The 522849-nt window shown below is 29.4% G+C and overlaps 65 protein-coding genes and 1 pseudogene across 86 annotated transcripts; 38 read left to right on the forward strand and 28 right to left on the reverse strand.

The window, feature by feature from the left end:
* Positions 1-1568: 1568 nt before the first annotated feature.
* Positions 1569-6739, forward strand: LOC145742746 (homeobox protein OTX2-B-like). Its single transcript, XM_082560535.1, has 6 exons — positions 1569-1687; positions 2909-3037; positions 3570-3596; positions 3924-3983; positions 4164-4315; positions 5047-6739. The coding sequence occupies exons 2-6, from the start codon at positions 2947-2949 to the stop codon at positions 5938-5940; spliced, it is 1224 nt and encodes a 407-aa protein (XP_082416661.1). The 5' UTR covers positions 1569-1687; positions 2909-2946; the 3' UTR covers positions 5941-6739.
* Positions 6740-12563: 5824 nt separating this feature from the next.
* On the forward strand, positions 12564-15327 carry LOC145742747 (V-type proton ATPase 116 kDa subunit a 4-like). Its single transcript, XM_082560536.1, has 8 exons — positions 12564-12622; positions 13156-13274; positions 13423-13552; positions 13684-13866; positions 14025-14153; positions 14279-14396; positions 14589-14679; positions 14857-15327. Exons 2-8 carry the CDS (start codon positions 13204-13206, stop codon positions 15029-15031), a joined length of 897 nt encoding a protein of 298 aa, XP_082416662.1. The 5' UTR covers positions 12564-12622; positions 13156-13203; the 3' UTR covers positions 15032-15327.
* An 844-nt stretch (positions 15328-16171) lies between these two features.
* Positions 16172-25930, forward strand: LOC145742744 (V-type proton ATPase 116 kDa subunit a 1-like). Its single transcript, XM_082560534.1, has 22 exons — positions 16172-16348; positions 16479-16557; positions 16626-16723; positions 16882-17010; positions 17818-17912; positions 19108-19234; positions 19405-19487; positions 20257-20350; positions 20637-20714; positions 21054-21188; positions 21272-21422; positions 21822-21961; positions 22086-22231; positions 22386-22509; positions 22723-22841; positions 22953-23082; positions 23298-23480; positions 24110-24163; positions 24643-24777; positions 24915-25032; positions 25107-25197; positions 25316-25930. The coding sequence occupies exons 1-22, from the start codon at positions 16232-16234 to the stop codon at positions 25488-25490; spliced, it is 2601 nt and encodes an 866-aa protein (XP_082416660.1). The 5' UTR covers positions 16172-16231; the 3' UTR covers positions 25491-25930.
* Positions 25931-27112: 1182 nt separating this feature from the next.
* LOC145742748 (ras-related protein ORAB-1) lies at positions 27113-30950 on the forward strand. The gene is made up of 7 exons (XM_082560537.1): positions 27113-27255; positions 27354-27426; positions 27624-27719; positions 28128-28223; positions 28568-28699; positions 28870-29002; positions 29332-30950. The coding sequence occupies exons 1-7, from the start codon at positions 27242-27244 to the stop codon at positions 29394-29396; spliced, it is 609 nt and encodes a 202-aa protein (XP_082416663.1). The 5' UTR covers positions 27113-27241; the 3' UTR covers positions 29397-30950.
* Positions 30951-31613: 663 nt separating this feature from the next.
* Positions 31614-35348, forward strand: LOC145741721 (ubiquinone biosynthesis monooxygenase COQ6, mitochondrial-like). Of its 2 annotated transcripts, none has more exons than XM_082559360.1 (10): positions 31614-31871; positions 32217-32413; positions 32671-32940; positions 33107-33257; positions 33547-33674; positions 33895-33973; positions 34110-34248; positions 34507-34607; positions 34720-34886; positions 35114-35348. In XM_082559360.1, exons 1-10 carry the CDS (start codon positions 31712-31714, stop codon positions 35141-35143), a joined length of 1422 nt encoding a protein of 473 aa, XP_082415486.1. In that variant the 5' UTR covers positions 31614-31711; the 3' UTR covers positions 35144-35348. The 2 variants fall into 2 exon arrangements, with proteins under 2 accessions (XP_082415486.1, XP_082415487.1); XM_082559361.1 differs by having other exon boundaries at positions 34792-34886.
* Positions 35349-43766: 8418 nt separating this feature from the next.
* LOC145742025 (FAD-dependent oxidoreductase domain-containing protein 2-like) lies at positions 43767-48772 on the reverse strand. Its single transcript, XM_082559760.1, has 11 exons — positions 48585-48772; positions 48224-48387; positions 47717-47936; positions 47298-47448; positions 46783-46892; positions 46542-46649; positions 46093-46272; positions 45651-45832; positions 45078-45249; positions 44609-44891; positions 43767-44321 (listed from the first exon to the last, which is right to left on the reverse strand). Exons 1-11 carry the CDS (start codon positions 48769-48771, stop codon positions 44150-44152), a joined length of 1929 nt encoding a protein of 642 aa, XP_082415886.1. The 5' UTR covers position 48772; the 3' UTR covers positions 43767-44149.
* Positions 48773-51429: 2657 nt separating this feature from the next.
* Positions 51430-55436, forward strand: LOC145741669 (melatonin receptor type 1B-B-like). Of its 2 annotated transcripts, none has more exons than XM_082559294.1 (7): positions 51430-51768; positions 52186-52334; positions 52672-52806; positions 53326-53454; positions 54244-54460; positions 54683-54819; positions 54896-55436. In XM_082559294.1, the coding sequence occupies exons 1-7, from the start codon at positions 51505-51507 to the stop codon at positions 54978-54980; spliced, it is 1116 nt and encodes a 371-aa protein (XP_082415420.1). In that variant the 5' UTR covers positions 51430-51504; the 3' UTR covers positions 54981-55436. The 2 variants fall into 2 exon arrangements, with proteins under 2 accessions (XP_082415420.1, XP_082415421.1); XM_082559295.1 differs by having other exon boundaries at positions 54908-55436.
* On the reverse strand, positions 55325-57600 carry LOC145741670 (beta-1,4-galactosyltransferase 7-like). Its single transcript, XM_082559296.1, has 6 exons — positions 57309-57600; positions 56773-56899; positions 56592-56690; positions 56245-56328; positions 56017-56130; positions 55325-55909 (listed from the first exon to the last, which is right to left on the reverse strand). Exons 1-6 carry the CDS (start codon positions 57569-57571, stop codon positions 55742-55744), a joined length of 855 nt encoding a protein of 284 aa, XP_082415422.1. The 5' UTR covers positions 57572-57600; the 3' UTR covers positions 55325-55741.
* Positions 57601-59403: 1803 nt separating this feature from the next.
* LOC145742400 (solute carrier family 35 member G2-like) lies at positions 59404-61790 on the forward strand. Its single transcript, XM_082560179.1, has 8 exons — positions 59404-59411; positions 59512-59603; positions 59791-60086; positions 60454-60584; positions 60716-60867; positions 60961-61110; positions 61275-61443; positions 61595-61790. The coding sequence occupies exons 1-8, from the start codon at positions 59404-59406 to the stop codon at positions 61788-61790; spliced, it is 1194 nt and encodes a 397-aa protein (XP_082416305.1).
* A 691-nt stretch (positions 61791-62481) lies between these two features.
* LOC145742401 (soluble guanylate cyclase 88E-like) lies at positions 62482-66713 on the forward strand. The gene is made up of 15 exons (XM_082560180.1): positions 62482-62611; positions 62747-62830; positions 62909-63057; positions 63251-63442; positions 63679-63817; positions 63950-64072; positions 64176-64263; positions 64388-64514; positions 64706-64835; positions 64973-65119; positions 65370-65500; positions 65653-65825; positions 65960-66233; positions 66366-66456; positions 66582-66713. Exons 1-15 carry the CDS (start codon positions 62492-62494, stop codon positions 66711-66713), a joined length of 2100 nt encoding a protein of 699 aa, XP_082416306.1. The 5' UTR covers positions 62482-62491.
* A 918-nt stretch (positions 66714-67631) lies between these two features.
* Positions 67632-83115, reverse strand: LOC145741159 (phosphatidylinositol 4-phosphate 3-kinase C2 domain-containing subunit beta-like). Its single transcript, XM_082558689.1, has 35 exons — positions 82978-83115; positions 81765-82490; positions 81282-81497; positions 81071-81105; positions 80764-80803; positions 80601-80659; positions 80341-80473; positions 80076-80162; positions 79656-79776; positions 79363-79474; positions 79045-79121; positions 78735-78804; positions 78255-78423; positions 77491-77600; positions 76792-76937; positions 76342-76467; positions 76016-76159; positions 75525-75704; positions 74913-75091; positions 74452-74590; positions 73924-74112; positions 73574-73711; positions 73261-73408; positions 72937-73029; positions 72464-72593; positions 72104-72240; positions 71754-71923; positions 71280-71436; positions 70966-71075; positions 70493-70706; positions 69859-69986; positions 69673-69790; positions 69159-69323; positions 68703-68828; positions 67632-68424 (listed from the first exon to the last, which is right to left on the reverse strand). Exons 1-35 carry the CDS (start codon positions 83051-83053, stop codon positions 68242-68244), a joined length of 5151 nt encoding a protein of 1716 aa, XP_082414815.1. The 5' UTR covers positions 83054-83115; the 3' UTR covers positions 67632-68241.
* Positions 83116-85807: 2692 nt separating this feature from the next.
* LOC145742049 (E3 ubiquitin-protein ligase UHRF1-like) lies at positions 85808-88086 on the reverse strand. Its single transcript, XM_082559791.1, has one exon. The coding sequence runs from the start codon at positions 88084-88086 to the stop codon at positions 85822-85824; it is 2265 nt and encodes a 754-aa protein (XP_082415917.1). The 3' UTR covers positions 85808-85821.
* A 1386-nt stretch (positions 88087-89472) lies between these two features.
* LOC145743369 (uncharacterized) lies at positions 89473-91871 on the forward strand. Its single transcript, XM_082561313.1, has 6 exons — positions 89473-89629; positions 89946-90354; positions 90541-90609; positions 90721-90870; positions 91074-91199; positions 91372-91871. The coding sequence occupies exons 1-6, from the start codon at positions 89565-89567 to the stop codon at positions 91438-91440; spliced, it is 888 nt and encodes a 295-aa protein (XP_082417439.1). The 5' UTR covers positions 89473-89564; the 3' UTR covers positions 91441-91871.
* Positions 91872-94904: 3033 nt separating this feature from the next.
* Positions 94905-100423, forward strand: LOC145742023 (uncharacterized). The gene is made up of 18 exons (XM_082559757.1): positions 94905-94938; positions 95479-95539; positions 95748-95771; positions 95901-95957; positions 96069-96179; positions 96326-96463; positions 96550-96732; positions 96857-96926; positions 97046-97161; positions 97481-97705; positions 97824-98090; positions 98186-98339; positions 98571-98637; positions 98739-98850; positions 98970-99118; positions 99228-99393; positions 99522-99665; positions 99770-100423. Exons 2-18 carry the CDS (start codon positions 95491-95493, stop codon positions 99931-99933), a joined length of 2196 nt encoding a protein of 731 aa, XP_082415883.1. The 5' UTR covers positions 94905-94938; positions 95479-95490; the 3' UTR covers positions 99934-100423.
* Positions 100424-101332: 909 nt separating this feature from the next.
* On the reverse strand, positions 101333-106472 carry LOC145743543 (potassium voltage-gated channel subfamily A member 1-like). Of its 2 annotated transcripts, XM_082561532.1 has the most exons (11): positions 106370-106472; positions 105576-105738; positions 105158-105340; positions 104828-105063; positions 103563-103689; positions 103138-103426; positions 102876-102975; positions 102627-102759; positions 102291-102500; positions 101539-101786; positions 101333-101365 (listed from the first exon to the last, which is right to left on the reverse strand). In XM_082561532.1, the coding sequence occupies exons 1-11, from the start codon at positions 106391-106393 to the stop codon at positions 101342-101344; spliced, it is 1737 nt and encodes a 578-aa protein (XP_082417658.1). In that variant the 5' UTR covers positions 106394-106472; the 3' UTR covers positions 101333-101341. The 2 variants fall into 2 exon arrangements, with proteins under 2 accessions (XP_082417658.1, XP_082417659.1); XM_082561533.1 differs by lacking the exon at positions 106370-106472 and having other exon boundaries at positions 105158-105337; positions 105576-105672.
* A 4183-nt stretch (positions 106473-110655) lies between these two features.
* Positions 110656-117198, reverse strand: LOC145741990 (uncharacterized). The gene is made up of 15 exons (XM_082559707.1): positions 116867-117198; positions 116336-116549; positions 116070-116264; positions 115671-115901; positions 115388-115514; positions 114940-115183; positions 114578-114765; positions 114340-114404; positions 114153-114243; positions 113570-113992; positions 112241-113390; positions 111732-112008; positions 111533-111586; positions 111325-111390; positions 110656-111183 (listed from the first exon to the last, which is right to left on the reverse strand). The coding sequence occupies exons 1-15, from the start codon at positions 117133-117135 to the stop codon at positions 111142-111144; spliced, it is 3636 nt and encodes a 1211-aa protein (XP_082415833.1). The 5' UTR covers positions 117136-117198; the 3' UTR covers positions 110656-111141.
* A 2410-nt stretch (positions 117199-119608) lies between these two features.
* Positions 119609-122985, forward strand: LOC145742833 (CDC42 small effector protein 2-B-like). 3 transcript variants are annotated; one of them, XR_014280961.1, is made up of 5 exons: positions 119609-119793; positions 120032-120083; positions 120232-120336; positions 121196-121324; positions 121694-122985. XR_014280961.1 is itself a non-coding variant. In XM_082560656.1 (5 exons), exons 2-4 carry the CDS (start codon positions 120033-120035, stop codon positions 121306-121308), a joined length of 249 nt encoding a protein of 82 aa, XP_082416782.1. In that variant the 5' UTR covers positions 119609-119793; position 120032; the 3' UTR covers positions 121309-121324; positions 121694-122985. The 3 variants fall into 3 exon arrangements, 2 of the variants coding, with proteins under 2 accessions (XP_082416782.1, XP_082416780.1); XM_082560656.1 differs by having other exon boundaries at positions 120235-120336; positions 121213-121324; XM_082560654.1 differs by having other exon boundaries at positions 121213-121324; positions 121694-122982.
* A 692-nt stretch (positions 122986-123677) lies between these two features.
* On the forward strand, positions 123678-126508 carry LOC145742007 (intraflagellar transport protein 27 homolog). Its single transcript, XM_082559735.1, has 6 exons — positions 123678-123764; positions 124374-124453; positions 124771-124833; positions 125101-125281; positions 125452-125561; positions 125770-126508. Exons 1-6 carry the CDS (start codon positions 123731-123733, stop codon positions 125866-125868), a joined length of 567 nt encoding a protein of 188 aa, XP_082415861.1. The 5' UTR covers positions 123678-123730; the 3' UTR covers positions 125869-126508.
* LOC145742402 (ciliary microtubule inner protein 2B-like) lies at positions 125940-127161 on the reverse strand. Its single transcript, XM_082560181.1, has 2 exons — positions 126596-127161; positions 125940-126219 (listed from the first exon to the last, which is right to left on the reverse strand). Exons 1-2 carry the CDS (start codon positions 127159-127161, stop codon positions 125940-125942), a joined length of 846 nt encoding a protein of 281 aa, XP_082416307.1.
* Positions 127162-127276: 115 nt separating this feature from the next.
* Positions 127277-128310, reverse strand: LOC145742403 (selenoprotein P-like). Its single transcript, XM_082560183.1, has 5 exons — positions 128288-128310; positions 127940-128161; positions 127743-127878; positions 127524-127600; positions 127277-127403 (listed from the first exon to the last, which is right to left on the reverse strand). Exons 1-5 carry the CDS (start codon positions 128308-128310, stop codon positions 127277-127279), a joined length of 585 nt encoding a protein of 194 aa, XP_082416309.1.
* Positions 128311-129367: 1057 nt separating this feature from the next.
* Positions 129368-132462, forward strand: LOC145743478 (neuronal calcium sensor 1-like). The gene is made up of 6 exons (XM_082561444.1): positions 129368-129532; positions 129619-129728; positions 130238-130370; positions 130575-130663; positions 131008-131085; positions 131426-132462. Exons 1-6 carry the CDS (start codon positions 129469-129471, stop codon positions 131522-131524), a joined length of 573 nt encoding a protein of 190 aa, XP_082417570.1. The 5' UTR covers positions 129368-129468; the 3' UTR covers positions 131525-132462.
* Positions 132463-134775: 2313 nt separating this feature from the next.
* LOC145742404 (sodium- and chloride-dependent creatine transporter 1-like) lies at positions 134776-149877 on the reverse strand. Its single transcript, XM_082560184.1, has 14 exons — positions 149813-149877; positions 149540-149646; positions 149315-149445; positions 137390-137516; positions 137200-137329; positions 136997-137132; positions 136798-136932; positions 136557-136660; positions 136354-136478; positions 136057-136169; positions 135694-135831; positions 135388-135591; positions 135088-135255; positions 134776-134880 (listed from the first exon to the last, which is right to left on the reverse strand). The coding sequence occupies exons 1-14, from the start codon at positions 149875-149877 to the stop codon at positions 134776-134778; spliced, it is 1788 nt and encodes a 595-aa protein (XP_082416310.1).
* Positions 149878-151362: 1485 nt separating this feature from the next.
* On the reverse strand, positions 151363-152954 carry LOC145743319 (protein LSM12-like). Its single transcript, XM_082561255.1, has 5 exons — positions 152782-152954; positions 152380-152516; positions 152113-152222; positions 151766-151910; positions 151363-151649 (listed from the first exon to the last, which is right to left on the reverse strand). Exons 1-5 carry the CDS (start codon positions 152918-152920, stop codon positions 151599-151601), a joined length of 582 nt encoding a protein of 193 aa, XP_082417381.1. The 5' UTR covers positions 152921-152954; the 3' UTR covers positions 151363-151598.
* Positions 152955-154905: 1951 nt separating this feature from the next.
* LOC145742405 (4-galactosyl-N-acetylglucosaminide 3-alpha-L-fucosyltransferase FUT6-like) lies at positions 154906-156078 on the reverse strand. The gene is made up of 2 exons (XM_082560185.1): positions 155965-156078; positions 154906-155508 (listed from the first exon to the last, which is right to left on the reverse strand). The coding sequence occupies exons 1-2, from the start codon at positions 156076-156078 to the stop codon at positions 154906-154908; spliced, it is 717 nt and encodes a 238-aa protein (XP_082416311.1).
* A 1202-nt stretch (positions 156079-157280) lies between these two features.
* Positions 157281-159578, reverse strand: LOC145743212 (4-galactosyl-N-acetylglucosaminide 3-alpha-L-fucosyltransferase FUT6-like). Of its 5 annotated transcripts, none has more exons than XR_014280994.1 (4): positions 159069-159578; positions 158757-158927; positions 158119-158218; positions 157687-157802 (listed from the first exon to the last, which is right to left on the reverse strand). XR_014280994.1 is itself a non-coding variant. In XM_082561127.1 (3 exons), the coding sequence occupies exon 3, from the start codon at positions 158033-158035 to the stop codon at positions 157616-157618; it is 420 nt and encodes a 139-aa protein (XP_082417253.1). In that variant the 5' UTR covers positions 158036-158218; positions 158710-158927; positions 159069-159578; the 3' UTR covers positions 157281-157615. The 5 variants fall into 5 exon arrangements, 3 of the variants coding, with proteins under 3 accessions (XP_082417253.1, XP_082417252.1, XP_082417254.1); XR_014280993.1 differs by having other exon boundaries at positions 158710-158927; XM_082561127.1 differs by having other exon boundaries at positions 157281-158218; positions 158710-158927.
* A 3262-nt stretch (positions 159579-162840) lies between these two features.
* On the reverse strand, positions 162841-164957 carry LOC145742406 (4-galactosyl-N-acetylglucosaminide 3-alpha-L-fucosyltransferase FUT6-like). The gene is made up of 3 exons (XM_082560186.1): positions 164500-164957; positions 164127-164352; positions 162841-163715 (listed from the first exon to the last, which is right to left on the reverse strand). The coding sequence occupies exons 1-3, from the start codon at positions 164955-164957 to the stop codon at positions 163113-163115; spliced, it is 1287 nt and encodes a 428-aa protein (XP_082416312.1). The 3' UTR covers positions 162841-163112.
* Positions 164958-174983: 10026 nt separating this feature from the next.
* LOC145742407 (3-galactosyl-N-acetylglucosaminide 4-alpha-L-fucosyltransferase FUT3-like) lies at positions 174984-177938 on the reverse strand (annotated as a pseudogene).
* Positions 177939-178676: 738 nt separating this feature from the next.
* LOC145742837 (4-galactosyl-N-acetylglucosaminide 3-alpha-L-fucosyltransferase FUT6-like) lies at positions 178677-180942 on the reverse strand. Its single transcript, XM_082560660.1, has 3 exons — positions 180478-180942; positions 180112-180337; positions 178677-179591 (listed from the first exon to the last, which is right to left on the reverse strand). The coding sequence occupies exons 1-3, from the start codon at positions 180933-180935 to the stop codon at positions 178989-178991; spliced, it is 1287 nt and encodes a 428-aa protein (XP_082416786.1). The 5' UTR covers positions 180936-180942; the 3' UTR covers positions 178677-178988.
* Positions 180943-181787: 845 nt separating this feature from the next.
* On the forward strand, positions 181788-187658 carry LOC145742408 (uncharacterized). Its single transcript, XM_082560187.1, has one exon. It carries the CDS (start codon positions 181788-181790, stop codon positions 187656-187658), a length of 5871 nt encoding a protein of 1956 aa, XP_082416313.1.
* Positions 187659-191611: 3953 nt separating this feature from the next.
* Positions 191612-204062, forward strand: LOC145742032 (lipoma-preferred partner homolog). Of its 2 annotated transcripts, XM_082559767.1 has the most exons (11): positions 191612-191758; positions 197900-197952; positions 200128-200283; positions 200510-200599; positions 200690-200800; positions 201041-201304; positions 201535-201652; positions 201999-202114; positions 202443-202573; positions 202742-202862; positions 203335-204062. In XM_082559767.1, exons 1-11 carry the CDS (start codon positions 191653-191655, stop codon positions 203446-203448), a joined length of 1380 nt encoding a protein of 459 aa, XP_082415893.1. In that variant the 5' UTR covers positions 191612-191652; the 3' UTR covers positions 203449-204062. The 2 variants fall into 2 exon arrangements, with proteins under 2 accessions (XP_082415893.1, XP_082415894.1); XM_082559768.1 differs by lacking the exons at positions 191612-191758; positions 197900-197952 and adding an exon at positions 197721-197856.
* Positions 204063-205230: 1168 nt separating this feature from the next.
* LOC145742029 (solute carrier family 2, facilitated glucose transporter member 5-like) lies at positions 205231-214867 on the forward strand. The gene is made up of 14 exons (XM_082559765.1): positions 205231-205331; positions 205627-205731; positions 205905-206024; positions 206197-206315; positions 206535-206659; positions 208518-208633; positions 209091-209253; positions 209485-209672; positions 211386-211499; positions 211892-212002; positions 212685-212757; positions 213199-213326; positions 213561-213691; positions 213906-214867. The coding sequence occupies exons 1-14, from the start codon at positions 205299-205301 to the stop codon at positions 213997-213999; spliced, it is 1620 nt and encodes a 539-aa protein (XP_082415891.1). The 5' UTR covers positions 205231-205298; the 3' UTR covers positions 214000-214867.
* A 7-nt stretch (positions 214868-214874) lies between these two features.
* Positions 214875-216801, reverse strand: LOC145742030 (dynactin subunit 4-like). The gene has a single exon (XM_082559766.1). The coding sequence runs from the start codon at positions 216582-216584 to the stop codon at positions 215196-215198; it is 1389 nt and encodes a 462-aa protein (XP_082415892.1). The 5' UTR covers positions 216585-216801; the 3' UTR covers positions 214875-215195.
* A 297-nt stretch (positions 216802-217098) lies between these two features.
* Positions 217099-228749, forward strand: LOC145742028 (protein kinase C-like 1B). The gene is made up of 16 exons (XM_082559764.1): positions 217099-217383; positions 217843-217980; positions 218302-218353; positions 218738-218900; positions 219111-219145; positions 219238-219314; positions 220062-220197; positions 221825-221952; positions 222359-222404; positions 223145-223275; positions 224077-224244; positions 224560-224714; positions 225261-225399; positions 225656-225844; positions 226656-226796; positions 227122-228749. The coding sequence occupies exons 1-16, from the start codon at positions 217177-217179 to the stop codon at positions 227368-227370; spliced, it is 2154 nt and encodes a 717-aa protein (XP_082415890.1). The 5' UTR covers positions 217099-217176; the 3' UTR covers positions 227371-228749.
* Positions 228750-229490: 741 nt separating this feature from the next.
* On the forward strand, positions 229491-231722 carry LOC145742110 (vesicle transport protein SEC20-like). The gene is made up of 5 exons (XM_082559870.1): positions 229491-229712; positions 229914-230098; positions 230478-230563; positions 230638-230781; positions 231183-231722. The coding sequence occupies exons 1-5, from the start codon at positions 229593-229595 to the stop codon at positions 231368-231370; spliced, it is 723 nt and encodes a 240-aa protein (XP_082415996.1). The 5' UTR covers positions 229491-229592; the 3' UTR covers positions 231371-231722.
* Positions 231348-232829, reverse strand: LOC145742109 (cytochrome c oxidase assembly factor SCO1-like). Its single transcript, XM_082559869.1, has 2 exons — positions 232133-232829; positions 231348-231922 (listed from the first exon to the last, which is right to left on the reverse strand). The coding sequence occupies exons 1-2, from the start codon at positions 232766-232768 to the stop codon at positions 231656-231658; spliced, it is 903 nt and encodes a 300-aa protein (XP_082415995.1). The 5' UTR covers positions 232769-232829; the 3' UTR covers positions 231348-231655.
* Positions 232830-238508: 5679 nt separating this feature from the next.
* On the forward strand, positions 238509-241276 carry LOC145742150 (inhibitor of growth protein 1-like). 2 transcript variants are annotated; one of them, XM_082559918.1, is made up of 7 exons: positions 238509-238789; positions 238973-239121; positions 239236-239343; positions 239577-239651; positions 239853-240099; positions 240261-240406; positions 240512-241276. In XM_082559918.1, exons 1-7 carry the CDS (start codon positions 238615-238617, stop codon positions 240770-240772), a joined length of 1161 nt encoding a protein of 386 aa, XP_082416044.1. In that variant the 5' UTR covers positions 238509-238614; the 3' UTR covers positions 240773-241276. The 2 variants fall into 2 exon arrangements, with proteins under 2 accessions (XP_082416044.1, XP_082416043.1); XM_082559917.1 differs by having other exon boundaries at positions 238973-239343.
* Positions 241277-241284: 8 nt separating this feature from the next.
* LOC145742409 (plasminogen-like) lies at positions 241285-246414 on the reverse strand. Its single transcript, XM_082560188.1, is given in 19 exon segments — positions 241285-241332; positions 241472-241579; positions 241739-241887; positions 242144-242270; positions 242372-242514; positions 242640-242777; positions 242926-243021; positions 243196-243332; positions 243528-243666; positions 243859-243986; positions 244128-244299; positions 244461-244625; positions 244746-244885; positions 244966-245083; positions 245236-245418; positions 245636-245727; positions 245804-245891; positions 246139-246261; positions 246354-246414. Coding segments are annotated over 19 exon segments (2355 nt in total).
* A 2390-nt stretch (positions 246415-248804) lies between these two features.
* On the reverse strand, positions 248805-260397 carry LOC145743188 (matrix metalloproteinase-14-like). Its single transcript, XM_082561099.1, has 11 exons — positions 260134-260397; positions 253973-254164; positions 253805-253884; positions 252656-252942; positions 251746-251907; positions 251260-251359; positions 250979-251113; positions 250643-250785; positions 250392-250532; positions 250116-250235; positions 248805-249906 (listed from the first exon to the last, which is right to left on the reverse strand). Exons 1-11 carry the CDS (start codon positions 260326-260328, stop codon positions 249491-249493), a joined length of 1971 nt encoding a protein of 656 aa, XP_082417225.1. The 5' UTR covers positions 260329-260397; the 3' UTR covers positions 248805-249490.
* A 3783-nt stretch (positions 260398-264180) lies between these two features.
* On the reverse strand, positions 264181-265867 carry LOC145743192 (uncharacterized). The gene is made up of 5 exons (XM_082561105.1): positions 265778-265867; positions 265461-265579; positions 265237-265395; positions 265029-265127; positions 264181-264679 (listed from the first exon to the last, which is right to left on the reverse strand). Exons 1-5 carry the CDS (start codon positions 265809-265811, stop codon positions 264482-264484), a joined length of 609 nt encoding a protein of 202 aa, XP_082417231.1. The 5' UTR covers positions 265812-265867; the 3' UTR covers positions 264181-264481.
* A 440-nt stretch (positions 265868-266307) lies between these two features.
* LOC145743193 (thyroxine 5'-deiodinase-like) lies at positions 266308-268660 on the reverse strand. Of its 2 annotated transcripts, none has more exons than XM_082561107.1 (5): positions 268308-268660; positions 268154-268232; positions 267901-268026; positions 267247-267435; positions 266308-266988 (listed from the first exon to the last, which is right to left on the reverse strand). In XM_082561107.1, the coding sequence occupies exons 4-5, from the start codon at positions 267363-267365 to the stop codon at positions 266733-266735; spliced, it is 375 nt and encodes a 124-aa protein (XP_082417233.1). In that variant the 5' UTR covers positions 267366-267435; positions 267901-268026; positions 268154-268232; positions 268308-268660; the 3' UTR covers positions 266308-266732. The 2 variants fall into 2 exon arrangements, with proteins under 2 accessions (XP_082417233.1, XP_082417234.1); XM_082561108.1 differs by having other exon boundaries at positions 268524-268646.
* Positions 268661-271012: 2352 nt separating this feature from the next.
* On the forward strand, positions 271013-282769 carry LOC145742411 (uncharacterized). Its single transcript, XM_082560189.1, has 24 exons — positions 271013-271155; positions 271252-271347; positions 271425-271510; positions 271617-272714; positions 272922-273043; positions 273107-273184; positions 273425-274272; positions 274526-274654; positions 274876-276209; positions 276396-276520; positions 276585-276747; positions 276919-277176; positions 277578-277718; positions 277983-278137; positions 278644-278820; positions 278911-278990; positions 279135-279354; positions 279715-279880; positions 280249-280342; positions 280676-280840; positions 281051-281143; positions 281404-281537; positions 281784-281921; positions 282438-282769. The coding sequence occupies exons 1-24, from the start codon at positions 271052-271054 to the stop codon at positions 282563-282565; spliced, it is 6132 nt and encodes a 2043-aa protein (XP_082416315.1). The 5' UTR covers positions 271013-271051; the 3' UTR covers positions 282566-282769.
* Positions 282770-285635: 2866 nt separating this feature from the next.
* On the reverse strand, positions 285636-288304 carry LOC145742412 (galactosylceramide sulfotransferase-like). The gene is made up of 6 exons (XM_082560190.1): positions 288017-288304; positions 287668-287849; positions 286780-286983; positions 286569-286716; positions 286376-286501; positions 285636-286261 (listed from the first exon to the last, which is right to left on the reverse strand). Exons 1-6 carry the CDS (start codon positions 288302-288304, stop codon positions 285920-285922), a joined length of 1290 nt encoding a protein of 429 aa, XP_082416316.1. The 3' UTR covers positions 285636-285919.
* An 813-nt stretch (positions 288305-289117) lies between these two features.
* On the reverse strand, positions 289118-297604 carry LOC145743189 (melatonin receptor type 1A-A-like). Of its 4 annotated transcripts, none has more exons than XM_082561103.1 (12): positions 297361-297604; positions 295971-296167; positions 295257-295405; positions 294209-294343; positions 293670-293798; positions 291941-292148; positions 291606-291781; positions 291054-291177; positions 290775-290840; positions 290390-290509; positions 290089-290202; positions 289118-289953 (listed from the first exon to the last, which is right to left on the reverse strand). In XM_082561103.1, the coding sequence occupies exons 2-12, from the start codon at positions 296037-296039 to the stop codon at positions 289759-289761; spliced, it is 1485 nt and encodes a 494-aa protein (XP_082417229.1). In that variant the 5' UTR covers positions 296040-296167; positions 297361-297604; the 3' UTR covers positions 289118-289758. The 4 variants fall into 4 exon arrangements, with proteins under 4 accessions (XP_082417229.1, XP_082417228.1, XP_082417226.1 ...); XM_082561102.1 differs by lacking the exon at positions 297361-297604 and adding an exon at positions 296374-297352; XM_082561100.1 differs by lacking the exon at positions 297361-297604 and having other exon boundaries at positions 295971-296339.
* A 4297-nt stretch (positions 297605-301901) lies between these two features.
* LOC145743191 (melatonin receptor type 1B-like) lies at positions 301902-305042 on the forward strand. The gene is made up of 7 exons (XM_082561104.1): positions 301902-302163; positions 302326-302474; positions 303496-303624; positions 304013-304141; positions 304265-304472; positions 304556-304674; positions 304767-305042. The coding sequence occupies exons 1-7, from the start codon at positions 301906-301908 to the stop codon at positions 304888-304890; spliced, it is 1116 nt and encodes a 371-aa protein (XP_082417230.1). The 5' UTR covers positions 301902-301905; the 3' UTR covers positions 304891-305042.
* A 53-nt stretch (positions 305043-305095) lies between these two features.
* Positions 305096-308934, reverse strand: LOC145742413 (uncharacterized). Its single transcript, XM_082560191.1, has 13 exons — positions 308807-308934; positions 308434-308649; positions 308045-308365; positions 307652-307975; positions 307424-307540; positions 307171-307349; positions 306736-306891; positions 306418-306670; positions 306177-306351; positions 306001-306110; positions 305770-305929; positions 305350-305593; positions 305096-305235 (listed from the first exon to the last, which is right to left on the reverse strand). Exons 1-13 carry the CDS (start codon positions 308932-308934, stop codon positions 305096-305098), a joined length of 2523 nt encoding a protein of 840 aa, XP_082416317.1.
* Positions 308935-318807: 9873 nt separating this feature from the next.
* On the reverse strand, positions 318808-320925 carry LOC145741273 (diphosphomevalonate decarboxylase-like). Its single transcript, XM_082558834.1, has 3 exons — positions 320749-320925; positions 320359-320481; positions 318808-319857 (listed from the first exon to the last, which is right to left on the reverse strand). Exons 1-3 carry the CDS (start codon positions 320902-320904, stop codon positions 318961-318963), a joined length of 1176 nt encoding a protein of 391 aa, XP_082414960.1. The 5' UTR covers positions 320905-320925; the 3' UTR covers positions 318808-318960.
* Positions 320925-321993, reverse strand: LOC145741275 (uncharacterized). Its single transcript, XM_082558835.1, has one exon. The coding sequence runs from the start codon at positions 321785-321787 to the stop codon at positions 321359-321361; it is 429 nt and encodes a 142-aa protein (XP_082414961.1). The 5' UTR covers positions 321788-321993; the 3' UTR covers positions 320925-321358.
* A 10223-nt stretch (positions 321994-332216) lies between these two features.
* On the forward strand, positions 332217-335383 carry LOC145743177 (solute carrier family 67 member A2-like). Its single transcript, XM_082561087.1, has 7 exons — positions 332217-332424; positions 332568-332699; positions 332833-332996; positions 333106-333409; positions 334023-334241; positions 334384-334542; positions 334732-335383. Exons 1-7 carry the CDS (start codon positions 332362-332364, stop codon positions 334921-334923), a joined length of 1233 nt encoding a protein of 410 aa, XP_082417213.1. The 5' UTR covers positions 332217-332361; the 3' UTR covers positions 334924-335383.
* Positions 335384-335884: 501 nt separating this feature from the next.
* Positions 335885-348768, forward strand: LOC145743179 (villin-1-like). Its single transcript, XM_082561089.1, has 20 exons — positions 335885-336036; positions 336723-336797; positions 336955-337030; positions 337325-337445; positions 337651-337870; positions 338068-338172; positions 338355-338455; positions 341876-341954; positions 342387-342485; positions 343345-343498; positions 344023-344123; positions 344343-344480; positions 345012-345170; positions 345667-345776; positions 345997-346128; positions 346262-346355; positions 346501-346638; positions 346821-347012; positions 347263-347481; positions 347751-348768. Exons 1-20 carry the CDS (start codon positions 335962-335964, stop codon positions 347862-347864), a joined length of 2502 nt encoding a protein of 833 aa, XP_082417215.1. The 5' UTR covers positions 335885-335961; the 3' UTR covers positions 347865-348768.
* Positions 348769-349169: 401 nt separating this feature from the next.
* LOC145742414 (advillin-like) lies at positions 349170-354609 on the forward strand. Its single transcript, XM_082560193.1, has 20 exons — positions 349170-349259; positions 349369-349443; positions 349780-349855; positions 349917-350037; positions 350182-350404; positions 350555-350659; positions 350739-350821; positions 350915-350996; positions 351215-351316; positions 351437-351576; positions 351728-351797; positions 352044-352181; positions 352426-352584; positions 352780-352910; positions 353005-353139; positions 353272-353365; positions 353459-353599; positions 353756-353941; positions 354133-354267; positions 354496-354609. The coding sequence occupies exons 1-20, from the start codon at positions 349170-349172 to the stop codon at positions 354607-354609; spliced, it is 2400 nt and encodes a 799-aa protein (XP_082416319.1).
* A 227-nt stretch (positions 354610-354836) lies between these two features.
* On the reverse strand, positions 354837-357641 carry LOC145742415 (uncharacterized). The gene is given in 10 exon segments (XM_082560194.1): positions 354837-354928; positions 355090-355220; positions 355278-355384; positions 355563-355714; positions 355833-356025; positions 356277-356418; positions 356659-356892; positions 357099-357245; positions 357307-357392; positions 357549-357641. Coding segments are annotated over 10 exon segments (1377 nt in total).
* Positions 357642-358769: 1128 nt separating this feature from the next.
* On the forward strand, positions 358770-385153 carry LOC145741195 (ral GTPase-activating protein subunit alpha-1-like). Of its 3 annotated transcripts, XM_082558736.1 has the most exons (52): positions 358770-358946; positions 359416-359529; positions 359942-359991; positions 360118-360175; positions 360425-360468; positions 360768-360945; positions 361298-361413; positions 361600-361738; positions 362001-362175; positions 362541-362606; positions 363620-363773; positions 364344-364478; positions 364785-364856; positions 364982-365047; positions 365315-365434; positions 365632-365736; positions 366025-366222; positions 366447-366569; positions 366907-367028; positions 367344-367549; positions 367974-368108; positions 368474-368575; positions 369043-369182; positions 369849-369936; positions 370155-370220; positions 370510-371025; positions 372082-372166; positions 372324-372462; positions 372623-372761; positions 372871-372936; positions 373043-373254; positions 375730-375834; positions 377457-377618; positions 377784-377909; positions 378217-378342; positions 378521-378691; positions 378868-378978; positions 379135-379203; positions 379324-379440; positions 379626-379809; positions 380148-380329; positions 380698-380751; positions 380916-381063; positions 381267-381451; positions 381643-381824; positions 382042-382221; positions 382391-382514; positions 382655-382810; positions 382974-383132; positions 383412-383539; positions 383705-383985; positions 384084-385153. In XM_082558736.1, the coding sequence occupies exons 1-52, from the start codon at positions 358829-358831 to the stop codon at positions 384230-384232; spliced, it is 7146 nt and encodes a 2381-aa protein (XP_082414862.1). In that variant the 5' UTR covers positions 358770-358828; the 3' UTR covers positions 384233-385153. The 3 variants fall into 3 exon arrangements, with proteins under 3 accessions (XP_082414862.1, XP_082414864.1, XP_082414863.1); XM_082558738.1 differs by lacking the exon at positions 370510-371025; XM_082558737.1 differs by lacking the exon at positions 362541-362606.
* Positions 385154-387578: 2425 nt separating this feature from the next.
* Positions 387579-396521, reverse strand: LOC145742004 (PAX-interacting protein 1-like). 3 transcript variants are annotated; one of them, XM_082559732.1, is made up of 26 exons: positions 396392-396521; positions 396035-396172; positions 395589-395632; positions 395090-395267; positions 394852-394981; positions 394547-394626; positions 394338-394387; positions 394198-394255; positions 393894-393977; positions 393737-393804; positions 393416-393587; positions 392771-393283; positions 392450-392621; positions 392177-392298; positions 391842-391938; positions 391337-391681; positions 391136-391230; positions 390931-391022; positions 390619-390760; positions 390373-390494; positions 389913-390103; positions 389495-389676; positions 388747-388915; positions 388401-388501; positions 388042-388176; positions 387579-387742 (listed from the first exon to the last, which is right to left on the reverse strand). In XM_082559732.1, exons 1-26 carry the CDS (start codon positions 396464-396466, stop codon positions 387596-387598), a joined length of 3702 nt encoding a protein of 1233 aa, XP_082415858.1. In that variant the 5' UTR covers positions 396467-396521; the 3' UTR covers positions 387579-387595. The 3 variants fall into 3 exon arrangements, with proteins under 3 accessions (XP_082415858.1, XP_082415859.1, XP_082415857.1); XM_082559733.1 differs by having other exon boundaries at positions 393737-393777; positions 394544-394626; XM_082559731.1 differs by having other exon boundaries at positions 394544-394626.
* A 1184-nt stretch (positions 396522-397705) lies between these two features.
* LOC145743401 (insulinoma-associated protein 1a-like) lies at positions 397706-399649 on the forward strand. Its single transcript, XM_082561350.1, has 4 exons — positions 397706-398185; positions 398383-398457; positions 398554-398730; positions 398889-399649. The coding sequence occupies exons 1-4, from the start codon at positions 398068-398070 to the stop codon at positions 399521-399523; spliced, it is 1005 nt and encodes a 334-aa protein (XP_082417476.1). The 5' UTR covers positions 397706-398067; the 3' UTR covers positions 399524-399649.
* Positions 399650-400565: 916 nt separating this feature from the next.
* Positions 400566-408270, forward strand: LOC145741222 (integrin beta-2-like). 2 transcript variants are annotated; one of them, XM_082558771.1, is made up of 20 exons: positions 400566-400688; positions 400848-400977; positions 401572-401735; positions 401897-402066; positions 402381-402442; positions 403133-403322; positions 403560-403691; positions 403792-403941; positions 404120-404209; positions 404405-404545; positions 404636-404744; positions 404897-405092; positions 405304-405449; positions 405871-406058; positions 406413-406538; positions 406754-406875; positions 407063-407193; positions 407289-407455; positions 407672-407750; positions 407861-407932. In XM_082558771.1, the coding sequence occupies exons 1-19, from the start codon at positions 400616-400618 to the stop codon at positions 407735-407737; spliced, it is 2553 nt and encodes an 850-aa protein (XP_082414897.1). In that variant the 5' UTR covers positions 400566-400615; the 3' UTR covers positions 407738-407750; positions 407861-407932. The 2 variants fall into 2 exon arrangements, with proteins under 2 accessions (XP_082414897.1, XP_082414896.1); XM_082558770.1 differs by lacking the exon at positions 407672-407750 and having other exon boundaries at positions 407861-408270.
* Positions 408271-411544: 3274 nt separating this feature from the next.
* LOC145743374 (carbohydrate sulfotransferase 11-like) lies at positions 411545-413913 on the forward strand. Its single transcript, XM_082561319.1, has 6 exons — positions 411545-411751; positions 411950-412152; positions 412438-412547; positions 412654-412854; positions 412998-413135; positions 413217-413913. The coding sequence occupies exons 1-6, from the start codon at positions 411595-411597 to the stop codon at positions 413563-413565; spliced, it is 1158 nt and encodes a 385-aa protein (XP_082417445.1). The 5' UTR covers positions 411545-411594; the 3' UTR covers positions 413566-413913.
* Positions 413914-420606: 6693 nt separating this feature from the next.
* Positions 420607-423769, forward strand: LOC145743293 (carbohydrate sulfotransferase 11-like). The gene is made up of 6 exons (XM_082561220.1): positions 420607-420908; positions 421257-421393; positions 421662-421771; positions 421917-422114; positions 422271-422408; positions 422512-423769. Exons 1-6 carry the CDS (start codon positions 420773-420775, stop codon positions 422846-422848), a joined length of 1056 nt encoding a protein of 351 aa, XP_082417346.1. The 5' UTR covers positions 420607-420772; the 3' UTR covers positions 422849-423769.
* Positions 423770-427745: 3976 nt separating this feature from the next.
* LOC145744008 (integrin beta-1-like) lies at positions 427746-442538 on the forward strand. Its single transcript, XM_082562097.1, has 12 exons — positions 427746-427771; positions 429372-429561; positions 429799-429930; positions 430031-430180; positions 430360-430449; positions 430650-430790; positions 440941-441049; positions 441203-441398; positions 441611-441724; positions 441803-441986; positions 442342-442464; positions 442512-442538. The coding sequence occupies exons 1-12, from the start codon at positions 427746-427748 to the stop codon at positions 442536-442538; spliced, it is 1482 nt and encodes a 493-aa protein (XP_082418223.1).
* An 11346-nt stretch (positions 442539-453884) lies between these two features.
* Positions 453885-455829, forward strand: LOC145743309 (carbohydrate sulfotransferase 9-like). Of its 2 annotated transcripts, none has more exons than XM_082561245.1 (6): positions 453885-454148; positions 454412-454638; positions 454906-455015; positions 455128-455328; positions 455473-455610; positions 455698-455829. In XM_082561245.1, the coding sequence occupies exons 1-6, from the start codon at positions 454013-454015 to the stop codon at positions 455699-455701; spliced, it is 816 nt and encodes a 271-aa protein (XP_082417371.1). In that variant the 5' UTR covers positions 453885-454012; the 3' UTR covers positions 455702-455829. The 2 variants fall into 2 exon arrangements, with proteins under 2 accessions (XP_082417371.1, XP_082417372.1); XM_082561246.1 differs by having other exon boundaries at positions 454502-454638.
* Positions 455830-470383: 14554 nt separating this feature from the next.
* Positions 470384-476801, forward strand: LOC145742417 (integrin beta-2-like). The gene is made up of 15 exons (XM_082560196.1): positions 470384-470409; positions 472010-472199; positions 472437-472568; positions 472669-472818; positions 472995-473084; positions 473281-473421; positions 473512-473620; positions 473773-473968; positions 474174-474319; positions 474741-474928; positions 475283-475408; positions 475624-475745; positions 475932-476062; positions 476158-476324; positions 476730-476801. Exons 1-15 carry the CDS (start codon positions 470384-470386, stop codon positions 476799-476801), a joined length of 1986 nt encoding a protein of 661 aa, XP_082416322.1.
* Positions 476802-479646: 2845 nt separating this feature from the next.
* Positions 479647-481961, forward strand: LOC145743349 (carbohydrate sulfotransferase 11-like). The gene is made up of 6 exons (XM_082561290.1): positions 479647-479856; positions 480055-480257; positions 480543-480652; positions 480759-480959; positions 481103-481240; positions 481322-481961. Exons 1-6 carry the CDS (start codon positions 479700-479702, stop codon positions 481668-481670), a joined length of 1158 nt encoding a protein of 385 aa, XP_082417416.1. The 5' UTR covers positions 479647-479699; the 3' UTR covers positions 481671-481961.
* A 7925-nt stretch (positions 481962-489886) lies between these two features.
* LOC145743292 (carbohydrate sulfotransferase 11-like) lies at positions 489887-492666 on the forward strand. Its single transcript, XM_082561219.1, has 6 exons — positions 489887-490150; positions 490499-490635; positions 490903-491013; positions 491159-491356; positions 491512-491649; positions 491751-492666. The coding sequence occupies exons 3-6, from the start codon at positions 490931-490933 to the stop codon at positions 492085-492087; spliced, it is 756 nt and encodes a 251-aa protein (XP_082417345.1). The 5' UTR covers positions 489887-490150; positions 490499-490635; positions 490903-490930; the 3' UTR covers positions 492088-492666.
* A 3027-nt stretch (positions 492667-495693) lies between these two features.
* On the forward strand, positions 495694-501284 carry LOC145742419 (integrin beta-2-like). Its single transcript, XM_082560197.1, has 15 exons — positions 495694-495731; positions 496134-496323; positions 496561-496692; positions 496793-496942; positions 497121-497210; positions 497410-497550; positions 497641-497749; positions 497904-498099; positions 498310-498455; positions 498877-499064; positions 499420-499545; positions 499761-499882; positions 500069-500199; positions 500295-500461; positions 501079-501284. The coding sequence occupies exons 1-15, from the start codon at positions 495694-495696 to the stop codon at positions 501148-501150; spliced, it is 1998 nt and encodes a 665-aa protein (XP_082416323.1). The 3' UTR covers positions 501151-501284.
* A 2616-nt stretch (positions 501285-503900) lies between these two features.
* Positions 503901-506480, forward strand: LOC145743222 (carbohydrate sulfotransferase 11-like). Its single transcript, XM_082561137.1, has 6 exons — positions 503901-504117; positions 504317-504519; positions 504805-504914; positions 505019-505219; positions 505363-505500; positions 505582-506480. The coding sequence occupies exons 1-6, from the start codon at positions 503961-503963 to the stop codon at positions 505928-505930; spliced, it is 1158 nt and encodes a 385-aa protein (XP_082417263.1). The 5' UTR covers positions 503901-503960; the 3' UTR covers positions 505931-506480.
* Positions 506481-510357: 3877 nt separating this feature from the next.
* On the forward strand, positions 510358-510765 carry LOC145742420 (uncharacterized). Its single transcript, XM_082560198.1, has one exon. It carries the CDS (start codon positions 510358-510360, stop codon positions 510763-510765), a length of 408 nt encoding a protein of 135 aa, XP_082416324.1.
* Positions 510766-511134: 369 nt separating this feature from the next.
* LOC145742421 (uncharacterized) lies at positions 511135-513921 on the forward strand. The gene is made up of 3 exons (XM_082560199.1): positions 511135-511666; positions 512540-512979; positions 513142-513921. Exons 1-3 carry the CDS (start codon positions 511135-511137, stop codon positions 513919-513921), a joined length of 1752 nt encoding a protein of 583 aa, XP_082416325.1.
* The last annotated feature ends 8928 nt before the right edge of the window (positions 513922-522849 follow it).

Genomic DNA, 522849 nt, shown 5'->3' on the forward strand with positions numbered 1-522849 from the left:
AATATAACTTCCCATTTTGAGATAGGCTTATCGCGTTTTGAGGCCCCTCGACGGTTAATTCCATTAGGAAATACAACGTTGGATAACTGGCGTGTTTTGATAACAAATTTGAAGTCCAAATAAAGTATTTGTTTTCTATTGAGATAAGTTCATTGTCATACCATAAACTTTCGATTTCGCATAATAGGAATTGGAAATGTTATCTTATCTAGGGTTTCTTTTTAATTTAGCAAAATAAATTGTAGTTTTTCCAAATGAAAAATATCACGTTGTCCTTGGCAATAACTTTTTTTTAACCCTTACCTTATTTTTTTTTTAATAACTTCATTTGTTTTCTCTTTCTTTAAAATTTTAAATAACATAATTTAAATAAAATTTTAATTAAGATATTTTTAAAATGTCAATTAAAATTACCGGCCGTTTCTTTAATATTTGAGTCTGTGTTTACTGACTTTAAAGACGAAAGAAATTTGGTTTAAAGCAGGACCATATGCCATCTGTACTTCAAAGCCCGACACCTCTTAGGCTCAAATTTGTCGGAACCTTGATATTTAATTTTAACTCTGGCGCTTCCGACTAGACAATTAATTCGAATAGTTTATTTCTTGAACAATTTTGTATTGGGTATTAACAATATTTATCTCATATTATTCAAGTTAAATTATTCAATTAAAAATTTAAAAAATGTCATTATAATTAAAAGCACTATGGTTTACCTTTGTTTACAAAACAATTGAAATGCTAACAACTTTATTTGGATAATTTTTTTTGACATTTTTTCGGAGCAAATTTAAATTCTGCAAATCATTAAGTTCTTATAGGTCGGGTTACACAGTTAATGAAATTACCCGAATGTTTTAGCACCGGTAGACTGACCACTAAAGTGGTCATTTTGTTGGACAATATTTACGAATGGGTTTAACCAGTCGTTCAAGTGGAAATGACAACTACAAATGGCACGATTTTTCGAGTGTTAATTGCTCGGGCATTTCCTATATTTTCAGCACCTTATGAGATCCGATAGCAAGGCTCATTTTAAGGAGTTTTAAAGTAAGATAGGCCAAGTGAGAAGTAAATGGCGCAGCGGGATTATGCACCTGCAATAGGCTATAGAATTGTCCGAGAGCGAATCGCCGTTGCCCGTTGAATTTCCCACAAAATTAATTCTCACTTCTACGAACGCGCCTTTTTTGTTTCTTTCCTTCTCTCGTTTGCACCCGCACTCTCGTTTTCCGTTTCTTATTGGTTCTCGGATGCGCTCGCGCCCCGGCTCCCTTTTTTCCTTTTTTCCAACCGAATCTAATTAATCGGGGGGCATTTAAATTGGATGCAATCACTCTAGTTTCATTACATTCGAAATTCAATCCGCTGTGACCACAGATCATCCTTAACTGATTATTACGTCAGAGATTATGACGTACATAGGAAATATATAAAGTAGAATTAGAAGAGAAAATATAGATTAGAAATCAAAGACAGCATAGTCTGATAGTTACAGTCAATTTAATTTTAAATTTACAAATATAAATTAATTTAAACAGCAAAACTAAATTTTATATTTTTTGTTTAGATTTATAAATTTTCTATAGTGTTCAAATTGTAATTAAAAATCAAATTAAGCAAATCAATTAATTGGAAATTACATCAACCATCAGAAGTCTATTTTTTCTTTGGATAAAATCTTGAGGTAACTATTAAAAATTTTTTAACCAAATCATTTTTGATTGAACAAAATTAAATGATAGAAAAAAATTAAATTGTATACGTTATCTGAATAGTATTTATATTATCGGTACACATTTTTATTGTAAACAATTCCCCTGCATGTTATGGGAACCAAAATTTTAAGGCGTCTGCCTCTTTAGTAACGGAAAATTCGAAAAGAAAATTGCGTAAATAAACAAATAGAAAAGCAGTAGAATGAATAATGTGCACTAAATACTTTGTATATATTTTTTCTGCTTTTGTTTTACGTGAGTCGCGGGGGACGAAATTCTTATATCAATAAATATTCGACGAAAAAATTAATACAAGGTTTCAGAAAGCCTGGGAAAATGACGTCACGTTACGAAAATATTACGCAATATATATATTTTTAGTTTATTTTACAAAGCGCATATTAATTTGAATATTGTGATTATTTAATTTGATAATTTTTGTATTTAAAAATATTTAAAAATTTTATTTATTTTTTTACAAGAAAATTTTCGAAAGCTTGCTAAAAATTATTTCGCAGAGCGGTGTTTTTTAAATAGATATTAAGTCGAGGATGTTTGGTCACGTGATTCGCGCTTACGCATTCTTCCTGCTTCCAAACTTTCGCGAATGTTTTAAAACTAAAAGTTTGCATAAGGAATCCTGACATGGGATTAAGTTTATTAATCCTTATAATTAGCTTTGATTTCATTTAAATCATTCCATTGTTCGGATACCGGCCAGAATGTACGCTACCGGCATCCAAATCACAACTCGTTATGACGCGTGCGTTACGTCATAATTTGCCCATTGTCACCGTTTATTTACTTTTGAGCCCCGCCAACCTGCACCGGTTTTTCCCAAATTTCCAAGCCGTAATTAGTCTCTAAAACAATGAAGTTAAGAAAATAGTGAATTTCGTTTTCCGCACTTTTCCAAAATCGGTCGCAGCGCGCACATGTAGTTAATGAGGGCAACTCTTTTAGAACAATACTTATTCGCAAGGTGCAGAAACTTAAACTGGGTTTCTTTAGTAGTTAGATCATGACGCTAGTTTTAGTGCAAAGTCATAATAGTTTTGTTAAATAAGTCTGAGTATATATGAATTATTGATATGTGGAATGGCTAAATGATTAACATTCTATTGAAAATACAACATTAAAAATTATTTAAAACAAAACCTCATTTTACTATTTTTTTTATTATTTTTTAGGTTTTAAGTTGAGTTTTTGCTGAGTCAAGAAAGAAATTATGTCTTACTTAAAGCCACCCCATTATGCTATGAACGGTCTTGGATTAGGTCATGATATGAATTTGTTACACCCATCTGTTACCTATCCCGGTATGTATTCTTTTATAACCTTATAATTACATTTAACATAGCCATTTTGTAATGTGTTCAATGGTAAGCGTTTTTTTTATTCGCTTGGTGATTTTCTCACATTAAACCTTACCTAAATACCTTCTAAGAAATGTGCTAAATAGCAATGGAGAAATACTTGTAGATTAAGGGACCGGTCTAAGATTATATTAATCTTTATGTAGTTGTTTTCTGCTGATGGTAAATTTATATAAATATGATTGAAATAATAACAACACGAAGTTGTTTTTGCCACAATTCTAGAAATTGTTGTTGTTATATAAATGTATTAGTCATTTAAATTCTTGCAGCATGATGGAAATTACCCAACTACTGGAATTTTTTTATTTCTTTTTATTTTAAAGTGACTTTTCGGCACAAACAAAAAAAATTAGTTAAAATTTATTTTATTTTATTAGTTTCTATTTTTAAATTAGTTTTTTTATTTCATGTTCTCCTCTTTGCCTTTGACAAATTCTGCGGATGAATACAAAATTGAATTAAACAAATCCAGGCGACTCCGCTGCTTGCTATTTTCAACGTAAGTGCAGCATTTTAATATATTATACAATATGCCTAACACTGTAAATATTTTAATTAAATAACAAGCTCCGAAAACGTATGTAGTTAATAAAGGCGCTGATCCCTCGGATTATACAAACATTCAGTAATTGCATAATCGGTGCAATGTTAGCGATTTAATTAAGCGTGAAGCTTGTACTTTAAGGCGCGTGCTGCTACTCCATGTAATTGCACGCCTCTTTATGAAATTATTAGCTTTTATTTCACTTAATAGCCGCACTGGGCCTCCTAATTATAGTAAACAGCAAGTTTCGTCTGATCTAACCTCATGTTTTCTTGTGTTTAGGTATCCAAGGTATGCACCAGGGCGCGAAAAATATGCAGTTCGGAGCTCCACCAGTTTACAGTAAGCAATTTAGTAAATAAAAAAACAAAAAATGAATTTATTTGACCTTGTTTCGAAAATGTTAAAAAAAAAATTTTTAATTTGTGAAAATAATTTACCTATTGTATAATTCATGTATTTATCAATTAAACTATTTTAAACTTGTTTTATCAAAGCTTTAAACAATTTATTGTTGTTCAGGTACTTCCAGGAAACAACGCAGAGAACGAACAACCTTCACAAGAGCCCAGCTTGATATACTCGAGGCCTTGTTCGGGAAAACAAGATATCCAGATATTTTTATGCGAGAGGAAGTTGCATTGAAAATTAACTTGCCCGAATCTCGAGTTCAGGTTAGTAAAATTAAAATTTTTTACAACATTTTAAATTTTTAAATATTTATAGTAAAATTCAAATATTTAAATTCTTACAAATGTTTTTTTGTGCGCATGTATTGTTTATAACAGAAAGGTATTGTCGACATATAAGTAAGTCACTTTACTGTATTATTGTTTGAATATATAAACTGCTGTCAATCACATGGTTACTCTAGTATAACAGATTAACAAAAGCTGAACGTTTAAAAATAGGACGATATTTCTCTTTCGAATTTCGGGATTAAATCCACAAGACAATATGTTTATATTTTTATGTGCGCGTCCATGCACGTAATCGCATTTTCATAGCCCCTTACTGTTTCACTTTGACGCCGATTGTTTTGTGCTTTGCCGTAAAGGTTTTATCGCGTCAGCTTGTACGTAATGCGACGTTTTGGCCCCGAAAAATAAACTAAGGGCGTTTGGAGGGGATTAATTCTTTCGTTGTAGTGTGGGAAAGATGCAGTGTAGAAAGAAAGCGTACCAGCTCGCAGCACGACCCCGGCGCAACGTTAGTTTTAAGCACGTTCTTTAACACCATGACATTTATTGAAATTTTTGGGGATTAAAAATTGTAGTGTGTGAGGATATGCGAGTACGGGCACTGCGTTGAGAACATCTTAAAAATTAAATTAATTTAATCAATTTCGGATTTAGGAAATAATATTTTTTTTATTTTTTATTAATATAATCTTTTTGTTCTCTAGGTTTGGTTTAAGAACAGGCGTGCTAAATGTCGACAACAAGTTCAACAACAACAACAAAAACAAAAGACAACTCCAAACAACTCAACCAGTGGAGCAAACAGCAACAACAATAGTTCGTCCTCTGCCAATAAGAAGAAAAGTCCGCCAACAACTCCAACATCCCCGCCTGTTGCTAATTCCGACAGTACATCTCCCTTTCAACAAACTCAACAACTTTCAAGTCAGAACAGCATCCAGTCACTCAACCAAGCTTCCAGTACTTCGCCTGTACCTGGCTCACCAGTGTCATCTAACGGACACGTAGCGCCGTCTGTCACGCCCTCTGCGCTTTTAGGAGGAAACGACATTAACGGACAACCTGCTTCAGCAGGCCATGCACATTCAAACAGCATTGGTCCAATGGGTAATTCAAACAACATTTGGAGCCCAGCGTCTGTTTCACCCGGAGCCAGCAGTGACGGCAACTCGCATGTTGCTGGAATGACAGGTTATCCTGGTACATCGATCAACAACAACACGTCTTATGCAGCAGCTGCTGTGGCAAATGCAGCACACTCACCATACGGACTTTCAAGCAACAGCCATTTATCTGGTGGAGGATATGGTCAAGGCTACCCCTCATCCCACTCTTATTTTGGTACTATGGAGACTTCGTATTTGCCATCAATGCCATTTTCGTCTGCCACTGGCCATGGTGCCAACGATATGTCAATGGTTGGTCATAACAGCCACGCCCATATCGGTCACCACGCTTCCGCACAAGCCCACGGAGCCAACCAATTTATGTCACAATCTTACCCTTACCACCACGGTGCCGCGGGATCTTACCCAACCGTATCTGAATGCGTTGACTACAAAGACCAAGCACAAGGCTGGAAATTTCAAGTTTTGTAAAATCTGATCTGTTCTTAAGAATAGATTCATGAAGACGACATCGACCGGGCAAGAATATCGTTGTTGTCATGAGGCGAGCCGCGGTTCGCTACAGGAGCTAGAGAGCTGGTTGCTCTCCAAGCGGTTATAGACTCAATTTTAAGTCAGCGACGATTTGGTCTGATTTAGGCAACTTCCGGTTTTGTTGTTGTGCTTTGTTATTTGCGCTATGTGTTATGAATATTTAATTTTTGCTTTTTTTTCTTTTTTCTCGTATATTCTGTTCTAACATTTCTATCGTATTTACGCGTTGCAAATTTAAGACCAAATTTGCTGTGCACCACTAACGTACTACAACGGCATTAAAAATCATTTGGTCAGCATTCCATGACTTTACAGGTTTCTTTAATATTTATCTGCCAATTTAAAAAAAACATAAAAAATAAATTTGTGCTAATTCGTATTATATTAAAAATCTTTTTTATAAAATGGTACTGATTGATATTGTATAGTATGCCACATGGCCTATTAACTAAAACCACATTTTTAGAAAATGAAATTATCTTAAAAATCAAAAATAATAAAATTTATAAATTTTTACGCCAGGAAGCAAACTATGAGCTGTATCTTGCTAAACACATTAAACTTTACTAATACACAATGCACAAAATGTTCTTGCGGATTGCATAAATAGTATATTTATTGTTACACATTTTTATTTGCATTGTATTTACCCATATGTCAATTTCACATTTTGTTATTAAATTTGATGATTTTTTGCTACGAGATTTTTGTGAAGTTTTAGGGCAAAACTTTCTGTAATTTGTCGTTCTTTTGTTTTGTTTGATAAATTAAAATGGGAGGAAATTATGATTTAGTATCTTGTTTTGTTTTCGCCCTGGATTAAGCTGATCAATAACTCGCAATGACTTAAAATTAAAAAAAAAATATTCAGTTTAATACAAAATAAACTTTTTTAGGCATTTCTCACTTTCAATAATGCCATAATTACAAGAAATAAACACCAGATGCTAAAAAGTATGCAAATTTAGTTTAGTAATAAATTGAGGATAGCTTAAACAGATAATAAACAGATTATCGATCATATGATTAAAGCCTGATTAGAGACTAAAGGTATTCTCATCACATGCATTTTTATTTCGTTTCGGTCTGACATTTTGTAGTGGAGTTTTGGAAAGTACCGAAGTAAACACGTTTAAATTTAGCGCCCAATATAATTGTAAATTAATGTATATTTAAAATTTTACTTGACAGTTTTAAATATTAAATGTTATTAAAAATTAAAAGATAATCGTATAACTTTTTTTTAAATAAAAAATGTTTTCTATAAATCAGGTTAATAAACTGTTTTTAAACGTGTTTTACTTATTTCTTGTAGACTGCAATTAAATAGGCATTAATTTATAGTAAAAGTGTCCTGAAGTAGCTCTTAAAAATGGGGCACTTGTTTCGAAGTGAGGAAATGTGCCTGGCACAACTTTACTTGCAAAGTGAAGCTGCTTTTTTATGTGTTAGTGAACTTGGAGAGCTGGGATTGGTTCAATTTCGAGACGTAAATATATCTCTCATTGCATAACACATAACATTTTTATTTATTATTATAACTTTTTTTTGTATATATCTTTATCCTCAATATGGGAAGGTCGAATGCGCGACCTAAACATAAAGTAACACCAGTTACTCCACCCATTCTTTTTAAATAGTTGTTGTTAAAAATTTTTAATTTGAATGTGCATTGTATCGAGGTTAAAAAATATTTATTTTTTTTATTAACCGTTACTATGATATTGATAACATATATTTATAAACTGAAATAATAATATATATGTTTATTTCAAATTAACCTTTTTTGCACAGCTTAATCCAGGTGTAAATGCTTTTCAAAGAAAGTATGTGAATGAAGTTAGAAGATGTGATGAGATGGAAAGAAAACTACGTAATTATAAAAAATTATTTTAATTAAATTTATTATAACCAAATAAAAAAAAATAAAAAATCTTAATTTGTATGTGAATAGTTTTTTTTTATGTTATGATTATTTTAAACATGAAAAAAATATTTTTTAAAAATTTAAATGTTAATTCTTTAAAACCCAAGAATAAATTTTATTTTTAGGGTTTTTGGAGCGTGAGTTGCACAAGGATAAAATTCCAATTGATGATAATGGTGAAAATCCTTTAGCTCCCCAACCTCGAGAAATGATTGAATTAGAGGTTTTTGCAATAAAAAAATAGCTAATATTCACAGTGTTATTTATAGATTTTTGTTACATGGCAAAAAAGTGTTTATAACCATTGTTTAAGAGACTTACTAGGCATGTGGTATAGCTAAAAGTTTATAAAAATTGTAAATTCTGCCTTAGTTTTATGTTTAATTATTATCTTACAGTCTGTGCCATTGTTAATATGATTATTAAAAAATTTAGGCCAGGTTTGAAAAACTTGAGCAAGATATGAAGGAGGTTAACGCTAATCAAGAAGCACTCAAGCGTAACTTCCTTGAACTTACCGAGCTTAAACATATTTTACGAAAAACTCAAAACTTTTTTGATGAGGTAAGCTTTTTTTTAACAAAGCAAACTCAAATAGTGGCAAAAATTTAAGTTTTTTTAAAATTATCTATTAATAATATAAACCATTGCTTGTAAATTGATACAAGTCTTTGAAGCAAGTTTGTCAGCCATATTTCATTACTTTATTGCACTTTGTTATCTGTTTGTAAGTTTTGTTGTTGTTTTCTGTCAAATAGTTTTAATGTATGCATTATAACTTTAATTGTTTTTTTTACTTGCTTGTTTATGTTTTGTTGCTGTAGGGGGAATTTCGTTGTTCATATTACGTTGTTTATTTTAAAAAAAACTAACTTTTGGTGACTTTTCTAAATTCGCAATCTTGAATTATTAGAATTTAAAATCAAATACATGGATTTTTTAAGTTTGTTTTCAATTTCCCAATGATTTCAGTCATATTGGTGGTAGCATAGCTTTACTTTAGGTTATATAGAGTTAAATAAGTATAATGTTCAATTTTCTACTTATTTATTATAATTTGTATAAAGTTCTGACATAACACTTACATTATATTTTATAACACTTAAATTTTGCAAATCCTTGGATAATTAAGAATTATAAATGTTTTTAATGTTACTGGATTATTACCAGTTTCTTACCAAAGGGAATTAAAACATTTTTTTTCCAATTTGCTTATTATTTACAACAGTAATAAGAAATAATATTTATTTTTCAATATTTTTTGTTTTTTTTGTTAAATTTTTTTGTTGTTGGATAAGCCAAATCGGCTATTGTTTTGTCAGACATTTTAAAATTAGCCACATGCACTTGAATACAAGTTTTATTGATTGTTTTGTTCTCTAAAATCAAAAGAGGAATTTTTTGTAATGGTTCTAACGTGTCTTATTTATGTAATTATATTTGTGACTGGATGTAGGCAATCATGTTTGAGAATGAAGATTCATTTATGGGTGATGACGAACAAGCTCTTATGCTCGGTGAAACAACCAAAGGACCACATACAAAGCTAGGGTGAGTTTATTAAAATTTTACGCCCCAAAATCAAATCAATTTAGATAATCTTTTAGTTAACAGGACCAGGCATTTGTTAAAGTTCTTAAAAATACTTTTTTTAAATTTAACAAAAGTTAACTAACTTACCGAACAGCGTTGTTTTCACATAAATCTAATTAGATGTATTCACTTAAAAAAATTAAAAAAAGCTTGACAAATATCATATAACATTTCTTATATTTTAATTTGGAGCAATAAAAGGTTGGATGTTGATTGTCATGTTAAAGGGTTTAATTAATCTTTGTGCTGCGTAATTTCATGATTTGCATGTTATTTGGTTGTTTGCAATTCACATTTTAAATTTTTGCTACTAATTGAGCACTCACTATGCTGCTGCTTTCTTGCATTTGGTTTGCTGATTATTTACTAATATTGATGGAAATAATTTTGACCTAAGCTTTTTGTGATTCTCCAAAATTTTTTTTTTACTTAGCGAACAGCAGAGCACTTTTTACCGCATGATATTAACCCTTGTAGTAGAGCGTTTAAAATAATACTAATATAACAAAATAAAGGTGCATTGCATGTTTGCCATTAGATAATCTTTAAATTAGAACGGTTTGCAAAACTAATGAGGTGTGGTTGTCTGGGCAATAAAATAAATATGTAAATAATTATAATAATGCCAACCACAGATGGATAATAATGATGCGTCTAAAGTCGAAACTTTCCTTGATTCTCGTCCCCAATCTCTTAAACTTGGGTAAGCATTCCTTGCACAAAAATATTTTTCTGAAATATTAAAGTTGATTTACATGTTTAATGTTTGCACATATTTGCTAAGTTAAAACAATTAATAAAATTATTAGGTTGATATATTGGTCTGAGTAAGTAAATCTAATTATCATACTTGTTATTTTAAATCTTAACTTTTGGTATGACTGTTATTTATTTGTTTTTATTGGACCGTGTTTCTGCCTCCTTTTTTTCTTTTCTGTGTGATTAGATTTGTTTATATAAATTTTAAGGTATAAAGGTAAAAAGAGTGTGTGTTAATTCTTATGTTCTATGATCTTATAAAATAAAACCCTAATTAAAAGTATATAAATATTTAAATTGTTTAATTTAAAACTAATACACTTTCAAAATAATTAGGTTTGTAGCTGGTGTGGTAGCAAGAGAAAAGATTCCAGGATTTGAAAGAGTTTTATGGAGAGCTTGTCGCGGAAATGTTTTTCTTCGTTACGCTGAAATTGAAACACCCTTTGAAGATCCACAAACTGTAAATTAAATTATTTTTCCAAGTTTTGTTTCAATTCATAGAAACTTATTTTTCTTAAACATGACTCTTTTTTATTTTTTTATAGGGTGACATGATTCAGAAAAATGTCTTCATCATTTTCTTTCAAGGAGACCAACTTAAAAACAGGGTCAAGAAAATTTGTGAAGCGTAAGAATTATTTTTTAAAATACTTAGTCGTGATTAGACAACTTATTTTAATCTAATTAACATAAAGAATATGACATTTTATTCTTAAAATTAAGAGAATATATCTGGGTTGGTTGTTGTTGTATTACTAACCAATAAGTTTCGTTGAGCAAATTTACTCTGAAACTGACATATTTAAGTAAACTTTTAGCACATTTTATTTAAAAAAAATTATAAATTTGTTATTTAAAAAAAAGTGATAAAATAACTTTAACAGATTTCGTGCATCTTTGTATCCCTGCCCTGATACACCTCAGGAAAGACGGGAAGTTGCAATCGGAGTTATGACTCGAATTGAGGATTTGCAAACTGTAATTACTTTCATATTAATTTAATTCCAGTATTTGTTTAAATCTGTGCAATAAATTTAAAGTTTTAATAAATTTTTGTCAGTTTTAATAGCATTTTGGAGTTTTTAATTCCGATTTTATTTATTAAATTAATTTTTGCCAAATTTAGGTTTTAAATCAAACAGAGGATCACAGAAGATTGGTTTTGTCACAAGTCGCATTAAACATTAGGGTTTGGCTTATTAAGGTTAGTTATCTTTTTCTAATTTTAATTTTATGTTAAAGTTTTATATTGTGTAAATTCAGAAAAGTTGCAAATTTTATACCTAGATGTTTAAATTTCTTATGGATTACAAGTAAAATCAAATTTCTTTAATCATTTTATTAAATTTTTAGGTTAGAAAAATCAAGGCTATCTATCACACCCTGAACATGTTTAATGTTAACATGGCTGAAAAGTGTTTGATTGGTGAATGTTGGTGCCCAGTGATCGACATTGATAGAATTCAACTTGCTCTTAGAAGAGGAACTGTAAGTAAAAGACTGTTAAAATATATACAAAAAAATTTGCAGTTCAAGTTTTAAATTTATTTTAAGTCTGCTTTTTTAAGATTACCTATTATCTAGGGCTTTATAGTTTTTACAAGTTAGTTTTTTTAATAACAAGTTATTTTTTTACTTAACTTGTAGGAAATGAGTGGATCTTCAGTTCCATCCATCATGCAGAGAATGAAAACAGATCGAGATCCACCAACTTACAATCGAACTGACAAATTTACCTCAGCTTTCCAGGGAATTGTCGATGCTTTTGGTGTGGCTGATTATAGAGAAGTTAATCCAGGTAATACACATTATTTCTTAAAATTGTAAATAGAATACATAATGTAGGGTTCTAGTCTTTTGTACACACTCAGTAACTTGTGTTTAAATATTCTAAGTACTTAAGTACTATGTTAAAAGTCTAACATTTTTTTTATTTGTTTTTTAGCCCCATTTACAATTATTACATTTCCCTTCTTGTTTGGTGTAATGTTTGGTGATTTGGGACACGGTTTTCTCATGTTCTTATCTGCATTGTACATGGTAATTAATGAAAAACGATTTCTGGCTAAGAAATCAGACAATGAGGTAAATCCAAATTAAAATATTAGTAAGTTAACCAAACGTTACTGAAATTATGTTTAACTACCTACATATATGCAATATTTAAGTAATTAAATTACTTTTGTCATAGATCTGGGAAATTATGTTTGGTGGACGTTACATCATTCTTCTTATGGGGTTGTTCTCTATGTACAGTGGTTACCTATACAATGAAGTTTTCTCAAGATCTTTGAATGTTTTTGGATCAGCTTGGAATGTTTCCGCTATGGAGTATTCGTAAGTAAATGTTTCAAGTAAATTTATTGATAATCACCATTTTTTAAAAAAAATTGTATGTATTATATGTTAAACGGTTACATCTAAAGCTGCTTAGGTTACCTTAGCCAGGTCTTCTTATAGCTCAGAAGCATCAAAAATAATTATATAAACCAAATTAGCAATCAAGTAACAATTTGATTAGCATGTATAAAAAGAATTTTTTATATTTTTTAGTGACGAGGTTTTGTTTACCACACCATTGCTTACACTAAACCCAGCAAAACCAGGTGTCTTTGCTGGTACACCAATGGCATATCCTAATGGAACAGGAGCGCCTTATCCTTATGGAATGGATCCAGTAAGTAATTACATTATCATTATCTAATTTTAGAGGATTTAATATTTGTTTTATATTTTTTGTCTACTTAATCCTATTTTAATTTTAGTTAATTTTGGTCATTTACTTTTAATTTTTGTTAAAGCGTATTTTTTAAAAGTTAAGTTAAGCCTTTTATACATATTAAATACTAACCTGGAATATATTATAATAGATTTGGCAATCTGCATTAAACAAGATTACATTTGAGAATAGCTACAAAATGAAAACTGCTGTCATTCTTGGATGTACACAGATGGTGTTTGGTCTTATGCTAGCTCTTTGTAATCATTTGTAAGTTCTTAGTTTTTTTAATTTTTTTTTTACTCAAATACTCCTAACAACCTAAAGATCTTGTACATGTTTTAAATAAGGAGCTATAATATACATTACTGTTTTTAATTAACTGTTATTAATTTTAGAAATTTAAAACTTTTTTTAGGTACTTCAAGCATTACTTAAAAATCTTTACTGAATGGATCCCACGAATGTTGTTTATTTGGTGTGTGATCGGTTATTTGTGCATCATTATTGTGTACAAGTGGGCTGTTTGGAAGGCTAGCGAATCTCATGTAAGTAACCTCAAAATAAAAATTGTATACTTTAAATGAAAATTATTATTACTTTAACATAAATTAGGGGTTATTGCTATTTAAAGAATACCTCAATAATTAATACTAAAACAGTTAAATTTTTTTTTCAGAGTGCACCTAGTTTACTGATTGGATTGATTGACATGTTTATGTTTACTGGAACACCAACTCTATATGCCTATCAGGGTCCAATTCAAACCGTGATTGTTCTTCTTGCTGTTCTTTGTGTACCGTGGATGTTGTTGGTTCGACCTGCTATTCTTTACCGACGAAACAAGAAGAAAATGAGAGAAGTAAGTTGTGTTTTCTTTCCTTTGTCAACTATTTTTCCAAACTTAAGTTGAGTAATGTTTATGTTTTTCTATTTTGGTAAGCACTTGTGCTTTTTTGTTAGTAAAATATGTTGTAGCGTGAGTTGTTAAAACTTTTATTATTTTTAATATGTCTATAGGGAAAGGGAAAAATTATAATAAAGGATCGGGACGATGAGGATCTTTTGGCTCCAGATCATGATGAAGCAACTGAGCTCTATGACCCAGAGACTGGAAGTCTTCCAGATTTGCCTGAGCATGAGGAGGAGGTAAAAATAAAAAAAGATATCATTATTCTAAACAAAGTAGTAGTTTTAAAAACTTCCACCTATGGCCTATAACTTTGTTAAAACAAAACATATATAAAAAAAATGTATATATTTGAAATTTTAAGTTTGTTCTTGGTGAAGTGATGATTTATCAAATTATTCACACCATTGAATATTGTCTCAGTTGTATTTCCCACACTGCATCATATCTACGACTGTGGGCTCTTAGTCTTGCCCATTCTGGTGAGTTTCATGTTTTTATTTCGAAAAAGTTATAAACTTATGTTTTTTAAACTATTTGAGTTTCTAGTGACTGTTATTTTGATTAATTGCGTTTTTAATTGCACCTACTATACATAATTGTACCTTAACTTCTTAGTTTGGTTATGGTTCTTTAATGAAGGTTTTGCTAAATGACCCTTTTTTTCTGTTAAGAATTGTCAGAGGTGTTGTGGACAATGGTAATGCACAGTGGTCTAGCTGTTAAGGGATATTTTGGGTCAGTCATGTTGTGGGCTATTTTCTGGTAAGTTTTTTTACTTATATTTTATATAAACCTTAAATCAGTTAGGTGAATGTTGTCTATTTATTTTATGTCTAACCATATTGTAAATACATACTATGATTTTGTTATTGTATTGTCAAGGTAAGAAGTTAGGACCAAAGTATAGTTTGCATTATATAAGTTTTGTTTATTTTTTAGGGGATTTGCTGCATTAACAATCAGTATTCTGCTAATTATGGAGGGTTTGTCGGCTTTCTTGCATGCTTTACGTTTGCACTGGGTTGAATTTCAATCCAAGTTTTATGGAGGCGAGGGCTATATGTTTATCCCATTTTCGTTTAAAGCTATTGTACAGGGCCATGCAGATGACTGAAACTAAAAGCATCCTTTTTGGTTTTAGGTAATGTGAATGTAAATATTATATAATAAAACAAAAGTTTTGAATTAATAAATATTTGGGTTTTATAAGTTTAAATAAATTGTGCTTTATTTTTGATTTTTTTTACAAATCGGTACATTTTTAATATAATTATGGTTGCATTTTTTATATAATTCTGGTAGGTTTTGTTTATTTTGTGTTGTTTGTATAATGTATTGTGCAATATTATCCCAGTTCTTCATCTACCAATTTGATAAAACTTTAAAATAAGAATTTTGCCACACAACAATGAATAACTTTTTTGTGTTGTTTAACCATTCACTTTAACAATAGTTGTGTTTAATATAGTACTAAATAATAAAACGTTTATTTTGGAATTTTTGCTTGTTTTAAAATAAATAGAATAAGGTAGACAGAAATGATTTTCATTTTAAAAAGAAAATACATTTGTTAATTAATCGTGGTTTATAATATAGCGTTAGAGTTAAATAATTTGTTATTAATAAAAAATGATTAATTAATAACAATTTTATTAAACCTAAACCATCTGAAACTAAAATGTTTTTTATCATAAGATCAACGGCTGTTTTGAGACTAAATTGAAACGTCACAATCACATGATTCCTGTTTCGTTTAAGATGACGTCTTAGCAATTTTCCGTTGTGTTTTGTATAAACTAGCGTTTTGCAAGTAAGCCTTAAAAGAACATTGAACTTGAGTATGTAGTTAAAATAAATTAATATGCAATTTTTTTTGAAGGTTTTAAAATTAGCAATCGGTATGTTATGTATGTTATCTAGTTAGTCTTCAGGGCATGTAGTTCGTCAGATCCTGACGTATATTTTTCCGGCTGTGCTGTTCTTTGTTATTTTTCGTAAACTTTTGGCTGTGGCAATAACCAATCAGCGTCGTAAAAGCGGAACCCATAATTGTACTTACAAAATTGTAGTTATTAAACATCACGCAGAGTCTACTTTTAAGCCCCTAACCTAACTGTTTAACCCTTTAACTGTTTAAACTGTTAAATACACTGTTATAACCGTCTGATTTTACTGTTTTACTTGTAATTCTAAAGCAGATGAATGCAACTTCAATTGCCAAAAATAATCTAATTATTTTTGTTTTTTAGTTCTATAGATAAAATAAAAAAACAAATTAATTAAACAAGTTAGTTGTTTAAATAGAGTTTTAAAAATGGGGCACTTGTTTCGAAGTGAGGAAATGTGCCTGGCACAACTTTACTTGCAAAGTGAAGCTGCTTTTTTATGTGTTAGTGAACTTGGAGAGCTGGGATTGGTCCAATTTCGTGATGTACGTTAAAATTTTATAATTTATATTTTAAATTTTAAGATATAATAAATATTGCTGTTTTGATTGGAGATTATGTTATTTATTAAAAAAGGTAAAGTTGTATGTTTAATAATACTTTATTTATGTTTAGCTTAATCCAGATGTCAATGCCTTTCAAAGAAAGTTTGTAAATGAAGTTCGAAGATGTGATGAAATGGAAAGAAAACTACGTAAGACCCTTTAAGTTTTTTTTTTTAATTAAAATTAGGAAAAATGTTCTAATTTTTTTTGGTTATAGGGTTTTTGGAGCGTGAGTTGCATAAAGATAACATTCCAATTGATGATAATGGTGAAAATCCTTTAGCTCCTCAACCTCGAGAAATGATCGATTTAGAGGTAAAAAAAGGATTCTACTTTAAACATTTTAAATTTTAATCTATTTTTTTATGCCTGATGTTTATATTTAGATTATAATTTAAACTGTTGAAGTAAAATTGGCATATTATACTTAGTTTACATTTTGTGCAAATATATATATATAAAATATTTTTTAGGCTAAATTTGAGAAACTTGAGCAAGATATGAAGGAGGTGAACACCAACCAAGAAGCACTTAAGCGTAACTTTCTTGAGCTTAATGAGCTCAAACATATTTTACGGAAAACACAAAACTTTTTTGAAGAGGTAAGTTTGTTTTTACAATGCTTATTGTGTTTGCCAAGCAGCTGCCCAAACATATTTATATTTATTTTATGGTATTTTAAAATGAGTTGTGCCTATCTAAATAATTTCTTGCAAAAGCAATCACTGCAAAAAAGTGTGTAGTTATTCACTTAGTTTAAAATTCTCTAATTATTTCTTTATTTTAATAATAGTTGGCACGATTTTGTATACTCACTTGGTGCTGTTCTCTGTTTTTATTCATTTAAAGAACTAAACTAAATAAAGTCAAGGTGGTTAAATGTTTTTTGTTTGGTGTTGCTTGTATTTCTCTGTTTTCTGTCCATATCACATAAAAAATGAGAGTGTTATTTAGAAAGCAGGCTATAAATTGAGTAGTTATTAGTCAAGTTAAAAATTGATTCAAAGTTTGTTTTCCGTTTTTATTTTAAAACTAACAGTTTTTACTCTTTTGTTGAATGTAATTAAATATATTTTTAATTACTAAAATTTTTTTCTCTTTGCTTTTTAGTAGATTTTAATTTGTATTTACATTCTTTTTATTTTAGGTTGCGCTTTCTGTTCTTTTTAAGCTTAAATGATTGGCAAACTATTTTTGATAAATTTATCTTAAAAAATTGTTTTAGTCATCTTTTAAATTAAAAAAATTTAATTTTTTTGTTATGTTTTATTAATTTAATAAATTGCTACTAAACATTTAAATCACTAACCCAACAGAAAAAGATTGTAGAGGCACTGTAGTTTTTTCTATTCTTTATATATATATATTTTTATAAATGTTAACATATTTGTGACTGGGTTGGTGTGTAGGCAATCATGTTTGAGCAAGAGGAAACACTTTTGGGTGATGACGAGCAACCTCTTATTATCAATGAAGCACCCAGGGGTCCACATACTAAACTAGGGTGAGTTAATTGGGGTATAAACACCCCCACCTTAATTATGAGTTATGTTAATGGAACAGGCAAACAATTAAAATAACTTACATTGCAAGGGTTTCAGTATTGCCTAAGGTAAGTATAGGACACTTTTTCCTAATACTATATATTTAGTACCCTTAGTACTTAGCTTGTGTCTTTTTAAAAAATTTAAGGGTATACCTTAAATTGCAGTCTTTTGCAAGGTTTAATATTAGAAGTAAAAAGATGAGTAAGTTTTTTTTAGCATAGGTTGGTTTATTTCAAAGATTAGACATTATTGGAATTCGAAAATTAGCTTGTTATGTTTGTTTGTGTATATGTGCATTGTGAACATATGATTTTTCTTGTGTGTCTTTTCTGAATTGCATGTAAAGTCGATGTTGTATGCTCTTATTAGTGGCATTTTAGAGTATCTAGTATCTATAAAATCAATATCAATCAATAACTACTACAGACTTCAAAACACAATTTGCACTTTGAGATTTTTTTTTATTAAAGTGCACCTAATCAATATAATCACTAACGATTTTGATTTGCATAATACTTTCGCAATTAATATTTGATTTAGCAAACTAATATAAAAAGCGATTTACCGGTGATTAATTTATTTGTGTTTTAATTTTTCTCTTTTTGATGCCATCATTTTTAAATTTAAAAACATTTGATACATGATTAAATTCTTATCGACAACCACAGATGGATAATTACGATGCGTACGAAGCCGAAACTACCCAAGATCTTCAGCCCCAGTCGCTTAAACTTGGGTAAGCGCACTTTAGATTATAAATTAATCCTGTACTTGTGTGACTGTCTTTATAATGTAACTCTGGCAGTAAACTGATAAAAATTTGTATGCAGGAATGAATTACAATCACTAATTTTTTTCTAAATTGAATTACCCTTAAAGCTGTTGTATGAATGATTAAATGTGAGATTTGTAAATAAATGAGTTAGTTTTTGCATATAAAAAAGTTAGATGCAGTAAAGCTTATTGAAATGCGTAAGGTATTTTAAGGTAAGTAGTTAATGATATTTTAAATATTTTTATTTTGGTAAATTCAACATTTAAATTTAGTGTATAAATTTAAGCAGCGTAAGTATTTTTAATTTTTTTATCCTGTTTTTTGTAAATCATAATTTTTTAAAACATATTTTAAACTGAAAATATGTAAACTTGCAGATTTGTTGCTGGTGTGATTGTCAGAGAAAAAGTTCCAGCATTCGAAAGAGTTTTGTGGCGAGCTTGCCGCGGAAACGTTTTTCTTCGTTATGTTGAGATTGAAACACCCTTCGAAGATCCCCACACTGTAAATATTAACACCTATCATAAAGTTGTAAAAATTAAACTTTACCAATTTTCAAGGGTTTTGTTATTTAGCTTCAATACAAAAATAAAGGATTAGGCATTAGGTTAATAAAAAGAGTGATGTTTTAGTCTTCACACGTCCAAAAAATTAACAAAATTTCATTTGATTAGGGAGACCTGGTAAACAAGTGTGTCTTTATCATTTTTTTCCAAGGAGAACAGCTTAAAAACAGAGTCAAGAAAATATGCGAAGGGTAATTAATTATTTTAGTTCATTTCTAAACAAATAATTAAACCTTTTCAAATTAAAAAAAAAATTGTTTCGAAATTTTAATAAAAAAATTTTTGTATGTAACTAATGTGTGTTGTAAAAATGTTACAATGGTGATATTAGATTCCAGGCTACACTGTATAGTTGCCCTGAAACTAGCCAGGCTCGTATCTCGCATTCAGAAATGGTCAATTTGCGCTTGGAAGATCTGCAAGCGGTAATTTTTACTGCTTGATCTAAAGTCTTATTTTAATTTGTGTTGAAATGCACATTCTGCTTCGAGCTTGTCATTTTGATAGAAATATTCAAAGTGTTTTAGTTTTTTTTTTACATTTTGGAAAATGGTGACTAAAAAATTTAATTAAATTTAATCTTGATCAAATTTTTTAAAAATTGGATAATTAATTTTGATTTTTTAATAAACATCTAAGGCTTTTAAATTGCACTTTTTTGAATTGAATTGAGTTTTATCATTAACCCTATGTTAAACTGTGTCAGTGGATTTCTAAAGTTTTTTGTGTATAGTAGTTCAGTTCCTAAATATTAATTCGTGGTTTGTTTTATTTAAATTTTAAAATTTAAAATTTTAAGGTGATCTTTTTTAATTATTGTTTGTTAATTGGTCATTTGGTTGAAAAACACTAAATTTACTTTCATTTTACAGGCGCAAATTGACCCTTACCGAATAAATAATTTTTGTTTCATTTTTTTAATGTCCTGATATTTTGATTCTGGTATATTGTTGTTGTTAGGTTTCATGCCACGTTGTACCCTTGCCCCGAAACACCCCAAGAACGCCGTGAGATCGCAATCGGAGTAATGACCCGAATCGAAGATCTCCAAACTGTAATTTATCATTTTTTATGGTGTCGCTAAAATTAAATGCCATTTTGTTTTGTAAGGGTAGTTTGTTATTGATCAATTTTTATAAATTGATTTTTGACGTTAATCATGAAATCCACTGACATTTTGTACTAATTTGCATGAACAATACACAATATTTTGTTATATATTACATCATTTTGTCTTATGAAATTAAAAAAAAATGATTTTATTGCTTTTTATTTTTGCATGCTCCTTTTTAAAAGACAAAAAGCATGATTATATGTTTTAAAATAATTATTTTTTTTAGGTTTTAAATCAAACAGATGATCACAGAAGATTGGTTTTGTCCCAAGTTGCATTAAACATTAGGGTTTGGCTTATAAAGGTATATAAAAGTTTAATATCAATAAAAAGCCTTATGTTCTTATATTATATTATTTATTGTATTATATCAGCATATTAACTTTAGGAAGCGAATATTTTGTGACACATTTTTAGCATATGGCTGTTTCCTGTGATATAATCACTTTACGTTGAATATAATATATAACTTTAAAAATATTTTGGAATCAATAAAAAAAAAATCAATAAAAAAAAATATTAGAATCAATAAAAAAAAATATTAACATTGTTTTGACTTATAATAATTTTAAAATACAATTTAAGTTTATTTTTATTAAATCCTAATAATTTTTTTAATAACATACTGCCTTACATATTATAGGTCAGAAAAATTAAATCAATCTATCACACCCTGAACATGTTTAATGTTAATATGGCAGAGAAGTGCTTAATAGCAGAATGTTGGTGCCCAGTTATGGACATTGACAAAATTCAACTTGCTCTAAGAAGAGGAACTGTAAGTCATATTTAAAGTTCTTGGTAATATGACTTTAAAACAAAAAAATTAAATTTGATTATTAATTACAATAAATTTTCCAGGAAATGAGTGGATCTTCAGTTCCATCCATCATGCAGAGAATGAGAACAGATCGAGATCCACCAACTTACAATCGAACCGACATGTTTACTTCAGCTTTCCAGGGAATTGTTGATGCTTTTGGTGTGGCTGATTATAGAGAGGTTAACCCAGGTATGAAGCAAATTGACATATATGTATAAACATGGGCGTCGATCCAAAAATTTTTTTTACTAATGTTAGGGGTGCCAAAAAAAGTAACGTATTTTCTAAAAAAAAAACGTTTTAAAGTGCTCTTAATTGGTTTAGCTTTTCTAAAATAGACTCTAAATAGTCTTAATCTTAATGTTCGCAACGATAGCAGACCACGTTGGTTTTTAACCAACGGAAGTACAATTATTACGTAAGATAAGGCACCAGACAATCGTTATTTGTTTTGCAATAATTCCAGTTTTTGATAAAATTAAAAGTGGGGGTGCATGCACCCCCAGGATCGACGCCAGTGTGTATAAACTAGGCAACCAATTTTGGTAGGATTATGGAATTTAAATAAATTGTGTAATTAATTTTTAGCTCCCTTTACCATTATCACATTTCCCTTCTTGTTTGGAGTAATGTTTGGTGATTTGGGACATGGTTTTCTTATGTTTCTTGCTGCATTGTACATGGTTGTTAAACAAAAACAATTTATCACCCAAAAATCTGAAAACGAGGTAAGATTTACCAAGTCTATTTAAATTTTTTTTTGTTTTTTTGTGCATTGATACGATTGACTTGCAACCAAAAACCACATAAAATTTGTTTAAAATTAATACTAAAACATTCTGTTTTTTGTAGATCTGGGAAATTATGTTTGGTGGGCGTTACATCATTCTTTTAATGGGGTTGTTCTCTATGTACAGTGGTTTTCTATACAATGAATGTTTTTCAAGGTCTCTGAATGTTTTCGGATCGGCATGGAATGTATCAGCTATGAATTATTCGTAAGTTTTTTAATTTGTTAAATATTTCTTATTAATTAGTGTTTCTTAATGTAAAATTAAAATATTTAAATTTAAGGTATCATGTTTGTTGTAGTGCATTACGTTTTTTTAAAGTAAGAGTTTTATTATCTAAATAAATGTTTCTGTATATCAGGGATGAAGTGTTAAAAACCACACCAGTACTTCAGTTGGATCCTGCACAACCAGGTGTTTTTGCTGGCACACCAGAACTCTATCCTGAGGGCACTGGAGCACCTTATGCATATGGATTCGATCCAGTAATAAATTTAAATTATTTTTTTTAAAGTTAAATTTATTTTAAAAGCGACCTGTAGATGTAAGCTAAATGTTCATTTTTACTTTTGTTAGATAGCTTTTATTATTATATTGTTCCTTAATGTAGGTTTATTGTAAACCAATAAGTTAAATAACCTGATCGTTAACTATTTTATTTTTTTTAATCATAAGTAAAACTTTCTTTTTTTAAACAGATTTGGCAGTCAGCTTTGAATAAAATCACATTTGGAAACAGTTATAAAATGAAAACCGCTGTCATTCTTGGTTTTTCTCAGATGATTTTCGGTCTATCTCTTGCTCTATGCAACTTATTGTAAGTCTTATTATAAAACAACAACACAATTTTTGGGCAGAAAAAGTTTATTTTATTACATTTGTTTATATTATGCTTCATGAATTAAAAATGTTTTTTTTTTGTTTTTAGGTATTTTAAGAACTACTTGTCCCTGTTTACTGAATGGCTCCCCCGTATGCTGTTCATCTGGTGTATTATTGGATATTTATGCATTATTATTTTGTATAAATGGGCTGTTTGGAAAGCCAGTGAATCTCATGTAAGTATCGCAAATAAAATATGTTACCTATTTTGTGTAAAAAAATAAGATAGAAACTAATTTGAAATTATCTATTTTTGGTTATAATTGTTTAAAGATATTTTGCAATATTAAGAATTATTTTATTTTGCAATATTAAGAATTATAATTTTCAACATGGTACGCAACTTAAGGCTTACAAATATTAAGTTTAAATTTAAATTTTGTAACTTCAGAGTGCACCAAGTTTGCTGATTGGTCTGATTGACATGTTTATGTTTTCTGGTACACCAACTCTATATTCTGGACAAGGGGCGGTTCAAAAAGTTGTTGTCATTCTTGCTGTTATTTGTGTACCATGGATGTTGCTAGCTAAACCATATATTCTTTACCGAAGAAACAAAATGAAAACGCAATCGGTAAGTTGCATTTTTTGTGTTGTTTGCTAACCTAAATTACTATAAATCTACTAATCTTAATTTTATTGTGAATATTAAACCGGTGTTTTTTCATTGCTTATCAAGCATTTTTAAAACATTTTAAAACAAGATTTTTCAAACATGCTTTCACCTAATGCTTAAACCATATGTGTTTGCACCCAGCTAAATCATTTTTTTCACTGTAAACATGTTAAAATAATCAGAATAATAAAAGAATTCCTTAAATTGCGGGGTGAACTTAAGTGTAATAACCTTATTACATAGGTATGGGTTTAAAGGTAAAAATGTCGTACAGTCTCAAGTTCACTTTAATTATTTAAAAAAGGCAAAAAACGTAATTCACATTTTATGCCTTATTTTTTTTATTTGTATATAAATTGTTTGTTGAAAGGTAATTTTATTTTTATTAAAATGTGTTGAATGTTAAAGCTAACACTTTAGTTGTTATGCATTGTTGTGTTTTGTGACTTGCCGATTTTTTTATGGTTAGCAAATCAAGTTTACCTCTTTATTTCTATAATTTGCTCTGAAATTTCAATATTTTTAAGTACTGGCTATCTCAGTTTAGTGTTAAAATGTAATCATAAAAATTGTGTAATGTTGTCCAGAGTTATGTGGTTCATGTAGACCCCGTGATCAACCCCGGTGGCTCATTACACGCGGTATGTTTTTTCAGGATTGCATGTTTTAGTGGTGTCGGGTCATTATTGGTTCACTTATTTTTTTAAAACTTTATTTAGTTTTATCATTTATCTGTTCCCAGCAGTGTTTATCACGTTTTTTTTAAACTAAAAGATTAATTTTTAGTTTTCAAACACAACACTAAAAATTTATTTTCATTATTTTTTACAAAATTGGTTCTTTTTGGTTGGTGGGTTTTAATGTTTTACACAAAACTATTTGAGTTTAACCAATAAATACATAGCATCATAAGGTTATGATGTTGCAAATATTAGTTGTTATAAATAAATGCTTTTTAATTTTGGTATCCCTAATTATGCTTTTTTGCATGTTTTTTTTTATTTATGCTGCTTTACTAACATAACAATCTCAAAATTAAAATAATAATTTATTAAGTAGGCTACATATAATTTTTCGTTTAGTGTTTTTTAAAAAAAATACTATTTATATTAATTTTCAGGGAAGATCATCTTATGGAGGAGCTTTGGTTCCAACTGAGGACTCGGATGATGTCTCGATCCTTCATCATGACCAACTAGCTTCCACTTATGGAGATACTGAAATGGGCCAAGTTAAACCTGAAAAAGAAGAAGAGGTAAACATTATATTGACATTTGCTAAATACCTAATTTAAATCAGTTAATTTTTTTTTTTAGATTTGATAACTAGTATACACTTTTCTTACATTGAGTCATTGCTTAATACCTTTTTTTTATTTTAACATTTTTTTAGTTTATCCTCAGTGAAGTAATGATCAACCAGGTTATCCACACCATTGAGTTTTGTCTTAACTGTATATCCCACACTGCATCCTACCTTCGACTATGGGCTCTCAGTCTTGCCCATTCTGGTAAGTCTTGTTTTAAAAGATTAGGTTTTATTTATACTCAGCTGTATATGTAATGCTTGACTTTTGCTTTACAGAATTGTCTGAAGTGTTATGGACGATGGTAATGCACATTGGTCTTGCTCAGAAAGGAATTGTTGGTGCCATTATGACATTTGTTATTTTCTGGTAAGTTTATTTTCAATAATCATAGTAAAAGAGATGCTTTTATACTTTCATGTTCTAGTTGTAGATTTAGGTATGTAAAAAGAACAAACTTTATTGTAAATCATGTTAATTTTTTTAGGGCATTTGCTACTTTGACCATTGGTATATTGTTGGTTATGGAAGGTTTGTCAGCATTTTTGCATGCTCTTCGTTTGCACTGGGTTGAGTTCCAATCCAAATTTTATGGAGGCCAAGGCTACATGTTTCTTCCTTTTTCATTCAGTTCCATAATCGAGGGAAAAGTTGAAGAGTAAAAAGTTTAAATTGTAAACAGAACCACTGTTCAATATTGTAATTGCATGTGATGTTTGTAAATATATTAAAATAAAAAAATCTATAAATACATTTGTAATTGATTTTTTAAGTTATTAATTGCAAATCCAAAAAAAAACAAAAGTTTAAATTGTAAGCAGGATCACTGTTCAATATTGTAATTGTGTGTGATGTTTGTATACATATTAAAATGAAAAAAATCTATAAAAACCTTTGTAATTGATTTTTTAAGTTATTAATCGCAAATAAAAAAAAAACAAAAACATAAGTTTATGCTGTTTGTGAATGTTTGTGCAATAAATTACTTAAATTAAATAGTAAAACTGTATAAAAACCTTATATATTACTATAATGTGTTTATGTTCCTTCTATGGTGCTAATTAAACAAGATTTAACTTATCTAGTGAAATTATGTGTATACTTATTATTATCAACATATCAATAAATATATAATTGTACATACAAAGTCGTATTTGTTTACTTCAGTATTTAATTTAGATACATGTGTGATTTCGTAATACTACTATTTAGTTTTAAAGTGCAAAGAGCTTAGCCATCGCTTTTTTTTTATTTTACATACAAAAAAGACAATATAATTAATTAACAAAATAAGTACAATATATTACAAACTTTAGTGGCCCACATTTTAAGTAAAAAAACTATTCGATTTATTATTCGGTATTTAAATGAAACAAGTTCTTATCTATTGTTGTTTATAATCTAAACTATGTAAATTTTTTTACACTACGAAAATTTATTACACAATTAAAAAAAAGAAATGGTAAAACGAAATTTAAGTGCCTTTTTTAAAAAAGTTGTTAAACAATGCCTTTTTTCTACAGTTTTTCATAGATTACATTTTTATTGTTGGGACGAGATGTATTTAAAATATGTTTTAATTTTCTGCTTGTTTATATTTTCCTAAAATGTTTTTTATTTACAAAAGTTGTGCAATTCAACTGCAAAATAGAAAGATCGATACGACTGCTACGAGGCTTTTTTAAGCTGTCACATGACCAGTCTACAAGCAAATCATGCCACGTCTTTTCAGTGACGTCAGAAAGTAAACTGCTGATAATGATGATATCATCCTTTGTGACAGCCTAACCCAGTTTGTTTTAAATAATTTTTTTTGAATTTTAGTTTTGTCGCAACTTTAAGTAAATATTGTTTTGAAGAATCTTGCTACTTAAAAAGCCAGATGTTGAAAAATGATACAACATAGTGTTTGACGCGAGCAGTGTTCGTTGTTTAGGCTAGTCAATTTAGAAGTTTTTCCCGTTTCGTTGAGTTACTCATACTTTCAGTTTTCCATCGATTTACTGCTATCTTTTTGGGATAGTCACGCGAAAAACAACTTTATTTAAAAGGCAGGCATTTTATCTTAGTTCTAATTTGATTTTACTTTGATTTGAAAGTTACTTGGCATAGGTAAATAGAACTAAACCCTGCCTGTACAAAGACGAGAACGATTGTGTGTAAAATAATGACTGACGGTTTGAAAAGTCAAAATAAGATAATATTAAATGTGTCTTGAAAGAAATGATTTAACTGTAAACTTGTAATATTTTATAATATATATTAAACTTAAAAAGTTATTTTGTTTTTAGCATCGCAATAAACACGAACTTTAATTTTGCTTAAATTTTAAATTAGATATAATTGTACTTAAAAAACAAGCTTCTCATTCGGGATATAAGTTTTACACAAAAAAGATAAGTGTGATACGACAATGAATCCTGAATAGTAAGTTATATTATTTTTAATTTGTACACTGCAGTATAACTTCTTTACAAAAACTTAAACATTTTTATTCAAATTTAACCAATCCTTATTATTTTTAGTGATTACCTCTTTAAATTGTTGTTAATCGGAGATTCTGGTGTTGGAAAATCTTGTTTATTATTGCGATTTGCTGTAAGTACTCCTCATAAATGTTTTTGTTAGTGTTTTTTAATTTATTAAAACAATTTTAATATAAATATATATATCTTATAAATTAAAGAGATTTGGCTTTTTTTATAAAACATTGTGATACTTACTGTTAACAGTGTGTAAAAAGTTAAATGATAATGAAAAATCCCAAATTACACTTTGTAAAACTTAACTTTTAGGACGATACATACACCGAAAGTTACATTAGTACAATTGGAGTAGATTTTAAAATAAGAACAATTGAATTAGAGGGAAAAACAATTAAACTTCAAATTGTAAGTATTTCACATCACAAAATTATCATGTAATCTTATGTATAATTGTAACAAACGGTTATTTTGTATAATATAAGTGAAAAAGTAGTTCAGATTTAGGAGATAAGTTATCCCATAAATAAAATATGGTTCGAAATCGTTTGATCATTTTAAAAACATGAATCCGAATTAATAAATGTTATATTAGTGTTATTTCACAACATATATTATTATGTGGTATTTGGAAAGTATTATCGCCTTTTTATCGAAGCACATTATCCAATGTAATATGGCATATTCCTTCAAACTAATGCCAAAAGACATACGTTAAATATATATACAATCTTTCTTATGTTATAAGACGATCAATATATATTTTTTCATGTTAAAATATAAATTAACAATTTGTATATTTATACTTATCTGTAGTGGGACACAGCAGGACAAGAGCGCTTTAGAACAATAACTTCAAGTTATTATCGTGGTGCACATGGAATAATTGTTGTTTATGATGTTACTGATCAAGTAAGACAATTTTTTGCTGTGTTTTTTTTTCCAAATTTAAATGTTGACATTGAAAGGCGAGACAAATGAAAATAGATTGGTTCTAGTTCTAGTTTTACTCTGTTTTTAATCCTTGGACTTTGATCCAATAGTATGTATGGTTAAAGTGTCAACACATTTTACTTGATAATTAACTGCATAACCATAGGTTTTTTAACCATTTATGTTCTATATAACATTTAAGGAAATTGCAAGTATTGGGTATTGATAAAAATGGTAAATTTAACAAACAAGTAGACCAAGCATACTCAATGGAAATTTATTAAAGCTCTTCTAATAACAAACTATTTAACTTAATTGTATAGGAATCCTTTAATAACGTTAAACAATGGCTTCAAGAAATCGATAGATATGCAAGTGAAAATGTGAATAAACTATTAGTTGGTAATAAATGTGATCTTACCACCAAAAAAGTTGTAGATTACACAACTGCTAAGGTAAGTTTAGTTTTAAGTTTTTTTAAGTAATAGGAAAGAGATTGTAAATTTTTACAAATTTATGGTGAAACTATATTTTAGCTTATATAAATGTTTTGAATTTTGCAAAAAAAATAAAACCAGTTATTTTTTTACTTAGTGTCATAAGTAGCAAAATCTTTTTTTAACAGGAATATGCTGACACATTAAAAATTCCCTTTCTTGAAACGAGTGCCAAGACTTCAAACAATGTCGAGCAGGCCTTTATGACCATGGCCGCGGAAATTAAAAACCGAATGGGACCTGGTACAGCTGCTACTCCAGGTAAAAAAAAAATTATATATATATACTTTAATATTTGTCTAGATTTAAATAAAATTTAAAAGGAAATTTTAAAATGAATTAAAATTGTTGTGTATAATAAAGAGGTTGACAGCTTGATTTTTTAATGGACACCATGAGAGTAATTATGACCTAAATCATTGTCTTTCATTTATTTTATTGTCTTTTCTTGGAGTATATTAGACATATCCTGTGTATCATCCTTTTTGTTACAAACATATGTTTTTTAGTCCTACTCTACTATATTTTTAAGGATAACATTGTACAAAAATAGCTTGAAAGCATTGTATTAATTTGTTTGTATATTTTAGGCCAACGACCCAATGTGGATATAACCAGTAAACCAGTTGAAGGAAATAAAGGTGGTTGTTGCTAGAAACTTAGTAAATTTGTTGACGGTAATTCTAAATAACTGTCGAAATATGTCACAACAACATGTTACAGTTACCTGGCTTATGATGCAACTAATTTTTAAATGGTCCAAATCTCTAACGCAACAAACTTAAGTAGATTTTATTATGTATTATTCTAATAGGCGATTAAATTTTTAAACAGTCTAATTTCCACTGAGGTTTTGTTCATATTTATTTAATTTTTGTTGCATTTCATTCCTTAAAGTTGTATTTTACATGAATAATATTTATATATTTTCCTTTATAAATTAAGGCCATAATTAAATAAATACGAGGTAATAACCAAGATTTTTTTATGTTTAAATTACTGGTATTACTTTAAAAAGAAATGTAAAATGTTTGCTGCCGTACTTAACTTTATAAATAAGGCAAACCATGATTATGTTAAATATAATATAATAAAAGAACTACTTTCTACTAAATTGCAAATTCCTGTTCTTTTACTAACTAAATTGTACCGGAATCATTAAATTAAAGTTTATTATTTTACGAACCATTATTACTTGTCATTTGTGTACTTTTATCTTAACAATTATTTATAGTTGTAATGCGTAAATTATTTTGCATTTGTTAAAAAATAGTGGTTATACTATTTTGATTTATCACTTTAAAAGAGACATGACGCGCTTAGTCGTAATAGGGGTGTCTCATAACTTATTCGCTTTAGTGTTCATTTTCTTGTAAATATTACAGACAGTTTACTTGTTCAAATTTCTTAAATTGTTGTAATTTACTCGGCCATTATAATTTGTTATTTGGCCAAAGTGAAAGTAATTGTCAGATGTGCTTTTTAACTTTTTTTTTGAGGAAATATATTATTCGTGTGTACTTTTATCTGGAATGTAATGAAAGTTTAACTAAAAGATTGCATTCGAAGTACTTTGAATTAAAATTATCTTAAATTTAGTGTAATATTTGTGTTTTGCTAAAATTATTACAATGTAGGCTATTTTGTTTATTTAAAATAATAAATTAATATAATTTCGACAACCGTAAAAAAAAAATTAGTATCATTTTTTGTTTATTACGATGAATAAAGATTTTAAATGTTTAACTGTTATAGCCACTCTGTTAGAATATATATGTGGTGCTTCGTTTAACTGAAACCTTCATATTATAACTGGCGTTGCAATATACTTTTCGCTTAAAAACTTTTGTTGTATCAAACTTCGTAAAATTTCTTTCAAAATTAAACAATAATTAAGCAGTTCTTCTATTAGCCATTAAGTTTTCATTAAACATTAACAAAAACATTTTATTTATATAGGTTTTTACTATTTTGATTAACTAAATTGACTACTTACGTTTTATTGATTGTATTTAATTTTATTGATTTTTATCACATTTAATATATTTTAGGCAATAACCCAAATCTTTTTCAATGTAAATTGCATTAATGTTTGTATCAACGATGATAATTGACTTATAAACCAATATGAAACAAATGTGAACGCCATTCACCTAAATTGGTGAAAGTTGCGTAATACTGTGCGTAAAATATAAATGTATTATACAAACACATAGAATAATTTTTTATCTATAACTTGACTTGAAGTCGAGTAAATAAAGTTAGTGGAAGTATTTTTTCCAGAAAAATAAAGCAATAATATTGTCTACATTTCTTTAAAATGTATGGTATTTTAAAAATTTACTAGAAGTTTTTCGTAAAAATGTTGTTCTTGGACCAAGGTCTGCAATTGTGGGGTGTTCGGGATCTGTAACGATTGGCCCCCCAAAAAAATAGGGTGGTTGCGGCTCGAGCTAGTAACCTTTTGGTTTGTAGTACAGTACCATAACCGGAATACATACAAACTTGTTTTATAAATTTTAACACCTTAATTAAATGGGCGGTAATAAACCTCTGGACAATATTAATCCCCAGCAAACTAAACTTTCTCAAAAAAACACGTTGTTATCAATGCACGTATTTTTAGGTTTTTAGAAGAACTGTCTTTACTTGTGAATAAATTTTAAAATATATGTTTTTTATTTATAAATTTTTAATTTGTTTATAATTTACACTATTTTAATATAAATTTACATTGTGTAATGTAAAATCTATAATTTAAAAAAGAGGAATTACTATATAATATATATTTTATTTCTATAATGGTTGTTTATTTAGGGACTTTCCCGTACATTTGGTGTTGCACGAAAACAAACAAAAGTTAATCAGCAAATGTAACTTTCGTGTATTTATTTATTCTAAACTGTACAACTAATAACAAACTGCTTTAACGAGCTTATTTAAAGTTGTAACAACTAATTATAAAAAAAAATGATTTTCGCAAAAGGAATTTCCATGAAGTGTTTTTCCTTTCCAAGTTATTTCGTCCTACAACAAAGATTTTTAAGTTCGACAACGAAGAACGATAATGTTTATGATGTTGTTGTGGCCGGGGGAGGAATGGTTGGAGCAGCAATGGCGTGTGCTCTAGGTATGTTGCATTTTATTTAAACAGTTTTAACAATTAAAAATAAGTGTAGTCTCGTAGTTAGCAGGCACTAGGCAGTAGAGGTGTACTTATCATTATCATTTATCAATATATTAAAAATTTGGGTGTGTGTGCAAAAGTATCTTTTTTTTAGTTATTTTTTGTATTAATAAATATTAAACCTGGTTTCTTTATATGCTGCACAATTTTTATTTGCTTATTGGTTATAAAAAAAGTTGCATGTTGAGGGTTTAATGTTGGTCCCTGAAGTTGTTAAATTTTGAGTTTTCTGTTTATGTGCAATCCTGGATTTATTTATCAAAACTTAGTTTTATTTGAATTTTTAAGGCAACAGCTCTTATATGGAAGGAAAGAAATTGCTACTTTTAGATGCCGGGCCTCAAAAGTCCACATCCATACTTGATAAACCACCTGAAATTTACAGTAACAGAGTCTGTGCTATTTCACCTGGAAATGTCGAGTTTTTGAAAAGGTTAAAAATTTGGGACAGGATTCCAAGGCATGCACCGGTAAAAAAAATGCAGGTCAGTTTTAATTATTTTATAAATTTAAAATTATACATTTATTGACTTATTTAAATTTAAAATTATTAATTTATTGAAATATGATTTGTTCAAGGACTTTTTTTTATTAATTCTGTTTTATTTGTTTAATATAAAATTGTATGTATATAATATATATATATATATATATATATATATATATTTTTTTTTTAAAAACATAACCCAAAATTTGATTTAACTGTTAATCTTGTTGTTAAAATGTTTTTTATTCAATTTAGATATGGGATGCATGCTCAGATGCACTACTTGCGTTTACTGACAACGATATGAGCGAAGATCTCTGTTACATTACTGAGAATGAAATGATTGTCAGTAGCCTTATGGAACAGTTGACAACAAAACTTAGCGACAAAGTTGAAGTTTTGTTTAACAAAAAAATAACTGATTGTGTTTTGCCAAGAAATTATGGGCTGGAAGATGCACGCTCTTCAATAATTTTGTCTTCTCTGGTGTTGGAAGATAAATCTGTTATTAAAACAAAGTTATTGGTAATTTAATATGTTTTATTGAACAATTTAATTATGGCTATTGCTTAAAACATGTTTTTTTTTTTTAATGTTGACGTATTTTCACATTGTAAAGTTAGTCAAAATTTTTGGAACTTAACTTAAAAAATTAAATAAAATAATAAAATTAATTTTTTCTAATTTAAAGATTGGAGCTGATGGATTTAATTCAATGATTGCAAAAAATGCAAATATTAAAAAAATATCCTGGAACTATAATCAAAGTGCAGTAGTTGCAACTTTAAAATTACAAGAAGATACTGAAAATGTGGTAGCTTGGCAAAGATTTCTTCCTACAGGTTTATTACTATTCTATTAAAAAAAATTATTAAAAGGCTGGCCTAGGGCCTTGGTTTTCAACACTTTTACACGGACTCACTCAATCCCTTATAATGTTGTTTTAATAAATCTTATATAACTACTCTTATATAACTAAAATATAACTACTTTTTTATATAAGGGCTTGTGTTTTGTATTTTTTTACACAAAAAAAGATGTTTTGTATGGTAGGCCTCCTTTCTACTTATTACACAAATTCACAAAGTTATTGACCGATTGTTTTTAATTTTTTTTCTTTTTTCATTTCAGGCCCGATTGCGATTCTTCCTTTAGATAAATCAACAAGTTCTTTGGTGTGGAGCACAAGTCATGACCATGCCTTAACCGTAACACAAATGAATCCAGATCAGTTTGTAAATGAAATCAACAATGCTATGGTAAAAATATTGTGCATTGCTCCTGACAAAAAAATACATATGATATTTACTAAATTTAAAAATCAACGTAAAAATAGCTTTATACTTTTTGTAGTTTGGATTTCATAAAGATAGGATTTTTTTCTTGCCAATAGCATTTTTATTGCTTTATTGCTTTTATTAATTTTGCTAGAATTTTTTTTTGTGATTACAAATAATATTATTTAAATATTTATATTAGTGGGAAGAACATGAAAAATCTGAACTTGTTCAAACTTCTCAAGCTTTTTTTGAAAAAGCCTTCAATATCTTTTCACCTTGTAAGTTTAACATTTATCAGATTAGGTTTGCAAAAAATATGTTAATTTTTAAAAGTAATTAAAATTTAAAATGCATATTTTCATTTGTTTTTACCTAATACTAGTTTTATGCTATAACGACTAATTTTAAATTAAGATCCTATTGAAAATGTAATGCAGTTCCCTCCAAGTATAACATCAATAGAGGGACCCATACAAAAATTTCCACTTGGCTTTGCACATGTAACTGAATACGTTAAACCTAGAATGGCTTTAATTGGAGATGCAATACACAGGTTTATGTTTATTTGGTAAAACAAATTTTTTTATAAATTGTGCTATATTAATGTGTTGTATTGCCAAATAAAGATGATAGTTAGTCATGTTTAATGCTATTTACTTTTAAAAAAATTTATTAACAGCTAAAATAAATTATGATTTTTTGATTTTTGTAACCCTAAATTAAATACAAGTAGATAATATTACCCTTTAATTAATTTATTTTATTTAATAAATTTTATAATTTAGTATCTTGAATAAAACATTATTTTTAGAGTTCATCCATTAGCTGGCCAAGGTGTAAATTTGGGATTTCGAGATGTTGATTGTTTAGCAGCAATTTTAGATCAGACGGTTTATAAAGGAAAAGATATTGGTAATTTAAATTTGTAACATATACTTTTTAAATTACAAAGCAAAATTTACTTTTAAGTTTGATATATGGTCATGTTTTTGTGATAAAATTAAAGTTTTAGTTTTGTTTTAAGGTTCGCTTTCGTCTTTGCTTAAATACGAAAAACAAAGAAAATTTACAAACGCTGACTTTCTTGCAATAACAGATTTTTTAAAACGAATTTATTCCACTGACTCTACGCCGTTGGTTAGCTTAAGAGCACTCGGAATGATGGCATTCAATAATATACCCCCAATTAAGGTAAGTAGGTGATAGAATATAAAAAAAGTAGTGATATTATTAAACTATTGGACTTTTGTTAATATGTTATTTTTAAGTATTTTACTAATATTGTGTTCAATATTATAAATTTTTTTTAGTACTTTAGCAAACCAATATAGTAAATGCTAACAGTATTTATCAAAAATTTTTGTCGTTTCTAAAGTTTGAAAAACATAAATTCTAGTTATTTAAATTATTTTTTTCAGGATTTGTTTATGAAAGAAGCGATTCGATAATCTCTTTATTACAACGTAAGGTAGTGTGTTTGTATATAATGTATATGTAACCAAACTTTAAATAAAATATTAAAGCTTAATAATTAATAAATCACCAAACTTTGCGAAAATATTTAAATTACAAATTAAAGCGTTTAAAAAAATCAAGTTAAAAAAATATTGCTTTTTATGTTAATTATCTCACCAAAAAATCTTTAAATTTAAAAATGTTGGATATATTAGTATTTAATAAACTTATGACAAGTTCACTAAACTTGTATAAAATTTCAAAACCGAAAGTAGTTATTAGATCAAAAGTCAGAAATATATTCCATATCATATTGTAAGGTTATCTGTAATTTTTGGATAATAAGTCGTACTAATATTTTATATTTTATTATTGCGAAAGAGCTTTATTTAACTGTCCACAAACTTGCATCACGAATATTAACATACAGTGCATTTCAAACACATTAAACCGGCAGAACATGTGATAGAGATAAGGGCTACAAAATCTTTCATAAAGTAGCACATCTCGGCAATAGGTGTAAACACGTGACTAAAGTGTAAACACGTGACTAGATATAGATAACAATTTGAACGTGAACAACAAAATGTCGGATTTTATCGACCCTATATCGTTCCCATATAATATCAGACAGAAAATCTTCAAAAAAGAAAATTAAAAAAAATTTGGTAGCACCATTAAAATAACATTTGTCAATTAAACGTATTTCTAAAAGAATTATGAAAAAAATAAATATTTTATTAAATTACGAAAAAAAACTAAACTTTTGATAAATCTTAAAAATTTAAATTAGTGTTTTACTTTGTGTCCGTACTAACATACTCGATAAGAAAAAAATTGGAGAAATCAAGAGTAAAACAAAAAGAGTAGCTTGACTTTGTATAAGTGATTTGCAACTCATTTTACCCCATAAACGTTTAATATTATAAATAATCTAATAAATTTTGATTATTGGTTTACTATTATTAAAAAAAACGTGGTTAAAATTATTTTTTGTTATTATTTTACTTAAGTTCTAATTAGTTTACTAAAAATTAAAGATTACTATTTTGCTTTAAAATTTTAGTTTATGATTTTTAATAATGTTAAAACTGAAAACTAAGTTTAACAATTAATTTTGGTTTAAATATCTTTTCCTACTGAGCAATGCAGTAAGTTTTGCTATTTGTGTTAAGTTTAAATATAATTAAATTATATTGCTTGTTAATTACACCAATTTTAAGTTATTTTCTATGTTTTTGGGCAAATTAAAAATTATTTTTCATGTTATTGTACAATTTTAAGTTATTTTCCATTTAACTGGACAGATTTTAAATTATATTTCATGTTAATTAGACCAATTTTAAGTTTTTTTCCAGGTTTTTAGATTAGTTTTAAATTATATTCCATGTAATTAAACAAATTTTAGGGTATTTTTCAGGTTGTTTGGACAAATTTTAAGTTATTTTTCGGGTTATTGGACAAATTTTAAGTCATTTTTCGGGTTATTGGACAAATTTTAAGTCATTTTTCGGGTTATTGGACAAATTTTATGTTATTTTTCGGGTTATTGGACAAATTTTAAGTTATTTTTCGGGTTATTGGACAAATTTTAAGTTATTTTTCGGGTTATTGGACAAATTTTAAGTCATTTTTCGGGTTATTGGACAAATTTTAAGTTATTTTTCGGGTTATTGGACAAATTTTAAGTCATTTTTCGGGTTATTGGACAAATTTTAAGTTATTTTTCGGGTTATTGGACAAATTTTAAGTTATTTTTCGGGTTATTGGACAAATTTCAAGTCATTTTTCGGGTTATTGGAGAAATTTTAAGTTATTTTTCGGGTTATTGGACAAATTTTAAGTTATTTTTCGGGTTATTGGACAAATTTTAAGTTATTTTTCGGGTTATTGGACAAATTTTAAGTTATTTTTCGGTTTTTTGCAATACACAGAAAACAAAGAGTAAAAGCATTTATAATTTACATTTATAGGTTAATAAAATAAATTCAATAACTTAAAGAATAAAAGTGACAATATATTGAACAGATAAGGATACCAAATAAAAACGAAATTTGAGAATAATTAAAGATGTAATATAGTATTACGATCAAAATAACAAAATACATTACATAAAAAGTATATACAAAAATATTGCAATAAAATTCACATGGTCAGAGGTATAATAATTTAGCGATGAAAACAGTTTTATGTATAAAAATTTGTAAAATCGAAAGACAAAATTGTAGAAAAATTAATAACACAAAGTACACAAAAAGTTAGTTTTTTTTTAAATTTTTGTCCAGTTAAATTGATACAGTAGTTTTGTTTATAAAGTTTAAACTTTTACAGTTAATGTAAGTTTGTACAGTTTACTTTTGATCTGTACATTAAGACATAAAACCCTTTGCTAAAAGGGCTGGCCAACTTCTTAGGAAAAACAGTTGACTGGCCCCTTGAGAAAAACGACTGACTGGCCCTTAGGAAAAATGGCTGGATAACTCCTTTAGAGAAGTACAATGGCTAACCCCTTGGCAAGGGTGGTATGCAAGTTTTGATCTTTTTATATAAAATAATAAAGATTAGAATATTGCTTACAAATATTAAAAGTGTGGTTGTAACTATTTGATCGTGTTATGTTAGTTGTTTTATTTTAATTAGGTAAAGTTATAATTTATTTTGTTTGTGACATTTTACGATAAAGGTTTTATACAAACTCAATAGTTTTGCACGACAACCAGAATCTAAAAATAAAGAACAGAGTTAGTATTTGTTTGTGGTAATCTACCCTGCAGAAAAAAATATAAATAAATTAAAGTTCTCTTGTAACAGGAACTCTAAAAATAAAGAACAAATTCAAATTGGCCAAAAACAATGTGATGAGGTCTCCGAAATGTTCAACCAGCATCTAAAAATAAAAAACAGATTGTTGAAATTTGTTTTTAGTAATCTAATCTGAAAAAAAGCATAAATAAGGGTTAGTTTGGTTTTAGTTTTTTAAAGGCCCCTGAAAAAAATTATAATTTGGTTAGTAATGCCCCTGTAGAAAAATAAAACGAACTGATTAAGAGGCCTCTGTGGAGGTTAGTAATATGTTTAAAGGTAAAAGGAAATAAGAATAGCCTGCAAAAAATAAAAGAGAAATTGAAAATTTGTGTGTTTTTCTGCATGTTTTATTTAGTGTTTACTGTGTATGCTATTTTGGACTCCATCCGCAAAATTTATAATTTTTTAGTTTGGATTTCCATCCACAAAGTTAAATATTGTTTTAGATTGGGTTCCGCCCACAAAATTTATGTTGGGTTCCAACCCACTCATACACTTAAGTTTAGTATATAAATATAACATGGGGCAAATAAAATACAGCAAATTGCATAAAATACACACAAAAATAATATAAACCACACATTGGCCAGTAGTTTTATAAAATCTAATCTTCTATATATATATATACTTTGCGCAAAACTTTTAAAGGCCACACTTTTTAAAAAACCATTAAACAGTCCCGTTTAATCTAATTAAAAACACACATAAACCTAAACACACTTGGGACTGCGTCAACTATATTACTTTTAATGCGCAAAATTATGAGTTGTTCACCAGTCACAAAAATAAAAAAAAATAAAATTTTAACCCGTTAAAACTTTTAAAGCGCTTGATTATGCAGTACATATGAAAATAGGCACGTTAAAACCTACAGACCTGAAGCCCTACAGCCCACCTTTTGTTGAGTGAGGTCCTGAGATTTTTTTATTAAAGTGAGGTCCTGAGACTATTTTTGAGTTTCTTCTTTTGCATAAATACACATAACACACATAAGCCTAGTTTTATTAAAACCTATTCTATTTTCTTTATATATTACATGCGCCAAAACATCTAAAAACCCATTAAACAGTCCCGTTTAATATAATTATGATCACACAGAAACCCAAACACACTTGGGACTGTGTCAACTATACAACATTTAATGCGCAAAATTATAAGGTTTTAACCAGTCACGAAATAAAAAGAAATGCAGACACGTGATACTACAAACTTTTAACCCGTGAAAATTTTAAAGCGCATGATTATGCAGTACATATAAAAAAATAGGCACGTGAAAACCTACAGCCCTACAGACCTCATCTTAAGGTCCTGAGTTATTCGAGTTTGTAAAATGATCCAATCCGTTTCAAAATTGTCTTCGGGTCCTGAGTTTTTTAAAACTTAACATTCCCTTTGCTAGTTGCAAAGAAGACTTATAATGATTCCATCCATTTTCCATTCCTCCAATTCCTGCCATTATCTTTTTCCTCCAATTACATAATCCAAATATAATCCATTTTTTTTCTACATAAAAATTATTGTTTAGAAAAGGGTAAGAGACACTAAACCCTACTCAATGGTAATTTTTTTATACCAATGTGAATTTTATGATATATCGATTGGTGCCAAAATTTTAAGTTATGTCATTTTTTACTTGTTTGTGCCAATATTATTAAATTATGTCAATTTTTGTGCCAAATATTGGGATTATGTGTAAATATTTTATTGTTTTTGCCAACAATGTTAAGTTATGTCAATTTTTTAAACTTTGTTGCCAGATCTTTTAAGTTAAATACCTCGTTTAACTACTTTGTGGGAGTACCTGCGCATCAACACAGGTTTAATAATGTTCATAATGTATAAGAACAATTATTTCATTGTTACGTTTATTAACTTTAAACTAATATTTACTTTTAATTATGATTTTTTATAATCATTTTAAAATATATTTCAAATTTAAAATATATTTCGTATCAATTAAAAGTTAACAAACCTGGAACAGTATTCCGAACTTTGCCGCGCAAGATGTTCTTCAAGATCAAGTTCTTCTGCACTAACTTTTCTAAAAAAAATAAAATCTTGTAAAATTTATATATATATTTGTTTAATAAAGTTCCAAAAATTATTTTTATTCAATTAATAACTGTTTATAATATTCCACACTTAATACTGTTATTGATAAACTTCAAAAAAACAAACTACAAAGCACAAAAAAACACGTCTACTCACCTCCAAAGTCCATCTAGAAGAACTAGAATTCCGATTTTAATTCAAATTTGCCACGAAACTCTAAGTCACGTGGCTCTACACGTGTGTGTACGTGCACGACGCCCCTTACAGTGCAAAGCGCTTTCCAAACTGTCACTCAAAATATACTGTCAAAATAATCGTCTAAACAATTTAATCAATTGTTAATATAACAACACAAACTAAAAACTAATTATAATATTTTAATCTTTATTAATTTTTTAATTAATATTTGTAACAATAGCGCCTCATTATGATAAAACAACTAAGACGTGCGTAAACAATGCACTCTGTGTCGCGACACTAAGAATTTCTGATTATGATGCAACAACCCGGGACTTTGTGCTAAAGGAATTTCTCGGGGAGGCGCACTAATTATGACGTAACATTCTTCGCGTCTCGCTTAATGGAAAATTCTAAGTTTCCTATGCTTTATACCAAACCTAGTTCAGCCATAGCAAATTATATTATTCCCCTTTTCTTAATTATAAAAATCAAAATCTATCGTTCGTTAGTGTAAACACATATATGTATAATTATTTTACAAATATATAACTCAAAATGAATTTTTTTATGCATTCATATTTAATTTTTCCTTTTTTCCGTACAATTTTGTTTTGTTATTTCGTCACTCCTCTGTTATATTTTTATTTATTTTTTTGGTGTATATTCTGTAAAATATATTTTATTTTATTGTAATTATTATTTATTTAATCTATACTGGGTTTGGTAACCATGGCATAATATATTATAAAATATTTTCTTTTGGAACGATTTGGATTATTCCGTTTTGCCAGCCTAGTGGTAAAGCATTTGTTAATAAACTTAAAACCTAAAAATATTTATTCGGTATTAGCCGACGTTGATCCGCGGATTAAACGGAGCCTGGTAACGATCCGGAAGCGGGTTCCACTTTAGGGATTCTTGAACGACATCCAGAGCTTTTCCGCTCGATTTACCAAACCTCATCGCGATCTGTATGTGACGTCATAATTTAAAATCATTAGTTACATATTTCTTAAACTTAAAATTATGATTTTATTAAAAAGGAAATAAATATTAATATAATGACGTAACATTTATATTACAACTCACGTGAGAAGAGAGGTTTTTTAGATTGTTTATAGATGAAGTTTGTCGAGTTTATTCCTCTAGCATATTACTTTCACAACCTCTTAAATGGGCTTTCAATAACACAGAGTATCTTTGACTAACCTACACAAACGAATGAAATAAATTGGGTTAACGTACAAATAAGTACAAAGTATGTAAAATGATGTTTATTACACAAATAAAAAAAATTAATAATAAACTTTTTTTTAATTTTTTTTTTCAAATTAGTTATGACATTATAATCTTACCTGTGGATTCTCGATTTTACATCTCAAAACTAGAAGAAAAAATGACCGACATTTTTATTTTGGAGAGCTTTGGTTAAAAGAAACCGGGCTAAGGCGCTGTCGTGGTAAGGTTCGAACTAAAGAGCCTAGAAAAATAATTTTAGAATTGCTTATTAATTAACCTGGGTAAGTTGTAGCAGGTAACAAAGTAGTTTGTTGTTACTTAAAAACTTAAGAGTACGAACAGCAAGATTTCTAACTCATTTAAAATTAACTTTTTGTATATACTATATTTAATTAAGTTCTTGTTAGTTTATTACGAATTGAAGAGTAATGTTTTTGTTATGTCCATTATCGATCTTATTAAAAATTTGAAATGATTTATTAGCGGGAGGTCACTTTTAGTGAGCTTCGGCGTTTCATGCTGAATCATTCGGCTTGATCCCAGCTGCGGGAGATTTTTCACTCCCCATCGTCATTTATGACGCACTTGTTGTTCTGTTTATCGATAATGCTTTGTATTTTCTTTATTGTTTGTAAGCGCTTTCTCCTATTTTATTTCGCTTTAAATAACTGACAATATAGCTTTTTGGTCAGTTCGCTGGACGTAAAAACTCATAAATAAGTAAGGCCAAAGTAAGGTTTAACACACAATTAGACTTTCGCTTTTATACTTAATTTGTTGATTATATACTTTATAGTTTGTGTTTCATGTCATATTTTTGTGTCGCATTTATTTCGCATTTCCTGTAGTTTCAATTCTGATTAAAAACCGCTTGTACAGATTACATTTGGTAGATTGAATCCTTGGGCAGGTTTTGGTAATAAGTTAGCGAGTTTGATTTAACACGACTATTTTGTGTATTTTAATTAAGTGTGGCTTTCTTATCGATGCTTATCTTTACAGCGTACTCTATTGGGGTTTAATAATTGTTTAAGCCGTAGTAGGAGTGTATTAGATCCTACAGTTTTGCTTTTAAAGTTCAGTTATAGTTTTTTTATAATGTCAATACTAAAAATTCATTTTAAAAATAAATTTTGGTTTGAATATTATAACTAAAATTAGTTTTTGTGATTATATTGTACAATAAACAAAAAGCCAAGTATGTTATTGTGTTATTATTATTTAATTAAAATAATGAGAATTTGAAATGGGACGAATTAATTCCTCCTTTCTTTGTTTAGTCAAATTATTTAATACTTAATATTTTATTTATTAAATCATTTAATATTTATTTTTAAATTTTGTTTATTTATATTTACTTAACTTGATGTTAATTTAAAATGATCAAACGATATCAAACCATATTTTATTTATCAAATAAATTTAGTTATTTTTTTTCTTACTAGTCCCAATTTTAAAAGAAAATATTTTTTGTTTCTTGAAGGTTAAAAGTCTAAAATGTTATTATAATACTTATAACTCGAAAATGATTTAAATATTAATTCTTGTTTGTTTATTATATTTAAATTCATGTTTGTTCATTAAAAATTCATTAAAAATTTAGTATAATGTATTTTATAATATAAGTAGTTAAAATCATCTTTAAAAAATAATTTTCATTTATTTATCATAATTAAATGCTTTTTGATAAAAATCAATTTTAGGAATTTAAAATTTAGTCTAATGTATATCCGAATATTAACAACTTAAAACTGGGTTAAAATTTAAATTTTTGTTTGTATAGTATATATAAATGCTTGTTTGTTTATTAAAAATCAAAGATATGTAATATTTTTAGTTAATGGTTATGCATATCTTTTTTATTTATAAAAATGTATGTTAAAAATAATCAAATAATTTCGAACTATATTTTATTTATCAGATAAATCTAGTTTAATATTTGTTGTTCGTTTTACTATATGCCTTAACATAACTAAAATATTATTAGTAACCTAAAATTTCTAAACTAATCTATTTTTGATTTTTTTAAAACATTTTTTGGTACTTTTTTTTATAAATCTATTAAATTTTTAACATTTTAAAAATTTATAAAAATATTTAATACTTTTTGAGTACAACATTTTATAATACGTAGTTACTGCAAAATAAACTTTGTTCTTTATTGCTTCGTTCTTTAAACCAAAAATAAAAATTCTACGAACATCATAAATACAGTAATTATAACACAAACTTTGTGACGACTTTGTCAACATCACACTAAAAAATTCAATTGTAAAATTTAAATCAATTGTAAAATTACACTGACTACCCATAATTTTACTTAAGTAAACATGTAAAACTTTGGCCTAAAAACAGCTACCAAGAAAAAATTTGCAAAGAAAAATACAGTTTAGTAAATTTTAAAAACTAAAAACCAATGACTGCAATACAAAAAATAGAAAACGTAATTTCAATCTGGCAAAATAAAACAAAAACTTTTTCTAAAACAACAAAAAAATATAAAAAATGTTTTAATGGTACGATAACATCACTTTACCCTATGTTTAAACGATATTGTAGTATCTTCACCAACTACTATAATAATCAAATTAAAAATAATCCTATCAGAAATTTAAAATTAATTAAGCTGCACAAAAGCATAGTTACAATACATATTAAAGTTAGGCCGTAACGTAATCTACATTAAAGTAATAATTGAATTTTTCTAATAAATATACCTGTATTTAAAAAGTACGCAATGGCATTAGAAGCGGGTCCATATTAACAAGTTGATTTTTAAGCTCAATGTTTGGAACAATTAGGTTGGAGGGTGCGTCGTTTTGATTGGTTTTACAACCAAGTGGTAAAGTGGACATCGTCAATGCCATTTTCATGCAATCTTCAGCAAAGAAATACCTGAATGTTTTAGGCAAATGTTAATGAAATTTTGCCAGCAAAAGTAACTCATTTTTGCCTAAGGTTTAGGTTTTTATAAATTTATTTTTCATATATGTCCAAAAACGATGTAAAAAAACATGTTTTAACAAATTGAACATATCATAATTTAATTAGGTTACCTTTAAACTTACTTTAATATTACTTGTATTTTAAACATTCATTAATTCTTAGAAAACATTTTGACTATGACATTCGTAATTTTTTTAATTTCTATTTTTTTTTAAAAGCATAATTTAAAATATTACCTTAAATCCTTTCCCGTTGTCATTTCCAGAAATCTCCTCAAAGTTACAATATGGGTCGAGTAACCATTAAATTTAGTCGTGAAATCTTCTACAATGTGATGTAGTCGGTCGGGTAATGGTACAATCCAAGTTTTCGGTTTATTTATGTAATCTAAATCGTCGAACGGTCGTTTGTAGTAATATAGAACGGGGTGGAGAAAATTTGAATTGTGAGCATCGTAGGCTTCTCCTGTTGCCCTTTCTCCACTAAACACGTTTTTACCGACACCCGAGAAGTTTTTACCTAAAAAAATATTTATACATAACAGCGAAAAAAAAATTAGAATTATCATTAAATATACATAGATAACATTTACTGATGGTTTAAACACACTAATGTTTTTACTAAAATGTTACCCATTTTTATGTTAAAAAATTAAAGAGTTTTACATAAACCGTCTTAAAATATGTTAGAAAATAAACAATTTACCATATTCTAATGCTATGACCATGATACCTCCTGGAGTGGGATGACCTGTCAACTTATCAGTTTTACAAGTAAGAGCACAGGGTACTGCATTTAAATATGTTGCTGAAGTGTGATCCTCATTGTATATCACTACATCACATAAGACACCAAACATTTGGTAGATATCAGAAGCCTAACATAATAAAAGTTAAAAATAAAATATAGGCTAGTTTGTAAATTATTCAAAACCACAAGTATAGTGTACAATTTTTAAGGAAATTTAAAAAATACATAAAATGAATTTGATTTTTTTACAATTTTTTTTAACATTGTAAATACAAAGAACCGAAGGCGAATTGACCGAAAAAATTTCGAAAATGACACTACGAAAATTTTGGTTCCCATTTTTATAGTAAATAAAGGTTTTTCGCGGACAAGGTGTTGGGACAAGCTTGCGTAAATAGAATATGTCTTATTGTCAGTTAAAAGTTGTTTTAGGCATATGGCTTTCAAGCCAAATGCATATTCCGTTAAATATTTTTTTTTATTAAAAACTTTCTGCTGATAAAACATAAATAGTGCAAAATAACATACCTCGTTAACCCGTTTAAGAATATGAGGCATAATATCAAGAATGTTGTCAAAGCGAACAGATGGCCACTGTACTTTATGATTTTTCCACTCTAATATGTTATGTAAAGCTCGACCTGAGTATCTATATCCATGAATAAAACCACCAGCCGATTTGCGAAAATCCAAAGAGTGAGTGTTGGTGCCTAAAGGTATTAACAAATAACTGAAATAAATTTATAGGGTTTAAAATTAAAAAATGAGTACAAAACGACATAAATATAATCTACAATATCCCAAACTGCAAAAGGCAACTTAAGACTGGGTCGGGGTAATTGATGTTATTCTATGTTAAGGTCGTAAAGTCAAATTTCCCACATCAAGAATAAATGTTAAAAAAATAAAGTAATACAATCTGTTTATTCAAACAAATATTTAAAAATTAACAAAAAGGAAATTTCCTTACCGGCAAAATACATTCCTCGATTACCTAAAGCCTCGTAAGCAAAAGTAATTGCCGGATATTTTTTCGTGAGGGAACTACGAGGTCTCCGAAATGTCAAGTTTTTGTGAAATATTAAATCATCAAAACCGAAACCCAAACAGCTGATTACCATATCGTAACCATCTCTAGTTGCGGAGTTATCTAAACACAAAAAATAAATTGTTAATTAAAAAAAAAATTTGTTATAAACAAAATCAAAAAGTGCAAACACTTAGTAAAAAGTAGAGCCACGTTAAAACATTATATTAGTTAACAAACTTAATAATATCTTAAACTAGCAGCGGTAATTTGAGATAAATAAAAAACTTAAAATTTTATATGTAAAACAAGTGATTCTGGGCATTTAAATTAAAAAGTTAAAATAATTTTTTATTTTATACTAAATTAAATCTTAAATAAAATGTTTTTACCCGCCACATCTAGAAATAACCCGGGAACTATTCCATCTTCATTCTCAGTAGTTATATAAATTTTTCCATTCAATGGACTACGCATAAAAATATATTCACGGACATCAGCTGAAAGTATAAACATTCAATTAAAACTCGCAGTAAATTTAAAAATTTAAAAAATAAATTAAAGGTAAAAAATTTTTGAGTAAAAAAATTCCATGTGATTTTAGGGTTAAAAAAAAATGTCGTTTTAATTTACATTCCAAAATTCCATCAAGTGATTTAAGTTGGTATGTGTCGAGTATTCCATTATTTATTGCACGTAAATCTCCAACATAATGTGTAGACCAAGCCAGTCTCATTGGTGTTCTAACAAATCATATTACAAAGTTTGTAAGATTGTTGTAAAAATATACAGTTTATATTAAGCGTGATATGCGTGACTTTTTAGATCATTATTAAACGGCTAGTTAGCGAAGAATGACGCAATTTACTTGCCTTGTCAGCTTTTAATTAAAATGGGTATAATGCAGTGGCATGCCTAATAATTCCAAGATAAACCTTTTTTTTTTGAATTTAATTAATAGTCGCAGTCAGGACCAATAAATTGCCAAATTATATTTTTTCAAACTCTATACGCAATATTACTAGTTTCTAATTTTTTAAATTTTAAAACCTTATATAAAAGAATAAACTACAACTTTAAAAAAATCTGTGAAATTACACGCAAAAAAAGCGATTTATTAAGCCTTTTAAACCATTTACTAAACAAACCTTGCTATTAAGTGAACAACGTTGGTTGCTGACATTATATGTTGAGCTGTTTCAAATGCAGAATTACCATGTCCCAATATCAGAACAGTTTTGCCTTCATAATCATTTAAATCCAATGAAATATCATCATACTTCGTAACAATACCTGGTTCTAAAAATCAAATACTTTTAGAATTAGCTTTGTATTTATATAAATTTTGTACATTTCATGTACCTTACATAATATATAATAAATCAGTAAACAGTCTTTGCTTTTTTTAGAAGTTAATTATCTATACCAAATGCTTGCAAGTTAAAAAGAGACAAAATGCATGCCATATAGAACTGTTTATTATATTTTTAAACTTCAGAAAAAAATTATTAAAAGTTTAAAAAAATCTTTAATTCTATAAGACACTAAAATGATTTAAACAATGTACCAGCTTCTTTATACACCATATTTGGTTTTGCAATTCCAGTTGCTACGATCAGGTACTGACAAGAATATTCATTATCAAACTGATCATTCATGTAATAAAGTAAATCTTCTTCACGTCTATGTATGTTACTTATTGTTGTGTTATATTGAACATTAATATTAAGTTTTTGTTGGTAGTCTTTAAGATATTGGACAAGGGTATCAGCAGGGGGAAATAAATCCTAAAAAGCAAAAAAAATATTGTTTATTATTTTAAAATTTTATTAAATATTCAAAAAGTTTTAAGAATTAACTTGAAAGTTGTAAATTAATAATTAACAATGCATATATAACAATAGTCTCTAACACACAATAGTTTGCTTATTTTTTTTTGAAATTTATATACACATTAACTATTTTCTTTAAACCAGATTTTATAAAAGGGTAAAAATGTCTTATTTCTAAACAAAAAGCAATACCATAAGTTTTTAAAAAGGAAATTTACAAATTTTAGGATTTTTTTACAAACCTTGGAATACTTGGTCATTTGTAAACTTTCATCATCACTGATCAAAGAGTTCCAATCATGACGAAAGTTAAATTCTTTGTTAGTTTGGCCAGTGTTTCTTTTATTAATACTGATCAGAAGTCTATGAATGGGATATTTGGTGTAAAATGTACCCGCACCAGGCCCTGAAAAATATTTATTTTAGTTAATTTTTACTATTAATAATTAAATTAGTACCATTTATAAAAAAGGCTATAATATTTTAAATATTGATTTTTATAATTAAACTAAAACATGTTCTAATTCTAAAAAAAATAATATAATAAAATAAAAAAAAATTTTTACTAGATATAATTTAATTTACAAACATGAAAAGTTCTACCTTTTTCAAAAACAATATAATCTCGCTGACTCTTTTGCAAAAAGTAAGCACTTTGTAAACCTCCTGGTCCTGCACCAATCACACAATATTGTTTATGACTAGAAGTGCTTTCAACTATTGTACCAACAGCTATTACCATAAAAAGCACAAAGCTTAACTTGCAAATACTAAAACTCATTTTTGACATATTTCCGTTTGTTCTAAAAAGTAAACAATGTCTAAATAGGCTTTTTTAATTTAAAAATTAACTTGCACTTGCAAATGAAATTTTTAAATTTTTTTTTCTAGAAAAAGTACCCAATTTTTTAAAAGGTAATACACAATTATTAACATTGATGCGATTCGAAAAAATTACAAAATCAAAATTATAATTTTACAACATGCCATAATTCTTAAATATTTATGCACGATTTTACAATATAGTTTAGCATGGTCACCAAACCAAAAACACTATAACAATGCCTGACTAAAACGACCATATGCTTAATGTTAAAACACGTTGTTATGCGCTCTATCACGCTTTAAGATAAATAAGGGTAATACCCTGTTTTAACAATTTCTCAATAAATTTTATAATTTATCCTCATCTAGAACACGGACTTATCTGTAATTATGCTATTTTTATCCTAATAGATATAAGGTTACTATTTTTTTTTTTAAAGTACGTATTTTTATTAAAATATTGTTTATTTTTAAAAATTAATTTGAACTCTTACAACTTTTACGATCACAAACAACAAACACAGTTCTCGACTAAAATTTTAAGGTAGCTAAACCTATTTTCTCACGTAACGATTTTGGTCTTAGTACTTGAAATCAAAAATATTTAAGTCCAATTAAAATCTTAATATTTTAATTTGCAGACATGCACAACTTGTAAGTGCTTTCTGTTAAAGTTTTACGCCTGGTAAACGACTTACTGGTAAAGCCTAAGGCATATGAAACTATAGCAGGATGCACGGCTATAATAGACGACCGGGGGCCATATACCAGGAAGTATTATATTTAGGCTTACGGGAAACTATTAGACTAATACACTTTTTCTACTTAACACATTTTATAGTAAAACCCCAATAACGAAAAGCATATTATAAGAAAAGTTTTTTTTATTGTTTGTTTAAATTTTTATATATATTTAAAATATAAAATTTTTATATATATTAAAATATTGTATACAATAAATTGTATGTTAAACAGGTAAAATTTTTATTCTTTAGTTTTCGTTTTGAAAGAAAAATTTATCTCAATCAATACAAATTTGTTTTGCCTACAACAAATTTTTCCCAAAAAAAAAACTTTAAAATTCTAAAAGCACTGAAAATTATGTATAATCAATATTTAAAAGACATGTTTTTAAAATTAAAAAGTTACCTGAAGTTAAATATATTTACCATTTGTTAATACAGAAACGATAAACAATTTAAAAAAATACCATAAATGAATAAATAAATATTTAAAACTAAAACATCACGCAGTAAGGGAATTGGACGCTTTACTAACCCATTCAAGTGGAAATCGTAAAGATTTATAAAAATCCTACTCCTATTTGTTTTGTCCTTAAAATGCCCTACAAAAAGTTAAAGAAAGAAATGGTCAAAAAGTAAAATTTTTCGGGTAAACAATTGACATATGAAGTCAGCCGTTCAGATAGTTCAGTTGACCTGCGATTAGACCCGGACACTGTAGAGCAAATTTAAGTGTTTACGAAGTTAGAGTACCGGTTTGTTATGAAAGGGTTTTCTAGTGTCATTTGTACAAAATATTATTATATTTTGACGTCACATCAACTGAAAACAACAAAAACAGTTCTGCGCATATCCATATGTGTGAATAAATAAATGCCCAAGGTTATATTAGAACAAATAATTTGTTTTAATAAACAATTAATATACAGGTTAAGTTTATATTTAAAAAAAATTACTTGATCCATTTAAATAATTACATAATATTATAATTTCTGTTGTTTGCAAAATATTTATAGAACTATTTAAAAAAAGGAAGTTACAAAAATTGGATAAATAAAAAAATGATAAAAATAATTTTAATTAGTCGATTAGAAGTTATATTTAAGAAAAAAATTGTTGTTTTGTTTTAAATATAAACCACTTGATATATCAGGTTAAAAATAATTGTGTGACTTCTTTTACGCGGACGAGAAAAAATGCCTGGCCAAATGACGTCATCAAAAATATATTAATAACAACGGTAAATCATCAATAAAATTAACAGGAAAACGCCGTCAGGTACAAAACAGGGCCGTCAATTTGAAATACGAAAGCCACGACTTTCAACTAATTTAGTAAGTAAGCCAAACCCTATTGCACTATATCACTTCAAAGCCAAAAGCGTTAAGGAAACGGGATAGCGTCGTAATATTTTAAATCAGAAAAAAATTTACGCAAAAACAACGTAAGAAAAAAAAGCAGGAGAAACGAACTAAATGCGAAATTGCACATAGCGAAATTGCGATATAGTTAACGAACCTGCGCAAATTTAAGGCAGACCGATCACCGCGTCGGTGAAATTATTGTATTACTCATTCGCTAGGTTATATATGACGTAGGTAAATATGTGGTTTTGACATAAAAATAACTGGCCGTGAAGCTCAAAATCGACTTTGGACATTAGTAGAAAAATAGATTTACGGAAAAGGCAGCCCTCAAATATAAGAAAATTTAAGTGGTAGATTTGGGTTTCTGAAATTGTGGTAAATTGAATAGAGATCCTAAGATAGGAAAATAAGCGGAATATAATAAGATTAAAGATAAAAGAAAATATGCATTTGATTTATTTACAATTTTCCTGAATCTTTAGTTGAATTTTATTTAACTTGATTTTTAGGAACTATTTTAGTTTAACTACAAAAAATTTAATAAAATTTAAAAGTGAACAATTATCGACAAGAAGCTAATCTACTATAATGGGCTTCAACAATTTAACGAACACCACAAATATAACCATTGAAAATGTAACATATCACCCAAGATGTCTTTTCAACCCAAATGACCCACTCTGTGAAGATTTTAGTGGAATGGAAATTTTCGAGTTAACGTATTTACTTTTTTTGGTCTTTTCTGGAATGTTCGGAAACTTGTTAGTCATAACTTCTATTTTGCTCGAAAAAAAGAGAATCCACAAAAACGGGAATATATTTATTATCAACCTTGCCTTCGCTGACCTAATAGTAAGTGAATTTGATCTTATTATGACGTCACAAACGTCAGTCAAAATGTAGTAAACAGCATGCTCTATTACGTTAGCTTAAAATTTTTGCCTGTCAAAAAACATGAAAATATTATGCCATCGTGAACAATAACTTAAAAAAATAAAACGGTATTCAATTGTTTTGTAAAAGTACAATAACATGTCGGAACAATATGTTAAATCAAAATTCTTTGACGTCATTGTCCTAAAATTTGCAACATTGTATAATTCACATGTTTTTTATTAGGCATAACGTACAAAACAAAATTATTTTTAAACTTGGAAAATCTAAATTTTCAGTAATATAAATTATATAATTCGACTTAACAACATAACCCGTCCAAAATTTTTTTCCGAAGACAATTTAAATCTAATTATAACAATTTGAAATTGACAGGTTACTACTTTGTACTTACCGACTGTAATTGCCAATGTATTTCATGGCACCAATGCCTTGCCACCTCTACTTTGCCATGCTGCTGGCTATGTGGTGACAGTTACCTGCGCTTGTTCAGTCAGTAATCTTACTTTTATAGCTCTTAATAGGTATGTATTTTTTTTTGTTCTAATAAGAAATTAAATAATATTTCTTTTGGTTAAATGAAAAGTTTGTCATTAAGTAAAAAAGGTGCATCGTTTTAAATTAATTGTTATTTTCTAAATTTATTTTTGGTTTTAAATATGTTTTTTTTAAACTAATATTATTTTATTTTTTTACAACATTTTTGTTGATAATCATAATATTTTGAACATAAAATAGCTTTTAGAATTTTTTTTTTTGGGGGGGGTCATATTTACTGTATAAAAACAGGTACTATGACATGCATTTATGAAGTACAACTTAAAAACAAAAAAACCTAAAGTTTATTTACTTGATTTTAAGATATTGGTCGGTTGTTCGTCCACACTCATACCCGAAAGTATTCGCAGAAAAGTGGACTTACGTCATGGTCGCTGTCACGTGGTTGTGGCCAAATTTAATTGCGTCACCAACGTTGTTTGGTTGGAGTGGATTAAGGTAAGTTATAATTAGATTAAAAAAAATTTTTTACAAAGTATGTAATAGCGTAATCGAAATAAACAAAAATTTTAAGTTTATAAATATCATATTTTAAATGATAAGATATTTGAAAAAAGGGACTTTTAACACTAAGAAGCTTTTAAAAGAAATAAAACGCACGATTCTTCTAACACCAACCACCGGTTAAATGATAAGCTAACCACGCATGTATTATTCAAATACTAACCCGGCTCTGTTTTATTTTGAGGCAATTACATGCCCGAGCTTAACATCTGCACAAACAAATTAATTTAAAAACAACACATTTCAAATTAAGTCACGTGAACAAATTTATTTAGATTTCTATGCTATAGACAAATTGCTGTCGATTCCCTAAATAATATAAGTATTTATAAATCAATTTGCGCTTTTATATACGGTTATTTTATAAAGTTAACAAAGCTAATTTTAAAGCAATAGTAATGGTTATAAATCATTAAACATGTCAAAAATGATCTATGTTGTCATTTATTACAGGTACGACCCTAAAATAATGATCTGTACTTTCGATGATATGGCATCGGTTAGTTTTAATTGGTTTTTGATGATTGCTGCAATATTTCTACCGGTCACTGTGATTGTGTATTGTTATATACAGTTATACAAGTAAGTTGTTTTTGCGTTTATTTACTTTCGTTATAGTATAATGTACGTGAAGTTTTCTATTCCATTTTTATATAATGCTGTAGTGTCTTAACTGCTGCCGAGTCAAAAACTAATCAGGTTAATTATCAAGCAATTAATAGAAAATATTTACAAATGATATAAACAAGTCGGGATTGGGTCAGGGTAACAATTAAAATGGGTAACTTTTGTTTGGCTGTGAAATCGTTCTTCCAAAACCGAAAAAAAGTAAATATAAAAAGAGATTACATTCCTTTTTAATTCTGTAGTGTACTCGCTAATCATATTACAAAATTTAAATTTTTTTTTTGTATATATCTTTATCCTCGATGTGGGAAAGTCGAATGCGCGACTTAAACATAGAGTAACATTAGTTACTCCGACCCAGTCTCGAGTTGCCTGTGGCAGTTTGGGATATTATAGATTATAATTGCCCGATAATTATGCTGCTGAATAAGTGCTGGCTCAGCAAGAGCTCATACCGTTTATAGCGCATTACTCAAGGGCGCTACAGCATGAGATCAGTAGGGATTAAACCCACGACCTCATGTGTGGTGTAGCAAGTGTTCTTACCACTACACCACGCTGCCGGTTAATTTGAAACCAAAAGCGAAATTAAAAATATTTAAATTCACACATTTTTTGAAACATGACATTTACAATTCAAATGCCTCTTTAAAAACCACGCGATCAAAAATTAAAAACCTAAGCATGATATAACAAAAAAATTAGAATTTTCCAGCAAAATCTAATCAAAAAAATTGTGTGTAGATCTGTCAAAAATAGAGGAAAATGGCTGAGATCATTACAAAATAATGTCGCAACTGTCAATCAGCAGCAGACGGCGCAGCAAAAATTTACCTTAAAGCGAGAAGTTGATTTATTAAAGACGGTAGCTGTCACTATCATGGTGTTTGTTATTAGTTGGACGCCTTACGGTTTGGTTATTTTGTTTTTTCCAGGCACGGTCCCATCTTTAGTGAAGAAGGTAATTATTATATTACTGGAGTAAAACAAAATGCTTTTAAACACAACATTTAAATTAAGTTTATCAAATATTATTTTATATTTTTTGAGTAGAATTGTTTAACTTAAGTTTAAAACGAGTTTATTTTTAGATTATTGTACAAAATTTGACATAAAAAATGTCCATTAAAGATTAAAGCGTATGCAATAGATTTTTTTATAAATTTGTTATTTTTTTTCCAAGGTTGTAGGCTGGATTGCACTTAGTAATTCTGTAATGAATTTTGTCATCTACGGAGCTATGAACCCGATCTACCGAAAAGGGTATAAAAAAGTGTTTACTAAAATTTGGGTGTTCAACAAATTAAGAATTAAAAACAGGTAAGTTCACCTTTTTATACAAATAACCTGCAAATATTATCTATTTATAGTAAAATAATTTTGTAAAGTACAATAGTTATTTTTGTAGACGTGCATCAAAAGTTGTTGTCAAAAAATTTGCAAATATTGGGAGACACACCGATCACGTGGTTAATAAATGAAGCAAGTGTAATAAGTGAAAAAGTCGACAAATTTTCTGATAAACCAAGTTTTTTAAACCGAGGCAAAGGAAGCATATAAGGCAAAATACTTTTTAGAGCTGTGTTTGGGAAAAACATTATTTATTTTCCAAAATATTTTTTGTGATACATTTTGTATAACTTTTGCCTCATTAGAAACTGTTCTACACTGTATTTATATTTTGTTATTTTCTTAACAAAATATAGTATATTTGCATAAAGTTTTATTAGGCAATTACTTTAATGAATTTTAAAAATTATTTTAATTCTTCAAACATTTAATAAAATGTTTAAAAATTTGCACCATTATTCTTTGTCATTTTATCTTTATTTGTTATAATTGATAAGGTTGTACATAAGTTTTTGTGCGTTTTAAGTTAAAATTATTTTAGTACTTTTAAAAATTAAAATAAAACAACCTTAAAAAAACTAGCAACTTGCTACCGCCACCCCACGACAGGCTACAATCACATTTTTGTTTAAACGTAAACAAAAGTTTTAAATATTTCAAAAAAAAAACTTAAGCGTGGTATAATGTTTATTAAAGATGCTGATTTAAACAGTTGAAATATGGCTAAAAATTCGCAAAAACATAGGAGCAAGCATACTTAGTTACGGTTCTAAGCTACAAGTACCTGTATCCAAATAGCATCAAAAAATTTGGCAATCTCCTAAAGGCCCCAACCAAAAAAATAAATAAGTTTTAATTGAGATAAATAAAATAAATAATATAAACAAAATAACTATTCGGAGTGGTAATCTGCATTACACCACGGTGATATTTTCTCATCGCAAATTAAATGAACGTTGTATATAGTAACAGGGGCACCAGAAATAGTCATTTCAACAGTACTTTGTAATTTATATTTCGTGTTTCCGTACCCAGATGTTTTGTCGGTTTCAAACACTTTCTACAAAAAACAAATATAATACTTACATTTTCAAAAGACTAAAATTATATTTTTGTTAAATTATTGCTAAAGGGAATTGTTTTAATGGATACAGTTTTTTGTCATACCATTCCTAAATTTTCTTTTTCAAATCTTTCCTTGTCTCGAGGTCTTTTCTTAATATCGTGAAGATTTAGAAAAGTATTAGTTGAGTTTGTAGATAAGCCTTCACTTCTATACAGCTAAAAAACATTAAATAAAATTAATGTTAAGCAAAAACAAAAATTCAACCTTAAAAAAGGATTTCGTTATTCCAAGCAAAATATAAGAAAAGGTTTTATTTTATGATATGTCACCTTATAATTATTTTGAATAATTCTGGTGTATAATTCATTATCTTCTCCACCCCAACCCCAATCATTATTCGTCATTCCATTAATCTAAAAACCATTAAAAGGCGATTTGGTTTGACAATTTGTAAAAAATGCATAGTTTTTTGTATATTTTACTTTATAGTATTAAGTAAGTTCGTACATAGCTTTAGTAATATAGTAGGTTTTCTACTTTACACGTGTTTCAAAACTAGTTAAACAGCTTTAGGCGTAATTTTTTTATTAAAATCACAGAATAAATTTGTTTGAACATTTAAAGAGTAAATAAATACTAAATTCCATACTAAGTTATTCAACAAATAACCTCTTACCTTGACGAATTGATCGTTAGTTAATAATATAACCCCGCCAACAAACCATGTCCCATGATACATTGGGTGATATTCGGGTGAAGATACGTGAAAAGGACCCTAAAATTACATTACAATTACTACTTCTGAACTAAACAAAATGCATAATTAAAAATACAAAAAAAGGTCTACTAATCATTACCTTTTCTGGATATCCATAATTAAGTTCTGGGTTGATAGGTACTGTGTCAATATCTTGTATTGCCAAATAATCGCACTCATCTTTCGATAAAAGATATCCGATGTTAATTAAGGAACCTTTATTGAACCTACGAAAAAAAATACATCTTAAAATTTTATTCTAAGAAACTAGTATTCCACAAACAATTATTTTTTAACCATACTAAGTATGCACCCTTGTATTAGCAACTGGCACTTGTTGCAAAACTACAACAAGACTAATAAAATGAACAAAAAGCTCAAGTAATCAAGGCAAAGCTAATGGGCGTTCATCCGCCCAAAAGCGTTGTACATACTTCGATTGTATGCCCTAAACATAATTGTATAATAGCACTATTGTTCTTCTATGCCTTTATTATTAACTAAACTTAGGGTGTGATGGAACTACAGGGCGCATATTTGTTTACATCTAAGTTAAACTAGTGTATAAAATAAAGTATGCAAAAAATAAAATCTTTAAATAGTAAGTGTCACTTATTGGGTACCTTTTAATCATACCTGTAATCGTCGGCTTGATTTATAACAATAATCTTATGATCGATAGAGTTAGCTGTTAAAAAATTGTACATATGTGGCGCTATAACCATTAACTCATTAAATACCCCTCGAAATGGAATCAAAACAGCTAACTTGTGGCCTTGAGAATATTTACTACTCAATAAACGGCTAACATAACTATCTTCTTTACTTGTTAGTCTGCTGTGCTGGTTAAGTTTAACATTAAAAAACGTGTATAAAAACAAAACAAATACTAACGACATAAACGAAATGGCATATTTATTTAAATTTCCCATTTTGCTTAAAAGTATTTTAATTTACATTTATTTAATCATCGTGATTTTTTTCTAAACGCTTTCAGCGTTTTTTGGTTTATAAACCGTTATTGCCTGAGGTGTTTGTTAATCAAAACCTGTAATTATTTCACTTAGAATCACTATGTCACGTTTTTCATATTGTTATATTATCTTGGCCTAGCTTGATTATGATAAAAATCATGTGTTTAAATAAAGAAAAGTTAATAAATTATGTTTCTACTACTGAATTACCCTTCCTATGTTTTATTTCAACATCTCTTTAAACAAAAAAAAAAATTTTTTATGTTTTGTGAGCTTTATATTTTGATGGTATTTAATTTATATTTGGTTCTCTTTTATATTCAGTTCTTGACGTCACTTTTATATTAAAATACACGAAAATAGTGTAAACTTTCTGAAACTTAACGCAATAATTACGGGTAACATTTTATGTTTATTTGAAAATTGGCCATTTTGTAGGAGAATTGTTAATAAAACTAAATTTCTTATTTATTTTTGTTTGTAAATATCTTGACTAAAACAAGGCAACGTTTTGTCATGTGTTTATGAAATAATACAAAACCCCAAAAATAATTTAAAATTTGGTTTAAATTAAAAAAATTTTAGAATAAAAAAAATTAATCGATTTTTTTTCGTTGCAAAAAAATTGTTAATCCATAAATAATAGCCCAACGGAACCAAAGGTAAATTGGCGTGTCTTACTTATTGAATAATTAAGTAGGAGAATGTCAATACATTTTAAAAGATATTTTTTATGTTTGTATACATTTAGTTTTATCCGTATAACAGTCATACTTACAAGTATATTTTAAGGTTTTTTAAAAAGTTTTTATTTTTTGCGGTTAAACAACTGGTTATTTGTAATAACTTGTTCTAAAGATCGTAGCCTTTATGTATTTAAATTTAATGCTAAAATCTTTGATCTAATTACGCTTGTTTTCACAAAATCTTGGTCATTAGAGGGACCTAATTAAAGTTAAAATTCAAGTAATTAAGACACTGCCCTGTCAACATGTAATGGACTTAAACCCCTAGAATATATAATTATATTATTAAAGACCAATACCCACGAGCTTATAAAAGTCACAAATAATATGTGCATGTACTTGTAGATTTGTAACGCATATGTAGTACATTATAAATGACTAATCAAGGAAAAATCCGTCAATCAAGAAATTGTAAAATCGATCGAAAATCATAAATAATGCATAAAGATTACAAGTCTTAGTATTCCTGAAAAAAATTCAGTTGCCGTTACAAGAATGTCAGAGCAACGTTATTATGTGGAAGTTTATTTTTTCTAACTTGAGTCTAGTAAAAAAAAAATGTTTTTTAGCTAGAAATAAACAAGTACAGACTAAATAAAAAATAAAGTAATATAATAATAACAGCAGGTCAACCTTTTTTAAAAAATAAATAAATGTTTTTATATATTTTTATCCTTAAAAAGAGTTTAAAAAAATAATGATAATAATAGTTTCTAATTTTTTATTTTATGAATAACAATTTTTATATTTTTACAACACTGTATTTTGCTTTTAAAAATTACTTTAAGTGGATAAGACTTATCAATAATTAAAGGTCATCAATTTTAAGATGTGAATCACCATTGCATTAAGCCGATGTGATGTTATAATATTGATTATCAATGAAATATAATTAAATTGCTTTAAATTTTTTTTCGATTAGAAATTTGACCTGTAGAATTATTTTACTGCCTCTACGTTAAACAAAAAAATAAATAAATGGATGCTGATACAAAAAACAACAAAGCGAAAATGATCAGGTAAAATTAAAGTTAAAAAGAATAAAATTAATTTACAAAAGAAAAAGCAAAGTGGAGTATAAAATCAAACTAAGAAACAAATTTCTGTAAAATTTTTTAGGCAAAATCAGATTAAAAATTCAAGTGAAAAATCGACGTTGATTGATAATGAAGTAACTCAGTGGGATAATGATTACGTTCCAATGAAAGAAAGTAAGCTAGAAACGATACAGACGGCTTTTAAAAATGATTACTTCTTAATTTGTGACTATAAAAACGGTTTAAAAGATGACTTTTAAACCTAATAATATTAACTGGCAAAGTCTGTTTATTAAATTTTAGCTACGAATCTCCGTACTTAAAATATCTTTAAACATTTCACGTTCTTTTAATGGTGTAGAAAAGGATAGTAACAACAGCCACCCTCAAAACCAAGAACATTCACATGCCATACAAGCTACATCATTTATTCATTCTGATTTATGCGCGGCAGAAGGAAATGGCGGATCAATTTCAATCCAGCATTTCGAAGATGAAAAACAAATAGAATCAGACAGAAAAGAACTTACTAAGGGCCTACTTTTAGCTCTATTTGGGGCGGGAGTTATGTACGGTTTAACCGGGGTTTTTGTGAGACTGGCTGCAGAGAACGGGGTCGGTTCGGCTGAAACTCTTTTTGTTAGAAGTGTTGTGCAGGTAATACAATACAAAAAAACAAAACAATATTAGGTATTTATCCTACGGTATGAATATTGCATAAACGAAGTATCTGTCATATATATAAACATTTGTCTATTTATGTTAAATATTAAAACAAAACTGCATATTTATTGCTGTTTGTAAATACGACTTAAAGCGTCATAACACAAAACACAAAAAATAATGTAGTTTTTTATTTAAACAAAAAAGTTTAAACCTTATAAAAGCCCTTAGAATTGATCATTAAACTAATAGCATTCTTTGGTATGAATATTGCATGACCGATGTGTTATATATACAAACATTTGTCCATTTGTATTTAAATTTTATTAAAAAAACGTTAATAATTTATTTTCAATTATAGAGTATTGTATTTGGCGGAATTATGGTTTTTAAAAAAATTTCTATACGGCCACCTAGCGGACGTGCTCTTGGTTGTTTACTTGTCACAGTGATGTACAGTTTAGCAACTATATCATCATTTGAAGCATTCAAGTAATTTATTCAGTTTACCATTTTACTTAAACCTCAACTTAATATTAAAAATAGTTAAGTAATAAAAAGTATCAACCATAAAAAAACGATTGTAATTCTAACAGAAGGCTAATTTTATATTTTTTTCTTAGTGTTATTCCGCCCGGTAATGCAATAGCCACTCGAGGTGCATCAAGGACAGTTTTCGCAATTTTATTTTCATTTCTCATCATTCACGAACGAGTGTTTATAAAAGATTTTGTAGCAATACTAACTTGCCTAGCTGGAATCGTTTTAATAATAGGTAAGCAAAAAAATGCACATTTACATTGTGTTCTGTACTAAGCTCACATCTATAATAATTTGACATCTACTAAATTTTCTATTTATTTTTTAGTGTCCAGTTTAACATCTAGTCACAAAGATTATTTAATCCCAAACGGTATGACTGACAACGTTGCACTTATTAACACATATGGTTATTCGCTTATTGTATTTGCTGGTATCACTAGAGCAGTGGGAATGGTTAACGTACGAAAAATGAAAGGTATTGAATAATACAATCTGGTAGCACTTGTTAAGTATATCGCCTCTGTTTTCATAAAAGAATTTATGCCTAATTGTTTTAATAAGGCGACTTAGTTTTGTGTTTGCTAATGACTTTGAACTACCAAATACGCATTTACGAAATCGATTTTTAATTTGATTTAGGTGAAATTCCGTCGTTCACGATTGTTCTATACCACTCTGGCTTAACTATATTAGTTTCCTCAATTTTGTTAATTGTCCGACCTCTTCAATGGCCGCCCGCTGCAGCAGGAATTGGTTATACACTTGCAGTTTGTTTTACCTCATCACTCGCAACGTGGTCGTCGAATCGGTAATATTTTATATTATTTCTATGCCAAAATCCAACTTATGTAATGTTTTTTTTTTCAGTGTGAAATTGTGCTAAAAATTAATAAAATATTCCTGATTTCACAAAGTTGGCTTAGTGTGCAAAATAAATTCTGACTTATTTTTTTATATAGTGCTTTGCAGTGGATACATCCTGGATTAGTAGCATTTGCGCAAAATGCCGACTTAGTTGTAAGTATTGTATTAGAACATACAATACTCGGTGTAGTTCCAAGCGTGTACGAAATACTAGGAGCTATATTGATCTTTGGTGCAGTCAGTGTATTGGCTTACATGAAATGGAAAGACTCAAAAATACAACTGGAGTAAAAATAAATTTTAACAATCTATCACTGTGAAAAATTTAAATTTTTTTTAATGTTTTGCGTACTGTATTAACTGTAGTTAAACATGGCAATTATGAAATGCTACTGTCTGTCTATTATTACATCAAAATGATTTAAGAAGTATGTCTATTTTTAAAAATAGTGCATTTGATTTTTAATCAATAGGAAACAGAAAACTACGATTAAACATATGTCATTGACAAAAGCAAAATATGCATTACCCCAACGCCAATTATTTTTTTATATTGGTATAATATTTTTTTGTGCTTTAATTGTTTATTAAGGCTAGCTGATACAAAATAAAGTATAGGCCTTTTGCATTTACATATAAAAATAAGTTAACTATATTTTAGCCATGATATATTTTAACCAAACATTTTTGACTTGGAATTAATGTTTAATTATGCGTCGTTTTTTTATTTACATATTTTATTGACAACTATTCAATGCAAAACATGTGCAACTGAATGTGATTTTCTGTCGAAATGCATTTGACAGGTACAGCAAGAAGCACTTTAATCCAGTTTGTCTACATTACATAAAGTCAGTTCAATTTAGAGTGTGTTTAAAACAGAAAGACTTATAAAATCTTACAAGACCGATATTTAAATGGTCATTTTCTGCCCAAAACTTAAATATAAAACTATAGTTTAGATTTTTAACTAGTGAACCTTATTCGATAAAATGTATGGTCTATTACTTGAAAGTATAATTGATTGTATTCACGAAGAATGGGGAGAAGGAACTTGGATGGAATTATCAGATGCTGTTGGAATTGACAGCGTTGGATTTTCTATTCACAAGGTTAAGTATAAACGTTTAGAGAATAATTTATTTAATTATACATAATTATAAATGTTGATGACCTTTTTTTACTTTACATAACATAAAACATGTGAGAATTACTAATTTTAAAAGTAAACTAAACATTAATTTTAGGTCTACGATGAGGATGTAGTCCCAAAAATTGTCCAAACTCTTTCAAAAATTATTCAACTTAGTGAAGGAGATATCATGGCCAAGGTACTAATTTTTTATACACAGACATATAATATAATTCGGGTAATATTACTGTAACTAATATTTTATTTTATTTTTAAGTTTGGAGGTCATTTTATGACGTTTGTAGCTGGTTATGGTTACGATCAAATTACAAAGGTTTTGGGACGAAGTATTTGTGATTTCGTCAACGCACTTGACAATCTCCACGACTATATCAGTAACTTGTACAAAGATATAAAACCACCAAGGTACTTATAATACTAAAACTGCTAAGTAGGAATAGCTAGCTTTTTCCGCAGCAAAATACTTTACTATTAAATAATTGAGCATTGTAAAAGTTCCTTTAAAAATTGTAGATTGTCAAATTTACCAATGCTTGATAAACAGCATGATCGAACCATATTACAAACCTTTGAATTCTGTTCAACCTTTTATTTTTAGTTTCTATGTTGAAGAGGAAGACCCAAATGGATTAACATTTCACTACAACACTTCCCGAAAGTATTTTGGTTATATTCACTACGTCAAGGGTTTGATGGAGTCGGCTGCTGCCATATATTACAACCTTCCTGACGCTGTTGTAGAAGTTATCAAGCAGGAAATGCTGGATGAAGTTATGCATGGTGTAATCAGGTATTAAAGTTACCGAATATAATTTGTGGTCTGTTTTTGATATAATTTTATAGAGTTCAGAGTCTACTTTTATATTTTTTTTAAACTATGTAACACGGTATTAAGAATTTAATTTGATGAAGCTCCTGCCTATTTTTAATCGAATTGATAGTTAAACATGATTTTTATAATTTAATACAATAAAATATAAAGGCACCTCGACAAAGAAACTTTTAAATTTAAAAACCTGTGTTTAGGATCAATTTTCAGAACTGTAGCGTAGGCGGGCAAGGTCCCTGGATGCCAGCTTTGTCTGAGCTACGATCAACCACTCCAGTCAGTGTGAACAGCAACGTGGTGTTTAACTCGTTCCCGTTTGCCATTATTTTTAGCGAGGTAAAAATCAACAAGATATGACTTAAACAAGACATAAAATAATATTTAATAAAACAGAAATTTTTTTAAATAATATACACGATAATTTTTACATGTATAAAGTTTTAAATTTTTTATATTATGTTGTTTTAGAACATGCAAGTATTGACTTGTGGTGCTGGTGTAGTAAAAACTTTTCCAACATTGGTAGGAAAAAAGATAACCGATTTTTTTATTTTGACTAAACCGATTGGAATGACTCTTTCCTGGTCTTTTGTAAGTAAAAAAATAAGCCTATTTTGTAGAGTAGATACTAAACAATATAAATTAATAATGTAATTGCCACTAGCAAAATCAACTATTTTGTTAATTGATTTAGATGAAAAATCGACCAGTTAATGTTTTGGTGGAACTAACGTCAACTGTTGCATTATGGGCAGAATACGAAGAATATCTAAGGTCCCAAGGTAAAGAAAGCCAAGTTTTTATTTTTCGATGCATATATATATAAAAGTACTTTGCACAGAAATCTGTATAAAATAGCTATCGTTTTAATGGCAAATCACAACAATACAGTTAATTTTTTTTTAGAAATCTTGGATTCTGAGCAGCCACCGCCGCCGCCAATCCAACGAGATGATTCAGTTCGATTAAAGCTTAGAGGCACAACAGCTTTCTTAGAAAGTTGGAATGCAGTTGTGTTTATGTGTACTCCTGTGTAAGTAGCAAACTGTAATGTATGTGTTAATCTTACGTCAAACTGTATAAGTAAAAATAAATAAAAAGCTACCACATTCAGATAAATTGTCTAAAATATAATTAATTTTATCACGTTTTCTTCGTTAAATTAAAATGCTTTATTTTTGCCAAGCACGTTCTTTTTAAATATAAATAATTTAATGTTTATAGATTTGACAACATGGATATTATGAAAGATGTTGGTTTGTACATTAGTGATTTAAGTTTTCAAGATTCGCTTCAGATGTTGTTGATGGCAGGTCCGCAACATTCAGCAGAACTTAAAATTGCATTGGACATGGTAATCATCAGTTAAACATTGATTTTATTTACTATAACGTACTCCATATTTAAATTTTTATTTCAGAAATTTTGCACTTAAACTAACAATAACGATCTAACCTATAACTTATTGCAACTTACGTGTCAATTTACTAGGAGCAAGCGAAAACGGCAAAAATGGAGAAGACGTTGGACGATCTCGAAAAGGAAAGCAAGAAAACTGATGCTCTTCTTTTTTCGATGATTCCCAAAGAAATAGCAGAGCGGTTGAAAAAGGGTGGAAACGTATCAAGTATAGCAGAGGTAAATTCAACTTTTATATAAAGTTTAAATATGGTTGCCCAAATCGTACACCATAGAAAATAACAAACCGAATGTTCATGGATATAACTTTCTCTAAAGCTTATAGTTATTGTTAATGAAACAGCCCGCACAAAATTACAGAAAAGTGACGGGAATAATATAACATTGATTTTAATACATTATGTAACACTGGGCTTATGTATAAGAGCTGTCAAAATCAGATTCTTAAATCAATAAATTAACTTTGCAGATGTTTCCTGACGTAACAGTGTTGTTTAGTGACATCATTGGCTTCACAAACATCTGTACTAGGATTACACCAATGGAAGTCGTTGCTGTTTTAAACACCATTTATACAGTTTTTGATACGTTAAGTGAAAGGTAAAATAATTATGTTGTCTAAAAATAGTTCAACTTTATGCAAAACTTGATTACTATCACCAACATTAAACAATGTTTATGTATTTCTTTGTACCTAATAAATATAAAAACTAGTTTACAATGTATAAGATTTGAAATTCATTTTTTTGCAGATATGGCGTATTTAAAGTGGAGACCATTGGCGACGGATACGTCGCGGTCTCGGGAGCCCCGGTCCCAACAAAAGTTCACGCGCAACGTATTTGCGACATGGCTCTTGAAATGCAAGGAGGAATAAGACATGTAAAAAATCCGGCTGATGGAAACAACATAAGAATTCGAATTGGTAAATAATGTCACATAAAAATTCGTAACTGAATTAAATTAAAAGAATGTGCTAAATAAAGAATAACCAATTACTCATTGGCTTACCACCTACTTCACAAACTGCTGTTAATTATCCCCTTTTTTAATTTCAAGGTATTCATTCGGGTGGTGTCGTGGCCGGTGTTGTCGGGCATAAAAAGATAAGATATTGCTTGTTCGGCGATACTGTGAACACAGCGTCGAGAATGGAAAGCACCGGCAAGGGAGGTGAGATTCACATCAGCAAAACTGTTCGCGATCAGCTGATCAACACGGGTGATTACGTCATAAAAGATCGAGGTATCATATATGTGAAGGGTAAAGGTCAAATGCGAACGTATTGGCTTAACGGAAAGAAAGGGAAATTCATTTCTATTCCAGGATCCAGGTATAAAAGTTAACATTTTGTTAGGTTAACAATTTGATCTAAATTTTTTCTTGCAACATTACCTTTGTTAGGCAATTATAATGGCTATGTATACATGGATGAATATTTTAAGTTGTTATTTCAAATATTTAGCTTTGTGGACGCTACTTCATTGGTTCCCGCAAATAATCAGAAAAATACAGACGATGACGACGAACTCTCACAAACACAGGGCGACCAACCGGTAAGCTTACTTTTTATACCATTATAACAATAATTTATTGTGTTTTAACCATATCAAACTCTTTGTTCTGTCCTGTGGTGTATTTAAAAAAATAAAACCCCAATTTTGAATACTTAATAACCAAGAACACACATGGTCTGCCACAGAACTTTCGAAAAACATTTCAGAAGATAGCAAACGTGCGAAATATGACGATTCGAGATTACCAGGAAAAGAATTATCCCGAAGATACCGCCGGTTTGGAATACCAACGTTAGTTTATAATATTAGCTAATGGGAATATTTTGATCTTAAGCTGTAATACAATAAATAACCTATAAAATGTAAATAAGTAGCCTATAGAATACAATCGGTCAGATGATATTTTGTATAAGGCTTTCAATTTAACGACAATTAAAACAAGTTACTACAGAAAAATGTGTTTTTTTTTAATCATTTTTTTTCTTTTTTTGTTATTCAGGTGGTTTTGAATCGTCAGTCAACCCGGCGTCGAAAACAAATCACGTTGATGATAACGCGGAATATGATCATGATGCAGAAGTGGGAGCAACGCCCACGGTTTCTAATGACACTCAGGAAGACGAGGACGACTCGAGAATGGAATCCCATCTTGGGTTCGTGACCAAGGTGCAATCTATGGGATTGCGTTTAAAGAAGATAAAACATTCTGGAAATTCTTCTGTTTGCAATTTGCTTTAAAATTTGTTGTTTTAATGAAATGAGGGTAAATGGATCAAAACCTGGGTGAAAAATATGCCGAAGTTTAAACGTTTTGTAAATTGTTTTTATTGTAGATTGTACTTACCTAATGTGTGATGCATTATTCTTTATTTATTTCATATCGCAACATTTTAGAAATTCTTTAAAATCCTGTTTAAAATTAAAAAATCAATCTTTGTTTATCAACGATTTAGTTTAAAAAACATAGCATGGCGATTTTGCTTTCCAGTATTTACTGTTTTGTGTGTGCAGTGCTGTAAATAAAACAATTTTAAAAATTTGGTATTTTTTGCTAGTAAGAACAAAAATAAAATTGAATTTTTCGTTTTTGGCCTGGTGGAACCAAAAACAAGTTTATCAAAAAATAATCCGATAACATTACGATAAATCAGTGCATAATTGTATTTTAAACTTAAAAAAATCAAGAAAAAGTATTTTAAGTACAATAGAGTATTTATAAAAATATAATAGATTGCCTTAATAAGCTGAAAAAGAACCAAATTTAAAGGTTAATTTTTCTTTTACATCAAAAAATATTAAACATAAAGTAAATCTCAAATATAATTAGGTAAAGCAATATAATTTTAAACAAACTACAATTTATTAAAATAATCAAAAAAATAAGAATCTCTTGCAATTTTGATAGCTTTTATCTTGGTAGGATTGTCATAAAATATAATACAGAAAACTTGCAGTGCAATTTTAACAAAAAAGATAGAAAAGGGGAATGTAGTAAAATAACCTTAAACAGATGAATTCAGCTCACTATATAGAAATGATTATAAATATAAAAGACTAATTATGAACCAGTGAATATTAGTTTGGGGGAATACAAGTTAAATTTTTTTTTAGAAAATTCTTTTTTAAAAAGAGAAAAAATTGTGATGAAGTGTCTTTTTCAGTGGTTTGTATTTAATTGGCAATTTTAAGGTTTAAATAAATCAAAAATGCAGTTTTACGTATTTACAGCTTTAAAGATTAGTTTTATACGCGATTATTGCGGTTATTTAAGCGCAGTTTTGCAATTTTTTAAATTTCATAATTTTTAAAACACCAAAAATTTCTTTATTTTGTGAACGAATTTGATTTTAACTTAAACCATTTTGTTGTCTCAGTAGTCAGATCATAATCAGACATTGTTATAACTGCTTTGCCCATAAAATCGTTTTCCTGCAATTGTTCGTAATTCCAAACGCTTAAGAGCAGTTCGCTGGACTTTATCTCTTTTAGGGGAAGCTTGTAAACAAGCTAAAAGATGAATGTAAAGGTAAACTCAAAATGTAAAATAATTAAGCACCGAGCCAACACTTAATCAGCAGCATTATTATCGGGCAATTACAATCTTTAATATTCCAAACTATTAAAATATGTTTAGGTCGTGAAGTCGACTCTATGTTTAGGTAGTGAAGTCGACCTTTCCACAACGAGAAAATTTAAATATAAATTAAATGAAAATAAAAAAACGGGTTATAAAGTCAAGTAATTAAGATTTTATTACAGAACATTTGTTCCGTTATAAAACTTACCATTTCGTTATAAGTCGGGTGTAATGTTTTTCGTGCCACTTTAGTTTTACGTTTAGTTGAGTGAGTGGGATCAGGTTTGAGGTAAGTTTTAACATAAGGGTCAGGATCATGTCCATTAACTGGTGACTAATTAAAAATAAAAAATAATTCAAGTTGCATTATATATTTTGAGCAAGATCTTTTATATTACTAAAGTTGATAAAAAACTTGAAAATATTTATTTATGAAGATCTAAATTGAAGTATAACCTAACTAAGAATCTAAAAAAGTAGGCATAATAGTTAATAAACATAAAATAAAACAAAAATTAAGTATTATTACTCATATTTTTAAACTTAAGGTAAACAAAAAACTATACTTTAAAATAAGGCCCTCTAAAAACTAAGCAAGGGCTATTTTAGCTGTAATGCTATAGTATTTAAGTTAATAATAAACTAATTCAAATGTTGTAGTTACCAGATTTTTGCAATGTTGAATCATAATATAAAAAGCTCCGTGCTTGTAATGAAAAGAGATTTTTGCTTCACCTTTCACTGTTAAATCAGGTGATTTTAAAGCTGGTTTAATTTGCTTTTCCTCATCACGTAATATAGCATAGAAGAAAGTGTAAACAAGGTCATGCTGTAACCAAAATAAAATTCAATAATAAAAAATGACTGGCCTGCTAAAAATATGCTCAAATTTAAAAGTTAAATGTAAAAATATTAACTTAAATTTATAGTAATTAGTTGTTTTAATATCACTAACAAGTGTTAATTAGTTGTTTTATTATTACTAATAGTATAGAGTAAGGACTAAAAATAAACTCAACAAGCAGTAAGTAATATCAAATGAACAATAGTGCTTTATAAACTATACAGTCATAGTTATGTATGTGCTTTTGGAAAACATATAAATTTTATTTAAATGGCAATAATATAATCCAACTGTGATGTAACCTGTGGTTTTGTATTGTAGTGCATAAACTTACCATAGCAATAGGTCTAGCTGAACGAAATAAGGCAACAAGATAGGAATTTAATTTTAATTTTCTTCTTTCAGCTACTTGTTTAACTTGTGATCTACCAACCACTACACTGTTCGAAAAACTTAAAACACATTTAAATTAGTGATACCATTTTGTTTAACAAAATTAATTTTTTTTAAGGAAAAATACCTAGGTAATTTTGCTGGAAACACATAAGATAGTTTGCGATGCAGTTCCTCAAATTCATCAAATGTACGAAACACGTAAGTTTCGTTGGAGGATGACATTTTTTCTTTGGTTACTTTCACACAATACATCTACAATAAAATTTAATGTTTTTAGATTTAAAAAAATTATAATATTCTTTTTTTTAAAAAAATACAAAATAAAAAATAAATGGTCTAACAAAAAAACAGTATTTTAAACATAACACAAAATTCTATGTTAAAAAAACAACATTAACATGGGAGTATATACAAACCAACAACAAGAAATTATTCTAAGCATAAACAAGATACAATGCTTGAATTCATACAAAAACAACTATAAAATTTACACAGTAAAAAAACAACTTAAAAAAATCATACAAAAACAGCAATAATAGCTAGTCAGTAAAAATTAACTTATCAATACACACAAAAAAAACTATTAAACCTAGACACTAAAAAAAACTAAAATTCATATAAAAAAACATAAAAAGAGACGATAATAAAAAACCTTAACATAAATACACAATAAAAATACAACCCCAAAACCACACCAAAAAAATTAAATTTATTTTCAAAATACCAAATACTTGTATATTATTACTCTATTAACTCACATAATATTTCTCAGGACTGTATCGCTTTTGATATCCGACAACAGAGGCAGATGTAATCACACCTTCTTCTTCCTTGTAAGGTCTTAACTGTGGTGCAAATGAGAGAGTCGATTTTTCTTCTTCTGAATTATTGTTACTAAATCTCATCTGAGCAAGATTGTGGATGAAAAAGTTGAGGCGAGTGAAAGACGAGGATAAACTTGATTCGATCAACCTTGAAATTTAAAACATAAAAAAATAAAAACTTAAAATTATGCATTTCAATAGTGCTTATTAAATATACTAAAAAGTCTTAATTGTCAATATTGTATGCTTTTTCTGATCAATTGTACTTTACGACTCTAAGGAAAACTTGGGGTTGCAGCAAACCAGAAAGAATAAGCCAGAATGAGCCCAAGGTTATACTTAAACCGTACTTTTTACTGTATTAACAACATAGCTTTAGCTGTAAGTGTAATACAAGCCGAACTTACCTAGTAAACATGGTAGTTGCTTCTGTATCACTTGCATTTGGTTTAAGAGCATCATAAACATATTTCAAATCTGATTTATCACTTAACTCAGGTATACCACACTGCATCATCTGTAACATAAAAAAAGATAGTAAAATATTATAAACTTATCTATTTTAATATTTATGCATTACATGCAGTTAGGCAATATTATCCATAAAATATAAATCGTAAATAAAAAAAATTCTTTGACATTCTAAAAAAGTTACTTAAAACTTTTTGCATCAAAATGTGAACACCAAACTTTTGCAATAAAACATGTAAAAAATACTAACCAAAGATAGTAAATCAATTATGACATTTGACTGCTTGCGAACTATGTTAAAAGCCTTGCAGCAAATATCAACGAAGTCTTGAAACTGAGAGCTTGGTTTGTCACCCCCATTTATCACATAAGCCATATCTGATGTTAACACAAAAGGTGCTCGATCTCTGGAGAAAACAAATAAAAAGTATTGCAAAAAATTTAGCACAAAAAACAAAAAACAAACAAATTGTCAAGATATTTTCAGTTTTCAAAGATTTTTTTAAATATTTAATTATCTCTAATTTGAGAAGGCCAACTTTACACTCTTTTTTGTGGTACACAAGATTTATCTCAAATTGTATTTGCCCCATATTTGCTTAACGATTAAACTGTTAAAAGATGTTAAGCTTAGCAGAAGTGTAAAACTTACAGCATTTTTAAAAAGGATTACTTTTAAACCAAAAACTAAGACTTTATTTTATATATTAGTTAAACCCAATACCTTTTTATGTTGCCAAACATTTGAGCGTGGCCTAGAAATCTGGCAAAGTCAATATGAAACAAATGTCCAGTCCTCTTTAACATGATGTTATCATTATGGCGATCACATATACCAAGTACATAAGTTGCAACACAATATCCAGCACATGATAAAGTAAAATTCTCAACAGCCTAAAAAAATAAATAACAAAAAAATAAAATAAAAAAAATGTAAAATTATTTTTATGTGACAAAATTTTTTATAAATTTAAATTAGGCTGATTTAAAAACAAATTTAAATTAAAAAAAAATTTTATGACAACAACTCAATTAGAAATTACTTTTAAAATGCAAATAATAATAATAGTCAACCTTTTCATAGGATAAACCAGTAGGATTATGTTTTTGTAACCACTCAGCAATTGGTCGATCTTTAAAAGCGCCAGTGAGACCATAACTTGATTGTATTTCACGAAAAGTCTTTGAGTCAGAAATAATTTCAACAAATCCTAAAAGAAAAAAATATTACAAAAACCATTTTATGTTGCATTTTTTTAATTTTATTCAGTGTTTTTATTTCAATTAGACAAACACACTGAGTCTAATACAATAGAAAATGTTATATTTTATTTAAATTATTTTAAAAATAAATCTAACACATTGTATATTAAATAAAATTCAATCTGACAATTCAGCAAATTTAAACTAGGCAAAATAAAATAATAAATTTACCTTGCTGATTTCCAGTAGGTAAGCAGTCAAAAGTGACCATCTTAAGATCAAGTCCTTCGTTAATCCACATTTGTTCCATAACTCGTATTAGTTGCATGGTTAAGGCATCTTGCCTTAAATCATCCCCAACCTTTAAAAATAAATTTAATTTATAGTTTAACTTGTGTGTACAATTGAATTTTTTTTAAAAGTATCTATAGCTAGTGATTTCAATTTTTTTAACAAATAAAAGAATTAAACTATTAATGATGAAGCGTAGTGGGCGATATATATATAAGTCTAGTTTATAGGCCTACAAAATAAATAAAATTGGTATTCGAGTAAACTATCCTAGCAATTGTTAGTTGGACCATAATCTGGGGAAAAAAATGCTGACCATATGGCGGCCCATCAGTAAGTTTTTATAAATGCTAGAACTTAATAAAATGTTAATGAGTTTAGTATAATTAAATACAAACTAACAAAAAGGTTACCTTGTACATTATTAAAACATCTTCAAAACCAGGCTCAACATTTTTAAGTGAGATTTTTATTGGAACAGCATTTGATGAGAAAAACGAACAGTTCTGCAAATAAAAGTTCAAAAATAAATCCCAATTCAGCTTTTAAAATTAAATAAAAAACAATAAAAGCTATTTATAGAAATTTTGGACGAAAAATTTCTCATAATATGCTAAAATTAACAAAATAGCTAAATATTAAAAAAATGCAGTAAAATTAAGGTAAAAAAACTTAAATAAAATAACTTAATTAAAAATAATCAAAAACATAATTTTACAAATTAAAAATATTCCCACCTTGACATTAATATCTTGCACCACAACAGCAGCATTAGTTGGAACCCTAAACACACTTCCTCTTATCTTTGCTGAAACTTTGTTGATGTGTTCGTTTAAAACTTGAGATTTCATTGAGTCTTTGGCTCCCTTAACAGACTCAGCAGCCCTAACATTAAAGAAAAAATAAAAAGACCTCTTTTTACAACCCAAAAATTTTCATTATTTTTACATTTAAGATTTAGTTTATATTACATTATATTAATCTAACTAATCTATAAAATTTTTTTCTTATAAAATAAGTTAAAGTTTTAAAAATTTATAAAAAAACAACCTGTGAATTAATTTAAGAAAATAACTTTCTTTTAGAAATTCCTTTTTCATTGCAGCACCACATGATGTCAGTATTGCTGCATGCATTAAAGCATAACGTCGTCCAAATAACATGTCATCTACATTTTCCAGCAATAACCTGAAAAAATAACAAAAACAAATCTCTTTTACTCTACGTTTCTCCGAAAACTTAGAACTGTAAAGTACAAGAGAGAATTAGTGAGAAGTGCAAAAGTATGAGAAAAAATTAGCAAGGACTGTAAAGTATAAAAGAGAATTCGTTGGGACCGTAAAGTACAGAGTAATCCCAAAAAACTTTAATCAATATGCAAAAGTAACAAAAAATCTTGCCAATATAATTTATGTAATATCATGATATTTCCTAACGCCCTTCTTAACACTAATCTGGCCAAGGGTGAATCATGGCGTTGTTCCGACCGCAATGCTTGAACGATTTGTGGCAACCATGACAGTATGTCTACATCACTACCAGCTTCAAGCCATTGTGTTGCAGTAGAGCGCAATACAGAATCAGGATACCTGTTGTTTTTTTGGTAAACAAACTTTTTATTTTTTTGCTGAATAATGTATCTAAGTTGCAAGTTGTACTTTAATTTAGACCAATAAATGTTTTTTATTGTTTTTATAGACTAATTTTTAAGGTAAACATAACTACAAATTTATTAGCACTTAGAAAATAAATATACAAAATCAAATGATCCAAATAGGTTAGTTTTTAATTTATCTAATTCATATTGAATATTATATTAAGTACCCCAATTTTTACTATACAACAAGCATCGATAAATTATTCTGTAATCATTAAAACACTAAAAAATATTTTTAAGCTATAAAACTTTATGCTGTATTACAACTTACTGTGAAGTCAGTAGAGCAAGGGATTCTTCAGGCCTGGGTCTAACAGGCCAGCATCTAAGTAATTGATAGGCTGAGGTTGGATGACTAGTACATGGTGACCAAGTAGGTACACATTCAAGTAAGGTAGGTAGATTAATTCCTGTGAAATTTAAAAACATAACCAAAATTTCAAAACAAAAATAAAAAGGGCATTTCACATATAAGGGTTATGGGAAAGTACGATAAATAAAAAAACGTCTCGTTGTCAGCAAAATAATGTTAAAGCACACAGTTTTCATTGAAAAATCTATTCGGTAAAATGGTTTTCAGCCAATTAACAGTTATTTAACAAAATTGAACGTATTTATGCAAAACCTAAAGCATGTTTTAAACCATAAAATTGATTTTGCAATTTTTCTTAATACAAAATTTTGTTTTTGATAAAATTAAAAATGCATGAAAAACTTTGAATAAAATATCACCTGGTCTTCCATTTCTTGTAGGAGCTGCCACAATGTCTCTATATCTCCACAAAATATTTTTATCTTTCTCTGTTAGTTCTGTTAGAGGACAAGCTGACAATGTTGCTCTTTTTAAGGCTTGTTTTAACTCAGTTTGTGTTTGTACGTCAAGTGTTGTGATTTCTTGCCAGCCAAAACAACTAAAAATAGAAAGTAGATAGTTTTTAATAAAGACGGACTTTAAAAGTTTTATGTTAGTTTGAATTACTTTTATTTTTAGGTTTACAACATACATCAACAAAAATGTTTTTAAAACAGTTCTTACAGATAAATAATCAGTTCTTGCTGATATAAAAAACTGATAAATAATAAACAGCCTACTCCATATTTTGATAACAGTTACCCAAATACTAAAAATTACCTGATTTTACAATAATTACTAGTTACATGGTGTAGTGGCACTTAGATATACTAAACAAGGTCTTATATTTAATCTCTATCGCATTTACACACAGCACCCATAATGACAGTGTAGTGCTAAAGGCACTTCTTTTTGCAGAATCCAAATATAATTTAACAATAAACTATCTAATACATATGCAATGTATTTATTTAACTATAAAATAATCTTACCTTTTCTCATTAAGCTTCGAGTTATCAGAAAACTTGATCAGTTTTTCTCGTTCGAATGAAACATGTAACACAATACTTTCTGGGTTTGTGATGTCACAATCACAGTTAAGGGGGCCTTTGAACGTAGTTTTTTCTTTGAAAGCCCACATTCCAAATATTTCTTCCTCATGTCTCATTACTCTAAAAAATAATAATTAAATTAGTTATTAAATACTGAAAAAGGAGGTTTTAAGTGGTACCTACATGACTAAATGCACATTTATCAAAAAATAAAAATTTTTAAAACATAAATAGAAGTCAACCTAACTAAGAAAAGCAAACGAAATTCTGCTGAGATAGATTTAAATAAGCTTGGTGCAATAAAAAACAGTTTATTTTGGGCTTTTTTTGAATATGGTTTTTCAGTGAAATAATTTTAGTCCAATGGTAGTAATCCTACAATAAGATAGCTTTTAACCATTCTATACGAAATCCCCAATTTTTCCTTTTACCTATTATGATGAAATAAAGGAATATTAAGCCACCCTAAACGCTTTGATGTAACTTTATCTTCACCAGAAACAACTGTTCCAAATAACACGAGTCTCAAAGCAGCCTCTAAGGGTAAATCTTGAATTTTAACATCCAGAGTTACCCTAAAATAAAAATTTATAAAAAATTCAGATAAAAAATAAAAACTTTAAATTTATAAATAAAAATTATACATAAAAATAATTGTAAAAACATAAATGTTTGAAACATCACAAAAAATATGCCAATTTAGTTAAATTTTAAATTAAAAACATTTTTAGAAGTAATCAATATAATTTTGAATTACCTAGCTTTCCACACCAGTCTTGGAAAAAAACTTTTTAAAATTTTTACAGCTTTTGTTGCAATTCTTTTTTGACCAAGTTGTGATTCGCCAAACCACAGCGATGCAGCAACATAGTATTCCCCATACCTTTAACAAGTCACCATTATTTTTATAAATTATAGTACATAATAATTAATTGATATTAAAAACAAGTCATTGTCAATATACAAATGTACATAGCTGATGTGTATTTTTTTTCCACACAATAATTATATTTTAAAGGTGGCTTACTATTTTTTTAAAGTTATATCAATATTTTTAGTACTAACATAGCAATCATATGTAATACACGAAAACTATATTAAAAAAATATTATTTATTTGATAAAAAAATTAAAATTATACAATAGGCCTCCATCAAGCTTATTTGTTGTGGTCTATTATAAATTTGCTTTAATTAATAATTGCTTACATATTCTCCCATGCTTTTGGTATGCGATGAGCTGATAAAACATTAACACTAAAACTACCAGGTATGTCTGTGGATGACACAAAATTTTCTTTAGTAGAAGAACTTCTTGAATTTGAAGCAGAAGAATAAGCATCAACTTGATATGCCTATAACACAAAACATTTTTCAAGTTTTTTGTAAATATTAAAAAATTACAAAACTATGTTTAATATATGAATAAGCTTTAAGCATCGTTTAATTTTCAAACATTCAAAGCAGATTTAAAAAAAAAACAAGTTAAATTTATAGACCTTACAATAACAATTTAGATTTTTACATAAAGTATTATCACAGATTATATTACAGCACAGTGTTATGAACTTTATTGTCTTTATCACAAATCAATTTAAAGTTATAAAAATATGAGATTGTTACAGAAATGCATCATAGTTGTATACCCTATACGTAATTGCATAAAATTTAAACTTTATTTAAAAATATAAATGTTATACAAAAAGGATTTATTTGGCAGTATAATACATATATCAATACAAGTTTTTATTATCCATGCTATAAAATTAAGCATTGAACAAATTGTAAAAGTTATTTTAATATAGAATTTAAAATCCTACACAATGTAATGTAAACTTATTACATTTCCTCTTAATCACAATCTGATGACAAGTAATACTTGTATTGACATAGGAAAAGTAAAATCACCTTGCAATATAATTCTGTCATGTCGAGAAGCGATGATGTCACTTCCTCCAGAGCACTTCTGACATCATCTAATTTTACTGTGATGTCATTGGTTGCTAATGGCACATCGACTACAAAACATATTAGGCAAAAATAAAAAGTTTAGCTAAACAGTTGTGATACAAATAATATAAACTTTGTTTATGTATATAATAATAAATAAAAATGCAGCTATTTAATATATGGGCATTATAGCGTATGTTTTAATTTACAGGTTTATATTAAATGCCTTTTTTATTACCTGCATAGATCAGAAGTTAAAAATAGTAAACTGTATTTGCTTTAAACAAATTTAAGCTGTACAAACACAAACAATAATTCTTTTATATATGGCCCAACTTAAATTAGAATGCTTTAAATGTCAATTTAATGCCCTTGTGTATAGGACAAAATATATCGGCGCCCTTTACGAATTTATAATTAAATAAAAAAGACAAAGCTATGTGATTTAACTGATAAATTAAATGTATATAAAATAGTTTAAATTAAATACCTTTGATTTAGGTTTTATTTAAATACTATTTAAATAAAAAACTGCTGTTTGTAATGTGCGGGTAAATTATCATAGTTATATATTAGATATGAGTTGTAACCATATAAAAATAATCAAAATGCAGTTTGTAGGGCTGAAAATTAACTAGTTTCAATTTAACAAGCAATTGATAATAATTGTAACAAATTTTTAAATAAAAAATATAATACATTTATAGATTAAAAAAGCTTACGCAAAGTATCGGGTTGAGTTTGAACATTAGGTTTGGTAACTGCCAATTTCAATTTATCCAGTTTGTCAGTCAGGTCACATAACTCCAAGTTGTTCAAAGCAAAACAAGCTGCCTTAATAGATTGAATTACTCTTTCGAGATTTTGTTGCAAGACTTGTGTTCGCTCATTCTATATTAAAAAAGCTTTTTTAGTTCACTATCACATTTAACTTTGTCATAAATACACACAAACACTTTGTAAGTTATACTTAGAAAGTACTTGGTAACAGTTATTACTTGGTAACAAGTAGACCAGTTCTGTAGACATAACTTTTGTCATGTTTGTACATTTAAAATTTATTGCTTTAATTTTAATAAAAAACCTAAATTAAAATAAAGGAAAAAAACTTATGATATCATTACAAAAAAATGTGCATTTATATTGTTAGTATATTTAACTTTAGGACAATGACAAAACCAAAATAGAAACTTTTTTTTTACTTTTTTAATTTCATTTAGTAAATTTTCGGCTTCCTTGTAAAAAGCTTCAACCAAAACTTGAACATCTTTTCTAAAAAAAGTAAAAAACTCTTTAAAAAATGATTCAAACCTTACAATACATACATTTAAAAACAAAATAATTAACGATCCATTATAAATTAATTGTCTGCCTCACTCTGCCTATATATATGTTATATTGATTATATATAAATATAACAATCCATTTAATTGAACTTTCATATTTTCGCACAAAGGTGGTAAAATTATTTAAAAGATTGTTAATTATGAAGAACTATAACAAAAAGAATACCTGCTTATTATAGAAATTGGTTTCTTTATTAATTCGAAGAAATCTTTAGAAAATGTAGTTTTGCTATCATCTTCTGCCTAAATATATTTTATAAGTTTTAATTGATGCAGTCAATTCACAAACTACTCTATATTTATTTTCATATTTATTTACAATAATATTAGGCAAGCAACTTATTTTGTTGAAAATTTTGTTTAAAATTTTCTGCAGCAAGGAATCATGATTAGGTAAATTAAATTATATATATCTATATATATAGTATAAAAAATTATAGCTATGTATTTTTTTTATGCCACAATTTTAAACAGAAATACTTACTGTGCGCCTTAGGGAGCGATTAACTTTGCTTTTATGAACTAATTCCAACTGAAGTTCTTGATCGTATTTGCAACATTCTTGAACATATTGGTACAAGCCCAAACGTGTTTTACTAAAAATAGAATAAAAACATGGTCGCAGATAAAGGTTCAAGTATTTCTAAAGCAATATTTATAACCAGACAGAATAAAACGAAGTTTAACTAAATTCAAAATAGGAGATACATTATTTCAAAATTATTTTAGCAAAATTTTCATAATTATTATTTAATTTTAATTTTTTTAAATGCAAACCTTATTAAGTATTCTTGTTCACCGACAATCTTAAAAAAGTAATCCTCCAAATTAATAATGGAGATGTCTTCATAAGCAATACACAGAGCTTGGCTTACTATGTGTTCTACTGATGCATTAACTGCAATAAAATAACTAATTACAAAATAAATATTTACAGATAAACAATTATATCGCATGTGTTACAGTAATGGAATGGTGTAGTAAAATCTCACACATTAAATAAAAAAGAATGTTAAAGTCTAGCTTTTAAAGCAAAAAGCAATCTGTTAATAGGAATTTAAGTTTATTTAAATATACAATAAAACTATATGTATTAGATATTGCAAACTATTTTAAGTATAATAAAGATATTTTTTATTAGACACACTTAATTATAACAAGTTTTGTGCCAGCAGTTTTACAAAGAAATATATTTACCATCACATTCAAATGTAACAGCTTGTTCAATCCCATCAGCAAGAACAGATATTCGAACACTCATGTCTTCTTCATTATTTTGATGATCTAAACATCAAGTAAAAAATTAAGAGAAGCAACTAAAAAAGGTATGAATATGTGAAAATTAAAAAAATCAACAAAAAAAAGAACTTAAATCCTAAAAGAATTTTTAGCAAACTAAGCAAATTTTTTTGTGGTTATATATATAAATATTTTAAATTTACAACCTCAAATGTAATGATACCTTCAGTGTTGTTCATTAAACTAACAACGTGACCGGGATTACAGAGTGCATCTTTTTCATCAAACCCACGACGTAACAATGAAACCATGTTGACAAATCGTTCCAACTCAGACAGGTTGTCTTCAACAGATGACTACAATGAATGAAAACTTGTTAAATTAAAATTTTTATTTAATCTACCTTCGAAGTGTTGAAACATTCTTTTCGGAAGTACAAATATTTTTTTTTTTAACTTTTTTTGCAAAATATATTTGAGTTACCTGTTCTTTTGAAACTTCATTACCAACAAGTAAACTTAAGTGATTGCTTTGTTCAGAAACTGTTTAAAATAAAATAAATAATTAATATTAAGCAACTTTCATTTTTACCCAAACGTAATTTATACACAATTACCTTAATTTAATACTTAAAATTTATTTCTACCTTGGCTTGTGCTAGGTTCAACAAACTTTAAAGTCTTTTTCTGAAAAGAAAACATCACCTTAGATTTAATCAAACCACTGTTATTGTAACAAAAGTTCCAAATACATTTGAAGGTTTCAAATCACAATTTAAAAAATAAAGAAGTTTAAATAACTTCCTGAATTGATTGTTATTAGTTAAGGATTGGTGAAATCATAATAATAGTGCATCAAGCAAGGTCAATTTTTGATTACATCATCACATTCACAAAAACAATATAGCACAAAAATAAATAAAACTTTCAAATTTGTTTTTTTGGTATAAGTACCTTAGGTAAAGTTGGTGCTACAATATTGGATGAACCTGGAAAATAAAAAAAAGGGTTAAATATCGTTTTAATTTTAAAGTACATTTCTAACTAAACAAAAATTATAGTATAAACATAAGACATTGTTAAAAAAGTTAGAGTTAAAATTTACTCTATAAAGTGAATAAATAAGCTATAGAAAGATAAAATAAAACAAAGGCCAATAGGTTACTTGTGCTTAATGGATCCAATTCTAGCCAATTTGGTTTAGATTGTGTCGAGTTTTGATCATCAGAGAAAAGATTGTTTGCGTGAGATTTGGTGATCGGTTTTACTACCTCTGTTGTATTGTCTTCATTTAACCAACTATCAAAAATATTGTTGAATGCTTCTACGTCAACTCTTCGTTCCGGAGATGATTGATTTGAATTTGATTTATTTTTTAAACCTAGATTAATTTTAATGGTAATGACATAATAAAACCATTATTGTAAACGATTATTAAAAATTTAAAAAAATGTCATTTGTGATTTACAAATTGACGCGAGCAAATATTAGTTAAAACTATACTATGACAATAAAAATCAACTTGTAACAACTAACATTCAAGATAAGTTTACAAACAAAACTTATATTATATATACAAAAAAATATTTTTATTTTGTTTTAAAAATTAATAGTGTTGTAGTTTTTATACAAAAAAAGAACAAATTACCATCTGGTGTAGAAAAGCCAGGTTGCAGTGTTCCAATGCTTGCATTTCTATGTAAAGAAGGTTTAGAAACAAAATCAGTTTCAAAGTTATTCTCATTCAAATTTCCCCAGGAGGATGGACGGGGCATTGTCGAGTTAAAAGCATTAAGATTGGGTTGTGATTTGTAAGAAGTGTTTATAGCTGGTTTGTTTAGTTGTGGTACTGGATAATACATTGAATTTGTAGGTACATTCTTTCTGGGTTGAACACCGTGTTTAGGTTGATTGGTAAACATATTTGACAGATGTTTATATTGTGGCATAGTTTGAGATTGTTGATGAAAAAACGAATTGGTTTGAAGATTTTGCCATGTATGGGATTGTTGACCAGGAACACTTGGTTGAAAATTTGAAGCAAATTGATTGTTAAAATATGAAGAATGAGCACTTTGTGATTGCAATGTAAAGGAAGTTTCTGAACTTAAAGAGTTTGGTTTGGAATTAAACAATGATAATACACTGTCTTTCGTTTTATCATATTCATCAGTGATGTTATTGTTTACAGATAAAGTTGGTTCAGAAGTTTCAAATAACGTCCAGTTCAATTTTGTTTCTTTATTGTGTTCGTTGTTAAAAGACATTAAATCTGCATTATCAGTGTTAATAGTTTTTGACACATTTTGATTTGTTTTTTTGTTGGTACCAATGTTGCAATTGGGATTACTTATTCCAGACAATAATAATGATTCTAAAATAAAGTTTTGTTTTTTTTGTATATATCTTTATCCTCGATGTGGGAAAGTCGAATGCGCGACTTAAACATAGAGTAACATCAGTTACTCCGACCCAGTCTCGAGTTGCCTGTGGCAATTTGGAATATTATAAAGATTATAATTGCCCGATAATTACGTTGCTGATTAAGTGCTGACTCAGCAGGAGTTCAAACCGTTTATAGCGCCTTACTCAAGGGCGCTACAGCATGAGAGCAGTGGGGATTGAACCCACGACCTCATTAGTGGTGTAGCAAGTGTTCTTACCACTACACCATGCTGCCGGTCAAGTTGTATATGCATAGTGTTAATTTATGTTTCGTAATGTATAATTCCATTTAGTTAAAAAATACTTCTGCCTTTAAATACCAAATATTACTTGTACGCCATTAAATAGTTGAGTACTTTTAAGTTTTGGTTAAATTTAAAACTTTAGTTACATATAGAGCTCTCAAAATAGATTACCTTGCATGTTTTTGTTTCTTTTCATTTTCTGCATGGCCTCTGCCTCCATTTTTAATGCTGTTTTGATATCAGACATTTTTTAATTCTTATGGCTAGCTAAAACAATTTAAAAAAAGAAAGATTTAAAACTGTCAAAACAATTTTGGGGATTTACGTTGAAAGAAAGTTTTGGTAAACAAATCGGTAGAAATTATAACATCACTCTGAAATGTCGAACAATAGTAACTGTTGCGTCACAATGGTAACTGTTTTGTGATAATGTCGATTATTTCGTTACAAATTTTTTTAGGCGCCAAACTGTTATAAAAAAAAACCGCCAAGCTTTTCAGCGCGAAAACCGGCATCTATTTTACCTAGTCTAAAAAGTCAGACATTAGTCGCAGAAATATTGTTAGCGTTTTAAACTATAGCATAAGTCAGCATGAGATGTATAACAAAATGTGATTTTTTTAGGTTTAAGCTATTTTAAACCCCAAATATCTAAAATTAAGACTTTATCTTAATTAGTTTGTATTTAGCAAATCAAAAAGTCCTTTTCAGGGCTACTTAGACTTTGTCTTGATTGTTTGTATCCAGCAAATCAAAAAGTCCTTTTCAGGGCTACTTTATTTTCAGGGCTATCTTGAGTTATTTTTGGTATATATATTTTAATTTCTTTTTAAAGGCAGGTAATTTGTTAAAAACATTTTGTCTTGCTTTTTTATATTGTAGTTAATTAATAAGTCCTATACAAGGCTACTTTTTTCGTATATACCTTAAGTCATTCATTTCTAAATTTATTTAGAAATATAACAATTTTTCAAGAATATTTTTCAGAACGTACAATCATAGTGATCAACATTTACCAGTTTATACTGTTAGAAAAAGAGCAAAATGTACACCAATGATGCCAACCAGAATTCTAGGCCAAGGAGCATGGTACGCTGTTATAAATTTTGTTAATTTTATAAAGACCCTCAATGCAATAATATATATTGTTTCAAGTTTGTTTCAACGCTTGCTGCAGCTGCTGAAGAAGTTATTCGCTTTGAAACTTTTACGATGACAAAGTTTATAGAACGAAAAAAGGATGATCATAGATGTGTGGCTTGTTAAATATTATTTTACCTCAACTAGTAGTTATATATTGAAATATTTAACCACACTTATTAAAGTTTAAACCACTTAAATTGTGTTTTAGCGAGTGATATGGTTTATTGGGATGAAGAAAATATTCCTTTTAAGCGAATAGAAACTATTCGGAGGGAGTGTCAACATTCGAAAGATCGAAATAAAGCGAGAAACCTTCGTGCCCAACATGGTGTCCGAAAGGGAAATGGGGCGAAACGGGGAAGGCGCGCCAAAAAAGTGGATGCCCGCAGTATTATCTCTGCCGCAAAGTATAATTTAGTCAATATTATATAATTAACTATGACTAAAGATAATCACGATCATTTTTTTGCTTAACTGTTAAAATCTTATGCAAGTAATTTAAACTTCTAATGTAGATATTTTACAGAGAACAAAAAAGTGCTAGCCTGGAGCCAAACAGCTCCATCCTCTCCATTAGATCAGAGAGGTTCCAGGCTAGCCAACCTCTTCGGTCGGTATCAAGGGTCTCCCTTCGTCGCGGCGGAACAATAACATCTTCCCGCGACGGAGAGAAGTCCCTGGCCGGAGAGGCAGCGGCAGAGGCGGGCATCCACCAGGAAGGCGTGCCTTCTTTTTCGACCCCAAAGCCCATTCGGACACCACCTAAAAATAACTATAAAATTATTTCGGCCCCAAATACCCCCAACCCCCCCCCACCTCCTTCCCCATTACCAACAAAACAATCCTTATATCCCCCTATCCCCCTTCCACCCCCTTAAATTTACCCCATTTCTTATACTCTTGTTGTTGTTGTTGTTGTTAAAAATTAAAAATTCTACCAAAAACATTTTTTGTGGTTAATGACAAAATACCAACTAATGGAGCTCAGTATTAAACTAAAGTTATACCGATACTTACGAATAAAAACGACTTTTTAACTTGTTCAACAGTTAAATCTAGCTATTAAGGGTCTTAAAGCTTTCAGTTTTGCTTATACATCTTTTATCCATCAAAACACGCTATTTTTTTTTACGCAAATTCCATAGTAAAATTTCATCGATTTTTATTGTTACGTGACATTTTCTTTGTTACAAAACAGTTACCATTGTGACGCAACAGTTACTATTGTTCGACATTTCAGAGTGATGTTATAATTTCTACCAAACAAATCGTTAATAGCGGCAAACGGCATAGCGGAAAGTTTTGTTACAGCGAGAAGGATACTGTTGCCAAAATTTTTAAAAACAATTTTTATATTTTGTGTATTTCCATCAAATAAATTCTTAAAAAATGTTTTGTCAAAGCTAATATAAGTGTATTATTAGTGCAACTAACTCTTTATGAATATCATTTAATTCGTACAACTTCACATTTGTAAGTTAAACTTAGCGGCTTAGAATAAACGTATATAAAATTAAAGCATAATATTATTTACCTGTTTAAATTATACTCCTGCATTTAGTTACTTTGTTTAAACTGTTTGGAACTTTTTCGTTACAACCGCCTTACCTAATATTCCTTAAACTGCCACAGCTGTCTAGTCCATGTTTAAAAATAACTGGATTGGTTTGCTGCAAGTGTTAGTTTTAAACTAAAACAACTTGATTTTATTAAAATGTAAGCATTGTACTATTTTATTGTATGTACATTGTTTTTTAGTAATTCAACATTATAACATAAAAAATTAGTAATTGAGGTTGGTTAGCAAAAAAAATAATAACTTGTAACCAAAACATATAATACAATAACAATGTAACAGTTTAATTAACATATTTAACGTCCTTGATCATATCCAGGGAATGTACTAAGGAGAAAACTTTGCAGATTTTTATTAATATCCAAGCTATAATTTTTTCCCAGTTCTGTGCGACACATTGGACATGAATATATTTCTGCTTTAAATGACCGAGAAAGACAGCCCTTGCAAAGGTTATGGTTGCAAGTAGTTGTGATTGGTCTATGGACAAGATCCTGGCAGCAAACACAGGCAAAAATATCTTGCAGTTTTTTCTCAAATTTTTGTTGTCCTTGCTTGGCAACCTCAATTGCTTCATCCCATAATTTTTTGTTGTTCTTGTCCTGATCTATTAGTTTCTGCATTTCTTTTGGAATCTTATATTTAACAACTTTTTGTTTTTTCTTGTTGATTTCCTCACCTTCCACAGTTGAGGATCGCTTTCTTTTTTTTGCAGGAGTTCCCTCTGCATTTTCTTTTTGTGCCTGTGCCTCTAAATAACCATCTGGATAAAGCATTGTTATTCCAAGTTCTTTTGTTCGTTTTTTTCCCGGTTTTGTCCATGGAGCTGGCTCAGGATCATCCCGACGAAACAAATATCTCCAAACTACAAATCCTGATTTTCCTTTTTCTGGCCAATATTTCACAACCTTATAAATTCCATCATATCTATTTCCTTCTTCTGGAGCATAATTACTATGCTTAGCTCCTTTATAGTTTCTAACAACTCTTATTCCTCTTGATTTCTTCCAATCTTCTGCTTCTGCACCTTTTTTTGCATCTGCTTTGGCATTACATGTTCGTGCAATTGCCATGTTGTTTTTAGTCAGGATTTGATCACATGACTGTTCGGCTGTTCTTTTATTTCCGGAAAGATCTCTTCCCCCACTTCCAGTATATGTAAATTCATCTCCATTATCTTCATCGTCTTCATATCCGCCTGCTAAAACAATCGAGAATGCTCCAGCACTTTCTTTGCCGTGAATTCCAGAAACATGTGGACGATGAACCCCGGATTCACTTACTTGAACTCTAAACTTCCACAAACTTCCAACTGCTACACCTGGAATTGGACCAACATGAGTTGAAGGCACAATTGTGCAAATTTTGGATCGACCAACACATGCCATTCCCTTTCCCCAATCTCTTGATGTTTCTGATGTGGCAGATTTCATTCTAGCCTTTTTCTTGTCATGTTTTAACTTTTCCCCGGCACCTACCACAACACTTGTGTCCTGCCGACACAGTGGACAGAACCACTCATCTTCATCTGGAAGAGCATCTAGCGGAGGATCAAGACAAAATGTATGAAATGGTAAGTTGCATTCATCGCACAAAAGTGTTTTATCAAGTTCAGACTTTTCTCCACATACATGGCATCCACATTCCTTGCATTTTCGTCGAGGATTATCCTTGCAATGTCCACACTCTGGTTCTTTTTCAGTTTCACGCTGAATAACAGTTTCCTTTGTTACATCAAGACTCACTTTTCCAGGACTTTCAATGGCAAAAACTTCTTCAACAAAAAGAATTAAACATGGTTCTATTGTTTTATCAGCACCTAGCATTAAACGAACATTAAGACCCTTGCTATTTTTTCTAGTTTTCTTTGCTAGGACTACACAGTCATACCAAAATCCCCTTATCTTGGGTTTGTCTATGTTGTAGTTCACCATGACTTTGTCATCAACATTAATTTCATCCCACTCCAAAAGCTTTCTAGCTCTTGGACGGAAGGCAGATTCTTTTAAATTTTTTGTTTCCTCATAATCGTCAAAATTAGCATCATAAACAATAACATTGTCCTGCTTGGACATTTTTGTTATTGTGCCTTCAAACCATGCACCAGTATCAGGGTCTTGGATATCAATTAAATCATTAACTTTGTAAACACTGTCAAATGTGTCTTTGTTATCAATTTCCATAATTTTCTCTGTATTTTGGGCATTTCCATCCTTATTTTCTTTTTCATCAACTATTGAGTTGTCTGTAGTTTTCATATTCTCCTCAACTTTTGATTCAGAGATTGAGTTGTTATCGGGGGCTATATTTTCTTTTGCTGGTGATTGAGCGAACACTTTTCTTTCCATGAGTTGAATAATATCATTTAAACCAACGCTGTAATCAAATAATGTGTAACCATTTTCCATTTGCTTGCCACGAAAAAATAGTCTTTGTAGCGAGGTTTTAACCCCAAACTTTTTATCAATTATTTCTCGTAACTCATCAATTTTTGTAAGTTTGGAAAGGCCATCGACTTGCTTTGATTTCTTTCCATCCATTGTTCTCACTTGAATCCACATCTTGTCAATAAACGGAGTTAACAAAATAAATAAACAAAATCCCAAAAAAATCTAAAAAGAATAATTTCATATCACATATATATTTGATTTAGTTTCGAGTCTTATCAAACAAATTATTAACAATAACATATCTAACACTACTTTTATATGTTATTAACTAATAAACTGGCCCATCGGAAATAAAAAAACAACTATTTGATAAACAAACCTATTAAACTACCTAGAAAAAAGTTTTGGCGGGAAAAAATTTGCGCTAAAAGAATTTGATTAAAGTGTTGTATTGTAATTATACAATAATTAAATTATACATATTATAAACAAAATTAAAATAACAAAGATTTTTGTAGCTACATTTTTGCCTTACGTGATTATAACTCAATAGGATAAACTGCATGAACTTAATTAGGCAACATCAAAACTACGGTAATGAAGCACATGTTTAGATTTTAATTTGTTTACAAGTAATTTTAGTGCAGGGTTGTCAAAGTTTTTTCTTCATGTTTTATTTTTATAAAATTTATAACGTTCGTCCTTTTATTTAAATTCTATACGTACCTAAATAAATTTGGTAATTATGTAACATTATTTTAAATAACGTAAAATATTTCATTAAAATGTTTAGCTCTCTAATCATACGAATAGCTTAATTATTTATTCAAACCACGAAAAATTATGAATTTATGCTTAAATTAAACTAAAACACCAAGTTATCTATGCTTTAAAAATATATTCAAATAGATTTGGGTGATAAATAAAATATGATTCAAAATCATTTTATTATTTTTATAAAGTTTTATTTATTAGTAGACTAAACAAGGAACATCCCTTCTGATGCTTAAGTTTTTTGTATTATTTTTTTCTGAACTATATACAGTTTTAATGTTTAATTAAAGGCTGTTGTATTTTATTGTATAGAATTTTTTTTTGTTTGGACAGTTAATATTACTAAAATATGTGGTCTTCTTTTAAAACCCAAGACGCAAATTGATCTGTTAAACCTATAACATAATATTCATATAAACTTAAAAATTATTATATATATTAAATAAAAAACACCATACTAAGTGTTAATTATAATATATTTGTTGATAATTTTTTTTTATAAATACTCTTTAAGAGAAAATCTGTCAAAATCTGTCAATCTGACCAGACAAAATTTAAATAAAATTGGTCAATCAGAATGTTGTCAATAACAAGCCAATTTGAATAAAAACGGGTAACATTTGAAATATAAACAACAGAATAGAATATTTAAAAATAATATAAAACATAGCAAACTCACTCCGATTATTTTTAAAGGTATTAAGTTACAACCTTTATTGCTAAAATATTCGCTACAGCGGGAAATTTAAAATTCTATACATTAAATGCTGGACAACTGTATTAAGATTGCGTCACGGATAAGTGTTGAAAGTGTGCAAGTTTTCTTTTGGTAAACTACCTAAAAATATAGCTTGTCAGTATAAACTTATTCAACTATGAACCGAAAGAAATTTGGTAAAAATAATTGTATTTCAAGAAGAACTAAGGTAACAACATCAAGGTAAGAAATAAATTTTGTTAAACTTTTTTCAACATAAAAAACACTTTTTTATCATTAAAAAACAATTTTTAGTCAATATTTTATTGTTTTGTTGTAGTTGTTAAGTCAATATGCAACTACAAGCTGGCAAACCAGGTTTTTATTTAAGTTAGTTTCAAACAGATTGAAAATTGCTCAATAACCAACTGACTAATAATAATTACAATCTGACTTTGTTAGGATAGTATAATATAATTTAATTTATAAAAAAACATCTGACCATATGACAACAAAACAATATTTTTACACTAGTATTGGTAACTTTGTTATTTTGTAGGAGTTTATTAAGAATAAACCAAGCCGAAAAAAAAGAAATGGAAAAAGCAACCAAACAGGGGCAATCATTATTTCATGCAATTTTTTACTTTTTATTTAAAGTTTTAACTTTTATATTTCCATTTTTTGGCCAAAGAAATTCAAACAATGCTAGTTCTGCTAGTTTGCTTGAAATTCAAGACTTGAGAGAGAAACTGGAAAAGCTGGAAACAAATTTCGAAAAGTTGACAAAACAGTTAAACAAGGCACAAAAAAAGTTAAACAAAGAAAAGTCGAGTGTCGTTGTCAAAGAAAGTGTTCCAACATCATTTAAAATCCCGCCACCCCCAATGCTGTCCAGTTCAATTCCACCCCCACCCCTTCTTTCAACCTCAGTAATGCCCAAGACTACTCCTAGTTTATCTTTAAAGGTAAAAAAATACAAGCAAAAAAAATATTTTTTGAATAATTTGTATTTTTTGAATAAAAAAAATACAAGCAAAAAAAATATTTTTTGAATAATTTGTTTTACCATGACTTGTTTAATGCTTGCTTTTTAAAATTGAAGTTTTTTTTCAATGATATCCTAATGTAGATTTTAACAGGATATGTTTTAGGTTAAGAGAGGATTTTCAATCACCGACATTCAAAATGTTCAGTTGAGAAAAACTGAAGGAACTGCGAAGGTAATTAGTTTTCTTTTAATCAATAATTATGTACTGTATTGTTTAGAAATTGTTTAAATTTTATTCAATTTAAAAAAAAACCCAACCCAACAATTATCTTTCTATTAATAGAAGGCATCTAATGCAAAACAATCTGGCAGTCGACAACTTGTTTCATTGAAAGACTTGCAAAATGTTAAATTAAAATCTAGGAAAGTAAAATCTGATGAAAATCACAATGATATTTTAAATGGTTTACCTATAAAACCATCCTTTTCCAATGTAAGTTTATTAAACACTATATCTTGTGTATAAAAGTGGTAATAGTAGAAATTCAGTAATGTATATATATATATACATCCTAAAACATAAAAATTTTTGTTTTAAAAAATTTAGACATTGTTTGTAAAAAATATATATGCAAGCTAATGGCGCAACTTCACAATGTTGGTAATAATTATATAAAATTTTTCTTTTTTATCAAGACTTTAAAGAAAACGAATGTAGTAAGAAGTCCTGGTGGAACACCATTGGTAAAAAGAGACACAAATCAATCCACAGCTACTGGTCTTACACCTGCTTTTACTAGAGCTCTTCACAATAAATTTAAGGTAAACTATAAAAATAAGTGTATACAATTTTGAAGCATGATTTTTCTAGGCGAAGTAAATTCACTATGGTATTTATTAAGCAATGAATTTTTAAAGAATTGTTTTTTTACAGTTAGTCTTAGTATTACCTAAAATAAAAGTTTATTGTTCAATTCTCATTTCATTTTTTTAGTCAGTAAAAGTCTCACCCATTCCCATTTCTGACATCCAGGATTCAAGTCCTAATAGATGGAGATGCTAATTACTTAACTGAATGCATGCCTTTATATATTCTTGTAACAGAAACTACCAGGTGTTTAAAACCAGGAAATGTAAATTTCTGCAGCTTAACATTAATCAAGTGACACTCTATGGTGTTTTGTAATCTCAATATATACATAATCCCAGCATATTTTCCTGTGTTATGCTAATTGTCAACAACTGGTGATAAATATGATACTCGACTGTTTATGTTTTTAGAATGTTCTAAATTTAAAATATTTAAATAACCTTTTGGGTCACTGTTATTACACTCAAAATATGTGTACAATATACTTACGCAGTTACAACAAAAGTAAAATAAAGTGTGTTTTTTTACTTTGCCAAAACATTTAGTTTTTACCAAATGTGCCTTTATATTTTAATCATTTTTTTAATTTTAACTTGAAATAAATTTAGCAAAATGGCAGACTACCTCGCCATAGCTTCATAGTTTATTATTATAATCTGATTTTGCTCATAGTAATTTTTTTCCTTCAAGTTAATTTTTACATTTTATCTATCAGGTGTAACATTTTTATAGATCTGCAGTAAACTTATTTGTTTTAATATATTTTTACAGCTCATTTATCCATTTGCCCATTTTTGTGCCTCAATAATCGCATTTATATAAATTCTAATAATAAACTTATTAAATACTTTAAATTGTTTGAAATACGAAAGACCCCAAATCAGTATAACTAACAGTAATAAACAGTAAGAATTTATGTTGTCAGGCTGCATAAATTGATCATAAGGTAAGACACAACATTTTTCTGTAATTCAGCTAGTAAATTAATTGTTAATTTTAAACAATTTATTTTAATTCAAGGGTGAATCTTGATTAATTTGAGGATGTTTCAAATGCAATAAGAAAATTATGGTGAGGCAAAATAATAACCCTCTTTATTCAGCTGTACTATTTATTTACCTAAACCTTGTGAGAAACAGTCACATAATTTTATATGATTGCCAAAAAATCCCCAAATGTTCAGAGTTTAGTTTATTATTTATAAACTATTTAACATGAATAATTTCCAAAATTATTATTAGGCCCCCAAAAAAACGCCCATTTTGAGGTTTTTGAATTCTTTTGTGGTTGTTAGACTGGATAAGCAACTTTTGGGCGTGATTTGAATATTTGTAATGTAAAGGGCTATTGTATTTTAAACCACTTATGTAAGAAAAACTATTTAGTTATAAAAAGGTTGCATAAGACATTAGATTATTTGTAGTTTAACCCATTCTCACGACCTGCAGTCAGTTTTTTTGGCTATATACAAAAACGTTTTGGGTAAAACGCTATTCACGTTTGAACACCATTTCGTAAGTTGAAAAGATACAGAAAAATCAAAAAAAGTGTGCAAAGAGAAACTCAATTTATCCAGCACTCGTTACACTGGGCGTACTAGTGCCTAGTACATTTGCCTGGGGGCCCTGTGCTCAGTTCCGGCGTTTCTAAAGGTACTGTTCGTTCCTGGAACCAAAATCTCGTTTACAAAAGGGATGTTTAAACTTCATACGATTTTCGATTGTGCATTCTAATGACAATAACAACATTAAAATTAATCTAATTAACTAAAACGTTGATAAATCGTTTAGGACGAAGGCGTTCTCGGTTCGTTTCCATGATCTTTATGACGTCTTAAAAAGAACGTTGTCTGTGTCAAGTATTATGCCTGTTGTTAAACAAGGCTTAATAACCTTAATATACAAAATAACCCCTACAACGCATATAGTTGTTTAACTTTAAAATTATGTAACAATCACTAAATGTTATTGCTGTTGAGCCCGGTTTTAACCTTTAAACGGGGCGTTAAATTGCCTGTCTGTTTCTTTGTCAAACCCAGACTGCGCAAACGACTAGGCCAAATTAAAACGTAAGTGTGCAGATTTAAGGCTGGGTTTTCCTTATAAATATATGAATACTTTGATGAGTGTAAAATTTTGTTTAATAATACCAAGAAATGTTACCATACAGTTAATTATTAAAATGTGGCGTTAGCATAATGTTTGGTCTATATTCGTCTTGGTTAGGAATTCCGGATTCGTTTCCGTACCTTGACTGGCCTCAGGCAAAGTCGTGCCTACCTTGCCCTAAAGGCGGCATTTACAGCCTGGCAATTCGTTTAACTTTTGTGTTGTAAATTTACGAATTTGTTTTATTTACAAATCGTTTTTAAAGCGTAGCTTTTAATGATAAAAACAATTAATTAAAGTTGGTAAAAAACATTTTTATTGAGAATCGTTACCAAAAATGTGTTAAAACGCGGATGGACGTGTTAATTACTCTTTAATTTTTGTAAACTGTTTCCGCTAAATTTTAGTTCATGGTTAAGGCTAAATAGTACGCCCTGTACCAACCACGCCTAAAAATTTCTTGTTAACAAGAATTTTGATTACGCTCATCCGCTATCGCTGTATTTAATTTTTTTATATAAAACATTGACACAATTTTACTTTTTATATAAAACATTGATACAATCAGTTAAAATATTTATCTTTATTTGCAATGTTGGTCTCAACTTTAAAGTGCACGTGTGTTCATCAATTTATAAAAGTAAAATTAATAAATAATTTAAAAAGGTTAAATAAAAAAAAACTAACTTAAATTAATTTATTTATTACTGCTTGACAAGATATAATTAACCTGCACCACATACTAAAGGGTCAAACACGGCAATAACAATTTGTATTTGAAGTTTTTATGGGTTTAGAGTTGTTTTTATTTTATGACCTTGTTTGAAACACCGGTACTATAATTTTAACAATATGAAAAGTCACTTTCTAAACTACTCCTGGGATGTGATATTTGAAGCACCTAATTGCGTGGCCTTATGACGTAATGTTTGTTAATTTTAGTTGGGTGACGTCATCAATTTAATGTGGCAACTATTTTTTCACTCTGGTATATATTTAAATTTCTAAAATATTTGAATTTCTAGTTGTTTATTTATTTATTTAAAATTTATAATTTAATAATAGGTTGCAAATTATAGTTTATTTTTATAATATTTTTATTGCTTTTAAGCATTCAAGAAACTTGCAAAATGTTTTTATAATTGATTTCGTTCTTTAAAATCTCCCTATTTATTTTTGTAATTTAAAATTTGTTTTGATTTGTAATCTCTTACATTAAAACAATACTAAGAAAAAATACTCGTCAGACGAACTTAATTTTTAATTGCAGGTGTAAGAAATATGTTGACACACTTTTGAGGTTTTATCGTATGTGGATATGATAATTGCACTCCTTTGTTTTCTGGCTCATGAAAACCGTTCCTAAAACACAACCACGACGTTGCTTTCAACCGGGCGAGAAGCAATTAAAATTTGCCCCCAAGGTTTTTACGAGTGGGTTTTGAAATCTTTCTAAAACTGGCGTTAAAAAAGGGAATATTTTTCTTATAAGCTAACACCGGCGACAATTTCATCATTGTTCGAAATCAATTCGCTAAAAAGCTGATTCTGTGCCAATTTAAAAGGATACAGTATAGAAAAGGTAAAATATTAGTTTTTAGGTCAATTTTGTTTTAAGAATTTTTAAGAATTCAAAAATATATTTTGTATTTCCTGGCTAATATATTAAATTAACATAAGAATAATAAGAAAAGGCATAATGTGATACTATTTTAACGTAACCATTGTCGCTGGTGTAATTACTATTTAAGCTTACGTCGTATGGTAAATCTTAGAATTTTAAATAAAATACCTGATTTTTATTATCAACTGAGCACGTGCCAATAAACGTGCAATGTTTTTTAAATTTACGATGTGGTCATTCGTGTATATTTACATGCTATAAGATCGTATGAATAACTAATTTATAAATACTAGACACAGGTGCTTAAAAAATCGCACGGTCGTGACTGATTTTGAGTTCGACCGTGAAAACAACATTTTGTGAACAAGTGGAAAAATAAGACCCCGATACGAGACTGGTCACAAAGAAACGCCTACGCTTTAGGCTATAAAGTGACACCAAGGCGTGTTAAGTATTAAGTACATGCGCGTTTCGTAATCATTGTGCATTATTTTTCAGACTAGTAAAACAATGAAGATCTGTGCGCTTCTCTTCGGCCTCGTGGCCTTGGTCTCTGCAGGTAAAGATAACTTAAAACTTTAGAGTTAAAAAATTAAAAAAACTTTAGAATTAAACTTGAAAATATAAAATAGTTAGCATGGCATGATCGTTTAATCTAAATTAGCTGAATATATACTTAATACTAAACAAGTTTTTAAATCGCTAATTATTTTGGTTTTAAATAGTATTATATTTATTTTAATTAAAATTTTTATTATTTTTTGCAGTACCAACACCTAGACAAGGAGCACGTAAGATAAATTTCTTTTTTATATTGTAAAGTAATTTTTTTTAGATTTTCAAGTTTCTTTTTAAAATACTCCAGATTTATCATTTATTAATCTATGTTTAAAATTTAAAAGCATTATTTTGTATTTTAGCTATCAACAATGAAGTCTTGCTTATGTTTTCGCTTATTGCTACAGAAAGAGCTGGAGGTAAAATTAAAAAAAAACTTGTATTTTCTGTGCATTACAATGAATATTAACTTAGTAAATAAATCTAATAAAACGAAATGTAAAAAAAACAAATGTAATTATTTTTTTTAGATAATCCCATGGATGTTATCGATATCATGGCCCCTTACCTAGTTGCAGACAATATGGATTTGGATCACGAAAAACAATTATTTTTACTTGCAACTGGTGGTTTAGACTTAGGTAAAAAATATTTTTCGACATTAAAACTATCTCAGCTAAACGTATCTGTTAAGTCAACTGTAATAATTAAAATTATAATTTGTTAAATATCTCTGTGTATAAATATGAATATGTAAAGGTATAAACTTTTGATCTTATTTAAATAGAAACTTCCAACACTGTTTTGAATAAGTTTCTTCCACTTTTGATGTCGGAACAAAAGACAACCGAAGAACAATTGATGTCTCTTTTACTTCTCTCAAAACAATTTTGCAGAAAAGAGAAAGGCGATGTCGTATCTTCATGTAAGTGTTTTTCTATTTTAAGTTTATCTTAACCCTTTTATACCCGCCAATATTTTAACTAAATTTAAATATTTGAATAATCGCAGGCCCCGACGATGAGGAAACAGTTCTTCCCATTCTTGCATTAAATTCTAAAAAGGGATGCTTCTCCAATAATTTTGGAACTGATTCAGTCGCTACCCCTCAATCAGATACTGACATGTGCATGTGCGAGCCTGAAACTGATCTTTTGTTCATGTTATCTCTTTTCGATCGATTTTCCCGCCAAAGTAAGAAAATCTACAAAATGATTACAATTTTTCGCTTATTAAAACTTTGGTAACAAATTTAATAAAGTGTTTTTTAATAAATGTTATTCTATAAAAATGTACTTATGCTTATTTATACTTTTAGCAACCCGAAGCGATTTGCCACCCCAGACCCCATTGGCTTTAATGAGCGTGCTGGACAAAATGAGTTGCCGGTAAGTTTCCAAATGATTAATTTTGTTATATATATTCAAATATTTATTTTGTCGATTGAATTAAGTGTATGATTGATACATTTAAGATATATTTATTTAAAAATTTACTTGTTTAATAGGGGAACTTTGCAATCTACTGGTGCCGTATGTTCATGCAATAAAGTAACTGAGGGCAACCAGGCCTTGATGCTTCAATACCTTTTCACTTCCCCAGAAGTACAAGAAAATTTAACACGTAAGCAAAACCATTTAAATAACTTTTAACAAAAACTTAAACTGTTCCAGAAAATCACTAATATGTAAATATTATCTGACTTTAAAACAACGATTAAATGTTGATATGGAGCATGTCTTACGGGCATATCACAATTATACACGCATAATTTTTAAATATAAAAACCTTAAATATTTATAAAAATAAATAAAATTCTTAAATAAGTTGCATTTTTTAAATATTTTAGCACAACATTTACTATTTAATATAAGTAGTGCATGACATAATTAGTACATGCGCTTACGTAAAAATCCAGATCTAATTAGTTAATTCTGTTTAGCTGAAGTTAGAGCTGTCATCCGAAATATTACAAATGTCCCTGAGCCCGAGGCTCGAATTCTCGGTAATCTCGGCAATCTTGGTAACCTTGGTAGCAACCTCAATTTTAACGACTTTTTCCTTTCATCGGTCTCCGGTCAATTCAATCCCCAACTTCTTTCTCTTTTTGCTAACCAAGGCGAATCAAATGAGGAACTCATCAGACAATTGATTCTTTCAAGCTTTGGTAAGTTTTATATGAATTAATAAAATAATAAAATTATATAAAAATTAACATATAAATGATGCCTTATAGAATTTGCAGGGTTTAAACAGGTTTTTATAAATATATTTAATTTTTACAGGTCTTGATTCTTCTGCTGTGCACATTTTGTTGAATGACGGATTCCAAGATGATGGCAACAAAGTTGGTTTAATCAACTACTTGACCAACATCGGTTCACTTGACGCATCAATCATTCCATTGTTGTTGGGAGTTGATAATGGGCAGGACTTTTATCTTACTAACTTGATCAATAGCGGCGCTATTGAGCCACTTATTGGTATGATTTTGCTGGGAACACAAAGTGGTGCTAGCCAGGAACAGTTAATTGAATATATCTTTGAAGCACGTAAGTCATATGCGAAAGACTAATTATTTTTTGTTAGTTAAGACTTGCGTATTTGTTTTATTTTTTTACTTACTTTTTATTTATACATTGTTTAGTTGTACGAGCCAACGAACCCGACTATTACACAAGCTTGGGACGGCCTTACGTGCCTAACCTACCAAGCGGAATCTACCCAGGATCTCAACTTTACTTTGCTCATTTCGAAACTCTTGAAGTTAACACTTGTGCCCTTCATGATCTCCGCAACAGGTATTTTCAACATTTTTTTATTATACTGCTTAATTATTTCGTTTGGGTATACATTAGTTAAGCCTGCAAGTTGTTTACTTTTATATTTTTAGATTGTTATAGTTAGATGAATAAACATTAAATTGTTATACTTTTTCAGAACTTAACTAATAAACATTATTATTTGTAACATAGAATGACTATTAGGAAATGTTTTTAAATTATATAACAAATTTAGCTTTATTTCAATAGATTTGAATGTGGGTACATTGGAATCAGCGCGGCCGAATGTGAGACTGCTCCATACTGTTGTTACAACGTAAGTTGTATTATAATTTATATTACAGAACACCAAAAATAACTTTGTTTTATAAATTTTCATTTCGAATGCTTTAATCTTATCTTAATTTGTTTTTTTAGCCTATATTCTTGACCGACACAGAAGTACGAAATGCAACTGATAATCAAATTACTTCGGCCATTGCTGTGCCATGGTGTTATTACAACGTGTTCTTTATCTATTACGATTCGTGTAAGCCGAATATAAGAAAATTTTTAAAGATATTAAGGCAGCATTATTACTAATATAATATTAAAGAGAACATAAACATTTTTTAAATCTTTTACCTAATTTGAAATGTTTTGTTTTAGTTTACATGGAAGTTAAACGACCTGGTGAATTCGCCTCCCCGATCCAATGCCAAAGTCTTTTTAAATACGGACTTGAAATCAGCCCTGAATTATATTACTTGTATGATGCATCCAACCCTAATAACGGAGTAGGCCGACTTATTAACGAGGTAAAGACGCCGATAGACATCAACAGCATTGCATGTTTAAATTTTAAATATCTTTTATTCGTATTTCTGTTTTTTTATTTTTTAAATTTATCTTTAATTTTCGTTATAGCGAAGAGAATGTGGTTACCCCGGTGTGACAGAATTTCACTGCGTTGCAATCAGGGGATGTTGTTGGGACGAAAACTCACCCTACCGAGTGCCCCAGTGCTTCCGACCCAACGGCCCGTCCCAATTCAACTTTAACTTTGATGATATTCCAGCCGCTTATAGTCCTGGTAAGCTAATTTTTTTAATTTATATCTAACAAAAGTAACATTTAAATATTTGCCATCTAACTTTTTTTACTTGCTTTTAGTTTATAAAATAGCAATTCTTGATATAAAATTTTTATTTTTTTATTAAGGAAACGGAACTTGCAATGTCAACACTTACCAAATTCCAATTCTTTATTACAAACGAGTCGCCTGTCATTATGACTTTGAGCATTATGTTATTGGCTATGATATTCTTGCAATTCCTAACCGACTTGACTGCCTCACCAAGCTTGGTAAGTTGAAATATGTAAAAACAAGTTAGGTCTGTAGTTCACTTTTTTTTATTTTTTTTTTATTGATAATATTTGTCTTATAATTTAATTTTTCTATTTTTAAGGATGTTGTTATGAGGACAATGAACAGGTAGCCACGCAATATCCATATGTCCCAAGATGTTATCAGAGAGAAGGCGGACGCGGAGCCATTCCCTTCGGGATTTTAGCACCTTCTCTACTTGCTAGAACGGCGGAACTTGAATACCCACCTCACGAGAAAAAATAGATTATCTAACTAACAAATTTTATTTTATATATAATTTACTACAATTAATTAAATATCGTTCTGTACTTAGGTGCATTTTAAAAAGCTTTATTATTTCAGGTTTATATAATGTAGACCTTAAGTTTAAATTCGGCCACTTATATTAAAAAAACTGACTAATAGACTTGGCAAGTTTAAAAAAAATGAATGACATACTGTTACAATTGCCTACATGGAAATTTGTGATTTTTAAACTGTCAGTATTTATTTATTTTTGCCTTGTATTTGACATCAATCTAAGCGACCTATTTATAACTCATGAAATGCTCTCATCAAGAAAACCTATTTTTCGTTGTTCGTTTTATACTTTTATTTTTGCTTACATTATTAGGCTTCAACCCCTTTGAAAGCCTGTTATCACATTTATTAATACTTGCTCACCCAATAACTCATACTACCTTTTACTAACGCAATTAAGTTGTTTTTATTAATAAAATTTCAACAACTTTTACTTATTTTAATATTTGTAGATAGCCCCTATACTTCAAAGAACTATAAACTTTAAAAAAGCAGACTTTTAAGGATCATATTTACACATTGTATATTTTAATAAGTTAAGCGTTACAATAATACATTTATTTGTAACATTCCCATATAGAACACGATTATTGTAAAAATGAAAAATAGCAAAACGTAGAGATAGGCGAATTGTACATATCGGTATGAATTCAAGTCTAAAGAAACTAAAAACAAGTAAAATAAAAAAAAAATATATATATATATATATAACAGCACAGGAAATCTTAAACACAGATTAACCTTATTTTCATCATGTACACCATAAATATATTCTAAAGCTGATAGGCCAATAAAAGCATTAGGTTATGCTATTTTCGCCTGCAAACACTATTTTGCATGCAGTAATGAAGTAGATGATTAAAAAATAGATTAAAAAAATATAACAAAAAAGGAAAAAATTGTCTTAGTGTAACACAATAAATGTCGTACTACTTAATATAACTTAAACAACAGCTGACTTTATAATGATAAAAAGTATTTAGGCGTAAATTAAATATTTTGCATCAAGTATACGTGGATGATAAAGCAAATGAGAATGAAGCTTTTAAAAAAGCTAGGACCTTATAAGATAATGTCAATTATAAATCTTAGTGAATTTTATTATAAAGCGACGAAGTTGTTATTAAAATGAGGTTTGTATGCATGCATTAACCCGCTGTTTGAATAAATGTGTATGGTATGAATGAATATGTTTTAATAAAATATTGTGAATCGTTAGTTTTAAGTTGTTATAGTTAAATCTTGACTTGTGTAAATACCCCGACTAACGCGTGGCCATCTGATTTGGCAAGTCCGTTTTGTATTTCGCATTTGTTATTCATTAAAACCCGGTGTGCATAAACTGGAATCTCTATGATTGTGGCACCTTTCGTTTCTAGAAGAAGTCAAAACCGATTGTATAAATTAAACAAAGGAGTATATTATAAGAAAAATCTTAATATCAATTACGAGGTTTGAAAATGCGACCAAGTGGCCTAAATGTCAACTGTAGATAAGTGCACCTATCTATGAAACATACTGATCAGAAGCTCTGCGTGAATTACTCACTTCTCGTTTTTTATTAGCAACTTCGCGTTGATAGAAATACATGAAGTTCGAGACTATAACAGGAACAGGCAAAGCTAGACAAAGGATGCCAGTCAATGCGCATACGCTGCCAACTACTTTTCCAGCAACCGTAACTGGGTGCATGTCACCATAACCAACAGTTGTCATAGTAACAATAGCCCACCAAAACGCATCTGGTATGCTTTTGAAATAAGTTTCTTTTCCAGGTGGCATTGTCGAGTCAATTTCTGCAAAACAGATATAAACTAAATAATGGTATATTCTACTTAATTAATAAAGATTAATAAAGCTTAGTTTGTTTAAAGATTTGTTTTAGTTGGCCCAATTATTTTTCTATAAAAGTATTTGTATTTATGATAAGTTGTTTATTTATAGCCACGCTTGAGCGGTTTTAGAAAAAAAAACTAGTTGCTTAAAACAATCTTGTGTCAGATTCACAGACTAAATGTTAGTAAGTTGGTAATTGCTAGTATAGCAAGTTTTGGGTTTTTGTCATATTTATAGTATAAGTGTAACTTTATGTTGAGAAGTAGGACTTATATATAACTTGTATTGGAAGGTGGACTTATACATGTTATTGTGGAAATGCTTTAAGGTAAGCAAATTTTATTTTGTTTAAATTTAAGCTTATTTTAATGTTTGAAAAATAGAAACGTTTCTGTAATATTTTATAGCAGGAAATTAAATTTACATATTAACTAGCAAAATAACTTAACTGTTTTGATATTTACCTGCAAAATAAACAGCACTCGAAAAAATAACAACTCCGATAAGTACAAAAAATAAAAGCAGCCCAAGTTCTCTGAAACTTGACTTTAAAGTTTGGGCAAGGATTTGTAGACCCGTTGAGTGCCGAGATAGTTTAAAAATACGAAAAACTCGAACCAGGCGAACTACGCGAATAAAAGCGAGAGAAATTCCCTTCGCGTTTGTACTGTTTTCTAAATAGAAGTAGCTTTGGTAAAAATGATTATAAAGTGAGAAGACAAATAAGAAAAATTAGCTTTTATTAATTTATTACGACAATTTTTTATTTTTATTTTAAAAGCTTGTTTTTGATTTCTTACCTCCGGCTGCGTACGCTGCTGCTAAAGAGGCAGTGGTCACAAAATAAGGTATAATTGCAATTAGATCGATAGCATTTAGTAAGTCAACACAAAACTTAGTCTTCTGGGGACAGCTTAGAAAGCGACTTAACAGCTTTATGAAAATAAGAAAGTTTAAGATTTTGGTAGTATTTATTCTAGTTTATAATTTGTTTGATTTTGAAATAGTAAATTTCTTGTCAATTTTATATAACAAAAAGTTTATGTTACCTCTATAGTAAACCAACATATACAAAATGTTTCTATGATCCAAAATGGATTTTGTGTAAAATGTGGCAGTATTGTTCTTGTTTCATACGTTATATTACTTCTAAAAAAATGTAAAGGTGTTATAGCAATAAGAACAGCCAAAATAAACTAATCAAAGAGTTAAAAGTGCTTTTAATTTACAAATTAGTGACATTTTGGTGGTTAGTTATTAATATAGGGACACTCGCAATATTTATCATAAAGTATGGAATAAATTTTATACTTATTTGCATTGACTTCGCTTAAGTTGGTGACAGGAACCTTTATGTAGGTTGTAGCGTCGGCAATCCAGGCATCTTGTAACGAAGGAACAGTTTCAAGACAAAAACATATTATCGATAAAAATATCACGGAAACGCTCACGACTGCCACTACGCGAGCGTAATTTGAACTTTCAGGTTTTTCGAACAAAATCCAAATAGCTCGCTGAACTTTGTTTTTGGGAAGTTTTTCTTTACGCTTTTGCAGTAGGTGGGGCGCCATACCGTTACCAAATTGTATGTATTCTTCCTCTAAAATATAAAATAACATTGCATTTAAAGTTGTACGACAAACAGTGTATTTCTTTATTTCAAAATCTAACAAAAAATAATGGCATAAATGATATTTTTTTAATGAAACTAGTTACTTGCAATTATGTTTAAGTACCTTCAAAAATATATCCCTCTATTTCTTGGTATTTTACCATGGCATCAGTTCCGAGTTGAAAAAATTTTATTTCGTCTGCAAACATATCGACAGGAACGTCTAATGGTCGCCGTAATCTTCCCCCACTCTGCACAGGTTTAAATTTTAAATATTTAATTAGGTTAAAAAATTAACCGATGAGGAAAGTTAATTTTAGGTTTTTATTTTTAAAAGATTTAAAAAAAGGGCCTTATATTTTATAAGTAAATAGATTAAATATTTATGCAAGTTTTTAATAGATATAAATCGATAATTAAATCAATATTTTCAGCAAAAATTAATCAGCGATATAACCACAAATAAGTTCACAAAGCGTTTGAAAAATATTGTTTTACATTTTTTAAACCAGAATTTAGAGTATTTATTTGAAGGGCATTAATTCACAATTTCCCCTTTGGGTCAGCTTAAATAAGCTTTTAAACCGACTTTTCGGCTGCCTAGGCCAATGTGGTGTGGTAAGTAACGCAATCAATTAAGAAGTCTTTGTTAATAAATTATGCAAGCGGAAGTTAATTTGTATCGATTCGAAGTCCGAAAAATCGACCTTTTTTAAAAAAAAAGGAGACCGCACGCATTTTTAAAGGTTATTTTATCGTTGGGCATTAATCGCTTTTACCAAGCTATATAAAAAAGTTTTACTTTATACAGAGAAACCAATTAGGACACCAGGATTAAAAAAGGCTTTTAAATTCGTCGCAGATAAAAACGGTATTTCTTTATAGAACACAAAAATTTAATTTAGGCATTTTGTTTTCGTTTGCTTATAGTAAGGCGATGTTATGATTTATAATCAAAATTTTAAAACGGCTTTCAACTATATACATATGACATTTAACTCTATTCCGTGCCTAATCAAATTAAAGATATGATTTACCAGGTTAAGACTTCAACGTTTAATTCAAGCCAGAGGTGAAACCGCAATCATTGGCATGTTTTTCACGCCGACTGCTTCGATTAAGCAGCGTAATTACGCAGTTACGTTATATTAGCGGGTGATTCATTAAACTTGAATGTTGTCTTGTTGTGATTTGGTTTGCAGAAGATTTTCGAATTGTCGTTTAATTATATTAACATTCAGTTAATTGTTTTAATCATCGGATAATCAATATCTAATTTATCAAGCTTTTAAGCCAATCTAATATTTCTTACAGTACTTTAAGAGGGTTAATGCTGTAGTTATACAAGCAGTTCTTGTTAGTAATATGCATAAACCTTATTAGACTTACCTGATAGAAATGTAAAATCGCATTGAACGCGGGGCGACTCCGATCAAAGAAATACTGATTTCTTGACGCATCAAAATATCGTTTTCGTTTGTCTGGATGTCCTAAAAGGGTGTCAGGAAACTGTTCCAAAGTCTTTATCTGTGTCTCGTATATCTCACCAGACACGTTTATTGTAATACGAATGCAGCAAGGGCATTGTCCCTTACCGTTATGGTGAGTGGTATGATCCATTGAATCTGCATACAGCGACATTGTTTGTCAATGAGTATAGGAGAACTAGTATTGCTTATGTTTTAAATCAGAATTTAAAGGTATAATCAGGAAAAATACCTTCTTCACCAATTCCATTTAACAAGTGTGCATGATCCTCGCAATAATGTGAGCCATTACTCGACTCAATAAGAGTTAAAGATTCCTCTAGTTCTCCAATATCAGATCCCACTGAGCAAGATGAGGAGTTTGGGAGGGTAGTGAGAGGATAGGAGCAAGTTTGAACGGACGCGGATCGAACTTCTAGGAAAAATGGTGAATTTTATGACAAAACAATTAAAAGAATATGTAAGGTTTATTGAGGCATAATAGTTGATACACTTTTGCTATGTATTAGTTTTTGATTTATTATTAGAAAAAGACAATTTAGAAAAAAAAGGTTTTCATTAGGTAAGTCTGGGCTTGTAATCGATATCTGTTTTTTTTTCTGATCAAAAATAAGCAAAGCAAACTACTGTTACCAAAGTCACAAAATCACCTTTTTGTTTCCCGCGAACTCCCTTCATTCTCGTAGGTGTTGCATCAGCAAATGCGATTTTGACGTCACAGTCACTTAGACGTTTTCCGCTGGGTGGCGTGTAGTGATGACCCGAACTTGTGTTTTTACGATTCCCGTTTTCTCTGTTTGAATGGTTTGTTGTCTAAAATGGTAAAAATATAATTATTATTACTAGTTTTTAGTTTTATAATGTTAAAACGAGATTTAAAAAGGAAAACTAATCAAAACTACCTTTATTGTTATTGTTATTATTATTAAACATGTGATTTTTCGAAATTTTATAATTATGTTAGGTTTGACAAAAATGCCACTTTGGTTTAGTGAAAACATTTCAAGTTGTTGCCCAATTGAAAGAATATAAACAACATGGTTAGGTCAATATAAATTTTTCTCCTAAGAAATAGCGTTATCCTAAATTTGATAAACCAAAACCGCATCAAGTCAAGTGCTGGTAAAATAGTGCAAATAATACTTTATTAAAATCGATAAATTGAGAAAACCGTTTCTTTTAAAATTGAAGTTAAAAAATAAGTTTGCAAATAATTTTACATTTACTTTTTAAACAAAACTAGCAATTTTTTAAAATCAAGTAATATAATATTAGGTTGGCTAATTTAATGTTATGATTACCTATAGGCGTTTTACTAGTGATAGCGGCATAAGTTAACACGCGTTTTGTTTATATGACTTATTTAAATGATTGTAAATATAACTGTTAAAAACCTTATTAAGATTTTGTAAATTTTTAAAAAGCTTTAACTGTTAAGTATTACCATTTCAAGGCGGCTGTCAGACATGAAGCCAATAAATCAGTTGTGGCCCAGACTTATATCCAATCAAACACCTTATTGCAAATTTTTTCTCATAACATTTCTTAGGCCTGGATTTTTATTACAATTTTTATTAAAAAAAGAAACCTCAACGTTCATAAAACTTTTATAACAAGAAATCAATTTTCAGTTTTGAAATATATTTAAACTTAAAAATTATTTACATTTTACTAAACTATGTTAAATCTTAAACTCAACATTTTTCTTGCAAAAAAAAAACACTTTTTTACTCGGTAAGAAAAATTAATTGCTATTAGTAACACCCAATCTTGTGTTAAGTTTCATAACTTCTCAATATCGAAATATTTCCTTTATGCCTGATCATTGCAACGTAAAAGGCAATCAGAGCTGATCTATATGATTTATTCCCAATGGATATTGGAAGTATTAGACTATTAATAACCTTAACGTAGAACAACTAATTATATTTTCAGCATGAATATACCCACGGGCTTTTAAAAACTTAAAGGACAATATGATTGGTTATGCAAAAATATTTATTGTACCTAAATGCGTGGTTAAATCTTAAACAAACTTGTGACTCCCAAATTATTCGAACCTCTGTAAGTTTCCAAGGAATTTCAACAACGCTAAGACACGGGTTAGACTATGCTGTGGTACTTATCACTAAGCGCATTTGGTTTCTATTTAGAGGCAATTCTAAATAACTTTAGCTCCTTCCTCTAAACATGGTGATTTTTTTGCATAAAATTTTGATAATTTGGTAGTCGTATATATTGGCTTAACTCCAAAGCCATGTAATGCTATGTGCGCCTGATAGATCAAACTAACTATTGCAATATGCTAAACCGTATTTGCAAATTTTTAACTTTAAAGATTGATTAAAAAGTATTTGTCATAGTGTGGTAATCACCAACAACTGACCGAATTAATTACAAGCAATAAAATATTCGATTTCTCGAAATCTCTTCGGGTTTAAAGCACATTTGTGTAATCAGTGTTTGAACCCATTCTTTGCCTATAACAATGATAAAGAGAACACTATGATCGATTGGCAGCAAACTTTACAAAAAGAAATTACTGTAGTTGTCAATAAGTGTTGCTTTTTTTAAAGACAATTATGATCATAACCATGTTTTTGATTTGCCTAATGCTCCAATCAATTTAAAACAGAATTTTTTATTGTGAAGTTATATTTTTTTAATATAGTTTTAAAGTCGCCCTTTTCATATACATATACTGTAAAAAATGAACTATTGTAAAGGCAATCTAATATAATTATTCAAACCTGGTCGCGGTGATAAACGCGAGGTGAAGTATCTGTCGGCCTTGTGTTGTGAGAAGATTGATTTCCCGCCGCCACAGAAATCATAATGATGTCACACGATTACAAAAAATAGTTTGCCATTTTTGGGTTGAAGTGTTTGTAGCGTCTGAAAAATAATAAAAATAATTTAGAAAAAAAATTGATCGAACCTTAGCAACTAATCAATTACATTCTCTGTTAACAAATATGTTAGTTAGTTACTACTGATGTACTACAGCTTTCGTATAACACTTTTTTACTTTCTGTTTAATTTTAATTGCCTGATTGAGATTTATATCTAAAGCATCAATTACATTTCTAACTTTTAATTGATAAATGCGTTTGCTAACAACGATGCGGATCTATGATGCGTATTCCTCTAGAAAATATAAACAAATAAAAAACATTTCGATTTATTGTCTCAAGAAGCGTAATTCAAGGTTTTAGAAAAATTGAAAAAATAAAAATATCTGTCTAAATATTTTAACAAAGTTAGAATTAACGTATTATAATATCTCTACGTGCGTAACACAACAACAATTCTTCTTTCATTTTCTTGTTTTATCTTTAGCGACGTCAGCATAAAGTGATCGGTGGATTTACTTGGTCGTACTTTATTATTCTTCTTCGATTTTGTATAGTTATTATTATTCGCAACCTTACTAGCCTATCTAGGACGTACGCGACTTTCCTTTCAATGATTTTAAATTAACGGCATTAATGAATAATTCACCAGCGTTCGACTTTATATTACTCTGTGGCCGCGGGAGCAACTAAATCAAACTGTCGCATAAAATATTTTTCCCTATTCCGTGTTCTGATTTACTAAATTATTCCGGTGCACGCATTTTTGCTTGTCGCGTTTTTGAAAAACTTGCAAGTTAAAAATACTTAGGGTTTTCAGAAAGTTGGAAAATTACTAGTTAAGGTATGTGTTAAGGTAGTGACCAATCAATGACCAGTATTGACTATACGACGCGTTTGAATAGAGATATGTCTCTTTTGTTATGGATAGTGACGTATAGACAATAGTTGTTAGAAAATAAAAGCCTTTGTTCAAATCCAATTTGCCTTTCTTAGTCCCGCAAAGAATGGTAAACAAATCAGTTAACTACATCAAAATATTTTTAAATTTACTTCGCTAAATTTTATTAAAATCACGTGACACAAATGAGTTGAGATGAGACCACTTAGAGTTGTTTTTTTGGTTAAAGTCATTTATTGATTTAACTTTTTTTCAAATGCTTTAATTTATTACAATTAAAAACAGCATCGCCAATATAACGCGTCTAGTATTTGTCATTGACACCCTCCGCAATCAATATTTAAACACAGTAACGCGATGTAATTTACCGAAATTGATTTTTTTGTTCTAAAAACAGATATTGTTATGTAGTGCAACAATTAAACTTTTCTAAAATCTTGAAAGTTTAAACCTTTAAAAATGTTTTAGTAAAAGCTCGAAAAAAATTACCTATATAAACATTATTTTTAAGTTATTTTCTAATTGTTTAAACTTATTTTCTATTTCTTTTTCCCAAAGTTAGGTACAACTTAACTTCAATAGAACAACTTATTATATCTATTTTTCGTTACAACTATGTTACAACTCTGTTAATTGCAACCAATATTGTGCTAATTAGCTCAACGGATTATCATGAATATTAGCTGGTCAAGTTGGCAGTGCGCGCCAGTAACTACTGTATTATTAATTTCTAAGTAAGGTTAAGTAAGTACGGCTCTAATTGCATAGCATCGAGAATAGTGTATATTCCCATTAACGGCTGTACACGGTTAGTAAGAGCTTATACACCCTAATGTTACAACGTTGGTGCTAGTATTATAAACATTTTTATACGCAATTTCGAATATAAAAACATACTCAGGTGTTGCAAATATCATTTGATACACTCTATCAATTGTGCAGTTAAACGATTTATACTATTGCATAATATAATTATATCTTTTAAAATTATGTATTTTTTGATCTAATCGCGTACATGTCACTTAGTGCATAGATTACTAATGGTCTTATTAATATCTTAACGCTGATATTACTTTATAAAACGTTTGTTTTGAAGTGTTGTAATTCTAAATAGATACATGCAGATAAGAATACCATGTTTTGTGCATATGATTTATAGCTGTTTTTAAATACTGAAAAAATGACCTATTATTGTCTAACTTTTATAATTGTTAAAATTGTTACTTATATTTTAATAAATCACTATTTTTTTAACTTTTGCCCACTACACTCCTAGCAACTTTTGTAATTTAAATTTATTATGCCTTCTTATCTTTATAGAAATGCGCTTACTTTCCAAACAAAAATTTACCTGAAGGTTTTATTTAAGATCTTCTTTAAAATTTTGTCCAAGTGCACAATAAGCTCGGGAAAAAAATAAATGACTTGCACGATAATAAATCCAGGGGGAGAGGGCCGGGTGCGTCGAAAATAAGTGTTATCGATCTTCTATTTTCCCGTTATATGTGAAAATAAAAAACTGTAGACTATTATATTTTCTATAAACGGAATATTTATAAAAAGATAGCAAGATATATAGAATTTCTCATTAAAGAAAGTTTGCATATAACAACAATATAAAAAAAAACATCTGTATAAAACAGATAGTGGCGTTGGTGCAAACACTGGCATTTGTTTATTCTATGCTGCAAAGGCTTAGGTCGAATTCGACTTCGCCTGAAATACCAACGTTATCGCTGGTTTTAATAATTTATGAGATGACCGCTCTATATTTGCTTGTAGTCCACCTTAATGAGCTGGGCCGTGATTTGATATGTAGTGCGCTTCAAGTTTTATAAACAAAGCGCAAATAAACTTCGAAACGGTGTATCATAAAACTTAAAAACTTTATTGTAATCCGATTTTTTCATTTTAAATATTTTATTGGTAATACAAACTGCAAAAAATTGCACACAAAATATATATTGAGTCATTAAAAAAAATTAAGTTATTAATTTTCATTTATCGTTAATAGATTTAAACGATTTATAAAATATTAAGAACAAGTTACTTTCTGCCATGTTTATTTTTTCCTGGTTGTTATGTTACATTTAAAATTCGCTACAACCATTTTTATTGTTTATTAACAGTTAAAAAAAGGTGCCATTTTTTAACAAAAATCATGATATGTACATAATTACCATTTAGCTAGCACTAGAACGTCAGTTAATGAAATATTCATGTGCGGGTATATTACTTTAACTAAATTATAACAATAAACAATTGGAACAAAAGATAAAAAATTAGCACGTATTTAAAAGTATATCTGGTATTTAACTATCTATTTAACAGTTTAAAGGACTATACAACATTTTATATTATTTTTAAATTAAATAGTGTGCTTTATCGAAGTAGATAAAAGTTGCCTCCTAAATGTTTAAACTTGTTTGATTTGTTAACTTGACATCACAATATAAAAGCAATTTAAAAGCCTTTGTGTAGATTTGGCGTGCTTCCAAATTTAACCTGGAAAATACGGAGATTATTAATGTAAAAACTCAAATTTATTTTTGAGAGTCCTTTTATTAAATTTGATTTATTTTGGAATATTTAGTGAACGTTTCTACTGTGGTAAACTTAAATTTAGCTATAAAAATTTAGCTTTACTTGTTTAGTTCCTCGTTGATTTGAAGATCCAGTTCTGAATGACGAAGTTCTTTCAAAAGAATCCGGCTGCGTTAAAAAGATATTTTTTTAAATCATTGGTTTTTATGTATTTATTATAATGGTTTATACTGAAAGTGTTTTCTTTACAATTCTAAGAAACAATAACGATTTTATCTTTATATAAAAATAGCATTAAACAGTCATTTACTTCAAAATTGCTCAAATTTCTGCCTTCGTCTTTTCTGTAAGAAGGTCCAGTAGTCTAAAAAAAATATATAAAATTAAAAAAAATGGGTAGGTAACTTTTCCTAAAACGCAAATGCATACACAAGACATACAACAAACACAATTTTTTTCTAATGTCAGTTAATCTTTTATTAAAACATTTTTACAAAAAAACAACTTACATTGCTTTGTAACGAAATATCGCTGCGGTATTTTCGGTAGGGAACGATTGCTTTAGCGTCATCTACTGACCGATCCTTAGTTTGTGGGGTTTCCGTTCGCTTCATTACATGTTTGTCTGGGTATCTATCGATCGTTTCTTTTGATGAATTAGAAAACCCGGATTTAGATGAGGTCAAGCGGGACATTGATGGCCTCCCTACTGGTATATTTCCCATTGAGGCTCGCTTTTCTGTCCAGCGTGGATCTCGTGGTGGAAGTTCTGGCTTTGTATATTCACTAAACACAGTTAATTAATTGATTACTTGTAATTCAGTAAAGTGGTCTAAAAGGTCTCAGGTTTAAGTAGCGTTAATAACATTTGTAAAACTAGACGTAAATCCTAAACTTTCCAGGATCTAACGCCCTTTTATCTTATTTTTGAGTCTTCTTTTGAGTAATATAAGTAAATCTTAAATTCTCCACAAAACAATGAACCTATAAGTATTCTTATGTGAAAGTATTGCCATACCTTGAGCGTGCAGACATGCTATGACTTCTTTGCAATTCATTCTTTGGTTGATTGTTTTTATCAACCGTGTGTGAGGTTCTTGACCTCAAGTCACCAGTATGATACCCACTGTAGTTGTTTTGCCTTTCTTTTGCATCAGCAAATCGCGACGTCGGCCGGGATGCTGCGCGTTCTCCATTACTGGTGTCCCCGAAACTTGTAAAGGACGTTGTCCGACTAAACTTGCGGGCTTCGCGAGGAGATGGCATTGTAATATCTGGTGGAACAGGAACACCTTTCTCAAACTGGCGATTAAATAGATCAAGTAAATTGGGTAGGCTTGCGCAACGACTAGTTGAATATGAATTCTCTGAGGGTTTGTATACAGAATAATCGTCGTTTCCTTGCGTTAATGGAAACCAAGTTGGATCGTTGCTTTGATTGCTTGGTCTTCTGTTATCAGGCGGCTGTGTGTTAGAATGTACAGATGGCGATCTCTTATATAGTGGTGGCGGAGTTTTAGGTGGCGGATTACCTCCGTGAGGGTAAGGATAGTACGAGTACATGCTTCCATAATCACCGTAGTCACCATATTCCCCATAATCACCATAACCGTAACTACCATAACAAGTGCTACAGTCGTCGCAATATATGCTTTCTGGATAAGATCCGGGGTAAGCATGGGATGGATAAGGTCTGTACGGTGGCAATGGCGGTGAATGCCGATCCCTTGGTCTTTGTCGGTAATCATATTGTAAAGATCTACCAAAGTCTGATGGTCTATTTTGAGAACTTGAAACCCGACTTTGTGTGCGACTACTCATCGGGTAATCGCGCAAGCTAGGTGGAAACTGACCTCTTGAACTCATTCGAGACATCGGAGGCATTTCTCTGCTTTGCGGCCTTGAAATCGGCGTTTGGCCACGATGACTAGGTTCTCTAACATTAAAATGATTTATGCTTGGGTTTTGGGATTCTCTAGAACGCATTGGTAGCTGTGGTGCATAGCTTGGATCCCAGCTTGTATTACTAGGCATTGGTGTTTCTCTTGAGTGAGGCCGAAAGCCGTAAACTGGCTCTGGGTGTAAAGGCATGTTAAGGGATATATGTCTCGTGAATGGCTGCTGGTCTGAATAATACAATGACGTATTCAAACTGTAGGGATCTGAATCTGTAAAATTAAAAAAGGTGAACATTATCGATATACGGATAATATTGTTTGTGGGTTTTTAGGTAAAATATTCCAAATTTTTACGCGCCAAAAGGTTTAAATAAATTTTTTTATCTGCGTTAAATTAAAAAAAACGTTTTAAAACATTGTTGCATACTAAAATCAAACACTCGACTTACTTAATGGAATTTCTTGTATCACTGGTTGCTGTTGTGGTGGGTTGAACGACATTGGAGGCATTGTCATGTTATTTCCAAATTCCACTTCTTTTAATGGAGTAATATGACTTGTCTTTGATCTCACATCTTTGTACGATTTCAGATACCGATTGCAATTTTCTGGATGCTGTTTGCATAAATCTCCTCCAAAAAGACGAAACATTTCTTCCAGAGGATTCTCGTGTCCGGGAACAGCGTTCTCCGATTCGTCAAGACGTTTAAAAAATCGGGAAGCAGCGTCCGGATGGATCTTTGGCGTATCTTTCTCTTCCTTTTCCTTTTTCTTCTTGGACTGATCACGGCTTGGTTCAAAGGAGCGACGTCTAGGAAGGGGTTGATATTCTTCATTTTTTCCTGTACTGGTTTCTGCTGATGTAACTGGAACTAAAATATTAAAACAATAACATTATAATAGAATTTTTTGAATAATTTTTAACAACAAATTATATGTGTAAAAAAGCGAAAAATCGACCCAAAATGATAAACTAAAAGAAAAACATATAATTCTATATTAAATGTACACAATATTTTTGTGAAAATTTACCTGGGGGTAATTTCTTGTTTTGCCTTACTCCATTTAAAACTGACTCAGACAACTGCAATACCTCATTAGCTCTTTTCGATATATTGTAATCCTGTTAAAATAATAATCATAATTAAAGAAATTTATAATGTAAATAAATGGAAAATTAATTAAATTTAAACTTTACTGAATAGAAATTTTAACCTACCCGAAGGTTTTCAGTATTGGGTTGAGGTTTAAACGGTTTATTGTCGATGTCAAAATCCGGAGTTTCTAAACAAAACAATTAAATAATCAAGTTAATATTCGTGATTATTAAAAAGCAAAATTTCGTTGACTGACGTAACTTTGTTTACTAAATACTTTATTAAAAGTTAATTTATATTTAATTGTTCACACGCTGAAGGTACAACTCTAATAAATCATTTTAATTAGTTATCATATACCGTCGTAAACGTTGTCTTCTTCGTCCGGCTCGGGCATATCGTAAAACGACGACGCGGTCGTTGATCTGACGTCATCCAACAAATCTTGGTTGTCGTAAATCGACCAATTAACATAACTCGCTGTTTCGGAAGGTTCGATTTTGGGAGCGCTTTGAGTGAAAACTCTTTTCGGAAGCGTTTTTGGAGATCTGCAAATTAAACTAAGTTAGTTAAATATTTGTCCTAATTTTATTCCACAAACTATACAATTTTTTTACAACTATTGACAATCTAAAAACGCTAAGGAAATATAATATAGATTATAGTTTTTTAACGGTTTTTTTATTATGTCCATAAAAATACAATAAATTTACTAAACTTACTCTGATATGCGTATATCACGGGGTAGAGGTGTCTCACAAAATTGAGAACTATCTTCTTCTACCCTGGATCCATTTGAGCTTTCAGCATATGAGCTCATTGAAGTTCTTCCTCTTGATTGAAGGGATACATCATCCACGGATCGTGACGTAAAAGAATCGCCTGTCAAGGAACCGTTTGATCTCTTGTCACGTGATCGATAATCTTTTTTGTTTGTCTCCCGTGCTGAGCCGACGACGCTACTGCCTGAAACATGACACATATTTTTATTTATATTGCTATGTTTTTTTTTATTAAAGGTAAATTAAAAAAAATAAACAAAATTTCTAACAAATTTTCCTCTAAGCTTCATATAAAATAGATATTTTAAAATGTATTTAAATTTACCCTTTTTACTATTTTAAAAGGGTACTTTTTTATTACGTAGTGTATGTAAGTATAGAATTTTACCTTTTGTAAAATTTGATTGACCTCGATATCCTAAATCATCGTTAGATGTTGGGTCGTTGCCAACTTTCGGTGCTCCTTTGTATTTAAGTTGTCGCAGATAAGAGACCAATACAATTAATAAGTAGAACTATTAAACAAAATATTTACTTTAAATAAAATATGTTTCGCAAAATCGCTAACGATATGCGCTTATACACTTAAAGGTATTAATTTTACATGTTTTCGTTTTGGTCCAATCGACATTACTACTATAACATTTTTACATTGTCTTATGTAAACTTACATAAAATACAGTATGAACACCGGTAAGTGCCCATGCCGTTGTCATGTTTTCCTTTATAGTAGCAGATGAAAGGGGGACGCTGTTTAGATTATAGTAACTGTCTTCTGTTACAGTCGAATATTCGTCCGGTATCATTGTGATGTACAGGGCTTCGCCAATGTTACATAACAATGCAAATGCAGTTACGATTGACCAAGTAATTACTGCCATATTCATTTTTTTAAAAGATTCCTAGAGTATTAACAAAAAGGTTAAAGCCATGTCATACGCTGTTATGTGCAATATGTTTTAAAAGTATACAGCAAACAATTGTTAAACTACCAATTTTACACATTTTTAAAAAGTATAATTATAAATAATGCTATATGATATTATTTATAGGTTAACTAAATATATTACCTTCTGGCCCCAAATACAAGACGCTACTAATAGAACCAGCGCTCCCAACATCGAAAGACTTGCTGAGCCAATGTTAAAAATCAGAATAAGTCTCCATATATCCCTGAACAAATCCTCTCCACTCCATATGACAGTCTTATCTGTTTGAACTTTGAAATCTCCAACTCGGTAAACTAGAAATCCAATACACAAACCCTGGAGACGGAAAAAATATTTTAAAATAGCTAAATGTTGTTTAAGTATACGATGTGTTACGGTAATCTTACCATGTAAATTAAGGATGTCAGTAAACTTCCAGCTCCTAAACTGCAAAAACCACAGCAGGAATATACAATTGGTTCGTGTTTTTGTACCACGACTTTTTTATACCATGGTCTAGTATTTTTGACGTCACCAGGGGCCTGTGACGCAGGCACATCTGTGGTTTGGCTTTCTACATCACCGTTTGATGTCAATTCTTCATCTTTCGGTTTATTTTTTCTACAAAACATAATGTCTTAAAATAATTATATGGTACTGTAAACTTATAAACAAAATTGTATGATAGATTTGCCTCCCAAAAAAGCGTATTATAAGTGTATTTTTACTAAAATTTTAAGGACTAGATTATGTAGTTTTTTTGTAAAATTTGCTGATGAATATGCCTATACATTTTCATTACCTACTTATTGAATTTTTGCCATACTAGGTAAATGTCAACTATCAATTTAACACGTGGTCAACGTGTTTATTGTTTAGATTGGTTTTCCACCTGTTTACCTTTAGGGGATTTAAACAATAAAACAACATTTTCTTACTTGGATTTCTTGTTTTTGTTTTCTGTTTTGTTTTTGGTTGTTTTTTTCTTCTTTTTATTCTTGTCTTTATCCTCTTTTTTAGGTTTTAAATTATCTCTTTTCTTATTTGATTTTTGTGTTTTTAGCTTTTTAGGAAGTTCCTTTGTTTTTTTCTTGGCTACTTTATTATTTTTATCAACTTTTTTGGAGAGCTCTTTTTTCGGTTTTTGCTTTAAAGTATTTTTTGTAAATAATCCATTGTTTGATTTATCGTTCTTTTTAATTTTCATGTTTTTACTTTTTATGTTTAGCTACTTAAGTAAAACCATTTTTATTTCGAATACTGCACAATAATAAGGCTAAAAAATATAAATACAAGTTAACAATTAAAAAAAAATGTTTGTTTTTTTACTGAAATACAAGTAACTTTTATGAAATTGAGGATAACATTTAATAAAATAATTTTTGACATGATTCATGTTATGTTTATAGCAATTAAGTTATTAAATAAGGAAGTACTAATTACTAACATATTAAAGTAAATAAAAAACGTGCGTTGAATTCTCTATTTTATTCTGATGTAATATAGTTTTAAATATAGAGTAAGTTATTTAAGTTGACTGATTTTGTAATTAGAAAATAATGTTTATATTGTGTTGTCTATGTTTTATCTGATTATCAAAAACAAGATTTAATAAAAGTTGTGTAAAATAATTTAATTATTTATCTTGCAATGTCAGGTTTTTATTTTAAACTTGATATAACGTTTTTTCTTTCAAACACTGACTTAAGTTTTTGTTGGTATATTTTAAACTTTAGAGATCTAGCTTACTTTCTAACCAATTTGACACCTTACAATGTAGGTCAATTTTAGCTAATATAATTTAGTAAAGATGTATATTCCAATATCCATAACATTTAATCTTCGCTAATCTGATGCTGTTGTAAATATAACAGATTTAGGCGCATTTAGGCACCTTCTCTTTGTCATACATATTATCTTAAATTAAGTTTAGCTGTAAAGTTGAAAATCAACTTATGAGCTCCATCTACAATCATACACGTTTTAAGAGATGGCCTGGGGCTCTTCGAAACAAAATTATCATTCACCTTTCTTTCGTCACAATGCGTCAAAATTCTACGTAATAGGGGATATTAGCACCAAAAACCTTACTTGATAACAATAAAAACTTTGCCTAGATATTGATCGAAAACTACAAATACTTGTTGTAGTTATTGGTTCAGTAATAAAATTCAATATTTTACCAGTAGTAATCGTATATTTTTCTGTTGACCTAGGTTCACCTTTATTTGGCATTTGCATTTTTTTGTCCTTCATCCACTATATTCTTTTTATGATTATTTTAACACCGTGCCTTACTAAAATTATTAAAGAAAAAATAACGTCTAAAAACGAATTTAGATTTTTAATATTTGATATTGTGACTGTTTTGTTTAAACGGTATTAATAAGTTTATGTCGGTGTGTTGTCCCTTTAAGATAATTTTATTATTTATAAAAAATGTGACCTTAGTATTTACTTAAATGTTTTATACGAATTACGGTTTTTTTAGCGTGCAGTCTTTTTAGATTAAGTTTTTTTTTTCCAAAAAAATGGGAGATGCTGATATCTTATATTTCCTATACTTACGTTTAATGTTAGTTATACTTCAAAATTTTTTTTGTTGTTTAAAATTTTATTTAACTATTATAAATATTTTTATATTTAAGAAGTTGAGAACTGTTAAACTCAATAATATGCATTGTAAAATTAACAATTAGTCAACAATTACTTTCACGAAAGAGTCGTAAAATTTTTTATTCGTTATTTATGACGCTATAAATTAACAATTATATCTACACTTTAACGTATGATAACTTGACAAAAACCAGCAAAAAATTTAAATGATAGCTACAAGAAATGTATATATTTAGTTTTAAATAAATTTTGCAGTTTTTTCTAAAAAGAAAGAGGATATTTTTAGAATTTTTATTATATTATTTCTATGGATGGGTTGGTCGTCTTGATTAAAAACCTAAACAAGGCGTTAAAAATGAAAAACGGAATTTCAATGTTATTATAATTAATTATTTTTTTTATACAGTAAACAGATTTTAGCTCTAAAGGGTCTTAATAGTACGTGTAAGGTATTTATCATTTAAATGCTAAAAACTTAAAAGTACAGCTAAATAAATAAAAACTTACCAAAAAAACGTTTTTATTGTTTTTTGTTATTTTTTTAAAACAAACTTAAATAGAAAAACAGTCACTATCTGACTTTTGTTGAGATTATTTTACAATTTATAAGAAAATATATTAGTAGTAATGGATATATGACAATGCCATAGACTGTTATATATACAATTTATTTTGTCAATTTTTTTAATCAAATTGAGTAACTTGTGTTAAATTTAAAAAAAGATAACTCATTCTAATTTAATTTAGCTTATTTGTTAATGAATATTAACAAAACAGTAAAATCACAATTATGAGCTCTATTAGCGTTGTCTGCCAAGTTTATAAAATGCAGAATTGCTGTATTTTTATAACCTTACCCTAATCTTCTCTTGTACATTCCGCCCTTTCCGCATTCATTTTAGTACATTTTAAAGTTTTATTAAAACGAAAAAATAAAATATGTCTATTGGTTGCTGTGTTTTGTGTTATATAAATTTATTACCTTGAATTTTATACATAATTGTAATTTTAACATGCTGACATGACCTTACTATTGTTATTTTTTCCTTTTATTTTTTAAGGTCCAATAACTGTAGGTACTTATAAATAGTAAATGGAACAACAACTCGTTGTTTTTAAGTAATTTATATAAATTGGAAAACCACTGTTGTCATTGAAGTGAACTTGGAGTAAGGTGTTCAATTTACTGTTTTAGTAATTTAAAGATTTAAATCATCACTTCGAATAAAAAATTCTACAATAAATTGAAGTTAGTTTTGTTTTCCTTTTTAAATTAAAGTAATTTTTTATGTATATATAAATATTATTTGTTGGGAAAAATCTGATAATTAGTATGATATGTATGAAAACTAATGTATATACATATATATGTAATGCGAGGGTGAATTTGTAAAGGTTAATTTTTGATATATTTGTATTAGTATTTTTAAGCATATGTAATGCCTCCAAGCTTATTATTTTATAATTTTTTAATTAATATATCATAGAATGACGGAAACTGTTATGTGTTTTTCCTGTTGTGTGGCAAACCATTCACCAGTAAGTTAAAGAATTGTTTTTATTTATTTCTATTAGTATTTAGATGAACCATAACAAATTAAAAAATAACGATGTTTAACATTTGAAAATTTAAAACAAAAAGATAAATTAGGTTAATGGTAAATTAATAATTTTTTCACATTTTTAGCAGAGAAAAAACCGACGTAGAAAATTGGATCCTAGTATGATCGGTCCACCTGGTAATTTTCAACATTTAAATCATATTGGGTCAGGGGAATCTGGTGGTAATGAAGTAAGTGATTAAAGTTATTTTAAAACGAGTTTTTATTAAGCAAAATATCCATCGCCTGTATACACTTATTTTGTAATTAGTAATTTGAATTATCTTTCTTTTTATTAAGATTGTCTTGCTAATAAGATAATGTTTAGAATTCAAATAAAAATCACAATTAGCTTATTTTTTTAAATTATTTTTTTATATTAATTACCACTTTTAAAATACATTTTTTATATAAAAATGTCATATAGTATTACTCATAATTGTTATTGCCCAAAAACATAGATTAAAATGAAATAAATACTACCATTAACCTCCCACAATAATTTATATGTGTGGGTTTTTTGAATTATGAATAAATAAATAAAATAATAAGGCTATTAAGATTAATTAAAATTTTCCAGATTAACTAAAGCACCTTAAAATTTTTTGGTTAAATTGGTAATTTTATCTCATTATTTCTTGTCACTTCATGACGTTGGTAAGTTGATGTATGGTATTGATATGACGAGCATACTAACAGTCTAAATTAACTACATTTTATTTAACTGACGTAAATATGCTACAATGTTCCGCCAACAGGAGCTGTAGTAAACAAATTTATGTACAAATATTTAAAAATTGTGCTTTTTTAACTAAATGTTTGGAAAAAATTTATTAAAATTAATAAACATATGTTATTTTGTAGGTTAAAACTTTGGTGTTTGTTTGTATTTCAATATTTTATTTGTATATACATATATTAAATTTCAATTTTAAAATATGTCTATAATTATGTAAACAAACTAAACTTAAAGGTGATTATTTGTGTTGGCATAAATTTTTTTTAGAGTTGGTGATTTCTGTGATTTTGTGGATTATTTTTAATTATTAGGTAAATTTTGTTTTTAGATGCAAGAAAATATGCAAAGTAAAGGAGGTTATGAATTTAAAAGTGACGTAAATGTGGAAAGAAAATTAACAGATCTCAATACTGAAGCATCTTAGCTAAGCTTCATAGGAGGTATGTAGTTAACTTTACTTTATTATTAATAAATAAAGCTAGCATATTTATGTTCTATTATAAAAAAGACAAATACAAATTATATATGTATATATATTTTATTACCGGTACATTGATGCAGAGAGATAAAATAACAAATTTATGTTTTTAATTTAGTTATTTTTTTACTTATTTTTTTTTTTTTTAAGGTATTGTTTATTGTATTATTGTGTAAAAATTTAATTAAAAAATACTAAAAATATATATTTGTTTCTTTTAAATATAAGGTAGAATTTTATGACACATTGCAAAACTTATTTATAGTTAAATAAATGTATTTTATATTTTTTTTAGCTTAACGTTGCTTAATAAACATTTTTTTTGTTATAGATTCCACTGTTTTTATATTTCTATAATCTATTCAGAACAATCGTGCCTTAAGAGATGCACAAAGTTCAACGTGCAATAAAAGTATTTGTTCTTTCCACAAGATGTTTTAATAAGCAATTTCCTAAACATTTTGTGGCTTTAGATATTTCCAAATTAAAAAAAAATTATTTAAAATCTGGTTTAATTTAAACATTTGCAAATTGATAAATAAATATTTGATTTAGGAAGGACGGCCTATTTAACTAAGAATTATATGTTTAAGTGTGTTAAAACATAATTTGCCATGTATATTACTATTTAATACTTTTCAGAGTTTACTTTTTGGTATGAAACTTATTTAATTACAAAACCAGCTTAATTAAATGAGCATAAATTTATTGCACTTTGTTAAAGAGATTATAAACCAATTCTGCAAAACTTTCTTATTTTTAATTTTTGTTCTCACATTCTTAACACAAGGCCTTTGTACAATTTTAAACATTCGTCTGGCTGTCCTTTTCTTGCACTGTTTTTTATTTGTGCACTGTACCCTGAGATTATTGGAGCTTTCAATTTTATTGCATTTTTTTTCATAATTACCAAATACTTGTTAAGAAGCACCGTCAAATTTTATAAAAACCTAATGCTGTTGTATACGATTTCTCTCTGTTAGGTTTTTTTCTAGACTGTGTAAATTAAGTTATTAGTCGAATTTTGTATCGGTTGAATTTCATGAAAATTTTTATGTTTTTGTTACTTGAATTGCCACTTTTTAGTGCCTTTTCTTTTGGTAGAACTAGAATATGCAATATACTGGGTAATGTTGAAATTTTATGTGATTATGACAATGGGTTTCATTTTATGTAAGTCAGCTTTTTATTTTACTTACTAAAAATAAATTTAATATTGGTTATTATGTTTATAATAAGATGTCTTACTTTAGTTCGGAAATTTTTGTTTTTTAATTAATTAAAGCTGTGCTTTTTATCTTAAAGATTATTGTTATTCATTTAGTTTATTCAATAATTAATATTTAGAGATTTTGTGAGATAAAATGTGTTTTGTTGTATTTTTTTAACATTGTGTAATTTTTTTATTATAGTATTTATCAATTAAGTAATAGCGCAATGTGTAATTGATAGCCACAGCTTGTTAATATTTAAATAAATTAACCAATTTTTCTTATTTAAAATTCGTACTATACAATACTTAGTACATTTCTTACTACCTATGTCTATTGTTTTTTTTTTATAATATGATATCTTTTGTTTTTTAATTTTTTTTTGGAAGTACTACAAAATTTACATTAAATATTTGTTGATGTACTTCTTTTAATATTAAATTCAAAATCAGTAAGCTATTAACACTGTGTGCATTGTAGTTTTATTGACAATCAATGCAATATTTTGTTCATTTGCTGAATAATCACATTTAAATGAAAAATTAAAGAACTTTATAAGTATAATTTTTTTATACTGCCTTCACAAAAAAATGTGATAGAAAAACTAATGCCCTATTTATTGTTTCGTTTTTATTTTAAACGCTCTTGTAAATTTTTTTCTATATTGAATTGTACTCAGAAACGTTGCTTTTTATTTTCTAATTTAAAGATCAAATAATAAATTAAATTTGAAACTATTTTCGTTATAAAAAAATATTTATTAAGGTAATCGTTACAAAATTTAGGACCACAGAAAGTTTTTACACGTAATCTATTTAATGGTATGCAATATAACATATTAAAACCTAAACAAAAAATGCAAAATTTAATGCTTACTATGCTACAACATGCAATTTATATTACATAATTTTTAAGTGAGTCATAGTTTATAATTGGTCATTGCTACTAATAAAAAATTTACTTCAATAGAAAGGAAATGTTGATTAATTTTTTTATAAGCACTGTTAAAACAGCTTCAAATATGCCTAGACTGGGGATAATTCAAAAACGTTAAAGAAATAAAAACAGCTTCAATTAAACTTATGCTTTTATATTTTGCTATAGCGAAAATATTATCAAGAGACAAAACTCTTGCAGAAGTTTTGTAAGTGCATGGGATGGTGGTTTTGCGAGGAAAATGCATTATTGTTGGTAAGAGCATTGTGGTTATTTATTAGTGTAAAAAATGATTAATTAATGATCTATTTTCTTCAAATATCGTTTAGAAAGACGGTCCCCATTTCGCAAAATACGTGATATCATAATGCATCGTCTTGTGTTACCTAAAAGCGCGCGCTTTTAAAATTAGTTTTTTATAGGTTTTAGTTTGTAAAGTTAAAAAATTGACACGGGAAAAGAAAGATAACATATTTATGCATAATCCTCAGTGTAAAAAATGAAAAATTAACGCTCTATTTTTTTCAAATATTGTTTGGAAATGCGGCACTATTTGGCAAAATACGAGATAACATTATACATTGTCCTCCGTCACCTAAAAGCGCGCGCTTTCAAAACTATTTTTTTATAGGTTTTAGTTTGTAAAATTAAAAAATTGACACGCCAAAAGAAAGATAACATGTTCTTGCACATTATTATTAAAAAATAACTACGCGAAAATAAAATTTCTTGCGGTAATTAAAATGCCAAATCCCCGCTGTTTTGAAAAAAAAATTTTGGCCGAAGTGTCTGGTTACCGATAATATCAACTAAATAAATAATAAACAAGTTTAATCTGTATGGTAAATTAATTTTAACGTTTAGGCGACAGCACAGTTGGAAAAAGTGCTGTAACACATTCATTTCACAGTGATGGACAAAGCTTTCCGAAAAACTACACTATGGTATAATAATTTTTTAAATAATTAGATTGTATTTGACATTGGGTAAAATTTTACTGGTTAGCACCTAAACCTTTCATACTTATAAGAGTACCTCTTTACACCAATTGTTTACTACAGGTTTATAAAGTTGCCAAAATTAAATACAAACATAAATTAATTGCAAGGTTAATGCTTGGTAAATTATTTTTAGTTTAATTTTATTGACCTTAAGACTGGGTTTTAAAATTTATTTTATGTTCAAGCTGTCATTTAAGTTTTCTACAATACTAATAAATAATAAAGTGGACCAAAAAAACTAATTAAGAAATTGTTTTTAGTCCACATGTGTAGAACTAGCAACTAAACATGTTCCCCTTTGTGATGATGGAAGAGATGCTGTGGTAAGACTACTTTAAAGTTTTTTTTTATAAAAAGCAACCATGTAAACTATAATGTATATACTACAAAGTTAAATAATACGAAATAAAGATTTTTAAATGACAAATATAAAAGTGCATGTAAACCTGATTTAAATGCCTTTAAAATCAACTAGTATTTTATAATTCAGATAAGGATTTCACAAGAATAAGTTTATATAACAGTTCTAATACTTTTCATTGAATACAAAGATTTCACTCATGATTTATATTTTTATAATATACATTTAGGATTTATTTATATTTGACAATGCTGGACAAGAGATATTTTTGGATCTATGTCAAATGAATTGGGATAAGATGGGAATGTATGTTGTAGTATATGATGTTACTGATCCAACCTCATTTAAGAATGTCACAAAATGGTTAAAGAAGTTAAGGATGTTTTTTAATCCTAGCAAAACAATACCAGGTATATTTGTTTAAATAAACAGTGCTTTATTTCTACTATGTTCTGTGTTAAACTTACTTAGATCCCTTATTATAAAAATTGTTAAATATAACATTATGCTTAATATTTTTATTTGTTAGGCTGCATAAAAAATATGAAAACTAATTAATGGTAAAAAAATTAATTTTAAGGAATTTTGGTTGGAAATAAAATTGATTTGGAGCAAAGGAGACAAGTTTCTACTGAAGAGGGCCAAGAATATGCCAAAAAACATTCCTTACATTATTGTGAAACATCAGCGGTAAATTAGTTTGTTTTAAATACAAATCAGTAAAATGTATGAAAAATAATAGTGTTTATATATTTAGCTTTAACTTATGCCAAAGTCTGCATAATATAAAGTTTAACAATTTTAAAATTTTATGTATAAACCAATTTTGTGTAATTTATAATTTTGCATGTATACTTTTGATGGTTTTTTATTGGACTTTATTGTTCATGCATTACAGAAAGATTACAGTGGAATTGACCAATCTTTTAAATGGTTAGCAAACAAATTCCTAGAGTTATATCATGAAAATGCAGAGGGTATACAGCAACTTGACTGAAACGACTTTCTACATTTACTCAAATTTATTTTTATATAGTTTCACAGTTTTATTTTTAATCACAATTTTTTTTAATAAATTGTCTGCAGTTTTCTTCCTTTATCTGCTGCTGCAGTTCTAGAACTTGTTCCATAAGTCACCCCGAATCTAAACTTATGCCCTGGAAGATACCCAGTGTAATGGGGTTGCAGTCCCCCTTTAAGATAAATGGGTGTTGCGCCATTGCAATAATTGTAATTTGGATTAACATTTGGGGTAATCGGGGCTCGACTTTGTTGCTTAACTTGTTGTTGGCAATGGGTAAACTCTACCAAGGCCTCATTGGTTAGGTTTGGGTATACTTGGGCAAACCTGTTTAAAAATATTACAATACTAAACATGATAAAAGGTTTATATAACCTTTTTTAGGATGCTTTTATTTTTTTGTACTTGAATTTAAATGCTGTAAGTTATTCGGGTACCATCTAATAATAAGATCCTATAAAAGTACGCTTAATTGTTATGTAGAATTTTTAACAATGGATAGGCGTTTTATATTTTGATAACATTCATGTGCAAATCCTAAACTGTTGAACTGTTTTTATTTTAATAAATAGTTTAGTGTTTTGCTAGCTTCTGGACCTGGTTGTGGCACATAGCTTAGTATTAATTTAAATATCGGATTAGTGTCGTCTGTTGAGTGGATTTGTTATTTTTAAAATTAAAATTTTTTTTACAACAAAATTACCGTGATCTTGCTCTAGGTATAAATCCAGTGTATCCTGACATAAAGGTTTTGGCTGGGTCGTTGGTATTCATAAAATAGGGTGACACAGAATGTTGTCCTTGATTAAGTGACACGTATGGTTTCGCTTCTGGGCGAATGGGTTTTAGCGGTGGTTTTAAGCTAATTAAAACCCTTTTCTGTTGCTCTCGTGCAAAATGAGCGGTAGCCTGACTGCATACATTAGCATAACGAGTGCCGAAATGACCTTCTTTATTGGGAATATAACCAGTGTAACCAGGAACCATCTTATCTCCTAACTTTTTGTCTCCCCAGCTATGTTTTCGAAGCCGCCTCCAATCGTTTTTATCGACTGTATCGTCGGGTTCGTCGCTCTCTTTCGGAAATATATCAGCGAGTACCAACCTTCCTGATTTAGCGACTGTGGGATCAGTTAAAAGCTTATACGTCGTTTTACCGTATGTGTCACCAAACTGAAAGGTGAACTGTGGACTGTAGCCACAATATCCTGGTGGATAATATGGCTCGTTACAAAAAGTAATACGGCGTTTGCCTGATTTACTTGTCATTTTGATTGTTACAACGAACTACACAAAAATAAAAACAAACATTTTTTCTTTAACTCTGGTTTATTGGGTAATCTGTTACGTCACAATACAATTTGCGGATTAAATATTTATATTGTTATCCACATATTTCACAAGTTGATGACGTTGAAGCCTCAGCTGTTAGTTCCTTTAGTGTATTTTTGACACACGGGTAGGCATAATAACTGTACGGCATTACCCATTGATAAGCAAGGTTTCCACAACTAAAAAATGAAAGGAATAAATCTATGCAATTTGCGCAAATAAACAGTATTTTCATACTTGTTTTGGAATTATAGTATTTACAGTTCTTTTTATAGCATTTAACAGCGTAATATAGTTACCTGTCAATCAAAACAGCGTCGTCCTTTTCACCGTTTAGTTTTTCCCAAATGCGGTCGTTTTCGTTGTCCTGATATACCTGTGTTTTCATTGTTAGATTTATTTTATTTAAAATTTAGCTGTAGCTTACTTTTATATTTTTAACAATTATGTTTTTGCTATAACTTTTATCACAACATATGGTTAAGTCTAACTTAAATTCAGGACAAAATATTTGTTACCGTAATTGCTGCAGAAACTCGTTTTTTAGTAAATCTTCTAATGTTTCGCCAAGCACTAATTTTGTTGATAATAATAATTCGAAAATGATTTCGAAAGCTGATTTTTCTATTAAACTTCTGGCGGAGCTTTTCCAAGCTAAGTTTAAATTTTATTGATAGGGCTTTTTGTTATTTACAAATAGTATGTGTGTACTTACTATTCTGCTTGTTTCATACATAATTCACATGTTGCCGCTAGTAAAGCAATAAGCACCACACGCTTGTCATCAGTCGGTAATAAGTTAGTCCCATTTAAAATCAGTGAAGGTGGTTTTGTGCATTTAAGTTCATTTGAGCGACATCTATGGGAACCATTGCTCTGTTTTGTTTGATGTAAAATCAATACAACTAACACCACCCACAAACCTAAAACCTTCATCCTAACAGACATAAACGTTTAAAGATTAAAGTTAATAATAGCTTTGTTACCTAAATTAAACACTAAAAATTTTATTAAACTCGTTGTATATTCTACGTTCTATATTTATTTACAAGTGATTTTATACCAAAAAGCTTGTTTTTTGGCCATTGTAGAAAGATAAAAAAAATCAAAAATTGCGATTGCATCACAACTTCCTAGAATATAACTTGATAAATGACATTTGAAGTACTTAGAAAATTCCACACGATATTTATGTTATTAACGACAGAGACTGTGTTGTCATATATTACAAAACTGATGTTTTGGAAAATCCGTTGCTTAAATAATACACTTGTTTGACTAATCGTAAACATTGGGATTGTATCAAAAAATAAATTTTACACTAATAAAATAAGGTATATATAATGTTTTTTTTGTTTTTTTTGTTTTTTTTTTGTATATATTTTTATCCTCGATGTGGGAAAGTCGTTTGCGCGACTTAAACATAGAGTAACATAATTTACTCCGACCCAGTCTCGAGTCGCCTGTGGCAGTTTGGGATATTATAGAGACTATAATATATATTATCGAGTTTATTAAAACTCAAGGGCGCTACAGCATGAGATCAGTGGGGATTGAACCCACGACCTCATGTGTGGTGTAGCAAGAGTTCTTACCACTACACCACGCTGCCGGTTAGTATCTTTTACCCTTGCACCTACATTCAATTATAAATTCAATATTATGTTTATTACTTTATAATTGCAAATTTTTTTATATTATTTTCAGGTGAAAGTTTTTTTTAATTGTTTTTTTTATTATAGTAGAAATTATTTAAAATGTGTACTGAAATATCATTTGATAAAAACTAGATTGTTTGCATAACCGTAAGGTTGCGCTAAAGGGTCAAAAAATAATTTGAGTTGTGTTATTTGTTTTTAGATAATGTAGTACAAAGTGCAACGGCTCATTTCCAAGAAGTTGAATTTCGCGATTGGATTTGCTTTTAAGAATTGTTACTTTCTTGGAGAATTCAAACGTTTTAGTAAATTAAAGATAGAGTGGTTTAACTATATCAGTAAAAAAGGAAGTATTTTAATGTAATTTCAAGTAAAATACGCTAAAACGTAAAATACATTTTAGAAGTGACAGGCTGACAGACTAAACGTTTTTTCTTTTTAAATATAACAATTTTTTTTATTGTTGTTCATGGCTTAGGTAGCTAAAAATATTTAATATTTGTGTAGTTTTAATATACAGAATTTTCTAAAAAAGGTTCTTGTCAGCCTTGTAATCTCTAAATTAAAAGAAGTTAAAAAGATTAAAATGGGAAATAGAAAAAGCAGATTAAGACCAGAAGTTTTGGAAAAATTAACAAAGGAAACAAAATGTAAGTAAATTTTTTTAATTGAATTTGTGTATCATTATCATCAAGTTAATTACCACTTAAAATTTTTAATTTTGTTGTTAATTTAGTTACTGAAGCAGAACTTCATCAATGGCATAAAGGTTTTCTACATGATTGTCCAAGTGGAAAATTAACTTATGATGAGTTTCAAGGAATATATAGACAATTTTTCCCGCAGGTAGGGTCATCATTAATTTAAATGGCAAATTAAGTGGTTATTAATAATTTGTGGTTAAGATATATACCAAACAATATCCTGTCTATGATAGAAATATTTAACTGTAATACAAAGTTATCTTAATTACAATTGCATTTGATCTATAAAAGTAGGATATTTTAAATGCCACAATTTTTGCACTTTTTTGTATATCTTTATCCCAAATGTGAAAATTTAGGCTTTATGGCTTTAGCATAAAGTCCATTTGTTACCCTGACCCAGTCTTAAGTTGCCTTTGGCAGTTTTGGATTTTATTTAGCATTTTGTCAGATAGTTAACCTGCTGATTGGTTTTTGATAGCAAAGTTTATATTATTTGTGTATTGTCTTACTTAAGAACGCTATGACATGGAAGTATTGTAATTAAACTGATGAGCTTATGTTGTAGCTAAGTGTTCTAACCACTCCACCCACGCTTCTGGTTAACTTGTAAACATGACTGTGTTGTAATTAATCACTTTTTGCATTTAGGGTAATTCAGGAAAGTTTGCTAAATTTGTGTTTACAACATTTGATGAAAATAAGGATGGTTCAGTAGAGTTTGAAGAATTTATTATGGCACTTAGTGTAACATCCCGTGGAAATCTTGACGAGAAACTTCACTGTAGGTTTATAAGTTAAATTTTTCTTGAACACCAAAATGATGTAAAAGGATAGTTACAAATACATTTTTTAGCAATCCATGTCAATGAATTGTCTTTGAATTATCGCATGATATCATTCAACAGTTTTATAAATGACTTTTAAGAATCAATTGTTTAATTTTTATATTTTTGCTATTTAGTTTTTAATAACCATTGTTTTATAGGGGCTTTTCAGCTTTATGACTTAGATAACGATGGATTTATCACAAAAGAAGAAATGTTAAATATTGTTGAAGCTATATTTGCCATGGTGGTAAGAAAATTTTAACTTAAAAAATAATTAATCAACAAATTTTAAAAATTCTTTTGAATTTTTAAAGAGATTTTTTTAATGTGCATTATGACATGCAGTGTTTTACGACATATGTTGTGTTATTAATAATTTAACAAGCTAATGCGAATTGTTGTGTGGTGACTGATAAATCTGAATATAGAACAGCCAACATATAATTAGGATCCGGTTAGGCATGTACTTATTGAATTTATGTACCTGTCTTTCAACAAATCTTGGTTTTTTTAAAAACGACTTGGAGTACTTTTTCCAAAAAATATCTTTCCTTTTTTAAAAAATAAAGTTTTTTTTTGTTTGTGGAAAAGGGGGATAATGTTAATTTACCAGAGGAAGAAAATACTCCACAAAAAAGAGTTGAAAAAATCTTTAAACTTATGGACAAGGTATATATATAGAAAACTAGTATTTCTTGAAGTGGTAGTTATTGTCTAGCAAAATAATGTATCCATAGTTATTACAACATTTTTTAGTTGACTAGCTTTTATTTTAAACTAAGTTTTTGATTTGTTTTTTTATTTACTGTGCTGGCTAGAATTTGGTATCATACTAATACCATTTAAGACATACTAATATCATTTAATTTTTAAACAATACTAAAGTCCTACTAGCATCAATATAGCATTTAAACTCTGTATTAAATATTCTTTTCCAAAATATCAAAAAAACTATAATCTTTTGGGTAAATGTCAAACATGAATAAAATATCAAATTTTTTTGCCTTAGAATAAAGATGGAAAATTAACAATGGACGAATTTTTGGTTGGTGCAAAAAGTGATCCTTCTATTGTTCAGGCTCTTTCAATTTATGATGGTTTGGTTTAAATTTTTTTTTTTAGTTTCTGTTACAGTGCGGTCCAAATTTTACACTTTTCGTTAAAGTGTATTCTGTTTTAGTCAACAGTACTTTACCTGTTGGATTTTATACCAAATAATTGGTGTGTCTTAAATTTCATGAAGCTTTGATGTTGTTTTGCAATTCTATTTAACTTAATCATTTATTAGTACAGCACATTTACTCCAGTTATCTGAAATAGTTTAATATTAATAGATATGCATACAAATACTTATCCTCGAAACCTGTTTTGCTAGAGTGTGTTTGTTTTTGTAACAACTGGCGTCCCAGACCACAATATTTTTTTTCTATTTTTGTAACATTTTATTTGTCTCCTGGTTTGTTTGTTTAGTGAATTATGGAAAGGCTTGTTGGTTTAACAAAGCGTTGATTGAGCTTATTTTATTGTCGTTTAGACAAAATTCAATGCAAATTTGATTAGCACTGCTCTTATCTTACATACTGCTCACATAACATAACTTTGTTTAAAAAAAACGGTTTTAGTGTTATGTTTTTTTAATTAATAATAAGCAAGCTTAATTTTTGTTTTCTTTTAAATTCATTTTCCATTCCTATTGTGTTAATTTGCTAAATCATTCTTACTTTTTATGATTTTAAATCAATCTGGTACTAATGAATAATGTTCACTGTATGTGTCAGCATTTATTAATATATCGGGTTAGATTGCTGAAGCTTTTTTGTAATTGTGAGTTGCACTTTTTTACATTTTTAAATAAGATTGAAGTTTTATGGTGTTAAACCAAACTCTTTGGCTCTTGGCTAATAATGATTTAAAATGGTAAAATTTTGAATCTTTTTTTAAAAAAGTTTAAAAAATTGTTTGTAGTAGTAGTATTTTTTTGTAATTGTGTCATGTTTTGTTTAATTCTGTACGTTTTGTGACATATAAACAACAATTATTTCTTGACATTTTCGTCCTTTTATTGGATTTGTTGACAGTAGTGTCACAAATGCTTAGGGATTTCATTTCACATTAAATATTCATAGAAATAAGCGAAACAGTGCTTTTTAAGCTCTCACAATTTGCCAATAATCATCCATAATTAATTTTATGTAAGGCTGACTTTTCTCACAAGGGCTGCGTTTTTATTTTAAAATTTTTTTCAACTTGGGTTATGGAACTTGTGCTACTTTTGGTTGTAAAAAACTTGTTAAATTATTATCAATTTGGTGTTTTCAGACTGTAATTTTTGTTGTTGTAAAGGTTTAAAGTCGTTAAACAACGTTTTTTGTCGGTTATATCTTATGTAATATGCCTAATTTTTTTATTTCAACACCGTCAAGTGCAACTGGTAACCTTTAACGATTTAACGCAGCAACGTGATTATAGCCTACTGGGAATAAAAACATCAATAGAAACAAACTACTGTTAAGAACCATGCACCTTTTAGTATGTACAGTAAATAGGGGTCAAGTAATGATTTACTTTCATTTTTAACATAGGGCTTTCAATTTCAATCATGGATATTCGTTATAAAATGATAAACTTTTAATTCGTTACATACATTTTTAAGTGTATGTCAACGGCATTATTGCGTCATAAGATAAACACGGGAGCATGTTAACTACGTTTGCTTAGGGCAACAACCTTGGTAAATAATTGAACGCGCGACTTCCTGTTCGATAGTAAGTTAATCTACTAGGCTATAGAGTTCCTGGTTTTTTTATGATGTATATCAATATCGTATGGCGTATTTAAAAACCAAAACCATTTCAAACATTAAGAACCTACATTGTTTTAATATTTGAATTAAAATACGGAAAAATTTGGCGTTTTTCTTAAAACCACAAAAATATTTAAACTTTCAATTCTAGTGTCGTCTGTTGTTTTTTCTGGCGATTTCAACTGTTGTTCTAAATAGAAACTAACCTTAATAATTAATGTACGGCGATACAATTTTAAAATCAATGTTTTTTCGTGATTTAATTTTTTAAATTTTCCAGCATCACCTATATCACGTGGCATAGTGTTTGTTTTTAAAAGGCTTGGCGAGAATAATAATTTATCAATTATTTACGACTAAAAATTGGGTTTTTGAACGGCGTTATTAACGTGTAATGTGATAGGAGGTAGCATAATGATAATTTATTGTCTGCATATGTCATGAATATAATTACCTTGCTTTTAATTAAATATAATAAAGTAATTTGTATTTTAATCTGTTGAAATTAAATTTTTGCTTAGTCAAGTTTCAAATTTTTTAGCATGTTTGTGGTACATTATGTTGTAAATTATAAAAAAATCGTTCTGTGCAAACGCCCTTTTAATTTTATGTCGTCGATAGTACTATTAATTTTTATGTCATTCTATTTCATTACTGTTGTCAAGATATTTTGAACCTGTAGTTGTGTCATATATTTGTTTTTGTGCATCGTCCGTTTTAGCAATACAACCATCTATGTTATGGTAATCAAAGATTGTTATGGCAATAATATAACGTAGTGATAAGCGCCTAACTTTGAATGCTAAAAAATTAAGGCAATAATTATTTTACCAAATACTGACTTATTGACATTAATTTATTTTTTTAATTCAAAAATTAGAAATTTTTCGGTTGCTGTTAAGCATTTACGTTTTACTGTTTTTCCGTGATTTTAGTTCCCGAATATATAAAGTCACGTGATTTTTGACATATACTTTTTTCACTTGTGCGTGCAGCCTTTAACAGTAACTTTTATTTTTTCTTGTGCTGTAGTGCGAATTGTTTTAATAAATTAACTATTTGCTGATTAGTTTTAAGATAAAAAATTGGTTAACATAATAATAATTTTGACGTGCAGTCGCTTTTTGTGCTATTATTGTAAACCGTAATTGTTAGTAATAGTATTGCTTTAATTATAATTATGTCTAATTTTTCCAATAAAAATGTATTTTTTTCAGTTGTTGGCTGAATATATTTTTTCATAGAACCAAAATCCTGAAATTTGTTTTTCGTGTAAGCAGTTTTCCTTGTATTACGCATAACAATTACAGGTACATTTTAGAGGTTAAATATTACATAGAGGTAAAATTTATATAAATGAAAAAATTTATATAAAATTTATATAAGTGTGTAGGCATAGTAACCCTTCATAAAAAGTAGGCGTTTGTGTTGCATTGTCAGCTTGCTGGTCTAATAGGAAAAAATGATGTAGTAAAATTAAATTGTTTGTAATGTAAAATGCATTGCTGAAACCAAGGCAACTTGTTTCCAGTTTTTGTAGAAAGTGTAAATGAATGTTAGACTGCGGTATTCCCATTCAAGATGTTTTTTTCTATCGCTTTATAGTCTTTGTTTTGTACTGCATGCGGCCAGTCTTTAACTTTAAAGATTTTGGTCAAACGCTAAAAATAAAATTGGCAAACAAATTAACCTAACAAGCACCTTTTCCTTGTTTGTTTATTTTAACAAAAACAAGATTTGGGGTTTGAGTTAAATTGTCCAGAGTTTAAGTGTTTTTTCAGGTTAAAATAATGTGATACTATTAGGCTTTACATTCAAGGTGTTTTTAACAATTTGCATAAAATTTAAATTTGGTATCAAGTATTTACCTCCCTAAAACTTCCCTTGCTTGTTATCATGGCATGGAAGAAAAATCCTGGAACACACACCATTGATGTAAGTGATAATAACCAACCAACACCGTTCGCCCAAGTAGGGTAAACGTAATTGTTTAGTGTTATTGGCGAGTATGTAACGCAGTAAAACACGAATATAAACTACCAACAAAATAATAGAGAATTGAGCTTATGAGCTACGTTACTTTTGGAAGTTTGTGTTTCTATGACAAAGTTTTTATTCTTCTTTTTATACAAATCGTTTTCTCCTTTTAAATTGCGCCCTACACTTACCAAGCAAATAACTGGGGAGAAGTAGCGGTAGCACAACTTAAAGTACGGGGTGGGATAATACCCAATCATCATCTTAACTTCATCATAAAATCGATCTACCCCATAGAAGTAACCAACCGCGATTGATTGAAAAAATGTCATCCACAGTAGCGCTATACCACTTGCTCCATACAAGTTAAATAGCTCGAACACGTATATTCCGCCCTAAAGAAATACACCTTAAATTAGACATTAAAGTATTATTTTAATATGTAGCCTGTATTTTTAAGTAGAGTTTCTTTTCTGATGACGTTAGTTTGTTCTTACGTCAGTTAGTAGCGGGATGCCCAGTATAATAAATATGCAGCTCACAACAGCTGTAACCTTTTCCCTTCCGTATTTTGTTTTGATCAAGTGTGGCCACAAATCAATGACTGTCGTTACTGAAGCTTCAACGCCAGAAAACTAAAAAGAAAAAAGTTTCAATTATTCAGTTACGTGGTCTGTTCAGTTATGTGGTCTTTTTTTATGAAAAACAAAACCTATCAATACAAGGTAAAATAATAACGTCACGACATTTAAATAGAACACCGAATTAATTTTATTTGTATTAAAAAAGAACAAGGAAACTTTAAAATGCAGAAAGTGTGAACCTAGACTTTGTAGTATAATATTTATTTAGTTTTATACCTGCGTGTCCACACCGACCATGAATAGCGTGATAAAGAATAAAATCAACCATAATCTTGGAATAGGCAAAAGCGAGAGTCCTACTGGATATACGATAAACACCAATCCAGGTCCTGAAATCATATTAAATATTAACATTACCTTAGAAACATTTTAATTAGATTTTATAGGCCTATGATAGCTGTCCAAGCACCTATGATAGCTGTCCAAGTTACATATAAATTTAAATTTGTTTTTTAATTAGATTTATTAAAATGGTTTACAGTTTATCACCTTATTTTAGAATAGTTTATTCACCTTCGCTGGCGACTTCGCTAATGTCTTTTGATTGAACGACAGACATATGTCCAAGGATACAAAAAATTACAAAAGATGCAAATATTGACGTTAAGCTACAGGTACTTGCCAGAAAAATGGATTGCCTAAGAAAAACGTAAAGAAAATACTTTACAGGGCTTTGAGCATTTGTGTACATTTCCTTCCATTTAATAAGGTCTTACCTGTAACAGTTATTGTGAAAACTGTTATAACTGGAAAACGAAATGAGTACTGTAAAACATATTCCGTAGGAATAAAAGATTTGACTCCCAGCGTCGACCCATACCTGAATTAAACCGATATATGTACAGCTTATAAAATTTAACTTTTAGTGTAAAAATCGTTCTTTGCCAACACCACAATTAGTAAGGGAACAACATTCATTTTCCGATTTAAATAAAGTTCATAAAATTTGCAACTTACTTTTGAATCTGCTAGTTTTGTAAAGTTAGGCATTAAAAAATATTTAATTCCATCTCCAGCGCCCTCCAGTGTTACACCTCTCACGAACAGAATAAACAACATAATGTAAGGAATTGTAGCTGTCACGTAAACAACCTTTGTAGTATAATTTAAAACAAAGTAACTACTGAGTGTTTTCTTTTTAAGTTAAAAATCTAACCTTTCCACTTGATCTTGTTCCCTTGAAAATACAACCATACACAACAACCCACGAAACCAACGAACAGACGACAATCGGCCAATTTGTTATATTTCCTATGTCATCTATTCCCGAGGATTGTCGCAGAATATAATTCCTTAAAAATAAAAAAGTTTAATTAAATTAAAGAAATATCTGATAATGAATACAAACACAGCCTATACCTCCAAAATTCCGTTGTAGCAGTAGTGGTATTTTGGTTAAATGACATATTTGAAGAAACATTTCCTAATAAATCCATTGATTTGTAAGCCTCAAAAGGTGATACACAATTAGCGGAATTCCACCAATTACCTAAACAGGTATATCTTATATAGAAAAAACATTTTTTTATACATTTAGTTTAGTACTAACCACATGTAGTCCAAGGAAAATCTCCAGGCATGCAACTATGCACTAAATACAAAATAGACCATGCCAGTATCAGCCCATAATATATATTAGCCATTATTATCAATACACTGCAACCATATCCTATTCCCTGAAAAATTTAAATAACTAGATTTATTTGATAAATAAAATATGGTTCGAAATTGTTTGATTCTTTTTTATAAATATAATTTATTTAGTAGGTTTATTAATTAATTTATAAATTTAAATATAAACTTTTTTATATTTAAACCTAATTTTAAAAAGCGAACACGCACTCATTGATATTGTAATATAAAAGTAAACTAAATTTAAAAGCAAAATACCGATCTTAATTTTTAGTAATCAAACAAGTATTAAAATATAATAATAACAAAACAATTGAAACAAAAATTTTACACATTTTTTACTTATATTTTAACATTTTACTTAAATTTTCAACCAATATTTTTTACTTTAATGGACAGCGAAAAGGACGATTTTTGACGGCGACCAGAACGCTATTAAATTATTGAAGCGTTAAACTCACACTGATTCATTATTTTATAAAAAAACAAAAATAATGATTAAACAATATTTAGCTAGAGTTAAATCTTCATTTTAAATAGCAACATACAAAATAATAATACCAACAACATATTAAAATTTCAGCAAATTTAATCTTTAAATTTTAATAATAAAATATATTAATTAGTAATTAGTGATAATTAAATGTCGTTAATAGGAGGTTTGCGATTCGTTGGGATAATAACAAACATACTAAAAATTTAGAACTTTTAGTTTTAAAGAACAAAAGTTATCGTCTTTCAAAATTCGTCAAATAAGAATAAAAACAATAGTAACTAGATTTATTTGATAAATAAAATATGGTTCGAAATCGTTTGATTCTTTTTATAAATATAATTTATTTAGTAGGTTTATTAAATAAATTATAAATTTAAATACTAGAACAATAGAAATAAAACTAGTCCAGACCCGCGACCTTAAAATTAAGTTAGACCCTAGAACAATAGAAACTAGATTTATTTGATAAATAAAATATGGTTCGAAATTGTTTGATTTTTTTTATAAATATAATTTATTTAGTAGGTTTATTAATTAAATTATAAATTTAAATATGAACTTTTTTATATTTAAACCTAATTTTAACAAACGAACACGCACTCATTGATATTGTAATATAAAAGTAAACTAAATTTAAAAGCAAAGTACCGATCTTAATTTTTTAGTAATCAAACAAGTATTAAAATATAATAATAACAAAACAATTAAAACGAAAATTTTACGCATTGTTTACTTATATTTTAACATTTTACTTAAATTTTCAACCAATATTTTTTACTTTAATGGACAGCGAAAAGGACGATTTTTGACGGCGACCAGAACGCTATTAAGTTATTCAAGCGTTAAACTCAGACTGATTCGTTATTTTATAAAAAAACTAAAATAATGATTAAACGATATTTAGCTAGAGTTAAATCTTCATTTTAAATAGCAACATACAAAATAATAATACCAACAACATATTAAAATTTCAGCAAATTTAATCTTTAAATTTTAATAATAAAATATATTAATTAGTAATTAGTGACATTTAAATGTCGTTAATACGAGGTTTGCGATTCGTTGGGATAATAACAAACATACTAAAAATTTAGAACTTTTAGTTTTAAAGAACAAAAGTTATCGTCTTTCAAAATTTGTCAAATAAGAATAAAAACAATAATAACTAGAACAATGGAAATAAAACTAGTCCAGACCCGCGACCTTAAAATTAAGTTAGACCCTAGAACAATAGAAATAAAACTAGTCCAGTCCCGCGACCCTAAAAATAAGAAAAGATAAAACTTATTAAACAAAGAAAAAATAGAGCATAACCAACGCGATAAAAATTCATTAAACCAACACAAAATTCCAATTTATGTATTAAACTTTATAATATAATTATCGAATAAATGTTCTTTACACAATATTATAGAGATTTTATAAAATTTATCATTTGTATCATGATTTTAAATCAATAAAAATGTAACAACCAAATATTGATTTGATTTTTAATAAAAAACAAGCAATTAATATTTATTATAAACAACCAAAAATTAATTTTTATACCGTTTTTGAGTAGAAACTTTTACACACATTTAACTTAGATTTTTATATTTTACTTATACTTTCAACCAATACTTTTTACTTCAACTCAGACAGCGAAAAAGACGATATTTGACGGCGACCAGAACGCTATTAAATCATTCAAGCGTTAAACTCACTCTGATCCATTATTTTATAAATAAACCCAAAATAATTAAACGATAATTAGCTAAAGTTAAATATTTATTTTAAACAGCAACATACAAAATAATAATAATAATAGCAACAACATATTAAAATTTCAGAAAATTTAACATTTAAATTTTAATAATAAAATATATTAATTAGTAATTAGTGATAATTAAATGTCGTAAATAGGAGGTTTGCGATTCGTTGGGATAATAACAAACATACTAAAAATTTAGAACTTTTAGATTTAAAGAACAAAAGTTATCGTCTTTCAAAATTCTGACTAGAAAGAATAAAAACAATAATAATAATAATAATAAATACACTGACAATAACAATATGTTTCGAAATCTAAGATTTCGAACCATAATAAAACTAGTCCAGTCCCGCGACCCTAAAAATAAGAAAAGATAAAACTTATTAAACAAAGAAAAAATAAAGCATAACCAACGCGATAAAAATTCATTAAACCAACACAAAATTCCAATTTATGTATTAAACTTTATAATATAATTATCGAATAAATGTTCTTTGCACAATATTATGGAGATTTTATAAAATTTACCATTTGTATCATGATTTTAAATCAATAAAAATGTAACAACCAAATATTGATTTGATTTTTAATAAAAAACAAGCAATTAATATTTATTATAAACAACCAAAAATTAATTTTTATACCGTTTTTGAGTAGAAACTTTTACACACATTTAACTTAGATTTTCATATTTTACTTATACTTTCAACCAATACTTTTTACTTCAACTCAGACAGCGAAAAAGACGATATTTGACGGCGACCAGAACGCTATTAAATCATTCAAGCGTTAAACTCACTCTGATCCATTATTTTATAAATAAACCCAAATTAATTAAACGATAATTAGCTAAAGTTAAATATTTATTTTAAACAGCAACATACAAAATAATAATAATAATAGCAACAACATATTAAAATTTCAGAAAACTTAACATTTAAATTTTAATAATAAAATATATTAATTAGTAATTAGTGATAATTAAATGTCGTAAATAGGAGGTTTGCGATTCGTTGGGATAATAACAAACATACTAAAAATTTAGAACTTTTAGATTTAAAGAACAAAAGTTATCGTCTTTCAAAATTCTGACTAGAAAGAATAAAAACAATAATAATAATAATAATAAATACACTGACAATAACAATATGTTTCGAAATCTAAGATTTCGAACCATAATAATAATAATAATAAATATAATGACAATAACAATATGTTTCGAAATCTAAGATTTCGAACCATAATAAATACACTGACAATAACAATATGTTTCGAAATCTAAGATTTCGAACCATAATAATAAATATAATGACAATAACAATATGTTTCGAAATCTAAGATTTCGAACCATAATAAATATAATGACAATAACAATATGTTTCAAAATCTAAGATTTCGAACCATAATGACAATAACAATATGTTTCGAAATCTAAGATTTCGAACCATAATAATAATAAATATAACTAGATTTATTCGATAAATAAAATATGGTTCGAAATCGTCTGATTTTTTTTATAAATATAATTTATTTAGTAGGTTTATTAAATAAATTATAAATTTAAATATTAACTTTTTTTTAATTTAAACCTAATTTTAACAAACGAACACGCATTCATTGATATTGTAATATAAAAGTAAACTAAATTTAAAAGCAAAATACCGATCTTAATTTTTGGTAATCAAACGAGTATTAAAATATAATAATAACAAAACAATTAAAAAAAAATTTACACATTTTTTACTTATACTTTAACATTTTACTTAAATTTTCAACCAATATATTTTACTTTAATGGACAGCGAAAAGGACGATTTTTGACGGCGACCAGAACGCTATTAAATTATTCAAGCGTTAAACTCACACTGATTCGTTATTTTATAAAAAAAAAATAATTACACCTTAACTAAGAATTTTACATATCTTTGATTTTTAATAAACAAACAAGCATTTATATATATTATACAAATAAAATTAATTTTTTAACCCAGTTTTATGTTGTTAATATCAAGATATACATTTTATTAAATTTTAAATTCCCAAAATTGATTTTTGATTTTTAATAAATAAACAAGCATTTAAATAAAATAAACAAACAAAAATTATTTTTTAAACATGTATTTTAATTACTAATATCATAAAATACATTATATTAAATTTTAAATGCTTAATATCAAACTTTAATTTTCAATAAACAAACAAGAATTTAAATATAATAAACAAACAAAAATTAAATTTTTAATCCATTTTCGAGTTATTAATATTATGATATATAACTGACCAAAATTTGAAAACTTAATAACGATCTCTAAATTTTAATAAACAAACACCTATTAATTACTAATTAATAATATTTAAATTATCAAAATAGGAGGATTGAAACACAATATGATAATAAACAACATACTAAAATTTTAATCAAAGTTATTCAACATACTAAAATTTTAATCAAAGTTATACACAAAATCAAAAGTTATTCGATTTCAAAATTCGGATTAGTAAGAATAAAAATAAAAATAATAATAAATATACGGACAATAACAATATGTTTCGAAATCTAAGATTTCGAACCATAATAAAATATGGTTCAAAATTATTTGATTATTTTTAACATAAAATTTTATAAATAAAAAATATGTGCATAAACATTAACTAAGAATATTACATACTTTTGATTTTTAATTAACAAACTAGCATTTAATATAACAAACAAACAAGAATTATTTTTTAATTATCTTCAAATTTTAAATATAATAAGATATAACCGACCAAAATTTAAAAACCTAATTATCAATCTTTAAATTTGAATAAACAAACACCCATTAATTAGTAATTAGTGATGAAAATTTTAATTTTAATTTATTTTTGAGTTAGTAATATCATGATATACAATTGACCAAGATTTAAAAAATTAATAACAACCCTTAAATTTTAATAAACAAACACCTATTAATTAGTAATTAGTGATAAAAATTAAAATTTTAATTCGTTTTTGAGTTACTAATATCATGATATACAATTGACCAAGATTTAAAAAGTTAATAACAACCTTTAAATTATAATAAATAAACACCTATTAATTAGTAATTAGTGATAAAAATAAAAATTTTAATTCATTTTTGAGTTACCAATATCATGATATACAATTGACCAAGATTTAAAAAATTAATAACAACCTTTAAATTTTAATAAATCAACACTTATTAATTAGTAATTAGTTATAATTAAATGTTGTAAATGGGAGAATGAAAACATAATCTGATAATAAACAACATACTAAAATTTCAGATTTTTAAATTCTAAGGAACTAATGATATCTTCTTTCAAAATTGGGACTAGAAAGAATAAAAATAATAACTAGATTTATTTGATAAATAAAATATGGTTCGAAATTGTTTGATTCTTTTTTATAAATATAATTTATTTAGTAGGTTTATTAATTAAATTATAAATTTAAATATGAACTTTTTTATATTTAAACCTAATTTTAACAAGCGAACACGCACTCATTGATATTGTAATATAAAAGTAAACTAAATTTAAAAGCAAAATACCGATCTTAATTTTTTAGTAAACAAACAAGTATTAAAATATAATAATAACAAAACAATTAAAACAAAAATTTTACACATTTTTTACTTATATTTTAACATTTTACTTAAATTTTCAACCAATATTTTTTACTTTAATGGACAGCGAAAAGGACGATTTTTGACGGCGACCAGAACGCTATTAAATTATTCAAGCGTTAAACTCACACTGATTCAATATTTTATAAAAAAACAAAAATAATGATTAAACGATATTTAGCTAGAGTTAAATCTTCATTTTAAATAGCAACATACAAAATAATAATACCAACAACATATTAAAATTTCAGAAAATTTAATCTTTAAATTTTAATAATAAAATATATTAATTAGTAATTAGTGATAATTAAATGTCGTGAATAGGAGGTTTGCGATTCGTTGGGATAATAACAAACATACTAAAAATTTAGAACTTTTAGTTTTAAAGAACAAAAGTTATCGTCTTTCAAAATTCGTCAAATAAGAATAAAAACAATAATAATAATAAATACTAGATTTATTTGATAAATAAAATATGGTTCGAAATTATTTGATTCTTTTTTATAAATATAATTTATTTAGTAGGTTTATTAATTAAATTATAAATTTAAATATAAACTTTTGTATATTTAAACCTAATTTTAACAAGCGAACACGCACTTATTGATATTGTAATATAAAAGTAAACTAAATTTAAAAGCAAAATACCGATCTTAATTTTTTAGTAATCAAACAAGTATTAAAATATAATAATAACAAAACAATTAAAACAAAAATTTTACACATTTTTTACTTATATTTTAACATTTTACTTAAATTTTCAACCAATATTTTTTACTTTAATGGACAGCGAAAAGGACGATTTTTGACGGCGACCAGAACGCTATTAAATTATTCAAGCGTTAAACTCACACTGATTCATTATTTTATAAAAAACAAAAATAATGATTAAACGATATTTAGCTAGAGTTAAATCTTCATTTTAAATAGCAACATACAAAATAATAATACCAACAACATATTAAAATTTCAGCAAATTTAATCTTTAAATTTTAATAATAAAATATATTAATTAGTAATTAGTGATAATTAAATGTCGTTAATAGGAGGTTTGCGATTCGTTGGGATAATAACAAACATACTAAAAATTCAGAACTTTTAGTTTTAAAGAACAAAAGTTATCGTCTTTCAAAATTCGTCAAATAAGAATAAAAACAACTAGAACAATAGAAATAAAACTAGTCCAGTCCCGCGACCCTAAAAATAAGAAAAGATAAAACTTATTAAACAAAGAAAAAATAAAGCATAACCAACGCGATAAAAATTCATTAAACCAACACAAAATTCCAATTTATGTATTAAACTTTATAATATAATTATCGAATAAATGTTCTTTGCACAATATTATGGAGATTTTATAAAATTTACCATTTGTATCATGATTTTAAATCAATAAAAATGTAACAACCAAATATTGATTTGATTTTTAATAAAAAACAAGCAATTAATATTTATTATAAACAACCAAAAATTAATTTTTATACCGTTTTTGAGTAGAAACTTTTACACACATTTAACTTAGATTTTCATATTTTACTTATACTTTCAACCAATACTTTTTACTTCAACTCAGACAGCGAAAAAGACGATATTTGACGGCGACCAGAACGCTATTAAATCATTCAAGCGTTAAACTCACTCTGATCCATTATTTTATAAATAAACCCAAATTAATTAAACGATAATTAGCTAAAGTTAAATATTTATTTTAAACAGCAACATACAAAATAATAATAATAATAGCAACAACATATTAAAATTTCAGAAAACTTAACATTTAAATTTTAATAATAAAATATATTAATTAGTAATTAGTGATAATTAAATGTCGTAAATAGGAGGTTTGCGATTCGTTGGGATAATAACAAACATACTAAAAATTTAGAACTTTTAGATTTAAAGAACAAAAGTTATCGTCTTTCAAAATTCTGACTAGAAAGAATAAAAACAATAATAATAATAATAATAAATACACTGACAATAACAATATGTTTCGAAATCTAAGATTTCGAACCATAATAATAAATACTAGATTTATTTGATAAATAAAATATGGTTCGAAATCGTTTGATTCTTTTTTATAAATATAATTTATTTAGTAGGTTTATTAATTAAATTATAAAATTTTATATTTGATATTGTAAAAGAAAAGTAAACTAAATTTAAAAGCAAAATACCGATCTTAATTTTTGGTAATCAAACGAGTATTAATATATAATAATAAAAAAACAATTAAAAAAAAAAATTTACACATTTTTGACTTATACTTTAACATTTTACTTAAATTTTTAACCAATTTTTTTTACTTTAATGGACAGCAAAAAAGACGATTTTTGACGGCGACCAGAACGGTATTAAATTATTCAAGCGTTAAACTCACACTGATTCATTATTTTATAAAAAAACTTAAATATTGATTAAACGATATTTAGCTAGAGTTAAAACTTCATTTTAAATAGCAACATACAAAATAATAATACCTACAACATATTAAAATTTCAGAAAATTTAATCTTTAAATTTTAATAATAAAATATATTAATTAGTAATTAGTAACATTTAAATGTCGTAAATAGGAGGTTTGCGATTCGTTGGGATAATAACAAACATACTAAAAATTTAGAACCTTTACTTTTAAAGAACAAAAGTTATCGTCTTTCAAAATTCCTCAAATAAGAATAAAAACAACTAGATTTATTTGATAAATAAAATATGGTTCGAAATTGTTTGATTCTTTTTTATAAATATAATTTAAATATGAACTTTTTTATATTTAAACCTAATTTTAACAAACGAACACGCATTCAATGATATTGTAATAGAAAAATAACTAAATTTAAAAGCAAAATACCTATCGTAATTTTTTAGTAATCAAACTAGTATTAAAATATAATAATAACAAAATAATTAAAAAAAAATTTTTACACATTTTTGACTTATACTTTAACATTTTACTTAAATTTTCAACCAATATTTTTTACTTTAATAGACAGCGAAAAGGACGATTTTTGACGGCGACCAGAACGCTATTAAATTATTCAAGCGTTAAATTCACACTGATTCGTTATTTTATAAAAAAAACTAAAATAATGATTAAACGATATTTAGCTAGAGTTAAATCTTCACTTTAAATAGCAACATACAAAATAATAATGCCAACAACATATTAAAATTTCAGCAAATTTAATCTTTAAATTTTAATAATAAAATATATTAATTAGTAATTAGTGACATTTAAATGTCGTAAATAGGAGGTTTGCGATTCGTTGGGATAATAATAAACATACTAAAAATTTAGAACTTTTACTTTTAAAGAACAAAAGTTATCGTCTTTCAAAATTTGTCAAATAAGAATAAAAACAACTAGATTTATTTGAAAAATAAAATATGGTTCGAAATTATTTAATTATTTTTAGCAAAAATTTTTAGAAATAAAAAAAAATATGCATACACCTTAACTAAGAATATTATATATCTTTGATTTTTAATAAACAAACAAGCATTTAAATATATTGTACAAATAAAATTAATTTTTCAACCCAGTTTTATGTTGTTAATATCAGGATATACATTATACTAAATTTTAAATACCTAAAATTGATTTTTGATTTTTAATAAATAAACAAGCATTTAAATAAAATAAACAACCAAAAATTATTTTTTAAACAAGTATTTTATTACAAATATTATAAAATACATTATATTAAATTTTAAATGCCTAATATCAAACTTTTATTTTTAATAAACAAACAAGAATTTTAATATAATAAACAAACAAAAATTAAATTTTTAATCCATTTTCGAGTTATTAATATTATGATATATAACTGACCAAAATTTGAAAACTTAATAACGATCTCTAAATTTTAATAAACAAACACCTATTAATTACTAATTAATAATATTTAATTTATTAAAATAGGAGGATTGAAACACGATATGATAATAAACAACATACTAAAATTTTAAAAATTTATATACACAAAAACAAAAGTTATTCGATTTCAAAATTCGGATTAGTAAGAATAAAAATAATAATAAAATATAATAATAACAAAACAATTAAAACAAAAATTTTACACATTTTTTACTTATATTTTAACATTTTACTTAAATTTTCAACTAATATTTTTTACTTTAATGGACAGCGAAAAGAACGATTTTTGACGGCGACCAGAACGCTATTAAATTATTCAAGCGTTAAACTCACACTGATTCGTTATTTTATAAAAAAACTAAAATAATGATTAAACGATATTTAGCTAGAGTTAAATCTTCATTTTAAATAGCAACATACAAAATAATAATACCAGCAACATATTAAAATTTCAGAAAATTTAATCTTTTAATTTTAATAATAAAATATATTAATTAGTAATTAGTGATAATTAAAAGTTGTAAATAGGAGGTTTGCGATTCGTTGGGATAATAACAAACATACTAAAAATTTAGAACTTTTAGTTTTAAAGAACAAAAGTTATTCGATTTCAAAATTCGGATTAGTAAGAACAAAAATAAAAACTAGATTTATTTGAAAAATAAAATATGGTTCGAAATTATTTAATTATTTTTAGCAAAAATTTTTAGAAATAAAAAAAAATATGCATACACCTTAACTAAGAATATTATATATCTTTGATTTTTAATAAACAAACAAGCATTTAAATATATTGTACAAATAAAATTAATTTTTCAACCCAGTTTTATGTTGTTAATATCAGGATATACATTATACTAAATTTTAAATTCCTAAAATTGATTTTTGATTTTTAATAAATAAACAAGCATTTAAATAAAATAAACAACCAAAAATTATTTTTTAAACAAGTATTTTATTACAAATATTATAAAATACATTATATTAAATTTTAAATGCCTAATATCAAACTTTTATTTTTAATAAACAAACAAGAATTTTAATATAATAAACAAACAAAAATTAAATTTTTAATCCATTTTCGAGTTATTAATATTATGATATATAACTGACCAAAATTTGAAAGCTTAATAACGATCTCTAAATTTTAATAAACAAACACCTATTAATTACTAATTAATAATATTTAATTTATTAAAATAGGAGGATTGAAACACGATATGATAATAAACAACATACTAAAATTTTAAAAATTTATATACACAAAAACAAAAGTTATTCGATTTCAAAATTCGGATTAGTAAGAATAAAAATAATAATAAAATATAATAATAACAAAACAATTAAAACAAAAATTTTACACATTTTTTACTTATATTTTAACATTTTACTTAAATTTTCAACTAATATTTTTTACTTTAATAGACAGCGAAAAGAACGATTTTTGACGGCGACCAGAACGCTATTAAATTATTCAAGCGTTAAACTCACACTGATTCGTTATTTTATAAAAAAACTAAAATAATGATTAAACGATATTTAGCTAGAGTTAAATCTTCATTTTAAATAGCAACATACAAAATAATAATACCAGCAACATATTAAAATTTCAGAAAATTTAATCTTTTAATTTTAATAATAAAATATATTAATTAGTAATTAGTGATAATTAAAAGTTGTAAATAGGAGGTTTGCGATTCGTTGGGATAATAACAAACATACTAAAAATTTAGAACTTTTAGTTTTAAAGAACAAAAGTTATTCGATTTCAAAATTCGGATTAGTAAGAATAAAAATAAAAATAATAATAAATATACGGACAATAACAATATGTTTCGAAATCTAAGATTTCGAACCATAATAAATATAATGACAATAACAATATGTTTCGAAATCTAAGATTTCGAACCATAATAATAAATATAATGACAATAACAATATGTTTCGAAATCTAAGATTTCGAACCATAATAATGTATACCATATTGTTCACAAATAACGATATGGATATATGAGTTTAAAAAATTAACTAGAATGAACAGGTTTGGACTACTAGATTCATATTCATTTATGTTTATAAACCTTACACATACTTTCATTGCAGGAATAATGGACCAAATATTAATAGCACTTTTTTGTGTATACTGTCCCAGAGAAATCTCCAAAAAATATAACGGAACGCCAGCAAAAATAGCAACTAATATGTACGGAATTAAAAATGCACCTAAACAAAAATCATATTAGTACGATTTTTTTAAAGGTCAGGTAGGTCGAGTATTAGTTTTATCAAATTTCAAACGAATTTTAAACTTGGTTACCGCCGCCGTTGCTATAACAAAGGTAGGGAAATCTCCAAACTGTTCCTAAACCAACCGAATAACCGACCATCGCTAATACAAACTCGCGAGAATTTGACCATGACTCACTTAAACATTAAAATCTTTAAATAAAACCTTTGATTAAGCTGTTAAAATCAATTGGGTACGTATGCAACAATATCATGTTAAAACTAATTGCATAATTTCCCTTAGTTGTTAATTTTTTAAAAAATGACTTTAAAAAAATGACTCGGTTCGAATAAATTTATTTACCGTTTCACAACAGTTTTGTTTATTTCTGCCTCTTCTGGCACAGATGTGTTTATATCTTCTGTCATGTTTTCGCTCGCCCCAGAAAGTAGATATCTCACAGTTGGTTAATTGCTTTAACAACACTGCAACGCTTTTTAAAAAATTTGCATCTAACGCGAATTTTTTATTTTATTTCCATTTCCGATATATAACTGTCCTGTTAGATTAATGTTTAATTATTCTATTAAACCTATAACGCAGGCTTCTGTGTTTTCCGTAGTGTGACATTGTGCGGTGTTATTAACATGATAAAGATTAATAGCACGTTTTACGTTATATTACTAAGAATTAATGATAAAGTAAATGCTTTGTTAGGGTAATAAACGCTACTTCGATAAAAAATTTTCCGTTTTGATCTTGTAATATAACTCTTTGAAAGTAAAAAAATTAATTATTTATTTTATAAAATTTATCTTTTACATTTATTGTGGTAAAAAAGTAATCGGGCAATAATTTGCCAACAATGTGTTGTGGTCTGATGGTCGTAACACTTGGCTTACTACATGAGGTCCTGGGTTCTATCCCCAATACTCTTACGCTGTAGCGCCCTTGAGTAAGGCACTTTAAACAGTATAATCTTCTGCTAATCTATTGCCTAATTAGTGGCTTAATTATCAGGCTATTACAATTCTTTTATATCTTAAACTGAAAAAGGCAACTCAAGGCTTAGTCCAGGTAACTGATGTTATGCTATGTTTAGATCGTGAAGTCAACCTTTTCACAATAAGGATAAGTAAATTGTTAGGTGATGGAATTTTTTTGTTGTAGTAACTAATAAGCCTAAACATAAGTGTTATTGTTAAATATGTAGCTTTTACAACAGACAGAAATAAATCCAAACTTAAAGGTGTCGCAAGATTACTAGTAAAATTGTTTGTAGATGACTGCAGTGGCATGTTTGGCAGTTGTTGAATTTGATTCAGTCAATAAATTAAAACTGTAGGATTGGCTTTGTTTGATTAAGTTGAAACATTTACACTTTTACTAATCGTACTTAAACCACAATGGGCTTTTATACTTTAGTACCACAAGTCACTTTTTTATATATTTATTGCCAATGTTGACTACTTGACCCAAACATAAAAGAGTAAAATTAGTTACCTCGACCCAGTCTCAAGTTACCTTTGGCAGTTTGGGATATAATAAATTATAATTGCCTGATAATTAAGCTGCTGATTAAGTGTTGGTCAGCAGGAGTTTATACCATTTATTGTGCCTTACTCAAGAATGCTAAAGCATACAAGCAGTGGGGATCAAACCCAGAATCTTATGTAACAAAGCCAATTGTTTTGACCACTACACTTTTTTTATTATCGGGTAGGTTGATTCGCTTTTAAAAAGTTAAACAAAATATTCTACTTGACTAAGAATGTGGGCATAGAGTATAAAAATCGTTTTGACTTATGTAGTTTCTAGATTATAGAATGATTTTTCTATTTACAACCAATTTAGTGTAGCTAAAGCCTATTTTTAAAAATACAAGCTATAAAGAAACAAACTTGGTATTTAGTACTCAATAGCACCATTTATTTTAAATGTCATACAAAATAAAACACTCTGAAATTTCATGAATTGAAAACAACATTTTATTCACCTATGAAAAACAGGAATTTTTTTGATATGTTATTTTAAAAATATTTTTAAGGTGTTTCTAGTTAAAAAGAGCCTGATATTTCTGTAGATTGTTATAAAAGATTGAGTTAAACTCCGAAAGTAACAATAAAAAAGTTGTATATGAAGCTCTGTGTTATGTTGTGTTGTTGTTCTTCAGTTTTTCTTCTTTATGAAATTTTTCAACCTTAAAGAAAAACAAATATTGTTAAAGATCGAATATGTACCAATATAATCACAGTAAAGTCAATCTAAAAAATATTAACTTGAATTTTAAGTTAAAGTAATTTTAGTACAACTTACTAGTTTTTTAACATGTTTTACACAATGGTTTGTGGGTGCATTTGTTTTATCTTTAACCATGCAGTCTTCAACATTGAAAGGTGAGTTTATCAGAACTTCGTCAAACACCTGAATGCTTTTATCAACAAATTTACAGTCAGGTAACCTGTAAAAAAAATTGCACTATGCATTGAAAAAGTCAGTTCTGATAAAATTAAAAAAAAATACACTGAATAAAAAATATTGTTGTATTATTATAATAGTAAAATCATGAAATTGTAATTAATTGTTAAGAAGTTACATTTATACAACGGCTTATAGTTTAATTTGTTGTTGGTTATGGCTTTTTCAAATTAACCTAAACTTACGTTTTGATTATAAAAAGGTAAAGGTTAATTCCATCGTTGCTCACGCCGCAGCTTTTTGCATTTGCTAAGGTGTTTTTCAATTTTATTTCTAATCGATATTTGTCTAAAAGCTGCAAAAATAATTTTTTCAATTTGGTTAAAACTTAAATCAATTATTTTGCTGGGCCCTTTTAAAATTTACACTTGTCTTGTTTATATTTTACCTTATTAGATAACTACTAATTGCAACATAAATATTTTTAAAATATGAAATTTATATAAAACTACCTTAGGTGGATTTAAAGAAGAAAGAGTAGAGAGAGATTGTTCTGAAGCCTCTTTAATAATGTTAATGGTTTTAATTAAGTCCATGTTTATCATAGCTACATTGTTTAACTCTGGTTTTCCACAAGTAGAACTTTGCTCTAGAGTAACAGGAAAATTAGGCGTTGAACCAGTAAAAATTAATTAACAATGTTTGCATAGCTGCTGAGTATTTTTGAACAAAAGATGTTTATGTTTATCTACTTTAAATGTTTGGTTTGATAACAAATTGCAATTAATATTTATTTTGAAAGCTACAATTTAAAAATCAGGCTTGAATATAACAAACGATTAAATATATTTAGGTTTAATTAATCTTGCATAAAAAAAATTTCCACTACAACATGTTTGATGCTAATTACTTACTAAGCACTAAAACTTTAGCTCCATAATCAAACGATAATACTTCTCCCTTGATTACATCTTCATAGCATGTTACACAGTTAACAATGGTGCCTGGGTAGAAGTAGTCATCGTTGGACGTTGCCATTGCCTTTTCTTGCATTTGATTTTAAAAAATATTCTATTTCAGTCAATTACCTAATTTAAGAAAATATATAGTTTAAGATAAAACTGCTCTATGTTTTAAACAACGATTTAACAACCACATATGCAACCAAAATATAGATTAAATCACAGAACTATCTGCCTTATACTTAAAACTTGTTGTTATTGATGTTTAAGAGTTTTTAATGGGATCTTCAATACAAAATATATGCCAATAACAATTTGGAGATTTAAAAACGGAAACCTCTTTTTATTTTGGTTTTTCGCTCATTAATGACAGTAGATAATAAGATATATAATAAATATTAAATCAATGCGACGGGATAAGAAAAACCTAAGTCTGTTGGTGCTACGAATTTTTGTTAATTAAAATTTTTTTTTTCCTAAAAGATGGGCAGAATAGGCTTTAATATTAACCATTTAAATAACAAAACAGTTGTGTTTTTATAGCCGTGCATATATCCACAGACTTCCACTTTCTGACTTTAAAGATACTTCTCTGCTTTTTGGCACACTACAGTTGGCAAATATGCAACGTAACGTCCACTGTAGGTGTTTAATTGTCAAAAATGGTGCTGTCTAAACCTTAGTTAAAGCACCAACCATTTCAACGTGAGTTGTTTAATAAAATTTTATTAACATTGTTACTTATGGCAATCCAACAAAATCGTTTACTTAATTGACAACCGCTATTTTGTAGTGGAATGGGCGAGGAAGTGATGTGATATGATTTTGTAAAATGACCCACGTCAATGTAAAAAGTGTTTCCAGTTATTTTGTCAATAAATTTATAACTTCTATTATCATTTTTTGCTTAATGTAAATAAATTATTTGTTGGTACACAATAGTTTCTTAAGAAATTTGAGTATTTTTTAAGTTAAAGGTTTTCAGTGTATGCTAAAACACAAATTTTAATCTTTTATTTGCATGTTAGCTATTTTATTTATTTTTTTTGTTTATTCATTTTGGTTTTTCGCACATTGACAAAACTAAATAATAAATACGATATACAATTAATATTACAACAATGCGACGGGAAAAAATGACAAAATCAATTTAATGATTTAAAACATGCCAAAAGTACATAAAGATTTTAAGTATGTTATGGCATGGTCACCAAACCCAATATAAATTAAATCAATATTAATTACGATAAAATACAATTATACACATAAAAAATAAAATAAAGAAGTGAATGAAATAACAGTATGACACATTTTATTTATAATAATAAAGCAATCCTATGATGGTAGTTACAGTGTAAAATAATCTACATAATAATAATTACATTTAATATAACCCAGTGTGGCTCTAGTAGGAAAGTACGAACTGGTCACGATAAAATGCATGTGATAAAGGGACTAACCGAAATAAACCTACCTAAAGAAAGAACGTCCCAGAATGGCCTTTCAAAGCAATTGTTCACATACAATGCACAAATATATTAAACAACCCACGAACTAGTGGGGGGTCACATACATGAAATAAGTGAATATAAATGTTTAAAATAATTTAAGAACATAAAAAAAAAGGAAAAAAAAACTTGATAAATTAAACTATATAGTATTACTAGTGTAAATAGAAATTGCATAGTTAAGTAAAGTTTGTGTTACGGAGATTTAAGGTAGCTGAATATATAGGTATAGTCGTGTTTGGGATTACAAATGCATGAAATAGACAACTTTTTAAGTCATTTTAGCAAGGTTGTTTTTTATTTAAACTTATTTACTTTAATATATGATATACAGTTCACCCAACCGCAAAATAGCTTGTTTAGTTAATTGCAGTTTATAACTTTCTGTTTATTTTACATCACTTTACATTTTAAGAATTTGAAAAAAGCTTATATATTTAGTTAATATTATAGCGCAGGCTACTGCGACGATAATATTTATTGCATTGAAATAAAAATATGTAAAAATATACTGCCCTGTTTTAGTGAATACACAAAACTTAGCCCACTGTCTTTAAATATTTTTTGATTAATTGCACTCTGGCGGATTGTTTAAAGCGAATTCATCTAAAAGTGAATGTATTACTTTTTTTTTTTTGTTTTCAGATATTTGTTCACATATATTTTTAGCTCTGGGTTCAGGGTTAACGTTTGGATATTTCTCTCGGATTTGTTGCATCATATTTTCGTCTGTCATGTTTTCATCTTCTCTCCAGCTAAAATATTTTCTGTATTCAGTTTCGTTTTTGTCGAGAAAGTTTAAATAATCTGCTAGTTTCTGTGGGCTTTCGAAATCTTCTACGTGAATAAATGAATCTATTGGAGCAAACCGTAAATAATTGGTTTTATACGGACCCATAACCACCGGAACTGCGTCGTTTAGTATTGCGTTTTGCCAAAACTTTTCTGTAATGTAGTCTTTGCAGTGTATAGCATTTTCGAATGCCATGAAAAACTTATATTCTTTAATTGTATCTTTCATTTTTTGCGGGTTTGAACGAGGTAATAAATGTGAATTGCCAAAACATTTGCCAATTCGGTCTAGTTGAAGTCCAGCTTTAATCAAATTATCCCCATACTGTAATCTTATTTTTCCACCATCTGTTCCTCCGCAATTAGTCGCTAATGTTAACTATAAAATAAATTATATTTTATGTGTAAACCATAAAAGACAACATGGTATTAAATAAACCATTTAACAATAAAAAAAACTATATTTTTTGAGCATTAAGTAATGTGAATTTTAAATAGTAGTGTTTTGTTTAACTTAACAGTAAAGTAAGAAATTGGTTGGTAATTAATTTTAAAGTAAGAAAACAAATAGGTTAAGTTAATCTACTGAATGGCTTATGTTTATTACTCTGAAGGTCATGTAATGTTAGTTTATACAATTTGTGTATGACTTAAATATCTAATAATTAAAGTTTGGTTCAACTGCTGAAGATGCTTTACTTTTAATAAAATAAATTTCATGAAAGACAAAATTGCAAATCGCATCTTTGCCAAAAAAACTCTTTAAAAAGCTAGTTAAAAATACTTACAGCTAATTTTTTCTTTCCCTTTATTATTTGATCAATTGCATTTTTACCCTTTTTGAGAACTTTAATAGCAGTGTCTCTTTGGTAGTAAAATCGAATAACGTCTGCATCACTTCTATAGGTCCACGTCCAATTAAAAAAATTGTTGAACTTCTCCAGGTCATGTACAAAAAGTTTACGCCGTTTCACTTATAAAAAAATGTAAACTGTTTTTATACAACCAAGTTGTCAAAAAATTAGCTAGCCATGGAATCAATAACATTTCCGTAAACCAACACAATTAAAAATAAATAACAATAAACTCTACATCACAAAAAGAAAATTGTTGCACAACAATTAATTTCAAAATGCTTTATCATTTTTAACTAGCGTTTTTTAAAACTATATTTACAACGCCATTAAATGAAAAATGTACTACTGCCGTTTCAATAAATTAACATACCATACTTATTTGCTAGATATTATAATTGCCTCATAGTAATATTAGTAATTTAGTTAAAACATCGTTATAACCAAATTTTAAAAAATGAAGATATTAGTTGTAAAGAATTTTTTTTTTCTAAGTTTAATAGTTGTAGTTCATTTGAATACACATACACAAGTTCGTTGGTTTTTATGTCGAGAACACATTTACATGCTTACGTATTTATGTTTTATTTTAGTATATATAATGTTTAATCCAGCTTATGCAAATGGCTTGATCATAAACTGTAAAATCTAATTTCACAACGCTGATTTTGTTGCCCCTGTCAACGTGTTGTTTATTTAGTTATTTTCTAGATTTGTTTTTAAGTAGAAAAGGAGTTGCATAAAAACTAATCCAATACTTTCACATCTTGTTTATATATATAAGTTTTCTAAATTCATTTTGCAAATAAACCTTTTTTACCGAATCTAAATATTTTGCTTTATTTGCTCTAATACAAATTTCATAATGTTTTTAGTTTTCTTTTGTATAGAAATCGGAGAGGCTGTAGTTATTAGGTAGTTATGGGTCTTCGCTTGTAGAATTTCTTTTTATTAGTTTGATTGACAGGGTTTCGTTTTGTTGATGTTTATTTAAGCTAATTTGTTTAACCTTACTGGTACAAAGTAGCTTAATTAAACATCAGCGAACCTAAACCCTGTCAATCAAGCTAATAACAATAAATTCTACAAGCGAATTCCTTGCCTATTTATTTTACAAGCGAAGACCCTGCTGATTTGTAGACTACTTCGTTATATGCTAACAATTACACTTTTATTGGTAATTCGGCGTAAATGGTTACAATACAAATGCGAACAATTGCTATCAGTTCAATCAATAATTTTTATCTTTCTAAAGCAGTAAGCAAATTATACCAAATATATATAAGCGATGTAATGACTTAAATTAAGAAACAAGTAACGCGAGACAAAATGATAAATGTTCGACTGCATATTTCAGAGTTTGTTCACTAATACATTTTATTTGCAGTTGCTAGCCTCACAATGTCCGTAACATAACACTTAACATCCTTTAGTGTATATTATCTCTTATATCATCCCGTATCACAAAAAGAAAATTGTTGCACAAACAATTAATTCCAAAATGATTTATTATTTTTAACTAGCGTTTTTTTAACTATATTTACAACGCCATTGAATAAAAAATGTAAAATGTACTACTGCCGTTTTAATAAACTAACATTTCATACTGTTTGTAAATAACACAATTTGTAATTAATTGCATTCTGGCGGATTGTTAAAGGCGAATTCATCTAAAAGTGAATGTATCACTTTTGATTCTTTGTTTTCAGATATTTGTTCACATATATTTTTAGCTCTGGGTTCGGGGTCAACGTTTGGATATTTCTCTCGGATTTGTTGCATCATAATTTCGTCTGTCATGTTTTCATCTTCTCTCCAGCTAAAATATTTTCTGTATTCAGTTTCGTTTTTGTCGAGAAAATTTAAATAATGTGCTAGTTTTTGTGGGCTTTCAAAATCTTCGACGTGAATAAATGAATCTATTGGAGCAAACCGTAAATAATCGGTTTTATACGGACCCATGACCACTGGCATTGCGTCGTTTAGTATAGCAGATTGCCAAAACTTTTCTGTAATGTAGTCTTTGCAGTGTATAGAATTTTCGAATGCCATGTGAAACTTATATTCTTTAATCGTATCTATTATTTTATGCGGGTTTGAACGAGGTTATAAATGTGAATTGCCAAAACATTTACCAATTCGATCCAGTTAAAATCCAGTTTTAATCAAATCATCCCCGTACTTTGTCCTTAGTTTTCCTCCGTTCGTGTTTCCGCAATTAGTTGCTTATGTTAACTATAGATAAATAATAGATAATGTTAAAGTCATTATAGTACCAAATAAACCATTTACCAAAAAAATTATTAATATTTAGCACTAAATAAACGATTTGTTTTTTAAAGTAAAAAAAATTTTTAAACATATATTATGGATTATTATGGATTAAGTTAGGGATTAAGTTAACTAAGTGTTTTGTTTAATTTAAAGGTAAAATAAATAATTATATGGCAATCAATTTTAATGTTTAACAAATATTTTATTAACGCAAACAAGTAGCCTAAAATATATTAATATACAGAATAGTTAATGTTTGATGTGTTAAGTTCAGGTTTAGTTTGTTTATACAGTTGGTGTGAAACTTGAAACGTCATAAAATTAATACTTAAGCTTGGTTATATTGTATAAAAATGCTTTACTTTTAACAACAAATTAAGTTCACAAAAAACTAAAATTGCAATTCGCATCTTTTCAAAAAACGCTTAAAGAAGCTAGCTGAAAATACTTACAGCTAATTTTTTCTTTTTCTTTATTATTTTATCGATTGTATTTTTACCCTTTTTAAGAACTTTAATAGCACTGTCCCTTTGGTAGTAAAACCGGATAACGTCTGCATCACTTCTATAGGTCCACGTCCAGTTAAAAAAAATCATTGTACTTGTCCAAGTCGTGGACGTCCCTATTAAGAATTGCTGGAGGTTCTGCAACGAAAATCTGCTTTGGATTTCTATAATTAATATTGTTTTATATTTTAGTGTTATGACATACCATGATGTACAACACAATATAAAGATTATTAGTTTTGCTTTATTCCCAGTATTTTTTCATTTTGAAGTTAAAAACAAATAAAACTTTGACATATGGGTACCTATAATGCTTCCAAGGCATATCACTTCCATGTATGGTAGTGTAATGAAACGCCACAGCATCAGCTTCTGGCAACCGCTTTCTATTGTTGGTAATGGTACATCCACCAATTTGGCAACCCAGATTTTGGATCTCCCCATGGATTAGCCCAATACAAAATAAGGAATTCTTTCTTTATTTTTCTGGGTTGTAAAATTGTCAAATTTTTGTAAACTTTTTTGAATTGGTATGCTTGTTTCTTGTAAATGGCCCAAAGTTTTTTGATGCTTTAGTGATTCTGTTCGATATTCATCTGTTTTTGTAAGTATTAAATCTAAGTTTTCATTGATAGATTTATAAATTCCTTTAGTCGTAAAATAAAAGTTGTTGGTTTTGTAAATTGCAACTGTTAAAAATAAAACCACAAAACAATCCAATGTCTTTAATGCTGACTTTGTATAACGTTGAAAGTTTCCCATACTTTTAGTTGCATTAAAATCATCACAACAGAAACCTATTTACTTATGCCAGATATTATTATTGCACCAAAGCAATATTAGTATTTTAGTTTAAAAAAAATTAAAAACAACCTAAAATACAGTGATACTAGTATTACAGGATATCCATATTCTAAACTTGATATAGTTGTAATACTATTAAATATACACAAGTTCGTTGGTTTTTATGTCGAATACACATTCACATGCTTTCATATTACTGTTTAAATTTGCATATCTGATGTTTAACCTAGCTTATACAAATATGTTAACCTTTACAATATTCGGTTTAACTGTAAAAACCTAATTTTACAGCGCAAATTTTGTTGCCTTCGTCAATGTGTTGTTTATTAGGTTATTTTCTAGTTCGTTTTAATGTAAAAGGAGAGTTACATAAAAACCAATCCAATATTTTCACCTTTTGTTTTTAAATAGGTTTCCTGAACTTAGTTTGCAAACTACGTTTTGTAACTGGTTTGCCTCATTTGCTTATTTTGCAAATTCAGTAACTGTTTTTATGTTTTTTCTTGTATAAATATAGTTAACGCACGATCATGAAACTACGTAGCTCGTGCTGGTTTCCTGTGCTTCCTTTTTTGTTTGTACTTTTAAATACTATTATCTTTTATAAAAAGTATGTTGTATCGTTGTTATCGGCTTCCTCTATCTGGTATTTATCAAGATTTTAAATTTCTATTTAGGGGATTTAAAGAGAATAAAACTTGAACCGCAACTCAAATTTTTAAAAACCTTTAAATATTAACAGCCCTTTTTCGGTCTATAGCAAACAGGATGATGAAATATAAACATTGATCGGGACATATGCGTATAGCTTATTGTGCATAAGCTAACCTTTCATTCACATTAAAACCAATTATATTTAACTATTTCACATTTGGTGGGAATTTTTTTTGTTTTCGTTTCTTGATTTCATCAAAACCTTATGTTAACTCCTATTTTGATATGTCTGTTAATCTTAAACTTGTTTTTAAAATCTGTGGTTTGCCTGGCATGTGATTCGATTCTTTGTTATTCTTTTTAAAAATAGATATCTTATGCCTTCCTACAAGCAGTTGTATTTTTGGATTTTGGAATTTTTACGTTTTTGATTTACCGTTAATGAAATTTGAATTTGATTTTAATAAGAAATTGCCGTATAATATAAATATACAGTGAATTCACCTGCGTGGTTAATTTAAGAAATTTTAACCAGCAGCAAAGTTATTAGCTAGTTAAGAAAAACAATTAACTAATGTCTTTAACTTTATTCAAAAACCTTCCGATTGGGTCGACGGAGACCGCTACATGCGAAACACACTTACAAACCGAATTATGTATTTAAATGTATATTTTCTTAAAACCTAAATTTCAAAAAAGGTTTTAGCAAAATTTAGGTAAATTTTATTAAAAATTAAACGCATTTTCTAGAGCAGGGTTGGGGTAAAAGGGGCTTTAAAGTAACTGTTAAATTTTTGATAAATTTACATTTCAGGCGTATGGTTTTCATCTAATATCTACTAGGTGAAGTGTTTTTTTCGTTTTCGTTTAACGGCAACACTTTTTATTTTATTGCTGCCGTAAAGCTTTCATTAAAATAAACACACTGAATTTTATTTCTTTTTCACCAAGGCTATATATGTATTTTAACATAAAAGTAAGTAAAATTCTCTCGATTTATTTACTAGATATATTTATTTATTCACGTAAAAAATCAAACAGAAATGTAACTATTATAAAACGTAATAATGAACACCAGTGATAAGCCGTTAGTTAACTTCATAAAGTTGTACGTATAATCGTCACCATTATTTTTGTTCCACAATTGTTAGGTAAAAAGGTGAAGTTTTTTAAACTAGCAACTTCTACACTCGAATTTAAAACTGCGTCAGGTCCAAAATACGTTAAAACGTATTAAAACAGTATTAAACATTCTAAGTTTTGCTTTGCTGCGGCACTTTAAAAAAATGTATGCCAGTCAATACGTGGTTTGGTTGCCCATCGACTGGTAATCTTTTATATACGCCCTAGATTGACTACGTATGTTGAATAGTTTAATCAAATATATTCAATTTTATAATATTAAAGAAGATTTTAACAATATATAAGAAATATTTATTTTGTTCGTTAGTTTTTTTAAATATTAGTAAGGTCGAATTCCTATTACACTTTTTGATTTCTATGTAAGAAAACTTTTGTAAATCATAATAAATCGCTTTAAAGTTAAGAAAGGCAGCAAACACTCATATTTGTTGCAAGGGGTACAAGAACTTACGTATAGTGTACGTTGTATTAAAATTTTTTATTAATAAGAATTATTAATAAAAAAATACATAAAAGATGTTAACCAGAATATTTAGTTTATAGTTTATTGATGTACAATATACTTTATGTGTGTTAACCCATGTGACGTTTGGTGATTAAAACTATTTTTATATGATACCCAACAAAATTGTCGGATATATTAAGTTTTAAGCAAAACTTACTGTTCTAACAGGTAAACTTTGCTCCAGTAACACTCAGTTGACCTGTCCGTTTCTTGTAAATGTTTGTCAGCCAAGATTGGCCGTTTCTGGCTTGTAAATTTCCAAAATTAATAACATAACGTTAATATGTTAAAATTTTTCAAATACAGCCTACCTAATTAAAAATACTTCAAAAGTAAAAAATGTCTTATATATTACGGCTAAATATTGCTTTTTATGTTAAGTTTGTTTTCTGCAAAAAAAATGTTAAAAAAAGTACAACAAACGGTTCAGAGAAGACAATGTAAGGTCATACTGTCTGCCAGCATATGATCGTCGTGCGTCACGTGACTCGCGAGCGTTGGCACTTTTCCTATTTACAACTTTTACCTTTAAATCCCGCCATCTCAAAAACTACTTGACCAATTTTTAAAATAATAGTATCCTCGTGCAAGTTGGAAAAATTCCAACATAATTAAAAAAGAAACTCTGCGACCGAACCATCTCTTTAAATAAACATTAGCGATCCGAAACCCCGTCAATCAAGCTAATAAAAATAAATTCTATTCCTTGCCTATTTATTTTACAAGCGAAGACTCTGCCGATTTGTAGACTACCTCGTTATATGCTAACAGTTACACTTTTATTGGTTAATCGGCGTAAATGGTTACAATACAAATGCGAACAATTGCTATAAGTTCAATCCATAATCTTTATTTTTCTAAAGTAATAAGCAAAATATATCAAATATAATATATAAGCGATGTAATAACTTAAATTAAGAAACAAGTAACACGAGACAAAATGATAAATGTTCAACTACATATTCCAGAGTTTGTTCACTAATACATTTTATTCGCAGTTGCTAGCCTCACAATGTCCGTAACATAACACTTAACATCCTTTAGTGTATATTATTTCTTATATCATTCCGTATCACAAAAAGAAAATTGTTGCACAAACAATTGATTGCCAAATGATTTATCATTTTTAACTAGCGTTTTTTTAACCATATTTACAACGTTATTGAACGAAAAATGTAAAAATGTACTACTGCCGTTTCAATAAATTAACATACCATACTGTCTTTAAATAATACATTTGTATTTAATTGCATTCTGGCGGATTGTTAAAGGCGAATTCATCTAAAAGTGAATGTATCACCTTTGTTTCTTTGTTTTCAGATATTTGTTCACATATATTTTTTGCTCTGGGTTCGGGGTTAACGTTTGGATATTTCTCTCGGATTTGTTGCATCATAATTTCGTCTGTCATGTTTTCATCTTCTCTCCAGCTAAAATATTTTCTGTATTCAGTTTCGTTTTTGTCGAGAAAGTTTAAATAATCTGCTAGTTTCTGTGGGCTTTCGAAATCTTCTACGTGAATAAATGAATCTATTGGAGCAAACCGTAAATAATTGGTTTTATACGGACCCATAACCACCGGAACTGCGTCGTTTAGTATTGCGTTTTGCCAAAACTTTTCTGTAATGTAGTCTTTGCAGTGTATAGCATTTTCGAATGCCATGTAAAACTTATATTCTTTAATTGTATCTTTCATTTTTTGCGGGTTTGAACGAGGTAATAAATGTGAATTGCCAAAACATTTACCAATTCGGTCTAGTTGAAGTCCAGCTTTAATCAAATTATCCCCATACTGTAATCTTATTTTTCCACCATCTGTTCCTCCGCAATTAGTCGCTAATGTTAACTATAAAATAAATTATATGTTATATGTAAACCATAAAAGACAACATGGTATTAAATAAGCCGTTTACTAATAAAAAAAACTATATTTTTTGAGCCATAAGTAATGTGAATTTTAAATAGTAGTGTTTTGTTTAACTTAACAGTAAAGTAAAAAATTGATTGGTAATTAATTTTAAAGTACGAAAACAAATAGGGTAAGTTAATCTACTGAATGGCTTATGTTTATTCTTCTGAAGGTCATGTAATGTTAGTTTATACAATTTGTGTATAACTTAAATATCTAATAATTAAAGTTTGGTTCAACTGCTGAAGATGCTTTACTTTTAATAAATTAAATTTCATGAAAAACAAAATTGCAAATCGCATCTTTGCCCAAAAAAAACTCTTTAAAAAGCTAGTTAAAAATACTTACAGCTAATTTTTTCTTTTCCTTTATTATTTGATCAATTGCATTTTTACCCTTTTTGAGAACTTTAATAGCACTGTCCCTTTGGTAGTAAAACCGAATAACGTCTGCATCACTTCTATAGGTCCACGTCCAGTTAAAAAAATCATTGTACTTGTCCAAGTCGTGGACGTCCCTATTAAGAATTGCTGGAGGTTCTGCATTCCACCAAACAAAAATCTGCTTTGGATTCCTATAATTAATATTGTTTTATATATTAGTTTTATGACATACCATGATGTACAACAACATATAAATTTATTAGCTTTGCTTAATTCCCAGTATTTTTTCATTTTGAAGTTAAAAACAAATAAAACTTTGACATATAATGCTTGGGTACCTATAATGCTTCCAAGGCAAATCACTTCCATGTATGGTAGTGTAATGAAACGCCACAGCATCAGCTTCTGACAACCGCTTTCTATTGTTTGTAATTGTACATTCACCAATTTTTGATCCTTCTGGCAACCCAGATTCTGGATCTCCCCATGGATTACCCCAATACAAAATAAGGGACTTATTCTGGGTTGTAAAATTTTCAAATTTTTGTAAACTTTCTTGGACAGGTATGTTTGTGTCTTGTAAATGGCCTAAAGTTTTTTGTTGTTTTGATATTTCTGTTCGATATGCATTTGTTTTTGGTAGTATTAAATCTAAGTTTTCATTGATAGATTTATAAATTCCTTTAGTCGTATAATAAAAGTTGTTGGTTTTGTAAATTGCAACTGTTAAAAATAAAACCACAAAACAACCCAATGCCTTTACTGCTGACTTTGTATAACGTTGAAATGTTCCCATACTTTTATTTGCATTTAAATCATCACAACAGAAACCTATTTATTTATGCTAGATATCATTATTGCACCAAAGCAATATTAGTATTTTAGTTTAAAAAAATTATAAACAACCTAAAATACAGTCATACTATTACAGTATATCGCTATTTTGAACGTGGTATAGTTGTAATACTATTAAATATGCACAAGTTCGTTGGTTTTTATGTCGAATACACATTCACATGCTTTTATATTACTGTTTAAATTTAGCATATCTGATGTTTAACCTAGCTTATACAAATATGTTAACCTTTACAATATTCGGTTTAACTGTAAAAACCTAATTTTACGGCGCCAAATTTGTCTCTGTCAATGTGTTGTTTATTAAGTTATTTTCTAGTTCGTTTTAGTGTAAAAGGGGAGTAACATAAAATCTAATCCAATATTTTCACCTTTTGTTTTTAAATAGGTTTTTCTAAACTTATTTTGCAAATAACGCCTTGTAACTGGTTTGCCTCATTTCCTTGTATTGCAAATTCAGTAACTGTTTTTAGTTTTGTCTTGTATGAGTATAGTTAACGCATGATCATAAAACTACGTGGGTTGTGGTAACCTGTGCTTCCTTTTTAATTGTTCGTACTTTTTGTTTAACTAAAAATACTATTATCCTTTATAAAAAGTATGTTGTCGCGTTTTATCTGCTTTCTCTATCTGGTACTTATCAAGATTTTAAATTTCTATTTAGGGGATTTAAAGAGAATAAAACTTGAACCATAACTCAAATTTTTAAAAACCTTCAAATATTAACAGCCTTTTTTTGGTCTAGGGCAAACAGGATAATGAAATATAAACGTTGCCCGGGACATATGCGGAACACACTTACAAATTCAAATTATGTATTCAAATGTATATTTTCTTAAAACCAAAATTTCAAAAAACGTTTTAGCAAAATTTAGGTAAATTTTATTAAAAATTAAAGGGCGTTTTTTTAGAGCAGGGTAAGGGTAAAAGGGGCTTTAAAGTAACTGTTAAATTTTTGATAAATTTACTTTTTGGGGGTATGGTTTTCATCTAATATCTACTAGGTGAAGTGTTTTTTTCGTTTTCGTTCAACGGCAACACTTTTTATTTTATTGCTGCCGTAAAGCTTTTATTAAAATGAACACACTGAATTTTATTACTTTTTTCACCAAAGGCTATATATTTATTTTAATATAAATGAAAGTAACATTTCCTCGATTTATTTACTAGATATATTTAATAGCATAAAAATTCAAACAGAATTGTAACTGTTATAAAAATAAAAGGTAATAATGAACACAATTGCTAAATCATTAGTTAACTTCATAAAGTTGTACGTATAGTCGTCACCATTATTTTTGTTCCACAATGGTTGGTTAAAAAGGTGAAGTTTTTTTCAAAAAAACTACTTCTACTACACTCAAAGTTACCAAATAAATTAGGTTTACATTATGTAAAAACGTATTAAAACAGTATTGATCATTTCAAGTTTTGCATTGCTGTGGCACTTAAAAATTTTTTATGCCAGTCAATACGTGGTTTGGTTGCCAATCGACTGGTAATCTTTTGTATACGCCCTAGATTGACTACGTATGTTGAATAGTTTAATCAAATATATTAAATTTTAAAATATTAAAGAAGTACCCATGTTAGATTTTTACAATATGTAAAAAATATTTATTTTGTTCGTTTTTTTTTTTTTAATATTAGTAAAGTGGAATTTCTGTTACATTTTTTGATTTCTATGTAAGAAACTTTTGTAAATCAAAATAAATCGTGTTTTGGCAATGCATTAAGCAAAGTATTTTTAGTTGATTTAAATCTGTGTATGTATATTTTTGCTAGCGAAATTTAAAAATGCGTGCTAGTTTTTTTACAGTTCATAGGCCATCATCAATTATTGTCCATTGTTATTAGCTTGTTTATACGGTGGCCCACAAGGGCAACACGCAAAAATTTATTACAGTCAGTACACAAATCACGAAGTCAGTACACAAATCACGAAGTCAGTACACAAATCGCAAAGTCAGTACACAAATCGCGAAGTCAGTACACAAATCGCAAAGTCAGTACACAAATCGCAAAGTCAGTACACAAATCACGAAGACAGTACACAAATCGCGAAGTCAGTACACAAATCACGAATTCAGTACACAAATCACGAAGTCAGTACACAAATCGCGAAGTCAGTACACAAATCACGAAGTCAGTACACAAATTGCAAAGTCAGTGCACAAACCAAAAACAGTACACAAATCACGAAGTCAGTGCACAAACCGAAGTCAGTACACAAATCGCGAAGTCAGTACACAAATCACGAAGTCAGTACACAAAACTATAGAAATCATAACATAAATCGATAAAAATATTATATAGTTTTTTCGCGTAATATATTGAAGGGTCTCGTGTCAATTTAATTTGAATTGTTAAATGTTTAATTTGCTCATTGCGGTTAAACTTTATGTAACAATTTATATCAGTAATAAGCGGTTTGCCACCCATGGGTTCGCATTTTATGATCGAGTTAACTGTTGCGTAACAATTGCAACGTCGGTTACAAATTGTTAAACAGTCTTTATATAGCTAGCTGTGGTTTAGCCATAAACTATTGAAATTTTATTGTTTGGTAGATAGGCTTGATGTAAATAACTTATTTAAAAAAATTCAGTTCTAAAAATCCAAAGTAAACGCATATATCGTTTACTGTAAAACTTAGGTTAACAATTTGTTCTTACAACATTAGTGATTATAGTAAAATTACATCTAGTTTTCAATGTTTTGTCAGGGTTGTGGCGAACATTTACAACCATTTTATAAATTTTGCCCTAACTGTACTCGCAGTACCAATAAGGCTTGTCAACAACAGTCCTCTTCCAGCTTACAGAAAAAGGTTGATTCGCCTGAAAATCCTTCAATTTTAAAATTTACTACTTTTTTATCAAAAAAATCTGATGAAAGGAAAAGCTATGCCTCGTATAAACCTAAATTTAAAAAAATAAAAATACGAACAAAATGTTACAATAAACACTGGTTAATGGTGTTTTCCAATGGAATATTAGAACCTGTTAGAGGCAAATCACATCCATTAAAAATTTATAATAATGCTACCAGTGAAGAAATCCTTCAAGCTTCCCTATTAAAGCGCAAAGCTTTTGATCAAAGTTTTCGTACAGATAAATCATACCTGCTTACCTACCCTGATGGTACAGAAGTGAAAACTATTCCAGGTACTAATAAAGTTTTTACTTCACAAAAATATAAACATGAATTAGGAAAAGGGTATTCTAGAATTGCCTTTTATTTAAGTCTCACTGAAAGCCAAAATTTGAATACTTATGGAAGTGAAATTGATAGGGATCTAGAGGGTTCCAATTTAATAGAATTTATTCCTCAGCCTAAAATGAGATGTCCCATATGCAGTATTTGTAGTGGTGGTCCAGGGCCCTGTTTTTTGGCTCAATGGGTCTACAAATATCTCGTTTTAGGAATGGATTCTTTAAAGGATTTACCGCAGACTTGCAATGAATCATTTGATAAAATATACAAACAGGTATATTTATATTTTACTAGCTTAATTAATTGTAGGTTATGTAAGGATTATTAGTAATTTATATGAGGTTATTAATAAATTCATATTTTAGAATAATTGATATCTACAGTTTTTTCAGCAAAATAGAAAAAATAGGGTATAAGTCTACAACATAGGCTACTTTTTATGTTGAATATTTATATAAAACAGTTAAATGCAGCAGAAAGTGATAGGAATGTTGTTGAAATACTTAAAAGCGATGATGCACTTGAGATTTTAGAAACAGTTGGGCACAGAGGTGTAGGAAAGCGCTTAGCATCTCCATCAATGCCAAGGCTTTCCTAGCCTCAAACCAGACTTGATGCCGGTTCACACCGAACGACGAGAAAACCGTATGACCTGTTGGTGGCCTTGGACAATAAAGTACAGCGTTGGCCACTGGGGTCCAAAAACAGAACATTATTAACCAGAATCAACTGATATTGATTCAACAAACAAAAGAAATACGTAAGAAACCCATTTTCACAGGCGCAATAATAACTTTTGTTCGGCGAACCGAAACAGTGCAAACTCGCTACCATCCCGTGCGGTTTAAACACCGTACAAAAGATTTATTGATATAAAAAAAATCATAGAGACTGTATTTATGTATATTTAAATATATACAGGTTATAAAGGGGACAAACAAATTAACCCCTTTATTCAAGGACAAGTCTAAAGCCCATAAGGCAGTTAGACGCTCTAAATTTATTCGTTATTATATTGAACATGGTCCAATTGTATATTTTTCGCGTGCCCTTGTAAAACATTGTCGCTATTTGTTATGAAGAGCCAGTGGAAGCTGTGCTTCATTTCCTGTTCAGTCATACTGTGTTATTCGATAATTTCATAGAATAAGGGTTAATAGTGTAACCCTTTTGATGAAAAAATGTGGATTGACAGTTGTCCGTTTTTGTGTTTTTCCTGCGCGATTTTATTTTCTGACAGTTGGTATATTTTTTTGGTTCCTAAAACACACACCTATTTTTACTTTGCCAAGTTTTAATTTAGAATTAGTTAACAGTTAAATACCATTATAAAGGATGTAGTCGATATACGAAAGACGTTTTTTTTTACATGAAGATTAACCGCAATGAGCGAATTAAATATTTAACAATTCAAATTAAATTGACACGAGACCTTTAAATATATTACGCGAAAAAAGTATTAGGTTTACTATATAACATTATTATTAATTTATGTTATGATCTCTATGGTTTTGTGTACTGACTTTGTGATTTGTGTACTGACTTCGGTTTGTGCACTGACTTCGGTTTGTGTACTGACTTCGTGATTTGTGTACTGACTTTGGTTTGTGCATTGACTTCGTAATTTGTGTGCTGACTTCGTAATTTGTGTACTGACTTCGGTTTGTGCATTGATTTCGTGATTTGTGTACTGACTTCGTGATTTTTGTACTGACTTTGCGATTTGTGTACTGACTTTGCGATTTGTGTACCGACTTCGGTTTGTGTACTGACTTCGTGATCTTTGTACTGACTTTGTGATTTGTGTACTGACTTCGGTATGTGTACTGACTTCGCGATATGTGTACTGACTTCATGATTTGTGTACTGACTTCGGTTTGTGCACTGACTTCGTGATCTGTGTACTGACTTCGTGATGTGTGTACTGACTTCGTGATTTGTGTACTGACTTTGTGATTTGTGTACTGGATTTGCGATTTGTGTACTGACTTTGTGATTTGTGTACTGATTGTAATAAATTTTTTCGCGTTGCCCTTGTGGGCCACCGTATGTTTACTAACAGTAGGAAAGCATGCCAGTGAGTAACTAGTTATAATCAAAGCCATACAGCCATATGGCTTTGGTCATCCTAATAAACTTTAGTTCACAAGCTTATAAAAATTATATCTAAAGTTAAATTATCAGTGCTTGTGTTAGGATGTTAAAATGTCTAAATGTTTTAAATAAATATGCTTGAGGGTTAAGCAATCGATTATATTAATTTGTGTTCAGTTGTTCATGTTTATTTAATAAAGTTTTTAGTCAGTTACCTAATTAGATACTGCTTTACAATAACTGAATGACTTGTAATAACTTACTGGTGACGTGTTTGATTATAATTTTTCTTGTTTAATAAAATTTATGGGAATTTGTGATTTATTCAAAAAACAATAATCTAAACTGAAAATAAAAACAAATTTACCAAAAAAATAATTATCTAAACTGGCAGTGTAGTGTAGTAATCAGAACACTTGACTTTAAAACATGAGGTCCTGAGTACGATTTTCACTGCTATTATTGGCAATTATAATCTATAATATCCTAAACTGCCAAAAGCAATTCGTGACTGGGTCAGGGTAACTGATTTTACTCTATGTTTAGGTCGTGAAGTCGACCTTCTAAAATAAATAAATATGAAAAAGAGAGTTGTGGTAAAATTTTAATGATATACATTTTTTTAACATTTTTGTTTAAAAAAAATTTAGTTAATAACAGTAAAACATTTTTACAGTTAATTGGAAATTTTATTATGGTTCGAAATCTTAGATTTCGAAACATATTGTTATTGTCATTATATTTATTATGGTTCGAAATCTTAGATTTCGAAACATATTGTTATTGTCAGTGTATTTATTATTATTATTATTATTATTATTATTATTGTTTTTATTCTTTCTAGTCAGAATTTTGAAAGACGATAACTTTTGTTCTTTAAAACTAAAAGTTCTAAATTTTTAGTATGTTTGTTATTATCCCAACGAATCGCAAACCTCCTATTTAAGACATTTAATTATCACTAATTACTAATTAATAGGTGTTTGTTTATTAAAATTTAAAGGTTGGTATTAATTTTTTAAATCTTGGTCAATTGTATATTATGATATTACTAACTCAAAAATAAATTAAAATTTTAATTTTTATCACTAATTACTTAATAATAGGTGTTTGTTTATTAAAATTTAAAGGTTGTTATTAATTTTTTAAATTTTTGTCAATTGTATATTATGATATTAGTAACTCAAAAACGAATAAAATTTTAATTTTTGTCACTAATTACTTATTAATAGGTGTTTGTTTATTTAATGTTAAAGATTGTTATTGGGTTTTTAAATTTTGGTCGGTTTTATTTTATAATATATATAATTCGAAAATGAATTAAAAAATAATTCTTGTTTGTTTTTTTTATTGAAATGCTGGTTTGTTCATTAAAAATTAAAGTTCGATATTAAGCATTAAAAATTTGGTATGGTGTATTTTATAATATAAGTAATTAAAAAACATATTAGAAAAATAATTTTCGTTTATTTATCATATTTAAATGCTTGTTTATTTAATAAAAATCAATTTTAAGAATTTAATTGTTTTTATTCTTATTTGACAAATTTTGAAAGACGATAACTTTTGTTCTTTAAAACTAAAAGTTCTAAATTTTTAGTATGTTTGTTATTATCCCAACGAATCGCAAACCTCCTATTAACGACATTTAAATGTCACTAATTACTAATTAATATATTTTATTATTAAAATTTAAAGATTAAATTTGCTGAAATTTTAATATGTTGTTGGTATTATTATTTTGTATGTTGCTATTTAAAATGAAGATTTAACTCTAGCTAAATATCGTTTAATCATTATTTTAGTTTTTTTATAGAATAACGAATCAGTCTGAGTTTATCGCTGAATAATTTAATAGCGTTCTGGTCGCCGTCAAAAATCGTCCTTTTCGCTGTCTATTAAAGTAAAAAATATTGGTTGAAAATTTAAGTAAAATGTTAAAGTATAAGTCAAAAATGTGTAAAATATATTTTTTTAATTGTTTTGTTATTATTATATTTTAATATTCGTTTGATTGCTAAAAAATTAAGATCGGTATTTTGCTTTTAAATTTAGTTTACTTTTCTATTACAATATCAATAAATGCGTGTTCGTTTGTTAAAATTAGGTTTAAATATAAAAAAATATATATTTAAATTTATAATTTAACTAGATTTATTTGATAAATAAAATATGGTTCGAAATTATTTGATTATGTTTAGCATAAATTTTTATTAATAAAAAAAAGATGCATACACCTTAACTAAGAATAGTACATATTTTTGATTTTTAATGAACAAACAAGCATTTAAATATATTATACAAATAAAATTAATTTTCCAACCCAGTTTTATGTTGTTAATATCAGGATATACATTATAGTAAATTTTAAATTCCTAAAATTGATTTTTGATTTTTAATAAATAAACAAGCATTTAAATAAAATAAACAACTAAAAATTATTTTTTAAACATGTATTTTAATTACAAATATTATAAAATACATTTTATTAAATTTTAAATGCCTATTATCAAACTTTTATTTTTAATAAACGAACAAGAATTTAAATACAATAAACAAACAAAAATTAAATTTTTAATCCATTTTCGAGTTATTAATATTATAATATATAACTGACCAAAATTTGAAAACTTAATAACGATCTCTAAATTTTAATAAACAAACACCTATTAATTACTAATTAATAATATTTAAATTATCAAAATAGGAGGATTGAAACACAATATGATAATAAACAACATACTAAAATTTTAAAAATTTATATACACAAAATCAAAAGTTATTCGATTTCAAAATTCGGATTAGTAAGAATAAAAATAAAAATAATAATAAATATACGGACAATAACAATATGTTTCGAAATCTAAGATTTTGAACCATAATTAATTAATACCCCTACTAAATAAATTATATTTATAAAAAAGAATCAAACAATTTCGAACCATATTTTATTTATCAAATAAATCTAGTTGTTTTTATTCTTAATCGACAAATTTTGAAAGACGATAACTTTTGTTCTTTAAAAGTAAAAGTTCTAAATTTTTAGTATGTTTGTTATTATCCCAACGAATCGCAAACCTCATATTAACGACATTTAAATGTCACTAATTACTAATTAATATATTTTAATCTTAAAATTTAAGGATTAAATTTTCTGAAATTTTAATATGTTGTTGGTATTATTATTTTGTATGTTGCTATTTAAAATGAAGATTTAACTTTAGCTAAATATCGTTTAATCATTATTTTATTTTTTTTATAAAATAACGAATCAGTGTGAGTTTAACGCTTGAATAATTTAATAGCGTTCTGGTCGCCGTCAAAAATCGTCCTTATCGCTGTCTATTAAAGTAAAAAATATTGGTTGAAAATTTAAGTAAAATGTTAAAGTATAAGTCAAAAATGTGTAAAATTTTTTTTTTTAATTGTTTTGTTATTATTATATTTTAATACTCGTTTGATTACTAAAAAATTAAGATCGGTATTTTGCTTTTAAATTTAGTTTACTTTTCTATTACAATATCAATGAATGCGTGTTCGTTTGTTAAAATAAGGTTTAAATATAAAAAAGTTCATATTTAAATTTATAATTTAATTAATAAACCTACTAAATAAATTATATTTATAAAAAAGAATCAAACGATTTCGAACCATATTTTATTTATCAAATAAATCTAGTTAATTTATTTATTTTGTGATTCTTAATGACAATAATTTAGGCAGATCAAAAATTTCTTTGATTGATGTCATGAACATTAATAACATTTTGTAATTGATGTCAGTGGTTATATGACTTCCTGTCTGGACAGATTTTTAATTCAATAAACGTAACAGGGAGCTAATAGCATTTTATGTAATTTTTTTTAACTTTTGGGATTGAATATATTTTGTACAGCAATTTTAACTGTATGTTGAATGTCAGTACATATACTTTATGTTATGGCATGGTCACCAAACCCAATATAAATTAAATCAATATTAATTACGATAAAATACAATAATACACATAAAAAATAAAAATGAAATAAAATAAAGAAGTGAATGAAATAACAGTATGACACATTTTATTTATAATAATAAAGCAATCCTATGATGGTAGTTACAGTGTAAAATAATCTACAAAATAATAATTACATTTCATATAACCCAGTATGGGTCTAGTAGGAAAGCACGAACTGGTCACGATAAAATGCATATGATAAAGGGACTAACCGAAATAAACCTACCTATAGAAAGAACATCCCAGAATGGCCTTTCAAAGCTATTGTTTACATACAATGCACAAATATATTAACAACCCACGAACTAGTGGGGGTTCACATACATGAAATAAGTGAATATAAATGTTTAAAATAGTTTAAGAACATGAGAAAAAAAGGAAAAAAAAACTTGATAAATTAAAATATATTGCATTACTAGTGTAAATAGAGATTGTATAGTTAAGTAAGGTTTGGGCCACGGAGATTTAAGGTAGCTGAATATATAGTTATAGTTGAGTAGCTTTAGATGGTCCAAATTATTTGTTTGGGATGGTTAAGAAATTATTTGTTTGGGATTACAAATGCATGAAATAGACAGCTTTTTAAGTCATTTTAGCAAGGTTGTTTTTTTATTTAAACTTTAGCCCACTGTCTTTAAATAACATCGATTTTTTTGATTAATTGCATTCTGGCGGATTGTTTAAAGCGAATTCATCTAAAAGTGAATGTATCACTTTTGATTCTTTGTTTTCAGATATTTGTTCACATATATTTTAGCTCTGGGTTCAGGGTTAACGTTTGGATATTTCTCTCGGATTTGTTGCATCATAATTTCGTCTGTCATGTTTTCATCTTCTCTCCAGCTAAAATATTTTCCGTATTCAGTTTCGTTTTTGTCGAGAAAGTTTAAATAATCTGCTAGTTTCTGTGGGCTTTCGAAATCTTCTACGTGAATAAATGAATCTATTGGAGCAAACCGTAAATAATTGGTTTTATACGGACCCATAACCACCGGAACTGCGTCGTTTAGTATTGCGTTTTGCCAAAACTTTTCTGTAATGTAGTCTTTGCAGTGTATAGCATTTTCGAATGCCATGTAAAACTTATATTTTTTAATTGTATCTTTCATTTTTTGCGGGTTTGAACGAGGTAATAAATGTGAATTGCCAAAACATTTACCAATTCGGTCTAGTTGAAGTCCAGCTTTAATCAAATTATCCCCATACTGTAATCTTATTTTTCCACCATCTGTTCCTCCGCAATTAGTCGCTAATGTTACCTATAAAATAAATTATATGTTATATGTAAACCATAAAAGACAACATGGTATTAAATAAGCCGTTTACCAATAAAAAAAACTATATTTTTTGAGCATTAAGTAACGTGAATTTTAAATAGTAGTGTTTTGTTTAACTTAACAGTAAAGTAAAAAATTGATTGGTAATTAATTTTAAAGTACAAAAACAAATAGGATAAGTTAATCTACTGAATGGCTTATGTTTATTACTCTGAAGGTCATGTAATGTTAGTTTATACAATTTGTGTATAACTTAAATATCTAATAATTAAAGTTTGGTTCAACTGCTGAAGATGCTTTAATTTTAATAAATTAAATTTCATGAAAAACAAAATTGCAAATCGCATCTTTGCCAAAAAAACTCTTTAAAAAGCTAGTTAAAAATACTTACAGCTAATTTTTTATTTTCCTTTATTATTTAATTTTTACCCTTTTTGAGAACTTTAATAGCACTGTCTCTTTGGTAGTAAAATCGAATAACGTCTCATCGAATCACTTCTATAGGTCCACGTCCAATTAAAAAAAATGTTGAACTTCTCCAAGTCGTGTACAACTCTATTAAGAATGGCTAGAGGTTCTCCATTCCACCAAACAAAAATCTGATTTGGGTTCCTACAATTAAAATTTTGAAATTGTTTGTTATATGAAATATTATAATGCACAATAAAATATAAAAGATTATTTGGTTTGCTTTATGCCTAATTTTCTTTTTACTTTAAAATAAATTCCAATAAAACTGTTTCACATGGTCTATACCTATAATACTTTCAAGGCATATCACTTCCATGTATGGTAGTGTAATGAAACGCCACAGCATCAGCTTCTGACAACCGCATTCTATTGGCAACCCAGATCCTGGATCTCCCCATGGATTACCCCAATACAAAATAAGGGACTTATTCTGGGTTGTAAAATTTTTAAATTTTTGTAAACTTTCTTGGATTGGTATGTTTGTGTCTTGTAAATGGCCTAAAGTTTTTTGTTGTTTTGATATTTCTGTTCGATATTCATTTGTTTTTGGTAGTATTAAATTTAAGTTTCCTTTTAAAGGTTTATAAAGTTTTTTAGTAGTAAAATAAATATTGTTTGTTTTGTAAATTGCAACTGTCAAAAATAAAACCACAAAACAACCCAATGTTCTTAATGCCATCTTTGTATAATGTTGAAAGTTTCTCATACTTCTATAGTTGCATTAAAATCATCACAACAAAAACCTATTTATTTATGCTAGATATTATAAATGCACCATAGCAATATTAAATAATTTAGTTGAAACATCGTTTTAACCAAATTTAAAAAAAATAAAAATATCAGTTGTAAAGAATATTTTTCTTCTAAGTTTAATAGTTGTAGTTCATTTAAATATACATACACAAGTTTGTTGGTTTTTATGTCGAGAACACATTTACATGCTTACGTATTACTGTTTTATTTTAGTATATATGGTGTTTAATCCAGTTTATGCAAATAGGTTGATCATAAACTGTAAAATCTAATTTCACGACGCTGATTTTGTTGCCCCTGTCAACTTATTATTATTTAGTTATCTTCTAGATTTGTTTTAATGTAGAAAAGCAGTTAAATAAAAACTAATCCAATACTTTTACATCTTGTTTATATATAAGTTTTCTAAATTCATTTTCCAAATAAACTTTTTTTAATCTAAATATTTTGCCTTATTTGCTCTAATACTGTGGAATTGATTGCTTGTGTTACCATACTCACTCTGTTTTGCAATGCCTAGTGCGGAAATCACGACATCTGTTAGAATCCAATTAACCCAAAGATATACAGCTGTATCAGGGGTTAACAAAGGAGCCCCAGAAAGCGTTAAGCTTCACAAAACTCCGAAATGTGCTGTCAGTAAGCCTTTTTACATGGGCGTTTAAGCGAGCTCCGAGCTCGCTTCTAAGTTCGCTTCACGAATCGTTATAGCGATTTTTTGAAAGAATCAACGAGGCGTAACGAGCGCGTTTCGTAACGTATTTACATGGGCTTCTGTGAGCTCGCTTTATTTAGTGTCTGACAGATTTCGAGAATGTCTTGTTTTGAAGATTTACTTTTAAATAGTTTAGCGTTGCAATACAGGTTTCTCAAACGTAGTAAAAAGAGAAGATGTAAGGTGCTACTTATTGCTGCTGCTTATAAAAAAAAAAAAAAAAAAAAGAAAGTTTAATTTTAATGCATCAGCAACATCTTTAAAAATTTGGTCATTCCTCTTTCCTCTACCATCCATCAATTCCAAAACATTCATTTCTATCATAATGTCCAGCATGCTGTCCACCATTTCAAAGCTCCACTGAGCAGGAGATTTTCTTTTTTTATTACTTTCCATATTGCTGTATTGTCTGTTTGTAAACTTGTCTTAGTATTTAAAAAATTCTGTGCAGTTAAATAATATATTATACTACAGTTGTCTGGTCTGCTGGTATATATATTTAGAGCCTTATGCTGCTTAGTTTATAATTAATAAAATTTATGCTTTCGTTTTTTTTTCTAATCCAAAAATATTATCTACAGCCATACCCTACACTTAACTAAAACAGAAAATAAGTCCTTTACAGGCAAACAGATAGCCTAATAGGAATAAGCAGCAGGCGACTGCCAGTCTGCCGCCTACCATTGCAAAACTCTACGATATTTTGACACTTTGCCAGCTTTCCCAACAGGGAGGCCATTAAAGTAATAAAATTTTATTAAAAACGACTTAGAAGTGCCGAACTTCCAAATCGACCGTTTAGTTTAGCTCGCTTCGTGGTCGCTTACCTAGCCATTACGACTGGGTTCCCCGAGCGCGCTTTAAGCGAGCTAAATTCTCTTCTCTCGCTTAGTCAGCAAAAATAGGAGAGAAGCGCGTTCCGAAGCGAGCTCGGAGCTCGCTTAAACGCCCATGTAAAAAGGCTTAATTATTTATCGTTTTATATCGCGTGACACATCACTTGTTTCCTTAATTTGAGTCTTTAGATCGCCTATATATAGTTGGATTTATTTTGCTTAATTTTGAGTCGGATAAAAATATGTGTTAAAACTATAGTTATCGTTGCGATTATTCGCATTTGTAATCATGTATCGCCATGTTTACGCCGTTTCACTTATAAAAAGATGTAAACTGTTTTTATACGACCAAGTTGTCAAAAAATTAGCTAGTCATCTAGTTAATAAGGAATCAATAACATTTCCGTAAACCAACACAATTAAAAATAAATAACAATAAACTCTACATCACAAAAAGAAAATTGTTGCACAACAATTAATTTCAAAATGCTTTATCATTTTTAACTAGCGTTTTTTAAAACTATATTTACAACGCCATTGAATGAAAAATGTACTACTGCCGTTTCAATAAATTAACATACCATACTGTCTTTAAATAATACATTTGTATTTAATTGCATTCTGGCGGATTGTTAAAGGCGAATTCATCTAAAAGTGAATGTATCACTTTTGTTTCTTTGTTTTCAGATATTCGTTCACATATATTTTTTGCTCTGGGTTCGGGGTTAACGTTTGGATATTTCTCTCGGATTTGTTGCATCATAATTTCGTCTGTCATGTTTTCATCTTCTCTCCAGCTAAAATATTTTCTGTATTCAGTTTCGTTTTTGTCGAGAAAGTTTAAATAATCTGCTAGTTTCTGTGGGCTTTCGAAATCTTCGACGTGAATAAATGAATTCATAGGGGCGACCCGTAAATAATCGGTTTTATACGGACCCATAACCACTGGCACTGCGTCGTTTAGTATAGCAGATTGCCAAAACTTTTCTGTAATGTAGTCTTTGCAGTGTATAGAATTTTCGAATGCCATGTAGAACTTATATTCTTTAATTGTATCTTTAATTTGTTGCGGGTTTGAACGAGGTAATAAATGTGAATTGCCAAAACATTTACCAATTCGATCCAGTTTAAATCCAGTTTTAATCAAATCATCTCCGTACTTTAATCTTAGTTTTCCTCCGTTCGTGTTTCCGCAATTAGTTGCTAATGTTAACTATGGATAAATAATAAATAATGTTAAAGTCATAAAGTCAATATAGTACCAAATAAACCATTTACCAAAAAAGGTATTAATATTAAGCACTAAATAAAGTATTTGTTTTTTTAGAGTAGAAAAATTTTAAACTTATTCTATAGATTTTTATGGATTAAGTTAGGGATTAAGTTATTAAAGTGGTTTGTTTAATTTAAAGGTAAAATAAATATTTATATGGCAAATAATTTTAATGTTTAATAAATATTATATTAACGCAAACAAGTATCCTTAAGTATATTTATGCACAGAATAGTTAATGTTAGAATAGTTAATAGTTAATGTTTAACGTCCTACGTTTATGTTTGGTTTGTTTATACAGTTGGTGTGCAACTAAAAACGTCATAAAATTAATACTTAAGCTTGGTTATATTGTATAAAAAAGCTTTACTTTTAACAACAAATTAAGTTCACAAAAAAATGAAATTGCAATTCGCATCTTTTCAAAAAATGCTTAAAGAAGCTAATTGAAAATACTTACAGCTAATTTTTTCTTTTTCTTTATTATATCATCGATTGCATTTTTACCCTTTTTAAGAACTTTAATAGCACTGTCTCTTTGGTAGTAAAACCGAATAACGTCTGCATCACTTCTATAAGTCCACGACCAGTTAAAAAAATCATTGTACTTGTCCAAGTCGTGGACGTCCCTATTAAGAATTGCTGGAGGTTCTGCATTCCACCAAACGAAAATCTGCTTTGGATTCCTATAATTAATATTGTTTTATATTTTAGTTTTATGACATACCATGATGTACAACAAAATATAAAATTATTAGCTTTGCTTAATTTCCAGTATTTTTTCATTTTAAAGTTAAAAACAAATAAAACTTTGACATATGGGTACCTATAATGCTTCCAAGGCATATCACTTCCATGTATGGTAGTGTAATGAAACGCCACAGCATCAGCTTCTGACAACCGCTTTCTATTGTTTGTAATTGTACATTTACCAATTTTTGTTCCTTCTGGCAACCCAGATCCTGGATCTCCCCATGGATTACCCCAATACAAAATAAGGGACTTATTCTGGGTTGTAAAATTTTTAAATTTTTGTAAACTTTCTTGGACAGGTATGTTTGTGTCTTGTAAATGGCCTAAAGTTTTTTGTTGTTTTGATATTTCTGTTCGATATGCATTTGTTTTTGGTAGTATTAAATCTAAGTTTTCATTGACAGATTTATAAATTCCTTTAGTCGTATAATAAAAGTTGTTGGTTTTGTAAATTGCAACTGTTAAAAATAAAACCACAAAACAACCCAATGCTTTTAATGCTGACTTTGTATAACGTTGAAAGTTTCCCATACTTTTAGTTGCATTTAAATCATCACAACAGAAACCTATTTACTTATGCTAGATATCATTATTGCACCAAAGCAATATTAGTATTTTAGCTTAAAAAAATTTATAAACAACCTAAAATACAGTCATACTATTACAGTATATCGCTATTGTTAAGTCCATTTATATGAAACTGATTTATATTTTCTCAATAATTTTAAATACAATTTCACACTCGGTTGGACACCATTTAGCCGCTATTGTGCGCTTCTTTTTGGATCGCCTTATCGCCTAGTCATTTCAAGTTTTTCCCTTTTTTTCAGCGTTCTTAGTCACGTGATTTGTGTTTCGCCTTTTTTATCTTTATTTGTATCGTAACTTGGAATAATTTTGGAACTCTACTTTTAGTACGTCATATATTTAGAATACGATTCGCCCTGTTCTAACAATTCATAAATGGTCTTTAGTTAGTTTTTTGTTAAAGGTAATATTGATTTGTAAGTGTTAAGCCAGTATTGTTTTTTGTTAATTGTTTTTCTTGTGTACTGAATATTGAATACATTGTAGAGTATTTCAATTGTTGTATCAGTCGAGTTAGACAGTTGCAATTCTGGGCCCATTATCGGTATTATTTTTATATTAACTGAGATCAATCTGTGATCAAGGGGCGTATTTTATTCTCCGATCAACCTTTGTTGGTCACGTGGGGTATAGTTAGACAAACCCTACATTTATTTATGAATTGTATGACATTTGGTCATATCATTGAGTTATTAGAGTTAGTTAGATTTGTAGATTGTTTGACTTAAGATCAAGTTTGGATTTATAAATTGGGATATATAATTTCGAAAGGATTTTTTGGATTTACATATAAGAATGAATTTGGAACCAAGTACCAGCGGTCAAGCTTCGACATCGAAGCCCGTCGAAGAACCCAGTGTCGATCCGAAGTCTGCCCGAAAAAATGCTTTGGCAAATTTTACTCGAATTGAAAACCAGCTCCTTAAAGAAATCAATGCTCAAAAGGAGGCAAAGCTGGTCACTGGATGCAAAGCAGTTTTCGACACCGCCTACGATAAATGTTTATCGGCGTGCAACGAATTCTTGGCTGTTCAAGCTGAAGTTGAAAAGCCAAAGGCACAGGCCAAAATTGATGAAGTTAAAAGCCGATATGCGACAATGAACGAAAGGTATCAAAGTTTTCTATCTTTGTGTGTAACCTCTGCTTCACCAACACATGGAGCTCCCTCAGTAATTGGGTCCCGCCATTCTGGATCTGTTAGCTCGCAAAGAAGCAGAGGTAGCGTCGAGGCGCTTAAAGTTCAAGCCGAACAAGTTCAAAAGGAAGCTGAATTAAGTCTTCGGCAGCTTGAAATTCAAAAGCAACAAGAAGAAGAAGAAGAAGCAGAAGAAGAAGTCCGCGAAGCTGAAGCCAAGGCTCGTGAGGCCGAAGCTAGGGCTCGTCGGAAAAAGCGCACTGCGGCCCTTAAAAGCATGGGCGCACAAATTGAGCTTGAAAAGGAAGTAACCAGGGCTCAATCCAAAGTTCTTGAAGCCGAAGCCGATTTAGAGGGTAGCGTTTTTGGGTCTGACGGATTCGTAGAAAGGCCATCAATTTCGCTTCGACAATTCGCTTCACCAGCTGCTTTGGGAATTGATCAAGCCATTAACAGCTTATCACCCAAACGGAGTGACCCGACCCCTATCTTAGTTACCCAAACGGGGACGGTGTATGATTCCACGCCTATTGTCAAAGAAACCCAGCAAAGTGTGCCCCGTAGCCAATATTTGCCAAGCTACTTAGCGCAAGACGCCACCTTGCCAAGAATTACGATTGACAATTTTAATGGCGACATTTTAGAATATGATTCTTTCATCATGCAGTTTGATGAATTTATAGATTGTAAAATATCGGATGACGGCGCCAAATTGCAGTTTTTGTTAAAGTATTGCACTGGCGAGGCGTTTGAGGCAATAAAAGGTTGCAAAGTTATTCGTAACCGAACAGAGGCTTACAGAGAAGCGAGATCACGACTTGATGAAAAGTTTCGTGCCAGTGATCTTATCATGGAGGCGGCAATGGAAACCATACTAATTGGGCCTCCCATTTCTGAGTCAGATTCCGATGCTTGGAATAAATTGGCAGACAGCATGTACTACTGCAGCTGTACCTTAAATGCGGGAGGCTATGAGTCCGAATTAAACAGCCGTGAGACAATAAGCAAAATCTATCGACGATTGCCCGAACAAGTGCGGCGTGATTTTATAAAAATTTCAAAAGATAGAGAAAGAACCGGTAGGAAAACAACCTTCGATGATTTGTTACAGTTCGTAAGGGAGTTGGTCCGATCATCAAGGCATTACTACCAGCGCATTCATTTTGAGCAATGCGATAAAAAATTTTCCGACATGAAAGGAAGGCGATTTCAATCGAAATCGAATCGGCCTGCCAGCAAGAGCTTTAACGTGAAGGAGAAAAGTTCGGCGCCATTATCATTTGTATGCTGTCCTTTGTGTAGGAATGGACACCAGCTGTGGCGTTGCGAAATCTTTAAAATGAAAACGTCGATCGATCGATATAATTTCGTGAAAAATAAAAGGTTGTGTTTCAATTGCTTAAGAGAAGGCCACATGAATAACAATTGTCCGACAACAATGGCCTGCAAAACATGTAGCAAAAAACATCACACTTTGCTTCATTACAACAAACCACAACCGAATGAAAACTTAAACGCACCTACAAATAATGAGAAAGCCGAAGAAAGAGCTGTCACCGCCTGCGGTACACAAAAAAGTAAAAATGTAAAACGGTTCAAGGTGCTTCCAGTAAAGGTTTGGGGCAGCGACCCAAACAAAATCGTCCAAACTTATGCATTTTTGGACGACGGTTCCGACACAAGTATGTGTACTAAAACGTTAGCCAATCAATTGGGGCTTAACAAAATCGACCGCCATGTACAGCTATTTACAGCAAATTCACATACCGAATATGATACCATTGTTGGAGGTATGCATATTCAAGGCATTAATGAAATCGAGTCATTTAATGTAGACGAGCTTATTGTTTTAAACGACCTGGTTGATGTAAGTGAAAGTATACCCACTAAAGATGTAGCAAACCGCTACGCGCATCTTAATGATCTCACGTTTCCGAGACTTAAGAACGCAAAAATTGAATTGCTTCTTGGTAACAATGTACATGAAGCCTTTAGGTTGAAGGAGCAACGTGTGGGTAAACCTGGTCAGCCATTTGGCCTGCATACAGCGCTTGGCTGGACATTATTTGGTTCTGACTACTCTAATAGGTCAGATAACAATGCACGAAAAATCAATTTTCTACATAGCCTAGATGGCATTGACGCTTCTCGTAGAATATTGGTCAACTCGTTTAATCAAGACTTTAAGGATTTAAACGATGTTCAACGCCATGAGGCCTCAATAGAGGATAAAAGGGCTTTGGGAATAATGAAATCGACCGTTAAAAAGGTTGACGGTCATTACCAAATTGGATTACCGTGGAAGGACGATCTTGCAAGACCGTCGAATAATCGGAAAATGGCTGAACGAAGGCTTCAGTACTTAAAGAAGAAATTGCAAGCTAACCCTGAACTTTTTTCCAGGTATAGGGATAAGGTTACTGAATATGTAAATAGTGGCCATGCCACAATGATTTTAGATGGTGAAATTAGGAATTTAAGTAACTTTAAATATTATATACCTCACCATTTTACAGGGCCTAAATTTCGTATTGTTTTTGATTGTGCTGCTAAACATTTAGGCCTATCTCTTAATGACTATTTGTTACAGGGGCCTGATTTAACTAATAATCTGGTTGGCGTGCTTTTGCGCTTTCGCCAGGAAAAAATCGCTTTAGTTGCAGATATAAAGGGCATGTTTCACCAGGTGTTCGTTGATCCCAATGATCGGGATGCCTTTAGGTTCTTGTGGTGGCCAGAAAACGACCTGTCGCGAACTCCGATTGATTACCGCATGAACGTTCATATTTTTGGCGCGACGTCATCGCCGAGTTGCGCTGCATTTGCATTACGTAAGACAGCTGACGACAACCTGACTGGTGCGAACGAACAAACCCTGAGTACTGTAAGGCAAAATTTTTATGTTGATGATATGTTAAAATCGTGTAGTAGTGTAAATGAAGCCTTGCATTTGTTACGTGATATTCAACCGCTTCTTAAAAGCGGCGGCTTCCATTTAACTAAGTTTATTAGTAATGACAAAACTATACTTGCTTCTGTTCCTTCTGCAGAGTTGGCATGGTCAACGTTAAATCTTGATTTACATGAGTTGCCAACTGAACGTGCGTTAGGTGTTTATTGGGACACCGCCCTTGATTGTTTTAAGGTGAAGGTAAACGTTCAATTAAAACCTTCCACTAGACGTGGTATTCTTTCTATGGTAAGTCAGGTCTATGACCCATTGGGCTTTGCCCAACCATTCATTTTACCTGCACGTAAATTACTGCAGGAAGCATGCAATTCACAAGTAGGTTGGGACGATCTGTTACCCAACAGTCATATCACTAAATGGAATGCATGGTTACGTAATCTAACCCTTTTGGAGCGTATAAGCGTTCCCAGATGCCTTAAGTCTTCTTTAAGCATGTTAAAAAGTATTCAGCTGCACACGTTTTGTGATGCAAGCAGTATTGGCTATAGAGCCGTTAGTTATCTTCGTATTGTTGATTTGCATGATGTGATTTTATGTTCTTTTGTTATGGGCAAGTCTCGCGTTTCACCTTTGAAACCTGTAAGCACGCCGAGACTTGAGCTTACGGCAGCTGTTATTGCCGTAAAACTAAGCACGCTAATTCAGCAAGAGCTTGAGTATAAGCTGGGCGACATTTTCTACTGGACGGATTCGACGACGGTGCTTCAATACATTCTTAATACATCAACACGATTCCACACTTTCGTTGCCAATAGATTGGAATTTATTCACGGTCTTTCTAAGCCGTGTCAATGGAGACACGTTGACACCAAACGTAACCCGGCTGACATAGCATCTCGAGGTCTTATGCCAGACAAAGTAGATAAGGCCGAAATTTGGTTTAATGGCCCGCAGTTTTTGGGTCAAGTTGTTAATGAATGGCCCGCTCGCCCACAAGTTTTGCCACCGCTTGCCAACGACGATCCTGAGTTGAAACAAGAACCAGCAAAGTGCAATTTCACAAAAGAAATTAGCAGCACTGGCATTGAGCGCCTTTTTTCTCGCTATTCATCTTTTTCCCGATTACAACGCTGCGTGGCATGGCTTCTTCGTTATAAGCAATACCTGAGGTGGAAGGCTGAAACTCGAAATTTAGCAGCAAGTTCAACTTCGTTTAACACCAATTTTCTTAGTCGTCAGGAGATAGATGCTGCCACTACCGCTATCGTACATGCTGTTCAGCACGACGTTTTTCCCGAGGTTATTAAGTTGCTTTCTAACCATGAGAACTTTCAGTCGCCTGTAGTAATGAGTAAAGGAGAACTTCGCAATTCAAAAGTTCTCAGCTCGTTGCAAAAGTTGTCACCCATTTTGGTCAATAATGTAATCTATGTTGGAGGAAGATTACAAAAGTCTTTGGTTGATAGGAATGCAAAGCATCAAACGATCTTGCCTTCAAACCACCCTGTCACTGCCCTCATTATTTCGTCTCATCACATACGTCAAGGTCATTCCGGAACCTTGCATGTGGTAGCCTCTATCCGGGAAAGTTTTTGGATTTTGCGTGGCCAGGCAGCTGTTCGAAAGGTACTACGAAACTGCAGACAATGTAGACGATGGAACGCGAAAATCGGTGAACAAATGATGGCCGCATTACCCTCATCAAGGGTTACTGCCAACAGGCCACCATTCACCTGTGTTGGTGTCGATTATATGGGCCCCATACCTGTCAAGCTGGGACGGAGCCAAGTTAAGCGATATGCTTGTGTTTTTACCTGTATGGCCACCAGAGCAGTCCATATTGAGGTTGCACAGTCGCTTGAAACAAGTGCCTTTATAGATGCATACAGAAGGTTCATTTCAAGAAGGCCAACACCGAAACAAATTTTTAGTGACAACGGCACTAATTTCGTCGGTGCCGAACGTGAATTGCGTATGGGTATAAGGAAATGGAATAAAAAACAAATGCATGATGCTATGTTGCAGAATGAAATAGATTGGAGATTTAATCCCCCTGCTGCAAGCCATCAAGGCGGAGTATGGGAGCGTATAATAAGAACAGTTCGAAAAATTATACGTTCAATCACCGGTGAACGAGTTCTTGACGACTACGGTCTCATGACGTTGCTCACTGAAGTTGAAAGGATCTTGAATAACCGACCTTTAACCCCTATTAGTGATGATTCGCGAGACTTGGAAACGCTTTCTCCAAGTATGGTTTTAAAAAGAGCAATCGATATGTCATTGCCCCCTGGAGAATTTATAAAAGCGGATGGTTATAAAAAGTCATGGCGCCTGACCCAACTAGTCGTCGATCAATTCTGGACGCGATGGATAAAAGAATATTTGCCGCTTTTGCAATTGCGACAAAAATGGCTTCGGCTCGTGAGAAATTTTGCTGTTGGTGACGTAGTGTTGATTGTGGATGACACAATTAAAAGAGGATACTGGCCGAAGGGAATTATAGAACAATGTGAAAGTGACTGTAACGGACTTGTACGACGCGTGCGTGTAAAAACCGCCACAACGGTCCTTTGGCGGGATATTAGAAAGCTGTGCCTTCTCGAAGCGCAGCAATGACTTATAACGCGTTTTTCTTTCATTCATTATTGCATGTATCGTTATCATTTCACCTCATGTCACTCGTGTGAACTTTCGTATTTTCTTACCCTTTGATGTGTACGATTATCGTATATTGTTATAATGTAATGTTTTCTTTTTTGACGATTATCTCACGTCATACTGTTTGCTGCATGCTCACAGTGTATATTGGTTTTGTTTTTGATATAATGTACTTTGTTTATTGTGAAATGACTTCGTATATTTTGTTGTGTACTCGGTCATTTGGGGCCGGAATGTTAAGTCCATTTATATGAAACTGATTTATATTTTCTCAATAATTTTAAATACAATTTCACACTCGGTTGGACACCATTAGCCGCTATTGTGCGCTTCTTTTTGGATCGCCTTATCGCCTGGTCATTTCAAGTTTTTCCCTTTTTTTCAGCGTTCTTAGTCACGTGATTTGTGTTTCGCCTTTTTTGTCTTTATTTGTATCGTAACTTGGAATAATTTTGGAATTCTACTTTTAGTACGTCATATATTTAGAATACGATTCGCCCTGTTCTAACAATTCATAAATGGTCTTTAGTTAGTTTTTTGTTAAAGGTAATATTGATTTGTAAGTGTTAAGCCAGTATTGTTTTTTGTTAATTGTTTTTCTTGTGTACTGAATATTGAATACATTGTAGAGTATTTCAATTGTTGTATCAGTCGAGTTAGACAGTTGCAATTCTGGGCCCATTATCGGTATTATTTTTATATTAACTGAGATCAATCTGTGATCAAGGGACGTATTTTATTCTCCGATCAACCTTTGTTGGTCACGTGGGGTATAGTTAGACAAACCCTACAGCTATTTTAAACGTGGTATAGTTGTAGTACTATTAAATATGCACAAGTTCGTTGGTTTTTATGTCGAATACACATTCACATGCTTTTATATTACTGTTTAAATTTAGCATATCTGATGTTTAACCTAGCTTATACAAATATGTTAACCTTTACAATATTCGGTTTAACTGTAAAAACCTAATTTTACGGCGCCAAATTTGTCTCTGTCAATGTGTTGTTTATTAAGTTATTTTCTAGTTCGTTTTAGTGTAAAAGGGGAGTAACATAAAATCTAATCCAATATTTTCACCTTTTGTTTTTAAATAGGTTTTTCTAAACTTAATTTGCAAATAACGCTTTGTAACTGGTTTGCCTCATTTCCTTGTATTGCAAATTCAGTAACTGTTTTTAGTTTTGTCTTGTATGAGTATAGTTAACGCATGATCATAAAACTACGTGGCTTGTGGTAACCTGTGCTTCCTTTTTAATTGTTCGTACTTTTTGTTAACTAAAAATACTATTATCTTTTATAAAAAGTATGTTGTCGCGTTTTATCTGCTTTCTCTATCTGGTACTTATCAAGATTTTAAATTTCTATTTAGGGGATTTAAAGAGAATAAAACTTGAACCATAACTCAAATTTTTAAAAACCTTCAAATATTAACAGCCTTTTTTTGGTCTAGGGCAAACAGGATAATGAAATATAAACGTTGCCCGGGACATATGCGGAACACACTTACAAATTCAAATTATGTATTTAAATGTATATTTTCTTAAAACCAAAATTTCAAAAAAGTTTTAGCAAAATTTAGGTAAATTTTATTAAAAATTAAAGGGCGTTTTTTAGAGCAGGGTAAGGGTAAAAGGGGCTTTAAAGTAACTGTTAAATTTTTCATAAATTTACATTTTGGGGGTATGGTTTTCATCTAATATCTACTAGGTGAAGTGTTTTTTTCGTTTTCGTTCAACGGCAACACTTTTTATTTTATTGCTGCCGTAAAGCTTTTATTAAAATGAACACACTGAATTTTATTACTTTTTTCACCAAAGGCTATATATTTATTTTACTATAAATGAAAATAACATTCCCTCGATTTATTTACTAGATATATTTAATAGCATAAAAAATTCAAACAGAATTGTAACTGTTATAAAAATAAAAGGTAATAATGAACACAATTGCTAAATCATTAGTTAACTTCATAAAGTTGTACGTATAGTCGTCACCATTATTTTTGTTCTGAAATATTTATTTTGTTCATTTGTTTTTTTTTAAATATTAGTAAAGTGGAATTTCTGTTACATTTTTTGATTTCTATGTAAGAAACTTTTGTAAATCGAAATAAATCGTGTTTTGGCAATGCATTAAGCAAAGTATTTTTAGTTGATTTAAATCTGTGTATGTATATTTTTGCTAGCAAAATTTAAAAATTCGTGCTAGTTTTTTTACAGTTCATAGGCCATCATCAATTTTGTCCATTGTTATTAGATTGTTTACTAACAGTAGGGAAGCATGCCAGTCTGCCAGTGAGTAATCAAATAAATACTAGTCTAGTTATAATCAAAGCCCTACAGCCATATGGCTTTGGTCATCCTAATAAACTTTAGTTCACAAGCTCATAAAAATGATATCTAAAGTTAAATTATCAGTGCTTGTGTTAGGTTGTTAAAATGTCTAAATGTTTTAAATAAATATGCTTGAGGGTTAAGCAATCGATTATATTCATTTGTGTTCAGTTGTTCATGTTAATTTAATAAAGTTTTTAGTCAGTTACCTAATTAGATACTGCTTTACAATAACTGAATGACTTGTAATAACTTACTGGTGACGTGTTTGATCATAATTTTTCTTGTTTAATAAAATTTATGGGAATTTGTGATTTATTTAAAAAACAATAATCTAAACTGATAATAAAAACTAATTTACAAAAAAAATAATTATCTAAACTGGCAGTGTAGTGTAGTAATCAGAACACTTGACTTCAAAACATGAGGTCCTGAGTACGATTTCCACTGCTATTATTGGCAATTATAATCTATAATATCCTAAACTGCCAAAAGCAATTCGTGACTGGGTCAGGGTAACTGATTTTACTCTACGTTTAGGTCGTAAAGTCGACTTTCTAAAATAAATAAATATAAAAAAGAGAGTTTTGCAGTTTTGGGAAAATTTTAATTATATATATACATTTTTTTAACATTTTTGCTTAAAAAAATTTTAGTTAATAACAGTAAAACATTTTTACAGTTAATTGGAGATTTTATTAATTTATTTATTTTGTGATTCTTAATGACAATAATTTAGGCAGCTTAAAAATTTATTTGATTGACGTCATGAACATTAATAATTTTTTGTAATTGATGTCAGTGGTTATATAACTTCCTGTCTGGACAGATTTTTAATTCAATAAACGTAACAGGAAGCTAATCGCATTTCATGTAATTTTTTTTAACTTTAGGGATTGAATATATTTTGTACAGCAATTTTAACTGTATGTTGAATGTCAGTGCATATACTTTTTTTTTGCGGAAATAACTGAATCAGTGTAAAGTTCTAGCAATGTATATTTACTCTGTTCTGTCAATCTAGGAAGGAAGTAGTTAGTAAATTTAATTTCGCTTTTAACCATATGTTTTTATTGCCTAAATTGGACAATTTTTGTGGTTAGACATAGAAACTAGGTTCACATAAACATGGAAATTGTTTTACAACTTAAAATTTTTATTAAAAATTTACTTACCTATATTTTTTTGCGTTGCTATTACTTGAAATTGTTTAGCCTTTGTAAAGAGATTTGTGCCAGTATAAAAGTTTTGAGTAATATAATTGTATAAATATACACAGTTATATATTTTTTGAAAATATATATTTATGTACAGAATAGGCGTAGTAATAATTTTTAATAAGTCTACATATTTATAGAAAAAAAGAGATTAAACCAATAATGTATGCTAATACTGTTTGTTTAATAGAAGTTTGGTTTAAAATCCTATTGATTTTAGTTGTGTTTTAAGCTAGTAAAAGTTGAATAAGTTAAAACCCTTTTTACAAATTATTTTGTATTTTCGGTACAATATTAAAAGCTTGCTAGAATAAATTAATGGTATGACTAATTTTTATTTATTATTTTTAGGCTAAATAATAAATAATTAAATTTAAACAAAATTAATAATTGGAAACATGGATGAACATTGGTTAGATGATGAACTCGCAGAGTTGGATCAAGCAGAAAAATTCATTCATGAAACAATGTCTAATTTTTTACCCACAACTACTGCAAATAAAAGTAAGATTTTTATTTAGCTTTTTTTAATGGGTAATTTTTTAGGCTGGGCTTTTATAACATATAATGTATTGTTTATGTGAAGGGCTGACTTATGCTATTAGTTTTTATTTTTAATTGTAAAAAAATGATTTTACACATACTATTTTAAAATAAATTTTATATATATATACTAAATGTGTTTATTTATAGCCTACATGCTTTAATTGATATTCTGTTTAGTTTTAAGGTATATATAGTTTATTTCTATATTATTTTAAGCTATAACTTACAACCTGTAGATGATAATAAAATGTTCAAGTTTTTTGATTGTTTGTTATTTGTTATATATATAAAAGGATTGTAATAGGTTCACTTAAATTTATAATCTTAACCAGGCTGTGGTTTTTAAACAAAAACTAAATATAAAAATTCTGCTTGGCCTGCAGCTATTTAATTTTCTAATCAAGGTAAAGGAATTTGTCTTAAACTAGCAGTTAACATGTCAAGGTGTATTAGTCATGTCAAAGTCCTTATTTGGCTTTAAAATGTTAAGTATGTGTACATTAATAATACTCAAGATTAATTTTAACCATAGCAAAAAATTTGATAACCGGACAGTGTTGAAAATGTAAATATAATGTTACTGAACTGTGAAATTGAGAAGTTTGCATTTTTATGCACATTTTTTTAAATGTATTTTAGAAAAAGTACAAACCCTTGTTAGTTAAAAATTTGCTAGATCTAACTATTTTTAGAGAAAAAAGGTCAGGCAAGTAATAAAAATAACATTAGATTTTACCAGTCAACTGATAGCGCTATGGAGTAATTTAACTCCACTACAACTTAAGATCGTTTGTTAAGAAAAACGAAAAAATGTATTTCTAAAGGTTTATTTGTTATATAATAAGTTAAAAGTCATTTAATAGGTAAAAATTTTTCATTTTTTTAAATTTTATTTGAAATCTATTTTTTTTGTTGTCCGTGTCTTGTTAGTTTTAAAAACATTTTTTTTTGTGTTAATAGTGTAAATTTGCTTAACAGAATGTTACAATTAAAAACACGCTTTTCAGTAATGCGCAAGCACTTTTAGGGCCAATTAATTAGAACTGAAATAATCTTTGTTAAAATTGGCGGCTGCTGCGGCTTTGAATAAAGTTCTTTTATTTTACTTGAGCTTCAATCTAAAGAATTTCAAGTATCTTCCTATCTTTTGTTTAACTCTCTTCCTAAAAGTTTATGCTTTTTAACTCCCTTTGAATGACGTAACTTTAGATTTATTTTCCGCTTTGTAGTTTTTGATCGGAGAAACCAAAAAAATAAAAATAAGTCGCAAAAATGAAAAAAAACGTTTTGAAGCAGTTATTAGGTATATATAGAAAAATGTAAGTTTTGTTATGCTTTTTTTTTGTGCTTTATAAATTACTGCGGTTGTCGATATCATTAATTAGTTTTTGTAGCTGCCTAATCTTTTAAATACGGGTTATAAAAATCGTATAAACTTCAGTTTTACTGTGATTTAATTGCTTTATAACGTAAGTGCAGGCGACTTATTTACGATGGAGAGCGACGTGAAGTCTGTGTTATTAAACTGTGCAAATTACATTTATTGAGAAAAGAGCGCGCCGATGTTTTGTTTGTAAATAAAAGAAATAAGATTTTAAAGTATATATATGTAATTTATTTAACGTGATGAATATTATTTGAAAGTAAGGTTTTAATTAGACTTTTTGGATCTTTAAAAAGTGTCGGTTGTATAGAAAATGTGTAAGATATAAACAGCAATAGTTTGATATTAAACGCCTACGCATTGTCAATTCACCGTAGCATTACGAATCTTAAATTCCTTTTCTATAACCGAACGCCTAGTTTTGTTTATTTCTGGCTCGCTGGTGATTCAAGCCGCCTTTGTGTACATAAAACTTAGATTCGGGCCGATATTCAAACGCTTATTTTTCTAAGGAGTCATTTTATCGCCCATCGTACCGCGTTTAAGTATACAAATCAACAGAGGTGGGGATTTTATCGGCATTAGGCGATAAGCGTTAATTTAGCACCGAAAAGGTAAAAAAGTGTAAAATAAGCGCTTTTGTAAAAGTCCCGTTTAAGCTGTATTGTAAGATTTTGATAGAAGGATTGTATTTCTGGATGTTTAGGTTGGTTTCGAATGAAAATGTTTTTGTTATTGTTCCTTGAAATTTCTTTCACTAGAAAGCTTGTAGTTCCGTAGACTATTCAGCTAGTCGCAAAAACAAGAAAGTCAGAAAGTGTAATAAACTAAAAAACCCTCAGCTTATAAAGTTAATTTTTTTTTAATTTTTTTTATTTAATCTTATTTTTTCGTTAGAATGCAACATATTTGTTAGAAATGTTGTTTATGTGCTTAAAATAGTTTGAATATTTTTGGTTATGTGGTCGCTGTTTGATTGTCATATAGCAGTGTAAAAATGTTGGGCTATTTATATATCTGGATATAACCTTTGTACGGTATGTTTATATTTAGTGAAAATTCAAAATTACTTTTTTTGAGTCACGTTCTTATAACGACCTACAATTTGTAACTATTGTGTATTGTGTTGTGATGAGTGTGCAGTTTTAAATGTGATAAAAATACCGTAACAGGGTTTAACATATGAGGGTTTAACCAAGGGTGTATGACTTATTTAGATAAATAACTCCGTTAATACACATTTTTGGGTCAAAAATGTCCCAATGGGTCATTGGTAGGATAAGTTATTTATATAAACGGTATACATTTGCAGTCATATGCCTTCCATTAAAAACAACGTTAAATGCCAAACGAACATTAAGACTTGTAATTTGCGCAAAAATAAAACGAGGGTTGGATTTTCACTACGCGTGACGAACCAAAATATCTCATTACGGCTCGGCCTAATTAGAAGTCACGTGACTACGGAGATCAGTGTAGCTCAGGCTTTTTTGGTGAGTTTTTGGCGCCGGAAACCACTTGTGAGTTGTCATTTACTGGTTAAGTTATCTTACGTTTGCGTTAGAATGCACAGTTAGCAGTAAACAGTGAATAAGTTACATATATAAAAAATTATATATTTTATTGCCCCTAACTACTACATTATGTTAAGATCTAGCCTTAATCAGCATAGAGAGGTAGTTGTTATGTTTGTAACGTTTGGATATTTTTTGCAAACTTAAGTTTAAAAATAAGGCAACGTTTTGTAATATGGCCAAAAACGTGCTTATATTGTCTTTTTCTATTTCAACAGCATGTATTTATAAGGCCATAAAACTTCATGTCTTAAACGTTATTGGATTTTTGAAAGGTCAGTTTAAAACAGAACATATTTACGCCGAATAATACTATTTATTGTGCCTTTTACAAACTGGGGTTTTTTTATAATATATTAAAACCCCATCTAATATATATTTATTTAAAGTGTTACGCAATTTAAATATCAAAAGGTTAATATATTACGGGAATTCGTTGCATGACCGTCCTGCCGTTTTCCTTCCTGCTTAAACATAACTGTGACGTCATACAAGCGGTGTGTGCTCTAAAAAAGGTTAATTAAACGTAGCCTTATGACTCACGCTCTTTTTATTAATACGTAACTTATATGTAATCTACCCTTATTCAATATGTTGCACGAAATTTTTCCCTTTTTCGTTACGTTTTCAAATTTTGATTGACATATACGGTGAAAATATAGACTTACAATAATATGTCTGGGTGTTTAAAGTTATATTTGAAAGTGGTAATAACATACCTTAAATATTATTGACTTAATGTTACATTGGCCTTTAGGGTAAGTAAAGAGAAAAATTAATGAAAATAGGGGGTATGGTGTTATTTTGTTACAGACAGTTTATGAAAATGAGGAAGAAAAATTTTTGAGTATTTTGCGAGAACCTTGCTTGGTTATATGAGTAATTTAGTTACCAAACTAAAGTTTTGCTATAGGTTAAAATAGCGTAATTTATTTTAAATGTAATTAAATTGTATTATCTGCCGTTTTAATGCAAAAAGTTGTCGGTAACCACCAGCCCACCTTAGTGTATTAATTAATTTGTTTTTTAAGATATAAGAAGTATTTTAACAACATGTAAAAGTATAGATTTGTCATAAGGCATGAAATTGCGTAATTTTTTTCAAATATTGAACGTATAAATTTTTAAAATCTGTCGTATTAATAACAACTTGTTGTCAACATTTACCAATTTTTGCAGGATATATCAATAAGACTGTTTTTAAATTTTAAAATTGTAAAAAATATTTTATTTTAGTTTCAACCCCGTATTGCAACACTTTCAAATTTTTTATCAGAATGTTAAAGGTCAACGTTAAAAAGCTTTTATGTTAGATTAATATCAGAGGACTGGTCATTTAAAGATAGTAGAGATAAAACTTTTATTTCAAATCTTTACCAATTTTATGGAATTTTAAATCAAAAAGTTATTAATTAAGTTAAACAAAAAATTTTAAATTCATTTTATCAGCAACAAAAACGTAGTTTTATGGAAAATATTCAAACCCAATAAAAATGTAATAAATATAGTTTATTTTTTACGATCTAGGCCTTGTTAAATAAAATTAGAGTACAATTTAAATTGTATTATTACAAAAAAAATAACAAAGATGTAGTTATTATTTAAACTACCAAACATGAAAGTTGAAAACGTGATGTAAATATTCCACCTTAGTGGTTTTTTGTTTGTGATGTCAACACAATACTGATGCTTGCCCCGTTCCCATAACATTGTTATCGCCGTAAAAAGTCAAATTTTTTATTAATTTCATCTTAAAAAGTTGGATTGTTTGTTCTAGGTATTCAAATATTAGCTCTGGTGGTTATGTAGAGTAGAGCATAGTTTCTTACGGTTGTTGTGTCATATTCTTGCGCTTTGGATTAGTTGTAATTAAGAGAAAATACTAAGTATAGAATATACTAATTAATAGAATATACTAAATTACATATAGTTAAACGATAAGTTGCACACGACTTAAATTTAGAAAATACTTAATTGTACGTTAGCTATATGACATGTTGTATTTAAGCCTACAACATACAATAAAAATTAAATATGCAAATGATGTGAATGTAGGTTATTAGTTAAAATGGTAAAAGATAATTAATTTGCAAGTGGTATTTTGTTTTTTGTTAGCTTATTACTAACGGTTTAACCCAAAAGATTTTATCAGAAACTTTTGCGGGGAATTTTTTTAAAACCAAAATTTTAGGATTAAGGTTAGGTTTATAATACCTTTAGTAATGACTCATGTTTAATAGTTATTATTAATATAGCGTACCAATAGTTCCTTAAAAGTGTTTGTGCTTTCGTAAAGAGATTTTTTTCTGTAGTAAACACATGGTATTCCAGACTAAAAACAAAAATCAGCTGTTTAGTTCGTTAGTTGTATAGAACTATTGAGAAAATGCATCTCGGTAACAATAGAACGGTCTCGGACGCAAAACCAAAGGTACAGCCGGGTTATTTACGTTAACTAATGAATGAAACCATTGTTTTAGCCATTCGCACCCTTAGTCAGTTAACTTGTTTTCAGTTCCGCTTCTTTATTTCAGCACCGCCGTGTGTGGAGATTGAATTGACCCGTGCCAGACTTACACAACGTCGTGAATAAGCGTTGGCCCAGTTAGTTGGCTACATAATATTGTCGTACCCGACTCTTGCACCTGTCTGTAAGCTATGTAGTTGATGTTTGCATGTAAATACGCGCGCACTTTTCAATTTAAACACCATTTGAGCGAGTGGTAAAGCAGGTTTAGAGGTTTTACGCATAAGACAACTAGAACCAAGGATTAGCCTAGAAAAGTCTAAATTAAAAAACGCCACAGCATTTATTTTTAGTTTAAATTGAAAAATATAAAGTTAACAATGTATACGTTAGAGGTATTTTGGTTGAACTATTAATACAAACTTTAATTGGGATTAGTTTTTGTAACCTAGATAGTTATTTTTTGCTTCAAGCAGAAACCCCTTTTTTGGTATTTTAACAATATGTTTAATACAGGAAATTGATAAAAATATATTTTTATAATTTTATGTTGTGTGTGTACATATGAAATTAAATATTCTGGGATATATACCAAATATTATCAACGAAGAATACGATGTTAAAATTTAAGGTACGTTTTTTGTTTTACTTTATTTTTAAATTTTAAATCTTAGATACAGCGGTGAAATCTAGACCAGTCAATAAACCCACGACCTCGCAACAACAGGTAAGTAACTTAGTTGTATATTAAATATTTAACTAGTACATTATATACATATATTTTTTTCGGCTTACATAAAATTTTGCTTGGTCACGTGACAAGTAAACCTAGCTTAGCTTATTTTATGCTCGATTTACCGGTGACGTCAATTGGAATGCGCTTGTCGAATTAATTAACTAATGTCTATCCCACAATGCACTACGTGTAATTCGCACAAATAAACTTTTAAAAATCAATCAAATTGCAGTGTCAGATTTTGGAAGCAATTTGATTTAAATTTCATTAAATAGTTTTTTTTTTGACAAAAAAAGTTTGGCAACCTATATGTTAAAATAAGGGGCAAATATACAATATGTTAAGTAATAAATACATTTTTTGGCAACCGTTTGACTATATTAAGACATTTTACTTGCTGCATGATGTGTTACAATGAAATAATTATGTACTCAATATTTCGATTCGGGTTAATAAATAATTAAATTTCCGACCGCTAAATGGCGCAATAAGGCCAAAAATAAATATATTTGAATTGCATTACAAATTCAATTTTTATTTAGTCATCGATATAGTCTATTGAATAAATTTAAAATTAAAAATTTTCAGTTTGCAATAAAAATCAACAAAAAATTTGCAATAAAATTTTTAGGTCACTTAAACTTTGACATTAGTGCATTTTAAACGACTGGCCATTTTAAAAATTTTAAATAAATTTGTGTTTCTAATCCTATGCTTAGTGCGTAAAAAGTAAGTTAGCAAGTGCATTGAAGGTTCGCTGCGTTAACGGAATTCATTTCTAATTTGCTCATCACCGTGACGTCAGCAGTTCGTTTTATTGCGTTTTAAACGCGCTAGCTGGACCACTATAATTTCTCTACAAAGCCACAAAACCATGCCTAGAATTTTTGCTCGCTTAAAATGGTAAGGAATCGATGTCGCCTCCTTATATGGCGATACCGCGTCAAATAGTTGAAGGCAAGGAAAGAACAAGGCTTCAGTTGTTCAGCTTTTTTCAGCCTTGTTTACTGCGTTTCATAATAAAAGAATGCAATATACGAGTTGCATATCAATATAGATGTGTGCGGATTTTATCAACCTATTGCATAACGTTTAGTTTATTAGGCTTGTTTACATTGTTTACTTATGTTAGTTATACGGAATTTGCGCGTTCACAATGAAAGGATGTTATCTATCATATTGCCTCATAGCTTTAGGGTATACATATTCAAAATGTATTTAAAGAATAGAGTTGTATAACATACGATTTAAACAGTAATTAGATAAAGGCGTGTAGATTTGTAGTAATAATTAATATTTAGACAGATTATAATTACATAGTTGGTATTATATTTTTAACAGTGGTTTTATTGTAATTAGATCTTAATTACGTTAGCAAAATTTAAGTTACGTCATTTTGAAATGATTGTCGATTAACGCGTCATAAGTAATTTTCTTACATTCGTGTCATGTCAAGTAATTCAAATCGATAAAATATTAACTCTTCAACTATAAAGTATCATCGGTTATCGTTATTTTACATGTAAATTGAACATGTCTTAAACTGAAAGGGTTTTAACTTGCATTCATAAGATTAGTTGGCATTTTATATTTAAGGAAATTAAATTTTAAATATGCAAAACTGCGTTGCGTCTAAAATTTAAAAAAATACTCATTAGGCAAATGTTAAGTAGTCATTTAGCTTTATGCGTAATAAAAACGTTTTTTGATAAATATAAGGTAGAATAGGTAGTTTTAATTTATATTATGTAAAATACCAACGCTATATAGTTTGAGGTAAAATTAACCATTTTTTGTAAACGAATAGTTGAGTTAGCCATAATGGTAGTGGTACTTCACATTTGTGAAGTATTTAGATCGTTAACGTGAGAGATACTTGTAAGTTTACCGTACCATTGCGCCTGTGTTATGTGTAAGAGAAATACCAGGTTTAGTGTAGTTTTTTTTTCTATACTAGTTTAACGCGTGTTGTGTAGATAATTTAAGAACTATTAATATACAAATGCTCACTAGCTTATCAATATTTGTTCAAGTTTCAAAAAAGCATGTTGAAGTTATTTTAAAATTTAGTAGGTTTATTTTAGCAAAATAAAAAAATGCTGTAACATTATTTCGGATATCAAATTTATTATTTTTTAGTTATTATCAATATTTTATAAATTATAGGTCACTAGGTCATCTAAAGGGTCAGAAAGTGAGGTCGATAAACTGACCAATCAGTTGTTAGAAGGACTGGACTCTGGAAAAACCAAGAATTCTGATACAATTAACGATTTTAATTTACCCCCACCTCCCGATTTAGACGATTTTATTTACACCAAGGTAAATTTAATTTAAAACTTTAAAAGAAAAAAATCTGAAAACATGAATTGTAATATTAAAATAAAAAAGAAATAAAATATATAATAGATTTTTGTTGTTCAGGGTTTTACTTAAATTTAATTAAAGTTGCCTTATACTTTAAAAAAAAAACTTTCTATAAATTTTTAATGGTAATGATTTTTTGTTGTAAATATTTAAAACAGCATAAATTTTACAATTTTTTTAGAAATCTTCTGGTGGATTAAAATCAGATTTACCTTCACCTCCACCAATTTCAAGTTTACCCCCACCTGTACCCCCATTACCCAAATCAGAGGTTTTTATTGAATTTGTTTGAATATTATTTTTTGGCATTGAATATTTCTGTTTCTTCTGTTTCAAGTTTCATTTAATATTTTTTGTTTAGGTTTCAGCCCCAGTAATGTCAAAAGTTGCCCCACCCCCGGTTCTCCCTAAACCTTCACGCTCCACTGCACTCAAGGGAGGCGGAAAGAAATATACTAATTCAGTCACTTTTGTAAGTTTAAGTTCATTTGTCAAAATTTCAAAAATACTGAAGTTTTAAAAGTGTGTTTTGGTTAGGGATTAAAAAAATAGTTAGAGAAAGTTGTAAAACATTTTTCTTTTCTTTTTTGTTGTTTTCTAGCCAAAGTTGTTCCTAAAAAATGTCATTTAAATTTCATGCAAAAGTTTTGGTTATTTTTTTTTAAAACAATTTAATTTTCTTTCAATCAATTTACTTTATTTTTTTTTGTAGAAACCATCCCGTCCAACATCCAATTCTTCAATTCCCCCACCTGTCCCACCCTTGCCAGCAGATGAAGATATGCCCCCACCACCCCCAACAGCCACTTATGCAGCCGTAAACAAGGCCCCTGACAGCCAACCAGCCAAAAATGGTGGCAGTAAAGTGCCACCACTAGTGCAACAAAGACCTGATCCACCAACAACAAAATTAAACCCAGAAGATGAATTGGATTATTTGACGAATACTTTGTTGGCTAATATGGATAATCCGAAGGTTAAATTTTAATAAAGTCTTAATTAATTAACTTATTTACGCTAAAAATGTGTCAGTTGAGTTTTTATTTAGGAATTTGTAATTGTTAAGTTGTATCTTAGAATTACATAACTAATTTTAAAAGTAGAATCAATTTTTACATTAAAAAAGAGATTTTATTTTTGTTTGATATATTTAACCTGGGTCAATAGAATATTTAAAAATGTTATTTTTATGTAATTTAATTTTAGGATGAGGAGTTTTATGGATTTTGTGAAAAGTGTAATGGTGTGGTGGAAGGTGAACAAGTTGGTTGTAATGCTATGGATTCTATCTTTCATATTACTTGCTTCACCTGCGAGACTTGTCGTAAGTACTTAGGTTTTGTTAAAACAAGAAAATAAAGAAATTGATTTTTGTTTTTAAAAAAAATTAATCTATAATGTTTAATTAAGCTATAATGTTTAACTATAATATTTCAATTGTTATAACTTAATCAATAAATACGTTTTTTAAAGTAAAGCATTTAAAGTATATATACAGCATACCATACAAAAGTCCATTTTTATATATTACATATAATATTTTTTGTATTAATATGCTTACTGGGTGTTTGATAAAGAAGTTGTTTTTATATTTTTTCATTAACTGTTAGTTTTTTGTAAATATTTGTTTTTTGAGTGCGGGGAAAATAAAAATAATTTGTGTTTGTTAGGTAAAGGTCTTCACGGCGAGCAGTTTTATGCGGTGGGAAAAAAAGCTTATTGTGAGCCTTGTTATATTAACTCGTTGGAGAAATGCACCAGTTGTCAACAAACCATTACCGATAGGGTAGATTTTTAATCTTCTCTGATTTACACTTCATAATTATGTGCAAATTTTTTATTTTAAACTATTTTTTGTTTATTTTTTGAATACAAAAAATGTGTATTTTTTTAATTTTTTTTCTGTCAGGAAATCGTTACTCTCGGTATGTGTGTTGTATTTATTTATTTAGTTTAACATTTGCCTAAAGAGTATTTTTTACTTGGAAAAACTTCGCTAAAACTTTTGCTGTGTGCATAGAACCTGTATCATTATTCTCCGTTATTTAAACCCTTTCAACTTAAATATAAACACGTTACTAATCACTCCTTTCACGATATTGACTTTTTATTAGATTTTGCGAGCAACAGGCAAGCCATACCATCCTGAATGTTTCACGTGTGTTGCTTGTAATAAAAGTATGGACGGGATCCCGTTTACATTAGACGACAATGGAAACATATTCTGCGTGGACGATTATCATAAGTAAGCCTATATGTTTCTAATGTGATGGTTGAATTAGCGTTATTCTGTACACAGTTCGTGCTGGATATTGTTTATATGGTTCAAGTAAAAAAAAAATTTATGAGTTTCTGATATTCTTCAATATTTTACATTTTTTTTGTAAAATTTGTAACATCCTTTTTTTCTTAGAAAATTTGCACCACGTTGTAGCATATGCACTGATCCTATAATGCCAGAACCAGGTAAAGAAGAAACTGTCAGAATTGTCGCACTTGGCAGAAGCTTTCACGTATCTTGTTATAAATGCGAGGTTAGTATTCAAAAATAAATATCTTTATTGGAAATACGTGTTATATTATACACAGTTAATTGTCAAATCACCGAAAACCGTTTTACCAAAATAACATTTGACCGAAATGCTATTTTACTGGCAATAAGACACTTGCTATTAACCCCCATCTACCTTAACCGGTCTCTAGAAAATGCTTCTAAATTTCAAAAAAAAAATTTGACCTCAATGGTGGTTCCAAAATGATTTTTAGTCAAATTATTTACGGTATCGTTGGATACCATTTTAAACTATTCACAATAAAAATGTAACCATTTTTTCGGTTTACGTGGCTTTGGTATTTTTCAATATATGTATTTATTTTTCTTAGGTAATATTGTTAATAGAAAGCTTATATATACAAGTTTAATTGCCTTTTTTAAAATCGTGTGTAATCACATAACGCAATTTGCTTTATGTTGTGGTTTAAAACTTTGACACTTTCTGATTACAGAAATGTGGCGTCAGATTAACCTCGGAGAAAGGAGATGGAAAGGGTTGTTACCCGTTAGACGACCATATTTACTGCTTGAATTGCAACACTTCGCTTGCCCAGCAAGCTGCGTAATGTCCTTGGTTATGACATTGCGTCACCAGATTAATGACGTCATTGGGATTTTTTGAAAATTTTGTTTACCGATTGGTTGAATATCTTACGTAATAAGGAGTAATATAGTTCAACTAAAATGCCATGTGTAAATATTGCGTATCATAAGTAAGCCTTCGTCGTTTTTTTTCGCACGGTGACGCTATAGCTCCACCGTTTTTTGGTAGCAGTATTTAAGGTTTTTAGCCGACGTTTTTCAACATATTCTTACTATTTCGTCTAGTACAAAAACGCATTGTGTTATACATACTCCTGTTTACATTTTTGTTTTCTCAGCTACGTATTTGCACTATTCAATACAGTAGATCTTAATTGGGCGTTTGCCCTTTGTACATACTTTTTGTGTAAAGTGACTTGTTTTTACTTTTTAGTGCCTGATCTCGTGCATCCAGTGTAAAAACTTTTATATAATCACAATTTTTAAATACGTTTTTAAAAAAAATTTCCAAATATTTTCTGTATGATTTTATGTTAAACGCTTGTTTTTATCACTTTTAATTAATCATGTGCACTTTTTCATTCCATCATTGTTTTAAAAGTACATTACCTGGTTAAATATATAAATAATTTTTTTATATGTAGTTTAAAATATTAAAAATTTTGCCTATTTTAATTAGAAATTCAACTATTTTTGGTGCTTGAATAGCAGTACAAATTAAATTTTTAAACAAAATGTAACGGCGATCAAAACATATTTGTTGAAAATCTTAATTTTTTTATCAATATGTTTAATCCATATGTACATTGTGATTCAAGCATTATTCACTTTATATTCATTGCGTCGCTTAACAAAAGAGATTAATACAAAAAACGATTGTGATCTAATTAATACAATTTGAAACCCCCCATTAAATTTGTTTTGTTTAGACTTACGTTTCGGACCAAAAAAACTCAGTGAATTAGAAGGTTATTTACAGTTGTTTTTTAATCTATAAAATAAGGAATAATGGTTAACGATTTAATGTGATTTACGATAAAAATTTTACTAATATTGCCAAGTAGTGTGGTTTTAAGGCTACGTGTTATTTGCAGTGTATACATGACGAATACGTTTAGCTGAAAGTAAATGTCTTATCGTCTATTGGTTAGTTTTTTTCTAAATGAAGTCAAACGTGATTTACTTCTTCGCTATGTTTACTACTTCGGAAATCTATTTCACCTTGAATAGAAATATCTACGTGCATGACTAAAATAAAGTTCGTAAATAAAAAACGGGGCGTTATCCTTTTTTCTCGATTCTAATTGGTCAAACTTTATTTAAATTGAACATAAAAGAGAATAGCACATTTTGTTTAGTAGTAGTTATAAAGGATATGAAAGAACGATCGTCGAAAGCGATTTAAATGCTTAAATTCGATCTTTAAAATGCGATGTATTGTCACTAACTTGTGTTTAACAGCCTTAGCTCAGCAGTGACAAGACAATAAGCTGTATTGTATTACCAGTTACAGAACGACAGTGTCAATATGGACTGTGTACTAAACGTGTAACTTGTATATTATATAAATTTACAACAATCTGACAATTGTAGAACCCTTAAAATGATTTATTATGTGCTTATTACCTAACTTAAACAGTTAAAAATGCCAAGTCAGCAAGTATTATTTAAACAAAAAAAACATACCTTTTTGTTTACTGCATTAACAGATTGAGCAGTTAGGAAATTAGATAAATTGTAAACAAAAACTTCAGCGGTAAAATCTGAAATGTGTAATTTTAAACTTTTTTTATTTTTTAATATTTAGATTCATTAAATATCTATATTTGTTATTAACCAGTATTACTTTTACCCACCTCTAAATAGTAGCACAATGGGTGAAAAATCTCTTGTCAAAAATCAACCAGTAAGTATAAAGAATTATTTTTTTTTTAATTTTTGCACCTTATTAATAAGCATGCTGGTATAAGAAAAAAAAATAAAAAATTATATACACAAATTTAATTTGTTTTATGTGGTTGTCTTGTATTGACTAAGTAAATATTTAAAGTAACAGTTTTGTAAATTTACTGATAAACAAAGCAGTAATTTAACATGTTATTTCACGCTAGTTATACAACTTAGGTAAACAAATTCTAACGGTAATATTATAACTTTTGACACTTTATAAATTAATAAACTAATAAAAATTGTTATTATAGAAACCGGTGGCCACATTTTCTTTGGTTATTGGTGTGTTGATGGCTGTTGTTGGGTCATCATTTCAATATGGTTACAATATTGCTGTAGTTAATGCACCCGCGGATGTAAGTTGACATTTATTAAGTTGTGGAAGAAATTTAAGCGCTTAAAGGAAAACTACTGTGTAAAAAACTAAAAAATTTTTTTTGAACAAACACAAACTTTAAAATCTTTTTGTTATTAGCTACTTTGGTATATATATATATACTTTTTTAAATTTATTTTATTATATATTTAGGAAATACAAGTTTTTTACTTTGGTTCTGCTGAAACATGTAAACTCGTAAACCAAACTTCACAAACTTTCGTAAATAGTACAACAGGAGCTCCGCCTGCTGTTTCAAAAGAAGTTTGTGAGGTAATTAATTTGTCTAATTTTGTAAATTTAAGAAAAAGACTAACCCATCAGATCTTAAAAGAAAATTAAACTTAAAATTACTGTGCGTTTTAGTTTTTTTTTATTAAAGTAAAATCAAATACAATTAAGTCACCATTTTAATTTATTTAAATAATTCACTTTTTATTTAAAGACTGACAATGATCATGCTGTGTACTCTCAAAACATGTATGCCATACCTGTGGCTGCCTTCGCAGCAGCTGGAATGGTGGGATCCCTTTTAGTTGGCCCAGTTGTAGGAAAGTTTGGAAGGTGAGTTTTGACCACTGTTTTAAAATTTATTTTGGTTTATTCGTAAACTCAAAGTATATAAATTTATTGAATTTTTCTGAGTTGTTTTTTATTTTTTATTTGAATATACATTTATATACAAAACCAAACATTTAAGCCTTATTGTTATTGATAGTTTGTCTTTTTTATTGTTTAAAACCCAATGTTATTTAAATTAATTGTCAATTTTAAATTTGACAGACGAGGTGGTTTAATGGTAAACAACATTATCTCATTTATTGCTGCTTTGTGTTTGGGTATTGCCAAACCTGCTGGTAGCTTCAGTCTTATTGTTATTGGCAGGATTTTCATTGGAGTTTTTGCAGGTAATTTTTGCCAGTTTGCGTTTTTTTGATACTTGCAACCTTTTTTTAAATTTATAAGCAAAGAATTATCTAATAAATTTATTATTTTTTGCCCCTTACTGTTTGGCCTCTTACTGTTTGGCCTTTGTATAGTAAGTATTTAGTTTATTTAATTTGGGAGAAATTAACATAACTGTCTCATAAGTTTATAATATAATCCTTAAGGGTAGTTCAAGGTTGGATTTAATTAGATGTAACAGTCATTGGTATATTTAGTTTGGTATGTAATATAACTTAACACAATATCCTTTTGATTTAATACACATTTTTCCAAAAAACTAAATTTAATTGGTATTTATTAAATATAATTTCCTGGCAATTACTAGGTAAAATATGAACATGTCAATTAAATTATTTGCAAAAAATAAAAAATGTAATTTAAAATCACATAAAAATATTATGTTAGATTGATGTTCAATGTTGTTGTTAAAATGTTTACATCATGTAAAATCACATATCATGTGTTATGACATCTGTCATGTTTATGTCAAGTCATTAAATTTTTAACACCTTTTTACAAGACATCAAAAATAAAAGCATCATCTTGTTTCAAGATTAACACATATCATACCTAAGTCTTTATATGTTAATATATAAAAACCCATGAATAGGTTTGTTGATTACTAACTTAAGGTTCAAAGATTAGAAACTGTTTTTTGAAAGCTGGTCTTAATTGAACAATGGAATGACCCATTTTTAGACAATGGGATGCTCTCAATTTATCACATGGTCCAGTTGCATAATATTTATTGTTTAAAATGTTTTTTTGTGTTTTGTTATGTAAGCGTCTTTTAAATAGAACTTAATTAGGTTAACAAGGCACTTTGTAAAAAAATAAACTAATTTGTAAAAATTAAAAAAAATAGCTTTGTGAAAGTCTTTTAAACACCGTTTTAATATTACAAAAAACATTATTTTTAAATATCTCAGACTAAATAATTTTAAAAACTTTTAAGAAAATTTGTATAACAGTTTATACACAAAGGCTTGTGTATGAAAAGGTGCTGATTTTGTGGTACTAAACACTTATGTAAAAAAGTTTTTTAATTTGTCATTTACTTTGTTAAATATGATTATATATATTATACAGTTGAATATGATTATATATATTATTATGGTCTATTTCTTTAGGTAAGCTTGGTATGCCTTAAGCCTCTTAATAAATTCATTTATATTAAGGAATGTTTACTATGTGGGTATATGTAAATAGTAGTAGCTAGGTCATTCATTGTGTTGTTTTGAAAAGGCGTTACGTAAATGCTTGAATAAATTTAAAAAAAGTTTGACCCGTCATGGTTTGGGAAATTTTTTTTTATTTTTAGTAAAATTGTTCCCCAGTAAAAATAGGGGCATCTTAAAGTATTTTTTTAGCCTATGTGGGGGTTATTTTAAGTTTTAAAATTTAAATTGGGACCCTATGTTCCCTTTCTCAAATTACTTTCTTATATACTTTGTATTTTTAACCACAAAAATAAACAAAAACTGCTTTACATATTCAAATTTTTTTTTCAGTTCCTTTATATTACATATTTTAATTAAACTGTTACTTGAAATTCCAAAATTTTCTGAACAAAACAAACATTTCAGTTTTTTATGAGTGTTGTTAGTATGTAAATTATGGTGAAATTAAACTTCTATGACTAAATGAATTGAAATGTAAGAACAAATTTTGCACTATTATCTTCCTATAAAAATAACTTAAAAATATAACAATAATATGTTTTTTTTTAATATTAAATAAAATATAAATATCTAAATATTAATTATATATTTAGAAAAATTAAAATTTTTGAGGGGGTTAAATTTGTTTTTATTTTAGGACTTGCAACTGGTATAGTACCAATGTATATTGGAGAAATCTCACCAAAGGAATGGCGAGGTGCTATCGGGGTTCTGAATCAACTTTTAATCACTATCGGAATTCTTGTAGCTCAGGTAAAATTTAAATAAATATTTTCCTCACATAAAAATTTAAAAAAATTATCTGGTTTGTGGTTATGTTATAACACTGACCAATTATCTAAAAAAAAGATTTTAGTTGGTCAGATTTTTTTAAACATTGTCATGCCAGCTTAAGCAAGAATTTTATTCTTAACTAAAGAGCTTCATTGTATGTTTTAAATCAAGCTGCTCACCAACTGTGTCTGGCTGTTAAAGCAATAAACTTAAGTACTTTGTTGTTGATATAACAAAGGGTTTTAACAGCATGTATATATATGCCTGTAGGTAGTAGATCCAACAATAAAAGATTTCTAAAACGTGATCTGGCTCAATTTTGTATTTAAAAAAATAAATATAGACAAATAATAGTCCATGATATTATGCAGAGGTAAAATTAGAAAGCCTATTCATGTTACCTGCTTTAAAACTTATTTTTGTTTTTTATTTTTAGTTGTTTGGACTTCAAAAAGTGCTTGGTACAGAGACGTTGTGGCCATACCTTCTTGCATTTACTTGTATTCCATCAATTATGCAAATGATCTCGATTCCTTTCATGCCTAAAAGTCCTCGTTTTCTTTTGATCGATCAAGGAAAAGATGATGAAGCCAAAAAAGGTTGAAAATTTATTGTTTAGTTCCTAATGGTGCTATTTAATATAAGTTATAATTAATTTTTAAATAAAAAAAATTTAAAAAAGGTTTTTATTTGCTTGGATAATGTGGGTGCTTATTATTAATCAATCTTCTTAACTTTTGGAGTAAATAATTTTAAAAAATAAAAACAATTTTTTGGATTTAAAAAAAAATCCTTTTTCTAAGTTTTTCAAAAAATAAAACCCTTTTTAGTTTTAATCAAGCTTCGAGGGACAGAAAATGTGGAGGCTGAAATGGATGAGATGAAAGCGGAGGCTTCTGCCCAGGAGGCTGATGGTCAGATGACAATCTTAGAACTGTTTAAAGATAAAACTGTCCGATGGCAACTTATTACTGTTCTTCTAATGATGGCTGCTCAACAATTGTCGGGAATAAATGCTGTAAGTTGACTATGTTATTATATATAAAAGTCGAAAATTTATTGATTTGACTTTGTTTAATTATTTATGTAGTGGATATTCAGGGTCTTAATTGCATTTAAAAGTAAACATAAGTTTTTTTTAATAATTGATTAACAAACAAAAGCATTGCTTGAGGTAAAATTATTTAAAAACAAAATTTTTACTATTCGAATAGTTTTTAATTTTTTTTTATTTAAACTTTAAAAAAATACTCAATCTATAGGTTTCAGAGTATGGGTAGTTATTAAGATGTCCTTAAAGTAATTATCACACATTTTTCTATTAACTCAAGCCATATTGGATAACAAATATTGTTTTGTTATATTTTTATTTTGTGGAATCTTTGGTATCTAATTACATGATATCCTGTTTCCTAACAGCTTTTTTATAACTTGATACTTATAAAACATACCAATTAAATTTTTTCTAAGGCCACATGGGCATTTCTTGGTATATTGGTTAAACATAAATGTTATTCCACATTTTTTATAAAAAATCCATTCAAATTTTAGTGACATTTTTTTTATAGAAAATCTCATTTAAAACAAATCTTTAAGAATTATAAATTCCTTTTTGATGTCAACTTTTTATCAGAATCATTTGACTGTTTTTCAGAATCAATTAAAATTTATCGAATTAAAATTAAACCACTTTACAATTATTGACAAGTTTCAAGAAGGTTCAAGTTTAATTTTTCTATGAAATTAAGATCATTTTTTTAGTAAAGTGGGCGTGTTGTATCACTTGTAATACCTGAAGTTTTTAAAAGACCTGAGGCCAATTATTTGTTGTCTACTCTATAAAGAACCGGTTTTCATAGTAAAACTTTCACATTTTTTAACGGTTTGTCATCTTAGTACCGGTTATGATTTTAAGATTAAACGTGGCATTTGAAATTTCCCTTTTTTACACGTGTTTGCTTTTTATTATTCACACCAGATTGTGAAGTATTTGAATAGTTTTTCTAGTAAATTTTGAGATGGGTGTGGGCAAATACAGAATGCTGATTGGCTGAAAATTGGGCGTATTAGAAGGACGTGTTTTTTTGGTTATCGGTATTAAAATTTAGTCATATAATGATTCATATAAACTTTATCATTTTTGTTGTACTTTGTACAGTTATAAATTTTTTTGAATTGAAATTTTAAATTTTTTTGAAAAAGTCAAACATTTCAGTGAAACAATACTGAAATAAAATTTCTAAGATTTAAAATCTAATAAATATAAATTTAAATAGACATTCTGCTACTTTCACCCAAATTTTTTCTAAATGTTTTTCTAGTTTTATTTTAAAATATAAACAATGCAAATACTTTATTTAATTTTTTATTGCTTTATTTAAACTAGTTCTAATATAAATTTTATTTTTTATTTTAAAACTAATTATGTTATGAACAGGCTACTTTGTTAAATTTATTATTGTTTTATCCATATTAGGTTTTGGGTAAATTAATTCAATATGTTACACACATAAACTATATCAAGAGGTATGTTAAAGGTGTGTATATTATAACCTTTAAAAACTTTTTGTATAGTTTTATACAGAAGGTGGGGTAATCTTACAAAGCTATCTTACGGGGTAATCTTACAAAGGGCGGGAGCGGGGTAATCTTACAAAGCTTTTACAATTCTAATTGAAATTGTGATATCGTAATCAATTTTAAACAGATTTTTTAAATTAATTTTTTTTAGGTATTCTTCTACACAAACTTGATTTTTGATAAAGCCGGAATTCCTCGTGGAAACCAACAAGATTTGGCATCAGTCGGAGTTGGAAGCGTAAATGTACTCATGACAATTATTTCGGTGAGTTATTTTTTATTATATTTTAAGATCAATAATTAAAAATTAAAACCATGGTTGTTGGAACACTGGGTATTACTACATGAATATTTTGTTTTTATATTAAACCAGCTTTAAGTTAAGACTTTACCCTAACTCATGTCTAATTCAAAACCAATTTGCAGCCAAATTGAAATAAATCTTTGATGGAAAAAATATCAATTTCCAAAAGTTTTATACAATTAATATAATAATAGATCGTAATTTATTTAATATTTTATATTAAAATTGTTCTACATGATATACATTCATGTTTTAATGACAAGCCAAAATTTTGAAATATTTAATCATGATTTTGTACAACCTAAAACCCACAATGATTGTTAATGACATTAACTTTATGTACCTTTTAACAGGTTGCTATTATTGAGCTAGTTGGTCGCAAGAAGTTGATCGTTTATGGTTTTGGTATGATGATCTTCTGGTGTGCTGCAATGACCGTTGTTCTTAATCTTTTAATTGCATTTGTAAGTTGTTAACTCACACTTTTATTTTTTCCATCACTTGTCTTCTAGGATCCTTGAAAAACTAGTAACATAAATACAAGAGAAAACTGGCAAGGACTGTAAATGACAAGAAAAAATTGGTAGGGACCATAAAATAGAAGAGTGAATTAGTAAAGGCATTAAGAAGAAAAAAAAGTGAATTAGTAAAGACCATAAAAAAGAGAAAAAATTAGCGATGACTATAAAGTACAAAGGGAAATTTGTGAGAACCATTGATAACAACAGAGAGTTAGTAAAAATCATGAAGAACAGAGAAAATTAGCAAGGAGTAAAAAATGGGAAAGAATTAACGAAGACCATAAAAAAGAAAATTAGCAAAAATCATAATGTCTAATAGAGAATTGGCAAAAAACATAAAGTATAATAAATATTCAGCAAAGACTGTAAAATATAAGAGAAAATTAGCAAGGACCGAAAGAAAGTGGAAAATTAGCAAGGACCTTAAAATACTAGATTTTTTTCGAAGACCTAAAGTACAAGTGATTTTATCACGTCATTTTATAGAAGACTTAACCATCCATCAAAAATACATTTTTGTAAATTTAGGCTGACGTTATAATATTTACCAATACTTTTTGATTTTCAACAAGTTATTTTCTAATATTACACAAAATAATCAATAAAATAATGATTTTATTTATAGAACACTACCTGGATTTCTTACTTGAGTATTGCATGTGTGATTGGATATATAGTAGGATTTGCTATTGGACCAGGTTAGTTTGATTGATTATATTTTAACAAAATAATTTTTTCTAATAACAATAAAATTAAATACTATTTTAAAAATAAACAAAAATTTATAACGTTGTAGTCTGTTTAATTTGTACAGTGTAGTGGTAAGAACACATGACTTTACAACATGAAGTCATTGGTTCGTTCAACCTATTAGCATAGATATTGTAGTGCATTTCAGTAGGGTAATCAGTAAAAAATTCTGTTTAGTCCAAACTAATGGGGCAGGCTAATTATAAGCCAAATTATTTTAATGATCGACAATATCTCGCCATAGTCAACTTGAGATTATGTTGCGACAACAAATGGTATTCTATTTTTTGGCCATGAATCGAAAAGAAACAAATAAATAGGCAAAAAAAATTGAAATTTTTTAATTAGTAGGACCTTTTTAATAAAATTCCTAATTTTATATATTTTAGGACCAATTCCATGGCTTATTACTGCTGAGTTGTTTAGACAGGCTGCCCGACCGCCTGCATTTATGGTAGCTTGCTTATTGAATTGGACATGTAATTTTATTATTGGAATAAGTTTCCCTGCTGTATCGGTAAGTTTAAATTTCTATAGTAAATAGTTTTTGTGTTTTACTTTAAAACTAAAACTTTGCATTTTTGAAATTTAGTTCATGTGATTAAAATAACTGTGTTTTACCATATCCACTAAAATTTTATACATTATTCTTACATCCTTTAAATGGTAAAATCTAAGTTAAATAATGTAAAACTAAATTACAATAAAAAAAAAGGAAATTAGGAAAAAAAAATATTTTTTACCCTAACAGAAAGCAACTGGTCCATATGTGTTTATCTTATTCATGTTAGTGTGTATCGCAATTACTGCATTCTTGTCAGTTGTAATGCCCGAAACCAAAGGAAAATCTTTCCAAGAAATCTCCAACTTGTTTGCTAAACGGTAAATTTTAAGCACAATTTAATTTATATTTTTGACTACTTTTTGTAAAGATTTTTACACACTAGAAAAAAAACAATAATTAAAACCAATTTCCTGGTTTATAACAATTTACTAGCAAGTATAACTTAGTTTGGTGTAACTTTAAAAAATTTGCCTTTTTCTTCTTTTTATTGCAATCACATATTTTATATTGAAAAAAAATATATTATTTTAGAAACAAGGTACCAATTAATTCTGGGTCATCACGAGAGGAGGAAAATGCACAAAAGATCCCACTCACCAACATGTCTCAAACCGATCAAGTATAAATTTAACACAACATTATTTGTGTGCTACCCTGAATTTCGTGCTTAAAGAGAAATTTTAGGTCAATATTGTTGTTTACCCATGTTATAATATTTGTTAATTTTTTTCCCCTCGAACTACCTATAATGGAACAAAAATAACACAAACTTATGATACATTACACAAAACTATATAACACAAAAAGGCAAAAACCTCAGGTAAAATTGTTTTACCCTGGTTTTAATATTTATTTAAAGTTTTTAATATACTTACATAGTTTTACCTACACTTTATTTATTTAAGCCAATTTTTTTGTGTATTAGTCTTATTTTATAGACTAATATATATACATAACTAAAATAGGTTTTTGAACTATTCTACACTGTACAATCACTTAAATATTACCCATACCCATAAGCATACCCATTATTTAAGCCTAAAAATTGTATATAAAAATTTGGTAACTAAAATGAAATGCTAACAATATTTAAAGGTGGTTAAAAATGGTTCTTTGTGATTACGATAAGTTATGTAAATATTCTGCTGTATTGGGGGTTTGTATATTTTATTTTATCTGTAGTTATATTTATTTAGTTTATCAATATTGATAGTTGTTATGTAAAAACTTAAGCATTATACATCATTAAATTTTTTTATGATTGTTAATATTAAACAAAAGTTTTTTTAAATACACTTTTTAGTAAGAGATTTTATTAAAAATGGTTCTTTTTAACGTCCTTAGTTGCCAATTTTTAAAAACAACAAGGTTCTAAAATAATTTGTGCATATCTGTATTACATTTGTTGTAAATTGCATGATGGTATTTTTTTTTTTCAAAGGTTAATGTTAGTCTTTAAAGTTACATGAATTTATAAATAAAACCTACTACTGTTCTATTGGGTCTATTTAAATAGGAAATTTTCTTATATTTTTGATCAGCTTTAACTTAATACAACTTTTTAAACCGTCAGGGTAAGATTTCAATGAAACTGTATTAAAATTTCGTTATTAGTATTACATTTATATCACATGCAACAGTAACCACACCGAGAATAAAATAAAGTGTAAGTAGTGTGCAGAGTGAATTTTATCTTTCTTGTTTATCATAAAATGTCACCATGATTACAGAACTTAAAAGCAACAACAAATGCAAATATCTGAAAAAAAACAAAGCAGCTATAGCAACACTATCAAAAATAAATTACTTGAATACAAACAGTTATTTTGATAGTACTTTTCCAAGGTTGATAAAAACCACTTGGTGTAGAATATTTGCCTCTGGTTTTGGAAGCTGATCATCACCCTTTATTAATTGTGTAATGGGAGTATTACTGAAATGCTCGTGCTTAAAACCAAATGTTATCCAGACATCAGTACCAACAGACAGCTCCTCATTTGGTGTACAATAAAGCTTAAATCCAACTCTGTTACCTCGGCGATAAGCAATCACATCCGGATCATCTTGAACTACATCATTATCTGTCTCTTCTGTACTCATTCCCAACTCAACAGCTTCGTCGTATTTTGTAACAACAACATCACTTGTTGGGAGCTCAACCTTTGCATTGCTTCTTTTAACTTTACCGTCTTCGGAATTAGAGTGAAGAGAAAGATGAACGAGATGTTCAGTAGGATTTATCACAGTCAGAACAACACATGTTTTTTGGCCAGAATAAAGTTGAACAGATTTATGGATTCGGAGCTCAGGTATTTGATTCACAGCCATTAAGCGTATGCGAAACTTGATTGAAGAAGCATTGTATTCTGGCTTAATAAGGTTGTGCTCACAACTTTTGCATCTCAAAGATTGCTTGATAAGCATATTGGCTTTCTTTGGCCAAAACTCAGAAGTGTCATCATACTTAAGAGTTGGATGCGATAATCGTTGATCAAGTGATGTTGAAGTTACAAAATCCACATCTTTAGTATAGTAATCTTCCGACAATGGTTCCAATTCTTCCAAACTAAAGGTTTTGCTCGGCTCAATAGTAACTTCTTTCAGGCGAATAGCTCCAGTTGTTGGTACATTAACTGCCTTGTTTCTTGTTCCTTTAAAATATTTATGATGTAATTGTTTAGCCAAGATGTAACTTTTCTTTTTTGTTGCTTTTTCTTGGGAGGGTTGCTCACTTATTTCCTTCTGTGACAAGTAAGAGTAGTACTCAAAAAGATTTTTAATTCGCACTGTGTTTTCGCTTTTTTTCTCTGTCCAAGCTCCATTAATTACTTCCTTATCAGATATACCAACTTCCCTGGAAGTCCATCGGCAAAATGAACAAGCCTGGTAGTAAATTCTCTTCGGAACAGTTTTTGTTTGGTCATCTGCTGAGGGTACAAAAGTGGTTGTAGCACGAACTGACAAAAAATGTGAACAAGCGGGACACTCCCATGCTCCATCAGATTTGTGATGGTTACTTGCTGCATCCACTGGAGTTAAAGAATCAAGACTCAGAGGACAAAAATGACATTCCATTTCATGTTGCAGATCATCAGCGGATCGAAGCTGAAGACAATAAATACAGAAATATAATTTTGCAAGATAGTTACTTTCTTCGCTGTCCTTGTGAATTAAATATTCGACACGTGATAACTGCAATAAAGTTGCCATTTTTCCTAAATTTTACTTAATAAGGTATATATGTTTTCAAATGTCTGTATGTTTTTTTTGATTTTTTAATTCTGTATATTCAGATATTACAGTATTAAGTCAGTGAGTAAAACTAAAAGGCACATAACACTTATTAATTTACTGTCATGTCAAACCTTTTTTTTTAAATATTATTATTTTGAAACAAAATAAAAAGAAGACAAAATAAAGGTTTGGGTTGGTCTTCCTATTTTAAAATTATTTAGATTTTATACTGCAGCTGTATACACACTGGGGATAAACTATAAAAAAATTAGAAAATTATTTTTGTGGCTTATAACATTTGTAATTCTTTGCTGATTACGTTATAATAATAAAGGAAAATTTTTATGTTTGTTTTACCACTAAAATTTACGCTTAGTTTTAAAAAGAGGTTACTTTATTGTTTTTAAAAAACTTGAAGCTCAACATAACAGAGTTTGGGGCACACTCAGTCAAGGCTTCTGTTTTAAAGTTTTAGAAAAAGTGACGATACTACTTTTTGCGGTTTGGCCTATATTTTGTTGTAAAGTTGTGTGGCGCGTACAAAAAGTGCAAGTTAGGGCTTTCTAAAATGTCGAATTTCAGTGGAAATTTAATGGTCAGAGTCATAGAAGCCACTGACCTTAAACCAACTGCGTTTAGCAAAAGATTACCCGGAATAAACATTTCTACGTTGGATACTTACGTTGAAGTAAATTGCGATGATCAAATTATCGGAAAAACTGGAATTAAAGCAAAAACACTTTCACCAATGTGGAATGAGGATCTTGGCGACGAGGTTAATAAATTTAAACCAAATTTTAACCAAACTTTTTTTTTTCCAACTTGTTAAAAATGGCAGTTAATTATATTTATATATTTATCTTAATAAATAAACATTTTATCTATTTAGGTAACAAATAGGGATTTAACTTTTGAGGATTAAAAATTACTTTAAAAATAAAAAATTAAAATATTAGTTTAAATCAACAAAAAATTAATTTATGGTTAGGTTTATTTTTATTCAGTTTATTGCATTTTTTAAAGAATATTATTTCTATATTTTCATTCTGTAATTTTAAAGTGTTATAATTAAATAAAAATATTTAAGTTAAATTAAAAAAATTAATAAGTAATTTAAACATTAAAATTTACATATTTCAAACATTAAAATTTACATATTTGAATAAGAATCAGCATTGCTTAATTAATTACAAAAAAATAAAATAAGTAAAAATCATTTTTTAATAAAATTTAGGTCCAAGGAGGTGAAGTTATAATGTTTCGAATTTTCCACAATGCAATTGCAAGTGATGATTTTGTAGCAGATGGCCAAATATCTTTCCAAAAATTCAACAATGAAAAAACTACAACTGGAGATTATAAAGAATTCTGGGTATGTGTTTTAGTTTTTTTACAATTGGCTTTACAACATGAGTTCTTGGGTTTGTTTCAAATGTTTTCATGCTGTAGTGTCATTTAGTAAGGAGGTATACACTGATATAAAAAATGAACTCCTGCTGAGCCAAAAACAAAATTGGCAGATTAATTATTGAGCAAATATAAATAATATATCAACAACCAAAGTCAACTTAAGATGGGGTCTGGGTAACAGTAAAGTTGGCCTTCACATCCAGGATAATTTTAATTTGAAAAAATATTAAAAATCTTTTTATGATTTAAGTGTTAAAACTAACATTATTAATTATATTTTTAGCTTGAGTTGGAACCAACTGGGAGATTAAAAATTGCAGTAAAATTAGTTCAAGGTGGGTGTTGTTTTTTTGGTATAGGTTTGTTTAATACTTTGTATGAGTATATATAACTTGTTTTGTTGTACTTGCCTTGCCAGAAATATTTAATTATATAACTAGGTTATATAATACATCTGTGGGTTTTGTTAAAATCGCTGCTATAGCGATTTGCATTAATATTGTTTTTAGTTAAATGTGAAAGCAACAATAAAATATTAATAAAATTGTGACATAGTTTAAAGTTACAACCTCTTTTAAAATTACTTTTACCTGAAACATTTGGCAGAGTATTAATAAATACCCTACACTAATTTATAATAAAAAAAGATGTATTTTTCAGAAATGTAAATTTCTTAAAATATAAGTTTTGTGTAAAAAACATGTTTTTTGCTGATTTAGACAAAGGTGGTGCTTCTGTAAATCACAAATTTCAAGTTAAAGAAAGAAGAAGAGGAAGAAGAAATGCAGTAAGAAGAAGAATTCACAGAGTCAGTGGCCACAAGTTTCTTGCCACTTACTTGCGCCAATTTACTTTTTGCTCACACTGTAAAGAATTTATATGGTATAAAAGTTATTTATTTTAACATAAATCACACTTTCATATTTTTTTATTTAATAAAAATTAAACTAAACTTTAAAGGCTATATTAGAGTTCTATTGGTAAATTAATACAGGTATAAAAAAAAAGAAAGTTTTGGATGCTTCAATCATTTTTAACTAATCTAGTTATAAATATAATTTTGTAATATTATATAATAATTATTTTTAATAGGGGTGTTGTGGGAAAACAGGGATACCAATGCCAAGGTTAGACTTATTTTTGATTTAAATACCTTTTAGATTTAGTTTTATATATACCAAAGTCAATAAAAAACACTAAATTTTTTTTAACTTTACAGCTTGCACTTGTGTTGTTCACAAGCGATGCCATAAACTTGTGTTAAAGAAATGCCCTGGGTGCAAAACAGAAGACTTGGTGAGTTTATTTTATTGGCAATAAAACAGTTGGTGAAATTTGCACAAATAGCTAATAAATTATTATGACAGGGGCCACAATACTAAGTTAACACTGGTAAAAAAAGCAGAAATGAAAACTATTTATTTACTGTATATTTGTTGTATGTTATGCAATAGCTATACAGGTGTTTATATTGCATCTAAACTGTATGTAAACTATCGTCACTTACTAGCGTTTTGTAAAATACCCTTTTCGTATTGTGTCTACTGTTCAAGTCTTTGTAAATAATATAAAACTGAAAGTAAACATTTTTGTTTGTAATTGCATTGCACAATCACTGGGAGCAAGAAATTGCTTTTATTAAAACTTTGTGTAAACAAACACTGCAAAGTGAAATATTAAAAGTTTATTTTTAATTATAGCTTGAGGACATATAATATACCCAATAGGTAATACAAACAAAAAAGAAAGGAATTTAAACAATAAGTATTGTAATGTTTGTATATACTTTTTTATTGGCATTTAACGAAGAAGGCTTTTAAATGAATTACTACAGAGTCACTGCATTACTATCAATCAAAGTCAATTTTTTATAGGTTGCTGTCATGTTTATTTAAACAAATTGCTGTCTAAGTGCACTATTTAGTGTAAAAAAATTTCGTTACATTTTTTCGGGAAAATTTGTGAACGAAAATCATCTTAACAAATTACTTTTTGTAATGAATAAAATTTTAATATTATGACGATGTTTTTTTTCCTGTTTAGGACAATCCACTTTTAGGCCGAATTAATTTTGATATTCCTCATAACTTCAAGGCTCATTCATATTCTTTCTTTACCTTTTGTGACCATTGTGGTTCCTTGCTTTATGGACTCTACTCACAAGGCATGCAATGCAAAGGTATGTTTAATGTTAAAATAACTGTTAAAAACAGATAACTTAAATTAGTCTTGATGTGTTTTTATAATCTTTTTTGTGTGTTGTAATAAGTAGACAAACATGACTAACTTTATGTTATTTTGATTTACAGTTTTATTTAAATATGCATTATATATATATATATATTGTTAATTGTATCTATTTTATAATATTGTTATTATATATTTAATTTCAGTAAAAGTTAAAATAATTTAGTTTTTATTATTTATTTATTAAATGCCTATTTAAATTTTTTCCTGCTTTAAAGCCTAATATTATACTTATTGTAAGTCGTTATTTTTAAAATTAAGTTAATACATGTTTAATGCCATCTGAAGGTTCACAATTATTCTTTTATAAGTAGTAATTTCTTGTACCGTGACTAACCTTTTTTCATGCAAAAAAGGCCATTACCATTTTTAAACTCAATATAGTATTTGTTATGCAATTGATACAATTCAATCTTGAAATTTTTTTAAATGTGCAAAATAGTTAAGCAAAATGTTAACTATGTGCTATAAAAAAGGCATTTAAAAGTTCATAAATTTATGTGTACTTAATGTTCAATCATTAACAAAAAAATATTCCTGATTTATAATTTTTATTTAATCACACATTAACCAAAGACTGGCTAATAGCTGTTAACTTATTAACCTTAAAATATTTAAAACTTTTCTATTTAAAACAAAGAGTTATTGCAGTAAACTTTAAAATTGAAGGTAAACATATTTTTTTGAAGTTATTTTTTAAAGCCACATAAATACTAGAGATAACACCACCTTATAATTTTTATGGTGGTTAAGTGTGCATTGCCGCTTCACTGGTGAACCATCTTACTTTATAACATTCCTTTTACTTTTTTAACAAAAAAATATATATAAGATATAATATTGTTAGAATTTGTAATAATATTAATAGTCATAATATTACTAATAATACTAATAGTCTATATCTGTAAATAGTAATTTTGTTAACAAAATGGTGTAAAAGTTCGTCTATTTAAATAAATTGGCTATTAATACACTCTCTTTTATGATTTAAAACAAGACTTATTAATTAAAAAACATATTTATTTTGGTTGTTACATATTTATTTAAAATCCAGTGTTTTTGTCTAAGTTACCCAGCATTTAATTAGCAATTACACCCACTCTATGTATATTGCACAAAATAAATGGCAAGATATTTATTATTGGCTGTTTGTTTAAATGCTGATGAGTCACATCACTGTTTTTAAGGAAGTCTCTTTGGTGTATATATATGCCACACACAGTTTTCTTTATAATGTGTTGATTGTGTTTATGGTATATCCTTAAAAAGGCCATCTTTTTTAAAGCCTTCAATCTAGTAATTGACATTTTGCAAAAGTTTAACCTAATAGTTATCAGCTTTTTGGTATTAAAAGATCATAAGATAAACGTATAAAGCATTGTTTCAAATATTAACAAAATTGCCTTACTGTATATAATAGATATACATTAGTAACTACCTTAACTCGTTAGTAACTACTTTAACTTATTTTATTAGTAAATGCGTAAAAGTAATATATATACACATAAACATTTTCGAATATTTTTATACACATTTTAATCACTTTTTTTAATTTTCAGCCTGTAAAGTAAATGTACATAAACGATGCGCAGCCAATATGCCAAACTCATGCGGCATAAACGAAAAAGAAATATCCGAGGTTCTAAAAAAAATGGGAAAACTCGATGTTCAGCCCAACAACAAAAAGGTATAGGCTATTTAAATATATCCAGTATTGAATTTATTTGTTAACACATTTTTGTAAATAATTTATCACTACATAATGTGCCTTAATACGGATAATCTTTTTAACCTGACTATTAGTGCATGATTAGCCTATTCACTTATCTAATGGCAATTGGCTTAAAGCAGTAAGCAATTAGGTTAATAAATCATATGTGGTGCTGTTTATTCAAACTAGAGGTCAAATATAAATTATATTTTTTTAAATTATATTTTTTTATTTTATTATATAAAATTAGAAATTTTGTTTTTAAATACAATCATTTTTATTGTTTTATTGTAATAATATAGCAATTCCACATTTTTTCGATTATTTTCTTTTAATAAATTTGTTTTTTTTATAATTGTCATTAATTTTTTTATTGTTGCAGCCTTCAGTAAGCTCTACTCACAAGCAACCTATTGCAAACTCAACCGGTAAGATTTTTCAATCATAGTTCAGTAGGGAATTTCGATTTCCGTCAAAGGTTAATTTTGTTTGAAAATTAAATGGGGTCATATGGTTTAGCCACTTAGGTTTGGCTTTTTAAAGGTCTTACTCTTTACCATTAAAGTCATTTTATTTCTATAAGTCATGCCATTCACTTACTTTATTTTCTCCAAGTCTGTGACATTATACATGAACACATAATCATATTTCTTATTGAAAAATAGAAAAAATAATTGGATTATTATTTCAGGTGGTAATCAATAGTCGGTTGATGTGTAGCTTATTGTTATGTATGTGTGATAAACCAATATTTCTTTATTTATAATCGAGACTCGAGAGAATAAATAACATAACAGTCAAATTCTTAATACAAAAGCATATATATTGAATGTGTATTTGATTTGTGGCTATCAATAATAAAACTCAATTATATTTTAATCGATAATTAATTGTGCCTGTGTAATTCATTTACAATATCTGTGCTTAGAAATTATTTCATTCGCGTACATGTTTACACAATACATTTGAATAGTTCAATTTAAATTATATTAAAATAGGTTATATTGATTTCTAATTAATTATCAAATTATTGTCTAGTCTATAGGAAATTGTAACTGGCTTATACTTAAATTTTATATAAATTCACCATTTATAATGTTTTTTGTTTGTTTTTGTAATAACTTTAAAGTAAGAAATGTCATAAACACTTTAATTTGTTTTTCTTAAGATCATAAACATGGCAATGGAATGTCAACCAAACACAGACATGTAACTTTAAAACATCAAGATGATAAAAACTCGGCCAAATTAGCCGATTTTAAATTTATAAAAGTTCTTGGGAAGGGTAGTTTTGGAAAGGTAAGATAAAGATTTAATAGCTTTTACTTTGTAACATTTATTTACCTAACTTAATGTTATTTTTGCTATTTTTCTTCTGTATATTATGTAGAATTTTTGGAATGTATTTTTAAATTTTTGGGGGAGTAAGAATAGGGTGTCTATATATTGCAGTTGAGTTTTAAAAATATTTTTTGTTTCGATAAAATGTGGTTTAATTGACCTTTGCAATAGTTACGTTGCTATGTTTAAAAACATAACCTCCTGTATCTTTTTTAAAATTAATCATTGAAATTAAATATAAACAATGGTTTTTGTTTTGCAAAAAACTAAACATAATTAGTATTTTTGTTGAAATGTTTTTTAAAAAAATGTGAAACAACCAAAAATGAAGCAGTAAATAAAATAATTGTTTTCGAATTTGTGTAAATGAAATTGGTAAATTATTTTTAAATAATTTGTAAGTATAATAAAAATGTTGGTGGTTTTCTCATTTATAATTGCTCGGTTTTTAACTTTTTTTCTATTGCTTTAAAATAGTTGATAGTTTGCCCTATGGCCAACATTTTAATTATTGTTATATGGTTGCAACCCTTTTATTTGCCTATGATAATTTATTCACACATCACAAACAGTAGTTTAATTTATTTTAAAGGCCAATAAATTGGACATGCATATATATATGTAATTTTTTTCTCTATTACATATAGAAAAGACTCTATTAAATATAGAAAGATGTTTCATCTTTGTTGATTAAATTTATTATTAAACTAATAACCTTACCCACTGACCTTAATATATTATTTCTGTCATAACAAACAGGTCATGCTTGCCGAGAACAAAAAATCAAATCTAATTTTTGCCGTAAAAGTCTTAAAGAAGGATGTGATAAGTGCGGATGATGATGTTGAATGTACGCTTACTGAGAAGAGAGTCCTCGCTCTTGAGCATCCCTTCCTCACCTCCCTCCACTCCTGTTTTCAAACAAAGGTAAAAATTTTTGATATTTATATACAATTATTTTACATTTTTTAATACTTTTATATTCTTTGTATTATTATTTCTTGTTAAATTGTTTTCCAGTTGTATTTAAGAATTTAACAATTTTCTAGTGAACACAAATTTATTATTTTTAAGGTAGTGAAAAAAAAAATACAAAATTTAAAAATAGGACAAAGATAGAATATCTTTAATTTAATGTCTTTTATATTTTGATTTTAATAAATTGCTATTAAAATTTTCTTAGAAGAATAAAAAAGCATTAAGTTTTGATATCTTAATTATTATTTTTTTTCTTTTTTACAGGAGCGATTATTTTTTATAATGGAGTATGTAAGTGGTGGTGACCTTATGTTTCAAATTCAAAAATCAAGAAAATTTTCAGAAGATCGATCTAGATTTTATGCCGCAGAAGTTATATTAGCACTTATGTTTCTGCATGAAAATGGAATAGTATACAGGTGCCTATTTTTTATATGTAACTGAAGTTTTTCGTATAGAAATTGAATCCATGTTAAAACCATATTAACTATTTATATTTAATATATAACCTGCCATTTATAAAATTTGCTCCTTTTTAATAAGCATAATTTTTGTAAAGTGTGTTTGTAAAGTAAGGGACATTTTTTAAAAAATATTGTCTAATAAATAAACCTGCTTATATGGTCTGGAAGAAATTTCATTTTTATTATACCTTAGAGATACAATGACATGTGAGCAGTTGGAATTAATCTGAAAACTTTTTGTTGTGAAGCAAAGTGTTTTCTACTATACCATGCTGCTAGTTTCAGTGTTTTCATATTTGACCTTTTGCCTAATGATTAACCTGCCATTAAGTTGTTGGTTTGATAGGAAATCATACTGTTTATGCTCCCTTTCTTAGGGTCACTATGACATGGAAGCAGTGGAGATCAAACCCAGAACCTTATGTAGCAAGGGAAAGTGAACCACTGCACCATGCCACCATTTTAATTATTTTGTTTCTTATGTCAGTTAATTGTTTTTAGGGACATCAAATTAGACAACATTCTTCTTGATCAAGATGGCCACTGTAAGTTAGCTGATTTCGGGATGTGTAGAGAAGGAGTAAAGGATGGAAACCTTGCTACAACTTTTTGTGGCACCCCAGATTACATTGCACCCGAGGTGAAAATTGATTAAATTAAACTTAAACAGTCTTCTAGGCATGATGACCTTTATATAAGGGACTTTTTTTGATTTATATCAAGGTCTTTTTTTTTTTTTTTTTCATTTTTTAAAGATGTTCTTTTAACCATTTTAACAAATTATTATTTTATTATTTTAACATCCACTACTAAAACTTTACAATTTTACTTTTAAAATTTTGTTTTCGCTGTGGAAAATATGTAAAGTTTTACAACAATATTATTATTTTTTTTAGATATTACAAGAACTGGATTACGGGGTATCAGTTGATTGGTGGGCACTAGGGGTTCTCATGTACGAGATGTTGGCGGGGCAACCCCCATTTGAAGCTGATAATGAAGATGATTTGTTTGAATCAATAATGAACGATGATGTTTTGTATCCTGTTTGGCTAACAAAAAATGCAGTTAACGTATTAGAAATGGTAAGAAAATTTTATTGTTTTTTGTTAAATTGTTATTGTCAAATAAATTTTTTGCTATTAATAAATGTTTTTCTCTTTTTTATTGTGCCAGTAAAAACTCTTGCATTACAGGCTATATTTTAAGTATGGTAATATGGCTGCAACTTGCAACTAATATTTGCTGGTGGTTTTTCACACAAACATCACAGTTGACAGTTTAATTGATTTTAAAGGTCTAATAATTTGACATATATATATATATATATATATTGCACTTAACGTTTTTGTAAGTATGGCATTTATATATGTAAGATTGAACTTCACAATTAATAATTTAATTTCGTACAAACCTAATACTTTAATTTGTATACACTTTCTCAAATATCAGGAATTTTAAACTATTTCTGGTATTGTTTTGTCATGCATTATTTACCTTCAATCTAGTATTCCATAATAGTAACCTTTCAATGTAAGAAAATTTTATAGACTTGTTATTGAACCATATCCCTCAATTTTACTATGTTTTATTTTGGTATACTTATGGTTAGTTTTTAGAAAATTTTAACAAGCTGGTTTGGTGTTTTAAAGCCCAAATTTTTAAAATATTTTAAAGCATAATTTTCTATTTTAATGCTGTATAAAACTATTTTAAAGTAACAGAAATGAGATATAAAAGATCACAAATTAGAGATACTCATAAAACAAAAAAAACTGTTAATGTTAGCAATTCACAAACACTGTATTTACAAAAAATTAAGAATTTTTTGTTAAAAAACAAGATTTTAAAATAATCATATCATCATAATCTAAATTAAAACAAATTTAATTTAAGTTTATGACAAAAAATCCTGCCAAAAGACTCGGTTGTGGGCCAGCTGGAGAGAAAGCTATTTTATCTCATTCCTTCTTTGCTAATGTTGATTGGGCTGCATTGGAAAAAAAAACAGTGACTCCTCCATTTAAACCACATATTGTAAGTTTTATTTCCAAAATTTTGAAATTAATGTAAATATAAGAATAAATTGGCTCAATACAAATACTAAATTTCAAATTTTTTTTTTATTAATTTAATTTTGTAATGTAGCAGAAATTTATGGTATTTGGGGCAAGTATATGACACAGTTATGTAATATATAATATAATATTTTCATTAGAATATATACACTTTTTTATTTATTAATTTTTTTACAAAATTTAAAGGAATTATTAGTAAGTATAGCGAAATACCACAAGAAATTTGGTTTTAAAAAAATATTTATAAATTCTGTGTTTTAAAATTACAAAATTTTCCGTTTTAGCGAGATCTTCATGACACTGCAAACTTTGATTCTGATTTTACAAAAATGTCGCCCACCTTAACTCCTATTCCCTCACAAGCCATCAGCACCATAGTTCAATCTGATTTCCAGGGTTTTTCGTTCATAAATACTAAATACATTTCTTCCTCAAATCCCAGTAAAACGTTGGCGAAAAAAAATGAGACTGTTTCCAGTTCAAGCGTAACACCATCAAAAACATCTGAGAGCATACAATCAACAGATTTATAAAAAAAAATTTTACTGATTATTTCGTATTTTACTTTTTAAGTCAAGTGAATTTTGGTTATTAAGCGTGCAGATGGTTTAATTTTTATTATTTTATATCAGTTTTTGCATGTATATTTTTTAGTTTGAATTATGTTTTTATTCGGATTAGTAAGTGCACTATTGTTGAGATTTTATCGTAGTTTTTATAATTTTAAATTCTTCTATTACAAAATACTCAATTTTGGTTTTTAAAATAATTTTAGTTCTTATTCGATTTTAAAAAGTAGTTTTTTGTTTGTTACTTGTAGTTTGTATCTTTTAGTCATGAGTCTTACAAAATTTTAAACATTTTATCTTAAAACTTTTCATTTTTTTTTGTTTAACCCCTTCAATTGTCAACTTTTTAATTTTCTTCATTTTTGTCTCTGTACAATTCTATTTCCCACTGATTTAGGTGTGCGTTTAAGGTCTCATTATTTGTATATTTCGTGTTTTAGGGATTTTAAAGTCATTTTTTTACACATATCTTCCATGTAGGATTTTTGTCATTAACCTGTTTCTAATTTTCATCAATTTTCTGTCATCATTTTAATTCTCAGGCAAGGTAATTTTATCAAGTAAGTAATCATGCTAAAACTGCTGAAAATCAATTAGCAAACAAAAATTTAATTACTATTTTTTAAACATTTAATAATAACTGTTTTGTGTGAGTTTTGTATGGTAGTTAATATTATAGTTTTGACCATATATACTTGTTTAGGTACATTAAAATTCTAGTTGGTTTACACTTTTCTTGACAAAATCTATTTAAATATGTTGTTTGTTGATACCATGATAGAAAATAACCAATACTGCCCTTATTGCAAAACTTAACTGTAGCTTTGGTAAAATTACTTTATCATATTACTCAAAGTGTTACAAGTCTTATGTAGAGCAAGCTGCATTCTGTTATACATTAAAAAATTTGTATTTTTTTAAGTTGTGTTTTCTCTATTTGAACAACTGCTTTAATTTTGTACTTTTTGGTGTGTAGTTAATAGTTATCTTGCACTTACATATAATCTCTACAGCCAACACAATTAAAAGAAACAATAATTAAGTTAAAAAAATTACACGAAAATTTTTTTTTTTAAAAGTTGTTAAATGATCTTGACATATTTGAAATGCTTTTTCGTATTTTGTGTGCAACGTTTTATAATGCAGCGTAAAAAAGGTTATTTTTATATATCATTTTAATAATTTTTTAAGTTGGTTTTCACCAGTAGATGTACTAACCCTGTGTAATCAAATAAAATCGTTTAATTAATAATAGCGTATGTAAATACTATTTCAATAAAGAAATTTTTATTTGAATATCTGCTATATATTCGTTTTGTTTTTATGTTTAAAATGAAATACTGCATGCGTATTTAAAAAAATATTTTTTATTGTAATTCTTTTATAGCTTTAACATTTATTACATTATTATTATTTGTAATTTTCGAAAGATGGCTATAAAATAAATTTATAAATTAAAATTCTTGTGATTATTTAAATCGTAAGGGTTTTTATTGGTTGCATGAAAATAACCTTGACAGTTTTCAATAAATTGTTCATTTTGAGGTTTTTATTAATGTTTTTGGTTTTTATATTTTAATTCTTATTTGATTGTATTTTAGGCTTTATTATGGCGATCATATCTTTGGTAATAGATATTATTTATTAAAATGAACTTTTTCATTGACTAAAATTTTTATTGAAGAAAAACATATCCCATCAATGCTGTATTGGATTTTTGTCTTGGATTATTATTGGACAACATCGATAGGATACGTTTTTAGTCAACGAGTAATTTATTTTATTAAATAATATTAATTACCTTACCTTAAAAATTTATTAACTTTAAGTGTTTCCATCGAGGAATGCTAATAATTTACCAACCTCCTTATTTAAAAAACATACAGCAGGCAGTATTACCAAGTTAATAATGTTTAAAACTTTTAAATAATTTAAAACTGTTTTTTTGTAATATATTTCATGTTTTTTTCGTGAAGTCGTAAACTTTTTTTTACTTTAAGTATAAACATAAAAAATAGGAATGTCGATAGTTTTGTAACATAGCTGTCTCATTTTGGTTACTACTTTACTTGGCATTTAGATAGTAAACAATACTACATAAAAAGTTACACGTTAGCAAAACCGGGGTTTATTCTTCCCGATTTTTTTAAAATAAAAACACATTTAAAAGTCAAAACAAATGGAAGATGTCAAAAATTAGTTGGACAAAACGTGTTTCTCGTGCAAAGCTGTCGACAAGCCTTACACCGGAGCAATGTAAAACCGACATTATTCGACTAAATTGCGCTGTTAAAGCAAAAATACAAGTAAGATTTTTAATAGCACATAAAAAAACAAATACAAAAATACCTTTTATCTATGCTTTGCATTTTTTAAGTTCAGCATTTTTACATTATAGACTCATAGTTAACTGTATTTTAAAGATTGTTTTATGAGTCTGTTAGTTTATTTCTTTTTCAAGCATTTTATATTATTTTTATTGTATATTTTACAATATCTGTAATCAGGATATCTGGGAATGTAGAGGACCCTTGCTTGCACTAAATGAGTTAAATAAAGAAGCTTTGGAAATTTTGAATGAATTAAAACTAAAAATAGAACAACTTGAAGAATTGGCAAATGAGTTAGATCATGAACGATTGCGATTGGACCTTTTTCAATTTGTTGAAAATCAAAACAAACAAGTTCAATTGTAAGTGATACTGTAGTTTGAGTTTGAAACTATAAAAATGCAAAAAAAAAATATATATATAACTATTTTTTTGTAATATAATTTATTTACAAACTTAAACAAACAGTTTTAGTTTTAGTTTTTTTTTTGTTATAATTAGTGGGTATTTACCTGTTAAATGGATCCCATGTATTGCATGGATCAAGTTATGTAAAATGGATAAAATCATTTTCATAAATTATAAAGGTTATATCAAACCCTATTTAACCCGAAATCCATTTATTTTATTCAATTTATTTGATTCTGTATATATATTTTATAGGTATTAAAAATAGTTGACTTTTTGAATTTCTTACTGCAATGTTTTTTTTATTATGTTATTTTCGTCCTGTATATGCAGTACGCAGTCAACTCTTCGAAAAGCAAACGTTTCATGCAAACGGGCAATCGATAACAGAGAGAAAGATTCTTTGCTAGGATCAAGAGGTACCTTAATCTTTTTCATAATCTTTTTTTACTTTGAATAATCTTTTATCCAACAACAACATTATTTATTTAAGAAACAAGACTGCAACAAATTCGATTACGAAATACAAATGCCAGTAAGGTTCAGCTGGCCCAAAATGTTGAGGATAATTTGTTAAATATAACAAGAAAGATGGATAGTACATTACAACAAAGTACTGAAGCTATGCATACCTTAAGTAAGTATATTCACAATTTATTTCTGAAAAAAATTAAAGTTATAAAAATTTTGATGCTATGATCAATCAATCATTCATATAAGTGCCCTAGCCATATAAATGAACTAAATCTGCTTTCCTAATTGTGCAAAATAAGTTTTTACAGTAAATAAAAAAAACGGTAAAATATAAAAAAATACAGAAAAGTAATAGATTGTTTTAAAAACTAGATGCTATATACATTTATATACATTTTTAAGTCCCCCATATCTTAAAATTTAATTGTATTTGTTTTAAGCAAAACTGATTTTAAATGACATTTTTTCTATTCCATGTAATGATTCTGTTTGTTAAACCATTAAATACCTGTTTATTTATATAACTGTTTATTTACTTGTTAATTACACATTAAAATTATTTAGTTTCTTCGTCAACAACAGTTAATAAAACTGGGAAAGAAATCCAAGATCAAAGAGGTTTAATTCAAACTAGTCACAGACTTATTACAAAATACAACAGAAGGGAGTTTACTGATAAAATTCTTATTATTTTGGCTCTTGCTCTGTTCTTTTCTACAGTTTTGTACATTCTTAAAAGAAGATTATTTTAAGAACTGGAAGTTATCAATAACATGCTGTTAAAATTTCGTCCTAAATAAAATCCACCATGCTAATGATGATTAACAAAAAACAAAAATTTGCTAATTTAATTTTTAATATTATCCATTTTGGTAACAAATTAAATCTTTATAGTGTAATACTCAATGATTTAGGTGAAGAAATTTGTTAAATACAAACTGTAGTTGACATTATACATAATGTTAAACTAACATGGTGATTGGTGTGTCCTGTTTGTATGGAATGTTGCAATAAATTTTAGAAAAAATAAAACTTATTTATTTGCTCTTATCCTTCTTCTCTTTAATGGATTTACACATCAATAAACTAATAGCTGCTGATATTTCACCAGCAGATTTATTTTGTCCAAAATACTCGCAAAACTTCCCTTCATCGTCTAACAGATACATTATAACTGTATGGTCCACCAGGTAATCATTTTCACTGTCTTTGGGGCCTTCAGAATAATAAACTCTAAAGGCTCTTGATGCGATGTCAACTTGCTCACGTGTTCCTGTTAAGCCGATCATGTCAGGATGGAAGTCCTTAAAAAAATTAAATAAGATAATGTTGGTGGTCAAGATATTTATAAGACATATATATATATAAATGCATATCAATAAGCACAACAAATGCAAATTAGATTTTTTTCTTACATTTTTTTGTGATAAAATTAGAAATAAGAAAAAGTAAGTAACAAAACTTTACTAAAGTAATTATGTATATATATCAAAGGGGACCATGTCGAAACTTACAGCAATATAGGTCTTAACTGAACCCACTGTATCTCTTTCTGGGTCAATACTAATAAACACAGGTTGTAAATTAGGTATGTTTTCTGTTCTTTTTACTGTGTCAATAACATTTCCCATTTTTTCCAATTCTTCAGGACATATATCCGGACAATTGGTAAAACCAAAATATATCAAAACCCATTTCCCAAGAAAATCTTTGTTACTCCTAAACTTGTTATTCTGATCTAGTAACTCAAAATCACCACCCAGCGCAGGGCGACCATAAGACCTGATAGTTTCAGTATCCAGTTTTTTCTCCTTTTTACTTTTAAAATGTTTCATGACTAGCACACATATTGCACCAACAGCGGCAACTATTCCGACAGTTATCCATTGAATTGGACCTTTTTCTGAAATTTTTTCGGCTTTTTCTTTACGACTTGGTGGTACAGTTACAAAACATCTTTGTGACCGCCATGCTTTCGGTGTATTTAATGAAAATATATTATATTTATACACCTTTGGGTTTTTACACAATATTGTTTGTTTGTTATTGCTTTTTAAGCTAAATTTTAATTGTGTTTGATGTCGTGCAATTATTCGGGTCAACAGAGTTGTATTTGGGAAAAACTTAACAATTTTAGTGCAACGAATCATGCTCTTGTTTATTTGCGTGTTTTATGGAACGAATAGTTGTACTTTAATTTTATAACCGAAGTAAAAATTTAAACTTTTAATCATGCTAAAAACGTATACGGGGAAAACCCTAACTGGAAATTTATTATGATTTCTATTAATTCCCAAAATCATTATTTCTAAGTTTTAACTTTTTATAAATTTGTAATAAATTTTTGTGCTTGCGTTCTAAATAACTTGTTTTACCACAATTTTGTGTTATTTATTGGTAAAACAATCTTTTCTAAAATTAAAAATTGTAGTTTTAAAAAAACACTGCGGTTCCGTTGTAAGGAAGTAAACTAAAATAAGCGTAATACTGATTACATTTTAATTTAATGCGCTAAATTATTTTAAAGTTGTGAAATTACATACTATGAAGTTGTTTCGGCTAGTTTTGCTGTTCACGTTAATTGAAAATGGGTATTTTCAACGCGGAGATTCAAACCACGAAATTGTTAAATTAATGACGGTAAAAATATAGAACATAGCTTTATTGGGCAAGAAATATGTTTCATGTAGAATATACATTTTATGACAATAGCTTTTTTTTTAAAGTAGAATATAATTTTACAAAATATTTATTTTATGACATCAGAATTTTTTAATAGAAAAAGGCTTATGAATTACTTGAAATGGAATTATTGGAAATAGAATATAATTTTACAAAATATACCTTTTATTTACGTCGAAAAAAGGGACAAATTTCCAAAAAGTTTGTTGTTGGAAAAGTTGTGAAAAACAACAATACTGTTTTTAACAAAGCAAGCAAGGTAAAAAATTATAAAATAACTTATTAAAAAACATTTAAAAAAAACAATGTTCATAAGTTTATAGAAAAAAAAATTACAAAAACCTAATTGTTCTAACAGAATATGGATACGTGCTTTTATCTGGGAAAAACCAAAAATCACAACGGCCATCAGACTGCTCTAAATTTATGCAACGGAGTAAGGTATAAACGTATCGTATCTATATAATTTCTTAATAGTAACTTAAAAAATAAAACAATCAAAGCTAAAAAATTGTTGTATTTTAACTTTATGACCTTTCTTTATATCATACAGAGGGGTAATATTTTTGACAAACAAAAGTTTAAATATTGAACCACTTGACTTTGACGACGACAAATTAAATCGAAGTCACGTGATACGAACCATTAGGAATACCGGAGATCACGTGCGAATGACATTGGAATGTGCAAAAATGGTTCCAGATCGCAATATAAAGGGTAAAGAACTTTATTTAATGATACTTATGTTAAAAAAAAGCGATAAATAATATTCTTATTTAATTTATCATGTTGATCCTAACATTAGTTAAAAAATGCTACTTAAATTTAATTTTTTTTGTTTAAGTGCCTCGTATAGCAAATCCCGCGGTTTTATTAAACACAAAGTATGTTGAATTGATGTTAGTTGCCACACATGAAGTAGTAAGTTTAATTTGGGACTTAATTTTTTTTTACTTTTTATGCACAAGTTGATTTTACCCGACATTTTATTTGTATAAAGCACTTTTTTGGCAACTTTATTTACAACTTAAATGTGTTTTTAATTATATGTTAAAAAAATACAGTATCAAGACTATAACAGCTCAGCCGACAATTTAGTTGCTCGTCTTATCAACTTAGTCAATATCATGAACGCTATGTACGAACCGCTAGATGTCAGAGTTGTGCTTATGTATGTCGAAATCTGGTCAAAGAAAAACATGATTGATATAGTGGAATCAAATACACAAGTAAACAAAAAATAAATAGTTGTCAACTGTAGTTATATACTAATAAATGTCAGCAAACATGTATTGATTTTGTATGTATTTTCAAAAGTACTTTAAATTTTGCAATGAAGCCTATCATTTTGTCAAACAATTATAGACTTTATATATTTTTTAAGAATTTGGAAACATTTAAAGATTATCGAGATGAACAGCGATTAAACACAAGTCAATCCAACCCATGGTTCTACACCGACAACGCCCAAATCTACACCCACTATCAAGGCACAACTTCTATTGGAATTGGTTTCGAAAGTAGCATGTGTACCTCATATTCTGTAGCTGTAGTCAATGTAAGAAAATTGCATTATTAAGTTACGACATTTTACAAATTATGTACATATCAACTCAACAAAGCGTCCTATACGAAAGCGTAGTTTTCAACCTCAAGAAACTGTTATGATATTTTTTTAAAACAAGCATTGTAACAATACCTTACTTTGCATGTCATAAATAGGCCTTAGTTTGCCCACGTTTATATTCATTTCCATTTACAATTTAAACTTCCTTTTATTTTTGCCGTAAAACAAAATAATTAAATTTTTTTTTCATTTTGAACAGGATGATACTGGAAGTGATATCATTGTTGCATCATCAATGGCTCACGAGATGGGTCATAATTTTGGAATGGCTCACGATACCGACAACTGCACTTGTGCAGTAGAAGCATGCATAATGGCACCAATAGCAACATCGTAAACCAATCTAAAATTAATATAAAACATAATACAGTTTTACAATTTGTCAGGGTTTTATTGGTTACGTTCAAATCCTATTAAATATTACACTGTCATTTTGTATTATGCATATATTACATATAAATAACTTTTAATTTATTTACAGTACCACAAAGTGGTCAGATTGCAGTCTTGCAGATCTAAACAATTTTTTAATGACGTTCCAACCAAGTTGCTTATTAAATGTGCCCGATGCTGATCTTATTTTTTCCGAACCAGTTTGTGGAAATGGAATTGTCGAAAGAAATGAGAAATGTGATTGTGGAAGCGACGTCACTTGTGCCAAGTATGCTTTACAAGTCGAGACAGCGACTAAAGTTAATAGTATATTTAATAAACAAACTTCTTTATGTGTTTTAAATATTTTATAGTTCTACTTGCTGCAATGCCATGACTTGTCTGTATTTGGGAATGCGTGGATGTGATTCTTCAAACTTATGTTGTGATTCAACATGTAATATAAGAAAGGCTGGAGTAGTATGTAGAGCTGTTACAACTTTAAATAAATGTGACTTACCTGAACATTGCGATGGGATATCAGAATTGGTATAATTTTTAATTGAGTTCTTAATATTTTTGACTCTTCGTAGTTGATGTGAAGTTGACGATGCTTAAAAAATTTTGGAAAGAAAATTTTTTTTTTGTATTAAGTGTCCTGATGATTTTAGCAAACGCGATGGTTCAAGGTGCCTAAACGACACAGGAAATTGCTACAGCGGCCTTTGTGTGAATAAAAATAGCCAGTGTATGGAACTATGGGGAATTGGTAAAAATTCTTTTTATTCTATGAGATTTTTTAAATCTTTTGTTTTTACCCTTTATAATAAGTTAAAGTAATGAAAATTTAGATGCAAAAAACGCAGAGGAATGTTATGAACTAAATTTGTTCGGAATACCGTATGGAAATTGTGGTTCATTTCCAACTTATTCCCTTCCATGTAGCTTAGCGTAAGTTTTATCAAAAACTTACAGAAAAATTTTACCTAATTTTGGTTAAACATCTCTTTTTATAGAAATGAAAAATGTGGCACATTACAATGTACTTCATCTTCGGAAAAGCCTGCGTTAGAAAGTTTTACGATAACTTACTACAACACAATGTTTGCTGGCGAAAAGTGCCAAACTTTAACAGCGTTTCAGGGTACTCAAGATGTTGGTCAGGTTCGCGACGGCGTCTCGTGCGGGATTAATAAGGTAGATAACATTTTTTTCCATTACAAACAAATAGCCAACATGTAAGTGAACCAAAATGCAAACCGTGCCTGTGCTTACACTCATATTTGAAAATTTTGAAACATTGTTTTGCATTACACTGACCAGTATTTATAACGTTTAAACATGTATCGATATCATTATTTAAATTTTTATAGTATTGTAAGGGAGCAAAATGCTTCTGAGGATACAATCAACTGCGATGCAATGTGTAACTCACGTGGGGTAAATGAATGCAAATATTTATTCAATTACAAAACTAGATTTTTTCTTGATCGTATTTGTTTTTAAAGGTTTGCAATAACTTACTTCATTGTCATTGTGATGTAGGTTGGTCACCTCCTTTTTGCAACAAAACCGGTTTTGGTGGAAGTGTGGATGGTGGTCAAATCAGTAGTTTGTCGATCTCTACTACCTATATGTTAACCACTACAGCTACTACGTTAACTGCACAAACTAAAATACCAACTACTGCTGCTAATATTTCAAGCACAACAACTAAAGTTGAAACTGCTACAACCAATATGTTAACTACCCTAACCGAAACGTCAAACACTTCTTATATTTTAACCGCAACAACTAATAATTTGACTTATTTAACAAACATATCGACCACCAAATCTAATATTTCAACCACTGCAACCAATGTGCAAGCCGCTACAACCAAAATATCAACTACCACAACAAAAACACCAATCGCATTTAGTGCTATATCAACTTATGTGACCAATTTGTCAAATATATCACCTGAGATGCAAAACGCCTCAACCAATTTGTTAACCACCACAGTTATGTCAACAAGTAAATCTTATATTCCAACCACTATAACCAATTATATGCCAACCGACAAAACCAATACGTTAACCACTACAAGCGATTCGTCCGTTACCACAACCAAAAAGCTTACCACAGCTAGCAATTTGCAAACAACGGCGTTCAGTAATTCACCAGCTTCAAAGGAGAATCTAGTATATCAATGTATGTTTATATGTTACTGCCTATTAATCCAAATCTTAATAACGTGACAACTAAGTAATAAATTAATTTGTAATTATTTTTTGTGTGGATTTTTAAAGTTGACTTCGAAAATATCGTAAATGAGATTGGAGTCACAATGTCTTTGAAAACAAAAAAACGAAGAAATTCACGAAATAATAGACTTATCCGGACTGTTGTGGTTCTTAATAATTCGCCATTTGCCGTTAACATTTCTTTAGGTGATCACCAAAACGGAATATCACTTGACGTAAAAAATAATATATATAAGTAACATAATTTATATTTGGTTTTAAGCATCTTGTGTTGCATAAAAGCAGATAACTTTAAAAAAGTTAATTATGTGATTTATACTTTAACATATGTATAGGTTATGGATTGCTGGTGTACCTCTGGATCTTCTTCAGACGATACTAGATTAGTTCAGTTTGTTACAGATGGGTAAGTCATTTTAAATGTAAAAAAAACATGAAATACTTTATTAATTTATTTTACCAGGATTCCATCTAATGACACTGTCATTCAGAAATTTAAATATTCAAGCGTTTCTATTCACACAACAATTAATCTTGACGAATCAGTTTTTTTCAATCCAAGAATTCATGTTCACTGTGAATACCAGTTACATTTAAAACAATTAGATGATATTATGGTTAACACTTATCAGTAATAAAAGTTTAAGTTTAAATGTTTTTGTAAAAATTTTGCTTTAAAATTTTTGTGAGGATACATTTTTTTCGAATTACATGCTTTATTACTTCTAGTTTACGACCAATTGTTGGTTAGTATACTCTTTCTGGAAAGTTTGTTGAGCGTGCAATCGTTTTTTTGTTTTTACGAATTTACCTTGTGTAGTTTTTCATTAAATAACATAAATTTCACTAATAAGGTAGTCTGTCAGTTTACACTTTACCAATTTTTATTTAATTTTTTTTATTGGGTTGGGGTAAAAATGTATTTTTAACTCACTAATTTCCTGATTTCTCATTTTTAGATTTTGGTTTAACAGTCTGACAGTTTAATCCAGAATTCAGTCTGTCAGTCAATAAAGTTGTTTAACGTTTTTAAGTTTTTGCATTTTGTTCGGTATTCATTATAAATTTAATGAAACTTAATAAGTCATTAATGGATGATAATATTTCATTGGACCAAGCCAGTGAAGAAGTAGTAGAATTGGCTGCAATTTATGCAGAGAATTATGTTGATTATGCTGAAAATTTGCCCTTTGATTTACAACACGATGTTACACGATTGAGAGAAATTGATTGCAGTTGCAGAGGTAAACTTTTTTAGTGTTTATAATACAGAATAAGGTATGGATTGAAATTATTTAAATACTCTCAACTCCTGACAGCCTGACTACCAGACTGTCTTTTTTAGATAATGACATTATATTATTGGTGAACTTACAGTAAAGATGCCTCAACTTTTTAAAATTTTTAATTCTTAAATATGTTTTTAGAGTTTTTGCTTGAAATTGAAAATCTTTACTCGAGTTTTACCAAAGAAAAGGATTTGAACTTAAAGAAAAGAGGAATTTTACTCCAAATTCAAAGGTTATTGGCGCGTTGCCAAGAGTTAGGCGACGAAAAAATTTCCATAGTTCAACAGGTATATAATTTAATTGATATTTGTTTCTTTTTTTATTTGTTGTTGTCTAAAAAAATATGTTATAACTTTTATACCTCTAACACTCTGGCATACAATACACTAAATAACAAACAGATTAATGAGGCGATTGAAAACAAAAGAAAGCAAGTAGATCATTCTTGTTATCGATTTAAATCTGCTTATCGTCCCGACCTCGAATTTGGTTCAAAGAGAGATGGACAGGTAAAAATGAGTTTTTTATAGCCTATTTGTGTTTTATTACAAGTTTTGAAAAATTTTTTTTTAAACATTTTTCGAAAATGCTACTTTTTAGTGACATAAACAGTGGCATTTTTTGTAAGTATAAACTAAACTAGGACTATTGATTTATTTTGTTGTTAAAGATTGCGAAATATTATTTGGAAGGACATTTAAAAAATACTGATATGCGTACTAATTAACTTAAATATTTTTAGAGATCTGATAACAAAGGTGCAAAGAGATCAAGAAGACATCGTGTTACTCAGCATTATGGTGAAAAACATGAAAAAGTAAGTTTTGTTATTTGATTTTTTTTAATTTTATTAAAATAAATACAGTTAACTAAACAATGAAAAGCAAATATTTTTCCTGACTTTATTAATTTTTTTTTATTTGCAACAATATTGGTGTCTGTAATTTATAACCTCCAATTCTGCTATTAAATGTTTTGTTTTACTTTTTTTTATTTTATTATCTTTAAATTTTTTTAGGTGATTCGCATGGAATCATCCCCAAGTGAATACAGAACAAGTAGTTTCAATGGAGCGTCATGGAAACAATCTCTTCATTCCTCTATTGATTCTGGGAGCCAGATTTCGGAGACATCTTCCAAACAGGTCAGCGATGATTTTGGATTTGTTAAAAAAAGTGAGAGGCTCGATAAAAAGGAGAGTTCGACCCCACCCCCATTGTCATCTTTCAGTTCAACATCTCACTCAAATAGTTCTTATGGACAGAGTAAGCTTTTTTTTTTTTGTGAATTAATTAAATAAAATATGACTGATAAATATTTGTGACTATTATATTAGCATTTAATAATTTTTTACATCTATAAAAAGTGTCGAAACGAAAAAGTTTTCGATCTTATAAAATTCTTAATGGACACTGTTTTTTTTAAGCTGTTGCAAAGTCTGTATCTACACTAAAAACAAGCACAACTTCAGTAAAACCAATTGCCACATCTGCCATAACATCAGTGTCTTCTTCGAATGGATCAAACAGAAGCTCTTTGAAAGGAAAGAAGAAAAAGAAGAAAGTTAATAAGGTAATTTTCTTATAAATTTGTTACGGGCAAATATAGTTTTAAGTTTGCTATGTATTAAAAAAAAAACATACTAACTTGCAGTTTTTTGTTTATTTAAAACTTAAGCATAATTCGGAACGAGGTTCTGCCCGTTCCCCCTCTCCACAACCTGAACTTCCAATTGATCCTGATGAACCAACATATTGTTTGTGTGACCAAGTCTCGTTTGGTCAAATGATTGGATGTGACAACAAAAAATGTCCCATCGAATGGTTTCATTTTTCTTGTGTCGGTCTCTCTCATAAGCCAAAGGGAAAATGGTATTGCCCGGACTGCTTAAGAGATATTAAAGATAGAAGAAAGGACAACAAACGAGATCACAGATAAATCAACGCCTTAAATATTTAAATAGCTAAAACATAAAACACCCATTCCAAAGTTGGCTTAGGTATCAGATTTTTTTAAGATCAATATTTTAATTTTTTTATAAATATGTTTTACTAGGTACAGCTGATGGCTCATTTAATAGCTTACAGTTATTGTTTGGTTACTGTAGTACAAAATTGGGTGACATCTTCAATAATATCAGTTCTTGCTTATTAGCAAAAAAAGCTATAAAATGCTTTTTGTGATATAGTAACAAAAGTTATCATTTTTTTGTTGTCTTGTTAAGACTTTTAGTGGGGAATTTCAAAGACTTTGTTTTAAAGCAAATTTGTATTTTTAGTTTGCGGAACTATACAACATACACAATTCTATAAAAATAAAGAGTTTTACTTTATAAGTCTTACTTACAAGTATGCTTTGCTACTCATTAGAAATACTTATACATATTTGGTCCAATATTTTATAGTACCATAAAACCAGAACAATAAATTAATTTTTTGAAAAACTTAAGTTTAGTTGTTGTTCATTATGTTGTCCATCCAGTCTCGAAAATAAGCAACCTAAACATAAAGGTGAACAACACAAGTATAATTACTTGTTGTAACAAACCATTTTTGCCTTTACTATTTTAAAAGTGAGAAAAGCCATTAACTTTATAAAGTATTTGAAAGGGTTAAATTTAAGTATTAACAGTCTTACTGATGTGTATACGCCTGGATATCCTGCTTTTGCACAACCTTTACCCCAGGATACAATCCCAACTTGTTTAAAATTTTCTGTATCAACCAAAGGGCCTCCACTATCTCCCTAAAAAGAAGTTTATTTAAACTTTGAAGAATTTAAATTAGTTTGAGGTCGTTTTTTTAAGTAAGTTATTAACAAAAGCTGCATAGATAAAAAGTATCTTAACCTTAGGAAAATTTGGATTATTTTTCGTGAGGTTTATTTATACAAAAATTGATATACTTGACATGTATCGATTCCACCTGATTCGTACCCAGCACATAGCATTCCATCATTTAATGCACCAGCACCATATAAACGCTCGTACACTTGCTTGCAATACTCGGTAGAAACTACTGGTACGTAAGCTTGTTCCAGCGAGTCTGGATATTCTGTTGTTCGTATAAAAAGTTTTCAAGGGAAATTTTGTTAAAACAAAGAAAACAGGCAAAGTTTTGCACTTTTTATGTCACTTAAATGCGCTATTTAGCCTGTTGGACGACTTCAGGCTTTTACTGTCCCAAATTTTATTCTTATTTATACGTCAGTAAAATTCCATACAGAGCCTACGACATGCTATAAAAATTTTGGCAGCCTTTAATTTTGTTAAGATTAAGAAGATTTAAAATATATATGCCGTAAATTTACGGTTATTTCCAAACGATCCCCAACCAGCAATTATTAACTTTTTGCCAACCAATTCCGAAGGAGACTCGTCTTTCGTCGGAAGGCAAACTGGTTTCACATATTCGTTAAACTCAATTGGCGTTGTAGTCTAAAATGTAATTTTAGTAAACTCTTATTATGTAATATTGAAGCGTAATTGTTAGTTTTAAAAAGCATTAATTAAATTTAATTTAATAATTAAAAATTTACCTTAAACAAAGCAATGTCGTTAAACAAGGCAACCCCATCAAAATTTTCGTGCACAAATAGTAACTGAAATAAGACAATTTTTTCTTCAGGTTCGTTCACCGTAAATCGATAATTCCCCACTAAAGCCTCGTATGAACTTGGATCTTCTGACCTGTAAATTGTTTTGCAATAAAGCCTATCTTTACCATGGATTAAACTATCTTGTTTAAGTATGTATTATGACAAAGCAATAAAACTGTAAACAATCAGGCAATAATGCAATGACAACTGTAAGATACTTACTGTATGCAATGCGCTGCGGTTAGTATCCAGTTTTGACTAACAATTGAAGCACCACAGTAAGCATAGTGATTTCTGTTTTGCAGTGCGACAATCCAAGGCATACTGTTTTTATACGCACCCATACCTATTTAATAAAAGTTTTTCAACATTTTATAGAATTTGCTACTTGATTTCTGTTGTATTTGTATAAAACATATTAAAACTTTTTCATTGTTTAAAACTTTAAAACACTAATATACAAAATGGTGTTTTAAATAATATTGGCTTCTTACCTCCGACAACTCTTAAACTAACTTCATCTTCAGATTTTATTGGAACGAGAGGGTCGCCACAAGTCGCCTGCGGTGAAAGAGTTTGCCCTACTGATTCTGTATAAGTATTTGCAACAGTTTTTAAATGTGAATTTTTTAGATTACGTAGCCCGATATACTTAGTTTAACTTTATCTTGATATTTTTTTTCTTATTCTAAAATAGCTTTATTACATATTTGGATATACAATGACTCTTTTATTTTATTGAACTACTGTATATTTCTTTGTACCTGGTGGACAGAGTGGTACGTTGCAGTAATCCCAGTAAGTGTTTGGATCTGTTGTAATACACCAGGGCTTGCCATCGTTATCTGGTGTTCTACAATAATTGCTTTCCAATCCATTATTAGGATATTTGAAAAATTTACTAAAACAAATTTAAAATGGTAAATTTTTGTCAATTGCTTGAAGTAAATAGTTCCTTCTTAATTGAAAACTTTAAACAATAATACAACATCAAACAACAACCACCAAAAATAAAATAAGTTGACGTTAAAAATCTAGTTTTTAGTTTGTTAGTTTTGTTAATAACCCATTTTTAAATTTTTCAGATTTTTTATACTATGTGTGTTGGTGTGGTGTGCTATCGTCCCAATTTTGACACGTGATCCCATTAACAGTAGTTGAAGCTGTTCCTCTGTAGGATCGTGGATCTTTAACGTTATAGCATGTCTCTTCTGCATTTGCGACCGTTTTATATTCTATAAAGAAGCAAAAAAAAATTTAATAAACGTAAATTGACTTTTATGATTGGTTTAAATGTGAGTTATGTTTTAATGACTATCCATCTAGCCATTATTCCTAAATGGTAGAAGTTTTATTTGTTGTTGCTTTTAGCATTTTTTTTGTAAATTTATTATTTTTAATGTATTTACATTTTTTACTAAACCTACCACACTGATCAATTTTGCAGTAATCCCATATTTGATTTGGGTCAGTTGTAATACACCACGGCCAAATATCGTCGTCTGGATCGCGACAGTAATTTTCGATTAAGTTTGAAGAGATTACTTTATCAGGTCTAGTAACAAAAAACAATTAAAGCTGAACCATGTCAAATGTAAAGAAAACATTTTTTACAAAGCATTGCTAATAAACTAACAACAATTGTGTTGTAAGGTTTAGTTGGTAATTTATATGTGATCAAATTTTAGGTAAATACGTGTCATATGAGTGTCTATGTGGTGAATCCGAGTCCCAACGCTGGCAAGCATAACCTTCCATGGTCAAACTTGCCGTTCCCCTGTATGACTCAGGTTCAAGCAGGGAAGCACAAGTTGTGTAGTCTGCTTGTGTTGTTTTACTTTCCCGGGGTTGCTTCTGTGGTGGCGGATCTGAATTTAAATTGTTTGAGTAAAGTAATGTCTGCGAGTATATTTTATGCAATTGAAATTTAAGAATTTTTTTAGTCCATGTACAAATTAACAATTATTAAAATAAAGTGAATTAGTGGTATAGATATAAGGAAAATTGTTCTATTTATATAGTTGATTACGTTTTGGGCATAAATTGGTCGAACAAGCTTCGGTTTCTCGAACTTGACCGATGCAATTTCCCGTGGTGACGTAACCGTTTAAACACTGACGTATTCTTGATCTTTGTCCACCACCACAAGTTAGCGAACATGCTGACCATTCTAACCAGTTTGTCCAGGTTGCCGCTGGTTTAACCAGATATTTAAAATATGTTTTATGTTTTTACCATTATAGCATCAGATAGGCATATTTAAAACATTATTTTTACATCCCATATTTAAAAGATAATTTCTATATTATCTTACCCACGGCACATATAGGTACTTGGCACGATAATTTTCTTAAACGGTTGTCATCTACGTAGCACCATGGCCCATTCATAACAGCGTCAGGATTGCGGCAGAAATTCTCTCTCAAATCTTCATTCGGGTAGTGAAAGGGTCGACTTGAAGTATTAAAAATAACTTAACTTACGAATTTTGTTATCATACATTTAGAAAAATTTGCTGGGCTGCTTTAACGTACTATTGTGATTCTCTGGTACTCCACGGTAAACAGGTTTGCCCATACCAAGCAGTTCGTACATTTCCTCTGTATGAACTGGGAAATCGTCGGTCGAAACATTTGTTATCATTATCACCTCCTAAATATACAAGTTTCACAAATAGGTATTAAACCTTTACATTATTTACTTTTTGGAGATTTATTTAGGACCACTTTTTCTTTACTAAGTATGTTAACCAATAATTCTAACATCTTTTCAGTTTTTTTCAAAAATTTAATTCAAGAACACACCTTGTATAACAGTTATTAGAGGTTCAACATTAATACATGTTTCCATCTTTATGACGTCGTTGACGTCACAATTATCTTGTCCAATCACACCATTTTTACAATTTCTTGTCCTGAATCTTTTTCCACCACCATCCACTTCATTGCATGACGACCATTCCGACCATGAATCCCAAAAAGCTATCTCTGTTAATTGTTTGTTTATGTTTGGTATATTTTTAAATTGTCCAATTTTAAAGCAGTTATTAAATCATAATTATTTTAGCTTGCTGTATATATCTTTTTAGATATAAATTATTTTTTGGGGAAAACTTTTTTGTATGTTAAAATTGTTTTATTTTTTAATTTGGCAAAAATAGAGTTTGTTATAACTATTTAAATGTTTTTACAAATTATGTAATACCTCCTCCACAGGAAGATATGTAACAGGAATCGAATTCGTAATATAAACCGTCGCAGTTTGAATTATCAAGTGAAACTCTACATTCTCGCAGTCTATAAAATAACAACATAGTTAACAAAAAATTTGTGTCATTTTTTTTTAATTTTTAAAAAGCGGAATACATATTACCTTGTTTTGTAGCCAAACCCACATTCAGTTAAACATTTTCCCCAAATGCTCCATGGATTCCAGTTTAAAACATCTTCAGATTTTGTTTCTAAAACAAATTACATATAATCGTATTCTTTTTTTCTTGTGACGGTTTTGTTAAAATATTAGTTAAAAAAAAGCGATAAAAAATTGCATTTTTGTTGTATTCTTTAACTATTGAAATACAAATGTTTGGGTTAACATTGTTTGAATATACCTTCCTTTTAAGCTAAGCATTTATTATAATAAACAGTAATTTTAATTTACAAAAAATATCAACCTGGTTTAATATTGCCACAAACTTAAACAAATACCTAATTTATTATCACCAGTTTCTTTTTCTTTTTCACATGTTTTGCACCCGACACTGCATCCGTTTTCCACTAAAACTCCACATGAAGAACAAGAACCGTTGTCAAACGGAGGACATACGTTTCCTACAACAAATAAAACTATATTTATACCAATCTTATGTTATTATTTCACTCTTTTGGAATTAGCTTCACTTGATATAAACTTAAAAGCTTACCTTTAACTGTTAGGAATAAACAAGCTTCAACTAAAATAGAAATACGAAGTCCTCTTATCATTTTTGCTTAATTTAATAATTTTTTAATATAATTTTTAGCTTAGTTTATGTTTTAGTTGAAGTAAGGAAGTTTACAGAAACAATGTTTTAATAATCAGTATTTATTATATAGTCATTAACGGAAATAAATGATAATAACTAAACAATAACATTGTAGATATCATAACAAAACTACAAAGTTAAAGTAACACGATTTTTTTTAAATACCATGTGTTGTATTTACGCTTCAAACCTAAAAAATATGTAACTTTAACTTTTACGTTAGCATTCACAGAAAAAAATTTTTTTTTTAATATTTTAGGCAAAGTGCATAAGTATGAATAGTAATACAAATTAATAATTGTTTTTTTTGGATAATGTTTTTTGTTGTTAACTTATTTTGGTAGGAGGGGCTGGGTAGGTAATTGTGTTGCTTGTTTTTCTTCTTGTACTTCTTGTCCGGTTAGGGTAATTTCAAAGTTGTTGTAAATTTCTTTTTCTGATTTCTTAGAGTATAGTTAAAAATAATTATGTTCTTATATATTATCACATTACCTTTACTTTATGGTGCTTGGGAAAATTGTTAGATAAATTTGTTTTTTTTTCTTTATTTTTTAATTTAAAATTTTATATATTATACACACACTTATTATTATTCATATTGATTTTTCCAACTAAGTGTGATTAATATAAGGATATTAAATCACGTTTTCCGCATTGGAAAAACGGTTAAATGTTTTGCGCGATTTTTAGATTAATTCACAAACATTTTATATTCTATTTTTAATACGACTTTAAATCCTTCAAACTTTTAAATTAAGCAAGACAATATAAATATACATTATAGAAACACTGCAATTTAAAAAAATGAAATCACTTCAAAAACTGTATATTTGTTTACTACATGTAAAGCCAGCAACTATTGCAAAATATGGTAATTTTTATGCACTTAAAAATGTTTTCATAATTGCATAGAAATATTTTTGAAAAAAGTGTTAAACAAAAGCATAGCATAATATTTTGCATTAAAAATGTTCTATGGTTGTGCCGGGGCTTTAATTGGAAAGCAAATAACAACTGAAGCCAGAATAGCGCTTACTAAAGCCAGCCCGCCAGATATAAATCCAAGGTAGTAGGAATATCCATATGAACCAATAAACGAGGTAAGAAGAGTGAACAGAATACATGCCAGGACTATCGCAATACCTGTGTTGTTACAAAACAATGCTTTAGTAACAACAAATCTAGTTACAGTTTTTACAATTCAGTAGCTTAGTTTTACTGAAAATAAGCCTTAAAAACATAGGATAATTAAAGAATTTGGTAAATACCCGCTACAAACTGAAAAATGACAGCAATGATCATCACCACTCTCTTTTTAAAACCAAATCCAATCAAGTACATGATAAGAAGCAAAAATTCCAAGGCAATTCCGGCAATTATAAGGTAGAAAACAACATCGGTTACCACTGCAAATTAGTAAAGATTAATTATATCAATTTTTGTAAGGTAATCACAACAGTAATAAAGCAACAATACCTACTTATGCTTGATACCTTTTTTTGGACTGTTTTTTGTTATGTTTTGCCAAATTAAATAATTAATGTTATTACTTACAAAGGTGATAGGTTACGCATAGTCCAAACGCGCAAGTTTTAATTAAACCAATCCCGATATCGGGTCCTACGATCCAGGCGTTCGTTGGGACTGCACCAGCGCCAAGTCCTACACTAACCAAAACTAAAATCGTTACTAGTACAACTAGCAAAATTGCGATTTGTCTTTTGTGAGCCATAATCTTTATTTTATATAGTGTTTTATTGAGAGTTAGCTAGTCCTGTAATAACATTTAAGATTTAGTTTTCATTAAAGTTTTGCTTGCACAGAAATATTTAAACAGTTAACTATAAAGTAGTAACGCTGAAAGTAAGTTCAATACATAATAAAGTATATACTTAGACTTTTATAGAACCGCACCCTTTATGTTTGGTAACTACACTAAAATATATATTATTTATTTTAAACGGTCTAATGTTTTTATTATAAATTCCGGTATAAATTGTCGTTGGGGTTTTGCGTTTCAAAGACGACGCTGTTGGTTCCGTTGTTGGCAATAAAGTAATTAAAATTTTGCGCATTGTCGCTTTATTAGAAAATATTGTTTACTGTTTTTGTTTATACTATACTTACATAATATTTGATAAATGCGGACAAAATTGCTCGTTATAAATAACATTTAACTATTTTAAACGTAAGCCATTTAACCTTGAAATTAAATGTAACTGGAATAGGACTTCCTTTTTTGGAAGCCTTCCAAAAACCTTTTTTTGGTTTAGTGCTTAAAGTTGAGTTTTCCATGATCAATTTCCTATATAATTCAAATCTAATTACAAATCCAATCCATTTGTTTAGATATACCATAGTATATTTTATAAGGAATGGCACGAAAAATAAGACTATTGCAACAACAAAACGAAAATATTAACATTTTTAAGTTGGTTTCAACTTAACCAAAGCGAAACCAGCATTACTTTGCTTTTAAAAATATATATTTTTAACACCGTAATATGGGATTGCTAACTCACAGGGTAATGTTATACATGTTACATGGTAATTATATAAGTTGTTAGATGTTTTTTTTAGGAATCTCGTAATTTTAATTAGTAAGTGCAAAATCTCAAGACAGCACATGATTTTAAATGAAAAAAGCAATAAAAAAAGGGTTCGACATATATAAAAAAAAAATAATAACTGACGTTAGCTCGCTTATTTCAAATGCAAAACAACAATATATTAATACTGATAATAATAAAAATGATTTAAATTATATTTTCCAAAGCAATATGTCTGTAATATACACTTAAATGTTGTAAAATAACAACATGATGTTTACTTTAATAATATATGATAACAGTTTTAAGTATTGTTTTTTAAACATTTTAAATTTTTCAAAGCTTTTTTTCAGTTGAAGTAAATGTGGCAAAATCGTTGCATAAAACCATGGGGAAATTCATTATGACAAAAACCCATTCAGGCTTCACATGAACTTTTTTGAATGACGGTCAACTTGTATTTAGAACAAATCCCCCAAAATTGTCTCATACTTTACCCTGGAGTGAAAACTTAAACCATCGGTAACGTTGTTGAGCTGACACAAACAACGTTCGCTCGCTGTCGGATTTTTGGTCTTGATCTTCCATAGAATCGATTCGTACACCTTGCGTATAAACGTTTGGTATAATTGTTGTTTTTGTGGCACCCTTTACGTTCGAACCCTGCTTTCTCCAAACGACGAACAGTATAACCAGCACTATAAGCAATAAAAACGCACAGCACAAGCCTATTACAACTGGAGTAGACGAGCCGCTCTCCGATTCGTCAACTCGCTTTTTAGGTCCACTGCAATATAACCAATCGTTTTTAAACGACAAAGGCTCGTTGCTTATTACTTTGATTTCGTAGTTGTCAAATATCCAATAAGAGTGGCCTTTCACAAAGTATGTATGGTTGCGACCTATAAAAGTTTAAACAATGTTATTCATGTGGCATTTGGTTTTACAAGCAAAAATAGATCTACTTTTTAAAAGAGATAATGAATTACTAACTGCCAAATTATAAAAAAACAAAATTGTGCTAGCATTATTTGTAACTGCCAATTCTCAATTTTTATTCAACAAAATACGTAAAACAAAATAAATTTAGTCAAAAGTTATATTAATTTACCATCTTCCCCGATTCCCGAAAATGCGGCGTCCACGTCAAGGGGAACCCCCTTCCAGACTTGGAGAGGGCGAGGATAATCTCTCTCAACTTTTTTGTCGCTAAATCTCCAATATCTCGAATCTGTACGTTTAAAAAATAACTTTAAATTAAAAAAAAATTAAAAACCAAGAGTATAAATACAAGCTTTACAAATTATCATTTTAATACATTTACACCTTAGTTCCACAATTTTTTGAAAATGAAAAATAAAAATTAGTTGAATTTTTCTCGTTTTACCTTTAAAGAAATAAGTTTTCCCATTTCGATCCCACCATACAGCAGCATCGATTGGTTGGTTGTGGGTGAGTCCCAGATATCTCATATGACGTGGGAAGCCTGGTAATATAGAAGTTCCCTCGTATTCCCAATACAATTGATCTAGAAAAAATCATTATTTATTTAAAAGATTTTCTTTATTTGTCATAACTTTTATTTTAAATGCAGAAAATCTAAAACATTTTTAAATTTTTTTTTAAATTTTGGGTTACCTTTAAAAAATACAATTTTATTCAATGTCGGATTTTCAAAGACGGCATCGACTCCACTTTTCAAATGCGGCCAAAATTCAGTAATTTTGTAAGGACCTTGCATTTTATCTGCATCTTTTCTTCGTCTCCACATATATTCACCACTAAAATATAAATTTTAGTTAATGTTTTTAAAAACAGTTGCAAGACAGGAGGAATTTTTAAAAAGTCTTCGTATTTATATTATTTAAACATAATAAATATGCAAATGTTCAGTAAAATAAATTAAAATAGTGTTTTCTTTTTGGTGATAACAAAACACTACCTTTAAAAATTACAAAAGCAAGTCGAGTTTACCTAAATACGTAAAGTTCGTTGCGAAGAAAACTGACTGCGTCATATCTTTCAAGTTTGCAGAGCTCAGGTAGCGGTTTTCGAGTAGTTCGTGAAGTTGTAGGCGTTGACGCTGTAACACCAGGTCGTACGGTACTTCTACAAAAAGTTTGACAGTTATAATTCCAATTTAATCACGTGTATTTACAGGCTTTTACAAAATAAGTGCTATGTTTTACAATATAAACCTAGTCAGTGTTCAATTTTTAATTACTGCCTGCCGTTAGTGGGCGCCAACGACTTACTTTCTTGTCGGCTTGTATGAGTGTATTGTCACAGTGCTTTCCTTAGTTGGCTTCATAGTGGAAGGATTGATTGGTTTTACTGGTTTTTCCACCTTCGGGCCTAAAGTCAAAAAAGTAATTTCAACACATTGAATCAAATGATCTTGTATGTGATGCATTGTTATGTCATAATGACGTTATTCAAGTTGCAATTTCGCTGCTTTGTTGTTAATTCATTTGCTTTTTTATTACTTAATAAGGAACTTGCAACAGTCATTTTTACGCCTTTGTTCGCATCTTACTTCCTGCAATTGTTTCAATAGCTGACAACATAAAAAAGAGTTGCCAAACGAGCTGAAACAATGTTAGTTAATACAAATGACGAGGTTTCTTTTCTTTGGAAATTTGGATAAAATAATTCTGTTACAACAAGCAACAATAGGTTTCAGGTCCATTGAGTTTATGTTTGTGTAGCAATATACAATGCAAGTTATTTTTTCTGCTTACCATATATACTCTGAATTCCAAAAATATCATCTTGAGGCAGTTGGAAATTTTCAGTGTCATGATATTTGTAAATTGGAGCCATAATAGCTTTACTGTCCGGAGAATGACCCAAACCCAATGCGTGACCTAATTCATGTACGGCTACTAGAAAAAGGTCGTTACCTAAAAAAATCACCAATTATTAGTGACGTAATTGGATACTCGAAATAAAACGTAAAATTGATTTCTACAAAGTAATACACTTGGATATTTCCCCTAACATCCCAAGGAAATGTTTCATTAGGTGACATATTGGTGACACTGGCGCATAAACATGCTTAGGTACTTTACATATCGACCAAAGGAATCTTGATTCAAAATTTTATTATGGCTGATTGTAATATTTTTATAAAAAAATTGGTTTCCGATATTCGATCGATTGTTAGGTCACGAAGTGACGTCACCATTGCATGCACCTGCTTTACAAGGGGACCATTCTCAAATCACCACATGACCAATCAAATACAAGTTTAATGCTGAGGAATTATTTATTCAGCACGAGCCAAATTGCTTTCAGAGGAAGTTATCATAAAAAAAAACGAACGTGACATTTTCATTTTAGTTTTGACTGAAGGAAATATTAAATGACGTTCCGATTCCAGGTTATTAAATATAAATATAAAATTTTAAAACGTGCTTATTGAGTTATGGGAAAATTTGGACAAAATTTTGAGGTGGAATAAATTTGCATAATCAATTTCAAATGAGAAAAAGATTATTGTAAAATATTCAAATTTTTCCAGGTAGTTAAAAAAAAATATTTGTAAGATTGAAAAGGAATTTCGCATAAGGGTGATACATAAAATATCCTTACTGCAATCTTTGTGCAGTTTTTAATTAAAAAAATACGAATTAAATTATTGTAACAAACCTTTATATGCTGCTTCATGTAAAGTCCACGGTTCCGCAGAATCAAAGTGAGTATCCCCTCCTATTCCAGGCCCGGGGTAATACGCATGCGCGAGGTATCCTCCTGGGCCGTCGAACGCGGTATTATCGTCATGGAAACCATCGGCGAAAAAGATCACGATATCCGGATTAGCATTTTGATTGATTTTAATAAATTTTAAAGGAGTATGTTTGCTCCAAACTTTAAAAGCGTCATCGATTGCTTCGTGCGTTTGCATTTCTCCAAGCTTAGGTGTGAAGTTATTTATTCTAAATAAAATGTTTAGTGTTTAGTATACCAATAAAGATTACTTGTAATAAAATCTAATAACGTTAGGTTACACTTTTCTTTGTTAATTTCGCAGGATACCCAACTTTGAAGGTCGAAGTTATAATAAATGCTTTTAAATGAAGTTTCTTAACACACGAGATATCGAAAAATGAAGTTTCTTAACACACGAGATATCGATTAATTGTCGGTAGGTTTAATTAATTATTAATGCTGCGATAGAAAAATTGCGGCACAGCATCACAAATTAAACTTTTTTATGTTGTTAATTGTAGCGTACAAAGTCAATAACAAAATGACAGTGTTGCAAATAAACAACAACTTTAAATCAGCAGCATGTTGCAAGTTGTCTTGTGAACTACCGTGTGTTTGTATAAATATTGTATAATGTTTATGCGAATGTTGCATAAGAAGAGTAAGTGTATTACTTGAATACCGTTCAGACCATACTATCACAACATAATGCATATTAAAGTTTACATTAAATATTTATTCTTTTTCTGGTAAAGGGCATAAATTCTTTTTAAGAAGGTACGTTTACATTATAACGTGCTAATAATAATTTAAACTTAAAATAGTCGCAGTAATTAGGCTGTTCGAACTTTAAGGCGTCGACATTTGCAAAAACGCCTTTAAAACGAGTATTTTTAAACTTTGACGACCCAGTTGCTAAGGCAATAAGACTGCCACGTGACTTTCACTTAAAATGTTCCCAGGCCATAGAATTGCAAGCACCCGATTAAAACAATTTAGGAGTTTGTTTTTTCCTGTTCGACTCGCTTTTATAATTTTAAAAGTTTTTAATTCGAATTTTGTGGGATTGGGGATAAACGGAAAACTTACGAGTATGTGATGTCGTTGTTCCGCCATTTGGAGCCAACAGTGACGTATCTTCGTTTACGAAAATTAGTTTCTACGGCAACCTGAAAATGCACAAAAATTGTCTTTTTACTTATATTTGATATAGGACACACATACGTAATTTATAAAACTTTAACGTTAAAGCTATACCTTATCAGGATTGGCACATCTTGGTTTTTGCATAAGTTCTAGTGTTTCTTTATCAAGTTCACCGGTTGGTTTAAGGTTAAAAAACTTTTGCATTTCGACCAGAGCTTTAGACATGCTGTGTAGTTCAGCTGGGTCGCCTTGTTTTGTGCTCATTGAATCTGGTTGCACATAACCGTAGTTTACTAAATATTTCTGTAAAACAAAAACTAGTTTAAGATAAAGTGTTCAATTTTTAGCCATTTCTTGTCAAACAATAGCATTGTTGAAAACTACAATATAAAGTGTTGTATTTATCCTTTACAAAATGTTGTTTAAATATTGTACTGGTTCGGTTAATAACTCAGATAAAATAAAATAATATTTATTTTGTGAACAATATAGACAGTTTTACAAACTAGCCTATCAGAATGGCTTTAAGTTTTAAAGTTGGCATACACAATAATGCAATTTAATGCAGTTGCTAGGGATTAATAAATAATTAATAGGATGACGACTCTTTTTGAATAGCGCCGCACCGTTACTATAGCAACAATTGACATGCAACTCGAAACCTAAAATAAGCGACCAATTTTATTCACTATTATTACAAAAATTGAACCTAATAAGAAATGACAAACTTCACTTCTCTTTTGATGTTTTGAGATAATAAAATTGTATGGTGTTTTTTGATCTAATACCCACTTTCCTATAACGTTTGATATAAAAGGACGTGTTAGATAGTAGAGATAAATGAGTTTTGCGCGAGGCTGCTTAATGTTGGTGTATAGATATTAAGCTCGACTCCCATGGGAAAAGTGTATCATAAAACTAGTAACGGGGGGCGACAGCCCATTAAACAAACGCCGCTTAATAGATTTTAATAACGTTTTGGGAGTGATTATCGCCACTATTAACACATGTGTTAAAGCAAGTCTGCTGCAAGCAGATCTAAAGTTTGATTGTATCAAAATGTTTTAGAAATTAAAGCCTAATGAGAATACACATTACGCAAATGTTATATTTAGAAAAAATTGTCTATATATTTTATACACAGCATGGTGTATATAATACACACAAAATGCACGGTGCTAGGCCTTATAAGGACATAAATAACAGGTAATCTGTTTAGTACACAATCAAAACATATCGCTTAAAACACTTTGTGGTGTATACAGGGTTGGGGTTTAGTTTGGTGCAGGTTTAGCACATTGCTACAAATAGAACAAACAGAAGTTTAGAGGCTGAGAACTTTTACCAAGGGTGTAAGGTTGCAACGAGAGAAATTATAACTCGATACTAGTGTACGCACCCTCACCAAATCGCATCAGCCAAATAGAGCCCCACTAATCATTCACACCAAACGTTGTCTGCTTAGCCTAACCATAAAACAATAACATGTACCCAAGCCTCCCCTATCAAGTTCCAGCCCAGCTTTTAACAACCTGTTTCTGCCCAGTTAAATTTACTGGACATGACGTTTGTTTTTGATAGAGTTACAATTTAATGAATTAAATGAATGCCACAAATCGAAATCTGCAACCCTTGGTGTTATCTTGCGTATTGAACAATTAGATAGAGAACTGTAGTATATCATTTTGGAGTTTGGACCATACTTGATGACGTCATAACCACAACGTGGTCACGGCCACTTAAATGTTTAGTTGAGAGAGTAGTAATGAGCCTGAACAAGCCAAGTTAGTCATCACGGCGTTATCTTGCACCCTCGTTTAACTATCAACGCTTTAAAGTTACAAGATAAGGCCGAGGCCTACTCTTAAAATAAATTGAATTTTGTAATACATTATGTTATCAACAGCCATTTTCACATGTAATTTACAAATGACGTAACTTATGTATTTCAATATACATCCACAGAAAAACGTGTAAATGTTGTGTAAAAGTATTAGTACAAAGTTGTCGACATAATTTTTAAATTTTCACAGCCCTAAAGAAGACCCAAATGCATTTTTTACAGACTATTTTACCACGTGGAAAAATCATTTGATCGATGCAAAAAGGATTAAATCGTTCACGAAATATAAAAGTGGATCAATACAAAATATAAAATGCACTTAGCTAAGGCACTAACACGTTGACCTAATAACACATTTTTTAATAGTTTTTAATATTTGAGAATCGTAATTTATGATAGTTTTATATTTGTTTGCGCAAATAAAAGTAAAGACAGACTGCATACCGCGTAACTACTTAACCGTGGCTTACACTTAGAACTTAATACATAACAGGTAAAATAATTACAGTTTTAAACTTGAAATTTAAAATATAAAGCTTTAAACTTTCAAATTAAAAATACATTTCCTTATTTTTCAATTTTTAGATAAATTGTTGTAACTTACAAATTTAAAAAAATGTTAACTTAGGGGATTCTTTTTTGTTTAACGATATGATTTCTATGACTCAAATTTCACGCCTCCGTTTTATTAAAGGGCAATCGAAATGCTTTTCTAATGACCAAACGATGTCCACTTAGAAAAAACATGTGCGCAGGTGACCAGACGTCTGACCAAATCGTTTCCTATCCATTGGATTAAATCACAAAATTTAATTTACATTGCAAGGAAAATAAATCGGAAATTGAATTTGTGAATTATTAAAACAGATATTGGTCACAATTTTACGGCCAATGATTTAACATGTTTAATATAAAACCTAAACTGAGTCACAATTGCTAAAAGGGAAGGTAACAGTTAACAAAAATTGGCTCTTTTATTCGTCCAATTTGAGTCACTGAAACTCCCCAAAATTTTGCTGTGAGATTGACGCAAATCTATTCAAGCGCGCATTAAGAAGAAACCTTCGACTATTACCGAACAATGGATGATAAACGCTAGTCATAACATATGGGGAAAATGATTTGTTTGCTTGTTTGATTAGCACATATAAAAGTAGCTGGAAATTTTTTTTTTTTAAATTTGGGATTGTCATATAGATTTGTAAACTTGCGAACAAGCATCACCATTATAACTTTTTTAAATTTAACTTAAGTTTTTAACTTTAACTTTTTGTAAAGAAAATTCAATTTACTTTAAAGCATTAAAAATTTAACAGTTTTAGAAGTGTTTTTTACCAGGAAAATACCAAAACCCAAGTGTACAAAACCTCTTTTATACCGCAGCTGTTATTTGTTTCACATTTTTAACCTGTAACTTGTTTTAATGGCAAATCTGCATATAAAATACTTGTGCTGTTTATCTCTGCCGTAAGTAAAAGGTTGGCGTGCGAAGTTGGTGACGTTAAAATTTACAAGTCGGATTAGAAATCGGGTTAAAATAACGGTCAATAAACGTAGCATGTACATTGGGCTTAAACACAGCGTTCATTGACGAAAGGTAACCTGTACATAATAGCCCAAGGCCCATGATAGAACGCGTTAATCATGCCTAACACGCGCATACAACTAATTGTAATCACCAAACAATTCACCCTGTGAAGAACTCAATAAAATAGGGATTATAAAATGCGTCATAAAAACGTCAAAATTACGTAACGGCTCTGACCATGACTCAAGATTTTCATGCATAAATATCATAACACCGTGGCCCGCAAAAACAAATGTAAACTCAAGCCATAAAAATATATTATTGTTATGAAGATATATTAGACACAACATTACCCTAAGATAGGTGATAAAACGCTATAACAGTTAACAACTACATTTTATTTCTAATTTACGACGATTTGCTCCATTTTATAATTAACCTTTTCAATTTGAAGATAAGGATTTATCATTAACCTCTATAGTGTTAAGTTCCTAACGATAAAAATAAATTAAGTGTCCCAATGTAATTTTAATTACAACAAATTAAATCGTTTGTAATATGTCATCTGTAGGTGACGACCTTAAAAGCCATATTTTATTAAAACTCTTGAATAAAATACGTCGAATTAAATTAAAAAATTTAAAACTTGCTTTTGTAAAAAAATCCAAATTTGGATTTAAAAAAATTGTTTGAGAAAATCGCGAAAATTAACATAACTAGTAGTTGAGCGCACAACTACTTTCTCCTTACCTTGAAGCAAGGTGATCGAGTAAGGTGAACGGGTTGTGTCATAACAATTTTAAGTCTCAAGTAGAAATTGTCTTAAATTAGACTAATTTGGCGTGAAACGTCGAAAACCCCCAATTAAACTCTAAATTTATACACTTATTGCGAGGCAGGTAACATGTTATACGAATTCCAAGTCGTTATTACTACATTCCAATATAAAACCAACGCACTATTCGCCAACCGTTTTAAAATTAAAATCGCCCTAATTCAATTTCCCTTAATTATTTCGCAGTGGTATTAGGGTAGATTTGTGAGACAGGATACCACTGTAAATTGGCCACGTGCGACATTAAAAAACAGACGGTAAGCGGGTATTAAGTTACAATTGTTTATTGCCATACTAAGTGTCCCTTGCAATTACTTAAAAGGGATTATTTTCGAGTTATCCTAACAGTGTGCGCGCAAATTTTGCCGAGAAAGTAGGCTAACATAAACAAAGGCCGGCGATTTACCTCAAACAGGATAATTTCTCATATGAATCATTTTTCGTTGTCTAAGAACTTGTTTACGAGAATTTTTGCTCCAAATCATAAAATTTTTGATTTTCAATTTCCAAATATTTTTAAAATTTTTGATTTTCAATTTCCAAATATTTTTTATTCATAACAAAGATGATGTATTTTTGTAAAAATAGATATGACCGAATTTTCAATTTGATATCGATTTTTTGGTACACCGGTGTGTATGACCCTACTAATTGCAACACCGATACAATATTCTATTCTAACGTTCAATTTTCTTTATACACATGCACAAGCGCCGTAAAAATCCCTCAATCAATATCAAATCCAATTGATTTGAATTGTTCCATGCGCCGTCCATTTCAAAATTAAAACATGTAAAACTTTACCGCTAAGGCTTTGGTCGATCGAATTTAATATATCGAACAAGTCAAGTTCGGCAAAGTTTAGCTTGTCGAGGTATTTATTAAAATACGAATAACTGCTGAAAGGCGGATAATATTTAATAAGTAACGATTTTTGGACACGTTAGATTTTTTACATGCTTGCAAAGCCACAGGGAATTAAAAAATATATTTGTAATATTCAAAGTTGGCATTGGACTTTGTCAAATTCTAAAATATTTCTTTTCAAGAATGTTTCTTGAAAAATCATAAAAAATTAGGATTAAATAGGACACAACAATCTTTTTACAACAACAATTTTACGCAATTGTAAAATGCAATAAAACTTTATGTTTCAAAATATAAAAAATGGGTCGATTGACAAAAACTTTTTTTAAATAAAATTTTATTTTTAAATAAAATATATATATATATTTTTACATTTATATATTGTTTTCGAAAAATGTTTTTCAAAAATTTTTCGCATCTCTTTAAGCATATCATTTCGTGACGTAAGTGTTATTAATGACCGTCACTCTACGCTATTAATACTTGTTATTTGACAATACTTCTTAACTGACAAGCAACCTATTGTGTTGTTATGACACTTTCTACAACGTAACAGCTGGAAGTGTTACATCAATTTTTGGTTTATTTCTTAAACAAGATTTGAATGCATATTAGGTATAAACACTAACATGACGAGTGCATATATGTAATACGTTTTTCCGTTCGGGTATACCCAAACCGGACGTTACTACGTTTTACTTCCTAATTGGTACTACATAGAAAAACACCAAATAAAATTTGTTGATCTACATGATTTTTAACATGGTCATTTGTGTATTTTATTTTTGGACTACACATTTCTATACCGTGGTTTTAAGTTTGTATAGCAAATGAGTAACTTCAGTCAAACTATGTAAAACATGCTGGGATTGTTTGATTTTTTGCTTTACAAGCTATTTTTATTGGTTTAAGATTTCCATAAAATGTAGGTATAATAGCCTTGTATTTGAACAAAGTTAATAACTGTAATTTCTCCTTAAACAAGTGGTTTAGGTACAATAGAAATAAAGCTTTGAAATGACTATAAAACCCGGTATGCAATTTTTTTAACTGCAAATAGGCACTAGGTTAATGTTAATAATTTACAACAAAAAAGACAAAGGTCTTCTGTATAAAACCTGTTAAAACAGGTTGTTTCATGCGAAAAAAAATTACCATGTTTTTTTTGTCTTTTTTAAAAATGTTTTAAATCAACTTACCATCCCCATTTCCTCATTGGCCGCTCTTTTATTTCTTGCTTTGGCTTGAATTGTTTTTTGATTTAATTTGCTGGCGATTGTAAGGCGAAGTGGAGACGTCGAGTTTGCTTGTGTAATAAATAGGAAAATAGTGGCAGTAAAAAATAAATAAGTTGGCAAAGCACTTCGTGGATTCTTGGCGCTGGCGAGCTGCATTTTGCTTCGGTTTTTATATATGTATATATGTACAATAGTTTAAAACACGTCGTATAAAAATCAATTAAGTTATCTAAAATAAAAAATAAGACAATTAAATAATAAAATCCATTTTTGGTACCAACCATTTATATAAGTAAAAGCGGCATACTATTTTTACCCTAAAATTACGAGCTACGTATGGCATTATTACAAGTCATTAACTAACTGTCAGTTTAATTACGTAATTTTTTGTTACAATTTATAATAACAGTGTGCTAGTGTCAAATCATTGTCGTCCCATCACTGCCTATCTCAAGTCAAATTTTCTACATTTTATATAAAAAATCGTGTGGCCTTCGATAAAACATATTTCGTTTTAAGGACTTCCTGAAAAATTTTGCCTGCGTTTGCAACTTTTTTGTGACTAATTTTTGTCATCTGCGAAACAGGTTGAAACGTTGGTCGAAGGCCCAAACCGCTTTCTTTATTTAAATTTTGACTCGGAAGTACAGCTAGGCCAATAGCGGAAGAATTTGGCCAATTTAAAACACAATCATGCCTTTACCCCTATAAAACAATTGTATATATTTAACTAAATGTTCGAACCACCCATAAATAACTTTCGTATTAAAAGTCTGGAAAACTGGGCTCTGTCTTCCTTACCTAATAGTCGAATGAAGTCTGCTTTTCAATTTAACTTGCTTTTATATTCAGTGTTTCACATTCATGAGACAACCTTTTTTCTATAGATAGCTTAGTGACAAAAATAAGTCGCAATAAATTGCCAGGCTAACAACAATGCCAAAATATCACCTTCAAACTAGACAGGTGTTCTGAAAATTAAAGAAACGCCAGCGGAAAGTATACGTAATATCTATCAATCAGATGATTTCTTTTCCCTGTAAATAAACTTACCTTATACAACATGTCATGTTATGGAAATGGTCATCAAAACATGATTAGAAACGGAAAAAATAGATTTTTATTAATATTTAATTATAACTTATATTTAGCCAAAGGAAATAACAAATTTTTTTTAATCGAAAATGACAACGTAGTAAAGTTCACCTATATTTGCTACGCGTTTACACTGTTTCAACCAATTAGAATTAAGTCTCACAAACAATGTGCAGATAAACAAATGGTCATGACTCCTACACACAAAGCAGCCCAAACGAACAATATGCTTAATTTAGACATAGTTTTTGACAAAATCAGTTCATCCTACGCGGTATAATAAGTTTATGTGGGGCCAATTAAATAAGATAAGATGTACGTTGTTTGGATAATAAAACGCTAACAAATATAGCTTAATTTAGTTTTAAAGTTCATCTTAACGTTGTTGAAAAAGATGCGGGCAATAAAAAGTCGATAGCGTTATAACTTTGCCACAAATACGTAAACGATGATCTTATAAGACTGTATTATCGAACACGCGGTATACCACTACCAGACTTTTTCTTAGTATACAGTTTCTAAACGCATTAAGATTGGCTAACGAACCGTAAAGCTCTAACTAAAGAAGTTCAATTTTTTTTTCAATTTTTTTTATACAAAATTTTACAATTTGAAATGTAGTTTATATAACTAACGCAAGTTTATATCATAACGTTAACTAGTTTAAAAACAAGTCTGCCTACAGCATAACTTTCTGACTGTCTAAAAAACTTATGATAACTACTTGTTTCCGAAAACTAAACCACTGAAGTCTATACTGTACTTGGTAAAATAACAATACACATGGGAGCTAAAACTTTTAGTTGATGTGGCCACGTGCTGATGACGTAACAATTTGCGCTTTAATTTGATTGTGGCTGGATTATGAATTGGATTAAAAGTTAGTCTGGCCTTTGAAAAAAAACAACACTATAAGTTTTTGTGCATGCTTAAATACAGTTAGGTTATTATATATGATGAAGTAATTAATAAACCAGTAAACGAATTTTGGAAATTTGTATTATTTCCGCCTATACCCAAAAGCCACAGCACACAGCATGCCACAGTGTAATGTTCTGTATTCTCTCTTTATCTATATATACGCTATATCTACTTAAAATATTCTGTTATGTACACAAACTGAAAAATGCCCAAGCTCAGTAGTAACTTACAAAACCAGTTATTAAAAACAGCAACTGGGTAAAGGTTAACAAAAAAAATTAGAAAATTTGTATTCGTGTTTCTTAACTATTAAAAACGCATCAATATTATAATATTTGTTTAAACTTCATAAGCTATACTTCGTAAGCTATATATTAATCGTACGTTGCTCTTTTTATTTAAACATAACTATAACACCTTATTTAATCTGTTAGCCTACACCGACAAAGGTTGAAGGTATTTATTTAAACAGCGCTCAGTTCTCTTCTCCTTTCACTTTTTTCTTTATTCGATTCTCTCAAATATATGACTTCGTAGCCTTCTTTCCGATTTTAAGAAAGTTACATTTAATGGCAAGTTTTTTAGTTTTTTTTAATTGCAAAATAAAAAAATGAACGATAAATTAATTTTAAAATTGTGTTAAAAAACTAAAAACACATAAACAAACAAATAATAAAATGTTACGATAAAAAAAACAAGATTTAAAATAACAAATAGGTATTTTACAATTGATAGTTGATTGAAATTTTGAATGAAAATAAATAAAAAAGGTCAACACTTTTTTAAAAAAAATGTCCAATTTTTATACTGTTTAGGGGTTCATATTGAATATTTGTTATAAAAAAATTAAGTCACTCATAATTTAACGATTATGGACCAAACTCTTTAACTTTACGGTCCTTGCCAAATTTATCATTACGTTTAAAAAACTTTAAAATGTATATACTTCAATCTACATATTCTAACCCCAACTTTATAATCTCCATTTATATTATGATACTTTATTATTTTTAATTTTATAATCGCTATAAATAATATATGATGTTTTTGTTACTTATACAGTTCTGGCATCTCATTACTTTTACGGTTTTAATTTTTTAGAGGACCGTAAACTATAAGTGATACAATATTTTTTTATAAAAAAAAAATTTTTTGTGTTAAGATAACTTTAATGGAAGTTCTAAGTTTTAAATTATTTATTATTGCAACTTTCCAAAATTTTTTTTAGATGTAAACAATATTATAATTTTTGACAATATCTTTAAAATTTCGAGTTCAACCATTTCGTACAAAGCATTATTGCAATATATCATGACGTCACAATGTCACGTACTTAGCAGACAGAACCTCACTCATTAATAATTGAAAGGTGCTTTTTCTTGCGATAGTTTAACGTTTTACTGTTTAAAACAAAATAATTTTAAAACAAATAACGCTGGGTGACTTTTAAACTAATCAGTCACCGTTTAACGAGTGGAATTAAAAACTGTGACGACATTTCTGCGTCAGAATTTATTTTGACTTGGCGACAGAATTAAGCAAAATCACCTAAAATCGGTGACAAAATTACATTTTTAAATTTTTGATCTCCATTCGACCTACATTGTAACTCTGTAATTTATAAGAACGAATACGTCATTTTTTAGGCTGAAAATACGCGAAATTCAGCGGAAGTATTTTCCTATTTCGTGGAGGATTTTTCTGAAATAATTGGTACGCATCACCACAATATTGATTTTAGGGATTTAAGAAATGTATGACTCATGTCCATGACTAATTTAGTTTTTGCCTTAAAGTCAACTTTCATTTGTTCGCATTAAATGTCTTGACGTTGCTGGGCATCCGCTTATTGGACAGATCGTAAGTTGTGACAAATGCGATTAGGCTCAATTTAAAAATACGTATTCGCACAAAAATTTTAATAAATCAAAAATTTGAAATTTAAGTGATTATTATTGTATTTATTTTAACTTGACAAATGATGGATGGGTTGATCGTTATTTTAATATAATAAAAAAATACAAATAAATCATTTTTAGGTGTTTTGAAAAAGGCAAGTTTAAAGGTATTTAAAGGCTTATGTACCGATCAATTAAATTCGTCTACAAAATTTGCATAAATTTAAATTATGGGTATTTTTTATTAAAAATATATAAAAAAGTGAAGTGATTAAAAAATAAACTTTTAAGTTTAAATATTGTTAAAGTTTATACCAGCAACAAATAATTTTTGCTTGATGTTTTTTAAATGCAACATGTACAAAATATGTTCGAAATTATCATCTTTTATTATGCTACATAACTGCTATAAATCGTGGGTTTAACGAATGAACTGGATTACAAGTTGTAGGATTTAAGTCGTTGATTACTGGGGCGCTTAGACTTCTCGCCGTACGCGGGCGCACTTTGTTTATCCTCACAAGCATTGGAAACCTGGTCGGCATCTCAAAGTCGGAGAAAGATTGCTCCGACCATTGGGCGCAGTGCATTTTCTTAAAAAAACAAAATAATAAGCGTTTAAAATTAATAAACAAAGTCACGTGACCTTTTACCAATTAATATTTTTACAAGATCATTTATAAATATGAACAGGGACAAAATTAGATTCGATGAAAGTAGTCTGGTAGTGTAGTGTGGCGAACCGGTCATCAGACTACGAGCCGAACCAACACCACGCTTTCGCCTTTTAGCCAGGCGTTTACGGATGGCTCAAACACGTTCCAATAGCACACCTTTGCTCAATAAAAATATCAAAAAACCTTTCCCCTAAAGGGGACATGGAAAAAAATTTTAAAAAAATTCGATGATATCACTTTATCACTTTATTTTTTATAGTTTTACCTGGGCTAAGTCTTTTCTGCCGCTGCGTTCCAAAGCAGTTACAAGGCTTCGCATCCGCTTTTTATCACCATCATGTCGATCCAGCCACAATATTAACATCTTATAGTTAGCAATAAAAAATATGAGTTACTTTAAAGAGCTAATGTCATTTTAAAAATTATTAGTAAATTTTATATTAGACTTATACGATAAAAAAAATCCTAGTTGCCTGATAATTTTTCTGTTTGTTGTCTTTATGTTTGCACTCGATTTTAGCAATTTCGTCACGTGTTAAGTTGAGATTAAATGCGAGTAAATTCCATTCGTAGCCGATGTACTTGCTCAGGTATTCCATTATGCTTGGTGTTAAAATATCAAACTTTACAACCTAAAAATAAAGTGCCATAAAATAACAAGGCAAGATGGCTTACACGTAATAACAATCAAGGTTACTGCAGCTTTTTTGGCATTTTCTTCTTCCATTCTTTTTCTTCTTTCTATTTCTAATCTTCGCCTTTCTGCTTCTTCCTGATCTCTTATTTTTCTCCTTTTTCTTTTACCTCGCCGAGAAACTAAAACAAAATTGAAGGGTTACTACTATGTTATGTATTATTATCATATCAGACCATTTTTTAAAACTAGCTGTATAACGATAGACAAGTTTAAAACTAGCTGTATAACGATAGACAAATTATCCTTATACTATCACATAAACATGTAGTAAAAAATCCGTTATATATATATATATATATATATATAACTTTACCAACCTAATCCTATGCAACATAATTTAAATAAAGACATATTGCCTTTACTTTAAAATCAAAGCAATCATAAAAAAATTCAAAACGTTATCTGTTGTACTGACATTGTATCAATGCACTCAAATGTAACGAATTTTAAAATAGTAAAATTTGATATTTTATACTTACCTAAAATTAATATTTCTTAATTAAATTAATTCGCTATATTTTTGAAACGAACTGACCCAGCTAATGACCTAGGCTTATGATTCTTTTATTCGAACCTATATACGCGACGCCCAATATGATATCATGTTTACCACGTTGTAATAAACAATGCGAGAAACAATAAACCTATCAAAGAATATTTTCTAATAAAAGAACAGCCTGAACACCATTAACTTATAACAGATTAATTTTTTTTTTCTTTTTGATATTAATTTTCTTTGCTGGTAGCTCTGTGTTAAACCAAATTAAAAAACATAAAGTTCAACTATTTAAAATAATTGTTTATTACGGTTTTAAAAATATCAAATATTGTTATGTTATGCGTTCAGATGTACAGAACAAAGTAATTTAATACAATGGAAATGAAATTATGTAACTTTGTCGCTTGTAAAAACATGAGCAAACGTAAATTACAAGTACCGTTATTCAATTTCGCTGTATGTTACAATAACAAACTTGCAATGAAAAGCAGGCTAAGCAATACCAAAATTAAATAATATAAATAAATTAAAGTATGAAAATAAAAAAAATATATTGCGCATATTACATCTAAAATTTTAAAGTTTTTTGTTGTAGTATATCAAGTTTTTTTCCAAATTTTTCTTTATTTTAGTTTCAGAAAAATTCTTCATTATCTTAACATATTACATTTGCAAAACTTTAAAATAAAAGCAAAATAAAACAAGTTTGGCAAAATTAAAGCTAATGGAAAAGGTCATTATTACAAACAAAAACACAATTACAATTTAAATATTTACTGTCTTTTCATTAATGAATTTAAACTTTTTTCCATCTCGGCAATGCTGTAATAATAAGGTCCAATACCTCCTACATATTCTAGTTTGCCATTTAGTATAATGAACAGTCGTTCGGGCAACGCACCAAATTCGTGATTGGCTCGGTTGTCCATTTGGTCAACGGCTATGTCAAATTTCATCGGACATTCTTCATTAAAAAGCTTAGCGGCCTCAAAACGCTCATCTATCTTAGTGTGAACATTAACGACAAATCTGTAGTTTGAAATGAACAATAAATAGCTTGCCAATTATAGCCACCAATAAACACTGTTTTTAAAATTTATTTTAGTTTAAATTTGCCAAAGCTTTTATTGGCTTGGCGAGAAATTTGTACATCTAACTTAAAATTTAGGCGATATATTTTTTTAAATTAAGTATTAGCAAATTACCTATTTATATATACAACAAAAAAAGAAATAGATTAGGTTATAAAATAAATGACTGATAGATATAACCGGTATTTTGTATTACTTGTTATTTTTTAATGACCACTGATCTGCAGCGTGCATTTCTTCGATATAGACAACCACAACGTTCACTTTATCACCATAAGATTGCGATACATCTTTAAGTTTAGCAAGTGAACCCATAAACGGGGGTCAAGAACATGATCCAAAAGCGACAATAAGAGGTTTGTCAATTTCAGCATAATCTAAAAGCCTATATGAAACATGTAATATTAACTATATTTTACCGAAGCAGGGGCTTGCTTACACGATAACTGGGCATAAACAGAGTCTTATACTAGTAAAAACTATTATTTAAAATAGTTTTTTGTGTATTTGCATAAAAAGTTTTGTAGCCTTAACGTGTTTAAATGTCAACAAAACCGAATGTTGAAGCCTAACAGAAAATAACACGTTTAGGAAGGGGATGCAGAGGAAATTAATGAAATGGATTTAAATAAAATAAAGTAACGAAATCGAAAAACGACTTTATAAAAGGTTATTTTTAAAACTTTTTAAACGATCTTAAATAAAACGAATTTTAATAGTTTTTATTTGTCCCTGTTTAATCCCTTTTTCTGTTTATTTTTAAGAAAATTATAAACTATGCCACTCAATGCATTAATCAGAAAATGCATTTTTTAGTTTAGGAATATTTATTTGCAAAGGTTATAACTACCGGCATGGTTTTTGGCTCGGAAACTTTAGCAGTTCAGGATTTGGGCTTGGTTTGTGCAAAATCGCATTTCTTTTAATATCGACATATAAGAATTGATACAAGTTGTATCGTAAACTTGCCAAGGAACTGTGTTAAAATAAAATATTATTAAATATTTATTAGTGTTAGCAAATATATGTTTGCATATATTTATGTTGTAAGCTGAATAGTTTAATCACAATTTAGTAAATATTTGTTCAAGCGAAAAAAATACTTAATAATCTGGGCTCGACTTAAGTCGACGTTGGTTTTTTCAAAAACTTCTTCCTGTCGTTGGTTTCTGGGTATTTTTTCTATGTTTAAATTTGGGATTTAATATTTTTTAACAGGTTTGCCCTTTTTATTTTTAATTTAACTTAAGTACTTACTTCCTAGCTTAATGTTAACCCATTTTTTAAGATCATCTCTTAATTCGATGCATATAAAGCAAAAAACCAAATAAATATTGTAAACAATTCGATGAATTCGCATGTCATACCATAATGACGTCATTTTTAACAAGCCAAATATGACATGAAATGCAATACTTTGACAACGAGTTTATATTAATATTAACCAATAGGCTACTGTCCAATTTTAATTACCATTTTATCTACACGAATTAAAAAAAATCCTGTTTGCCAAACGATTATGCCTTTGTTAATGTTTCCTGAATTCTATTTATAGATAACATTACTAGTTGTTTACTAAGTTTGCTTACTCCTAGAATAGGGCTATAATAAAAAATATAATAGGAGTTAAGACTAGGTTTTCTATATTTTTATACTTTCATGTAACAAAGTACAGTATGCTAAGCTACAATAAGACTGCAATTACCAAAAAGGAAAATTATTAATTAACCAACAACTGTACTTAACTAAACAAACTGAAGTAAAGTATACGAAGTTCTTCCTGTTGTTTAAACTTACTACGTTTGCACTGTGTAGCTGTAATTTGATATAAGTGAATGATTACATATACTTTTACGCTGCACGTTAATTTACGAAGCCTTTGTAATTGTTTTATTAAATGTCGATTACAGGCTAGTCACGATTTTGGCTATATATTTAGTCAAGCATTTACTACATATTTAAAATGACTTTATGTAACAAGTAATTTACATAAAAAATATTATTTTATAAAATTATGGTTATAAAAACATTACAAAGTATGTATTTTTCATATTCCTTTTTCGTCAGTTATTACTTAAAGGCAAATACTTTTTTTTCTTTAAAGTATCTCCTTTCCATGTGAGTTTTTGTGCGAAAATTAAAAACCTTTGCCTGTAGAATAATAATAAACATTTTTAAAATAGTAGAGTCCTAAATTTATTAAAACAAAAAGTAAGTCAGTTATGACCAACGTTTTTGTAAGCATCTTCAAAATGCACTTTTGCAAGGTTTTTTAATAAATATCTATACTAACTAACTAACAAACTGTTTTTTTAAATGGCGCCAAACTGCCAAAGCGCATATATGTTTTTTACCCGTTCTAATTTTTTAACAAAATAAAAACTAGCAATATAGTGCAATATTTTGTGTTTTTACTGTTTTTTTGGTGTATCATTTTTATTTGGTTTTTGAATTTGAAAGTGTAAATTATGAAAGTAAACCAACACAACTGACAGCATGGTGTAGTGATAGAACACGACATGGAGTCGTAGGTTCAATCCCCACTGCTCTTATGTTGTAGCACTCTTGAGTAAGGCGCTATAAGCAGTATGAACTCCTGCTCGGCCAGCACTTATTCAGCAGCATAATTATCGGGCAATTTTAATGTATAATATTGAATAGGGTCACATGGGGTGAAATGAGTGTATGGGGGGGGGAAATGAGTATGTTACATAAAAACCTATCTTAATTTTTTTCTGTGTTGATACAAACTTTTCTTTTTAGTAATGTGTAGTACAAGTTATAATAATAAAATAAATAAACAATAATTATTTCTTAATATATGTTTTCTATAATACTTTTTAACATACAAAAAAAAAAAAATTTCATGCAAAAATTAATCTAATTTTTCGGAAACACTTATGTCCTGCAGATCAATTTTTACTGCTGTAAGTTATTGCATATGTGTCCAAGTTTAAAACCCACTATGCATTTAACCTCTGTTTTTTTCACAGGTAAAATTAGAATAAAAATTTAAAATCGGGGTGAAATGAGTATACAGAAAAAATATCATGGGGTAAAATGGGTTTAACAAATATTAGTATAATAAGGCAGTTTAACAGAAAAGTTTCACTATGCACTAGGTTAAGGTTACCTAAATTATTATTAATTAACCCATCTTTAACCTTTAAAGCTTGTTTGCGCCAAGTATCTTTATTTTTTACAACTATAAAACCTATGTATTGAACTGTACCAACATATGCACCTTAATAGAAGTTATATTTAATATTTTTACTTTTTTTAATTTACAAAATAAAAATATGTAGAATGTTGTTAAATGTTGGCAGGGGTTGTAAAATAATACAAACAAAGTTGTCTTTTGTTTTAAATTTAGTTTTTCAAAGTAAACTTTAAGTTGTCAAAATTTGTTTAAAACAGTAACTACAAGTTAGTGCATTTACTTGTTGTGTTTTGTTTTATGTTAAAAAACTTTTTTTAAATGCTTTTAATATACTCATTTCAATAATCAATAAGTTTAAAAGGAGTACAATAGTTTTTTAAATGAGTTTTACCTTGCAGATTAATGAATACTCAATTTTTTTTTTTAAATTAATAAAACTACCTAATTTAATTGTAGCAAGGTAGTAAAATTACACATATATATTGTCTACATACATAATCTCATTTTTAAATTAAAAAACTTTTCTATTACAAAAGATTAAAAAATTACAATTCATCAAACTTCAAATTATATTCATTCCCCCCCATGTGACCCTATCCCAAACTGCCACAGGCAACTCGAGACTGGGCTGGGGTAACAGTTGTTACTCTATGTTTAGGTCGTGCATTCAACCTTTCCACATAAAAAATAAAGATATACACCAAAAATCATTTATATAGGCACTATAAAAAATGTTTTTTTTAATCGGTTATAAAACTTTTAATTAAAAAAAATTGTTGTTTTTATTTTATGCTGAGAAAGTGTAGGCCTTAAGTTTACACAAAGTATGCCATAGTTTAATATGGACCCAAGAATAAAAACTGTAAAGATTTGTTTGGAGAATCTTGAGGCTGCAGTCAAGTGCGCAATTTGCTTGGAAACTTTTAACGACCCTGTTAACACCAAGTAAATTTAACATTTCAAAAGTTCCCTTTTTAAAATAAAAAACTCCTAAATTTTTGATTCAACACTTTTGTATATTTACTGTTTATTGTTTTGTAGATGCGGGCATAACTTTTGTTTAAAATGCATAACACGGGCAATAAATGGAAAGGCTTCAACTTTATGCCCACTTTGTAAAACTATAATTACAAAAAGGTAATTTTTTTTATTTTTTTAAATTATAAATTTGATAACATTTTTGTTTATATATATATTTTTATATCAATTTACAGAAATCATACAAGAACTGTACACTTGGATAAAGTAGTATCTGCAATTAATTCTATTCATAATGCAATGGAAACTGATCTTTCATTAGGTATTAGCTTGTTTTGCAAAACTTTTGGTAATTCAAGTGTGTAGTGCAGTCTTGCATTGAAAAATAATACTTAAAGATTTAATAAAGTTTATTTATTTTATTACAGCTTGGGTGCCTAATAAAAAAGATAATGAAACTTGTAATCCAACAACTAGCAAAGTTAAAAAACAACCTGAAAAAACTTTATTTAAAAATACCAAAAAAATCTGTGACAAGAAAATTTCGAAAAAAATTAATAAAAAAGATATACAGTCTCTTGATTCGGAGCCAATAAGTCGAAATGATAAGTGTACGCCGGATATGCTTGATATTGTGGATAAAATTTTTATTTCTGAAGGTAAAGACAACAAATCTGCTTTAAAACCTGAAGGACCAACAAAATCAACTGGGATGAATATTTCTCTAAAAACTACTCGAAATAAGAAAAAAATTGCAGAATTACCTGTTGGAGATCCATTCTTGTTCCCACTAAGTCAAACGGAGTTAAAGCCAAAACCGGTTATGAAAAAAGGCAAGAAAAAACTGGTTGTTAAAAACTGTGGAAATAAAAAAGACAAAATTATGCCCAAAAACATATCTAAAAACAAAAATTTGTCAAAATCAATGAATGAAAACAAACCAACAGCTAAAAATGTACCAGTATCACCTCAAGATACTGAAATTGTTAAGTCGATAGTATCTGCGCAAAATCACAAATTGGTTATAGAAACATTAAAAAAGAAAGAAAACAAAATATCAATGTCTTCCAAAAAGAAAAACAAAGAAGTTACAAAAACCAAGTGTTTAACAGACAAACCTGTGGATGAGGGTAAAAAGGAGTTAAATAACAGTAAGAAAAAAGGTACATCTTCAAAAAGAAAAGATGACAGTAAACCTAATGGGAAAAAATCTTGCCATGTGCACTGGAAAAATAGTTCCTCTCTTCAGTCTGTGATACCAGACCAAATAAATACTCAAAAAACTCCCGACATATCAAATAGCCATGATAATACTTTAAATCGGGTCAAAAATGAGGCCACTGCTACTGATTTAGCTGAAAATCAAACAAAAAACTTAAACAAAAATCTTACAGTTACAAAGAATGATGCCACTACTGCTATACTATGTCATGCACAGGAAATTAATGTATGTTATAATTGTACTGATCAATCTAAAGCTTTAAAATCCGAAGAAATTAGTCCGGCCATAAATAAATATATTTTAGGTAAATATGTTATTTATTGCATATCATATTTGCTTTACATTTTAGTTTAGTAAAACATTATTAAAAATGTAGTTTTAACATAAATTTAATATCCTATAAAAAATAGGCTAGTTAAAAACAATAAAAATGGTATTTATACACATTTTATTAATGTATATAAATATATTTATATTATGTATGTTTTTTTACACTTTTTTAAAACTTTAGAACATCCAAGGCTTTTTAAGAGATTGGTTTATTCTTCTGAATCTAGCAGTGAATCAAAAGTAGAATGTCAGGAACCAAAAACTATTGTATCTCAAGCATCACAACTTGGCTTTGAGGATAAGGTAAGATTTTGCTGTTGTTTTTTTACTTACTTTCTACATATTTATTATCTATAATATTTACAGGTAATAAACTGGTTGGAAAATGTGGAGCCTGGTTTATCTGCAATCGATAATAACACTTTAAATAACTCCACAGAAAGTGTAAGTCCAATATCTCATGCTAAACGTTTGCTCACCATTATGTTATGCTTCCTATTAATGTATATGCTCATAAGCTATCTATATACAGTAACGTTCAGTTGACAAAAAATGTATTTGCGCATTTCTACGTTATTGTGTTAGGAATTGACTGCTCTATTCTTAAACTTTTTATCAGCAAACACAAAAAAAGTTTTATTTATAAATTGATTTTTTAATTTAAAAAAAACAATCTTTTTTTAGGAGAACAATTGTGAAGTCGAGTTGGATGATTGCATTTCTGTATCACAACTTGGTGAATTGCCTTTACCCCAAGAAGTAAAACCACATCCTGTTAAGAAAACTATTGTGAAGAGAAAGAAAATTATCAGAAGACCTAAACCGTTGTTGGAGCAAAATATTTTTGATGTCAAGGGCATATCCCAAGGTGTTTCCCCCTTTTCGACACCAGAGTCTAAAGATACCACAAAAGAAAATTGCAAACTTGATAAAGAAATGGGAGTTGAAAGTCATCGGAATAGTAATGTCAAAAATTTCGAGGTTCATGAAAACATGGAAAAATCTGACCAAGAAACCAAAACTACACCTAAAGTAGCAGGATTAAAATTAGAAAATAATTTAACTGATAAAGTGCTAAAATGTTTAAATTTAAAAGAAAATTCTAAAACTACTGACAAAAAAGATGTAACAGAAAGTAAAGAAAATTCTACTGATAAAAACAAGATCATTTACCAACCAGAGTTAAGTACTCAACCAAGTGAAGATACTTCTGTTCAGGTTTTGAAAAATATAACGATAACTACAACTATTGGCATGATTCACAATCAAGACCTATCACAATCCACTCCAAATCACCCTACTGCCTGTGTTTCACCCAAAAAGTTTAAATGTGATAACTTAATGGAAAACAGGGAGGCCATACGGTTAGATGATATGCCGATAATTTGTGTTGCTGAAACAGAAGAACCTACACAAATGAGTGCGGCCTACTTTGTTGAGAGCCCTGATGAAAGTACTCTGCCTGTTGTTGAAGAAAACAACATTGTTACTGAAGAAAAAATTGATAATAAAGTTGAAGACAACAAAATTAGGTATTAATGGCTTTGTTTTTTGATGAAGTGATATCATTAGTGTAGTATTAATTATATTGCACTTTAAACACTATTGGTTATTTAGTTTTAGGCAAAATAAAATTTTTAATGATCAAATTTTTATATTTTAAAAAGAAACACAATATTATTATTAAAGAGTAATTAACTTATTTATTCATTGATAATTTTTTTATGCAAAAAACTAACAACGTATATAAAAAAATTTCATAATTTTAAAATTAACTTTTTTTAGGCCATCGGTTCAATTAGGTTTGTTTGACTTTAGTGAAACAACTCCCACCAACAAACCAGTGACAATTGAAGAAAATGTTTTATTTAACCAACTTAATAACTCAAGTGAAAAAATAGTGGAAACTTGCAGGTAAACTAAATGAAGAGTTGTTTTCTTAATAAATAAAAATTTGTTTTTATTTAAGCATTTGTAATTTTAATTACAATATTTTAAATCGTATTTAATCACTTAAAGACTTTTTAATTATGTTTATTAGTATGAACTTTTTTAAAATATTTTTTGTATATATAGGCTCTATATAACTCAAAAATTTTAATATAAAAAAAAAGTTTATTTTAATATGTTTCTAGAATGGTTTACAATGAATTAAGCGAACAAAACAATATTACCACTGCTGCGGATGGTCAGATTTTTACTCATGAAAATATAAAAGCTGATCTAATAATAATTCAAACAGAAAGCCAAGAAGAAATGGCTGTAAATTCTGATCAAGAACCTGTGTCAGTGATAACAAAACTCAAAGGTTTAACATCTCCTTGTTCTGACATAAATAAAGTAAATGAACTTCTAACTAGGACTGATGACTTATCTGGCTTATCTCCTGTTGCTTGTAATCAGAATATCAATAACTCTGATGATGAAATTATATTAAAAGAGACCAGCAGTGTAGATTTTATTCAAAATTCAACAGAAATAGAAACCGCTTATAATGTATCTGCTTTAAAAACTGGGATAAAAAGAAAGAAAGGAAGACCAAGGAAAATGCCTAAAATTCAGCTTGGATCTCGTAAATCGAAGGTGAAAAAGAAACCTGTAAGAAAATTTCCAGCATCCAAAAGTTCTGAGACCGCTCCTGCAATCAAATTAGATAAAAACATAGAATCAGTGGTCTCCGCTTCACCCAAAAAATTACTGGATGAAGCTAAAATTGCTATTAATACTAATTCAACAAAAGTCTCTGCAAATGATGCTACTTGTGCCAAGACCACAACAAAATCAAAAGAGAATACTTTGGAAGAAATAGTGAATGCACATGCTAATGATATTCCTCAAACTAATGATGATTCTCCAGACATGGTGTGTACCACAAACGGATGGGGAGGATCAAAACTAAAGATTCGGATCTTCCGGACTTCTTCCGAAGAAGAGGAGGAAAGAAAAAAGAATATGACATCCCCTAAAACTAAACCAGAATCCTCCAAAACAACTAAAAGTTTAAGATCAAAATTATCGCCTGTCAAAAACCAAAGTTTTCCTTCATGCAGAAATACTCGAAATCGATCCAACTCTGAAAATGATGACTTGTTAAACTATGGTGCTTCAAGTATGATTCAGGAATACATAAAAAACCAAAAGGATATGTTAAGTCAATCAGGGGTTTACAAAAGAAAACAGCCGATCACTGCTAGAAAAAGTATTCTAAGCAGATCTGCCCAGAAACAAGCTAAAGAACGCGAGAAACGGTTACAAGAATTATGTTTGCCTTCCAAATTGTTTACAAATTCTGATACTGATTACATCTCTTCAACTTGGCCCAAAACTTCAAGTTCTGAATTTGTTCCTAACCGTACGTTGGCATCTTGTGGCCTTTTACATGAAGCAAAAGTTGTGTTGAACAAATTAGATGAAAACACTCTGTCAAAGTATATAGGAGTGAATAGTCAAGATCCTGTTAAAAATAACGGTAGCCTATTTACTTTATTTGTTGCTTTTTTGTAAAACTTTTAGTACATTTTAAAACTGCATGTATTTTCAAAGGTTATGTGGCTATATGTCTAAATTTTTGTTTTTAAATTTTGATTAAGTTTAATGTAAACATTTTTTAAATCAGAATAAATTTAAATTATAAACAAGTCTAATTTTTATTTAGAAATTCCTGAAGTTATTTCTAAAGAATCTGAAATACCGTGCAGTCCTCTTTTATTTCAATCTCAAGAACAAACCTGTGAAAATATTTTGACAAATCAAATTCAAGATTCTTTTTCGAGCTTTAAGGTACTTAAATAATATTTACAAATTTTTTTGTTAAACTTATTATTTGTTTTTTTTATATTTAAAGGAACTGGAACTGTTGGTTGGGAAAATAGAAAAGTTGACACAAAATTTAAAAAATTTCAACCAAGTTGAAAAATTGAATGAAAATTTTCAAATCTTTAAAACATCAGTAAAAGATTTTCTATTAGCGAATTCTGGTGTGATCGAACAAAAGAATGAAAAAGGCGGTTAGTTATTAAATAATATAAAAGCACACCTTTTTTAAAATTCAAATCTTGATTTTGAGAAAAACACTTAATTTATTTGAAAATTGTTAACTTGTTAAACAAATTCAAGTTTTAAAATATATCCTTTTAAATTTGGTTTAAGTTAAGCAAGTAACTGTTACTATTTTTAAGATGACAACATAACTTCTATTGAAATGGAAAATGAAAGCACCCATTTTCAAGAAAAAATGACAACATCAACTGATGACATAAATTCAGAACAAGAGAAACAACAAAATCCGGAAATTGATCAATTTGATAAAGATGACTTGATTACAATAAACAGCAGTTTGCCTGACAACAAAGATCCAAGTCCTTTAAGATCGAGAAAATTTCGGCGAAGATCGGCTCATTTTCCGAACAGCAACAATGCTTCAAAAATTTTAAAAGGCAAATATTAATAAATTGAGATTGAAATTAACCAAACCAAGATTCTTTTTTATTTAAACGTTTTTAAACATTTAAAATATGTACCACTGTACAGATTAGTTAATAGTCTGCACTTTGTTGGCTTTTAGTAGTTATAATATGGTCACAACTTTACCTAATAGTTGCCTGCAAAACTTTACCTGCTCACCACAAGTGGCAGTGTAACTTATTTTATAGACTTTATTTGAACATTATATTGTAGACAAGTATTCATAAAATTTAGAGGTGCAAAAGTTTTATAACTATAACATACTTTTATTAATTTTTTAAAACTGTTATTTTCATTTTAAGTCTGCCTAAGGTATTTAATTGAACCTTTTTTTTATATAAAAATTTTAATTAAATTGTTTATATGTTTACAGAAAACCAAAACATTGCTCATTTACAATCACTAAACTCTTTAAAAAGAACCAGGGAGATATCTAGCGATGATGATAAAAGTTTGATGAAAAAAAGCAAAAATGAGATGAAATTTATTAATTGTGTTCAAATCTCTGACAGTAGTAAGTTAGAGTTAATTTTGAATACTTAAGTTAATTTTTTTTAAATCATTATTGACAATACTCTTGTATTAATTGATGACAAACCTTAAATATTTTGATTTATGTTGTTTTTTTGGTAAGATTTTGTAGCTTAAAACATTGGTAAAGTAAGTATCAAGAAAAAAATACCTTTGTTTTGTTAAAATATTATTATAAAGGTGTTATTCTTATAAACTATTAATTTTTTAATATTCTTGGATTTAACAGTGTACATACTATTTTTAGCCACAGCTAAAACTGCTTCAGTTGACTCCCAAAATACTTACCAAACACCTTTTAGTGTTTTGGATAACTCAAAAACATTACTTGGTACTGAAGCCTATAAAAAAACAGACTCCCCAATAAAGGCTAAACCAGTTATGGATAAGGAGCTAAAGGAGGTACAAATTAAATTGCTTTATTACTTTTTTTTTTATTATATATGTATAATTTTTTAACATGTAAAGAAAGTACAATTTGATAATTACACTTGATTAAATAATAACTTTACTTTTACAACTTTTTTCTATTACTAATTAAATACTGTGAACCAAATTAACAAATTGGTTTATTTTTTTTTAAATTTGATGTATATATGTTTAATTCTAATCTAATTGTGTTATGTTGACCTCACCTTAAATTGCTTTGTAATTTAAGTTTAAATTTATATATATAAAAGGTTGGTGAATAACTTATACGAATCTATGTATAGCCTATATATAAAAATAATTCATAAGCTTTTAAATATTAAAGCTGTCATTTGTGGTGTGCTGTTAAATTATAACAGGCAGAAAAGTTGCAAGTTGTGACCATATTATGACAATTAAAAGCAGTAAGTAGGGCAGGCAATCGACTAATATGAAAAAAAACAACATCCACTTTAAAAAAAAAATTTAATTGTTTACAGAACGATGAGAACTTGCCAGAAGTAATACAAGATAGCCCGACCTCTCCTCCCCCAGAGTGCAGTGATGAGGAATATGAATCAACTGTTGAAGATATTTTGAATGTTGTTCAAGAAACTGAGAATATGGAAAATACTGATGGAAAGATTGTAAAGTCTTCCCCTGCAAAAAGTTCTGAGGTATTTTTCTAACAATCTAGTATAAAATAATACCTTGGCTGTAGTTCGCAATTTTTTAATTTGTCAAAACCTGATTTCTTGTTTTTGCAGACAGTCCCACCTTCATTTTCTCAAGTTTCGACAAAATCATTAAATAAGCAAAACAAAGAAGTTGATGATTTGCTAAAAAGGTTATTAAATAATAACAAAAATTTTGTTTTAACAAATTACTTAAAAGTCATGTAATATTTGTCTTATTTAATTTTGTTTTAGGTTTTAGGCCTAACTATTTAAAAATAAAAAAATGTATTTGACAAAACTTACTTATGTGGCAGAATTTCTGAATTTACATGTGAAATGTCAGAAATGAATTCTCATAATATATCACAAGAAGATATTTCAAAAATCAAAGTTGATGATAGCGAACAAAATTTAAATAAACAAAGCAGCTACACCTGTTCTAAAAACACAAAATTGGCCAATACAATAGTGAACGAAATCGCATCTCAAAAATGTTTGCCACTGGACTTGAGTTCAACTACTTCACATAAACTAGTAACTTATTTCATTACTTTGTTTTTAGTTGTTTATGAATAATGTGTGGTATAAGACCTTTAATTATTTAGGTAATTTTTTTACATTTTGGCGGATTAAAATACAGGCCATAGCTAGTTATTGTATTTAAGAATTACTCTAATCATGAAAAAGTTTTTTCATTGATTTTTTTAGAAACTTAATTCTGATTCATCTTTAAATAAAACAAGTGGATTTTCACCTAAACCTAATCATTTTAAAAATGAAAATGTAAATACTACAAAGACACAAGTTAGTTTTAATCAACCTCACAATATTTCCATGTATAATATATAACTAGTTTAGAACAAAAACCAAAATAATTATGTTAAATTTTTGCAGCAAGAAATTTGTGATAAAAATTTGAAACAAATCGAAACCAAAAGTACATCAAATGATAAGGAAAACCTAAAAAACCAACATGTAGTGTGCAAGAAAGAGTGTCCAACAAAAAAACAGCTGGTGGTATCACGTTTTGATCAGCAGAATAATATGGAACATTTTAGTGGTAAGATTTTTTATAGCTAATGTATTTTTTTTTGTAATTTAAGAAACTTTTTGAAAAAACTTATACTTTGTAATGGGGGACCTCATCACTTTGCTGTCTTGGAGATTTTTTTTTGTAATTACAGTTCCAAATTTTTTTAAAGAAGTAATTTGCTCTCTGTATTGATAAACAAAAATAATTTGCTAACAGAATAGAATTTTATTTAATAATTTAAAAAATTTATCAAACAAAATCTATACTTGGCCAGTAAAATTTATTGCTATTATGGTATTCTATTTGCAAACACAAATGTTTTTAACAAAAAATTAAATAATTTTTTTTTATACTTTTGCTTATTTTTAAATTTTTTTTATTTATTTGTCTTGTAGGTGAGTCTATAACGATGTCAGATTCTATAGCATCTCCACGTGGCACTAGTTTAAGTAATTTACAACTGGATAACGTTCCTATAAGAGGGGACCGGTAGGCTTCATAATTTTGTAAAAACTGATGTATATATAATTATTAAAGCTTAATAGTATCATTTAAATTTACAAATTAACAATTTTTGGGAATATGGTCTATAATATCCAAAAGTGCCAAAGTCGAGACTAGTTTAGGGTGATGCATATCACCCTATGTTTAGGCTATGGATTCCTTACCAATAAACTCATACAAAACAATTTTTAATGTAAAACTTATTTTTAATAAATCTTTAAGGGTTTGAATTTCTAATATTATTGCTATAGTTTTGTTCCTATGCAAAACGTACTTTCCAAATTTAGAAAAAAAAATTCTTAACGTTAATTTTTTTAGAACTTGGCTTGGTGTTATGGGTAGTGGGCTCCATGGAAAAGCTCTAGATATTGTAAAGTATTTTACTAAAAAGTTTAGGGGGAACTTTTTTGATAAATTTGAAGCAGGGAAAGTCACTTTTTTGATTGTGAATTCTAATGATTTGAAGTGTAGCAGGACACTCAAGTAACCTCATTTTTATGTTATTTTAAAATATTTTTGTTACTGTTTTCTGATCATTTTTATGCAGCATACACTGTTAATTATTAAGGTTGCATTTAAATAAACACTTTAATACTTAATATTTGAATTTTTTTTTCGATTTTTATATTTACTTTTAGAAAAAAAAGGATCAGAAAGTAAAATATAAATTTAATACCAATTTATTTATTTTAGATACTTGCAAGCTTTGTGCAGTAAGATTTGGGTTGTCGATATACACTGGGCAATTAACTCGATTAAAAATAGAAAACTTCTGCCAAGAGAAAGGTAAGTCTTATTTGCTTATTATTATTAAACATTCACATAGAAATATAACAAAATGCCAGTACAATTTGTTAGGAAATTTTTTTATATTAGAATGTTTTTTTTAGTAAAAATGATATTTTTTATCTATTACATAGTTGTTACATATATATGTAAACCTAGCACTTAGAGTTTTGTTATTATTTTGTTAAGTAAGTTTTATTTGTTATATTCACTGTTAATATTTGTGTGAATTTATTGAATTTTAAAATTTTTTTTTTTAGTTATGAAATAACAGGGGAAATTGACCACGATTTTTTAAACGCTCCCAAAAAATGTCGCCTGTCTCCAAAAAGTGAAAAACTTTTATCTGGTTTCACAATTTATTGTTTTCCACCTTTTAGTGTATTTACAACAGGTTTGTTTTTGTAATACTTAAGTTCTTAATTAAATTTTCAAATATACTTTTTAAAAAAACAAAATAGAAATAAAAAAAAATATAGCTAGATTTAGTTACCAGTTTACCAACAAAATTTTGGATTATTTTCATAGTAATTATCAAATAAATAATTAGGTTTCGGTAAAATAAAAATACTTCACTTCAAAAAAGTGCAAGACATTGTCATTTTTTTAAATCTAAATAATTTAAACTTTGTATTTGAAGAGCAAATTGTGGAGTTATGTCAACTAAGTGGTGCTCAGGTGGTTGATAGTCCACTTTTATTGGGTGATATCAATTCCAACAACAAGGTTATTATCTTCGATATTGATGCTTACAATTCATCTATTCCTAACTATACAGGTAATTTTATTTCCTTGCATTATTTATTTTACTTTTACGATGTTTTAATGAATATTCTAAAAAGATTGTTGTTTCTGAGTTTATTTGTAAAGTTATGATATTTTTCTGTATTTTTTAGTTATTTGGCAATGTGTTTTTTTGTTTTGTTTTAAAGATTAAAGGGAATGTAAATTTTAATATTATTTAAAAAAACTTTTTTTTAAGTGCAATTATTGCAAAAAAAAACATTTCCAGAAAAGACATATTTCAAATAACCTGAATAGGTATTCTGTTATCAAAATTTAAGATTTTTTTTGAAATTTAGGAGCTTTTTTTAGTGCTAGGTTAGGGTAAAGGGATTAATAGAAATTGTCTTACAGCAAAAAATGGCATTTTAACTTTATGATTGTTAGTAAAATACCTATTCTGCAAAATGGTTTTTGATAATTTGACAGTAATCTGTTTTAAATACCTTTTTTTAGAATTTGTTTCAAAATTCAATTTTTTATGAAAAAAACGTTTGTAATTTTGTTGCAGAAATAGCACAGCAATGTGGTGCCGCTGCAGTATCTTGCAACTGGCTTTGCGAATGTATAGCAACATATATGGTTCTTCCAGTATCTGCCTTTCCTGTTGAAGATTTTGACTCTGAATTTTCCCAGTAATTGAAGAAACTTTAGATTCATCCAAAAACTATAACCCAATCTGGCAAGAAAAAATAAACAAACAAACTTTATTTTGTAGTTTATTAATATGGGTTAAGAAAATTGGATTATTACAAAATTTGGATAGTAATAACTCTGAATTATTTTTTAAAACTTTTTTACATTTTTGTACATAGTTTTTTCAATTATGTGTTTTATTTTTCTTTGGGTATTTTTTGTTGCAAAAAGTTTCACCTCTTTTTTGGTTTTAATTTTTCGTTTTTTTTTCTAAGGGTATTATTGGACATTTTTTCAGTATTTTAGTGTTTCTTTCGTTCAAGTGTTGTTAATAAATGAAATCAAATTTAGTGGACACATTTTTATAGAATGGTGAAGAAATGGTTTAAAGTTTTCGGACAACACCCTCTTAAATTACCTTATCATGTGTAATCTCATCTTTTTAAGTTATATATTTTTAAGATGATATTAGATGTAACTTGACGCTTTAATAATGTTAAAAATTTTTATTTAGATTTAAACGGCAACATCGGGATTTGAACTTTGGGGCGAACATTATATGCGATACTATATATTTCCAAACTTTTGTTTTATTGGATATTTATTTTCGTCAAATGTTTTATCTTGGATGTTATTTAGAATAGATCAAGGCGCACCTCATAAAACATTTAAATTAAGGTTTTGAAAATTTGAGCAATAATAATAAATTTGTCATAACTTTCTTAGATATTAATATTTTTTGAAAATATTTTATTTAAACTATTGCGGTTCTATTAGTACTTTTAAAATTCTATTTAAAATTTTTTTGCGGTTTTTTGTTCTATAATTTAAAGTTTATTATAAGGTCAATGGGGTCAATATATGCGATACAAAATATCTCTTTAACTTTTAAGTTGTTGCGTATTTCGGTGAAATGTTTTATCCACAATGTTAATGAGTACGAAATACATTACAAATCTATATTTTTTGTTACCTTTTTTTTTCTTCTTTTTGCGTAACTTGCTTAAGGTTTCACAAAGGCTGCAACTTAAAAATATAATTTTTATGTAATTCGTTTCTAATTTAAGACTATTTAGTTTCGAATCCTGACTATTGCTAATTTAAAAAAATTAAAACCTTGAAAAATTAACCTGCAATGATATGCACAATAAGCGTTAAATCAACTGGACGTGGGTAATTAATATCTGACCGAAATAAGTAAAAATATTTAGTTAAGCAAAGTGAAAGGCCAAAATTTAAAGTAAGAGAAAGCCAAGTAAGAGAAAGTTTTATAGATTTAAAACAATTAGATTTAAGTTATTCTAACAAAGTTTTAGATCTGATAAAATACCATTATTTTTATAAATAAAAAAAAGGATGTGTATAAACATTACCTAAGAATATTACATATCTTTGATTTTTTATAAACAAACAAGCATTTATATATATTATAAAAACAAATATTATTATTTTAACCCAGTTTTAAGTTGTTAATATCAAGATATACATTACACTAAATTTCCATAACAACAACAGTGTGTTTCAAAATTACGACATAATTATTATATTTAAATTACGACATAATTATTAAAGTGTAACAATACAACTAATGTATTCTTAAAAAAGTATAAACCAACATGTCTTTCCGGAGCCAAAGTCGTTGATCGTGAGTTAAATTCGATCCAAATTTTTTGATTTTTTGGAAATTAGTTTTTGGCTTACATCATATGGTACATAAATATGTCATAACTTTATTTATTATTTATATTTAAAAAATTTTATTTGAAAATACGTTAGTTACACCAATGCGGTTCTATTGGCGAGGTTTAAATTTGATTTTAAAATTTTTGATTTTTTGGGAAATTTTTCTGGCATGTTATGTAGTACATATATAAAGTCATATGGGGTCAACCTTGACCAATAATAATTAGCTCCAAATTTTGTTTTATCTAAAATTTAAAAAAAAATTTTATCTACTATGTTAGTTAGGTTAATACGCATGGAATAAAAAGTTTTATTTAAAAAATTATATATATATAAAAAATTAAACTAATTAATTCAATTATCACATTAATATTAGAAAATATTTTAGATAATTTACCTTTCGCATAGGGCCGAAAAGCGTTAAGTTCCTATTTCGGTTTTAATCTTATCAATTGTAACGTAGTTAGCGATGACGTCACTTGCTGGTGATAAGATAAACATAAAAATGATGTTGACTTATCACTTAAAAGAAAAAATAAATTTAAATTGAAAAAAATATTTTCAAGATTCTCATAGTTATTATAATAATTTTAATTTAAGTACAGATATTATTTAATTTTAGATGCATCACTTCAATTTAACAAAGCCAAATATTATTGCATATATAAAATATGCATTTACCTTTTATTAATCAGGAATTGGCAATATAAGTGACGTCATTTAACCTGTAATGACGTCACTAATGCAGGATTATTAAGTTAAAGTCGGTCTTAAAAAATACGAAGGTTATTAGAATGTATTTAAACAAGAATAAACTTGTATTTTACTACTACAAACAAATTTATCAAGTTAAATTACTAAACTTTGGAAATAGTTACCTTTAAACTTATTTTGGTGCACTTTAACTTTTACTCGACGACAAGTTTCAAGTTGTCGAATGGAGGGCGTCATAAACTTGTGATTGGTATGTTGATAAAGTTTATAAAAACTTATGACGTCACATGACGTGGAGTCTTAAAAATGCTTAAACTCCAGCGACATAAAAGAGAAAAGGTTGAAGGTTAGTTGAATAAAAGGTGAGAGATTTGTCGTCAATAAAGTTATTTGCTTTTAACTTAAATTGGTTTTAGTTACATGATTTAGATATGTTTAGTGTTCGCGGCAGAAGCGCCATTAGTAGTAATATAGTGAAGAGAAAAAGGGATTAGAATAGATACTACATTCGAAACCGCGTTCACAATTTTGTTTTTTTATTATATTCCAATATCTTTAATAGCACAAATGTACGCCCTATAAGAGTTAAAACGGTTATACAAAATGAGAAAAGGGCTTCATGACCTAATAAACATAGAGTAACTTTAGTTATCTCGACCCAGCTTAAGTTGCCTGTGGCAGTTTGGAATATCATAGATTATTATTGCCCGTTTATTAAGTTGCTGATTAAGTGTTGGCCCAACAGAAGCTTATACCGTTTAAAGCAACTTACTCAAGGGCGCTACAGTTTAATCACTATAAGAGAAAAATGGGGATCACACCCAGGACTTCATGTAGTGAAGCCGAGTGTTCTGACCATTACACCACGAAGACTACATACTGTAAATTATCTTACTCAATAACAGTCTTAAATATTGTAAAATCTTAAAATTAAAAAGGAAAAATAATAAAGAATTATTGTTACAAAGGGCAGCCACCAGAACTATCCAACATATAATCAGCCAACTCATTTTTAAAAGAGGCTGACAAGGTGTCAAATTTTGCAAATTTGTTAATTAAAATTTGTCTTTTTGAATTAAAGTTTTGTTTCGCCATATTGTAACAGTCTTTTGCCCTGTGAATTATTTGATCATCTGGCTTTAGCAATTTGTTACTTGAATCAATAATGGTTTGTTTGGTACCCATTTTATTTTGTAATAAAAGTTTTCTCAATTTTGCAACGTCTTCTTCCATGTTCTTTCTTCCGTATTCATCGACTTTCTTCCAGAGCGTACGATTAAAATAAGTATATAGTGCAATATCCTACAATTGATGACAGATTTAAAAGTTTTGCACAAGTGAGACTCACACTTGAATCAAAATTAGGATTAACTTGCAATTTACAAATTAAAGTTAAAGTTTGAATTATTATATTACCAATTTGAACTCTTTTTTAAAAATTTCTTGATCCTGTTTAGATATAGCTGCATTATGTTGATATTGAACTTTTCCTAACATTGAGTGACTATAAACCACATCCTTCCAGTCCATACAAAGTATATCCTAAAATATATTTACATTAAAAATCAGTTTTATTGTACATATTTTATTACAACTATAATTGTCTTACTTTTAATAAAATAAAAGATTCGTCAAAGTACTCGTTTATTAGTATCAGATCAAATTCGCTAGACAGTTGGTTCAGTTTTTTTTCTATAATGACGTCATCGGTGAGAAAGGGATCTAGTCCAAGGTCGTAGGCTTGATAATTTTTCCCTCTTCATTAAAAAAGCATTTATATTTTGCATAACTTCTACAAAGACTCATTTACAAATACTAACCTGAAATACCACGGCACCGACGTGTTTAAGCGAGTTCCCATTTTCCGAAGATAATCTAACAAGGACATTGGTTTCCCTTCAGAAACATGAAAATATGGATAAATATTGCAATTCAACCGAAGTTTGCATTCACTAATGGATTTATAATAAAAATAGAAAGCTGAGGTAAATTGACTCCAAGGTTTTCGAACAACTGAAAAGTATCTGAAACAAATAATAATAACTACATTTTTCCAAATATTATAAATATAAATAATAATAACTACATTTTTCCAAGGATTTAAATATACTAGTTAGATTAGTTATTAAATAAAACAAAAAACTAAGTTTATTCCTAGCCTTTATTTAATTGATAAGTATTTTATAACCAACAGAAATTTAACTTAATCAACCGTTTAATTCTTAACTGTATTTGGATTTAAAAAAACAAAAAAAACAAATTTATAAAAAAAATAAATCAGAAAAGTAAAACTAATAAAATATTAAAATTTTCGAAGATTTATTTAATTAATATATTTTTTTTCAAAAAAAGTTGTTTAACGATAGCAGTAAGCCTAATAAAATTTCTAAAACAAAAATAAGTTAAATTAAAGTTGCTATATATATATCATTATCGCCGATGAGAAAAGGTTGATTCACTATACCTAAACATAAAGTAACAACCGTTACCCTGACCCAGTGTCGAGTTGCCTTTAGCAGTTTAGGATATTAAAGAAAATAATTGCCCGATAATTAGGATGGTAATAAGTGCTGGCTTAGTAAGAGTTCATATCGTTGACAGTGCCTTACTTAAGGGCACTACAGAATGTAAGCATTGAGAATCGATCCCAGGATCTTCTGTAGTGTAGAAAGTAAACTAGTTGTTAAAATGTGACTAATTTTTTTTACTTTGTAGATTTGTGCATCAAGGTTCTCATAGATGAACTGTATCTGAAGTGTTGTTTAAGGTTTTCCATATACCCACCAGTTTTATTAAATGGCATCATAACTCCACCAACATCTTTTGTTAAAAACCGAGGGTCTATTGAACCGGGGTAACCAGGTAGAAAATAGCCAATTGTCGAGTAAAACTAAAATAATAGGTTACATTAAATAGAAAAAATAGTGTAATTGTTTAATCAGTAAATTTTATTCATTTACACGATATTTATAAAATTATTATAGACAAAAAATCTATACTATATGGGTAATATACAAGTAGTACATTTTGTAATTCTAAATATTTTTATATTTTTACCACTGAAAAATTGTTTTTTGCCGCATATCTGGCGAAAACAGATCTAACAGTTGAACTTCCTGTTTTGTGTGTCTTAACATATACAAAATGTCCATGGGGTTTGCAAAATTTCTCATTAGTTGTTGACACACTTTTGTTTATCACTTGCAAGTTACTTTCTTGTATTTGCTTAATTTCAACGAATTTGGAATGAACAACTTTGCAACTGCCATTTTCTCGCAACAAACATATTATTCCACACAAAATAATAAACAAGCAAAAAAGCTTTTCTATCGTTTTTTTAAACATATCTTTGACACTAATCGCGAACCAAATGGTAACCCAGCTGCGTTCTATTAAATCTTGGTAACTGCGCTAGTTTGTTTTATTTAATTTACGGTTTTTAATATATCCGGATGACAATTCTCACTTTAATGCTTTAATTGTTAATAAGTTAACCATCTGCAAAGATTAGAAAAGCTTTATATATTGATGTAATGAATTAATACATTATGTGTAATATAAAGTATACCCATAGCCTACCCGATTTATAGTCACAAATTAATCCTAATGCTAAAGTAAACTGTTACCATATACTTGTATAACAAATTCAAGTAGACATTTTAAAATGGCTGTTATGTTTTTGCTACAAGAATGATTATTTTACACACGGTAATAACAAAGGCGCCTAATTGTCAAGAAAACAGTAAGCTAACCGTTTGTTGCGCTTTAATAAACGGTTTAACCAGCTTTAGAAAAGTAACAACAAACATCTGGCGTTTTTTTACAGGATTACTAAAATTTTTTTATCTTTATTATCAAACAGTAAGTAAATTTTTTTAAACAAACATTGTTACATAAATTTGCATTTCATTTATACTAACAAAAAATTTTAAGACTAGTACCTTTAATAAAGTTAAAACCTTTCATTTATAACATGATCTATCTTTCAGATTTTTCATTCTCCTATTAAACTAATTTGTTTTACGTTAGGCCTAAAAAAATAACCGAATTAGGCAAACCCGAACGATAAAGCACTACAACGCACAAGTCACTCTTGTTCCGGAAACAATCTTGTTTTAAAAGTAAAATGAAAATTAAAGACATCAGGAAATAGTGGTGTAACAATTTTGTACATTTTTATTTTTTTTAGTTTCAAAAAACAGTGAATTTTTGGAAGAAATAATAATAGACATAAATAAAAACAAAATGTAAAAACAAAAAGTGCAAGGTTATACTAAAAAAGTATCATTTTTTTACACAAAGTAAATACGAGGTATACAAACAAGCGAGAAGTAAAACCGAATTTAACACATTTCAAAAATTGCGCTTCAATATATTGAAAGTGTGTCATATTATAGTGTTTAATTTATTATTTTTTAAATCTAAGTCATCAATGGTATACTTCGTTTAATTTTTATCATTGTTAATAGGATATCAAAATTAGCTTAAACTAAAGTTTCGACGTTTTGTCTACATTCGAAGTTATTCAAAGTTCCTAAACTTTACAAAGTTGAAGATCACAAGATTAAACTTTACAAAGATAAAGTCTTTTAAAGATCCTAAATTTTACTAAGTTTGTAGTTCTAAACCTTAAAGTTTCTAAAACTTTACTTAAAAGAACTAAAAACAGTAAACATAAATTTTCGTGCTTTAGTAAAAGTGTTTCCATCCCAAATACAAATTTAAACTTATTCTGGGATAGAACAAATATTTTTTCACTTGCATTGATCAATATTGTGAAAAATTCTTTTAAGAAGTTTTTACTTTTTCTCCTCTGCGTGACCGCTTCCCCCGCTGTCGGAAGCTGATCTTTCAAAATTACTCCCTTGAAATCCACTATCTCTTCCAGAGCTCAAAGATCTCTTCTTTATGATTGGTTTCTCCACCTCACTTGGCACCTCTGATCTAGTTCTGCGATGTTCCGATGCTATCATGTCTTCAGTTTCGTCAGTAATCTATTTAAAAAAAATGATAGTAATATTTTGATTAAACCACTTTGCTTTGCCAAGAATATTAATTTAGCATGTTTGAGTTAATTTAATTTTATGTCGGTGCCTATTATTTTTACAAAAAAGTAAAGTTTAGCTTACTTGTAACAACATTAGACTGTTTCGCTTGTATCTTACTTCCTTTGCAGCTATTAACTGGTCTTGCTTTTTATCTTTACGTTGAAAACTGCTATTAAAAGAAGAAACTCCATTTTTCTAAAAATATAGTTTAAATAAAAAAAAACATAGCTACAGTAAATATATATGTAAAAACTTTGAAATTACAACTAAAAACGCTAAGTTTGGCACAGAAAACAGACCTTGGTTTAAGGTAAAAAAGGTCAAGGTTTGTTTAGTAGATCCTCTAAAACTGGAACAAGAGTTTTTTGGTATGAAAACTTACTGTGTTTGGAGATCTAGTTGGTTTAGAGACAGCCAATGGCGAAGGAACTCCGGTCGAGTTATTCTTTTTGTTTAAATAAGGAAACTGCAAACTGGTCAACGAGTCTGAGTTAGATTTTGTCTAAAAGTAGGTATTTTTTTTAAATGCTATCTTTAATGTTGATGTGTAATATAACTAATTATATATATTTATTTTTAATGAAATAGTATTTGGTTAAAAACCAAAAAAAAATGATTACGTGTCATGCAGTGTCATGCTGCTCTGTAATATACAAATAGGCTGCTTAGTGCTTGTCTTTTCAGCAGCGTATTTGCAATGAAAATGCTAATGACAGTTAAATAACATGCATAGTATAATATAAGATTGGTTAGAAGTTAGGTCGTACCCATTTGCCTTGTAAACCTGTCGTTGACCACACCATTTGTGGTATCTTGCTTCTGTACAGACAAACCTAAACCGTTTAAAACTTAAACATTAACTAAAAAGTGATCTAAACTTACAAAAAAATAAGTTTGCATGACAAAGAAAAACAAAATAAATCTGAAAAACTAAGTTACAACGTAAACTCAAAGAACATGCATAATTACTTTGGATAAACATAAAAGAAAAGGGTGAAATAAATTAATGGCCAAACAAAAAATTGCCATATGTCATTAAAACAAACCTGTGCTTGCAAACTTGCACAAGAGTCTCTGTGAATAATAATATTCGCGTTTGCTCTTAAGGAATTACGCTGCGATAAATTCGGAGTGGATTGATTGGATTTTCTACGAATCGGATTGTTTGATCTAAAAAAATTAATATAAAAAATCGTTTAAAACCATCCTACAAGTATTTTTTATCTGTTTTCCACTATATTTCTAATATGGCCGCAAGTCATAGTAACTACCAAAAATCATTCTCATATGTCGCTAAAAGATTATTCTTAAAAAGTTTTGGGCTTATATTTTGATACTAAGGCTTCTAATGTGGTATATTATTTATCACATCAGATTAAACAAGTTTTAGTTTAGGTTACATCAATGTCACACTATTCGCACTTGGACCTTCCATTTACGAATAGGTTAAACAAGTCCCACTAGCAAACCTTTAACCAAAAAAATAAAACCCACATAAAAAACAAAAATTTTAAATAAGAGATTAAAAATAAAAAATTTTCAAAATTCTGAAGCATATTATATAAATAATTGTGGGGTTAATAATATGCGAATTCTACCTGTACAAACTATCTGAATGTGAGCCATGCAGCGCCGTTGAACTGAGTCTGGATTTTCTCTGGCATCTGAAGACGAAGTAATACAAGTTTCTGTATCCACGCCTGAACACCGGGTTCATTATGCCGTAGATTATAAAATTAACACCGGAGTTGCTTAAACCTAACCAACCGAAAGCCTGAAAAAATATTGTTGTTTTAACTTAAAGTACATCAACTGCTATTTCGAGATTCTAAATGAAGAAAAAGTGTAATATAATTGGTTTCTCAAAATAAATTGTTTATTAAATTTCAATATAGGTTAATTAACATTGAAACATTTCACAATTACAGATTACCTTTTTAGGCAATGGAGCTATACCCCTTGGGTCAATGAGGACAGTAAAGCCATAGGGTAGCCAGCAAATACAAAAGAATGCTACAGTGGTTGCAAGCGTCTGCAAGAGATTACTCTCTTTTCTCATCGACCTGCGATTTTGCTCGCTATTTACCACGCCACTGTGGACACTCAAACTGCGAACCCATCTTCCACTGCTTCGTACAGTTCTGAATAAAATTTTAATATTAAACTCCAATATTAACATTTTTCTGAAGAAATATCATTTTTATTTTACTATTATTAATTCTCATTTTATAATATGAATTTAAAAATGCTTTGGTTCTATTTAGATCAAACGATAACAATATAAAATAACAATAGGTTTCGAAGTCTAAGTTTCGAAAAATGTTGTCGCTAGATCTCGCTATTGAGCTACCATAGTGTCAAAACCAACAAATGAATAAAAAAAGATTTTAAACTTGAGATACTAATTTAATTTAACAATATTTTATCAGTTTTAAAAAACAAAATTTTTTAAACAATTTAAATTTGATAAAATTTAAAAACATTTTTCAAGACCAGAAAAAAAAAAAAATTTTTAAGCCCAATTATATATATTAAAACGTAATTTAACTTGTTAAAACCACCGTTGGGTAATAATTCCGTCTTTAGTAAAATTTAAATTAATGTCAACATTTTTGATTAGGATGTTATTAAAAAGATATGCCTAAAATACGACATGTTGTCGTGAATAGGTCAGTACATCCTTATATATAAACTGATAAATAGCCGGCTTCGCAATAACTTACTAATTTAAGAACATTAGTGAATGGTCTACAATGATGCTATAACAAGCCTATACAACAGGAAACAATTCTAATAAGTATAACCGTGCTGTTCCCTTGAAGTCTGACGTCATTTCCATACTTCAAGCAACCTTGCAATTTTCAAGCGGGCACAAAAGGTAAACAATAAAAAAGTAGAAACCAAACAAAAAAATCAAAAAGAAAGAAAAAAATTCAATAAATTGATACGTGAAATTGCGTTTTTGTGTATTCCATTAGCTTAATCACACTATTTTTAAACGTTTAAAAACAGCTTTTAGAATATGCAAAGTTTATAACTTTTTTTGCACATTTTCTTGACCGGATTGGATCCGTTGGTCACGTGACCCGACGGGAAATAACGTCACGGAAGTCGGTAGCAAAACAAACGAGAGTGAGAATAAAACGTAAACAAACAAATCTGGATTGTGACGTAACAAACTAATTAAACAACTCATAAAATAGACAACAAACTAGCGACAACGTAAAGGGGCTTTTTTAAAGCATTTTTAATGTATAGTTGATTTTAAAATATTTTAGTATATTTAAATGTGGGAAGTTTTGATTTTAATGTTAGTTTCAATTAAAAATTTTTGCAACGTCATTTCCTTTGCAAAAAATCGCCATAACCATATTTGAAACAAAAACGAAAGTAAAAAAAAATTGACTTTAAAAATGATAAAAATGATTCTATTCAAATGCCACGTGACGTCACTCAACCTTTACAATTGACCAAAAAAACAACTGCCTACGTTAAATACCTGCTTTAAGCATAATAAAAAAAAAACGTCAATGGAAAAACGTATTTAATTATGCTTAGTATTTATAAAACTAGCATTAAATATGACGTATGAAATTTCGTTGGTTAATGTTATTTTTTAACAATATAATAATTTATATAAATTACATTAAGCCTATACTTACAAAAACAGCTTCCAGTAACAAAAAGAAATTACACACAAAGGTATAAAGATTGCACATATTGTTATAAAAATAGTAAAGGAAATAGATCTTGTATCATCCCAAGAACAAAGCAACATCTTAGGGTCAAATCTAAAAAACAAATCGAAAATAATTAATATTTCATTGTAATTACATTAGTTTTGCATTAAACACTTAGTGGTTTACAGTCTTAACACTTGTGATTTTTGCTATAGTTATCCTTAAACAAGAGTAATATTCTAGATTTTTAATTCTTGGAAAAACTCGAAACTAAATGCGTTTACCAAAAATACTTGTTATAACTATTTAGAAAAACACGCCTCAAAAAACTACTTAAATAATCGCATGGATCATTTAAGTTAGTATTTCAACTTTAAAATATTATATTTGGCAAAGTATTTAATGTTTTTAAGCTGTAGTTAACGTTAGTAGGACGTTTAATAATCAATCTTCTTTTAGAAGTTTTATTTAAATGATTTTCTTTGTAAACAAAGGCTAAAAAATACAAATTTAAAACTTACGCAATAGCTCCCCACCCAACTAAGGTAGGAAAGGATAACAAATTCGACCAAACCCAAGTAAAGGCTACCATTAGATAAACTCTTTTCTTCGTGAAATGAGTAATGTAAGTGCTGCTGTGTACAACCGCCCAATACCTAAAATAGAACAAGTTAATTAGTTATTCTCACATTGCAGTAATTACTAACAATAAAGTTAACCAATAAATTAAAACAATAAAATGTCTTCTCTTATATATAAATAGAGTGTGATCTGAAGCATGCATGTTTCAAGACATCTGTTAATCTTTTAACGTTGTATAATGAGTAACATGTTAAAAAACTTAAAAAAAAGTAGTCTACCGTAAAGCTATGTTAAACGCATAGCAGCCGCAGAAAATCGTGATGTGAAACCGTAAAAGTGTGCAACGATTTTAACTAAAGAGTTGCAAATTCCGCGCTTGAAAATGCGCTGACGAATTCGTGACGTCACGACTGATGCTAACTTTTATCGGAAACGCACTTCCGCTGTTATTACATACGCATTATGTTTAATGAAAAATGAGTTTATAGTGGACCCAATAAAATCTAAACGCACTTTTGATTGCAGTGACGTCAATAGATTTTGAACCCCGATTAATTTGTTCTTTCACATCATATTTTAACATGTATACTATGATGCGTTTGTGATTATCGAAACACGATCCTTTAAAGTCCTTAAAAATAATTGCAAGCGATTGAAATTTGACCTGTTTATGTACCAGTTTGAACCGGTATCTTACTTCGCATCAGGTCAAAATTAATTACATTCTAAACCAACTCAAGTTTTAAGTGTCACTAGGGAATTAAAAATATCATCAAACAACATAAAGTTGTTTTTTTAATTAAATACTTAACATGTGTTGTTGTCATGCTCTAAAGCCAATTTCAAATAACGTCATTTAAATCTAAACGCTTTAGAACGTAATGTTTTGGGCGTTTTAATGTATTTGGTAAATATAGCGTGAAGCAGAAAATACCACAGTCTGTTCCATAAAAAAACTCTCAAAATAGCCTAATTCTTGAAACTAACCTGTTTATTGCGATAAAGGTAAGGTTGCACAGAGAACATGTGCAGGTGACCGTTACGGTATAACCAGCTATGGTACAAGCTACCGAACCTAATGCATTTCCTGGAATTAGAACGTTGGCAATAACAGTCGGAACAACGAACCCAGTTACCTTAAAAAAAAACAGTTTGTAATAAAAAATTATTTGGTATATTTAACATTTATACAATTTTTTTTACAATTTGCGTAAATATATATGTTTAGGTTGGTAATATGTTTTGGCATTTCTCCCTTTTTGCTTATCTATTTTAAAATACATATACAAAAATAAATACTTTTAAGACATCTGGGTACAAGTGTGTATTTATAAAGAAATGCGATACTTGTAACGCAAAGGACAGTATTTATATCAAAAACAAGTTACTTAAACAGTATTTTTCTCCTTTGAAAGGGTTCATTAAAAATTTAAATTTAAACCAATAACTTTAGTAATTCAATGCCAAATAAGAGTTAGTATTTTAAGAAAAAAAAACTTATTAACATATTTTTAGCTGAACAAAATACCTTTTAAAAACTTAAGCTTTATAAAAACATTTTTAATAATATCAATTTTCTAAAAAGGTAATACTTAGAAAACCCGATATTTACATAGACATAAACTATTTATACCTAGTAACTCTGTTTATATATACAAATCAAATTTTAAATATGACAATGTAATGAGCTAAACCACGTACCAATAAGTCAGCAAATGCCAAGTTGATAACGAACATATTTCCATGAGAGTGAACCCTCTTTTCCAACATTATTGAAAATATGACAGTTAGGTTTCCAATCGACCCAATCACGGTCAGCAAAAGTAAATAAATAATTTCAACAACTTGGTGGGCGGGCGACTGGTTCGTCCAAGGGTTATATGTTGTTGTTTGAATACCTGCATTAATGCTATCGTTTAGTAAAATCGTAGGCACAGTCGTTATTGGGTCCATCATTATATAGTGAACACCTTTTAGTTATTTGTATTTTAATTTAGACACACAATTTAATAAAAAAAGTGAGATCTGAAAATAAAATTTTTTTTTAGATTTTTACCACCATTTTTTTACATTTAACTTTAATTAAGTTTAAAAAAGATTTTACCTTTGTTAAAATATTTTTTTGGTATAATTTTTTAAAAAACAAAAAAAGTTTATTTACTTTTAAACTACATAATCAACACAACTTTAAAAGTTTCAAACTGGTATCTTAAAATCTAATCTATATAACCAATAAAGCTAACGACAAAACAAACCACTGCATCTTAACAGTTATTTATACCCTGGCCACTATGTTAACGACAAAAACACAAGCACAATGAATAGTCGACATTAAAAAAGTGAATCATCGCTAACTTTAATTCAACTAAGGGTAAAGCACAGGCCATTTCTTTTACTCAACCATGTAAACATATACTAACAGTTCATGACTTTAGTTAGTTAAGAAACTACATAAAAACACTACAAAATCACAAAAAATGCTACAACAATTTGTAAGATGGCTTCTATTTTATAAAAAAAAACACGTGCAAACCGCAGATGACGTATGTTTTATGTTGCACCAACGAAGCCTAAACAATAAATAAAACATAACCTATCTACGCATGTGAAAAAATTAGACTCGTTAAAGGTAAAATGTAATAATACCAATTACGCTACAAATTGGCGAATAGTTGCGCCGCTTTTCTTATTATTATTATTTGGTTGAAAAAATTGCTGATGTTTATCACTTTCATACCAAACGTATGTTAAATGCCGTCATGTCACTTTTTGTCTGTTTATAAAAAAACGTTTCTATCTAATTAAGGTTTAAAAAATTGTCGTGCGGGAAATTAGCATAAAACGATTTAAAAAAAAACATTTTGTCTCAATTACAACTTATACATAATTATACGTTCTTCCTATCTGGATTTTTACGACACTAAGTTTTACAAATTATGCCAATGAACATAATTGCTTTTGTTGATGTTACAAACTCATTCTATTTACGCTTTAAATCTTAAGCTGTACTGTTTTTGACCGGTTTGTCAGATTAATCAACTGTTTAGGTGTAAGCGCTTCGTCGGTCTTCGGTATTCAGCGTTTTACCCACCTCAGGCAAGGCCCATACAAATTTACTGATGATGTAAGAATGGGATTTCCAGTAGTCTCCAGCAACTGAGCATGACAAAAAATATGTAACTCATATCACGGTGTCAGACGTGCTTAATGAACAATCTTTTTTTAAAAGGCTAAAACAAAATTTATCAACCGCTTCCTCTATTGTTTACGTGTTATGTGACTTTTAAAAATCATCAAGTGCACATAACATTCCCACCATATAATCTACTTTATTTATAGCAAAAATCAAATAAAGAAATGTTATAATTTTTCTAGCTAAAAAAGTATTACGCAACACAACATAATTTTGGACTATTAAAGATTAAAAAACGGTCTACTGCACACTGATTTTACCTAAGGAAAAAAAAGAAGCCTAAAAACTAACTGTCCATTTTTTATCGCCTACCATCTAATACAACACAAATAAAAGTTCGTTCTAATGGTAATTTTGCCGCATGATTTATTCTTTTGTTATCCTTATTTTTATATACGACTTCCCACGTAAAAATTTAAGGAATCGAACAACTTTACAATTTTTTTTATTCTAAAAATAGTTGGAAAAAAATTTGATTCAAAGCAAAATAAGGTTATTACTTTTCTTATTTACATAATATATTTTCTTTAAATACAACGCCTTGTTAACAAAATATATTAAATATTACATCAAGCATAACTATTAACTAACATTCTGTGCATAAGGTTTAAACTTACAGTAAAAACGTATTTTAAAAATAAATAAACTATATTAAACAATTTAAATCTAGTATCTTCATATATATAACCACATTAAGGTTAATTAAAAGACACAATTTATTTGAAAAGGTAAGCAGATTTAAAATGATATCATCAATTAATACGTTTTTATCCCAAAAAAATTATTTTTACCTATAACATTTTTTTCACGTTAAAAATACGATTTAGTAGTCTCAGCATGTTTAAATATAGCAATAAAGCGGTACAAAGCATTAATTAAATGTGAGATTTTGTTAAACTAAGCAAATCGTTATTTACTTCAATATTTTAGTTTACATGATATTATATTTATGTAAATTGTCATTTATTTTTTAACGAACCACATTTTGCGGTTACAATTTTGTTATCAAAAATTATCTTTTACTATATTTAGATAAGTTATAGAACAAAACTTGAATTTTAACCATGAAAAAATAGGTTCTTATTCTTTACCTCCACCCAGTGGATACTTTTTATTTTTCTTCAATGTTAAAAACAAGGTTTAATTTAACATTAAATAAAAAAATTAAGCCTTATTTCAAATAAAATAAACATATTTCAAATAAAATAAACATATTTCAAATAAAATAAACATATTTCAAATAAAATAAACATATTTCAAATAAAATAAACATATTTGAAATAAAATAAACATATTTCAAATAAAATAAACATATTTTAAATAAAATAAACATATTTCAAATAAAATTAACATATTTCAAATAAAATAAACATATTTCAAATAAAATAAACATATTTCAAATAAAATAAACATATTTCAAATAAAATAAACAGGTAAAATGTCAAAACAATTTAATGGTTATTGTTTAAATAACGCCCATAAGAAATGTGGTACGAGTTCTAAAAATGCTACCCAAGTTACATATAGTTGGCCTATTTTAAAAGCAATTTTATGCTTGCTCATCTATGTAAAATTTTTACACATCAATTTGTTAAAATTTTCAATTTAAAAGAATGTTCAAATTGACACTTTTTTAATTTACAATGTTCTTATAAATAATTAAGGCTTGCAAGTTAACCAAGAATGATCAACTGTATCCACCCGTAACGACCTTATAAAGATTATGCCGTGAGAGCCCATTTGTACTAGGTTGAATTTCTAATAGCATTAGCACTATGGTTATATATCTCTCCACTTAAAATTGTTTTTATGTAAAGAATTTGTGGCTAACAAAGTTTTCGTTAGCTCTTTAAGAGCATGATATGAAATATAATATTACAATAAGTACTAAAAAGTAATGAACCGATGTACGATAACAGTCTTGACTGATCAAGTATACTTTAAAATTAATTATTTTATTAATCATCAGCATTAATAATAATAAAATTATTTCAAAATAAAGATAAAAGGTCAGATTACAGAAACCACAAAAAAAGGTTAAGAATAATAAATTAAAGCGGCTTAGAATCTTCTAAGAAACCAAAGGACTTTTAGATTGAGGGTTATCGAATAAAAAAAAATTAAAGTTATTAGATTACAAATACATAAATGTCATACCATTTAACCTTAACCGAATGTATGGAAAGGCAATATCTTAAAACTTACTTTATGGTATTTATTTAAACGTTCTCAAATTTCAGTAGACAGTGTTTATTTTAAAATGGAAAGTATTTAAAGATATCATAGATTTTACAACTAAGTCCCTGATTAGATTTGTTCGATAAGGGGATAAATGTTAGCATGTCAAATATATTGATAAGGTGTAAATATCAAAACTTATATTTTCAATTTAATTATTTTTTTTTAGTTTTTTTTTAAATCATGTATGTTTTTAAATTTGTAGACATGTAAAAAAAGGTAATTATTAAAAAAAGGTAATTAGATTAACGCGAATGATTAAAAAGAATATCCTTAAACATAAATGCATTCGTATAAACGTATATGGTAAACGAATGTTACTAAATGTGTATATTTTATATGTTAAAAGGATACTTTTGTTACTTTACGTATAAACTTGGTTTTTTAAGTACTTTTACGTCATTGTGGTTATGTTTAAATATTTACGTTATAATAAAAACGGCCTGATTTGTTAAGAATTGAAGTTCAAAAAACTGTATAACCTAAAGGTAATATAATAACAAAGTCGCATTCTTATTAAAGTGATTTAGTTTTAATTTAGTTTATTGTTGCAAAATAAGTAAGTTCAAAGCCTAAAGTACTTTATACATTAAAATAATTTAATAATTAATTGAAATAGATTACCCTTACCACATTTTCAATTAAATAAATGCTATCCATATTCCCTATTGAATTTTTTTGCAGTATAACAATAGAAAATATAAAGATTAATGAGATGCAGCCTAACCAAATTAAAACATTGTCTTGGATTATCTTGAAGACAATTAATGGTACGATGCCATAAGGTTAAACAATAAGATACCCGTGGGAATAGAGTCGCGCACCATACTTAATCCCCATACGAAATAATTCATTTGCTTTGCAAAAATTATTCTTGTAATTAAAAATGCAATATACCGTTAAAAGGATTTCTCTTTTTATTGATTTTTATTGATACGGCCAAAAAATTAGTTTATTCAATTATTTTGTAAATGCCAAGTTTAATGTAACTTGTGGATGAAATTTATCTAATTAAATTACCACGAAGTCTATGAATCTTAACATTTCTGTTTACGGTAATAAGGTAACAAACAGTATATATGTATGCATGTAGAAAAAATAAACAATTTATTTACGAAAAAATAAAAAATTTTTGATTCAGTTTTCAAGGTTTATTTTTTTTAGATTTAAAATGAAGTGCATTTAGAATTTTAACTCAGAGAGATTGTCATAAATATAAATGCGTTATATGATGCCAATGGCAATCTAGAGAAAGTCCGCTTTTAATTTCGCAATTTGGTTTAAATGTATAAATAAATACCTGATCATTATTTACGCATATGCGGGTGCACTTGGCAAACATTTTTTAAGTGCGTATAATTTAAAAATAAATTTGTTAGTGATTAAGTATTCAGAATCGAGCATAATTAATAGAGGTGCCTTTAAATAGAATTGATATGACTATTTCTGGCAATTTGACCTTAACGAGCTTCTTATTAAATGACAGTTAGGTAAAGGTGCATACGTAGAATAGAGTTATCAGTAGTGACCACAGTATGCGGATTCGGCCACTCGACGTCAACACTTCGTAAGAAAAAGGCTTAATAAAATAAAAATCAATAAAAAGAGAAATGCACATGTTCAAATATAAATAAGAAAAAAATAGAAAATAGAAAATTCTAAGATTTAGTTTTTAAACGTCAAATCTTTAGCTGTAAGAAACTGATTTTTTAACGCTATGTTCAACAACGAAAAATATTTTTAAAGCTCTCTGAAAAACAGAAGCTTATCATTACAGGATTTTTGCAAAAAATAGATTTTTTGGTATCATATATTATTATTTTTGGTATAAATCCGAGCTTAAATTTATCGGTTAGTATTTAAGGTAAGGATATATAAAAATGAATGGTGTAAAAATCCATGCCAAGGGTAATAATAACACAAGATGAAATTCATTTAGGCTTCGCCCAGTAATTTTTGTTTAAGCCATAACCATTTAGCCCTTATTGATTTTGCACGGGGAAAACAGGTCGCACTTATTCAGGAAGTAATGTGCTGGTATATACTGCTGTTGTTGTGAGTTAATTATCCTAATGACGTAGAACAAATGGCTAGACTGCAGGGAAATTTCGGCAATAATACGACTTAATTTACCTATTGAGACTTAAATTTGTTAATGGTAACTTTATAATATTTTTTTTAAATTTATAGATTCAGTTTTTAAAAATGAATTTTACTAATTTTAATGTGAATGACACCGAAAATGATTTCAACCTATCAGATTGGAACAACAAAGCTGAGCAATATAACCCATGGAAAGGCAAGTTTGCACTTCAACAAAAAATCGAAGTAGGCTTTCTCGGACTAATTGCTGTCGTGGGGACACTTGGCAATCTGTTGGTTATATTCTCAATCGCGCTGGCGAACCGTTCACAAAAAAATGGAAATCAGTTTATTATCAACCTAGCCATCGCCGATTTAATGGTTTGTTTACAGATTTTTATGTTGTCAAGTCTGCTGCGTTGATCATTGTTTACGTTCACTTCCCCTTGCTGGGTTATATTTGAACGAATAGATGATGATCAATGGCTTTAGATAACTAATAATAGTATTGGTGTGATAAAAACTATGTTGATTCTGTGACAGATATCCGGTATTTCCATACCACTGATTATAGCAAACGTCGTCGCTACTGAAAATGTTTTGCCTCCAACAGCGTGTAGAATTGTTGGTTACGTTATGTCAATGTCATGCACTTGTTCCATTTGGAATTTGTCTGGAATTGCTCTTAATAGGTAAATATTTTTTTACTTGATCAATACAACATTTTAAAGATATCAACAAACATAATTTTTTACTTTGGTTCATAAGTCGTCAATATTATTGTTTATTTCTCAAATGCGTCGATAAGACCAGACAACCAAAAATTCGATAAGGTATTTACTGAATGGCATAGCGACTGTAATTTTCCCCGTATAAAAGCATTGGGTAAAATATGTTTTTATTTTAATGTTGCCAACCACAAGTGCACAAAACGGAAAATAATTTAAAGCTTATCATAAATATTGCATTGCATTAATTGTATGGCATTTTTGAAAATAAAATAATTTGGAATACTTTTAGGTCAATCAAGCCGTTCAATAAGCTTGTTTAAAATTTTTGTGATCATTAATAATTAAGGAGCCATTTATGTGAAAATTTGTAGCTGTTTTCAAGAATAACTCAAAGCTGGTTTATATATTATACTATATTTTCGCGTGAACGCAATTCCAGGTAGCCAATAGGAAAACCACATATAGTAAACAGAACCCCTTGTAAAAAAATTCCTAAATAAAATAATCGCCCTCAATAGAATTTGTAAAATTACAAACGTTTTTTTTTTTTCATATCCACATAAGGGGATAGGGGAAGGATGTGATATTGTGACGTGTTTAAGCAATCCGCAAACACGGGGCTTAAGGGGAAAAGTGTGGTATTGGAGCGACTCGAACCCAAAACTTTTCGGCCATGACCAATATACCACACTATCGGACGTTTTTTAATTTTCTATTTTTTGAAAAAAAAATAACGTTATGTTTTTAGTGCTAGGCTAACTATAAAGTGGACAATGCAATTTAAATGTGTTTTTGTTTACTAAAACACAAGTTATGGGTAAAATTGTGGTTCTGTGACATAAAGCAATAACCAAACACGACCAAAAACTTATTTTTAAACTGAACAAACTCCATCCTAAAATTGTACTTGTTTTAAAACACTATAACATGGTTATAGTATTATAGAACATGATAAATATAAAAAAAACTATTTCAATTACAGATATTGGGCGGTGGCAAGGCATTACAGTTATAAAAAGGTCTTTGCTAAAAGCAGTGTTATTATTATGTTGATTTTAATATGGGTGTATTGTTTTCTAGTGTACATTCCAACATTTTTTCACCCTTATCCGTAAGTACATATTAAAATTACTTGATTGTTTTTTATAATATTTTTAATTTTTGTTAACCTTAAAATATATTTTAAACAAAATTTGTTGGAATTAATAATTTGAAATAATAAATTTTTAACACTGGTTTAAGATAGTTGACGTACTTCCCATATATTAATTTAACAAATTTTAAAGTAGGGGCGCATACCAAGATGACAGACTTAAGCGTGAAATAAATTAACGTTTGTTATTTGGCGTATTGTAATTGACATCTGCATTGTAGTATGCTTCCTAAGTGTTAAACCACACGGGAAGTAGTGTTAGCCTATAACATGCATATGATATATTAGTTGATATTAGTTCAAGTCATTTTTTTATGACAACTTAATGTTTAATGTATTTTTTTAGGTTTGATGCTGATTCTATGCAATGTAGTTGGGATCCATACGCTTCACCAATCTACAATATTATTTTACTAGTAGGGGGCCTCAACATTCCATTTATTATAATAGCATATTCATATTGGGGCGTAATAAGGTAATTGTATACATTTACCTAAAACAGATGTGTGCATATTAACTATTAAAGGGTAGACTACTATAGCCGTATAATTTTTGGATACTAATAAAATGTGTCTTAAAATTGATTTTTTATTTTTAGAACTGTGCAAAAAAGTGAGGCATCAGTACGAGGTCATTGCAAGCAATCAAGTACACCGATTAGGCAACAAATTCATCACCAGGCCATGAAGCGCAGAATGGATCTCTTACGCACCTTGGCGGTTACAACCGCTGCCTTTTTAGCTTTCTGGTTGCCGTACGGAGTAATACATGGCCTAAGCCTACAAGTTACACCTATACTTGGAAAGGTAAAAACGAAGTTCAATTTTAAAATTGTTTCAACTTGTTATCCTTAAAAGAAAACTTTATGTAATGTTTTGGCCCTTTTTAGTATTTTGCGTGGCTTGGGGCTTCAAATTCAACAATTAATTTCATTATTTACGGAGTAATGAACCCATTGTTTCGAAATGATTACAAGAACTGCCTGGTTTATCTGGCACATCTCGGAAGGTAAGAACGCCAACTTTACATCTGATATATTTTATAAAATAAGATTCTAAGTCCTTCTATTTTAATATTAATGTCATTAAATCATTATTTAGGCAGAGGTATAGTAAAGGTAAACAATGTCAACGTCCAATAAGCACAAGTCATAGAAGACCAACATTATTTACTAACTTCTTATCGAAATATAATACACCTAAACATCGCTTTAACGATGGTTAACTAAACGTGTATTCGTTCAAGACTTTCAAATTTTTGCACAATTCTGAAGAGCTTTAACCTTATAACTTTAACTTTGGGCAAAAAAGACTTAAATTTTTCTAGACTTTCAATTGTACAACATAATTTATATTTTTTAAATATTTTTATTACCGCGAAACGATTTCACGCAATATTTTGAAAATAAAGAAACACAAAAGTTTCGTTTTTAAGAAGCGAGGTCTTCGTTTCTTAAAATAAATTTGTTAAAGTTGCGACGCCGTCTAAAGAAGGCGACCAAAATGAGGAGAATTAAACCAAAAGTAATAACAGCCAGGAAACCAACCAGCAGCGAAACGGCAATGATTTCTAAAAATGAAACATTAAATTAAAAAATCTACATGGTTATATGAAAGTAGATAAGCCTTGCTAGTTGTTAAATAAGAAATACAAAAATTTATTTTGGTAAAAATCGAGACTTACCCATTCGGCTTGTTGTTTTTGGTGCGGTAATTTCAGGCTCCGGTTGATCTGGTTGAATGATTAAGTCGATTCCACCGTCATCGTTGTTCAACTCTAGACTCTCTTCTCCAGTCATTTGGGGTACAATAGTAATTGGTCCCAACACTGAGTAACTCGTAAATTCATGTTCATTTAAATCATCAACTGAACGCTTTGCGACGGTTAACACACATCTTCGAGCGGGCGTAGAGCCAGATTGACAAATCTGAGTGAAATTTAATATTAAATGAATGATAAATAAATAAGTAAAGTAATAATAACTCAGTTAAAAATTTAATGTTTATGGAAATTAAAATTAATTTTTAATAAAAACCAAACTGTAAAATCCACCTTAATAGAAATTCTTTAGCAAAAAAGGCGGTTTAACTGCAAAATACTTACAGAAGCGGGTTGAATTGTAGGGCTAGCTTGGCAGACCGACAATGCAGCGTGAATGTAAACTTCTCTGCACGATTTCATATTAGGAACAACAAAAGATAAGCAAGCTAAATTGCGAGACGAAGAAGTGCCAGCGACAGCTAACGGGCTGCTGGACTGACATCTAAAAAAAAGTCCAGTTTAGTTTATATAATTTAAAATAAAATCGTTCAAAATTTACTTAAATAATCTTACCCTCTTTTATTAAGTAAAACCACGGTGCCTGTTCCTTCGCCAGATTGGTGACTGCATGACAATACCACGTGGTCCAACAAAGTTGAGAAGTCGTGATGGCTTAAAAAAAGCTTTAAAAAACAAAAATATTGTAATAAAATTCAAAAAACAAAATTTAATAATAAAAATAAATATACCTTATCGTAAGTAGCCTCAAACTGCACATAAATGGTTTGACCAACTGTATAAACAGCGCTATTTTGAACAACGTAAGCAGAAGGGCACGGACTATGGCAAGTAGATATCTTGCACAATTGAACAGTGACATCATGAACTTTCGAGTTGGCTAGACGGTTACGTTGGTCGTCGACCCTGTATATATTACAACACTAACATCTGGTAAGAATCTTGTAGTGAAAAATTCAAGAATATACTTACAAAGGCCTTAGCGAAGTGACCATATAGTATTCTCCAGTATAGGTGCAGTTAAATCTTAATACTGGCACAGGCATATCGTAGGTCATTCCCGATTTGGTTTGTTTTGTGGACGAAATCCATAAAGTGTTGGTAACAACTGTAGCGAGATTGTGTTCATCAGATCGTCCACCAGTCCATATATTGACACGACTTGAACCACAGTCAGAGAATGGAAATCCCAATGAAATTTGATAGTTGTAGCCTTGGTAATTCGCTAAAAAGCAAAAATACACCAAAGTTATTCTTAAGATTTAAAGGAAAAAATTTTGGATAAACTACCTTTGCATTCATCACTTGGCTGCGCAGATGTTCTTACACTACTTTGACTGTCAACAAACATGTAACTGCCTCCCATGTTGTTATCGAATTCGTCATAAAAGGTCTTTGGAATTGTAAGATCGATGCTTTTCGAAGAACAGGTCAGTCTTGGCACGGCTAAATACAAACGAAAACGTAAGGAAACATTTTAAACTTTTTTTTATATATTTTTATCCTTGATGTGGAAAGGTCGACTTCATGACCTCAACATAGACTCCCATATGTTACTCCGACCCTGTCTCGATTTGCCTTTGGCAGTTCGAGGAATAATTAGACTGCTAATTAAATGCTAGATTAGCAGAAGTCTATACCGTTTATAGCGCATTACTTGAGGGCGCTACAGCATAAGACCAGTAGAAAGTTAAATGGGTAAATTGTTAATTGCAATTTACTTACGAATGGTACAAAGTCGACCGAAGTAACCATCCGAACTTGCACAATAGAAACCGCCTTCGTGTCTGCAGGACAGGAAACATTGACAATCATTTTGGCAAGGGTTGCTGCTGCAAGCTGAATCAACAGGAGGTGGCCTCTCATCACAAGTGCTTCCGACCCAAGGGGATACACAGGCACAACTAAAAATTTTATTTTAATTATTAAATAATGGCTTGGACAAAAAATTAAAGGCTTTGTTAAAAAAAATACTGACGTTGGGCGATCAAAAACTATAGTACACGTCCCTCCATTTAAGCAATAAGAAATACATCTAGTATCCTCCGCTTTAAGTTGACACTGGTTTCCAGTAAACGCGAGTAAACAGTTGCAGCTAAAAATAGCAAATGTAATTATAATAAATAAATAAAACAGCTAAAAATAACAAAGATAATAAATGGTTTAGTTATTATAATAAATGAAAATTTAATATCAAATGCATTACGTGGGTTGTCCAAATTTTAGCTCGCAGGTTCCACCATTATGACAAGAAAACGAGTTACAAGGATCAGATTGACACTGGTACCCACTGTAACCACTTGGACAAGAGCAGGTAGCCTGGGCGGAAGTAACCCTGCAAGTACCACCATTTTGACATTGAAAAGAGTAGCAGGGATCATGTTGGCATTGATGTCCCGAATATCCAGTTAAGCAAGAACAGGTTGCTTGTCCAGCAGCAACTCTGCAAGTTCCACCATTGTAACAAGAATATGACGAGCAAGCATCTGATCCACAATGAAGGCCAGTGTAACCACTTGCACAAGTACAACTAAAGAAAAGGTTTTTAAATTCATTTTAACATTTAATATACTTTAATGAATAAAAAGAATAATTATACCTTGCTTGACCAAAGGAGAACTTGCAGGAGCCCCCATTATAGCAAGGGTATGAACTACAAGCATCTTGTTGACATTGATTTCCACTATATCCAGAAACACAAGAACAAGTTGCTTGGTTGTTTACAAGACGACATGATCCACCATTATAGCAAGTCAAACTGCAAGCCTGTGTTTGGCACTGAGAACCACTATATCCAGCCACACAAGAACAAGTTGCTTGCCCAGAAACTATCCTGCAGGTTCCACCATTATAACAAGTATATGACGAACAGGCATCTGATCCACAATGAAGTCCAGTGTATCCATTTACGCAAGTACAACTAAGAATATAAAATACCATTAACAACAAGGTACATAATTCATTTTAAGACGCAACAAAAAAATTTACCTTGCTTGACCAAATAAAAGTTTGCAAGAACCCCCATTATAGCAAGAATATGAACTACAAGAATCTTGTTGACATTGGTTTCCACTGTATCCAGTTACACAAGAGCAAGTTGCTTGGCCAGAAACCATTCTGCAAGTTCCACCATTGTAACAAGAATAGGAAGAGCAAGCATCTGATCCACAATGAAGTCCAGAGTATCCGCTTACACAAGTACAACTAAAAAATATATTGGTAAGTATCTAAATTTTAAAAAATATATCTGACCCACAATGAAGTTCAGAGTATCCGTTTGTGCAAGAGCAACTAATAATTAAGTGGTATAAATTTTTACAAATTTCTTATTTTCATAAGGCATTTTCTCTAAACATCTTACCTGGGTTGCCCAAAGGAAAGTGTGCAAGAACCTCCATTATAGCAAGGATAAGAACTGCAGGCATCTAGTTGACATTGAATTCCACTGTAGCCTGATACACAAGAACATGTTGCTTGTCCTGACACCATTCTGCAAGTTCCTCCATTATTACAAACAAAGGAACTGCAAGCATCACGTTGGCATTGGTTACCAGAGTAACCAGTTAAACAACTGCAAGTTGCTTGCCCAGAAACCATTCTGCAGGTTCCACCGTTATAACAAAAATATGATACACATGCATCTGATCCACAATGAAGCCCAGAGTATCCATCAATGCAAGAGCAACTTCAGTAAAATAAAGTTGGTTAAAAGTGTTGTCTTAAAAATATTTATAATCAAAAATTCACAAATAATAACCTCAACTATACCTTGGCTGTCCAAATGAAAGCTTGCAGGAGCCACCATTATAGCAAGAATAAGAACTACAAGCATCTTGTTGGCATCGACTTCCACTATAGCCTGATACGCAGGTGCAAGTTGCTTGGCCAGAAACCATTCTGCAGGTTCCACCATTGTAACAAGAATATGACGAGCAAGCATCCGATCCACAATGAATTCCGGTATATCCATTTATACAAGAGCAACTAATTACGAAAATGTAATTAGTAGCAGTTTCGAACTACAAATAATGTGGTAGATTTAAAAAAATATGTTTTATTTACCTTGCCTGTCCAAAAGTAATTTTACAAGAACCCCCATTATAACAAGGGTGGGAACTGCAAGCATCAAGTTGGCACTGATTTCCACTGTAGCCTAATACACAAGAACATGTTGCTTGTCCTGACAACATTCTGCAAGTTCCTCCATTATTACAAACAAAAGAATGGCAAGCATCCTGTTGGCATTGATTTCCTGTATAACCTGGTAAACAAGAACAAGTTGGCTGCCCAAAAACCATCCGGCAGGTTCCACTATTATAACAAGCATAGGATGAGCAAGCATCTGAATCACAATGAAGACCAGAGTATCCGTTTGCACATGTGCAACTAAAGTAAAATAGAGTTTTGTCTGTTAAAAATAACTTTTAAGGGTTACAAGTTTAAAATTAAATGTATACCTGGGCTGTCCAAAGGAAAGCTTGCAAAAACCCCCATTATAGCAAGGAAATGAACTACAAGCATCTTGTTGGCATTGGTTTCCACTATATCCTGAAACACAGGAACAAGTTGCTACCCCTGCAGAAACTTTGCATGTACCACCATTGTAACAAGAGTATGAAGAGCAAGCATCTGACCCACAATGAAGCCCAGAGTAACCAATTGCACAGGTGCAACTAAAATACAATTGTTATCAAATAATAAACCAAGAAGAGCGTATATAATGCTGAAAGCTGTTTTACCTGGCTTGTCCAAATGAAAGTTTACAGGAACCCCCATTATAGCAAGGATATGAACTACAAGCATCTTGTTGACATTGATTTCCACTATATCGCAGTACACAAGAGCAAGTTGCTTGGCCAGAAACTACCCTGCAGGTTCCACCATTGTAACAAGAAAAGGAAGCGCAAGCATCCAAATCACATTGAAGGCCAGAGTAACCGCTTGTGCAAGTACAACTAAATGCAAATTAAGTAAATAGAAATTTTTTTGATTAATAGAAATTTTATTTATATAAGGTTATATTTACCTGGCTTGACCCAATGAAAGTCTACAGGAACCCCCATTATAGCACAAGAAAGAACTGCAGGCATCAAGTTCGCATTGGTTTCCACTATAGCCCGTTAAACAAGAACATGTTGCTTGGTTATTGACAAGGCGACATGAACCACCATTATAGCAAGTCAAACTGCAAGCCTGTGTTTGGCATTGAGAACCACTATATCCAGTCACACAAGAACAACTTGCTTGGTTGTTTACAAGACGACATGAACCACCATTGTAGCAAGTCAAACTGCAAGCCTGTGTTTGGCATTGAGAACCACTATATCCAGTCACACAAGAACAACTTGCTTGGTTGTTTACAAGACGACATGAACCACCGTTATAGCAAGTCAAACTGCAAGCCTGCGTTTGGCATTGAGATCCACTATATCCAGACACACAAGAACAACTTGCTTGGTTGTTTACAAGGCGACATGAACCACCATTGTAGCAGGACAAACTGCAAGCCTGTGTTTGACATTGAGAACCACTATATCCAGTCACACAAGAACAAGTTGCTTGGTTGTTTACAAGGCGACATGAACCACCATTGTAGCAAGTCAAACTGCAAGCCTGCGTTTGGCACTGAAAACCACTATATCCAGCCACACAAGAACAAGTTGCTTGGTTATTTACAAGACGACATGAACCACCATTGTAGCAAGTCAAACTGCAAGCCTGTGTTTGGCATTGAGAACCACTATATCCAGTCACACAAGAACAAGTTGCTTGGTTGTTTACAAGACGACATGAACCACCATTGTAGCAAGTCAAACTGCAAGCCTGCGTTTGGCATTGAGAACCACTATATCCAGCCACACAAGAACAAGTTGCTTGGTTGTTTACAAGACGACATGAACCACCATTGTAGCAAGTCAAACTGCAAGCCTGCGTTTGGCATTGAGATCCACTATATCCAGAAACACAAGAACAAGTTGCTTGGTTGTTTACAAGACGACATGAACCACCATTGTAGCAAGTCAAACTGCAAGCCTGCGTTTGGCACTGAAAACCACTATATCCAGCCACACAAGAACAAGTTGCTTGGTTGTTTACAAGACGACATGAACCACCATTGTAGCAAGTCAAACTGCAAGCCTGCGTTTGGCACTGAAAACCACTATATCCAGCCACACAAGAACAAGTTGCTTGGTTGTTTACAAGACGACATGATCCACCATTATAGCAAGTCAAACTGCAAGCCTGCGTTTGGCACTGAAAACCACTATATCCAGAAACACAAGAACAAGTTGCTTGGTTGTTTACAAGACGACATGAACCACCATTATAGCAAGTCAAACTGCAAGCCTGTGTTTGGCATTGAGATCCACTATATCCCGAAACGCAGGAACAACTATACCGTCAAAAAATTAGTGGTGAAATTTTTGTTGTTTATATCATATTTATTTATTGTTTATTTATTTTTAAGATTTTAAACTAAAAGCCACAAGTATAAAAATAATAAATTAGGGTTATACGTACGTTGGAACGCCCGAAGTAATCTGGCAATTTCCATTATTAAAGCATGTAAAGGCGCTACAAGGCGTCTCCTCGCAACGTGAACCAGAAAACCCGGTTGTACACGAGCATCTACAAGCATATCAATTGCAATGTTAAGTCATAAGTGTAAACCATACACGTTTTTATTAAAAAAAAGAATCTTACACTGCTTTAGAATTTTCGACAATGCAAGCACCTCCATTTTCACACACGACTCCGGTACAAATGCTTCCGCAACTAAAAAAAATGATTTAAAAAAAATTGATGTTTTTGTTAATTAAAAAAAAAAGATTTTTAAGTTCCTGTAAAATATATTAGCTATGATGATTTTGGAACGATTTAGACAACCATAATTGCGATTTTTCCATTTGCTTTACTTACGCCTGGCCCAAAGCGGTTGTTACACATTGTTCTTGATACAAGCATGGTACTCCGTTGCAATATACCAGAGTAAAGCACACAGCAAAGTAATCCGTAGTCCCGGGCGTCCTGAAAACAAAGAGTTTAAGCAATTTAGAAACTTCCCTGTAAAAGCTGTAGGTTATCAACTTTTACTATAACTTACTGCTTCAGTACACAACCCTGTCCTGAGCCGCAAACGGCAGCAAGGCGGGAGGGACACTGGCTAGGACTTTCGCCAACACTGCGAAACACTAAAACTGCTGCTCTTTCGCGCTCAGAAAGTATGACTGGAAAGCTTTTTCTCTCATTTTTCTGTCTATCGAGATCCTTTGCATTTACGTTACTGTTTTTGCCTTTAACTTCATCATTTTCTTGTATGTCGTCATCCTCATAATCATTGTCGCCATTTCCCGACGACGAAACACCTGCAAAGAACAATATTTAAAATTTGTATTTTCTTATTAAAATTTATTAATAAGTACGGGTAAATCGTACTGTAATTTGGTGGTGTTGTCTTGGTTGTTGTAGTAGACGGTGTAGTAGTGGTAGAAGACTTCCAAAATATTGAATGAGCCACGCCAAAAAGTAAGAAATATCTGATAAAACAAAATACCTTTTACAAATCTTAAAATATACCTAGAGATACTTTTTATTGGTTTTTTGCGCATTAGTACATACTTACATTAAATAATAGAACTTCATTTTGCAAAAATGCAACCGAGAAAAATCAAACTATAACAACTAAAGGTTATAAAATTATATAACAAACTTATAGGCCCCTCAGCTCAAAAAGAAGGTCCACAGTAGTTTGTCACATGTTTTATAATGCATAACTGAGGCGTCGATTGCGCAATTTGAGTCTCGAAATAGGGCGCGAGGTAATTAATGTAACATTCCAACACATTTTTGCCATTTATAGGAAATCAAGATTTATACCAAGAGTGCTTTTAGCAGGCATTTTGAATTTGGGAATTCGTGATCAACGTAAGAGAATAAACGGCTAAAAACCAATGTAGAACGCTAATAAAAACTAACGGTAATAAATACATAAATTTATTAAAATTTAAAAATATACAAAAAATAAAACATTAAAAAAGGTCATAATCGCAATAAGCAACACTTAAAAATCGCCGATTGGTTTTTTAATTATTTTGTAAATTTCAACTTGGAGAAAAAATTAGGAACATATTCACAGTTTGCTAGGATTATGTATTGAATATTTCTACCAGAAAAGTAAAGTTAACGCCAAAGTCGAAATTGTGTATAACAAGTTTGAATGACAACTTAAAGCTCCGCCTCCTCCATCGCCTCTATCAAACTCGTTAGAATTAGGTGAGGTAATTTGTGGGCAAATATATGCTTCAAGACTTGTAGTCGAATCCAAAAACTCGTTTGAACAGGCCTGAACTGGTTTTATGTATGGGTTGCGAATAAATACCCCAGGAACCGTTGGAAATATCTTTAAATAAAAACTAATTTAAACTTAAAAAAAAAGTTACAAGTTAAATATGCTTAAAAACAAGTTAAATATGCTTAAAAAACGCAATATTATACTTAACTAACAACTAAAATTAAATTCTGTAAAATTTTCTGTATCTTGATATGATTTTACAATCAGTGATAGAATTTTTTTAGAGTTCTGTTCGCCAAAAATTTTAAATTTTATGAATCTGACCTCAGCACTTGAAAATTGAGAAAGTCTGCATATTTGCTGACGTTGTGCAATTCGCCCCGCCTCGCTCAACTCAGCTATTCTCGTGTTTTCCCATTTTATCTACAGAATTTAATAAAATAATTAGCTTAGATTATTCAAAAGCATATATGGCTTAAAAACTCATATTCATTATAATTTAGTACCCAATTCTTACAAACTGCATTTATACATTATACTTAAGAGGTGAGCTTTAAATAGCGGTTAAATTCATTTTTAAATAACTAAAATAACATTTAAACATATACCGAGTTAAATTCTGTTAACAGTGTTGTAGAAGGTCTAGTAATGACTTCAATTTGATCTAAAGACCCATATATACTTGATTCTCTTGGTTGAATTCTAAAAAGTACCCTAAAAAGTTAATTATTAAAGGCATGGTGTCGTTAGTAGAACTATTTAATTTGCAACTTGCGGCCATTGGTGTGATACCCACTGCTTCTATAACTCAATTTTGCTGGGCTTATTGGCAGATTATAAGCAATAATATAACAATAAGTAATTATATATATATATATATATATATACAACTTTTAAGCCAACTTAAGACTTGGTAAGGGTAACGATAATCATATTTAGCTTTGAAGTTATCAATCTCACACATAGAAGACAAATAATAAAAAATAACTGAAATGCTTGATTTACAGTTAAATTTTTAAAATTTTATATAAAACTCTTAACAGTAATCTATATCACAAAGTATTACATAAGATCAAATTAAAACTAACTCACTTCACTCGACCTCGAACTCCTAAACTACTTGCAAAGCTAGCAACACTTTGCTGTGTTGTGCATTGGTATAATGGAATAGCAGGATAATACATTAAATACGCAAAACAAGCAGCTCGGTTTTCACCTAACCCACCCTAAAATTTAAGATTAAAAATATTTTAACAAAAAATTTAAATACGCTTTTAAAATGGTTAGGCTACAACATGCACGCATGGCTATACACATAATTTTATCAAAAAAGGAATTATTTTAGAATAAAAAGTTACTTAATCACCATTGTCAGATTTTGCTGATTTTCGGTGTTGTAATCGCAAACAACCTGAAGACTGTCTCCTGTCTGAATCACGTGATCCATTGTGACGTAACGCGCTTGGTGAAAATTCACGACATAATTTTGGTCGTCCAAAATTAATGGCAACTCATTGGTATCTCTGGAAAATCAATTATGCTTAAAAAGTTGTTCACTAAAAAAAGTATTTTAAGATGTGAAAAATACTAAATAAACTGTAATATAAAAAAAGGAAAAATTTTTTTTCTTACCTAACGTGTTTTATATTTACTTTTTTTCCATTTGCCCCAGTTTGTAGAATACCTCCAAACACATTGATTGATTCTTGTTTGCCGTTACTTAGGCCCTAAACACAAAACAACCTAAAAATCTTACCGAATACTTTAAGATTTTAATTTTGCATTGATAAAAACTATAAAAACAAATTAATTTTAGTAAAAAAAATCCATAGATTTCCACTGTTTATTTAAATACTTAACAAAATATGTACGGTCAATAAAATAAAAAAAATTGTTAAAATTTTACCGCTTGCAAACAGTTTATGCTGCAGTCCCCATATATCTTAAAAGAAGTTGCATTTGGAGGTATAGCCATGGCATAAGGAGTAACAGTATGTCCTACGGATACAATGCCAGCATCATGTTGTCGAACGTTGCGAGTGTACGTAAATCGGATGCCAGATGAATCACTGGTAAAATCTATTAAAGCATTAAGGCATAAATTAATAAAAAAGAATATATGCGAGTATTGTATATAGCAATATTGTAAGTACACAAATTTAATTACTTGATGTATATTTGTACAACACTTCAAGAATATAATAGTTTGACTCTCCAGTGACACCTATCGGATATCCTGTGTCTTCAGGAAAATTAAAAGTCTGAAAAGTAGAATCAATAAGCTTATAAAAAAGTATCGTTAAATGTGTTAGAAATTGTCTCGCCAATCAACTTTAAGAAGGATGTTTATATCCTATTTGGTGAACTTAATATACTTACACTCCCCCCACGGCCATAAACTGCCATAACTGCATCACAACCAAGAAAATCCAGAGGCAAATCTGAACTATAACAATCTCGATCAGCACCCAATAAAAAACTATCCTAAATTAATAAAAAATTTTACCTTAGCTTAATTAGGAAACTCAATACAAATTTAATATGAGCAATCAGTTAAATTTTATGCAGTTACATGTTATTTATGTTTAATAGAATTAACTTATTTGATAAACTGATTAAATAAATAAATACTAAAAAATTTAGTTTGGTAGATTATAACCTGTAATACAAATTGAGAACATCTTCTCACAATCATTCGAACGATATTATTCTCATTTCCAACTTCTATAGCTGGTTCAAACTTTTAAAACAACGATAACGTATAAAAAATAAATTAAATAAACCTAAGAAAACATTAAGTTTTACTTGGGTTCCGTTACCTATTGTCAGTCTTTAAAATGTATACACAATATTGTTGTTACATTGAATAGGCTTGCTTTCTACCTTTATAACATGATGCTTGGTTGGTAAAATAGGAAGTCTGAGCAATTTACAATTACTATACTCGCTGCTTTCGTTTTGAAATTCCTTTGGAAATACAAACCTGACGTTTGTGGCGGTAAATCTAATCAATCGCTCAGTAGCATCAATTTGTGAAACTACATCAGTAGAACCAATGAGAATGGCAGGCAAAATTCCTAGCAAATTGTTTACGTTTTTTAAAGGTTGAAATAAATTATATAAGGCCCCTTTATTTAGATTACAATAAAAACAACCTAATAAGAGAACGTTTTTAACCTAATAAGAGAAGGCATATTGAATTAAAAGGATTATTAACATAAGCTATATTTAAAAAATATTTTTGCAATTCTTGTAAACTGTTATTTACCTTTGCTTGGTTTAACTCGAGGATCAGGTAGAGTTTGATTGTAAGCAGGTTCAAACACAGTTGGTCCTAACATCCATCTAATATATAACGTTGATTCCTGCAAAATGATTTTAAATACTTATTGACAATTCATTATAAATTGCCAACAGTTAATTAATCCAAGTTCTAAAATAGCATTACATAGTAAAACAATCCATGGTATAAAAATAGATAAAGGGCATTAAAAAATTAACACTATCTGTATTGTAATTAAAATCTGAAAATTAAGCGCACAGTTATTGCAAAATCACGCCCATCACAAGGAAGAAGAGGTCTCCGAAACCTTAACACAGTTTGTCTATTACATAAAGAACCCGAAATAAGTTCGACATTTTGTTGTGCATCAAACGAAGGAAAGGACATCTCGTTTTCAAGAAACGAATCCTAAAAATATATTTTTTAATATAACATATATAAATAAATATTAAAAGTATTATTATTTTTAAATAAAAAGCCATAATCTAAAAATATTACGCTACAACAGGCGCTTATATATTTATATATAAAGGTCTAAAATGGCCCTACCTTTATAAACGCGTAGTTGTCAGCGACATAACCAAGTATTATATCACCGCCGCCAGTTGGCGCCGCTGAAAACCCAATTCCAAAATAGCCTGTTGTATTTGCATGAACCTTAAAAGTGAATTTTTTGTATAACAAATTACGATTTTTTTTATCTTTACGTTGGCCAGAACTTAAATAATTTAAAAAATTTCAGCCAACATTTTAAAATTAATTTTTAATGCAATCAAAAAACTAGTTTGGTAAATATTGTACCTGAAATGTAATATTCGATTCTGTATAATTCCAAAAAATTCTCAAGTTTGAATTAATATCTAGGGTATATGTAAAGTTGCTGGTATCTAAGATTTGAGAACATGCAGTACAAAGCATGACAAGAAAGGATAAAATTCTGAGTAACTTGCTAGCCATTTCTTATAATAACTTGTCTTTTTTATGCTGCTAAACATTAAAAAACTTTAAAACCGCTATGAAGTAACTTACTTAATTAAAAAACTTATTCATCACACACTAATGCTTCTTAATAGAAACGTGTTAAAACTTTACCGTTGCAAATGTCAAAGTTTTGATTTTCCTGATAGTAGTAGATGCCAAACTCTTTGTTGGCATTGAATGATTACTAAAATTTAATATATATTGTTAAATAGTCATTAAAACTATAACATTCTCAACAACATAGTCATGCTAAGTCAAAAATAAACAAGCTTCCTCTAAGAAACAAACTTACTTTTAACGTCGTGATTTAAGTCATAAAACGTTAATCACATGACGTAATTTAATTTAAAAACCAGATAATTTATATTATGATATGGCGACGTTTTACGTAGATTTTGTTGTGATAGTAGCGTGCATAAATCTTAAGTTGTTTACTGGAAGGACATTTTAAACAGGAAACTAGCGCTAATTCTTAAAATCGTGTTGTCAGATCACATGACATAAGTCTTGAGCACTCGTTTACATAAAGTTTACAACTACCTAAAATGGAAATATTATTGCTAAAAATAAAATTTGGAACTTAATTTGTGAAAAAGAATATTTTTAAATTAAATTAGATGAACAGGTTAGTAGTCAAGATATTCTAATTTAGTTTGTGTTATTAATTTCAACATGATTTGTGAATTATTTTAATGTCCTTAAACTAAAATAGACAGTAAGTTAATATAAGATAATTACTTCTTTAATTTTTAGGTAATTAGTTTAAGCTTTTACAGCTAAAACAACAAATGACAAATAACAAATAAGTAAATTTATTTAAAAAAGTGTAATAATAAATAGAGTACGACAAAATATGATTGAGCGTAAAAATATTAAAAAAATGAATTTGGTCACGGCAAGTATTAAATCGCTTTACGAACATTACGTTTTGTTAAATGTTAGGCAATCGTAATTAAGTTTACTTATTTTGAATTATCTGTGGCCCAGGACCAACTTTCGTGCAAATAACATACTCGATTTTGCCCTTAAACATAACGTCATCCAACACGGGTAAATCCCCGTTCGGTACAACCCCAACATCTAAGCCTCGAAAAAATTGATTTTGTAAATTGGGTGCAAAATAACGTTTTATTAAGCCAGAAACTTCAAGTAAGTGCGAATCAAGTGTAAAAAGAAATGCGTTTGGCCCCGCATCGAATGTATACGCAAGACGAACACTTTGGCAATGCTCGTTATATGCGTGAACAAAATTCATTATTGACTGGGAGGTTTCGTTAAGATAATTAATAGGCGGGTAAGAGTCTCTGCAGATGGCGTGTAGCTGATTGCTTTCTTTCATACAGATCTCCGCGAACGAACTTAAATCCCGGGTCAAGATTGCTTCTTTTATAGCCTCCATACGGTGTGGCACAATTTCAGTGACGCGTTGGTGCAATAACGCCGATGTGGCAACACTACGTTGCATTCCTTCAGTGCTGCCAACTGATTTTCTATCACCGGAAACGACCAAAATAAGCACGCATAACTCGGGCCAGTGATCTTCCGCAAGGAACTGCACAGCCTTACTATCAAAACCTTCGTTTTCTGACCCGGCTACCCACTCCACAAAACCACCGTACATGCTTCTGCAAGCGCTACCAGAACCCCGGCGTGCAATAGTAGAAATATCGCCCTCTATATTGTAAAGATGAGCAATGGAGGTTACCAGAGCAGCGTAACCAGACGCAGATGACGCTAATCCCGCGGCAGTTGGAAAATCGTTGCTGGAAGTAATTTTTAATTTTTTAGAAAACTTGTTGAGCGTTGTAACGTTTGCAGCATCTTTTATTGCACGTTTTCGTGCCAACCTTCGAATCTACACAAAAAAAATTACAATGAGCCTCTAATATTTATTATTTTTTACTAAGGTAAAACTTATTTTAATTATTTATTTAAATTTAATGTAAAAGGATCGACTTTACTTCCTAGACATGGAGTAAAATTTGCTAACCCAATTAAAGTCTTAACATGAATTCCTTATTTGAGATATCATTAATTTATGATTGCCAAAAATTAATGAAGCTACTGATAGACAGCAGTTAAAATTAAGCAAAGAACCTCATGTGATAAAGCCGAGCGTCCTAACTGATACACTACAACGTAAATTAACCGGTTTTAGTAACATTATGGCATTCAAAAATACTTGGCTGTTATAAAATTATTTAAGAAAAATTAAACTTTTACATAGATCTTCTTACATTGCCTATCACCAAGTAAAAGTAAAAAGTAATGTAAAACTAATCATTTTCGTTTTATAAATACCACATTATTTTAATGCAAATCATTAAATATTAAACAAGCTTAGTAAACTATTTACCTCCTCCAAGCAATTCTTAATTCTTTTATTTTTCTCGACATCTTGTTTATTTCCATTCAACCAAACTTCATCTTTCATTAACTCACTTGAAGTTTGTACACTTGTTGTTGATTTTAATTGATCCTTAATAAAAGTGAAAATTTTAAAACTTATTTACATGAATACTTCTTGTCTAATTTGGTAAAGTTTTTTAAAGCTCGTTAAAGGTTTTTATTACCATTATCAAACAAGAAAAACATACAAAAAACTATCTGAGGTTTATTTAAAACTTAATTTGACTTTAACTTATAGGCTGATTATTTCTGTCATTCAAAAAGTAGAACAAAACTTATTAAAAAATTTAATATAATTTGTAATATAAAAACAACTAAGAATTTATCACTTCTTTACCTGATGTAAGGTGACACTAAATGAAGAATTTAAAGGCAGGTTAAATTTTTCACATCGCTTTCCCCAGTATTTAATAATAGCAATATTAATTGGTGCTGTGCAAGTTATTAAATTATTTTTATGGTGACCATTTTGTTCATTTATATCACTTGGCATGTTAAAATTTCATAAATCAGTCTAAAATGAAATAATAAAAAAGAAAATTATGGACTAATAAAAAGCTAAAAAAATATTAAGCAAACTTGTTTAGTTTGCTGCAATGCTGAAAAGTAGTAATCTACTACAGTCTAAATATATTTTTATTTATTGTTTTAAAGATTTGAGAAATATCTTAATAACATGAACCAAACTTACTAGCACAAAGATTTATTAAAAATAATACAAATAACAATTATTGTATTGTTGTTGTAAAATCTTAAAACAAGATAATAAAACTTAAATTTAATATCCTAAATTTATCTTAATAAGTATTTAAATTAATTTTTTTTGTCCTTTTTTGAGTGTTCAATGTCCTTCTGTGTTGTAGTTCATCAAGTAAAATGCATGGCATCCACATACAAGAAACAAAATTTACTTTAAAATATTTGTCCCTTAAAAGAGTGCTTTGTCATCAGGAAGAAGAGGAGCTAGAAGAAGAATCTGATGACGAGTCATTGCTGGAAGATGAAGAGGAGTCACTGTCATTGCCACTTGAGGCTTCTTTATCGTTTTTCTCCTCTTCTTCCTCCTCAGAAGATGAAGAGGATGATGAAGAAGAGCTAGAGTCAGAAGAGGAGGAGCTACTATTTGAATCTGAGGAACTAGATGAAACAGATCCAGATCGTTTCTTTTTCTTTAAATTTTGTTTTTGACTTGCGCTTAATTTTCGTTTTATTGTTTTCTTTAACTGCTGGGAGCGTGATGTTCGGTGCACATATTTTCTTTCATTTTTACATTGATATGTCCAATGACCTTTTTGAAGACACTTTTGGCATAAAACATCCTTTTGGGACAAGTTGGCTTGCCGCTGCTTTAACACCGCCATCCATCTTGAAGACATTATAATACACGATTTCTATTACACTACACACCTAACAGCCTAATTACTATAAACTTTACAACTAATTTAAAAAATGAATTTTAAAATAAACGTGTTTTAGACTGTAAATCAGACAAATATTACATCCTATTTCACTTCCAGCTAGTTTTTAACTACGATTTTAAATAATTTTGAACTAACTTATTTATATGTGAACTCGACAAAACAACCCGAAATAATTTTTTTTCCAACTCACGCCGTTTTGTTTTTGGAAGTGTAAACAAGAAATAACTTTTTTCCAAACCTTTGCGAAAGCAACCACTGTTATTCTGGGGTGCCTCTAAATAGGCTGTGTGCAATGAGTGTAACCAGTGTGATGGAAGTAAAAATGTATATATAATTTTGTTTTATTGGTAAACAAGACTAGATGGGTGAATGGCCAGTGTGTACAATTACGCACTTTCTGACAGTGTCCGTTGACAAAATACTGATTATACAGTCAGACTATACAAAAAGAAAGTTAATTTTATTCAAGCTGACTTTATTTAAATAACTGAAAACTATTAAAATAAATAGATTTTTAATTGCCAAGTAATTACGCTGCTGATTAAGTGTTGGCATTTAAAGAAGTCAGGTTAGACAAAATTAACTTTTTATTTTTTGTCTGACGTTGTGCACAACTCTGCAAAAGAACTATTTGTTGTATGTTTTTGACTCTGTCAGTATGTGCCCAACCAAAAACGTGTGCAGACACATACTGTGTATTTTCTCAGTTTGTCACTCAATTGACAAAGTGTGTAATTGTCAGATTGTGCAAACAGATTATTTACGCATTGAGTATAGTTTAAACGCCTGATAACATTGTTTTGCTAAATATTCAGTAAAAAAATTGATAATATGACGATTAATTTTCTTTATATAATGTTAGAAAAACGACGAGTTTTGTCACGATGCGCAATGTTTTAACAACGCATTCGCTTCTGATGCCTAAAACCGCACGCTTTTAAACTAACTTTTTATAAGTTTTAGTTAAAAAACAACCTATTCTTGCACATTATTTATTAAAAAAATATCTATTTATTGTTTATTATGCTTTCAAATACTATCCGGAAAACTGATCATAAATAACGAGATAAAATTTAACGCGGTAATTAAAATTTCAATGCCCCGCTGTTTTAGCAGTTTACAGGAAAATCTTCGTGTTGATGTGTTCGTTGGCCAAAGTGTCTGGTTACCGTTTTAATACATACATTTTTACCTTTATTACACTCATTGCACACATTGGAGACAGCCTATTTAGAGGGACCCGTCATTCTGCTAAAAAAAATTTTTTAAATTCTCGCAGCTCCGCATTTTTCCGCGTAACAAATATTAATACAAATTGTTAAATCGTTAATACAAAATTACCAAATATAATAAATAAAGTGTTATATAATAAGTCTGCCTAAGGCTATAACGTCATTTTAACAAGGCGCTTGCTTTTGACGTTGCGTTCGCTCAAATGAAACGCCAGTTGTCGTCCATACCAACTACGTCATCGTTTTCCGAGGAAAGTAATGACGTCATGGTCTCGGCAATTTTTTTAAAACGGAGTTTTAGTTCATAACAGATTAACCATTAAGGTAAGTAGACGTGTTTTTGTTAGCGATTAAATGTTAGGTTTTAGTAATTTTTGTCGTTATTAATACTGACGTAATAACATATGCAAGTATTTATTAAATATTAATAAAGTAATGTTAGTTTTATAAAACTAAAAAATATTTTTAACAGAAATAGTTAAAACTAGATTTATTTGATAAATAAAATATGGTTCGAAATCATTTAATCATTTTTAAAATTAATCTTTATTAATAATTAAAATTATACATAAACATTACTTAATTATAAATATTAACTAAATAAATAAATCTAATATTACGTAATTAATTATTAGACTAAAAACGTATTAAATTATTGATTTAAGAAAATTTCAGAACAAAATTATTTTAAAAGTTTTAGAAATATCGATATTAAATTTTTTAATCAAAAAAAGTAATTAAATATACTCAACAAACAAAAATTAATTTTTTAACCCAGTTTTAAGTTGTCGATATCAGAATATACATTAGACAAGTTTTAAATGCCTAAAATTAATTTTTGATTTTTAATAAATAAACAAGCATTTAAATATAATAAACAAACAAAAATTATTTTTTTAATATGTATTTTAATTACTAATATTATAAAATACATTATTCTTAATTTTAATTGCTTAATATTAAACTTTAAAAATAGTGTTTACACATTTTTTCTATCGTTTCGAATTTTTTTGTGTGTTCGATTTAAATTTGTTGGAATCGCTAACCCTGATTTTTCTAACCTTAATCGAGCTCAAGCCCTAGCTCATGGGTTTTTGAAAGCGAATCGCTACATTCGTGACGTCACCAAATATCGCAAAAACTTTAGAATGTTTTAAAATCATTCATACAGAGTTTAAAATGTATTTAGGTGTTAAATATATTTAATTTAATAATAATAAGCTGTTTTTACTAAATTAACTTCAAAGTTTATGTTTTTATTACAAAAGGTCATAAATATGGTATATCGAGGATAACCGAAAAAATATAGAGCGTATACGGTGACTTTAGTTTCCATTCAAAAAATTTTAAATGTATTTAATAAAAATAAAAAAATTTAAATCTTTTAATTGAATTATGATCCTTGATTAAATTATAAATAGTTAAAATTACCATCTTAATCCTCGTGTGTAATTGGTCCTCTTTTACACAGATAACTCCTTTTATATTAATTGTGAAACCTAGGTCCATTAATTTTTCTCAATATTTTTTTACCTAATTAATTTCCACTGAAAAAAAAAAACACTTTTTGTGCTTATTATTACATGAACTTCTATAGTAATAATTATGTCACAGTATCAGCTTTTAAACTGGTTCCTTTATTTTGTCAATTACCAAAGTAATGAATAAATAATCTTGATACCACGATTAAAATCAATTTAATATTTCTATCTTGACATAATGTCACTTCTTTATTGGTTAAATTTAGCATGGTATTTGGGCGTAATTTTCATTCGTAGTTTGTATAAAATTATTGTAAAATTTTAGCATAATATTACTTCATTTTAAGTTGTTTTTGAGTTTTGGATTAAGTTTTAAATTGTTTTCGGGTTTGGACAAAGTTTAAATTCATTTTCGGGTTTTGGACAAATATTAAATTCATTTTCGGGTTTTGGACAAATATTAAATTCATTTTCGGGTTTTGAACAAGGATTAAATTCATTTTCAGGTTTGGGACAAAGTTAAAATTAATTTTCGGGTTTTGGACAAGGATTAAATTCATTTTCGGGTTTTGGACAAAAATTAAATTCGTTTTTAGGTTTTGAACTAAGTTTTAAATTATTTTTGAAGTTTTGGACAAAGATTAAATAAATTTTCGCGTTTTGGACAAAGTTTAAATTCATTTTCGGGTTTTGGACAAGGATTAAATTCACTTTCGGGTTTTGGACAAAGATTAAATTCATTTTCAGGTTTTGAATTAAGTTTTAAATTATTATCAGAGTTTTGGACAAAGATTAAATTAATTTTCAGGTTTTGGACAAAGATTAAATTTATTTTCGGGTTTTGGGCAAAGATTAAATTAATTTTTGGGTTTTGGACAAAGTTTAAATTCATTTTCGGTTTTCAGACAAAGTTTAAATTCATTTTCGGGTTTTGGACAAAGATTTAATTCATTTTTGGGTTTTGGACAAAATTTAAATTAATTTTTGGGTTTTGGACAAAGTTTAAATTAATTTTAGGGTTTTAGACAAAGATTAAATTCGTTTTCGGAGTTTTGGACAAAGTTTTAGTTAAGTTACGACTTTAAGTTTGGCAGGTCAAAGTTAAAAGCTATATAAATGATAAAACTTTTTTTTCGTGTTTATTCATTATTGCAAGCACAAATTTTTACAATACACTGTAAGTAAAGGTATAATAATTAACTGGATGTATTTTATGGTTTATAAAAGAGTTTAATTAATTTATGTAAATAAGAAGGATAAATATTTGTGATAAAAGAAACAAATTTACATTTAAGTAAAAATATAAAGTCACACCGTAGAATAAATTGTAATAATTATAAAAAAATACACATAACATTAGAAAATACTATAAATTGGCATTACAGTTACCGAAAGTTTAATAAATGGATTTGGTTTGGTCATCAACCCGATCATACAAAAAGCTGCTTGGCCAGATACTAAAAATAAAAAAACAGAGTTAGTATTTGTTTATGGTAATCTACTCTGCAAGAAAAATGAATAAAATGTTAGATTGAAGTCTTCTTGTAACAGGAACTCTAAAAATAAAGAACAAATTAAAATTGGCCAAAAACAAATCGACGAGTTCTCCAAAATATTCAACCAGAATCTAAAAATAAAAAACAGAATATTAAAATTTGTTTTTGGTAATCAAACCTGAAAAAAAAGGTTAGTTTGGTCAATAAGGCCCCTGTATAGAGAAAAATTGGGTTAATAATGCCCCTGTTTAGAGAAAAAATTGGGTTAATACGGTTCCTGTTTAGAGAAAAAATTGGGTTAATAAGGCCCCTGTTTAGAGAAAAAATTGGTTTAATAAGGCCCCTGTTTAGAGAAAAAATTGGGTTAATAAAACCCCTGTTTAAAGAAAAAATTGGGTTAATAGGGCCTCTGTGTAGAGAAAAAATTGGGTTAATAAGGCCCCTGTGAAAAAAATAAGAAACGCCTGTAATAAATAATAGAAATTGCATATTTTGGAATGCAGAAAAAATAAGTAACGCCTGTAAAAAAATAAAGGAATTCAGAAATTAAAAAATAAGAAACGCCTGTAATAAAAACATTTTAGAACGCACAGGCAAAATCAAGTAATGTCTGTATTAAAATCATTATTAGAAAATTGTTTGCATGTTTTAATAGTGTTAGTTTTTGTATGCCTAAATCTAAATATCTGTTGCTAATTCTAGTTTGAAAACCTCCCACAAAAACGTTTTAGTAATATTTACTTTAGGTGTCAACCCACAAACATATTAAGTAGTATTTATGTTAGGCTCCGCCCACAAAATTTAATAATATATAGCATAAATATAATATACAGCTAAAAATACAGTAATTTGCAAAAATAAATATATGTAACACACATAGACCTAGTTTTTAAATAATCTTCTATTCTACTGCACCTTACACTTAAGCTTAGTTTTATACATTTTAGCGCTCGTTTATAAAAAAAAACACTATTGCGCCGCTTATGAATTTTTAACTAGTCACAAAACAAAAAAAGAATAGGCACGTTCTACCATACTATATGTACACATATAACACACACTTGAGCCTAGTTTCACATTTAAAATACCAGCACAGCGCTTAATTATGAGTTTTTAACCAGTCACAAAATCAAAAAAATAGGCTTGTTCTACCATAGGGCGAATAAATATACACTAAATTGCATAAAAATACACACAGTAATTATATATATACCACACATAGGCCTAGTTTTAAAAAAAGCCTATTCTAATGTAAATTCTACAGCGCCAAAAACTTTTATAGACTACACTTTTAAAAAACCATTAAACAGTCCCGTTTAATATAATTATGAATACACAGAAACCTAAACACATTGGGACTGTGTCAACTATACAACATTTTATGCGCAAAATTATGAGTTTTTTTACCAGTCACACATAAAAAGAAAATGCAGACACGTGAAACTTTTAACCCAGAAGAATTTTAAAGCGCTTTATTATGAAGTATTATATATATACATATAAAATATCAGGCACAAAAAAACCTACAGACCCTACAGACCTCATCTTAATTTTAAATATAATAAAGGTCCCGAGATTTTTTTTGAGTTGATCGAGTTAAAATGAGGTCCTGAGACTTTTTTTTGAGTTCGACTAGTTAAAGTGAGGTCCTGAGACTATTTTTTAAGTTTGTAAGACCAATCCATTTCGAAGTTGTCTTCGGGTCCTGAGTTTTTTTGACACTTAACTTCTTCCTTGCTAGTTGCAAGGGAGACTTATAATGACTCCTTCCATTTTCCATTCCTCCAATTCCTGCCAATATTTCTTTTTCCTTCAATTACATAATCCAAATATAATCCATTTTTCCTGCATAGAAAAAATTGTTTAGAATAAATAATAGACACTACCCTAACTTAACAAAGATACGCCAATTTTCTGCCATAATGTTTTAAGATACGCCAATTTGTACTTTTATATGCCAAATAAATTAAGATATGCCAAAGTTTTAAATTTCATATGCCAAATAATTTAAGATATGCCAATGTTTTAATTTTCATATGCAAAATAAACTAAAATATGCCAATGTTTGAATTGTCATATGCCAAATAATTTTATAATATGTTATATATTTAATTGCTTATCATAGACATGCCAAAGTTTTTTAACTAAGTTTTTAGATTAAATACCTCGTTTTACTATTTCATGGAAGTACCTGTGTATCAACACAGGTTTAATAATGTTTATAAATATTTAAATACTTAAATAATATTATATCATATATTAAAATTAATCATTTTCATAGTAAAAACTTAAATTGACTTAATTCTTTTATTTGGGATGTTTGAATATAACGTCTAACTTAAAAAAATGAAATAAGGCCATATCCAATTTATTTATTTTTTTTAGAATAAAATATTTAAAAAAATCTAACAAAAGATCACCTGGAAAGTTTGTAGAAGTTTATGACCACAAGATGTTGCTCAACTTTATTTCTTTGCTCACTATTTACACTAAAAAAATAATTCTATTGTATTAAAAATTGTTATGCATAATCTATAAATATTTTTCGCCATATTTAATTGTTTTTAAATTAAAATAAAAAAAAATTTAACAAAAACTTTAGTACATAAAAATGTGCGTGTGTGTATGCACGGCGTCTTGAACTAAAAAAGCGCCGTCCTAGCTGTCAATCAAATGTTATTTCTTTGATTAACTTTTACAATTTAAGCTAAAAACGAGCACGTGTTTCAACAGAGCGCTTTATGATGCAACAATCGGGTTGCTAAAGGAATGTCTCGTGGAAGCGCACTAATTAAGACGCGACGTTCCTCGCGCCTCGCTTAAAGAAAAAAAAATTCAAGTTTTAAACGATGTGTACCAGATGGTATTGTTGAAATAATCATTCGTTGTTTAAAATTTGCCATTTTTTTCCTCAGTTAAGAGGTTTAAACTATTCTTTTCTTATTAAAAACGTCTTGATCCTTATCTTACGTTGCACATAACATATTGCATATATAGCTTATATACATTTTTTTAGCAATTTAGCTTTACATATTGTAATAAAAGGCCATTGTTATTTGTGATTGCAAGTCACGTGATTAGGTCCTGCCCTTAGTTTTCGGTTTACGTTATTTTTGAGCGTCTTAAATTCAATGTTAATTAAAGCACTTTACGGTAATATTAGCATGTTTAATCATTACTCTACTAATATACCAAGGATTTTGTATGAAAAGGTTGTGGTTAAAATTAAATTAAACTAGAAATTGCATGTCTCACTTAACTAACCTTTAAAACAACATTTCCTACTTTAAATACTGCACTGCAGCGTGATGTAGTAGTAAGAACACTTGCTACACCACCATGAAGTCGTGGTTTCAATCCCCACTGATCTCATGCTGCAGCGTCCTTGAATAAGGCGCTATAAACGGTATGAACTCTTGCTGAGCCAGCACTTAATCAGCAGGATAATTACTGGGCAATTATAATCTATAATATCCCAAACTGCCACAGACAACTCGAGACTGGGTCGAAGTAACTGGTGTTACTTTATGTTTAAGTCGCGCATTCGACTTTCCCACATCGAGGATAAAGATATATACAAAAAAAAATATTTATAATAAAGCATAACAATTATACTGGCTTATATTTAAAAAACAAAAATTTGATTAAGTTAATTCAACAATTTATATATATAATGATTTTTTGGGGTGTTTAAGCTATTCGTTAATACTAAACATAAGAAAAAATAGTGTAGCATTGGTGCGGCTCGATTCCGAAACTTTTCGGCTCGTAGTCCGCTACAAAGACCGATATACCACACTACCAGACTATTTTAAAAGTATCACTTTTTGTAAAAATCCCGTTAATTTACAAACGCCAGATGATGCTCATAAGTAAGTTTTAGTAAATTGGTAATTAAGCAGTGTATTGTTTTTACTGATAATATGTGTATTAAGGAGAATAATCATATTTTCAACATGCTAATATCCGGAAAATTTTAAATCTTTTTTTAAGTTGTTTTTTATGAATGAAATTTCCCGCTATGTTAAGAAATATGAAGTTGCGAAACATAATACCACATTCTAGCGTAAACTTGAAATTTAACAAGTCAAAGGGGCTAGTTGTTATAACAATCCGTGTATTAAATAACCAAATGCATTTAAAATGTTGTACAAATGATTTAAAAGGTCTCTAAAGCTTTGGCGAAATATGGTGACGTCACAAATTTTTCGATTTGCCTTCGAAATCGCATGAGGCTTGAACTCGATTAGGGTTAGGAAACCAGGGTAAGCGATTTCAACATAATTAAATACAACCCACAAAATATTGGTATTGTTATTTAATGACGTAAATAGTGCACTTTTTTATTTTATTTCCTTCGACAAACTCTAAAAAAGTAAAATATAATATAGATTATATAAAGTTAAGTATAGCGTGTAATAGCTTTAAAGTTGTAACGCAGATAAATTATATATTTAAAATATTTAAAAAGTTAAAATAAAACCATTACATGGTACAGCCCTATATAAGTAAAAAATTGATGTGTAAAAATAAAAAAAAGTAACAGATTTTATAGTTGGTCGAACAAAGTAAACTCAAAAATTTATTACGAATACACTAATATGTCAATATTTTAATAAAAACTAGATTTATTTGATAAATAAAATATGGTTCGAAATCATTTGATTATTTAAAAAAAAAAATTTTGTTTATCCTCGATATTTTATTATTTTAAAAATATTTAATAAATGCAAATATTTTAAAATTTTGTAGTCTAACATAGTTAAAATAGTATATATAAATAAAAATAATGCAATAAAATTTGTTATATTTGATTTAAAGCCGATATGACGTCACAAATCCAGCGATTTTTTTTTAAATCGCATGAGCTGGGGCTTTTTCAAGATTAGGGCTAGAAAATCAGGGTAAGAGTTTCCAAAAATTATACATCGACATAAAATTCGATCATAAAAAAACGCGCTTGTTAGAGTTATAATCTAAAGTTAGTCGGTAATAGTCTGTAAATAAACAAGTTTCTTAATGTAATATCTATGGTATAACATGTGAATAAATTTGTTTGTTAATTTCTGAATTAATTTTTTGAGCTTGTACAGTTATTGTAAAAATGTATTTGTTTTAAAAAAAAGGAATTTGGATAATCTTAATATGGTAAAAACTTTCCAAATAAAATATTTGTAAACTTGTTTTCGTACTATATAATTATTTTAAGCCTTCAAGCACATATATTTTCTATTATAAGGGCCAAGGTTTTAATGGATTGCACATTTCGTATAATACTGTAACGAATCCGCCATCTTATTGTTTACGCCAAGGTCTTATCTATTCTGCAGATCACGTGTTTACACCTATTGCCGATCTGTTACTCCTTATCTCTATCACGTGGCTTAATCACGTGATGTATTAGTTCAACTGTTTCGGATGTATTTGTATTTAGTATTCGTGGTACAAGCTTGTGAACGGTTGTATGTGTATCTTTCCGCAATAATAAACTATAAATTATAATACGGCTTTTCGTACAAAAGACAATCAGACTCGATTGTTACAATACCTCAACGCATAGTGCAACGAGGGTCGCCTGAAAATGAGGGAATGGAAATTGAAGGAACGGAAAATAAAGGAACTGGAAAATGAAGGAACGGAAAATGAAGGAACCAAAAAATAAAGGAACGGAAAATAAAGGAAACGAAAAATAAAGGAACCGGAAAATGAAGGAAAGCAAAAAAGGTGAGGGCGGAATCTTAAATACTAAAACGCGGAAATACCGCCGACTGTTTATTTAGGATTACTGTCATTTATTCGAAAACTGATAAGCGGTAAGGGGGGATTTTTATTACCTCAGCCTACCCTAACCATTTTCTATAAAACGCCCGTTTATTTCTGAAATAATATTGACTTAAATACAAATAAACAGTCAACGGAATTTCCGCGTTTTATTTTTCAAAGATTTCCCCTCTCCTTTTTTCACTTTCTTTCAATTTCCGTTCCTTCATTTTCCATTCCCCTTAATTTCTTGCAACGGCATACCCATTTAAAAATCCCCACTTTTAATACCTTTTTGTAATTGATTAAAAAGTAGCAGACATGCTTAGTATGTTAAAATAAAAATGCGGATGTCGTTTAAGTAATGACAAAATTTTCAACTGTTATTTTATACTCCATTAATTTTTCAGGAAATTTTATTGGTAATTTTATCTAGTCTAGCTGTTTAAATGTATTGGTTTAAAATTAGAAAAATTGTTTCATAACTTTACGTTTTGTACAAGCAGCTATGTGATAAAGTTTATAAACAACCCAATTTGTTACAAAAAAAATACCTAACCATGACAAAGGGACTTATAAAGTCCAGTTTTTTGTGTAACTGGATATACTTCGTAGGATTTTTGGTGGGTAATTTAAATATTTTAACTAAATATTGAATTGTATATATGCTAAAATGTAGTTTAATTAAACTGTCAATGTGTAGTATTTTAAAGTATATATATTTATTTTTTAATAAATTATCAACATTCTAACATATTTTATATAGGACTTGTTTGCTGTAAGTATTGTATTTCCTTTGCTTCCTCAACTTGCCAAAGAACTTGGTTCCAGCCCTTCTGTAATTGGTTTATTCAGCTCCATATATGGCGCTGTTCAGCTGTTGTCTAGTCCTGCAATTGTAAGCTTTTATTAAGTTTTTGTTAAATTTAAACTGATGATTTTAAGTTGCTATGAAACTTGCAGCCCAAGTATAAATCAACCAAAGCTACCTAATTACTTTACTCTGTCATTAAACTATTTTTTATTTTAAGGGTCATTTGGGTGACATTAAAGGAAGGTTTCCAGTCTTATATCTTTGCCTATTAATTGCTGCATTGGGATACTTTCTGTCATCTTTCTTTGTATTTTCTTTAATTATTTTATCCATAATTCGAATTTTAATTGGAACTTTTAAACATACACAAGATTTATGCAGGTACGCCAAAACCTTACAAAATTTTTAAACTTTATATGGTTAGATAAACAATAAAAGTTTCTTTTGTATTTATTTGTTAACATTTTTAATTTAAAAATATTTTTTTTAGAAATTGTCTTGCTGATATTTCAGAAAAATCTGAAAAAACCAAAGTTGTTGGTTATTTTAATGCACTTTCAAATATTGGTTTTATTATCGGACCTTCTTTATCTGGTGTGCTTTCACAAAACTTAGGAGTTGCAGCAGCACTTTCATGGTCTTTTTTAGCTTGTTCATCACTATTTGTTTTAAATGCATTTATAGTTAAATTTATCTTGATGCCAAAAACAGTGGATCTAAAATTGCAAGCGATTAAAACTGCGAAAAAGGAAATTCCTTCTTTTTGGGTTCAAATTAAAGAAATTGATTGGCAGGTAAAATGCACATATTTACTGCAATTATTTATATATGATTGAATTAAAGTACAATTAAGATGTTGTTTTCATTCTTACTTCTTACACGTTAAAGCAGCCTTTACTAAGGTGCTATAGACAATCTAAATTCCTGCCAGTGTTAAAACTGGGTTGTAGATTAATTATCTGGCAAACAGTTAAATAATATTTAAAACAACTTGAGATGGGTTGAAATAACAAATGTTCCCCTATATTTAGTCTGTGATGTCAGCCTTCCAACGTCAAAATTAAGGACCCGCAGCGTGGTGTAGTGGTAAAAACACTTGTTACACAACACTTGGGGTCATGGGTTCAATCCCCACTGACCTTCATGCTGTAGCGTTCTTGAGTATGGCGTTATAAACGGTATGAACTCCTGCTGAACCAGCACTCAATCAGCAGTATAATTATCGGACAATTATAATCTATAATATCCAAAACTGTCACAGGCAACTTGAGACTGGGTCCAAGTAACTGATGTTACTCTATGTTTAAGTCGCGCTTTCGACTTTTCCACATTAAGGATAAAGATATATATAAAAAAAAAGGATAAACAAAAAAAATTCGATTAGGCAGTTATTACTTTTCTTTTTAGAAACATAAAGGATTATTTACGTCAAGATTTCTATTTGCCTTCGCTGTTTTGTTGTTTCGTTCTTCATTTGTTCTCGGATTAAAAAATCTTTACAACATGGATTCAGCCACTATTGGTTACCTGTTATCTTTTAATGGATTTATGGGATTTGTATTAGGGTTGATTATGAGCAGAGTTTCAACTTTGCCTTATTATGCAGGAAATGAAGAAAAGTTACTGGTAGAAATTGATTTGCTAAAATGTGCTAAATTATAGTGTAAACTTTCTTTTAAGAAACAAAATTTAAAAACTGGCAGTAGTACTTTCACACAAAAAAATCTTTTTGTGTAAAAATTCTAATATTTGTTTTTCTAATATTTAGTTACATGGAGGATTGATGATACCACTTGGGTTATTTGTTATCTATCTTTCTACTAACATCACAGTAATGGCAATGGGATTGTCTGTTTTGGTGGTTGGTACATCTACTTCTAGGTCAACTGGAGTGGTCTTAACTGCAAAAAGAGCTGGAAGTCAGGATGTAAGATTTTTGCTTAGTATATTCTACTTAAATACATTAAACATTTATTTAGACAGTTATTTAGTATTAAATGTATACTTTGACCAAACTTATTTAAAAACGCTTTTATTTAATAGTTATTGGATATAGTAATTGACAAGGTTTAAATTTTGTAGCCATTGTTTTTATTATTCTTACTTATTGATACAGGTTGGAAAGTTGCTTGGTTTTAGCTCATCTATTCTTTCAATTGCACGATCAATAGCACCATTTACTGCAGGAATTGCACAAGAGTTTTCTTTTCAAGCACCAGTTGTTATTTCTATGTTTATCTCAGTGATTGCAATGTATTTGTACTATGTTCAAGTTTTTAAAGAAGCTCAAAATATTAAAAAACTGTAACAGTGTTAGCTTAAATTAAATTTTGTTTTATCATTTATTATGCATATTAGATTCCTATTTTAGAGTCAAAAATTTGAAAAAAAGTACTTTTTTTAATATGTTTTTATGCATTGTTTAAACTGTGTTCATAAGTAAATTACCTTTTTCATTGAGATTAGCCATATACACATTTAGGCATATTACTATATTGTTTTAACTTGCCATAGCTTTATATTTTGCGGAACATGGTACTTTTATAATAGTGTTATTTCTGTTTAACCATGTGTTTCCTGTGACATAATTTCCTCTTGATTTTTCAACAAAAAAAATTGCCTATCATCATATTGTTTTTACCAAAACAACCAACATGACATATAACATTTTTTCTTAAATTTATAAGGAAACTTACATTTTACCATGTTTTAGTTACACCTTAGCTATTTCACGTATAGTTTGATTGTACTGCGTTTTTACCAAATATTACTGCTGCTGTTACATTATCATGAATAAAAATTGTCAGAACAGAAATAACGTTAACAATAACTTTAAAATCCTTTTTAGGAATAAGATGTTATTAAATATTTAATTATTGATTTAGATTTATATAACCCAAGTAGAATAAAAAATCAATACTGGCATGTTCTTTTGTTTAAATAAATCTATCCGTTAGATGTCAGCCTCGAGTGTAGCTTAACAACAATGTTATTGTTTGCCTTTTTCTCCACGTGGATTGCTGAGTTACTGGTACTTTATTTAAAACGATTTGTTAAATCAAAGTTCGTTTCTACTGGGTAGGAGGTTAAAGTAGCTTTAAAAACCTGTTACCTATAAGTGTATTTGAAAAAGGATTTAAAAACAGTATAAATAGAACAGAATGTTTATTAAATATATATAAAGCATTTTTAAAAATTGCAAAGATTTTGGGTTTGATTTTATTTATAATAATTTATTAATTGTTTTAATATTTATTATAGCATTGGTTACTAGTTTGGTTAATACAATTTTAACAAGGATTTGTTACTTGATTTTTGGTGGTAATTTTAATTTTAAACATTTATAATGGCACCAGATATTTATCATGCTGAGTTCGAAAAAGCTGGAAAAAAAGAAGGTTTACAAATTTGGAGAATTGAGGTAATTAACTTTACTTTTTTAGATTTTTAACATTATTACTTTAAATGTGATTTTCTACATGATATTTTGTTTACAGTAGGCTATATGTTTTTTCAGTTAAGCTTTAGTTTATTTTCTTTTGTCTTAAAGATAACAATAGCTATATAAAATTTTTTTTATTGGTATTGCAATCTTATCCTATTAAAGCTGATCTTGCAATTTTTATTGTGTGTTTTATTATTACTATTTAGAAGTATTTGAACTTTTAACAATACTTTTATATATATAATCATAAAAAACATTGATGACATTTTTATAGAAAAACACAAAAAAATGTTTAAAACCTTTTATTTTTATTGAAATTATTTTTATAATTTTCATTAAAATTATTTTGAAGTTTTTTTGAAGAATTATTTTTTTTCATAATGATTTAATAATTTTTACTTGGTCTTTATTTTAAGTAAACACTGCAGCATACATTGTTGCTGATTAAACATTAATGAAAAAGGGTTTGTGCCGAACCTATAAAAGCAACTGTTCTAATTTTAAGTAAATCATTCTCTACAAGACACTTTAATAATTTAGTAACCCACATCACTTACATTTTTCTCCAGTCTGTATGTTTAACAACTGATAAAAAACACAGTTAGTTATTAAGTACAAACTCTTTTAGCACATTAAAAACAAGTTTTTGTAAATGTTTTTAGAACATGGAAGTGGCCCCAATTCCAACAAAAACCTATGGCAACTTTTTCTCAGGAGATGCCTACATTGTTTTAAGGGTAAAACTAATATTTTAATATACATAACACTCTTTGGTACAAAAATGTGCAATACATTTATGCCATTTAAATAAATGCATGGACTTAGCTTTAAAAATTACAAGTTAAAGTTAAAAAACCCTTTTTTTAATATCTTAAGTCTTTGGTTATTTTTTAGTCAAAAAGAGCTGGAAGTGGTTTTTCCTGGAATTTACATTTTTGGATCGGAAACAATAGCAGCCAAGATGAACAAGGTTATTGGTGCTTTTAATTAATGTTAATGTGTTTACTAATTATTTAATTGTATTACTTAAAATATCAACCAATTTTCATAACGGCATTGTGTTTAATGTAACTTGTCTTTAGCTAATGCTTAATAGTTACAAATGTATAGTAATTGATTTAATTAAAAGGTACATCTCTTAATTTATGCAAACAGATATACTTACCTGCTAAAAGACCTTCTAACAGCAAAACAGCTGATTTTCTAATTTTTTGCATGTCATGTCATTTTAATTAAGATAATAATTATTGTATATTAATAATAGGAGCTGCTGCTATGCTTGCAACCCAGTTGGATGATTACTTGGGGGGTGATCCTGTACAATATCGAGAAACGCAAGGAAATGAAAGTTCAGTCTTTAAATCCTACTTTAAAGCTGGATTGTTGTAAGTTTTTTTGTATTTGTTTTGTATTGCAAGCACAAACATAAATATTGTTAAGTTACAGTAAAATTTTTTTATGGGATTTATATTTCGATATTTATTAACACATAAGTCTGATTCATACTACTAACATCATCTATTAACAGTACTAATCTATTAACAATACTAAGGATCAATGCACAATTAACATACAAATATATATAAACAGGTACAAAGAAGGGGGTGTTGCATCTGGTTTCAGCCACGTCGAAACCAACACCTACGATGTTAGAAGATTGCTCCACGTTAAAGGAAGAAAAACAGTGCAAGCCACTGAAGTTCCGTTCGCTTGGAGCTCATTCAACGTTGGAGACGTGTTCCTTGTGGACATGGGCAAGATTATTCTGCAGTGGAATGGACCAGAGAGTAACAGATTGGAGAGATTGAAGGTAAAATTTATCATTATTTTGATGTAAAAGAAATTAACTGTAAATTTTAAAACATTTTGTTATAGCATTTTTGCAACCCTAATGATTTTAAACAATAATTTATATACATTTTACTTATAACTAGCCAACAAAAAATGCTTTTATTTTAATTTAAACAACTTTTATGTATAATAACCTTTTACATTTGTTTTGTTTAGGGTACTCTGTTAGCAAAAGACATCCGCGACAGAGAACGTGGTGGCAGAGGACAGGTTATTACTATCGATGGGGAAAGCGAAAGAGCTGCAGATAAAGGATTTGCGGTAAGTTACAGTTTTGGTGCCAAACTTTAGAAAAAGCGGCTATTGTAATATAAATCCAAATTTGCTGTTATTCATTGGATGTATATTACAATTTATTTTGTTTATTTAAACTTTGTAAAATCTAGTAAAACTATATGTATATACATTTTCAAATAATTAAACATCATTTTTTTTTGTTTTAGGCAATGGTCAAACTTCTTGGAAACAAACCAACCAAGTTAAGTCCAGCCACAGAAGATGCTGTTGTTTCTCGAGTTCAACTCAGTCAACTCAAACTTTTCCAGTAAGAATTTAATATTTTTTGTTGTTTGTGTAATTTACTAACCTCTGTAGGCAATATTTTGTTTCAAAAGGATTGCAATTCTTAGTATGTATTTTTACTTATAGTATAGGCCTATTCAAATTAACCCTGTTAAAGTATTGTTTTTTTAACCTAATATGGTTTTCAAAGTAGCAATTTTGATAAGACTTTCTTTTTAGCTAATTGATTCAGGTTAAAAAGGCATTGAGTATTAAAAGAATCGAAAGTAATGATAACAAGTAATTAGTTACATTGTTTTCATTTAAAAACGAAATCACATTTAAAAACATGATTAAATTAAATTCGTGTCCACATTATGATTGATTAGATTTTTTAAACGAAACCAGTATCCGTTTTTGTTAGCCTATATCACATATGGTCTTTCTGTTAGTAAATATTTCTGGCTTGTGTGTGTTTAATTGATGCTTTAAAACGTAATCCAACCAAGTGCAATCTGCCGATTGTTTTAATTGTTTTATCCATAATTGACGAAGCGTCTGGTCTCTACCGCAAACATGTGTATTGCGCCCGCATTACCTATTAACATCTATTATTCATTAAAAAATCTCTCGTATTCGTTTAAATGGCTTTTATTTTTTAAATACGTGTAATTATTGTGGCATTAAGTCTAATACGTTTAAATTGAGTATTAGTATAGGTAGCGTGTTAAAATTACAATGTTGTTTTTGAGTGGTGTACCCTAGATATCCATTACAATATAAATGTCACGACTGTATACCAGAATTTAAATTTTAAGCCAATCACCTAAATTAGCTTAGATATTTGGTGCAAATCTACCGCTTATAATAACCGTTATTTAAAGAATTTACAAAAAACCGAATACCTTTGTGTTACCTTATATTGATCATACCATTCTAGTGTTCTTTCCATTATTAGGGCTCCTTTATTCGCGACTACGATTCTTTTATTGCGTCATAATAACCGATTGTTGATCTAATAAGCCGGTACCATCGCGCAATAACTTACTTATTCAAGGTTTGTCTTTACTGTTTGTGCTAAGTTAAAAATTAACCAACGACCGGTTTTAGAAAATTCGTGTAACCATTGCAAGGCATATTTATGCTCGCATGGATATATTTTAACATTTCATTTTTAATCAAATATTTGAAAATGTCCATATACTCTGCCTATTACGTCGCTACTCATAGTTTTCTTAAAAAATTTGATTTTTAGCGTTTTTTTACTTATATTTAATGATACAACGAAATTAACTCTTGGAAATATTTACCAATTTATATTGATTACTTAAATCGTATTTAAATAACACACAAAATTTTACAACATTGTGTTGTTGTACAATACTTTTTCAGGCCCACATTATTGACAGAATGATAAGATTCGTTGAAAATAACTTACCCATATCAGTTAAGGTCATTTCTCAAAACATACACTTATATTTAGAATACCCCTTTTCCATAGTTATAACGATCGATATAATTTTTCCCTGCCTTATATAAACATAGGACAGGCGAGATGGTGTTTGTATTGAATATGCCAAGGTAAATAGGCTGTTGAGCGAGCACACATAGGTACTGTTTAAAAATACATGTTAAAGGTGTGATTGCGGTCAATTATATGGAGAATATTACCTTTCATATGAAATCATAGATGAGATTTTTTTAGAAATGGAAACTAAATTAAACACAAGTCTTATGTGTGTGTGTGTAATGTGTTAAAGATAAACAACATTGCCAATTCTCAGAGCCTACATTTTTAAAATTTATTTTTGACAAAACATTTTTTTAACTAAATTTATTATTTCAAATCTAACTACATTTTTTAGTCATATTTTTGTATGTTGTTTTGTATGATGTATAGTTTAATGGGCTGTCTTGTGTGTTTTAAGAACCCTTCAGCAGCTTGACAAGTGCTTCTCACTATAGAAAATTTAGCTCTATATCTAGTCTTTACTTTATACCACTATGGTCAAAATATATATTTTTAAACATAAGGCTTGTTTTAAACAAATACTATCATCACCTTGTTAAACATGATTTTAAATAATTAAGGGTGTTAACACGTGTAACGTAACAAAAGAAAACTCTAAAAAAAGAAACTGATTTTTTGCTATTGTTATTAGTCCATGTTTTTTATAAATAAAAACACTTCATTGTGGTTGTCAGATTTATAAAGAAACCACATTTTATCATACAAAAACTTTAACTTAAGTTTTTTAACGTTGTTGTATATTTGCTTTTGGACTGAAGCCTTTTATTCTATATATCACACTATTTCTTATTTAACAAAACAATTTTCAAACCTGTTATTCATTATCTTGTTTATATACATAATGTATTTATTCTACGACGAAATATCGTATAGGTTTATTATTATTTAAATTAATTATTTACTGTTATTTTCTAATTGGAGGATTAATCCAGGGGAAAGGTAAAAATAAGCATGTTTATATTACGGGTGTGAAACCAGTTTATTGTTTGTGTATATTTGCTGCGAAACAAGTGTTGTTTTTTAATGGTGATATTTTTTGTGTAACAACATAACTAGTGACATTTATGTCAGTTAGTGACATTTCTAGTGGCTCTAGTGACATTTATGTCAGTTAACGTTTTGCTGTATTTTTATGTCACTTATTAATAGCTTGCATATGTTTTGAGACACGTGTATGTCATTTAAGTCGTGTTCTTAAAACGCCGTATCCACTAATGCCATTTAAATGATTCAATTAGTACAACGTATTTTTTAATTAAGAGTGTATATATTTAAACTACACGATGCTAAAAGTATTTTGGCATGGTGTTTATTGCATGTTTGCTCTATACAGCCCCGTACGTGTATTATAAATTTGGGCGTGGCATTTTTTGTAGCGTTTAACTACACTTGGTTTGGGATCATGAGCCCAGGCTAAGCGTATTTAGTTTTACCTTTTTAAATAAAGCAGTAAGTACCATTCATGGGCTTGAAGGTTTTTTAGAGTTTTCATAAAGATGAAAACTTTAACCTTGTGTAAATACGATAATAGGAGAATTTGTTTTAACGGGTTTGGAATATTTATTTTGACGTTGTACCGCATATAAACTAACTTCTCAACTTTACGTTATAAAAGATTTCACAACTTCCTATTATCACGAACAAACATAAAAACACGTGGTCAGTGACATAATGACCTATTCCCTAATTTTAAATTTGTTCACTTAAAATGACATCACTATTCTAAAGTCTAAAACGGGTATTTTTGAACTTGTTTGTGATATTTAAAAGGTGAATTGCCGGTACTGTTGCATGCTTCAAGTAAGGTCCTATTGAAATAAATCCTATGCACAAAATTTATAAATATTAAACCTTTTTTGTATACAGTCTTGCTTGTTTTAAAATTTTTTGTAGTATGTATACCACAATCAAATAACACATTTGATTTTTCAGTGTATCGGACGAAAGTGGACAACTAACCGTACAAGAAGTAGCCACTAAACCTCTTACTCAAGATCTACTTAATCATGACGTAAGCATGTGAAAATTTTGTTTATTAAAGCTAGACCACAAAACGTCATCTGTTTAGACTTTGCTTAATTTTCATAGATATTTTATAAGTTTTATAATATATAATCGAAATACTTAAGGCTAAGTGTTTGGAATACTTTAACTAAGGGCTCGGATTGTTGGTATAATACAATGTGTAAAATATATTCAGGCGCAGTATATTAAATGTCACATTTTACTCTGTAAGCACTAAAACAACAACAAATATACATGTCCAAAATCTTTAATTTTTTGTAGTTTGACCACATAAAAGATATAAATTAACAATAAAAATTGAAACCAACTAAAATTAATTTAATAAGAAATTTTTTTAAATAGTTAAAAAAAAGTTTTACATTTCATTTGGCCAATAATATACAACAATACAAAATGTTTCAATTTTGATTTTGTGTAGGATTGTTACATCTTGGATCAAGGTGGCAGTAGAGTGTTTGTATGGAAAGGCAAAGGAGCAAGCAGGGAGGAACGATCTGGTGCCATGAACAGAGCTATTGTAAGTGCTTAATTTTTTAGTTTGTTTTGTCAAACATTTGGTTACTTTCAAGTAGTGTTAGACAGTTTGAAATGTTGAACTAGACATGCTTATTAACAATTAACTTACAGTGTTTACTTATCCTTATCATATTTACATACACCTTGCGTGGCTTGTTTACATGCTTTTAATACTTTGATAGAATCAAAGTTGAGATTTGTTATAATTGAATTTTTAATATATTTACAAAATAACTTTATGCGATCAACGAAATTCTATTTTCAATGTTGTTACAATATGGTAATAATTTTTAGGAAAATATTTGTTTAATATTGAAATTTTTATATATATTTGCGAAAATATTTTGCTCTAAGTTGCACCAGCTAAAATAATAATTATTAACAACTTTTTTATTGGTCATAAACGTGTATACATAGGCCTACACTTGAGACTTTTCAGCATCGTTAAATTTGAGTCCAAATATTAGTGCAATGCTTCGTTCCAGTTTATTACACTATTATTCCTATACGAGCCCTATATACCTAACCGCAAGTACGAAATCATTAATAATTAACTGTTCCCTTACAAAGTATTGTAGTGGTTGATTGTATGGGGTGATGATAAGCTCATACCTAAAAATGCTATATTAATATTGTGATAATCTTAAGTATGCAAATTAAGTTGTTTTTTCCTTGAAACATTGATATTTAAAAATGTTAATGTTTCTATTTGAACTTTCATAACATATTTTATTTGTACCACTTTATAGTTGTCTGGTTTGCTCAATGGATTACGTTTATATTATATATTCTTCTAATAAAACACGTAAAATATTTTTTTTATTAAAAAAATATTATTTAAACTTTTTTTTATATTATAGGGATACGTGCAAGCTAAAGGTTACCCCCAAAACACACAGGTGGAGACCGTCCCTGACGGCGCCGAATCTGCGATGTTCAAACAACTATTTAAGGGGTGGAGAGTAAAGGGGGAAACAGTCGGTCGTGGCTCGACATACACGAGGGGCCGAGTTGGTAAGAAATAATGTTTTTTTAGTTTAAAGTTATTAAAATAACACTTAAGGAAGAGAACGGCTCAAAGTTTAAATATTTCGCAAAAATTTTAGGATTTTTATTTGTTTTAATTTATTATAAGAGTTAAACTGCATAACATTTCCACGAAAATTCTTGTTTGTATTTCTGTCACCCCCGATGGAATAGGCTTGATTTTTATGGGCCGGTTTTTTGTTTGACTAAAGCGCAATATTTCTCTCAGTGTTCGTGATGTCATTAAACAATCCGAGGTGTGGTGATTGCGCTTAATGCCCTTATATGGTTAAAAATATGTCGAAATTTAAATAACAGTAAAATTGCCTTTGATTGCATTTTGACATTAGGCGTATCTTGCATACTTTTTGTTTAATTAATCTGTCTGTGGTCATGTTATTTTTTCCAATGTCAATGTTATAAAAACTAAAAACCCATTACTTTATTTGTATTTTTGTACAATTAATTTTTACTGTTATGTTATATTCAACCTTATTTTAATTAAATTACAGCAAGTGTGGCTCATGTTAAGTTCGATTCAGCTTCCATGCACGCCCAACCAGAACTTGCTGCTCAGCATAGAATGGTCGACGACGGAACTGGCGACGTTGAGGTAGGTTTATCGATCCCAAACAAACACAGTTTTATTTTTTTAACAAAACTATGTATTAAATTATACCATATTATGAAACATACTAAGTTATTTACTAAAAAATAATAGCGTTAGGGTATATTTAAAAATTTAAATTCACTTTGAGTAAAAAATCTTTTTTCCATAAGTGATTAAAAAATTAAAATGTTAACTTTAATAATTTTTTATTTTTATTTTAAGATTTGGAGAGTGGAAAACAACGAGTTGGCCGAGGTTGATAAGTCGACTTACGGTCAATTTTACGGAGGGGATTGCTACCTTCTGCTCTACAGCTATTTTAACAACAACAAAAAGGCCTACATCATTTATTTCTGGCAGGTAAATAATCATTTTAAGTTAAAAGCACTATTTTTTTTATTCTAAAAACGTGCTTATGTAATGATTATGTTAGTATGCCATTGTTTAAAAGTGAAAATAAAAAAAATTTCTATGGTTCTGAAACCGAATTAGTTTTACTTTTACTTAAATTATTTAAAACTTTTAGTTCGCTGAAGATTTAGCTAAATTGATAATTAAATATTAATGATAAAACGTTAACCTACTTTTTAATTAAAATGGTAGCCCGCTGACATTAAGATGTAAACAACCAATTTTAAATGGTTAAATTTTAATGCTGTAAAACAAATTTCTATTAAGGCAATTTTCGTCTTTTAAAACTGAATTGTGCTATATCTAATAAAACATTGTTAGGAAAATTTACATTATAGAAACTAAAACAAACTGTTCTATTTTATCTTTACATTTAATTTAGTATATTGCTCTAAAAGAAGTTTCTATACCAAAAGTAAAGCTTACCGTCTACAGGTTTTAAAGCACTTAATCACTAAATAATATTTAAATTGAATTTAGGGACGACATGCAACTCAAGATGAAATAGCAGCCTCAGCTTTCCATGCAGTAGCATTGGACGACAAATATGGTGGCGCTCCTGTGCAAATTCGAGTCGTGATGGGAAAAGAACCAAAACACTTTTTGGCAATATTCAAGGGAAAACTTCTTATTTTTGAGGTATTATTTTTTATTTATCAATTCTTTATAAGAAATATAGTTTTTAGAATATTTGTTGTTACATAAGTTATATTAAGCTTGTAAAACTTATTAAATTGTCATAGTTTTTTAAGTTAAACGAGTACATTTAAGACAAAATATTGTTATATAATATTGATTTCTTGAAAATATTTAAAACAATTTACAATAACAAGGCTGATTAAGCGACACTACAATATTAAAAAAGAGTAATAAACAATTATAAACTAACACGTGGGTAGGCTTAAAAATATCTCAGCTAAAACACTAGACATCACAACATAGGTCCATTGCTTTGATTTTTTACTTCTCTTTCGTCGAAGCACCCTTAAAAGCTATAAAAAGTACGATCTTCTGTCAAGTTAAAAACCGACACTGGGTGGGATAAATAAAAACCCTATGTTAAGCCGTGAAGTTGGCCTATTGACATTAGGAATATCATTTTTTTATTTTATAATTTCACTTCCAACTAATTCAGGGTGGAACCTCAAGGAACGTGGAACAACCACCACCAGAACCCGAGATCAGACTCTTCCAGGTTCGTGGAACGACTGAGTTGAACACCAAAGCTATCGAAGTAGATGCCAAGTACGTATTAACTTTTATATTCTCTATTAAGGTCTTAAAACATTATACCTTAATATTTTCTATTAAAGTATAATGTTTTAAGAGTTGGTTGCTTTAAATTTAAATCCAGGAACGTTTTTGTTTGATCTATACCTTGCATTATTGAAGGCGATAATTTTAAATGGGAATATTTTTGCCTAAATGACATATACTGTATTTTAAAACATCTTTTAAAATTTAGGGCAGCAGCTCTTAACTCGAACGATGTGTTTATATTGAAAGCTCCACTGGAGACTTATATGTGGTGTGGAAAAGGTTGTAGTGGAGATGAACGTGAGATGGGAAAAAATATCGCTAAAGTTATTTCACCAAGGTATAAAAACGATTACTTTAAAAGTTTTATAATTACCTGTACTACATTTCGGTTTTACTAAGAGTGTAAACATCAGAAAATCCAAGCAATATTTGTATGAATGCCTGGTTGTAATATTAAATAAATATCACAGAGATTTGGAAACAGTATCTGAGGGAAAGGAGAGCATGAGATTCTGGGCAGCACTTGGCGGGAAGGCCCCATATGCAAATTCAGTTACTTTACAGGTAACAACTATCATTTATTTGATAAAATAAATTAACTATATGAGCCTTGATGTTTACTTATTTTAAATGACTGATACATCAATAAATCAATAAAAGTATGTTAAAATAAATAAATTTAAACACAAACGACTACAAAATTTCACAGGAGGAGGAAAGCGCCGATGACGCGAGATTGTTTGAGTGTTCAAATGCAAGCGGAAATTTCAAGTGCGAAGAAATTTCCGACTTTACCCAGGACGACTTGGACGAAGATGACGTCATGCTCTTGGATACTCACACTGAGGTAAAAATGTTGTTTTTTGAAATTACTAAATTTGGCATAGAAATCAAATTATTTTTAAGATTTAAAATTTCGTATTAAATTTCAAAAATTAAATCTAAATAAGCAATCTTTTACTTCGTTGGTCATATTTAAATATTTGTTGACGTCATAATCTGTTTTTAATGACGTAATAATGTGTTTAGATCTTTTTGTGGATTGGCAAAGGAGCAAACGATCAAGAAAAGAAGGAATCGGTCGTAACTGCGATCAATTATCTTCGTACCGACCCCACTGGATCACGTGACCCACATACCCCGCTTATTACTGTGAAGCAAGGGTTTGAGCCCCCGATGTTTACCGGTTGGTTTGGGGCATGGGACCCGTCCAAGTGGAGCGTGAGTGTTAACTTTTTTGTTTTTAAAACTTGGTTATTTTATAATTAACTTTCTTATATAAAATGCATTAGGTTACTTCTACACCTTAACACCCTTAATAAAATCCTGACTTAATTTATAATTTTACGTTTTTGCTGGTACACCTAAACTCTTAAAAAATCAGTATTACATTACAAAGTATTACATTACTATTACATTACAAATTAAAAAGCTTACCTTGAAGTTAAATTTGTTTATTTCTTGATTAAAGGGCAACAAAACATACGAAGATCTCAAGAAAGAGCTTGGAGGAAATGACGACCTTTTTGATTCAGTTCTTGCATCTGCCGCACCTTACAAGGCCCCAACAGGAAACAGTAACAGTGTGATAAGTACAGCCACTACCGGTGATGTTAAGGTTTATCCTTATGAGGTTCTGAAAGGAAATTCGGAAGATCTGCCCAAAGACGTGGATTCCACGCGAAGAGAGGTATACGCTTAATTTTATTTTAAATGAGTTTGTTTATTTTTGTCACCTTTTTAGTGGATTGTTAATATTTTTTTAGTGATTAGGTTTTAAAAATAGTAAAAATTTGTTTATATTTACAGTTTATATTTTTTTAATGTATTTATTTATCCTCGATAAAAAAAACATTTTTTATAAATTAAACTGAGAATTACAGCAATAAAACAAGTAACATTCAATTTTTATAAATTTTATAATTTTTTTAAATTCCTTTTTTTTATATCTAAATTTAGCAACACTTGAGCGACCATGAATTCCAAATTGTGTTCGAAATGAGTAAACTTGAATTTTCGTCCAAACCCGCGTGGAAGCAATCTGCTCTCAAGAAAACCAAGGAACTTTTCTAATCACGTGATAAATTTCTCCTCAGTTGTTTGTGGATCGAGATTATTTTCTGACTTTTTGATTTCGGTTACCCGAGTAATTTTAATAACTTATATTTTTTGGCAACAGTCAACGCCCACCCAAAATTATAAAATTGTCTTTTCAATCTTCGGCTCGTGTCATTGTGTTCCTTAATTTTTGTTTAGTCATTGTGACGTCAGTAACTTAGATTTTGTCGAATTGTTATTAACCGTGTATGCACCCCTTCTTCAATAACCAATTATTTTATCCTTTGATTAAATGGTTTTATTATAGGCTTTGTACATATTTATGTGTTTGCTTTTTAGGTGTTAGTAATTTTTGTCCAATCAGGTAATCATGCTGTTCTGTAATTCTCCGTGTTAATATGACGTCATTGATGACGCAATTTGCACTAATTCGCGCTTAGTCTATTCCAACTGAAATTGGATGTGGTTAGTCACTTTTCACTGAAGTTTTGTCGATATTTAAAATGGAAGTGTTTTTGATTTTTACTGTACACCAAATTTTTTATTTTCAAATTATTGGTTTTATTTTTTAAAGCACATTAACGCTAACTATTAACCTTAAAGCGAAAACTGTATATACCAATGTACTAAAATGTAGATATTTTATTACGTGCCCTACCACCGACTAATTCAACCTGTATTGTAGATAGCTGCTTGTAATTTGTACCAGCATTTACTGTTCTGTAATGTCAGCGTATGTAAAAATAGTGCATTAACAATTATAACAGCAACAGATTTTTTTGAAAAATATTAAAAAATCTTGCAAATCATAATTATTGACTTACCCTATATAACATAACATCGTCTAAAAGAATTTTTTGTTTTTGTACATTAATAATTTTGCTTCTTTGATCTCTATTAAACGCGCGTTTGCGAAATTGCACTAAATTAAATTAATTCACATAGAATTTTGTAGTTAATCATGTTATGGAAGGTGTTATTTAAAATCAGCTTTCAAATTTAAAAAAAACGAAAACTAGTTTTATTTAAAATAATTACTAGATAATTAAAAATTATGTCTCTGTTCATTCGATGACATATTAACAAAATGCCTGTTTAGTTATTTTTTACTTGTGTCAACCTAAAGGGAAGGAAAGACGTCGACTGCATTAAAATTGTCAATGTTTTGTTATTATTTTATTGAACAATTTGCAATTTTAACACAACAATAACAATATTTTATAAAACAAATTTTGTTAGCTCTGGTTTTTGCGTTGAAAACATTTTTTTAAATAGGCATTTATAGAATTGTGTAGTATAGACATTTGTAGACTAAATAAAATGTCTGGTAAAAATAAAAACATAAATTCGTCAACAAAAGTTTTGGAAAATGCTGGAAAGCATAATGGGTTGGAAATATGGAGAATTGAAGTAAGAACTCCTACAATGTAACAATCATCTTTAGCAGCGAAAAATTATATTATATTTATGAAAGTGGAACCCTATTAAAAAGGATTTTAAAATGTCCTTTTATTTGCAGAAGGACGATTTGATTTCAATTCCAAAGTCTTGGCACGGAATGTTTTTCGAGGGCGAAACTTATCTTATTTTAAGGGTAAAATATATTACAATTCTTTTTTAAGCTTGTATAAAATGACATTTTAATGCTGATACGTTGCTTTGATAATCTTAAGGAAACTGCGCATGCAGTTTTGCTTTGAAATTTAAAAGAGTCTGTTGTTTGTAACACAAGCCTTAAAGCGTTTTAATAAAAATGTAGCGCGCGTTTGCCTTGAGCAGGCGTTTGTAACTTGCTTTGCTTAGGTTATATCATCATATAAAATTTTACTTAGGTTTAAAAGTAAAGTAAAAATTATAAGATTTTGTATAATTTTAAAAGAACATATAGGGTAGTAAAATTGGTGAATTTTAATATTTATGTTGATATTAGACTTTTACTGAGTTGGCAGGGGTTCCAAACGTAACAATTCATTATTGGATTGGATCTACTTTTGATGAAGAAAACGGTAGGTTTTTGTTTATTTTTGTTTGACAAAAAATGTGTTCACAAATATTTTGTTGATTCAGATGGTACCGAAAATAACGGAGTTGAACTGTTTGAAAATTTATCAAATGCAGCAACGCAGTACAGAGAAATGCAAGGTTTTGAAAGCACTGAGTTTGAGAAGTATTTTAAAAATGGAATAGTGTAAGTCAAAGTATTATTTGACCTAACTTATTTAACGAATATTCAACTGTAATAAAAAGTCTTGTCTTTAAAAAATGTTAACCAGTGGCAGTAACTTGATTATATTATTACGCTTTTTTAAATCTAATCAAAAAGTTTTATTAGATATCTTAACGGTAACGCCCCCAAAGAGGTGCCAGCATACGAGATAGTTCCGCATTTTAATGTAAAAAGATTATTTCGAGTGGATGATAACGTGCCAGCACGTGCACAACAAGTTAATTTGGATTGGTCAAATTTTGTTGACAACCAAGTTCTTTTGATTGACGTTGGGAATATACTCACTTTATGGAAAGGTTCAGAAAGTAATCAAAAACAAAGGATTAAGGTAAAATCAAACAATATATAATTTAAAATAAATTTTACCTTATGGTTAGTAAACAATTAAAATATATATACAAGAAAAAAAATTGTATTGTTTTTAATAAATGTACAACAACGACAAAATTTTGCAACTTTTAAACAAGTTATATAATAGGTGCATGCAATTGCTAACATTATAAAGGATGCTGAACGAGAAAGCCTTGCTTACATTCACACAATAAATCATTTCGAAAACAAACATGATGTCAAAATTGTAGAGGTAAATGACATTTGTTCACATCATAGACATTTGTTCACATCATAGACAATCGCAAAACCAAAGCAAATTTTTTTTTTAGGAATTATGTGGTCCTCGACCAGAAAGTATTTCATGCTTTAAACAACCACTCAAAAAAGAAACCTACAAATTAACCATTTTCAAGTACGTTTTTTTAAATATAAAATTAATGAAACTTAATTATCTTTATATATAAATTTGAAATAGCATAAAATTTAATAAAATTAATCATTTTAGTTTGAAGAAGGGAGATGGTGAAGTCGTGGAGTTGAACGAAGAACGATTTCCAGGTCTTAACAAAAGATGTTTGCTTGCAGATGTAAGTAACCTAACTTAATATCTTAATCTCCAAGTAGTTTTAAAATAACATGCTTCTCATTTTTTTTTGTTTTAAATTTTTTTGTATTAGTTTAAAACAGTAATAAAACTAGACCTAGGTTATATTTTGCGTTACAGAAATATTGCATTGGACTCCGACTGGTTAAATAATAAATACTACCTTAACTAAATAATTTAATCTATTGCTTGTTTTTACAGGAGTGCTACTTGTTTGACTTAAACTCGAGTAACAAAGTTTTAGTTTGGAAGGGTTCAAGTGCGGAAGAAAGTTTAAAAGAACTTATCTGGGATGTTGCAAGTGTAAGTTCTAGTGTACAAGTTTATATTTTTGATAAACTGAATAAATATTCCTTATGATTTATGTTAATGGTTTTACTTTAAAATTTACGAATTTTTTAAAGCATCTAAATGTATTTCTAGAATTACGTAATGCAAACTAAAGATGGAGAAAAAGTCCAAGTTCAAGTTATGGAAAGTGGAAATGAAACTGAAGATTTTATTGAGTTGTTTGCAGATTGGACTCCCGATGATTTCATTAAACGTCAGTTTGGATTGACATTGTATTATATTTTGACTAAAACTTGATCAAGCACTTTAGCAAAATATTAATTTGGTGTAAATTTAGTTTAAACTTAACACTTATTTTATGTATTCTATTGCGACAAATCTTTTTTGATAAGATTAATGTATTGTAGAAAACGTTGCAACAAGAAGATATTCTTTTCAAAAACCGAGACTTGATCGACCTGCTATGCCTGGAGACGGAACGGGAATCCTTGAGGTAACAGTTTGTTATTTTTATATGATGAAAACATTGTGTTTTCTTTGAAATTTTTATTGTAGCATATCTTTAGATTTAAAAAAAATATTCTCTATTTGATTATTCATCACTTTATAAAATATGCATTGATTTTGAAATATAATTTTTTACAAACTTTTTTCTTGAAAGTAGTTTCTAGATATATATTTTTTTAACACATTTTTAATACGGCAATACAAGTTTTGCAATTTTAACGATATTTTAAAGGTATTTTTGTGGAATGCTGTACAACTTATTCAAATTAATCCGAAAAATTACGGAAGATTTTACAGTTGTGAGTGTTACGTGATTCGATACAGTTACAAGGAAGACGAAAAAGATCAAAAAATCGTTTACTATTGGGAGGTAAACTTTAATTTCAAAATACTTTTTTTGATAAGTTAAGTTTTTTTATATCTGGCATATCACGTTAAACTATAGCTTACCAAGACTGACACTTTAGACAAGATCGTTGTTTCACACCCTTTAACGAATTAGAAAATTAAAGTGAAGTATTAAAAATTTTTTTTTAAATTCCAAAAATGCCTTGTAAAATATAAAACAAGATACTAAAATTATAAATTTAATAAGTAACTTAAAAAATATCAAGGGTCGTCGTTCTGGACAATCTCCTTCCAGTCCAGGACCCGGTGGTGCGACTCTTCCACTAAAACGAAGAATACCCAATGTAACAGAGTGTAGAGTAGAGTTGGGTAAAGAACCTGCTCATTTTGTCGCGTTCTTTAAAGGAAAGTTTCGAATATTAAAGGTAGGCTAACTAAAAAATAAAAAATTTGCTTGGTTTTGAATAATTGATTAACCTAAGTTGATCTTTTGAATAAGAGGCATTAAACATTAAGTTTTTAAATTGCAAGTTACGAATAACAAACCCAGTTTAAAAAGCATTTGAAAGTGAATATTAATGTTTGAAGTAAAAACTAAAAAACTTTATTTTTTTACCCAGGGAAATGACCCTAAATCTACAAACGCAGCCAACGTTTGTTCGCCCAACTTTAATAAAGTTAAAGGAGTTACTTTGTACGTGATAAAAGGAGAAAGCCCATTTAACACCAAGGCAATACAAGTACCATGCGGGTAGGTAAATTGAAAAGTTTAAAAGTTCAATAAGGTCAATCGCAAGTAGAAATCTTTTAAAGGTTTAAATGAAAACAGTATTTTTTTAATCAAGATTTTCTTCATTAAATTCAAACTTTCCATTTCTTTGTGCTACGTCTTCCGAAATATTTCTATGGTTTGGTAAGGGATGTATCGGAGATCAACGAGATATGGCCCATTTGATGGCTAAATACTGGGAAGGATCAAGGTAATATAAAAACTAACATTGTAGATGCACACACTTATATTATATACCAAAGTTTTTGCTTACATACAAATATAAGCTTATGAAAGTTTTGTTTACCTACCAGTCGTTTTTATTTTTACAAAAAAACTTTAGACCTGTAACAGTGATGGAGGAATATAAGGAAACAGAGCTATTTTGGGATAAATTGGGAGGAACTTCATCTTATAGCAACGTTATTGTTCCACAGGTGTAATTATAGTTTTGTTTAAACAATAAAAAGAGCTTTTTAATAAAATCTTATATAAAAAGAATATAACTCTTTTATTGCTTTTTCGATAAGGAACCTAAAGTAGATCATCCAATTAGAACGTATATGTGCAACATGGATAAAAAAGGTGCTTTCTTGTATAGTGAAGTGTACGATCTTAGTCAACAAGATTTAAAGAAAGATGACGTCATACTCATTGATATTTATGACGAGGTAAAAATTTTTTTAAATAACTTAAAAATTCGAAGTTGTACAATAAATAACATTTTTTTAAGTATATTGTGCCCAAAAAAATGTTTTAATAACTTTATTTTAATTTAATTTATGAGATGACTTGATTTTTTATTTAAAAAAATAACTTTATTTTAGATTTATATTTGGCTTGGCGATGATGTTGAATCTTCATTAGCTTCCGACAGTTTTCAAATAGCTTTCAGTTTTCTTAGAAAATCCTTAAAACGCAGCGATATGAAGACAGCAGTGTTAGTTGTTAAACAAGAATTTGAACCATCTATTTTCACACGTTTGCTACCAAAATGGGAAAAACAACAAAGTGTATGTGACGATATGATTTGTCATTGTACTTTTATGGTTTTGTTTGGCATATAAGGGTGGTACAAAATTTGTCAAAAAGTTTACAGTAGTATTACGTAATAAAAACACAATATTTTAGAACCTTGCTGTTAGATAAAATATATTAACTTACAGATTATTGCTTAGATAATATTAGTTAAAATATATTTTAGAGTGATATCAAAGAAGTACGTTTAACACCTGAGGCTGTTCAGAGACTACTTGTCAACAGATACGGACTTCCTACTTACAAGAAAGATGTTTTGAGTGATAGTTGCCCAGAGGGGGTTGATCCACAGAAAAAAGAGGTGAGGCAAATCAAATACACCATCTTATTTCATTAAATAAGCAATATTTACCCTTGTTTAAATTTTAGTAATTTAAGAATTAATAGATCTAAAATGTATAATAAAAATATAAGTATTTTTAAGTATCTAAACTTAAATAGCGAAAATCTATAGCCTAATTTGGGTAATATTTATAAACTACTTATCACAAATTTTAATATGAATAAACAATTTCTGCTTATTGAGCAGAGATATCTATCCGAACAAGAATTTTTGCAAATATTTCGAATGACTCGCGAAAATTTTGCGAAAAGGTCGGAATGGACAAGGAACGATATGAAAAAACAATTTAAGTTATTTTAAAACTGAGTTACCTGACCTGTTCTTACACTTATTTTAAACGGCATGGCTTTTTATGCTAACGGTATAACAATTTTATATAGACTAACTAATACAGTACACCCATAAAAATGCGTACTATAAAAAGCAAGCTTCAACCTGTGTAGAAGTATTTTATTTTTATTTTCTTATAGTGTGCAACTAAAATGTAAACAAAAAAAAATAAATAAATGTAGAATTTGTCTAAGACGTCAGAGCAGCGAAATTACGTCACTTACATCGTCGTTTCTACAGTATGGTGACGTCACAGTATGTGTTGCCATGGCGATTGAAAGATACTTTGCTAGAAAAAGTTAAAAAAACATGTTAATTTTTTAAAATTTTTTTTTTTTAAAGTAAATTAGGATGTAGTTGTTTCAAAAGTTTGTCACATAACACTAACAGTATAATTTTTTACCGTTAAAATACTTAACTGGGTAGAGCTTACAATATATTTTAAAATACCTCCTTCTAGACTTGATCCAGATGGGTCTCGTTTACCTCTTATGGAGGGTGAAGAACGGCGAATTGTAACTGGTATGCGACCCAGTGGCGACATTTTACGAATAATCCCTTTTTTCTTTCCTTTTATAAAACTAAAAACCGTGTTAAAATATCTTGGCCGTGTTAAAATATCTTGCATTATTTTATACCTGGACCCTACAACCATCGCCATTTGATTTCCGCCAGCACTTCTTCTTCGACCTTCGCCACAAGGTGGTTTCCATGGTTTCGGGCTTCTTAAAAAACCTTTGTAGCTCTAAATCGAGATAGCAAAAAAAATTAATTTATCTTTTCAGAAAATGTACTGGGGTTTTTTGATAAAAACTTAGAGGGTCTAATTAAACATGAATTATTTGGATATAGTAATGAAAAAATTATACAATAATAATTTAAGGAAAACTTTCACTACAATATATTTTGTTTGTTAAACTGACCTTGTATGCTCCTTCTTGTTCACCAAATGGTCGTTGTGGTGAGGATTTTACCATAATTGAATTCATTTCCATTGTCGATTTGGGCAAGTTAGTACAACCACTACAAACACCAGAACCAGAAGAGGTGGCTAAAAAAAATTAATATTTTCACACTCTGGTACAAAAAAATGACTAACATCAAGATGTTTTTTATTAGACTTATTTTTAAGTGTATTCCAGTAATTAAAATTTACTTTAAAGTTAAAAATAAGTAAGGATTTAAAAAATTACGAATTGCTTTACCTCTGCTTGAGCTTGCCTTTCCAGACTCGCCACGGGTAGCAACCACAGGACCTGTCTGACAATTCTCGCTGTAATACACCACTGGAGGCGGTGTGGCGCCTGGCTTTTGAGGTGGCGTGGTCTGTTGACGATGTTGCGAATGGTGGCGACAATCTCGGTGGTGAATTGGGTGCACCAAACCCTGTGTTAAAACCTATAATTTTATAATAATGTATGTATTTAAATATTTCTGTAAAATATTCTATTATATACAACATGAAGCACGCATTACCAAGGCAAAAATCACTGCTTCATATAAATTTTCTTTTGCTTTTTTTTATCCAACCTTTAGCAATGTTTTACTTTTGGATTAAGTTTTACACAAGTAATTAAAATATTGACAACAATAAAGCCCATATACTATAAATGCTCTAAAGCATTGCTCATCCCTACTCTGCTTGAGCTATCCAAATGTATTTGATTAGGAATTGAAGTGCACATGTTCAGTCTTAAAGCTGCGTGCAATTTTGTTCCAGTCAAACCTTGAGAGCGAAGATCGCGAAAATTTCGTATCAACAAATACGTGTACGAATTCCTAAAAATTCAGTACGCTTAAATATAAATTCTATACTAAATTATTAATAGGTTTGCAAAAAACTCTGTCGTTAATATAAGGAAAAAAATTTAGATTTTAAAAATGTTTATAAATAAAAAAATAAAGTTATTAGAGTAAGTTTTTGCTCCTTTATTAAATAGGCCTACCTCTACAGTAATATCAAAAAAAGATGCTATTAATATTTTATTGAGCATTTTTTAACAAAAAGCAAAATCAAACCTGTAATGTTCTGCATGTTGTTCATGTTGTTGGTAATGATTAAACTGATAATCAATATCCTTGATCCTGTTAAAAACCATCGGAAATTTTGACATGTACCTAATCGACGGTTCAGCTAAGCCGTACCTTCTAGGGTTTGCATATCGACCAGAGGAAGGAGTGGACACACCACTTCTACTCGCTATACGATGCGGTGACAATAATGGTGTTGTTATGCTTACAGTGCGTGAACTTCTGTGGAAGAACGAGCTGAATTTTAACTACTATTGCTATATCGCCACAACATAGCAATAGTACCAATCACAAACGGCATATTTTAAATAGTTTTAAGGTCTATGAAGAACATTTTAGTAAATTACGCAACTGGCACTTACAAGTTAAATATGTTATAAGATAAATAAGGAGTGTTAAAGGTATGGAATACTAAATAGGTTGCTTACTTGCTTCGACGAATGTTAACTGTGCTTGCGCTGTTATTAGGCGCTTTCTTTCGAGATTTTGACATTTGGGCAGAAGTCGGTCGTTCCGAAACTTGATTAGCACGCAGCTTTAATTCAACTAAAGTGGCGTGCAATAAAACGATGGAGCTAAAATGAATACAATATTCAAAAATAATTAAAAACGAAATAAAAAAAGTTAAAACTAAACCTATAGGGTTTATGTGATGCACATTCCAGTTCTAATTCGTCTTGATGCAAGTCTGTACAAACGTCCCATCCACGCATACTCTCATCCTTTAACAACGTAAATTAATTAAAAACTGCTAAATACTAAGCTAGAAGCCTATTTTAAAAGATACTCATATTTTAATATATAATTTTCTTTGTCAACAAAAATAATTTACACAATGTTTTTATAGTTTTTAGTGCTAGCTTTATGTGGTGGCGTACACTTGATATTCTGTTTCCATCGCCATGCGGGGAGAAGGCATCATAAAGTTTACTACAAAGAGTAACGTAACCATCTTCATTTCCTTCATGCATGGCTGTTGCCTAGGACTACGAACATCAAACCTTATTTTGCTAATTTAGTTGGTGATCGACCACCTTACGCCCACAAACGCATGTACAAGCAATTTATAATAACTTACATCTGTTAAAAACAGAAAATTAACTAAACGCATTACCATACTTAAACCAGTTAAACAACAAATATTAAGACTTTAAAAGCATGGTAATACTACAGTTCTTGATTAGCAGTGAGATTATAGCAGTTAAAAACGTACCTTGATTACAACATTAACCAAAAGATTTGACTAGTTTAAACCAATAAAACTATATTTTTTTAAAACAATGTTTACTTTTTGGTCAATTTGTCTAAATACAGACTTCTTAAAACCTTTGTGCTGCGGTCTTGATAACTGTTAACTAAATAAATCTGATAAAAGACATGACTGAACCTAAACTATGAAAAAATGTTGTGGGTTTTTCTTTTGTTTATGAATTATTATGTAATAAAAAGAAAGGATTTACATACTTATTTATAAAAACATGGCTGCCAATGTCGTAAACATTGTTGTAGTTACGTTTAATAGACATACTTTAATAAGCGTGGTTAAACAAGAAACATTTTATACTCCAATTTTATAATAAAATTATTCTTTTTAAACAAAATATAACCAGTAGCGAATATGTTTCTTGTTTTTAAAACTTTTTGCCAACGACAGTTTTTCGTCTTGTATATAACAAAAAAATAATAATTAGAAAAAAAATTGTTTAATATAATATAGTTGTTGACTTCACTAATTCAAGATAAAACCACTAGAAATTTTTTTAAAACTGTAAAAATTTCACAACATAAGTCACAACACTTTTTCAGAAATACATCGGTGGTATGTCAGTCACGACGTCTGTTTGTATTGTTTTGTAGAAGACCTAATTTTAGAAGGAATTTCTGAAACAAATTGCATGGTATTTCATAAATGTTGGACGTAGTAATATAGGTAAACTTGTATCGTTTCTTCCAGAAAAATATAAATATTTTTATGTTTTTAGGCGTAAATTGCTTAATAGTTAATAAAAAGTTATAATAAACTATCAACTAACTTTTAATTTTTGTAGACTTTATTTGTTTAATAAATCACCTAGCATTTTAAAAATTTTGCAAAACAATCAGCTATGATTTAAAACCAACGTTAGTGCAGTAAAGTGGGTTAAACAATCACGAAACGATGTTTAAAATACATCGCCAACCCCAAGGAGAGGGTGCAGTTAAGAAATCCATTCAAAAACTGTTGGATCCCAAAAAAGATGTCATCACTAGATTAAAACATTTAAGAAATGTGTTAGGTAAGCAATGGATTTTTGTTAATTTTAGGTTTCCATTTTTTAAAACTTTTTTTGCATAATTCTGGCGTAAAATATTATTTTTCTCAACTGGTAATTCAAGTGGTTTAACTAAGTCCCTGTATATTGGTTTATAAAATTTTATTATTTACTTACTGTCAGGCCATCATGAAAAGTAAGGCAGTGTGCATGCACAAGATTTTTTTCGTTTAAAAAAATGCACACCTGCATTTGTCTAAAACACTCACGTAAATATACAAACATAAATTACCATGCTTGCATGCTTGCATAGATCGATAATTTTGGTATGCGTGCATATGCTGTAAAGTCATTTTTTTGCTTGCATGCACAAGATCTTGTTAAAAACTGCCCTACCTTTCAGACTGGCTAACAGAAATTTCAAAACAAGCAAGAGCGAAATTATTTTTCCAGCATACTATCACAAGTTGTCATTTGATTAATTTTATTTCAGATAACAGCTCCGAGTTTGAGATACAAAGTATGTTTGAACTATATTACTCCCAAGTTTATTATATATTTTTTGAAAATTTTTTAATTGCTGAATCCAACCTTCGACTGAAAGGGTGTAAGTAGTATTTGGTTTAGTATTTATATATCTAATATTTCAAATTATAAACGTATGTTGTTATAGTAACACAAAGTATGGTTTAATAGTCATGATTATATATTAATTTCATAAAAGACGTTGAATTGTGTATTTCAGTTTTGTATTTTTATAAATAAGTTATATTACCCTCATTAATACGTATGTATTTAACCTGGCATTAGATTCAAGTATGTCATGTCGGCTTAAAAACTAACATTTCTTAGTTAAGATCGTAACAAAACATTTTATTTTTGACATGTTATATAGGCCTATACTAATAAAAAAAAATATGTTTAATGTTAGTTGTAAATTAATTTCATTCTGGCTTATATAAATCATATTGTAGTTTAAAAAATTTAACTATTGAATCATTTTTAATAAAATTTTACAGCTCACCGAGCTCAAAGAGAAGAACTGGATTTAATTCTCGTTTTGTTTCAGGTATTAAATTTTTATTATATTTACATTGCTTTACAACTAGAAAATTTTTGTTTTTTAAATTTAAAAGCATGATTTAGTACATTTTTAAGACGAAAATAAAAAACTTTTTTATTTAATATTTTTTAGCAAATTTTGACAAATCTACCAACTCTTATCCACCAAAGATGGCAGTATCACAGCATAGGTTTGTATATTGTTTATGAAATATTATTCACTTGGTTTTGTTGTTATTATTAAGTGTAGTTTTTTACTTCCTATAAAATAAAAACTAGTCTTTTCTATATAAAGATAGTGTGTATTAAAAACCAACTATCAGAAAAAAATCAATTAAAAATTGTTTTTGTTTTTACCTGGGTGCAAAAGGTTTTTAAGCTTTTAACAAACATTTTACCAAAATTTAAAAAAGTTTTTTTATTTTTACATTTGATTTTAGATATGGTTATAAAAAGATTGCTGCATACCCAAAACTCTTTTAAGGTAATTATTTTGCTTACCTATTTGTAAAATCGTTTTTTTTTAGAAGTAGGCTAAAGTTTACGTTAAATACCACATAATTTCAATTTAATTTAAAACTTTTAGTGATTTAAGTGCCTGAAGTTTTAATTGACTAAATTTTACAAGTGGATTAAATACTATTTAAATAAAAAAATTTGTTATCTTATATAGTTATCTACATTAAAATAAATATAAAAATAAACCTATTTAATTATAAGAGGATACCATTCGTGTAAAATGTGTAACACTTATTTTAATACACTTTGCTTGTTGTTTTCCAGGTGAGAAAAGAAGGAATGCAATTGTTTCTGCTTTGGTTGCGAGCTCTCGGTGAACATGCTTTACCAAAAACTTTACTTCTGTATGCATGTTTGGTTCCTGGCTTTCCTCCACCTTTACATGTAGACGGCAAACCATATCGCTTAGAGTGGTTGGTAAATAAACCAATCAACGAAGAAGGTAAGAGTGTTTTTCAGGTTTAAATTATTATTTAAATAACTAATAAAATTGGCCTGTAAAAGATTTATGTTGGGTATGTGTTTTTTCATTAGAACTGGTATTTTTGCAAAGAAATTTTAATTTTTATGTTAATATTATAATATACTAGATAATTGCCTACTCTACAGAATGCATTTAAATTGTTTTAATATTGCAACCCTTTACAACTTTTATTTGCTAATGGTAATATGTCACACCACAATTAGCAGCTTTTTTATTGTGAAGAACATACATGATACATCTATAGCTTTAACAATCATAAATTTATAGATTAGGTTGATTTACTTTTAGGTCATGTTTTTTTATTTTGTAGTTGGTGTTCATCAGGTTGAAATAATGTGCCTTGTTCTTCCACCATCCTCTGAAAAAACTCCAACAAATACAACAAAGTATTTTCTTGATGGTTTATTGGAATTCATGGTACTCAAGGTGAATACTTTCTTGTTTGATCTTGTTTATAATTAAAAAAAAAATATTATACCAAGTTTAAAAGAATTTGATAAAAGAGTTAAATTTCTATCAAATTTATAAGAATAATTACATTTTGTCTATATATGTTTTTTTTAATGTTCAAAAATTTGGTCTAAACATTTGAATAATTGTTTTGGTTTTTAGTCCAGAGCATTAAAATGGAAAGAATGCGAAAAGGATGTAAAGTGTTTTAGTTTTTTGTGGGATTTATTTAAGAAATATTATCTCATTCATGCATTTCCTGACTATGATAAAAGCACTACAATATATGGGCCAACCCTGGGTATGTTTATTTAAAATATTACTTTGAATAAAAGCTTATATAAAAAATAAATTCAGCAGTAGTTTTTTTGGGCATCATTTTTTTGTATAATTTAACACACCACTACATAAGGTGTCTAATATTTTTTTATTTTTTTGGCATAAAAAAAAATTTAATTTATGTGGTAAGTAGACTGTCATTTTCTTTTATTTTTTTTAATTTGTCTACAAAATGGATTATTAGATTTTTATAACTTTAGCTAATTTTTTTTTATATTTTACAGGATTGCCGGAGCCACGAGATCCTGTAACCTATTTACTAAGCATTTCTGACTCTGGATCTTATGATGAAAAAATTGAAGTTACTGACTGTGTCATGTTGGAAGCTAGAGTCAGTATTTTAAAATGGATTGTTGCCTTCACTGGAAAATTTGAGCGCACTGAACCCGAAGTGATAAGGTTTTAACTAATTTTATTTAAATAGTTAAAATTTTTCTTTTATAGTCTATAGTTAGCTCTAAAAAAGTTTTTTTTTAAATAATACCTTAACATCTGTAGTAATTTGCATATTTTCTAATATCTTAATTTACTTAATTTCTAACTTAGTAAAATGCTAATTAAAATAAATTAATAAATTAAATACTGTAGCTTTATTTTTTTTAACTTTGCATGCCCAACGTCCCTCTATAGTAATTTGCTTTAAATATTCTTTTTAAGCATATTTTTTTGCTGCAACGCTTGATTAATTTTGCAAAAAAATTAAGGCGTAAAAATGTTGTTTTAATTCTGTCAAATTGTTGTATAGTAGTTGTTGTTTACCTTAGGCCTGACTCCACCATTGAAGCTCTACAAAGGCAGGTTCTTAAACAACTTCAAGAACTAAATATCAGGTTAATTTTCATGTATTTTAAATCAGGTGAACATGACCTAAACTGGTGAAAATTATGCACTCTAATTCATTTTTTTGTTTAATTTGGGTGTTAAAATAAATGACATAAATTGGAAATGAAATCTAAAAAGCTAAAGTTTTATGTTAAATAAAAATTAATTAAATTTGTTATTATTTTAATTTTTTTTAAATTGATCATTAAAAATTAAATTTAGACCCTGTGTTGTAATTAATCACTATGCAATAATATACATAAAAATTGTATTTTGAAGTAATAGTGGCAACTTTAAAATGCATGTACTTAGCATAGAACATTTTATTGTAATGAACACTTTTTTATTGATTAACTAAATTGCATGCTTCATGATTTATATATATATTTTACAAAATATATGTATATAACCATTAACTAAGGTATTTAGAAAGCCTGGCACATAGCATGTTATGTTGTCGATTTGGCTTCTTCAATACAAAAAAATATATTTCTTTTAAACACATTTATTTTTAAGTTTTGGCAATTTTATATCACCATTTTAACATGTCATTAGGCTGTATTGTGTGGTTAAAAGTGTCTATAACCTATAATAATCATTTTTATTATAATACAAAGAAAGTAACAATTATCTTTAAATTTTTTGGGTTTTATAATAAAATTAATATATTAGAAAATTTAATATTGTTTGATACACATAGAAAAATTGTGCATTATATTTAATGCACATTTCATTAAACGCAAACTTGTTAAACAATCAATGTAACATGGTTAATAATTACAAAAAGCACACACAGTTATGCTATTTGCTAGAATGGTCTGCAGATAATGCAGTTAAGTTTAAAAACTATTACCCAAAACGAATTTACACAATAATTTATTCAAATATTTTTTGTTTTTAAACGTTATTCATATATCTATTAAAAAAAACATTTTTGTATTTTTTTTAAATCCTGAGTTTTTTAAATACGTTTTTTTATACCTTTATATTCTTATTAAAATATTTTCTACATTTTTTATAGTCAAGAAGAAAGGGTATCAAACGATGATAGCGAAAGCAAAAATTTGTCAAAATTTTCTACAAGTACTTCTTCTGTGCCCCAACATGTAACTGTGTCATCAATTCAACATGATAGTGATATTTCCAACTCAAATACAAGCACGCTGACTGAAAAAGTAAACAATTTGTAACATTTTATATATATATAACTCTTAATTAAATTTATACTTTAAACAATGTTGATTTTTATTATGTTCATAAAATTTAAAAATAAAAAATAAATCCGCAAATAAAATTTTAATAAAAAAAAAAAAATTTTTAAATGTCACTAAAATGCTCTTAAAATTTTATAAATGTTGGTTTAAAAATTTGTATTATTTTTTGGTCTTATAGACCAGTAGAGTAAAATATATTAAAACTTGGTGTTCTAGGAAATCGACAATTGCTTCTCATATTCTAATTTCCTGCAAGCTGCTAAATAGTTAATATGCTTTAGACAATTTTTAAAACCAAACACTATAGCTGGTCTATATTAATAATAATTACAATTACATAAATATTACTATTATAACAAGTGTTAAAATAATGTTACAACAAATTTATCAGATGTTTTTGGATATGTTATTTGTCGTACCTCAAATTTAATACAAATTTTTTTTTCTAAGTTGTAATTGTAGTTGCCTTTGATTAAAACAAATATTTATAGATTCTATGTTTTAAAATTTTTATTTTTCGTACTTGTCTAGGAACCTAGCATTTCTAGTTTATCAAGTTTGGACGATAAACTTCGATCAAGTGCAACTGTCGAGGAAGAGATTGTGCGCAAAGTTTTTTATTCCACTCGAGAGAATGTCAACATCATACATGAAATCTTTAGACAGGTGATAATTTATATAATGTCTTAGTTTTATTGATATTACCCATTTTCTTTAAACCACTGATTACCCTAATCCTTCTTTGGGAAATTTCCTTTTATTTTTGAAAGAATGTTGTTGACCTAAATTTCTGTAAAATGTTGTTTATAAAATTTTTTTGCTGAGAATTTTAATTTGATCAAATGGTTTTTGGTGATATGGATATGTACCAAATTTGTTGGGTGTCTTATGCCTATTAATCTTATTGGCAAGACACAAAATTAGTGGTGCATGGTAGGTGAAATGGGTTTAAATTTAATTTTTGTTTTACAGTGTTTTATTTTGCCTTTAACTGAAGTTCCAACTATGAGAAGAGTTGTCAAAGTTTATCAGGAGTGGATACAGGTATCTTACAAACATAAAAAGACGTTTTATTATAAATTGCTAGTGCAATTTTTATGGGAAAAAACATTGTACAATCTTTAAATGATTAACTAATCATTTTTTTATTTTAAATTTATTATATTTAGGATGGTGAATTGCCAATCTTTATGCAGGAAAGTTCAGAAGTTGAAGATAATTTAAATGAAACTGAGGTAAGCATTTAAACTTTGCAAGTTTTTTTTTTATAAATTTTTAAGTGTTTTAATGATTATTTAAATAATATACATGTTATTTAACATTTTTATGGTTGTTTTTTTTACATTAATTGTACAGCAATATTGTAAACACATCATTAAATATTCTTTTTGGCAACTATTTGTAACTAAAAAATTTTGATAATAATTATATAAGTATACCATATTTACATCCTTGTAAATTTTTTTATATTTTTTTGTCATAAAAATGCTTATTTTTTAAAGGAAATGGATGGTAAAGATATGTTAGGTGTTCCTCGGCAAAATTCAACAGCAACACTGCGAAATGTTTCTTATGTAAAAGGACAACTTAACCCTATGATTGACCAAGCTTTATCCACTCATGTAAATTTAAATTATAGTGTTTACTATGTTTGCACTTTATAGAAAACAATTTTTTTCAACTGAATTTTTACAATAATATCATTCTTTAAAAGTTGTTAAGCTTAAAATTAATTTTAAAAAAGTTTTTTTTCTACAATCTTTAATGTTCATTTATATTCTCAAAAAACATTGTTGAAAAAACTGAAATTTTATATCAGGTCAAAGCAGGTTCTCAAAGCACATTCCAGTTATTTGTGACCAACTCGGCTTACATATTTCTTGTGGAGTCTCCGAAAACTACTCCAAAGCTAATACAAGCACAGGTTAGCAATTTCTATCAATATTTAATTAAAATGTGCATGACAAAAAAATAAAAAAAGCTTTAGTATTACGACTATACAAAAATATAGTTTTGGTATTCAGTTTTTTTTTCAAAAAATAAGTTTTGGTATTCAGTTTTAAGGTATGAACTTCAATAATGTTTTGAGAGGTTTAACTTAAGTCTTATTTTGTTGTACTACCTTCATAAATGATATTTTTTGTGTTATACGATGTTTAATATAACATTAAGCTTTACTCATGCCCTCATTGGAATGTTATTATTTTTTTAGGTTGATGTTTGTAAAAGGGTATTAAATCTGTATCGCTACATGGTAATGAATGTATTTCTATCTGACACAACATGGCAACAACTGCTTCGTATTTTACTTCACGTTACAAGAGTAATGCTTCAACAAGCCAAACCAGATGAGCCTGAAACTCTGAAATATCAAACTGTTGCAGGAAGGTTAGCAGCTCCAGTATTTCAGGTTTGTTTTCAACTATTTGATGACATTTGTTCAAATATTTTCGCAATGTTTTTACTACACTCTTAATGTAAATAGACACACTTTGACTTGGTAATTTAAATGCAAACATTAGAATGTTCACATGATAAAAAAAACTTTTATGAAATAAATTAGCATTTTTGATATTTTTTTTAGTATTAAGAACTTTTATTCTTAAAAATGTTTCTTTAATTTTTATGTTTTAGACTTTGATTGTTTCATGGATAAAGGCTAATCTGTTTGTGTTGGTATCAAGGGAGTTATGGGATGAGTTAGTTGATGTTTTGTCTTCCTTAACTCACTGGGAGGAGCTGGTGGTTGAGTGGGCAGTAAGTCTTACACTTTAAAATTTTGCAAGGTTTTATGTAGTTCCTAGTTTAAGCATCTATTGATAAATATATGGGTATAATTTAGAGGGGTTTAGTTTAAATGAACTGTAATTTGTGGTGTACGACTAAGCTACTCTTTGCCTATATTACAAGTCATGACTACATTATAAAAATAAAAATGCATTCTGTAAGATGGCAATTAACTAGTTTTAGATTTAAGTTTGAACATATAATCATGTTAAGAATATATATACATGCAAAATAATTTATTTTGTTAATACAGATTTATTTATGAGTGAAGTATTTTATTTATATGTACGAACATTTTTTTTATTAGAAAAACATGGAGACAATGACCAGAGTTTTGGCAAGACATGTTTACAAATTAGAGTTGCAAGATTTACCCCTTGATCGATTAACTGAACAAAAACATAAAAAACAAAGAAAACATGGAACTGGGTAATTTTAATTTCGTTGTTTTATTGTTTTTATTTATTTATAAATATTAAAAACACTTTTGTTGTTTTTGAATTTTTTCTTTAAAATTTTATTGATTAATTATGGTAATTAATTATGGTAATTTACTTTAATTATGGTAATTTGAAAAAAAATACATAATTTTAAAATACACCAAATTTTCTTAATATGTCATTTTTTTTCAAAGTATTTTAAGTAAAGTATATTAAAAATAATAAAAATTTAAATTTTATAACAAAATTTGAAAGCAAAACTCAAAAAAAAATCTCACGTTCTTAAACCTTAAAATTTTTTTAGAAACAAGTCCTCGAAACCAGGACTGTTAAGCGACAGATCATTCAGTCGAGGTTGGAGCAGGGAAGCAATTCCTTCTACCACTGTGACTCCTCCAGATGGGGAGAAGCGCAGGAAAAGGAGCAAAACATCTTTTGGACAGTCCCATTCAGTCGATGAAGGAAATATTTATCCTCAATCGGAACCCACTCGTCAACGCTCAGCATCAAGTAATCTATTTTAAATTTTTTAAAATAAAACATTTTTTAAGGGAAATAAATTTTTTTTTTTAATTTTAAATAACATTTGTATTAAATTAAAGATTTAAGCAATTGTAAGTTTGGTTAGTTATAAAATGCCACTATTGTGTGAATAATTTAATTAAATTTAAATTACAAAATTGGTAAACGCTTTTGTTTGTTTTATTTGTTTGCCAGTCAAACAATTTATTTTGGAGAACAAACTTAAAATTATTTTACTGGTAGTAAGTTAACAAATTGAAAAATACATTTTTTCAATATACACAATTTTAAACAAACAATTTTTAGGCCTTAATTAGTTTACAAAATATTTTTTTTAAGTAGCTTAATTAACTATCATATAATTTTTATTACTTTAATATTTAAATTCATTTCTTTATTTTAATTTTTATAGTGATTCCAGCAGAAACAATAAAGGAAAAATCAATTCCTGTTCAACGAGGTGCTTCTGATTCAGAGTTTCCAACAAATAAAAATTCCGATGGCAATGCTGCCAGAAGACGAAACAGTGCTTCTGATATAAATACCGGTAATTATCTTGTATTCTTAGATTTACCAAATGACATACCAGAGTAGTAAGTTAGGTATTGCTTTCACCTTTTAGACATTAGATACATGTTTGTTTGAGTTCTGTCATTAATGTTTTATAATGTTCTTACATATTTTTGCAGAATTTTTACAATGCTTAGGTCAGCAATTAGTTAATACCTAACCTAGATTTTAAATTAACCTTTACCTAATTGGGGCTTTATAACATAACTTTTAAAATTAATTTTTATCAGATTTATTTACAATAACTTTAGTTTATTAAAAGGGTAAATTTAAAAAAGGGGTTGGATAATGCTAAATGTAAATAGTTCTACAATTAAGTTTATCGAAAATTATTTTATTTAGGAAAAGAAATGTCTCCAGTTAGACACAGATGTGATTCAGAAGGTCAACATATTGAAAAAAATCCAGAAACAACTTCTATCGAGTCAGAGGGACATCGTGTTGGTAAGTATGTTATAAAAATGTACTATTAAACTGTAATATAATCTTGTATGGTTCTAGTTACAAAGCTTAAACTGGTTATGATAAACTGCATGTAATATCGGTGGCAATTATAATATTTATAATTAACTCTAAAAGACGACTTTTATAATGTTGGTCAATGCAAGTGCACATTATACAATCTTAAAATTACTGTATTATTATTTTATATAGAATACAGCATATTGAAGTGTATATGCTTTTAGATTAGTTTTTTGTATAAAAAAATAAAAATATATATAAAAATTAGAATTTTTATTTTTGCATTAAATATAGATTTTCTGTTTATATTTTTTTATTGTATTCATACTAATTTATTTTTACCTTTATACAGAACCAAAACTTTTTAAAATTTTATTTTTTAAATTTTATAGTTGAATTTTTTTGGTCATATTAAATGTTTAAGGTAAATCTAAGCCAATTACCTTTAGGTTGGGTGGAAAAGAACAATGTGTACAACTACCCAAAAGATTCAGGTAGTGAAGGAAGTATGGAAGCAGATTGTATGTTTGATGAACTAATTCAGGAAAGGTTACATCATGATAATGAAAAGGACAGCATTACATCTGAGGTAAATTTTGGTAACTAACTTTTTATTTAATTTTTTTCTTTAGTACTGTATGTAAAATTATGCAATGCCTAAAAAGAGGTACTATAAAAAGTAGTAAACTCACAATACCATGACGCTTTTGTAACATTTGATATATATTGTTGGTATAACAAATTATGAAAATTTATTTCAAAATTTCAACAGTAAAAGGAATACATTAACATATACTAAATTAATAGAGCTTAAAGTGTCTCCAAAATACAAAAAACAAACTTTCTTTTGTAGTTAATTATTACCTACATATATAAGTTGTAAGTATTTTACGTCAATTATTTTTTTTGTTGTATATATCTTTATCCTCGATGTGGAAAGGTCGAATACGCGATCTAAACATAGAGTAACATCAGTTACTCTAACCCAGTCTTGAGTTGCCTTTAGCAGTTTAGAATATTATAAAGAATATAATTGCCTGGTAATTATGTTGCTGATTAAGTTTTGGCTCTGCTGGAGTCTCTTCTTTTTATAGCGCCTTACTCAAGGGTGCTACAGCTTGTGAGCACTGAGAACTGAACCCACGATGTGTGGTGTAGCCAAACAGTTAAAATACAGCTTGTTGTGTGAGCAGTCCATTAGTATTGTAAAAACATGTGCCTTTTTTCACTAAATTGTAGTTTTTATTTTCTTTAGAATTGGCCGAATGAAGTAACAAGTTTGCACAGTCAAGATTCTGCTTCAATTGATCCTGACTGGAATCCATGGTCTGCTGAATTTCAAGGTTTTTAACATTTAAAAAAAAGTTTTACTCTTCTATTTATAAATATTTACGATAATGTATTGGTAATCTATTAATAGGTTTTACAATTTAATGCCTTTTACTTTAGTACTTAATTTTTGAAATCTTATTTCCAATACTAGTAATGTATTTACTAAATACTGAAATCAAAACTAAGATTTTAAAACTTTTTTAAGTTGTGTATATTACTGTTGTGGCAGGTCAACAAAATAAATCAAACTTGCTGACTTTACCAACACAAAAAGTTAATATCAATACATCTCCAGGTAAAACAACTTTATGTTTGTTTGCTAATCAATTTCCCTTTTGTAATTGCTTTTCTAATTCTTTTTTCATATAGCAATTTTTTCAGGCTTGAATAGATTCGACTTAGATAATTTTCGCATTTGTTAAATATACAAGTGCTTATTAGATTCTATGCTTAAATAGTAAATCAGAAAAAAAAATTCTAGCAATATAGAACATTTTTAAGTTTTAAAAAATAAAAAAATATTTGATAAGAAATTAGTTTCTACAAACAAGAATTTATTTGTTGTTTTGTAATGTTCTTATTAGCGGAGTTGCATTCTGGCTATACCCCCGAAGAATCTCCCCCCATCATTACCCCCATTATATTTCCTGACCCCTCTAACCCCCCAGCTATACCTGCTCGAAAGGCTTTACCCCCAGCTGTACAGTTGTGTGACATCGATTTCCTAACCCCTTCTACTGATAACTCGTCTAATGATTTTCTTTATTATGATGATACTTTTCTGGCCTGTTTTGACCAATCAGAACCAGTTGTATCCAATATTTCTTCAAGCCCAAACCTAAATAAGTCGATTTTAATCCAAAATGAACATGTTGACAGAATAATTTCACCCCAAATTAGCCCCAAAATAAGCTCCCAAAATGACCCCAGTTTATCTTTAAATAATGCCAAAGGCGATCCGGTTATTACCTCACCCTTAAAACATGTAACATCTGACCTAAAACACCCCGAAATACCTCAACTAATCCCTGGCTTAGATCCAGCACCTGAACATGCCACAAACATGACTAACTCAGCACTGAGTAACACAAATTTACCTGGTGAGTTGGTTTTGTCCCTAACTTGTGCCGAGATAGTCTCACAACTGAGAATGTGCATGGCTCTTACACTTTAAACCCCTCTTTGCGCATGACACTACTGCAAAAATTTTAGATAACTGTGCTAACCTGTGCTAACCTGTGCTTGTAATTGCTGTGCTAGGCCTTTTATCTTTTAAAAAATGGCTGAAGTTTTTGGGCAATTTATGTAGTTTGTTTTGTTTTTGTTTGTAGCAGGTTTTTCCTTGGTTTGTAGTGCAGGCTTTGTTTTTTAGCTAACAAAAAGCAGCTCGGCTATTAATTGGTGTAGTTTGCATGATGGATATTATTATTAACATTACCTATTTTGTAAATATGTCCTATGACCTTAAAATTTTTTTTTAAATAAGAATTTTATTATAATATATTTTAGATATTTTTTAAAATTTATATTCTGCGAAATATATAAAAAAGATAGTAAAATATTTAAAAATTAAAAAAATGTTAATTATTAATATAGATGTAAAATGTTTACAATAGTTTTACAGGGTTCTACATATTTGTATTGTATTATTTAGTAAATTCAGATTAATTAACAAATAGATTTATCTTAGATTTAAGATATATAACAATCAATTTAAATAGTATCTTTGGTTTTTTACTTTAAAAATAGTTACACACTAATTAATTTGTAGTGTGTAGTTAACAGCTTTTAGCTCTTATTAATTTATATTGCATGTGTTAATTTGTTAGATGTTATAAACTATATATATAAATATATATAGGCAAATATTTGGGGATTTAATTTTTGTAGCTGGTATTTGTCCATTTTCCTTTTTTACCATTTTTGTAACTATTAACTGACCTAAAATAAGAGTTTATGTTAATTTTTTTCCAAAAGGAATAGTTTAAAAAATAAGCTCTATTTTTAGTCTAAATTACAAAAAAAATTAGACCAATCTAACTCCAGGTTATATAATTATAATATTAAAGTGGTGGTAGTACTATTGTTACTAATACTAACTACGATTTATATTTTTATTTTTAAAATTTTGTGAACTGATTTTAATTTTTGATCAGGTAATTCAATAGAAGAGCCAGTTTCTGATAGTAGTTTGTTAACCAGTCCTCCTTATCAGTTATACCAAAACTCATCAAATTATAAGTATGACTTATATTATTTTTATATTTAACTTATATTAAAACATGTACATTTTTTTTAAAAGAAACAACTTTCTTACCATAAAATTTGAACCTTTTTTTAAACTTTATTGTGTAAATTAAGTATTTAAAATTTTGTCATTTCTAATTAAAAATTTTAGGAATGACTCTTCTGCTCGTCTTCTTCCTGAAGATGCTCGTGTTCCTTTTATTGTTCCGGATGACTCTTATAGTTCAGCAAATTCTCCAGAACATAAAAGCTCCCAAGATAACACCTCGGATATGCCAAACTCTACACTTGTAAGCTCAATAATTTTTTTATTACCCAAAATTTATAAACTTGGTTTTTAGAATTTAGTAAAATTTATAAATAGATTTGTAATTATTTTATTTGGTTCAAGTAATTTATAATTTTACTCAAGTTAAGTATATTTTAGAATGAAAAATTGTTTTTTTTAAGTCTGTTGAGGATGTTGTTTCTGTGGAAACTTACGATGAGGAGGATGATCTTTCTACTATAGCAGAAAGCAATGAAGAGGACACACTTGCAACCTCTTCAGATGACATTCTTCTTCAACAATGCTCAACTCCTCAACCAGGTACTTAATGTTTTTATGTCTAATTGTTTCAGTATTTTTCACTTTAAATTATTTCAACATTTTTAAAATTATTTGATATCCGCCTTTATTTTTTTATTGTAATTTTTAGGTACAACAGTTAATTTAAACAAGAAAAGTTTTTACAACAATGTAATACCCCAAACCAACACAGAAGGTAGTTTTTTTTATCTTTTTTATAAAAAAGCTAATTTTCTTTCAGAAAATGTCAATTTACATTTATTTAAATTATTTTAATTTTTTTTTTTTTTTTTTTGATCTAGAAATTGTAGATGACAGCAACATCCAAGATCTGGAGGAAGAAGAGAGGAGTATTATGGCAGGGGGAAAGAAGACTGGATGGTATCAGGATGTTGCGGTAGCTCTATGGAGGAGATTACTTGGAGTATTAGGGGATGTTAACGTAATTGAGGATCCGTATATTCATGAACTTGTGTTTCGATATTTACTCGAGTTATGGGAAATTTTATACAAGGTTTGTAAAAAGTATTTTATGAACATTAGTAATGTTGTTAAAAATATTACTAAAAATTTAAAAAAATTAGTTCTAAATTAAAAAAAAAATCTTTACCCATATTTATTTTATATGGTAAGATAAGGATTGGATATTATAAATTATTAAAGTAAAAAATTTAAGGTAGTGTTATAGACCTTAATAAATCATTTTTAAATACAAATATGTTTTTAATTTTATACACAAAACTATGTTTAAAAGCATTCCAATTTTTTAAATTAATGGTAATCCTGTTACCTATTCTCTAAATCTACTTCAATAACGTTTTGTAAAATACCATTTGGAAGGAAAAGTAAAGCATATAATTATAATTAAATATTGTGTTTATAAATTTTTTAATACTTGGGAACTAGGAATATTTTTGATGTGTTAATAATAAATATAAAAACCTTAAATTAACCTGAAGATTTATATAAATAATTAATAAACATGGATATCTTTCTACACCTGTATTACTTAATTACCATTGGCCTAAATTATGGTATTCATAATTGTTCTGATGAACTAACTAAAATTAATTACTTCCCTTGTAAAGTATAAGTATTTGGTTAATCTATACCTGTAACTAAAATAGATATCAATAATTGGGCCTATTATAATAACACATAACAAGGTAATTAGGTAAATTGTTATTAAAGCTAGTAGATAACTAGATAGCAAGGATGTGTAGGTGATGATATTATTCTGTGGTAGATTTATTATCATAAGTCAAATAGCAATGCTCATAGTTTATCATGTAATGCACTGCAAACAATATGCATGCATTATTTACAATTAGTTAGATAATGATTTACTAGTATAGAAACCGTATTGAACTAGTGTTTATGGTAGAAAAATTGTGCCTGTGAGCTAAGTGTTGGATACAACTTTCTGTTTTATTTGACAAAAACGTTATGCACCTGCTGATGAACAAATGAAAGAAAAGGAAATAGTGTGGTGGCTTTGAATATACACACATGCTTTAGTACACTGAAATTTGATACAAAGTTATGAGTAAAATATGTAATAAAGGTATGAAAAAGATAGAAAATTAGGAAGAACAGAAAGAAATAAACAAACAACAAATAAATACAAAGGATGGTTTAACTTGGTAGTAAAAAAAATGTTTTAGGTCGGAAAAAAAATATTTTTATAGATTTAAAAAAAATAGGCATGTTAAGTCTTGGCAAGAAAAAGGAGTTTTGTTGATTTTTAAGCTAATTGAATGAATGTGTTTAGTTTTACTTGACTAGTTCAAAATAGAAATACTTTTGTATAATTAAATGAATTACATGTAAGAATAACAATTTAAAAAACAAATTTATATATATTTTTTTTCCTATGCCTAGTTTAACAAACCTAGAAACCTTTTCTGATATTTGTTCATTAAATAGCAAAAAGCTGACAATTTTATTGCCTTGTTGTTAGGGAATATTTATTTGTTAACAACATATCACAGCATGAGAAATAATTGAATGGATTATTTGGCCACGTTTATTTATTTATTGGTTTTGTTTAAATTAAGCCTTTCTATGTATTGATTTCTACATTGTATGGCCTTGTTTATTGGTTTAAAGGTTAGAATCAATATAGTTTTTTGCTTTAAATACTTTATAAAAACCACTAATAATCTGGTTAATAACACAAAGATTATATTCTATCTTGGCATTGAATTTTAAGAGTAGTAAGAAAGAGCTTAGAAATAAAATTTAGAAATTTTTGATTATTTTTAAATATTTAGGGGAAAGAACTTTTTAAATTAATATGACTTTAATAAAGATTGGTTTTACTTTGATTACAGCAATAAATTATGAAAAAGCGCATTAAATCATTATTTAGTACTTCAAATTTGAATCTAAATCTGAATCTCATTGAAGAACAACCTACCAGTGCAAGTGCTTCTGCTTTAGACAGTCAAAATAGATTTGTGGCTCATGTTAACCTGAATCCTTACAAATCGTCATATGAGTTAAGCAATGAGGAATATTCAAGCCAACATAACGAAATCCGCAGACGTCATCTTTCTGAAAATGCATCTGTTTCTTCTCAGGAAGACAGCGGCGAGATGTCAGACATTGTGTTTGAACCCCAGACACCGGAAAATGGATCGAACGACGTAAAATCCCCAACTTCGCCTTTTTCAAACTTTTCGTGGTTTAATCGATCGAGTAGAAATGTTTCTATTGCTAGAAAAGATGCAAATGATTTATTGAACCTAGTGCGAAAATTTGATATTTTTTGGGTTTAATTTAATTTTTTTTAAATTGGTCATTGTAAGCATTTGCTTTTTAGAAGAAAAGTTAAATGAAAGAAAATTAAATTGCAATACTGGTCAAATAATACAATAATAAAGCTATTTTCGTTAAAGCTTTTTTATTAATCATATGTATAAACTATTCAATCAAAAAGTTTTTGTTTCAAAGAATTTTAAATACTTATTTTAATATTTATATTTAGATGAAGCAAAATATTGGAGTTGCAACAGACTCTCAAACTTCACTTCCTCATTCAACTGAACAATTAGTACCTCCACTCAAAATATTAGCTCCATGGAGTTTCAAGGTAAAACTTTAGTAAACTTAACAAATATGTAGTTACATGCAATATTATGTATGTTTATTGTTAAAAAATCGTGAATATATAAAAAGTAGTTAATTTATGTTTTATTACCAATTGGGCTTGATTTATTATCTAGACAGCTATAGTTGGGTTTGGAAAATAGGTTACTTTTTAGTTGCAATTAAAAACTCAGCTTTGTATCTCATAAAGTTAACATCAAAGCAATTTAAATAAACCATAAAACTTCTTTATAATAATGTCCAAGTAAATAAAATGTTAATATGTTAATCCTTTAATATAAATAAGAATATTTAATTGTTTTTAAATAAGAATAGTATTTCCTTTTCAAGGTGACATACTAATAAATTAATACCTATATGTGGTTGCCTTTAAGTTTGTTGTATAGGTCTATTGGTTGTGTGGGTTTGTTAACAGGAAAACATTGCTGCAAAAATACAATGTACATACGGTCTGTTCTCATCTTAGTCATTTGTAGTACTGCATGAATGAGAATATAAAAATTCTAGTTATTGTGTGACAATGCTTAAAAGCGTGTTTATCTGCCAAAAGTATTAAAATGGTAGTAGAAATTAAAATTGCAAAGAGTTTAAAATTTTTTTTTTAAATTTTGAATTAGTTCGCCTCTTCTAAAGGTGTTATACAATTTAGTTTTTGTTATTGTAAGGAGCCTAGTTAAGTGCTAACTGACTTGTTTGTCTAGCATGACTACATTTTTTGTGCAAGAACTTCATTTTAGTATTTGATATTTAGGACATTTAAACTATTTTTTTATGTTATGGTGTAAAGCTACTTTTAGTTGTTTTCATCTTTTTTTTACAAAGGTATTTGCTAATCCTCTTTACATTGCTCTAGTTTATGATTATATATTGATTTATTTTGCTTCAATAATCTTATGTATATACAAGTAGCAAAATAGGAACTGAACATGAAAATAAACGTAGTTGTAGTCAAAACCAGTCATAGCATAACTTACTAAGTTAGAAAAATGGATTTTTTTAAAACTGTAGCTGTTTATATTTCGGTGAGTTTTTATTAAGAATTTGTATTTAATATTAACTTTATACAGTATGCAAAGGGAAATTGAGGTATGTGATGTGGTATGGTATAATGTTGTTAATTTTTATTTATGTTTTACTTTACTAAGATACATACTATTCTTTAATTAGACTACAGTTTTTATAGTATTATTTGGTTTGACATTTCTACTATGTTCATAATGGAATAATTTATTTATTTAGGAGTTAGTTGAATAGTTTTTGAAGTAAAGTTTCTAGTTTTTTTATTGTTTATTAAATGTAGTTTTGATTTGATTGTGTGTGATTTGTTTAAATCAATAAAATTTGGTTTGTCAAGTAATTTTAATTTAAAATATTAATAACAAAGTAATGCTTTAGAAACGCTCTAATGCTTTTTGATATATGTTAAATTGATAGTTGTAAGCAAAAAAAAGAAAACATTTGTTGCTAAAGTTTTGTAACAAAATTTCTGATGTGAAATATAACAATTTTGTGATTTTGTAAAGCTATGTACTCTGTTACTTGTTAGGTTAAAAGGTTTTGGTAATTTGGGCAAATAAAATTGATTGTTTATTTTGATTTTTTTAGGCTGCAATGGGTATACCAGAAACACACAAAGGTGGAAAGTTGTATGCATTTCAACTTTTATGTAACATGACCATACAAAATGATGATGATGTCCCACTTGAAACCGAACATCTTGCCCAGTTTTATGCTGTACTACATGAGAGTCTACATTCTACTGATCAGGTTATTAACTAATTTTTTTTTGATTTTCTTAAAATTTTTTAAATTCTTGTTTTTTTTAATTGTTGTGTTTTAGGTTGACTCCACTTTTTCTGCATAAAATAATTTTTATTTTTAATAGCATTAACCAAAATACCATACTATTAGTTAATTATATTTTTATTTAAGGATATTATGAATGAGATTGTTAAAAGTTGTGGACATTACTTCTCATCTTGTCTTCCCGCATCCACCTTGCTTCTTCTCGACTTTTTGTATGCATGTCACACGGTGGCAGCATCACCCGACTTAAAAGTGAAAATCATTGAAATCTTTTTTTTTAATTTTTTGTGTATAATACAATATTAGTAAACTTTATTACATATAATTAATTTTAAGTAATATCAAGCATCATTTAAAATTAGTTTTATTTTTACATTGCCATTTTTTGTTGAAGTTACTTTATCTATGTCCATTTTAAAGTCTTTGCCCTGTTAATTTATCAAGAGCATTGGTTTCAAATTGCAATAATAATCAGACCATTAAAATGCAGCCAAAATTTGCTATTGTTCAAAATTAAAATAAAGTTATAACATAAAGTTATTTTATTTTGTAATTGCAGGCACCTCGTGTGGCAGCTCAAACTATCTTGGGTTCGACTTTATGTTTTCCAAATCTTTATTACGACATTCCTGTTTTCAAACCTGACTCAATCAACCCTGAAAATATTATTTGCAAGAATTTAAAGGTATAAAATGAACAATAAACAAACTTTTGTCATATTTTCACAAATTAGGTTTAAATGTATAACCATCTTCTGTAACTATTTAGTTTGTTACTTTATTTTTACCTATAATTTTTATTTTTTCATCTTTTTACATAACAATTAATAAAATTAACTTAAAAATTTATTTAATTCAATTAAGGATTATGTAGTGGATACACTACTAACTTCTGGTAAAAAGGAACCCTCAGCGTCTGCAAGATGTGTTGCGCTCTCTAGCACTGGTTTGTGGCTGTATGAGGAGCTTACCATCAACCACACAAGACACCCTAGAGTTAAAGAAGCCATCAATGTATTATTAGTTTCTCTGAAGGTAAGCTTTAGTTCAATTTTAAGATTTGTTAGTTTATGTTTTCAAGGCAGTTTTAAAATTTAGATCTAAAGGCGAGTATTGTAACTGCTTTTAACAAAAACGTTTTTTTTTGTTTTTTTTTCATCAATATGTGATAACCCTAGTTAGAGTTAAAAAATTACATATATTCGTTTTAGTTCAACAATCGAATGGTAGCCAGTGTGGCATGTTCACAACTTCATTTACTTACTCACTGTAGCAAACAACTACTTGATTCCATGCCTGAAATGACTCCAAGAATAATTGAAGTAAGAATTTAAATACAAGTTTTAGAACATTTATTACATTTATTTAATTTTTAATCATAATAGTCCTTTTATTTTATATTAAAAAAGAATTTTTAAATTTTTATTATTTTCACTTTATTTAGGATTTTTTTAGAACTTGTGTTTTAATTTTTTCAGGTTATGTCCCTCACTGTATCTGCACTTTTAAATGGAACTGAAGCAAAAAACACTGAACCAGGACGACAAGTAAGTAAACTTGATTTTATTTTGTTAAAAAATCCGTAAACATAACTTTATGTTGCTAACTTTGTAATCAAAATTTTTTTACCACATTTCTTTTTTAAAAACTTTAATTTTTTTTCTTAGTTGTTGGTGTCGTTATTATGGTGCATATTAGATTGGTGTATGAGTGTTCCAATACAATTGTTAACTGAAACTGATGGCCCAGAAAGTGACAAAAGATTAATAAGAACTGTTTTTAAGGTAAATTTAATTAAATCCCAACAAAAAAAATTTATGTTAATTGTCACAAAATCTGAAAATTAAAACTGGAAGCTCAACAGATGTTTTATTATTTTAACTAGATTTAAATAATTTCTTAACATTGTTAATTTTATTTTTTTTATTTTATTGTTAAATTTTTTTTAAATAAATTTTAATTTATACAGGCACTGCAGGCAGCTGCCTTGGGTAAGCCTGGACACAGTGCAAAACACAGTTACAGTTTATCTGACCTCAAATCACAAGATTTTGACCCCAACCTTGAACTAGATAAAGTTCAGGAACAACCTGCTTTAAGTAATTTGTTAAGTCGGGCTAAAAATTCGATATCAAGAAACAACAACAAAATAAGTAAGTTGAAATATGTATTGATATCTTTTAAAAAGAAAAAGGGGCATTTTGCTAAAAAAAACTTTTGGATGTTGTCAACTTAACTTAAGTGTGTTATAATCTTTATGTATTTTTAGGTAAGTTAAAATATATTATGTTAAAAAAAATTATTTATTTAATTTTAGTTTTTATTATTTAAATATGTGTCTTACTTAAAATAGATTTTATATGGAAACTAAGTTACTGGAGGAAAAACATATTTAAAATTTACATTTTTTAAAATTATTTAATATAAAAACAGTATTTTGTAGTCATTTTTATTATACCCTATTAATTATCAATTTTTTATTAATTTTTAGGTAAAGATGGTCCTGTAAGTTTAGCTGCTCACACTGTTCTAGCTCACTTAACAAATCACCTCGGACATTTTCCACTCAGTCGAGGTACATCAGTGTTGACATGCCGTGTTAGTGAACATCATGATGGTGATATGTCCTCTCCTGAGTTATCTGCCCAACTTTTTAATTCTCCAAATGTCCAGGTAATTAGTTATTTGGAATGGAAAATTAACTTTGTTTTGTTTGTGTCGTGGTTAGAATGCAGGACTGGCTGGGTAAGGGTACCAAATGTTACCCTACGTTAAGTCTATGAAGTAGTCTTACCCACATCAAGGTTAAATAAATATGAATAAAAAAATATAGGTTTTGAATATATTAAAATTTTTGACAACTGATAGTATATTATATTAGCATAAAATTCTTAAAATGTTTTTGTTTAAAAAAACACAAATTTAAATTGCGCCAAATTAAAATTAAACTTTCATACTGCTTCTCCTAATATTAAACAAATACATAAATATAAAACAAAAATTAATAGTTAAAGTAATATAATTCATCTCTTGTTGTTTAGTTTTTGATATTTAATGACACCTGCCTACTCTCTGTAATGGAACTACCAACAGAAGTAAGTTATTTACTTTTTAAAAAAAAAGCAAATCCCCAAAAAAAGTAAAGGGCCTAAAATTAATTTATAAATGTATTAAATAATAATTTCTCTTTTACCTATTTAAATGTTTCATTTAAAATTTCATGTAAATAAATAAAAAAAAATTATTTTTTATTTTTTAGGAAAATGGAATTAATCATGGTTGTGCAGGTGCCATGACAACATCGAAAAAATGTGTAAGATTTATTGTAAGGGATGCTGGTGGAAAATATTGTTGGGAATCTTCGATTTTATTTGCACCTCCAAATATTAATGAACTTACTGCACCTGGTAGTATGAAAATATTTTCTTTAAATGACTTTTAAAAATACAAAACTAAAAAAAGTTTATTTAATTAATTTTGAATATATAAATTTTTTTAAAACTTTTAAAATTTTATGGATCATAACATGTGTACAAAAATACTGCTATTACTGTCTTTAAAAAATATTTTTTTAACAATTTTTTAATTATATTTTTATTTAAACTTTAAGTTAATTGTGAACCATTATCAACACTTGATGAAGAAATTAGCAGAACTGTAAGAGAAAAATGTCAGTCCTATCTTGATTATTCGTCAGTGGAAGAAAATTTAAAACGCAAAGTAATTTCAACACCTTTGGTTGAACATGAAAAACCTGATAGTTTTAAGGAATCCTCTTCTGACAAACTGGATCAAGTAAAAAAAAAACTTAAAAAATTTTCCAACAATGTTTAATTTTTTGTATAAATATATTTTCCTAAAATTTTCTTAGATATTTATTTTGCTAAATTTAAAACAATAAGTAAGCAATGCATTTATCTTAATGTTATTTTTAATTTTAAACATTTTGAAATAAAATATTTAAAATTAATTTTGTTAAATTTTAGGTGCTTCAATATCTTGGCTGGTCAAGTCCAGAATGCCAACGGAACATCGGCTCCCCCCTTAATATACCCACCCTTCCCCCCTCTTGTGTTCCCAATGAACTACTCCTCAACACCACAGACTTAATGTTACGTCATCATAAACAATTAGGGGAAGGTTACTCTAATCAAGTTGCCGAAAAAAGGTTTTGAGTAGTAATAGTTATTGTTTATTAAGTAGTAATAGTTATTGATTCTCTTAGTAAATTTAAAAATTCAGTTGTAAATGACACATAATATTAAACATATTTAAACAAAGCTTATTGCAGTTATAAGTTTGCTTTTAATGACGATATAATACTGTTTAACTTCACATGGCCGTTATATCAAACTGTAAACAATTTTATTAATTTTTTTTTACAGTCGAAAATGTCAAATAACTCAACCACCCCCTCCAGTGGAAAACCCGCCCGAGTTTTATTACGCTCGATTGTTGTGCTCCGAACTGGGATTTTTGTCACGTGAGTCACGTGACCGAGTTAACTTGATGAAGAAAAACGAACGACTTTTAAGAGAGCTTAAAAACCTGGACGCGCGTCACTGGTAATAACGCTCATAAAGTGGTTTTCCCAGTTTTTGTTTTGTCAGGCAAATTGCCAAGTTAAAGTAATACCGGGACTTACTATCAATTTATGCTTGTTTTGGTGATTTATTATTAGAATTAATTTATGTTTTATGCCTATTGTCCACTTAGAACCTTTTTTGATTACAGTCGTGAAACCCACAAAGTTGCAGTTCTTTACATCGGTGAAGGCCAAGAAGAAAAACTTTCAATTCTTTCAAACACTGGAGGCAGTAAAGAGTATGAAGCGTTCGTGTCTGGGTTAGGTTGGGAGGTTAGTTTTATTTTGGTAACGAAAAAGTAACCTTCACCCTGGGAAAGAAACCCCTTTTTTAGTTTATTACAAGCAGTAACGGCCCCATCCAGAAAGTTGTGAATCTTTTAATTTTTTATTATAAATTTTTATTTTTTTAGGTCGACCTTAGCACCCATTGTGGTTACGGCGGAAAACTTGACTCAGGGGGAAGTACCGGAAAAAGCACCCCCTATTACGCGACTTCAAGTATCGAGGTCATATACCACGTGGCCACTAGATTTCCCAGTCATGACAAAAATGCAAGCAACGTTAAGGTACAGCTAGTAATAAACTATTGCAAATAATTCCTTTATCGTTAATTTTTTTTCTTTTTTCTATGTAAATACGTTATTTACTTTTAATAATATCCATTTAAAAAGCATAACTTTCTGTACCCTCCAGTGTAAAAAAAGTAATGTATTTTCTTTCTTTTATTAGTTAAAGCATATTGGTAATGATGAAGTGCATATAATATGGTCAGAGCATCATAGAGATTACAGAAGAGGAATTATACCAACTGAGTTTGGTGATGTACTTATTATAATCTACCCTATACGACATGGATTATATCGAATTCAAGTCATACAAAAACCTGAAGTAAGCGTTTTTTAATATTTTTAGATTACATTTTAATATTTTTAGATTAAATTTAAAAAGATTTTTGCATTTCTTTAAACGATATTTTGGTAATAAATAATAAATTTTTTTTTTTGATTTGATGTTCGCCCATATAATGGAAAATCATTTTATTAAATAAACATTATTCCAAAACCCAAATTTTGAAAACTACATTTTACCGAAATTTAGCATATGGGTTTCGGTATGACGTTGGTTATTTTATTTATTGTTTAATAATAAAACCTTTGTTTTGTTTAGGTTCCGTACTTCGGCCCGTTGTTTAACGGGGCGGTTGTAAATGCTCGAGTTTTACCGGTGCTTGTTCGTGAGACTGCAATCAATGCTGGTCGAGCAAAACGTTCACAAATCTCACTTTACCAACCTTTGTATGTTATTTTACTTTTTTACCCAGACAAAAAAGAAACTTAAAGCATTATTTAAAAAAAAATTGTTTATTTTAATAAAAAAAATTGTCAGATTAATTTTTTTTTGAAATTTAAAAAAGAACTCTTTTTAAATTTGTCTAAATTATTATTTTTTTTATTTCTTAGTTACGAAGAGCGAAGTCGTTATTTGCGTCAAATCATCGAACAATTTAAAGACGAAAGAACGTTTGAAGATTACAGCGCAAATCTGTTCTGTCCGGTCCCCAAGTCGGCCGCCACCGTGAAACCGACCCCGGTACATTCGGACTCCATAGCACCGACTCCAAGTACCGGCCCAATGCTTAATGGAAATAACAATTCGGCGATTTCTAATCCTGAAGTTCATCATAATAATACTTTAAGGGAAAGATTACAACATTCCTCCGTTTTTTCAATGGGTCATTCCGGTAGGAGAAAAATTTAATTTTTTTATTAAACATCATTTTTTACGTTCAGTTTTTACTTATAAAATATTTTAAATTGTATTTGTTTTGCAAAATTGTAGAATCGCACCATCACAACCATCCTACAATGACGCCATCAACCAACATTGACACTAGCGCTCAGCAACCAAACATTGTATCACGCACCAGCAAGCCCGTTCCCATTCTATCACCCCCATCTATTTTTCCTTCTTCCTCTTTTCGCGCATAACCTGAACCTCTAAATCAATGCAAAACTTTTACCAGAGCTTAATCTAGCCCGTTAGCGCCAACTCGCGGATCGGAAATTTGACCATGATCGCAAACTGCCCATGTGAAGAAAACAAAAACTTTGTCGTTAAAATTAAAATTAAAATTTTTCAGGTTTATTTTAATTAATAGAAAAACGGCTGCTGCGGGATGTTATAATTTGGAGGTTCTGCTGTCGATAAACCGTTCAGACACCAATACCTTTATTCGACCAAAATGTTCCATTATACTTCGTTATCTTTTAACATTATTTTCTGACCAACAAAATTGTGATTCCTATAAATGTAAAATCAAAACTAGCGGCGGTGCTTTTCGTTTTGGAAAACTATCACGGTGCTGCCTTTTCGCTGTCAATCATCTCCTATGAAGTCATAAAAAGTGTGCATTCTGCTGGTCGGATTCGACTTAGTATGACGTCATTCCTATTGTTGTTTGTATTTGATTATTGTGGGTTGCCCATACTTATCAGAATTTTTTTGATGTCGATTTTTACTTTTTGGACGATACCTGCGTTTTTTTTTTTGCATTTTTAACTCTTTAATTACACGTTGCGGGTGGCAAATTGTTCTATTTAGCATCGCTTTTTAGTTGTTAATACTCTTGAATTTTTTTGGGCTTAGCAATATATTTAATAATTGTCACATTTTGTAAATTCGTCGAAACGAAAAAACTCATTGTAATTGTGACGTCACTATTCCACGGGTAAAATGCACTTACTGTTCTAGAAATTTATCTTGCTGTTGATTTTCGCGATGCTTTTTTAATAATTCCAGATTTTTTCAAGTAAATTATTGTTTCTTCACTGATATACCAATTTTTGTTTCATGTTTAATTTTTGTTCTTGCTATCCGGCTGTTAACCGTAAAAATAATAAAATAAATTTATCTTGTTGTAAAATTAAATCATCGGATTCGTTTTTTAACCAAAACTTAAGATTATGATTAATTTTTTAGTAATTAATTACAAGTTTTTTTACGTATATTTAGCGCTTATGATCGTAACGTTAACATTTAATTTAAATTTTTTTTTAGAATTACCATAGCCGGGATTCAAACCAAATACTCTAAAATAAGATACTAATATACGTAAAAATTCTCATATAAATTGCAGTCTGTTAAACTTTAGGCGACGCAAAAAGAAAAAAGGAGAACTTGCGTGACGTCATATGTTAAACTTTAGGCGAATTACGCAAAAAGAAAAAAAGAGAACTTGTGTGACGTCATTAATTGTAGAGCGTATGGGCAAAGGAAAGATTTATGTCGCGACACTAGGCCTATTTTACATATCTTTTATAAGTGAATTATAAGAGTTTTTAACTAATCATGTTGGCTAGGTTGTGCAAAGCAGGTATTTGAATGTAGAACTAGTATATGTATATTAATTTAATTTTTATTTTGACGTGGGTATATAAGTAAAATATTAAACCTATTTTACAATTTAAAACTTTTTTTTGAAAACTTTTATTTGAAACTAACTTTTGTTCTACTAAATATTTTCGCAAATTTCTTTATCCAGTGTGTTAATTAGGTTAATGCAAATTAAATAAAACGCTATATTTTGATTTGGAAATTTTTCAATAATTCAGTAAATATGTCATAACTTTATTAAATATTAATATTTTTTAATAGTTTTTTTATCTTTTAATAATTTTTTTTTTAATTTTTTAAAAAATGATTAAAATATATTAAAATCTAGCAAAGTTATAAAAAATTTATTAAAATTTCTCAATTTTTTAAAACTTAAAATTTAATGTTTAATATGGTGCGTCTTGGTCTAACTAACATCCAAGACAAAACATTTGATCAAAATATCCAGTAGAACAAAAGTAAGTGTTGAAATGTATATTGCATATTATAACCTTATATTGACACCCAAAAATATCAGACAAAAATCGCAAAAATTGAAAATTTTGAATCAAATTTTAAGAGTACTTATAAAACCGCTGTAGTTTATTTAAGGTATTTTTAAAAAAATTATTGAAAAATATCAATATCTAGGAAAGTTATGACAAATTTATTAATATTTCTTAATTTTTTAAAACTTAATATTAAATGTTTGATATCGTGCGCCTTGGTCTAACTAACATTCAAGATAAAACATTTATTCAAAATATCCAGTAGAACAAAAGTTAGATGTACTATATATCGCGTATTATGACTCTATTGACCTTATATTGAGAACCCGAAATATCGGCCAAAAAATCGCAAAAAAAATTAAAATTTTAAAATCAAATTTTAATTGTCATTACAGAACCGCAGAAGTTTAAAAAGTTTTTTATCTTTTAAATATTATTAAAATATATTAATAACTAGGAAAGTTATGAAAAATTTAATAAAATTTCTTAATTTTTTAAACCTTAAAATTTAATGTTTAATATTTGGTCTAACTAACATCCAAGACGCGATACGCGATATATAGTACATCTCTAACTTTTGTTCTACTAGATATTTTGAATAAATGTTTTATCTTGAATGTTAGTTAGACCAAGACGCACCATATCAAACATTTAATTTTAATGTTTAAAAAATCTTTGTTTTGTGTGGGAGCATAATAGTTGCCAAAAATAAATAAAATACCGATGAAAATATAAGAACTTCTGTGTCCAGTAAAAAATGAGTAATCGTTAAAATTAATTTACTTAAAAAAATTGAGTTAGTTTGTATGTAAATCTCATTAGGTTAAAAACTTCCCTAATTAAGATAAAACCTTATTAGTTAAACAATAACATAAAATTTAGTTTCATTGTAATGTAACAAATCCGCCATTCGTTTATTTTAAAAGTTGTTATCTACTTTTAGTCACGTGCTTACACCTTAGGTCACGTGTTAACACCTTAGATCACCTGTTTACACCTTAAGTCACGTGTTTACACCTTAGGTCACGTGTTTACACCTTAGACCATCTATTTACACTTTAAGTCACGTGTTAACACCTTATCTTTATCACGTGACTTGTTGGTTTCAATGTGTTAAAATATATTATAGTATTCATGATGCAAGTTTGTTAACAATTACGTGACTCTGCCGCAATATTAAACTATAAATACGGCTTATTATAAAAAGACAACAAACAAATCGTTACAGATATATATATGTTACGTAATTGGGTACCTATATATGCAAATTATTTTCTTGTTATTAAAATATATTTAAAATACCCCTTATATTCGTACAACACATAGTTTTGTTAACATTTATCATATTTATTTTGATCTAGCAACAACAATATTTTCAACATACATAACAATTTAATTTATCTAGATAATTAACAAACAAAAAAAAAACAAGAATTTTGAAATGGACAATAATTTGAAAATAAAATTGCACTACAACCGATAAATTTCAGTGTTAATTTGTTGTTTTAAAACCCCAGTAAGAATAATTTCGGAATTATGAACAGAGAGTCCTTCCTTTTTATAGGAATTGTAAATGGTATCATCTTCGGGGCAGGATATAATAAGAATTCGATTTTCCTAAATAAAAATTAAAATAAAAGTGTTTCCAAAAAGTTTATTTCTAACCATATTTTTAAACATATACTATTTAATTCCATGTTATGTTAAGCAAATGTATTTTATCATACACATATTAAAATGTACCTATAACAATTTATTAAATGTTCACATTGATAGCACATGTCTTAAAATCTAGTAGGATAGGCCTACCAACTTTAAATATTTTTATCCTTCAAAATATACAGTTTTTATATAAATTCTCCATTAGATTTTTATAGTTATTTTTTTTAAATTATTACAAAATAATAGAGACTTACATTTCTTGTTTCGATGTGTTTCAAAACTTGAACAGCTGGAATTTTGCTGAGTAATCGACCTCCAGCACATTCTAATATTTGTTTTAAGGTTCCACGATCTGGTACAACACTGGGTGTTATCGCAAACAAGCAATCCTAGAGAAAAAAGACTTACTACCAAAACAACATGTTTGAAAAATAAAAATTGTCTGAAACCAAATTTTTTTAATCAAAGTTGCAACAAATAAACTTGCGAGCTAAATTAAAAAAAGGTTTGTTTTGGAATTAAATACACAGTTTTACCCACATCTTACATCTATTATTTTATAAAAGTAATATTTTTTATGTTAGGCAAATAAATATTAAACAGAATAACACACCTTGAATAGTTGTTTCTTTCTTGCGCGCTTAACACTTTCCTTTAAAGAAAAGTCGAATTTTTCTTCTGCTTCTTTGTCCAACAATAAAAACCTACTTTCATCTTAAATCCAAATTAATTAAATTAAATTTTTGAAAAAATCAACAATAAAAAATGTATCGTAATCAACTTATAGGTTATATGTATGTATGTATAATTTATTAACTGTATATGTGATAAACAATATTCAAAGATATCTATTTTAAATTCTTTTTAAAATTTGAAAGCAGTCTTTAAAATAATTAGTTTTAAGCAATGAATAAAAAAGATTGTCAACACAAATAAAAAAATAAAAACTTCTTTCTTACCTAGCCAAGTTTTGTTTCTTTCACTTTCATCAATCCAATCAGGAGTAACCACGTGAGAACAAGATGAAATACAAGAAAGAAACTTGATTGTTCGCGAAACTTTCTGAGCTACCAAGTGGGTACACAACGTTAAAGTTTCTTCGACTTGACTGTTAAGAGATGCCACTTTCTAAAAAATATAACAAATTCAATAAACATTGTAGCTTAATAGTTGGTCCAACTTAACATGCCTTACAAATAACAAAAACTGCCTATTATGGGTTAATTATTAAAGACATATTGATTGCAAGTTGTATATTACTAAAATTACAACACAGTGCCTGCACTTTATTAGTATTTTTAATGTAACAACTTGAACAGTATTAACAAACACTATACAATAAACTTTCTAAAAAAAAAAATTTAAAGCCTATGTCAAACAAAGGTCATAAATCTTTTTTTCCATAACAAGCATAAAATTTAAATTTAACTTATTAATCACATTTTTAAATAAAAAGTATTTACATTTTAAAATCTACCCTACAATTTAAAAAAGAACGAATTTATTATACATGATGGAAATAATATATTTCTTACAAATGACCCTAAAACTTTACCAATAAACAATGACACCCTACATAACTAAATACGCTCGAATTAAATTACAAAAACATTTAAAACAAATTACAAAAGAAAATGTTTGAAATACAACAGCATGCATATGCAATAAACAGGCAAATATTTTATAAAACTTAAAATCTTTAACCACCTTTGTTAAGCCCAATACTGCAGCAGGATGTAATCCAGTAAAACAAATTCTAGGAGAAGGTTGATATTTTGGTCTTTTCGCACTTGAGGTTGTTGAGTGTAGAGCATTATCCTCATATTTTCTTTTTATCTTGGATTTTAAAAGACTTTCTGCAGTCACTGTTATTGGAATTTTCCATGGCTCTAAAAGTATTAATTAAAACGTTTACTAAATAATATTTTTAGCGCATAATAATTTTTTATTACATAATATCAATGCCAAAAATGTTAAAGGGTTTATTAAAACTTTTCTTCAATATTTTAAAACATGTTTTCAGACTTTTTTGACAATAAACAGCAACTTGAAATGTGCTAAAAGCTAACAAAGCAAAATAAGTTTTAACTTGAAATTTTAAAGCTTTTGTTTAAACATAACATACCTAAAACATCTTTGGACTTCTGAATATCCAACAAAAATCCATCCATTAAATTAGTTCCAAGATTTTTGTATTTTTCAGAGGTCACTTCTGGCAAATTATTAGAATCACTTTGCATGATGTCACGCAACCAGTTGATTGTAACACAAGGTATAACCCATTCTTGTGCTTTCATATATTTAGTGCTGGACACGCTAAAGATAATATTAAAAAATGTAATTATTTAAACAAGCTAACATATTAGTTTTTGTCCTTTAGTTTAAGTTACTAGTCAAAAACCTGCTCTGTGGTAGATATTTTATTTGTTGTACTCTGATTGCAACTTTCATCTAATAAATGCTTGCAATAATTTACCCGCACACCAAGAATATATAGTTTTATATATAGGGCACACTAAGCTTTATTATATTTCGACTTTAAAAAAATAAACTGTTGTTAGGTTTGATTAATTTTTTACACTTACTCTTTAAAAAGTAAAGCATCATTGTTTCTGCCAAAAAATGAAGTAATTTTGGCCCCACACATAAACGCCATCATTTTAACTCTTTCACGTTCCTTGTGATGAAATCCTGTGTAACTAAAAACCTAAACAAAAAAAAATTATTAATTAAAAGCTTTTTTTTATCTTTACATGAATATGTTTATTTTACATGATAACTACAGCAACACAAACTAATGACAATTTTTTTTTTAATGTAATTTTTTTTACTTGATTTTTTAATGGCTTGTTTAAATGTGAAAACCAAGTTGGTAAATGAATTGCTAGCCATGGTGGTCTTAGCTTTCTAAGTTGGAGGACATCATTCAACCAATACACAGTCACACACCTTTTTCTGTTTACTATAGCTTGTCTAATTGTTAAAAAATAGTTTATATTTATTAATTTTACATTAAAATTATTATTTTATTTAAAAAGTTTATTAAAAATTTTATTTGTTTTTGCAAAACTTCCATGATTCACATTAGTAGATAACATATTAGGAATAAAAAAGAATATAAAAGCAAAAAAGAGTAAACTTACTTTACTAGTGGAGTATTGCGAGATATACAAATAACGTGAGTGCATAAACTAGTGCATGTATTTTCAACCACCCCTCCAAACTTTTGAATCATCTAAAATAATAAATTTACAAACATTTAGTAAAAAACGTTGTAATTTAAAAATCTTTTGTAATTTAAAAAGTTGTAATTTAAAAATCTTAAGTAATTTAATTTATCTAATGTACCTTTTTCCATAAATCCATCACCGATATATCTTGTAATACCTCGTCATATTGAAATATACAAAACACACAACCCAATAAAAATAAATCAGTAGAAACTAAACAAAAATTTTATTTAATTGTGTGAGTGCTGGTATTTAATTTAAAAAAAAAAAACAGTTTTTTATTTTCATAAAATTAATATTTTTTTATTTTTTCAAATACCTTTCTCAGATGGGTTGCGACCAAAATATTGCTCATTGGTTGTAGGAAAACTTAAATAAAGAGGATCACACGATCGATTTATACGACCAGGAGACTCTTGTTTGCTTTCATCTGAAGTCTTTTTTATCAGATCATTACTAGCAACAGTTGTAGGTGGTTGTTGTATGTATTCCGATATGCTGGGTTGAAAATTAGAAACTATCTTCGACTGTTGTTGTGGTTGTTGTTGTTGTTGGGCTTGTGCCATCATGGCCATCGGTGTGTTAGGCATCATATTTTGCAGCATAATTTGTTGTTGTTGTTGAAGTTGATCATTTGGCATTTGCCCTCCAATTATCATTCCACCTAAAAAATAAAACATTTTTTTTCGTAGACTATTTTATATTTATTTTACTAGCTTATTAATATAAAATTGGTAGTGTATTTAAATATGTTATGGAAAAGTAGTTTTACTTTAAAATAATATTAAAATACACAAATTTAAATTAAAAAAAAAACCTACTACCTTGAATTTGAAATTGACCTTGAGCCATATTAGCATGATTAATTTGTGCTTGTAGCATTTGGTTTGGAATTGGGGTGACCAACTGATCCTGTGGTTTCTAAAACATAAAAATATTTAGAAAATTAAATTAGCAAACAATATCACCAATTTAGTAGTTCAGATTTAAAAAAAATTTAAGCTAAAACAAATTATTATATTAAAAAGATTTACTATATCACCGGAAAATGCATTAAAATAAATATGAAAATTTGTTAATATGCAGTAGTGTGATTCAAAATTCAAAAAAAATTGTGTTGTAAAAATAGTTGTAATGTTTTTTCCTATTTTAAATTTACTTTGTTTTTAGCTCTTGGTTTTCCTTTGGGTTTTTGATCTTCATCAAGATTTTCATTTTTCTTCCTCGATTTGGTTCTCTTCTTTTGAGGATTTCCGCCACCTCCTTGCGCAGAGAGTGGAACTAATAAAATGTTTAAGTAAAAAAAAAAATTTTTTTTAATAGAAAAAAAAAAAATCGAAATATTAAACTTTACAGCAAATTAGTGTGAATAAATACATTTATCAAAAATAACTAAAAAAATTTTATGCTTTTAAAAATAAAAAGTTTAAACCTTTCGGAAACAAAGTTCCTTGTAGACTTGGGTGAATTAGAGCAGGTTGATCAGCTTGCATCTGCGCAGCCTTTATTAATCCTTGCTGTAACGCAACAGGGGAAATCCCCTCCATACCTGCTGCTGCAAGGGATGTTGAGGTCGGGAAACGACCTTTTTGTGTCATCATAATCTATTTAAAATTTTTTATCAATTTTCAAAGATTTTGTGTTTCAGTTGGATTTTAAATTACTTAACACAAAAAGTATTAATAATTGAATTCATTTTTTTTTATCAAAATCATTTTCTACCTCAAAAAATAAAAAAATTTTCAAGTTAAACCTGTTGTTGTTGTTGGGGTGAATTTCCACGAGGCTGGGTCATTTGCGGTTGATTTATCTGCATTGGAAACCGATTCAACATCATATGGGGGTTAAAAGGTGGGTGACCACGAACCTGCCCCATTCCTGGCTGTCTTATCATGTGACCTTGCCCCATGTTTGCTTGTTGGGGGTGGAACATGGGTTGATTTTCAAACCCAGGTGCTTTTTGCCATTTCTGATCCATACCCACTGGTTGTGGACCCCTGGGTGAAGTTTGTATCATCCCACCACCCATATGTTGCCCCATTATTTGTTGCTGGAAGTTTTCAGCCGGTTTTGGAAACCTACCTGGGGTCCTGGGACCAGTTTTACTATCAGGGTTAAGTTGCATACGGGGTTGGGATGAATCAATGGGTAATCTTTGTCTTAACATCATTTGTTGTTGAAACATGGCTGGATGATTAGGGGGGTAAGTATGGCTAACTTGAGGTGTACGGTTTGATTGACTGTTTTTCCTCTTCTTTCCAGGAGTCTACAAATATTACATTACAATAACAGAAATATATTCTTAAACACATCTTGTTTATTTCTTACAAAACTACAAAAAATCTATCAAAAACTTATATATATAATAAATAGTTAAGTAAATGAAAAATTTTCAAACCTGACTTCCACTATTTCTCCTTGGACTTGCAGAAGTTGCTCGTGGAGGTGGTGACATCATCATCATTTGTTGGTGACCTGATGACATCATCGCAAATTGTTGGTTGCCTGGTGACATCATATGTGTGGTTGATGTCATTGGTTGACGTAGCGGCTGGTTGGCCAATGAAAATCTGAGAAACAAAAGGTTTCGAAAAAAATTCAAAAACAATAACTCATATAAAAATTAATTAAAAAACAAACACTAAAACTATTATATTTGTAAATAAGGTAAACACTAAATAAATAGGATGTTTTAGTGAAGTTAGTGTTGGTAAAATACCTAGTCGTTTGTAATTGTTGTTGTTCCATAGAATAAGAAACCTGCATTGGCAAAGAGTATTTTGAAGTCTAAAAATTAAAAAAAATAAATAGCAATAAAAAAGAATGAAACAACTTAAGTATTTTACTTTTCTATATTAAATAAATCCAATATTTACTTGTGCTTGTTGTTGTATTTGGTTGTTAAATGCAGTTTGTCCATTAGCAGTTAGATTTATATTAGTTTGAGTTTGTGGGGTGTCCTTTTTTATTATTAATAAAAAAAAAAAAATAAAAACAATTAAAAAATTCAAATAGACTTCAAAAAATTTTTAGAAAGTTAGTCAAAAAAATTTAAATAAACCATTTGGTAAAATTTTAAATGGTAAAAACTATCGAAAATTAAATAAACAAACAATACATCTTAAATTTCAAAAAACTGTTACTTCTATATATTAAAATACTAAAAATAATTATAATTACCATTAAATTAGCCGCTGGTTGGACTGGTATGTTTGTTGTGATAACATCACTTTTAACCCTAAAAAAGGAAAAAATTAACTTCAATACCATAAGGTAAATTTAATTTTTAACTAATTGTTTAATTTTATAAATAAATTTACAATGTTGTGGTTGATTGAGTTTGAGATGCGGGTAAAGTAAGGGGCAAATTCTAAAAATAAAAATATTAAATTTTTTAATTTAATAATGCTTTTAAAAAAAAAGTTGCTAAACAAGATTTAATGGTAGACAAACAAATTTTAATGCTTAAAAACATTTTTAAAAATATCGAAATTATAACAAATGACATAAATTGAAATTATATTACTACTTGGGAAGTCTCCAAAGTTACAGATATATTGTTTTGAATCTCATTTTCTGCCAATTTGATCTTTTCATCTTCACTAATTTCTATAATAAAAACATAATCTTGTTACTTCAGAAATTCTACAGGCCCACAAAAAAGGGTAAAATAAACTTGTTTTCTTCCTATAAAATATTTCGATTGATGATAGGCTATAATACACTATAGATATTTAACAATAAAATTTATATAATTTTTCTGCTAAATACGGAATAAAACCAAAATGAAATAAACATAAGTTCATAATTTTTTTTATAAAATAATTACCAGACCTTTTTTAACATTTAAGTTAGGATGATATTTGACAGGGTCTTGTAATTTTTTTAGTTTTACGCTGTCCAATATCCAATCTGGAGCAACTATTTTAACTTCACTGTGCTTTATTGCTTCATTAAACTTTGTCTAAAAAATAAAAAAATATTAGTTTTAATGTTTATCATAGGTAGAAATAAAAGTATCTCTTAGAAAAAAACTTAGTTATGAGAATAGCTATCTGTAGATATAACTCACTCCTTTATCCTCTAGTGTAACTAAGTGTGTGACATATTTGTTAAGTTTTGACTGGCACTTTCCACCATAAAAGTTCACCAAAGCCCACAACACTTGTTTGTCTTGTTTAGAGATTTGTGTGAAGCAAACAACAATGTTTGATAATAGCTGAGTTGTTAAAGCTGAAAAACCTTCAACACTGTTAGCATTTAAATTTCAAAGTTAAAGAATAAAATTTTTTAAAGTTAAAATTATTTTATATAAAAGGGATAAAACATTGTACAGCAGATTAAAGTTGTACATGTCATACTGTTGGTATCTAACATTAGGTTTTAACATGTATTATCATAAAGTTTTTTAAAGCATAGAAGGCTAAGGTAAAATAACTACACTTTAGTGGTAAAGTAATGTAAATATGCCACAGAACAAATTTACTTTTTTAATAATTCACTACACTTATAATATATATATCATAAATCTATAAACAAAATTGATAAAATATTATTTTAGAAAAGGATACGGCAAACATATTTTGCACTTGTGACTCCATTCCACCCAATTTGGCTAAAAATTGAAACAAATATTTCAAATAAATATCTAGGTATTTTTTACTAAAACTTGTTGTTAGACTAGGATGCTTAAATGTATATATATAATATAATAGCTTTGCAAAGTTGATAAAACCAATGTATATACACCAAATAACATAAAATGCATAATGACTCTAGGACTTGTTTGTTTTGCTATTTATTTTGAAAGATTTAATTAAAAATGGTATAAAAAGGTTAAGTTAAAAGAATTTTATGTTCAATCATGATTGTTAAATTGGCATTAATTATTAAAGAAATTAATTCCATAAAATACATGTTACAACCAATCAAGGTTTTTGCCAGTTAGTAATGTAATTTAAGTTTATTATCAATTTAAATATTTATCACAAATGTAAAACTTTTTAAAAATGATTACCGAGATAGTAGGCAGTTGCCAAACTTCGCGAGCTGATTCCGCTTCATAATGATTTGAATTAAAAACAATCGCATGAGTGGCTAGTGCTGATAAATAAGATTCCGGTTTAGCTTTGCCAGCCAGCAACTTTTCTTTTATCTTAGTATAAAAAAAAACTTTATTGTTTGTGTATATACATTTATTTAGTTTACGCCAATTGCAACATTTTGATATGACGTCAGACAATTATGTTAGTCCTGTAGTGACATGCCATTAAAAATACAAAAATCCATAATTTATATATATCAGACAGTCAGATATATAAAACTAATCTAACAATTTTTTTTAATAAAACGAATAAATTAACGAAAAATATACCGTTTCAGTAATGTTTCCAACGGCATAGTAACGAATATCCTTAAATATTTTATCCATAGTTTTTTCCTCTTCCATCTTGTAATATTTTTTGTTTTTTCTTTGATCCTAAAATATTTTGGTTTTCTTGTCGAAAATCAATCACGCGTGAATTATTATATTCGCGCGAAAATTAAAATAAAAATATGTCCACCATTTTGTAAAGATTACATTTTTATTTTTATGGGTTTGCATTTAATAGTTAGTTTGATAAAAAATAAAATTTAGATTTACAATTAAATTTTTTATTATTTAGGACAAATTCAGATAAATTGGAAAAGAAATTTTCAGTTTAGTCGATATTGTCTGTTAATTACACAACGTGGATAATAATATCTCCAAAACAACCACGTCAAGTGTTTTACCCTCAGATTTGTTTATTTTTTGTTCTCAAAAATACAGTAAGCAATAATACTTGATAAACAAGTCACTATCATATAGTACTTGATAAACAAGTCACTATCAATATTTTGTTTGGTCCATATGCTCATCACAGATCATTGAACATTAAAACTAATTCTGTTTGCTAAACGCATCTTATAATTATACGGCGCGGAAATTAAATTACAAATTTTGACTTAGATATTTTTTTAGCTCGAGAAAAGACAAATGTACATTTACCGTACAGAAGGTTATTTATGGGGCAGTAGGGAATGTAAGCCTACTTGGCTAACTAGTTAGCCATTTAACAGACCAAACACAAAGTTTTTTACCTTAGTTATTTAAATTAAGAAGTTTTAAAATAAAAAAATTGTTATATCTATTATTAGTTATTATATAAACTCAATTTAACAGTAAAAACAATGAACACAAAATAAAAATGGGATATATTTTAAATTGGAACAGTTCCATTTGGTTTAAATCTTAAAAACGCCCAATCATGGTTAAAAAAACATAAAACACAAAATAATAAACTCAAAAAAATAGTTTGCGACAAGGTGGCGCCTGACAGAGCTTTCTTGATTTATTTGCGAATACTCGCGATTTAAAAATCACTGCGAAGAACAGATGGCTAGCGACAGAATAGGCGTCAGATGTCAATTAAAGCCTACGCTAAGGCGTTACGCTGATGCTATGTTGTTTCAAATCAACACTATCTACTGATAAGAGCAAAATTTTCTTGAAATCCCTTCTTGTTTTCGGCTTTAAGCCCAAGAAATTGTGTTTTAAATAAAGCTTATTTGATAATTAAACAGCGTATGTAATAGCATCAATAATTAGCTTTGTAAAATGTAGCTTTTGATTAATTTTGAGTTGTTAAGGCTATTTTAGTTAATTAACATTTGCCTAATAACAAATTAATAAATTATGTATTGATGAATGTATATTGCTTTTTGTGTTCGGTGCGGTAAATAATATTTTAATTTTCAAAATGACAGGGACGATAATTGACTTTATGACCGTATCAGACGCAGAATTCAATTTAATCAGAAACCTCTTTTTTCTACGCTTACTATAAAAGCAGTTCAAGATGAAATAAGAAAAAGCAATTCATGTTATTAACCCAAAGTCACATGAAACGAGCATTTAAGATAAGTCTTCAAAGTCGTTAGATATATCTTTAAATCACAAGAAGAAAGCAATACAAAAAGAATCATAAGTTCTATTCTGAATTTACATTCACTACTACAGAATACCTGATGTCGTACTATTCTGAACCCCACGGCAAAGCAGATAAGTTGGCTGGTAAAACTACAAAAAAGTACCGTTCCTTACGAAGACAGAAAAGTAGTGAAGACGACACCTCTCCAGTTTTAGGTATTTGGTTGGTTAAAATTTTTTTATTTTTACCTTAAATCTTTTTATAATAAATTGCGAACAGTTTGGTTAAATGTTGCACAACGTAAATTACGGTTTATTTTTTAAAATTATTTTGATATATTGCATCCCATTGTAAAAACTGGATTGTTTTGTAACTTAATGCTAATAAAATCTTATGTTTTTTATTGTTACAGGGATAAAGATTTTGCCCGTATCAAACAAATTAAGCCCGACGCAAAAACATAACGATGTCCCTAATTATGAAACAGGTATGCTTAAATTTGTTGTATTGACTACTCCAGAAAATTTACAATTTAGAGATATAGTTACATATAGTTTTAATATATAAAGCTGTTTTTTTATAGCGTCGGTTGGTGAATTTGTATGTTGTTTATGTAATAAACATTATACCAATGCCATGTCGTTGGCTGAACATAAATGCAATCGTATTGTTAACCTTAAATATGAATGTACTGTGTGCAACAAATCGTTCAGCTGTCCGGCCAACCTTGCTTCGCATAAAAGATGGCATAAGCCAAAAGGTCAGTGTTTTGAGATTAATTCCTAAAATTCAACAAAAATGGTTGAAATTTTTAAATTTACCAAAAAAGGTTAAAAGTAATACGAATATAATGTAAAAGTATATTTTGCTATTAAATTAGTTATTTGATTTGAATAACAAAGCGTTTTTTATTTTAAGGCCATAAAGTCAAGGAGCAAAGCTCAGACAAAACTAACTCATCTAGTCAGAAAAAAACCATTGGCTCTATATTAACAGGTCCGGATAAAAATTTAAAAAATGTTAACACTGAATCAATTTATAAGTGTAGTGTATGCGGTCGTTTATTTAGGCGTGATTTAAACCGTAAAAAACATGAACTAATTAAACATAAAAATGTCAACCAAAAAACAACATTAAAAAGTTCAAACGCTGTAAAAAAATACTCCGACAAAAAATCTGAATTTTCTAGGCCCACCTTACGTAATAATAAAATTTGTTCAAACAAAACATACGAAAGCAAGCTAGCTGAATATCCCGATACCAACTTAGGTATCAAAGATTGCAAACCTATGGACTTTAGTCGCACCTCTAATTATGATCATAATAAAATAGCCCGAGTAACTACTTACCAAATTCCTATTACAAACATATATAACAAAGCTACTGATTTTCCATACAAGTTAGGTAAAGATACTGTTCCTGATTATATGGCACATTTATTATTCAATCAATATGTCAACCAATACATTGAATGGAGGCACAGTGCATATCCTTCTCTTAAGTACTTTTCACCGAACGTTATTTATCCTAAACCGTTTCTTCAATATAACTAAAAATTCTTTCGGTTTTACTTTTTTTACATGATTTTTGTTGCTATTACATGTAATTGCTTTATGCTTTTTAGTGTTAGCGTTTTATATATTTTAAATAAACTGTAAAAAATGTATTTGATTGTTAGACATGGCGTCAATTTAATGCATTAAAAATTGTTTAAAGCTAACATAGAAAAACAAACTTTAAACTTAAAGCAATTTAATTATTCGAATATGTATTGGCAACAATAAATCATTGTATTGTAAACTTTTGAACTAATAATGATATTATGATTCACAATTTATGTAACGTAATTTTAATTAAGAAATGTAAAGCGATGACAAGTTATTTGACAGTTTAAAATAAAAATAAAAAAAATTATAAATGTAATATATATTATTTTAATTTTTTAACTATGCAACATAAAATAACAAATAATTATAAATTTTAAATGCAAACATAAATTAGTCTACAGGCAATAAATCATATTATTAAATTAACTATTTTGAGACATGTCTTTATAAGTGACGTACATTGTTAAAGCAGGCAAAAAAATTCCAATAGATGCATGTTATACGTTTTATAGAAAAAGTAATGAAAATGTGACGTGATGGCAAGGAAACGAACACCGGAAATGACGTATGTGATATGCTCTCTCGTAATGCTATTCATACAGCACACACGGTCATACACATACAAGCAAAACCTATGCTGTGAATATAAAGCTGGTGATATAACTTGCCTTAAATGGAAAGGAAGGATGAGTAAACTATAACGAGACAGTCCATCTATGACTAGCAGCAATTTTAAGACATAGCTTACCTTATCAGAGGCATTGTTAATAAATTTTTATGCAATTTTGTTTATGTCTGAAACCAGTTAACTAGGTATTACAAATAGCACGTGTTAAAATGAGCTACAACTAACTTGTTTATAACTCCTTTTGTTTAAGTTTTATTCCCTATAGACAGGATAAACAAACGTTGAGAAAAATATGTAACTTAAAACATATGGTATTCTAAAACTAAGAATAAGTATCAACACTAACCAGTTTTTACATTTAGGATAGTTTAACAACTACTGAATATAAAAATTGTTTTAATTTATGAAAAATGCTAAAATTACTTGGGCTAGTCTGTGTAGCGTTGTGTCTGACCTTCACTTATTGTCAGGACCAAACAGATGGTAAGATTCATGGTTTTAAATATAGTTAAAAATAAAATTAGTTGTTTTACAACCTAATGTAGAAGTACGTATTCGTTAACTTACACCATAATATTTTAATTAAAATCAGTCTACAACTTCAATTGCTAATAGATATATTCTAAAATAAACACTTTACAGCTGAAATAACAAGAATATGTGAAGACTCAAGTATTGGGACATGTGATCAGTGTATAAGAGCTCATCCACAATGTGCATGGTGTGCAGTGGCTCAAAGTGGATCTCAAATTAGACGTTGTAGAAGAATAGGGTAAATACAAACTTTTAATTAGCTATGTTGGTATTACATATTTTTACCTAAATATATAAAAAAGGGTATTGGCACCAACATGTTAAAAATTAAAGATTAATGAATACCTATAACACGGTCATACTCATAAGTTTTTTTAATTTAGTTTTTGCAGGGTAAGCTGTATGCAATTTAAAATTACGAATTGCCATATATAAAACAAAAGAACAATTGACAAAAAACAGAAACTGCAAACACAATTCACTTTACTTTATCATATAAAAAAAAACAATTTCCATAATATGTGACACACACTGCTATTCAATAATGACGTCACAATAGCCATATCACAAAATTACGTCAAAATCTATAAACATAAATTAGGAATATATAAGGAAGTAAAAACGTTTAAAGGGAGTGTGAAACAAAGTAATTACAATAAAATATCAATCTACTTAAAATGACAACCGCTTCTATTTTCGTAATGACATAAAAGTACGATTAAACAACTCCGTTTTAAAATGTGACAATGTGACATTCTTATGTTTCTCGATTAAGCCAACAAAACAGATTCTTTAAATAATTTGTAGTACTACTAAAATACTTTATGTTTAGAAAACTCTTGCAATTAGGAGAATGCCCAGCCGCTCTTATTCAATTTCCACGTAGTGTGACGGTGTTAAACAGCAATATGGAGTTGTCCATAGCGGGAACTGACTACGTTGAAAATAATGTTGTACAACTGCAACCTCAAAACTTAACCATTAAACTACGAAAAGGTAATTTTAAATCAGACAATGGGTATTAAACTTAAAAAGAAAAAAATTACCTATTTAACTATATTCGTTTAAAGCTGCAGTAAAATTTTTAGCTAAGTGGATTGGTACTTTTTGGCCTGATACAAACTGATTTTAAAAAGAATTATTAATGTTTTCGATAGGTGACAGTGTCAAGTTCAATGTGACTTTCCGTAAAGTAACCGACTACCCAGTAGATTTGTATTACGTTATGGACCTTTCGCATTCCATGGTCGACGATTTGGAAACACTTAAAAATTTGGGACAACGGCTTGCGGACGACATCAAAAACAACGTGACACAAAATATTCAGGTTATCAGATTGTAACTACTAAACCTACTTTATTAGGGTTGCAATAAAGCTAAACAAAAATATTGATCTATAATAACAGCAATAGGTTATTGTATAAACGCGTTTTGCTGTTTCCTTTATGATAAAGCTTTTGATTAATTAACAGTAAACAAAACCGAAATTAAAACAAAGCTAATCACTGTAAATAACATTTTTTTAATGTTACGCAATATAGCATAGACCTAATCCACTGAAAAGGAAATGCATTTATATATCATTTGATTATAAACGTTGCATAACAACGCATTAATTGGTGACATTTTTTTCATGTTTAGATGGGATTTGGAACATTTGTCGATAAAGTTATGATGCCATTTGCAAGTACAGTGCCTGAACAGTAAGTATTACTATATTGAAACAATCTTAGAGGATATTAATAAAAAAGCAACGGTAAGCAGCTTCTTAACAACAACTGGCAAGAGCAGCATACTTCTTTTACATGTATTGTTGGCTTTTTACATGTATATTTTTTACGTCAGAGGGTATTTTAAGCACACCAATTCTTGTTAAAATCGTAATTTAGGCGTTTTTTTTAAATTAACGAAATTCAAACATTGCATATAATATACACTTTTAGAAATATCAACAAAACAACAAGGCTTACCATTTACCAACTATCCCACAATAGCACAGACGTTAAGAAAGTTGATTGAATATGTCCAAGTTTAAGTATTTCAGATATAAGAAGTGCAGTTACTAATCAGTTAATATCAATATAAATACCTTATAAATAAACTATATTTAAATAGAATAAAATTTACAGGTCACAATATTTTTTAACATATATATACACTGTAACTACTATAGTACTCAGTCAAAAATAAAAACACATACAAATGTTGTTAGCTAAGAACTTAAACAATCAATGATTACGTATCGAGCAATTTACGTCAGACAAAAAACTATAACAAAATCCCTTTAAGCAGGCATCTCTATGTTCATTTGTAATAATACTAAAGGCAGGCTACAAACTACTGTTAACAAGTTAACATGTAGTGTATACTAATTTCATAATACATTCTAATAGGCTTGAAAATCCATGCGCTAAAAATCAAAAGAACCCGGAATGCGCTCCGCCTTTTGGATTCAAACATCAACAGTCTATCTCCAGCAACTTGGACAACTTTCGAAGTAGTGTACAAAACACTAGTATTTCTGGAAACATTGATTCACCGGAGGGCGGATTTGACGCTCTAATGCAAATAGCTGTGTGTGGTGTAAGTTTTTCCTTACCATATTTACTGATTACATAAACGGCCTTCGAGATAACGAATTTTAATCGGCTTAATTAGACCCTACCTTAATTAGATTCCAGTTTTAATTTTTAAAACCGGTGCCTTGCTTGAGGATTTACTTACGATGTGTGGGTGCTATGTCTAGTGCAAATCCAATGCTGTTATAGTTAAAAATAAGCTACTTTAACAAGTTCAATGGATAATATTATTTTTATTTAGGATCAAATTGGTTGGAGAGAGGATTCTACACATCTGATTGTCTTTACAACTGATGCCTCGTTCCACATGGCTCTCGATGGAAAACTAGCAGCAATTTTAGAAGCCAACGACATGAAATGTCATTTGCGAAGGGTAATAAATACAAAACTATTTTGAAAGCAAATTTGTTTTTCATTTTAATATGTTTTACATTCACCTATCAATACACAAAACTCAAAAAATATTTTGTAAGGGTGCTAATCCTTATCTTCCGGATGCAATTGTTTATGACAAGAGCCAAGAACAAGATTACCCATCTATAGGCCAGCTAAGGGCTGCGTTTAAAGACAACAAAATCCAGCCAATTTTTGCAGTTACAAAAGAAGTACGCGGTCTTTACGAGGTATGAATACCAGCTGTGTTTTGTGATTTTTTTTTTTTTGTGAAGGTATTTTTTAACCTTTAAATTTATCAAACTTTTTACTTATATTTTATATCAAAGAACAATTCCAAGATTAAAATAAAATTCATGCTTTTAAAAAAATAGGCTTTCTTAAAACATAATAAATATATTTTTTTAGGGACTTAAAGATTTAATTCCAAACTCATTTGTTGATGAATTGGAGGCTGACTCAAGTAATATTATTGAGATTATTTCAACAGCCTACAACGTAAGCAATGTCAATTGGTTAGCCCCTTAATAGTACCTTATATAATAAACCTGAACTTTTTTTGGTTAGTCTGTATTAACTTGACGGATTCTTTCTTTGTTAGAGTGTCCTGTTATTATATACTTTTACCAATTTAAAAAAAACTATTATGACGAATTGTTATGCTCATGATGGTACAACATAAACATTTTTTAGCAACTAAAAGAAAAATTGGACATGTCTCTTGACGACAACAAACCAACTGAAATAGATTTAACTTATCGAGTACTGTGCCCGAGCAATCCTGACTGGATACCCAACAGTCTAAGCTGTGACCAGATTCGTATTGGCAGTGAGGTAAGCTACAGAGTACAATATTTCAAGTAGCAAGAATCATTTATAGCCTACATACATGGCTTTACCCTTTTATCGTATTTATTATAATAGGTTGTATATGAATTTACTGCAACAGCTATCAACTGCCCGGAAATAAAACCAACTGTTCCGCTTATATTTACTTCAAGTTCTCTTAGAGAGGAAGTCGCCATTTACTTCGGTATAGAATATATTGACAGACCTTTTAAATTTTATCGACTTTTATTGTTTCAAAAATACAATTTTATAAATATAAACATATTTCTTTTACCTTTTAGAAATAATTTTTTTGTGAAATAACATTTTAGAAATTGTTTTATTCAATAAACATAGATTTCTTGTGCGAATGTGATTGCTCCAGTACGCCAACCCCTAACAGCGCCAACTGCAGCACAAATGGCTCCCTCGTATGCGGAGTGTGTGACTGTAATATTGGACACGAGGGGGCGCGGTGTCAGTGTCAAAGAGATCAAGTCGAGGTGTCGCTCATGGAAAGTTGTAAAAAGCCAGGATCGGTCGACGTTTGCGAGTAATTAAATTTAACCACTAATTTATTTTGATTTTTTAAAGTTATGTCGACAAATTAAAAGATAATTAGTCAAGCGTAGTGTTATCACGTAAAAATATAGCAAAAGAATTTGTGACTAAGTGTGTAAGTTATACCACACCTTTGTATATAAATAAAAAAAAAAAAAACTTTCTAGCAATATCAAATACAAATCAATGTTTTTTTTTCAAAGGGGACAAGGCCAGTGCGAATGTGGGTCCTGTGTATGTAATGAAGGATACGGAAACTTTGCCCTTTCAGGGTCTGTAGACGATAAAGAATATTGCGAATGTAGTAATAAGGGTTGTTCAAATGCTGGCAACGGAGCGTTATGTGGTGGTGAGTTCTCCCATCTTTAAAAAGGATTGGTGTGACCGCATTTAATTTTAGAAACAAAGCAACAGAATGTTACAATAACGGAAAAAACTATACACATTTATACCATTAAGGGCGGGGCACATTTATAATTAACTTTGTATGGCGTGACTTTAATTATTCAATTTTCATTAACTTAGTTCAAAATGTTGATAGTTGAAAAAAAAACTTTAATAAATGTTAAGCGTTTCTTCTTTTATCAGTTGCATCGTTATTTGTTTTTATATAAACATTTTTATGTACTTTTGTTTAAACCACATTTCTCTCTTTTTGTCTTAACCACAATTAAATGTATTACCCAACAAAGTTAGGCCACAGATTTTCCTTTGTTATTAAATCACAATAGAAGTAAAAAGTTTTATCTTTCTTATTTTTTTTAATTAAGGAAGCGACCAGGGCACTTGCGTGAACTGTGGGACGCCAGAATGCCGTTGCAGAAATGGGTGGACAAATAACGAACAAGACGGGACATGTACTTGTCACGAAAATCTTTGCATGGCCCCAAACGACACCCAACTATGCAGTGGAGAAGGGGTTTGCGAATGTCACACCTGTGCGTGTTACAACGACTCGGTATATTATTATACTTGCATTTATTTTGATGTGGTTACACTTTAGCCTTAACTTATATTTACCATTATTACCTTTGTTATATATAATCTAAGAAAAGAATACACCTATAAAAACCTACTATTTCGTGTATATATTACACATAGTAAACTATAATTATTTTAATTGATATAAACTGTATATGTAAAAGTTTTTATTTATTAAAAAATAAGGCATATTCAAAAATACCTTCAGGATATAAAATAAAAACAAATTTGAAATACCCCAAAAGTAAAAAAATATTAAATGCGTTTATTTTGGTTCCAATTTTTTTGCCAATTGGTGAAATTGTAACTTATGAGTCTTTATTGCTTTTAGACAATTTACAGCGGAAAATACTGTAATGAGTGCGTTAGTCCAAAATGTCGCCCTATTGTGGGGTGTACGGAACAAAATTACCAGGAATGTGCGTTCTGCATCAACAAAGCTCATCAAAATCGTGAGGTAGTTATACAACTCGACTCCTAAAAAAATAGTTTTACCTATGCTTATACGACATTTGTAATCAGTATTACGATGCTAAGTGGGGAATTAATTAGGGCACCTTTGTGTACAACAATCACAAAAAATTATGTGGTTCTGTAATTACAGTTGAACACACTCTTTAAGCCAAAATTTTTATTTGATTTAAGGTTGTATTGACTTGTTCTCTTTTTTAGACACAATTTGACAAAGTATGTCAAGAAGATTGTGTTGGCATCGATTACGCTACGACGGTTTCAATTACCAACTGTGGAAGTTGTGGAAACAACTGTCCTTCGGTGTGTAGTGATATTGATACGTAAGTACTTTGCTAAACACAAAAACATTTCGCTGGAATAAAATACAAAAAGATTAACGAATTATATATATAATTTGCAACTAAATTTTTAGTTTTAATAATACAATTTTTTAATAATTGTAGACTTAAGTATTGTTTAAGACGTTCCACAAACTGTCTAAGGAATTAATATTTTTTAAATGTTTAGAGATATATTTCCACCTGAAGACTGTTCTTCAAAAAGTTTAAGGGGTGACTGCAGTATTTCGTACCAAGTTGTATGGAGAAAAACGACCAACAACTTTCAGCTGTTAGTTAAAACACTTGATCCCGAAACAGGTTAAGATAAATTTACGAAAGGCATCGCACAATTTCGAACCAAGTGTAAAAATGAAATTCTTGTTTAAACTTACATTATATATTTCTATTTTCAGATTGTGATAAAGGCACGAACCCCTTATTTATCGTGTTACCTATAGTGGCAGGTATTGTTTTGTTCGGCTTGATTGCGCTTATTGCTTGGAAGATATACCAAACCATGAGAGATAAGAGGGAGTGGTTAAGCTTTGAGAACGAGATGAAAAAATCAAAATGGACAAAGGTTTTACTTTAATTTATATGCGCTATAAAATTACTAAAGCACATACTTAATTAGTGCATGTCACTTAAAACAAGCAATTTAATAATTTATACTTTTGCCGAATAAAAAAAGTTTTCTTTGCACTAAACTTAAAAAAAATATTTTTTACCTTAAACATTTGCAATAATAAACAGCTTAAATTAAATAAGGCAGCTGATTACAATTTTTGCATCGCAGGGACAAAATCCCATTTTTGAAAAACCGTTTTCAAGATTTGAAAATCCAACTTTTCAAGGCAACTAATTGATTAAAAGAGGTAAATAGCAATCAAATCGTGATACGATTACACTGGGAATTTTATTTTTTACGCGAATTACTATGTTAAGCAAAAAAAATAGGCAAAGTGCAAAATGTTTTTTTCTTTAGGATATCAACCCAGTGTTTCAAAAACCCACTTCTAGATTTGAAAACCCGTCTTATGGCGGGGATGAACAATAAGTACAATTTTTTATTACGATAACAGCGTATATAGTAATGTTGTGTTCATTCAAAAACCTAAATTTATATTCCCTAAAACAAAATAAAATTAAAAATAAAATTCAAGTTATAATTTTTTTTGTATATATATTTTTGTGAACTGTCTTTTTTTACGTTGTATTTACTTATTTTTGTTTTTATTTTTAAACGTTTTAAAAAAAATAACTGTTTTTATTGTCTCTTTTTTTTAATATAACTATATCATGTCTCTCGTATTTCGTTTAAGTTGTGCTTTGTAATATTATTGTGCAAATATAAGTTAAAAAAAAGAAGATGGAAATGCTTTTAGGTTGTTGCGTGGTTTATTAAAATTTCTTGTTTTATGTTTATTTATTGGGTTAGAATTTAAATTATTTCTATACAATAATGTAAAATATTTCTGAGCAAAAATTTAAATTGAGTTTATATTGTAAGACTTAGATTGATGTTTCGAAAAAAATTGTTAAAATGGCGATTCCTTGACCAAGTTACACAATAGGTTGTTAATAATAAATTGTCCACGTCTTCATAAAAAACTTTTTTTTTATGCCAGTTAGATGAAAAGAGGTCACGTGATTAATAATAATTACGTGCAATTCTAAAAGGCATTGTATATGGATAAGAGTGTGTTGTAATGACAGTGCGAAAAATCTGGTTGGTCAGTCATTGACTTCGAACTTTGTTAAACTCGAATATTTTTTAGATCTTTGGTTTTTGAAAATTTTACAAAGCAGATTTTGTTTTAGTAAGTGACTTCAAAGTTCCAAAGACTGTTGTAACAATTGTTAGTAGAAATTTAATAAATTGTTATCATAAGATGGAGAAGTTTATTACATGCTGTTAAAATAAGACGGGAAATGCGTGGTTGAAAAGGTTTGATATACCGGGTTATGGCCTACTGTATTTTGATAAAAAAAGAGTTATGATAACAAACCTTTTAAACAAACAAAAAATTTAGATTTGCATCGTTTAATATTCTTTTACTAATAAATCGATGACTATAATAACTATACGTGATCATTCAAGTTATATTTAAATATAGGGTCACACTCTTTTGTAAAGCCACAAAGATAAAAAGATGACAGGGATGACTAACTCTGTGAAAATCTCAATAACCAATAGTGTGACGTTAAAAATTTTAAATAGGATCTCAGTTACGTAAAAATCAAATAAAATACAATAGCTTTCAAATTTTAACTTATCAAATTTTTTCTTTTAAATTGAGTTACATTAAGCAGTGAACGTTATTGCTGTTTAATTAAGTTTTGTTATAATGTAAGATTGCCTATGATGCGTGTTAACTAAAATGCTTTTTTATTTTAAATAGTTAATTATTAAAAGAAGGACACAAAAAAGTTGCCTACAGCTAGATGGTAGTTAGTCCGATAATGATTACTATTGTTTAAAAATTTTGTTTTAATTATTAGATTTTTTGTTTTAATAAAAATCAAAAGTCGACATAAAGCAATTAAACTTAGAATATAAATTATTATGTCAAAAAAAATGTAAAAAAAATGTATTATGTCAAAAAAAATGTAAAATCAAATAATTATTTGATTAAACTAAGGTCTAAAGGGTTACATTTTTAAATAATTTATTAAATAAATATAAATCAATTGGTATTATATTTAAAGATATTTTTTAAAATAATTAAATTATTTTAAACACTATTTTTTAATTAAAAAATTTAGTTTTGTAAGTTGAAATTCGGCGTTACAATTTGTTCCTTAGTGATTGTCTCTCACTTTTTTTAAGAAAAAAAATCCCTTTGTGTTTATTCCTTTGAAAAAACACAGCTAATTCTCTTTTTAATTTATAGCCTTTAAGGCTACTTTATGTTTAAACAAAGTTGTATAAAGTCACGTATGGAATTTGAAGATGGTTGAGATATAATATAGTGGGTTTAGAAAAAATTTTTGTAAATAAAGTCGGTTAAAAATATTTATATTTCCCGTATTGCCCCATGGTATTTGCCTACTTCTCTATAAAAATTAATCATATAATAAATATAAGTTTTTCTTAGATTTTAGACTTTAGTATATAGTAGTGTAAGAGCATTTGTTAATTTAGAGTTATTTAGCTTCAATCTACATTTTAATTTTAAGTATACTTAAGTTTTAAGACAACCGGTGTTGCTACACCTAATCTAAAACAAATAGAATCGTATAAAAGTTTTAATAAAATGCAATACACAAAGAACTAGCCATTATTATAAGAGAGGCCGTGGTTAAACTTTAAAAGATAGCGATGTGTAAACAAAACTTACAAGTAATAATTATTATTAATTATTGAAATAATTATTGATTGGGTTTAGTAGTGACCATGTATTACATATTTGTATTGAGTTTTAATAAGATTTTATTAGGTTAGTATTCTTTTTATAATTTAAGCTTGTTAAAAAGCTTTAAAAACATACACAATACCTTTTTTTAACTAACAAAAGTCTTAAACAGTTTCATTCCACTTTTAAATGTGCCTACGGATGGTTATTAGATACAGGTAAAAAACATTAAGGTATAAGTAGAACAGCTCATTTTAAAATTTAATAAAATCGAAGGTATTGACATACCTTTACAACTTATTTATTTAGAATTTTTTATTTACTTTATGTTAAAACAAAGTCGTATAAAGTCACGTATGGAATTTAAAGATGGTTAAATATATAATATAGTGGGTTTAGAAAGAATTTTTATAAACAAAATCGGGTAAAAATATTTATATTTTCCGTATTGCCCCATGGTATTCGCCTACTTCTCTATAAAAATTAATCATATAATAAATATAAGTTTTTCTTAGATTTTAGACTTTAGTATATAGTAATGTAAGAGCATTTGTTAATTTAAAGTTATTTAGCTTCAATCTACATTTTAATTTTAAGTATACTTAAGTTTTAAGACAACCGGTGTTGCTACACCTAATCTAAAACAAATAGAATCGTATAAAAGTTTTAATAAAATGCAATACACAAAGAACTAGCCATTATTATAAGAGAGGCCGTGGTTAAACTTTAAAATATAGCGATGTGTAAACAAAACTTACAAGTAATAATTATTATTAATTATTGAAATAATTATTGATTGGGTTTAGTAGTGACCATGTATTACATATTTGTATTGAGTTTTAATAAGATTTTATTAGGTTAGTATTCTTTTTATAATTTAAGCTTGTTAAAAAGCTTTAAAAACATACACAATACCTTTTTTTAACTAACAAAAGTCTTAAACAGTTTCATTCCACTTTTAAATGTGCCTACGAATGGTTATTAGATACAGGTAAAAAACATTAAAGTATAAGTAGAACAGCTCATTTTAAAATTTAATAAAATCGAAGGTATTGACATACCTTTACAACTTATTTATTTAGAATAAGTATATACGTGTTTTTTAAACTAAAAGTCCTATATTAACGTAGTATACTGTGCTTAAAATAGATAGTTATTTTTAATTTGTTTTTCCTTAACAAGTAAAATAAAGTAAGTTTTTTTTTTATAGGTTCACATTAGATTTTATCGCTTTGCGGGAGCTTTTATTTTAAACATATTTATTTAGAAATTAACTACAGTTGTTCGGTGTTTTCCCAGCAGGTGAATAGGGTTTGGCTTTTTATTAGATTGCTATAAACTGCAAATTAATTTTACAAACAAAATGCGCGGTCTTAATAAATCTATGAAAGGCAACAAAAATGTCATTCTTCTTGGAATTATTTGGATTTTTGGAATAACTTCTGTTGCAAGTTATCTTAAAATATTTGATGCAACCAAAATTTTGCCTACAAGAGTCGCGAAAAACGGGTTTGATAAAGGTAATTTATTAAATTTCAGGGCAATATTAAAAAATATAACAATACAAAAATAATAATTTCGTTAATTTGTTGGTTAAGTAACAAAAACAGTTTTATGTTTTTAATTTCAACAAATTATTTAAAAGACCTCCAAATTTAATTAAAGTTCATCGAATTATTTAAAAAAAAATTTAACCATGGTGAAATCTGCCGTTTTAGAATTAAGAACCAGAGAAAACATAATTGAGCAACCAAGAAATAAGTATTTGCATTTCCTTTCACAAGAAGAACCTTATCACACCAGAATGGCTGGAATACAACAGCAGTGCTCAAACATGCAAGCACGCTCAAGAATTTTAATAAGAACTAAAACAATGAAATATAATGATAAAATAAAGACTGGGATGTGTGAAATTCCAAAGGTAATAATAGTTTATTTTATAAATCGTTTTAATTCTAAAACCCCTTTAAAAAGTTCCTGAATGTTTTTTAAAGCTTTTCACCGAAGAGTTTTTTTTTGTTTTTTTAGTAATAAACTTAAGGAAAGTTATTAGGGATATCTTTTTCCATGGGAATTTTCATAGCAGTATTTAGATTTTAAATTTAAAATGAATTAACCGGACGACGTTATAATAACAAAAATTAGGCTAGGTAGTATTTTCTTAAACAAACAAACTGTAAAATTTATTTGTTGCATTTGTTTCAAGGTTGCAAGCACAAGTTGGCAAAAGCTTATGTTGAAATTGGGCGGTCACACCGACGAAGTAACAAAAACTATGGTAGATCATGGAACTATTGCAAACAAACATTTTGACCAGTACGTATTTTTAATTTATAAAAAAAAAAATTTTTTAATACTTTTAATAACAATAAAAAAAAAATATTGTTGCTTTTTGTTTAATTTACATGTTTATAAATTACAGACTAAAAACCGACGAAGAAGCAAGAACAAAAATGAAAGAATATTTAACGTTCTTAGTAACGCGTCACCCGTTTGAAAGATTGGTATCAGCACATCACGATAAATTTTCCGACAAAGATCCTTATGATTTTTATAGAATGGGAATTGGAAGACACATTGCTCGAAGTCAAGCTGTTTTTCACAAGCATGGCATAAATAACGCGTATGATTAGAAAAACCCAACTTTTAAAACATTATAAATTACAAATATAACAAACTTGCGATTTAAAAAAAAAAACTTTTACTACTAATAAAACTTTATTAATTTAATGATAAAATATTATTTTATTTACGTGGTTTTACTAGGGCAAAATTGACCGGAAATATCAACATTATCAAAAATTCGTCAGATTTTCTCAATTTAACAAAAGATCAAAAAGATGATGTTTTAAAGTATTCAGAAATCATAAGAACCGGAAAAATTTCTTTTTCACAGTTTATAAAGTAAGCTATCATATAGATAAACCTTTATAATCACCTTCATTAGAATCTAATAAAACATTGTTTTAACTTTTTCGTTGTTAGATACATTTTGAGTTTTAATACACCAGCAAAAGTAAACTCAATGGACATTCACTGGCGACCTCAAACTAATCTGTGCATGCCTTGTGCATTCAACTACAGCTATGTGATTCGATTTGACAACTTAGCAATTGAATCAAACAGACTTATAGACTATTTACAAACTCATCATAATGCTTCTACGTCTGGAATAACACGATTTCCTAAACGCATACCATCAGTAAAACAAAACTCAACAGTAAACGCATTTAAAGAAATATCCGAAAAAGATGTTGAATCTTTAAGAAAAATTTATTATGATGATTTTCGCATCTTTGACTATGATCCTAACTTATACCAAGGACACACATAGCAAATAAGCATATTACTAAATTATATATTTAAAATTTCATAAACCTAAAATAGTACAGAAGTCTTCATATGCATACAATGTTTTTAATAATAAAAGTAATTTTCAAAAGTTTATGCAAGAAAAATGCATGTAGTATTTAATAACCTAAACATATATGCACTTCTGCCTAAGCAATAGCTTCCATTTAACAACTATATAAGCAATAAGAGAATAAATGATAAAAGTGTCATTTTTTGAGTGTTGTTACTTAATTACTTAATTTAAATGCGTTTTCTCTAAAGATTTTCCAGCCGTGGTCCAAAAAGTATATTTAATTTGTTTTATTTTCTTTTAATTGAAGACGTAATAGCGGTGGTGTATTTGGCCTTTCTACAGATTTTAAACAGTTTTAATATCTAAAAAACGTTAACCTCATATGCATATATAATAAATTAGCAATATTTAACCAAAGTTTAAAAATGGCTACCATGTCATTGAATTACTAACGTTAAAACGATAATATTTACAGCAATTTTTAAACAACTTAATTCAGAACATTTTTTTTTAACTATACAACTAACAACTCCTCAAATTAAGTTCGGTTTTTGATTATTTAGTTCCGTTTGTATTTTTAAATTTAAATTCGTTTTGGTGTCTGCCATTCCATATAATTTTGTTTTATTGATTTTTTTTGAGAGATTTCTCTGTTAAAGATAACGATGACACTATCAATTAATGATCTAGGAACAGAAGTTTTAAAAATGATTAAACCAAATAATGTTGGTAAAAAAACAAATAAAAATAAAATTCTAGAGGATACTGCAAAGAAAGTTAGTCACCCTGCAGAGAAAATCGTTTTACCTGAATGCAATATAGGAAAAGGAGGGGGGAACGATAACGAAGCCCGCAAAAAAAAGAATTAACCGAAAGAAAAATAAAAAGTAATTTGAAAGGAGCAAATCCGCTTATTTCTATTATCAACAATGGGGCAGCCTTATACTGCAGGATGACATATTATATAGAAGATGGATTTCATTGTACAATCAATCCGAAACTTATCAATTAATTGTTCCACGATCCCTTCAACAAGCTATCACACGTCTAAAATGGCGCTAAAACATCTGCACAGAAGGTACTACAGTTATTTTAGTAGGTCTGACGGGCTTAAACTGTTAAAAGCAAAAAGTTTTACTGTTGAAGATAAAAAGCCTGGTCTCAAAACAAACTAAAACGAAGAAAATGTATGACTAAGGCAATTTGGAGATAAGCCTTGTGGCCCAAATAAAGTAGTTAAACGTATTAACGATTGTAGGGGTTGATTAATTCGATTTATATTTATATAGTTATATTGGTTAGGTCAATTGGTTATCGGTTATTAATTGTTTATTGTTGATTTGGGGTCACCACAGAAACTACCACAGTCTTCATTGCTTAAGTCTTATGATAAATCTAACTATTCGAAGATTAGTTATTTATTATTTTAAGTTGTTGGTTAAATATGGCATTAAAACAAATAAAAAATTTTAGCGTTTGTCTAAATTATAAGAATATGATGCAAGAAATTTAATTGTTTCTCATATTGTATTTAACGTACTACGAAAGATATAACACGGGCATATACTTAATAATTATATAACAAACTAAGTTGAAAGGCTAATTCATAAGACTACGTTTTTTCTAAAGTTAAAGTTACAATATAACAACTAACATAATAACGACAACTGTAGTTGTTCGTCTACTATAAGGGTAGACGAACACGTCTGACTTAGGTATGTTTGCATCGGTGTTTTAACAGTAAAACAATGGGCTTTTATACCTCACATGAATAAAGCGGCTGCTGTATTGCAATGTCTTGACCTTGATAAACCCGAATAAACTCGTACCAAGGATTGATCATGAAATGATTAATCTTCGCGAAATAACATATTTAATCCGACCTGTCAAGTTTATGTTTCATCACATAGTTAGAGACATAGAATTAATTAAATTTTATGAACTACCTTATAGCAACTGTAACCAAATTGTTTCGATCTAAAAGCTAACAACAAAATTTGGTACAGTTTTTGTCCCGACCCTGTATTAACGGCCCACCGGAAGACCAGTTGTAACCTTGCTAGTAGTAGAGTGAACTATATATAAAAACTATTACGGTTTATTATTAAAAGATAACACAAAGCTAAAAGAGTCTAAAATATACAATAACAGTCACAAATCAGAGACAAAAATAAACACGTCAGTACACGAAGCACTCTAGTCAGAACTGCCAGAACAAAATTAAAAACCAAGTCGACCAACGATGTCACGTGACTATAATAATTATCTTTCCCCAAAACGGTACAAAGAGTTACAACGCTGATTACAGTCTGCACCACCATAGGCCAATAAGGCAACCCGCACTATATATCATCAACAAAGTTACAGTATGTTACACCCCCAGCTTATGTTGGACCCACTCCTGTGGAAATAATACTAACGAAAACAAAGGCAAATTTTTATGAACCAAATATATGCATAATGTTACAAAACAGCAAAAAAAACCTAAATAAATTACAATGTAAGGTAAATAACATTAACAAAAAAGTGCGTTATAAACAACGTGTCCTATAAAAGAGAAAAATAACAAAACATGCATGGTGAGAGGTAAACAATGCTAATAAAAATATCTTACAAACAATATGTTCTAGTAAAAAAAACAAAACATATACTTAAAGAAAAAAGTGGCAAAAATTAAAAACAACACAAAAAAAATAAATACATAAGAAAATGTGTTCAGTTGAGAACTTCAACATCGGGGTAAAATCGAGTGCGTTTTCTGGTGCGCTTCGGTAACCGTTCGAGGGTTTGTGCCGGCGTAGGAACTGGTACTTCCGTTTGTATATTAACGTTTTCAGGCATTTGTGCCCGTGTCGGCACGACTTCTCTACTTCTTCTTGAATACCAGGTATGGCCTATAAATGGCTGGTTGTCAACTAATTGTGGAGCATCGGCCTCGTTCTCCGAAGATTCGTCGGTGCCATCAGTATCAGACGCCATATATTTCTTTAGCCGGTTGTAATGGACAGTCTGTAGTTTTCCAGCCTTATTGATAATGGTGTTATTAACTTCGTTAAGTATATCCGTGACTGTAAATGGCCTCTTATAAGGAAGATTAAATTTCTTTGACTTTCCAACGGGAACCACTGGATAAGAAAGAAGAACTTTGTCCTCAATCGAAAATACATTTCCATGCTGTCTCTTGTTATACTGGTAGACCATGTCTTCTCGGTGACGTTGTAAATTTTCGCAGGCAATTTCTTGTACCACAAGCAGGCGATCACGCAATTCTTCTAGTTCAACTGGGTATGAACTAGCTGTCTTTGTGCTTACATAAAGGTCACCGGGAAGCCTTAGTTTTCTTCCTGTCAGTAGGTAGTGTGGTGACACACCAGTTGCTTCATGTTCGCTAGCATTGTAAGTCGCTACCACTGCCGATAATGCGATATCCCAACTTTGTTCATTGTTTTGTTATTGTTTAAAATTTAGGCCTTACCCCATTTCGAAACCATGTGGAAATTGGTCTTATATTTTGATCTTGTTGTTGTGCTGCAGCAATATCCTTTGCACCTAGACCGAAATCTGATTGAAAATCAATCGTTTCTATTTGTGTGCTGTTTTTGTTGCATTCCGTCAGGTAAGGGAAACCTGGAGAGTCCGGTTCTAATCGACTTAGCGAGTCGGAATTTCCGTGTTTGGCTCCAGGGCGATATATCAGTTTAAAATCGTATTCTGCAAGATGTTCTACCCAACGAGCGCATTGGCCGTAAAGATCTTCAGACTTCTAGAGCCATCGCAGAGGAAATGGTCGGTTCGGATTGTAAACGGTATTCCCATTAAATAACACTTATACAGTTTCGTTGCAAAAATAATTGCTAAAAGTTTTTTTCTAGTTGTCGAAAAATGTTTTTCAGCTTTCGACAAGGTTCGGCTTCCATAGGCAACCACGTTTTCCGTGCCTTCACTTTCTTGTGAAAGGACACAACCAATAGCGTGATCGGAAGCATCAGTGTCTACAATAAACGGTTTGTTAAAATTGGGGTATTGCAAAATAGGGGCTTGTGTCAGGACACCCTTTAACATTTCAAATGAACTCTGACATTCATCCGTCCAGACAAACTTCTTTCCCTTTTCTGTCAATTTGTGTAGCGGTGACGCTTTACGTGCGTAATCTTTTATAAATTTTCTTTAATACGAAGTCAAGCCCACAAACTGGCGTATGTGCTTTACGTTACGGGGTATGGGCCATTCTTTGACGGTTCCTATTTAATCTGGGTCACACTTGATACCGTCTTGGGAGATAATGTGACCTAGAAAGTTAACTTGTTTCTTGAAAAGTGAACACTCAGAGGGTTTGAGCGTAAGACCAGCGCTTTCCAGTCGGCTTAACACTTCGTCCAACCTTTGTATATGTTCGTCCAAGTTACGGGCGTATACTATAATGTCGTCCAAATACGCCAACGCCCCTTGCCATTCGATTCCATTAAATATCATTCTCATCAGCCTTTGAAAGCTCGCAGCCGAGTTACATAGGCCCATGGGCATAACCTTAAATTCAAACAGTCCTACGTAGCTAGTAAAAGCCGTTTTTTCTTGAGTCGTCGGATCCATAGGAATTTGATAATAACTTGATCGCAGATCCAACGTCGAAAAATACGTCGACTGAGTCATTTCGTCTAAGCTTTCATTAATGCGCGGGATCGGATAACTATTTTTCTTAGTGAGCTCGTTTACAAGGCGATGATTGATGCAAAACCTAGTCTATCCCGATTTCTTTTTAACTAACACGATGGAACTGGACCAAGGTGACTTAGAAGGCTGTATTAAGTCTTGTTCTTTCATCTCCTTGATAATTCCTTCTATCTTTTCTTTATGCGCATGCGGTACTCGTCTGGGTGGCTGTCGTACAGGCTGATGGTTACCGATGTCGATGTCATAAGAAACAAGGCTCGTTCGACCAAGATCATTCGGATTAACCGACAAGGCCTTGCGATGTTTAGATAAAACATGCAACAATTTTTCACGTTCCGGAGTGGACAAGGGTTTGCTAATGTTAATTTGTTCAATGACTTCGCGCCAATTGCCTTCTCTGGAACCACTAGAAACAACTAAAACTGGAGTAACCGAGGCCACTCTAACGCCATCACGTAATGTAATGTCAGTATCAGTTAAATTTGCTACCAGCGCTTCAACGCGGTCAAATTTGTTTTTTGTTACTATTGTGGCCACCATTAAGCCATAGCGGCTACAAAATTCATTATTTCGCTCAACCAATAATTGCATTTCAGGCAATTCTTCCCGCTTGCAATCGTGTACTAATTTAAGTTGTACTCTTACCTCGGTTGACGCTGGTGTTACAAGATAAGTTTGATCGTCTCGTAATTTAGCCTAACGTTTAGGTGGCGATATAATAAAGGTCCTAATTGTATTAAACCCCCACCCTTAACTGTTTATTAGGACGAGACGATCTCCCTAATTTAGTAAAGCCTAGGATACCCCGCTTTAACGGTCCACCGTAAAAACCAAGTTGGCTAACCCTGTTATTTATATTAACATGTACGGTAGGTGTGTAAGCTTACTTTTAATAATCAATAAAAACTACTAAAACAATACTTGCAATAAAAACATAAGAGTAATAAAACAGTATAAAAACAATACGACTGCACCTAACCGCACCCAAGTCAGAACTAACCTTTTGGTAGGCGCTACATACAACATTCGGCGCTACATTTACATTTAGGGCAAGAAATCCCGATAAGGTTAATTAATTAGATATACTAGGGCATATACAGACTATCAGGTGTCAGGAGCCACCGACGCATGACAAAACATATATGTTACACTGGTATAGAGATTTGTTCAGTAATGAAAGCTTCGCAGTGACGGTAACAAATGGCTTTTGCAGAAGTGGAGTTTCATTATTTCCAATACACAATGTGTTTTTGCGATAACAGACGCGGCATTGTTGTTTTTGTAGAAAATCTAAACCAAGGACAAATTCGTGACTTTTTTCGTTGCTAATGTACACATTTGAGGCGGAGGTTACGTCCCCTATAGATATAACCACATTAGCCACACCGATTACGCTAATAGGGGAACCATTTGCCCCTACTAGATTATTGTTAGTATTTGCAAGTGTTAAATTGTCCTTACTTTTCTGAAGTCGGTCAAATGTCGATTTGTGCATTAAAGAAACAGAGGCACCAGTGTCCACCAACGCGCAAACCGTTATATTTTTAATTAATAGGTTTACGAATCGGCGTAAGCACGGTCGGGAATTAGTTTTCTTTCCAAGCTTTGATTTTTCAGCGCCGAACTGTGTTGGAGAAGGGTTTCTTAATACCGACCGTTGTAACGGCGGTTGTATCCGTTTCCTTCTATAAAATGTGTTACTATTAGCAAAAGTATTTCGTAAATCGGGACAATTATATTTTAAATGTCCCAACTTATTACAATGGTAACAATTACGTTGATTGTAATGTCGGTATGGTGCTGGTGTTTGCATATTGTTTGTTCGCGTCGCTTTGTCTACTTGCATTTTTAATTGGCGCATATCACTATGAATATTAGAAAGCATTATTTCCCACTCTTCCGATCTTTTTGCTGTATCTTTTTCTAACGTTTCTAAAGTTCTTCGCATTGCGTCGTTTTCGATGGAATCAGAAACATTGTTTACTTTGCGAAATCCTTGCGCCGAGTTTGTACTTTCTGTCGACTGCAAAATAATATCTGCAGCCTGGATAAAAGCTCTGCTATACTCAATTCGTGAGGGAATCTCCTTGCTTAATTCCGTAATTTTTAGGTCTTTTATTAAGGTAATGTATGTTTCCTCTGATTAAGTATTTGTTATCTTGCTTATGTTTACTGTGTTTTTTTTGCAGAGCATTCCTTCATCGAAAAGGAAGGAATGTAACGAATTTGGCGCTATTTACTTTGGCCTTGAATAAAATATCGCGTGGACCCTCTGATAGAGCGTTCCTGTTCAGCGATTAACTAAAGTTTAATTTTTTTTACGGGTAAGGTGTACTGCGCAACTTGTTGAACGGATATTAGAGCCCCATTCTGTTGTGAATAAATATTATACGAATTCTGTGCAAAATTATAACGGAATAGCGGCATACGTTACAATTATAATAAAAAAAATAATTAAAGAATTGGTATCAGAAAATATTGTGTCAAACAGCTTACCAGCAAGATGAGAAGAAATAATTTAATTTTTATTTTACTATGTGTGGTTTGGGTATTTGGAATTTATGTTGTAGCTGAATATATTAAAATGGTTAATTCAAATGCATTTTCTCTAGAAAATTACCAACTGTGGTTAAATAAAGGTAGTTTGTTTTTATTTATCTCAAATTTAATAACAAAATAGCAGTAAATTTAAAAAAACTTTTTTGGTATCGGCTTTTAACAATTTTATTTTTAAATTAAACAACTGGAAAATATATTTAATATAATTATAAAATCTTGCCATCATCTGATTTATATCTAATGATAACAGCTTAAAAATATTTAAATTACTAACAACATTAACACGAAAATATTTTATTAGAAGCCTTATTAGAAAACAACATTTTTAAACCATTTAAAACCATTAACTTTACAACTAACGGATTCTGAAAATACTACAATTACATTAAAAAACTTGATGAGTGATCAAATTCATTTCTTGTCAAAAGGGGAACCTTATCGAAGCAGAATTTTCGGAATACAACACCGTTGTTTAAACCAAAGAAATCAGCCAAGCATTTCAATAAGAACCAAAACAATGAAATACAATGACAAAATTAAAATAGTGATGTGTGAAATACCCAAAGTAATACTAAAAATATTATAAAAATAGTATATAATTAGCCTATGTAAAATGTGTTTTGGCCACATTTATTTTATATATGTGCTATCGTTAAATAATAATTACAACGTCAAACATTACAATTCGCGTAGCAACTTAACATTTGTCGAAAATAAATTACCGAAAATGTTTGTTCTTAGGGCAAGTTCTAATTAAGAAAAATTTACATGTTTGCTATGTTGGTATTTATATATATAAAATCGTGTAAAACAATTATGTATTTTTTTATTAGGTAGCAAGTACAGCTTGGCAAAAGCTAATGTTAAAACTTGGCGGCTATACTGGAGAAATAACACAATTAATGATGGACCAAGGAAATATTCCAAACAAGCATTTTGACCAGTACGTAAAACGAATCAAATTATATATATTGTAACAAATAATGTAGTACGTATATTTACTATACAAAAATATTATTTTTAAATCTTACGTTTTAAATAAAATATTATTTATAATTGGCAGAATTTTTATATTTTATAAATTGCAGACTTAAAACCGACGAAGAAGCAAGAACAAAGATAAAAGAATATTTAACGTTCTTAGTAACACGTCACCCGTTTGAAAGATTGGTATCAGCACATCACAATAAATTTTTCGGAAGTAATTCTTATGGTTATTACAAAAATATTGGAAGAAAAATTGCTCAAAGTCAAGCCGTCTTCCATATGCATGGCATAGTTAATGCGTTAGTTTATTAGGAATTAAAATGTTAAAAATTTTCTCATATTAAGAATTAAAATTATAATAACTATTGTATTTTTACTTTTAAAAATTAACTAATAAAATTATCTTTTAATAATGTCCAAATAATTAAATTTACATAAGCTAAATGTTTTTTTAGGGATAGGTTAATCGGAAAAATAAATACATTCAAAAACTCGTCAGACTTTCGTAATTTAACCAAAGATCAACAAAATGATGTTTTAGAATATTTGGAAATTTTAAGGACAGGAAACATTAATTTTTTTCAATTTATAAAGTAAGCTAATATAATAGTAAACAGTTACAGATTTAAAAAAAAACAACCTTTGTCATTAAAATTTAATATAATTTAGTTTTAACTTTTACTTTTCCGTTGTTAGATACATTTTGAGTTTTAATACACCAGCAAAAGTAAATTCAATGGACATTCACTGGCGACCTCAAACTAATCTGTGCATGCCTTGTGCATTCAACTACAGCTATGTGATTCGATTCGACAACTTAGCAATTGAATCAAACAGACTTATTGACTATTTACAATCTCATCATAATGCTTCTACGTCGGGAATAACTCGATTTCCTGAACGCATACCATCAGTAAAACAAAACTCAACAGTAAACGCCTTTAAAGAAATACCCGAAAAAGATGTTGAATCTTTAAGAAAACTTTATTATGATGACTTTTACATATTTGGTCATGATCCTTATTTATACTAAGGCGTGCGTAAAGCTTAAAGAGTGACTATACATTGTATTTAAGGTAGTTTATTTGGGTATTACAATTAACATACCCTGGGTTATATTACTCAAACGCAATATTGTGCCAAACCGTTAAATATTTATCAACTGTTATTTTTAAGAAAAAAAAATTTTTTTTTAACTAATATTGGCATAAAGTATCTTTGCTTAACAGTTGTGTACATTATCGATTTTATTAAATTTTTTGAAATTATTTATTAGCGGGAAGTCACTTTTAGTGAGCTTCGGTGTTTCATACTGAATCATTTGGCTTGATCCCAGCTGCGGGAGATTTTTACTCCCCATCCTCATTTACGACGCATATGTTGTTTCGTTTATTAATTATGTTCTGTATTTTCTTTATTTTTTGTATGCGCTTTTTTCTATTTTATTTTGCTTTAAATAACTGCCAATATAGCATTTTGGTCAGTTCGCTGAACCTAAAAACTTATAAATAAGTAAGGCCGAAGTAAGGTTACAAAGGTTTAACACGATTAAACTTTCGCTTTAATACTTAATTTGTTGAAAATATACTTTGTAGTTTGTGTTTCGTATCATTTTTGTGACGCATTTATTTAGCATTTCCTAGTTTCAATTCTGATTAAAAGCCGCTTGTACAGAATATATTTGGTAGATTAAATCCTTGGGCAGGTTTTGGTTGTAAGTTAGCGAGTTTGATTTAACACGACTATTTTGTGTATTTAAGTGTGGCCGTATTATCGATGCTCTTCTTTACAGAGTACTACTCTATTGGGGTTTAGTAATTGTTTAAGCCATAGTAAAAGTTTATTAGATCCTACATTAAGTTTAGTAAAATCGTGTTTTATTTATTTTGTCAGCGTACGATTTATTTTACCATAGCTACTCTAGACCAACTTTGTAATATATTATTCAAAGGAAATATGGTGATTTGCAATATATTAATTCATTTACCAATTTAATTTACTTCTTTTGGTATTAATAAAACGAGAAAACTATTTCACGATATCACATATAAAACAAATGTCCTACCCTTTAACATGTGTATATTTTAAGGTAGTACTATTAGTATCAATTGATAAAACACAGAAAAAAAAAACCGACAATAGATTTGTAACACAATTGGTTTTCTTACAAAGATGAAATAACATAAACATACGAATACATACCAAATAAAATAGTTTATTCAATTAATTTTTTTAAAAACGTTTCAGTTGTTGTCTAAAACAAGTATTTTAAAATGTTTAAGTTATTTTGAATTTAAAAACAAAAAAATCGGATTTAGCTACCATGTTAACGCTAGCAAGTAAATAATATAATAATGATAATTTATTTTTTATTTTGAGACTTAAGCATAGTTGTGTATAAACATTTGTTAAATTACTAGATGTTTTTTAGCTCTACAAATGTTATGCTTAGTCTTAGTTAATTTTTTAATGTGTATGAAACATTTTTAATAAACCACTGTATTTAGAAATTTTTAAGTTTAGGATTTTTTAATTTTAAGCAAGTTTCAAGACAAAATAAAATTTTTAATAGTTATAAAAACAAACTTAATTGTATGAGTGTTTTAATATTTAACCAAGGTCAATGTTAAAGTTTAAAAAACTGGGTTGGAAAAATGTAAAGGAAGTTGCAAAATGATAATATTTGGATTTTTTGATAAACAAAATATGATTTAAAATTAGTTGATGATTTTAATGTAAATCTTTATAGATAAATAAAGATATGCTAAACTTTACCAAATTAAAAATAATAAATAAAAAATTAATTTAAATATTAGGTTTGTAACTATAAGCTTACAAATGGGTTTTGATTGTTTCCCTTTTGTTGTTTGCCCTATTGTGATTAAACAAAAAAATTACAAAAAATCAATTTAAAAGAGTAAAAAATAGAAACCTTTAAATTTTAAAAAGTAATTTAGAATTTGAATGTGATAAACAAGAAAAATTTAAAATTTATACATTTGCCCATATTGGTATTATACATACATTAGACTTAATTTAAAATGATTGAAATTGATCGTTTTTTTTAATAAACAACCAAGTTTTTAAAATTAATAACAAACAAAACTATTTTTAACCCAGTTTTAAGTTGACCAGAATGACTGGAATACAACAGCAGTGCTCAATCATGCAAGCACGGTCAAAAATTTTAATAAGAACCAAAACAATGAAATATAATGATAAAATAAAGACAGTGATGTGTGAAATTCCAAAGGTTGTAAATTTTTAAAGCTGCTTGAATAAAGACCCTTGACAGAAATTGTTTTAGGGTTTAACAGTAATAAACATACGAAAAGTTAATAAAGAAATAATTTTCCATGGGAATTTTGATAGCGGTGTCTAAAAATTCCATTTAAAAAATTGAACCCGAACGCTGTTATGATACGAATAAAAATAGAATTTTTAAAAATAAACAGTATTTTTTAACACAAATAAATTAAATTCTATTTGTTTTATTTTGTTCAAGGTTGCAAGCACAAGTTGGCAAAAGCTTATGTTGAAATTGGGCGGTCACACCGACGAAGTAACAAAAACTATGGTAGATTATGGAACTATTCCAAACAAACATTTTAACCAGTACGTATTTTTAATTTAAAAAAAAATTTGTAATAATTTATCAAAAATAAACAAAAAATATGTTAATGTTCATATTTTGTAAAATTTTATTATATATATTATATATGATTTATAATTTGCAGACTAAAAACCGACGCAGAAGCAAGAACAAAAATGAAAGAATATTTAACGTTCTTAGTAACGCGTCACCCGTTTGAAAGATTGGTATCAGCACATCACGATAAATTTTCCGACAAAGATCCTTATGATTATTATAGAATGGGAATTGGAAGACACATTGCTCGAAGTCAAGCTGTCTTCCACATGCATGGCATAAATAACGCGTATGATTAGAAAAACCCAACTTTTAAAACATTACAAATTACAAATATAACCTTGCAATCTTTATTTACAAGAAATAACGTTTTTACTACCAGTAAACTTAAATTAATTTAATGATAAAATATTATATAAAATAAGTGGTTTTACTTTAGGGAAAAATTGATCAAAAATATGGACATTACCAAAAATTTGTCAAGTTTTTTTAATTTAACAAAAGATCAACAAGATGATGTTTTGAAGTATTCAGAAATCTTAAAAACCGGAAAAATTTTTTTCTCGCAGTTTATAAAGTAAGCTATATACAGAGAAACTTTTATAATCACCTTTATTAGAATCTAATAATACATTGTTTTAACTTTAACTTTTTCATTGTTAGATACATTTTGAGTTTTAATACACCAGCAAAAGTAAATTCAATGGACATTCACTGGCGACCTCAAACTTATCTGTGCATGCCTTGTGCATTCAACTACAGCTATGTGATTCGATTTGACAACTTAGCAATTGAATCAAACAGACTTATAGACTATCTACAAACTCATCATAATGCTTCTACATCTGGAATAACACGATTTCCTAAACGCATACCATCAGTAAAACAAAACTCAACAGTAAACGCATTTAAAGAAATATCCGAAAAAGATGTTGAATCTTTAAGAAAAATTTATTATGATGATTTTCGCATATTTGACTATGATAGTTATTTGTACCAAGGACACACATAGCAAATAAGCATATTACTAAATTATATATTTGAAATTTCATAAACCTAAAATAGTACAGAAGTCTTCATATGCATACAATGTTTTTAATAATAAAAGTAATTTTCAAAAGTTTATGCAAGAAAAATGCATGTAGTATTTAATAACCTAAACATATATGCACTTCTGCCTAAGCAATAGCTTCCATTTAACAACTGACTTTCTTGCAAATGTAAAATAATACACTTAGATACGTAGGCTATAAAATATGTTTGCAATTCTTAATACATTAACAAGAGATGTAGTTAAATAAAATTCTCACCCATTATTTATATTTTAGTTAATATTTAGTATTTAATAGCTTAGTAGCTGAAAATTGTTGGAAATAACTAAAAAAGGTATATAAGCAATAAGAGAATAAATGATAAAAGTGTCATTTTTTGGGTGTTGTTACTTAATTACTTAATTTAAATGCGTTTTCTCTAAAGATTTTCCAGCCGTGGTCCAAAAAGTATATTTAATTTGTTTTATTTTGTTTTAATTGAAGACGTAATAGCGGTGGTGTATTTGGCCTTTCTACAGATTTTAAACAGTTTTAACATCTAAAAAACGTTAACCTCATATGCATAAATTAGCAATATTTAACCCTCAAGTTCAAAAATGGCTAACATGTCATTGAATTACTAACGTTAAAACGATAATATTTACAGCAATTTTTAAACAACTTAATTCAGAACAATTTTTTTTTAACTATACAACTAACAACTCCTAAAATTAAGTTCGGTTTTTGATTATTTAGTTCCGTTTGTATTTTTAAATTTAAATTCGTTTTGGTGTCTGCCATTCCATATAATTTTGTTTTATTGATTTTTTTTTAAGTTGAGATTTCTCTGTTAAAGATAACGATGACACTATCAATTAATGATCTAGGAACAGAAGTTTTAAAATTGATTAAACCAAATAATGTTGGTAAAGAAACAAACAAAAATAAAATTCTAGAGGATACTGCAAAGAAAGTTAGTCACCCTGCAGAGAAAATCGTTTTACCTGAATGCAATATGGGAAAAGGAGGAGGAAACGATAACGAAGCCCGCAAAAAAAAAGAATTAACCGAAAGAAAAATAAAAAGTAATCTGAAAGGAGCAAATCCGCTTATTTCTATTATCAACAATGGGTCAGCCTTATACTGCAGGATGACATATTATATAGAAGATGGATTTCATTCTACAATCAATCCGAAACTTATCAATTGATTGTTCCACGATCCCTTCAACAAGCTATCACACGTCTAAAATGGCGCTAAAACATCTGCACAGAAGGTACTACAGTTATTTTTGTAGGTCCGACGTGCTTAAACTGTTAAAAGCAAAAAGTTTTACTGTTGAAAATAAAAAGCCTGGTTTCAAAACAAACTAAAACGGTGAAAATGTATGACTAAGGCAATTTGGAGATAAGCCTTGTGGCCCAAATAAAGTAGTTAAACGTATTAACGATTGTAGGGGTTGATTAATTCGATTTATATTTATATAGTTATATTGGTAAGGTCAATTGGTTATTAATTGATTATTGTTGATTTGGGGTCACCACAGAAACTACCATAGCCTTCATTGCTTAAGTCTTATGATAAATCTAACTATTCGAAGATTAGTTATTTATTATTTTAAGTTGTTGGTTCAATATGGCATTAAAATAAATAATAAATTTTAGCGTTTGTCTAAAATATAAGAATATGACGCAAGTAATTTAATTGTTTCTCATATTATATTTAACGTACTACGAAAGATATAACACGGGCATATACTTAATAATTATATAACAAACTAAGTTGAAAGGCTAATTCATAAGACTACGTTTTTTTCTAAAGTTAAAGTTACAATATTACAACTAACATAATAACGACAACTGTAGTTGTTCGTCTACTATAAGGGTAGACGAACGCGTCTGACTTAAGGTATGTTTGCATCGGTGTTTTAACAGTAAAAACAATGGGCTTTTATACCTCACATGAATAAAGCGGCTGCTGTATTGCAATGTCTTGACCTTGAACAACCCGAATAAACTCGTACCAAGGATTGATCATGAAATGATTAATCTTCACGAAATAACATATTTAATCCGACCTGTCAAGTTTATGTTTCATCACATAGTTAAAGACATAGGGTTAATTAAATTTTATGAACTACCTTATAGCAACTGTAACCAAATTGTTTCGATCTAAAAGCTAACAACTAAATTTGGTACAGTTTTTGTCCCGACTCTGCATTAACGGCCCACCGGAAGACCAGTTGTAACCTTGCTAGTAGTAGAGTGAACTATAAATAAAAACTATTACGGTTTATTATTAAAAGATAACACAAAGCTAAAAGAGTCTAAAATATACAATAACAGTCACAAATCAGAGACAAAAATAAACACGTCAGTACACGAAGCACTCTAGTCAGAACTGCCAGAACAAAATTAAAAACCAAGTCGACCAACGATGGCACGTGACTTTAATAATTATCTTCCCCCAAAACAGTACAAAGAGTTATAAAAAGTTGATTGAATATGTCCAAGTTTAAGTATTTCAGATATAAGAAGTGCAGTTACTAATCAGTTAATATCAATATAAATACCTTATAAATAAACTATATTTAAATAGAATAAAATTTACAGGTCACAATATTTTTTAACATATATATACACTGTAACTACTATAGTACTCAGTCAAAAATAAAAACACATACAAATGTTGTTAGCTAAGAACTTAAACAATCAATGATTACGTATCGAGCAATTTACGTCAGACAAAAAACTATAACAAAATCCCTTTAAGCAGGCATCTCTATGTTCATTTGTAATAATACTAAAGGCAGGCTACAAACTACTGTTAACAAGTTAACATGTAGTGTATACTAATTTCATAATACATTCTAATAGGCTTGAAAATCCATGCGCTAAAAATCAAAAGAACCCGGAATGCGCTCCGCCTTTTGGATTCAAACATCAACAGTCTATCTCCAGCAACTTGGACAACTTTCGAAGTAGTGTACAAAACACTAGTATTTCTGGAAACATTGATTCACCGGAGGGCGGATTTGACGCTCTAATGCAAATAGCTGTGTGTGGTGTAAGTTTTTCCTTATCATATTTACTGATTACATAAACGGCCTTCGAGATGACGAATTTTAATCGGCTTAATTAGACTCTACCTTAATTAGATTCCAGTTTTAATTTTTAGAACCGGTGCCTTGCTTGAGGATTTACTTACGATGTGTGGGTGCTATGTCTAGTGCAAATCCAATGCTGTTATAGTTAAAAATAAGCTACTTTAACAAGTTCAATGGATAATATTTTTTTTATTTAGGATCAAATTGGTTGGAGAGAGGATTCTACACATCTGATTGTCTTTACAACTGTTGCCTCGTTCCACATGGCTCTCGATGGAAAACTAACAGCAATTTTAGAAGCCAACGACATGAAATGTCATTTGCGAAGGGTAATAAATACAAAACTATTTTGAAAGCAAATTTGTTTTTCATTTTAATATGTTTTACATTCACCTATCAATACACAAAACTCAAAAAATATTTTGTAAGGGTGCTAATCCTTATCTTCCGGATGCAATTGTTTATGACAAGATCCAAGAACAAGATTACCCATCTATAGGCCAGCTAAGGGCTGCGTTTAAAGACAACAAAATCCAGCCAATTTTTGCAGTTACAAAAGAAGTACGCGGTCTTTACGAGGTATGAATACCAGCTGTGTTTTGTGATATTTGTTTTTTTTGTGAAGGTATTTTTTAACCTTCAAATTTATCAAACTTTTTACTTATATTTTATATCAAAGAACAATTCCAAGATTAAAATAAAATTCATGCTTTTAAAAATATAGGCTTTCTTAAAACATAATAAATATATTATTTTAGGGACTTAAAGATTTAATTCCAAACTCATTTGTTGATGAATTGGAGGCTGACTCAAGTAATATTATTGAGATTATTTCAACAGCCTACAACGTAAGCAATGTCAATTGGTTAGCCCCTTAATAGTACCTTATATAATAAACCTGAACTTTTTTTGGTTAGGCTGTATTAAATTGACTAATTTTTTCTTTGTTAGAGTGTCCTGTTGTTATATACTTTTACCAATTTCCAAAAAAAAAACTATTATGACAAATTGTTATGCCCATGATGGTACAACATAAACATTTTTTTAGCAACTAAAAGAAAAATTAGACATGTCTCTTGACGACAACAAACCAACTGAAATAGATTTAACTTATCGAGTACTGTGTCCAAGCAATCCTGACTGGATACCCAACAGTCTAAGCTGTGATCAGATTCGTATTGGCAGTGAGGTAAGCTATACAGAGTACAATATTTCAAGTAGCAAGAATCATTTATAGCCTACATACATGGCTGTTAAGTCCATTTATATGAAAACTGATTTATATTTTCTCATTAATTTTAAATACAATTTCACACTCGGTTGGACACCATTAGCCGCTATTGTGCGCTTCTTTTTGGATCGCCTTATCGCCTGGTCATTTGAAGTTTTTCCCTTTTTTCCAGCGTTCTTAGTCACGTGATTTGTGTTTCGCCTTTTTTGTCTTTATTTGTATCGTAACTTGGAATAATTTTGGAATTCTACTTTTAGTACGTCATATATTTAGAATACGATTCGCCCTGTTCTAACAATTCATAAATGGTCTTTAGTTAGTTTTTGTTAAAAGTAATATTGATTTGTAAGTGTTAAGCCAGTATTGTTTTTTGTTAATTGTTTTTCTTGTGTACTGAATATTGAATACATTGTAGAGTATTTCAATTGTTGTATCAGTCGAGTTAGACAGTTGCATTTCTGGGCCCATTATCGGTATTATTTTTATATTAACTGAGATCAATCTGCGATCAAGGGGCGTATTTTATTCTCCGATCAACCTATTGTTGGTCACGTGGGGTATAGTTAGACAAACCCTAGATTTATTTATGAATTGTATGACATTTGGTCATATCATTGAGTTAGTATAGTTAGTTAGATTTGTAGATTGTTTGACTTAAGATCAAGTTTGGATTTATAAATTGGGATATATAATTTCGAAAGGATTTTTTGGATTTACATATAAGAATGAATTTGGAACCAAGTACCAGCGGTCAAGCTTCGACATCGAAGCCCGTCGAAGAACCCAGTGTCGATCCGAAGTCTGCCCGAAAAAATGCTTTGGCAAATTTTACTCGAATTGAAAACCAGCTCCTTAAAGAAATCAATGCTCAAAAGGAGGCAAAGCTGGTCACTGGATGCAAAGCAGTTTTCGACACCGCCTACGATAAATGTTTATCGGCGTGCAACGAATTCTTGGCTGTTCAAGCTGAAGTTGAAAAGCCAAAAGCACAGGCCAAAATTGATGAAGTTAAAAGCCGATATGCGACAATGAACGAAAGGTATCAAAATTTTCTATCTTTGTGTGTAACCTCTGCTTCACCAACACATGGAGCTCCCTCAGTAATTGGGTCCCGCCATTCTGGATCTGTTAGCTCGCAAAGAAGCAGAGGTAGCGTCGAGGCGCTTAAAGTTCAAGGCGAACAAGTTCAAAAGGAAGCTGAATTAAGTCTTCGTCAGCTTGAAATTCAAAAGCAACAAGAAGAAGAAGAAGAAGAAGTCCGCGAAGCCGAAGCCAAGGCTCGTGAGGTCGAAGCTAGGGCTCGTCGGAAAAAGCGCACTGCGGCCCTTAAAAGCATGGGCGCACAAATTGCAACAGGGGTCGCGGGCTTTATTGACACAATGTGTCACAATATTGTGTTACTAGAAATGACACAACTTTTGTGTCAAAAATATAAAATGACACATATTTGGTGTCAATTTTAAATGACACAATTTTTGTATTAATTTTAAATGACACAATTTTTGTATTAATTTTAAATGACACATGACACAAATCGCGTAGTTTTTGAGATATCGAAATTTGTAGGTAAATATTATAAATAGGGAAATTCCCTACGCTCGCGATTCACGTGACGCACGACGTCATCGTCGTAAGATCATATGCTGGTAGACATAGGAAAATGACCTTATTTTGCCCTCTCTGAGCCGTTTGTTGTACTTTTTTAAATTTTTTTTTGCAGAAAACAAACTTAGCATGATAAGCAAAATGTATCCATATTATGTAAGACAGTTGTTACTTTTTAAATATTTTTAATTGTATATATTAGTATCCCTATGATTTAAACTGCAAAGCCCGATATCTCAAAAACGACTTGACCAATTTTTAAAATAATAGTATCTTCGTACAAGTTGAAAAATTACAACATAATTAAAAAAGAACTTCTTTGACCGAACCATCTCTTTAAATTAAAATAACTTTTATAAAAATGTTAATAAATCAGAAACAAAACTATTATAGTATGGTTAAACTTGTTAATCTAAACGATGTATGGCAGGAGAAAGATCATTTGTTGGTCTTTTATAGGATTGATTGTAAAATTGCTTATTAGGTTGTTATCGTCAAATAAAAAAAAAACTACTCCGATAGCTTGATAAAAACATTTTTTGTCATATTATGTTATAATATTATCAGCAACCTTTTTTGATTTATTAGTAGGGGGTCGCTTTCAGTCAGATGTTAAGTTTTGTCGCTAAATTATCCGGACTTAACGCAACTGGAAAAGATTTTGCACTTCCGAGCGCTATTCGTGATGGATGAATTATGTAGCTTTACTATTTGTTTTGTATTTTTTGTAACGCCTTTTTTGTTTAATTAAGCGTAAGTTTGTATGCAATTCAAGAAAAACTGAAGTCACATGGTTGTTTTTTGGCAAGTTTTGGTTATTTCGCGAGTTAAAATTAACACATCATAATAGGCTATATTATTTTGATTATGTGTGACCCTATGCTTATTTTTGGTCATGGAAAAAAAAACATTTTATAAAAATTATTATTTACAGAGTTAAGATAAATAATAAAAAATAAATATTTTAAAGTTATTAACAATTAGTAATTCAATGGCTAGTGTTTTCTCGGGTGAAACATCAGACGCGTTTTAGCGACACTCAATGATAAAAAATGCACCGTGTGTTCGTTTTCCTTCAAAGATGATACATTCTGTCAATTTAGAAAAGAGTGGCTATAAAAAATCTAAAACTGAAGTGATAGATTATAGCGAACAAGAAAATTTGAAAGAAGTCGTGAAATATCTAAAAAAACATTGCAGATGAATTTGTTTGGTAACTGATGTTTTTATATTTTTGTTAATTTTTTTTTATACTTTTATTGCTAATATTAAAAGTTGTAACATTTATTAGAAATAACAAAGACCATCACAGCAAAAAACTTGCTGTTTGAAGTTTGTTAGGGGATGTCTTTGTGAACGGTTTAGCAATTGTAAGAAATATTTTAGTAAATAATGCTGAACTGGTAAGTTAAATTAGTTTGGTATAAAATTAAAAGCACTTCAAGTTGTTTTTTAAACCTCGCAGTTATACTTTTAAGCTAACTTAGATGTGCAGTAAAACAACCATTTATAAACTAAGTCGTGTACATTATTGCCAAAAGTTCCATTACATAACAATAACGTGTTTTCGAAAGACATAAACCCAGATTTTTTTGCATTATTGATGCAGTTCACATAATATAGCTAAGTAGTGCAAAAATACTGTCACTTTTTAAAACATACCAATTAAAATCTGTTTATTGAATAACCAGTTTTAATTTTAATAGTACTATTTAACCAGTTGTTTGTATAATTTTATAACTGAGCAATACAAATTTTTAAACATCAGAAAATTTATTTAAAATTATTTTTAGGTTCTGCAAGAGCATATAAGGTTGTGCCACTGTTACAATTTTTTTTTTTTAATATGGAGTTTTGTTTTCCGATTTTCAATAAATTCAAAATAAAAAAGAATATAACTGATCTCTGAAGTTTTATTTACATTAATTCACCATTCAAAATCTAAGGCATATTATTAAAATTTTATTAAAAAATCAGCACTAACGTATAACCAACAAAATAAATGTAAAATTATTTAAAATTATTAAATGTAAAAAATTAAGTAATAAATACCGTGATACAGAATAAAGCAAAACTTAAAAAATCTAACATTGAAACTCATATTTCGACGAAAAAATCTAGAATTTAAACCTATAAACACGTAAAACCTCAATAGCTAACCTAGTCTGCTAGAGCAAAGCCATATAAATATATGGCTTTGTGCTAGAGTAAGCAAAAGATAGACCTTATTCACCAGTCTTGGCAGTAAATAACACACAATCTAAAGCTTTTCTATGTAACAATTATCGTGGAACAAAAAAATGACACAACATTGTGTCAATTTCACGCAAAATGACACTATTTTTGTGTCACAGAAAATGACACAAAAATTGTGTCACAGAAAATGACACATAAAATGTGTAATTTTGCGTGACACAAAATTTTGACACAATGTGTCAAAAAAACCCGCAAGCCCATCTCACAAATTGAGCTTGAAAAGGAAGTAACCAGGGCTCAATGCAAAGTTCTTGAAGCCGAAGCCGAGTTAGAGGGTAGCGTTTTTGGGTCTGACGGATTCGTAGAAAGGCCATCAATTTCGCTTCGACAATTCGCTTCACCAGCTGCTTTGGGATTGATCAAGCCATTAACAGCTTATCACCCAAACGGAGTGACCCGACCCCTATCTTAGTTACCCAAACGGGGACGGTGTATGATTCCACGCCTATTGTCAAAGAAACCCAGCAAAGTGTGCCCCGTAGCCAATATTTGCCAAGCTACTTAGCGCAAGACGCCACCTTGCCAAGAATTACGATTGACAATTTTAATGGCGACATTTTAGAATATGATTCTTTCATCATGCAGTTTGATGAATTTATAGATTGTAAAATATCGGATGACGGCGCCAAATTGCAGTTTTTGTTGAAGTATTGCACTGGCGAGGCGTTTGAGGCAATTAAAGGTTGCAAAGTTATTCGTAACCGAACAGAGGCTTACAGAGAAGCGAGATCACGACTTGATGAAAAGTTTCGTGCCAGTGATCTTATCATGGAGGCGGCAATGGAAACCATACTAATTGGGCCTCACATTTCTGAGTCAGATTCCGATGCTTGGAATAAATTGGCAGACAGCATGTACTACTGCAGCTGTACCTTAAATGCGGGAGGCTATGAGTCCGAATTAAACAGCCGTGAGACAATAAGCAAAATCTATCGACGATTGCCCGAACAAGTGCGGCGTGATTTTATAAAAAATTTCAAAAGATAAAGAAAGAACCGGTAGGAAAACAACTTTCGATGATTTGTTACAGTTCGTAAGGGAGTTGGCCCGATCATCAAGGCATTACTACCAGCGCATTCATTTTGAGCAATGCGATAAAAAATTTTCCGACATGAAAGGGAGGCGATTTCAATCGAAATCAAATCGGCCTGCCAGCAAGAGCTTTAACGTGAAGGAGAAAAGTTCGGCGCCATTATCATTTGTATGCTGTCCTTTGTGTAGGAATGGACACCAGCTGTGGCGTTGCGAAATCTTTAAAATGAAAACGTCGATCGATCGATATAATTTCGTGAAAATAAAAGGTTGTGTTTCAATTGCTTAAGAGAAGGCCACATGAATAACAATTGTCCGACAACAATGGCCTGCAAAACATGTAGCAAAAAACATCACACTTTGCTTCATTACAACAAACCACAACCGAATGAAAACTTAAACGCACCTACAAATAATGAGAACGCCAAACAAAGAGCTGTAACCGCCTGCGGTACACAGAAAAGTAAAAATGTGAAACGGTTCAAGGTGCTTCCAGTAAAGGTTTGTGGCAGCGACCCAAACAAAATCGTCCAAACTTATGCATTTTTGGACGACGGTTCCGACACAAGTATGTGTACTAAAACGTTAGCCAATCAATTGGGGCTTAACAAAATCGACCGCCATGTACAGCTATTTACAGCGAATTCACTTACCGAATATGATACCATTGTTGGAGGTATGCATATTCAAGGCATTAATGAAATCGAGTCATTTAATGTAGACGAGCTTATTGTTTTAAACGACCTGGTTGATGGAAGTGAAAGTATACCCACTAAAGATGTAGCAAACCGCTACGCGCATCTTAATGATCTCACGTTTCCGAGACTTAAGAACGCAAAAATTGAATTGCTTCTTGGTAACAATGTACACGAAGCCTTTAGGTTAAAGGAGCAACGTGTGGGTAAACCTGGTCAGCCATTTGGCCTGCATACAGCGCTTGGCTGGACATTATTTGGTTCTGACTACTCTAATAGGTCAGATAACAATGCACGAAAAATCAATTTTCTACATAGCCTAGATGGCATTGACGCTTCTTGTAGAATATTGGTCAACTTGTTTAATCAAGACTTTAAGGATTTAAACGACGTTCAACGCCATGAGGCCTCAATAGAGGATAAAAGGGCTTTGGGAATAATGAAATTGACCGTTGAAAAGGTTGACGGTCATTACCAAATTGGGTTACCGTTGAAGGACGATCTTGCAAGACCGTCGAATAATCGGAAAATGGCTGAACGAAGGCTTCAGTACTTAAAGAAGAAATTGCAAGCTAACCCTGAACTTTTTTCCAGGTATAGGGATAAGGTTACTGAATATGTAAATAGTGGCCATGCCACAATGATTTTAGATGGTGAAATTAGGAATTTAAGTAACTTTAAATATTATATACCTCACCATTTTACAGGGCCTAAATTTCGTATTGTTTTTGATTGTGCTGCTAAACATTTAGGCCTATCTCTTAATGACTATTTGTTACAGGGGCCTGATTTAACTAATAATCTGGTTGGCGTACTTTTGCGCTTTAACCAGGAAAAAATCGCTTCAGTTGCAGATATAAAGGGTATGTTTCACCAGGTGTTCGTTGATCCCAATGATCGGGATGCCTTTAGGTTCTTGTGGTGGCCAGAAAACGACATGTCGCGAACTCCGGTTGATTACCGCATGAACGTTCATATTTTTGGCGCGACGTCATCGCCGAGTTGCGCTGCATTTGCATTACGTAAGACAGCTGACGACAACCTGACCGGTGCGAACGAACAAACCCTGAGTACTGTAAGGCAAAATTTTTATGTTGATGATATGTTAAAATCGTGTAGTAGTGTAAATGAAGCCTTGCATTTGTTACGTGATATTCAACCGCTTCTTAAAAGCGGCGGCTTCCATTTAACTAAGTTTATTAGTAACGACAAAACTATATTTGCTTCTGTTCCTTCTGCAGAGTTGGCATCGTCAACGTTAAATCTTGATTTACATGAGTTGTCAACTGAACGTGCGTTAGGTGTTTATTGGGACACCGCCCTTGATTGTTTTAAGGTGAAGGTAAACGTTCAATTAAAACCTTCCACTAGACCCATTGGGCTCTATGACCCATTGGGCTTTGCCCAACCATTCATTTTACCTGCACGTAAATTACTGCAGGAAGCATGCAATTCACAAGTAGGTTGGGACGATCTGTTACCCAACAGTCATATCACTAAATGGAATGCATGGTTACGTAATCTAACCCTTTTGGAGCGTATAAGCGTTCCCAGATGCCTTAAGTCTTCTTTAAGCATGTTAAAAAGTATTCAGCTGCACACATTTTGTGATGCAAGCAGTATTGGCTATGGAGCCGTTAGTTATCTTCGTGTTGTTGATTTGCATGATGTGATTTTATGTTCTTTTCTTATGAGCAAGTCTCGCGTTTCACCTTTGAAACCTGTAAGCACGCCGAGACTTGAGCTTACGGCAGCTGTTATTGCCGTAAAACTAAGCACGCTAATTCAGCAAGAGCTTGAGTATAAGCTGGGCGACATTTTCTACTGGACGGATTCGACGACGGTGCTTCAATACATTCTTAATACATCAACACGATTCCACACTTTCGTTGCCTATAGATTGGAATTTATTCACCGTCTTTCTAAACCGTGTGACATAGCATCTCGAGGTCTTATGCCAGACAAAGTAGATAAGGCCGAAATTTGGTTTAATGGCCCGCAGTTTTTGGGTCAAGTTGTTAATGAATGGCCCGCTCGCCCACAAGTTTTACCACCGCTTGTCAACGACGATCCTGAGTTAAAACAAGAACCAGCAAAGTGCGATTTCACAAAAGAAATTAGCAGCACTGGCATTGAGCGCCTTTTTTCTCGCTATTCATCTTTTTCCCGATTACAACGCTGCGTGGCATGGCTTCTTCGTTATAAGCAATACCTGAGGTGAAAGGCTGAAACTCGAAATTTAGCAGCAAGTTCAACTTTGTTTAACACCAATTTTCTTAGTCGTCAGGAGATAGATGCTGCCACTACCGCTATTGTACATGCTGTTCAGCGCGACGTTTTTCCCGAGGTTATTAAGTTGCTTTCTAACCATGAGAACTTTCAGTCGCCTGTAGTAATGAGTAAAGGAGAACTTCGCAATTCAAAAGTTCTCAGCTCGTTGCAAAAGTTGTCACCCATTTTGGTCAATAATGTAATCTATGTTGGAGGAAGATTACAAAAGTCTTTGGTTGATAGGAATGCAAAGCATCAAATGATCTTGCCTTCAAACCACCCTGTCACTGCCCTCATTATTTCATCTCATCACATACGTCAAGGTCATTCCGGAACCTTGCATGTGGTAGCCTCTATCCGGGAAAGTTTTTGGATTTTGCGTGGCCAGGCAGCTGTTCGAAAGGTACTACGAAACTGCAGACAATGTAGACGATGGAACGCGAAAATCGGTGAACAAATGATGGCTGGTTACTGCAAACAGGCCACCATTCACCTGTGTTGGTGTCGATTATATGGGCCCCATACCTGTCAAGCTGGGACGGAGCCAAGTTAAGCGATATGCATGTGTTTTTACCTGTATGGCCACCAGAGCAGTCCATATTGAGGTTGCACAGTCGCTTGAAACAAGTGCCTTTATAGATGCATACAGAAGGTTCATTTCAAGAAGGCCAACACCGAAACAAATTTTTAGTGACAACGGCACTAATTTCGTCGGTGCCGAACGTGAATTGCGTATGGGTATAAGGAAATGGAATAAAAAACAAATGCATGATGCTATGTTGCAGAATGAAATAGATTGGAGATTTAATCCCCCTGCTGCAAGCCATCAAGGCGGAGTATGGGAGCGTATAATAAGAACAGTTCGAAAAATTATACGTTCAATCACCGGTGAACGAGTTCTTGACGACTACGGTCTCATGACGTTGCTCACTGAAATTGAAAGGATCTTGAATAACCGACCTTTAACCCCTATTAGTGATGATCCGCGAGACTTGGAAACGCTTTCTCCAAGTATGGTTTTAAAAGGAGCAATCGATATGTCATTGCCCCCTGGAGAATTTATAAAAGCGGATGGTTATAAAAAGTCATGGCGCCTGACCCAACTAGTCGTCGATCAATTCTGGACGCGATGGCTAAAAGAATATTTGCCGCTTTTACAATCGCGACAAAAATGGCTTCGGCCCGTGAGAAATTTTGCTATTGGTGACGTAGTGTTGATTGTGGATGACACAATTAAAAGAGGATACTGGCCGAAGGAAATTATAGAACAATGTGAAAGTGACTGTAATGGACTTACGACGCGTGCGTGTAAAAAACCGCCACAACGGTCCTTTGGCGGGATATTAGAAAGCTGTGCCTTCTCGAAGCGCAGCAATAACTTAAAACGCGTTTTTCTTTCATTCATTATTGCATGTGTCGTTATCATTTCACCTCATGTCACTCGTGTGAACTTTTGTATTTTCTTACCCTTTGATGTGTACGATTATCGTATATTATTATAATGTAATGTTTTCTTTTTTGACGATTATCTCACGTCATACTGTTTGCTGCATGCTCACAGTGTATATTGGTTTCGTTTTTGATATAATGTACTTTGTTTATTGTGAAATGACTTCGTATATTTTGTTGTGTACGCGGTCATTTGGGGCCGGAATGTTAAGTCCATTTATATGAAAACTGATTTATATTTTCTCATTAATTTTAAATACAATTTCACACTCGGTTGGACACCATTAGCCGCTATTGTGCGCTTCTTTTTGGATCGCCTTATCGCCTGGTCATTTCAAGTTTTTCCCTTTTTTCCAACGTTCTTAGTCACGTAATTTGTGTTTCGCCTTTTTTGTCTTTATTTGTATCGTAACTTGGAATAATTTTGGAATTCTACTTTTAGTACGTCATATATTTAGAATACGATTCGCCCTGTTCTAGCAATTCATTAATGGTCTTTAGTTAGTTTTTTTTTAAAGTAATATTGATTTGTAAGTGTTAAGCCAGTATTGTTTTTTGTTAATTGTTTTTCTTGTGTACTGAATATTGAATACATTGTAGAGTATTTCAATTGTTGTATCAGTCGAGTTAGACAGTTGCAATTCTGGGCCCATTATCGGTATTATTTTTATATTAACTGAGATCAATCTGTGATCAAGGGGCGTATTTTATTCTCCGATCAACCTATTGTTGGTCACGTGGGGTATAGTTAGACAAACCCTACACATGGCTTTACCCTTTTATCGTATTTAATATAATAGGTTGTATATGAATTTACTGCAACAGCTATCAACTGCCCGGAAATAAAACCAACTGTTCCGCTTATATTTACTTCAAGTTCTCTTAGAGAAGAAATTGCCATTTACTTTGGTATAAAATATATTGACAGACCTTTTAAATTTTATCGACTTTTATTGTTTCAAAAATATAATTTTATAAATATAAACATATTTCTTTTACTTTTTTAAAAATAATTTTTTTGTGAAATAACATTTTAGAAATTGTTTTATTTAATAAACATAGATTTCTTGTGCGAATGTGATTGCTCCAGTACGCCAACCCCTAACAGCGCCAACTGCAGCACAAATGGCTCCCTCGTATGCGGAGTGTGTGACTGTAATATTGGACACGAGGGGGCGCGGTGTCAGTGTCAAAGAGATCAAGTCGAGGTGTCGCTCATGGAAAGTTGTAAAAAGCCAGGATCGGTCGACGTTTGCGAGTAATTAAATTTAACCACTAATTTTTTTTTATTTTTTAAAGTTATGTCGACAAATTAAAAGACAATTAGTCAAGCGTAGTGTTATCACGTAAAAATATAGCAAAATAATGTGTGACTAAGCGTGTGTAAGTTATACCACACCTTTGTATATAAATAAGAAAAACAAAAACTTTCTAGCAATATCAAATACAAATCAATATTTTTTTTCAAAGGGGACAAGGCCAGTGCGAATGTGGGTCATGTGTATGTAATGAAGGATTTTTATATCAACATTGTTATGTACTTTTGTCTAAACCACAATTAAATGTGTTACCCAACAAGGTTGGGCCACAGATTTTCCTTTGTTATTAAATCACAATAAAAGTAAAAAGTTTTACCTTTCTTATTTTTTTTAATTAAGGGAGCGACCAAAACACTTGCGTGAACTGTGGGACGCCAGAATGCCGTTGCAGAAATGGGTGGACAAATAACGAACAAGACGGGACATGTACTTGTCACGAAAATCTTTGCATGGCCCCAAACGACACCCAACTATGCAGTGGAGAGGGGGTTTGCGAATGTCACACCTGTGCGTGTTACAACGACTCGGTATATTATTAAACTTGTTTTTTATTTTGATGTGGTTACACTTTAGCCTTATCTTATATTTACCATTATTATCTTTGTTATATAAAATCCAAGGAAAGAATACACCTATAAAAACCTACTATTTCGTGTATATATTACACATAGTAAACTATAATTATTTTAATTGATATAAACTGTATATGTAAAAGTTTTTATTTATTAAAAAATAAGGCATATTTAAAAATACCTTCAGCATATAAAATAAATACAAATTTGAAATACCCCAAAAGTAAAAAATTATTAAATGCGTTTATTTTGGTTCCAATTTTTTTGCCAATTGGTGGAATTGTAACTTATGAGTCTTTATTGCTTTTAGACAATTTACAGCGGAAAATACTGTAATGAGTGCGTTAGTCCAAAATGTCGCCCTATTGTGGGGTGTACGGAACAAAATGACCAGGAATGTGCGTTCTGCATCAACAAAGCTCATACACAATATGTAATAAATTGTCCACGTCTTTATGAAAAACTTTTTCTTTATGCCAGTTCGATGAAAAGAGGTCACGTGATTAATAATAATTACGTGCAATTCTAAAAGGCATTGTATATGGATTAGAGTGTGTTGTAATTACAGTGCAAAAAATGTGTTTTGGTCAGTAATTGACTTCGAACTTTGTTAAACTTGAATATTTTTTAGATTTTTGGTTTTTGAAAATTTTACAAAGCAGATTTTGTTTTCTTTTTACTAATAAATCGATGACTATAATAACTATACGTGATCATTCAAGATACTTTCTAATATAGGGTCATTTTTTTCTTTTTCTAAAGCCACAAAGATAAAAAGATGATAGGGATGACTAACTCGAAAATCGTGAAAATCTCTAAACTAAAATGCTTTTTTATTTGAAATAGTTAATTATTAAAAGAAGGACACAAAAAAGTTGCCTACAGCTAGATGGCAGTTAGTCCGATAATGATTACTATTGTTTAAAAATTTTGTTTTAATTATTAGATTTTTTGTTTTATTAAAAATCAAAGGTCGACATAAAGCAATTAAACTTAGATCAATTATTTGATTAAACTAAGGTCTAAAAGGTTAAATTTTTTTTGACATAATAATTTATTAAATAAATATAAAATAATTGGTATTATATTTAAAGATATTTTTTAAAATAATTAAATTCTTTTAAACACTATTTTTTAATTAAAAAATTTAGTTTTGTAAGTTGAAACTCGGCGTTACAATTTGTTCCTTTGTGGTTGTCTCTCACTTTTTTTAAGAAAAAAGAACTGCGTGTTTGTTCCTTTAAAAAAACACAGATAATTTTCTTTTTATATTTATAGTCTTTTAGGCTACTTTATGTTAAAACAAAGTCGTATAAAGTCACGTATGGAATTTAAAGGCGGTTGAGATATAATATAGTGGGTTTAGAAAGAATTTTTATAAATAAAATCGGTTAAAAATATTAGTATTTTCCGTATTGCCCCATGGTATTCGCCTACTTCTCCATAAAAATAAATCATATAATAAATTTAACCGGCAGAGTGGTGTAGTGGTAAAACTCTTAAAAACTCCCACATCGAGGATAAAGATATATACAAAAAAAAAATATATAGATTTTTCTTAGATTTTAGACTTTAGTATATAGTAGTGTAAGAGCATTTGTTAATTTAGAGTTATTTAGCTTCAAAATACATTTTAATTTTAAGAATACTTAAGTTTTAAGACAACCGGTGTTGCTACACCTAATCTAAAACAAATCGAATCGTATAAATGTTTTAATGAAAAGCAATACACAAAGAACTAGCCATTATTATAAGAGAAGCCGTGGTTAAACTTCAAAAGATAGTGATGTGTAAACAAAACTTACAAGTAATAATTATTATTAATTATTGAAATAATTATTGATTGGGTTTAGTAGTGACCATGTATTACATATTTGTATTGAGTTTTAATAAGATTTTATTAGGTTAGTATTCTTTTTATAATTTAAGCTTGTTAAAAAGCTTTAAAAACATACACAATACCTTTTTTTAACTAACGAAAGTCTTAAACAGTTTTATTCTACTTTTAAATGTGCCTACGAATGGTTATTAGATACAGGTAAAAAACATTAGTACAAGTATAAGTAGAACAGCTCATTTTAAAATTTAATAAAATCGAAGGTATTGACATACCTTTACAACTTATTTATTTAGAATAAGTATATACGTGTTTTTTGAACTAAAAGTCCTATATTAACGTAGTATACTGTGCTTTCAAATATATAGTTATTTTTAATTTGTTTTTCCTTAACAAGTAAAATAAAGTAAGTTTTTTTTATAGGTTTACATTAGATTTTATCGCTTTGCGGGAGCTTTTATTTTAAGCATATTTATTTAGAAATTAACTACAGTTGTTCGGTGTTTTCCCAGCAGGTGAATAGGGTTTGGCTTTTTATTAGTTTGCTATAAACTGCAAATTAATTTTACAAACAAAATGCGCGGTCTTAATAAATCTATGAAAGGCAACAAAAATGTCATTCTTCTTGGAATTATTTGGATTTTTGGAATAACTTCTGTAGCAAGTTATCTTAAAATATTTGATGCAACCAAAATTTTGCCTACAAGAGTCGCGAAAAACGGGTTTGATAAAGGTAATTTATTAAATTTCAGGGCAATATTAAAAAATATAACAATACAAAAATAATAATTTCGTTAATTTGTTGCTTAAGTAACAAAACAGTTTTTTTTTTCTAATTTCAACAAATTATTTAAAAGACCTCCAAATTTAATTAAAGTTCATGGAACTATTTAAAAAAAAATTTAACCATGGTAAAATCTCCCGTTTTAGAATTAAGAACCAGAGAAAACATAATTGAGCAACCAAGAAATAAGTATTTGCATTTCCTTTCACAAGAAGAACCTTATCACACCAGAATGGCTGGAATACAACAGCAGTGCTCAAACATGCAAGCACGCTCAAGAATTTCAATAAGAACCAAAACAATGAAATATAATGATAAAACAAGGACAGTGATGTGTGAAATTCCAAAGGTAATAATAGTTTTGGTTTGTTATTAGGGATATCTTTTTCCATGGGAATTTTTATAGCAGTATTTAGATTTTAAATTTAAAATGAATTAACCGGACGACGTTATAATAACAAAAATTAGGCTAAGTAGTATTTTCTTAAACAAACAAACTGTAAAATTTATTTGTTGCATTTGTTTCAAGGTTGCAAGCACAAGTTGGCAAAAGCTTATGTTAAAACTAAGCGGCCACTCCGACGAAGTAACAAAAACTATGGTAGATCATGGAACTATTCCAAACAAACATTTTGACCAGTACGTATTTTTAATTTATAAAAAAAAAAATATTTTTAATACTTTTAATAACAATAAAAAAAAATATTGTTGCTTTTTGTTTAATTTATATGTTTATAAATTACAGACTAAAAACCGACGAAGAAGCAAGAACAAAAATGAAAGAATATTTAACGTTCTTAGTAACGCGTCACCCGTTTGAAAGATTGGTATCAGCACATCACGATAAATTTTCCGACAAAGACCCCTATGATTTTTATAGAATGGGAATCGGAAGACACATTGCTCGAAGTCAAGCTGTCTTCCACATGCATGGCATAAATAACGCGTATGATTATAAAGACCCAACTTTTAAAACATTATAAATTACAAATATAACAAACTTGCGATTTAAAAAAAAAAACTTTTACTACTAATAAAACTTTATTAATTTCATGATAAAATATTATATAATTTACGTGGTTTTACTAGGGCAAAATTTACCGGAAATATCAACATTATCAAAAATTCGTCAGATTTTCTCAATTTAACAATAGATCAACAAGATGATGTTTTAAAGTATTCAGAAATCTTGAGAACCGGAAAAATTTTTTTCTCACAGTTTATAAAGTAAGCTATCATATAGATAAACCTTTATAATCACCTTCATTAGAATCTAGTTAAACAATGTTTTAACTTTAACTTTTTCATTGTTAGATACATTTTGAGTTTTAATACACCAGCAAAAGTAAATTCAATGGACATTCACTGGCGACCTCAAACTTATCTGTGCATGCCTTGTGCATTCAACTACAGCTATGTGATTCGATTTGACAACTTAGCAATTGAATCAAACAGACTTATAGACTATCTACAAACTCATCATAATGCTTCTACATCTGGAATAACACGATTTCCTAAACGCATACCATCAGTAAAACAAAACTCAACAGTAAACGCATTTAAAGAAATATCCGAAAAAGATGTTGAATCTTTAAGAAAAATTTATTATGATGATTTTCGCATCTTTGACTATGATCCTTATTTATACCAAGGACACACATAGCAAATAAGCATATTACTAAATTATATATTTGAAATTTCATAAACCTAAAATAGTACAGAAGTCTTCATATGCATACAATGTTTTTAATAATAAAAGTAATTTTCAAAAGTTTATGCAAGAAAAATGCATGTAGTATTTAATAACCTAAACATATATGCACTTCTGCCTAAGCAATAGCTTCCATTTAACAACTGACTTTCTTGCAAATGTAAAATAATACACTTAGATACGTAGGCTATAAAATATGTTTGCAATTCTTAATACATTAACAAGAGATGTAGTTAAATAAAATTCTCACCCATTATTTATATTTTAGTTAATATTTAGTATTTAATAGCTTAGTAGCTGAAAATTGTTGGAAATAACTAAAAAAAGTATATAAGCAATAAGAGAATAAATGATAAAAGTGTCATTTTTTGGGTGTTGTTACTTAATTACTTAATTTAAATGCGTTTTCTCTAAAGATTTTCCAACCATGGTCCAAAAAGTATATTTAATTTGTTTTATTTTTTTTTAATTGAAGACGTAATAGCGGTAGCGTATTTGGCCTTTCTACAGATTTTAAACAGTTTTAACATCTAAAAAACGTTAACCTCATATGCATATATAATAAATTAGCAATATTTAACCAAAGTTCAAAAATGGCTACCATGTCATTGAATTACTAACGTTAAAACGATAATATTTACAGCAATTTTTAAACAACTTAATTCAGAACAATTTTTTTTTAACTATACAACTAACAACTCCTAGAATTAAGTTCGGTTTTTGATTATTTAGTTCCGTTTGTATTTTTAAATTTAAATTCGTTTTGGTGTCTGCCATTCCATATAATTTTGTTTTATTGATTTTTTTTGAGAGATTTCTCTGTTAAAGATAACGATGCCACTATCAATTAATGATCTAGGAACAGAAGTTTTAAAATTGATTAAACCAAATAATGTTGGTAAAAAAACAAATAAAAATAAAATTCTAGAGGATACTGCAAAGAAAGTTAGTCACCCTGCAGAGAAAATCGTTTTACCTGAATGCAATATGGGAAAAGGAGGGGGAAACGATAACGAAGCCCGCAAAAAAAAAGAATTAACCGAAAGAAAAATAAAAAGTAATCTGAAAGGAGCAAATCCGCTTATTTCTATTATCAACAATGGGGCAGCCTTATACTGCAGAATGACATATTATATAGAAGATGGATTTCATTCTACAATCAATCCGAAACATATCAATTGATTGTTCCACGATCCCTTCAACAAGCTATCACACGTCTAAAATGGCGCTAAAACATCTGCACAGAAGGTACTACAGTTATTTTAGTAGGTCCGACGTGCTTAAACTGTTAAAAGCAAAAAGTTTTACTGTTGAAGATAAAAAGCCTGGTCTCAAAACAAACTAAAACGGTGAAAATGTATGACTAAGGCAATTTGGAGATAAGCCTTGTGGCCCAAATAAAGTAGTTAAACGTATTAACGATTGTAGGGGTTGATTAAGTCGATTTATATTTATATAGTTATATTGGTTAGGTCAATTGGTTATTGGTTATCAATTGATTATTGTTGATTTGGGGTCACCACAGAAACTACCATAGCCTTCATTGCTTAAGTCTTATGATAAATCTAACTATTCGAAGATTAGTTATTTATTATTTTAAGTTGTTGGTTAAATATGGCATTAAAATAAATAATAAATTTTAGCGTTTGTCTAAAATATAAGAATATGACGCAAGTAATTTAATTGTTTCTCATATTATATTTAACGTACTACGAAAGATATAACACGGGCATATACTTAATAATTATATAACAAACTAAGTTGAAAGGCTAATTCATAAGACTACGTTTTTTCTAAAGTTAAAGTTACAATATTACAACTAACATAATAACGACAACTGTAGTTGTTCGTCTACTATAAGGGTAGACGAACACGTCTGACTTAGGTATGTTTGCATCGGTGTTTTAACAGTAAAAACAATGGGCTTTTATACCTCACATTAATAAAGCGGCTGCTGTATTGCAATGTCTTGACCTTGATAAACCCGAATAAACTCGTACCAAGGATTGATCATGAAATGATTAATCTTCACGAAATAACATATTTAATCCGACCTGTCAAGTTTATGTTTCATCACATAGTGAGAGACATAGGGTTAATTAAATTTTATGAACTACCTTATAGCAACTGTAACCAAATTGTTTCGATCTAAAAGCTAACAACTAAATTTGGTACAGTTTTTGTCCAGAACCCTGTATTAACGGCCCACCGGAAGACCAGTTGTAACCTTGCTAGTAGTAGAGTGCACTATAAATAAAAACTATTACGGTTTATTATTAAAAGATAAAACAAAGCTAAAAGAGTCTAAAATATACAATAACAGTCACAAATCAGAGACAAAAATAAACACGTCAGTACACGAAGCACTCTAGTCAGAACTGCCAGAACAAAATTAAAAACCAAATCGACCAACGATGTCACGTGACTATAATAATTATCTTTCCCCAAAGCGGTACAAAGAGTTACAACGCTGCTTACAGTCTGCACCACCATAGGCCAATAAGGCAACCCGCACTATATATCATCAACAAAGTTACAGAATGTTACACCCCCAGCTCATGTTGGACCCACTCCTGTGGAAATAATACTAACGAAAACAAAGGCAAATCTTTATGAACCAAATATATGCATAATGTTACAAAACAGCAAAAAGTAAAAAAAAAAAAACATATACTTAAAGAAAAAAGTGGCAAAAGATAAAAACAACACAAAAAAAATAAATACATAAGAAAATGTGTTCAGTTGAGAACTTCAACATCAGGGTAAAATCGAGTGCGTTTTCTGGTGCGCTTCGGTAACCGTTCGAGGGTTTGTGCCGGCGTAGGAACTGGTACTTCCGTTTGTATATTAACGTTTTCAGGCATTTGTGCCCGTGTCGGCACGACTTCTCTACTTCTTCTTGAATACCAGGTATGGCCTATAAATGGCTGGTTGTCAACTAATTGTGGAGCATCGGCCTCGTTCTCCGAAGATTCGTCGGTGCCATCGGTATCAGACGCCATATATTTCTTTAGCCGGTTGTAATGGACAGTCTGTAGTTTTCCAGCCTTATTGATAATGGTGTTATTAACTTCGTTAAGTATATCCGTAACTGTAAATGGCCCCTTATAAGGAAGATTAAATTTATTTGACTTTCCAACGGGAACCACTGGATAAGAAAGAAGAACTTTGTCCTCAATCGAAAATACATTTCCATGCTGTCTCTTGTTATACTGGTAGACCATGTCTTCTCGGTGACGTTGTAAATTTTTGCGGGCAATTTCTTGTACCACAAGCAGGGGATCACGCAATTCTTCTAGTTCAACTGGGTATGAACTAGCTGTCTTTGTGCTTACATAAAGGTCACCGGGAAGCCTTAGTTTTCTTCCTGTCAGTAGGTAGTGTGGTGACACACCAGTTGCTTCATGTTCGCTAGCATTGTAAGTCGCTACCACTGCCGATAATGCGATATCCAACTTTGTTCATTGTTTTGTTATTGTTTGAAATTTAGGCCTTACCCCTTTTCGAAACCATGTGAAAATTGGTCTTATATTTTGATCTTGTTGTTGTGCTGCAGCAATATCCTTTGCACTTAGACCGAAATCTGATTGAAAATCAATCGTTTCTATTTGTGTGCTGTTTTTGTTGCATTCCGTCAGGTAAGGGAAACCTGGAGAGTCCGGTTCTAATCGACTTAGTGAGTCGGCATTTCCGTGTTTGGCTCCAGGGCGATATATCAGTTTAAAATCGTATTCTGCAAGATGTTCTACCCAACGAGCGCATTGGCCGTAAAGATCTTTAGACTTCTAGAGCCATCGCAGAGGAAATGATCGGTTCGGATTGTAAACGGTATTCCCATTAAATAACACTTATACAGTTTCGTTGCAAAAATAATTGCTAAAAGTTTTTTTCTAGTTGTCGAAAAATGTTTTTCAGCTTTCGACAAGGTTCGGCTTCCATAGGCAACCACGTTTTCCGTGCCTTCACTTTCTTGTGAAAGGACACAACCAATAGCGTGATCGGAAGCATCAGTGTCTACAATAAACGGTTTGTTAAAATTGGGGTATTGCAAAATAGGGGCTTGTGTCAGGACACCCTTTAACATTTCAAATGAACTCTGACATTCATCCGTCCAGACAAACTTCTTTCCCTTTTCTGTCAATTTGTGTAGCGGTGACGCTTTACGTGCGTAATCTTTTATAAATTTTCTTTAATACGAAGTCAAGCCCACAAACTGGCGTATGTGCTTTACGTTACGGGGTATGGGCCATTCTTTGACGGTTCCTATTTAATCTGGGTCACACTTGATACCGTCTTGGGAGATAATGTGACCTAGAAAGTTAACTTGTTTCTTGAAAAGTGAACACTCAGAGGGTTTGAGCGTAAGACCAGCGCTTTCCAGTCGGCTTAACACTTCGTCCAACCTTTGTATATGTTCGTCCAAGTTACGGGCGTATACTATAATGTCGTCCAAATACGCCAACGCCCCTTGCCATTCGATTCCATTAAATATCATTCTCATCAGCCTTTGAAAGCTCGCAGCCGAGTTACATAGGCCCATGGGCATAACCTTAAATTCAAACAGTCCTACGTAGCTAGTAAAAGCCGTTTTTTCTTGAGTCGTCGGATCCATAGGAATTTGATAATAACTTGATCGCAGATCCAACGTCGAAAAATACGTCGACTGAGTCATTTCGTCTAAGCTTTCATTAATGCGCGGGATCGGATAACTATTTTTCTTAGTGAGCTCGTTTACAAGGCGATGATTGATGCAAAACCTAGTCTATCCCGATTTCTTTTTAACTAACACGATGGAACTGGACCAAGGTGACTTAGAAGGCTGTATTAAGTCTTGTTCTTTCATCTCCTTGATAATTCCTTCTATCTTTTCTTTATGCGCATGCGGTACTCGTCTGGGTGGCTGTCGTACAGGCTGATGGTTACCGATGTCGATGTCATAGGAAACAAGGCTCGTTCGACCAAGATCATTCGGATTAACCGACAAGGCCTTGCGATGTTTAGATAAAACATGCAACAATTTTTCACGTTCCGGAGTGGATAAGTCTTTGCTAATGTTAATTTGTTCAATGACTTCGCGCCAATTGCCTTCTCTGGAACCACTAGAAACAACTAAAATTGAGGTAACCGAGGCCACTCTAACGCCATCACGTAATGTAATGTCAGTATCAGTTAAATTTGCTACCAGCGCTTCAACGCGGTCAAATTTGTTTTTTGTTACTATTGTGGCCACCATTAAGCCATAGCGGCTACAAAATTCATTATTTCGCTCAACCAATAATTGCATTTCAGGCAATTCTTCCCGCTTGCAATCGTGTACTAATTTAAGTTGTACTCTTACCTCGGTTGACGCTGGTATAGAGATTTGTTCAGTAATGAAAGCTTCGCAGTGACGGTAACAAATGGCTTTTGCAGAAGTGGAGTTTCATTTTTTCCAATACACAATGTGTTTTTGCGATAACAGACGCGGCATTGTTGTTTTTGTAGAAAATCTAAACCAAAGACAAATTCGTGACTTATTTCGTTGCTAATGTACACATTTGAGGCGGACGTTACGTCCCCTATAGATATAACCACATTAGCCACACCGATTACGCTAATAGGAGAACCATTTGCCCCTACTAGATTATTGTTAGTATTTGCAAATGTTAAATTGTCCTTACTTTTCTGAAGTCGGTCAAATGTCGATTTGTGCATTAAAGAAACAGAGGCACCAGTGTCCACCAACGCGCAAACCGTTATATTTTTAATTAATAGGTTTACGAATCGGCGTAAGCACGGTCGGGAATTAGTTTTCTTTCCAAGCTTTGATTTTTCAGCGCCGAACTGTGTTGGAGAAGGGTTTCTTAATACCGACCGTTGTAACGGCGGTTGTATCCGTTTCCTTCTATAAAATGTGTTACTATTAGCAAAAGTATTTCGTAAATCGGGACAATTATATTTTAAATGTCCCAACTTATTACAATGGTAACAATTACGTTGATTGTAATGTCGGTATGGTGCTGGTGTTTGCATATTGTTTGTTCGCGTCGCTTTGTCTACTTGCATTTTTAATTGGCGCATATCACTATGAATATTAGAAAGCATTATTTCCCACTCTTCCGATCTTTTTGCTGTATCTTTTTCTAACGTTTCTAAAGTTCTTCGCATTGCGTCGTTTTCGATGGAATCGGAAACATTGTTTACTTTGCGAAATCCTTGCGCCGAGTTTGTACTTTCTGCCGACTGCAAAATAATATCTGCAGCCTGGAAAAAAGCTCTGCTATACTCAATTCGTGAGGGAATCTCCTTGCTTAATTCCGTAATTTTTAGGCCTTTTATTAAGGTAATGTATAAAATTTCTCCTTTTATAGAATTTTCAACTTCTTCAGGGTAGACCAGTTCGCCTAGTGATCTTATTGCGTTAATAAAAGACTGATTGTCCTCCCCCGCTAGCTGCCTTCTTTTGAAAAGCCTATTCCGAAGTGTTTTTAAAGTTTTCTTTTCCAGTAGACGTTTCCCGTGTGCGTTGAATCAATGTCTTCAAGTTCAGGTCATATAAGCTTCTGTCTCTTTTTTTGTACAGTCCATTTAATTTTTTGGTCGATTTGACTCATGAATAAATGTTTCATTGTATTTCGGATGCTTCTACACTTTCACAGTAAGAATTAAAAACTTTTAAAAATTCACTAAAATCATCTCCAGTCGTAAAACATGGCGGGTTCATGTAAAAAGAATAAGGCATGTTTTAAAAATAGAAATAAAATAACTTAAATAAACAAAGCGGACTTCCGACCCTACTAACAAAGTCCTAACCATGACAGGGTCCTGGCGCGCTCGCCAATTTGTAACCAAATTGTTTCGATCTTAAAGCTAACAACAAAATTTGGTACAGTTTTTGTCCAGAACCCTGTATGAACGGCCCACCGGAAGACCAGTTGTAACCTTGCTAGTAGTAGAGTGCACTATATATAAAAACTATTACGGTTTATTATTAAAAGATAACACAAAGCTAAAAGAGTCTAAAATATACAATAATAGTCACAAATCAGAGACAAAAATAAACACGTCAGTACACGAAGCACTCTAGTCAGAACTGCCAGAACAAAAGTAAAAAACAAGTCGACCAACGATGTTACGTGACTATAATAATTATCTTGCCCCAAAACGGTACAAAGTGTTACAACGCTGATTACAGTCTGCACCACCACAGGCCAATAAGGCAACCCGCACTATATATCATCAACAAAGTTACAGAATGTTACACAACCCTTTTTAAAAATAATTAATAGAATAATGTTTTGTTTCCTCTGATTAAGTATTTGTTATCTTGCTTATGTTTACTGTGTTTTTTTGCAGAGCATTCCTTCATCGAAAAGGAAGGAATGTAACGAATTTGGCGCTATTTACTTTGGACTTGAATAAAATATCGCGTGGACCCTCTGATAGAGCGTTCCTGTTCAGCGATTAACTAAAGTTTTTTTTTTACGGGTAAGGTGTACCGCGCAACTTGTTGAACGGATATTAGAGCCCCATTCTGTTGTGAATAAATATTATACGACGAATTCTGTGCAAAATTATAACGGAATAGCGGCATACGTTACAATTATAATAAAAAAAATAATTAAAGAATTGGTATCAGAAAATATTGTGTCAAACAGCTTACCAGCAAGATGAGAAGAAATATTTTAATTTTTATTTTACTATGTGTGGTTTGGGTATTTGGAATTTATGTTGTAGCTGAATATATTAAAATGGTTAATTCAAATGCATTTTCTCTAGAAAATTACCAACTGTGGTCAAAAAAAGGTAGTTTGTTTTTATTTATCTCAAATTTAATAACAAAATAGCAGTAAATTTAAAAAAACTTTTTTGGTATCGGCTTTTAACATGCGAATTTTATTTTTAAATTAAACAACTGGAAAATATATTTAATATAATTATAAAATCTTGGCATCATCTGATTTATATCTAATGATAACAGCTTAAAAATATTTAAATTACTAACAACATTAACACGAAAATATTTTATTAGAAGCCTTATTAGAAAACAACATTTTTAAACCATTTAGAACCATTAACTTTACAACTAACGAATTCTGAAAATACTACAATTACATTAAAAAACTTGATGAGTGATCAAATTCATTTCTTGTCAAAAGGGGAACCTTATCGAAGCAGAATTTTCGGAATACAACACCGTTGTTTAAACCAAAGAAATCAGCCAAGCATCTCAATAAGAACCAAAACAATGAAATACAATGACAAAATTAAAATAGTGATGTGTGAAATACCCAAAGTAATACTAAAAATATTATAAAAATAGTATATAAATAGCCTATGTAAAATGTGTTTTGGCCACATTTATTTTATATATGTGCTATCGTTAAATATTAATTACAACGTCAAACATTACAATTCGCGTAGCAACTTAACATTTGTCGAAAATAAATTACCGAAAATGTTTGTTTTTAGGGCAAGTTCTAATTAAGAAAAATTTACATGTTTGCTATGTTGGTATTTATATATATAAAATCGTGTAAAACAATTATGTATTTTTTATTAGGTAGCAAGCACAAGTTGGCAAAAGCTTATGTTGAAATTGGGCGGCCACACCGACGAAGTAACAAAAACTATGGTAGATCATGGAACTATTCCAAACAAACATTTTGACCAGTACGTATTTTTAATTTATAAAAAAAAAATTTTTTTAATACTTTTAATAACAATAAAAAAAAATATTGTTGCTTTTTGTTTAATTTACATGTTTATAATTTATAACTTGCAGACTAAAAACCGACAAAGAAGCAAGAACAAAAATGAAAGAATATTTAACGTTCTTAGTAACGCGTCACCCGTTTGAAAGATTGGTATCAGCACATCACGATAAATTTTCCGACAAAGATCCTTATGATTTTTATAGAATGGGAATTGGAAGACACATTGCTCGAAGTCAAGCTGTCTTCCACAAGCATGGCATAAATAACGCGTATGATTAGAAAAACCCAACTTTTAAAACATTATAAATTACAAATATAACAAACTTGCGATTTAAAAAAAAAAAACTTTTACTACTAATAAAACTTTATTAATTTAATGATAAAATATTATTTAATTTACGTGGTTTTACTAGGGCAAAATTGACCGGAAATATCAACATTATCAAAAATTCGTCAGATTTTCTCAATTTAACAATAGATCAACAAGATGATGTTTTAAAGTATTCAGAAATCTTGAGAACCGGAAAAATTTCTTTTTCACAGTTTATAAAGTAAGCTATCATATAGATAAACCTTTATAATCACCTTCATTAGAATCTAATAAAACATTGTTTTAACTTTAACTTTTTCATTGTTAGATAAATTTTGAGTTTTAATACACCAGCAAAAGTAAATTCAATGGACATTCACTGGCGACCTCAAACTTATCTGTGCATGCCTTGTGCATTCAACTACAGCTATGTGATTCGATTTGACAACTTAGCAATTGAATCAAACAGACTTATAGACTATCTACAAACTCATCATAATGCTTCTACATCTGAAATAACACGATTTCCTAAACGCATACCATCAGTAAAACAAAACTCAACAGTAAACGCATTTAAAGAAATATCCGAAAAAGATGTTGAATCTTTAAGAAAAATTTATTATGATGATTTTCGCATCTTTGACTATGATCCTTATTTGTACCAAGGACACACATAGCAAATAAGCATATTACTAAATTATATATTTGAAATTTCATAAACCTAAAATAGTACAGAAGTCTTCATATGCATACAATGTTTTTAATAATAAAAGTAATTTTCAAAAGTTTATGCAAGAAAAATGCATGTAGTATTTAATAACCTAAACATATATGCACTTCTGCCTAAGCAATAGCTTCCATTTAACAACTGACTTTCTTGCAAATGTAAAATAATACACTTAGATGCGTAGGCTATAAAATATGTTTGCAATTCTTAATACATTAACAAGAGATGTAGTTAAATAAAATTCTCACCCATTATTTATATTTTAGTTAATATTTAGTATTTAATAGCTTAGTAGCTGAAAATTGTTGGAAATAACTAAAAAAAGTATATAAGCAATAAGAGAATAAATGATAAAAGTGTCATTTTTTGGGTGTTGTTACTTAATTACTTAATTTAAATGCGTTTTCTCTAAAGATTTTCCAACCATGGTCCAAAAAGTATATTTAATTTGTTTTATTTTCTTTTAATTGAAGACGTAATAGCGGTGGTGTATTTGGCCTTTCTACAGATTTTAAACAGTTTTAATATCTAAAAAACGTTAACCTCATATGCATATATAATAAATTAGCAATATTTAACCAAAGTACAAAAATGGCTACCATGTCATTGAATTACTAACGTTAAAACGATAATATTTACAGCAATTTTTAAACAACTTAATTCAGAACATTTTTTTTTAACTATACTACTAACAACTCCTCAAATTAAGTTCGGTTTTTGATTATTTAGTTCCGTTTGTATTTTTAAATTTAAATTCGTTTTGGTGTCTGCCATTCCATATAATTTTGTTTTATTGATTTTTTTTGAGAGATTTCTCTGTTAAAGATAACGATGACACTATCAATTAATGATCTAGGAACAGAAGTTTTAAAAATGATTAAACCAAATAATGTTGGTAAAAAAACAAATAAAAATAAAATTCTGCAAAGAAACTGCAAAGAAAGCAAAGAAAGTTAGTCACCCTTTAGAGAAAATCGTTTTACCTGAATGCAATATAGGAAAAGGAGGGGGGAACGATAACGAAGCCCGCAAATAAAAGAATTAACCGAAAGAAAAATAAAAAGTAATTTGAAAGGAGCAAATCCGCTTATTTCTATTATCAACAATGGGGCAGCCTTATACTGCAGGATGACATATTATATAGAAGATGGATTTCATTCTACAATCAATCCGAAACTTATCAATTAATTGTTCCACGATCCCTTCAACAAGCTATCACACGTCTAAAATGGCGCTAAAACATCTGCACAGAAGGTACTACAGTTATTTTAGTAGGTCTGACGGGCTTAAACTGTTAAAAGCAAAAAGTTTTACTGTTGAAGATAAAAAGCCTGGTCTCAAAACAAACTAAAACGGTGAAAATGTATGACTAAGGCAATTTGGAGATAAGCCTTGTGGCCCAAATAAAGTAGTTAAACGTATTAACGATTGTAGGGGTTGATTAATTCGATTTATATTTATATAGTTATATTGGTTAGGTCAATTGGTTATCGGTTATTAATTGTTTATTGTTGATTTGGGGTCACCACAGAAACTACCACAGTCTTCATTGCTTAAGTCTTATGATAAATCTAACTATTCGAAGATTAGTTATTTATTATTTTAAGTTGTTGGTTAAATATGGCATTAAAATAAATAAAAAATTTTAGCGTTTGTCTAAATTATAAGAATATGATGCAAGAAATTTAATTGTTTCTCATATTATATTTAACGTACTACGAAAGATATAACACGGGCATATACTTAATAATTATATAACAAACTAAGTTGAAAGGCTAATTCATAAGACTACGATTTTTCTAAAGTTAAAGTTACAATATAACAACTAACATAATAACGACAACTGTAGTTGTTCGTCTACTATAAGGGTAGACGAACACGTCTGACTTAAGTATGTTTGCATCGGTGTTTTAACAGTAAAAACAATGGGCTTTTATACCTCACATGAATAAAGCGGCTGCTGTATTGCAATGTCTTGACCTTGATAAACCCGAATAAACTCGTACCAAGGATTGATCATGAAATGATTAATCTTCGCGAAATAACATATTTAATCCGACCTGTCAAGTTTATGTTTCATCACATAGTTAGAGACATAGGGTTAATTAAATTTTATGAACTACCTTATAGCAACTGTAACCAAATTGTTTCGATCTAAAAGCTAACAACTGAATTTGGTACAGTTTTTGTCCCGACCCTGTATTAACGGCCCACCGGAAGACCAGTTGTAACCTTGCTAGTAGTAGAGTGAACTATAAATAAAAACTATTACGGTTTATTATTAAAAGATAACACAAAGCTAAAAGAGTCTAAAATATACAATAATAGTCACAAATCAGAGACAAAAATAAACACGTCAGTACACGAAGCACTCTAGTCAGAACTGCCAGAACAAAATTAAAAACCAAGTCGACTAACGATGTCACGTGACTATAATAATTATCTTTTCCCAAAACGGTACAAAGAGTTACAACGCTGATTACAGTCTGCACCACCATAGGCCAATAAGGCAACCCGCACTATATATCATCAACAAAGTTACAGAATGTTACACCCCCCAGCTTATGTTGGACCCACTCCTGTGGAAATAATACTAACGAAAACAAAGGCAAATCTTTATGAACCAAATATATGCATAATGTTACAAAACAGCAAAAAGTAAAAAAAAAAAAACATATACTTAAAGAAAAAAGTGGCAAAAGATAAAAACAACACAAAAAAAATAAATACATAAGAAAATGTGTTCAGTTGAGAACTTCAACATCAGGGTAAAATCGAGTGCGTTTTCTGGTGCGCTTCGGTAACCGTTCGAGGGTTTGTGCCGGCGTAGGAACTGGTACTTCCGTTTGTATATTAACGTTTTCAGGCATTTGTGCCCGTGTCGGCACGACTTCTCTACTTCTTCTTGAATACCAGGTATGGCCTATAAATGGCTGGTTGTCAACTAATTGTGGAGCATCGGCCTCGTTCTCCGAAGATTCGTCGGTGCCATCGGTATCAGACGCCATATATTTCTTTAGCCGGTTGTAATGGACAGTCTGTAGTTTTCCAGCCTTATTGATAATGGTGTTATTAACTTCGTTAAGTATATCCGTAACTGTAAATGGCCCCTTATAAGGAAGATTAAATTTATTTGACTTTCCAACGGGAACCACTGGATAAGAAAGAAGAACTTTGTCCTCAATCGAAAATACATTTCCATGCTGTCTCTTGTTATACTGGTAGACCATGTCTTCTCGGTGACGTTGTAAATTTTTGCGGGCAATTTCTTGTACCACAAGCAGGCCATCACGCAATTCTTCTAGTTCAACTGGGTATGAACTAGCTGTCTTTGTGCTTACATAAAGGTCACCGGGAAGCCTTAGTTTTCTTCCTGTCAGTAGGTAGTGTGGTGACACAACAGTTGCTTCATGTTCGCTAGCATTGTAAGTCGCTACCACTGCCGATAATGCGATATCCCAACTTTGTTCATTGTTTTGTTATTGTTTGAAATTTAGGCCTTACCCCTTTTCGAAACCATGTGAAAATTGGTCTTATATTTTGATCTTGTTGTTGTGCTGCAGCAATATCCTTTGCACCTAGACCGAAATCTGATTGAAAATCAATCGTTTCTATTTGCGTGCTGTTTTCGTTGCATTCCGTCAGGTAAGGGAAACCTGGAGAGTCCGGTTCTAATCGACTTAGTGAGTCGGCATTTCCGTGTTTGGCTCCAGGGCGATATATCAGTTTAAAATCGTATTCTGCAAGATGTTCTACCCAACGAGCGCATTGGCCGTAAAGATCTTTAGACTTCTAGAGCCATCGCAGAGGAAATGGTCGGTTCGGATTGTAAACGGTATTCCCATTAAATAACACTTATACAGTTTCGTTGCAAAAATAATTGCTAAAAGTTCTTTTCTAGTTGTCGAATAATGTTTTTCAGCTTTCGACAAGGTTCGGCTTCCATAGGCAACCACGTTTTCCGTGCCTTCACTTTCTTGTGAAAGGACACAACCAATAGCGTGATCGGAAGCATCAGTGTCTACAATAAACGGTTTGTTAAAATTGGGGTATTGCAAAATAGGGGCTTGTGTCAGGACACCCTTTAACATTTCAAATGAACTCTGACATTCATCCGTCCAGACAAACTTCTTTCCCTTTTCTGTCAATTTGTGTAGCGGTGACGCTTTACGTGCGTAATCTTTTATAAATTTTCTGTAATACGAAGTCAAGCCCACAAACTGGCGTATGTGCTTTTCGTTACGGGGTATGGGCCATTCTTTGACGGTTCCTATTTAATCTGGGTCACACTTGATACCGTCTTGGGAGATAATGTGACCTAGAAAGTTAACTTGTTTCTTGAAAAGTGAACACTCAGAGGGTTTGAGCGTAAGACCAGCGCTTTCCAGTCGGCTTAACACTTCGTCCAACTTTTGTATATGTTCGTCGAAGTTACGGGCGTATACTATAATGTCGTCCAAATACGCCAACGCCCCTTGCCATTCGATTCCATTAAGTATCATTCTCATCAGCCTTTGAAAGCTCGCAGCCGAGTTACATAGGCCCATGGGCATAACCTTAAATTCAAACAGTCCTACGTGGCTAGTAAAAGCCGTTTTTTCTTGAGTCGTCGGATCCATAGGAATTTGATAATAACTTGATCGCAGATCCAACGTCGAAAAATACGTCCACTGAGTCATTTCGTTTAAGCTTTCATTGATGCGCGGGATCGGATAACTATTTTTCTTAGTGAGCTCGTTTACAAGGCGATAATTGATGCAAAACCTAGTCTCTCCCGATTTCTTTTTAACTAACACGATGGAACTGGACCAAGGTTTCATCTCCTTGATAATTCCTTCTATCTTTTCTTTATGCGCATGCGGTACTCGTCTGGGTGGCTGTCGTACAGGCTGATGGTTACCGGTGTCGATGTCATGGGAAACAAGGCTCGTTCGACCAAGATCGTTCGGATTAACCGAAAAGGCCTTGCAATGTTTAGATAAAACATGCAACAATTTTTCATGTTCCGGAGTGGACAAGGGTTTGCTAATGTTCATTTGTTCAATGACTTCGCGCCAATTGCCTTTTCTGGAACCACTAGAAACAACTAAAATTGGGGTAACCGAGGCAACTCTAACGCCATCACGTAATGTAATGTCAATCAGTTAAATTTGCTACCAGCGCTTCAACGCGGTCAAATTTGTTTTTTGTTACTATTGTGGCCACCATTAAGCCATAGCGGCTACAAAATTCATTATTTCGCTCAACCAATAATTGCATTTCAGGCAATTCTTCCCGCTTGCAATCGTGTACTAATTTAAGTTGTACTCTTACCTCGGTTGACGCTGGTATAGAGATTTGTTCAGATATTATTTTGCAGTTAGAAAAGGCAATTACACGAAGCACTCTAGTCAGAACTGCCAGAACAAAATTAAAAACCAAGTCGACCAACGATGTCACGTGACTATAATAATTATCTTTCCCCAAAACGGTACAAAGAGTTACAAAAAGTTGATTGAATATGTCCAAGTTTAAGTATTTCAGATATAAGAAGTGCAGTTACTAATCAGTTAATATCAATATAAATACCTTATAAATAAACTATATTTAAATAGAATAAAATTTAAAGGTCACAATATTTTTTAACATATATATACACTGTAACTACTATAGTACTCGGTCAAAAATAAAAACACATACAAATGTTGTTAAACACATACAAATGTTACCTAAACAATCAATGATTACGTATCGAGCAATTTACGTCAGACAAAAAACTATAACAAAATTCTTAGATTTTAGACTTTAGTATATAGTAGTGTAAGAGCATTTGTTAATTTAGAGTTATTTAGCTTCAAAATACATTTTAATTTTAAGAATACTTAAGTTTTAAGACAACCGGTGTTGCTACACCTAATCTAAAACAAATCGAATCGTATAAATGTTTTAATGAAAAGCAATACACAAAGAACTAGCCATTATTATAAGAGAAGCCGTGGTTAAACTTTAAAAGATAGCGATGTGTAAACAAAACTTACAAGTAATAATTATTATTAATTATTGAAATAATTATTGATTGGGTTTAGTAGTGACCATGTATTACATATTTGTATTGAGTTTTAATAAGATTTTATTAGGTTAGTATTCTTTTTATAATTTAAGCTTGTTAAAAAGCTTTAAAAACATACACAATACCTTTTTTTAACTAACAAAAGTCTTAAACAGTTTTATTCCACTTTTAAATGTGCCTACGGATGGTTATTAGATACAGGTAAAAAACATTAAAGTATAAGTAGAACAGCTCATTTTAAAATTTAATAAAATCGAGGGTATTGACATACCTTTACAACTTATTTATTTAGAATTTTTTATTTACTTTATGTTAAAACAAAGTCGTATAAAGTCACGTATGGAATTTAAAGATGGTTGAGATATAATATAGTGGGTTTAGAAAGAATTTTTATAAATAAAATCGGTTAAAAATATTTATATTTCCCGTATTGCCCTATGGTATTCGCCTACTTCTCTATAAAAATTAATCATATAATAAATATAAGTTTTTCTTAGATTTTAGACTTTAGTATATAGTAGTGTAAGAGCATTTGTTAATTTAGAGTTATTTAGCTTAAAAATAAATTTTAATTTTAAGAATACTTAAGTTTTAAGACAACCGGTGTTGCTACACCTAATCTAAAACAAATCGAATCGTATAAATGTTTTAATGAAAAGCAATACACAAAGAACTAGCCATTATTATAAGAGAAGCCGTGGTTAAACTTCAAAAGATAGTGATGTGTAAACAAAACTTACAAGTAATAATTATTATTAATTATTGAAATAATTATTGATTGGGTTTAGTAGTGACCATGTATTACATATTTGTATTGAGTTTTAATAAGATTTTATTAGGTTAGTATTCTTTTTATAATTTAAGCTTGTTAAAAAGCTTTAAAAACATACACAATACCTTTTTTTAACTAACGAAAGTCTTAAACAGTTTCATTCTACTTTTAAATGTGCCTACAAATGGTTATTAGATACAGGTAAAAAACATTAAAGTATAAGTAAAACAGCTCATTTTAAAATTTAATAAAATCGAAGGTATTGACATACCTTTACAACTTATCTATTTGGAATAAGTATATACGTGTTTTTTGAACTAAAAGTCCTATATTAACGTAGTATACTGTGCTTTCAAATAGATAGTTATTTTTAATTTGTTTTTCCTTAACAAGTAAAATAAAGTAAGTTTTTTTTTTTTATAGGTTCACATTAGATTTTATAGCTTTGCGGGAGCTTTCATTTTAAGCATATTTATTTAGAAGTTAACTACAGTTGTTCGGTGTTTTCCCAGCAGGTGAATAGGGTTTGGCTTTTTATTAGTTTGCTATAAACTGCAAATTAATTTTACAAACAAAATGCGCGGTCCTAATAAATCTATGAAAGGCAACAAAAATGTCATTTTTCTTGGAATTATTTGGATTTTTGAAATAACTTCTGTAGCAAGTTATCTTAAAATATTTGATGCAACCAAAATTTTGCCTACAAGAGTCGCAAAAAACGGGTTTGATAAAGGTAATTTATTAAATTTCAGGGCAATAAGTTTTTTTTACAGTTAAGGCGTACTGCGCAACCTGTTGAACAGATATTAGAGCCCCATTCTGTTGTGAATAAATATTATACGACGAATTCTGTGCAAAATTATAACGGAATAGCGGCATACGTTACAATTATAATAAAAAAAATAATTAAAGAATTGGTATCAGAAAATATTGTGTCAAACAGCTTACCAGCAAGATGAGAAGATATAATTTAATTTTTATTTTACTATGTGTGGTTTGGGTATTTGGAATTTATGTTGTAGCTGAATATATTAAAATGGTTAATTCAAATGCATTTTCTCTAGAAAATTACCAACTGTGGTCAAAAAAAGGTAGTTTGTTTTTATTTATCTCAAATTTAATATCAAAATAGCATTAAATTAAAACAAAACGTATTTGGTATAAGTTTTTAACATGCGAATTTTATTTTTTAAATTAAACAACTGGAAAATATATATTCAATATAATTATAAAATCTTGGCATCATCTGATTTATATCTAATGATAACAGCTTAAAAATGTTTAAATTACTAACAACATTAACACGAAAATATTTTATTAGAAGCCTTATTAGAAAACAACATTTTTAAATCATTTAGAACCATTAACTTTACAACTAACGGATTCTGAAAATACTACAATTACATTAAAAAACTTGATGAGTGATCAAATTCATTTCTTGTCAAAAGGGGAACCTTATCGAAGCAGAATTTTCGGAATACAACACCGTTGTTTAAACCAAAGAAATCAGCCAAGCATTCCAATAAGAACCAAAACAATGAAATACAATGACAAAATTAAAATAGTGATGTGTGAAATACCCAAAGTAATACTAAAAATATTATAAAAATAGTATATAATTAGCCTATGTAAAATGTGTTTTGGCCACATTTATTTTATATATGTGCTATCGTTAAATAATAATTACAACGTCAAACATTACAATTCGCGTAGCAACTTAACATTTGTCGAAAATAAATTACCGAAAATGTTTGTTTTTAGGGCAAGTTCTGATTAAGAAAAATTTACATGTTTGCTATGTTGGTATTTATATATATAAAATCGTGTAAAACAATTATGTATTTTTTTATTAGGTAGCAAGTACAACTTGGCAAAAGCTAATGTTAAAACTTGGCGGCTATACTGGAGAAATAACACAATTAATGATGGACCAAGGAAATATTCCAAACAAGCATTTTGACCAGTACGTAAAACGAATCAAATTATATATATTGTAACAAATAATGTAGTACGTATATTTACTATACAAAAATATTACTTTTAAATCTTACGTTTTAAATAAAATATTATTTATACTTGGCAGAATTTTTATATTTTATAAATTGCAGACTTAAAACCGACGAAGAAGCAAGAACAAAAATGAAAGAATATTTAACGTTCTTAGTAACACGTCACCCGTTTGAAAGATTGGTATCAGCACATCACGATAAATTTTTCGGGAGTAATTCTTATGGTTATTACAAAAATATTGGAAGAAAAATTGCTCAAAGTCAAGCCGTCTTTCATATGCATGGCATAGTTAATGCGTTAGTTTATTAAGAATTAAAATGTTAAAAATTTTCTCATATTAAGAATTAAAATTATAATAACTATTGTATTTTTACTTTTAAAAATTAACCAATAAGTTTATCTTTTAATAATGTCCAAATAATTAAATTTACATAAGCTAAATGTTTTTTAGGGATAGGTTTATCGGAAAAATAAATACATTCAAAAACTCGTCAGACTTTCGTAATTTAACCAAAGATCAACAAAATGATGTTTTAGAATATTTGGAAATTTTAAAAACGGGAAACATTAATTTTTCCCAATTTATAAAGTAAGCTAATATAATAGTAAACAGTTACAGATTTAAAAAAAAACAACCTTTGTCATTAAAATTTAATATAATTTAGTTTTAACTTTTACTTTTCCGTTGTTAGATACATATTGAGTTTTAATACACCAGCAAAAGTAAATTCAATGGACATTCACTGGCGACCTCAAACTAATCTGTGCATGCCTTGTGCATTCAACTACAGCTATGTGATTCGATTCGACAACTTAGCAATTGAATCAAACAGACTTATTGACTATTTACAATCTCATCATATTGCTTCTACGTCGGGAATAACACGATTTCCTGAACGCATACCATCAGTAAAACAAAACTCAACAGTAAACGCCTTTAAAAAAATACCCGAAAAAGATGTTGAATCTTTAAGAAAACTTTATTATGATGACTTTTACATATTTGGTCATGATCCTTATTTATACTAAGGCGTGCGTAAAGTCTAAAGAGTGACTATACATTGTATTTAAGGTAGTTTATTTGGGTATTACAATTAACATACCCTGGGTTATATTACTCAAACGCCGTAGTTTGTGTTTCGTATCATTTTTGTGACGCATTTATTTCGAATTTCCAGTTTCAATTCTGATTAAAAGTCGCTTGTACAGAATATATTTGGTAGATTAAATCCTTGGGCAGGTTTTGGTTGTAAGTTAGCGAGTTTGATTTAACACGACTATTTTGTGTATTTAAGTGTGGCCGTATTAACGATGCTCTTCTTTACAGAGTACTCTATTGGGGTTTAGTAATTGTTTAAGCCATAGTAAAAGTTTATTAGATCCTACATTAAGTTTAGTAAAATCGTATTTTATTTATTTTGTCAGCGTACGATTTATTTTACCATAGCTACTCTAGACCAACTTTGTAATATATTATTCAAAGGAAATATGGTGATTTGCAATATATTAATTCATTTACCAATTTAATTTACTTCTTTTGGTATTAATAAAACGAGAAAACTATTTCACGATATCACATATTAAACAAATGTCCTACCCTTTAACATGTGTTTATTTTAAGGTAGTACTATTAGTATCAATTGATAAAACACATAAAAAAAACCGACAATAGATTTGTAACACAATTGGTTTTCTTACAAAGATGAAATAACAAAAACATACGAATACATACCAAATAAAATAGTTTATTCAATTAATTTTTTTAAAAACGTTTCAGTTGTTGTCTAAAACAAGTATTTTAAAATGTTTAAGTTATTTTGAATTTAAAAACAAAAAAATCGGATTTAGCTACCATGTTAACGCTAGCAAGTAAATAATATAATAATGATAATTTATTTTTTATTTTGAGACTTAAGCATAGTTGTGTATAAACATTTGTTAAATTACTAGATGTTTTTTAGCTCTACAAACGTTATGCTTAGTCTTAGTTAATTTTTTAATGTGTATGAAACATTTTTAATAAACCACTGTATTTAGAAATTTTTAAGTTTAGGATTTTTAATTTTAAGCAAGTTTCAAGGCAAAATAAAATTTTTAATAGTTATAAAAACAAACTTAATTGTATGAGTGTTTTAGTATTTAACCAAGGTCAATGTTAAAGTTTAAAAAACTGGGTTGGAAAAATGTAAAGGAAGTTGCAAAATGATAATATTTGGATTTTTTGATAAACAAAATATGATTTAAAATTAGTTGATGATTTTAATGTAAATCTTTATAGATAAATAAAGATATGCTAAACTTTACCAAATTAAAAATAATAAATAAAAAATTAATTTAAATATTAGGTTTGTAACTATAAGCTTACAAATGGGTTTTGATTGTTTCCCTTTTGTTGTTTGCCCTATTGTGATTAAACAAAAAAATTACAAAAAATCAATTTAAAAGAGTAAAAAATAGAAACCTTTAAATTTTAAAAAGTAATTTAGAATTTGAATGTGATAAACAAGAAAAATTTAAAATTTATACATTTGCCCATATTGGTATTTAACATACATTAGACTTAATTTAAAATGATTGAAATTGATCGTTTTTTTTAATAAACAACCAAGTTTTTAAAATTAATAACAAACAAAACTATTTTTAACCCAGTTTTAAGTTGACCAGAATGACTGGAATACAACAGCAGTGCTCAATCATGCAAGCACGGTCAAAAATTTTAATAAGAACCAAAACAATGAAATATAATGATAAAATAAAGACAGTGATGTGTGAAATTCCAAAGGTTGTAAATTTTTAAAGCTGCTTGAATAAAGACCCTTGACAGAAATTGTTTTAGGGTTTAACAGTAATAAACATACAAAAAGTTAATAAAGAGATAATTTTCCATGGGAATTTTGATAGCGGTGTCTAAAAATTCCATTTAAAAAATTGAACCCGAACGCTGTTATGATACGAATAAAAATAGAATTTTTAAAAATAAACAGTATTTTTTAACACAAATAAATTAAATTCTATTTGTTTTATTTTGTTCAAGGTTGCAAGCACAAGTTGGCAAAAGCTTATGTTGAAATTGGGCGGTCACACCGACGAAGTAACAAAAACTATGGTAGATTATGGAACTATTCCAAACAAACATTTTAACCAGTACGTATTTTTAATTAAAAAAAAAATTTGTAATAATTTATCAAAAATAAACAAAAAATATGTTAATGTTCATATTTTGTAAAATTTTATTATATATATTATATATGATTTATAATTTGCAGACTAAAAACCGACGCAGAAGCAAGAACAAAAATGAAAGAATATTTAACGTTCTTAGTAACGCGTCACCCGTTTGAAAGATTGGTATCAGCACATCACGATAAATTTTCCGACAAAGATCCTTATGATTATTATAGAATGGGAATTGGAAGACACATTGCTCGAAGTCAAGCTGTCTTCCACATGCATGGCATAAATAACGCGTATGATTAGAAAAACCCAACTTTTAAAACATTAAATTACAAATATAACCTTGCAATCCTTATTTACAAGAAATAACGTTTTTACTACCAGTAAACTTAAATTAATTTAATGATAAAATATTATATAAAATAAGTGGTTTTACTTTAGGGAAAAATTGATCAAAAATATGGACATTACCAAAAATTTGTCAAGTTTTTTTAATTTAACAAAAGATCAACAAGATCATGTTTTGAAGTATTCAGAAATCTTAAAAACCGAAAAAATTTTTTTCTCGCAGTTTATAAAGTAAGCTATATACAGAGAAACTTTTATAATCACCTTTATTAGAATCTAATAATACATTGTTTTAACTTTAACTTTTTCATTGTTAGATACATTTTGAGTTTTAATACACCAGCAAAAGTAAATTCAATGGACATTCACTGGCGACCTCAAACTTATCTGTGCATGCCTTGTGCATTCAACTACAGCTATGTGATTCGATTTGACAACTTAGCAATTGAATCAAACAGACTTATAGACTATCTACAAACTCATCATAATGCTTCTACATCTGGAATAACACGATTTCCTAAACGCATACCATCAGTAAAACAAAACTCAACAGTAAACGCATTTAAAGAAATATCCGAAAAAGATGTTGAATCTTTAAGAAAAATTTATTATGATGATTTTCGCATCTTTGACTATGATCCTTATTTGTACCAAGGACACACATAGCAAATAAGCATATTACTAAATTATATATTTGAAATTTCATAAACCTAAAATAGTACAGAAGTCTTCATATGCATACAATGTTTTTAATAATAAAAGTAATTTTCAAAAGTTTATGCAAGAAAAATGCATGTAGTATTTAATAACCTAAACATATATGCACTTCTGCCTAAGCAATAGCTTCCATTTAACAACTGACTTTCTTGCAAATGTAAAATAATACACTTAGATACGTAGGCTATAAAATATGTTTGCAATTCTTAATACATTAACAAGAGATGTAGTTAAATAAAATTCTCACCCATTATTTATATTTTAGTTAATATTTAGTATTTAATAGCTTAGTAGCTGAAAATTGTTGGAAATAACTAAAAAAGGTATATAAGCAATAAGAGAATAAATGATAAAAGTGTCATTTTTTGGGTGTTGTTACTTAATTACTTAATTTAAATGCGTTTTCTCTAAAGATTTTCCAGCCGTGGTTCAAAAAGTATATTTAATTTGTTTTATTTTGTTTTAATTGAAGACGTAATAGCGGTGGTGTATTTGGCCTTTCTACAGATTTTAAACAGTTTTAACATCTAAAAAACGTTAACCTCATATGCATAAATTAGCAATATTTAACCCTCAAGTTCAAAAATGGCTAACATGTCATTGAATTACTAACGTTAAAACGATAATATTTACAGCAATTTTTAAACAACTTAATTCAGAACAATTTTTTTTTAACTATACAACTAACAACTCCTAAAATTAAGTTCGGTTTTTGATTATTTAGTTCCGTTTGTATTTTTAAATTTAAATTCGTTTTGGTGTCTGCCATTCCATATAATTTTGTTTTATTGATTTTTTTTAAGTTGAGATTTCTCTGTTAAAGATAACGATGACACTATCAATTAATGATCTAGAAACAGAAGTTTTAAAATTGATTAAACCAAATAATGTTGGTAAAGAAACAAACAAAAATAAAATTCTAGAGGATACTGCAAAGAAAGTTAGTCACCCTGCAGAGAAAATCGTTTTACCTGAATGCAATATGGGAAAAGGAGGGGGAAACGATAACGAAGCCCGCAAAAAAAAAGAATTAACCGAAAGAAAAATAAAAAGTAATCTGAAAGGAGCAAATCCGCTTATTTCTATTATCAACAATGGGTCAGCCTTATACTGCAGGATGACATATTATATAGAAGATGGATTTCATTCTACAATCAATCCGAAACTTATCAATTGATTGTTCCACGATCCCTTCAACAAGCTATCACACGTCTAAAATGGCGCTAAAACATCTGCACAGAAGGTACTACAGTTATTTTGGTAGGTCCGACGTGCTTAAACTGTTAAAAGCAAAAAGTTTTACTGTTGAAAATAAAAAGCCTGGTTTCAAAACAAACTAAAACGGTGAAAATGTATGACTAAGGCAATTTGGAGATAAGCCTTGTGGCCCAAATAAAGTAGTTAAACGTATTAACGATTGTAGGGGTTGATTAATTCGATTTATATTTATATAGTTATATTGGTAAGGTCAATTGGTTATTAATTGATTATTGTTGATTTGGGGTCACCACAGAAACTACCATAGCCTTCATTGCTTAAGTCTTATGATAAATCTAACTATTCGAAGATTAGTTATTTATTATTTTAAGTTGTTGGTTCAATATGGCATTAAAATAAATAATAAATTTTAGCGTTTGTCTAAAATATAAGAATATGACGCAAGTAATTTAATTGTTTCTCATATTATATTTAACGTACTACGAAAGATATAACACGGGCATATACTTAATAATTATATAACAAACTAAGTTGAAAGGCTAATTCATAAGACTACGTTTTTTTCTAAAGTTAAAGTTACAATATTACAACTAACATAATAACGACAACTGTAGTTGTTCGTCTACTATAAGGGTAGACGAACGCGTCTGACTTAAGGTATGTTTGCATCGGTGTTTTAACAGTAAAAACAATGGGCTTTTATACCTCACATGAATAAAGCGGCTGCTGTATTGCAATGTCTTGACCTTGAACAACCCGAATAAACTCGTACCAAGGATTGATCATGAAATGATTAATCTTCACGAAATAACATATTTAATCCGACCTGTCAAGTTTATGTTTCATCACATAGTTAAAGACATAGGGTTAATTAAATTTTATGAACTACCTTATAGCAACTGTAACCAAATTGTTTCGATCTAAAAGCTAACAACTAAATTTGGTACAGTTTTTGTCCCGACTCTGTATTAACGGCCCACCGGAAGACCAGTTGTAACCTTGCTAGTAGTAGAGTGAACTATATATAAAAACTATTACGGTTTATTATTAAAAGATAACACAAAGCTAAAAGAGTCTAAAATATACAATAACAGTCACAAATCAGAGACAAAAATAAACACGTAAGTACACGAAGCACTCTAGTCAGAACTGCCAGAACAAAATTAAAAACCAAGTCGGCCAACGATGTCACGTGACTATAATAATTATCTTCCCCCAAAACAGTACAAAGAGTTATAAAAAGTTGATTGAATATGTCCAAGTTTAAGTATTTCAGATATAAGAAGTGCAGTTACTAATCAGTTAATATCAATATAAATACCTTATAAATAAACTATATTTAAATAGAATAAAATTTACAGGTCACAATATTTTTTAACATATATATACACTGTAACTACTATAGTACTCAGTCAAAAATAAAAACACATACAAATGTTGTTAGCTAAGAACTTAAACAATCAATGATTACGTATCGAGCAATTTACGTCAGACAAAAAACTATAACAAAATCCCTTTAAGCAGGCATCTCTATGTTCATTTGTAATAATACTAAAGGCAGGCTACAAACTACTGTTAACAAGTTAACATGTAGTGTATACTAATTTCATAATACATTCTAATAGGCTTGAAAATCCATGCGCTAAAAATCAAAAGAACCCGGAATGCGCTCCGCCTTTTGGATTCAAACATCAACAGTCTATCTCCAGCAACTTGGACAACTTTCGAAGTAGTGTACAAAACACTAGTATTTTTGGAAACATTGATTCACCGGAGGGCGGATTTGACGCTCTAATGCAAATAGCTGTGTGTGGTGTAAGTTTTTCCTTACCATATTTACTGATTACATAAACGGCCTTCGAGATAACGAATTTTAATCGGCTTAATTAGACCCTACCTTAATTAGATTCCAGTTTTAATTTTTAAAACCGGTGTCTTGCTTGAGGATTTACTTACGATGTGTGGGTGCTATGTCTAGTGCAAATCCAATGCTGTTATAGTTAAAAATAAGCTACTTTAACAAGTTCAATGGATAATATTATTTTTATTTAGGATCAAATTGGTTGGAGAGAGGATTCTACACATCTGATTGTCTTCACAACTGATGCCTCGTTCCACATGGCTCTCGATGGAAAACTAGCAGCAATTTTAGAAGCCAACGACATGAAATGTCATTTGCGAAGGGTAATAAATACAAAACTATTTTTAAAGCAAATTTGTTTTTTATTTTAATATGTTTTACATTCACCTATCAATACACAAAACTCAAAAAATATTTTGTAAGGGTGCTAATCCTTATCTTCCTGATGCAATTGTTTATGACAAGAGCCAAGAACAAGATTACCCATCTATAGGCCAGCTAAGGGCTGCGTTTAAAGACAACAAAATCCAGCCAATTTTTGCAGTTACAAAAGAAGTACGCGGTCTTTACGAGGTATGAATACCAGCTGTGTTTTGTGATATTTTTTTTTGTGAAGGTATTTTTTAACCTTTAAATTTATCAAACTTTTTACTTATATTTTATATCAAAGAACAATTCCAAGATTAAAATAAAATTCATGCTTTTAAAAAAATAGGCTTTCTTAAAACATAATAAATACATTTTTTTAGGGACTTAAAGATTTAATTCCAAACTCATTTGTTGATGAATTGGAGGCTGACTCAAGTAATATTATTGAGATTATTTCAACAGCCTACAACGTAAGCAATGTCAATTGGTTAGCCCCTTAATAGTACCTTATATAATAAACCTGAACTTTTTTTGGTTAGTCTGTATTAACTTGACTGATTCTTTCTTTGTTAGAGTGTCCTGTTATTATATACTTTTACCAATTTAAAAAAAACTATTATGACGAATTGTTATGCTCATGATGGTACAACATAAACATTTTTTTAGCAACTAAAAGAAAAATTGGACATGTCTCTTGACGACAACAAACCAACTGAAATAGATTTAACTTATCGAGTACTGTGCCCGAGCAATCCTGACTGGATACCCAACAGTCTAAGTTGTGACCAGATTCGTATTGGCAGTGAGGTAAGCTACAGAGTACAATATTTCAAGTAGCAAGAATCATTTATAGCCTACATACATGGCTTTACCCTTTTATCGTATTTATTATAATAGGTTGTATATGAATTTACTGCAACAGCTATCAACTGCCCGGAAATAAAACCAACTGTTCCGCTTATATTTACTTCAAGTTCTCTTAGAGAGGAAGTCGCCATTTACTTCGGTATAGAATATATTGACAGACCTTTTAAATTTTATCGACTTTTATTGTTTCAAAAATACAATTTTATAAATATAAACATATTTCTTTTACCTTTTAGAAATAATTTTTTTGTGAAATAACATTTTAGAAATTGTTTTATTCAATAAACATAGATTTCTTGTGCGAATGTGATTGCTCCAGTACGCCAACCCCTTACAGCGCCAACTGCAGCACAAATGGCTCCCTCGTATGCGGAGTGTGTGACTGTAATATTGGACACGAGGGGACGCGGTGTCAGTGTCAAAGAGATCAAGTCGAGGTGTCGCTTATGGAAAGTTGTAAAAAGCCAGGATCGGTCGACGTTTGCGAGTAATTAAATTTAACCACTAATTTATTTTGATTTTTTAAAGTTATGTCGACAAATTAAAAAATTCAAGCGTAGTGTTATCACGTAAAAATATAGCAAAAGAATTTGTGACTAAGTGTGTAAGTTATACCACACCTTTGTATATAAATAAGAAAAACAAAAACTTTCTAGCAATATCAAATACAAATCAATGTTTTTTTTTCAAAGGGAACAAGGCCAGTGCGAATGTGGGTCATGTGTATGTAATGAAGGATACGGAAACTTTGCCCTTTCAGGGTCTGTAGACGATAAAGAATATTGCGAATGTAGTAATAAGGGTTGTTCAAATGCTGGTAACGGAGCGTTATGTGGTGGTGAGTTCTCCCATCTTTAAAAAGGGTTGGTGTGACCGCATTTAATTTTAGAAACAAAGCAACAGAATGTTACAATAACGGAAAAAACTATACACATTTATACCATTAAGGGCGGGGCACATTTATAATTAACTTTGTATGGCGTGACTTTAATTATTCAATTTTCATTAACTTAGTTCAAAATGTTGATAGTTGAAAAAAAAACTTTAATAAATGTTAAGCGTTTCTCCTTTTATCAGTTGCATCGTTATTTGTTTTTATATAAACATTTTTATGTACTTTTGTCTAAACTACATTTCTCTCTTTTTGTCTTAACCACAATTAAATGTATTACCCAACAAAGTTAGGCCACAGATTTTCCTTTGTTATTAAATCACAATAGAAGTAAAAAGTTTTATCTTTCTTATTTTTTTTAATTAAGGAAGCGACCAGGGCACTTGCGTGAACTGTGGGACGCCAGAATGCCGTTGCAGAAATGGGTGGACAAATAACGAACAAGACGGGACATGTACTTGTCACGAAAATCTTTGCATGGCCCCAAACGACACCCAACTATGCAGTGGAGAGGGGGTTTGCGAATGTCACACCTGTGCGTGTTACAACGACTCGGTATATTATTATACTTGCATTTATTTTGATGTGGTTACACTTTAGCCTTAACTTATATTTACCATTATTACCTTTGTTATATATAATCTAAGAAAAGAATACACCTATAAAAACCTACTATTTCGTGTATATATTACATATAGTAAACTATAATTATTTTAATTGATATAAACTGTATATGTAAAAGTTTTTATTTATTAAAAAATAAGGCATATTTAAAAATACCTTCAGGATATAAAATAAAAACAAATTTGAAATACCCCAAAAGTAAAAAAATAGTAAATGCGTTTATTTTGGTTCCAATTTTTTTGCCAATTGGTGGAATTGTAACTTATGAGTCTTTATTGCTTTTAGACAATTTACAGCGGAAAATACTGTAATGAGTGCGTTAGTCCAAAATGTCGCCCTATTGTGGGGTGTACGGAACAAAATTACCAGGAATGTGCGTTCTGCATCAACAAAGCTCATCAAAATCGTGAGGTAGTTATACAACTCGACTCCTAAAAAAATAGTTTTACCTATGCTTATACGACATTTGTAATCAGTATTACGATGCTAAGTGGGGCATTAATTTGGGCACCTTTGTGTACAACAATCACAAAAAATTATGTGGTTCTGTAATTACAGTTGAACACACTCTTTAAGCCAAAATTTTTATTTGATTTAAGGTTGTATTGACTTGTTCTCTTTTTTAGACACAATTTGACAAAGTATGTCAAGAAGATTGTGTTGGCATCGATTACGCTACGACGGTTTCAATTACCAACTGTGGAAGTTGTGGAAACAACTGTCCTTCGGTGTGTAGTGATATTGATACGTAAGTACTTTGCTAAACACAAAAACATTTCGCTGGAATAAAATACAAAAAGATTAACGAATTATATATATAATTTGCAACTAAATTTTTAGTTTTAATAATACAATTTTTTAATAATTGTAGACTTAAGTATTGTTTAAGACGTTCCACAAACTGTCTAGGAATTAATATTTTTTAAATGTTTAGAGATATATTTCCACCTGAAGACTGTTCTTCAAAAAGTTTAAGGGGTGACTGCAGTATTTCGTACCAAGTTGTATGGAGAAAAACGACCAACAACTTTCAGTTGTTAGTTAAAACACTTGATCCCGAAACAGGTTAAGATAAATTTACGAAAGGCATCGCACAATTTCGAACCAAGTGTAAAAATGAAATTCTTGTTTAAACTTACATTATATATTTCTATTTTCAGATTGTGATAAAGGCACAAACCCCTTATTTATCGTGTTACTTATAGTGGCAGGTATTGTTTTGTTCGGCTTGATTGCGCTTATTGCTTGGAAGATATACCAAACCATGAGAGATAAGAGGGAGTGGTTAAGCTTTGAGAACGAGATGAAAAAATCAAAATGGACAAAGGTTTTACTTTAATTTATATGCGCTATAAAATTACTAAAGCACATACTTAATTAGTGCATGTCACTTAAAACAAGCAATTTAATAATTTATACTTTTGCCGAATAAAAAAAGTTTTCTTTGCACTAAACTTAAAAAAAATATTTTTTACCTTAAACATTTGCAATAATAAACAGCTTAAATTAAATAAGGCAGCTGATTACAATTTTTGCATCGCAGGGACAAAATCCCATTTTTGAAAAACCGTTTTCAAGATTTGAAAATCCAACTTTTCAAGGCAACTAATTGATTAAAAGAGGTAAATAGCAATCAAATCGTGATACGATTACACTGGGAATTTTATTTTTTACGCGAATTACTATGTTAAGCAAAAAAAATAGGCAAAGTGCAAAATGTTTTTTTTTTTAGGATATCAACCCAGTGTTTCAAAAACCCACTTCTAGATTTGAAAACCCGTCTTATGGCGGGGATGAACAATAAGCACAATTTTTTATTACGATAACAGCGTATATAGTAATGTTGTGTTCATTCAAAAACCTAAATTTATATTCCCTAAAACAAAATAAAATTAAAAATAAAATTCAAGTTATAATTTTTTTTGTATATATATTTTTGTGAACTGTCTTTTTTTACGTTGTATTTACTTATTTTTGTTTTTATTTTTAAACGTTTTAAAAAAAAATAACTGTTTTTATTGTCTCTTTTTTTTAATATAACTATATCATGTCTCTCGTATTTCGTTTAAGTTGTGCTTTGTAATATTATTGTGCAAATATAAGTTAAAAAAAAGAAGATGGAAATGCTTTTAGGTTGTTGCGTGGTTTATTAAAATTTCTTGTTTTATGTTTATTTATTGGGTTAGAATTTAAATTATTTCTATACAATAATGTAAAATATTTCTGAGCAAAAATTTAAATTGAGTTTATATTGTAAGACTTAGATTGATGTTTCGAAAAAAATTGTTAAAATGGCGATTCCTTGACCAAGTTACACAATAGGTTGTTAATAATAAATTGTCCACGTCTTCATAAAAAACTTTTTTTTTATGCCAGTTAGATGAAAAGAGGTCACGTGATTAATAATAATTACGTGCAATTCTAAAAGGCATTGTATATGGATAAGAGTGTGTTGTAATGACAGTGCGAAAAATCTGGTTGGTCAGTCATTGACTTCGAACTTTGTTAAACTCGAATATTTTTTAGATCTTTGGTTTTTGAAAATTTTACAAAGCAGATTTTGTTTTAGTAAGTGACTTCAAAGTTCCAAAGACTGTTGTAACAATTGTTAGTAGAAATTTAATAAATTGTTATTGTAAGATGGAGAAGTTTATTACATGCTGTTAAAATAACACGGGAAATGCGTGGTTGAAAAGGTTTGATATACCGGGTTATGGCCTACTGTATTTTGATAAAAAAAGAGTTATGATAACAAACCTTTTAAACAAACAAAAAATTTAGATTTGCATCGTTTAATATTCTTTTACTAATAAATCGATGACTATAATAACTATACGTGATCATTCAAGTTATATTTAAATATAGGGTCACACTCTTTTGTAAAGCCACAAAGATAAAAAGATGACAGGGATGACTAACTCTGTGAAAATCTCAATAACCAATAGTGTGACGTTAAAAATTTTAAATAGGATCTCAGTTACGTAAAAATCAAATAAAATACAATAGCTTTCAAATTTTAACTTATCAAATTTTTTCTTTTAAATTGAGTTACATTAAGCAGTGAACGTTATTGCTGTTTAATTAAGTTTTGTTATAATGTAAGATTGCCTATGATGCGTGTTAACTAAAATGCTTTTTTATTTTAAATAGTTAATTATTAAAAAAAGGACACAAAAAAGTTGCCTACAGCTAGATGGTAGTTAGTCCGATAATGATTACTATTGTTTAAAAATTTTGTTTTAATTATTAGATTTTTTGTTTTAATAAAAATCAAAGGTCGACATAAAGCAATTAAACTTAGAATATAAATTATTATGTCAAAAAAAATGTAAAAAAAATGTATTATGTCAAAAAAAATGTAAAATCAAATAATTATTTGATTAAACTAAGGTCTAAAGGGTTACATTTTTATTTGACATAATAATTTATTAAATAAAAATAAATCAATTGGTATTATATTTAAAGATATTTTTTAAAATAATTAAATTATTTTAAACACTATTTTTTAATTAAAAAATTTAGTTTTGTAAGTTGAAATTCGGCGTTACAATTTGTTCCTTAGTGATTGTCTCTCACTTTTTTTAAGAAAAAAAATCCCTTTGTGTTTATTCCTTTGAAAAAACACAGCTAATTCTCTTTTTAATTTATAGCCTTTCAGGCTACTTTATGTTTAAACAAAGTCGTATAAAGTCACGTATGGAATTTGAAGATGGTTGAGATATAATATAGTGGGTTTAGAAAAAAATTTTATAAATAAAGTCGGTTAAAAATATTTATATTTCCCGTATTGCCCCATGGTATTCGCCTACTTCTCTATAAAAATTAATCGTATAATAAATATAAGTTTTTCTTAGATTTTAGACTTTAGTATATAGTAGTGTAAGAGCATTTGTTAATTTAGAGTTATTTAGCTTCAATCTACATTTTAATTTTAAGTATACTTAAGTTTTAAGACAACCGGTGTTGCTACACCTAATCTAAAACAAATAGAATCGTATAAAAGTTTTAATAAAATGCAATACACAAAGAACTAGCCATTATTATAAGAGAGGCCGTGGTTAAACTTTAAAAGATAGCGATGTGTAAACAAAACTTACAAGTAATAATTATTATTAATTATTGAAATAATTATTGATTGGGTTTAGTAGTGACCATGTATTACATATTTGTAATGAGTTTTAATAAGATTTTATTAGGTTAGTATTCTTTTTATAATTTAAGCTTGTTAAAAAGCTTTAAAAACATACACAATACCTTTTTTTAACTAACAAAAGTCTTAAACAGTTTCATTCCACTTTTAAATGTGCCTACGGATGGTTATTAGATACAGGTAAAAAACATTAAAGTATAAGTAGAACAGCTCATTTTAAAATTTAATAAAATCGAAGGTATTGACATACCTTTACAACTTATTTATTTAGAATAAGTATATACGTGTTTTTTAAACTAAAAGTCCTATATTAACGTAGTATACTGTGCTTAAAATAGATAGTTATTTTTAATTTGTTTTTCCTTAACAAGTAAAATAAAGTAAGTTTTTTTTTTATAGGTTCACATTAGATTTTATCGCTTTGCGGGAGCTTTTATTTTAAGCATATTTATTTAGAAATTAACTACAGTTGTTCGGTGTTTTCCCAGCAGGTGAATAGGGTTTGGCTTTTTATTAGTTTGCTATAAACTGCAAATTAATTTTACAAACAAAATGCGCGGTCTTAATAAATCTATGAAAGGCAACAAAAATGTCATTCTTCTTGGAATTATTTGGATTTTTGGAATAACTTCTGTTGCAAGTTATCTTAAAATATTTGATGCAACCAAAATTTTGCCTACAAGAGTCGCGAAAAACGGGTTTGATAAAGGTAATTTATTAAATTTCAGGGCAATATTAAAAAATATAACAATACAAAAATAATAATTTCGTTAATTTGTTGGTTAAGTAACAAAAACAGTTTTATGTTTTTAATTTCAACAAATTATTTAAAAGACCTCCAAATTTAATTAAAGTTCATCGAATTATTTAAAAAAAAATTTAACCATGGTGAAATCTGCCGTTTTAGAATTAAGAACCAGAGAAAACATAATTGAGCAACCAAGAAATAAGTATTTGCATTTCCTTTCACAAGAAGAACCTTATCACACCAGAATGGCTGGAATACAACAGCAGTGCTCAAACATGCAAGCACGCTCAAGAATTTTAATAAGAACTAAAACAATGAAATATAATGATAAAATAAAGACAGTGATGTGTGAAATTCCAAAGGTAATAATAGTTTATTTTATAAATCGTTTTAATTCTAAAACCCCTTTAAAAAGTTCCTGAATGTTTTTTAAAGCTTTTCACCGAAGAGTTTTTTTTTGTTTTTTTAGTAATAAACTTAAGGAAAGTTATTAGGGATATCTTTTTCCATGGGAATTTTCATAGCAGTATTTAGATTTTAAATTTAAAATGAATTAACCGGACGACGTTATAATAACAAAAATTAGGCTAGGTAGTATTTTCTTAAACAAACAAACTGTAAAATTTATTTGTTGCATTTGTTTCAAGGTTGCAAGCACAAGTTGGCAAAAGCTTATGTTGAAATTGGGCGGTCACACCGACGAAGTAACAAAAACTATGGTAGATCATGGAACTATTCCAAACAAACATTTTGACCAGTACGTATTTTTAATTTATAAAAAAAAAAATTTTTTAATACTTTTAATAACAATAAAAAAAAAATATTGTTGCTTTTTGTTTAATTTACATGTTTATAAATTACAGACTAAAAACCGACGAAGAAGCAAGAACAAAAATGAAAGAATATTTAACGTTCTTAGTAACGCGTCACCCGTTTGAAAGATTGGTATCAGCACATCACGATAAATTTTCCGACAAAGATCCTTATGATTTTTATAGAATGGGAATTGGAAGACACATTGCTCGAAGTCAAGCTGTTTTTCACAAGCATGGCATAAATAACGCGTATGATTAGAAAAACCCAACTTTTAAAACATTATAAATTACAAATATAACAAACTTGCGATTTAAAAAAAAAAACTTTTACTACTAATAAAACTTTATTAATTTAATGATAAAATATTATTTTATTTACGTGGTTTTACTAGGGCAAAATTGACCGGAAATATCAACATTATCAAAAATTCGTCAGATTTTCTCAATTTAACAAAAGATCAAAAAGATGATGTTTTAAAGTATTCAGAAATCTTAAGAACCGGAAAAATTTCTTTTTCACAGTTTATAAAGTAAGCTATCATATAGATAAACCTTTATAATCACCTTCATTAGAATCTAATAAAACATTGTTTTAACTTTTTCGTTGTTAGATACATTTTGAGTTTTAATACACCAGCAAAAGTAAACTCAATGGACATTCACTGGCGACCTCAAACTAATCTGTGCATGCCTTGTGCATTCAACTACAGCTATGTGATTCGATTTGACAACTTAGCAATTGAATCAAACAGACTTATAGACTATTTACAAACTCATCATAATGCTTCTACGTCTGGAATAACACGATTTCCTAAACGCATACCATCAGTAAAACAAAACTCAACAGTAAACGCATTTAAAGAAATATCCGAAAAAGATGTTGAATCTTTAAGAAAAATTTATTATGATGATTTTCGCATCTTTGACTATGATCCTAACTTATACCAAGGACACACATAGCAAATAAGCATATTACTAAATTATATATTTGAAATTTCATAAACCTAAAATAGTACAAAAGTCTTCATATGCATACAATGTTTTTAATAATAAAAGTAATTTTCAAAAGTTTATGCAAGAAAAATGCATGTAGTATTTAATAACCTAAACATATATGCACTTCTGCCTAAGCAATAGCTTCCATTTAACAACTGACTTTCTTGCAAATGTAAAATAATACACTTAGATACTTAGGCTATAAAATATGTTTGCAATTCTTAATACATTAACAAGAGATGTAGTTAAATAAAATTCTCACCCATTATTTATATTTTAGTTAATATTTAGTATTTAATAGCTTAGTAGCTGAAAATTGTTGGAAATAACTAAAAACAGTATATAAGCAATAAGAGAATAAATGATAAAAGTGTCATTTTTTGGGTGTTGTTACTTAATTACTTAATTTAAATGCGTTTTCTCTAAAGATTTTCCAGCCGTGGTCCAAAAAGTATATTTAATTTGTTTTATTTTGTTTTAATTGAAGACGTAATAGCGGTGGTGTATTTGGCCTTTCGACAGATTTTAAACAGTTTTAATATCTAAAAAACGTTAACCTCATATGCATATATAATAAATTAGCAATATTTAACCAAAGTTTAAAAATGGCTAACATGTCATTGAATTAACGTTAAAACGATAATATTTACAGCAATTTTTAAACAACTTAATTCAGAACATTTTTTTTTTAACTATACAACTAACAACTCCTCAAATTAAGTTCGGTTTTTGATTATTTAGTTCCGTTTGTATTTTTAAATTTAAATTCGTTTTGGTGTCTGCCATTCCATATAATTTTGTTTTATTGATTTTTTTTGAGAGATTTCTCTGTTAAAGATAACGATGACACTATCAATTAATGATCTAGGAACAGAAGTTTTAAAATTGATTAAACCAAATAATGTTGGTAAAAAAACAAATAAAAATAAAATTCTAGAGGATACTGCAAAGAAAGTTAGTCACCCTGCAGAGAAAATCGTTTTACCTGAATGCAATATGGAAAAAGGAGGGGGAAACGATAACGAAGCCCGCAAAAAAAAGAATTAACCGAAAGAAAAATAAAAAGTAATCTGAAAGGAGCAAATCCGCTTATTTCTATTATCAACAATGGGGCAGCCTTATACTGCAGGATGACATATTATATAGAAGATGGATTTCATTCTACAATCAATCCGAAACTTATCAATTGATTGTTCCACGATCCCTTCAACAAGCTATATCACACGTCTAAAATGGCGCTAAAACATCTGCACAGAAGGTACTACAGTTATTTTAGTAGGTCTGACGGGCTTAAACTGTTAAAAGCAAAAAGTTTTACTGTTGAAGACAAAAAGCCTGGTCTCAAAACAAACTAAAACGGTGAAAATGTATGACTAAGGCAATTTGGAGATAAGCCTTGTGGCCCAAATAAAGTAGTTAAACGTATTAACGATTGTAGGGGTTGATTAATTCGATTTATATTTATATAGTTATATTGGTTAGGTCAATTGGTTATTGGTTATTAATTGTTTATTGTTGATTTTGGGTCACCACAGAAACTACCATAGCCTTCATTGCTTAAGTCTTATGATAAATATAACTATTCGAAGATTAGTTATTTATTATTTTAAGTTGTTGGTTAAATATGGGATTAAAATAAATAATAAATTTTAGCGTTTGTCTAAAATATAAGAATATGACGCAAGTAATTTAATTGTTTCTCATATTATATTTAACGTACTACGAAAGATATAACACGGGCATATACTTAATAATTATATAACAAACTAAGTTGAAATGCTAATTCATAAGACTACGTTTTTTTCTAAAGTTAAAGTTACAATATTACAACTAACATATTAACGACAACTGTAGTTGTTCGTCTACTATAAGGGTAGACGAACGCGTCTGACTTAAGGTATGTTTGCATCGGTGTTTTAACAGTAAAAATAATGGGCTTTTATACCTCACATGAATAAGGCGGCTGCTGTATTGCAATGTCTTGACCTTGAACAACCCGAATAAACTCGTACCAAGGATTGATCATGAAATGATTAATCTTCACGAAATAACATATTTAATCCGACCTGTCAAGTTTATGTTTCATCACATAGTTAGAGACATAGGGTCAATTAAATTTTATAAACTACCATATAGCAACTGTAACCAAATTGTTTCGATCTAAAAGCTAACAACAAAATTTGGTACAATTTTTGTCCCGACCCTGTATTAACGGCCCACCGGAAGACCAGTTGTAACCTTGCTAGTAGTAGAGTGAACTATATATAAAAACTATTACGGTTTATTATTAAAAGATAACACAAAGCTAAAAGAGTCTAAAATATACAATAATAGTCACAAATCAGAGACAAAAATAAACACGTCAGTACACGAAGCACTCTAGTCAGAACTGCCAGAACAAAATTAAAAACCAAGTCGACCAACGATGTCACGTGACTATAATAATTATCTTCCCCCTAAACGGTACAAAGAGTTACAACGCTGATTACAGTCTGCACCACCATAGGCCAATAAGGCAACCCGCACTATATATCATCAACAAAGTTACAGAATGTTACACCCCCAGCTTATGTTGGACCCACTCCTGTGGAAAAATACTAACGAAAACAAAGGCAAATTTTTATGAACCAAATATATGCATAATGTTACAAAACAGCAAAAAAAAACCTAAATAAATTACAATGTAAGGTAAATAACATTAACAAAAAAGTGCGTTATAAACAACGTGTCCTATAAAAGAGAAAAATAACAAAACATGCATGGTGAGAGGTAAACAATGCTAATAAAAATATCTTACAAACAATATGTTCTAGTAAAAAAAACAAAACATATACTTCAAGAAAAAAGTGGCAAAAGTTAAAAACAACACAAAAAAAATAAATACATAAGAAAATGTGTTCAGTTGAGAACTTCAACATCGGGGTAAAATCGAGTGCGTTTTCTGGTGCGCTTCGGTAACCGTTCGAGGGTTTGTGCCGGCGTAGGAACTGGTACTTCCGTTTGTATATTAACGTTTTCAGGCATTTGTGCCCGTGTCGGCACGACTTCTCTACTTCTTCTTGAATACCAGGTATGGCCTATAAATGGCTGGTTGTCAACTAATTGTGGAGCATCGGCCTCGTTCTCCGAAGATTCGTCGGTGCCATCGGTATCAGACGCCATATATTTCTTTAGCCGGTTGTAATGGACAGTCTGTAGTTTTCCAGCCTTATTGATAATGGTGTTATTAACTTCGTTAAGTATATCCGTGACTGTAAATGGCCTCTTATAAGGAAGATTAAATTTCTTTGACTTTCCAACGGGAACCACTGGATAAGAAAGAAGAACTTTGTCCTCAATCGAAAATACATTTCCATGCTGTCTCTTGTTATACTGGTAGACCATGTCTTCTCGGTGACGTTGTAAATTTTCGCAGGCAATTTCTTGTACCACAAGCAGGCGATCACGCAATTCTTCTAGTTCAACTGGGTATGAACTAGCTGTCTTTGTGCTTACATAAAGGTCACCGGGAAGCCTTAGTTTTCTTCCTGTCAGTAGGTAGTGTGGTGACACACCAGTTGCTTCATGTTCGCTAGCATTGTAAGTCGCTACCACTGCCGATAATGCGATATCCCAACTTTGTTCATTGTTTTGTTATTGTTTAAAATTTAGGCCTTACCCCATTTCGAAACCATGTGGAAATTGGTCTTATATTTTGATCTTGTTGTTGTGCTGCAGCAATATCCTTTGCACTTAGACCGAAATCTGATTGAAAATCAATCGTTTCTATTTGTGTGCTGTTTTTGTTGCATTCCGTCAGGTAAGGGAAACCTGGAGAGTCCGGTTCTAATCGACTTAGTGAGTCGGAATTTCCGTGTTTGGCTCCAGGGCGATATATCAGTTTAAAATCGTATTCTGCAAGATGTTCTACCCAACGAGCGCATTGGCCGTAAAGATCTTCAGACTTCTAGAGCCATCGCAGAGGAAATGGTCGGTTCGGATTGTAAACGGTATTCCCATTAAATAACACTTATACAGTTTCGTTGCAAAAATAATTGCTAAAAGTTTTTTTCTAGTTGTCGAATAATGTTTTTCAGCTTTCGACAAGGTTCGGCTTCCATAGGCAACCACGTTTTCCGTGCCTTCACTTTCTTGTGAAAGGACACAACCAATAGCGTGATCGGAAGCATCAGTGTCTACAATAAACGTTTGTTAAAATTGGGGTATTGCAAAATAGGGGCTTGTGTCAGGACACCCTTTAACATTTCAAATGAACTCTGACGTTCATTTGTCCAGACAAACATCCTTCCCTTTTCTGTCAATTTGTGTAGCGGTGACGCTTTACGTGCGTAATCTTTTATAAATTTTCTGTAATACGAAGTCAAGCCCACAAACTGGCGTATGTGCTTTACGTTACGGGGTATGGGCCATTCTTTGACGGTTCCTATTTAATCTGGGTCACACTTGATACCGTCTTGGGAGATAATGTGACCTAGAAAGTTAACTTGTTTCTTGAAAAGTGAACACTCAGAGGGTTTGAGCGTAAGACCAGCGCTTTCCAGTCGGCTTAACACTTCGTCCAACCTTTGTATATGTTCGTCGAAGTTACGGGCGTATACTATAATGTCGTCCAAATACGCCAACGCCCCCTGTCATGCGATTTCATTAAGTATCATTCTCATCAGCCTTTGAAAGCTCGCAGCCGAGTTACATAGGCCCATGGGCATAACCTTAAATTCAAACAGTCCTACGTAGCTAGTAAAAGCCGTTTTTTCTTGAGTCGTCGGATCCATAGGAATTTGATAATAACCCGATCGCAGATCCAACGTCGAAAAATACGTCGACTGAGTTATTTCGTCTAAGCTTTCATTAATGCGCGGGATCGGATAACTATTTTTCTTAGTGAGCTCGTTTACAAGGCGATGATTGATGCAAAACCTAGTCTATCCCGATTTCTTTTTAACTAACACGATGGAACTGGACCAAGGTGACTTAGAAGGCTGTATTAAGTCTTGTTCTTTCATCTCCTTGATAATTCCTTCTATCTTTTCTTTATGCGCATGCGGTACTCGTCTGGGTGGCTGTCGTACAGGCTGATGGTTACCGATGTCGATGTCATAAGAAACAAGGCTCGTTCGACCAAGATCATTCGGATTAACCGACAAGGCCTTGCGATGTTTAGATAAAACATGCAACAATTTTTCACGTTCCGGAGTGGACAAGGGTTTGCTAATGTTAATTTGTTCAATGACTTCGCGCCAATTGCCTTCTCTGGAACCACTAGAAACAACTAAAACTGGAGTAACCGAGGCCACTCTAACGCCATCACGTAATGTAATGTCAGTATCAGTTAAATTTGCTACCAGCGCTTCAACGCGGTCAAATTTGTTTTTTGTTACTATTGTGGCCACCATTAAGCCATAGCGGCTACAAAATTCATTATTTCGCTCAACCAATAATTGCATTTCAGGCAATTCTTCCCGCTTGCAATCGTGTACTAATTTAAGTTGTACTCTTACCTCGGTTGACGCTGGTGTTACAAGATAAGTTTGATCGTCTCGTAATTTAGCCTAACGTTTAGGTGGCGATATAATAAAGGTCCTAATTGTATTAAACCCCCACCCTTAACTGTTTATTAGGACGAGACGATCTCCCTAATTTAGTAAAGCCTAGGATACCCCGCTTTAACGGTCCACCGTAAAAACCAAGTTGGCTAACCCTGTTATTTATATTAACATGTACGGTAGGTGTGTAAGCTTACTTTTAATAATCAATAAAAACTACTAAAACAATACTTGCAATAAAAACATAAGAGTAATAAAACAGTATAAAAACAATACGACTGCACCTAACCGCACCCAAGTCAGAACTAACCTTTTGGTAGGCGCTACATACAACATTCGGCGCTACATTTACATTTAGGGCAAGAAATCCCGATAAGGTTAATTAATTAGATATACTAGGGCATATACAGACTATCAGGTGTCAGGAGCCACCGACGCATGACAAAACATATATGTTACACTGGTATAGAGATTTGTTCAGTAATGAAAGCTTCGCAGTGACGGTAACAAATGGCTTTTGCAGAAGTGGAGTTTCATTATTTCCAATACACAATGTGTTTTTGCGATAACAGACGCGGCATTGTTGTTTTTGTAGAAAATCTAAACCAAGGACAAATTCGTGACTTTTTTCGTTGCTAATGTACACATTTGAGGCGGAGGTTACGTCCCCTATAGATATAACCACATTAGCCACACCGATTACGCTAATAGGGGAACCATTTGCCCCTACTAGATTATTGTTAGTATTTGCAAGTGTTAAATTGTCCTTACTTTTCTGAAGTCGGTCAAATGTCGATTTGTGCATTAAAGAAACAGAGGCACCAGTGTCCACCAACGCGCAAACCGTTATATTTTTAATTAATAGGTTTACGAATCGGCGTAAGCACGGTCGGGAATTAGTTTTCTTTCCAAGCTTTGATTTTTCAGCGCCGAACTGTGTTGGAGAAGGGTTTCTTAATACCGACCGTTGTAACGGCGGTTGTATCCGTTTCCTTCTATAAAATGTGTTACTATTAGCAAAAGTATTTCGTAAATCGGGACAATTATATTTTAAATGTCCCAACTTATTACAATGGTAACAATTACGTTGATTGTAATGTCGGTATGGTGCTGGTGTTTGCATATTGTTTGTTCGCGTCGCTTTGTCTACTTGCATTTTTAATTGGCGCATATCACTATGAATATTAGAAAGCATTATTTCCCACTCTTCCGATCTTTTTGCTGTATCTTTTTCTAACGTTTCTAAAGTTCTTCGCATTGCGTCGTTTTCGATGGAATCAGAAACATTGTTTACTTTGCGAAATCCTTGCGCCGAGTTTGTACTTTCTGTCGACTGCAAAATAATATCTGCAGCCTGGAAAAAAGCTCTGCTATACTCAATTCGTGAGGGAATCTCCTTGCTTAATTCCGTAATTTTTAGGTCTTTTATTAAGGTAATGTATAAAATTTCTCCTTTTATAGAATTTTCAACTTCTTCAGGGTAGACCAGTTCGCCTAGTGATCTTATTGCGTTAATAAAAGACTGATTGTCCTTCCCCGCTAGCTGCCTTCTTTTGAAAAGCCTATTCCGAAGTGTTTTTAAAGTTTTCTTTTCCAGTAGACGATTCCCGTGTGCGTTGAATCAATGTCTTCAAGTTCAGGTCATATAAGCTTCTGTCTCTTTTTTTGTACAGTCCATTTAATTTTTTGGTCGATTTGACTCATGAATAAATGTTTCATTGTATTTCGGATGCTTCTACACTTTCACAGTAAGAATTAAAAACTTTTAAAAATTCACTAAAATCATCTCCAGTCGTAAAACATGGCGGGTTCATGTAAAAAGAATAAGGCATGTTTTAAAAATAGAAATAAAATAACTTAAATAAACAAAGCGGACTTCCGACCCTACTAACAAAGTCCTAACCATGACAGGGCCCTGGCGCGCTCGCCAATTTGTAACCAAATTGTTTCGATCTTAAAGCTAACAACAAAATTTGGTACAGTTTTTGTCCGGAACCCTGTATGAACGGCCCACCGGAAGACCAGTTGTAACCTTGCTAGTAGTAGAGTGCACTATATATAAAAACTATTACGGTTTATTATTAAAAGATAAAACAAAGCTAAAAGAGTCTAAAATATACAATAACAGTCACAAATTAGAGACAAAAATAAACACGTCAGTACACGAAGCACTCTAGTCAGAACTGCCAGAACAAGAGTAAAAAACGAGTCGACCAACGATGTCACGTGACTATAATAATTATCTTGCCCCAAAACGGTACAAAGTGTTACAACGCTGATTACAGTCTGCACCACCACAGGCCAATAAGGCAACCCGCACTATATATCATCAACAAAGTTACAGAATGTTACACAACCCTTTTTAAAAATAATTAATAGAATAATGTTTTGTTTCCTCTGATTAAGTATTTGTTATCTTGCTTATGTTTACTGTGTTTTTTTTGCAAAGCATTCCTTCATCGAAAAGGAAGGAATGTAACGAATTTGGCGCTATTTACTTTGGCCTTGAATAAAATATCGCGTGGACCCTCTGATTGAGCGTTCCTGTTCAGCGATTAACTAAAGTTTAATTTTTTTTTACGGGTAAGGTGTACTGCGCAACTTGTTGAACGGATATTAGAGCCCCATTCTGTTGTGAATAAATATTATACGACGAATTCTGTGCAAAATTATAACGGAATAGCGGCATACGTTACAATTATAATAAAAAAAATAATTAAAGAATTGGTATCAGAAAATATTGTGTCAAACAGCTTACCAGCAAGATGAGAAGAAATAATTTAATTTTTATTTTACTATGTGTGGTTTGGGTATTTGGAATTTATGTTGTAGCTGAATATATTAAAATGGTTAATTCAAATGCATTTTCTCTAGAAAATTACCAACTGTGGTCAAAAAAAGGTAGTTTGTTTTTATTTATCTCAAATTTAATAACAAAATAGCAGTAAATTTAAAAAAACTTTTTTGGTATCGGCTTTTAACAATTTTATTTTTAAATTAAACAACTGGAAAATATATTTAATATAATTATAAAATCTTGCCATCATCTGATTTATATCTAATGATAACAGCTTAAAAATATTTAAATTACTAACAACATTAACACGAAAATATTTTATTAGAAGCCTTATTAGAAAACAACATTTTTAAACCATTTAAAACCATTAACTTTACAACTAACGGATTCTGAAAATACTACAATTATATTAAAAAACTTGATGAGTGATCAAATTCATTTCTTGTCAAAAGGGGAACCTTATCGAAGCAGAATTTTCGGAATACAACACCGTTGTTTAAACCAAAGAAATCAGCCAAGCATTTCAATAAGAACCAAAACAATGAAATACAATGACAAAATTAAAATAGTGATGTGTGAAATACCCAAAGTAATACTAAAAATATTATAAAAATAGTATATAATTAGCCTATGTAAAATGTGTTTTGGCCACATTTATTTTATATATGTGCTATCGTTAAATAATAATTACAACGTCAAACATTACAATTCGCGTAGCAACTTAACATTTGTCGAAAATAAATTACCGAAAATAATTGTTCTTAGGGCAAGTTCTAATTAAGAAAAATTTACATGTTTGCTATGTTGGTATTTATATATATAAATTCGTGTAAAACAATTATGTATTTTTTATTAGGTAGCAAGCACAACTTGGCAAAAGCTCAATGTTAAAACTTGGCGGCTATACTGGAGAAATAACACAATTAATGATGGACCAAAGAAATATTCCAAACAAGCATTTTGACCAGTACGTAAAACGAATCAAATTATATATATTGTAACAAATAATGTAGTACGTATATTTACTATACAAAAATATTATTTTTAAATCTTACGTTTTAAATAAAATATTATTTATAATTGGCAGAATTTTTATATTTTATAAATTGCAGACTTAAAACCGACGAAGAAGCAAGAACAAAGATAAAAGAATATTTAACGTTCTTAGTAACGCGTCACCCGTTTGAAAGATTGGTATCAGCACATCACGATAAATTTTTCGGGAGTAATTCTTATGGTTATTACAAAAATATTGGAAGAAAAATTGCTCAAAGTCAAGCCGTCTTCTATATGCATGGCATAGTTAATGCGTTAGTTTATTAAGAATTAAAATGTTAAAAATTTTCTCATATTAAGAATTAAAATTATAATAACTATTGTATTTTTACTTTTAAAAATTAACCAATAAGATTATCTTTTAATAATGTCCAAATAATTAAATTTACATAAGCTAAATGTTTTTTAGGGATAGGTTTATCGGAAAAATAAATACATTCAAAAACTCGTCAGACTTTCGTAATTTAACTAAAGATCAACAAGATGATGTTTTAGAATATTTGGAAATTTTAAAAACGGGAAACATTAATTTTTCCCAATTTATAAAGTAAGCTAATATAATAGTAAACAGTTACAGATTTAAAAAAACAACCTTTGTCATTAAAATTTAATATAATTCAGTTTTAACTTTTACTTTTCCGTTGTTAGATACATATTGAGTTTTAATACACCAGCAAAAGTAAGTTCAATGGACATTCACTGGCGGCCTCAAACTTATCTGTGCATGCCTTGTGCATTCAACTACAGCTATGTGATTCGATTCGACAACTTAGCAATTGAATCAAACAGACTTATTGACTATTTACAATCTCATCATAATGCTTCTACGTCGGGAATAACACGATTTCCTGAACGCATACCATCAGTAAAACAAAACTCAACAGTAAACGCCTTTAAAGAAATACCCGAAAAAGATGTTGAATCTTTAAGAAAACTTTATTATGATGACTTTTACATATTTGGTCATGATCCTTATTTATACTAAGGCGTGCGTAAAGCTTAAAGAGTTACTATACATTGTATTTAAGGTAGTTTATTTGGGTATTACAATTAACATACCCTGGGTTATATTACTCAAACGCAATATTGTGCCAAACCGTTAAATATTTATCAACTGTTATTTTTAAGAAAATTTTTTTTTAACTAATATTGGCATAAAGTATCTTTGCTTAACAGTTGTGAACATTATCGATATTATTAAATTTTTTGAAATTATTTATTAGCGGGAAGTCACTTTTAGTAAGCTTCGGCGTTTCATTCTGAATCATTTGGCTTGATCCCAGCTGCGGGAGATTTTTACTCCCCATCGTCATTTACGACGCATATGTTGTTTCGTTTATTGATTATGTTCTGTATTTTCTTTATTTTTTGTATGCGCTTTCTTCTATTTTATTTTGCTTCAAATAATTGCCAATATAGCATTTTGGTCAGTTCGCTGGACCTAAAAACTTATAAATAAGTAAGGCCGAAGTAAGGTTACAAAGGTTTAACACGATTAGACTTTCGCTTTAATACTTAATTTGTTGATTATATACTTTGTAGTTTGTGTTTCGTATCATTTTTGTGACGCATTTATTTCGAATTTCCTAGTTTCAATTCTGATTAAAAGCCGCTTGTACAGAATATATTTGGTAGATTAAATCCTTGGGCAGGTTTTGGTTCTAAGTTAGCGAGTTTGATTTAACACGACTATTTTGTGTATTTAAGTGTGGCCGTATTAACGATGCTCTTCTTTACAGAGTACTCTATTGGAGTTTAGTAATTGTTTAAGCCATAGTAAAAGTTTGTTAGATCCTACATTAAGTTTAGTAAAATCGTATTTTATTTATTTTGTCAGCGTACGATTTATTTTACCATAGCTACTCTAGACCAACTTTGTAATATATTATTCAAAGGAAATATGGTGATTTGCAATATATTAATTCATTTACCAATTTAATTTACTTCTTTTGGTATTAATAAAACAAAAAAACTATTTCACGATATCACATATTAAACAAATGTCCTACCCTTTAACATGTGTTTATTTTAAGGTAGTACTATTAGTATCAATTAATAAAACACAGAAAAAAAAACCGACAAAACATTTGTCACAGAAAAAAAAACCGACAATAGATTTGTAACACAATTAATTTTCTTACAAAAATGAAATAACATAAACATACGAATACATACCAAATGAAATAGTTTATTCAATTAATTTTTTTTAAAAACGTTTCAGTTGGTGTCTAAAACAAGTATTTTAAAATGTTTTAGTTATTTTGAATTTAAAAACAAAAAAATCGGATTTAGCTACCATGTTAACGCTGGCAAGTAAATAATATAATAATGATAATTTTTTCTTTATTTTGAGACTTAAGCATAGTTGTGTAAAAACATTTGTTAAATTACTAGATGTTTTTTAGCTCTACAAACGTTATGCTTAGTCTTAGTTAATTTTGTAATGTGTATGAAACATTTTTAATAAAGCACTGTATTTAGAAATTTTTAAGTTTAGGTTTTTTTAATTTTAAGCAAGTTTCAAGGCAAAATAAAATTTTTAATAGTTATAAAAACAAACTTTATTGTATAAGTGTTTTAGTATTTAACCAAGGTCAATGTTAAAGTTTAAAAAACTGGGTTGGAAAAATGTAAAGGAAGTTGCAAAATGATAATAATTGGATTTTTTGATAAACAAAATATGATTTAAAATTAGTTGATGATTTTAATGTAAATCTTTATAGATAAATAAAGATATGCTAAACTTTACCAAATTAAAAATAATAAATAAAAAATTAATTTAAATATTAGGTTTGTAACTATAAGCTTACAAATGGGTTTTGATTGTTTCCCTTTTGTTGTTTGCCCTATTGTGATTAAACAAAAAAATTACAAAAAATCAATTTAAAAGAGTAAAAAATAGAAACCTTTAAATTTTAAAAAGTAATTTAGAATTTGAATGTGATAAACAAGAAAAATTTAAAATTTATACATTTGCCCATATTGGTATTATACATACATTAGACTTAATTTAAAATGATTAAAATTGATCGTTTTTTTTAATAAACAACCAAGTTTTTAAAATTAATAACAAACAAAACTATTTTTAACCCAGTTTTAAGTTGTTAATGTCAGGATATATATTAGACTATATTTTGATAGCCTAAAATTAGTATTTGATTTTTAATACAAAAAAACAAGCAAATAAATATAATAAACAAAAAAAATTATTCTTTTAATTTATATTTTTGATTTATTAAAATCTCAATCCTTAAAACATTCTTTGATTTTAATAAACAAACACCCATTATATGGTATTTAGTGAGTAATAAATTTTAAAAATAGAAGAATTAAACAACGGTCTTATGCTAAACAACATATCTAAATTTTAGACTTTTATATACACAAAATTAAAAGGTATTTTAAACCCAAATTCGGGCTAGTAAAAAGCAATGTTAAAAAGCTTCAAAAACATAAAAATTTTCTTTTTTACTTAAAAAATTCTTACACAGTTTCTTACTTCTTTTAAGTATGTTTCTAACAAAAATGTGCCTACAGGTCATGATATTAAGATACAGGTAAATAAATTTACCAATTACAATAAACATTGTAGTTAAGGTAAAACAGTGATCCATTTTAAGCTTTAAAAAGTTCGGGGATAATGACATACATTTACAATTTATTTTTTTATAACAAGTATATCAGTGTTTTTTTTAATTAAATATTATACGTTAACATGGTGAACTGTGCTTTTAAACAAAAAAATATTTTTAATTTTTTTTCCTTAAATGAAAAAATAATTTTTATTTTCTTTATAGATTTTCATCAGATTTTATCGCTTTGCGAAAGCTTTTATTTTATGCAGGTTTATCTGGAAATTAAATCACAGCTGTTCAGGGTTTTCCCAGCAGGTGAATAGGGTTTGGCTTTTTTAATAGTTTGCTATAAACTGCAAATTTATTTTACAAACAATATGAGCAGTTTTAATCAATCTATAAAAAGCAAAAAATATTACAACTAACATAATAACGACAACTGTAGTTGTTCGTCTACTATAAGGGTAGACGAACGCGTCTGACTTAAGGTATGTTTGCATCGGTGTTTTAACAGTAAAAACAATGGGCTTTTATACCTCACATGAATAAAGCGGCTGCTGTATTGCAATGTCTTGACCTTGAACAACCCGAATAAACTCGTACCAAGGATTGATCATGAAATGATTAATCTTCACGAAATAACATATTTAATCCGACCTGTCAAGTTTATGTTTCATCACATAGTTAGAGACATAGGGTTAATTAAATTTTATGAACTACCTTATAGCAACTGTAACCAAATTGTTTCGATCTAAAAGCTAACAACTAAATTTGGTACAGTTTTTGTCCAGACCCTGTATTAACGGCCCACCGGAAGACCAGTTGTAACCTTGCTAGTAGTAGAGTGAACTATATATAAAAACTATTACGGTTTATTATTAAAAGATAACACAAAGCTAAAAGAGTCTAAAATATACAATAATAGTCACAAATCAGAAACAAAAATAAACACGTAAGTACACGAAGCACTCTAGTCAGAACTGCCAGAACAAAATTAAAAACCAAGTCGACCAACGATGTCACGTGACTATAATAATTATCTTCCCCCAAAACGGTACAAAGAGTTACAAAAAGTTGATTGAATATGTCCAAGTTTAAGTATTTCAGATATAAGAAGTGCAGTTACTAATCAGTTAATATCAATATAAATACCTTATAAATAAACTATATTTAAATAGAATAAAATTTACAGGTCACAATATTTTTTAACATATATATACACTGTAACTACTATAGTACTCAGTCAAAAATAAAAACACATACAAATGTTGTTAGCTAAGAACTTAAACAATCAATGATTACGTATCGAGCAATTTACGTCAGACAAAAAACTATAACAAAATCCCTTTAAGCAGGCATCTCTATGTTCATTTGTAATAATACTAAAGGCAGGCTACAAACTACTGTTAACAAGTTAACATGTAGTGTATACTAATTTCATAATACATTCTAATAGGCTTGAAAATCCATGCGCTAAAAATCAAAAGAACCCGGAATGCGCTCCGCCTTTTGGATTCAAACATCAACAGTCTATCTCCAGCAACTTGGACAACTTTCGAAGTAGTGTACAAAACACTAGTATTTCTGGAAACATTGATTCACCGGAGGGCGGATTTGACGCTCTAATGCAAATAGCTGTGTGTGGTGTAAGTTTTTCCTTATCATATTTACTGATTACATAAACGGCCTTCGAGATAACGAATTTTAATCGGCTTAATTAGACCCTACCTTAATTAGATTCCAGTTTTAATTTTTAAAACCGGTGCCTTGCTTGAGGATTTACTTACGATGTGTGGGTGCTATGTCTAGTGCAAATCCAATGCTGTTATAGTTAAAAATAAGCTACTTTAACAAGTTCAATGGATAATATTATTTTTATTTAGGATCAAATTGGTTGGAGAGAGGATTCTACACATCTGATTGTCTTTACAACTGATGCCTCGTTCCACATGGCTCTCGATGGAAAACTAGCAGCAATTTTAGAAGCCAACGACATGAAATGTCATTTGCGAAGGGTAATAAATACAAAACTATTTTGAAAGCAAATTTGTTTTTCATTTTAATATGTTTTACATTCACCTATCAATACACAAAACTCAAAAAATATTTTGTAAGGGTGCTAATCCTTATCTTCCGGATGCAATTGTTTATGACAAGAGCCAAGAACAAGATTACCCATCTATAGGCCAGCTAAGGGCTGCGTTTAAAGACAACAAAATCCAGCCAATTTTTGCAGTTACAAAAGAAGTACGCGGTCTTTACGAGGTATGAATACCAGCTGTGTTTTGTGATTTTTTTTTTTTTGTGAAGGTATTTTTTAACCTTTAAATTTATCAAACTTTTTACTTATATTTTATATCAAAGAACAATTCCAAGATTAAAATAAAATTCATGCTTTTAAAAATATAGGCTTTCCTAAAACATTATAAATATATTTTTTTAGGGACTTAAAGATTTAATTCCAAACTCATTTGTTGATGAATTGGAGGCTGACTCAAGTAATATTATTGAGATTATTTCAACAGCCTACAACGTAAGCAATGTCAATTGGTTAGCCCCTTAATAGTACCTTATATAATAAACCTGAACTTTTTTTGGTTAGGCTGTATTAAATTGACTAATTCTTTCTTTGTTAGAGTGTCCTGTTGTTATATACTTTTACCAATTTCAAAAAAAAAACTATTATGACAAATTGTTATGCCCATGATGGTACAACATAAACATTTTTTTAGCAACTAAAAGAAAAATTAGACATGTCTCTTGACGACAACAAACCAACTGAAATAGATTTAACTTATCGAGTACTGTGCCCGAGCAATCCTGACTGGATACCGAACAGTCTAAGCTGTGACCAGATTCGTATTGGCAGTGAGGTAAGCTACAGAGTACAATATTTCAAGTAGCAAGAATCATTTATAGCCTACATATATGGCTTTACCCTTTTATCGTATTTATTATAATAGGTTGTATATGAATTTACTGCAACAGCTATCAACTGCCCGGAAATAAAACCAACTGTTCCGCTTATATTTACTTCAAGTTCTCTTAGAGAAGAAGTCGCCATTTACTTCGGTATAGAACATACTGACAGACCTTTTAAATTTTATCGACTTTTATTGTTTCAAAAATACAATTTTATAAATATAAACATATTTTTTTTTTACCTTTTAGAAATAATTTTTTTGTGAAATAACATTTTAGAAATTGTTTTATTCAATAAACATAGATTTCTTGTGCGAATGTGATTGCTCCAGTACGCCAACCCCTAACAGCGCCAACTGCAGCACAAATGGCTCCCTCGTATGCGGAGTGTGTGACTGTAATATTGGACACGAGGGGGCGCGGTGTCAGTGTCAAAGAGATCAAGTCGAGGTGTCGCTCATGGAAAGTTGTAAAAAGCCAGGATCGGTCGACGTTTGCGAGTAATTAAATTTAACCACTAATTTATTTTGATTTTTTAAAGTTATGTCGACAAATTAAAAGATAATTAGTCAAGCGTAGTGTTATCACGTAAAAATATAGCAAAAGAATTTGTGACTAAGTGTGTAAGTTATACCACACCTTTGTATATAAATAAGAAAAACAAAAACTTTCTAGCAATATCAAATACAAATCAATATTTTTTTTCAAAGGGGACAAGGCCAGTGCGAATGTGGGTCATGTGTATGTAATGAAGGATACGGAAACTTTGCCCTTTCAGGGTCTGTAGACGATAAAGAATATTGCGAATGTAGTAATAAGGGTTGTTCAAATGCTGGCAACGGAGCGTTATGTGGTGGTGAGTTCTCCCATCTTTAAAAAGGGTTGGTGTGATCGCATCTAATTTTAGAAACAAAGCAACAGAATGTTACAATAACGGAAAAACTATACACATTTATACCATAAAGGGCAGGGCACATTTATAATTAACTTTGTATGGCGTGACTTTAATTATTCAATTTCCATTAACTTAGTTCAAAATGTTGATAGTTTAAAAAAAAATGTTTAATAAATGTTAAGCGTTTCTCCTTTTAACAGTTGCATCGTTATTTGTTTTTATATCAACATTGTTATGTACTTTTGTCTAAACCACATTTCTCTCTTTTTGTCTAAACCACAAGTAAATGTGTTACCCAACAAGGTTGGGCCACAGATTTTCCTTTGTTATTAAATAACAATAGAAGTAAAAAGTTTTACCTTTCTTATTTTTTTTAATTAAGGAAGCGACCAAGGCACTTGCGTGAACTGTGGGACGCCAGAATGCCGTTGCAGAAATGGGTGGACAAATAACGAACAAGACGGGACATGTACTTGTCACGAAAATCTTTGCATGGCCCCAAACGACACCCAACTATGCAGTGGAGAGGGAGTTTGCGAATGTCACACCTGTGCGTGTTACAACGACTCGGTATATTATTAAACTTGCTTTTTATTTTGATGTGGTTACACTTTAGCCTTATCTTATATTTACCATTATTACCTTTGTTATATATAATCTAAGGAAAGAATACACCTATAAAAACCTACTATTTCGTGTATATATTACACATAGTAAACTATAATTATTTTAATTGATATAAACTGTATATGTAAAAGTTTTTATTTATTAAAAAATAAGGCATATTTAAAAATACCTTCAGGATATAAAATAAAAACAAATTTGAAATACCCCAATAGTAAAAAAATAGTAAACGCGTTTATTTTGGTTCCAATTTTTTTGCCAATTGGTGGAATTGTAACTTATGAGTCTTTATTGCTTTTAGACAATTTACAGCGGAAAATACTGTAATGAGTGCGTTAGTCCAAAATGTCGCCCTATTGTGGGGTGTACGGAACAAAATTACCAGGAATGTGCATTCTGCATCAACAAAGCTCATCAAAATCGTGAGGTAGTTATACAACTCGACTCCTAAAAAAATAGTTTTACCTATGCTTATACGACATTTTTAATCAGTATTACGATGCTAAGTGGGGCATTAATTAGGGCACCTTTGTGTACAACAATCACAAAAAATTATGTGGTTCTGTAATTACAGTTGAACACACTCTTTAAGCCAAAATTTTCATTTAATTTAAGGTTGTATTGACTTGTTCTCTTTTTTAGACACAATTTGACAAAGTATGTCAAGAAGATTGTGTTGGCATCGATTACGCTACGACGGTTTCAATTACCAACTGTGGAAGTTGTGGAAACAACTGTCCTTCGGTGTGTAGTGATATTGATACGTAAGTACTTTGCTAAACACAAAAACATTTTGCTGGAATAAAATACAAAAAGATTAACGAATTATATATATAATTTGCAACTAAATTTTTAGTTTTAATAATACAATTTTTTAATAATTGTAGACTTAAGTATTGTTTAAGACGTTCCACAAACTGTCTAGGAATTAATATTTTTTAAATGTTTAGAGATATATTTCCACCTGAAGACTGTTCTTCAAAAAGTTTAAGGGGTGACTGCAGTATTTCGTATCAAGTTGTATGGAGAAAAACGACCAACAACTTTCAGTTGTTAGTTAAAACACTTGATCCCGAAACAGGTTAAGATAAATTTACGAAAGGCATCGCACAATTTCGAACCAAGTGTAAAAATGAAATTCTTGTTAAAACTTACATTATATATTTCTATTTTCAGATTGTGATAAAGGCACGAACCCCTTATTTATCGTGTTACCTATAGTGGCAGGTATTGTTTTGTTCGGCTTGATTGCGCTTATTGCTTGGAAGATATACCAAACCATGAGAGATAAGAGGGAGTGGTTAAGCTTTGAGAACGAGATGAAAAAATCAAAATGGACAAAGGTTTTACTTTAATTTATATGCGCTATAAAATTACTAAAGCACATACTTAATTAGTGCATGTCACTTAAAACAAGCAATTTAATAATTTATACTTTTGCCGAATAAAAAAAGTTTTCTTTGCACTAAACTTAAAAAAATATTTTTTACCTTAAACATTTGCAATAATAAACAGCTTAAATTAAATAAGGCAGCTGATTACAATTTTTGCATCGCAGGGACAAAATCCCACTTTTGAAAAACCGTTTTCAAGATTTGAAAATCCAACTTTTCAAGGCAACTAATTGATTAAAAGAGGTAAATAGCAATCAAATCGTGATACGATTACACTGGGAATTTTATTTTTTACGCGAATTACTATGTTAAGCAAAATAACAGCAATCTTAAAACATTTTTTCTAAGAAGGATTGGTAACACTAACCGCTTTAAAATGGTTGGGAGATGCGCTTCGTTTACTGCAGTATTTTAAAGGTTATCCATTTTAAGCGTTATATAAAACAGCCCAGGAGACAAAACATATTGTCCAACCCATTTTGAAGCGGTCAGCGTGACCATTCGTTTTAAAGCAAAACGGTAATCAGGTGAAAAATAGGCAAAGTGTAAAATGTTTTTTTTTTTAGGATATCAACCCAGTGTTTCAAAAACCCACTTCTAGATTTGAAAACCCGTCTTATGGCGGGGATGAACAATGAGTACAATTTTTTATTACGATAACAGCGTATATAGTAATGTTGTGTTCATTCAAAAACCTAAATTTATATTCCCTAAAACAAAATAAAATTAAAAATAAAATTCAAGTTATAATTTTTTTTGTATATATATTTTTGTGAACTGTCTTTTTTTACGTTGTATTTACTTATTTTTGTTTTTATTTTTAAACGTTTTAAAAAAAAATAACTGTTTTTATTGTCTCTTTTTTTAATATAACTATATCATGTCTCTCGTATTTCGTTTAAGTTGTGCTTTGTAATATTATTGTGCAAATATAAGTTAAAAAAAAGAAGATGGAAATGCTTTTAGGTTGCGTGGTTTGTTGCGTGGTTTATTAAAATTTCTTGTTTTATGTTTATTTATTGGGTTAGAATTTAAATTATTTCTATACAATAATGTAAAATATTTCTGAGCAAAAATTTAAATTGAGTTTATATTGTAAGACTTAGATTGATGTTTCGAAAAAAATTGTTAAAATGGCGATTCGTTGACCAAGTCTCACAATAGGTTGTTAATAATAAATTGTCCACGTCTTTATAAAAAACTTTTTCTTTATGCCAGTTCGATGAAAAGAGGTCACGTGATTAATAATAATTACGTGCAATTCTAAAAGGCATTGTATATGGGCATTTGTGTTGTAATTACAGTGCAAAAAATGTGTTTTGGTCAGTAATTGACTTCGAACTTTGTTAAACTTGAATATTTTTTAGATTTTTAGTTTTTGAAAATTCTACAAAGCAGATTTTGTTTTAGTAAGTGACTTTAAAGTTCCAAAAACTTTTGTAACAATTGTTAGTATAAATTTAAAAAATTGTTATCATAAGATGGAGAAGTTTATTATATGCTGTTATAATAACACGGGAAATGCGTGGTTGAAAAGGTTTGATATACCGGGTTATGGCCTACTGTATTTTGATAAAAACGGAGTTATGTTAAAAAACTTTTTAAACAAACAAAAAATTTAGGTTTGCGTCGTTTAATATTCTTTTACTAATAAATCGATGACTATAATAACTATACGTGATCATTCAAGATACTTTCTAATATAGGGTCATTTTTTTCTTTTTCTAAAGCCACAAAGATAAAAAGATAATAGGGATGACTAACTCTGTGAAAATCACAATAGTGTGACGTTAAAAGTTTTAAATAGGATCTCAACAATCTAGCGTGGTTAACTTATCAAATTTTTTCTTTTAAATTGAGTTACATTAAGCAGTGGGCGTTATTGCCGTTTAATTAAGTTTTGTTATAATGTAAGATTGCCTATGATGCGTGTAAACTAAAATGCTTTTTTATTTTAAATAGTTAATTATTAAAAGAAGGACACAAAAAAGTTGCCTACCGCTGGATGGCAGTTAGTCCGATAATGATTACTATTGTTTAAAAATTTTGTTTTAATTATTAGATTCAATGTTTTATTAAAAATCAAAGGTCGACATAAAGCAATTAAACTTAGATCAATTATTTGATTAAACTAAGGTCTAAAGGGTTAAATTTTTTTTTGACATAATAATTTATTAAATAAATATAAAACAATTGGTATTATATTTAAAGATATTTTTTAAAATAATTAAATTATTTTAAACACTATTTTTTAATTAAAAAATTTAGTTTTGTAAGTTGAAATTCGGCGTTACAATTTGTTCCTTTGTGATTGTCTCTCACTTTTTTTAAGAAAAAAGAACTGCGTGTTTATTCCTTTGAAAAAACACAGCTAATTCTCTTTTTATATTTATAGCCTTTTAGGCTACTTTATGTTAAAACAAAGTCGTATAAAGTCACGTATGGAATTTAAAGGTGGTTAAGATATAATATAGTGGGTTTAGAAAGAATTTTTATAAATAAAATCGGTTAAAAATATTTATATTTCCCGTATTGCCCCATGGTATTCGCCTACTTCTCTATAAAAATTAATCATATAATAAATATAAGTTTTTCTTAGATTTTAGACTTTAGTATATAGTAGTGTAAGAGCATTTGTTAATTTAGAGTTATTTAGCTTCAAGATACATTTTAATTTTAAGTATACTTAAGTTTTAAGACAACCGGTGTTGCTACACCTAATCTAAAACAAATAGAATCGTATAAAAGTTTTAATAAAATGCAATACACAAAGAACTAGCCATTATTATAAGAGAAGCCGTGGTTAAACTTTAAAAGATAGCGATGTGTAAACAAAACTTACAAGTAATAATTATTATTAATTATTGAAATAATTATTGATTGGGTTTAGTAGTGACCATGTATTACATATTTGTATTGAGTTTTAATAAGATTTTATAAGGTTAGTATTCTTTTTATAATTTAAGCTTGTTAAAAAGCTTTAAAAACATACACAATACCTTTTTTTTAACTAACAAAAGTCTTAAACAGTTTCATTCCACTTTTAAATGTGCCTACGGATGGTTATTAGATACAGGTAAAAAACATTAAAGTATAAGTAGAACAGCTCATTTTAAAATTTAATAAAATCGAAGGTATTGACATACCTTTACAACTTATTTATTTAGAATAAGTATATACGTGTTTTTTAAACTAAAAGTCCTATATTAACTTAGTATACTGTGCTTATAAATAGATAGTTATTTTTAATTTGTTTTTCCTTAACAAGTAAAATAAAGTAAGTTTTTTTTTATAGGTTCACATTAGATTTTATCGCTTTGCGGGAGCTTTTATTTTAAGCATATTTATTTAGAAATTAACTACAGTTGTTCGGTGTTTTCCCAGCAGGTGAATAGGGTTTGGCTTTTTATTAGTTTGCTATAAACTGCAAATTAATTTTACAAACAAAATGCGCTGTCTTAATAAATCTATGAAAGGCAACAAAAATGTCATTCTTCTTGGAATTATTTGGATTTTTGGAATAACTTCTGTTGCAAGTTATCTTAAAATATTTGATGCAACCAAAATTTTGCCTACAAGAGTCGCGAAAAACGGGTTTGATAAAGGTAATTTATTAAATTTCAGGGCAATATTAAAAAATATAACAATACAAAAATAATAATTTCGTTAATTTGTTGGTTAAGTAACAAAAACAGTTTTATGTTTTTAATTTTCAACAAATTATTTAAAAGACCTCCAAATTTAATTAAAGTTCATCGAATTATTTAAAAAAAAATTTAACCATGGTGAAATCTGCCGTTTTAGAATTAAGAACCAGAGAAAACATAATTGAGAAACCAAGAAATAAGTATTTGCATTTCCTTTCACAAGAAGAACCTTATCACACCAGAATGGCTGGAATACAACAGCAGTGCTCAAACATGCAAGCACGCTCAATAATTTTAATAAGAACCAAAACAATGAAATATAATGATAAAATAAAGACAGTGATGTGTGAAATTCCAAAGGTAATAATAGTTTATTTTATAAATCGTTTTAATTCTAAAACCCCTTTAAAAAGTTCCTGAATGTTTTTTAAAGCTTTTCACCGAAGAGTTTTTTTTTGTTTTTTTAGTAATAAACATAAGGAAAGTTATTAGGGATATCTTTTTCCATGGGAATTTTCATAGCAGTATTTAGATTTTAAATTTAAAATGAATTAACCGGACGACGTTATAATAACAAAAATTAGGCTAAGTAGTATTTTCTTAAACAAACAAACTGTAAAATTTATTTGTTGCATTTGTTTCAAGGTTGCAAGCACAAGTTGGCAAAAGCTTATGTTGAAATTGGGCGGTCACACCGACGAAGTAACAAAAACTATGGTAGATCATGGAACTATTCCAAACAAACATTTTGACCAGTACGTATTTTTAATTTATAAAAAAAAAAATTTTTAATACTTTTAATAACAATAAAAAAAAATATTGTTGCTTTTTGTTTAATTTACATGTTTATAAATTACAGACTAAAAACCGACGAAGAAGCAAGAACAAAAATGAAAGAATATTTAACGTTCTTAGTAACGCGTCACCCGTTTGAAAGATTGGTATCAGCACATCACGATAAATTTTCCGACAAAGATCCTTATGATTTTTATAGAATGGGAATTGGAAGACACATTGCTCGAAGTCAAGCTGTTTTCCACATGCATGGCATAAATAACGCGTATGATTAGAAAAACCCAACTTTTAAAACATTATAAATTACAAATATAACAAACTTGCGATTTAAAAAAAAAAAGTTTTACTACTAATAAAACTTTATTAATTTAATGATAAAATATTATATAATTTACGTGGTTTTACTAGGGCAAAATTGACCGGAAATATCAACATTATCAAAAATTCGTCAGATTTTCTCAATTTAACAAAAGATCAAAAAGATGATGTTTTAAAGTATTCAGAAATCTTAAGAACCGGAAAAATTTCTTTTTCACAGTTTATAAAGTAAGCTATCATATAGATAAACCTTTATAATCACCTTCATTAGAATCTAATAAAACATTGTTTTAACTTTTTCGTTGTTAGATACATTTTGAGTTTTAATACACCAGCAAAAGTAAACTCAATGGACATTCACTGGCGACCTCAAACTAATCTGTGCATGCCTTGTGCATTCAACTACAGCTATGTGATTCGATTTGACAACTTAGCAATTGAATCAAACAGACTTATTGACTATTTACAATCTCATCATAATGCTTCTACGTCGGGAATAACACGATTTCCTAAACGCATACCATCAGTAAAACAAAACTCAACAGTAAACGCATTTAAAGAAATATCCGAAAAAGATGTTGAATCTTTAAGAAAAATTTATTATGATGATTTTCGCATCTTTGACTATGATCCTTATTTATACCAAGGACACACATAGCAAATAAGCATATTACTAAATTATATATTTAAAATTTTATAAACCTAAAATAGTACAGAAGTCTTCATATGCATACAATGTTTTTAATAATAAAAGTAATTTTCAAAAGTTTATGCAAGAAAAATGCATGTAGTATTTAATAACCTAAACATATATGCACTTCTGCCTAAGCAATAGCTTCCATTTAACAACTATATAAGCAATAAGAGAATAAATGATAAAAGTGTCATTTTTTGAGTGTTGTTACTTAATTACTTAATTTAAATGCGTTTTCTCTAAAGATTTTCCAGCCGTGGTCCAAAAAGTATATTTAATTTGTTTTATTTTCTTTTAATTGAAGACGTAATAGCGGTGGTGTATTTGGCCTTTCTACAGATTTTAAACAGTTTTAATATCTAAAAAACGTTAACCTCATATGCATATATAATAAATTAGCAATATTTAACCAAAGTTCGAAAATGGCTACCATGTCATTGAATTACTAACGTTAAAACGATAATATTTACAGCAATTTTTAAACAACTTAATTCAGAACATTTTTTTTTTAACTATACAACTAACAACTCCTAAAATTAAGTTCGGTTTTTGATTATTCAGTTCCGTTTGTATTTTTAAATTTAAATTCGTTTTGGTGTCTGCCATTCCATATAATTTTGTTTTATTGATTTTTTTTGAGAGATTTCTCTGTTAAAGATAACGATGACACTATCAATTAATGATCTAGGAACAGAAGTTTTAAAAATGATTAAACCAAATAATGTTGGTAAAAAAACAAATAAAAATAAAATTCTAGAGGATACTGCAAAGAAAGTTAGTCACCCTGCAGAGAAAATCGTTTTACCTGAATGCAATATAGGAAAAGGAGGGGGGAACGATAACGAAGCCCGCAAAAAAAAAGAATTAACCGAAAGAAAAATAAAAAGTAATTTGAAAGGAGCAAATCCGCTTATTTCTATTATCAACAATGGGGCAGCCTTATACTGCAGGATGACATATTATATAGAAGATGGATTTCATTCTACAATCAATCCGAAACTTATCAATTAATTGTTCCACGATCCCTTCAACAAGCTATCACACGTCTAAAATGGCGCTAAAACATCTGCACAGAAGGTACTACAGTTATTTTAGTAGGTCTGACGGGCTTAAACTGTTAAAAGCAAAAAGTTTTACTGTTGAAGATAAAAAGCCTGGTCTCAAAACAAACTAAAACGGTGAAAATGTATGACTAAGGCAATTTGGAGATAAGCCTTGTGGCCCAAATAAAGTAGTTAAACGTATTAACGATTGTAGGGGTTGATTAATTCGATTTATATTTATATAGTTATATTGGTTAGGTCAATTGGTTATCGGTTATTAATTGTTTATTGTTGATTTGGGGTCACCACAGAAACTACCACAGTCTTCATTGCTTAAGTCTTATGATAAATCTAACTATTCGAAGATTAGTTATTTATTATTTTAAGTTGTTGGTTAAATATGGCATTAAAATAAATAAAAAATTTTAGCGTTTGTCTAAATTATAAGAATATGATGCAAGAAATTTAATTGTTTCTCATATTGTATTTAACGTACTACGAAAGATATAACACGGGCATATACTTAATAATTATATAACAAACTAAGTTGAAAGGCTAATTCATAAAACTACGTTTTTTCTAAAGTTAAAGTTACAATATAACAACTAACATAATAACGACAACTGTAGTTGTTCGTCTACTATAAGGGTAGACGAACACGTCTGACTTAGGTATGTTTGCATCGGTGTTTTAACAGTAAAAACAATGGGCTTTTATACCTCACATGAATAAAGCGACTGCTGTATTGCAATGTCTTGACCTTGATAAACCCGAATAAACTCGTACCAAGGATTGGTCATGAAATGATTAATCTTCGCGAAATAACATATTTAATCCGACCTGTCAAGTTTATGTTTCATCACATAGTTAGAGACATAGGGTTAATTAAATTTTATGAACTACCTTATAGCAACTGTAACCAAATTGTTTCGATCTAAAAGCTAACAACTAAATTTGGTACAGTTTTTGTCCCGACCCTGTATTAACGGCCCACCGGAAGACCAGTTGTAACCTTGCTAGTAGTAGAGTGAACTATATATAAAAACTATTACGGTTTATTATTAAAAGATAACACAAAGCTAAAAGAGTCTAAAATATACAATATCAGTCACAAATCAGAAACAAAAATAAACACGTCAGTACACGAAGCACTCTAGTCAGAACTGCCAGAACAAAATTAAAAACCAAGTCGACCAACGATGTCACGTGACTATAATAATTATCTTTCCCCAAAACTGTACAAAGAGTTACAACGCTGATTACAGTCTGCACCACCATAGGCCAATAAGGCAACCCGCACTATATATCATCAACAAAGTTACAGAATGTTACACCCCCAGCTTATGTTGGACCCACTCCTGTGGAAAAATACTAACGAAAACAAAGGCAAATTTTTATGAACCAAATATATGCATAATGTTACAAAACAGCAAAAAAAAACCTAAATAAATTACAATGTAAGGTAAATAACATTAACAAAAAAGTGCGTTATAAACAACGTGTCCTATAAAAGAGAAAAATAACAAAACATGCATGGTGAGAGGTAAACAATGCTAATAAAAATATCTTACAAACAATATGTTCTAGTAAAAAAAACAAAACATATACTTAAAGAAAAAAGTGGCAAAAGTTAAAAACAACACAAAAAAAATAAATACATAAGAAAATGTGTTCAGTTGAGAACTTCAACATCGGGGTAAAATCGAGTGCGTTTTCTGGTGCGCTTCGGTAACCGTTCGAGGGTTTGTGCCGGCGTAGGAACTGGTACTTCCGTTTGTATATTAACGTTTTCAGGCATTTGTGCCCGTGTCGGCACGACTTCTCTACTTCTTCTTGAATACCAGGTATGGCCTATAAATGGCTGGTTGTCAACTAATTGTGGAGCATCGGCCTCGTTCTCCGAAGATTCGTCGGTGCCATCGGTATCAGACGCCATATATTTCTTTAGCCGGTTGTAATGGACAGTCTGTAGTTTTCCAGCCTTATTGATAATGGTGTTATTAACTTCGTTAAGTATATCCGTGACTGTAAATGGCCCCTTATAAGGAAGATTAAATTTCTTTGACTTTCCAACGGGAACCACTGGATAAGAAAGAAGAACTTTGTCCTCAATCGAAAATACATTTCCATGCTGTCTCTTGTTATACTGGTAGACCATGTCTTCTCGGTGACGTTGTAAATTTTCGCAGGCAATTTCTTGTACCACAAGCAGGCCATCACGCAATTCTTCTAGTTCAACTGGGTATGAACTAGCTGTCTTTGTGCTTACATAAAGGTCACCGGGAAGCCTTAGTTTTCTTCCTGTCAGTAGGTAGTGTGGTGACACACCAGTTGCTTCATGTTCGCTAGCATTGTAAGTCGCTACCACTGCCGATAATGCGATATCCCAACTTTGTTCATTGTTTTGTTATTGTTTGAAATTTAGGCCTTGTCCCTTTTCGAAACCATGTGAAAATTGGTCTTATATTTTGATCTTGTTGTTGTGCTGCAGCAATATCCTTTGCACTTAGACCGAAATCTGATTGAAAATCAATCGTTTCTATTTGTGTGCTGTTTTTGTTGCATTCCGTCAGGTAAGGGAAACCTGGAGAGTCCGGTTCTAATCGACTTAGTGAGTCGGCATTTCCGTGTTTGGCTCCAGGGCGATATATCAGTTTAAAATCGTATTCTGCAAGATGTTCTACCCAACGAGCGCATTGGCCGTAAAGATCTTTAGACTTCTAGAGCCATCGCAGAGGAAATGGTCGGTTCGGATTGTAAACGGTATTCCCATTAAATAACACTTATACAGTTTCGTTGCAAAAATAATTGCTAAAAGTTCTTTTCTGGTTGTCGAATAATGTTTTTCAGCTTTCGACAAGGTTCGGCTTCCATAGGCAACCACGTTTTCCGTGCCTTCACTTTCTTGTGAAAGGACACAACCAATAGCGTGATCGGAAGCATCAGTGTCTACAATAAACGGTTTGTTAAAATTGGGGTATTGCAAAATAGGGGCTTGTGTCAGGACACCCTTTAAGAAAGTTCTTGAAACCGAAGTTAGAGGGTAGCGTTTTTGGGTCTGACGGATTCGTAGAAAGGCCATCAATTTCGCTTCGACAATTCGCTTCACCAGCTGCTTTGGGGATTGATCAAGCCATTAACAGCTTATCACCCAAACGGAGTGACCCGACCCCTATCTTAGTTACCCAAACGGGGACGGTGTATGATTCCACGCCTATTGTCAAAGAAACCCAGCAAAGTGTGCCCCGTAGCCAATATTTGCCAAGCTACTTAGCGCAAGACGCCACCTTGCCAAGAATTACGATTGACAATTTTAATGGCGACATTTTAGAATATGATTCTTTCATCATGCAGTTTGATAAATTTATAGATTGTAAAATATCGGATGACGGCGCCAAATTGCAGTTTTTGTTGAAGTATTGCACTGGCGAGGCGTTTGAGGCAATTAAAGGTTGCAAAGTTATTCGTAACCGAACAGAGGCTTACAGAGAAGCGAGATCACGACTTGATGAAAAGTTTCGTGCCAGTGATCTTATCATGGAGGCGGCAATGGAAACCATACTAATTGGGCCTCACATTTCTGAGTCAGATTCCGATGCTTGGAATAAATTGGCAGACAGCATGTACTACTGCAGCTGTACCTTAAATGCGGGAGGCTATGAGTCCGAATTAAACAGCCGTGAGACAATAAGCAAAATCTATCGACGATTGCCCGAACAAGTGCGGCGTGATTTTATAAAAAATTTCAAAAGATAAAGAAAGAACCGGTAGGAAAACAACCTTCGATGATTTGTTACAGTTCGTAAGGGAGTTGGCCCGATCATCAAGGCATTACTACCAGCGCATTCATTTTGAGCAATGCGATAAAAAATTTTCCGACATGAAAGGGAGGCAATTTCAATCGAAATCAAATCGGCCTGCCAGCAAGAGCTTTAACGTGAAGGAGAAAAGTTCGGCGCCATTATCATTTGTATGCTGTCCTTTGTGTAGGAATGGACACCAGCTGTGGCGTTGCGAAATCTTTAAAATGAAAACGTCGATCGATCGATATAATTTCGTGAAAATAAAAGGTTGTGTTTCAATTGCTTAAGAGAAGGCCACATGAATAACAATTGTCCGACAACAATGGCCTGCAAAACATGTAGCAAAAAACATCACACTTTGCTTCATTACAACAAACCACAACCGAATGAAAACTTAAACGCACCTACAAATAATGAGAACGCCGAAGAAAGAGCTGTCACCGCCTGCGGTACACAGAAAAGTAAAAATGTGAAACGGTTCAAGGTGCTTCCAGTAAAGGTTTGGGGCAGCGACCCAAACAAAATCGTCCAAACTTATGCATTTTTGGACTACGGTTCCGACACAAGTATGTGTACTAAAACGTTAGCCCATCAATTGGGGCTTAACAAAATCGACCGCCATGTACAGCTATTTACAGCGAATTCACTTACCGAATATGATACCATTGTTGGAGGTATGCATATTCAAGGCATTAATGAAATCGAGTCATTTAATGTAGACGAGCTTATTGTTTTAAACGACCTGGTTGATGTAAGTGAAAGTATACCCACTAAAGATGTAGCAAACCGCTACGCGCATCTTAATGATCTCACGTTTCCGAGACTTAAGAACGCAAAAATTGAATTGCTTCTTGGTAATGTAGGGTTTTCTTAACGTTTTAATTAAATTAATAATATTAATAGTGGTGTTTGTTGTGGTTTATTCAATTTTGGGTTGTGGATTGTTAGTTGTCTAATTTGGGGTCACCACAGGTTCTATCATAGCCTTTATTGCTAAAGTCTATGATAAACCTGACTACTTAATTAATAAATTGTTTAAGATTCAAGACTCCGTTTAACTAGAATTGCACCTAAGCTTTCTGATTAATTTAACTTGATAATAACAAACTTTTAACTAAGGATTGCGAGTTATATTGTACACACGAATAATATAAAACAAGTATTTGATTACACTAAATGCGCGATACTAAATTAAAACTGACATTACATTTTTATATTAATGCGTCCGGCCATAAGGCCAGACTTGACTGCTGTTGTCTAAACTTCAGAGTCGGCGAGTAAGTAAAAACTAAGCAACTAAGTGAGTAAGCGTAAGAGTAAGAGCGTAAGAGCAAGAGCGTCAGAGCGTAAGTGATTTTATAAAATAAAATACAAGCTTATATACCCAAAAGGCGGGATAATTATAAAAACAAGGTGGCGTCGGGAAAGTTATACGAGTCGTCCTTTTCTTGGTTTCTTCTATTGCGATGACGTTTTAGAACCGGCCTGGAGCGGTTAGAAGTCTGATTGCTGGCATTGTTTTGTGCGTTGTTCTGATAAATTGCGTTGTTTGGCCTGTTAAATTGCATTGTTTATGGCCTGACCCGTAAAACGTCGTCATTTGCCGTTAATTTCTTGACGCCCGAACCAACTTTGAAGACGTGTCGGCTCGGTGAACTCGTATAAACTTAACCCGTTGGAAAGCGGTTAAGAATTAAGCGCTTGCCACAGTAACAATGTACATGAAGCCTTTAGGTTGAAGGAGCAACGTGTGGGTAAACCTGGTCAGCCATTTGGCCTGCATACAGCGCTTGGCTGGACATTATTTGGTTCTGACTACTCTAATAGGTCAGATAACAATGCACGAAAAATCAATTTTCTACATAGCCTAGATGGCATTGACGCTTCTTGTAGAATATTGGTCAACTCGTTTAATCAAGACTTTAAGGATTTAAACGACGTTCAACGCCATGAGGCCTCAATAGAGGATAAAAGGGCTTTGGGAATAATGAAATCGACCGTTAAAAAGGTTGACGGTCATTACCAAATTGGATTACCGTGGAAGGACGATCTTGCAAGACCGTCGAATAATCGGAAAATGGCTGAACGAAGGCTTCAGTACTTAAAGAAGAAATTGCAAGCTAACCCTGAACTTTTTTCCAGGTATAGGGATAAGGTTACTGAATATGTAAATAGTGGCCATGCCACAATGATTTTAGATGGTGAAATTAGGAATTTAAGTAACTTTAAATATTATATACCTCACCATTTTACAGGGCCTAAATTTCGTATTGTTTTTGATTGTGCTGCTAAACATTTAGGCCTATCTCTTAATGACTATTTGTTACAGGGGCCTGATTTAACTAATAATCTGGTTGGCGTACTTTTGCGCTTTAGCCAGGAAAAAATCGCTTCAGTTGCAGATATAAAGGGCATGTTTTACCAGGTGTTCGTTGATCCCAATGATCGGGATGCCTTTAGGTTCTTGTGGTGGCCAGAAAACGACCTGTCGCGAACTCCGGTTGATTACCGCATGAACGTTCATATTTTTGGCGCGACGTCATCGCCGAGTTGCGCTGCATTTGCATTACGTAAGACAGCTGACGACAACCTGACCGGTGCGAACGAACAAACCCTGAGTCCTGTAAGGCAAAATTTTTATGTTGATGATATGTTAAAATCGTGTAGTAGTGTAAATGAAGCCTTGTATTTGTTACGTGATATTCAACCGCTTCTTAAAAGCGGCGGCTTCCATTTAACTAAGTTTATTAGTAACGACAAAACTATACTTGCTTCTGTTCCTTCTGCAGAGTTGGCATCGTCAACGTTAAATCTTGATTTACATGAGTTGTCAACTGAACGTGCGTTAGGTGTTTATTGGGACACCGCCCTTGATTGTTTTAAGGTGAAGGTAAACGTTCAATTAAATCCTTCCACTAGACGTGGTATTCTTTCTATGGTAAGTCAGGTCTATGACCCATTGGGCTTTGCCCAACCATTCATTTTACCTGCACGTAAATTACTGCAGGAAGCATGCAATTCACAAGTAGGTTGGGACGATCTGTTACCTAACAGTCATATCACTAAATGGAATGCATGGTTACGTAATCTAACCCTTTGGAGCGTATAAGCGTTCCCAGATGCCTTAAGTCTTCTTTAAGCATGTTAAAAAGTATTCAGCTGCACACATTTTGTGATGCAAGCAGTATTGGCTATGGAGCCGTTAGCTATCTTCGTGTTGTTGATTTGCATGATGTGATTTTATGTTCTTTTCTTATGGGCAAGTCTCGCGTTTCACCTTTGAAACCTGTAAGCACGCCGAGACTTGAGCTTACGGCAGCTGTTATTGCCGTAAAACTAAGCACGCTAATTCAGCAAGAGCTTGAGTATAAGCTGGGCGACATTTTCTACTGGACGGATTCGACGACGGTGCTTCAATACATTCTTAATACATCAACACGATTCCACACTTTCGTTGCCAATAGATTGGAATTTATTCACCGTCTTTCTAAACTGTGTGACATAGCATCTCGAGGTCTTATGCCAGACAAAGTAGATAAGGCCGAAATTTGGTTTAATGGCCCGCAGTTTTTGGGTCAAGTTGTTAATGAATGGCCCGCTCGCCCACAAGTTTTACCAGCGCTTGTCAACGACGATCCTGAGTTAAAACAAGAACCAGCAAAGTGCGATTTCACAAAAGAAATTAGCAGCACTGGCATTGAGCGCCTTTTTTCTCGCTATTCATCTTTTTCCCGATTACAACGCTGCGTGGCATGGCTTCTTCGTTATAAGCAATACCTGAGGTGAAAGGCTGAAACTCGAAATTTAGCAGCAAGTTCAACTTTGTTTAACACCAATTTTCTTAGTCGTCAGGAGATAGATGCTGCCACTACTGCTATTGTACATGCTGTTCAGCGCGACGTTTTTCCCGAGGTTATTAAGTTGCTTTCTAACCATGAGAACTTTCAGTCGCCTGTAGTAATGAGTAAAGGAGAACTTCGCAATTCAAAAGTTCTCAGCTCGTTGCAAAAGTTGTCACCCATTTTGGTCAATAATGTAATCTATGTTGGAGGAAGATTACAAAAGTCTTTGGTTGATAGGAATGCAAAGCATCAAATGATCTTGCCTTCAAACCACCCTGTCACTGCCCTCATTATTTCATCTCATCACATACGTCAAGGTCATTCCGGAACCTTGCATGTGGTAGCCTCTATCCGGGTAAGTTTTTGGATTTTGCGTGGCCAGGCAGCTGTTCGAAAGGTACTACGAAGCTGCAGACAATGTAGACGATGGAACGCGAAAATCGGTGAACAAATGATGGCTGCATTACCCTCATCAAGGGTTACTGCAAACAGGCCACCATTCACCTGTGTTGGTGTCGATTATATGGGCCCCATACCTGTCAAGCTGGGACGGAGCCAAGTTAAGCGATATGCATGTGTTTTTACCTGTATGGCCACCAGAGCAGTCCATATTGAGGTTGCACAGTCGCTTGAAACAAGTGCCTTTATAGATGCATACAGAAGGTTCATTTCAAGAAGGCCAACACCGAAACAAATTTTTAGTGACAACGGCACTAATTTCGTCGGTGCCGAACGTGAATTGCGTATGGGTATAAGGAAATGGAATAAAAAACAAATGCATGATGCTATGTTGCAGAATGAAATAGATTGGAGATTTAATCCCCCTGCTGCAAGCCATCAAGGCGGAGTATGGGAGCGTATAATAAGAACAGTTCGAAAAATTATACGTTCAATCACCGGTGAACGAGTTCTTGACGACTACGGTCTCATGACGTTGCTCACTGAAGTTGAAAGGATCTTGAATAACCGACCTTTAACTCCTATTAGTGATGATCCGCGAGACTTGCAAACGCTTTCTCCAAGTATGGTTTTAAAAGGAGCAATCGATATGTCATTGCCCCCTGGAGAATTTATAAAAGCGGATGGTTATAAAAAGTCATGGCGCCTGACCCAACTAGTCGTCGATCAATTCTGGACGCGATGGCTAAAAGAATATTTGCCGCTTTTACAATCGCGACAAAAATGGCTTCGGCCCGTGAGAAATTTTGCTGTTGGTGACGTAGTGTTGATTGTGGATGACACAATTAAAAGAGGATACTGGCCGAAGGAAATTATAGAACAATGTGAAAGTGACTGTAATGGACTTGTACGACGCGTGCGTGTAAAAAACCGCCACAACGGTCCTTTGGCGGGATATTAGAAAGCTGTGCCTTCTCGAAGCGCAGCAATAACTTAAAACGCGTTTTTCTTTCATTCATTATTGCATGTGTCGTTATCATTTCACCTCATGTCACTCATATGAACTTTTGTATTTTCTTACCCTTTGATGTGTACGATTATCGTATATTATTATAATGTAATGTTTTCTTTTTTGACGATTATCTCACGTCATACTGTTTGCTGCATGCTCACAGTGTATATTGGTTTCGTTTTTGATATAATGTACTTTGTTTATTGTGAAATGACTTCGTATATTTTGTTGTGTACGCGATCATTTGGGGCCGGAATGTTAAGTCCATTTATATGAAAACTGATTTATATTTTCTCATTAATTTTAAATACAATTTCACACTCGGTTGGACACCATTAGCCGCTATTGTGCGCTTCTTTTTGGATCGCCTTATCGCCTGGTCATTTCAAGTTTTTCCCTTTTTTCCAGCGTTCTTAGTCACGTAATTTGTGTTTCGCCTTTTTTGTCTTTATTTGTATCGTAACTTGGAATAATTTTGGAATTCTACTTTTAGTACGTCATATATTTAGAATACGATTCGCCCTGTTCTAACAATTCATAAATGGTCTTTAGTTAGTTTTTTTTAAAGTAATATTGATTTGTAAGTGTTAAGCCAGTATTGTTTTTTGTTAATTGTTTTTCTTGTGTACTGAATATTGAATACATTGTAGAGTATTTCAATTGTTGTATCAGTCGAGTTAGACAGTTGCAATTCTGGGCCCATTATCGGTATTATTTTTATATTAGCTGAGATCAATCTGTGATCAAGGGGCGTATTTTATTCTCCGATCAACCTATTGTTGGTCACGTGGGGTATAGTTAGACAAACCCTACACATGACTTTACCCTTTTATCGTATTTAATATAATAGGTTGTATATGAATTTACTGCAACAGCTATCAACTGCCCGGAAATAAAACCAACTGTTCCGCTTATATTTACTTCAAGTTCTCTTAGAGAAGAAGTCGCCATTTACTTCGGTATAAAATATATTGACAGACCTTTTAAATTTTATCGACTTTTATTGTTTCAAAAATACAATTTTATAAATATAAACATATTTTTTTTACTTTTTTAAAAATAATTTTTTTGTGAAATAACATTTTAGAAATTGTTTTATTTAATAAACATAGATTTCTTGTGCGAATGTGATTGCTCCAGTACGCCAACCCCTAACAGCGCCCACTGCAGCACAAATGGCTCCCTCGTATGCGGAGTGTGTGACTGTAATATTGGACACGAGGGGGCGCGGTGTCAGTGTCAAAGAGATCAAGTCGAGGTGGCGCTCATGGAAAGTTGTAAAAAGCCAGGATCGGTCGACGTTTGCGAGTAATTAAATTTAACCACTAATTTTTTTTTATTTTTTAAAGTTATGTCGACAAATTAAAAGACAATTAGTCAATCGTAGTGTTATCACGTAAAAATATAGCAAAATAATGTGTGACTAAGCGTGTGTAAGTTATACCACACCTTTGTATATAAATAAGAAAAACAAAAACTTTCTAGCAATATCAAATACAAATCAATATTTTTTTTCAAAGGGGACAAGGCCAGTGCGAATGTGGGTCATGTGTATGTAATGAAGGATACGGAAACTTTGCCCTTTCAGGGTCTGTAGACGATAAAGAATATTGCAAATGTAGTAATAAGGGTTGTTCAAATGCTGGCAACGGAGCGTTATGTGGTGGTGAGTTCTCCCATCTTTAAAAAGGGTTGGTGTGACCGCATTTAATTTTAGAAACAAAGCAACGGAATGTTACAATAACGGAAAAACTATACACATTTATACCATAAAGGGCAGGGAACATTTATAATTAACTTTGTATGGCGTGACTTTAATTATTCAATTTCCATTAACTTAGTTCAAAATGTTGATAATTGAAAAAAAAAATTTTAATAAATGTTAAGCGTTTCTCCTTTCAACAGTTGCATCGTTATTTGTTTTTATATCAACATTGTTATGTACTTTTGTCTAAACCACAATTAAATGTGTTACCCAACAAAGTTGGGCCACAGATTTTCCTTTGTTATTAAATCACAATAAAAGTAAAAAGTTTTACCTTTCTTATTTTTTTTAATTAAGGGAGCGACCAAGGCACTTGCGTGAACTGTGGGACGCCAGAATGCCGTTGCAGAAATGGGTGGACAAATAACGAACAAGACGGGACATGTACTTGTCACGAAAATCTTTGCATGGCCCCAAACGACACCCAACTATGCAGTGGAGAGGGAGTTTGCGAATGTCACACCTGTGCGTGTTACAACGACTCGGTATATTATTAAACTTGCTTTTTATTTTGATGTGGTTACACTTTAGCCTTATCTTATATTTACCATTATTATCTTTGGTATATATAATCTAAGGAAAGAATACACCTATAAAAACCTACTATTTCGTGTATATATTACACATAGTAAACTATAATTATTTTAATTGATATAAACTGTATATGTAAAAGTTTTTATTTATTAAAAAATAAGGCATATTTAAAAATACCTTCAGGATATAAAATAAAAACAAATTTGAAATACCCCAATAGTAAAAAAATAGTAAACGCGTTTATTTTGGTTCCAATTTTTTTGCCAATTGGTGGAATTGTAACTTATGAGTCTTTATTGCTTTTAGACAATTTACAGCGGAAAATACTGTAATGAGTGCGTTAGTCCAAAATGTCGCCCTATTGTGGGGTGTACGGAACAAAATTACCAGGAATGTGCATTCTGCATCAACAAAGCTCATCAAAATCGTGAGGTAGTTATACAACTCGACTCCTAAAAAAATAGTTTTACCTATGCTTATACGACATTTTTAATCAGTATTACGATGCTAAGTGGGGCATTAATTAGGGCACCTTTGTGTACAACAATCACAAAAAATTATGTGGTTCTGTAATTACAGTTGAACACACTCTTTAAGCCAAAATTTTCATTTAATTTAAGGTTGTATTGACTTGTTCTCTTTTTTAGACACAATTTGACAAAGTATGTCAAGAAGATTGTGTTGGCATCGATTACGCTACGACGGTTTCAATTACCAACTGTGGAAATTGTGGAAACAACTGTCCTTCGGTGTGTAGTGATATTGATACGTAAGTACTTTGCTAAACACAAAAACATTTCGCTGGAATAAAATACAAAAATATTAACGAATTATATATACAATTTGCAACTAAATTTTTAGTTTTAATAATACAATTTTTTAATAATTGTAGACTTAAGTATTGTTTAAGACGTTCCACAAACTGTCTAGGAATTAATATTTTTTAAATGTTTAGAGATATATTTCCACCTGAAGACTGTTCTTCAAAAAGTTTAAGGGGTGACTGCAGTATTTCGTACCAAGTTGTATGGAGAAAAACGACCAACAACTTTCAGTTGTTAGTTAAAACACTTGATCCCGAAACAGGTTAAGATAAATTTACGAAAGGCATCGCACAATTTCGAACCAAGTGTAAAAATGAAATTCTTGTTTAAACTTACATTATATATTTCTATTTTCAGATTGTGATAAAGGCACGAACCCCTTATTTATCGTGTTACCTATAGTGGCAGGTATTGTTTTGTTCGGCTTGATTGCGCTTATTGCTTGGAAGATATACCAAACCATGAGAGATAAGAGGGAGTGGTTAAGCTTTGAGAACGAGATGAAAAAATCAAAATGGACAAAGGTTTTACTTTAATTTATATGCGCTATAAAATTAAGCACATACTTAATTAGTGCATGTCACTTAAAACAAGCAATTTAATAATTTATACTTTTGCCGAATAAAAAAAGTTTTCTTTGCACTAAACTTAAAAAAAATATTTTTTACCTTAAACATTTGCAATAATAAACAGCTTAAATTAAATAAGGCAGCTGATTACAATTTTTGCATCGCAGGGACAAAATCCCATTTTTGAAAAACCGTTTTCAAGATTTGAAAATCCAACTTTTCAAGGCAACTAATTGATTAAAAGAGGTAAATAGCAATCAAATCGTGATACGATTACACTGGGAATTTTATTTTTTACGCGAATTACTATGTTAAGCAAAATAACAGCAATCTTAAAACATTTTTTCTAAGAAGGATTGGTAACACTAACCGCTTTAAAATGGTTGGGAGATGCGCTTCGTTTACTGCGCGGTCGGCGTGACCATTTTTCGTTTTAAAGCAAAACGGTAATCAGGTGAAAAATAGGCAAAGTGCAAAATGTTTTTTTCTTTAGGATATCAACCCAGTGTTTCAAAAACCCACTTCTAGATTTGAAAACCCGTCTTATGGCGGGGATGAACAATAAGTACAATTTTTTATTACGATAACAGCGTATATAGTAATGTTGTGTTCATTCAAAAACCTAAATTTATATTCCCTAAAACAAAATAAAATTAAAAATAAAATCCAAGTTATAATTTTTTTTGTATATATATTTTTGTGAACTGTCTTTTTTTACGTTGTATTTACTTATTTTTGTTTTTATTTTTAAACGTTTTAAAAAAAATAACTGTTTTTATTGTCTCTTTTTTGTAATATAACTATATCACGTTTTTATAAAAGTTCTTATTAGATTAATTGTTGTTTGTAAAGACCCACAAAATGTCTCTCGTATTTCGTTTAAGTTGTGGTTTGTAATATTATTGTGCAAATATAAGTTAAAAAAAAAAAAAATTTGGAAATGCTTTTAGGTTGTTGCGTGATTTATTAAAATTTCTTGTTTTATGTTTATTTATTGGGTTAGTATTTAAATTATTTCTATACAATAATGTAAAATATTTCTGAGCAAAAATTTAAATTGAGTTTATATTGTAAGGCTGAGATTGATATTTCAAAAAAAATTGTTAAAATGGCGATTCGTTGACCAAGTTTCACAATAGGTTGACCAAGTTACACAATAGGTTGACCAAGTTACACAATATGTAATAAATTGTCCACGTCTTTATAAAAAGCTTTTTCTTTATGCCAGTTCGATGAAAAGAGGTCACGTGATTAATAATAATTACGTGCAATTCTAAAAGGCATTGTATATGGATTAGAGTGTGTTGTAATGACAGTGCAAAAAATGTGTTTGGTCAGTCATTGACTTCGAACTTGTTAAACTTGAATATTTTTTAGATCTTTGGTTTTTGAAAATTTTACAAAGCAGATTTTGTTTTAGTAAGTGACTTCAAAGTTCCAAAGACTGTTGTAACAATTGTTAGTAGAAATTTAATAAATTGTTATTGTAAGATGGAGAAGTTTATTACATGCTGTTAAAATAACACGGGAAATGCGTGGTTGAAAAGGTTTGATATACCGGGTTATGGCCTACTGTATTTTGATAAAAAAGGAGTTATGGTAACAAACCTTTTAAACAAACAAAAAATTTAGGTTTGCGTCGTTTAATATTCTTTTACTAATAAATCGATGACTATAATAACTATACGTGATCATTCAAAATATTTTTAAATATAGGGTCATACTCTTTTGTAAAGCCACAAAGATAAAAAGATGACAGGGATGACTAACTCTGTGAAAATCTCAATAACCAATAGTGTGACGTTAAAAATTTTAAATAGGATCTCAGTTACGTAAAAATAAAATAAAATACAATAGCTTTCAAATTTTAACTTATCAAATGTTTTCTTTTAAATTGAGTTACATTAAGCAGTGAACGTTATTGCTGTTTAATTAAGTTTTGTTATAATGTAAGATTGCCTAAGATGGGTGTTAACTAAAATGCTTTTTTATTTTAAATAGTTAATTATTAAAAGAAGGACACAAAAAAGTTGCCTACAGCTAGATGGCAGTTAGTCCGATAATGATTACTATTGTTTAAAAATTTTGTTTTAATTATTAGATTCAATGTTTTATTAAAAATCAAAGGTCGACATAAAGCAATTAAACTTAGATCAATTATTTGATTAAACTAAGGTCTAAAGGGTTAAATTTTTTTTTGACATAATAATTTATTAAATAAATATAAAACAATTGGTATTATATTTAAAGATATTTTTTAAAATAATTAAATTATTTTAAACACTATTTTTTAATTAAAAAATTTAGTTTTGTAAGTTGAAATTCGGCGTTACAATTTGTTCCTTTGTGATTGTCTCTCACTTTTTTTAAGAAAAAAGAACTGCGTGTTTATTCCTTTGAAAAAACACAGCTAATTCTCTTTTTATATTTATAGCCTTTTAGGCTACTTTATGTTAAAACAAAGTCGTATAAAGTCACGTATGGAATTTAAAGGTGGTTAAGATATAATATAGTGGGTTTAGAAAGAATTTTTATAAATAAAATCGGTTAAAAATATTTATATTTCCCGTATTGCCCCATGGTATTCGCCTACTTCTCTATAAAAATTAATCATATAATAAATATAAGTTTTTCTTAGATTTTAGACTTTAGTATATAGTAGTGTAAGAGCATTTGTTAATTTAGAGTTATTTAGCTTCAAGATACATTTTAATTTTAAGTATACTTAAGTTTTAAGACAACCGGTGTTGCTACACCTAATCTAAAACAAATCGAATCGTATAAATGTTTTCATGAAAAGCAATACACAAAGAACTAGCCATTATTATAAGAGAAGCCGTGGTTAAACTTTAAAAGTTAGCGATGTGTAAACAAAACTTACAAGTAATAATTATTATTAATTATTGAAATAAGTATTGATTGGGTTTAGTAGTGACCATGTATTTATTACATATTTGTATTGAGTTTTAATAAGATTTTATTAGGTTAGTATTCTTTTTATAATTTAAGCTTGTTAAAAAGCTTTAAAAACATACACAATACCTTTTTTTAACTAAGAAAGTCTTAAACAGTTTCATTCTACTTTTAAATGT

This window comes from Corella eumyota, chromosome 2 (assembly GCF_963082875.1).
Source record: "Corella eumyota chromosome 2, kaCorEumy4.1, whole genome shotgun sequence".
NCBI lineage: Eukaryota > Metazoa > Chordata > Ascidiacea > Phlebobranchia > Corellidae > Corella > Corella eumyota.

Coding starts and splice junctions, on each gene's coding strand:
- LOC145742746 (XM_082560535.1), top strand. CDS start 2,947: ATGTCTTACTTAAAGCCACCCCATTATGCTATGAACGGTCTTGGATTA. Junction 3,984..4,163: donor CGGAGCTCCACCAGTTTACA/GTAAGCAATTTA, acceptor ATTGTTGTTCAG/GTACTTCCAGGAAACAACGC. Junction 4,316..5,046: donor TGCCCGAATCTCGAGTTCAG/GTTAGTAAAATT, acceptor TTTGTTCTCTAG/GTTTGGTTTAAGAACAGGCG.
- LOC145742747 (XM_082560536.1), top strand. CDS start 13,204: ATGAAAACTGCTGTCATTCTTGGATGTACACAGATGGTGTTTGGTCTT. Junction 14,154..14,278: donor TGCCTGAGCATGAGGAGGAG/GTAAAAATAAAA, acceptor TGAAATTTTAAG/TTTGTTCTTGGTGAAGTGAT. Junction 14,680..14,856: donor ATGTTGTGGGCTATTTTCTG/GTAAGTTTTTTT, acceptor TTTATTTTTTAG/GGGATTTGCTGCATTAACAA.
- LOC145742744 (XM_082560534.1), top strand. CDS start 16,232: ATGGGGCACTTGTTTCGAAGTGAGGAAATGTGCCTGGCACAACTTTAC. Junction 16,349..16,478: donor GATTGGTCCAATTTCGTGAT/GTACGTTAAAAT, acceptor ATTTATGTTTAG/CTTAATCCAGATGTCAATGC. Junction 20,715..21,053: donor TTAGGGTTTGGCTTATAAAG/GTATATAAAAGT, acceptor TACATATTATAG/GTCAGAAAAATTAAATCAAT.
- LOC145742748 (XM_082560537.1), top strand. Junction 27,720..28,127: donor AAACAATTAAACTTCAAATT/GTAAGTATTTCA, acceptor ACTTATCTGTAG/TGGGACACAGCAGGACAAGA. Junction 28,224..28,567: donor TTTATGATGTTACTGATCAA/GTAAGACAATTT, acceptor TTAATTGTATAG/GAATCCTTTAATAACGTTAA.
- LOC145741721 (XM_082559360.1), top strand. CDS start 31,712: ATGATTTTCGCAAAAGGAATTTCCATGAAGTGTTTTTCCTTTCCAAGT. Junction 32,414..32,670: donor CACCGGTAAAAAAAATGCAG/GTCAGTTTTAAT, acceptor TATTCAATTTAG/ATATGGGATGCATGCTCAGA. Junction 33,974..34,109: donor CTTCAATATCTTTTCACCTT/GTAAGTTTAACA, acceptor TTTTAAATTAAG/ATCCTATTGAAAATGTAATG.
- LOC145742025 (XM_082559760.1), bottom strand. CDS start 48,771: ATGTCAAAAATGAGTTTTAGTATTTGCAAGTTAAGCTTTGTGCTTTTT. Junction 46,893..47,297: donor GTTGTTCACTTAATAGCAAG/GTTTGTTTAGTA, acceptor ATGATTTGTTAG/AACACCAATGAGACTGGCTT. Junction 44,892..45,077: donor GGTCATAGCATTAGAATATG/GTAAATTGTTTA, acceptor ATATTTTTTTAG/GTAAAAACTTCTCGGGTGTC.
- LOC145741669 (XM_082559294.1), top strand. CDS start 51,505: ATGGGCTTCAACAATTTAACGAACACCACAAATATAACCATTGAAAAT. Junction 52,335..52,671: donor ACTTTTATAGCTCTTAATAG/GTATGTATTTTT, acceptor CTTGATTTTAAG/ATATTGGTCGGTTGTTCGTC. Junction 52,807..53,325: donor TTTGGTTGGAGTGGATTAAG/GTAAGTTATAAT, acceptor CATTTATTACAG/GTACGACCCTAAAATAATGA.
- LOC145741670 (XM_082559296.1), bottom strand. CDS start 57,571: ATGTCGTTAGTATTTGTTTTGTTTTTATACACGTTTTTTAATGTTAAA. Junction 56,691..56,772: donor ATTATGGATATCCAGAAAAG/GTAATGATTAGT, acceptor ATGTAATTTTAG/GGTCCTTTTCACGTATCTTC. Junction 56,329..56,591: donor CTAACGATCAATTCGTCAAG/GTAAGAGGTTAT, acceptor AATGGTTTTTAG/ATTAATGGAATGACGAATAA.
- LOC145742400 (XM_082560179.1), top strand. Junction 60,585..60,715: donor TCATCATTTGAAGCATTCAA/GTAATTTATTCA, acceptor TTTTTTTCTTAG/TGTTATTCCGCCCGGTAATG. Junction 61,444..61,594: donor GCAACGTGGTCGTCGAATCG/GTAATATTTTAT, acceptor TTTTTTATATAG/TGCTTTGCAGTGGATACATC.
- LOC145742401 (XM_082560180.1), top strand. CDS start 62,492: ATGTATGGTCTATTACTTGAAAGTATAATTGATTGTATTCACGAAGAA. Junction 65,120..65,369: donor ACGTATCAAGTATAGCAGAG/GTAAATTCAACT, acceptor TTAACTTTGCAG/ATGTTTCCTGACGTAACAGT. Junction 65,826..65,959: donor CAACATAAGAATTCGAATTG/GTAAATAATGTC, acceptor TTTAATTTCAAG/GTATTCATTCGGGTGGTGTC.
- LOC145741159 (XM_082558689.1), bottom strand. CDS start 83,053: ATGTCTGATATCAAAACAGCATTAAAAATGGAGGCAGAGGCCATGCAG. Junction 69,987..70,492: donor ACAGTCCTGAGAAATATTAT/GTGAGTTAATAG, acceptor ATTTTATTGTAG/ATGTATTGTGTGAAAGTAAC. Junction 68,829..69,158: donor TTCAACATTGCAAAAATCTG/GTAACTACAACA, acceptor ATTTTTAATTAG/TCACCAGTTAATGGACATGA.
- LOC145742049 (XM_082559791.1), bottom strand. CDS start 88,086: ATGTGGATTCAAGTGAGAACAATGGATGGAAAGAAATCAAAGCAAGTC.
- LOC145743369 (XM_082561313.1), top strand. CDS start 89,565: ATGAACCGAAAGAAATTTGGTAAAAATAATTGTATTTCAAGAAGAACT. Junction 90,355..90,540: donor CTCCTAGTTTATCTTTAAAG/GTAAAAAAATAC, acceptor GATATGTTTTAG/GTTAAGAGAGGATTTTCAAT. Junction 90,610..90,720: donor AAACTGAAGGAACTGCGAAG/GTAATTAGTTTT, acceptor TTCTATTAATAG/AAGGCATCTAATGCAAAACA.
- LOC145742023 (XM_082559757.1), top strand. CDS start 95,491: ATGAAGATCTGTGCGCTTCTCTTCGGCCTCGTGGCCTTGGTCTCTGCA. Junction 96,180..96,325: donor AACTGGTGGTTTAGACTTAG/GTAAAAAATATT, acceptor TTATTTAAATAG/AAACTTCCAACACTGTTTTG. Junction 99,394..99,521: donor TCCAGCCGCTTATAGTCCTG/GTAAGCTAATTT, acceptor TTTTTTATTAAG/GAAACGGAACTTGCAATGTC.
- LOC145743543 (XM_082561532.1), bottom strand. CDS start 106,393: ATGTCTGACAGCCGCCTTGAAATG. Junction 105,739..106,369: donor CTGACAGCCGCCTTGAAATG/GTAATACTTAAC, acceptor TTACCATTTTAG/ACAACAAACCATTCAAACAG. Junction 102,501..102,626: donor AGCAGCGTACGCAGCCGGAG/GTAAGAAATCAA, acceptor ACTTCTATTTAG/AAAACAGTACAAACGCGAAG.
- LOC145741990 (XM_082559707.1), bottom strand. CDS start 117,135: ATGAAAATTAAAAAGAACGATAAATCAAACAATGGATTATTTACAAAA. Junction 111,587..111,731: donor ATATTTCGTTACAAAGCAAT/GTAAGTTGTTTT, acceptor TATTTTTTTTAG/ACTACTGGACCTTCTTACAG. Junction 111,184..111,324: donor ATCAACGAGGAACTAAACAA/GTAAAGCTAAAT, acceptor CGTATTTTCCAG/GTTAAATTTGGAAGCACGCC.
- LOC145742833 (XM_082560654.1), top strand. CDS start 120,033: ATGACGGAAACTGTTATGTGTTTTTCCTGTTGTGTGGCAAACCATTCA. Junction 120,084..120,231: donor GTGTGGCAAACCATTCACCA/GTAAGTTAAAGA, acceptor TCACATTTTTAG/CAGAGAAAAAACCGACGTAG. Junction 120,337..121,212: donor GGGAATCTGGTGGTAATGAA/GTAAGTGATTAA, acceptor TTTTGTTTTTAG/ATGCAAGAAAATATGCAAAG.
- LOC145742007 (XM_082559735.1), top strand. CDS start 123,731: ATGGTGGTTTTGCGAGGAAAATGCATTATTGTTG. Junction 124,454..124,770: donor TTCCGAAAAACTACACTATG/GTATAATAATTT, acceptor AATTGTTTTTAG/TCCACATGTGTAGAACTAGC. Junction 124,834..125,100: donor ATGATGGAAGAGATGCTGTG/GTAAGACTACTT, acceptor ATATACATTTAG/GATTTATTTATATTTGACAA.
- LOC145742402 (XM_082560181.1), bottom strand. CDS start 127,161: ATGACAAGTAAATCAGGCAAACGCCGTATTACTTTTTGTAACGAGCCA. Junction 126,220..126,595: donor ATACCTAGAGCAAGATCACG/GTAATTTTGTTG, acceptor ATTTTTAAACAG/GTTTGCCCAAGTATACCCAA.
- LOC145742403 (XM_082560183.1), bottom strand. CDS start 128,310: ATGGCCAAAAAACAAGCTTTTTG. Junction 128,162..128,287: donor GCCAAAAAACAAGCTTTTTG/GTATAAAATCAC, acceptor TATGTCTGTTAG/GATGAAGGTTTTAGGTTTGT. Junction 127,879..127,939: donor TGTATGAAACAAGCAGAATA/GTAAGTACACAC, acceptor ATTTAAACTTAG/CTTGGAAAAGCTCCGCCAGA.
- LOC145743478 (XM_082561444.1), top strand. CDS start 129,469: ATGGGAAATAGAAAAAGCAGATTAAGACCAGAAGTTTTGGAAAAATTA. Junction 130,371..130,574: donor TCTTGACGAGAAACTTCACT/GTAGGTTTATAA, acceptor ATTGTTTTATAG/GGGCTTTTCAGCTTTATGAC. Junction 131,086..131,425: donor TCTTTAAACTTATGGACAAG/GTATATATATAG, acceptor TTTTTGCCTTAG/AATAAAGATGGAAAATTAAC.
- LOC145742404 (XM_082560184.1), bottom strand. CDS start 149,877: ATGACAGAAGATATAAACACATCTGTGCCAGAAGAGGCAGAAATAAAC. Junction 135,592..135,693: donor GCATCCCGCTACTAACTGAC/GTAAGAACAAAC, acceptor GTATTTCTTTAG/GGCGGAATATACGTGTTCGA. Junction 134,881..135,087: donor GCAAGGGAAGTTTTAGGGAG/GTAAATACTTGA, acceptor TTTTATTTTTAG/CGTTTGACCAAAATCTTTAA.
- LOC145743319 (XM_082561255.1), bottom strand. CDS start 152,920: ATGCAAGAAAAGGCAATGGCAACGTCCAACGATGACTACTTCTACCCA. Junction 152,517..152,781: donor AGCTAAAGTTTTAGTGCTTA/GTAAGTAATTAG, acceptor CTGTTACTCTAG/AGCAAAGTTCTACTTGTGGA. Junction 151,650..151,765: donor TAAAACATGTTAAAAAACTA/GTAAGTTGTACT, acceptor TTTTTCTTTAAG/GTTGAAAAATTTCATAAAGA.
- LOC145742405 (XM_082560185.1), bottom strand. CDS start 156,078: ATGACCTGGAGAAGTTCAACAATTTTTTTAATTGGACGTGGACCTATA. Junction 155,509..155,964: donor TATTAAAGTTCTCAAAAAGG/GTAAAAATGCAA, acceptor TTTATTTTATAG/TTAACATTAGCGACTAATTG.
- LOC145743212 (XM_082561126.1), bottom strand. CDS start 158,035: ATGGCATTCGAAAATTCTATACACTGCAAAGACTACATTACAGAAAAG.
- LOC145742406 (XM_082560186.1), bottom strand. CDS start 164,957: ATGGGAACATTTCAACGTTATACAAAGTCAGCAGTAAAGGCATTGGGT. Junction 164,353..164,499: donor TTGCCTTGGAAGCATTATAG/GTACCCAAGCAT, acceptor TATTAATTATAG/GAATCCAAAGCAGATTTTTG. Junction 163,716..164,126: donor AGGAAAAGAAAAAATTAGCT/GTAAGTATTTTT, acceptor TTTATTTTATAG/TTAACATTAGCGACTAATTG.
- LOC145742837 (XM_082560660.1), bottom strand. CDS start 180,935: ATGGGAAACTTTCAACGTTATACAAAGTCAGCATTAAAAGCATTGGGT. Junction 180,338..180,477: donor ATGCCTTGGAAGCATTATAG/GTACCCATATGT, acceptor TATTAATTATAG/GAATCCAAAGCAGATTTTCG. Junction 179,592..180,111: donor AGAAAAAGAAAAAATTAGCT/GTAAGTATTTTC, acceptor ATTTATCCATAG/TTAACATTAGCAACTAATTG.
- LOC145742408 (XM_082560187.1), top strand. CDS start 181,788: ATGAATTTGGAACCAAGTACCAGCGGTCAAGCTTCGACATCGAAGCCC.
- LOC145742032 (XM_082559767.1), top strand. CDS start 191,653: ATGGATGAACATTGGTTAGATGATGAACTCGCAGAGTTGGATCAAGCA. Junction 200,801..201,040: donor ATACTAATTCAGTCACTTTT/GTAAGTTTAAGT, acceptor TTTTTTTTGTAG/AAACCATCCCGTCCAACATC. Junction 202,574..202,741: donor TGCGTGGACGATTATCATAA/GTAAGCCTATAT, acceptor TTTTTTTCTTAG/AAAATTTGCACCACGTTGTA.
- LOC145742029 (XM_082559765.1), top strand. CDS start 205,299: ATGGGTGAAAAATCTCTTGTCAAAAATCAACCA. Junction 209,254..209,484: donor AGATGATGAAGCCAAAAAAG/GTTGAAAATTTA, acceptor AACCCTTTTTAG/TTTTAATCAAGCTTCGAGGG. Junction 213,692..213,905: donor TCCAACTTGTTTGCTAAACG/GTAAATTTTAAG, acceptor ATATTATTTTAG/AAACAAGGTACCAATTAATT.
- LOC145742030 (XM_082559766.1), bottom strand. CDS start 216,584: ATGGCAACTTTATTGCAGTTATCACGTGTCGAATATTTAATTCACAAG.
- LOC145742028 (XM_082559764.1), top strand. CDS start 217,177: ATGTCGAATTTCAGTGGAAATTTAATGGTCAGAGTCATAGAAGCCACT. Junction 220,198..221,824: donor ACAAGGCATGCAATGCAAAG/GTATGTTTAATG, acceptor TTTAATTTTCAG/CCTGTAAAGTAAATGTACAT. Junction 226,797..227,121: donor CTCCATTTAAACCACATATT/GTAAGTTTTATT, acceptor TTTCCGTTTTAG/CGAGATCTTCATGACACTGC.
- LOC145742110 (XM_082559870.1), top strand. CDS start 229,593: ATGTCAAAAATTAGTTGGACAAAACGTGTTTCTCGTGCAAAGCTGTCG. Junction 230,564..230,637: donor TTCTTTGCTAGGATCAAGAG/GTACCTTAATCT, acceptor TATTTATTTAAG/AAACAAGACTGCAACAAATT. Junction 230,782..231,182: donor TGAAGCTATGCATACCTTAA/GTAAGTATATTC, acceptor AAAATTATTTAG/TTTCTTCGTCAACAACAGTT.
- LOC145742109 (XM_082559869.1), bottom strand. CDS start 232,768: ATGATTCGTTGCACTAAAATTGTTAAGTTTTTCCCAAATACAACTCTG. Junction 231,923..232,132: donor CAGTTAAGACCTATATTGCT/GTAAGTTTCGAC, acceptor AATTTTTTTAAG/GACTTCCATCCTGACATGAT.
- LOC145742150 (XM_082559917.1), top strand. CDS start 238,615: ATGAAACTTAATAAGTCATTAATGGATGATAATATTTCATTGGACCAA. Junction 238,790..238,972: donor AATTGATTGCAGTTGCAGAG/GTAAACTTTTTT, acceptor ATATGTTTTTAG/AGTTTTTGCTTGAAATTGAA. Junction 239,344..239,576: donor GTTCAAAGAGAGATGGACAG/GTAAAAATGAGT, acceptor AAATATTTTTAG/AGATCTGATAACAAAGGTGC.
- LOC145743188 (XM_082561099.1), bottom strand. CDS start 260,328: ATGCAGCTCGCCAGCGCCAAGAATCCACGAAGTGCTTTGCCAACTTAT. Junction 252,943..253,804: donor AACAACGACATCACATACTC/GTAAGTTTTCCG, acceptor CATTTTATTTAG/AATAAATAACTTCACACCTA. Junction 250,533..250,642: donor TAAAATTGTATTTTTTAAAG/GTAACCCAAAAT, acceptor GATTTTTTCTAG/ATCAATTGTATTGGGAATAC.
- LOC145743192 (XM_082561105.1), bottom strand. CDS start 265,811: ATGTCTTTATTTAAATTATGTTGCATAGGATTAG. Junction 265,580..265,777: donor ATTATGTTGCATAGGATTAG/GTTGGTAAAGTT, acceptor ATTTTGTTTTAG/TTTCTCGGCGAGGTAAAAGA. Junction 265,128..265,236: donor ACAAACAGAAAAATTATCAG/GCAACTAGGATT, acceptor GCTAACTATAAG/ATGTTAATATTGTGGCTGGA.
- LOC145743193 (XM_082561107.1), bottom strand. CDS start 267,365: ATGGGTTCACTTGCTAAACTTAAAGATGTATCGCAATCTTATGGTGAT. Junction 266,989..267,246: donor TGGTCATTAAAAAATAACAA/GTAATACAAAAT, acceptor TTCAAACTACAG/ATTTGTCGTTAATGTTCACA.
- LOC145742411 (XM_082560189.1), top strand. CDS start 271,052: ATGGACCCAAGAATAAAAACTGTAAAGATTTGTTTGGAGAATCTTGAG. Junction 271,511..271,616: donor GGAAACTGATCTTTCATTAG/GTATTAGCTTGT, acceptor ATTTTATTACAG/CTTGGGTGCCTAATAAAAAA. Junction 273,044..273,106: donor AACTTGGCTTTGAGGATAAG/GTAAGATTTTGC, acceptor TAATATTTACAG/GTAATAAACTGGTTGGAAAA.
- LOC145742412 (XM_082560190.1), bottom strand. CDS start 288,304: ATGTTTAAAAAAACGATAGAAAAGCTTTTTTGCTTGTTTATTATTTTG. Junction 286,717..286,779: donor TCGGTGCCGTGGTATTTCAG/GTTAGTATTTGT, acceptor TTTTTAATGAAG/AGGGAAAAATTATCAAGCCT. Junction 286,502..286,568: donor AATCTTTTATTTTATTAAAA/GTAAGACAATTA, acceptor AATATATTTTAG/GATATACTTTGTATGGACTG.
- LOC145743189 (XM_082561100.1), bottom strand. CDS start 296,225: ATGATGGACCCAATAACGACTGTGCCTACGATTTTACTAAACGATAGC. Junction 293,799..294,208: donor GTTGGGTGGGGAGCTATTGC/GTAAGTTTTAAA, acceptor TTTGTTTTTTAG/ATTTGACCCTAAGATGTTGC. Junction 291,782..291,940: donor TAGCTCCATTGCCTAAAAAG/GTAATCTGTAAT, acceptor ATATTTTTTCAG/GCTTTCGGTTGGTTAGGTTT.
- LOC145743191 (XM_082561104.1), top strand. CDS start 301,906: ATGAATTTTACTAATTTTAATGTGAATGACACCGAAAATGATTTCAAC. Junction 303,625..304,012: donor ACATTTTTTCACCCTTATCC/GTAAGTACATAT, acceptor GTATTTTTTTAG/GTTTGATGCTGATTCTATGC. Junction 304,675..304,766: donor TATCTGGCACATCTCGGAAG/GTAAGAACGCCA, acceptor ATCATTATTTAG/GCAGAGGTATAGTAAAGGTA.
- LOC145742413 (XM_082560191.1), bottom strand. CDS start 308,934: ATGGTGTCAGGACAAGCAACATGTTCTTGTGTATCAGGCTACAGTGGA. Junction 306,892..307,170: donor CGGTCGACTTTGTACCATTC/GTAAGTAAATTG, acceptor GTTTGTATTTAG/CCGTGCCAAGACTGACCTGT. Junction 305,930..306,000: donor GTTTTACTTAATAAAAGAGG/GTAAGATTATTT, acceptor ACTTTTTTTTAG/ATGTCAGTCCAGCAGCCCGT.
- LOC145741273 (XM_082558834.1), bottom strand. CDS start 320,904: ATGCCAAGTGATATAAATGAACAAAATGGTCACCATAAAAATAATTTA. Junction 320,482..320,748: donor TTAGTGTCACCTTACATCAG/GTAAAGAAGTGA, acceptor ACTTTTATTAAG/GATCAATTAAAATCAACAAC. Junction 319,858..320,358: donor TTAAGAATTGCTTGGAGGAG/GTAAATAGTTTA, acceptor TTTTTTGTGTAG/ATTCGAAGGTTGGCACGAAA.
- LOC145741275 (XM_082558835.1), bottom strand. CDS start 321,787: ATGTCTTCAAGATGGATGGCGGTGTTAAAGCAGCGGCAAGCCAACTTG.
- LOC145743177 (XM_082561087.1), top strand. CDS start 332,362: ATGACAAAGGGACTTATAAAGTCCAGTTTTTTGTGTAACTGGATATAC. Junction 332,425..332,567: donor TATACTTCGTAGGATTTTTG/GTGGGTAATTTA, acceptor TATTTTATATAG/GACTTGTTTGCTGTAAGTAT. Junction 333,410..334,022: donor TTAAAGAAATTGATTGGCAG/GTAAAATGCACA, acceptor TTTTCTTTTTAG/AAACATAAAGGATTATTTAC.
- LOC145743179 (XM_082561089.1), top strand. CDS start 335,962: ATGGCACCAGATATTTATCATGCTGAGTTCGAAAAAGCTGGAAAAAAA. Junction 344,124..344,342: donor ACGGAACTGGCGACGTTGAG/GTAGGTTTATCG, acceptor TTTTATTTTAAG/ATTTGGAGAGTGGAAAACAA. Junction 346,639..346,820: donor TCTTGGATACTCACACTGAG/GTAAAAATGTTG, acceptor TAATGTGTTTAG/ATCTTTTTGTGGATTGGCAA.
- LOC145742414 (XM_082560193.1), top strand. CDS start 349,170: ATGTCTGGTAAAAATAAAAACATAAATTCGTCAACAAAAGTTTTGGAA. Junction 352,182..352,425: donor AAATCGTTTACTATTGGGAG/GTAAACTTTAAT, acceptor AAAAATATCAAG/GGTCGTCGTTCTGGACAATC. Junction 353,366..353,458: donor GCAACGTTATTGTTCCACAG/GTGTAATTATAG, acceptor TTTTTCGATAAG/GAACCTAAAGTAGATCATCC.
- LOC145741195 (XM_082558736.1), top strand. CDS start 358,829: ATGTTTAAAATACATCGCCAACCCCAAGGAGAGGGTGCAGTTAAGAAA. Junction 366,570..366,906: donor AGCTGGTGGTTGAGTGGGCA/GTAAGTCTTACA, acceptor TTTTTTTATTAG/AAAAACATGGAGACAATGAC. Junction 369,183..369,848: donor AGGACAGCATTACATCTGAG/GTAAATTTTGGT, acceptor TATTTTCTTTAG/AATTGGCCGAATGAAGTAAC.
- LOC145742004 (XM_082559731.1), bottom strand. CDS start 396,466: ATGGAAGAGGAAAAAACTATGGATAAAATATTTAAGGATATTCGTTAC. Junction 396,173..396,391: donor TTGGAAACATTACTGAAACG/GTATATTTTTCG, acceptor TTTTATACTAAG/ATAAAAGAAAAGTTGCTGGC. Junction 394,627..394,851: donor TAACTTAAATGTTAAAAAAG/GTCTGGTAATTA, acceptor TTTTTATTATAG/AAATTAGTGAAGATGAAAAG.
- LOC145743401 (XM_082561350.1), top strand. CDS start 398,068: ATGTCGTACTATTCTGAACCCCACGGCAAAGCAGATAAGTTGGCTGGT. Junction 398,186..398,382: donor CGACACCTCTCCAGTTTTAG/GTATTTGGTTGG, acceptor TTATTGTTACAG/GGATAAAGATTTTGCCCGTA. Junction 398,458..398,553: donor TGTCCCTAATTATGAAACAG/GTATGCTTAAAT, acceptor GTTTTTTTATAG/CGTCGGTTGGTGAATTTGTA.
- LOC145741222 (XM_082558770.1), top strand. CDS start 400,616: ATGCTAAAATTACTTGGGCTAGTCTGTGTAGCGTTGTGTCTGACCTTC. Junction 403,323..403,559: donor TGCAAATAGCTGTGTGTGGT/GTAAGTTTTTCC, acceptor ATTTTTATTTAG/GATCAAATTGGTTGGAGAGA. Junction 403,692..403,791: donor TGAAATGTCATTTGCGAAGG/GTAATAAATACA, acceptor ATATTTTGTAAG/GGTGCTAATCCTTATCTTCC.
- LOC145743374 (XM_082561319.1), top strand. CDS start 411,595: ATGCGCGGTCTTAATAAATCTATGAAAGGCAACAAAAATGTCATTCTT. Junction 411,752..411,949: donor GAAAAACGGGTTTGATAAAG/GTAATTTATTAA, acceptor CTGCCGTTTTAG/AATTAAGAACCAGAGAAAAC. Junction 412,548..412,653: donor GCAAACAAACATTTTGACCA/GTACGTATTTTT, acceptor TATAAATTACAG/ACTAAAAACCGACGAAGAAG.
- LOC145743293 (XM_082561220.1), top strand. CDS start 420,773: ATGAGAAGAAATAATTTAATTTTTATTTTACTATGTGTGGTTTGGGTA. Junction 422,115..422,270: donor ATGCATGGCATAGTTAATGC/GTTAGTTTATTA, acceptor ATGTTTTTTTAG/GGATAGGTTAATCGGAAAAA. Junction 422,409..422,511: donor AATTTTTTTCAATTTATAAA/GTAAGCTAATAT, acceptor TTCCGTTGTTAG/ATACATTTTGAGTTTTAATA.
- LOC145744008 (XM_082562097.1), top strand. CDS start 427,746: ATGGCGCTAAAACATCTGCACAGAAG. Junction 441,399..441,610: donor GGATCGGTCGACGTTTGCGA/GTAATTAAATTT, acceptor TTTTTTTCAAAG/GGGACAAGGCCAGTGCGAAT. Junction 441,987..442,341: donor GTGCGTGTTACAACGACTCG/GTATATTATTAA, acceptor TATTGCTTTTAG/ACAATTTACAGCGGAAAATA.
- LOC145743309 (XM_082561245.1), top strand. CDS start 454,013: ATGAGAAGAAATATTTTAATTTTTATTTTACTATGTGTGGTTTGGGTA. Junction 454,149..454,411: donor CCAACTGTGGTCAAAAAAAG/GTAGTTTGTTTT, acceptor TAAACCATTTAG/AACCATTAACTTTACAACTA. Junction 454,639..454,905: donor TGATGTGTGAAATACCCAAA/GTAATACTAAAA, acceptor ATTTTTTATTAG/GTAGCAAGCACAAGTTGGCA.
- LOC145742417 (XM_082560196.1), top strand. CDS start 470,384: ATGGCGCTAAAACATCTGCACAGAAG. Junction 470,410..472,009: donor CTAAAACATCTGCACAGAAG/GTACTACAGTTA, acceptor ACATTCTAATAG/GCTTGAAAATCCATGCGCTA. Junction 472,569..472,668: donor TGAAATGTCATTTGCGAAGG/GTAATAAATACA, acceptor ATATTTTGTAAG/GGTGCTAATCCTTATCTTCC.
- LOC145743349 (XM_082561290.1), top strand. CDS start 479,700: ATGCGCGGTCTTAATAAATCTATGAAAGGCAACAAAAATGTCATTCTT. Junction 480,258..480,542: donor TGATGTGTGAAATTCCAAAG/GTAATAATAGTT, acceptor ATTTGTTTCAAG/GTTGCAAGCACAAGTTGGCA. Junction 480,960..481,102: donor AAGCATGGCATAAATAACGC/GTATGATTAGAA, acceptor TGGTTTTACTAG/GGCAAAATTGACCGGAAATA.
- LOC145743292 (XM_082561219.1), top strand. CDS start 490,931: ATGTTAAAACTTGGCGGCTATACTGGAGAAATAACACAATTAATGATG. Junction 491,357..491,511: donor ATGCATGGCATAGTTAATGC/GTTAGTTTATTA, acceptor AATGTTTTTTAG/GGATAGGTTTATCGGAAAAA. Junction 491,650..491,750: donor AATTTTTCCCAATTTATAAA/GTAAGCTAATAT, acceptor TTCCGTTGTTAG/ATACATATTGAGTTTTAATA.
- LOC145742419 (XM_082560197.1), top strand. CDS start 495,694: ATGTCACGTGACTATAATAATTATCTTCCCCCAAAACG. Junction 496,324..496,560: donor TGCAAATAGCTGTGTGTGGT/GTAAGTTTTTCC, acceptor ATTTTTATTTAG/GATCAAATTGGTTGGAGAGA. Junction 500,200..500,294: donor AACACTTGATCCCGAAACAG/GTTAAGATAAAT, acceptor TTCTATTTTCAG/ATTGTGATAAAGGCACGAAC.
- LOC145743222 (XM_082561137.1), top strand. CDS start 503,961: ATGCGCTGTCTTAATAAATCTATGAAAGGCAACAAAAATGTCATTCTT. Junction 505,220..505,362: donor ATGCATGGCATAAATAACGC/GTATGATTAGAA, acceptor TGGTTTTACTAG/GGCAAAATTGACCGGAAATA. Junction 505,501..505,581: donor TCTTTTTCACAGTTTATAAA/GTAAGCTATCAT, acceptor TTTCGTTGTTAG/ATACATTTTGAGTTTTAATA.
- LOC145742420 (XM_082560198.1), top strand. CDS start 510,358: ATGCAGTTTGATAAATTTATAGATTGTAAAATATCGGATGACGGCGCC.
- LOC145742421 (XM_082560199.1), top strand. CDS start 511,135: ATGGCCTGCAAAACATGTAGCAAAAAACATCACACTTTGCTTCATTAC. Junction 511,667..512,539: donor AAAAATTGAATTGCTTCTTG/GTAATGTAGGGT, acceptor ATGTACATGAAG/CCTTTAGGTTGAAGGAGCAA. Junction 512,980..513,141: donor GGGATAAGGTTACTGAATAT/GTAAATAGTGGC, acceptor TATTTGTTACAG/GGGCCTGATTTAACTAATAA.